A 576,716-nucleotide genomic window follows, 5' to 3' on the forward strand; every position below is an offset into this window, starting at 1 on the left:
TATAGAGAGATGCAGGAAGATTTTGTTTGCTTTGTTTGTGGAGGAGAAGAAATGTCTATACAGAGACCTAATGAATGACATCAGATCAAGATATTAATAGTAAAGAATGTAAACAAGATAGCTGATTCCAGGGTATCACTAGGCATAAGAGTACAGAAAGCTACCTTATTTGAGGACCAAAAGCTGTTTGGAATATTTGGATCATCAGTTCGGTGAATGGAGCACACACAGAAAATAAGTACATATTTTAAAAGAAAGTCAGGAAGCATTGTTGAAGGCTGCAGTAGATTGAATGGTGTCTCCCCGAAAGATATGTCCCTATCATAATCTCAGGAGCCTGTGAATATGAGCCTATTTGAGAAAAACATCTTTGAAGACGCAATTATGGTGAGGATCTGAGGATGAGATTAACTTGGATTTTCTAGGTGGGCCCTAAATCCAATGATACGTGTCCTTATAACAGACAAAAGAGAAAATGCTACATGGAGACGGAAGCAGAGATAGGGGAGACTTGACCACAAGCCAAGGGACACCTGAAGCCACCAGGACCTGGAAGAGGAAGGAAGGATCATTCCCTGGAGCCTCCAGAGGGGGCACAGCCCTGCGCACACCTTGATTTTGGACCTCTGGCCTCCAAAGCTGTGAGATAATAAATTTCTGTTGTTATAAGTCACCAACTATGTGGCATTTTAAAAATAGCAGCCATGGGAATCTAATACAAGGTATATACAAATAAATGTGAAAAAGATAAAGTGTTAAACCATTTTCATGAAGAGGAAGAGACAATTTTGCTAAGATATGAGTTGTTTCTCCAATTTAATCTAAAAATGTATTTCTTATATCTGATAGGCTAGTACAGAATATCTTATTCATTCGAAAATAGACTAAAAATGGGAAAGCAGACATCACAGAAGAGCAAGATAGATTTACCACAGCACATATCAAATTATGTCATTATCCTTTTAAACCAATTCAAATATTTGCTCTTGGCACAGAGTGGAGAAATGGTTATCCCCTGCAAGCCTGTACTTCACTCATTACTACTGTTTCTGCCCCAAGTTAAAAATGCAACAGATGGCCAGGTGCAATGGCTCATGCCTGTAATCCCAGCAGTTTGGGAAGCTGAGGCAGGGGAATCGCTTTCAGTTAGGAGTTCAAGACCAGCCTGGGCAACATAGTGAGACCCTCTTTTCTACCAAAAAAAAAAAAAATTAGCCAGGTTCTGTGGTATGCATCTGTGGTCTTAGCGACTCAGGAGGCTAACGTGGGAGAATCACTTGAGCTCAAGAGTTTGAGGCTGCAGTGAGCTATGATTGCGCACTCCAGCCTGGGTGACAGATGAGACCGTGTCTCTAAAGAAATTTTTAAAATAAAATAAAATTAATACATAAATAAAGTGCAACAGATTTGGAGAGAAGATGATGAGGTGGAGCCCTTGGTTTGGTAAGGAGAACTATGGCTTTTCCTTCTGCACCAAAAAGGGTGCCATCCTTCCCTTCCCAAGCCAAGTAAGACAGGCAGAGGATAATTAACCAGAGAATTGGGAGAACTCCACGTCAAGGGAAGGAGAATGGTATCTCATTTCCTGTGCGGTCCCTGCCTATGTATGCATCAGCATATCTTATGCCTTTGCCTTGCAGGGCACTGTGATGGTAAATTTTGTGTCAACTTGACTGGGCCACAGGGTGCCTATGATGGTGAGTGTGCCTGTGAGAGTGTTTCTGGATGAGATTGGCATTTGTGTCTATGGAACTGATAATGTAGATGGCCTTTGCCAATGTGGGTGGGAAATAGCCAATCTGTTGAGGGTTTCAGTAAAACAAAAAGGCAGAGGAAGAAGTAGTTTTCTCTTTTTGCTTCCTGACTGCCTGCCTGAGCTGGGACATGAGGCTGCTGCTGCCCTTGAGCTAGGGCTTTCCCTTGGTTCTCATGGCTTTTCTGGTCTTTAGTCTTGGTTCAGATTATACCAGACACTTTTCTTGAGTTTCTAGCTTGCGGAAGGCAGATCATGGGACTTCTCAGCTCATAATTGTGTGGCCCAATTTTTCGTAATAAATCTATTAATACATAGATAGATAGATACATAGGTATATAGAGATATCATCTACTTGTATATCAAATACAGTTGGACCTTGGCTGGGTGCAGTGGCTCACACCTGTAATCCCAACACTTTGGGAGGCCAAGGCAGGAGGATCACTTAAGACCAGGAGTTCAAGACCAGCCTGGCCACTATGGTGAAACCTCACCTCTACTAAAAATAAAAAAAAAAATTAGCCGGACATGGTGGCACGTGTCTGTAATCTCAGCTACTCGGGAGGCTGAGGCACGAGAATCACATGAACCTGGGGGATGGAGGTTGCAGTGAGCTGAGATCGTGCCACTGCACTTCAGCCTGAGCAACAGACTGGGACTCTGTCTCAAAAAACAAAACAACACAAGTATAGTAGGACCTCTTTACCTGTGGGTTCCACATCCATGGGTTCAACCAACCATGTTTTAAAACCATTTTAAAAAATAAATAATAGCAGTACAACAATTAGAATAATAAATTTTAAAAATGAAGTATAATGCTCGCTTAAGTAGCATTTACATTGTATTAGGTATCATAAGGAATATAGAAATGATTTAAAGTATGCTGGAGAATGTGTGTAGGTTACATGCAAATATGACACCATTTTATAGGAAGGATTTGTGTAGTCATTGATTTTGGTATCCTTGAAGGATCCTGAAACCAATCCCGCACAGATAACAAGGTACAACTCTCTTTATATATGTCTAAATCTGTATTATGGAACCAATAAGATATAAAAAAGCATATATATGAAGAGATTTTTACATATGTGTACATGTGATACAGTTATATCTATTGTCTATGTCTCTCTATATATATATGGTCCAGTGACTATTCACCAATAGGAATTCAGACATTTTATATATATATATATATATATATACATACACGCACTCATATATATGCACTCCCATATCTATATATGTATATATAACTGTATATATATCTATGTATGATATGTATCCCATACATATTATATATATACACCCAAATATATATACATTCATATATACCTACATATATATTCATATGAATATAAACTCATATATATGCTTATATATAAACACACATACATACATAAACCCATATATGTATGCCAATATATATATGTGTGTGTGTGTGTGTATATATGTATGTATATATTTTATTGGCTCTATGTCTGTATTTCTCTGGAGTACTTCCACTAATAGAAGCCAGGAACTATGGAACTAGGGAGAGTTTCCAGGTAAAGAAAGGCTGAAACCAGGTAGCAATAGAGCAAGCCGCCCTCTGGCTATTTCAAGTGACAAGAAAGTCTGGGTATCCTATTTGTCATGATCACCAGAGAGAGTGAGTGGTTTTGGCCTTCCCCAAAACTCCTCAACGTGTCCCATGCAAGAGCTGCCATACTGAGTGCCTCAATAGCCTCTGTTAGCCAAGGGGAAATGACAGCATTGTGGATCAGTGAGAGATTCCACGTTTTTATCTCCCCTTTTTAATCTCCTCACCCCAACACAGCAAGTGAGTCAGCTGAGAATTAGGAAGGGAAATGAGGGGGTGCTAAATTGGATATGAGGCTGAACTTTCTTTTTTTACTTTTGTGTAATTTTTTTTATTATTATACTTTAAGTTTTAGGGTACATGTGCACAACGTGCAGGTTTGTTACATATGTATCCATGTGCCATGTTGGTGTGCCGCACCCATTAACTCGTCATTTAACATTAGGTATACCTCCTAATGCTGTCCCTCCCTCCTCTCCCCGCCCGAGGCTGAACTTTTTGAACTAGGCAAACAGGACTGGACATTATTATTATTGTAACCAGAGAGCTGAGGACTTGGCCTCACGTGATTATTCAGAGACCGGACAGAGAACTTCAAGAGAGCATATTTGAAGGCAAGGAAAGCAGACATATTCCACTGTTTATAGTCTTCCATGTTCAGTCTTCACAACAAACAACTTTCCTATATGACAGCTTCCTGCTGCAAGTACCTACAAAGAAACATCACCACATTCTATTGACTGTTTCTGCAGCTTTCTTCCCACTAGGTTGTCAGTTTTTCTCCCATTTATTTTTTCCTTTTCTTTTTTATAAAGAATAAGAAATCCATATTTATCTTCTCTCTCAAAAGCATGTAGAAAATAACGAAAGAGGAGGTCGTTATAAACATTTGCTGAATTGAACTGAGATTCTATGAGACATTCACATAGTCGTGTTACCCCATGGATTTCATAATCCGGGACTCCTGATGATTTGAGGAATCTTCTTGGAATTTCATTTGTGTATGCCAGGACTATTATTTAAACTTGTTTTACTTTTCTGAGGATCCTCACTTTACTAAAACAAATCTCCCACTCAGCTAATGAATGAGCTGATCTCCAACTCAAATAAAAACATGGCAGCCAACAAGCATCATGTTTCTCCACAGCCTCTCTTACCTCTTTCCTTCAGCCCTCAGTCCTCTTCCCCAGCCACTAAACCTCAGAATAAAAGTTGTCTCACCCTTGCTTCAATTGCTTGGAAAGAGAAATACATCAACCATTGCCAGAAAAAGTAGAGGTCACCCAATTAAGTTTGAATTTCAGATAAAGAACAAACATATTCTTAGCAAGAATATATCCCAAGTATTATTTAGAACATACTATACTATTCATTGTTTAGTGAAATTCAAATCTAACGGGGTGTCCCATTTTTGCATTTGCTAAAATCCCTATTGTATTTCTTGTCCCATTGTATTTTTCAGAGCTTCCCTCTTTAAGCTGTGCCTTCACTTTATCCTATTTCCTTCTCTGCATAGTTTTATACCTCCATGACTATGTTTTTGCTGCTGGTATACAGTGCCCTCCTTGCTTCCACAAACACATTTTTGCATTATGTCATTTCTGTTCATTCCTTAAGCATCCTAAACTCCTCCCAAATTCAAACCCAGTTGGGGGCTATAAGAAGTCAGGAAATTTGATTATAATTTTTGGAAGGCATTAATTATTGATTTAATTTATCGAATAGGTATAGCCTATTAAGTATTCTTCCTTGTGTGAGTTTTGGTTGATTTTGTCTTTTAAAGGAATTGATCTATTTCATCTAGATCAGCAGTCCCCAGCCTTTTTGGCACCAAGGGCTGGTTTTGTGGAAGACAATTTTCCCATGGGCCAGGGGAGGGTTAGAGATGGTTTAGGGGTAATTCAAGCACATTACATTCATTGTGCACTTTATTTCTATTATTGTTACATTATAATATATATTGAAATAATTATACAACTCACTGTAATGTACAACCAGTGGGAGCCCTGAGCTTGTTTTTCTGCAACTAGACAGCCCCATCCGGGGGTGATGGAGGACAGTGACAGATCATCAGTCATTAGATTCTTATAAGGAGCATGCAATCTAGATCCCTTGCATCCACAGTTCACAATAGGATTCGTGCTTCTACAAGAATCTAGTGCTGCTGATGATCTGACAGGAGAAGGAGCTCAGGCAGTAATGCCAGTGATGGGGACTGGTTGTAAATACAGATGAAGCTTCCATCACTTGCCCACCACTCACTTCCTGCTGTGCAGCCTAGTTTCTAGCGGGCCACAGACCTGTACCAGTCCAGTCCATGGCCCCAGGGTTGGAGACTCCTGATCGAAATCATGAGCATAGAGTTGTTCATAATATAATCTTTTCTTATTATCCTTTTAATGTCCGTGAGATCAGTAGGGATGGCCCCTCTTTCCTTTCTTCCCCTTTCCTTCCTGTTAATAGTGTGTGTTTTCTCTCTATTTTTCTTGGTTTGTCTCACTAGTCTAGGCTTATCAATTTTATTGATCTTTTCAAACAACTGATTGATTATTGATTATGACATTTTTGGAGGACATGAATTAGATGTTTCTGTCTTCTGTCCTCATACTACTGCCTTTGCCAGGGTAGAGAGCTGGGTCTGCTTCCAGGCGTAGTTAGCCACAATCTTTGCCCAGAGGCAGACAGATGCTCTAAGGCGCTCAATCAAGCTGATTTTGGCCCTAATCCTGCCCTCAGAGACAGGGGCAGAATTAATCTAATTTTCGACAGTGAAATGATGAAGAAACTTATTTTGTCCCTTTCATGGAAATTACAGATGAGTTGGAAAGGCAGACAATAAACAATTTATTTAAAGAACTATGGGTAATTTGCAGACAAAATATAGGAAGATATAAATAATATAATAGCTCAATGAGTTTACATTCCCACCAGCAGCCACTGTGGAAAGAAAGCAGTTTGGAGATTTCTCAAAGGACTTAAAATAGAACTATTGTTTGACCCAGCAATCTCATTAGTGGGTACAAAGCCAAAGAAGTATAAATCATTCTACCAAAAAGACATATGCATGAATATGTTCATTGCAGCACAATTCACCCTAGCAAGGACATGGAATCAACCTAAATGCCCATCAATGGTAGACTGGATAAAGAAAATGTGGTACATATACATCACAGAATACTATGCAACTGAGAAGTGACAGCATGCTGGCAGTCCTCAGAGCCCTTGCTTGCTCTCAGTGCCTCCTCTGCCTGGGTTCCCACTTTGGCAGCACTTGGGGAGCCCTTCAGCCCACCGCTGCACTGTGGGAGCCCCTTTCTGGGATGGCCAAGGCGGGAGCCGGCTCCCTCAGCTTGCAGGGAGGTGTGGAGGGAGAGGCGCCAGCGGGAACTGGGGCTGCACGCAGCTCTTGCGGGCCGGCTGGAGTTCCGGGTGGGTGGGGGTTTGGCGGGCCCCTCACTCGGAGCAGCCGGCCGGCCCTGCCGGCCCCGAGCAATGAGGGGCTTAGCACCCAGGCCAGCGGCTGTGGAGAGTGTACTGGGTCCCCCAGCAGTGCCAGCCCACCGGCGCTGCGCTCGATTCCTCACCGGGCCTTAGCTGCCTTCCCCCAGAGCAGGGCTCGGGACCTGCAGCCCGTCATGCCTGAGCCTCCCACCCCCTCCATGGGCTCCTGTGCAGCCGGAGCCTCCCGGACGAGCGCCACCCCCTGCTCCACGGCGCCCAGTCCCATCGACCACCCAAGGGCTAAGGAGTGCGAGCACACAGCGCGGGACTGGCAGGCAGCTCCACCTGCAGCCCCGGTGCAGGATCCACTGGGTGAAGCCACCTGGGCTCCTGAGTCTGGTGGAGATGTGCAGAACCTTTATGTCTAGCTCAGGGATTGTAAATACACCAATCAGCACCCTGTGTCTAGCTCAGGGTTTGTGAATGCACCAATCGACACTCTGTATCTAGCTGCTCTGGCGGGGCCTTGGAGAACCTTTGTGTAGACACTGTATCTAACTGATCTGATGGGGACGTGGAAAACTTTCATGTCTAGCTCAGGGATGGTAAACGCACCATTCAGCGCCCTGTCAGAACAGACCACTGGCCTCTACCAGTCAGCAGGATGTGGGTGGGACAATAAGAGAATAAAAGCAGGCTGCCCCAGCCAGCAGCAGCAACCCGCTCAGGTCCCCTTCCACACCGTGGAAGCTTTGTTCTTTTGCTCTTTGCAATAAATCTTGCTACTGCTCACTCTTTGGGTCCACACTGCTTTTATGAGCTGTAACACTCACCGCGAAGGTCTGCAGCTTCACTTCTGAAGCCAGCGAGACCACGAGCCCACTGGGAGGAACGAACAACTCCAGACGCGCCGCCTTAAGAGCTGTAACACCGCAAAGGTCTGCAGCTTCACTTCTGAGCCAGCGACACCACGAACCCACCAGGAGGAAGAAACTCCGAACACATCCGAACATCAGAAGGAACAACCTCCAGACGCGCCACCTTAAGAACTGTAACACTCACCGCGAGGGTCCGCGGCTTCATTCTTGAAGTCAGTGAGACCAAGAACCCACCAATTCCGGACACACAACCATAAAAAACAATGAAATCATGTTCTCTGCAGCAACATGGATGCAGGTGGAGGTCGTTATCCTAAGCAAACTAACAGAGAAACAGAAAACCAGATGCCACGTTTTAAATTATAAGTGGGAGCTAAACATTGAGTACACATGGAAACAAAAAAGGGAACAATAGGTTCTGGGGCTTACTTGAGGGTGGGAGGTGGGAGGAGGGAGATGATTGAAAAACCACTTATTGAATACTATGCTAATTACCTGCCTTGAGAAATAATTCGTACACCAAATTCCTCTGACACTCAATTTACCCATATAACAAACCTGCACACGTAACCCTTAATCTAAAATAAAAGTTGGAAGAAAATAAATAGATAAAAAGAAAAAAAAAGAAAATTATCACTTCTCCCCCCCAAAAAAGAACAAAATGGAAAGTCTATTGAAGATTGTGGAGTCAGTAAAGTGATTCTTTTGGATATCAATTAAATATCACTATCCCTTTTCCTCATCATGATGAATTACTGCAGTGCCTGGGAGATGAGAGAGTTTAGAGGTTCCAATGAAGGTGTGTGTGACACGGATCCAGTTGCCAGAATCGATTGACAAAATGAAGACCATAACTAAAAAAATGAAGAGGGTGAGGGATAAAAAAACTATATATCAGGTACAATGTACACTATTTAGGTGACATGTGCACTAAAATCTCAGACTTCACCACCATACAATTCATCCATGTAACCGAAAACCATGTGTACCCCAAAGGCTGTTGAAATAAGAAAATAAATAATAATAAAATTAAAATTAAATAAATTTTAAAAACATAGCAACCACAGCCTGACCAAAAAAAAATGGAGCAGAATTCATGTCATCAGGGAACAAAGTTCATGAAAGAGAGCATCATCTGTTGCCGAAAACCAGGGTTAATGCTGCAGCATCTTCAACAACTAGTCCAGGTAAGATCTTTACCTTGCAGGTAAGTTAGTTCAGCGTTCAGCAGAACTGAGGAGCATAATCATAAAAAAACTAGAAATGTAAGTGGAGTCTGGTACCTAAACTCATTTATATGCATTGGGAAAATGCTCCTGGGATATACATTAGACACATTTTCAAATGTTTTACCGTGTCAGGTAATTGTGTAAGTTGCAATTCTTGCCGCATGTGAATCACTTCCTTTAAATTTTGCTTTTTGATAGGAAGGACTCTACTTCCTAATTATCCAGCCAGTTGCTCCTTTTCTGCAAAATCCAGCCCAAGGTGTGTTATTCTAAGATAGCATGAGACTAAGCAAGTGAGATAAAAGAAATCATAAAACAGGTCAGGTTTTAAAAATTAAACTTTATTCTATGGTTTAAGGGAAGCTAAACCAGCAGAAAATGAACTCCTAACAAATAAGAATTGGAAAATGAAGTTTTAGCCTCGGGGGAAATATCAGAAAATGACTAATATGTTAAAAAAAAATAGAGCTCAGATTGAGAGTGTGAAAAAAAGAAAGGAATGGAAATCACTAATCAAAAATGTATGACATTGTCCTGAATAATAAATGATGTGTAAACACTGAACTAATATGAGCTGTGTACACTGTGATTTAAAAAAAAAATTTAGAAAAGGAAAAGTATGAAGGATAAGAGAAAATACCTGGTATTGAAAAGGCGAATAAATGCATTTGTGAAGCAACTGGATGATATTTTGGATACATAATTGGAACAAGAGAAGATTCCTTTTATATTAATGGAAGGGACAAGTGCTCCCATAGGGGTTCTGTGGGAAGGTTCCTGTTACTGTGGTTTAAGATGCCCTTTTACCTAAAGCTACTGGTCTCAACCATTTAGAACCACCTTGTTTTGCTGCGAGTTATTTTGGAGGCTGGGAATCTAGAAAAAGATTTTGGCAAGATGAACATGAGTTCAACCAAGTTATACATACCTTTGGTCAAAGACTACTAGAGTTCCTTACCTCTTGGTGATTTTCCTGGCGAATTTGTAGGGTGTTTTGTATGCTTCAGAAAAACAGGTGGAAAACATTTCAGAAAACGCTCTCTGTAGCCAGCAATAATCCCTTAAACATTATTGAGAAATCATGGGAGGGTCTGTGGGGTTTAACCAGGTGGATTTGGTAGCTCGAGTCAGTATTAACGTCAATCAAGCAAGACCTACGTCTTCAAATCCTGGTGGGGAGTGGCCAGACCCTAGGTTGGACAGCTGTAAGGGAAGGTTGGTTGCTGGCTAAGTGGCATCTCACTGTCCATTCTGAAGTTTTCTGTAACTATGGACAAAATTATATACCGTGGGCTGTCTGTGAATAAATGTGGAGTGGTTTTGTTTCTCTTTGCTTCATTCTCCTGGAATGAATATTTTTCACTATTTATGGAAGAATGGAAGCAAGATATATATGTTTCACTTCATTCCTCTTTTGGCCTAAACAATTTATGATAGAAATTGACGCTAAAATAAACACATTCTTGCTACAAAATATATGTTCTTTATCAATGTGCTAGCTGATAGTACAGCCATTATGGAAAACATCGTGGAGTTTTCTCAGAAAACTAAAAATAGAACTACCATATAATCCAGCAAATCCACTACTGGGTATTTATTCAAAGAAAAAGAAGTCAGCATATCAAAGGGATACCTGCACTTGCATGTTTATTGCAGCACTGTTCACAATAATAAAGATATCGAATCAACATAAGAGTCCACCAACAGATAAATGGATAAGGAAAATGCAGTATATATACTCAACAGAATGCTACTCAGCTTTTAAAAAGAAAGTAATGTTGTCATTTGCAGAAAGATGGGTGGAACTGGAGGTCATTATGTTAAAGAAAATAAGCCAGGCACAGAAAGACAAATATTGCATATTCTCATTCATATGTGGGAGCTGAAAAAAGTTGACCTCATGGAAGTAGAGAGTAGAATGAAGATTACCAGAGGCTGGGAATGGTGAGGGATGAAGAGAGGCTGGTGAATGGGCACAAACGCACAGTTAGAAGGAATATGTGCTAGTGTTCTACAGCACAGTAGGGTGACTATAGTTAGCAACAATTCTAGTCCATATTTCGAATAGCTAGAAGAGAAGACTTGAAACATTCCCAACACAAAGAAATAATAAACATTCAAGGTGATGGATACCCCAAATACCCTGATTTGATCATTACACATTCTATGCATGGAACAAAATATCACATGTGCCCCATAAATATGTGCAAATAGTATATGCCAATAAGAAAACTATGTAGCCAAGTAGGGGCACATTCATTCAAAATAGCATAGCAACATGTGAAACTATTAAAGTCACCCTTAGTGAGTCTAATATGTCCTTAATGAATTAGTTAGGAAATAAATGGTGCATGCTAAAAAGTAATCTCTGCCCTCACAGGAATTGCTACTTTTGAGAGAAAAACACGCTTTCTATGCTACTTTCCTGAGAGAAAACAGGAAAAGGTGAATGAAAGTATCAGTATGAGAAAGAAGTTCTCATTATATAGTAGGATAATAACTACCAAAAGAGTAGAAAAAACATTATGTCTTTTTGTTCAGGGGAGAGAAAAAGCATTATGCCAGTGCCTATAACGTCTCAATGGGGAAATATGCTAAGTTGAGCATTGAAATAAATGTAATATTTGCAGAATTCAATAGAAGAGCAGAGAAATGAGAAAAAGGAAAGTATACCAGTTGAGAACAATGTTTCTCCTTTCTATAGTCCTCAAAAACGAGCCTTACTCCATCAGTGCCTTTTATGCTAGGTTTTCCTTGTTACAGGAGAAAACATTATTGTATCAGTCCGTTCTCGTGCTGCTATAAGGACATACCTGAGACTGGGTAATTTATAAAGAAAAAGAGGTTTAATGGACTCACAGTTCCACATGGCAGAAGGTGAAGGAGGAGCAAAGTCATGTCTTACATGGTAGCAGGCAAGAGAGCATGTCCAGGGGAACTGCCCTTTATAAAACCATCAGATCTCGTGAGATTTATTCACTGTCATGAGAACAGCATGGGAAACACCCGCCCCCATGATTCAATTAGCTCTCACCGGGTCCCTCTCATGACACATGGGAATTATGGGAGCTACAATTCAAGTTGAGATTTGGGTGGGTACACAGCCAAACCATATCTATTGTTATTTTCTTTAAACATTGATACACATATGACTTTTTGAACTGTAAAATCCTTGGTTCTGGCAGAATCATGGGCAGGACTAACATGTGAAAAGACTATAGAAAAAAATTATTTAGTTGAGGGAAGGGTTAGGGATGCCAACGCTGTCTTCACACGGGTTAATTTTCTCAACATTTGCCACCTGAGAAACTTGTACGTACTATCCAGGACTTTGGGAAGCACCTCTTGAAAACCACTGTGTCTGACTGCCCCTTATCAACAGAGGGAAGAAAGGGGTGAATTAACAGCTCTGCAATTCATTCTTCAGCCCCTGGTAAAGGAAGAAGGAAGGTAAACTGGTCAAATCCCCTTGAAAACATGCTAGGGAGAAACCTCCTGGACACTTATTATTATTTGCCAGAGGGAGGGCCCTTATATGTGGAATGCTCTTGGTAGGATGTACGCAGCCTGGCTAGAATCACTTCTGGTAAGCCGACCTGGACTTCATGAAATTATAGGACATGGCCACATGGAAAATTTTATGTAGGCCCTGTAATTAGATGAGTAGATGTTGGAGAAATTTTACAAACAAAATTGCCCCCTTCCATATTAATGATGTGAGTTTATGCAACAAAGACAGAAATCAAATACATCCAGCCAGACCATATGCTGCTGTGATGAGAAATTGCTTTGGGACCAAAAGAAACTACCATCAGAGTGAACAGGCAACCTACAGAATGGGAGAAAATTTTTGCAACCTACTCATCTGACAAAGGGCTAATATCCAGAATCTACAATGAACTCAAACAAATTTACAAGAAAAAAACAAACAACCCCATCAAAAAGTGGGCAAAGGACATGAACAGACACTTCTCAAAAGAAGACATTTATGCAGCCAAAAAACACATGAAGAAATGCTCATCATCACTGGCCATCAGAGAAATGCAAATCAAAACCACAGTGAGATACCATCTCACACCAGTTAGAATGGCCATCATTAAAAAAGCAGGAAACAACAGGTGCTGGAGAGGATGTGGAGAAATAGGAACACTTTTACACTGTTGGTGGGACTGTAAACTAGTTCAACCATTGTGGAAGTCAGTGTGGCGATTCCTCAGGGATCTAGAACTAGAAATACCATTTGACCCAGCCATCCCATTACTGGGTATATACCCAAAGGACTATAAATCATGCTGCTATAAAGACACATGCACACGTATGTTTATTGCGGCAGTATTCACAATAGCAAACAGTTGGAACCAACCCAAATGTCCAACAACCATAGACTGGATTAAGAAAATGTGGCACATATACACCATGGAATACTATGCAGCCATAAAAAAGGATGAGTTCGTGTCCTTTGTAGGGACATGGATGAAACTGGAAAACATCATTCTCAGTAAACTATCGCAAGGACAAAAAACCAAACACCGCATGTTCTCACTCATAGGTGGGAATTGAACAATGAGAACTCATGGACACAGGAAGGGGAACATCACACTCCGGGGACTGTTGTGGGGTGGGGGGAGGGGGGAGGGACAGCATTAGGAGATATACCTAATGCTAAATGACGAGTTAATGGGTGCAGGAAATCAACATGGCACATGGATACATATGTAACAAACCTGCACATTGTGCACATGTACCCTAAAACCTAAAGTATAATAAAATAAATAAATAAATAAATAAATTGCTTTGGGACCAGTGATGGCATTCCCATACCATCTCCAACTTTAGCTGTACTTCATAATTATCTGTATACTTTAAATCACTAATAAAACTGGGTAAGTTCTAAAATTCGTGTTACTTTGATTTGATGATCTAGATATTTCTATTATCCTTAGTAGTAACATCAATATTATAGTGTACTTAAATTCACAAAAATATCTTCATGAAATGTTTAATGTTGCCAAAATGTTTGCATAAGACTAGCTTATATGCACTCACACTGTACTTCTTTTTTTTTTTTTTTGCACTCACACTGTACTTCTAAGATGAGCATGTCCACCGTTATGGTTGAGTACAATGAGGTTTAAAGAGATTAAAGCCTTAATAAGGTCAAAATCTCCATGACACAATCTGACACCCTCACTAGCACACACAGGTAAAAAGTACTTCTAAAATCAAAGCTAATAAATTATTACTGGGAATCATGTTCTGGATAAATGAATGATAAATACCAAATTGGTGACTGTTTAAACCATAAAATAAGATTGACTGTTTAAACTGAGTTGCAAAAAGTGGAGAGCCTCACGCCCAAATGCAATGGAAATGGAAATTAAAAACAACTGAAGAGTGAGGAAATATGAAACAGATGGAGAAAATCCCTGTGGAAAATTCTCTTGTGCAAGTGATAAAGAATGGGCTGAATCCAAGAGTCTCTAATAACAAATGCCATTCTCTGCCCACTAAAGATTGCAGGATGTTTTTTATTTTTTTTCTGGGCATTTTCCTTTTAAAAAGATCATTCTGTTTTTCTATAGTTCTTTTATTTATTCATCTCAGTATTCTAGTTCACTAATCCTGTTGGTCTAATTTATTAATTAAACCATACATTGTTTATTAAATTTATTTAAGTTTCAAAAAAAGTTATGAAGAAGGCAATGCTTATGTGGTGGACACACTCTGACGGGACCCCAAAAGGGTAACTTTTTTGTATAATTCCCTCCGCCTGAGTGCAGGGAGAACCTGTGACAAACTCCTGACCAACAGAATATCTCAAAGGGTGTGAGCTAATCTGTAAGTCAGTTTAGGTTTAGTTCATTTAATGGCTGTTATTCTACTAATATCCATTTAGTAGATAAATGGAATCAGATTTAGTCAGGTAAAATCTCGTAAAGGAAGAATCCATCCTGAGGAATGGCCGTCAATTGCTGACTTTAAACAAGAAGGAACCCATGAATTCCATAGCTGCAAGGAAATATAATACATTCTTTCAATAAATGAACTTGGAAGAGGACTCCCTAGCCTCAAGGAGACCATAGCTTTGGTCAACTTCTTGATTTCTGCCTTGTTTGACTATGAGCAGAGGATAAAAGTGAGTGTGGTCAGATAACTGAGTCACGGAAATTGTGAGGTGATGAATGTGTGCTGTTGTGATCTGTTAAGTTTGTGATAAATCATTGCACAGATGTAGAAAACTAATACAGGTTATTTTTTTTTAGAAAATGCATTAGCAGTGGTAGAACTGGGAAAAACGATCTGTTGAAGGCACCGTTTGTGACATACAATCTCGGTTACTGCTTATATGGTCCGGATAAACCACTTGTTATCCCTACACTTACAGCCAGACTTTATATCTGTTTTTCATGAATGTTGAAAGACTTTTCAAGTAAAATGTGGCCAACTGAATTTTGTCTGAATTATTAATGGGACTGCTTTCACTTTGTGCTTTTTTTTTTTTTATAAAAAATACTGTGAGATTTCTCATTTTCTGAATTCTGAGAATCCGACAAGCATAGACTTCGCTATGTAAATGGGATATATTTTTCCTTCTGGAAAATCAAAACAAATCTAACACATTAAATGTACAGCTTCCTTGCAATACACTTTCGGAATCCCAGATAAACACGTGGAGAACAAATGAGCTCCTTAGAGTTATGAATATTTGGTAATTAAGAGGCATTCTCAAGTCAGACCACAACTTTAAATGTGAAGTTGTAAACAGAGGTCACATTACCATCTTGGAGATTCTAAGTTTTTAAAGGCAGAAAGAGAGAAAGAAGAAAGAAAAGGAAGGAAGGAAGGAAGGAAGGAAGGAAGGAAGGAAGGAAGGAAGGAAGGAAAAGAAAGAAAGAAAGAAAGAAAGAAAGAAAGAAAGAAAGAAAGAAAGAAAGAGAGAGAGAGAGAGAAAGAAAGAGAGAGAGAAGGAAAGAAGGAAGGAAGGAAAGGAAAGGAAAGGAAGAAAGAAAGGGAAAAGGAAGGAAGAAAAGAGAGATATAACCCAGAATATGGATAAAACCATGCAAAATGCATTCTGCGAAGGGTGCATTAAGAAACAACTCTCAGGTGACTGGGCAGGGTGGTTCACGCCTGTGATCCCAACACTTTAGGAGGCCCAGGCAGGTGGATCGCTTGAAGCCAGGAGTTCAAGACCAGCCTGGGCAATATGGTGAAACCCTGTCTCTACTAAAAATGCAAAAATTAGCTGGGTGTGGTGGTGGGCACCTGTAATCCCTGAGGCAGGAGACTCACTTGAACCCGGGAGGCGGAGACTGCAGTAAACTGAAATCACACCACTGCACTCTAGCCTGGGTGACAGAGCCAGACTCTGTCTCAAAAAACAAACAAACAAAAGAAACAACTTTCCTCCATCAGTATGCATTTCTCATGTTTGAATGTTTTAACCAATTATTGATTTTTTAAGCAAAATGCTTCAGGTTACTTTAAAAAAATCTCTTTGCTATATTCTATTCTCTTTCATCTTTTTCTCTTTATTTATTCATGCCAGAGTTAGCAGTCCCTTTTTTTCCTTTTTTTTTTTTTTTCTTTAATTTTTTTACAGGGCTAGTGGTTAGGACTGATAGGAACCTCTTTAAGCACTGCTGAGTAATTGTATCATTTGTGATGGTTAATTTTGTGTATTACTTTGATGGGTTCATGGGATGGCCTAATATCTGATGAAACATGTCTGAGTATATCTCGGAGGGAGTTTCAAGAAGAGTTTCAAGTATTCAAAAAATGGTTTCAAGAAGAGTGTTTGGATTCAGGTAAGGCAGATTGCCCTACCCAAGGTGAGTGGGCATCATACAATCCACTGGGGGCCTGAATAAAACAAAAACCACAGAGGAAGATTAGGGTTGTTCTCCCTCTGCCTGGGAGCTTGAGTCGGGACACGGATCTTCTCCTGGCCTTCGTGCTCCTGGTTCACAGATCATCAGACTCAGACTGGAATCTACACGACTCTCTCTGACTCTGAGGCTTCAAACTATGCTTCTGGCTTTGCTGAGTCTCCAGCTGGCAGACAGACAGCGCAGCAGATCATGGGATTTCTCACCCCCCATAATTGCATGAGACAGTGCTTTATAGGAAATCTTTTTATTTATCCTATCGCTTCTGTTTCTCTGGAGAACTCTGATGCATACATTATTTTAGCAGGCTACGTCTTAGGTGGAAGACCTATGTCATCTGTTAGCTTCATGGAAAATGTCCTTATGGCAAAAAGCATGGTGAGATGCAGTGGCTTAAAGACAAGTCACACAACTCATGAGTAAGGCATCAACAGCGCATACTGTTTGGTTACAGAAGGAGGTGTGTTCTTATATAATGCTTACATGTAAACTTAAAAAAATTAAATCTAGTGGGATGTAAACCTTTTACTGTTTTATATGATTAAAATAGACCATTTTCCATTGACACCACCTGCACTATCATGGCTTGTGCACGCATACTTCTCTATAACGGCAGACATTGAATATTAAACAACTGATGAGGTCTCTATCACCGTATAACAAACTATTCCAGAACTGCATAGCACAGAACAGTAACCATTTTATTATGCTAACCATTGCCAGGCTTTTATAATTCAGTCAAGGTATAGGTATAGCTTGTCTGTTCCATGGAGTCTGGAGGCTTCAGGTGGTAAGTCTCAAAAGAACTTTGTGTAATTCAGATGGCTGGGAGATAGAATTTTGGGGAGGCTTTTTTATTTACATGTCATGTGCCTGGACTGAAATACATTGAACACTAGGCTCAAGTGAACTGTCAATGGAAGTACCTACATGTAGACAGCCTTCACATGTAGCTTGGGCTTCCTCATGAAATGGCAGCTTCAGAATCACCCTAACACCATTGCTGCCAAGAATCTTTTTGTGTGCTTTAAGTTACCTGAAAAACTTTGGTGAAGTTTTTGAGTGAAGCATTTTAGTGGCTTGCATTTAAAAAAATATTTTGACAAATTTTAGGGCGATTGTTTCCCTATTACTGAGTTTTGTTGTTTTTACATAAGGTATATATTTTAGTAGGTTTCATGAAAAATTGAGTTTGTTTTGCCAGTGTTTCAATTATATATGTCCCCAAATTACTTATTTTACCACTATTGAAAGACAGTTGAAGCAAGCATACACTTACAGGTTGAAAGTTTCTATTTAAAACACCTTACAATATGAGTCCATTTTATATGGGTTCTATTGTTGCTGATAAGAAACTGGCTGTCAGTCTTATTGCCATTCCTTTATGATTAGTTTTTTTTTTTTTTCTCTTCAGTAGCTGGTTTTACTTTATTTTAGCTCTTTTTATTTATTCTGTTGACTTTTGAATATTTGAGTCTGATTGTTTGGGGTACATTTTTGCACAGAGAACTCATATTTCCCTTTAACTCTTCTTATGTTGCTACTCTGTCTTTGCAAACTCACCCATAACATCTTTATTAATATGTCTCTAACCTGCTTGAGAGTTTGCCTATTTATTTTCGATCCTCCTTTTTTTCTGTGAATTCCTTTATAACGCATTTTCTCTTTTTTTAACCATTTCATTCCAATTTATTAATTCTTCCTTTGACTTTTCAAAACTATATTTAATTCTGATTAACAAGGTAAATAATTTTTAAAAATAAAATCTGTGGTTTTTATTTATAAGATATGTAATTTATTTCTAGATTTATCGTCCCTTATTTAACTTTATTTTTTCTTGATACATCTTTTTTCTTTTTTCCAAAACAAATTATTTTAGTGATTAGTCATTGAATTATAGTGGTTATTACCATTCTCTATTACAAAATAAGGCTACTTTATTACGTCAGTGAAGATATTTTAAGAACTAGGCTCAATTTTCTAGCCAGAGTTCTTCCTCTATTCTGTACCTGAAATGCTGACAATTCTGCTTCTGCACCTCCTCAAATATAAAACATAATTGCATGTTGCGTATATGAGTTTTTAATTTTGGTGTTTTATGTCTTGCCTCATGCTATTGTTTTAGATTAGAATCTCTTTCCCACATTTTGGGCCTATTAAAATGTTCATTAGCCTTTAACTTTGAAACCAAATGCCTCATCCCTAAAAATGTGTAACCACATCCTCTAAGGTATAATGAATCACTACTTTTCCTTTACCGTCTCTGGCATAGAAGGACAATTTTTGCAATGAATTTTAATTAATCACTTGTATATGCTGCCTTCACTATAAATAAACTCATGAAGGACAGAAACTACGTAGGCTTCTTCTCCACATATCTCATAACACAACACTTTGAACATAAGTACTCAAACATTAGCTAAGTTAAATTGTAAACAATATAAATTCTTTTCAAAAATGCTTCTGTGTAAGTTTAATCACAGATGATTTCAACATTTTGGGCTGGATTAGAAAATAAAACAAAAAGAAGACCATTAGTCTGGAGGCAAATCTGAATACTTCCTTGCATAAATACATAATTAAAATACATGATTTAATTATATATTTTGAAATATTTATGTGTCAGAGATGGAGCTAGTCTTTCCTCAAACATTAGATCCAAAAAATGTGGGGAAGAGACATTATAACTGAAATACTTATTTCATGAAACAGAATAAATTCATTTTAAGAAACTAACAAAAAGCCACAATTGTATTGAGTTTTTCTGACACTTTACTCCCTTTTTGCATTATCTGACCTGATTGCCAGCAATGTGGGTTTAAAACAAGGGCAGTTTTATTTAGAGATAAACATCCCACTGTGGCAGAAGAAATGTGCCCTCTGAGAAGGGAAAAGGAGGCCGTGAAGTTGATATTATTCAAGTTCAACCAAAGACAATTTCTAAAATGTAGAAAAAAGTACCATAAGGGACTAAATAAAAGGCAGACCCCATTCTGGGCATGCAAATATCCCACTTATTCTACACATGGAGTATGAGAGGAAAGAATCATTCCCCTCCACTTACTGATGCACAAATGGAGACAAAGGTGTCCAGAAATCACCCTGTCACACAGCTAGCAAAGGGAAGATCTTGTGAGAAAATCCAGATCTTCCCCATATACTGCACACCTTGAAGTCATTCCAAGTTACTATCCAATACTTGTGCATTGCATTACTCAAGAATGATGACAGGGTGTATTGGTCCATTCTCACGCTGCTAATACAGACATACCTGAGACTGGGTAATTTAGGAAGGAAAGAGGTTTAATTGACTCACAGCTCCTCATGGCTGGAGAGGTCTCAGGAAACTTACAATCATGGCAGAAGGAGAAGCAAACATGTCCTTCTTCACATGGTGGCAGGAAGGAGAAGTGCTGAGCAAAAGGGGGAAAAGCCCCTTATAAAACCATCAGATCTTATGAGAACTCACTCACTATCAAGAGAATAGCAGCATGGTGGTAACCACCCCCCTGATTAAATTACCTCCCACCGAGTCCTTCCCATGACACATGGGGATTATGAGAACTACAATTAAAGATGAGAGTTGGGTGGGGACACAGCCAAACCATATCACAGGGTATAACAAGATATGATAGAAATTTGTTTCTGGACATCTACTGCTCATGTTTTCTTTCCTCATCCCTCCCTCCCTCCCCTGCTGCTTCCTCCTTCCTTTTTCCTTTTTTTATCTCTTCCCCTTTCCTCCCCCACTTCTTCCTTTCTTCCTCTCTCCCTCCCTCTCTCCCCTGTTCCTCCCTCCCTCCCTCCATCCATCCCTCCCTTCCTCCCCTGCTGCTTCCTCCTTCCTTTTTCCTTTTTTTATCTCTTCCCCTTTCCTCCCCCACTTCTTCCTTTCTTCCTCTCTCCCTCCCTCTCTCCCCTGTTCCTCCCTCCCTCCCTCCATCCATCCCTCCCTTCCTTCCTTCTTTCCTTCCTTCCTTCCTTCCCTCCTTCCTTTTTTCTTTCCCTTCCTCCTTCCTTCCCTCCTCCTTTCTTTCCTTCCTTCCCTTCTTCCTTCTCTCCCTTCCCTCCTCCTGTCTTTCTTTCCTTCCATCCTTCCTTTTTTGCTACCAACTTACATAGTCATCTTTGATTCAGGGGTCTCAGTTCCTGATTACTAAAAGAAGAATAATCCTAATAGCACTGAATGTACTGACCTAATGGGTCTGTTATCACTACTAAATATCTGAGAAATCACCAGGTATCTAGTGATGGAGGATTTGTGGTTATTTTTATAATGATTATCATTCAAGTAATTATCTCTTCTCACCTATATTTTTATCTTACAGAGAGCTTGCTTTGTCAAGGATCTCTGTGACACTCCACTTTTTAAATTAGTAGAAAATGTTTCCTTTTAAAATAAAATATTATCTAAAACATTTCTTAACAAAATAACAGTGTGTTATTTTTGGGAAGAAACAAAATGATACTTCCAATATGCAATTCTTCATATTGCTTAGGTTTTTTTGTTTTTGTTTTCCTTTTTGAGATGGAGTTTCAGTCTTGTTGCCCAGGCTGGAGTGCAATGGTGTGATCTCGGCTCACTGCAGCCTCCACCTCCTGGGTTCTAGCAATCCTTCTGCCTGAGCCTCCTGAGTAGCTGGGATTACAGGCGCTCGCCATCACGCCTGGCTAATTTTTTGTATTTTTTGTAGAGACGGGGTTTCACCATCTTGGTCAGGCTGGTCTCAAACTCCTGACCTCAGGTGATCCCCCAACCTTGCCCTCCCAAAGTGCTGGGATTACAGGCCTGAGCCACCGCACCCGGCCTTAAATTACTTTCCATGGCCATTTGTATTGCTGAAAGTAATCATACAACTACTAAATACGTTTTTTTCTTTGTGCTTGTCATATATTATCTGCTATTCTTTTGTGAACATAATTTAGTCTCTGAAAGACAAAGAAAGCAAATTTTAAAAATTGGCTTTAACTGGTATAAAAGGTTAAAGATGGAATTAGAAAGTACCCAGGCAAGCAAAGAAGAAATAGTTTTTGAGACAATCTGGCTTTCTGAAGTCTTTAGACAACAATAATATTGATGACTTCTGAAAGAACCAAATACTCCAGCGTGCTTGGGAGGACAAAATAAAAGTAAATATCTATGATGAACTTCAAATAGGGCCTCTCCTATACATAAATGTGCTTTAGGGTTAAGGTTTTTAAATATTTTTTTAATTTTTTTTTATTCTTTGTGAGAAATCCATAAATTACAATGGCTGCAAATTGCCTTTGAATACATCAGGCAGGAATAGTCATGGCAAAGATGATTAGTTGTTTTTTGGTTTTTGTTCTTTAATCTATAATATTTTAGGACAAAAATCATTTAAATGTAGGTTTGGGGCTTTTAAGGTCTTCTTATATCTAGTGTATATAGTTGAGGGATAGTCAACAATTCCACTAAATACCCATCAGAAGGTCATTATCTGCCTAATAAAACCCTTTGTTGAGGAGGCCATTTTAAAAACCAATCTAAAACTGATAAATACGGTGCAGTGAAGGGAGATTTATAATATTTCACAAACTTTATATTTAAGCCTCTATCTGAGGGTACAGATAGAATCAGATACTTTTGCATTCTTTGAAGAATATAAATTGTTTTCATTGCTGGCTGTTCTCTGGGACTTTGTTAGTCTCTGTTCACGGATCAGAGATAAGGGCTGGGTCATGAAGCTGGTATGAGAGGAATGTACGGGACTGATAAAAATCAAAGAGTGCCTTCCCGATGCTCATGGCACTCTCAAACAGCTCACTGATACAAATAACTTAGCAAGCTTTTGGGAATTAAACAAGGGCACTTTCTTACAGGGAAGTAATTATCCTGTCTGACATTCCTGCTGAGATAGGGCCAAGCTTCCAGATATTATGCAGCCGGCTCTTCTAGGCTCCTAGGAGCCTCCCTTCAACGCGTCCTCCAAAACCTTTACAGACTTCTACAATTCTGTTTCAGAACTCTGCAATTATTTGCCGCTCATATCAAGAAAATGAAAATCTCTCATGCACTTTTTCGGCTCTAGCATTTGCAGATAAACACAGGTTTGAGAAGACAATTAATGGATGTGGATTATTTCTAAATTGTTTGTGCTCACCTGTCATGTGTTCACATGTGATTAAGAGTAAGACATTCTATCAAGAGAACATTTTTCCATGTGGCCCATTCTGACTTAGAGTGTCCTTGACTAATTAACTTGGAGTATTTTGGAAAATGTTGGCAAGGCTTTCCTAAAGGGCTATTTAGTGAGTTTTCTTAGCATTTGCCCTAGTTTCCATAAATCCTATGAAAACATTTACTTTTGTTCTATATTTACTTTCCTGACCCAGCCAATATTATCCTTCCTCTGCTTAAAATTGATGTGCTACTCTCTCTCTGGAGAATTTTGTAGCAACTTGAGAATAGATACACATTCAGATACAGTCAACTGTTCAACAACACAGGTTTGAACTACGCAGGTGCACTTATACATGGCTTTTCTTCCACCTCTGCCTCCTCTGAGACAGCAAGACCAGCCCCCTCCTCTCTCACCTCCTCCTCCTCAGCCCACTCAACATGAAGATGGCAGAGATGAAGACATTTATGATGACCTATTTCCACTTAAGAATAGTAAATACATTTTGTCTTCATTATGATTTTCTTATTAATATTTCCTTTTCTCTAGCTTACTTTATTGTAACAACACAGTATATAATAGATAGAATAGAAAAAATATTTAATTAGTTGTTTATGTTACGGGTAAGGCTTCAGGTCAACTGTAGGCCATTAGTAGTTTAGTTTTGGGCAAGTCAAAAGTTAGACACAGATTTTTGACTGTGTGGAGGTTGGTGCCACTAATCCTTGCATTGTTCCAGGGTCAACTGTATACATATACACACATTAGACTACACACATACACACACAGAGTTCAAGACTAACCTCCCAATATAAACTTTACAAACATTGACCCATGTCTCTCCATCGGTAGTCTCAATCTTCTATTCTTCCATCAATCCCATCTTCATAAAGATGTGTACACATCACATACCAAGGATCCACTCATTGTTTACTCAGCATCACTAAAGCAAGCCTCCTTCCTTCTCAGGCTCTTTGACATCCATGTGTCAACATGGGGCTGAGGGAGGAAGAGAAATGCAACTGGGATTTCTGAGCTCCTGTAGTTAATCTTGTAGTTAATCCCATCAGTGTAGAGGAGAGAAAATTAGAATCAGGCAGGTTAAGCAATGTTTCCAAAGTATCAGAGCACGTCTTGCAAATAAAAGGGTACAAGTATTGAATACTGTATTAGTCTGTTCTCACCCTGCTAATAAAGACATATCCAAGTCTGGGTAATTTATAAAGGAAAGAGGTTTAATTGACTCACAGTTCCACATGACTGGGGAGGCCTCACAATCATGGCAGAAGGCGAATGAGGAGCAAAGTCATGTCTTACATGGTGGCAGGCAAGAAAGCTTGTGCAGGGGAACTCCCACTTATAAAACCATCAGATCTCATGAGACTTATTCACTACCATGAGAACAGTATGAAGGAAACTTCCCCTATGATTCAATTATCTCCACCTGGCCCTGCCCTTGACATGTGGGGATTATTACAATTCAAGGTGAGATTTGGATGGGGGATGCAGCAAAACCATATCAAAGTCAAACTGACATGGCCTCCCATTTTTTTCTCTCTCTCTTTCTGTGTGTATGCAAGACATACCTAGTGTCTAATGTACGCTAGGTCCTTACTGAGATCCAAGGATGAATATATGATTAAAATAAAAGCGGTCTCTGCCCCAATTATATGCAGGGAGAAAGAAAGCAAAGATGAGATTAAAAGGAGGCCTATGTTCTGTAGCAGGGGAAACCCTGGCTTTGAAATCTGTTACCTACTCTTGTCCTGCCTTAGTGGATAGCAGGGAAAATGATAATATATGCTAGCCTTTGCCATCATATAGTGAGACTAACATTGGATAATGTATGTCCTGTATGCTATTTGATATATAACTGTTAACTCAGTAAAGGTAATTTCTCTTCTTCTCTTTTCTAGTGGCTGAACTAAGTCAGCAAACCATTTAATTTAATCCAAGCCCAGTGCTCTAGTAGGGCAGAAATATTACACTGGAGAGAAAACAGAATTTGTTCAAACAACGTATTAGCAGTGCCTTGAGGATAGTTGTTTTCATAAGTTGTTGTTGTTTTGTTTTTTCTTTTTTTTTTTTTTACTACCGTTCCATTGATGGAATTTTATATTATACTGGCAACATTTTTATTATACAAGCTATAAATTCCTGAAGAGAAAATTCCAGAATGCCCAACGCGTAGGTGTTGGTTTGTTTCTAGATGATCAATCATATCCTATTGAGACCCAGTTTCCATGCTTGCTTATGTAACCCATGGATGATCAGTTCACCCAGCATCTTAAAACAGACTAGGGATACCCTAGAAGGGTTCAATACTGTAACACAATACAAAATAGCATGCTAAAAATAATTGAAGAAAGACTTCCAGTTTCAGTGATGACACACCCCAAATTGAAAGATAAAAAAATAAAATAAAAACAGAATAACCAAGAACTGTGGGATAATTACAAAAGTTGTGGCTTATTTATTTATAAATGAAATATCAGAAGGAGAAGAAAAAGAGAATGGAACAGAAAAAAAATATTTGAGTTAAGAATAGCTGAGAATTTTCTAGAATTAATGGCTGACATTGATCATTGTCTAGAAACCTCAGAGAACACCAAGCAAGATGAATACCAACAGCTACACCTAAGCATTTTGCTTTCAAACTGCAGAAAACCAGAAACAAAGACAATCTTGAAAAAAGCTGGGAAGGGGGTTGAAGAGCACCTCCCCTATAGATAAATGAGGACAAGAATTAACAGTGGACTGCTCATCATTATGCAAAAAAGATACTTCCACATGCATGTTTATAGCAGCACAATTCACAATTGCAAAACTATGGAACTGGCCCAAATGCCCATCAATCAATGAATGGATGAAGAGATTGTGAGATATATATATATATATATATATATATATATATATATATATATAACAATTAAATGTGACATATATATCACAATTAAATGTGACATATATATATCACAATTAAATGTGACATATATATCACAATTAAATGTGACATATATCACAATTAAATGTGACATATATATCACAATTAAATGTGATATATATATGTGATACATATATGTGATACACACATACACACACACACACACACACACACACACACACCGTGGAATACTATTCAGTCATAAAAAGGAATGAAATAATGGCATTCACAGCAACCTGGATAGAATTGGAGACCATCATTCTAAGTGAAGTAACTCAGGAATGTAAAACTAAACATCATATATTCTCACTCGTAAGTGGGAGCTAAGCTATGAGGATGGAAAGGCATAAGAATGACAAAATGGACTTTGGGGACTTGGGGGAAAGGGTGGGAGAGGGATAAAAGACTACACATTGGGTAAATTGCTCAGGTAATGGGTGCATCAAAATCTCACAAATCAACACTAAAGAACTTAGTCATGTAACAAAACACCACCTGTTCCCCAAAATCCTATGGAAATAAAAACATAAGTAAATTTTAAAAAGAATTGGCCAGGCACGGTGGCTCGCGCCTGTAAACTCAGCATTTTGGGAGGCCAAGGAGGGCAGATCACTTTAGGTAAAGAGTTCGAGACCAGCGTGGTCAACATAGTGAAACCTCATTTCTATTAAAAATACAAAATTAGTCGGGGGAGGTGGCAGGCGCCTGTAATCCCAGCTACTCGGGAGGCTGAGGCAGGAGAATCACTTGAACCTGGGAGGCAGAAGTTGCAGTGAGCTGAGTATTAAAAAAACAAACAAAACGGTGGACTTCTCATCAAAAACCATGCAAGCAAGAAGAGAATGGAGTATAATATTTAAAGTGTTGAAAGAAAACAACCAAACAACCATCAACCTAGAATTCTGTATCTAATAACATTATCCTCAAAAAGTGAAGAAGAAATAGGCTTTCTCATAAAAATAAAAACTCAAATAATTTATCTCCACAGACAGGCCCACTAGAAATGTTTGTAAAGGTTCTTCGGGTTGAAGAAAAATGCTATAGTTCAGAAACTTGGATCTAGTAAGGAAAAAGGGAACTTCAGAGAAGGAATAAAAAATGTAGAATAAAGTATTTTTACTTTTCTATACTTAATTGATATAATAGATAACTATTTCTTTATAGTAATTATCATAATATATTGAGTGATTGTAGCATACAGATCAATGAAATGAATTAAGGCAATGTTACAGTGAACAAGACAGAAAAATTGGGAACACTTTATTATAAATTACTCAAACTATACAGGAAGTGATTCCGTGATATTTGAGATGGGATGTAAATTAATTTAAAAGGTATATTAATAATCCTAGGTAAAAGAATACATTTGTTAAAAGAAGTAGAATTAATGTGTGAAAAATAAAGGGAAATTGAAGTCATACAAAATGCTTAATTAAAACCAAAGAATGAAAAAGGAGGGGAAAAGAAATAGAGTAATTATACTGCACAACCAGTCAGCATTTATTTGTAGTATGCAAAATAGGTTCAACATTTTAAAATTAATTAATGTAATATACCATATCAGTGGTCCAAAGAAGGAAAAAGAAATCATCTGAACTTATAATTAGATGCAGATACAGCTTTTGACAAAAATTCAATACTCATTTATTATAAAAAATTCTTAGCAAACTAGAATCAGGAGATGATTCCTTAACTTGATTTTAAAATATCCAAGAAAAACACAGCTACAATGTTATTCTTAACATCCAGTGAGAAGCTGGATTATCTCCCTCTCATAATATTAGCAAAATCATGAGGATGACTTTTCTCAACAGTCCTGTATAACATAGTATTGAATGCCCAGTCCTAGCTAGCTAGAAAAAAAGTTAAGGCTGGGCGCAGTGGCTTACGCCTGTAATCCCAGCACTTTGGGAGGCCGAGGCGGACGGATCAAGAGGTCAGGAGATCGAGACCATCCTGGCTAACACGGTGAAACCCCGTCTCTACTAAAAATACAAAAAATTAGACGTGTGTGGTGGTGGGTGCCTGTAGTCCCAGCTACTCGGGAGGCTGAGGCAGGAGAATGGTGTGAACCCGGGAGGTGGAGCTTGTCGTGAGCTGAGATCACGCCACTGCACTCCAGCCTGGGCGACAGAGCGAGACTCCGTCTCAAAATAATAATAATAATAATTTGCAGATTGGGAAGGGAAAAAATCAAATCATCTTTATTTGCAGATGAGTTTTTTTGTCTTTTGCAGAGAATACCAAAGAGGTAACAACAAAAATACCTCTGAGAATTAATAAGTGTCTATACAAAGGCTACAGGACACAAGATTAATATACAAAAATTTGTTGATTACCTATTGACAGGCATGAGAAACTAGACATTAAAGAAACAATTAAAGGGGTCTTTGAGAAATGGCTGATTCTAGAGTTGGGTCAGGAAATACACAAAATAAGCCCAGATCCTATTAACAATATCACCAAAAGACAAATATTTTAGGAATAAATCTAATAATATCTGTACAGGATCTGTATGTGAAAAAGTTGAAAACTCTGATGAAAGTAATGAAGGAAGATCTGAGGAAATGGAGAGAAATATGTTCATGTTTTTGAAAACTCAATACAATTAAGATAGCCATTCTTTCTAATGTTATGTATAAGTTAAATGTACTCTCAATCCCAATACCAGCAAGCTATTTTATAGATGGGACAAAATGTTTATGAAGTTTAAATGGAATGGCAAAATACCCAGAATAGCCAACACAAAGCTGAAGAAGATAAACAAAGTTGGAGATGTCAAATGACCCAGTTTCAAGCAGTGAAAGGCTATAACCATTGAGAGACCATAGTATTATTAAAAGAATGCACACATGTGCATCTGAAACAGAACAGAGAGCCAAGACATAGATTCATGTGAATATGACCAACGAATCTTTGTCAAAGGTGCGAAGGCAGTCAATGGAGGGATATGTGGCCGTTTCAACAAATGATGCTGAAAAAAATGGAATGTACTTTTGCTGGAAACTGAAACTAGACAAAAATCTTACACCTTTTACAAAAATTAACAAAATATGGATCAGGAACTTCAATGTAACATGAAAAGCTGTAAAACATCTAGAAAAATATAGGAAAAAAAATCTCCATGTCTCTGGTTTGCTCATGAGGTACTTTTGTTGAGTACCCCCCCGTATTTATTGAGATATAATTTATGAATAAAATTGTGTGCAATGTGATTCTTACATAAGCATCACACTACACACCTTAAATTTATACACACACAATTATGTGTATTTTCTGCCCCCAGCCCTAGGGCCCCAGCCCTAGATTCAGCCATTTCTCAAAGACCCCTTTAATTGTTTCTTTAATGTCTAGTGGCTTATGCCTGTCTACAGGCAATCAGCTGAGTTTTGTATATTAACCTTGTGTCCTGTCATCTTTGTATAGACATTTATTAATTCCCAGAGGCATTTCTGTTGTTACATCTTGGGGATTCTCTGAAAAAATAAAATCATCTCATTTGCAAATACACACACACACAAACCCATATAATACACACACATATGTATATGCATACATATCTAAATATAATGTAAAATGATTACCACAATCAAGTTAATTAAATCTAAAAGCACAGTCTATGAAAGACAGAAAATGTTGGACTTTATTCAAGTTAAAAACTTCTACAGTATGAAATACACTGTTAAAACTTGAAAGGAAACTCAGGTTGTAGAATAAAATATACCCAAAATATATGTCTGATAAAAGATCTGTAGCCAGCATACACAAAAAGCTGTTAACACAGTGCCCTTAAAATAAGAGAACAAACTATTCTAATTAAAAAACTGAAGAAAGTATTTAAACAGACAACAGCTAAGGTATACAGATGGCAAATGAGCATAGGAAAAGATGTTCAACAACAGTTTTCATTAGGGAATTGCAAATTAAATCAACAATGTGATAGCACTACACACCTACTAGAATGACTAAAATCCCAAATTTCTATAATACCAAATGCTGACAAGAATACAGAGAAACACAAATTCTCACTCTTTACTGGTGAGTAAAGTCATTTAGGAAGAAAGTTTGGTCATTTATTACAAAGCTAATTGTAATCATACCATATAATCCAGCAGTCATGCTCCTGTTATTAATCCAACTGAATTGAAAACTTATGTGCACAAAAAAACCTGCACACAAATGTTTATACTGCCTATATCCTGACTTACCTGTTATAGTCATTTGACTTGGCGCAAAATCCAATGGAGAAAAAAATATTGCTGGTACATTCACATTTTCGATCCAGTGCAGTACACAATATTGAAGGGAGAAATATCAAACATCCATGTGTACCCCAGGGTTTCCTTATCTGTTTAGAATTTTTCCATCAATGCTATCTCTGTAATATAGCAATATCGAACTCAAATTGTGAGAGTATGTTTAATCTTCGGTTACCGCATTCAAATATTTACTGTCTGTTAACCATGATATATTTATTTTACTTCATGAAGAAATTAAAGGCATTTCTTTAACTAAATGACCCAAGGGAAGCCGTGCAGAAGGATTTAACCAACAAGCAGAACTACCAGGAATGGTCCTAGGTATTACCTGCTGGGGGTGTGCTCTCAGCAATTCTCAAAGAGAGACTTATCGATCTCCCCGCAAGGAGCTTCAGGGTCATTCATAAATATTGGAGACAGGCTCTGAGAAAGCCAAAATGTCTCCTGGGGCAGGAAGCTCTTTCTATTGGTTTGAGAGTACATTTTATAAAGTCTCTGTCTTGGAACCCCAAAGTAAATTGAAAGGTGTCGCTGAATTGTTTTATGTTCTAAAGTATAAACTCCTTCTGGAGGGCAGGACAGAAGACAGTATAACTTTTCTTTCTTGGTGATGTATTTATTCAGCCTGACTCTAATAGCAATATTTTAAACATGCTTTTATTTCCTTTATCTAAGGGATGTGATGTTAGCAAAAATACGAAGTTCAGGGGAGTGATGGCTTTGAGATGTGTTTTTTTCCTTGCTAGATAAAAATATACTTTATCCTTGTTCATAGACTGTTAGATTCCTGTTTCCCCCATCCTACTCCTCTGCCTAGCTCTGGAAACACAAATGGCACACGGTCCTCTTGGGACCCTGTATAAATGTGTATGCTGCTATTCACAATATCAAAGACATAGAATCAACATAAGCGTACATCACCTGTGGATTGGATAAAGAAAATGTGGTGCAGCTATATCATGGAATACTATGCAGCCATAAAAAAGAACAAAATTATATCCTCTGCAGCAACATGGATGCAACTGGAGGCCATTATCCTAAGTCAAGTAATGCAGAAACAGAAAATCAAGCACCACATGTTCTCTCTTATATGCTGGAGCTAAACATTGGGTACGCAGGGACACAAAGATGGGAACAACATAAACTGCCGTCTACTAGGGGTCGGGGAGGGAGGGGGACAAGGGTTGAAAAACTACCTATTGGGTACTATGCCCAGTACCTGAGTGACAGATTCAATCACGCCGCAAACCTCAGCATCACACAACATACCCAGGTAACGAACCCCCATATGTACTCTTGAATACAAAATAAAAATGGAAATTAAAAAAAAAATGTGTGTGCTGGGCATCCAAATGGATTTCAAGGATACTCAAATTGTTGGCTAATGGCACTGGTCTGTGGACCTTAGTTTATCTAGAGACAAAATATATGCACGCATTGCCCAAGGTGCCAGCTGTCTCCCATCAGGCAGGTTTTGGATCCTGCATTCAAGATTCCATAGCACTTATACATCCCTTTAGAAGAGTTGTCTGCTTGGAATACAATCCACAATCCACCGTGGCTCCAGAGTGCAAAACATGAAAGTGAGCATGAACACTATTAAAGCAAAACAAAGAACAAAATTGATATTTTCCCTGTAAAGAAGTTAACATTTATTATCAAAAAATGTTCTCCTGCAAGCTGGCTTGAGTTGAATATGGAAAACGTGAAGTTTATCCCAGGCTTCTTGAAAAGTGTTTTGATATTCTGTTACATTCTTTCCATTACTATCATCACAATCAAATAATTATCAAAGGGTCATAATTATTATGTTTTCATTATGAGCAAAAAAAAGGACTTTTGCTCATTCTGAATAATTTTGTATAGCAGCTAAAAATCATATGAAACTATGCTCAGTGAGCAAAAATTCTTTTTTTTTTTTCAAGCAGAGTGAGAGGAAGCAAAGAAGGAATGAAAAAAAAGATGAGAGGGAAGGGAAGACAGGAAAGAAGAACCTCTGGAAATAGAATGAAAAACAAAACAAAACATAGAGACTTGCACTTTTCTTTGCAGCTGTCAGATGATTTGTTTGTCTTTGGTTTTTTTTTTTTTTTTTTTTAATGGAGTTTCGCTCTTGTTGCCCAGTCTGGAGTGCAATGGTGCGATGTCAGCTCACTGCAGCCTCCGCCTCCCAGGTTCAAGCCATTCTCCTGCCTCAGCCTCCCGAGTAGCTGGGACTACAGGCATGTGCCACCACACCTAGCTAATTTTGTATTTTTAGTAGAGATGGGGTTTCTCCATGTTGGTCAGGCTGGTCTTGAACTCCCGACCTCGGGTGATCCACCTGCCTCAGCCTCCCAAAGTACTGGGATTATAGGCGTGAGCCACCACGCCCGGCCTGCCTTTGGCTTTTAAGTGAGTTTTTGGGATGCGTTGAACTGATGCCATGATATTTTCTGGTCAGGCTGCCACGCCCTCTCTACATTCCTGATTCCATCTGCCCACCTAGTGAGAAACGATTTCCTCAGTGTCTGTCCCTCTCAAAAACCACAAAAGATGCTCTGGAAAAAGACCTCACATCTTTTTGCTTAATGAAAGACAAGTTTTAAATGTACAACGGGTTATATAATTCTTGGAATATCTGTTAAATATATTACCTCCCTGAACTTTTATGCATACTCTAATAATTATAACATAAAATAATATATATGTAATTATAACATGATATTTAAGTATTTATATATTATGTAATATGTAATTATACTATATAATTATACATAGAAGCTACATATATATAGCTATGTAGAATTACATACCTATTAACTACATATATAATAGTTACATATAATTATATACATATTAACTATATATAATTACATATATTAGCTATATATAATTACATATATATTAGCTTTATATATTTTTATATATTAGCTACATAAAATTACATATATTTAGCTACATACATATTAGCTATATATAATTACAAACAAATTAGTTATATATAATTACATATATTAGCTACATATAGTTACATATGTATTAGCTATATATAAAATTACATATATTAGGTATATATAATTATATATACATTAGCTATATATAATTACATCTATATTACCTATATATAATTACATATATTAGCTCTATATATTTACATATATATTAGCTAGATATAAAATCGCATATATATTAGCTATATATAATTACATATATTAGCTACGTATAATTATGTATATATTAGCTATATGTAATTACTTATATATTAGCTACATATATTAGTTATATATAGTTACGTATATATTAGCTATTGGTAAAATAAATTTACTGTGTAAAATTATACATACTTAGCTACATATGTACTAGCTATACCTATATCAGCTATACACGGAAAATTTATTTTCAAAATAATTACCTAATTCCTTAGCATATGAGTGCTATAGAACAATTTCTACCAAAGTTAGAGAGGGCTTGAAAGAGTCTCACCTAACTACAGGGAACCAGAAGTCGTCTGGAGCGTTCTGAGGTCACCTCCAACTGAGAGGCTCTCAGTGGTCTTTGCAATTGAGGTGGACATGCAGAGAGTAACCCAGCTTCTGGAGACAGAGAAATGTGCTCCTCTTCAGGCACTCTGGAAAGAGAAAATGAGCTGGGGACTCATCTAGCAGCCCCCCAAATTGCAGAGACTCAGCAGAGAGTGAGCTCAGATCTGCAGCTGCTGCTACTGAAGTCCAGTCCTTCCACAGAGGCTGCCCTGGGGAAAGGGGCAGTCTGCATTTATTTATGAGGCGGTGCTAAATGATTCTCGCAGGCAAGGCTGGCAGAGGCCACCACTCAGTAAATGAAATGCAATCTTTTCAGACTGCCGGTGTTGCCTGGCAGGACTAATACATATCTTGAGGCTAACGAGGTTCCGTCCAACTTTCACCAAGAGAAATGATATTCTAGATTAGATGATTTGAACCTAGAATGCTCTATCGTTGAAATAATGGCAGGAGTTACAATGGGTTTATCTTATAACTCTATCTCCCATTGTAAAAAAAAAAATTACCTTTCTCAAAATACAGATATAATAGTATCAGATCAAATGTGGCAGAAAACAGACACAAATATGTTGGTCCAGGAACATAGACAAATGTGTATGGTTGTTTAGAATTTAGAAATATTAAAAGCTTGCTTCCCTCAGAAATTTAGCGTGTCTGTTACTCTAGATGTTCACGGATCATAAAGTTAGAGATGACCCTTCCAATAAACAACACAAGGGCAAGAAGAGGACTTGAGCTTCATTTATTTTCTTATTCGAGCAAGACAACTTCTGCATGGGTGAATTAAATTAGGTGGTCGGGAGCCCAAATGTAGTGATATATTTTGTACCTTCAGACCTCCAGCAAATAATCAGGCAAACCAAAAATTTGGCTCAGCCTACAAAACTAATTACTGGGTGCCTTCTCTATGAACAACCACACTGTAGTTTTTGAGTGTGGAAAAATGGGCACCAAGTGGGACTTTAATTCTGTCAACAAACAAGTATATTCAGGTGTGACCTCTTACATCTTGCCAAGTTTTCAATGCATATTGCAAGAGTCCAACACACAAGCACACAGGTACATACCTACATGGTAATGCATCTGTAATACAATACATGATCCAGGTGTTTTTGCTTCTGTGCTCAAAACAGATGTTTGTCTTTAGAAATCATCTTTGCACAGCATTTCAATCAAAACAGCGATAAAGATACAATTCCCACCTATGAGTGAGAACATGCGGTGTTTGGTTTTCTGTCCTTGCGATAGTTTGCTGAGAATGATGGTTTCCAGCTTCATCCATGTCCCTACAAAGGACATGAACTCATCCTTTTTTATGGCTGCATAGTATTCCATGGTGTATATGTGCTACATTTTCTTAATCCAGTCTATCACTGATGGACATTTGGGTTGGTTCCAAGTCTTTGCTCTTGTGAATAGTGCCGCAATAAACATACATGTGCATATGTCTTTATAGCAGCATGATTTATACTCCTTTGGGTATATGACCAGTAATGGGATGGCTGGGTCAAATGGTATTTCCAGTTCTAGATCCTTGAGGAATCGCCACACTGTCTTCCACAATGGTTGAACTAGTTTACAGTCCAACCAACAGTGTAAAATATTCCTAATCCTCCACATCCTCTCCGGTACCTGTTGTTTCCTGACTTTGTAATGATGGCCATTCTAACTGGTGTGAGATGGTATCTCTTTGTGGTTTTGATTTGCATTTCTCTGATGGCCAGTGATGATGAGCATTTTTTCATGCACATACACATATATTTTTAAATGTTTTATATATGCCCGTGCAAGGTGTCAGAGGCCCCTGTAGCAGAGTGGTTGGCTCACAGGTGGTAAAAAGAATTTACAGACAACAGTATAGGTTTGAAAAAGAAAGTTGTATTAGACAGAAAGAACGCTGCAGCAGAGTGAAGAGGGGTGAGCTTCGGCAAGGGAGGACCCAGCACCATGGTGGATTTTCCTTAGGGTTACTTACGGACCTTGGAGCGGGAGCTAAAGGATAATTTGAGCCATATTTGTTACGTAGAGATTTTGGTGCCTTCATGTCAGCAAAGGTTGCACAATGGGTTGCATGGATTCTAGAGATGTATAGAATTTCTAGTTACTTATAAATTTCTTCTTGAATGCCTCAGATAAGAGGTTTTGCCTCCAGATGGTCATCAAGTGATCTTTACTCTCCTCAATATATATATGCAAAATGATTTGTTTCTTGCCATTTAAAAAGGAAACATTACTGCACTGATATATCTATTTTATGAAATAATCAAAATTTGAAAAATTACTCTTGACTCTTGTTCAAGGGTGAAACATAAATAGGTCAACATTAGGTAGTACGTCTAAGAAGAGAAATACTCTTATTATAAAAGTATCAATGCAAACTAAGAAAAAATACTTCAAATTTCACCATTTTTTAAAAATATACAAATCCAGTGGTAGGATCTATCTCTGAATGACCTGGCTCTTCTCAGAAATCTAGTGATAAAATGTGGAATTGTGGTGTGTCATTTGCCTACTCTAGAGAAATTTCAAAGTGGCAGGTATGCGCAAAAAGTGGTGTCATGGGGTTGCAGAATAAATAATAATTCAGAACTGAGATGAGGAGGATGAGACATGTACTGGGTATAGGTGTAATTATGTAAAAGGACAGAGTCAAAAAAAGAAAAGAAAAAGTTCAGGGAATTAATTGCTAAAGTATCAAAGAAGTTTTTCTGGGAATATTAACATTTCGATTTTAACAAGTAAATTTTAACTACTTGGTAGCGGGAAATAATCTGCCTTCTTGTGTCAAGTGGTGATATAATTGAGTTTCTTGAAGCGTGTCGTAATTGAAGTGTTACGCAGCATGGCTGGCATCCAAGGACGCACATAAAACGTGTTCATATCTTAGTGAGTCTTCCAGGGACCTGGTTCTGACTCCCAGGTTGCAAGTCTAGAAAACCGACTTTGTTCATTCCCCTGCACTTCCTCAGATGCCAAAGTGAATGGAAAGGAAGACGGAACTCACACAAAAATTGAACCTAGAGGAGAGGTGCACACCCAACAAAATGTCCTTCTGTGAATTTTCCACGTCTTCAAAATAACTGGAGTGTTGATGCTGTAGTTGCAGGTGTGTTTAAAGAGAATAAAATGGAAACAAAAGGAATCAGATGGTCTTGGTGCTGTGGAGATTCTAATTTTGTATGCCCCAATCTGCAATCATCTGTGCTTTGTTGGAGCAGGAGTATGCTGCATGAAACGTTAGCTTTCTGTGCCAACTTGGCTCGGCCATAGCACTCAGCTCCTTAATCAAACACTAATATAGGTGTGGGTGTGAAGGACTTTTGTGGATGTCATTAACAACCACAATCGGTTGACTTTAGGGGATAATGGGAGTGAGTCTCATCCAATAATATTTGAAAGTCCTTAAGAGCAAAAACAGGTTTTGTGAATAATAAGAAATTCTGCCTCAAGACTGCAGCATCAATTCATGCCTGAATCCCCAGCGCACAGCCTTGCCCTATCTTTTGGATGTGCCAGCTGCTACAGTCACATGAACCCATGCCTTCAAAGAAACTTCTTTGGTTCTGTTTCTCTGCAGATCCCAGTCTAACACATTGAGTCTCTCTCCATTGTAGAGGTCCTAAGCTTTGCTTACGCAGCACATAAATCCTCATAGATTTGAAGGAAGGTTTTTTTCATGGTGGACTTGATCAAGTATAATCTTTAACAAAGTTAACTTTTAATTTCACAAGTAATATGTGGACCGATTCTGTTTGTGAAAGGTCCAAAAATATAGATAATCCTAAGGCACACTGAATCATCACATCCAATTATAATTCCCTCTCCAAAAGTAAACACCATTATCGATTTGATATGTCTCATGCTAGAGCAGCATTTCCGGAGTTATGAATATCTACCTATCCACCTATCGAATGTATATACCCATACATACCTTTTATCTTTCTGTACATCTTTCCATCCATCTATCTTTAACATCTATCTGTCTATACATCTATTTATCCATTTATACATGTACTCTATCTAATTCTATTATCTACATATCTATGTATCTAATATTTATCTCTATACCTATTATCTAGCGGTATATCTCTCTATCAATCTATCTTTAACACCTATCTATTCACCCATCCATCTATTCATGCAACCATCCACTCTCTATCTATGCATCCTATCATCTATCTATCTATCATCTATCTATCTACTCCATCATCTATCTCTATCTTCTATCTATCTACTTATCTAATATATTATCTATCTCCTATCAAAAATTCACACCAAAGAAATATGGAAGTCTGTGAATCTATAAATTACATTGAGAAAAAAAAGAAATACTAAAGTAATTCTGTGATTACTGATTGTTTTTGTGTGTGTCATATGCAAAGTTGCGTTTATTCTGCAACAGCTTATTTCCCAACATAACTCTTACAGTTCCTTCTCCACCACTGTATATAAGCATGTGTTATCATTTTATCTGCTGTATAATGTTCCCTACCATGTTGCATTTTGCCTTTGTCCTTCCTGTGGGTGTCTATGTCATTCCAAGCCATGCACTGTTAGAAGCAAAGCCACGAAACACATCCTTGCACATGCCTCTTGGAGCATGTTTTTCTAAAATGGGCCATGAGAAACAGAATTGCTGAATCAGAGAGATTGATTTTGTTTAACTATAATAGCTTCTACCAAATTAACCTCAAAAATATCAGCAAATTTACATTTACACCAAGCACTTAATTCCCTACCCCAGGCCTGATTTTATCATACTTTTGAAATGTTTGCTAATCTGATGAGAGAAAATTGTGCTTCCCTTATTAATAATAAGGTTAAGTAGCATTTAGTATTTAATTTGTATTTTTGTAATCCTGAATAAATTGATCATATCTTTTGGTAATTTTTTCATTAGTGGCTTCCTTTGTATTGTGAGGGGGTTTTTAAACATAGATTGTGGATATACAGTCAGGTACTGCGTAACAGTATTTCAGTCACTGATGAGCCACAATTCCACACTGTTCCCATGAGATTATAAAACCATGTTTCTACTGTACCTTTTCTGTGTTTAGATACATACACAAATATTTACCACTGTGTTATGGTTGCCTACAATATTCAGTATAGTAACATTTTGCATAGGTTTGTAGCCTCGGGGCAGTAGGCTGTACCATGTAGGCGAGGTGTGTAGTAGGCTATGCCACCTAGATTTTTGTAGGTGCACTCTGTGATGTTCATGCGAAGGTGAGGAAATTGCCCAGTGACACGTTCATCAGAACATATCCCTGTTGTTAGGCAACACATAACTGTAGTTTCTTGTGAGTTTTTAATGTTGAGGTAACCAAATGATTCAATATTTTCGTGAGTAGCTTTTGTTTATTGCAGCCTTTTTAAAGAGGAGTTTCTCTATCTTCAAGATTATAACATCATCTCTTCTTTCATTATTTTTATGTATACAATGTTTTTCATATTGAGGTTTTTAACAGATCTAAAATAGTAAAGTGTGTGTGTGTGTGTGTGTGTGAGAGAGAGAGAGAGAGAGAGAGAAAATTCACTCTGATTTATTCCGTGGCAGGAAACTAAAATACTCTATCAACCTATTTAATGCTAACGATAATTTGAAAAAATAAGGACTATCATTGCCATGTTTTATTTTCCCTTAATTGTTTAAAACATATTTAAGCTAGTGTCACAGAAAATAAATCTAATGATGATTCTGTGGTTTTATAGATAATTTTCCCATATGGAAACCTTTTGGCATGTTTTTGATGTTGTGTTATTCTACTTCTGAAATTACTTATTTACTTAGGTATTTATCACACTGGGCACTAAGTCCATTCTTTATGCTTTTCTTTACTTCTACAGAAGTGCATACTATTTGATTCTCTACTTATTAACTCCCACTGTACTTTCTAGTATCTCCTTCTAAGAACTATTAATGCAGATATTTTGCAAACTGTGGGTTTAATGTATATCTCTTCATTTCTACTTCTACTTTTCAAATTCATGCCTTCTGGGCTGAATTCTGAGAATGTTCTTCAGCAAAAACTTACAATCCCTTTTACCCCTTCTTCAACTGTATATTTTTCATTAGTTACCCAACCTCCTAAGATTTTTTTTTTGCTAAAGACAAATGTTTTAATCTTTAGATGATATTTAAAAATACTATTTAAGGAAGGCAACCACATCGCACACTTGAGGATCATTCATATATTTCCGATAAACTTTGTAACTTGCTCAATTATCTGTGCTTCGTAGGTTCAATGTTGTTTTGAGTTAGTTGAATTTGTTTCTCTCCTTTATCTATTCACTTTCCTTCAGCATGTGGTTATTTACCACTGTACACTAAGTGTGTGAATTCCATTAGGTCACCTCTGCTCTCTTTGTCCCCCGCCCCTCCTCCTCCTCCTCCTCTTCCTCCTCCTCTCTTTTTCTTCTTCTCCTCCTCCTCCTCCTTCTTCTTTTCTCTCTCTCTCTCTCCTTTTCCCTCTGTCTCTCTGTCAATCTCTTCCTTTTCTATTCAGCCTGGATGGAGACAGGATGTAGGTGGTGCTGTCTTTCTCCCTCCCTCTCTCCCCTCTCTCTTTCCTCTTTCTTTTCTCCTCCTCCTCTCTCTGTCTCTCTCCCCTTCTCTCCTCTCTCTTCTTCTCTCTTTTCTCCCTCTTTTCCTCTCTCTCCTCTGTCTCCCTGCCTCTCTCTCTCCTCTCTCTTTCATTTATCTCTCTCTTCTCTCTCTTTCATCTCTCTCTCTTTCTTTCCCCTACTTCTCTTCTCTTCTGCTTCTTCTCGTCTTTGTCCCCCTCTTCCCTGTCATTTTTCTCCCTTTCCTTCTCCCTCTCCCTCTCTGTTTCCCTCTTCTATTCAGCCTGCAAGGATACAGGTTGGAGGTGTCAAGCCCAGTGAAGCTGATTCATCTGAGCACAAGAGCTAACCACCTCTTCTGTGCACTGCCATCCACCTTGGTCTCTGCTACCACTCTCCTTCCCAAGCTTCTGCACCTATTGCTCCTACCTGGAGGCAAGTGCACCTGCTTCTCATTATTCTTTCCTTTCTGTCTGTACCTTGACCTCCCTGCTAGATTTTTCTGGCTTACCTTCTGCTTCGTGTATAGACAGAATACCTGTATTACCGTGGCCTCGTTCCACAGTGTCTGTTCTTATAGAACAAAGTTCAAAACAAAAGGCATCTGCTTGACATATGTCAGAGTCCTTTTTAATCCACCAAGGACAACTTTTATTATTTTCCAACACGGTATTTGAAACATTTTATGTCCTGACAAGTGTCTGACATATATGAGGATTTGATGCGGGAGAGGAAAAGAAAAATCTACAGTGTATGATTTTTCTGCTCTCTGGAAGTAAAAGTCCAACGTACAAAGTTAGACAAATAGTACATTTTATGAGTGGAGGGACTTTGTCCTCTGAGAAAATGTTTCCTCTGATGAATAAATGTATGTTGTTCAAATATATTGTTACTTGCTCTATATAGGATAATTTCATATCTCTTTTTGAATATGAATGAAATTGGCCTCTATTCTATTCTATTTAAATACTGGCACTTAAATTTTAAAACAGTGGACACTACGAATTTATATATTCATGGTTACCTTCATTTTTTCTATACCCACATTTTGAGGGGAATGGGATACAAGCATTTGAGATCATCACCCTGATGACGAAATACTGGGGAGAAATTCAGTCCCTGAATATCCAGTATGCTAGGCATGGACTTTCTCAGAAATATCAATGCCCTGAGCAACAACAACAGTAAAACTTTGCAAGGATTGTGTCAATGTCTGGATTGCTTAATCTTCACAGAACAGCAATCAAATCGGTTCTAGTAATAAAATAATTTGCTCTACTTTATACTTTTTAACAAAATTTGATTTCTCCGGGCCATATTATGCTTATTAGAAAGTAGAAGCTATTCTTGGACTCTGCTCAGATGCTATTATGGAGGGAGAGTCAATGCAGAGTACTGTGAATGGTCCAAACTCACTTCCTAATTTGATTTCACTTGCCAGCGTATTACACAATGAAATAAATAGGAACCAGTGTGAGGCAAAATTGAAATGCTTTTTCTACATTGCTCTTTGCAGTGTGCTAAAAGTATTTCATCTACCTTCCCTTTCTCATTTTCCCAATACTGCCATGGGTGATATATTTAATTATTCCCTTTTACAGATAAAAAACTGGAACCAGAGATTCATGACATGATATAACTTGCCAAAGTCCCCTTATCTAGTAAATCCTTTGGTTTCAAGGAAGGGCATAACTGCATGCAAAATAACTAGTGCCCAATTTAGTTATGGTGGGAAGTTTATCATTTCAGTTACTGCTATAGCTAACAAACCAAGAGTAGACCTACCCTTTGGGTCTCTAAAGACCACAGCATCTTGGAATGATGCTTACGTATCCCCCAGGCAGGATGTAGCAATAAAAAGGAAAGGGACCCTGTGAAGAGTGATTCGGTTGGATGCAACAACACTTAAAACATATGCTGATATATCAGGCATAAAAATCAATCAAAACCGAACAATATTATGTCATGAAATAAATTCCTGGATTTTTATAAAAGTCTAAAGTGTTATAAAAAAATTAAGATCTGAACCCTAAACTATGCCACATATTCTTGCAATAAAATATAACTCACACTATTTTCAAATTAAACAGCTTCCAATCTCCAGCTCCCAAAACAAAACAATACTAAAAGCTAGCAATGAACAATGACTTTTTTTTTTTTTTTTTTTTTTTGATGACTTAGATAGATCAGGAACCTGACATTAAGGAATTGGCCAATCCCGGAGTGATCACAGCCTTTGTGCAAAATAACATCTTTTGCACTCTAGTAAATGTGCCTGGATTTAGTGTCACATAAACTTAGGTTTTGAGATTATTTTTACAATTAAAACATTTAATTAACTTTGGAGATTATCACCCAGTAACTTGACATTATTGGCATTGAGTATGGCAATTCTCAACCATGGCTGCGTATAGCATCATTTGCCTGCTGTTGTTGTTTTGAGACAGGATCTCACTCCCATTGCCCAGGCTGGAATGCAGTGCCATGATCACAGCTCACTGCAGCCTTGACCTCCTGGGCTCAGGTGATTTTCCCACCTCAGCCTCCCAAGCAGCTGGGACTACAGGCCTCTGTTACCACATCCTGCTGTTTTTATTTATCTATTTTATTTTTTTAATAGAGACGGGGTTTTACACTACGTTGCCCAGGCTAGTCTTGAACTCCTGGGCTCAAGCAATCCACACACCTCGGCCCCCCAAAGTGCTGGAATTACAGGCATGAGCCACCACGCCCGGCCAGCATCATTTGTAAAGCTTTAAAAATACTGAGGCCAGGATTCTAATCCCTACGACTGTGGCTTAACAGGTCCTGGTGAGCTTAGACATGAGGCTCTGCAAAATCTTTCTAGGTGATTCGATTGTGCAGCCAAAGTGGAGAAAGAGAGGTGCCAGTGTTCCTGGCCAATGTAGGAAGCAATGAACATGAGTCCTCTTAAGCCATTTTTAAGTTTATGGAAAAGACCCAACAACATAGTTGGAGCCTTTTAAATTCACTTCCCTCCTTCATGTTTGGTCTTCCTTGTGACAAAAGGTCCAAATAAGCAACACACTGTAATTTATTCATGCAATGTCTTCTCAGCACACCTGGTTGGCTGCATTTCCTCTTGCTATCATGAATCCAGGGGCTTAGGTGGGCCAGGAGATGCCACTGGAGAACAAGTGCATTCTATGACTTAAGAATCATGCTCTTCTTGACTGTTTAAGACCACACCAAAATGAGTCATTGTTGGATGACCTCTCTAACCCAGATGTTTAATTAACACTCATTTAAATAATGCATTGCTCTTCTTAGCCATCTCTCACCCTGTTTTTTTAGTATCTTACATGGATTGTCCACCTACATTAAAGAACATTAACAACTACGATTGATGACGTGAGTAGGTGGATCTGATTTTTTTAAATTTTAGATGTATATATATGTGCATATAAATAACTAATACATAATATAATACATTTATCATATATTAATATATAACACTATGTAAATATATAATATAGTAAATAATATAAAATAAATAAGTATATATATAAGTGGTTGAAATTGCTAATTGTATACATAGCAATTTCAGCCACTTTTAAGTGTGCAATTTGGTGGCATTAATTACATTCATACTGTGGTGCAGCCAATACCACCTTCTATTTCCAAAAACAGTTTTATCACTCTATACCCAGAGTACAGTAACTCTTCATTTTTTCCCCTCCCCTCAACACCTGGCACCCACCATCCTACTTTCTGTCTCCATAAATTTGACTACTCTAGGTACCTCATATAAGTGAAAACCAAACAATTTGTGTCGTATTGTGGTTGGCTTATTTCATTTAGCATGTCACCAAGGCTCATTTATGTTATAGAAGATATCTGCCCTCCCTTCCTTTTCATGGCTGAATAATATTCCACTATATGTGTACAACACAATTTGTTTATCCATTCATCTTTTCTGTGGGTTTTTTCTACCTTCTAGTCATTGTGAATACCGCTGCAATGGGCATTGGCTTACAAGTTATCTGAGTTTCTGTCTTTAAATCTTCTGGATTTAAATACTAAATTTTTTGGAGTGGAATTGCTATGTCACATGGTCATTCTATGTTTAGGAGCTGGGGGTTTTATATGTGCATTTGGAGAACTAAATGTCAGAGCAACATTCAGATGGAGGAAACTGAAGCTCCAGAAGTGTAAGTAACTAGCTAATGCTGTAGAAGTAATAAAATGAAAGTTCTAGGACCCAGACCACAGACAGATACTCAAGGTTGAACTTTAAGCCAGTCTGCCCTACTTTCTGCAAGATTGACTAGATACTCTGTTATTTTCTCAACAAAATTCTCTGTCTCCCATGTAAAGGACAAGGAGTTCTAGATTAACTTCTGAGAGGTACTAGAAGGGGACAAATTGATATAGTTAGAAAGCGGGAGCGAAGGATATGAGAAACACATGCCACAGGATTTCAGTGGACTTGCCTCATTTGGAGGTGTGAAGGGAAAGTTTCAGAGAGTTCCTAGTATGTGTGACTTTGTTTTTGTTTTCTTTTAAATTTTCTAAAGGGGAAATTCTTCAAAGTAAAACAGTATTTATTTATGCATTGTATTTATATTAAAGCAGCTAATAACGTTTATATTTTGAGTTGTTTATTTGCTGTTAAAATATTTCAGCATCTTGCCTGTTTCTGAGAGCTGCTATTGGTTAAGTCTACAGACATTGACTGCAACCCTCTTGGGGTTCAAATCACGTATTCAAGGCATGCTGGGAGGGCGAGCTCAAGCCAGTGACTCAACCATTGTGTTTCTCATTGTTCTCATCTGCAAAATGTGAATAATAGACTAACTCCCTTACAGGACTCCTGTGAGGATTAGCTGAGTAAATATGTAAAGTGTTTAGACCAATGCCTGGCTGCTGCTAAGTATTACATAAGGGTTATCATTATCATTTTCATTATTATTATTATCCCATAGACACCAGCACTTGCATCCTGCCTTAATTCCACATTTACATTCGTTTTAGTCAACCAACACATATTTATTTTGCTGATCCTTGCGTGAGGCAAAAGGCAACTTTCTGGAAACAAAATGAGGAGGTACAAGAGATCTCACTGGCTTGGGATGGCCTTAGTGATGTGCTTCTAAAAAATTGGATATGGGCAAAGTGATGGTATATCACTTCTGACATTAGGTTACCCAAAACTCTCCATTTTGTTGTTATTATGTTTTGAGTCAGGGTCTCACTGTGTTGTCCAGGCTGGAGTGCAATGGCGCAATCATAGCTCACTGCAACCTTGGCCTCCTGGGCTCAAGAGATCCTTCCACCTCAGCCTTCCAAGTAGCTGGGATTATAGGCATGTGCTACCATGCCCAGTAAATTTTCGTTAAAATTTCATGTTGAGACAGGGTGTTGCTATGTTGCCCAGGCTGGTCTCAAACTCCTGGCCTCAAGTGATCCTCCTGCTTTGGACTCCCATATCCCTGGGATTAATATCCATCTTTTACTGAGTATGTATCACCACACTGAACCTTGGCTGGGTTGTTAGTAGAGACATTCACCCATTGACATGCACCATTTTGAATCCACACCTCCACTCCAACCTAGTCTCTAGCTCTTTTAATTCACTGTTAGACGTTTCATCTGTCTTTCCCAATAGAATGTGCTTTCCTAAAATACATGTATTTGTTTATAATCTCTAAGCTCAGATAGAGGGCAGTGCTTAAACTTATTTTACAAATGTGTGAATAAATAAATGCACGGTTAAACTAATGCATGGCAGTGAAGGGCACCATCCCATTGGAATAGAATGCAATATTTGATTTCAATGATAGTTGAGACATCACATGACTCAGCTATCTATATATGCATTACATTTCATTTCCTAGGTGTCTTCTTAGAAATTCTAAAGTTAAGACAGACATGCATGAATTGTATCAGTCATGACGAACACCTGTACAAGGGGAAGACCCATGGACCCTGGCATGAATTGTCAACAATGAAAGTATTGAGAGGTGACAGCATGCTGGCAGTCCTCACAACCCTCGATCGCTCTCGGCACCTCCTCTGCCTGGGCTCCAACTTTGGCGGCACTTGAGGAGCCCTTCAGCCCACCGCTGCACTGTGGGAGCCCCTTTCTGGGCTGGCCAAGACCGGAGCCGGCTCCCTCAGCTTGCAGGGAGGTGTGGAGGGAGAGGCACGAGCGGGAAATGGGGCTGCATGTGGCGCTTGCGGGCCAGCTGGATTTCTGGGTGGGCGTGGGCTTGGCGGGCCCCGCACTCGGAGCAGCCGGCCGGCCCCAGGCAATGAGGGGCTTAGCACCCGGGACAGCGGCTGCAGAGGGTGTACTGGGTCCCCCAGCAGTGCCAGCCCACCAGCGCTGTGCTCAATTTCTCGCCAGGCCTTAGCTCGCGGGGCAGGGCTCGGGACCTGCAGCCCGCCATGCCTGAGCCTCCCACCCCCTCCATGGGCTTCTGTGTGGCCCAAGCCTCCCCGACGAGCACCACCCCCTGCTCCACGGTGCCCAGTCCCATCGACCACCCAAGGGCTAAGGAGTGCAAGCGCACGGCGCGGGACTGGCAGGCATCTCCACCTGCAGCCCAGGTGCGGGATCCACTGGGTGAAGCCAGCTGGGCTCCTGAGTCTGCTGGGGACGTGGAGAACCTTTATGTCTAGCTAAGGGATTGTAAATACACCAATCGGCACTCTGTATCTAGCTCAAGGTTTGTAAACACACCAATCAGCACCCTGTGTTTAGCTCAGGGTTTGTGAATGCACCAATTGACACTCTGTATCTAGCTACTTTGGTGGGACCTTGGAGAACCTTTATGTCTAGCTCAGGGATTGTAAATACACCAATGGGCACTCTGTATCTAGCTCAAGGTTTGTAAACACACCAATCAGCACCCTGTGTCTAGCTCAGGGTTTGTGAATGCACCAATGGACACTCTGTATCTAGCTACTATGGTGGGGACATGGAGAACCTTTGTGTCTAGCTTAGGGATTGTAAACGCACCAATCAGCGCCCTGTCAAAACAGACCACTGGGCTCTACCAATCAGCAGGACGTGGGTGGGGCCAGATAAGAGAATAAAGGCAGGCTGCCCCAGCCAGCAGTGGCAACCTGCTCAGGTCCCCTTCCACACCGTGGAAGCTTTGTTCTTTTGCTCTTTGCAATAAATCTTGCTGCTGCTCACTCTTTGGGTCCACACTGCTTTTATGAGCTGTAACACTCACCGCTGCAGCTCCTGCCAGCCCCCCCACACTCCACCGCTGACCCCGAAGGTCTGCAGCTTCACTCCTGAAGCCAGCGAGACCACAAACCCACCAGAAGGAAGAAACTCCGAACACATCTGAACATCAAAAGGAACAACCTCCAGACGCGCCACCTTAAGAGCTATAACACTCACCGCGAGGGTCCGCGGCTTCATTCTTGAAGTCAGTGAGACCAAGAACCCACCAATTCCAGACACAGTATTACCTAACAATGAAATTACTGTCTACAGATTTGATTTTGCCAAGGAAGTGGACGAACTATAATAGTGTGCAAACCCACAAGCTCTGGGGCCAGAATGCCCGAGTTCTGATTTTGCCTCTAGGCAGCTACACAGTGTCCTCACTTCTATGAAACCTGTTTCACCATATGCTAAAAAATAGTTGATGAAGCTTAAATGAAAAATGCATAGAAATGTTCTTAGTACAGTGCTTGGCACATAACATAATCTCAATAAATCAATAATATTAACAGTAACATTATGTGAATAGCCAATTATACCTCCTAATGATGTTTTGTAATTATCCTAATTATCGGAAAAATTTCTATTGCATCTTCCTGAAACTGGAGTCTATGCAATTGAAGGGAAATTTCTTAATCTTTCTATACCACAGTTTTTGCATCTCTAAAAAAAGCAACTGATAATTGTACCTACCTCAGAGGTTTGTGTTTTTTTTGTTTATTTGTTTGTTTTTTATGAAGACAAAAAGCTGGCAACGTACCTAGAACAGTCTGGCATATCCTAAGCCCGGAATAAATTGTAACTGTGATTAGAGGAATAATAATTACTCTTATTACTGGCCAACATCACAAAATTATCCCATGACCCAAAAAGTCATGCCTTTGTGATATTATGAACACTTCTAACCTAAAGGCATTTTATCCTCTGCTGTGTCCTCTTCCTAACTAGCAGTGTGCTAATTCCTCAGGGTTAATGTGCTGATGCTTCAGGGAATGGTTGGAAAGGCACCCTAACGTGTTCCTACTTCTTAACTCCATCTCAATTTTTACATCGTTAATTCTTTGGGTAACCCACCCAACCCCCCACACCCACACACTTTCCCACGCCTTGCATCTGCTCTGAATAAATTTTATATTTAACAATTGTCTTAAAACTGGTTCCCTAGAAACAGACTCAGCGACAGAGGGTTGTGTGCAGAAAGCTTTCTGGAGAGTGTTTTTGGGAAATACAAGTGCAACTAAAAAAGAAAGAAAGTCAGGTTGGACTGAAGGAGAAGCTGTCCTGCAATATGGTTGCAACAGAGACGTCAGCCCACCTGTGAGGGAGCTCTGGAGTTAGGATGGTGCATCAGAATTTTCTTAAATTGAAGTTAAGTGGCCAATGGCTTCAAACCCCACACCAATCAATAACTGGCCAAGGTCCGTCAAGTGAGGATTTTGTAAGCTTAGGGAAGGCTGCAGTTTAACGCATTTCCCAGAAAAGGAGGAATCTGGGAGCATTCAGTGACATTAATTTCCAGAAGATGGAGAATGAGTGTGTCACTCTGAAGAGGCAATCAGTTAGCATCTCCCCAGTTCCCACCACAGCATCCATAAAACATAAATTCTACACTTCAGATTCTCCCAAGTCTTTGTGATTTTTTTTTAAGTAAACATCATGGGCCATATTCACTGGCTACCATTCAATACCAACTTAAAGGGTATTCTGGAGGCCACATAGATCCTGTATAACATAGGAAGTCCAGAGGAATATTAATGAAAGCAAGAAACCAAATGAGCTAAGGGAGTGATTTTTCAAGTCACTAAGCTTTGTCATCTAGATTAAGTTAATTGTCACCTCTTCTCCCTGATTTATCTAAGTCTGATATGACCCTGGTTTTTCTTTCTTTACCTTTCATCAGGAAAAATTTCAACCTTGTACTCTCTTCCTCTCCATCACACTCCAGTCGTTATTGACCTGGAAGGAAAAGGCAAAGTTGATTATGAAAATACTAAAAAAAATGGATATTACCATAATTATATATAAATTATAATATACTATCCTATGTTTCCAGACTCATAATTCCGTAGCTATCTTCTAGCATGAAGCTGCTCAAAATAGTGAAAATGTACATTTTTAAATGCTTATTACTAATGTTATTTCATCTCATAAGCAAACAAACATTGTCAAAAAATCTACAAAGCTAGCCTGGACAACATAGCAAGACACTGTATTTACAATAATAACAATAACAGTGTATCTATAGTACCCATAGTACCAGCTACTCTGGAGACTAAGGCCAGAAAGGATCGCTTGAGCCCAGGAGGTCGAGCCTGCAGTGAACCGTGACTGCACCACTGCACTCCAGCCTGCGACATAGAGCAAGAGACCCTGTCTCTTAAAAAAAAAAAAAAAAAAAAAAATCTGCAAAGCACCAAAAATCCCAAAGAATAAAATAACCTTTCTTTACTGCCTAGAGATAACTGGTCTTAACATTTTGTTTTATATACCACCAGTTGTTCTCTGTGGGTTGAAATACATATTATACTGATTTTTAAAATATTTATATATTCCACACATATTTTTAAATGTGTTCTTTCAATTGATGAATAATAGCAACAATCAGTATTGTCAAAGTAATAGATGAAATATATAGATAGATTACAAATAATTTATCCAGTCCTCTATTGCTAGATATTAAGGAGGTTGAAGTATTCTCTTTAGAAAGTGTATGGTAGTAAATGACCTTATCGAAAACCTGAAACATCCCGATCATTTACTGAGGAAAATTCCTAAAATTGAATATATTGCCTATTGTTTTAAGGAGAAAATTTTGTTGAGATCTCTTCTAGAAAAGACAAATAAATGAAAATGCAATGTAGCAAACCTCATCAAACCTGAATTGGGATAAATACCCTCAGTTTCCAAGTCTCAGGAAAATAGACGTACAATCTTAAAGAAGTTCAGCATATTAACAAATGCATCAAGTTTTAATTTATTTGAATGAAAGCAAATATATTATTTTAACTTCTTTTATTATTTCATGGAAGTTTGGAGAAAATTAATATGTAAAAATGGTTTTAAGACATTCACACTCTAATTTTCCTGCGAACATTTAAAAGGTTAAAGACCACTTAGTATGTATGAGTTTGTCTGTAATAGGAAATTAACTACTCATGCAATTAAGTCCTCTGCTTCGAGTTCTGAGTCTGACTTTGAAATGCTAATAAGACAAAATTACTGAAATCCAGGAAAGAAATTAAGACATGTAAAATGTTAATTAAATTCAGACACAGAACTAATAGGAAAACCAATGTGAAATGGAAATTAAACAAGACGCATATGTTTACACACACACACACACACACACAGAAAAAAGAATTCAGATGACGTATAGAATTTTAAAAAAGATTTTTTAAATTGCTTCAAGTGATTTTGTCCACGTTTAGTAAATTCCATGATGGTGTCTGAGAAAGTAAAAAAGCATCCAATTACAATAATTTTGTGGATTCTTCCTTCACAAAACTAAAGTCCCATAATCACATCCAGTTAAACGGAACATGAACGTATTGTGAGATGTTATTTATTGAAGTGCGTTTTTTAGATGGAACTCGTTGGCTTGAATAATTGATCCTAAGCTTCCGTCCAAAAAACGAGTCATGACTCTAGTTAAACAAAAGCTACATAGATAGGTAAAGTCTACTGCGATATCTTCTCAGGGAAATCTGACCCATGATAATAGTTCCATACATTTTCCTGGCAATTTGGTTTTTGATAAAAATTCAGTGGACTATGGGTCCTTTAAAAAGGGAAGTTGAGTAAGTGGCATCTCACAACACGTTGATTTTCCATTTCAAGTGGGTGTGGTTATGGAACTTTAGTTTTGTGAAGAAAGCATCCAAGAATTTATCGTGATTGGATGCGTATTTATGTTCTCAGACACCATTATGAAATGTATTAGAAGTGGGCAAAATCACTTAAGCGATTTTATAGAACTATTTTTAAATTTCTCTTTCTTTCAGATTAGCACTGTGCTTGCAATGAAGTGGTACTTACTCAGCATTCTCTACGTAATCGTGGGTTATCATGCTTTCCCCTTCTAAACCAAATCAATTTTTGATTTAAGGCTGTTATTTTGTTATTAGTGCTTTTAGCACATGGTGAACAGGAAGAAACTGGACATCAAGCCAATACAGTTTCATACTACCATAGATTTCTGATTAAAAGTTGTCATTGAAGAGAATAGTGGATTAGCTTTCTAGTATTGAACTTTTAACAACTTCATTAAGAGGAATCTCAGTGATTACATGGCTATATCAGTATTTCTTGGTAAATACTGTGAATTGTCAATAAATATTTGTTATAATATTTATTTTGACTTAATATGTATTGGTTATCTATCAGTATTTAAGTTTTGGTTATGTCCATAAGGTTTTTTTATTAAAAGCATAATTTTTGTTATTTGTTCTTTTCTTCAGGGATGTCAATATTTGTGTGATGTAACTTACTTGTCTCTTCTCAAATATTTGTGTTCTCAGTTTTTTATGCCATTTTAAAAAATTTTTATCTCCTTTCTCTTTGGGGCTCTAACAACATGTATATTAAACAATGTGTTATTCCTCAACAGGTACTGGTATTGTAAAGGTACCTAGTACTAGGAATAGATTAATGAGATTGATGGATCCGGATCCAAGACAGTATTGAAGATAAAAAATGAGATTTGGAGACTAAATGCATAGAGACCAACTCCCTATTGATGTCGAGCTGATGAGGTTAGTATCTGAACCCAAACCCTTTTCCCTTATTTGTGCAATACTAGATAGGTAGGTAGGTAGATAGATAGATAGATAGATAGATAATATGAATAGATAATAGGATGATAGATTTATACACATGTATTATAGCACTGGGGTATCTATAGATACATATACAGATATCTCTATATATAGATACATGTATAGATATATAGACATATAAATATAGCTATGAATATAAATAGCAAAGAAATTTGTCTATATAAATCAATGAATATATGTGCATGTATGAGTACATATTAATATATGTATGTGTATATATGTATATGTGTGTGTGTGCGTATATATATATATATATAGAGAGAGAGAGAGACAGAGAGAGAGAGAAGCCATGAAATATAATATAGCCACCCTCTACATCATGATGTATTTCCACAGGAATGTATAAATATATAATTCCTTTTTCATTCTAAAGTTGTATATATTCCTCTTCCTATTGAATTTGTTCTGTTTTTATATTAACTTTATAGAAACAACAGGGTTTTTTTTTACCAAATTAAGAGTTAAGCACACCTGCAGAAATTATATTCTAGAACTGGCATATGATTTCCTAGTGAAATATTTGAAGTCCATGCAATTAGTCCTGACATAGAAAAATATTGTAGATTGCAGGCATTTTCTGTCTATCCATAATGATGGACCTGTCTGGAGACACATCTTGAAGGGGAACAAATAATATCAGCTCCTTGACAACTGTCTCTGTTCAGAGGGGGCCGTGATAGAGTTAGGGGCATTTGGTACCCAACGCTTTCTACATTGCTTTGCCCAAAACACTCATTTCAGGAGCTGCTCTGAGGGAGAGAGGCAGGAGGAGGCAAAGGGATCTCATAAGATTTGTAGATTTACTTTATACATGAGATTATTGAAATCCCTGAAATATACTTCAGGGAAGACTCTTGTTCTCCTTTGTTTTTTCTGTATTTACTATTTTATTTAATTTGATGTGGAATTTCCCATGCACTATGAAGCATGGGCATATCTGTTTGAAAAATACAGTTAGGAAATTAAAAATGTGAGAACTGTGAGTAAAAATATAACGCAATTCTTGTTCTCAGCTTTCTCATGCGTATATTAACTGGGTTGAATAAAATACTTTCTAAGATTCCTTTTATAGTTGAAGATTTCTATCTTATGACAATAATTACCTGACTTGACTGTAATTATTTTTTATGCTACAATACAACATAGACTTTTCTCCCACTTATTTATTTTCCAGTGGGAAGATACACTTTTAATAATAAGACATGGTATCTGAAAATGTATGCATATTTTCTTTCTTCCACACAACCACCCTTTTCCCCAATTCAGCAAGAGCACAATGAAATGTGATTTTTAGAAAATATTCAGTTTCATGTATAAATCTATTTATTAATGCTGATTTTATCGGCTGAAATTTATATCATGAACACATGAAAATAGGGTCTTGGACTATACATGACATTGAAATTTCACATCCTTTTGGAATTTGCCAAGAGAGCATTGTCTATCATCTCCAATTTGTTTCTGTGCTGGGGGAAAAAAAGTGCTGAGAAAATGAGACAATGTAACTAGCTGTTGGGTGTGTAGGAGGCACGTGAAATTTTTTAAAAATGGGAAAGGTGGCATTTTTCTGTCTTCATTTATAACATGTCTTGTCATCCTCATACAAGGTTAGTTATTTCTAAATATCTGACCTCAAAAATGTAAGTCAGCTGTCACAAAATTATGCAATGATGCTCAATTTCAAAGTCACTTTTAAGGGGAAGAAATGGCTGAAGTTAGACAAGCTTCTTACAAAAATGCATGAAACAGTTTATTATGCCAAGTTATTTATTCCACTGCATGCAACATTGATTTAGGTTGGTGACAACAGTGATTGAATAATCTCCAGCCAGACTCCAGAATATTATAACAAAAAAATTCCAGTGTTTCTGAATGGTTTGGGCAAATGTTTAAGGAAATATGTTAGAGGCAGCTATCTGTTGCAGGACAACATTATTATCACCAGTCTGTAAGCAAGTACTGTATCGTCCAAGGTAACAATGTTGGTAACCAAATGACAAAGTGATATGGGATGGCTTGGACCAAATTATAGTAGGAAGGTCCGTGTAGCATAGGTTTATAGCCCAATGTAGCAGAAGATGTATAATAAACCACTCATGTTCTGTCTTGAAGGTCATGTAAAGAAAATTTCCAACAGGCAGAAGAAGTGGAATTTTCTAGAATTATCAAGAGTTCCTAATTGGATCCTTTACCCAGTTTAAAGGCATCAAGAGGAATCAGTTTCACATTTGGGATCTTCTGTTGACTCTAAGTAACTTAGACAAATTCATTAAGCTCTAGGGTTCTCAGTATCATCACTATAATTTGCCAGTTCCTTCATCAAACTTAATTCTGCCTTATGTCAGGGGAATCTTAAAGAGTCACGTTACTTAGATTGTACTGTTTTCTGGGACATTCGGGTGGAAGACACTGAGTCTCAGAAGTGTTATTTGATGAAGGCAGACTTCATATTCCAAGGCTGGCCTTGTGACTTGAGTTCTACACTCTTCCCAAACCTCAATCTACTTCCAGTTTTCCATACTTGGGTACAAATTGGTGCCCTTCTCTTATAGATATCCTCATTACCTTACATCATGATATCATGTTCAAATGCATGGAACTGTACTCCTTTAAGCCAGTGCCACTGTCTTGGTCATTCCTGTCTCCCATATCTGACTCAGAACAGTTGACTCAATGGTTAAGCCCATGCGACTGCGATCACTCTTTATCCATCCGTCTCTCAGTACTTAAGTGTAATGTTTTATCCTTGTCTAACAGTAAACACTTTATCTTCCAACTCACACAAGAAGATGCATGTGGAAGAACCAATAATTTGTCCTAATTTTTCACTTTTTTCCAAATAATAATATATTCACTCATTGATAAGCATTTCTCTCCTCTTGACTTTGACCATACGATTGTGTTTGGTCAATAGAAGATGAGTCCATATGATGTGAGTGGAGGATTAACATGTGCCTGCACTGGTAGGTTTACCTTCACCTCCAGTGACATGCCATGGCCCCTGTTGTCTGTGCTTCAGAAGAAATAGAGATGAAACATGCTTGACACAAACTGTAGCTTTGACCCCAACCACAGGCAGGAGTACAGTGGCCCAGACTAGCCCCTTTAGACTATCCTATTTAAAACTCAGAACTGAAGTCACATGGCAGGAAAGTTGCTAAAGTGGCAAATAGAGCAGTCACTAATGATACACATTTTCAAGGCATGACGTTTTCTCTTCTGAGTACCTTGTAGAGAGACCATCAAACTTCTCTTTGCCCAAATAATTAGCCACTTCAAAGCAGGAAAACACAGTGGCGGAACCAGAATTCATCACTATGTTTCCAAGATACATTATGAAAATTAATGAATGTGTAATCCATATGACATCTCTTTAGCTCTTAAACATGTATTGACCATTATAACTTTGGTTTTTATCAATATCAGTCATAAAAAAGAAGAAAAGTCTTATGTATTCATTCTAATGCAGTTAAAGATATAAGAAGCTCATCTAAGTGGAATATTTTCCTGACTTCATGACTGTTGTTGTCAGCTATCATCATACTGATGTCACTTCTTCCTCTATTGTTTGAAAGCTGTTGTTTTTAAGGTTCTAAAAAAGGACAACATTTATATAAGAGCTAGGCTTTAACATTATCTGAAAAAACAAGTTATAGATACCACAGTCTCTTTCCTCATTTCCCTGGTTGAATCCAAGTAACTGTTGTTAAGAAAAACACCAGCTTCTTCCTGAACTCTCTCCTCTATGCAAGTCTATTTTTAATTTTGCAGAGATTTCCAGTCAATGACTCAATTCTTTAACTTTACTTTGGAAGGCAAGATCTATCAATATTAGATATCAAACCAAGATAATTTTAAATAATTAAGAGGAGTCTCTAAATCACTGCACACTTGAATCAACGAAACCATGCATTTTAGGATGACATGCGCTATTATGGTTTTAAGAGAAAATGAGAAGGTACATGGGAAAACCTACAAGAGAATGATTTAACCAACTGCATTTTAAGGAAGTGTAGATAACTATATCATGACTTAAATAACTATTCTCCTGAGAATGGAAGAAGTCATTTGTCCTGGGAAAAACAAGAGATCAGTGATGTATAATCTTGAGTTGATGACCTGCATGGGTATAAAAAGCTTCAGCTAGTAGCTGATGTAAAAGACCAAAATTAGCACTCATATCTGGCTGGATTTTCCTTCTACCTGGGCACAGCCAGAGCCGATTGGAAACTGGTCTCCAGTGCTTACCTGTCACTTGGTAACAACTGAATAAATGATCGGGGCAGAAGGCAGCCAAGACCATGTGTGGGAGACAAAAGTTATTTTGAAGAACATCCCTCAGTCCTCAAATAGATTTAAACTAAGCCACAAAGAGGAGGCCAGTGAAGCTACACAAGCTATATAGCTTTATACGGTGTGGCTTCAGTGTGTGTGTGTGTGTGTGTGTGTGTGTGTGTGCGTGTGTGTGTGTGTTTTAGGGATGCGATCTGGTGCTATTGCCCAGTCTGGAGTCCAGTGCTGCGATCATAGCTGACAGCAGCCTTGACTTGCTGGGCTCAAACAATCCTCCTGCCTCAGCCTCCTGAGTAACAAGGAACACAGGCACACGCCACCTCACCTGGCTAATTAAAAAAAATTTTTTTTGTAGAGATGGGGTCTTGCTGTGTTGCCCAGGCTAGTCTCAAACTCCTGGCTTCAAGATTGCTAAGATTGCTAAGGGGATCCTCCTGCCTTAGCCTCCCAAAGTGCTGGGGTTATAGGCATAAGCCACTGCGCCCAGCCCAGCTTCAGTTGTTTATGCAACAATTCTGCCTTGGTAAATATTCTCTCATATGCATGATCCACAAGAAATGTAATACTTTTCATAACAGAACATAGAACAAACCCGTTATCCCCGGACAGAATTAAAAATTGAGACTCATAGTTTTGAACTGAGAGTCATGAAATGATCAACGGTTTGGATTGTCCAACTGAGAAAGTGCCATTCTCTCTTTTCAGTTCTGTTTAAAGGCAGAGCATACCAGAACTGATTGGCAGAGCCTATTTTACCTATTGTCATTTTCCAGTGACAAGGCCCAGTCCTATTGACTTTCACCCAAAGCACAACACAGGCTGCACTTTTCAACTATTCAATGTAATTTCTTCTTTGGAAATTATCCGTGATGGGAATATCCTTTTCTGTTACTATTTGCTTTTTTAAAGTAAGTTCAGCATAGGGCAGATTGAAAAACATGGAGATAGTGGCCATTTAAACCCCCGGGAAGAGATGTGATCCTCTTATGAATAATTAAAGCATCTGTGAATATAATGGCTATCAAAGAACAAGGGAAATTTTCTATAAAGAAACAAATATTCGACTACTATACAGCCTGGTATGGTAGGCATAAACTGTACGGCCACTACGCACTTGAGTGTGGCAAGTATAAATGAAGAAGCTGACTTTTAATTTGTATTTAATTTAAATAGATTTGACTTTCAAATAAATAGCCGCCTATTGGAGGCATTGCAATACAGTTTTATACATATATGTATATACATATATATGTGTGTATGTGCATAGACACAAAAAACATACACACACACATATATCCACATACAACTTATGCACCTGATTTTTTTAAGTAGAAATTTGACACTATTAATGCTTTATGTTGTATTTTGAAGGTTATCTATAATTTTACATAAAGTTAAGGAATAATTGCATGCATTACATATCTCTCATTTTAGCAGTGTCCTTCCCCCCCAAATTCTTACTATTAAGCATATTTGTGTGTCCTTCATCAAGCCAGTATTATTCACCTGATGACCTTATTCTAAATCATATTTTAACTACAAGTGCATAATTACTGATTATAGGATTATCCCTCAAATTCAGACTTGCAAACCAGAAAGTCCTATTTGGGGGCTGATAGGAATATATAATTTATACTGGGGAGAGGTTTGAATACACAGGTAAAGCTGGGATGAGCTGGAACACAGAAGCTAGCTCGGCAGTCGCAAACTAGAAGGTTTGACTTAGTCAAGAGTACCAGCTGACCTGAAAGGGCATCCAGGTGTGGGAGGTTGATGACAGTAGAAAACATGGTTTTTCGTCCTTCTCCGTATCCATGTCCATCCAATATAAATTCCTCCTATCCTATAGCTATGTGAAGATTACTGCTCCATCCCTTCCGTCTGTACCTGTCTGTCACCCAAGACAAATCACATCTGGGTTCATCTTTGATCAAGAAGCCCCCAGTCACCTGCCAGCTGCCTCCAAGGAGGGAGAGAGCCACTTAGTTGACTTACCCTGGCCAGAGCCTTGGGGCAGCCTGACCTTAACTCGCAGAACCAGACAGCTGAATCCAACCTAACTTGATAGCTCTGAGAAGGCCAAACTAAAGAGTAACAGCTGCTTTTTAAACTGCAACAGGTGTGGGAGTTACAACACAGACTGAGGTTTGGCTAGGCAAGTTGGGTCAAACAAAAGGAATGGTATTAGAGAATGTTTGTGTTATAATAGAAATGAAGAGCATGCAAAGGTCAATTAGGAAAGTTAGAAAAGAGGCTACAGCACGGCAGAGAAGTCAGTTCGACCTCTGTTTCTGGGGAAAATGTCTTTTTCTCCTTCTTCATTTCTGAGCCTGGGAGGTGTGGTTTCTAACTACTCCTCAACACAGAGACACTTCGGCACTATCATTCCCAAGGGATTCTTCTTCAGTAGGCTATCCCTAATACCTTTTATCTCAACTCTGCATGCACATTCTCCAATTTATGGAGTGTAATGTACTATATGCCATCATTGTACAAATATAATTATTTGAACTTTTTAATATTGGAGGTTACAAAGAACTGAGTATGTTCCTGAGATAGCAATGTTCAATAAAACCCATTCAAATAACTTTGTGGAGGCCTGAGTATGCAGGGATTACAAAATGGGCTGTGAAATTAGTGTCTATTGTGGGAAACCTTAAGTAGCTATGGTCTTTTTCTTCTCTGTTGCCAGGTCATATAATACTGACTACAAATAAAAGCGTTCCCATTATTGTTCACAATGGTTGGACCTTACTTAATGTCATTAATACAAATGGTTTCAGAAGATTCATAGGTATGAAATTGTATGTGTGTATATGCATATGTATATATAATTACATAGGTATAGAATTCACATGTAAATCTACATATAAAGCTAAAGCTAGATACTTATTGGCTTGTGTATATATATATATATATATATACACACACACACACAGTTGGCCCTCCGTATCCAGGGATTAAACTAACCTAAGATCAAAACTATTTGGAAACAAAACATAAATAATTGCAACTGTACAGATCATGTACATACTTTTTGGTCATTATTCCCTAAACAATACAGTATAACAACTATTTACATAGCATCTACGTTATATGGGTAACATAAGTAATCTGGAGATTATTTAAAGTATACAGGAGGATGTGCATAGGTTATATGAAAATACTATGCCTTTTTATTACAGCGACTTGAGCATCCTTGGATTTTGATATCTGCTGGGATCCTGGAACTAGTACACTGCAGAAACTGACAGACAATTATACTTATACATGTATATATTATATATAGTAAATATACACATATATAGTATATACTATATACATATTTATATACAATATATACTATATACATATTTATATACACAATATATACTACATTTAGTGCATATAAATATACAGTATGTATAAATATATAGTGTAAATATATAGTGGGTATAAATTTACATTATATATACCATATATAGTATATGCTATATGTATACTATATATGTTTACACGATGTGTATGCATATATAATATAGATAGTGAATATAAACATGTGTATAGTATATACTACATAAATACTATATACTATATAAATGCTATATAGTATATACCATATAAATACAATATGTATAGGCCAGACGCAGTGTCTCACACCTGTAATCCCAGCACCTAGGGAGGCTGAGGTGGGTCATTCACTTGAGGCCAGGAGTTTAGACCAGCCTGGCCAACATGGTAAAACCCTGTTTCTACTAAAAAAAAACAAAACTATATATACATACAAAAATTACCTGGGTGTGGTGGCACACACCTGTAAGTCCAGCTACTCGGGAGGCTGAGACACGAGAATTGCTCAAACCTGGAAGGTGGAGGTTGCAGTGAGCCAAGATCATGCCACTGCACTCCAACCTGGATGATGGAGTGAGACCCTGTCTCAAAAAAAAAAAAAATACTATATGTGTACTATACTGCATTTACTACATAAATAAATATGTGTATATAAGCATATATAATATACGTACTTATATTTATAAAATGTACTATTTGAATTTGTATATACTTCCATATTTGTATATTTACATACTTATAAATATACAAAATATATTTTCATATGTCAGAATTATTGGTTAAGTGAATAATTGCCTTCAGTTCTTTTTTAGTAGCCATTCAATTTAAATTTTATATCTGGGCTTCTTCTGCTTCCAATTAGAATATAGAAAGTAATGAGAGAATATCACGCTCATCCTATCAACCCAAACACACTGGATATGATACAAATTAAATTTATTATAAACACAGGAGGCAAAGAAATCTACTGCAATCAGTAGAAATGAGATGATTTCCTTGTGAGGGAGACATGGGCCATGGCTTTTCCTCTCCCTGATGGATTAGAGCAAGAAGTACAAGAAGGAAAAGGGGTAGCAATTTATTTTAAAATCCAAAATTATAACAAACTTTCCATAACCAAATGGGCTGGTAAGACAGATTAGAGTTCCAGGAGGGTCTGCGCCAGAGGTACCGGGGATCCCCCACTTTTAGGTCTTCCCAGAATGTATGAGCAGTGCATGCATGCCTGGGCACAGGACACAGGAGTTGAGATATATCCCTACGAGGTCCTCAGGCCCACCCCTAGTTCTATAAAGCCACTCTCTGAAGGCAGGAGCAGAAAAATGCTGAGAGAGATTCTTCAAAGCATCTTTGACCTTCACAGATTGCAAGGCAGTTGCCCTCTAAAGACTAGGGGAAGAGATTAGTGGAGAAAAAGGTCTCCCTAAAACAAAAATAGAGAAGCAGAACTGGAAAGCTAAGAGAACTCCTAGAAGATGAATGCTGGGTAGTAAACAAGGGAAGCCACCCAGTAAATGAAACGATACAAGTGCTCAAGATTGCAAGGGATGCTGAAAAGAAAGTCCAGAACATGTCTTTGGAAAGCTTAAAGCCGCTAGAAAATTAAACTAAAGCAGTAGAAAGCATAGATGCAGCTCAACTAGAGGTCAAATTGGCACAAGCCCACACTTTAGGGGCTTGAAAGAAAAAAAAATGACAGATTTTCTCCTGGAGAAAAAGATTACATATTTCACATTCTACTATGCTTTTATGCAAAATATCTGACATGCAAATCAAACATAATGAGACTTCCAAAGAATTATAAATGTGTAACCCATGAACAAGACAGGAAATAGTCAATAAAAGTAGATCTAGAAATATTAGGATTATCAGACAAGGTATTTATGTTATAGGAATTCATGCAGAAGAAGAAGGAAAACAAGAGTGGATATTTTAGTAAAGAGGTGAAAACTATAAAGTGGCACCAGAATTTTTTATTATGTATAATTATGAATTTATATATTATTTATAAAATAATTTCCTGTATAATTATTTTTAAACCAGAAATAAAATTACGTTATTAAAATGACATATTTATTAGAGTTACTCAACAGGAAACTTAAAAAGCAAACTGTGTGTGTGTGTTTGTGTAACCTTTGGCATAGGTCCATAAAAAATATCCAAACTGACGCCAAATTTGTAAGTAAAAAAGTAGATAAACAGAAAACAGCAGATGTCAACTGATAGACAACATCAAACGTTGTGTGTGTAATTGGAGCGTCAGAAAGACATGAGACTGAGAAAATAGCCAAATAATATTGAAAAACAAAATGGCCAATACCTTCCTAAAACTGATAAAATACATTACCCAAATAATGTGAGATTCCCAGGCAGGATGAAACAAAGAAAGCTGCACCTGGGCACTCCGTAGTCAATCTGATGAAAACTGAAATTATAAATAAACCTTCAAACAGTCTGAGGGAATAAAAAGACACATTACAGTGAGCAAAACGTTGAGATAAATGAAATGTTACAGTTTCCCTTAAACATGGGTGTGCAGAAAACAATGGAATGAAAACTGTAAATTGCTGAAGGAATTTCTCTCCTGCAGGCTTGCACGGAAAGAAATGTTAAGAATGGAGCTTAAAATGTAGAAAATAAAAATAGATGTAATGGGAGAAATAGGAAAAAATCCATTCACTCTCAGTAACCCAACAGACAAAGATTCAGAAAAAATATGAAAGATTTCAATTGCCTTATCAACCAAATTTAGTTAATTGACTATCATGGAACAGTATATCCAGCCACTTCAGAAGGTACACTGATTTGCAAGTGCACATTCGCTAAAATTGATTATGTGCTGTGCCTTAAAATAAGTCTCAAAACTTATCAAGGGATTGGAATCATACCAAATATATTCCCTAGCTAAAAGAATGTTAAATTATAAATCAATGGCAAATACATAGGAAGACCCCACGGCATAAAACAAAGCAAGAGATGTGTGTGCGCGAGAGAGAGAAAGGGGAAGGATTGGGAGAAAGACATAGAGACAAAGAGGAAGTGAAAGACAGACACGGAGACAGAGAAAGCCCTATATATTTTTAAAATTAAGATAATTTTTAAAAACTCAGTGGTCATAGGAAAAAAAATCACGAGGAATTACAGAAGATTTGACCTGTCCGAAACATGTTCTACAAAGACAGATACACAAATGTTTATAGAACCTTTATTTGTTACAGTCAAAACATGGAAATAACCCAAATGCCCAACATCTGAAAAAAAGGAGAAACTGTGATGGATTTGTTCAAGGGAATACCGACCGCAATAAAAATGAATAAGCTACTGACAAAAACAACGTCATAATGAATCTCAAGTGTTCTATTGAGTTAAAAACCTACAGACTACTTTCTTATTATTAAGTAATATAAGAAGAGAAAAACATTTTCAGGGCCAATAGAAGTCAGATAAAGGTCTCCTCTGTGGAAGAGTTAATTGGTGGAGAATGGTTAGATGGGGTGATTTTCTAAGATAATGAAAAAAGTTCTGTATCCTAAATTGCTTCATTGTCATATGGATGTATACAACAGACAAAAGGCAGCAAAGACAGTACTTTAAATCTATGCATTTTCTATGTGTAAGTTACATCTCAGTAAAAAATATATGTTTTGATCCAACATCTCATGTCTTTATAAAACCTGCAAAAAAATTTTCTCTCTCAAGCACAAAGCAATGAAAGGAAAAAAAAGAGTAAAACAGAGAAGCAAATGGTTTAATATCTGGCACAAATTCTATTCAAAAAGCAAATATAAACTATAATGCACTTGAGATTTTCAGATGAGGATTAACTTGCAAATATGAAAAAAAATCCATCTGAACCTTAGCATTATTTTGAGGGAAGTTTCCATTCTTCAATGGATTATATTTTTCTCCAAATGATTTATAAAATATTTTATTGTATCTATTGGCTTGCTCCACTGTGAGTTTTAGTCGTGAGGAACAAAAACAGAAATAACAGCTATGGTGTATGGTTTCGGCCTGTAGGCAAAGGATAGAGCAAATTAATTAGTGGCAATTCAGGGAAGCAAGTTGAATTGTAGATTCAAATTCCATTAAGTTATTAGCTGTTTTTTTTCAAGTCATGTCAGCTTTCTATATTTTATTGTATCCTAATTTGATACTAAAACAAATCCCACAATCTAAAGTTTATTTTTTAATGACAATGACAAATTTGATATCACTGGTCATTTCTGAGTTCACTGGGTGTTTGGACTCCAGGGAGAACAGACTCCTGCCTTCCTTCAAGGAGTAGGCTGTAGATTATATATTATATACTATATATACATTATAATAGATATAATACATAATATAATATATAACACATATAATCTACTATATATAATATATAATCTACTATATATACATATGTGTGTGTGGATATATATATATATATATACACATATTATCAGACCTGTTTACCAGGGGCAGACAAAAATGGAGTTACAGCTCTAGTTACAATTGGCAGAGAAAAATCTATTGAGACAAGAGGCTTGCAGCGATGTAAAAAATCATTAAGTTAAAGGGGTCTGCCACAATCTTCATCGCACATTCCTTTGCTTAGAATATGTAGCAAAGCAGTTTGGTCTCATTTGGAAGCACCGAAGGTTGTAGATTTAGTATGTACCAAGAGTTTAAGGAGGAAAAATCCACCCTCATAAATTTTCACGAAATAAGTATGCTTAAAAATGAACCACTACCGATTTAACCCATAATAGCACAGAATTCTCATCTTTTAAATACACTCAGGAAATCCTCAAGGTTATGTTGTTTCTAATGAGTTGAAAGCTTTACATTCTGTTCCCCCAAATAATTGACATTATTGAAGATGTGTACCAAACAGAAAAATGATTTTTTTCTGGCCTGTCGTGATTTTGTAGGTGAGATAATTAGATTAGCTTAGCAATATTCTTTTTTCTTTTTCACAGCAATTACATCATACTTTTTTATATGTGTACTTATGAGGGCTCATCTGAAAAATTGGCAGGTTCCTTAGTGTCCTGGAGTGTGTGATGGCTTTAATACATTTTAAGAGAGAAAAATAAATTTAAAAAATGATTTTCTTAGCATCATTAAGAAAATAAGCAACTGGATCTTAAAAAAATTACCAGTTTATTATGTGTACCTGTTAAGAATATAAATGAAGAAAAAAACAAATTTTATAATATCTTTTAATTAGTTCCACTCACTGACATTAACTTTTGAGAATCAGTTTTATGTTTCTAACAGTGAAATTCAAAATCTCCACTTCTTCAACTTTCTGTAGTAAGGTGTCATTTTTTTGGAATCACTTATCACTGAGCTATGCCACCCAAGGCAGTTTTTCAAAATCTGACCATTTTAGGCCGGGCGCGGTGGCTCAAGCCTGTAATCCCAGCACTTTGGGAGGCCGAGGCGGGCGGATCACGAGGTCAGGAGATCGAGACCATCCTGGCTAACACAGTGAAACCCCGTCTCTACTAAAAATACAAAAAAAAATTAGCCGGGCGTGTTGGCGGGCGCCTGTAGTCCCAGCTACTCAGGAGGCTGAGGCAGGAGAATGGCGTGAACCTGGGAGGCAGAGCTTGCAGTGAGCCGAGATTGCGCCACTGCACTCCAGCCTGGGGGACAGAGCAAGACTCCGTCTCAAAAAAAAAAAAAAAAAAAAAAAATCTGACCATTTTAAAAGGAAACATTCATTTTAACAAATGGGCTATAATTTGATGTCTTCTTTAAATACTGAATACCATTTAAATAAGAGTTTCCCAAATTGTGTTGTTAGGCACACTAACGATATAGGATAGTATTTCATACATGAAATGTATTACATAAGCTGTATTAAAATCCTGTAAAATTGTTCCTTTTAGAGATACATTTTTATCAGAGGCTAACTTAGCTTATTGTCTTTACAAATAGTGTCTCACTAAGGTAAAATGAATACAGAAAAGAATATACACTCCATAAGTATGCAGCTTAATGCACTTTGGTAAAAAAACTGTTGTATCCAAGTAAGCATCACTAAGAACAAGATGTAAAACATCTCTATCCTCCCAGGGAAGTTCTTCATGCCTATTTCCAACAAAGGCCATTCGTCAAGCCAACCACTTCTCTTGACTGATCTTGAACTTCCTATTATGACATCAGTCTTGAATGACCTTGAACTTCATATTAGGGAAGCACACACTCTGTATTCTTTTGTGTCTGGCTTCTTGCAGTGATTAAATTTTTTTGAGGTTCATTTATGCTATTCTTGAATTAGTAGCATTTATTTTTGTTTGCTTAATTCCTGAGAAGTATTTCATTGATGGGCATTTAGTTTTGCTTAATTTTACTTGTTCTTGAAACTCAGGGTCAAAATCATGAACGTCAACGACTGTACGGTGTGGTATTTAATCCCAAGATGACTTGGGAGTCATCTTCTTCTTCTTCTTTTTTTTTTTTTTTTTTTTTTTTTTTTGAGAAGGAGTCTCACTCTGTCACCCAGGCTGCAGTGCAGTGGCACAATCTCAGCTCTGCAACCTCCGCCTCCCTGGTTCAAGTGATCCTCCTGCCTCAGCCTCCCGAGTAGTCCCATCACACCCAGCTAATTTTTGTATTTTTTTAGTGGAGATGGGGTTTCACTATGTTGGCCAGGCTGGTCTCGAACTCCTGACCTCAAGTGATCTGCCCGCCTCAGCCTCCCAAAGTGCTGGGATTACAGTCGTGAGCCACCGCATCTGGCTGATCTTCATGTATAAGCGTCATGCTGACCTATCCAATTAAAACTGTACCATCTAGCTGTATATGCTTTTATTATTGTAAGAAATTGTTGTCAATAGTAACTCAAGGAACTGGGCATTAAATTAAAATTGTCAAAAGTGACATTGAATCCTCCTGATATTACTTAAAATATGTATTTTACCCATTGGTTGAACACTCTTAAATAGAACCTGGTGGAGAATCTAAAATCTAACAACAGCAACAGAAGACAAATTGCCACTCTGTTACTCACAAGGGAAACTGATTGAACAATCCATTTTTGTTGGCAGTTACCCATTTCTACCTAAGAAATGATCACCTTTAAAAAAATAGATTCAAGAATTTGAAGATGCTTACTCTTCTTATAACATCCGCGTGAACACTAAGGCCATGATCAATTCTAATTCTTGGAAATCATTTTCTTTTATGCATGGAAGTTCAGGACATACTGGCAGCATATCATTTTCATTGTGAATATCTGCTGATAGTTATCTCTTTAAATTCTTGTTCCTCTCAAATTACAAAAGGCAGCTTAATTTTCCAAGGACAATTAACTTTTCGAAGGAGGCATTCTTAACTAGTGACCTATATATGCGTACAAAATCCCGTCAAATTCTGAAAAGATGCATGTGTTCATTGTTCTGGACGAGGCCAATAATTTTGATCAGTTACTCAAAAGTGTTTGTGACTCAAAGGATGTCAAAAATTGCTACTTAAATGATGATATTCTGCTTACTCTTGCGGATATTTTGAGAAATGTCAGAAAAAAATCTTATGATATAGGAAACCCATCTGTCAGCTCTCAAAATAAAGCTCAGTGATTCCTGTTTTCAGACAGCAGCAAACATTTCTGTAAAATCAATTATCTTCTTCTGATAAATCCCATCAAAGGTTCAGACTGCTCAAAAAGTAAGTGTAAATTTTAAATAAGACAAAAACTTTTGCCAAATTATAGAATGGATACAATTGAACACTTAATGGTTTTTATTTACTTATTTATTTATTTTTTTTTTTGAGGCAGAGCCTCGCTCTGTTGCCCAGGCTGATCTCTGCTCACTGCAACCTCCACCCCTGGGTTCAAGTGATTCTCCTGCCTCGGCCTCCCGAGTAGCTGGGATTACAGGCATGCGCCACCATGACCAGCCTGAACACTTAGGGTTTTAGATGGTGTGAAAAAGATGTACACAACAGAATGGTTACCTACTCACAACTATTCCTATATTGGGACAGAGTAAAAAAGTTATATTCAGAAACTGATTTTAAGAGGGCATAGAATAGTTTTATTAATGTTATAATTTCATACTTAAAAGGTAGCATTAGAATAATTTCTGGTTTACTTTTTTAAAAAGAGCAGTTTTTTCTGTCAGTCCACAACTTTAGGAAGAAGATGGTTAAATTTCAATCTGGTCTTCGCAAAAATAACGAGCATGAACATTTGGGATTACAAGTCTTATTTAAAGAATTGCATCATTTGAAGCTGAAATTAAATATGTAAATGCTAATGATTTATTTTACACACCTCACACTAACATAAATAATTTCATACTACCATATGTACAAGTAATTTGCTCTTGTTGACCCTGATGGATTTATCAACTCTTATAAATGTTGAGTCACTTATAGGACACACACGCACATACACACGCACATACATACACACATACACACATTTTTTATCATGGAAATATAGTAAGTCTTTAAATAAATCCAATCTTAGGTTAAAAAAATGACTATAATTTTAATATTTAATTTTTTTTATTTCTTGGGAAGAATAAAAAGCATCTGAAAACAGGTATAAGACCTGATTCCTTTGTCACTTAAACCCAAATCAGAAAAAAAAAAAAAAAAAGAGAGATTGAATTAACTAGAACAAATCGCAATTATTTAAAGACTTCTAAAGCATCTCATATGCTTAGGAAACTGCATGTAACATTTACTTTTGAGGAGTAAGTCTCATTTCTAACCAAAGAATAGGGTAAAGAATAATGCATCTGAAATTACAAACTACTTCTCATATGGCCATTCTGGTGCCTACGGCCTTTTTTCTGTCTCTTCCTGAACAACCTGTGTCCCCACCCAAATCTCATGTCAAATCATAATCCCCAGTGTTGAAGGAGGGGCCGGGTGGGAGGTGACTGGATCATGGGGGCGGATTTTCTCCTTGCTGTTCTCGTGATAGTGAGTGAGTTCTCACGAGATCTGGTTGTTTAAATGTGTGTAGCACTCCCCTTCTCTCTCTCCTCCTCCTCCTCTGGCCATGTGAGGAGTGCCTGCTTCCCCTTCACTTTCTGCCATGATTGTAAGTTTCCCGAGGCCTCCCCAGCCATGCCTCCTATATAGCCTGTGGAATCATGAGCCAATTAAACCTCTTTTCTTTATAAATTACCCAGTCTCAGGTAGTTCTTTACAGCAGTGTGGGAATGGACTAATTTATTTCTGTCTATTTTTTAAAGTGGTTGGATAGCAAATACTATGGCTTTCTGTGCAAACTAGTCAACTCTATCTAACATTGTAGAGTAGGTAGCCATAGATAATGTTGTAATGTTCCAATAAAACTTTATTGACAAAAACAGATGGATGGCTTAGTTTGCAAACTTGATATAGTGGACAAGGAAAATGAGAAAGCCAATGTCATTTTGTTTTATAAGGGCTAGAGTTGGAATGAGGGATTGCTGTATTGTTTAGAAGGGGTAGGCACTTGAGCCCAGTTGACCACAAAGATGAGTGCAAAGCACTTACTAAGGGGCATGAAAAATCTTAGGCAATGTCTGGGCATTCTATGTTCTTTCCCTAACATCTGAAAAAGTCTTTTCTGTTCTGATTAAAGTGCTTTCTGAAATCATCATTCAAAAGTACATTTGAAAAGATCCAGTAATAGATATAAATGAGAGCATTTCTCTGAATTTCCACAATACATTATAAAAGCTGAACTATATTCTCCATGTATTGGAAACCACTGAAGATGAGAAGGGAGCCAAAAGTAGTGTCTTCTTGCAGATCAGGTACCCCAGTCCTCTGGCTGTTGCATTTGGCTGACACGGACTTCTTGTGACAGAACTGATAAACCACTAAATAATAGTGTCTTTAGAAGGATGGATCATCATTTGCAAAATTTATTTCTTGCAGGGTGACAGTTTGTGAGCTTAGATGTAGATAAAAAAATAAAAGAATTTTCCCAATATCAAATTCTCTTTAATAAGCCGCAATAGGGGGCCCCTTAGGAAATTATTGAGAACACATTATTAAATTTTTTTCTTTCTCAAATATCTACCATTCCAAAAGGTACTACTTTTACTAGAAAAGTCAATCAGTATTTTGTTGTAGCTGATGGTATGGGTGAGGCACATCAACTCACTGGATTACATTTACCCTTAAACTGTTTCTATGTGCCATGATCCATCTTCTCTGTGTGTATGCATGTGCATGTGTGTGTGTTTGTTTGAATATTTGTTTGTGTTTTTGGTTCAACACCGCACTTCTGTAACTCTCTTGAGAAATCTGTCCTTATGCTATTGTGATCTCCACGTGAAAGTACAAAAAGACTCAGAACTGTCTGGGAGGTATTTCCCCCAGGGAGACCAGTAGGCAGTGGCTGACATATGTGTACTTGTGAAAACCTGTCTTTCTGTATTCAAACTAAGAAGACCCAGGATTCACTCTTCAGCGTTCCTATGAAAAGAGGCAGAGTCTTGGAATTTTCTCACCTTTTTATTCATTGTGTGGCTTCCCCCATCTTTCCCTTATCTGTTTCTTAATAATGAGGACACTTGCTTAATAATTTATTGCACAAGAATACTCCTCTTGTGGCTTGGTTCTTTGGTGTCCCACTTATTACAATAAAATCAATATTATAAGCTGCCAATTTAATGAAAAAATCCAAGTAGACCATGAAATGCAAATGATTGAACCAGGTGGTATCAGATTGCGAGATACGTTGGTGTGATTTTACTAAGCTAGATTTTAGTTTTCTTTGATTAAAAATACAAAAAATAAGAATGCTACAAATTTCCAAATGATCAGCTTTTTTCTTCCATTTGATCTGTGGAATTTGGGAGATGAAACCATCAAGTGATCTTTCTGTAGTTGCGGTTTCATGACATTTGAGAGGAAACGTTGCACTCCTTTCTTTTATGCAAGGGACATTTGTGCCTGGCTGGTTTGATAAAACCATGTAAAAATGGCTGTGTCAATTTAAAGTCACTGTCTGTTTATTGGTAAGATATAAGAGGAGTGGTCACTGTGGTGTGTAGAATAAAGCCTCCATACATTGAATATACGTAAACAAATGGCTGTATCCAAAAGGTATCCATATCCTAACCCTGAAAGCTGTGAATATATTAGATTGACCAGAGGAGAGGAATTAAAGTGGTTGGTGGGATTAATGTTGTTAGTCAGTTGACCTTAAACTGTGGAGATTATCCTGGATTATTTGGGTGTGCACGATGTAATTACAAGTTTCCTTCTATGTGGAAGAGAGATTCAGGAGAAGGGTTAGCATAATAGAGATGGTTTTGTAAGAAACACTCTATTGGCCATTGCTGGTTTTGGAGTGGGATGACTAGCATGAGTCCAGAAATACAGGAAACTCCTAGAAGCCAGGAAGATCAAGGAAACAGATACTTATCTAGAGCCTCCAGAAGGAAACATGATATTACCAATGCCTTGATTTTAGCCCAGGGAGACCTCTAGGACTTTAGAACAGTAAGATCTATACCTGCGTTGTTTAGACATTAAGTTTCTGGGAATTTGTTACAGAAACAACAAAAAACCCATACAGTCATCCCTGAGCCTCACCGAAACTTTCACCCCCTCAAGTCCCTCCATGAAACAAAGGACAATGATCAAATACATGATAGTATTGATGATAACATGAGCTTCAGGAATAAATAAGGGCGTGAAAGTTGTTCTGGACTCTAGAGAACATTTTTTCTTTGTTCTTTCTGGAATCGACCATCTACCTGTTGGAATTCTACTGGCTTTTATCTGGTGGCAATATTTAATGAGGGCGCTTTTCCCCACCTCTCACCAAGGATTGAGCTAATAATCTGGCCAGGCCAACATTTCTATGCCTCTCAGTTTACATCCGTTAAACAGAAGCAGAACAAAGACTGAATTAAGTCTACCAACCCAAGACAAGCAAACTCAGAGACGCCTGAGACCTGCAGCTGGTGGTAGTTCAAGGTTCCACCAGAGAGCTGCCCAAAGGAGTTAAATCAACATAGCTTGTGGTTTAAAGGCTGTTCCTACAGTAAAAACCAAGGGAAAAGGATTCCAGCTTCCACTGATGTTCACGAGTTCCATTTTACATGAATCTGAAGTAAAGGTAATGCCTTCAGGCATAAATGTACTGCAGCTGCAAAACCCACACACCTGAAATCCTAGAGAATTCTGAGCATTTGGGACAGAATCTTAAGGACCTGCTGATCTGTAAAATGCGTAGATGTTAGATCAATGGTAAGCCATTTCTGGTGGTGCTATTTCACCCGAGGCTGTGAATGCCTGTGATGTAAGGCAAAAGTGAGGCAAGAGCAAGAATCCTCCCAGCTAGTATCTATTGTTGCAATAATAAACTCTTTATTAGAATTATAGAAAACTACTATTTATCTTTTGCATAGAAAAATTATAGGTGTGGCTGGGTGCAGTGGCTCAGGCCTGTAATCCCAGCACTTTGGGAGGCCTAGGCAGGTGGATCGCTTGAGTCCAGGAGTTCAAGACTAGCCTGGGCAACATGATGAAACCACATCTCTACAAAAAAATACAAAAAAAGAATAATAGTGGGTCGTGGTGGCACGTGCCTGTGGTCCCAGTTAGTTGGAAAGCTGAGGCAGGAGAATCACTTGAGCCCAGGAGGTGGAGATTGCAGTGAGCTGTGGTCATGATCACACCACTGCACTCCAGCCTGGGCAATAGAGTGAGACTGTCTCCAAAAAAAAAAAAAAAAAAAAATAGGAAAGAGAAAAAATAAGAAACGTTATATGTGCAATACTTGTCACTTAAGGTAAATATTTTAAAAATGCTTCTATTTATTTTTTACAGCAGTTTTAAACTCACAGGAAAATCAAGAGGAAGGTACCCTTGCCCCCATACATGCATAGCTTTCCCCATTATGAACATCCTAAACCAGAGCGGTACTTTGATTACACAGTTGTTACAATCGATGACCTTACAAATTGAATTTATTTTTGAGATGGTCCTCATCTTCTTATACTTATTTTCTATAATCTTAATCAAGGGTTGTATGTTAGGTCAGATTCTCTGAAAAGCAGTCAAGACATGCAACATATTTATTAGGGGGATACCTTAAGAGTTCAGTTTATGCAATTGCTAGCAAGGTAGCTCTCTCCTGGCTACTAAGCGATATTTTACAGTGTAGGATCCTCCCTCTTTTATTCTACTCTTTCTTTTTTTTTCTAAATTTCTCTTTGCTCTTCCTTCTATTCATTTTATCTCTTCTCCCATTTTGTCTATGTATTAGTTCTTTCTCACGCTGCTGATAAAGACATACCTGAGACTGGGTGATTTATAAAGAAAAAGGGGTTTAATGGACTCCTACTTCCACGTGGCTGTGGAGGCCTCACAGTCATGGTGGAAGGCAAAAGACACGTCTTACATGGCAGAAAACAAGAGAGAATATGAGAACCAAGTGAAAGGGTTTCCCCTGATAAAACCGTCAGATCTCATGAGACTTATTCACTACCATGAGAAGAGTATGGGGGAAACTTCCCCCATGATTCAATTATCTCTCACCAGGTTCCTCCCACAACATGTGGGAATTAGGGAAGCTTCAAATTAAGATGAGATTTGGGTGAGAACATGGCCAAACCATATCAGTATATACGGACATCCCCATGATAAATCACCATCGCCCCCACCATTATCAATATCATTATCACCATCACCATCATCATCACCATCACCATCATCATCATCCATCACCATCATCATTATCACCATCATCACCGTCACTATCATCATCATCATCATTATCATCACAATCACCATTATCATCACCATCACCATCATCATGATCACCATCATCACTGTCATCATCATCCTCATCATCATCATCATCACAGTCACCATCATCAACATAATGGCCATCAACACCATCACCATCATCACCATCATCATCACCATTATGGTAATCATTTTCTTAAATAATCAATATTTTCTATAGTGTATGAGCTTCTTGGTTTTCCCAGTGTTGTATGGATTTGCCACATGGCAGCTTGTGAAACTTTATATGCAAACATTAAAGCCTTTGTGCTGAACACATTTCCATGTGTTTTGAAGCAAACTGCTCATCTGAAGTACAGAATCCCACAGTATTCCTTGAGTGAACTACCAAGAATCTGGAGAATTTTTCTGTCTCCACTACTTCTGATATTTGCAGACTTTTGGGTAATTTTTTCCCTTTTAAGTTGACTTTGTTATTTTAAAGTCTGCCTGAGAACCTAAGAGAATAGTAGACTTGAGTTGAGGTAATAGATCTACATGAGTACACATACTCGCGAGGTGAATAGGTTTCAGTGACTCCCAAAGAGTGGACTCATTCATACTGTTGTAACAATTTTATTATACAGTTGATTCTTGAACAACATGGGCGTGAGGAGCACAGCCCCTCTGTGCAGTCAAAAATCCGCATAGAACTTTTGACTCCTCAAACATTTAATTACCAATAGCCAACTGTTGACCAGAGCCTTACTGAAAGGAAAAACAGTTGATCAACACATTTTTTAATGCTATATGTATTATATATTGTGTTCTGAAAAGAATGTAAGCTAGAGAAAAGTCTTTAAGTGGAAGTGGATCATCTTAAAAGTCTTCATCCTCATCCTCTTCAGGTTGAGCAAGCTGAGGAAGAGGAAGAGGAAGAGGAGGGTTCGGTTGTGCTGTCTCTGGGGTAGTAGAAGTGGAAGGAAATCTGTATATACATATACTTATGCAGTTCAAACCTGTTTTGTTCAAGGGTCAATTGTATATTAAATGTGTACATAATATTTTCTTTGGCAGGAAGGAGTGACCCCTCACAGCATAAATTTTTAAAATGTCAAAATATATTGTTTCTTGCTCTGCCAATGATGGTTTCCTCAAAGTTTGAGCTGTTCATTTGCTGCCACTTACATTTTTCACATAAATATCCAGTAAGAAAAAAGCATTCCCTGTCACTGGGCTTTCTCATGCTGGCTCGACAATGAATATTTCTTTGCCTAACTAAAGGGAGATTTTTTTTAAATTTGTGATTTAATCTGCAATATATAAGCTTGCACTGAAATTGGCACAATCCATAGCTATTTTCTAACTGTGGATTTTGTGATGTGTACAGTTTCAGTTTTTTCTGATAGATTATAAATATGTGTGGAATTTTCGCAAATTAACTATGCTTTGAAATTAGTTTTTAGTATATAGAAGAGGGCACTAAACTCAATCAACAAATCTAGCTTTTAGGCGCCAACTTGGCCTCTGAGGATGCATGGAAACTCTTGGGGAAAATAGGAGGTTTAAATAGCTGTAAATTCTGGCATTTGAATTAATATTCATCGTAGACTTGAATGCAATATCTACCACGCGGCTCAAGATGTACTCATTAGGGTCATCCATCTTCTTTACGCCTTGAAACTTGAAGCAAGATCTAAGTCACGAGGAAACAAATTGCCATCATAAACACAGCAAAAACTTTCAAATACCGCAGATGTAAATATTGAATACAAATTAGCCAGGGATGAGCTCTGTAACTTCAGGACTTACATCATCTCTCTCAATATCTAGTACTTCAGAGGTGTAAAAATGCTAATAATGGCCGGGCACGGTGGCTCACACTTGTAATCCCAGCACTTTGGGAGGCCAAGCCGGGTGGATCACTTGAGGTCGGAGTACGAGACCAGCCTGGCCAACGTGGTGAAACTCCATCTCTACTAAAAGTACAAAAATTAGCTGGGCATGGTGGCACATGCCTGTAGTCCCCGCTACGGAACTGTGAGTCAATTAAACCTATTTTCTTCATACATTACTCAGTCTCAGGTAGTTATTTACAGCAGTGTGAAACAAATTAATACAGAAAACTTCTCACAGCAAATATGACTAGGAGGGCTCAGAAATCTTATAGTCATGGCAGAAGGCGAAAGGGAAGCAAGCACCTTCTTCTCATGGTGGCGAGAGAGAGAGAGTGAAGCGTGAAGTGCCACACATTTTTGAATCATCAGATCTCGTAAGAACTCACTCACTGTCACGAGAGCAGCAAGGGGGAAATCCACCCCCAATCCAGTCACCTCCCACCAGGCCCCTCCTCCAGTTGGACATGAGATTTTGGCAGGGACACAAATCCACAACACCTCGTTTTCTTTCCTTTGTATTAACAGCTTTACGGAAACAAAAAAGACAAAGATTAGCTATGGCTAGCAGCTCCCACACCCAGGACATGAGTTATGAGTACTGCCAAGTTTTCTGTCCACTCCCCTGGTCACAAGAGAGTGGAAACACTAAACTACCCGAGCAGGCAACCAGTGTTCTGCAATACAGAATGATCAGCATGCCGGGATTGCCCAATATGTGAGAGAAACACAGCATCCCGTAAAAGTGCATCTATCACCTGTAAAGCCTGAGTTACAATAAACAGAAGATTACAGAAAACAGACAGGGGATGTAGACTCTCATTCCCCAAGGGTAACTGATTGAAGAAAACTTCCTACTCAATAGAAATGCACAGAGAACAGAGGCAAAAAATTATTACAGATACAGAAAACAGTATTTGATTAGAACTCAATTTTTTAAGTCAAGGCATAGATACTTATGCAGAGAATAAATTTCTCATCCATTTTTTTTCTTTTCTCAGATGGAGTCTTGCTCTGTCGCCCAGGCTGGAGTGCAGTGGCGCAATCTCGGCTCACTGAAACCTCCACCTCTGGGGTTCGAGTGATTCTCCTGCCTCAGCCTCCTGAGTAACTGGGATTACAGGTGCCTGCCACCACACCTGGCTAATTATTTTGTATTTTTAGTAGAGACAGGATTTCACCGTGCTAGCCAGGCTGGTGTCGAACTCCTAACCTCAAGTGATCCACTCGCCTCGGCCTCCCAAAGTGCTGGGATTACAGGCGTAAGCCACTACACCTGGCCAAATTTCTCATCAATTTTTGAAATATTTCTTTTGCCTGATTTGCCCTGGCCAGAACTTCCAATACTATGTTGAATAGGAGTGGTGACAGAGGGCATCCTTGTCTTGTGCCGGTTTTCAAAGGGAATGCTTCCAGCTTTTGCCCATTCAGTATGATGCTGGCTGTGGGTTTGTCATAAATAGCTCTTACTATGTTGAGATACGTTCCGTCAATAGTCTGCACTTTGCTCATTTAGTCTTGAAAGGTATATGCATGAAAATAATAAAATCTCTTACAAACTGAACCACAAATATTGAATTTTCTGGGAATATTTTGTGCATGATTAATCAACGTTGAAGAAACCATGTGTTCACGTAGCTCCAAATATCAGGAAAATCTCAAGAATAACTTGATAGGGATGTATGTTTTCTCATATACCAAGTAGCCCAAAATAAGGAGTTCAGTGCAGACACAGATGCTTATACTTGCCCATTGCCAGGTTCGTGCTCTTTGCAGCCCTTTATCCTGCCATCCTTAGACTACTGGACTTTGTCTTTATACTGACTGCTTAATGCCTACAAAGTGGCTGCTGTGTCTTCAGGTGTCATGACCATATTCCAGGCAGAAAAGAAGGAGAAGGGGACAAAAATAAATAGAGTTATGCTATTGCCTTTATGAACCAAAGAAATGGGCTTTTTAGCTTTTCTAGCCTCTATAATGGGGGCAGCTAAGAAAGAATAGGGATTGAGAGGAATTCATCCGGTCAGCCTCAAAGGAATAATGTCAATTCAGCATCATCCTCTTTAAGAATTTACAAGAATTAGCTGATTTAAAAAAATTCAGTTTCTTCTGTGGGATATTATAATTTTTGCCTGATACAAAGTGACTCACTTTTAAGTGTTACTACTACTGAGAGTGAATTGAATCCATATATAAGACTTTTATAAAAACAACAACCTTATTAAGACAATCTGCAAGAAATTAAAATTCACCCTTATAAAATGTACAGTTTAGCATTTTTTGTATATCCCCTTTGCTGTGCAACCACCACCATTATTTAATCCCCTAATATTTTCATTACTCCAAAGGATAGCCCATACCGAATAGGTCCCTATTTCTCCTTCCTCCCAGTCTCTGGAAATCAGTAGTATACTTTCTGGCTTAATAGGTTTGCATAGTTTACAGATTTTGAATTAATAGAATCATACAATATGTGGCCTTCTGTGCCTGACTTTTTCATGGAACACAATTTTTCAAAGTCCATCCATATTTTAGCATGAATCAATTTGTCATCCCTTTTTCTTACTGAATAATGCTTTATTATGCAGTGTGGAATATGGATACGTCATATTTTATTTATCTCTGCATCAGTTGGTTGGCATATGCTTTGTTTTCTCTTTCTAGCTCTTATGAATACTGCTGCTTGAACATTTACATATGTGTTTTTATGTGGACATACATTTTCATTCTCTTGTGTCCATATCTGGGAGAGGAATGGATGGGGTCATGGGTAACTCCATGTCTAACATTTGGAGGAAGGGACAAACTGCTTTTTAAAGTGGCTGCCCCAGGTTATGTTCTTACCAGCAGCGCATCAGGATTTCAATTTCTGCACATCCGTGTCAACACTTGTTAAGGACCATCTATTCAATTTTAGCCACCCTGGGTGTGAAGTGTGACCTCCTTGTGGTTTTGATTTGCTTTTCCCTAATGACTAATGATGCTTCCATGTGTTGAGTGGCTATTTTTATATCTTCTTTGGAGAAATGTCTATTTAGACACTTTGCTTATTTTTTTAATAGAGCTATTTGTCTTTTTCTTGCTGAGTGCATATTCTTTTAAAGTTTCTTTGGAGGAAGTGCTTACTAGCTTGAGCAGATGGAGAAAAATAACTTGATGGGTATAAATTAAATATGAATACCTGAAAGATGCTTGTAAACTACACCTGCATCTCCCTTCCCAGCCAGGATGAATTCTTTTGTAACATCAATTAACTTTTCCTTCTGCTTTATTATGTTTATATTCTGCATTTCTATATTGTATGTTAGAAATGTTAAATGTCATTCAAAAGTTATTTTAATTAACAAGAAATGGCAATAATGTGTCTTTTGTCTTTTCCTCATAGGGATGAGAAAATGGAAGGGTTATCCTTGTTTCTGCCACATAAAAATTCCCAGAACTTTACACAAGTTTGTAAATGAAATCTAGCTTTACTCCTGTATGCTGAAATTTAAGACCCACTTTCCTCATTCCACCTTCTGTGGTAAGCTGAAAGAAACTGCCCTCTTCCACCTCCTTAACATCTTATTTTTGTGGTAAATGCTAGGGATGACATTTGTGATAGCTACAGAGAGAGCCCACTGAAATATAAATGAGAACAGGGTCTCTTTTGCTATTTAATGGATAAGACCAAGCTTAGCGTACTCACCATAATTCAGTTCTATATTATTCTCATGTAGTTGGTTGATTTGAGCTTGTTATTGCAGTAATGAACAAGAGACGTAGAACATCAAAGGAAGAAAGGAGAGCATTTAATGTTTTATTTAGCGCGATCCCCGACCTGAGTAGGTTTTGATTAGGGAAGCAAAATTACTATTTGCGTAAGTTGGTTCCAGAATTTATTTATAGCCCTATCAATGGATGACACCTCTTGTTGATTGAAAAGACCTAATTAATGGTAATTTTTATTAGAGGAAGATTGCGAATTATTGATTTATATTCTAGGGTAGCTTCTTCCTGACAATAATTGCAGCTATATCAACCAAGCCCCTTCTAATGCGTTCCCATATATGACTCAATTGCTCACCCACAAGATGCACATCCAGTGGTAGGGACCCTATTATTTTTTTCCAGCATGAAAACTATGCTGACGTATCCCTCAATTTGTCAAGAGCAACAGAAACAGGCACCCCAGGAAAGGGCAGGAAAGTCTCTCCTGCCTACCAGAATTCAACAAGGCTGCATTTGGAGACAAGGGGACCTTGACGTTAGCGTTTGGCATATGCATGTGGTCTGCACAGTGAGCCAAATAGGACAGAAACGAAAAAAGAAATGCAAGAGACTCAGATGTTGCAGCCAAATTATGGGACATAGTTTTTTATTTATTTATTTATTTTATTTATTTTTTTTTTTCAGACGGTGTCTCGCTCTTTCACCCAGGCTGGAGTGCAATGGCGCGATCTCGGCTCACTGCAGGCTCCTCCCCCCGGGGTTCACACCATTCTCCTGCCTCAGCCTCCCGCGTAGCTGGGACTACAGGCCCTGCCACCTCGCCCGGCTAATTTTTTGTATTTTTAGTAGAGACGGGGTTTCACCGTGTTAGCCAGGATGGTCTCGATCTCCTGACCTCGTGATCCGCCCGCCTCGGCCTCCCAAAGTGCTGGGATTACAGGCGTGAGCCACCGTGCCCGGCCTATGGGACATAGTTTTGATCCTTGAAACCTATTCCCTAATTCTTATTTACTATCTTCAATGATTAAGTGCTTGACTTTATTTATCCAAACCCATTTTTGTAGCCACCCTCCCAGCTGAACCCGAGATTCTACCTGTTCCCCTGCAACCTAGTTGTTCTCTAGGACCACATCAGGAATTTGTGACCTAAGGCAATACATTTATCATCTCATGGTTTCTGTGGATTGGGAGTCTAGGCATGGTTTAGCTGGGTCATCTGCCTCGGGGTCTCTCAGAAGGCTGCCCTCAAGATAAGACCCGCAGCTGAAGTCTCATCTGAAGACAGGGAACAATCCCCTTGCAAACTCATTTGGGAGCTTCAGTTGATCTCCCCACAGACTGTCTTGTCCTCTCCCCTCACCTTCTTCCCTCTGCATAGCTTTGAGGATCTCTGTTGATATATGCCTCAGGTCGCTATTCTGCTGAAATCAGTAGTTCCCCAGTGGACTTAAAATAATCCATCAATCTCTCACCAGGATGATAAGGTCATTGTCCTGGCTCAGCTTTGCAACTTCACCTTTTAAGCTACCATTCCCTCCACATTCCAGTCCATGGAAACATCGTTTGAGTCCCATAAAGGTCCTGGCCAACCCTAATAGGTCCTCTTCTATCTAAACATTTTTTTCCCGCCTGCAATGTGGGTTTCTTCTCAGCCTTTAGAATTCAGCTCCAATGTCACTTTTTCCTGGACAATCCCTTTTCAAGTCTGCATTACCAAACCCTGTGCAATTAAAAGTCCTTACCAGTTTGAAGCTACCTCTTTATTTCCTTTTCTGATTGTTCACATCTTTTTTGGGGGGCGGGGGTCTCACTCTTTCACCACGCTGGAGTGCAGTGGCACAATCTCAGCTCACTGCAACCTCCCGGGTTCAAGTGACCATTCCACCTCAGCCTCCCAAGTAGCTGGCACCACAGGCGCACACCATCATACCCATCTAATGTTTGTATTTTTAGTAGAAATGAGGTTTCACCATGTTGGCCAGACTGGCCTTGAACTCCTGACCTCAGGTGACCCGCCCGCCTTGGCCTCCCAAAGTGCTGGGATTACAGGCGTGAGCCACTGCGCCCGGCCTGTAAAGCTCTCCTTCTATTTAACACTGTGTGCGTCCCACAAGCTTGGAAGGAGCCAGGCATGTAAACATCACTAAATAAACAACCCTTGGTGAGAGCAAGTTTAAGAAAACAGACATCTGAGCAATCATTTGACGCTTCACAGTGTCAGTCTCTCAGCTTTAAAATGCGTACCTCTTTAAAGAACTACAAGTGTCAATATATTCCAACTTAGGATACAATTTTTTGCTGACATCAAACAACAAATTTCAAGGTGAAATAGAATTTCAAATGAAATTTCCAATGAGAAATGTAATAGAGACTACATCAGCATCAGAGCTTTTACTGGACGTGATCTTCTGTGTGACACAAAACAGACAAACCCATCAAAAAGTGGGATAAGTACACGAATAGACAATTCTCAAAAGAAGATGTACAAATGGCCAACAAACATATGAAAACATGCTCAACACCGCTAATGATCAGGGAAATGCAAATCAAAACCACAATGTGATACCACCTTACTCTTGCAAAAATGGCCGTAATAAAAAATTATAATAATAATAGATGTTGTCATGAATGTGTTGAAAAGGGCGCAGTTTTACACTGTTGGTTGGAATGTAATCTAGAACAATCCCTATGGAAAACAGTGTGGAGATTCCTTTAAGAGCTAAAAGTAGATTTACCATTTGATCTAGCAACCCCACTCCTGGGTATCTACTCAGAGGAAAAGAAGTCATTATATGAAAAAGATACTTGCACGTGCATGTTTATAGCAGCACGATTTGCAATTCCAAAAATATGGAACCAGCCCAAATGCCCATCAATCAATGAGTGGATAAAGAAAGTGTGATATATATACATGTACCATGAAATACTACTCAGCCATAAAAAGGAACAAAATAATAAAATAATGGTGTTTGCAGCAACTTGGATGAAATTGGAGACCATTATTTTAAGTGAAGTAACTCAAGAGTGGAAAACCAAACATCCTATGTTCTCACTCATAAGTGGGAACTCAGCTGTGAGGATGCAAAGGCATAGGAACAATACAGTGGGCTGCGCTGGTGGCTCATGTCTGTAATCCCAGCACTTTGGGAGGCTAAGGTGGGTGGATCACTTGAGGTCAGGAGTTTGAAAGCAGCCTGGCCCACCTTGGTGAAACCCTGACTTTATTAAAAACACAAACATAGCCAGGCTTGGTGGCACCTGTAGTCTCAGTTACTCGGGAGACGGAGGCAGGAGGATCACTTAAGCCTGGGCGACAGAGTGAGAATCTTTCTCAAAAAAAAAAAAAAAAAATACAATGGACTTTAGAGACTCAAGGGAAAGGGTGGGAGGTGGGTGGTGAGGGATAAAAGACTACACATTGGGTAGAGTGTACACTGCTCGGGTGATGGGTGCCCCAAAATCTCAGAAATCACCACTAAAGAACTTAATTGTGCAACCAAACACCACCTGTTCCCCAAAACCCTATTGAAATTTGAAAAATAAAATAAAATAAAATAAAATGCATTCTCTGTAAAAAAACAAACAAGCAAAACCAGACATGTTCCAATTCAGGGTCTCCCATGCTATAAAGAGCTGAAGTTGAGAATAATATATTTGTGTATGCCTCTTCCCATCATTTTGAAGTGACTACCATGTTTTCCTGGAACGGAGTTTACGAGCACTAAATATAATCATTCTCCGATCAGTGGACAACATACTGGAAATGGCTCTAGTTTGAGAGGCTGAAATTTTCCAACGAAATATTTTGGAATTTCTCCTCCCCATTCCTCCCAGAGGACCTACTATGAATCCAAGGTTATTAACAAAATATATATTCATATAATGGTGTCAAAGGTTCTATTTCCCTGCTGATTGACAGTAAAATCCAGGTTGGGTTGGCGCTTCTGTTTCCTCTGGGAAGTGGAATGGAAAGAACTGTTCATGCAGCTGGAAGGAATTCTACAAAACCATAGACTCTTCCTCTTGACAGTAAGTTCACCTGTCAAGCAGCTCTACTCGCATACGCAAGACGGTGAGAAGTGCCTTAATTGGATTTTCAGGAAGATAGATGGGAAGTCATGCCACTTGGGTTGTCACTTCTTATTTCAACACACTCCCTGCTCACACCCTCCATTATCCATTCGGCCTTCTCCATTTCCACCTGAAATTCTTGCTGCCTCTCCTGACGCAGAGCGGATAGCACCACCTACTGGGACACTCGCGTTGCTTCATGGAACGTGGTGGCATTTATTTTATTTCTGTTATTTTATTTTCTGTCATTTTATTTCTGTTATTTTATTTCTCTGCTGCAATACTTCTTTCCGATTATAATATGATAAATAGGGATACCTAAATCTATTTATAGTATTCATATCCTGTATATGATATTCTTTTTTAAATTTTAATTTTAAGTTCTGGGGTACGTGTATTAATGATATGCTAATTCTAAAGCCCTATGAGGGCAAAGAGGAAGAAAGTAAGTCATTTATTCATGATTAAACAGCTGGAAAGGGTGGGACCTTGGAATTCACGTCAGGCTGGCTTCAGATGTGAAGCTTTTTCACCTATCACAAAATGTTGTCTCCTAATGAGGGAATCATTGTGTACTTCGCTTATATTGACACACTTTTCAAAGGTTCCTAATAAACTTCATATAAAGCATCTTTAATGGCTTAGGAAAACAAACTCCACGTGTGCATAATAGGTTAGACTATAGTGAGTATATATTAAAGCTTCCTACTGATCAAGAAAATTGGGAAAAAATCCAGTAACTGTGTTCCATGAAACCCTTGGAGAATTGTATGTTCTATTGTCTATTGTAGACACCTCAGGGACTACTCATCAACACATTGATTCCGGTTTACTTATGGCAGAAAAATTTTCTATTATACAGTCAGATTTTAGTACAATTAATCTTAGCAGCATATTCAGTTTTTGTCACTGGTGAGATTATGTTACCTATACATACACACATATATGCATGTGTGTGTGTCTGTGTGTGTGACACACATACTATATATTTATAGTATTTATTTTACACAAACACATCCTTAGCCATACATAATATACTCCTGCAAGTGTGCATGTGTGCATAAAATCTTAGGCAATACAAATAATACCTAAAGTAGAAAGTGGAAGCTGTTCATTGGTTTTTTTTTGAAGAGACAATATAGATGTAAGTGTAACCGGATTGTGGCGAATTGACCATGATACTATATATATATATATATAGTATATTTAGATACTGTATATATAGAGTATATGTAGTATATTTAGACACTATATATAAAGTGTATATAGTATATTTAGATACGATATATAGTGCATATATTTATATAGTATATATATTGTATATAGTATATATACTTTTACTATACATATAGTATATATATTTTTTACATTCGCAAGTAATGGCTCTTATGAAGCTGGGAGAATAAGATGAACATGAAGGGTTTGCTACATGGGTGTGAACTAATGTCTTTGATGGAGGCAGAATGCCATCATTCATGTCACTAGATAGGCCAAAAAGATGCTAATATTAAAAGACTCGTCACACATCCCAAGTATCCTCTTTTTCCTTATTAGCATAGACTTACTTTACTTTGAAATGAACAACATCAACAGATGAATGGCTAAAGAAAATGTGGTATATCTACACAATGGAATACTATCCCGACTTTAAAAAGAAGGAAATCCTGTCATTTTCGAGAACATGCATGAACATGCAGGGTGTTATGCTGAGTGAAATCAGCCAGACACAGAAAGACGGACACTGCATGATCTCACTCATATGTGGAGTGTATGAAAAAGCCCACTCATGGAAACACAGAGTAGAGTGGTGCTTACCAGGGGCATGGATAAGAGGAATGGGGTGGTATTAATCCAAGGATACAAAATTTCAGCTAGACGGGAGGGATAAATAATAAGTTTTGGGGGGAGAGATATGCTTATGAGCTTGGATCAATGAGTCCACACTGAACGCATGTATCGCAACATCACTTTGTACCCCATAAATAGATATGAATATTATTTGTCAATATACAATTAAAACATAAGAGAATCTGGGTGCAAGGTATATGGGAACAATCTGTACTACCTTTGCAACTATTCTGTCAATCTAAAAGTATTCTAAATAAGAAGTTTAATTTTTAAAAGTTAAAAAAGGAAAAAGATTGTGTTTCTAATTCCATGAGATTGTGCTTATCAAAGATCATCCAAGAAATCCCAGGGAAAGTAAAGGTTCATTTGGAAACATTGTTTGTAGCATTTGCAAGAGTCTGTCAGAACTAATATGCAATCGTTGTGTTTGAAAATAAAAGTTCGTGTGCTCTAGAAAGCTTTGTGTATAATTATTTTTGAGTGTATGTGTGTCTATATAGATAGGTACACTGGATATGTATGCATACAATATGTATCTATATATTATACACAATATATGTTTTTTCACACACATATGCACGCAGACACACACACACACACATGCACATATGATAGCCAGTACAAGACTAGAATACTATATTACAAGACCTTGTGTTTTACTCACTATTACACATGAATATATATTAAGGCTTCTTACTGATAAAAACTTGAACAAATTCCAGTAACTTTGTGTTCCATAAAACTCTTGGGAAATTGCCATAATGACATATTTCTCAATGTCATCTCTTCATCTTCCCAGGGAGATTATAAAGATGTTTATCGGGAAGAGGAAGAAATAGTAGAGAAGTAAGTGCAGAAGGGAGAAAGAAAGAAGAAAGAGGGAAGGACATCTTTCTCTCCACACCAAGCTAGGAAAAAAATATAATTCTCAAAATGGATAGAAATATTTTTATCTATCCACATCACGATGTGGCCTTGATGGTAACTTGGAAATTGACCAAGAAAGTGAATTTTGGTGACGAGTTACCTTGTCTCCAGGCAAAGCCTCCGTTCCCTCATTAAAAAGAAAACACATAAAATAAAATACCACAAAGTATAGGGTCAGACTGCCAAGTGGAGCTGGGGTACAAACTTCTTGACTCAATGATTAGGGAAGAACAAAATCAGTCTCTTCATCAGGTATGTCAGCAGAGTGCCTGACTGGCTTTTAAATTTTTAATTTTTATTTTGGGGGAATAATTATGGGGATGAAACTTTAGTGGTTTTTCTTTCCTTCCCTCAAGACCATGCACATCGTGTCTGAGATTCCCACCTCCCCACTACCCTGAACTTTCCCTTGTTTGGTTTATCTCCTCCTCTAAATTTAGTCCAGCATAATCTTCTCCACTTTCTCTGTTCCCTGTTTCCTTACGGTGCATCTGCACTCTAGATGTGCATCGGGCAGTTTCTCTCCTCCTACGGGACGGAAACAAGGCATAATCTTCTATTTCTGTTTTATTCCCACAGGCCCTAGTTGTGTGCTTGCTGTAAAGATGCCAAATGAACAAAGATAATTAATTTTTTTTTAATTCTGCCAACGTGTTAAGCAGAGTTCCTAGAAGTCAGCAGCATAGAGTTACGGCACCTTCGTTCTTCAAATATTACTTAACAGCAGACTTGAAAATGAGTCAGATGACCCTGGATCCTTTGAGATTTTTTATGAGTTGATGACAAATTCTCAAATCTGCAATTTTGTTTTATGTTTTACTGGACCCCAGTGGTGCAAGCTGGCCAAACGCTCTCCCTGGTGAGCAGATAAGCATGTAGAGATTGGGGGTCTACTGTAGGGTAACTTGAGCTTCTGCTGCTAGTGGAGGAGAATAACCCAAGGCAGCTGATTCTGGTCCTTGGCAAGCAGATGTTTTGCTATTATTCAGATACACGCTTTACAGGTGAATGTAACAAAGCCCTTTAGCACAGTGCTGCAAGCCTTTCCCTTCCCAGGTTGAGCGTGGATTTATTCCCACTGTTGACAAAGGAAGACTTCACTGATACTTATTTATTTTTTATTATCAGTGTATGATCTGGTAGTAAAAATATATGACCTCAAATATGCTGCCTTTATTTACAATTCTTCCAGAAAATGCCTTATCACTTATTCTTCAGCAGACTCATCTTAGGAAAGACCAGCTGTTAATATCATCATCCGTTCCACCAAGAAACAATGCACTTATGCTTCATGTTTTAGGCCGAAAAGTAGTTTCCCCAATTAGCTCAATCCTAAGTAAAGGGTCATTGAGGAGCTGCTATGAGGTGCATTTTCTCCCCTTTCCCCGTTGGGCACAGTACAGATCTCATGGTGTTTGTATTCTCTACAAAATGGGGAGGCTAACAGCTGGTTTTAGATTCAGGTAGTGCATAATACAAATAGGCATTCTGCATAAACATTTCCAATTTAGAAACTGTAATTCCCACTGATCTTTTTGTATCGTTGTCTTTGCAATGGGCTGGCGACAAATAGATAATAGTTTTCATTTGCACCTAAGAGGTGTTTGTTCAGAACTCAAGCCGCATTAAGCTTTCTGTTGGGTGCTTGTCTTTTCAGAGTGCTGCTGACATGTGTTCATTCCAATAAATTAACTGTCTGCTCCCAACTGAATCAGCTGGTTGAAAGAAGCTACCTTGCTGTTTTTAAACTGGGCTTGCTATTAGAAGAAAACAGGTGGGAACTTCCTTGCCTTCATGTCATTTTGACCCTCCATTGGTCTTAGGGAGCAATTACTAAAACCGACTGCAGAATTGGGTTAATAACGAAGTGTACCAGGTACACCCCCCACGCAACTAACTTCTCAGGCGATTTTGTTATTCGAGTTCGGAAATAAACATAACGATGCTTATCCCAAATGGGATGTGTGATAGAATGAAGAAATTGATCTGACGCCCAGTGGAGAAAGATGTAAGTGTGATGTTCATGGAATTAGAATATCCAGTGAGACTTGTTTAAAGGAAAACTTGTTTAAAGAAGATTTGTTTAAAGGAAAATGTGCTATGTGGACAGATGACATGGAATAATCCTATTATCCACTTATTTCTAATTTCTCCTCTCATGTGCCTTTCACCAGAGCTAATGGTATTCTTGGTAAAGTGCTTCAACACCTTGCAGCAACAGGGATAAAATCTAGGGGGAAGAGAAGAGTTGTAAAATCTATGAACATCCAACCAGCTCTTGAGTAATGAATAACTTTTGTCGATACTGATGGCTTATCCTGGATTTTTGATTGCAAGGAAAAGAGACTCATCAGACAAAGGTTGCTATGCAGACAACGTGCTCCTGTAATGGGGAATTTTAGGAAAACCAGGAATACGCCCTTCCCAGAGAGAACCCTCTTTCTGCATTTCCCTTCCTCTTCCTCTCTGGGGGATACAGTTTCCTCCAGATCATGTTGTCTTGCCTTTCACTTGATCCTGCTTCTAGAGCGCTTCCCAATTTCACATTGTCAAATGTCTCTGCCTTCATCTATACTTGAAACATGCCCATTCTGATTTCCCTTTTTATTTTTATTGTGGGAAGCTGCCATTGATCTCTATTATTATCATCATCATCATAAACACCATCATTACTTCTACTATCATTATTATTTTGTAAGGAAAACACTGAGTTTTTCTTGCTGAATAGCCCACAGACTATATCAATGAAGAAGAAAATGAGAAAAAGGCCGGGCGCAGTGGCTCACGCCTGTAATCCTGGCACTCTGTGAGTCCAAGGTGGGTGGATCACTTGAGGTCAGGAGTTCAAGACCAGCCTAGCCAACATGGTGAAAACCCATCTCTACTAAAAAATACAAAAATTAGCCAGGCATGGTGGCGTGTCCCTGTAATCCCAGCTACTCGGGAGGCTGAAACGGGAAAATCGCTTGAACGTGGGAGGCGGACGTTGCAGTGAGCCAAGATTGCACCACTGCACGCTACCCTGGGCAACAGAATGAGACTTTTGTCTAAAAAAAAGAAAAAAAGAAAGGAAAGAAAATGAGGAAAAAAAGCGTTTAATATTATACACTAAACCTAAGAAAGGAAACTACTAAACCTAAGAAAGGAAAAAAAAAAATAAAATGCAAAAAATGCGTGATCTGCCTCTATATTAAGATAGGAAATAAGTTAAAAAGGGTATGACATTGAACTATTTTCCCAAGTCCTATTAATTCAGGACAACTGCTACAGGGTACAATTGTGTGAACATTTGCCCATCGATGAAGCATAAAACTAGGATAGGCTCAAATTGTACACCATTTATTTGTTAAAGGGATTACTGTGGTATCTGTTCATAGTAATTATATGGTGGATTAATACAATAAAAGTCAAATTTATGCCACTATTTAGTAGAAATATTGCATTATGTGATGCTGATATTTTTGCCAATTTAAATAGGCCATAAAACATGTCATGGTAAATGGGAGAATTAAATAAAAGGCTTTCTATGGCATCTTGGGCTAGACAACAAGATGATAATCCATACGCTCTAGAAGTTTTGGCTGCAAGGTGATTGCTCATTCTATTAAATTACTTTTCATGGAAATCCAAGGTGTCAAAGCTCTGCAGAGGACAGAGGTAACTGCGAGATTTAGTTTACATGGCCCACAAGTGAGTGCCACGTTTCCTCTGAATTGTTTTCACAGTAAACACCTACATCAATAGCATAATTTTGAAGTTGAAGCCCATTGCTTCAAAATGAGAAACGTCAAAACCATGCATTCCTCTTATTAGCTTAATATTGGAATAGTATTTCCAGGGTCCATTTTAGACAATAACTGTCAGCTTACTCTTATATTTTAAAAAGGAAATATTAGTATTTTTTCTCCAGCATACATGGATCATAAGAGACTCACATAATTTGGAGTATTTTTGTGCAGACATGCTGTAAATTCTTATTTTGCTTGGTCACTCAAGTAATTAATTGAAAATACAAAATGTTAGCCCTCCATATTACAAACTATTTTCTATATACGTCTAAATTAAGGGAGACACATCTTAAAACATTAGTTTGTACCTTGTTTCTGCTAGTGCGTAAGATACACTTAATTGAGTTTGTAAAACAATTCCCTGGGTTGGAAGAACAAAGTTAAAACTTGTTATATAATGGGTCCCACTTAGGTTTATAAGACAATTGTGGCTAAAGGGTATAAACAGTGACCATGTATCCTGCTAAATTTCTTTTTCTCTCAGGAGCAAGCCAGCGTATAGAAATTTGGATTTCAGAGGTGGGGAGGGACAGGATGAAAAATACTGCACATTTAAAACTTAAGTATATGAATATATTCACACTTCAATGTATTCCTACTTAAATATTTGATAGATCTCTAAGGTGGAATCACTCTTCCTAAATGACAACATTAAACTAAAGTTGTTGGGTTGGGAGGTGGGGATCTGCCCTCGGTCTGCCGCTGAACGTTCTTCTAGTGCTATTCGAGGACAGAAGAAGGCGATTCTGAAGCAGTCAGGGAGGGAGATAATGGTTTCTTCCATTGCCCAAGTCTGGAGAAAAGGGGTTTTGTCTGTGGTCTGATGGGGATGACACAATGCATTGGGGATGGTGGGGTGATGATAATAGCCACATATTTCACAAAGTGTGTGCACTGGTCACACAGGTCAGGCAGTCCATGGACATCGTTGGTCAGGAGCAGATGTCCTGGGGTTTCATCTCATTCAAAGAGTGCTGCTTTTGAAAGCCAGTCGTATTTAATGCATTTTGGTGTACATTCTATAGCAATCCAAGCCTGCTTTCTCCTATGCTAAGCATTATTCACAACGTTTCCGTGGGCACCTGTATCTCCTTTGTGCTCTCTAACCTTAATCTTCCAAGTTCCATGAGCTCTCTGTGTGCATTCAGGTGAGACGCAGGCAAAACAAGGGTTTTAAAGTGCCATTTCAGCACAAATGAGCACAGGGAAAAACAAATCACGAGTAAAGTAAAATCACAGGTAAAACTGAGGAACTGTGTTTTAAACGGGCACTCTACAAAATCTATAAGCACTCCGAATCTACTCTGTGTTTATCAGTGCATATATGTGTGTCTGTGTGTGTACATGACGAGTTTTAAGATTTAAAGCTATCATTGTGCTCAAGACATGGAGAGATTACAGTGATTTTTTTTCTTCCCCAAAATGTCTACAGGGAGGCATATATTTCTCCAGTAACTGTGTGTGTTAGAGAATAGTTGACAAGCACATGCTTTTAAAAGCAAAACGATATGATTGCGAACACTAGGTATTTTATATTCTAAGACTGCAACCCTGAGCAATTCATTTAATCTTCCGTACCCCAGTTTCCTCATATGTAATATGAGACAGTCGACACCCTGGGACTGGTAAAAGGATTAAATAAGGTAATGCATATAACCTATGCAGAACAACACATTTTGATGATTATTTGAAAGTTTTAAAACAAGTCATTGCTCTGTAAATGGTTGACTCAATGCTTTTAGAAAATCTCTTAAGCGTTTGTTTGAAAAGTTTGTCTGTATGTAATGCATATCCTTATGAATTGTTATGTTCTTTTCTATTATTATAATTTGAAAACTGTAATTGCTCTACTAGAAATAACACCTGAAGCCCAATAACACAGGCAGCCCAAGCATGTTAGTTTGAAAGCTGTGTTCATAATGTATATCCTCGTAGAAAGAGATGTTGCATAAAAATGAAGCTAATACCTGAGCCCACAAAAAATTGATTCGACCAGTTGTACCACTGAAGCATAATAATGGTTCTAATATTCAAAATTAGGCATCGTTTGATTTCTCAGTTTTTATGGGAATTTTTAGGGTTATATTTTGGGATGCCAAAAATACATCTCCCCGTTTCCTTTCTTCTGAGTCCAAGGCCCTGTGTTTAGAGCCTGGGGCTGAGAAAGGTTTTTCTTTTGGGTGTCCTTCCAGCTGTGGCTGTTGGCAATTTGTCTTAGTCTCCAAAGACTCCCTATCCAGCCCGTTTAGGAACCAGTGACCTCAAGAACTAGTCTGAACATTCACCTTTACTAAATGTCACCTGTTAATTCCAGGTAAGGTTTTCCCCTGGCTAATTTATCTCATTTTCCCTAATTCTCTTGCCTCTAGAGGAAACAGGATTATTTGTGGGTGTTCTAAGTATTTACACGGATGGTCATTCTAGAGAAGGGTAGAGTTACAGTGGACTTTTTCCTGTATCCCCATTTCTTTCAATATAATAATGAGAATTTGCAGAGAAAGTGTCACTTTCACTTCCTTAGCATAACCTAGATTTTTTTTTAACCAGGTGGCCTGAGAGATGGGGCATATGAGTACATATTCTGGAAGTTCTGAGAAAGAACAAAAAAAAAACAGCCCTCATATCTGGCTGCTGGAACTAGCCTGCTAATTAATGGCTAAGTCAAGGTGCATCCGGCTGCACATAAAAATAATTGAAAGAACTTCAACATCAGAGGAAGGCAGCCCACAGCCAGCATGGGATGAGACAGAAACAAGAACAATTTGTAACCACTAAAAACGACCCCAAATCCCCTTCTCTTCCACTGCTTATTTTTACTGAAGACAATGCTAGTCATGCTCTGGTCCTGTCACTTTCTGGCTAAAGGTTATTGACATGCCCATTATCCTGATAGCAACCAATCCAGGAACAAGTTCTTGCCCCTCTTAGCATTTCTAAAACAACCCAGTCTAAGCCCAAACCCTTGACCAGCCCTTCTGAACCCCTCTCCAAGGTAGCTCATCGTTCTCCTTGTATGCCCTCCCTCTGTTGAAACAAGTTCCTAAACCCAAGCTTAACTTCAGATGCGGTTCCAGGTGGTATTTGATGACTGCGCCTAATCAGTTCTGGTACATGCAGCTATAAAATGATGCAATGTTTTCATTTTTTTTTTTTTTGCTTTCTTATTATCACTGTCTCCATCAAACAGATTGCTCTGCCTCCTTAATGCTTTCCTTGCATCCAGAGCCCTCTCACTCTGATACAAACTATCCTCAGGGTTACTTCTAAAGTGGACGGTTCTCCATCCTTTGCAACCTAAAAGAGTTAGGGTTAGTTGAGAACCGGCAACATGTGCACCACTTTGAGAGCTCGTTGGAAATGGAGACACAGGTTCACCAAACCACAATTGAATAAGGATCTGCACTTTAAGCAGACGTCCTACGTGTTCCTAAGAACGTAATTTTTGAAAATTACTGCTAAATGTCCCAGCTACACTCACACACCACTTTGGTGCAATCATTTGGCGTCTCCCTGACTTTGGGACAAAGCCCAAAGTCCCTGCCTTGCCTTTGGAGGTTTTCTATCAGCCAGTTTCTTTCTGCCTCATATTTCACACCTTTCTTAAAAAATACCTTGTATTTTTCACCCGCGATGCAGGAGCATGGTTCCCCAACTTCCTCTGTCTTCTCACTTCAAAGGTGTGGAATTCTATCCTCCCCACAACACACCACCGTCATTTTTTCTATGGAGTTGGAAAGATCTGGCTTAGGTTTCTTCCGACGGAGTATGTTCCCAACCTTCCCAGACTAGGTTAAGGGCAGTGTCCAGACATTTCTTGGCACCACTTCTTAGCATGGGTGCCATCTCCATCTCCAGCACCCCCTGCCTCTCCTTGCTTCTGTGTTTCTCTGCCTTCCCCTTGAGTTTCTTGGTGTCAGAAGTTTTTTCTTCAGTTTTAACACCAGCCCAGCACAGGGCCTGGGACAGTGGAGATATTCAGTAAAGGTTTGTTGAATGAATTAATGAATGCATATATATTTTTAGCATTCCTTGAGTTATTCATAATGAACAAGAATGCACAGTCAAAACAAGAGTGATTCTCGCTCCAGGTGACATCTGCTAAAAATTCGACTTTGAATGCCTGAAGATGACATTCAATCAAGTATGTGTAAGTATATACTTATGTGTGTATATACATGTGTTTATATGTGTTTAATGCAAATGCCATTCTTAGAGATTTAAGTGCATGCGTATCTATGAATATATCTATGTAAATTATGTATCTGTATATATGCATGTGTGTCTATGTGTGTGTATATTCAGTAATGGCCCTTTTCCAAGGGGGATGCGTTCAAAACTCAGTGGATACCTGAAACCACAGATAGTACCAAACCCTTTATACACTACGTATTTTATTATATATACACACTTTTGATAAAGTTCATAAATTAGAGGCAGTAAGAGATGAACAATAACTAATAAAAGAGAACATTTACAACAATACACTATCATAAAAGTTACGGGAGTGTGGTCTCTTCCAAAATAGCTCACTGAACTGAACTCACATATTTTTAGACCACAGTTGTCCATAGTACCTGAAACTGCAGAATGTGATTCCACAGATAAAGAGAACCGATGTATTTTATATGTAAATATATACACACACACACACACCCAGGAATATATATATATGAGCACATTAAATGTGTTGTGGATGTGTGTGGATGAGTGTGTGTGCACACATATGAGTGTGTGTATATGTTTAATGGAATTGGCATCTTCAGGAATTTAAGCATATCTATGTATATATTTACATGTGTAACATATATATGCATATATGCATGTGTGCATATACAGTGTATGTAATGCACATATGTACAGTCATGCACCACTTAACAATAGGGATCAATTCTCAGAAATGTATCGTTAGGTGACTTCATCATTGTGCAAACATCATGTTGTGTACTTACACAAACCTCGAGGTGCAGCCTACAGCACCCCTAGGCTCTATGGTAATAGCCTAGTGCTTCCAGACTACAAGCCTCTACAGCATGTGACTGGAGAGAAGACCCTAGGCAACCGTAACACAATGATAAGTATTTGTGTATCTAAACATATCTAAACATAGAAAAGGTACAATAAAAATGTTATTATAATCTCATGAGACTGTCATCATGTTATTTGCATTTATCCAAAATGTTGTTATGCTGTGCATGACTCTATACATAATGCATATATAGGATATGTACATGTATATACATATATAATGTACACATAAATGTACATATATGTGTATGTGTGTCTATGTATTTCTCCTGTGTGCCTTCACAACACGATTGAGGCAAACAACATCTGAAGAATTTAGGAGTTCACATATGTCAGAGAGTCCAGGTCCTTGCTATCTTCCTTTATCTGATACTTAGCTAGGATTATCACAGCATGCAGGGCCTTGGCTCACAAGTGTCTGCCATATAACTTGTTGGTGAAAAGATTTCGGCTATGAGGATATACTATCCTGTTATCCATCACGTTCTCCTGTCGAATAGGGGCTAGTTTCCTCTGAACATATTCCATTATGAAAGGGGAGCAATGCAGGTGCGTGCCCCTTAGGGCTACTGTGAATGTCAAATAAGATTGTGATGGTTGGATGCACAGGAAGGAATTGACAAATGAGCTCCCATTGGTATGACAGTGATTTTCTGCCTCTTGAGTTTCATTCAGTAGAATTTCTTGCTGTCACTTGAAGGCTTACTCACCTAAGGCTATTTGAAAGTGTTTTGTTGACCACAACTCAAAACACAGTGACGCAAGAACGAGCAGTGGTAGAAATAACAAATCCAAACACTCCGTTTCAGACAGTGTCACCTGAGGAGCTTCACCAAACAGCGCTTGGTTTTCCAAAATCAGGCCAGCAGAGACTCCTCAACTGTGCAGCTGGCCAAAGCTAAAGAAACTATCCCATTACCAAATGTATTTATCTATTTGTAGTCTGTATCAGGCGCATCACTTAGTTTTTACAAAGAAAAAGGCATTCAAAGAACAACAAAAGCAAATAAAACACACCACCTACCAAGAAAGAACGGACGCATAATTATTTGCACAAAGCATTAGAAAATACTGTGATATTTTATTATTAAAAATGCTGCTGAAAAGTTTATACATATGTGTCCGGCCATATATATCTTCTATCATTACTTAAGGCAAAATAAAAAACAAAATTGCAAAATAATAACCCAAGGAACCATTAAACCCTGCGTGCCTTTGAAGATCAAGAATAAAAGCCTAGGAAAGGATTTTTTTTTTCTTACTTTTTTCTCATTTTTTTCTTTTTTCTCTTTTTTATAGATAGCAAGTATATTTTTTCTCATAGAACTCTATGAAGATTCTATAACTTCTTTCCATGTAGAAATAAGATATCATTTAAGATGTACTAAATCACTTTTGATCATAATCCCCTGTAAAAGCTAAAGTTATTCACTTAACAGGAACTCTGTTTTTCCTTATTCAAATGGCACAAGCCTGACGCGTTACTGTACATATTGCTAGCAGGAGACAACTGGAAATACTAAACAAATACTGGAATTCACATTACAGACAGACGAAACCAACATGGATGCCACACATCACTTCCTTTGTAGTTTCACGGAGAGCCTATTTGTGGTTGCTCAGGTGGGGTCACACATTGCTTGCAGAAATGGCCTGATCATAGCTCTATGAAACAATGAATTCGGAATGAAATCTTACTATGACACCTCTCTGTAGGAAAGAAATGTTGCTTCACGTGTGCTAAGTTGAGATAATAATATTTCACATATTTATATACAGAGAATCACTCTCAAAGTTAACCCAAGATAAGCAATAGGATTTGGGGGTGACTTGTATGCATTTCTAAAAACACTTTTCTTTTTTCTAGAGGTCACTCTCAAAACACTGATATATCACTATAGTTTGCGTGTAGGGATTCAGTAATCAAAGGTTGTTATTGCAAAAGAGCCAGGCAGCTGGAATATTTTTATGGGGAATGTCCACTTTAGCAGAGAGATTTAAGACTGGATTTCTAGAATAACCCACAATGGAGCCGAGGGACATGATCTTCAAATATCTTTGGCTACTGTTTCTTGGTAATGCAATAATTTTTCAAAAAAGTAACCATTGCTACTATGTTTCCTTCCACCTTATAACACTCAAAACTTCCCTGAAAAATGAGAAGAGAAATGAAAAAATGACAAGCTGTTGGAAAGACAAATCTCTGATCCCTAGGTCACCAATTTAAAATGGGTGAATAATTTCCACTCAATGTCTTCTCAGTGAAGTTATCCTAATTTCTCAGAAAGCCCATGCAAAGCAGTTTTAATATTCTATCCTTTTTTCCCCCCGTTCTTCTATAATATTCACCGTTTGGTGACCTGATACACAAATCCACAAAAAGTGGTATTTTCAGACAATCATATGTTTGATCCCATAAATGATAAAAGATTTTTAAAAACCTGCTTACTGATAAATAAGGGACCGAGTGCTTAAACAAAAAGGAAAGACACATGTCTTCCTTCAATCTGATTAGCTAAGCTGAGCAGGTACTTCATCGGCCAAACCCTCCTGCAGCTGCTAGGGAACACAGAGCCGTATTTACTCCAAGGGGCATAGCCCCACCAAAGGCAAGCTTTCTTCTTTTTTTGGCAGGGCCCTGAAATGGGAAGCAACTCTTCCTAAACATATTCAAAGGGCCAGAGCTACAGAATGGGACTTGTATTTTTGTTTCTCCCTACTGATTCTTTGTGTGTGCATGTCTCTAATTTAACAAGCTATAAATACATTCCACTTTGGGGACCCATCTCTGTACTGCAATTTCATGAAGGCTAACACGTACAAGTCAAAAGTTTTTCAAAACAGTGGTCTCCTAAGAATGCTCTTGCATGCACCTGTGCAACCTGACGGGGGAAATAGGCCACACAGACCTTCTGGGTCTTCTGTGGGACATCACATCCGCCTACAAATGAGAATCTCATGTAAGAAAATCCCATGTCTTTGTTTACCACAAGTAATTAAGAAGAAAAGCCACTTTTGTTGGGGAGGAAACAGAGGTGATATGACTAATGTGTATATATATATATATTTATATACATACAGAGCACAATGAAAAGCACAACCTTGCTAAAAGCTCTTTCAAACTGAAAACACCAATAAAAGCTTTTTTTCTTGTTTGTCTGTTTGTGGTTTTTGTTTAAACTCACAGCTATATACATTTTTCTTTTTTACAAAGTTTCTTAAATATAGTTCAGGCTGGCAAAACGCCTCTTTGCACATAACCATACAGATTTCGCTGCATAGTCCATTCTTTTATTTTAATAATAAATTTCTACGTTTCCTTCTCTCTGGATTACAGCTCCATGTGCTGGGCAAAATCTCATTGACTCTTTCTTCACTTAAGGAGAGCCATCCATTGTGTGGCACAGAAAGAAATGTTTAAACTTCCATTGTAATTAAAAAATAGTAAGTGTCCTTGGCTGAGTTTCAGAAGTGTCAGCTGCTTCCATGATGTTGGAGACACCCAGGGCCTTGAAGTGGTGATGTCCTATCACACTAAACATCGATTGGAGTGGTAGAGATCTTCAAGCAGTATTTTAACAGAAATGTGTACTTCTCACATTTCATAGGGTCAGAAGTTGATCTCGTAATACTGGAAAACACCAATGACAAGGGTCTGCGGGATGGGATGACTGCCTTTTTGCATTTTTGTCTTAAGTCAGTGGGACAAAAACATTCCTGGTTTGGAGACTTTCTTTCTCTCTTTCCTTCTCTCTTTCCTTCTCTCTTCTATGTTGCTGAGCGGGTAGGGCAGAGGGATAGGAGGGGAAATACGGCAAAGCTATACTCTAGTGGTGGAATGTCCGTGGGGTAAATTTGTACTGTTTTGTCCTCCACTGAAGGTGTTAAAAGTGTGCAAAGGCTGCATCCCCGTCAGTGTGTTTGGAATCATGGTGATGGTGTTTGGCGTCATAAGTGGGATGTCATCTGGCGACCGGCGCAGCGTGAGGGTGTAGTCTGGCGGGCAGGTGAGCCTCAGCGTGTCGTGTGCCTGCAGCGACTCACACTCGTGATCGTGTTCCAGCTGCTTCATCTGCAGAGACATGATCTCTTCGTTCTGGATGTGAGCGATATCATTTGTGGTGTTTCTCTGGGGACTGGGGCGCCTGTGAGTCTCATGGCGCCTCTTGTCCTTTTTGTAGTACAGTGCCGCAAAAGCTAAGATGTTGAGGAAGAGGAGCGACGCCCCGACGGCAATGGTGACACTTAATTCGGTGGAATAATCTCGTTTGGTTTCAATGAGGACAGTTGTGTCCTCAGGCCCTGTTTTGTGAGGGTCCTTAGAGTGTTTGGGATTGTTGGCAGGAGTGATTGCTGGGCGTTTGGTCGTTGGCCATATCTTGGCGGGAGATCGCCGGGTGCCATAGGGAAATGATGTCATGTCTGGTGGAGGAACCTTTGTGGTTGTTGAGACATACTGGAATATCTCGTTCAAGTTGTGCAAATGAGGAACGAGTTCCAACCAGAAAGCCACTTTCGTTGCCCGGTAGTGATCTCTCACTCTGGGTTTCAAGCCAATATGCAGATAGAGCTGGTCTTTGGGATTATACTTGGACCAGGCCACTTCTTCAAAGCGGTTGGGTTTTGTGTGAATGAACTTGGTATCCTGAGGAACTGGTTGATTTGGATCACTGGGGATAGAAGGAAGAAAAACAGAAGGGTCATACTCTTCCACATGTGACATGAAATTATCTTAAACCAATAAATCAGGAAGTTACAATCTGCTCTTCATATATATTTATCAATGAGCACAAAGTATCCAAGCAGCAAAGGTACATTCTGCTTTAATCCCAGACCTGTCTACCATGTTGTCATTTCCTTTAAAAATTGCTCTTGTTTTTTCTTTTAAATATAAATCCTGATAGCAGCATTATGCAATTTTTATAACATGTTTACTATTTTTTAAGGCATCAAATGATCTTCAAAATAAAGGGAAAGAAGGAAAACTAAGTGTCTCTAGGAAAAATTTCAGTATTTCAAGTTTCGCTCTTTTTGAACTGTAAAACTCATCCAGGACTGATTTGCTCCAAAGGGATATTTGGCAATGTCTGGAGACACTTTTGGTTTTCGTAGACGAAGGGTCGTTCTATGAAGGGCGGAGGTGAGGGATGCTACTAAATATCCTCTGGTGCACAGGAGAGACCCCCACAGCAAAGAAGTTATCTGGACCCAAATGTTAACAGTACTGAGGTTGAGAAATTCTGATTAAGAAGCTACTGTCCAAGAAATGGGCATTCTCTTTCTTGCTCAAGAATTGCTTTTGAAGTAAATGAATAAATGTTGCAGTTTTAGCAATGAAAATTGATATTAACAGTCAAAATAAAAATAGGCTTTATAATTACAAAGTGTTTGTAAATAGACACATGCACCATGTGTTTGCTCTCTATTTGAAGGTAAAAAGATGAAAGCACACTGTGTTAGCTGTAAGAAGTTTGCTAAAATGGTACATATAGTTATGATGAGGTTAACATGTTTAAGATAAATAAGACACCCAGAAACAAGCTGAAGGCTGTTACAGATGCTAAGTTGTGCTTGGAAACCATGAGCCAAAGAATTATCTTATTATTATTTGCACAAGTGGGCACAGGTAGAAGGAGAATCATAAAAATTTGGAGATAATTCATGAAACATAGGGCCTTTAATAAACATCTTCGCAACCAACTCTTTTAGGATAACACTTCCCCTTCAAAAAACAAATTACCAAATGCTCATTTCTTACATTTTTTTATGGCTTGTAAAGTAAGCTAAAAAACAATTACGTCTTAGGGTTTATCTGTTATAAAAACGATTTGAGATTATGCATGGCAAAATGTTATGTACTAGTTAGCACCGAGCGTTGAGATGTGATGTGCAGACCCAGGCAAGCAGGGAGTTGCAACATCCTGATCAATGGCTCCAGGTGTGAGCTAAGGGCTATCTTCCAGGTAACTTCTCCTCGGCAGGACTTTTGTGAAACTGCCTCCAGCCATTGCATGGCCTGCATGGCAGAAGGCTGCAGGACCAAGGAAGATCATGTATCTGTAGCCATTACCAGACATTGTGCAGGATTCAAACAATATACTTGACCCAGAGGTGCCACACTTGCTAAAGGAAAATTTTATCCCCTCAGTCTGAGTCTGTGGTGGTGATAAAATAAATCATATCCCTGTATTCAACTTTCTGCAGCTCTGGCTAGTTAACAGCTGTGAAATCTTGAGCAAGTTTTCCAGCCAGTATTGGCCTTAACTTACTCCTCCACATGGCTGATGAGAATATCAGGGTTGGAGGTAAGTGATGAAGGTTGAAAGATAATGACAAGATGTCTGGCATATGGCAAGAACTCAGGAAATATTACCCCCTCTCTTCAAATATAAAAAATAGAACACCTATAATATTGCAAGGGAGGGAGAACTAGGGAGTGATATACTGTATATCAGAGTACATACTGAATTTCTATATTGTATACATTGTAGAGTGTATAAAAGTATATTGTATATTACATACTATATACAAGTATACTGCATGCCAGTTTATACTGTATACTAACTGTATACTATATGCAGTATATATATGTGTGTATGTCATGTGTATATATATGTGTATGTGTATATCTATCTATAGATATAGATATAAGATGTATAATGTAATACAGGAGAAAAAGAAAGTTGACCTCTACCCTTTAGTTGAATGCACACTAACTGCTGTGTTTTCACTTTACTAAGAGGGTGAGAACAAATATATATAATCTCATAGGTTCTAATACCATGAGTTTTCTTATTTACTGATAAACAATACATTTGAAAAGTCTTCTGCTTTTTTATTTATTATGCATGTATTCTTATATGGTTTTGAAAAAATGTTGGATTCAATGCAGCGTCTCATGTTTCTTTTGCTTCTTTCAGCCTTCTGAAATAATTTTAAAATTTTCAGTTATTTAATGTGTACTGAAAGAAAAATAAGTGAATGAATATTTTAGGAAAAAAATCCACTAACATTAGCTATTGATTTTTAATATTCTAAAGAAACAAATGGAAGTGAAGATTCCTCATTTTTTTCCATGGATCCGATTTTACTGAATTGGATCTATTAGATGTGTGGCTATCTCATCTATTAAGCAGTGAGCGTCTAGGAAAAGGAGTATTCTGTTCATGTTGGGTACAAGGCTATTTTTGAAGGAACTCAGGGTATATTTGAAAGGTAAAGAAAACATATTATATTTTGTTCTTGAAGAATAAAGCAGAGGATTTGGAAAATCCATATAAGTGAGCTGCCGCCTGATACAGTCTGTCTATTAAAGATTTCGGAGATGCACAGCCAGAATTCTTAAACCCAGATAAACTTGTGGAGATTATGATAGCCCAAGTCATTCTCCCTTACCAAACCCCTCCAGACAGTGAGGTCTAGATGTGGGTATCAGTGTTTTGTTTTTTAGACTTTATTCAGCATAAGAAGTGTTTAAACTACTGTGAGTAAAATTAAAGACTATAATGATTGAGGATAGAAATACAAGTTGTTCTCTCCAGTAAAAGACTCAATGCATGTCTTCCTCCTTATCCCCCAGCACCTAAACGCAGCCATTTCCACCTGTCCTGTTTTTATTTGAGATGCAATCTTGGCAGCAGAGACTCAAGTGCCTTTCTAAGATCTAGTTCATTTCTTTAGCTAGAAATGGATATAGTACTATGATCTCTCTAAAAATATCTGTGAATCCTCTCAGCTGTTCCTTTAAGTACTACAGGTTTTCCTTATACCCAAAACATTGTTCGCAGTTAACGATCTATTATCAGACTAGTTTTTTATGCATTCAGTGACTCCTCTTCCACACCAGGTGGGGATGTTCATTCATTCAGCTTAAAATCCCTTTTTGGTAATAAAGGTTGCCTTTACAGCCAGAATTATGCTGCAACTCTCTGTAACCCATCCCCACTAAATACCTCCTTGGAACTTCTTTTTTTTTCCCAAAGATTTAACAATAGTTGAATGTAAATTAATCACAGGATACCAGCACATTCAAAAGCAGTGATGGTAGCTGATGCAAACAGGATAGAAATCAATCTGCCGTACAAACCCCAGACTCGATGGAACAACATAAAAAAATCAAAATATGTGTTGATCTGATTTTCCATTACAAAACTCTCTTCTCATTTCTGACTTCCAATAGCACATAAGGTCTTCTATTCTATATTACAATGCATTGTTTGGTTACTTTAAAGCACTGTTCTTTGTCATACCTTATAAATAAACCGATTCCCCCACTCCTTTTTGTCCGTCTCTTTCCACACAGAGCTCAAAATGAAAGAATTCTGGATCATTGAGCACCTGAATTTTATTGATCAGCTTGGACAAACCCCTTTTCTCCTATTCCCAAAGTAATTTTACGGGAAAAGGACTTTAATGCTCTCGAACCCTTTTCAAACTTTAGAGTTAATTTTCACTTTTCCTTGACACTGCTCCTCATTTCCAAAAATGGCCTCAATCTACCTGATTCATACAATGCCTCTGCATGTTTGGGCTTACACGGTTCTCTTCCAGCATGATTTTAGTCCTCTGACCTGGACTAACATTGAAACACCTCCTTGCTACAGGGGAGGATCCCCCTCAGGCACAGGCCTGGGTGACTCCTTCCCTATTCAAAATAATAATAAAAAAGAAATAGCAAGGATTACTTGAGGCCCTGGCATTCAATGATTTCAATATCCTGTCTTGATCAAGGTTTTCATAATTTAGAGCCTCCGCAGGGACTTCCTCCTCATTTCTACTATGCGTACTCGCTGACTCCGCCTTTCTAAGATGGGGGAGCCCTCTCACCTACTGCTACCATGAAAATATACGGGTGACATGATTTATAAGCAAAGATCCAATTGCCCCTCCCTCCCTCCTTCTTTCCTTCCTCCTCTCCCCCCTTCCCTCTTTTCTCTCTCTTACCCTCCTTTTCCGTTTTCCTTCTTTCCCTCCCTCCCTCCATTCTTCCTCTCCTCCTCCATTCCCTTTTTCCTCCCTCTTCCTTCCTTCCTCCCTTCCTTGCTTCTTTCTCTCCCTCCATTTTTTCCTTCCTTCCCTCGCTATTCTTTCCTTCCTCTCTTCTTTCTCCCTCCTCCCTTCCTCTCTTCCCTCTTTTCTCTTTCTTTCCTTTCCTTCCTTCCATCTTTTCTTCCTTCCTCCCTTCCTTCCTTTCACCTTCCCTCCCTCCTTTCATTCCCTTCTTCTTTCCTTCCTCTCCTCCCCCCTTACCTCTTTCTTTCCTTCCTTCCTCCCTTCACCCCTTTCTTGATTCCCTCCCTCCCTCCTTCTTTCTCTTCCTCCCTCCCTCCCTCCTTCCCTCCCTTCCTTCCTTTGTCCCAACTCTCTTTCCTTCATTCCCTCCTTCCTTCCTTCCTTTCTTTTCTCCGCCATGCACATCCCAACATCATTTTTCTGTGCTCATCCCAAAACCAAAGGTTTATGTATACCAGGTATATGTGCCTTCAAACCTAGACTAAAGGTCAGAACCATCTACTTTGAGATGTCTATATAGAAGCATCCAGACCCCATCCACTTCATCTCGGCAAACACATGCGCCATCGAGAGACTGGCTGTGCCTGCAGGTTTCGAACGCTTGACATAACATCCACTGAGAGTGGTGAAGCATGTCCTGGCACAATGGGATCCTTTCTCCATGGCACTGTGTAGTGACAGACACGCTGGGAGCTATTCTTGTTTCCTCCTGTCACCTCCAGTGCTGGAAGGGAACAGTGATGGTATGCAGAAATATGCCCTCCTGTTCTGTGAGTCATCGTCTGAGTGTGTGCTCTGCAGAATGGCGTTAAACTTGGCAGCTCACACGATAACAACAGATAAGGTGCATCCCATACTTTCTCCTTGCGGGCATCAGTTTGGTTCATTCTCTGCACCTGGTGACCAGGGACTCCTTCTCTGCCCTGGAGTGATCGGGCCGCCACCCAATTTACAATAAACAAATAACTACCGACTGCAAATGAAGTCCTTGTCATCCACTGACGAATACCTAGCTCACCAGACTGTGCCCGACAGCGAAATTCCCCATTTCCTTCTTTTATGGGGCTGCCATGGAGGTGTCATCACTTAAACTATTTGTATTTGAATCCACACGTTGCATTTCACATGAGATGTGAGTTCTGAGTAACTTCCTTGAGGAATCATTTGAGTCATTCGAATACCTTTCCAATGAATTAAAAGAGCTCACTGCATTAATACACTCAGTGTTATTTCAGGGATGTCTATCCATGGGCGGAAGAAACAAAAATAGAGGCTTCAGACGGACTGACATTCGAGCTCTGGGTACCTCAATGAACTCTCTCTACCTGCAGCTTTTGATTTCAGTAGCATCAGAGCATCTCTCCAAGTTCTAGCAGTTATTCCTTCCTCATCTCTTCCAGCCATGTCAGGGCCTTCATGAAAGCTAGAAGCACCCTCAACACAGACCATGAATGGCAACGTGAATGTATTCCCTAAATGCAGGGTGGAAATCACAGGCTCTAAGCCATGTGATTTTAAGAAACAGATTCATGGCATTAAAAAGCACTCAATAACAGAGATCACTGTGGTATTCTCACGGCTCTCTCAGACCTTCGTGATGTCTTGGTAAAAGCATCCATTTGGTATCAGCAGTGATAACGATCACCTCATGGAACGAATTAACTTCCTTTATCTTTTTCTGTCTTTTTTCCTTTTTTTTTTTTTTAAATAATGAGAGAGCCAGCCTCAGTCTCATAGCCTTTGGGAGTCAGGAAGAGCTAATGAGAATTTAACAGCATTATTTAGATTTCACTATTGTTTTAATGGTTCTAGAAAATGTATGAGGAATGATTCTAGCTTTCCACTTAAGATAATCACATAAAGTTTATTTTCAAATCATGTAAGGAGGAAAAGAAAAAGCATACGTTTTTAATGAAAGTAAGTAAAGAGAGTGTTTACAGACCAAGTCGGTAATAATACGTTTGGATGCCAATGTAGTGAAGATTGAATGAGTATAGCCATGTTGGGAAACTCTCATGGAAGTCTTTAGGCTTCAAGAGGATGAAATTCTCTGCAACAGCAGACACCGCCTATCTTAGTGCTGTCACAACAGAGAGCCTGGCCCTGATTTCACAGGGTATTAGAGATTGAATACCATCTCCCCGTAAATTAAGATACGCTGAAGTCATAACCCCAGTACCTCAGTATGTGAGCTTATTTGGAAATAGGGTAACTGCAGATACGATTATTTATGTTAAGTTGAGGTCATACTGGAGTAGGGTGAGCTTCTAATGCACCTTGGCAGATGCTCTTGTATGAAGACAGCCATGTGGAGTCAGAGACACACAGGGAGGCCGTAAGATGACAAAGACACAGAGTGGGATGGTGCACCTGCAAGGTAGGAATGCCAAAGACTGTACCCAAACTCCAGTAACTAAGAAGGAGCAAGGAAATACCCGCCCCGCTACAGCTTCTGGAGGGAACTTGGCCCTGCAAGCACCTTCACTTGCAACTTCTGGCCTTAGAAAGTGTGAACCAATACATTTCTGTTGTTATAAGACACAGCGTTTTTTGTGCTTTTTTTTTTTTTTTTTTTAAAGACAAAGGTTTCAGTCTGTCACCCAGGTTGGAGTGCAGTGGTGCAAACATGGCCCACTACAGCCTTGACCTCCTGTGCTCAAGTGATCCCTCTGCCTCAGCCTCCTGAGAAGCTGAGACTCTCGGCATACGCTACCATGCACAGCTAAATTTTTCCATTTGTTTTGTAGAGACGGACTCTCACTATGTTGCCTAGGCTGGTCTTAAACTCTTGGCCTCCTCAGGTGATCCTCCTGCCTCAGCCTCCCAAAGTGCTGGGGTTACAAGCATGAGCCACTGCACCCAGCACAGCTATACTGTTTCTGATACTCTGATAACAGCAGCCCCAACAAACTAATAAACAAGGTTTACTTTAAAAAAAGTATTAATTTGATTTCAATCATTTCTTCACACAAAAAAGAACCTTTGAGTGACAGACAAGCATCTGCACCAAATGTGGGTCCCTCCTCCCTTCTCCTCTGGGTAGCCTTTCTCAGACCAAATCTACGAAGTCTGATTATTGAAAGGTGGTGTCCAGGTGACACCTTTTCCACTCCAAAAACGTGCTGTACTTTTGCCAAGGGCACAGAACATTCTCAAACCACTCCCTACCCAAACCACTTTGGAATCTTTGTACAGTATGCCAGCTGCTAAACACGTAGGCATTGAAACCACCAGCATCTCCAGATCTTCTAAGGATTACTGTGCATAACTCATGTGTGGCAGGGCCACTGCAGTCTCAGAGCCTCATTCCGCATGGGAAGCTTTACCTCCCTGGGCGACAGACACATCTCTCTCTCTCCTTCAGTGTAAAGAGGCTCAGGGTGACGATGGAGGCACACACTAGTAGAACAGAACGACACCCCATTCATTTCCACAGTTATATTATTAGACAAGAGAAAATGAAAAGATGCCACAATGTTTGGAGCTATTTAGGATGTTTTGGGTTCTTTTCTCCCATGGTTTGCAGAGAATCCACTCAGCAGAATATTGGCAGACTCTGTTGTATATGTGCTTTTTGTATATTTTATATTTTCTACTATATTTAGGCCAACAAATGAGCTTTCCAGTGAGATACACATGTATGTGTGTGTGTATGTGTTTATATATGCATGCCATATAGCAATATGATACAAATATCATATATTTTCATTTGCTCTCTCTCTATAGCTATGTATATAGCAAAGAAAATACAAACATATATTTGTGTATATATATATTTGTATTTGTATATATATTGTATTTATATATAGTATATTTATTTGTATTTGTATATACAAATATATTTGTGTGTGTATATATACAAATACAAATATAAATGTACTACATATTATACAAATGGGAACATCTATATTTTTATATAGACATTAAAAATATATAGGAATATATATTTATATTTCTTTAGAATTATTATGGTATTTGTTTTCATTCCTATGGCCAGGCAATCAACACATTCCCCAAGTGGTACATGTGCTGTGATATCCTTACAAATTAACAAAAGATATATGGTTGAAATTAGACTTAAAACTCTGTAATCAAGGCTGGTGTGATGGCTCACACCTGTAATCTCAGCACTTTTGGAGGCTGACGTGGGAAGATCGCTTGAGCCCAAGAGTTTGAGACCAGCTCGGGTGACACAGCAAAACCCTGTCTCTAACAAAATAAAATTAGCTGAGTAAGGTGGTGTGCACCTGTAGTCCCAGCTATTCAGAAGGCTGATGTGGGAGGATCCCTTGAGCCCAGGAGTTTGAGAAAAGCCTGGGCAACATAGCAAACCCTGTGTCTACAAAAATCCATGTAAGGGCATGGTGGTGCACACCTGTAGTCCCAGCTACTCAAGAGGCTGAGATGGGAGGATCACAGGAACCCATGAGCTCGAGGCTTCAGTGAGCTATGATTGCGCCACTACACTCCAGCCTAGGCAACAGAGTGAGACCCTCTTTCTACCAAAAAAAAAAAAAAAAAAATTAAAAATTAGCCAGGCATGGTGGCAGGCACCTGTAGTCCCAACTACTCAGGAGGCTGAGGCAGGAGGATGGCTTGGGCCTAGGAGTTCAAGGCTGTAGTGAGCTATCGTTGTGCCACTGCCCTCCAGTGTGGGCCACAGAGTGAGACTGTGTGTCTAAAACAAAGACAAAAACAAAACCGTTTAATCAGCTGTTAATAGAACCATCATATATGTATGAGTCCTGCACCTGCAGGTAGGAACTCTGGAATTCCCAATGGGCAATTAGAACTCTAGTAAAAATCTGGTTTGACAGTTAAGTGTTTTACTCCTATAACACTTTAGGAGTAAAGAAAAAAATGAGTTGCCATAGATGTTGGGGGAGAAGCTGCCTGTTACTGCTGTGTGTGTAAGCATGTGTCTGTGTGTATATGTGTGCATGCATGTGTATGTGTGTGTATGCGTGTGTGCTCCTGCACGTGGCAGTAGAAGCAACACCGATATTGAGGACCCAAACAAGTGGCGAGGATAGTGATACCCCAACACGAAGAAGAACGTACCCAGTTTTGGCGAAGTTCGTCCAGTAGGTCATGACCACGGCGCTGAGCATGACGTCGTTCTTGGAAAAGTTACAACTGAAGAGCTCGGTGGGACCGATCATGGGGATGCCGAAGACGTAGGGGACCTCATCGCCATGGGCCGAATCCGCCCAGCTGGGCTTCATTTCGCTTTGGCAGTGATGATAGAAGGCATAGAAGTAGGTGGGGGAGCCGTACTGCGCGTGCAGGTCGGCGGTGGCCACGGCGGGGGCCACCCACTGATGGTCAGTAAAGAGAGCCACCAGGGTTTTCCGCCGCGTCTCCGGGTTTTCCTTATCGGCCCAGTCTGTGTACATGAACTTGATAGTCTCCCGCAAAGTGTCTTTCCCTTCAGGGTAGCCGTAAAGGTTGTCCACGAAGTTGGACACAGAGAAGTCAAAGTCGTTGGGCGTCACACCGTCCTCGTTATCCACGATGCCGTCCACGAACTTCAAGCCTTCCCCTTGGTTGACGCCCAGCATGATGTCGTAGTTGAGGAACTCGCCTTGTTCCATCAGGATCTGGGGGTCGTCTGGGATGACGTCGCCGTCAATCACCGGCCCAAAGGCTATGTGGTAGGTGGCCGGGGTGATGGTCTGCTGGATGAGCTCCTTGTAGTTCTTGTTCCGCAGGCATTCTACCATGTCCGTAGTATCCAGCATGTTGCAGCCCACCTTGTCTGCCAATATCCGAGTGTACTTGGCCGGCTGGTAGTTCACTGCCCAGCTGGACAGGGCGGTGCCGCTCTGAATGATGGCCTTCTGGAAGAGACCTGCAGGTGCAAAATTGTGGACATGCAAATGAAAACCCGCAGGACAGAAATGCAGCTTTTACTGAGCAATGAAGGCTGTGATTGTCTCTCAGGCATGTGAGTTTCTGGATGTAGTAGCATTCAGCTCTGTCAGGGGCCCTTTTACCCATTTTCATTTCCATTCCCCCTTCCCCCCTCCTCCTGAACATTCATTTTAGGGAATGTTATTCTATACACACACACACACACACACACACACACGCACACACACGCACGCGCACACGCACACACACACACATAGGCACGCACACACACACAAGTTTAAGGAAATGAAACCACATTGCCACTTTTCCTGCACTGGCAAAATACATGTGATTTCTTTTTTCCTTCCACAATTTAGTGTCGTTTTTGCTTCCTTGCCTCCAGATGCCATATATAGAAACTCCAAGAGCAACTGCATTCCCCATTTCCAAGAAAAAAAATGTTGTAAGCTAGTAAAAGGTCAAAGGCCCTCTTGTCTCACAAGCAAAACTAGGTATCTCTTCATTATGGGAAAAAAAGAAATCCACTGGAATCAACTTCAGAGTGCTAATTCAGGAGCGCATTTCTACTTCTACCTTGAGTCTAATGAAGATATTGGCAATTAAAATAAATACATTGAGTTAGCTATGCTTAAAGAAATCCTCAACTGGGTGCCTAAGTAAGGAGTATTTTTTTAAGTCACTTCTTTCAAAACTACATCCATTGGAAACTCAGAGATGTGTATATTTTATTTTGCCACATATAAAAAATGCTCCACTTGCTGAGAAACTTGAAAAAGCATGGGCAATTTTAGGAGTAAAATTCTGTGTAGCTTAAAATTCTCCATGAGTTCAGTCTACTACACGGATGTCCAGAAGTATAAAATCTGTATTTTTAACCACGACAGGACAAGAGAGGTGCGCTGTAAAAATCAGCATTCCATTTACAATCGCTTCCTGCCGTTCCCGTGAATCCCAGCCCGAGTCAGGCACTAAAGAATAAGGCATTCAGCTGTGAGTCCAGAAGTTCATGCCCTGTCGATTTTTGAGGTCACAGAAGCAATCAAATACGAGGAAAATATGATTGTCATCAGGAAGATGTGATTTTAAAGATTGGAGGATTGCCCAAAGATGACACACAGGACCGCAACTTGAAACCAATATGGCTTTGACCAATATGTCATCAAAGCCATCTTGGGAATGTTTCTGTCAGAAATGTGCAAGTATTGACTTGAGTGCTTGGCTCTGAAGATTATTTTAAAATGTTCAAAAAAAAAAAAAAAAACAAAAAAGAAAGTCAATATGTATTCTATTGGATTCATTAGTTAAAACATTCAGAATTGGAAAAAATGCTGTGAGAAGTTCCTTTCCCGCCCTTCTCATAACTACTGGCAATAATTTAGGCAGTAGTGTATATATAAGTAACATACACAAAACATTTATTTGTATGTTAGGGAAGTAACAGAACTCCTGATAAGACTAAAATAGTTGGATAATGAAAAAAATCACCCGGAATTCATACTTTAAACACAATTCACCTTATAGCGTAATGAGTATGCTAGGAGTTCACATAATTCTTAACTCTTTCCCCCCATTCAAATGTCTGTTTTGCATAGCTGAGCCCAATATTTATATAGCTGTCTACACTGTCTTCCAGCTGATGTGTATCTTAGGTAAATTCTTAAATTATTATTATTTTGAGTAAATACATATGGTTCATTATAGTTTTCCTCTCCTTTTGACCTTGTAGCTGTTCATTTCATTCTTTGCTACAATACTAATACTGCGTTGAACATCTTCATAAAACTACCACTTTCCACATGTAATTTGTCTTTATTAGACCACATAACCAGGCAAGGAATTCCTAAGGCAAACAGTCTGGCTGTTTTTATTTTTATTTCAGACAAGATATCACTCTGCTACCCAGGCTGGAGTGCAGTGGCGGGATCTCAGCTCACTGGAGCCTCTGCCTTCCAGGCTCAAATGATCCTTCCACCTCAGCCTCCCAAGTAGCTGGGACTACAGATGTGTCTCTTTTTTGTAGAGACAGGGTTTCGCCGTGTTGTCCAGGCTGGTCTTGAACTCCTGGACTCAAGCAATCTGCCCACCTCGGCCTCCCAAATTGCTGGGATGATAGATAGGCAGGAGCCGCAGTGCCTGGCTTGTATTTTTCCTAATTCTTGATTATATTGATGGGCTGTTTAGAAGCATGCCTTGCAGAAATGACTGATGCAAAGGTATAATAATTTCCAACCTATTGACTTAAATAATTAACACCTCCCTCCAATTAATGTGGCTTACATGTGTTTGATTACTCCTGAAGTTGGTTCTGACTGCTTTCTAAATCTACAATTGTGATTATATCAATTGAGAAAAGTGAAAATCTAGGTATTTTCAAAAATGCCATAGAAATCTCTCTACCAAATGGTTCATCAGATTCTTCACTTATCCTGTTTTTGAAATAAAGTTAATACAAATATGAGCCTTTCCTCTTATTAGCACTAGTAAGAGATCAAAGGCCATTTGGTCTCATGGGCAAAACATTATGAACTAAAAACTCAAGGAATTCAGAGTTTGGAGGATTTTAGGAAACCCTCATCTGTCCTATCTTGCTAATGAAGACATTGAGGAGCACAGCGATCCAGAAACTTGTCCAGACGGTGCTGGAAGTGAAGAAAGTCCTGCAGTTACTCTAAAGAAAGATACTTTTTAATTGTATGTATGTATGTATGTATGTATGTATATATGTATGTATGTATGTATGTTGAGACAGGGTCTCACTCTGTCACCCAGGCTGGAGTGGAACCTCACAGCTCACTGCAGCCTCAACATCCCTGGTTCAAGAGATCCTCCCACCTCAGCCTCCCAAGTAACTGGGACCACAAGCATGCGCCACCAGTCCCAGGTGGTCCTTATTTTTATTTTTGTACAAATGGGGTCTCGCTATGTTGACCAGGCTGGTCTCAAACTCCTGGGCTCAAGCCATCCTCCTCGCTCAGCCTCCCAAAGTGCTGGGATAACAGCCATGAGCCACCATACCCAGCTGATAACTTTAAAAATAATCATTCTGGAGGTTGAGGTGGGTGGGCCACTTGAGGTCAGGAAGTTCGAGACTAGCCTGGCCAACATGGTGAAAGCCCATCTCTACTAAAAATACAAAAATTAGCCGGGCACAGTGGTGGGCGCCTGTAATCCCAGCAACTCGGGAGGCTGAGGCAGGAGAATCGCTTTGAATCCAGGAGGTGAATGTTGCGGTGAGCCAAGATTGTGCCACTGCACCCCTGCCTGGGAGACAGAGTGAGACTCCCTGAAAAAAAAAAAAAAAATCCATGAAGGTTTTGAGAACTTCAGGTTCAGTCACTGTGGTGCCATTCTGAAGACCACTGACGACACAGAACAAATTACAAAGCTGTCTTGATGACTGAGATGGCTATTAGGAATATTCACTTGCGCGTGGCCAGGCAACCCAGGGCTGGATCTGCTCTGCAGATTTTCCTGCCTCTTCCTTTTAGGCCACAGCCAAGAATTTGTGATCCTGCTTCCAGAACCAATTCCCTCAAATTCCTGTGGACGCCCCTTTGAAGTCTCTCATCGGATACTGCAGGGAGCCGCCTTCACAAAGGGACAGCAGGGAATCCGCCGAGTGAGCCTCCGGGGAAAGCCTCAGGCACTCCAGCAGGGCTCAGGGGTGTGGCTGCCTGTGCTGACCATTACTTAGGCAGCATAACCATCTACTGCTTAGACGTCCAAGTGCACATCTGGTTGAGTATGGCTGCCTATGCTGACTACATGTTCAAGTGCATGTCTGGTTGAGGTAACATGATGTGCATGTGTTTTTGCCACTGCCTCTTTCTCCGCTTTGCCAAAATCAGCTTTTTCCAGGTTAATAGCGCGGTGCCAGGAAGGGTTTGGAGCTCCCACGGGGACAAGCAGAGGACCTTGTGCTGACTGGCCCTGCAAGGAGGTCCTTCCTAAAAGTCATATTTGCAGGAGAGAGAGAGAGGAAGGGGGAGGGGAAAGCAAACTGTGGACACTTCCTAGCGCTACATGCTGACCTGACCAGGAAGGAGGTCCTTTGGTGAAAGTCATATTTGCAGGAGAAGAAGAAAGGGAGGGAGAGAGAGAGAGAAAGAAACAGAGAGAGGGACAGAGGGAGAGGGGGGAAAGGGAGAGAGGAAAGGACATAGTGAGGAAGAGAGTGGGGAGACAGAGAGAAGGTGAGAGAGGAAGAGAGAGAGGGGGAGAAAGGGAGAGAGTGGGGGGACAGTGTGAGGGAGAGAGAGAGAGGGAGGGGGGAGAGACAGTGGAAGGAGGGGGACAGAGAGGGTGAGAGACAGAGCAAAAGACAGAGAGGGAGCGGGAGAGAGGTAGAGGGAGGAGGACATAGAGAGGGAGAGAGACAGAGAGGACGAGAGAGGGAGAGAGAAGAGTGGGAGGGGAAGAGCAAGAGAGGGAGGGAGACCATCAGGGAGAGAGACACTATTCCTCTGGGTAGAATCTACTTCTAAATGAATGCACCAGACATGTTTCAATATTTCCAGAAGATTTAAAGAATTAATATGAATTAGAGAAGTGACTTCTTAAAAAACATGTGGCTAAAAGCCCTGGTGGTTACAAAATCTGTACACCCGCAACCTTTATCGACATACTGTCTCTCTTCCATACTACTAAGTTGTAGCTAGAAGTTAATACAATTTCAAATAGTCAAATACAGTCAGAATGGCAAAAGAAACAAAAGTGTCAGGACTTCTAAAGTAGTTATTTTGTTCCAATCATTGTAACCAACACCTAATTGTCACACATTTAAATTAGGAGAAAAATACTGCTGATCAAGCATGGTGGCTCACATCTGTCATCCCAGCACTTTGAGAGGACAAGGCAGGAGGATCGCTTGAGTCCAGGAGTTTGAGACCAGCCCAGGCAAACATAGCAGGACCATTTCTCTATAAAAAATTTAAAAAATCAGCCAGTAGTCCCAGGTATTCAGGAGACTGAGATGGGAGAAGCCTTAAGCCCAGGAGTTGGAGGCTGCAATGATCTATGATCGTGCCACTGCACTCCAGCCTGGGTGACAGAGCAAATGGAACAAAAGCTGAGTTAAAAGACATGAAGATGGATTCATTTGATCTTTTGGGCATTTTCTGTTGCCAGAGTGACTTCTGGTAACCCGGACATGCATCTGAGATATGAACTCTGACCATTCATTTCTTGGTTCAGGGCATTTGCCCGCCCACCCTGGGGGCACCATTATTACCTTCTGAGTAGTGGGACAGGGTCAACAGGCTGACACAGGAGGCCCCGGCCCCCGAGCCAAAGATGGTCACTCTCTTGGGGTCCCCACCAAAGGCTCCCACATTCTCCTCAATCCACCGCAGTGCTTGAATCTGATCCAGGAGCCCATAGTTGCCTTTTGCTGCCTGGTCACCGGTACTTAAAAACCCTATAAAAGAACACAAGACATTTTTGGTGGCCAAATAGAAAAAGTGCATACACGTCTCTGCTATTTGAAAAGATATCTCATAGCTTGTCTTCTTCATTCTCTCTCTCCTCAACCCTCACCCCTACCAATTAGAGGAAGAACAGGAGAAAAAAATTTGTGGCAGAAATAATTATATAAATAATGGTTATTGTTTAGGTTGATGTTATGATACCATGGCATCTTTGGGTATATATGTGGCTAATAGAGAAGGCAAAATGAATCTAAAATATTAATAACATGAAGCAATCCCAGAAGACGTCATAAATTTTACTAGATTCAAGGTATCATTTCTGTGCACATTTTCATGTTCTTTTTTGAAAAATGCAGCAGACTCCTACAAGAAATTTTTCAGGGAAAACAGTAGTGTGGGGGTGGGGGGGGTGGGGGGGTGTAAGTGCACACGTGTGTCTGTGTCTAAGAATATGGGCATGTATACAAAGGCAGTGTGTGCCTGTTTTTCTCACTGAATTAGTTATTAACATTTTGTTTTAACTCCTTTTAATGCTTAAGAAACAAAGTAAGTTACAGACTCCACTAGATCCCACTCGTAAATAGTATGCACCTCTATTTTCCTACATAGCAAAAATATTAGTTACATACAAAAAAATATAATTATTGAACCTCATCCAAAAGCTAATGAATATTCACATCTCCCCAACTGTTCCCAAAATATCAGGAGCTGGCCCTCCTTATTTTAAAAAGAAGGATTCTGTGAGTTAAGGATCTAGATTTTACTCAAGGCCATACAATTCTTAATTTCTCCTTAGTAGCTGAAAAATGGCAATTTTGGTATTAATGATAGCAAAGTTATGAGTTAATCTATTTTATTCTTTGTTCCTTCTGCATTGAAAAATAGCTTGACCTGGAAAAACTGCTTTCCTCTGATGTTTTGAAGTCAAGTTTGGGAAGACATACGCTCTCCTACTCAGATTCAAAACTAGAATATTTTCTAAGGCATCCTGCAAGTTTAATCCATTGCATAAACTTTAATCCAACTTTATGTCCAAATCTGTACTGGATATGCCTTCCAAAAAGACAAAGAATTTTAAAAAGTTTTTTTTTTTAACCATTTTCACGTCCTTATTTGAGCCTTCCCCAACTACCCAACTATGATATTTGCCCCCTCTAGACAATTTCTTTTTTCCAAGAGCCATGTCATTCACTCACTTCAAGGGATGCTTAGTACATAATTACGGCCACCTGCAGTCATGTTTGTATGAAGACAGGCTGCTTTAAGCCCTAAAATAACATCAAAACAATTCCTTCAAAGCACATCCCTAACCAAAGTTGACGGCATTCCAAACAGTGACTGAGCGCCGGCTTCTACTTTTAAAACAAAAAGAGTAGAGGATGAGGCTGCATACCAATTGAGTCAACCAGCATCTCTTCCATGAGCTTTCCCGAGCACCTGTGGAAAAATGCTCTGAGCTGGAAAGGAAGAAATGGCCTGGCTCCAAAGAAAGTCACAGGACGATTTTCATTCAACAATGACAATACAAATTCCAAACGTGAATCAGGACTCACTGTCTCCTGCAGCTTCAAAGAGAGGCAGCGTTGCAACTGCGAGGTTGGATACTTAAGACACATCCTACCAATGTGATCTTCTTTAAAGTTCAGAGGGATGTGACGTGAGATTAGCTACGATTAGTGGGTGCGATCAGACATTACCCAAGCCTTCCCCCGCATTTAATTAGCAATTACTAATTAGTGCTTCATGCCAAAAATGTTCTGCAACACCTGTCTCCATCACTAAATCTTTGACACGATCGTTCATAAAAGGCATCAGGCTTTGCTTGGAAGATCCAAGATCCTTATATGACAATGACGAATCATGTTAGTTTGGGTGCCCTATAATACCATAGGGCAATGCTTTCTTCCCCTATTAAAGAAAGAGGTGATTAATTCCTAAGGCACGAGCAATTTTCTAACAGAACGATTCTGTCTTCAGCACGTCTTTTCTTCACTCACTGTTCTCTCTTTCTCAATTCTGCAGAATGACTTGTTGACTTATTTTGTTTCTGTGGAGGAACATGAAGATTTTCAACATGCAGTAAATCATTGTGGCCTTTCTTCCACCACAACCTCTTCCTCCCTAGCAAAACGAGAGTGTTTTAACCTTTCCAAAAGCAGGCTAATGAATATCCCCTGCCTTCAAAAATCTTAGTTCTTCTAACAGCATCCTACTGGATGGTTTGATCTTTGAGGTTCTGAAATGCTTCCAAATATCCTACAGGCTGGCTGAGGGAAACGACAATCCATGGATCTCTGAAGTTTAACAAATGAATGTGGTGTTTTGAAGCTGGTGTTTCCACAGTTTCTGCCATGGAATTTTCATTTATTGCAACATCCAGGGATTATTATTTTTTCTTTTTAAACTATCAACAAGGGGAAGTGCCTGTTTCAGGTACACAATGAATGCAACAATTTCATGCTCTTTACAAGAGTATAGTCCTTTCATCTTGAAACCACCTTTGCAAAACTTGTAACAGTCAGATAATTATGACAGTGAAAGAGATCTGACCTAACCAACTCCATCTTGCCTTTAACCTCCATACTGTTCTTGATCATTCCTGGGCATGGGCCAAGCTAACTTTGGGAGAAATTGAATTTGTAGTTTAAATGATAATAGCCCCTCTTAAAACTAAGCCGCCTTTGTAAAACTAATGAAAGGCCACCAGGTTAAAGAATGAGAGGGGCCTGAATTCTGTTAAGATGTAAGCTTAGTTAAATGATTACCAGCCATTATTCTAGAGGTCACAGGATTTGCAACTTCCCCAATCACTAGAAGCTAAAATTTGCCTTTTTAAAACTTTTATTTTAGGTTCAGGGGTATACCTGTAGGTTTATTATGTAGGTAAACTGCATGTCACAGGGGTTTGATGTACAGGTTATTTCATTACCCAGGTAATAAGCATAGTACAGATTGGCCTTTTAAGATGTCTTTTCAGGCTTTTGCATTTCTGACAACTGACTGGTCCTACTAGGACCAGTGACTCCTCTGTGTCCCCACATAGAGGCCGACTGGGTGCACCAGGGCTGTTTTCCACACCCCTATCATTGCATCCTCAACCAATCAGCAGCACTCATTCCCTAGCCCCTATCTGCCAAACTATTCTGGAAAAACCCAAGCCTCCAAATTTTGGGGAAGGTTGATTTGATTAACAATAAAACTCCAGTCTCCCATTTAGCCAGCTCTGCAGGAATTAAACCCTTTATCTATTGCAATTCTTCTGTCTTGACTAATCAGCTCTATCTGTGCTGTGGTAAAGATGAATCTGTTGGGAGGTTACATTGTTCTGAAGGCCAAATCATGTTTTCTATAAATCAGACTTAAAACGCATGTGGGCTTACTGACGCAGAATTCCATGAGCCCAGAGTTAGTGTTTGAAAATAAAAAGACCTGTTTTCCCAAGTCGCCTGATCTGTGAAAATTAGATCTCACTATCAATCTGTCTTCTTTATTCATCAGCACCTGGCCAGGTTTTCCTGTGAATAAGAATGCAGGCAAGGAACAGGCAGCACACTGTAGCTCTGTGATGTGATGGAGCAGGGAGAGGGAGGAAGGGAAGGAGAGAGGGAGGGAAGGAGGGAGGGAGAACAGGAGGGAGGGAGAGCAGGAGGAAGGAAGGAAGGAAGGAAGGAAGGAAGGAAGGAAGGAAGGAAGGAAGGAAGGAAGATATTTTCCTGGCAAAGCTATCTTCTTAAGTGTAAATAAAGAGTGATCTTAAAAAATTCTAATGGTGTGATTTTTTGCAAGTTTTTTGACACCAGGAATCCTGGTATTTATTGTAGCAAATTAAAATTAATATTTTTAGGAATCCTGCAAACCTAAACCACTGGGTTTTGCCTCCTGATTGTAGAAAGCAAAATGATGGTAGCTCATCAACTTGGAAAGAGCCACACATGATACTAAAGATGAGTGCTGCTCCTCAGAAGTCATCTCTCAGGTAGATCACTTAACTTTAAATATATGTTCAAAGTGAATGAAGAGAACAAGCTACTTGATTGTCTGAAACCAGAGATTTACAACAAATGGCTCCTTTAACTGACAGGTCCCTTAGGCTACAAACTCTCTAAGCATTTTAGCTGATGAAATTTTGGTTTCTGAGCTTTACTCCCCCTAATATGAAGCTTGTAAATCAGCAACCTCTCCTCCAACAATTGAACAATGAAAGAAAGATGCAAAAGAGACCATGTGAATTAATCCATATTAATGGCTACATTGATGCCAAGTTTCATCCAGGGCCCTGGAAGGAACAACAATAACAAAAATACACACACAAGAGATATCAATAGATATGTTCAGTGATCTGCTTTGGCTGTGTCCTCACCCAAATCTCATCTTGAACTGTAGCTCCCATAATTCCCATGTGTCATGGGAGCGACCCAGTAGGAGGTAACTGAATCATGGGGGTGGGTTTTTCTCATGCTGTTCTCATGACAGTGAATAAGTGTCATGAAATCTGATGGTTTTATAAAATGGCAGTTCCCCTGGACACATTCTTTTGCCTGCCACCATATAAGATGTGACTCTGCTTCTTCTTTGTCGTCCGCCATGATTGTGAGGCCTCCCCAGTCATGTGGAACTGTGAGTCCATTAAATTTATTTTCTTTATACATTACCCAGTCTCAGGTATGTCTTTATTAACAGCATGAGAACAGACTAGTGCATTCAGTTAGTATGGTTATTTAAAAACAGGTTTCATGGAAAAGATGACTAAAAACAGGAATCACAGATTTTCCTGCCACATGTTGACTGAAGTGAATATCATATAAACATGAGTATTTCTATTCAGGCTTAATATTGTTGTTACAACAGAAAAGTTTCCAATTTTTATTATAGATAATAATGTAGATGTTTCCTCTCATTTTGAATTACATCACAAGGCTTAGGAGAATAATTGCAGGTCTTTTGTTTCTCCATGCACTGCAAGTCAATGGTAAGGAACCCAATGGGGTCAGATATTGTTTTTCTTTCAATTAACAAAAGACATTGTTATATGACGTTAAAGCCACAATCCATTTTCTTTTAGGAGATCGTTCCTTGCATAAACACAGTAGGCATTTTTTGAAGACAAGTAACCAGGAGATAATTCAGTGAATAGAGAAGTTAAATATCACCATTTCAGTGTATGTAATTCACCTGATATGTATATATATGCATATATAACCACATATATGCATGTATGTCTATGAATGTATATGTACACAGACAGACATTTGTGCACCTTTAAACTAAAGAAGTGACACCAAACAGAAAATGTTTAAATAAAAATTCTTCAGTGAGAACAAACAGAATTTGTGTTAGGTCATGCAAATGAGGTCAAAAAGAAATCTGTTTGGTGAGAATGAAAGCAGAAGCATAAAAAACAAAAATCAGTAAAACAGATGCAAAACTAATCTTTGACGGTTATAGGAAATCATTCATGAGTCCATTTATTACAAGGTGAACCTTTAATTTTCTGATTGAAAACTGTAGGACTTAACACAGAAGCACACACTGCACAGGACGGGCTGGAAGGAAGGGAAGCTGATGTACTGCCTTCAAATTCTGTTGTCTGATAGGCAGGGCTGCTTGCAATTCAGTGCCTTTTATTTTTAGTTTTTACTTAAAAATGGAATGAGTACTAGCAGACCATTCTCCAACTGTATCATGTTATCACATCAGTATTGCACAGAACCAAAGTCTATTTCCAATGTCAGTAGAGAAAATCTAAAACAATTATAACAGACACACGATTTTTATACCACAAGTTTCCAAACTCTGCGGCCCATGAACTACTACTGAGATTCCTTGCATTATTTTCATAAAATAGATAATATCTCCACACATTTATCTAGAATGAAGCTGCACAGGTATTTTTTAAGTGCTTTAGTTTAAATTACATGAAATAAAAAAAACTGAAATTGATCATATTTTAGGAACAAAATATAAAATAATAAATACAGCTTGTTTATTAAATAATAAAACATCAAAATTTGAAGATAATTGATACATGAGTTTCATGGAAATGAAAATTTGGGAATGGCCAGCCTGGAAACAAATCTCTTTGAGTCAACTTCGAGTCTTTTTTTGTTTTTGAGAAAGACTCTTGCTCTGTCGCCTAAGCTGGAGTGCAGCAGCGTGATCTTGGCTCACTGCAACCTCCACTTCTTGGATTCAAGCAATTCTCCTGCCTCAGCCTCAAGAGTAGCTGGGATTACAGGCACACGCCACCACACCCAGCTAATTTTTGTATTTTTAGTAGAGACGGGGTTTCATCATGTTGGCCAGGCTGGTCTCGAACTCCTGAGCTCAAGTGATCTGCCTGCCTCAGCCTCCGAAAAGTGCTGGGATTACAGGTGTGAACCACCGTGCCCAGCCAACTTTGAGTATTTTCAACTGAACACTTTCTCCTTAGATATTTCTCCAGATTTGCTGCTGACTCTCATTCAACTGGCTGTCACATCCTTTTGGTTTTATTTTTCAAAGAGCTTGTACATCTTGTCCCTCCCTGGGTCTGCATCCTAGTGTCTGAGATGAGAACTACAGTTCCCCAGGACCTGCCCACTTGGGTGCTACGTCCTTTTACCTTCCTCTGAATTTCCACACCATCAACATCATCATGATGGTCTCCAGTGTAAGAGAATGGGTAAAAGCCAGGAAAATGAAAATTGGAAACTTCTGACCCAGGAGTCCTAATTCTTTGAATGCTTTCTATGAAAATCTTTATTCTGATGCATAAAAATAGCCACCCAAGGCTCCACAATTCACATGGATTGTAATTTTAAAAACAAACAATAGCAGCAAGCTCAACGTTCACAAGTCAGAGACTTGAATGGATCGTCTTGGCTGGATCCATATTATGAGATGCTGTTTGTGTGCATAAAGTGCTAAGGAGTATTTACATGCATGGACACAGAAACACATCTAAGGTATCTCAAGAAAAAATAGTGGGCTACTGAATACTATGTATCATTTATTTTATTTTATATTTTTATGTATTTTTTTGAGACGGAGTTTCGCTCTGCTTCCCAGACTGGAGTGCAGTGGTGCAATCTCAGCTCACTACAACTTCTGCCTCCTGGATTCAAGCGACTCTCCTGCCTCAGCCCACCAAATAGCTGGGATTACAGGCATGTGCCACTATTTGCAGCTAATTTTTGTATTTTTTGTAGAGATGGGGTTTTGCAACGTTGTCCAGGCTAGTCTTGAACTTCTGACTTCAAGTGATCCACCCGCCTCGGCCTCCCAAAGTCCTGGGATTAAGGCATGAACCACTGCATCCAGCCCATTTATTTTATTAAAAAATAAAATCTGGAAGGAATTCAAACAGTAGAGAATGATTATCTCGAAGCATGTGGATATAGGGAATGTTCACATTTTATTGCTAATATCTGTTTATATTTTGTTCATAATTTAAATCTCCTTTTTTAGCAACAACAATCACACACACACAATAAAGTGAGTGTGTTGGACAAACAAATTCATTACTGGGAATCCAAGGGTCATTCTGTGTGGGCCCATGTGACCTTCTCAAGGGATGCCCTACTTATGTTCTTGAGCCTGCAAATCCACCACAACATGTGCTAGCTATTTCCAGAATATGCCTTGCATTTTGATATGGTTGCCTTTTTATATGAAGTCCCCAAGATCTAGGGTGCCCTCTGCAGGGCTGCTGGGTGACCATAAATTGCCTTGAACACCTTGCCTGAGCACACCTTCCTGTGGGCTATGGCCGCACACAAAGCTGCACGGCTAGCTCATGGACTCAGCACCATTTGAAAGGTCAGTGTGACCTGAAGGTCAGTCTCTGCATCTTCAGCAGGGGTCACCTGCATACTCAGGTAGAACCTGGCCATCTCTCTCTACCAATGTGGGCCCCTTTCCAAAAGTGTCGTGTGTGATTATCTTTATTCTCTCGGCACAGTAAATGGCTTTCAATGAATTTCTGTTACAGAACGTTGTCACTTTACATGAAAGGGCATTTGCTTGGTGACTGCTTTTGGAGTTATTGCTTGCAATGGATTCAGTCAGACATCCTTGTGGTGGAATCTATTGTAAAGCCTCAAGCACATGACTTAAGATTTCAAAGTCTCATTTTGTTTATACGTGAAATGGGGCGGAGAATAGCAGCCCTCCCATAGCAAGCTGAGGAACTCAACTGGACAATGCACAAGGACCAGCATTGCGCCTGGTGTGGAATGTGTTCAAAAATCGTTACCTATTAGCCTGCTTTCATGAATATCAGAAGCCATGCAGTTTAGTTTTGCTTCATCTACACATACTAGGAACAAAGAAATGTCCTTCAAATACATGAAAGGAGTCGAAAGGGAAAAAATTGACTGCTGGTCAAATTAGACTCTGACTCTAAAATTATACAGATGGTAAAGCGAGATTGTGTGTTCTCTGATGGTATTTTAAAGAATGAATTAGATACCATTTATTTGTGAACAATTTTGCATAAAGGGGGTATGTATTTATTTATTCAATCTGCTTACTAAGTGTTTATTATGTGTTTAAAGTGAAAAGAGAAAGACAAGGCAAAAAACACATCACAGCTTTTACTTATGCTATGAAATTTACGGAAAATGCTCATTCAACAATGAAGTAGCTATGATGATCCAAGCAAAATCTGGGGGAAAATGAAGCAGTAGTTCAGTGCATTTCCATAGATATCATGAAAAATTACAGAAAAGGTTTTTTTTTTTCATTTACGTTTTCATTTGTTTTTAATGAGAGTATTTTAAAACTCATTTGAATGGAAAGTAATATTTTTCATCATCAAAGTATGGAGATAAAACACATATTAAGATACATTTTTGTACTTCAGTGCTATTCAGGGCACTGTAAAATGCACGTAAGTAAAAAGACAACTTATACAAGACTATATTAGATGAACTAGAATTCACATTAGATGAATGAAATTAAAGTAATGCACATATATTAGACGAATTAGAACTTAGGTGTAATCACATGCACACTAGCAAAGTAAATATGACAGCATATAAAATAGCTAAAATCCCAGTGGAATGCTTAGTTTCAGGAATAGAAAGGTTATTGAAGAAGACAGACAATATTTTCTAGAATTGAGGAAGGGCAAATTATGCATGTATTGTACCTTAAGCTACACACTAAAATTGTCCTGCTGGCTTGCCGCTTTAACCAAACTCTGTGCCTCTTTAAGTTCTTAATTATTTATACTATTTTTGTATGTTCTAACATTAAGGTTTTTCTTTTCTTTTTGCCACTTTTCTTTTTGAAGATAGCTACATCCTAACTCTCATCTTCCTGTTATCCTCAGCCACAACGCATATCTGGGATGCCTTTTCTAAGCCTGAAGTCCGCAACTTTTCTTACAAAACCTGAAATGGTGGCTTGATTTTGAGACTGCATCAGAAAAATTAGTGCAATTCTATTCTCACTAAGTGCAATTCTGTTTTCACTAAGCAGGAGGGATGTTTGATTTGAGAGCAGTTACAGAGTTCCATTATATCTCTTACTGTACTGAAGTTTATTGTTAGAATTGCCAACGATTTGTCATTTTTGGTAACTGTCCCAGTGGTGCTTGGAAGTCTTTATTTACAGAGAGATTTAAATAGCTGGGGCTAAGATTTCTCTCTGAGAATTAATTAAACAAAAAAACGATTAAATGGATCACATACCAGAGTAGCTACAGTCAAACTCATCTCTGTTCTAAAAACTAGATTTTAAGCAACCATCATAGTAACAATTCTCCACTTCAGAACTTTTATCTCACAAACTTTTATAGGCTCCAACAAAGCAATCCTCCTGGGCAATATATATATATATATATATATGTAGCATAGCATCTTAATCTCTGTCTGACGTGTTTCACCTTCAGATCTTCTATTGTTCCAAGCTTCCAGTTTCTGTCTTGTAAGGATATTTTTATTACATTGAGCTCCCTTAGATATTTGAAGATACTCTCCCCATCTCACAATCTTTATCACGTCAGTCAAGTCCGTGTTACTGCATAAGGTAGGATGAGAACATATGTAGGGGGCTGTTATTCTGTCCTCTACAGCAGGGTTCCCCAAGCCCCAGGCCATGGACCAGTTTTGGTTAGGGACTGGGCCAGCAGGAGGTGAGTGGTGGGCAAGTGAGGGAAGCTTCATCTGTATTTACAGCCACTCCCTAACACTCACATTACCACCTGAGCTCCACCTCCCGTCAGTTCAGCGGTGGCATTAGATTCTCATAGGAGTGTGAACCCTACTGTGAACTGCACATGTGAGGGATCTAGGTTGCCTGCTCCTTATGAGAATCTAATGCCTGATGATCTGAGGTGGAACAGTTTCATACTGAAACCATTCCCCTACTTGGAAAAAATTGTCTTCCATGAAATCAGTCCCTGATGCCAAAAGTGTTGAGGACTGCTGCTCTGCAGGTTGCCTGACTTATCATTGAGTTGGGAGATATTTTTATATATTCTAGTTACAAGTCAATTCTCTGCCATATTAGTTGTAAATGTTTTCTCTCAATCTGAAGCTTGCTCTCTGAGTTCTTCATGGTGTCTTGAAGGCCCCATCAATACATTCTCTTGCAGTTCTTACATTTTGTGTTCTATGTAAGAAACTTTTGCATAACCCTAGCTGGCAAATATTTGCTCCTATGTTTTCTTCTAAACAAAGCCTCTCTGAAGAGGTAGAAATGAAAGGAAATGATGACAAGGAAGCAGCTACAAGATGATGAAAGGGAAACATTCCTGAAAAGAATTACAAGTTGTGAAGTTTCAAACGGGAAATATGTTTAAAGGGTGAGGAGAACAGAAGGAGTCCTGGTGTAGCTGACTCATAATTAGCAAGGAAACGTGAAGAATGGTATTCCAGTAGTAGGCAAAGTGAGTTCACACTTGGAAAAGAGAGTAAAATGTTGGAATTTATTGCAAAGCAATGACAAGGCATAAGAGTTGGAACATGGCAGTGATGTGATAGGATTTATGGTTTTGCAAAGCTCACAGGAGCCACTGGTGGACAGGACTGCAGGAGCCTGCGTTTGGAAGAAGATCACTGCAGTCGTCCAGGTGAAAGTTGGTCCTGGCTTTAGCCAGGTTAGTGGCAGTCAGGGTGGAAGACATTCAACATTTTCTGGACACATGTTGTCAGGATGCTTCAGGCTTTGGTGTTAATACAAGATGTGAATATGTGGTAGGAGTGGGGATTTGATGTTTGCTCTGGTTTGGGTTCATGTTAGGTTTGGATACGTGTTTGTGAAGAGTGCAGCATCATCCAAAGAGTGTCGGTTGTAACCAAGTTATTGAACCTGGGTAGGTGCCCTTGGGATGGGGACATATCTTCTGGGATTTTCACCCTGTCTGAGTTACACACACATTCAAGAGTCCTAGGACTGTGGCCAAATGATTGAATCAATCTCAGTTTCTCTTTCTGCATACTGGGCTTTGAGGTTACTGAAGCTCCCTCTCCCTATGACATTGAACAAAACAATGAATGTGAAAGACCTTCATGCATTATAAAGCTCCATGGAAATGTGAGATGCTATTATTATCTTGTGCAACAAGATAATGGCTGGGTGGTAGTGATGATTAAGAAAAACGCTAATAGCATGTTGTGTTTACACTGCCTTTAGTCCAAAACACAACATCTTCATTGTTGAAGCATGGTGATTCATGTGCTTTTGTATAGAAAAAAGGCATGTCAAACAAGATCACATATGGTAAGTATTATATATATATATATATATATATATATATTAGACATGTATATGTCTAAAATGATTCCAAAGAACAGCATAGGCTTATTTCATTATCACTGCAACAGTCTCGAGGTAGCCAAATTTGACAGACAAGGTCAGAAAGAGCTAAAAATAGAGATTCAAATGAAAATATATTCACTTTTTTTCCCCGATGTTTCAATCTCTTAATGACCCTAAGCTGCTTCTCACTGTATGACTCAGCAGCATTGAAAATGAACCAGAGAGAGAGAGAGGAGAGACAGAGACAGAGACAGAGAGAGACAGCCTAGTACCTCCAAGCACAGGGGCATTCCTTTATTTCCGGAACACGTATTTATTAAGAACTGTTCTGCATCCTGCAAGGTGTTTGCAGGGTAAGTGAGGGCAATCTCTCCCAGCCCCTATGGTACCAACAGCCTGGGAGGGCTGAGCTGTCTCAGGATATATCCACAAAACCTTGAGTTGTCTGTAAACATTTAAACTGCGTAGACTCCTCCGCTGACTTCCAAATCAGAATCTCTGTTGGTACGATTCAGCAGTAGGCATGAAAACTGAAAAGTTATTTGTATGCGTATTCAGGATTTGGGGAGTACTGTTTTGGGCAGATGCATTGGGCAGCGGTAGCTACACGGTGTTAGGCTTTTAAGAATAAACTTAGCATGGCCCAGGTAGTTATTTTCTAGATTCAAGGGTGAAGGCTGCCATGACACATAATGGGAAGGGTCTGTCTTTAGTGAGGCAGTCTCAGGCTTTGCTGTCTTACTGTTAATATCATAGGCGAAGCTGACAGCCACTGCAGAAGGAAAGAACAAGGAACCATCACTGCCATCTTCTCCTTTTATCTCCAGCATGATAACTGCTCTTCACCAAGAATCAGACGGAAAAGGGAGAAGGTTTCTCTTGCCGGAAATACAAATCCCAGAACCAATTTTTTCTCTCTCTCTTTTTGCTTTATCTGCCAGAAATTGTGAGGTCAAATTTATGCTCAACTCCAGTACCTGAATGTCTTTGTTCCTTTTTTTTTCGTGTGTCAGATTTGGCCTCTTTTATTTCTTTGGGGGAAGGGGGGGAAACAGGAGAAATAGGTTCTCGTGTTCCATTAGCACTGTAGGGTGACTATAGTTAAAAATAATATAATATGTAGTTTCAAATAGCTAGAAGGAAGAAATTGAATGTTCCCAACATAAAGAAATGATAAATGTTTTAGATAATGGATATGCTAATTACTTGGTTCTGATCACTGTATATTACACGTATTGGAACATCAGTATGTACCCCATAAATATGTACAGTTATTACTTGTCAATTTAAACTAAATAAATGAAATGTGGGGAGTACTTTATGCTGTACTGCCTCAAACTGTCTTTAAATTAAGCAAAACTAATATTAAAACCTATATGAAGGCAGGGCGCAGTGGCTCACACCTGTAATCCCGCACTTTGGGAGGCTGAGGCAGGCCGCTCACCTGAGGTCAGGAGTTTGAGATCATCCTGGCCAACATGGTGAAACCTCGTCTCTACTAAAAATATAAAAATTAGCAGAGCATGGTGGCACAGGCCTGTAATACCAGCTACTTGAGAGGCTGAGGCAGGAGAATCACTTGAACCTGGGAGGAGGAGGTTGCAGTGAGCCAAGATCGTGCCACTGCACGCCAGCCTGGGCGACAGAGGGAGGCACCATCTCAAAAAATAAATAAATAAAATTTAAAAATTTAAAAATTAAAAAACAAGAACAAAAACCATATGAAGATTATCTATGTATATCTATATCTATTTATTTGTGTGCGGGATAAGTTTGCCATTTTAATCATTTTAAAATGTACAATTCAGTGGGATTCATTACATTCACAATGTTGTATAATTATCACCACTACCTATTTCCAAACCTATTCACTACAAACAATTCTATTCACTATTCTATTCACAATTCTATTCACTATTCACTACAAACAATTCTAACAAACTCTAACAATTCTACAAACTCTAACTATTAAGCCATATGTCCCCATTAGGGAAATACTTTTTATTTTTTGAGACAGGATCTCACTTTGTCACCCAGGCTGAAGTGGCACCATCTCGGCTCACTGCACCCTTGAGATGCATTGGGCATCTCTAGCTCAAGCAATCCTGTGCTCAAGCAATCCTCCTGACCCAGTGTCCCCAAGTAGCTGGGAATACACACTTGTGCCACTGCACCCAGCTAATTTTTGTATCTTTTATAGAGACAGGGTTTCACCATGTTGCCCAGGCTGGTCTCAAACTGCTAAACTCAAGCAATCTGCCTGCCTTGCCCTCCCAAAGTGCTAGATTACAGGCGTAAGCCACTATATTAGTCCATTTTCACACTGCTGATAAAGACATGCCTGAGACTGGGCAATTTACAAAAGAAACAGGTTTAATGGACTTACAGTTCCACGTGCCTGGGGAGGCCTCACAATCATGGTGGAAGGTAAAAGGCATGTCTCACATGGCAGCAGACAACAGAAGAGAGCTTGTGCAGGGAAACTCCCCTTTTTAAAACCATCAGATCTCATGAGACTTATTCACTATTATGAGAACAGCACAGGAAGGACCGGCCCCCATGATTCACTTGCTTCCCGCTGGGTCCCTCTCACAAGAATTCAAAACGAGATTTGGGTGGGGACACAGCCAAACCATGTCAGCCACCATGCCAGCCTTTTGGGGAAATACTTTGAATGGTGTTCATATGTTGAGTTACCCATACCCTGAGCTAAATCTGCTTGATTATGTGTGATGTCTGTATTTAATGACCAATGTGATCGCACCAACCATTCCTACAATTGATCTTGTTGACCAGGACATCTAAATATACATGTCTCCAAGAGTAAACATTCAAAATAGCCCTCAACTTGTTAAGACTCTTAAAATCATGTTGTTGGTTTGTAATCTACATTTACATAAGTAAATCAATTGTGGATTGTGTTTCCTTTAATTAGCAGTGGGGGGATATTGGCAAATGATGGAAAACAGAATGCATTTTATCTAATTCTACAAGATTGACTTGTAAATTTACTAAAATCTTCCACTCTGGAAAGACTTCTGGTCAGTGAAGATGTATCTGGGTCCACAGCAATTTGCTGAATATGGAATCATGGCTAAATTTCAACGGGATGCCTCCAAAACCCAGGATAATGTTCAGTTTCCAAGAAAGATCCTATTAGGTTCAACATATTGTGTTTTAAAAAATGAAATTATATATTCTCACACTTCTAAATGCTTTCAAGGCAAACACAAAATGGAAAAAAAAAAAAACCTCTCTAATTGACCACCACATTTAAATAGAAACTTCAAAAAGCACCTAACATCTTTATGCAAAATGCCTTACAATTTTTAAAGTTCTTTTCACACATTACCTCATTTCCTTTGTGTTCATGAAACTAAGATGGCTTTCAGTAAACAATTTTTCTAGTGTTCTGGCTTATGTTCGTGGCCAAACACACACATTATTTTAAAAGCATTGGGTCACATGTGGAACCAACCCAAATGCCCATCAATCAACGAGTGGATAAAGAAACTGTGGTACATAAATATATGATGGAATGCTACTCAGCCATAAAAAGAAATGAATTAATGGCATTCACAGCTACCCGGATGGGATTGGAGACTATTATTTGAAGTGAAGTAATTCAGGAATGGAAAACCAAACATCTTATGTTCTCATCCATAAGTGGGAGCTGAGCTATGAGGATGCAAAGGCATAAGAATAACACAATGGACTCTGGGGACTCAGGGGGAAAGGGTGGGAGGGGGTTGGGAAATAAAATACTACAAATTGGGTTCAGTGTATACTGCTTGGGTAATGGGTGCACCAAAATCTCACAAATCACCACTAAAGAACTGACTCATGTAAGCAAATACCACTTGTTCCCCTAAAACCTATGAAAATAAAAAAAATTTTTTTAAGTCCCAATTCATTAATAATAAGTTGTTTTGCAAGTAGACAGCTGCTTATCACCCAAGTTCTTTCACTGCCTTCTTCCCCTGGCCTCAAACTGCCCACCTCATAAGTTTGGTGAAAATATATTCTTTCTACCCTCATCATCCACACTAAACACTTAGTGATATTTTAACAAATACTGATGCCTATGTCCCAGTGGAAGAGATTTTTAATGAGCTGTTTTGGGGTTAGGGTATAGGCACATGTATTTCAAATACGTATATATATCTGAATACTTTTAATGAAAAGCAAATCTTGTGATCCACACATTTCAAGAGAAAGCAAGCGAAAACAATGACACCCTCTTTTCCATAATACAATTCTTCTCATTTTCTTACATCGTTAATTCCTTATGGAAATCAATGAACTGTCCCATCAAATTTTATCAAGCATAAACATCACAGATGGGCTTGGGAAAGAAATAATAGTTTGCAACCCACACCGTCAATTTTAGATTCAGGAAGCCTCCTCCCAGGTATAGGATCCCAAATTTTGCATTTCTAACAAGTTGCTGCTTTGTGAACCAAACTTTGAACATTACTGCAGAAGAACACCCCACATTCTAGAATTAACAGAATGTTTCCTAATCACATCTTGTTTTTCTTCCTTAGGGTTATGGTGCCCTTTGTAGGAAACAATGTACCTAGGAACTGCTCTGTACTTTATACTAATTTAATAAGGACTTATATGATACCTGCTAGTGTTACTTTTAATTATCTTAAGAGTGGTTGATAATTACACTCAGTTGGTAATGAATCCCACCATTTATATATATCTATATATATATAAAAATATATATATAGATATATATATATAGATATATATATATATATACCTGCTAAGCTTTTCAAATAATCAGAGATAATTTCCTAGATCTCGTATTGATATGGTTTGGCTGTGTCCCCACCCAAATCCCATCTTGAATTGTAGTTCCATGGCCACATGTTGTGGGAGGAACCAGGTGGAGATAATTGAATCATGGGGGCGGTTTCCCCCATGGTCTTCTCATGGTAGTGAGTTTTCACAAGATCTGATGGTTTTATAAGGGACTTCCCCTTTCAGTGGGCACTCATTTCTGTCTCCTGCCGCCACCATGTGAAGAAAGACATGTTTGCTGCCCTTTCTGCCACAATTGTAAACTTCCTAAGGCCTCCCCAGCCATGTGGAACTGCAAGTCAAGTAAACCTCTTTCCTTTATACCTAGTGTCCCGCAGTTCTTTATAGCAGTATGAGGACAGATTAATATACTTACTTAATTTGGAGTTTCACAAAATAATGATTTTCAGATAGTATTGTTCTTTCTGCATATATTACCTGAAATTTTACTTGTAATCGCCAATTTTTTAGTTACTCTGAAATTCAATATATACAGGAAAAGTGGGAAAAAATCATGATTCTTTTATTGATCAAGATTCAGGAAAATGCGATCGTGGTCTAGTAATATAACCAGTGAGTTTTATTCTGGGTGTCATGATGAATACATGAACTTTTATGTCTTTATCATTTTAAATCCAGTACAAATATTCTTACAGATGTTCTAATTGTCCCATTACAGCTGGTCAATTTCTTCCGGTTGATATTTGAGCCTTTGTGTTTTTATTGTTTCTTTGTTTTATACATATATATACACATGCATAAGTCTCTCTCTCTACAGAGAGATATATTCTACCTCTAGAGAGAATACATATATATACACATATATAATATACACACACACATATGTTCTTATATATAGACTGTTTCCTAATCATGTGTCTAGAGAGAGAGAATATATATTCTTATCTATCTTTCTATCTAGAGACTATATCTCTATAGCTCTAACATATCTCTATATCCTCTATCTATCTATCTATCTATCTATCTATCTATCTATCTATCTATTTCACAGGTTTGCTCTCTACTCCGGGCCTCAGAATTCCAAGAGGATATATGTATGTACGTATGTATGTATGTAAACTAAATTATCAACAATGGTTTTCTTTTGTCAAAAGATTTTTCTTCTGTATGCTCTTTGATACTGTAAATTTATAGCAATGTAGATATATTGTTTTGGCAATCAATTAGAAAAATATAAAAGACTGTATTTAAAGGAAAGAAGATATCATCTGAAATGGGATACAGAAAGACAGTTCACACAAAAAAGGTGTTTTATGGCCTTGGAATAGTTTCAGGAAGGAACGAAAATGCAGTCACAGGACTGTTCTTGAATCCCTACAGCCAACGTTTGATCATTTGTACTTTCTGTAGCATATCTTGGAAACGACTGGGAGCAAACTGTATGTGTAGATGTAGAATGTGTCAACAAACTTGAAGAGAAATCATTAAGTATTACGTTTGGAGTTCAGCCCAAAGCAAATCTTTCTAGATTATAGGTTCTTCTAACAGATGGATGGTATAAGCGGTTCAATACTATTCTTGCCTAGGTCCTCATAAAAGCACCAGAGGGAACAAGAATGCAGGTAAAAGAGAATTTACTTCTTGCAGCGCTAAAACCAGTCCTTCAAAAAGACACCGCGTTCCCCATGCATCTGCACAGGCATTAGGACTCACATCCCCCATGTGACTCCACCACACGTCTGGTAATGATTCCTGCCTATAACTTGAAGGATTTTACCTGGGTTTCAGCTCTAACTTCTCCCATGCTTGACTAAGTCTTCCTCCACTCAGATGTCTTATTCGAGCCTAAAGCTCAGTGTGTGCTATATTGAGCTAAACATCTTTTTCTCATTCAAACTCGTCTCTTTTCTTATTTCCCGTGTTAATATCACAAGAATGTATCCAGCTATACAGGTTAAAACACTTGAATTCATATTTTTACCATGGCATCTCTTTGTAGAATCCCAGTATATGGTTAATATTTGGGGCTCACTGATTAGTGTTTAAATCGGTTATCACACCCATTACTTTCTTTTCATTCCTGCAGGCATCTGCAACTCCAGGGCAAAAATCTGTATCCACTTTAAATCACTGCCTGCCAGTTATTCCTCTGTGTCTAAACTTTTCAGAACGCCCAGACTTGGTGTTCTATCTTCATGCTAAGTCTCAATTAAAATTTATTTTGCTCAGGAAGGTTTAATAGTTGTGTTATATAAACAAGATTAAGATCCTAGGCTTATCTTTCAAAGCCATACACACTATCTTTGTTCATCTAATATTTGTTTAATATCTTCCTTCTGTTCAATCAGCATAGTCTTTTGAACTCTGTGTTCTTATATTCATAGTATGTCTGTCTTATTCTTTCATTACATGGACACTGAATAAATGAATACAAGTCCTCTTGGGTGACAGGTAGCCTCAGGGACAACTCTCTTCCAAGCAATCATGTGATGAGGAGGAGGATGATCTCAGCCTGAAGTCTTTTCCAGTGGAGGGGAGGGAGATTTATAGTATGATAGAGATGTTTACATTTTATAACAGTGTACAAATATTTTAGACAGTTTACTTGCTGGATTCATTTATCTTTCGATAGACAATAAATAGCAGAGCTTTTGAAATGCTATTCATCAATAGTGCAATCATATATTATTTACCAAGAAAGTGTACCCTAATTTCCGCTGCAGTGACTTCCACATGAAAATGCTGTCACTGAGTTTCACAAAAGCCCCTTGGTGCCCTTCCATCCATCAGAAAAGATATCATACAGATAGGACTTGGTACATTGAAATTTAATTCCTCTGTCAAATAAAATCACCTCAGCCCTGTCATACAGTTATAGAAAGACTTATTTGTTTTTTTAATTTTTAGTTTTTTTTAGAGATGGTGTCTTGCTATGTTGCCCAAGCTGGTCTTGAACTCCTGGGCTCAAGTGATACTCCTGCCTCAGTCTCCTGAGTAGCTAGGACTATAGACATGCACCACTGTGCCCAGAGAAAGACTCATTTTGGTTTTAGTTGATCTGCTGATTAATCTGTTGGAGGAAAATGCAGTGATTATTATTTCCGAAGCTTTGTTGGAAAGACAGAAGCTTGTTCATTTTGAAAAAAAATCTACATAAGATTTAATAAACTATTAATTATTTTTAAATAGACTTTGCTAAATATATTTTACAAGATCTATTATGTGTCGGCTTGGCGTGCTGGCTCACCTCTGTAATCCCAACACTTTGGGAGGCCGAGGTGGGAAGATTACCTGAGGTCAGGAGTTCGAGACCAGCCTGGCCAACACGGTGAAACCCCGTTTCTACTAAAATAAAATACAAAAATTAGCCAGGCATGGTGGCACATGCCTGTAATCCCAGCTACTCCAGAGGCTGAGACAAGAGAATCACTTGAACCCAGGAGGTGGAGGTTGCAGTGAGCGCTACCGCAGTCCAGCCTGGACAACACAGCAAGACTCTGTCACACACACACACACACACACACACAAATGTATATGTGTATACGCATCTTATAAAATATATGTGTATATGTATATACATATATATACACAACTACAATGTAGTGTATGTGTATATATATATATATGCATGCACATGCGTGTGCACACACACATATTTTACACTTACTACTTTGATATTCTCTAAGATTTTGGTTAAGCTTACATGTATAAGTAGAATATTGTTGAATAATATAAGGGAAAAGAAATATCTTTTCTTCCTACCTTAGTTTCATGGCTAAGGCCCCTATGACAAAAGACAGATTAAGCAAAGAGTGCACTTCATTTAATAACAGTTTTATATGACACAGGAGCCTTCATAAGGCAATGAAGACCCAAAGAAACAGGGAAACCTGTGTATTTTTGTGCTTAGATGCTTAGGTTTCATAAAGAGTGGACAGTCATTTGAAAGTATGATTGAAGGAAAAATGTATATTATCTAATGGGAAAAAACTGGGGAGAACTTAGCAAGGCCTGTGTGTTCAGATTCTCCTCTGTGTCCTCTTGTCTTCAGGGATAAGAATGTTCTATTCCTCTTGGTACAGAGAGTCACCTCTCATAGGAGGGTCTTATGACCTGGCTTTAGGGGAGAAGGATGGGGAGAAGGTCAGAGAGAACTTTCCTGCTTCTTCTGTTTTCTCAAATGCTAAGGTGCCATATTTATGGGTGGTATGTCCCATCAAGAATGCTCATTAAGTAGGCTTCTCTCTGTAGTTATAGACTGGAATAAATTAATTCTTAGCCCTATATAGGACAGATACATATTTTATGAAAAGAGTAACTGGCAGTTGACCAACAATAAGAAATGTAGATAACACACAATCTTCATGACATCTGATGCTTCTGTGCAGTAGCACTTACGGTGTGCCGTTATACCAGCAGGGACCCTACTTTGTGGAAAGCAGGTATATGCACAAATCCTCACACCCTCCCCTAAAACAACAGAATACAAATTGTGGGGGATGGACCCCAGAATGTGCCTTTCACAAGCCCTTGGTGTCATTCTTTTAAATGCAAAAGCATGAAGAGTATCCTGGCAGATTGCATGGATCTAGAAACAACTATAACCCAAAATAATGAATTCCAATAAATACATTTCAAAGCCACCTCATGAACCAATTAATTGGATCCAGTGTCATCTGCTAGATAAAATATGTATGCAAGAATATCTCCAGGCTTGCAAATAAACATGATGCATTATATTCTGTGCTGCCAAAGAAACTGGGGTGCTCCCTCTCCCCGCTGAATCTGACATTTGCATGAGGTCTGTGGAAATGAACTGTGGAATATCCACCTTTGCAAAGAAGAAATATCTACCAGGTGAAGAATACTGGTTTTATCTTGATGATAGCATAAAAAGAATTGGCTCCAAATATATGTATCACCCTTTCAATTACTCTAACTCATTCTTCCCTGTTGCTGTCTTTCCTGATGCATTCCTAGGTCCTGGATCCTATTGATTTACCCCATCCTGTCTGCCACAGTTCTTTAAACTTCCAGTTCAACTACCACTTATCATAAGGGACTCTCATGGCAGTAAATGTTCCATCACTTTCATCCATAATCAGGGGATATTATATCCTTTGTTTTAACATACCACAAAGAAGTAAAAAAGCTCCACAATGGATCTATATAGTGATGGGTTGGGAGGCAGAGTGGGGAAATGTAGTGGATTTGCTCTCTGGAGCTCATACAAGTCTTTGGTTAAAAATTCATATTGCAATCAAAAATACTCAAAGAAGTTCTAATATATCCTTCATTGACCAAATTGTCATCATGAATTACTTAATATTTTGGAGTCTATAGTCATAGCTATGATATACGCTGATAAATGAACTGTGATATTCAAAACCAGAACATTAGGAAATTGTTCCTGGAACATTTGGGATTCTTTTTAGAAATAGATGAAAGCCATTTAGAAAGTTTTGACAAGTGATGAAATAATAAATATATATGTTGCATTTCCTGGGTAATTTTGTTAATTGGTATATTAGCTAACTACATCTGATGTGGTCTGTGGGAATGAACGAAGCTACCAAATAGTTAAGTATTTCACCATGTCTCAATCCTCTTCAGTCCAAAGTCCAGGGGCAGGTGGCGGCACAGATTCATTTGGATGGTTTAGAATCCCACCTTTAATGAGAAGCATACACAATGTGGGAAAAATAGTAATACATCAAGAAAGAGATTTATGCTTCTTTTGAGATGGTGAATAGAACATAATGCCCCATCCTCCACAAAAATCTACTTTTGAAAAACTACAGAGGCTAAGACGAGGCATCAATCTGCGGAAAGAGCAATAATAGAACATGAAATCAGTAAGCTATAAGCCATCCTGAGGAGATTACAAGCTGATGAATCATGTATATATGGCAAATGGGAGTGGCTGCACCTTCTGGCAGAGGGCGGAAGTGGTAATAGAAAGATGCTGGTTTAAAAGCAAAGTATTAAGTTCACTCTTGTCTCTTATAAAGAATGCCTTGAGTTAATCATTGTCTAATCTCCCCTCCATCTTCTCTTCTCCATACAACTTAGAACTCGAGGGCAGCCATCAGGTAGTGGGACTCTGGCAAGCCCACGGAAAACTCAGCTGCGTTGAGGAGTTGGTTAAAAACTTTCAGGGCCACCAGTCACTTACAGCCACTATGGGCTTTTCCTGTTTCACCCCCTTCCCCTCCACACCCCCAGGAATGAAGCTAAAGAGGCTGCTTCTTCCTAATGCCGGCTCCTTTAGAGAGTTTAAAGCCAAATCTCAAATTTCAAACTTCTTCGTAGGTTTTCAGGGCACCAGAGTGATCTAAAAGTGTTTGTTGAATGTTCATCTCATAGAAGAAACATAGACTTGGGCCTGCCCTTAGGTCCCATCAAATCCATAATTACAAACCAGAGTGATAGATGAGTTTCCACCCACCTAAGGAGAACACAGGCTAAAGGTTTAACAAAGAGCTACATCCCTGAACATTTAAAAAGGTACCAGGCCGGGCGCGGTGGCTCACGCTTGTAATCCCAGCACTTTGGGAGGCCGAGGCGGGCAGATCACGAGGTCAGGAGATCGAGACCACGGTGAAACCCTGTCTCTACTAAAAATACAAAAAAAAAAAAAAAATTAGCCGGGCGTAGTGGCGGGCGCCTGTAGTCCCAGCTACTCGGAGAGGCTGAGGCAGGAGAATGGTGTGAACCCGGGATGCGGAGCTTACAGTGAGCCGAGATTGCGCCACTGCACTCCAGCCTGGGCGACAGAGCGAGACTCCGTCTCAAAAAAAAAAAAAAAAAAAAAAAAAAAAGGTACCAAACGCTCTCTCTCAATAGAAAAAAAAATTCTTCTACGTTAAATATGATGATTGGAACAGATCAATGAAGAAATTACAATAGACAAAATAAATATATTCGATCACCTAAGGGAATATATTTCAAATAGGAGATTATAATAAGAAGTAAAAGAGAACTTGGTAAATATAGTAGGTATAGAATAAATAATAGTAAAGATGAACAAGAACCTAATAGTTAAATCATAGAATGAATTCCCGAATTGGAAGATCAGATGGAAGAAATTCCCAGAAAGCATCAGGAAAGAATAAAGGAGAGAAAGGCATTCTTGGAAAAATAGACGATTTTGTTAGAGATACCAGTATCAGGTAATAGAAAGAGAAAAAAAAATACAGAGGAAGAACTAAGTTGATGAAAGAATGAAAACACACTTGAAACAAACAAAAAGAACAAAAACTTTATTTTGAATGGGCTCAAAGAGTGCCCTGAATAGATATATTACTAAGAAATTTAAGGACATCAAAGACAAACAGAAAATTCTAATAGCCTTCAGAGAGAAAAATGGGTGAGCTATGAATGAATAAGAATCAGATTGACATCAAACTTCCCAGTCACAGCACAAGACATTAGCAGATACAGGAGTCATATTTGAAAGTCTGAAGAAAAATAACTCTGAATTTAAAAAAAATTAATACTATAGGCCAAGTTAAAAAAAAGATCAAAAAGAGAATCAATCATTTTGCTAAGCAAAGATTTAAAGACTCTGAAAATTATCTTTGAGAAAATATTTATCAAAGAATATAACTAATTTGGTAAGAATTCTGAAAAATATATGAAATGCAAGCACAACCAATAACTATAATTTATATTTGGCTAAAGTGGCTAGAAAAAGGAAGACAAAAATCATATATGGATAATAGCCCAGAACTTAAATTCTTGGAAATATCTACTTAAACAGCACTTAGGGGTGAGACTAAAAGAAGATGCATGTTTGAAAAAAGTTTCTCTTGTTAGAGGACTGCTACAGAAATTCCCAGATCTGTCAATAAATTCCTTGATGTATTCTATATATTTTTGATTTTCATATAGAAATTGAACAAAATTGGTATAAACCAATATTATGTTGTTAAATTTATAAAAAAAATTGGGAAAAATAAATAGCATTCCCCGTGTTCAGTTATGGTTAACCATAGTAAGGACAAAAAATAGATAACATAGTTTTAAATACCTATGCATTTAAATATCTATTAAATGACAGGTAGAAACTTCTGTTTTCACAAACAAAATGTACAGTTATGCTTATCCTGAAGTAACTAAATTGAACATATAAAACAAGATGGCAGAAATAAGCATCGGTAAAATTAATGTTCAACAAACATAAATGGTTTAAACTCATAAATTTAAAAAAATTTCCAGACAATCTTATGTTTGTAACAAAACCTAAGATGAAGAATGCATCCAACTCAAGAGACAAATTTAAACCCAAAAGATATACAAAGACTAAAATTATCAAGAGTATAAAAAATGCAAGCATAAATAAGACCTAAAATGCTGATATGGAAATCCCAATAGCTCAAAAATTAGAACATAAGAACATAATATTATAAGAAGAAAAAAGATGTCTATGCCTCTTGACCAAAATTCCCCCTTGAACCCAACTTCCAGCCCCTGGCAACCATGAGTCTACTCTCTGTTTCTGTGAGTTTGACTTCTTTAGATTCCACATACAATTGAGATCATGCAGTGTTTACCTTTCTGTGCCTGGCTTATTTCACTTAACATATGTCCTCCAGGTACATCCATCTTGTCACAAATTACATGAATTCCTTCTTATTTCCTTCTTTTTTAAGGCTGAAGAATAGTTCATTGTGTGTGCTTATATATTCACAATATACATCTCGAGTATAACACAGATATGATGAAAATATTAGGTCAAACTTTACATAAAACAGAGAAAACCCCTTGTTTAAAGCATAAGAACATAATAAATACATAAGAAAACCTGTAACAATCTGACAACGTTGTAAGATAGAAAGAAAGCTTCCATAAGACTCGAATGATCAATATGATAGGAATTCACCCTATGAATCTAATGTGGTAAAATCAGAAGTTAGTGCAAATAATTAGATTTTAAAAATCTGTATGTTGTAATAGATTCATCCCTACAGCACAAAGAAAGGAGTGCAGCCCTGCCAATCTCTTGATTTCAGCCATGGGAGACCCTAAGAAGAGGACCAAGCTAGGCTCCACTGCACCACGATTTCTGACCTACAGATCCCTGAGGTCATAAATGGCTATTCTTTTATGCTGCTCAATTTCTCATAATTTGTTATGACAGTTTAACAAAATGTATACACCAGACAGACAAATGCAGAAAGGGAACATAATGGAGTCATAACAAACGTGTAGACATACAGACATGTTTTTATTCATATATACAAGAAGTCAACATGTAATAAAGTCCACAAATCAAGGAGGAAATAAATGATGGTTTTAAGTACAACAAAGAAATAATCTGTCCAAGGTGGACTGAATGGCAAGTCTACCACCTATCAATGAATGAATAATCTGTGTTTTTATATGAACTCTCCCAGAAAGCATAAACAAATGTCCTCTTACTCTTTCTACACAACTACTATTAGTCGATGCTAAAACCAGGGAAGCTCAACAAAGAAAAATTATAGTCTATCTTATTTTGTACAGAGATACAAAAAAAGATTAATATCTAACAACAAATACGAAAACAGTATTAAAGAAGATATTGAATATCAAGCTAAGTTTAACATTTGAAAGTTATTTAATTTACTACATGAAAAAATTAAACGCAAAGCAAGGAGGATAATCTTAAAAGATAAAGAAAAATGCCTTGAACCAATTTATGATTGTATGTTATCAAATTAAGGAAAGAAAGAAACATTTCTTTATCTGAAAATGGTAGTTTATTTATATCTTACTTCAAACATACATAATGATAAAACATTGGAAGCCTTTTGTTTAAAGAGAGAAAAAATCAAAGACAGCTAATTTCATTTCTATTCAATTTTGGATTCAGTGCAGTGAATGCAGAGAGGACAAGGAACTCTGATACTGTTCTTGGGTGAATAAAACTGTCCAACCACTTAAATAGTTTTTAACCTGAGAGTGTATATCCAAATATGCACATAAAATATGGTCCAGTAAATATATTTCTGGCTGGAGAAACTTCTGCATTTTTTTTCAACAAGAGACACGCACAGAATCCTAATAGCTGAACTCTTTACATAAGGCCAATTCAAATTTCCAGCTTCTGAAAGAGTTAAATATCTTGTGGTATAACCATCGGGTGAGGTTCCATATATCAGTGAACACAAATATACTACAGCTCCAAGCATCTTCATGGTTAAAATCAAAAACATACTATTCAATGAAAAGGGAAATGCCAGGTCAAGAAGAACATAGGATGATTCTATTTATAAAAGATCAAAAGCAGAGCAAACAATATATTCTTTGGGTTAGGCTGGTCGTGACAATTTTGTAGAAATAAAACTTAATAAAAGAAGGAAATAATGAATCAGATTCACGAAAGTGGTTATCCTTAGGACAGGTCCAAAGCAATACAATTTATAAAAGGAACTGAGGGGAATCCAAAAATCTTCGTGTTTTAATCTTAATTTAATTCGTGCACAGAAAGATGTTCATTTAATTATTCACATCCATACTGTGAAACATTAATAAGAAAAAACAAAAATAAATGATTAAAATTGTCTATGGAAGTTTGAAGCAGAACTGCACAAAACAGCTTGAGGTATAAAAAAAAGATACATCCTTGCAGTAATTTTAGGTCAAATCCAGCAGTTTAACAACGCGAGTGATTACTAACCTCAAATTTTCTAATCCTACGAAACCCAGGAATTTAAGTTTATGTTCAAATACCAGATAAACATTAAAATAATTGTTTATCTGGAATGAAGAAAATTATACGTGATTTTTTCCCAGTCTTGTGCTAAGAGATCTTTCATTAACTGGAACAAATTAATCTAAATAATTAAGTCTCAATATTTATAAAGGCATTTTATTAAAATGGTTTTTGAAACTAATGTTCTACCATTCTCAGTTGCCGTGCCTGGAGAAATTATTAGTGATTATAAATTTTACTGGTGGTTTCCAGAGAAGAATGAACACGTGGGAGTTGTTTTGCAAGAAAGTTCCCAGCTACCTCCCCTGAGGGTTCTGATGTATTGGCTATGTTACTAGAATTGGTACATAGTAATTATTCAAATTGCACGCACAGCTAAGAGAGGTGATAAAGCTTCTAAAGGAGTTCTCTCGTGTATACAAAACTATTTTAACAGCAGCACACATTATTTTAACACGGAGAAGCAAAACTCTTTTTCAAAAGAGAACTGCCGTTCAGAGAATTACTTGTTAAATCACGAGTGGCAGAGGGTGAAATCCAAAAACAAGAAGTGATGGTCAATCTGCTCTAGCCGATCAGCGGAGCTGAGGGTTGTAGCATCCAGAAGAAAACTGCATGTTAGGATAGCCAAAAGGTAGTCAGCAAAAGGGCTAGATGTTTGATTTAAAAGGTTTATTTTTCCATCTTATCCCATATGATAAAATGCCCCCAAGTTTCTCCCCAAATCCTCAGTTAAATCTAACAAACACCTCTCTCTCTCTCTCTCTCTCTCCTACACATAGTTGAATGAATTTCTTTTTTTAAGCAGTGTCTCACTCTGTTGCCCAGGCTGGAGTACAGTGGCATGATCATAGCTCACTGCAGCCTCAAACTCCTGGGATCAGGGATCCTCCACCCTCAGCCTCCCAAGCAGCCAGGACTACAGGCAGGTGGTACCACACCCAGCTAATTTTTTTCTATTTTTTTGTAGAGACAGGGTTTAACCATTTGGCCAGGCTGGTCTTGAACACCGGGGCTCAAGCAATCCTCCCACTTCGACCTCCCAAAGTGCCTAAACTTGAGTGGATTTCTGAATTGAGAAGTGACCCAGTCTTTCATGTTGGTATTTGAGGTGGAAAACACATCATCTATAAAGGACAATAGGTAAGACTGGCTCCAAAAATAACCATATTAACCTGAGTCATCACCCATCCTCTGTAAGTAATTGGCAGACATGTTTGGACAGGGTTTGGACTTCCAGAGCGACTAAAGTTCACATTTGAGTCTAGATTATTTATTTACCTTATTTCTTTATTACATTCATTATGAGGATGCCAATTCCATAGGCAGGGATTCCAGAAGCAGGGATCTGGGATGCTTCTGCTTATGGCTGCATCCAGGAACCTAAAATGGTCCCTGGTGCACCGCTGGTACAAGTAACTATTGGTTGGATGAACGCATTTTCAGGGATAGGGAAACCCACATTATCTCAACGTAATACAATTTTGTGGCTGGAAATATCACAATTCCAACCACATGTATTTCACCTTGAAGTCTGTACAAACAGAGATTACGGATGAAAGTTTCAACATCTTGTTCTCTAATGGTTGCATCCTTTTTTCCCAAAAATACATTGGAGATGTTGTCCAAGTCTGTGGTGTCCATAGTGGCTGCAGGGCTGCAAACGCCACATCTACCCTACGGGACTAAGAGACTCAAATCCCCAACTTTATAAAAGGGAAAGGTTTTGTATTCAGATTTGTAATTGGGTAGGGTCAGGGTTTGGGTTCAAGTTCAGGTTTGGGTAACGATTCAGATCAAAAAAGATTTTGAGTGTGTGTATACATTTTAGTCCAGGCTGGGATCTCACAGTCAGGAGTCAAGGAGAAAAATAAAGATCAAAGGTCAAGGGTTAGGATAGCTTTCAGGTATGGATGAAGGTTCATGTTAGGATTTGGGTTCAAGTTCAGGTTGTGGCATGGTTAGATCACTAACTGAATGTCAGGATAGGAGCAAAGTTCAATGTTATGATCAAGGGATTATATTCATTATTAGGGACAGTGATCAAAAGTCAAGATTAGGATCAAAGGCCATAGGTCGGAGAATTTGGGGGATGCCTTCAGTGTTCAGATCAGGGGTCAAGAGTCAAGGGCTACTGGCAAAAGTTAAGGGTAAGTTCAAAGGTTTACATTAAAGTTAGATTAGGTGTTGGGTTGGCTTTGCTTTTGAGTTTAGAATTGAGTTCTTTTTCAAAGTTGGGTAGGATTAGGTTTCATATCCAGTCACTAGTTAGGGTTTGGGTTCAAATTTGGGTTCAATTTCTCATTCTCTGTTCAGGGTTATGGGTTAACTCAATGGTCAAGAAGCAATGGTCAAAGACCATGAGTTAGTTTAAAGCGTTCAATTCTGTTTAGGGTCAGTATTAGGTTTAGAGTTAGAACATTACATGGGACCCTTATCATTTTCACCTTTATGATAGAAAATCATAATCAGAAAAACACAAGGAGAAGGGAAAACTTAATAATCTATGCATATTTTTAGGAGATATAACAGTTGAAATATATCAGTAATTAATATTTATTATAATAAGCTTCAACTTGGCATAGGGATATTTTTAGCACAAAAGATATTAACCCTAGACAATCCCAATCTGAGCTACAGAGATTATGTGTGTTTGTATTTGTGTGTGTGCGTGTGTGTGTGTGTGTGTGTGTGTATGTATGTATACTTCATACCACTGATGTCGAAGCTTGGTTTTGCATTATCCAGCTCACTCATGTGGAGACACTATTGGATGAGGATGGATGCATGTCACAGATTTAGCCACCTCTACGAATGGGAAACATATAGATTGAGGATGGTTCCCAGCAGACATTCCATCTGCGTGGAGAAGGGAACAGAAAGGAGTACCTCAGCCACAGAGCTCTGGGGGTTTGCAGGACGGGAACGATCTGATGGGAAATTTGTAAAACACTGCATGTGGAGGGAGGGAGAATGCAAACATATTTAATATAATAAATGTCTAAATACTTAAATTTTGGAAGTGCAAAAATAGAGAGAGGGTGAAAAATCAAATCACTCAGATGGGGCAAACACACACACACAGAAGCAGGTGCACACACACACACACACATCTGTTTGGCTCCAAGTGGTCTGGTTTAGGGTTAATGCTAATGTGCACTCTTAGCTACAAAGAGGACATAACATTTGAATTCCATCAAATAAATTGGCTGAATTACTGTATTATAAAGTGTCCATTCCATGATTCCTTTTCTGCTCAAAAAAAAAAATGTTTTACTAACCCTTCCCATTCTAAACTGAATTATTTTATGGTTCATATCTTTCCATATTTTTGTCTTATAAAAATATGTGTAAGATATTAAGCTTTCCCTTTTCCAAGCATCTTTCAAATTATGATTTTCGGTCATAACAAAGGAAAGAGATAAGGGTCCCATGTAGTATTCTCAGTTCCCAGTTATGTTCCAGAATTAAAATAACACAAGAAAAAAATAAAAATGTCAGGAAGAAACACCTAAAATAATGTGGTTTACTTAGCAACACTAACTCTTCAGGATGTGGTGTATCCGCAAATTGCCCTATTTTTAACTACCTGGAGGTTCTTTCTGCATAGATGTTAATTTTTTAAACTATTTTCTGGACCTAAATGTCTTGCCAAGGTAAAACAGCATTTAAATACTGATGAGAGCCCAGACTCACCTGAGAATGGGCAAGAACGTGTGGAAAAATACAAAATGTCATCTCATCACTTTTAGTGCCTCAGCTCAGCCATCTGCAAGGCTACTGAGATCACACTGTTGCAATATTAAATATGCTGGGATACATTATTTCTCATGCATTTCTTATCCAGTACTAGGAACCACATTTCATCAAGGAAAAAAAAAAAAGAAAACAAAAACTAATTTCTGATACTGGCTTATTGAAACAAAGCCATTATTTTCCAGGACTAAATCAGTGCCTATAACTTTATTTTAAATGTATACTATACCTTAAACCACTGGCAGATTTAAAAGACACTTCATATCTTCTAACTACATTTTTCTTAAAATTTGTGTTTTAGTCTATTAATTAAACTGCAATTTAAGAGAGAATTTTGGAAAGCTAAATAGATGAGGCAAACTGCTTAGAGTGTGTCTTCAATACAGACTGTGTATTTAAGTATAAGAAACTAGTTTTGCTGCCTTTAGTAAAATCACCTAATAGCTACTGTGCTGCTAATAAATGGGGGAAAATCGTAGAATCCCAGCCTTATGAAGATGCTGCAAAAATATCCCATTAATGTTCAATACACTAAAAGGAATATGTGATATGGTGAACACTGTTTGGTTCTATTCTCTAGAAAAAAAAAACTTTTTTTTTTTAGCTAAGCAAAATGAGATTCACATTCATAAATTACTTTAAAATGCCTTTCTTCTATCACTTATTATAACCTATCATGGTAGCAGAGAAGCTGTTAAAACATGAAGAGCTAAAATAATAAATCACCAAAGCCAGGTTATGGCTTGAAAAGTCTGCCTGAGATAGCATAAGTCAATGAAAATCTCACAGTCAGTAAAAGAATAAAATGTTAGGGCTGGGTGTGGTGGCTCACGCCAGAAATCTCAGCACTTTGGAAGGCTGAAGTAGAAGAATCACTTGAGCCCAGGAATTCAAGACCAACCAAAGCAACATGGAGACCTTGTCTCCACAAAAAAAAAGTTTTTTCAAAATTAAATTAGCTGGGTGTGATGGCGTGTGCCTCTAGTCCCAGCTACGTGGGAAGCTGAGGCTGGAGGATCACTTGAGTTCAGGAGGTCGAGGCTGCAGTGAGCTATGAGGGCACCACTGCACTCCAGCATGGGTGAAAGAGTGAGACACTCCCTCCTACAAAAAAAAAAAAAAAAAAAAAAAAAGATAAAACGCTGTTCTGGATCTTATGCTAGGGGTGTGTGTGTGTGTGTGCGCACGTGCGTGCGTGTGTGGTGTTGAAAGACAGACTGCTTCATGTTCTAAGGAATATTTCCTAAGAAATAGCAATTAAAAGTCCTAGAGTGGCCTAAGCAAGAATTTAAACCTGCAAATTAATTCAAGGAAAAACAAACACCAGAAAACTTCCATGGATCAGATTGCTTCTGACAACTGAACTCTTCGTACGGAGCTATCTCAGGTTGTAAAATCACTTTGAATAAAGTAAGTTGGGATGCAAATAGGATAAAATGAGGTGCTGACTCTGAATTTCAGGAAGGGAGCACTGTACATACTAACAGTTCAGACATCTGGGGCAGAGAACTAGAAAAAGTCATTGCACCTTTGTAGCTAAGAACAAAGATTCCAAAGGAAGTAATAATCTCCCAAGACCTTCCCTTGTTCTTTGATGTGATCGCAAACTGATTAAACATTCAAATGTTGCCAAATGGCTGATTTATGAAAATGAATGCACCTTCGACTGACTGCTGAAAACTGATGAAGGAAAAAAGTTAACCTGTGATTACCCAAAGGAATTGAGAAAGCCAGACTGGAATTCAAGAGCACTCGCTCACTGTCTCTATAAGGTAAAACGAAAACTGTTATCTTAATTAGAAATATTAAAATAACAACTGCTATACAAGTAGAGTGGGTTGATTTCAAGGAGCAGGATGTTAAGAAAAAGGAAGCTCTTAATGCACAAGGTGAAGGGGTAAAATGGTTTCTACATGTTGAGTCTTTTAAATTAAAAAGGACAAATAGGCCAGGCTGGGTGGCTCACACCTGTTAATTTCAGCACTTTGGGAGGCTTAGGTGGGAGAACTGCTTGAGCCTAAAAGTTTAAGACCAGCCTGGGCAGCATAGCAACATCCTGCATCAACAAAAAATTTAAAAATTAGTCATGCGAGGTGGCATGCACCTGTAGTCCCAGCTACTCGGGAGGGTGGGAGGATCACGTGAGCCTGGGAGGTGGAGGCTGCAGTGAGCTATGATTGCACCACTGCATTCAAGCCTGGGCGACAGAGTAAGACCCTGTCTCAAAAAAGAATAAATAAATAAAAATAAAAGTAAAAATAGACAAATTATTTGCAGTGGGGGCGAGCCACATCAGGGAGGAGTGGTTCACTAATTCTCCATAACTATGTGCACTACCATCTGAGGATTATTACTCAGACTTCGAAAGGGCATGACATGCTGGGCATGGTGATTCATGCGTGGAATTCCAGCACTTTGGGAGGCTGAGGCAGGTGGATCACCTGAAGTTAGACCAGCCTGGCCAACATGGCGAAACCTCGTCTCTATTAAAAATAGAAAAATTAGGTGGCGTGGTGGCATGGTCCTGTAGTCCCAGCTACTCGGGAGGCTGAGGCGGAGGTTGCATTGGGCCGAGATCATGCCACTGCACTCCTGCCTTGGAGACAGAGAAAGACTCTGTCTCAAAATGAAAGAGAAGGAAAGGAAAGGGGAGAAGAGGGGAGGGGAGGGGAGAGGAGGGGAGGGGAAAGGAAAGACATGAGAACAATGGCGTTATCTTCCTTGATTGGGCTTTTCCTGGAGGAGCCCACTGGTTGAGTAAAGATAGGAAGCTAGTGTTCTGGGTACTCAAAGTCAGTTGTAAGGGGTCTGTCCACCAACCTTAAGATTAGTTTATAGACGGGAATGTGGTAAGCAGAATTATAAAGTCATCTACCCAAGATTTTCGTTCCCCTGGTTATTAAATCAAACATGAATCTAGGTACTGTTGTGAATTGTCTTTGCAGATATAATTAAGGTTACTAGGCAGCTGATGTCAAGATAAGCTGATTATCCTAGAATATCCAAGTGGGTCCATGACACTGAGAAGCAGGAAAATGGTAATGGAACAATCAGTCCAGACAAGCCATGCAACTTGGGAAAGGAGAGAAGAGGTAGAAAAGGAAGCCGGAGAGATTCAGTGCATTAGAAGCTGCCACTGCTGGCTTTGAAGGGGGAGGAAGGAGGCCAGGAGTCAAGGAATGCTGCGGTTCTCAAGAAGCCAAAATTTGCCCTCAGCCAATAGCCTGCAAGGAAGCAGGAACCTCAACCCCATGGAACTGGATGTAGCCATCAACCCAAACGTTCCTGGAAATGGATGCATCCCTGGAGTCTGGAGGAAGAAACACAGCCTTGCTGTCAACACACAGAAATCAGCCTTGGGTGATGATGAAGAGAAACCATCCGAGCTACTCACACTTCAGAGCTTCAGAATGGTGAGATAATAAATGTGTGTGTTTTAAGCCACTACTGGTTGGATAATTTGTTACAGGAACAATAAGAAACGCACGCAAGGACATGCAGGCAGTGTGAATCCCCTGGATAAACTTGAGGTTGCAAAGGATGGGATTTGGAGAAATGAGGATTTGTAGAAAATGCTCAAAAATATGCTTACATGAAGTCTGCAATGCTCAGTACCCACAGGGTGGTAAACTTGCCTTCTAAGTTAAAGGAATAATTTGAACACAGAGTGACCATTTCTTCCTGTGTCACTGTGCCCTCCTACGAGAATATCCACATTAACTGAGGATGAATACCAGCCATATGGCAGCTTGCCATGATCATTTAAGAATAGAGCTGCCTTGTTACTCTATGCCTAACTAGGAATCCCCAGACATCTTGAAGAACTGAGATAGGCCAGGGAGGTTTGGGAGGAAAATGTAACTGTGGGTGCCATCTTCAACCATAAAGTTTATAAATGCATGATTCTGTATCTTCTGTACATGATGGAGATAACCCAGAAGTTCAATAAAGAGACCCATCTATTTTGGGGACACCCTTTTTGCCTCACCAACCCTGGATCTGGAATGAACAAGGGTAGCTCAGATTACCTGGCTTGGACATGAAATGTCTGTTGTGTTATAATGCAAAAAGTTGCTGCCAGTCTAACCAGGAGTGGGAGGCTTCCCTAACTTCTTGCAGAACTCACAGACAGTAGTATTCTAAAATTCTTGAACACAGTTACACCCCCTCTGCTGTGAGCAGCAAGCTGCTTTATGCTCTAAGAAACTTGCATATCTTCCTAACCACCCCCAACACTAAGCAGTGCCCTATCACTGGCACTCAGAGTCAGTTCACTTCAAAACACAAATGAATAGGGCATAAGAGTCCACATCAATTAGAAGATACCTAAATTAAGGCCAGGCATGGTGGCTCATGCCTGTAATCTCAGCACTTTGGGAAGTCAAGGAGGGAGGAGTGTTCAAGCCCAGGAGTTCGAGACCAGCACGGGCAACAGAGCAAGACTGTCTCTTAAAAAAGTAAAAATAAAAATAAAAAGTACACTGACATGGTGGCATATCCTTGTATTCCCAGCACTTTGGGAGGCCAAGAGAGGAGGACTGCTTGAGCCTAGGAGGCCAAGGCTGCAGTGATGTCAGCCTATGATGGTGTCACTGTGCTTCAACCTGGGCAAAAGAACCAGAAGACTCTGTCTCAAAAAAAAAAAAAAAAAAAAAAGAGAAGAAATTGAAATTAATGAACTACTTTAACCTTGAAAACCTCTCTGGTCTGAAAGAAGAAATCAGCCAAAAGAAAAATACTATTTGGGTTCTATTTTGTCATTACTTTTGACAAGATAATAGCAAATAGCATGGAAAGAACCATCTGTTTGGAGCTAGAAGACAGAATTTAGATCCCTAATTTTATCAAATAATGGCTAAGAAATCCTGACAAGTTATGAAACCATGCTTTGTCATGTAAACTATGAAGTTAATAATAGTACTTTCATTACAGAACTGTTGTGGAGGATAAAATGAAAGAAAAACGTAGAACACACACCCAGTGCTGTAAAGCCTTTGAAAGTAGTGTCTAATAAAAAAAAATAATAAGTAACACTAATAAGAACTAAGAAAAGTATACCTACGTTTATCTTGTTGTAGTGTAACCACCGGGGATCTCTTTTGACCATCCAATATGCAAGAGTCACAATTAAGTAATGATAAATATCAAGAAGAGAGAAAAATGGGAGCTCATAAAAAGTGTGGAGGTTCTGCAAGTAGACAAGTATAGCAGTAAAGGCTTTATAGGAAGAAAAGATGGATGGGACAGGTCAGTGAGTACCCCATACAAGAAACCACGCTCAGGAAGCACTGATAGTGAACTTACTGAAAACAACACTAAAACAGATGCACGGCGTGATTCAAACTCCCAGAATAAAATAAAATGGCATATGCTTCTGAAAAGAAAAGTGACATATGATTCATTTTGTGAAAGGTCCCGGCAGAAGAAAGTGGGCTGGCTGAATGCCTTGTTGGTCAGCCTGGCGGGATCACATTTGGAAGCGAACTTGGCGCAGTGAAAAGGTATTTCACATTAAAATCCAACAGCATACACATAAATACATGATTTCACAGCCATGGCGCTTGTCTGGAATCAGGAAACAAGGATTCCCAGGAAAGCCAGGAGGTGCTCTGTTGTTTTTAACATAGAAAATTCTAAGGATAATGGCCTCCAGCTCAGAAAACCAAATACTGCGTGTCCTCTCTTATAAATGGAAGCTAAAGTATGAGAACACATGCATACATAGAGAGGAACAACACACACTGGGGCCTACTTGAGGGTGAAGGGTGGGGGTAGGGAGAGGATCAAAAAAATAACTAATGCGTACTTGGCTCAATACCTGGATGATGAAATAATCTGTACAAAACCCCATGATTCTAGGAAGCCACTTGCATGATATTCGCCTCTTTGCTCCAAGCTGAGGTTTCACAAGCACACAGGCAGAATATTCCTCATGACTTCCATAGAACCAAGGGTTTATTTCTTCCAATGATCATTTAAAACAATCTATCACAGCCATATGGAAAAAGAGGCTTCGAGCTATACTTTGTGCTTGTCAGTATTACTCTAGACCTGGGTTGCTCAACCTCATCAATATTGACACATGTAGATGAAAGATTCTTTGTCATGGGGGGCTGTTCTGCGCCTTGTGGGTTCCTTAAAAGCATCCCTGGCCTCTGTCCTCTAGATGCAAGTGATACCCACCCCCACGATCTAGCTGTGGCAACCAAAATTTTTTCCAGATGTCGACAAATGTCTCCTGAAGTAAAAGGCATGTGTCTTTGCAAAAACGTCCATACTTGAGGATGGAAAACAATTAAGACACCTATGTATCTATTATACTTCTTTTAACTGATTTTTCCAAAATTTACTGATCATTTGTTGTCCATATTGGATACCATTACACAACTCAAAAAATATTTTGTACAATCTTTGTACAGAGAATATGGCACCATTTTATGTAGAGAATCAAATTAGTATGTGGAGCTCCTATAGTTTAAGTAGAACACATAGGAAACAGATAGGGGGCTAAGACACACACAGAGCTATCATTAACAAATAGTCTAAATAGTCATAACTTGAATTTTAGTTCACCTTTCTGAGATGAACTAAGAAACTCAGAAAGACCGCCCATAAATGTAGTGGATACTGGCATTCTTTAAAACTTTTATTTTAGGTTCAGGGGTGCATGTGCAGGTTTGTTATACAGGTAAACTAGTGTCATGGGGGTTTGTTGTACAGATTATTTCATGACCCAGGTACTAAGCCTAGTACTCAATAGTTATTTTTCCTGATCCTCTCCCTCTCCTACCCTCCACCCTCCAGCAGGCCCCCGTGTCTGTTGTTCCCTACTATGTGACCATGTGTTCTCATCTTTAGCTCCCACTTATAAGTGAGAACATGCGGTATTTGATTCTCTGTTCCCGAGTTAGTTGGTTAAGCATAATGGCCTCCAGCTCTACTCACGTTCCTGCAAAAAACATGATCTTGCTCTTTTTTATGGCTGCATAGTTTTCCATTCTGTATATGTACCACATTTTCTTTATCCAGTCTAGCACTGAGGGACATTTAAGTTGACTCCGTGTCTTTGCTATTGTGAATAGTGCTACAATGAACATATGCGCACATGTGTCTTTATGATGGAACAACGTATAATCCTTTGAGTATATACCCAGTAATGGATGGGATTGCTGGGTCTAATGGTAGTTCTGCTTTTAGCTTTTTAAGGAATGGCCACACTGCTTTCCACAATGGCTGAACCAATTTACACTTCCACCAATAGTGTATAAGGATTTCCTTTTCTCCACAACCTTGCCAGCATTGATACAGGCATTTTGTTTAGGATTAAAGATTCATAGGGATGAAGGAACGTTTGCATAAGTGTTTTCAAGTCTGCAGTTCAAAATGCATGCAAGGTCAGGAAATTGGGGGGAAAGTGGAGTCAGGTATTTTGTTTAGAATTCGTTAAAAATTCATAGGGATAAAGGAATTTGTCCAGAGTGTTCAAAGTCTGAGGTACAAAATGCATACAAGTTCATGAAATTTTGAGGAAAAAAATATATTCTGAAATTCTCCAGAGAATCAAAAGTAGTTTCAAGTGATTTAGAGCCTGGGGATAAGTTGATATTGGTAACAGAGGATCTGTGCCTTATACAAGGAAATGAGATATATTACGTGGATGTAAAGACATTTCTGATGGAGCTGTCATTTTCCCAACATGGCTGGCATTTCTGTGAGATGTATATTATGCACACATGGGTGTATGTGTATGTTTGTGGGTACGAAATTTCAAATATCAAAGTAATACATATTTAGAAAAAAAAATTCCGAAAGAAGGCATAGATGCCCTTTTTAAATGTATGTCTCATCCTTAAAATGCAGGCATTTGCAGAACAGCATGAGCACAAAAATGGAAATATGTATATTTAAGTAGGAAATGATATAAATATATACGGAACCTAAATATATGTTAGGCAGATAGAGACTGAAAAGAATTTAAAGGGTCATTGCCAACTTTCCAAAAACCGCTCAAGAGTAGGTGGGAATGTATTGAACCAAAGAATAGAAAGACATAGTAACAGAAAAAAAGAAAAACTAGTTAAAATTTCACTTTTAAAGGAAAGACATACAAACTGTGTGTTTTATAATTTATTCTTTACTGTGGGGAATATATGTTGCAAAATTTATACTGTAAAAATAGATTTAATATGACTCAAACAATAGAAAAGTCATGGGATATGATAGAAAATAAAAATGGTGTTCACAATTTACATTTAAGTGTAACCAAAAGAAATTTTAAAAGAATATATTTCTGTAATTATATCCTTGACCTTTTGCTATCCAATGGAAATTATACTATAGTAAGATTATAAATAACATATGCCGGTGAACTTTATGTTAAGTATTATGCTTATTAGGAACTACTCATGACAAATGTGTTCTTTGAGATGCCATCTTTCTATTTTAAAGGACAAAATCCAGTTTGCATGCAGTTGCACAGTGCTAAAAGTTACTTCTCCTCCTGTAAGGCTGTGAGTCAGTCATTCAAAGAGTTCTCTTTATCCATTCCATTTCCCCAACCTCCAATTTTCCTTCCTTGTTCTTCAAGCCTTTAGTCTTGCCCTATGGAGGGTCCAACACCAACATCATGTACTTTAGGTTTCTGTTGAAACAGAACCTCACTTCTAGTTTCAGTGCCTGCTCTGGTTAGCTAATGTTGTGTAACAAACATGCCCATAATGTGGGGCTTCAAACAACCTTTTATGAGGATCTCCCATGATTCTGTGAGCTGACTGGGCTTAGCTGAGAAATTCTCTCTTGAGATCTCCTTAGTTAGCTACGGGATAGGAAGAGACAGGAGTGCTCAATCAGCTGGGATGTCCACAGTGGGTCACTCACATGGCAGTACTGCTGGTTGTCAACTGGGAGTGAAGCTAAAGCTACTGACTAGAGCACCACGCATAGCCTCTCCATGGGGCTTGAACACTTTGCAACATGAGATGTGGTTTCCAAGAGAGAATGCCCTGAGGGTCAGTACTCCAAGTGCCCTAAATGGAAGCTTAATAGCTTCTTACGATCCAGCCCTGGAAGTCCCAGTGCTTTACTCCCAGAACATTCTATTCAAGAAGACAGTCACTGAGGCCAGCACAAGATGCAAAGAGAAAGGGTTCAACTCAATTTGCAAGAGTATCTGCATCCATTTCTATCTATCACACCCTTTATGTTAAGCCTGACTCATCAGGTGTAATGATTCCAATAGGTATGGAAGAGCACACTACACTAAAAGTAGTGTCCTACATAGAGGGGAAGTTGCCTCTTGACTCAGAAAAACAGACTGCTGTGATCAGTTGGTAATGCCTTCCAGGGATAAAGACGACTGTCTTATCCATTGAAGACACTTATTCTCAACTGTTCCCTTCACATACAGGGAATTTGAGAGGCTCAGTACAAATAAATGACTGGCCCTCAAACTGCCCCAAATCATACATCAGACATCAAATCGCACATACAGTGTTGATTCAGAATCAAGTTATCATTTGTGTTCAAACATTACATAAGGCCTCAATTTCAACCATGTTACTGTTGAAATATTATAGATTAATTTCTACAGAAGTAATAAGAATATAGATGAAAACTCGCATTATTTAAACATTTTAAAAATGATACATGACAACCACGTGAGCCCTCAGTTACATTTGCAGGTGCAATTGTTCATACATCAATTCAATCGATGGAGTGCTTTATATGCTGTGTTTTATGTTCTCAATTAGGTTTGATGGATTGGTGCATGTGGAAAAAGGGAGGCATAGTGTATGCTGTCATGAAACTTACAACCAACAGCCTATGACAGATATACACCACCCAGTAAATGCTGAGTATAAGCACAGAGTGCCTGGAGTGACTGCATTAGACTAGAAAACCTAGAATGCAGCAAATGAAGGGAAGATGGCATGACAAGAGGGAAAACGGCTTAGCAAATCAGACGGGTTTGGGACTTGAAGGCCATGTGTAGGAATGACCTACTGTAATAGAGTGATCAGTTGGTCTCCCTGAAAGGCAATAATCAATGCCTGGAAATCAATTAGAACACAGTTGCCCAGGAGTAAGTGAGAGACAATGGTTGATCACGGCAGGAAGAATGCATTTTCTAGTACTGTGTTTTCCAAAATGCTAGCCAATAACCACATGTGGCTACTGGGCACATAAAGTGTGGCTTGTTCAAACCGAGATGTGTTGTAAGTGTAAAATGTACTCTGGATATCAAATACGTAGTAAAAAATATGCAAACTGTATTTTGTCTCTATTGTCCGCTGACTTAGTACTTTATAAATGTCGGGATACATTAAATGTAGTTTTAAAATTGGTATCAATGGTTTCTTTGTGCACTCTTGAATGCAACTACTAGAAAACTTAAAATTACACATGTAGTTCACATTACCTGTCTATGGGATGTGGCTGCACTGGAGGAAATTTGTGGTTCTTAGGTATTTTGATTTGTTATGGTTTTCTGTGGTTTCCTTACATAAATAACCAAATTCAACAGGTTAATATGTGTCATATAATAGTGGGCAGTTTCCAGAAACTTTCTGTACAAGGAGACAAAGTGTATAACCATAAGGACTCTAAATGTTACTTAAACACCATGTCAGTGGGAACCCCAAGCCCTGATGTAGCAGTCATGGAAGACGTTCAGCAGAGAACAGAGGCAGAAGTTCTAGTGTTCAATCACTGTCACCTTGAAACTCCTTGCCTCACTGTGACCTTGAAACTCCTTGCCACAGCATGAACTATGGAAGTGGCTGGAATATATTCCAAGCTGCCTTTACCCTTGCAAAACCCTTCTGTCATTCTCAGGAAGCAGGACGGAGAAGAAACATCCCCACCACAACATGATTATAAGAAGGGTCATATGGTTGTCGTTCCTTTATTGCTTTTCTCTTGAATTGCTGTGGCTACGAATCAGAATAAACTTGTTCTGAGAACAATAATCATCTTCAATAATTAACATTCACCTACATCCAAAATCATGTCTGTTTCTTTCTTGACAATGAAACTTACAATGATTCCCATGGTGTTTAATGAATTTATTCTTTTACATAAGACATTATCTTACTTCACAGGAGTACTACCTGCCTCAAATTCTCAGGCACAAGAAATGTCATATTTATTTATGGCTCCATAAAATAAGAACTTTCTTCCAGTCCAGGAACACACCGGGATCTAGTCTTCTGTCTTTTCTTTTTCTACTGCAGAAATCCAAAGTGGCCCTTTGAGCCATTTTTCTGACATTTGAGCAATTTGACAGTTGGTCAGATGAACTAAAAAGAATAAAAATATAAGGCAATGTGTCTGTCATAACTGTGTGGAGAAGAGCATCGAACCTGGAGCAAGTAAGCCTTCTCTTTCCTGCTCTCTCTGCTGGAGGACGGGGGGTTGGGGAGCAGTACATGATTCAGGGTGTTTGTGGACATCTCCATTCCTTGCCACCAACATGCCCTACCTTACCTCTTTTGGCTGGTAAAACAAAAGACTGTAGACCCCATGGCTTGTAAAAAACAAAAATTGCTCACAGTTCTGGAGAACGGAAGTCCAAGATCAAGGCATGGCAGATTCAATGGCTGGTGAGGACCCACTTTCTGGGTCATAGACAACGCCTTCTTGCTGTGTCCTCACATGATAAAAGGGACGAGGATGCCCTCTGGGGTCTCTTTTATAATGGTAGGAATTCCACTCATGAGGCTCCACTCTCATGGCCTCATTACCTTCCAAAGCCCCACTTCCAAATACGTACACAGTTGAGGACTAGGTTTCAACATATCAATTTTAGGGGGATAACTACCGCAAATGCTGCAGGATAAGGATCTGGAAATATTGCCAGAGCAAGTAGTATGAAGCCTTGGAGATATCCTCTGCATTCAGCAATATTTCATTTCCCTCCAGAGTGGGAAAAAAGTTGGTCTTAAGTGCTTTTTCAAAGATGAAACTCTTTTCCAAAAATAGAGGCAGTGGAGATTCGAGGGAAAATGCAGAATGGTCATTTTTTAGAAACATTAGGAATAGCAACTCCACTTCTGTGGGGCCTAGGATCCAATGGTATAATTGGCAAGAGGAGTTTGGTAAAGTGGTGAGGCTATATACTGACTGGAGTGAATTTAAGAAAGGATAGGTGGAGAGGAGTTGAGATGTGATCGGTGAGGACTCTTGGAAGACGAGGAGATGGTTGCCAGAGAAACAAAGACATGCAGCCACATCAGGCAGAGAAAGTGAAGGTCAGGCATGTATTTCCAAACGGGATAAACAAAAGAATGTGGATGTGATGTTAGGTGTGCCCAGTGGATACAAACTACAAAAGATGCAGATGTTGGGAACAACTTTCTTGAGTAGGTGTGAGAAGGATGGGGTTTCTTAAATAAGACCCTCTATGGCTGCTTCTCATTTCCTGTATCTATTGCCTATTTTTATATGAGGCTGTGGCTGTGAATAGGTCTCTGTGAGTGGGTGTGCATTTATAACATACACACCAGATGATGAATTAGACTTTAGTGTAATTTATTCAAATTCCAATTTTTCTAAGAATAATAAGTGGTACTAATATATATCAAAGTTCTCTGCTACATTTGTTCACCAATATAGGTTAAATTTATTAAACTGATCTATCTTAAGGAATTGGCTCATGCAATGTGGGAGCTGGCAAGTCTGGAATCTGTAAGACAGGCTGGCTGGCTGGCTGGCAACTCAGGAGGGAGGAAATGCAGACTAGGGGCCGAATGCCTTCTTCTGCTTTGGGGGCCCTCAGGTTTTGCATGCCCCTCAGTAAAATGTATGTGTCCCCCACGTTATATTTTAATTTGCAATGCTCTGATATGAAACTGAAAATCTGATGAGCATCAATGCACCTTTCTCTGCTTATACATTAACAGAGAAACAGATAGCAACCTCAGTGTATTCATACAGGTAACACAAGGTCCCTGGTCAGGCTGGTGATATTTAGAGAGATCTTTGCAGTATCTCGTTCACTATCCAAAATCTTTGAAAGCCCAGATATTGGGAAACTCCATAAAAAATTCCTATCAGCCGGGCACAGGTTCACACCTGTAATCGTTGCCCTGTGGGAGGCCAAGGCAGGGGGATCATTTGAGCTTGGGAGTTTGAGACCAGCCTGGGCAACACAGTGAGACCTAATCTATACAAAATTAAAAAAATAATAACTAGCCAGGTGTGGTAGCATGTGCCTGTGGCCTCAGCTACTCAGGAGGCTGAGGTGGGAGGATTGCTTGAGCCCAGGAGATTGAGGCGGCAGTGAGCTATCATCACAAAACTGCACTCCAGCCTGGGTAACAAAGCAAGACCCTGCCTCAAAAAAAAAATCTACTATTTGATAGCACAACAGAGTGACTATAGTCAAAAATAATCTGTTGTATATTTTAAAATAACTAAAGAGTGGATTTGGAATGCTCTTAACACAGAGAAGGGATAAATACTTGAGGTGATGAATGCCCCAATGACCCTAACTTGATTATTACACATTGTGTGCCTGTAGGAAAACACTGCAGGTGCCCCATACATATATACATCTATTATGTATCCATAATAATTAAAGTCAAGTGAAAGACATCATTGTGTGTATTTGAAGAGAAACACTTGAGAATTCAAAATCGAGAGCCTTCTCTTTTAATTTAAAGGTACCATATTCTGATGCATTCGCGTTCGCCTGTAATATGCTCTTCTTTTTTCCTAGTTTTGAAATGCAATATGCATCATGTTCATACAAGCAGCAAAAAGATGTTGGAATATTTGGCCTGGGTTTCACCACAGCATTATTGGCAATGATAGGAGATGCCCCACGGAAGCCCCAGGCAGGCTGCAGCCTTGAAGGCCTCTTTTTCTTTATGGGTTGTGAATTTGAATGAAAGTGCAGAAGCTGTCTCTGCCAACAGACTAGCCCCATGGAGGGTCTCCTGGGGCTAAAGGCCATATGTGCTCAACTTAATAAAGTTATAATTTATGCCTGCCCTGTGAAACCCAGAGAAGAGACAGCATCGGCATTCTGCCAGGGATTCCAGGAGATGTGGACAGCTGTTGTCAAATTCTGAGCTCTATTTTCCCCTCAATTATCTGAGAAATTTAGGAGAAAAACAATCAAGTTTTGGAAGGTTGCAAGGCTTCTGGGGACTAGGCAAGGCTGGAGAGTCAGCACATACATAGTATTAATTTAATTATTTAGAGACAGGGTCTTGTTCTGTCACCCAGGCTGGAGTGCAGTGGTGCAATCATAGCTCATTTCAGCCTCCAACTCCAGGGCTTAATGATCCTCCAGCCTCAGCCTCTCAGGTAGCTGGGACTACAGGCAGGCACCAGCATGCTTGGCTAATTTTTTTTTTTTTAACAGATGAGGTCTCATTATGTTGCCCAGGCTGTCTCAAAGTCCTGGGCTCAAGTAATCCTCCTGCCTTGACCTCCCAAAAGTGCTGGGATTACAGGGATGAGCCACCACGCCAGCCTCATATATTGACACTTTGTAGCTAAATGGTTCACTAGTATCATCCCTTGGTCCCTGGCAATCTCTGTCTGTCTCTCTCTCTCTCTCTCTCTCTCTCTCTCTCTCTCTCGCTCAATATTTCTCAGATGGTCAACTGGGAGTTAAACAAATTGCAAATATCTGGATCTTGCCTAGAATCTAGCACTTCCAGGGTCCTTGGGGGTAATTTATACTCTCCCACTCCCCACTCTTTTGAAATGTCTGGCTTTTTAACTTTTAGTTTGACATTAACATGTTTCTATGACAGTAAGGCTCCAGCATTAAAGGATGTTACCATAACTAGTATCTCTGAATTTCTGTCCGCTGTTGATCACCATAGTTATTAGCTAGTCTCTGGGTGGGGCTTTATTTTAACCATGAAAATTCAGGACCAGAATATAGCATGTAGATGCTCTTGAAATTGATGAAAGTGTTTATTAAGGTAAATCAGATACTTAAAACATAAAATATTCTATTTTTTTAAAACTTGCAATGATATATCTGACTTCACAATATAGAAGGTAGTCCCTACTATTATCATTTTAGCATTTCTAAAATCCTTACCATCTGGTAACACCTCAGGGCTTAAGCCAAAAATATCCGGATGGTGGAACAGCAATACACTTAGTACCATGAGAGAGCCCCTTATTTCTTCATCAGTAAGTGATATAGAAATAGTTCACTGGCTTTAGCTGCAGTAGCTGATGTGTCAGGTAAGAAAATAAACATATCCATCACCAATGAGAATTCCAAACCCTGCTTTTTTACAGACAGATATTGAAAGCCTTCATTTTATTTAAAACATATCTGACCATAAAAAGAAATATATTCTTTAGAAAGTAAAGTTTCTTTTTTGCTGAACCAGTAGAAAAGAATGATAATTTCCACTCTCACAGGGAAGAAAAAAAATTCAGGGTCAGGTTTAATACCTCAAAAGAAACAAGGACCTCAATAATGAGTTCATGGAAATGAAAACCAATTCCCAATGCTGGAATCAAAGGAGGTTATGGAATAATAATGTAACATAATACAAAGTGGCAAAATAATGACAGAAAAATAATCAGAACATTAACAAAATTTAAGTATTTTTTTTCAGAAATGCATTGTATGACATTACCCCAGGAAAATGACAGGAAACTCTCATTCTCCATAAAAACCAGTATTAAAAATTTTAAAGTACTTCAATATTTGTTAGATTAAAGGAAAAAAGGAGAAACAACCACATTAAAAAAAATAAATAAATAAGACAAATTCCTGTATAAGACCACACCAACACACCACACAGATCAAAGAGATTCAAGAAACACTGCTTGTGCAGTTTACTTGTTTGGAAAGCAATGCAAGATATTCTTAAAATAGTCAACGCCATAAAAAGCATTCAGGAAAAATGCAAGTAACTAATTACAACCATGTGTCTTCTAAATATTCCACCTGAGTTGTATTGTCAATATGCACCCTTTCTTGATATCAGGAATATAATAAAAAGTCCTGCAACACTGGAAATCAAACTGTAGAAAACAATATGACTAACGAAATTAAATATAGATAATACATATATTTAATCTGTAATATATAATATGAAATATATATTATATATTTAATCTATATGTGTGTATATACACACATATATATAAATATATAATTTTGACTCTCAAGAAAAAAATGCATGTATATTTTTATTTATATCTATATTTGGGAGTCAAAATTTTTAAGATCATAGCACTAAAGTTAAAGAGGCATAAACTGGTTTGTATGCCACCAATTATATTTTAAAACATACACACATTGATAACATCATAAAATAAGGAATAGTTTAGTTGTGAAGTTTTGGAAGAAAATTTATATAAGTTATACACTGGGTAGCAATGGAAAGGTTGAGAAAAATTAGTATTGCTGGTTGAAACTGTGGCTGCCTAAGTTTGCAATCCAAAAACCACCCAAACTATCTTTCTCATTGTGTTTCCATTGCCTGAAATGTGTAGAATTATGGGAACTGAGCAGATCACTTTGGGGACAATCATCTATGCCCCAGTTCAAAATCTCTCGTCAGGGCGCACAGCGTCTCTGAGCACCGGCACATGCATCACCAACCCAAAGCCAGGGAAGCAGGAGGAGGGAAAACATTTGAAAACTGACAGAAAGCTAAGAAACCCTCCACTCACTGGGCATTTGTTTTAGGTTACTACATAATGTAAACATGACAAAATGTATCCTGATCTGTTGTCCTCTTGTTTCTTTGATATGTGAGAGACAATAGAATAGAAAGCCACATTGAAAGAAAAGAACTGCCAGTTTTACAATCTGATTATTGGCATTTTTTATTGGTGTTGTGTGTTAAGAAGTTGGGAATATTCTGTGTGGTGTCTCTGTGTGTGTGTGTCTGTGTGTGTGTATAAAGGGAGAGAGAAGCAAACTGAGAGAGAGTCAGAGACAGAGAGAGACAAAGAAGAAAAGAAATGCAACAATCGTAGTGGACACCCCAAAATATATCTCCAGAAACTCTTTCTCATACATCCACTAACATCCTTGGGGATCCCTGGTTTTTAACAAATGATAGTTACTGATAGATATTTAATACCCTCCAGAATAACTTGCATTATGTGCAAATAGATACACTATTCACATGTACCTTTTTTCCCCTTTATTTGTAATGGATCTTCCTTTCCCCGACTGCTTTATTTGGGACAGTCCACCCTTTCCGTATCAACTTTAGCATCTGAGTTCCAGAAAACAACGGGGAGAGGAGACCCCAGATTCCGGATTTAAGAGGTTTTCACATAAGCACGAATCAGTACCTTTCACAGCAAACATATATGACATAAGGATATGCCTTTGCATCACAGTGGATATTTCTGCTTGCTAACAAAGACAGTTGTCATTATATGAAATATTTATTCAAATATCCTAAACTCCACATCTTTCAGTATCTCCATGTGTACGTCAGAGCAGCCATTGGTCACCCTCTGCCTGATCTCTAGATACTATTAGTTGACCAGGGAAAGTCACTGGTGAAGTAAAGTTGCAGGACTTGCAAAGATTGCAACATTTCATGCATTTACCAAGACAGCTGGTATGTATTGCCTGGTGAATCTGAGAAATCAACGTGTAAGGAACTCACCAATTATGCAATCCCCTAAAAACCACACCAAGAGCAACGGAGATTAAGCAGCCCTGAATCACTCTGTTGTCCACATATTTTTATGTAGTTTCATGCCTAACATAACTTTTACCCAGTATAAAATAAACTTTGTTCCATCATTAGAGTTTAATTTTTGCAAAAGCTTCCTTTTAAATTGGCCTTTTCTTTGTCTTTATCACCCTGCAGTATTGAGAAAATTTTTATGCATTTAATATAAAAAGTTGTCATCTTCTCCCAGAAGAACAAACTTCTATTTAACCAATCTTGTGTAGGACATCTGATGGAAATGTGGAATGGAGTTAAATAATAGCTGGTGAGAAATTCCCAGATATTCAGGGTTTGTTGATGGGGGAAGGCAGGGAGCAGTGAGAACAAAAGTTGAACATTTCCACAAAAAAAGCATAGATGAATTTGACAAGGGCAATAATTCTGAAACTCATAGAGATGTCTGCATTAAAAAAAGAATATTTCATCAAATTTATCAGAGTAAGTTTAAATAGGTACTACCTGTCATGCATCTTTCTGTTAAAAAAAAAATCTGTCATTAAGTGGAGACTGAGGAAGAAAGTCCAGAATTTTTTTCTATAAATTTAAGAATAGCAAGTCCATCTCCTTAATACTATATACTCACAATTTCCTGCTTGACACTCATTAAGAGGTTTAGAAAGTGTTTCTGCCTGATGTCGGAGGAGGTTTGCTAAGCCTCTGGGCTATGTGGCTTTTGCAGACCACCTGAAATGCTTGACATATTACTAAAATAAGGTGAAAAATGGTTTTCCAAAGTAATTAAGCTCCTGAAGTTGGTAATGGAATATGAGTACTTGTACCACGTGGGCTCCCATTCAAAATTGCCATCTTATCCCTTCCCTAAAGTATCTCTGCACATCATTCTCTTCTTCTTGCTGGGTCATGGTTTATTTAAGATTCGCCTACAGCAAACACATGCAGCATTTCCCTATGCAGAAACCAGGTTGCAGAAAGTGTAGAGATACAGGCTATTGCAGTTTTAATATAACCTGGCTGAGTTTCATTAGGTTCAGCCCGTGGGGCTCCCCTAGGTCAAACTGTAAAGTCAATGTTGCAAGCTACCTGAGCTAATTTGTTCATGCACAATTTTTAGGTTCATTTTGGTAGGTAACAGTAATCGCAGAAAAAGAAGGAGACCAGCGATAGTTTGTAATTCCTCCCCTCATCCTGTGTGTCTCAGGCCCAAATGTGTTATACACATATAGGCAGTCATTCATCCGACTTCCACAGCAGACAGAAAACAGTTCATATGTCTTCTTCCATAAACTTGTGAGAGGTACAACTTATATCATGCAGCTCTTCAGCCTCTCAAGTCTTTAAGGACAAAACAAGTGATGTTCTTTTATCTTTCTCAGTCACCATCGGGTAATGAGAAATTTTCCTTAGTCCATGGCCGAGCGTAGGACTAAAGAGACTTCAAGTTGTGGGCACTGGAGCAGGACAAAGGCATAGGCATTTCTGGATTTTTATACCTTCATCATGCCACTGTGAACATTTTCTCTAAACCATTTTAGCCAATTTGTATGTTTTGAATATTTTAATGTTATGGGCCAATGAGAGTTCATGCTAACATTGATCATGATGTAACTAGTAATTCCTTTCATGAATGTAGTGCATTTCTGGCATGCCAATGACAAAAGGCTGTGTTGATTGAGATGTGAATAGCTGAAGAACTCAGATGTGGATTTTCTGATGTAGGTCTAGCAAACCACTCCAGGAATGTGGACATAAGGTTAAAACAATTTTATCCTCCTCAAACTGAAGCACAGGTACATAATATCATACTATCTATTCTATTTTCCTACCTCAATTTCCCTATCAGCCAGATACATACCGTGCATTTGACATCACAGGATGGATGGGGTGGGCAAACCTGTCAGTTCTTGCTTTAAAATTTAATTATTGAAATATTATTCAAATACTCAAAACCCTCATGAAATTTTTTTTTGTTGATTTCTTCGTGGTGATGTTGTTTGTTTTGGTTATGATTTAGATTTCTACTCCAGGGCCCCGGCAACTCTGAATGAATAAGATGCATTTGCATTTTATCAATAACGAAAAGAATTACCCCTGGAAACCTGAGTTAATTGGCACTGTATGTCTAATTTATTCCACTGACATTATAATGTGTCTTTGAATTTGTGATACGATTGCATCACAATTGGCGTCTGATTATTTATAGAATTATCACAAAGCTGCAAAAGTAGAAAGAGGGTTTTGCACTGCAATGTTGTCGATAAGTGTTCCAAATAACAGAGGTAGTTTAATCAGTTATAGTATATCAATTAAGTTCAATCAATATTACACAATTGCTTGAAAATTAACTTCAATTTCCATATTAAAAATAGTAAATAAAACAAGTTGCAGAGTAGTATAATTAATATGATGCCAATTTTGCAAAAAAAAAAAAAACACTAAAAAGAAAAATGTGCAAATGAATAAATGTGTGTGTGTGGGTGGTGAAGTTGTAGAACTGCTGTTTGTAATTCAAGAAAGAGCTGGAGAAATTACACAGAACACACTGATGGGGAAATTTCACTATATTATACATTTCCTTATTTTTAAAACTTTAAAGAGTAAATATATTTTAAAAGCAATATTTCAAAGAACTTACTTAAATACTTTCACAAAGGAATTTAGGTATTATGAGCTGCAAGAAAGCAAAAAAAAGTGCCCTATTTTGACTGAAAATAAATAATTTATCTTTATTATGCTGTTGTCTCTTACACATCATAAGAAAATATATAAATTGTGTGTGACAAGCTTAATTCACTACCTTTTCTAATTAGTACTTTAATGAATAGCCTTCTAAAGACATTGTTCCTTAACCTGAAGGAAAACTCTAAGTAAAATAGCAGGACATGAGAGGAAGAAGTTTTAGGAAGGCAGGTGGATAGTCATGTATTTTTTCATGATATAAAGTAGTTTATTCTTCTTAATCAGTTTGCCATATGATCCAATAATTAGTTCATTTTTAGGGCAAGGTTCTAGCAAGTTCGTGAATGTTATACCTCACCACCATATTTTCCATAACTTACAATACCTTTTACAAAATTATTTTCTTCTAAAAATGCTTAAAATATTCACATTAATAATAAATTTCAGACCTCGGGGGGAGAATTTATTTATTTATTTATTTATTTATTTTTTCGAGACGGAGTCTCCCTCTGTCACCCAGGCTGGAGCTGCAGTGGCGCGATCTTGGCTCACTGCAAGCTCCGCCTTCCCGGGTTCACGCCATTCTCCTGCCTCAGCCTCCCTCGGGAGAATTTTTTATCTTTAAACAAAGATACAATCATTCTGTAGAATGTTCACTGTGGAAATAAGTTAAAATTGTGAATAATGCTTTTTGTAATCAGAGACTGGCTTTCAGAATCTAACAGGTATTTTGGTAGACTTGTAATAAAGGCAGTGAAAAGATTTTGAAGCTCTCAGAAGAAATCTATTGACACTCCATTAACAGTCTTTGACTTCTTACAGTTCTTATTTAAGTAAATTACAATAATTCCTTCAGAATTTCAATTTTGTTTTCAACAGGTATATAGATTTGCCTTCATTGACATGCTAAGTTCTCAAATTTGAAATTCGCATATACACAGAAAACCTTGCACAAGTTGGATGGGTATCAAAAACTATATTTTAACACCATATCCCTTTAAGATCTAAAAATGAGAATGTTAACTTGTTTTATATTAGGTTCCATGACATTTTCTGGAATATTCAATTCCATAAAAGTCAGCACAGCCATTTACATAAGACACAGGAGTTTAAAAAGAAAAAGCTAATTCTGATTTACTAAAATGTCAATGTCAATTTGAAATCCTATTAAGGTTGGAAAAGCAGTTCTTTGCCGTGGATACTAAAAAATGTGAGTCATTTCAAACTTTAAACATATTTTTACATTTTTGCGAACCCCTGAGGTATCCTGAAGAGGATTTATCACCTGAAACTCATACAACATTAAAAAATATATGATTTTGAACTGCTCAAACCGAGTTTTCAATAATGTTCTTATTTCTACTGCATGTAAGAGCACATCTCTCTATGATATGTCATAAGCCAAACAAAGAAAAATTGAACACATTCAGTCTCGTTTCCCTTCATGGCATCTTATACCTGCTTTTTCCTCTTTTGAATGAGGTGGTTCTGTCTCCATGTTACTGTAAATGTGAATCATAAAGCTCATTTTGTGTTGAGTTCTAAGAGAAGGCAGTTACACACAGTAAGATGGGAAGAGACAGTACTTATCCATATTAGCTAGTAAAAAGATACAAACTATTTGACATTAAGTATGTATGTATGTTTCCATAAAAAGAGCTATGGAGTCAAATGGATTCTAGTAACGCCTAAACCTGCAGCCTCAAAACATACTCTGTTCAAAGAACATGCATACTGATGCATCATTGGGCAGAGCATTCTATAAGGCAAGTAGAGCTGAGGTCATTTTAGTCACTTTGAGACTCAAGACAACAAGTTCTGAGATATTTGGCAGCTTTCCGAGGTCTTATAAAGTCAGAGAGGAGACTTATAGCCAATGCATAGCAACACTTATGCAAAAAAGTCATGGAAGAATTAACTATCACTATGTACGTTTGTGTTCTAGATGAATAATAACAAAGATAAAGTAAAATATGTACACCAAAAATGCACTTGCTATATTTTAATCAAAACAGTAGAAGAGTTTATTGATTTCTGTAGTTTTCCTATACTATCTCCTTTTATGGGCTGAATGTTGGCATTCTCCCAAAATTCAACCTTGAAATCCTAAACTCTCTTCCCCAGGAGATGGTATTAGGAGGTGGCATCTGTGAGAGGTTGTTAGATCATGAGGATGGAGTACTTGTGAATGAGATTAGTGTCCCTCAAGAAAAGATCTCAAAGAGCTCCCTCACCCTTTTTCCATGTGAGGACACAGGGAGAAGTCACTGTCTGTGGACCAGGAAGTGGGCTGTCAACAGAGACTGAATCTTCTGCTGCCTTGATCTTGGGCTTCCAGCCTCCAGAACTGTGAGAAATAAATGTCTGTTGTTTATTAACCGCCCCCCACCCCCAGACTATGGTATTTTGTTATAGCAGCCTGAATGGTCTAAGACAGAAATTGGTACTGAGAGTGTGGTGTTAAGATAACAAATACCTAAAAATGAAGCAGCAGCTCTGGAACTGGGTAATAAGTAGAAGCCAGAAAAGTTTTGAAGTGTATGCTAGACACAGCCTACATTGCCATGAATAGACCTTTGAAGGTGATTCTAGTGAGGGCTCAGAAAAAAAAAAAGAGAAGAGTTGTACAGAAAGCCTCAATCATCTTAGGGAAAATCTATGCAATTTTCAACAGAATGACACTAGAAATATGGACAGGAAGCTCCATTTTTACGAGCTGTCAGAGGCAAATGAGAAATATGCCATTGCACAACGAAAGAAAGGTGATCTTTGCTACAAAGTGGCAAAGAACTTGGCTGAACTGTGTTCATGTTTTAGTAATTTGTGGAAGGCAGATCGCGTGAGTGATCAAAGTGGATTTAGCTGAAGCTATTTCTAAGAAAAGTGTTGAAGGAATGGCTTGGTTCCTCCTGACTGCTTACAGTAAAATTTGAGAAGAAAAAGATGTACTAGCAGCCCGAACAGACTAAAACATCTCCTTCCCTCTAAGTAACATCTTCAAAACAACAAAGTAGGAGAATTGCATCTTAAGGCTAACACAACTAACTGCTCTTAATACTCAAATCCTGGGATTACTAGAAAGCTTCAGAGGAACCACACTAATTCCCCAATGACTGGTCCTTGGAAAAGTTTAAAAGCCGCTTGCATGTCGATTATCAGTTCTGCTCACTAAACAAACAGAAAGGAGACGAGAACATTCAACTTTGCAGAGATGTTCTCTTCACTAATTTTTGACTATTGAAGCCTAAGCCTAATTTGTAAAGTTCTGCTCAAATGCAAGAGTTTCCATGAAACATTCTCAAATTATCGTTTCTCTCCTTCTACAAAAAACCCAAGCATTCGCTCTTTCCTGCTTCAGAATATGTTTACTTTTATTACTCTTAGTACTTTATTGTACATTCATTATAATATGGTTTATTTCTTGATGCCCCTGTGTAGGAAAACAATGCAAAGTGTATGAGAGTGAAGAGAAAGGATGTAAAATTCAAAGACGACTTCAGGCAGTTCAGTGTATTTAAGTTAGGTCTTGAGGAAGGTGTAAAGACTGGAGCCAGTCAGGGGTGGGTTATAACTGTTCAGGGAAGACTACCAACAGGATCAAACAGTACACTCACTCATGAATAATTTGCTGTGCTGCAAAAATAAATGAGAATTCTCCTTCTAAGATAAATTCTCCATTTAGATGGCTAGTAGTACATTTGACTGATGAAAGTGTCTGACATAGATAATTAAAATACAATGCAAGGAGACAAAAATAATAGTAAATATACTATGTGAATACAGTGGTATTTATTCTATTCATAAGTATTCTAAAAAAAGATTACAACTAAAATAAGAACTAGCCGACACAGAAAGAATGACAGGGAAAAAATGCAAGTAAAGTTAAATTTGAAAATTAATGCCCTCAAAGCATAATGCAATCTTGTCATTGCTTTTTATTCTACTCATTTGTCTTCTGAAACATGGTCTTACTCTGTCACCCAGGCTGAACTGCAGTGGCATGATCATAGCTCAGTGTATCTTTGAACTCCTGAACTCAACCAATCCTCCCAACTTAGCCTCTCGAGCAACTGTGACTATAGGCACATGCCACCATGCCTGGCTAATTTTTTCACTTTTTGTAGAGACAGGGTGGGGAGGGAGGGCTTGCTATGTCGTCCAAGCTAGTCTTGAACTCCTGGCCTCAAATGATCCTCCTGCCTTGGCCTCCAAAAGTACTGGGATTACAGGCATATGCCACCACCTGGCCCATGCTTTTTATCTTAAATGTGTATCGTTTCTAGTGAGATATAAGAGATAACTTCTATAGCTTTACTAATGCTATGCAACTTCAAAAAGAAGAGAACCTTTTCTAGATAAGGTTTTCATCATAATAGTTAAAATGTATAAAATATGAGCTTTCCCTCTTTATCTATATGAAATAATCTAATATACACAGAACACGGAACAGGCGTAAAGAAATGATACACAACTGTCTTAGGTGGATCATGGGGTAATGAATATACATGCTAAGTTTAAACAAAAGCTGGGCATTCAGAGAACACCCTATTAAACTGAATGGCTTATCAAAAGCAGAAAGAGCACCAAAACCTGTCATACACACACAATGAGCATCTAGAGTAGTTTGACACACCTGGTGATTAACAGTCATCATCAGGCAAGCACATGCAAGCATCAAACGTTTCATCTGCACATCCACCTGGTCTTATTTGGAGTTACTCTAAAGGCCCCACGTGAGACAAGAAGTCGGGTGCAGATAAATTACTTGGAAGGTGAGATAGTCAATAAATTGACCATGCACAAGTGTGTAACCAATGTGGCCAAGTTGGGCTCCATTCTTCCTGAAAACCTTGGAGGCACTCTATAGAATGTGCACATCTTGGAGGCACTCTATAGAATGTGCATGTTTGAGTTATGCCTGCACATGGCATGGTCCTCAGTAGCTTCAGAGAAAGCACTTCTAAGAGAGACTGTCAAGACACATTTATTCCAAGAGGAATGCTGATGAAATGATGGTGGAATGCAGTGTTTGGAACTGTCCACTGTGCAGGTTCTGAAACCAGAGAACCCAGGAGATAAGGACAGACCACCATTCTTACCAGCCACACTCCTTATGGGATAGGCATATTCTCATTGGATAAGAGATAAAATAGAAGCTGGAACTAGCTAAGCCACTGACACAAGGTGATACTTTTATTAAATGAGAAAACCTCATTTCAAAGTAAATGTTCTACAACTTCATGTAACACTAACCTCACTGGGCAACGTATATATAAGTGGTTGGATAGATTCAACTTGAATGAGAGGAAAGTTTCTTTATGTGTTGCCCAAACCCCATAAAAAATCCAAGAAGCAGATCTTGGTGACTCTATCACTAGACTGCAACTTTAACATCATTTAGTAGAAAGTGAATGCCTCATTGACATTCCACCTTCAGGGAAACATGTCACAGTATAAAGAGAAACAAGTCACACATCGGGGTCCTTGCAAATGGTATTGATCATTGATCAACTTCTCCATAGAAACAGATAAGATATGGCTTTGAAATTTTCTTTACAGTCATTAAAAACCATAGCATGTGTTCATTGGAGCTCCTGAAAAGGTAGAACATGACATATACTTTATTTATGCTTCATTGCAGCGAGAGCAATATTAAAGATAATATCCTGTCACAAAATAGTACAGACTTTGAGTATGAATATGATACTGAATCATGTGTAAACTTAGCTTAAATATTAATAAACACTTAGTAAATTCATCACTTTGATTTCTTACTCATATGGCTTAACTTTTCAAGTTGTACTTTGCTGTTTTTTTACAAAGCTCTTCTGTTCCTGTGTCTCACGGGACATGAGAATTCACAGAGTGTGATTTGTATTACATAGTCTGTAAATATTATGCTAAGTGCATATGTAGAATAGCCAATGACTACTGTATACTGAACAATGAAAAGTGGCGTTTTACCTTGTACCACTTTGGCCTGTTATTATTAGTAAGTATACTTAAAACTTAATAAATACAGACACATGTTATATGCTTTAATATCATATTTAAATATACTCCCCAAAGATGCTTTTCTGTGTTTAATCTTGAGGGAGATACAAGCATTGCAACTATACGTAAAATGTTTACTGTAGTTTCACTGACTTGAGTAGAAGATAGGTCATTTTGTAAAATGTCAAGGCTTCACTGCATTTCCAGAATGCAAATGAAAGTCATTTGGGAAATTGGCTTTAACACAAACTGGAAGTCAGGAAAGATTGTTTTGAAACTTGATTACTTAAAACTTGGAAGAAGAAATAGAGCTTTGCAACCAAACCCACACCAGACAGTAGATGACAACTCTGTAGGATCATTTCCATTTCTACTATTTCCATAAAATTCAGCATCAATGTACACTTTTCACCATTACCCTAAATACAGTAGGCGGGGTGGGAGCAAATGCAATAAAGATCCTTATCAGGCTGGGGATAAATTTGGTCTGTTGTCTGAGAAAGAGTTAGCAAAGCCTGCAGTTGACAGAATGAGGCCATTTTATCATGGGGGGAAGAGATTAGATTCTACTGATGTAGGCGTTGGATGCAATGTAGGTCTCACATTTACTCCTTTCTTGTGCCTCTATCCATGACAAAATACTAATGTTCACACCAAAATTTACTGAGGACTCATTTTTAAATATTTCAAAAATGATGGTCAGCGCAACTCTCTTTAAATTTTTATTGCACAGTTTATTTTTATGTTATTTTATTGGAATCAACCATCTAGGAACTAGAACATGCTTTGGATAGAAGCCCTAGGTAGGGGAAATATAGGAGAAAGATGTCTCTTTTCTCTCTGTCTTGGCCCTGTCTGATTTTTTCCTGCTGGTTCTGTAGCAGCACCTGAGAGACCTCTTATAAAATCCTGCGACCACAAAGCTAAGGAAGGTGGAAGGAATTTGTAAGAAGCTGAGTCATTCCACTACCTTTCTGCTTCTGCGCATGAACCTTTGCTGTCACATTGTCTTGCTCTGGGGAGAAGGAAACTGGTAGCTGGGAAAATGCTTCTAGTCAAAGGTTATTTTTTTAATTTGCATCAGCAGTGCCATGCCGGGATGATGTGCGTGAGAGAGAAGTATGGACACAGACTGGCTCCCTTTCCTTTAAGCCTCAAGAATATGCACAAAGAAAAGCACATGAAGGACACACAGGAAAGGTTATTCCCTGTAATATTTACAATGCTGTCCTATGATACCAAGCCCCTGCATCCTTCCTGCTCATCCTGCAGGTAGTGTGCAGTCCCTCCCCCATCATGGACTATAAACCTTCTTCTCTTTATCAGTTGAGCTCCTAGGGGTCCTCAAATTTAGAGTCTTGAAATCTGATTTCTAACCTGGGTTGGATGTCAAGGAGCATTTCACCCCATGCTTACCTGCAGATTGCAGAAATCCATTTACGGATTTTCCTCCACATCGGACAATGTGCTGACTCCTTGAGAGCAGAAGCCACAAGCTAAGCGGCTGTTCAATACTTCTACTTTTTTCAATGAAGTAACAAATAATTCATACTGAAAGGAAACTGGAGAAATCTGTAATGCAATGTTTTTTATTACAACTCTCAGCTCCCTTTTCAACAGTTCGTTCTTCTCTAAAAGGAACATGAATGAGAACTGACACTCTTAATGGGTGGTGGGGAAGAAAATGAGCAGAGTGGAAAATGGACCCTTCTTCCCACTTCCTCCATTAAAGGGCATGCTGTGGATGTGGCTTTGTGTATTTTCAATTTGCCTGTGTGAACTGGTACTTTTCTCATTTTGTTGCTACCAATTGGATCTAGTATGGCTGTCTTTGATTGTAAGTATGCCTCCCTCTCTCTCTCTCTCTCTCTCTCTCTGTGTGTGTGTGTATGTGTGTGTGTGTGTGTGTGTGTTGGGGTGCTATCTACTAATAATGTATCAACGTGTTTAAAAAGAAAATCAGCTCTCATGAATGAATGAATGTGTGTGAGGAATCATGGTGGTCCCTAAAGAGTTTATAAAATCTTAGTACCAACCATCCATGAAAGAGCAGTTAGTTATTTTGAACAAATGTGCATTTTTAATGACATAGTTTTTCTGGACCACTCACCATCCAGTGCTTCAGTCTTGACTTAAGAGAATTGCCCCGATGGAGCTGTTGCAGGGAGGACTTTCACCAGCTCAACACTCCAGACTTACTCAAACTCCTGTGGATTGCTATGTTCAATGTCTCCCCCACCTCTTTCTGCCATAATTAGCTTGGTGCTTGTGGTCAATTCAACATTGACATGTAGTGATTTCACATGATTACAATGATTTAGAAAAAAAGTAACTATTTTCAATTCCTTTCCAGATAACAATGATTAAAGTCTGGAAGAAGCTTAGTCTTCTACCAGTCTCAACTTCCTTACACCTTATACAAAAATTAATTCAAGATGGATTAAAGACTTAAATGTTAGACCTAAAACCATAAAAACCCTAGAAGAAAACCTAGGCAATACCATTCAGGACATAGGCATGGGCAAGGACTTCATATCTAAAACACCAAAAGCAATGGCAACAAAAGCCAAAATTGACAAATGGGATCTAATTAAACTAAAGAGCTTCTGCACAGCAAAAGAAACTACCATCAGAGTGAACAGGCACCCTACAGAATGGGAGAAAATTTCTGCAATCTACTCATCTGACAAAGGGCTAATATCCAGAATCTACAATGAACTCCAACAAATTTACCAGAAAAAAACAAACAACCCCATCAAAAAGTAGGCGAAGGATATGAAAAGACACTTCTCAAAAGAAGACATTTACGCAGCCAAAAGACACATGAAAAAATGCTCAACATCACTGGCCAGCAGAGAAATGCAAATCAAAACCACAATGAGATACCATCTCACACCAGTTAGAATGGCCATCATTAAAAAGTCAGGAAACAACAGGTGCTGGAGAGAATGTGGAGAAATAGGAACACTTTTACACTGTTGGTGGGACTGGAAACTAGTTCAACCGTTGTGGAAGTCAGTGTGGGGATTCCTCAGGGGTCTAGAACAAGAAATACCATTTGACCCAGCAATCCCATTACTGGGTATATACCCAAAGGATTATAAATCATGCTGCTATAAAGACACATGCACACGTATGTTTATTGCGGCACTATTTGCAATAGCAAAGACTTGGAACCAAGCCAAATGTCAAACAATGATAGACTGGATTAAGAAAATGTGGCACATATACACTACGGAATACTATGCAGCCATAAAAAATGATGAGTTCGTGTCCTTTGTAGGGACATGGATGAAGCTGGAAACCATCATTCTCAGCAAACTATCGCAAGGACAAAAAACCAAACACCGCATGTTCTCACTCGTAGGTGGGAATTGAACAATGAGAACACATGGACACAGGAATGGGAACATCACACACTGGGGCCTGTTGTGGGGAGGGGGGAGGGAGGAGGGACAGCATTTGGAGATATATCTAATGTTAATTGACGAGTTACTGGGTGCAGCAAAACAACATGGCACATGTATACATATGTAACTAACCTGCACATTGTGCACATGTACCCTAAAACGTAAAGTATAATAAAAAATAAATAAATAAAATAGTAATAATGATTTTTAAAAAAAGGAGATATACCTAATGTAAATGATGAGTTAATGGGTGCAGCACACCAACATGGCACATATATACATATGTAACAAACCTGCACGTTGTGCACATGTACCCTAGAACTTGAAGTATAATAATAAAAGAAAAAGAAAAAAAAGGAATTTATTCCCTGCAGGACTCTAAGCATTTTCCATGAGAACCAGTGACATGTTCATTCCTAGCTTTCTGCAAGGCCTTTGACTTAGGATTCCTCATTTAGCATCTTTCTAGGCTGCCATTACCAATCTGAATTTTTCCTCTGAAGCAATTTATAAAATCGTATCTCCTCTCTGAAACATTTTTTCTTCTCTGGATCTAAACTGTTGGAATGGGGATATACTTTCATTCTTCTTACTCTCCAACTTTAGGTAACATGAATAACATAGTTATATCTAATAATGTGGGTGTCTCTTACCTACCCATGTGCTTTTATTGTCAACTGGTAAGCTCTGAGAAGGTAGGGCCATACCTTAACTCAGTTAAATTCAACCTGATACAGTGTTGTACTAATCAATTGATACTATATTGATCAACTGATACTGTACTGTATAATTCAATGTAGTTGTCAATAATTAGACTAATGATGACAGGGAATTGGGACATTAAAGGCCTGGACTTTAAAAATCTCAGAATGGCAGGGAATCACAGACTTAATTCAATCCAACTTCTCTTATAATATGGAAATCATCTCTGCATGTCTTGACTACTCTCTGTATGAATACTGTTTAAGCTCCTTCAGTAACAGAGAATCCGCTGTTCCCTGAGGAACCTCACCCAATAGCCACAGAGCTCAATTATTAGGAATAATATGACTAGAAATAATAAATAGATATAACTAATAATTATTGGAAATACATTTTCTATTTCCAGAAATAACTGTAAGAACCCATTTGTCAGACCAGAGTTTGTCAGGAAAGGAATGTCACCCATGTTCAGGTGAATAATAAGCATGTTGAACACTGACATTTCACCCTACATTACCCTCCCTGGGTACCAGCCCCAGGAGAGTTCTCTAACTCAGATCCCATCTGTGCCTAACTCCATGCTTGGCAGACTGGCTGCTAAATTTCAGGCCTGTGTTTCTGGAGCCCAGGAAGATCATGATGAATTCTGTCCACTGAGTCTCAGTGAAAGCCACAATGATGCATTTGCAATACTTTTCACCTCTTATTCACACCAGCTCCAAGAAACCATCAGTCATCAGTGTGAATCATCACCCCTTCTCTGAGTTTGAAACAGCTCCTAATAGAAGGATCAAGTCACAACTGATCCCAAGATAATTCAAGGTAATTTTCACTTCAGAGAAATGCCTTCAAAAGGTAGATGTTCATTCAGCACTTTTGTCTTATCAGTAACAATCTCCTCAACAATACTTTCCTTTTCGCAAGGAGATGACATTTCTTTAATGAATTTCTTCTCTACTGCTCAAATCCTCATTTGGACATGCATTGCACAATAACACCCATAATGGACTTGGGGAAAATGATACTAGACAAAACTGAGTTTTATATGCAGACTTCCTATTAGGCAACCACGGTATGTTCTGTTCTGGATAAGAGGGACAACGGTATTAAATGAGTCATAATGTGTTTTCCTGAAAGCAAAGAGCATCCTAATGCATCGAAAAAGTGAAGGATGACAATTTTCAAGACAGAAACTTTAATTTTTAAAAAATGATTTCCCTATCTCCAGACATGGGCTTATCCTTAAAGATAATGAATTGATTTGTGCTGCGAGAGCAACTTTTAAGTAATGGTAATCTAGTGTAGTGCATTTTCTCAATAAACAATATCTAACGAAAGGGGAAAGTGTTTAATATGCAGAAATAATGTAAACGTAACATACACACACATGTGCACACACAGGCACACACGCACACAGACACATATGTATATGTGTGTGTGCATGTATGTATGCATGCATGCTTGTGTGTGCATGTGTGTGGGTGTGTGTGCATTCCCCATCATCTCATCCTATTTACTTCATTCACTCTAAAGTATTCAGGTTTAAGACATACCAATGCAAACTACCAAACTATGAATAAATGATTTGCAATGTGTTCCCCATTTATTATACTGATTTAACTAAGGAAAACTATGCCCCAAAGCTTCTGGTTACTCCTTGCCTTTCCAAACTATCCCTGTTATTTTGCAGTGACTCATGGAAACTTGTATTTTGTGGCTAAGTTCTTATTGTAATCCTTTCACTAAGAAACAATCAAAAACAAAGTTGTCACTAAAAGTTCTAAAAATTGCCTACCAAATTCCTTACACATACTCTTTTACTAAACAAATGAATGAGGCAAACTTGGCAAATGATTATAATTAATACAAAATGAAAAAGATTCATATAGAAGTTAGTCTATTGCATCTACTGCATAGTCTATGAAAATGTGACTACAGGATTCTTGTCAATTACCATGTCTACACAAGGTCAGGCCTGTTGGTTTACAACTATAATCCCAGCACTTTGGGAAGACAACGTGGTGTTGGGGCGGGGGGGGGGGTGTCTCTTGAAGCCAGGATTACAGGCGTGAGACACTGTGCCTGGCAGATCTGTTTTTAAGAGTAACTGTTACAACCCAAGATAACATAATTTGTACTTGGTTCTATGTCAAATAGAAATTTATCAGAAAGCCAATTGTTGCAACAGCTAAGAGATCAATTATTTTTCAGAATATATAAAAGTAATTAAGTTTCAAATATATAGATTGTTTTTAATAAACCAACAAGAGAAAGTTAAACTGCATTATGCAAAATGAGCAACAGATGTAATTAACAGGAAAAAAATACCTAAGTGGATTTTTAAACAGATGAACAGCCTAACTCATACAAAAGAAACAAACTAAAGATTATTATTGTTGTTATTAGATAGACCAGGGGTCAGCAAACTATGATCCAGGAAGCAAACTTGGCCAGGACCCTCCTTTTGTAAATACAGATTTATTGGAAGAGAGCCACACCATTCATGGACGAATCATCTATTGCTGCTCTCACACTGCAAGGGCAGATTTGAGTAGTCATGACAGAAACCATGTGGCTCACATTTACTATCTGGTCCTTTAGAGGAGTTTCACCGACCTGAGACACACAAAAATGACATGCTTTATAACACTCTCTGTTGGCAAGAATGTGGCCAAGATGCATTTATAGGTTGTGCTTGAATGCTAAATTGTTTAGTCCTCTAAAACTCAATAACATCTATATACATTTAAAACAGATATGGAATCCTACCCCCACTCAAAGGTGTGTGAAGGGCTCACGCCTGTAATCACAGCACTTTGGGAGGCCAAGGCAGGCAGATCACGAGGTCAGGAGACGGAGACCATCTTGACTACCACAGTGAAAGCCCGTCTCTATTAAAAATACAAAAAAATTAGCTGGGTGTGGTGGAGGGAACCTGTAGTCCTGGCTACTCGGGAGGCTGAGGCAGGAGAATGGCATGAACCCGGGAGGTGGAGCTAGCAGTGAGCCGAGATCGTGTCACTGCACTCCAGCCTGGGCGACAGAGCTAGAATCCGTCTCAAAAAAAAAAAAAAAAAGGGTGTGTGAAGGATGTTTCACTGCACTAGGGTTTATGGTAGCAAGTATTTGGAAACAATCTTCATGTCCAACCATGGCAGTCCAATCAATGAATTATGGTAGGTCCATATATGGGGCCTGTGACAGAGGCTTCCTGAAGAATGAGGTGGATGTCTATGTGTCAAAATAGGACAACCTCAAAGTTATGTTATTAAGTGGAAAAAGCAAGATGTAAAGAATGCTCTGTTGCACTGGCATTTCCATGGCTGTTTAGTCACAAATGTCTCTGGAAGGATTCTCAAGCCACAACAAAGAAAGGTGGTCGCTGAAACAACTGAATGAAGGGGTGGGGAATGGCATGGTCAAATGGTGTCCCTGTATGCCTTTTGTTATATTGGATTTTTTAAACCACATGCACAATTAACTTTCAAAACAAATAAAAACAAACGCTTCACCAAAATGAAACATCATTCAGTACTAGATATTCGCAGCACATTTGTAGATGTAAACTTGAGAAATAGCACATTGAAGAAAAACAAGATGGAGTTTCATCCACAGTCATGGAGTTAGAGGACTGAGGAGACACTGCAGTTGGGGAGGCTCAAGGGAAAGGAAGAGAAAACTCTAAACCATGAATTTAAAGAGGAAACACAAACAGGAGTGTTCCCTTTCCCAAAAGCATATTGACTGACATAATGAAAACTTTAACATTCTTCTGCAGAATAGAATGGATCAAGCATTTAAAAGATTAAGTGGAGGGCATGCCAATTCAAATTTGCCAGAGGAGAAAAGGAAGAGGGCGTGAAACAGATCACAAATGAATCAAAATCCCTTCAAATAAAACATAGACAATAGTAGTCCTCCGTTACCCATGGGGGACACATACCAAGACCTGCAGTGGTTACCTGAAAACACAGATAGTACTGAACCTTGTATGTGCTATGCATTTTCTTATACATAGATGCCTATGATAAAGCTTAATTTATCAATTAGGCACAGGAAATTAACAATAATAGCTAATAATACAATAGAAGAATTATAACAATATGCCAGCATCACTACTCTTGCACTTTGGGGCCACTGTTAAGTGAAATAAGGGTTACTTGAGAACAAACACTGCAGTACCATGACAGATGATCTGGTCACTGAGCAGACTACTAAGTGACTAAGGGTCAGGCAGTCTCTACAGCATGAAAATGCTGGACAGAGGGAGGATTCACCTCTTGGGCAGGACGGATTAGGAGGGAGCAGGACTGCTGGAGACTTCATCATGCTACTCACAACCAAGGGCAATGTAAAACTGATGCATTGTTTATTTCTGGAATTTTCTGCAGACCATGGTTGACCATAGATAATTGAAACTGCAGAAAGTATAACTGAGGACAAACGAGTAGTATTAATGAATTCTATCATCTTTTGTAGAATTGAAGCTATGCATTTGTTTAGGAAGTCATCATGTAGACCAACCTGGCCAACATGGTAAAACCCTGTCTCTACTAAAAGTACAAAAATTAGCTGGGCGTGGTGGCATGTACCTGTAATCCTAGCACTTTGGGAGGCAGAGGCAGGTGGATCACTTGAGTTTAGGAGTTTAAGAGCAGGCTGGCCAACTTGGTGAAACCCCATCTCTACTAAAAACACAAAAAAATTAGCCAGGCATAGTGGTGGGTGCCTGTAATCCCAGCTACTCAGGAGGCTGAGGCAGGAGAATTGCTTGAACCCGGGAGATGGAGGTTGCAGTGAGCTGAGATGGTGCCACTGCACTCCAGCCTGGGTGACAAAGCAAGGCTCCATTTCAAACAAACAAACAAAAAAAAGCAGTTTAAAAAATAAGCACTTTGTATTAATATATTAGAAATCTACAGGTCTGTTTTGTACTTTTTATACTGTTGGATACTTATAATAAAAACTTTTACTAGGGTACTGAATAAACCTAGTCTTATTAGAAAATTAAAAAAATAAAATAAAAAAATAAATTGCTTGATAAGAGATAATGTTGGTTATATGTCAAAAAGAAAAAGCCTGATATTTTCTATACCTTGGCTGAGTCTTCAATTTAATTTTTTCAATATTAAGATGAGACACCAAAGGAGAAAGAGGAGTCTCCTAGGTGAAGGCTCCGTCTTTCTCTCCTTCTCAACCTTCCCCACCTTTTCCTTTTGCCACCAATTCACAAAGCAGATTCCAGTCTCCTTACTGAGCCTACAACTGAAATGTTTCTTTTGGGAAAATATCTTGGCAAAAGAAAGGACTGGCAGTTAAACTCCAGTCAACACAAAGCAGCATCTATTAATAATCATCTGATTTCAAAGTATGAGCATCTTCTGTTTTAGCTACCTTCTCTGACTTTAATAATCACAGTATTTTCAACAAACACACATTCTAATTTTTTTGGATGTTCCTTGTTTAAATTGCAAATGCATGCAACTACCTTTTGGCAAAGGGAAATGGACTATGTTCTTCCTAGTGAACAAAGGTCACCAAATCAGACTAGAAGACTGAAATTTCCAGAAGGCTAGGGAAGGGAATCTTCCAGCAAAATGAATAAACAGAAGAAAAATACAGAAAGGTTATGGCTCTTGCTTCTAAAGATCATGCTTCTCATTCTGTGAAAATATATGTCAGAGAAACCTCATTCAGTGACTAATGAAACTTCTTGCTGCAAATATCCCTCTCTCCTGCTGTGAAATCACTTAACTCATTTTTCAAGTGGGAGTAATCTGCTCTGAAGACTCTTACCCTTTTGTTAATGTGTCTTTCTGCTCTAGTGTTGGTCTCAAAAATGAAAATAAATGCACCCCTTTTACAGCTGATAGGCATATCTTCTATTCCTTGAAAGTTGAACAGAGCACCTCCAATCTCAACACACTATGTTTTTTGAGATTTGTACATTAGTGTTTACACTACGGTTAAGCCTCCGTTATCTGTTCAGAAAGATGTTTTTAAAAATAGTAGAATCTGTCCATGCCCCTTGACCAGCAGTTTACAGAGACAAGCCCTATGGCAGAATGTTCACATCGTGCGTACTTCTCATGATGATAATTGAGATGACCAACTCGTGCCACTTCTCCCACTTGCTCGTGGTATTAACTAAATACAAATGCAGCAAATTATATATATTATAGATATACAATACACATGAATAAATATTAGATGTCATATAGTATACTATATATAGTATACTATACTGACAATATCTATGATACAGTATACTATATATACTATATTGTATACAATTTAGTATACTATATGTGCTATATATACTATATTGTATACAATTTAGTATACTACATGTGCTATATATATATATATAACACAGTATTTTAAATATTTATTTTATTTAAATAGGCTTTCTTTACATTTTCATAGTTCACATTCTGTAATTTTTAGTAATAGTGATACTGAGTATATCATATATATACATACGTGTAGTATACTCTATGGTAAATATATGATATATTTTATATATAGTATACAGTACTGTATCATATATACTATATATGAATATTGTATATATAGTATATAATTGTACCAGTATGTGTCTATATATATATGTCTAATACTATATATACTATATATTTATAGTAAACTGCATCATATATATGTATGTATGCATACATTTATACTGGTACAATTCCTTCATCCGATATTTAATTTGCCTATCTTACCTCCCAGTTTGTGAATTCTCTTTACATTCCCTTAGCAATGTCTTTCATGTAGCATAAGCATTTTTTTAAGTTTTGATGTAGTCCAGTGTATTAATTGGTTCCTTTAAAAATCAAGCTTCTTGTTTTAAGTAAGAAATATTTGCCAAAATCTAAAGTCACAAAATTTTTTTTTTTTTTTTCTCCTGGAAGTTTTACAATTTTAAGCTTTACATCCAAGTATTTGATTCACTTTTGGGTTATTTTTTGTACAAACTGTGAGTTATAGATCAAGGCTTTTTGTTTACTTTTTCTTTTCTTTTATATATGGATATTTAATGTTAACAACACTATTTCTTGAGAAAAAATCATTCCTGCATAGAATTAACTTTGAATCTCTTTGGAAAATTCATTGTCCATATATGTATAGTTCTATGTGGCGTCTCGATGATATTGATCAGGTTTTACATCTTTATGTCAATAACACCCTGTTTCAATTAATATAGCTCTATACTAAGTCTTGAGCTCAGGTAGCAGGAGCCCTCCAAGTATGTTCTACTGCTACAAAAATGTTTTGGTTATTGTAGATCCTTTGTATTTTCATTAAAATTTTAAATTTATCTTGTTAATTTATGTATTCTCTAAAAGTCTACTGTTATTTCATTTGAGATTGCAAAGAGTCTGTAGATTAATTTGTACAAAATAAATATCTTAAAAATACTGTATCTTCTCAGGAGGGTGTTGTGTTTGTGAACACAGTCTGTCTCCCCAGTTGCTTAAGCCTTCATCAGTGTCCCTCAGTGACAGAGTATAGTTTTCAGTGCACAGACTTTGTCAGATTTACTACTCTGTAGTTGATATATGCATCGACCAAAGTACGTTTGTGATGGATTGGAAATAAATAAATAAAAATAACAAAAGACATATCCATGACAGACCAATGGAAAGTGTCATGCTTTGAGATTCCCCTGAGAAATCTGAACATTCTGAAACGTTTCCATTTCTACAATATTTATTAACATTCTGATTATATCTTAGTTTGCTCTTCAGTTTTTCAATGGAAATTTGATAAAGTTTAATTCCCGCTTCACCAAAATACAGATATACAGAGTATACAGAATTTATGATTGTGTACAAGAAATTGGTGTGTATGTTTCACGTCTACCAAATTCAAATTAATTACTAGTAAAGCTTACTAGATAATGAAATTTTATAAAAGTAGACTTGCATTAAGATCTACTCAACTAAATTTTTAAAACATTCCAGAGTCAAATATTAAAAATAATCAATATAAAAGCCTAATTTGCATTAATAGAAAATATATATTTTTGAGTACACCAAGAAATCTTAATTTTGTCTTAAAATCTACCATTATTCTTTCCTAATGTGTCTAGATTTTAAAGGTAAATTCACTGCTATAGGACTGATTGATAGATAAATAATCACAAGGGTATTATTTACTGAATAATTATAGTATACAAAGAAGTTTGCTAGGCCCATTACATACATCATGTCTTATTTATTTCTCCCAGTAACTCTCCAAGGTAGCTAGCGTTATTGCTATGTTGTAGATTGATTGCAGACATACTAATCAACAGCTGGCACTAAATCCATCATCAATCTTTAAGTCGATGACCTTACATAACTCATGCATATATAAACAAGAGCATTTTCATTAAAAAAATTAAATCCCTAAATTTGAAACAAAACAGTGGCTTTAGTAATTTGTATTTAAAACACTCATGTTTATTTCTAAAATGGCTTTTAATCATGCATTCAAAGATCAAACACTCTCAAAAACACCAAAATAGCCAAACATACATTTCCCAAGTAACACTCAAATATTGATTGAAAAGTGTAAAGAAACTTGTGAAAAAACAAGAGTATGACTCAGTGCTTCAGAGAGAAATGTTAATGAAAATATCTTTTCATTCACAATGCTAGCAGTAACATAAATCCTAATTAAACCCAAGTTGCATAGGCTGTGGTGTCAGGTGATGATGAACTGTCTGAAATTTCTTTGAAGTTTGAGTTGTTAGGAATGAGATTGCTGATTTAATTTATTTTAATGCCTGTGAAATAAAGTCATGATTCTCTGAACTCTGAACTGCTCTTAGGAGAATACAGTGCTAATAAAATATTTGCATTATCTTTATAAACTCATGTTCCACCTACTCATTTCTGTAATATATTAGAATAAATCAGAAGCCTACATCTAGCAGTAACAGAGTATATTATTCAAACCAACCTTCTTATTGAAAATGGATTGTAATATGTGTGATTTTTTTAAGTCTCTTAAAAACATTTTAGTGCTAAAATCATATTTAAGATTTCAGCTTCAAAACTGATTATCACAGCCTGGGCAACATGGTGAAACCTTGTCTCTACAAAAAATTTTTTAAAAAGTAGCCAGGCGTAGTGGCACACACCTGTGGTCCCAGCTACTGGGGAGGGTGAGGTGGGAGGAAGTCTTCAGCCCAGGAGTTCGAGGCTGCAGTGAACCCTGTTCGTGCCACTGCACTCCAGCCTGGGTGACACAGTAAGATCCTGTCTCAAAACAAAATACAAACAAACAAAAAACAAAGAAACAAACAAAAACACACTGACGACCAAATGATGATCCAGCTAGATGTCCAGCACACAAAGCAGCCTTTGCCCTAGTGCACTGTTCCAATCTGGAAGAAACTGTGGGAGTTCTTGCAGCATCACCACGTAATGGGGCAACTCTCAGACCCTAGTCACGCCTGAAAGTGTCCAATCTAATATACTTGCCTTTAACATTTTCCTACCTCCATGGGTTTCACCCTCAAGGCAAACATGAAACAAAACTAAATTCAGTCTTGCAAGTACTTGCAGTCTATCTTCATAACATCTATGAGCAATTCAGGGAAGAGCGTGGCCCCATGGATGAAAGAACCTAGAATTTCGCTATCCATGGGTTATCTGCTTTGGAGAAAGATGCCACTAATCCATTTGCAAATACAGTGGCCAATTCACAATGATTACCAAGCCCATGAAGAAAGAAACAAGAAGTCACCAGCAAGAGCCAGCAGAAATCCCAAAGGAATTAAGATGCCATGAAAATATATACATGAATTTTTTGAAGGATGTTCAAAAAGCTTGAAAACGAAAAGTTGGAAAACATCTGCAGGGAATAAGAAAGTATTAAAAATGAAAAAATAAAAATCAAATCAAACTTCTAGATCAGAGAAATAAAACAAAATGAGAAAATGAATGGGTCCACCTAAGGGCAGATTAAACAAAGCTGAAGAGAAAAATGTATAAACTTGAGAAGAGGTGAGAAGAAACGATCCAGAGAGTATCGTGGAAATATGAAAAAAGCTGGGAAACTGGGTGCAGTGGCCCACACCTGTAATCCCAACTATTCAAAAGACTGGGTTAGAAGGATTGCTTGAGGCCAGGAATTAGAGAACAGCCTGGGCAACAAAGCAAGACCTAGTCTCTAAAAAAATTTTAAAATATAACATACTAGCCAGGCATAGTGGCATGTGACTATAGTCCCAGCTACTCAGGAGGCTGAGGCAGGAGAATCACATGAGCCCAAGAGATCGAAGCTACAGTGAGTTATGATTGTGCCACTGGGCACAGAGCATAATCTCTCCAGCCTGGGCAACACAGGGAGCTGTAATATATAAAAAATATAAAATAGAGTTAGAAATAAGGAAAACAATATGAGAATATCTAACATATGCATAATTATAATACTTAGACCATGAAGATATTAGTCAATGAGACCAAAAAGCAAAAAAGAGAAAGAAACGAAAGGGTGATTGAAAAACATAGAAATACAAAATGCAGACTTTAAAATAACTAGGAAGAATGCATTCCAGAAAACATAAAATTGAGAACTTCAAAAATGTGGAAACTATAAGAAACTAAAATTAATCTTTGAAATGTGATGAAAATACATATCAAACTTAAAGATTTGATGCATTGGTTTAACCATGCATTAGATACAGTAGAAAAGAGAATTAATGAAATAGATTATAGGTCTTGAGAAAAAGTAATCCAGAATGAAGCTTGAAAGTAAAATTTAATAAAAAATACAAAAAAAAAAAGACTAAAAAAGGAGCCAGAGGGAGAAAATCTAAATTATGTGCAAGCAGAGTGAAAACAAGAGAAACAGCACCAAAATTTGAAGAGGTAATGACTATTTTCAGAATGGAAGAAACCACCATTGATAATTTCAAGGTCATCAAGGAATTCCAATCAGATTAATAAACCCCTAATGGTATCACAGTGAAATGGCAGAAACTCAAAGAAAAACTATCTTAAAGGTATCGGGGGATATAGACAAACTATGTGTAGAAAATGTATTATTTTTAAAAGAGTAACACTTAAACTGACAGCTAAATTCTCCATACCAATAATGGAATCCAGAGAATAGGAGAATGATTTCTTAGATGGCTGAAAGAAGTAATTGCAAATTAAAATTCAATGAGAATATTGTTCAAGAGGATGTCATAAAGACACATTTAGCTATGCAAACAGAGTTTCCAACAGCTTGTTAGCTCTGAAAATATATTTTAGATCACCCATAGATTTTTTTAAGAGAATAATCACAGATAAAAGTAGGAGGTACAAAAAGTAATGAAACATAAATAAAATAGTGTAATTGTCAGAAAATCAAAATTAATATTGAAATAATAAGATAAGCAATCATATCTGAAAAAGATTCCTAAAAAACACAAAACATTGAAAGGTACTAACAGCAAGTAAGTTAGGTCATAAACATGGAGCTAAAATACACTGACTACTGAGTATTTTCAGAGAAGTGGAAAATGTATTAATTAAAATTAGTGATTATATTAAGGATCCGTGTTGTAATTTCTAGGGTTATTTACTAAAACTAGTACAGTCTTTTAACATCTACTATAGAGGGAGAAGTGGGAGTGAAGGAAATGGAATAATGTTATTTGTCTTTTATTTCTTTATTTTCTGAGACAGGATCTTGTTCTGTCATCCAGGTTGCAGTGCAGTGGTGCCATCATAGGTCACTGCAGCCTTGAACTCATGGGATCAAACTCTCCTGTCAACTCTTATCTCTGGAGTACCTAGGACTACAGGTGCACACCACCACACCTGGCTAATTTTTTTTTTTTTAATGTTTCATAGAGACGAGGTCTTGCTATGTTCCTCAGGCTGGTCTTGAACTCCCGGAGGATTCTAAAGTGATCCTCCTGCCTTGGTCTCCCAAAGTGCTGGGATTACAGGTGTGAGCCACTGTGCCTGGCCTGAATGATATTTTAAAAAGCAATTCAAGCAAGATATAGAAGTGGGATATTAATAGCACAATTTAGGATAGGAAACTTAAACACAAATATATCAAAAATAAAAGTAAGTATCAGTGGATCTGCGGTTGAAAATCAAAGATTATGAGACCCAAATAGATGCTACGTAGAAAAGACTCAAAACCTGAGTCAACAGAAAGGCCTGAAGTAAACACATGGGAACTACACTAAATTGGATTACTAACAAAACAAAGGTAATGTTAATGTCAAACTAAACAGACATTAAGGCATGAAGCACCACAAACTTACAGAGGATCACTTTATAATGAGAAGAACCTTAATTTGCCACAATGCAATAAAAATTCTAGACTGTATCCACTAAAATTCATAAGCATATAAAATGCACAAAACTAAATTTTGGAAAAATATAGGAAAAGATTTTAAAACATCCATAAACGTCATGGGAAAATTTAATAGACCTATTTTAGTTACTGAAAGAATATGTAAACTACCACCTGGAAAACTATATAGAGTATGTGAACAACATAATTCCACAGTTCGAGATATTAGACATACAGCACATTGCACCAACCATCGCAAAATAAACACTTTTCTCAGGGATGCAATGCATATTGGCAAGAAATAAACAAAGTATAAAAATATAAATAACCGGCCGGGTGCGGTGGCTCACGCCTGTAATCTTAGCACTTTGGGAGGCCAAGGTGGGCGGATCATAAGGTCAGGAGATCGAGACCATCCTGGCTAACACGGTGAAACCCCGTCTCTACTAAAAATACAAAAATTAGCCAGGCGTGGTGGCGGGCACCTGTAGTCCCAGCTACTTGGGAGGCTGAGGCAGGAGAATGGTGTGAACCCAGCAGGCGGAGGTTGCAGTGAGCTGAGATCGCGCCACCGCACTCCAGCCTGGGCGACAGAGCAAGACTCCATCTCAAAAAAAAAGAAAAAAAAAATATATATATATATATATAAATATATATATATATATATATATATATATATATATACACACACATATGTATCTAGAAAAAACACATCTATTTGGAAAATAAATAATGGTCTGTAAAAAATTCATGAGTGAAAGAAAAATTAATAATAAAAATAACAAAACAGTTTATCTGAACAACAGCAAAAGTATCATTCACCTGGAATGTAGCTAATTCAGTACCTGAGAAAAATTTACAGGTATATATTAACATATTAGAAAAGAAAGATAGGTGAAAATTAATAAAATCAGCATTTCAAGAAGATAGTAAAACAACAGCAAGATTTATCAGAATAAGCCCTTTAACACTTAATTTCAAATTAGTTGCTTGAGCCCAGAAGTTTGAGGCTGCAGTGAGCTATGATTGTGCCGCTGCACTCCAGCCTGGGTGACAGAACGAAAGCCCGTCTCAAAAAAATTTAAAAAGAAAGACATTAAATTAGCTGCCAAACTCATGCCACAAAGAAAACTATGCAGAAAGGGTTGCATTTCTTATTTCAGGAAGATATTAAGGAAAATATAGCCTCAATCTTAAACTCTTCAAGTGAGTATTAAAAAAAAAAAAGACATATCCTTCAATTTTATTGTATGATAGTGTAACTTCTGCCCCATATTCAACAAGGAACAGGATTAAGGAAGTGGCCAACAAAGTCACCTAGGGACTATTTTCAGCAATGTGTGAAAAGCATACAAATACATAATTATCAAATTAGGCTTACCCCAACACACCAAGTGGAATTAATATTAAAATATATGAATAAATGTTATATTATGGTATATTTTCATATATATATATACAAAACAAAGAAAGTCAATATAGTGACATTAAAGAGAAAAAAATAATAAACTCACTACATTCAGCAAAAAAATAATAAAATGCAATTCCCTTCCATTCACAGGTTTAAAAATATTTTATCAAACAAAAAATCAAAGGGAATTTTCATAATCTGATAAAAATTCACAACTGAAAGCCAGTAGAATTGAAGATCTCATTTTAATGGGTTAGGGTGTTCGAAACCTTGTCTTTAAAGTCAAAAGTACATAAAGAGATGCTCAAGCCTTTGTTCTATTTGGCATTGTACTTGAAGGCTTACAGAAAGCTGTTAAGGAGAGAAAAATAAACACATCTAAAAATTGTAAAGGAAGCAGCGAAATTGTTTTTACTCACAGTTGATAGGAGTGTGCTCTAGGAAATCCCGAAGAATACAAGAGTTTAACAAGTCTCAAAATTAATATTCAACAAGTAAGTAATGGCATTTTCCATTTTAGCAATAACAGAAAATGAACATTTTAAGAAGACGAACATTACCAAAGCTTTGAAACCATCTTTTCTTACAAATAAATTAAACAAAATGTGTAAAATACCTCTATTCAGAACACTATAGAATACGACAGAGAAAACAATCTAAAATATTTAAAGGTGTATAAGGATGTACATTTCCATGAACATGTCTGTTCAATGTTTAAAGATGTCCAATCAGCCCGAACTAACTTAGAGATTAATTACATTCTTAATTAAAAATCAGATGCTTGTTTGTTTTCCAAGTTGGCGATTCTAAAATTTATACAAAATCAACACGCCAAAAGTAACCAAGAGTCTCTTGCAGAAGAACAAGGAAAGAAGACGTGCTATACTACATACTGAGGATTATTATAAAATCATGATGATATAAACGTGATTATTGGCACAGAGGTAGATAGAGATCACTTGAACTTTAGTGACATGGATTAAACTGTTTAAAATAAATTGTATTGTGATATTCTAAGGAAAAATAAACTAGACCTCTTACAGAATGCAATAAATATACTCCCTGTGTGTTTTCAATATGAAAGATAAAATATTAAGCTTTTTGCAGATAAAATAAAAGGAAATCCTCATATCTCTTGGTAGGAAAAGAGATCCTAAACAAAAATTCCAAAGCACTAATCTGAAAGAAAATATTGTAAAGTCTATAAACTAACATTAAGAACTTTAGCTTATTTAAATAAATCATTAAAAACATGGAAGGAAAATCAGAAGATATTTGCAACACATATAATCAGTGAAGCACTCTAATCGAAATATAGTAATAAGAAGACACACAACCCAGTAGAAAAGCAGATCAAAAACAGACGCTTCACCAAACAGGCCATATGAATGGCCAAGAGATATATGGAAATGTCTCAACCTCAGAGTAAACACAGTGAACACACAATGGGTTTCCATGTACACACGCTAGATCAGAAAAAGAAAATAGAACTTTTATACTGCCACATGTTGAAGGCTGCACACTCCTGGTGAAAACAGGCATTTCTGTACTGTAAAACAGTTCATCCTTATATAAACTACACAGTTGAAGATTTGAACCAGCAATTCCACAATAGTATATGTCTCAGAAAACCAATGCTTGTGAGAAAGGAGCATGCCTGAAAAAGAATGTTAATAACACAAATTTATAATAACCTGAAACTCAAAATAATAAGCATATCTATTAGGAATAAAATGGACATATGGACTGTGGTATGTTCAGACTTTAGAACACTATACAACAATTAAAATGAGTGGAATGGATGTATACACAGCAACACATATGAAATTTACAAAACAGTATTATGCATGAAAAAAACACATCAGAAAGCAATATAAAGTTGCATTCATTTAGAGTCTCCAAACAAGCAAAATTTAATTATGTGATTCAGGGATGCCTTTATCATTGGGAAAATATAAAGAAAAGCATGGAAATGAGTAGTAAAAGGGAATAATGGTTATCACGGAGGAGGATAAGGAGATAGAATGGGAAAAGAGCATGTACTGCTTTGAAGATGGAAACTATATTTCTTCACATGGGTGTTGGTTATAGAAACACTTGCCTTAAGCTTTCACATTGCAGGGAGCATTGATAATATAACAGAACACACAGAACTTTGGTTTCTGTGTGTTATACTTCAAATGGATTATTTTTTTTAAATCAGTGTAAATCTAAGTTCAGCATAAATGCTGACCAGTTAACCCCATGCATCTATTGTATTGTTTCATATGGCCCTATTATTTGTGGTTTCTGATGGTTGTCTTTATATTGTCCATCTTGAAAATACCATTAGAAACCATGAACACATCACCAGAGAGTGATTCATGCTAATGAGAAAAACATGCTACGGAATTTCTGTTTTCCACTTCCTGTTAATTTAAAAGGTATTGAGGCTGGGCACAGTGGCTCACGCCTGTTCTCCCAGCACTCTGGGAGGCTGAGGTGGGAGGATTGCTTCAGGCCAGGAGTTTGAGACCCACCTGGGCAACATAGCAAGACTCTGTCTCAGTGAATTTATTTTAAAAAATTAGCTTGGTATGGTGGTGCCCAGTTGTAGTCCTAGCTACTCAGGAGGCTGAGGCAGGAGGATCACTTGAGCCCAGTAGTTGGAGGCTGCGGTGAGCCACGGTCACAACACTGCACTCCAGCCTGCAATAGAGTTACACCCTGTCTACTTTTTTAAAAAGGAGGGGTATTGCAAAAGCCTCATCCAATCTCCCAGCCCCTTCTGCGACTTCTCAATGGACACACTTCCGTACAGTAGCAGCAGCTGATGAATAGTAGTGAATTCACTTATTCCTAGAAGTGAAACTCCAATAGGAACTGAGCCATCGAGCCGTCCATCACAGGCCCATCCTCAGGTCTATAGCATTTTCTGAGGCTTAACACTACAGTTATTCTTCCTGATTGCACACTGGCGTGTGCAATAATTTATTAGGACCCTCTAAGTGTCTACGCCAATTGCTACTGTACTGCAATTTACCTATTTATCTAGCCACATGAAATATTCAGTTAGTTGTATGGAAACCACATTATAAAACCTTTAATTATTCAAAGACATTGGCGGGGGGGGAATGTTCTAATTCAATAGAAACCAGATTACCTAGAATTTAACATGAAGCAAGTACCTTCATTGGTTATTAGGGAAGACAGAACTGGCAAAAAATGACACGGGAGGTACATGGGAAAGTTAGAAAACATTCCACTAAACAGACTTTAAAAGGTGAGACTACATGATGAACATTCTAAAAACACATAGAAGAGAACACCTGGCTGCACAGGAATGACATCCTTCATGGAAAGTCCATTTGGAAAGGCATATGCCTGGCATTTAGCTCAATGCATTTTTATTTTCTTTTCAATGTGCCTTAAGGTTTAGTTGAGGCTGGGCACATTGGCTCCCGCCTGTAATCCCAGCACTTTGGGAGGCCAAGGCAGGCAGAACACTTGAGGCCAAGAGTTCGAGACCAGCCTGGCCAACATGGTGAAACTCCATCCCTACTAAAAAAATACAAAAATCAGCTGGGCGTGGTGGCACGTGCCTGTATTTCCGGCTACTCGGGAGGCTGAGCCAGGAGAATCGCTTGAACCTGTGAGGTGGAGGTTGCAGTGAGCCGTGATCATGCTACTGCACTTCAGCTTGGGCGACAGAGCGAGACTCTGTCTCAAAAAAAGAGAGTTAGTTGAAACAAGCTCACCTTTATTTATAGCTGTTCCTTGTCTTTGAATTAAAATTGTGTTATACAATGTGGTCACTGACCTTACTCAACAGAACCCTGGCTGTGTCCAAATATAAATGCCTCCTTAAGGATTAAGACTTGCCTCAGCAAGATATTAAAAATAAATTACTATGGGCTCTGAAACATTTTAAAGTGAGGAGAAATAAAGAAATTTCCAGCAGTCTTACCTTATTGCAATTAGTGTACTGCCTCTGAAGTGACTAATTTGAATATAATAAAGCTCATTTTGGGTATATGATTTCTGATATTCTTGCTAAATTATATCAGCCTAATTACATAACAGTCAGCACCCATATACCTTTATCATTTCACTAGTTTTACTTCTTAAAGTGAAGTTGCTCAGAACACTGCTAGGTTAATTTCGATTTTCGTATGTAAGAATACGCATTGCTAAACTTTTGCTATTGCAACTCCCATCTTAATTTCCTAAAGTCCATTGTGAAGTCCTTTAATATATGAGATATATAAGATAAGGTTTTTAATAACACTTTTAAAAATTTCCTATTAGGTTACAACTTGTATGTTTTTCATATCTATTTAGTTTCTCCTCTCAAAACTGGAGTAGTTCCTCCTTACCAGGGGCGGTGGGGGATGCTTTCCAAGACCCCCATTGGATGCCTCAAGCTGTGGACAGTACCAAACTCTATATATGCAATGTTTTTTCCTATACCTGCATGCCCATGATAACGTTTACTTTATAAATTAGGCACAGTAAGAGATTAACAACAATTAAAATAAAATACGACTGTAACAATGTATACTCTAATAAAATGTTACGTGAATGTGATGTCTCTTTCTCTCTCTCTCAAAATATCACTGTACTGTACTAACCTAACCATGGGTAATGGAAATCACAGATAAAGGGGGTTGGCTGGGGGGACTACATATCTCTATCTCTATTTTCCACTCTCTCTCTCTGCTATATCTAAATCCACCGAAACAACAAGCGGTGAAGACAAAATACCAGTGGGCAATAAGATGCCTTCAAGAATTTTCTGAATACTAAAAGCAACTGAAGAACATTATAACTGACATAATTATGTTAAAAAGACCAAGAAAGAAAGAAAACGTCAAGGCACTAGATACAGAAGCTCAAGCCGGTCAGAAAGAACAGAAGGATTACAAGAGTAAATGAGAACAGAATCATGTGCTACAGAAAAAGTACGAGCTTGCAGAGATTAGCAACCAGGTTAGCTGCACAGAGACACTCTGGGCGGAAGGCTGCAGGATGCCTTTTAGAGAAACTCATGGCTCTCTGCAAAAGCAAAGACCTGCATATCACAAATGCTGGTAGTTTATACTAATAATGAGGTATGTATGAAGAAAGACAAGCAGAAGAATTATATATAACAACAATACAAGAATACACAGCAGCCGAAATATTCATTTTTTCCTTTTTCATGCATTCAGTATTTCACCCATTTATTCCTTTATTCAACTAATATTTTTTTGAGTCCCTACTACATTCCAAATACTGATTTAGACAGTGGGGATAAAGACAGGCTACAAAGTGATCAAGTAGGATTAAACAGACTAAGGGCAAATATACAGTATGCTAAGTACGATAGGTGGAGGGGAAGGAGGAGAGGGTTGAGGGACCCTCTAGTCAGAAAAGTACCTGATACTGGATGCATGAGAAATAGGCACACCTCTAGCCAGGTAATGCGGCCCCACAGATACTCAGCTTGCAGAGTGTATCTAGGGCTAAATTTCAGCCTCCATTAGTCCCTTAGCCTTCAGCCTTGCACCACGCAAGCTGTACAATAATACCAGCACATGCATGTGTGCACGCACACCTTTTATTATTTTGAATTGCAAGAAATGCAACCTTATTTGGATTGCAGAATGGTTTCCCTATCCCTGAAACAACAAGTCTAAGATGGCTTGCAACAAGGACACATGCACAATAGGGCATTTCTGACATCAGAAGACATGGCCTAGCATTTGGGGGTGAAATATGTGGCCACCTTCTCCCTGTGAGATTCAAATGTTTGAAGGTGGCATTGAGATTCTAGGGTAGAAAAAGCAAGAAAAAATGAAAATATTTCCTTTCCTTTTTTTTTTTTTTTCCAAAGGAACAATATCTAATGAGACATTGTTCTTCTTAGGGGATTCCTCCTCTCCCTTCCCCCCATAGCATAATCAATGAAAACATAGGAGAAACCTCCTTGTCTAAGCCCAGAGAAGTGAGAGGACAGTGGAGAATTTTCTTTCCACCTCTAATTCCAGAAATTCTTATTTCTGAAAGGGGATGCTGACTTGCAACCCCATGGTGCCTGCAGGTGCAGCTGACAACGATGCTTGCAGTTTCCATGAGCCAGTGTGTTTTCTGCTGAGTGAGATGGAAATAGGATAGGTGAGGGCTTGACATTCTCTTGCCTAGAAAATCCATAAGGAAATAAGGCCCCTTTCTCAGCATGCAGTGTTCAGAGGAAGACATGAAGATTATATCCATCAGTGCTAGTAACAGTAAACAAGTGTGAATGATGCCAACACTTGATTTAAACACCACATAGGCAGGGGACATCTATTGTGGGCTGGTAACACCAATGAGTTATAATTGAAATCAGCAGCAAAGACAAGATAATTGCATATCCAATCTGAAGACAGACTTCTTCCTGTTTGTTTTATTTTACCTTCACTTTAATTTCCTTATAGTGTCACAATCTAATTCCATTTAATGAAGGGGGAAAAGGGAAGGAAAAGAAAATTTTAATACATTTCTACGAGTAGGATTATTTGACAACAGATGGGCTGCCTCCTGACAGAAGGAGTTTTGTGTGTGAAGAATTCTAATTTAGGCCTTTTCCTGCCATGTTAGTTTCATGCTAAAAGTTTCAAAGCTAAAAACCAAGTCATATTGACAGAATAACACTTCTGGAGTGTTTACTCTTGGTAAGGCGCCCCTCTTAACTCCATTTATACCTATAATTTTACTATCTTTAGAGTTGGACCTAATGAGGAATAAAGACAAACAAACAACAGGTTTAGACACAAAGAGAGATTACATAACTTGTCTAGGATCACAGACAGATCTAGACGTGCCCAAAGTGGGACTTGTACAATGTCTTACTCCATTTGCATTGCTATAACGGAATACCTGAAGCTGAGCAATTTATAAAGAAAAGACGGTGCAGCCATGGTGACTCACATCTGTAATCCTAGCACTTTAGGAGGCTGAAGCAGGAGGACCGCTTGAGGTCAGGAGTTTGAGACCAGCCTGGGAAACTCAGCAAGACTCTGTCCCTACAATTTTTTTAGTTAACTGGGCATGGAGGAATGCACCTGTAGTCCTAGCTACTCAGGAGGTTGAGGTGGGAGGGTGACTTGAGCCTAGGAGTTTGAGGCTGCAGTGAGCTATGATTGTACCACTGTACTCCAGTCTAACAGAGCAAGACCTTCTCTCTAATTAGAAAAATAAAAAAGAAAAGAAAAGAGGTTTATTTGGCTCACAGTTCTTCAGGGTGTACAAGAAGCATGGTACCAGCATCTGCTTCTGGTGAGGCCTCAGGGAGCTTCCACTCATGGTGGAAGGGGAAGGGGAGCTGCTGTGTGCGCAGATCATATGGTGAGAGAGGAAGCGAGAGAGAGGAGAGGAAGGTGCCAGGCTCTTTTTAACAACCTGATCTCCTGCGAAATAACAGAGCAAGAACTCATGTATCACCTGGAAGACTGCACCAAGTCATTCACGAGGGATCCGGCCAATGACCCAAACGCCTCCCACCAAGTCCCATCTCCAACACTGGGGATCAGTTTTCAACGTGAGATTTGGAGAAGACAAATATCCAAACTATATCATACCCTGTGAGTATGTCTTCAAAGCCTCTGCTTGTCTTCAAAGCTGCTTTCAGACAGCACCTTAGGGAGCACCAATAAGTATCCCCATATTCTAAACCAAGGTTTTTCAACCTTAATACTAGTGGCATTATGAATGGGATAATTCTTTGTTCTCGTGGGCTGACCTCTGCATTGCAGTATATTGAGCGGCATCTTGGACTTATATCCATTAGATGCCAGAAGCATCACCAATCTCCAGCTGCAACAACCCGAAGTATCTACATGCATAGCCAAATGTCCCTTGGAGAGGAAAACTTATACCTCACTGGGGGCTAATGGTTTAGCTAGAGGAAGCATTTTAAATATGAGTAAGAAAAAAACATTAACTTAGAGCAGGGTTTATTAATGTCAGCATCACTGACATTTGCAATCAAATCATTGTTATGGACGAGTGTCCTACGAATTGTAGGATGTTGAACAGTAACCGTGGTCTCCACCAACTAAGTGCATTAACACCCTTCAAACTCACTCTGACAACTGGAAGTGTCTCCTTATATTGCCAAGCAGGGCACAACTGCCCATGACTGAGAGCCATGGTTCTAAATCAAGAAGTGTGTCCACCAAGGCAAGGCCTAGTAATAGACTGTGGGGCTGGCCACACCATACTTGGCCCATCAGCCTTGTTCAGGCCTTATGGGGCACAGCAAAGACAGTGGTGAAGGATGAAGATGCTGGAGGGTTGGCCCTGTCAGCTATGATGATGATGGAGCCAAATGTGAACCACATAGAAAGAAGTGCTCTTTGGTCATCTAGAAAGGGACTGTGCCCTGGTCTCACCTCTAGAGAACAGGTGAGGGTCACAGAAGAGGTTCAGCTGAAGTGATGGAGGGAGGTAAGAGATTCAACCCAAGTCAAATGAACTGCAGTGGGTGGAACTTGCCACAGAAACCCTAGAAATCATATATGCCTCCAAAGTAAAGTTCAACTGTGTACAGCTGCTGCTCCCAGAAGACAGTAGCAACAGACTTTGACTCTACCACCAGCCACGCAAGAAGTTGCCTTTTCCTCTCATGGCCCCTCTCCTCTTAATGAGGAAAGACGTCAACTTCACACTCCTTTCTCACTGAATGGTTGTCCTATCTGTGGCTTTCCCAGGAAAGGAAAGTGAAAAAATTTTGTAATGGAGGAGAAATTGCAATAGACTGAACTGGATGGTTAAGATCCTTGAGTGGCCAGAATTCCTATGCTTTATGCACGTTAGTCAGCCAAGGACGAGGATAAAGAAGGCTACTGATTAGATTGAGATATAAGTATGCATTTGCTGCCTATTTGTGCTTTATTGAATCCAGCTAGTATGTACTTTACTAGAACCTCTTAGTGGGTAGACAGGAATTGGGTAACTATCTAATGAAACATTTTACACCAGGCACTTACTAAGAGTTGAGGGCTTGGATAAGACAATTTAGGAGGTCTCTTCTTATGCTATTTTTAACTTTCTTTTCAACATAATGGTCTAAAGGAATACGCATCCCTCAAACCAGGGGCAAAATGGTGAAAATTTTGGATATATTCTGTCTTTTGCCATGAAGAACTATGCTACCAACCTACCCATTAGAGTTAGTAGCATGCAAACGATTTCATGTATCTTTCATTTCTTCTCTGAGATTCTTAGCAGAACCACAAGGACTATAACGATATCGCTTATTGGAAAGAGCCTCTTATTTCCCGGTCAAGCCCTATAGAATGCAGTGATCCCTAAGGGATTGGCAGACAATTCTTATCTGTTTGCAGGCCACAACTGCGATGCAGAAGTTTGGCAGAGGCATATTCAATATGGCAGAGGGATATTGAATTCACTATGTTTTGCAACCCTTGTGGCCTGAACATACTCATATAACTCATATAACTTGACTACCTTAATCCTAAATAAGTGCTTGAAAGTGTATTTACTTTCACTGATAAGTAGTTAGTAAATCAATGTCAAAACATATACCTTCTTTGATGTTAGTCTTGCCCAATATTTTGGACATTTTAAAATACATTTGAGAATACTTTTGGCAATATTTTTTATTTTACTTTGGTTGCTACAATCTTTGTCACAGCTCCTCTAATGAATGAGTCAATACTTTTAATAATCCCTCTCAATGTAGCTATAGTTTTGCAAGAATTTCTCCACCTCTCACTTGGTTAACTGAAACAAATGCTTTGGTTAAGTATGCAAATCCTATTTAAGAGAAAGGAGCTTCCCATGAAGGCACTGTCTTCTTCTTCCCTTGGGGAGCTTTATGCACAAAATTGCCTCTGTGTGCGAAGAGCACAGGAACAGACGGACAGATGAGTCAGGGAGAAGCGAGGTTGATGGAAGATGTTGGTATCAAAACAGCTAGAACTTGATTTGGAGCATTTTGGTTATTTCTGACTTATTCCTGACCTATACAGCAAAACCAGCAATGAAGCCATATGACTAATGCATTTTGTAAATAGGACACTGAGTCCTGTTACAGATAGCTGGAGACATCTGACTGGGGCCAGGCAAGATGTTGACCAACATCAAGACTTGACCAGATTTTAGGAACTAGGAGCACACTGGGCTTTACCTAATGGTTCAATGTAGGCTTAAGAAACAGCTGACACATGTACTAGTGCTCAGGCACAAAGCACAGATATGAATTTTAGTAGCCATGACAGACTTCTAAGGAGTCCTTCTCAATGAGGCTCTACTTTAAAGATGCCATGTTTGAGGGGCCATCGAGGTGGTGATTCACTGATACAAGGGCAAGGGTCAGGCAGGGTTGAGAATGAAAATAAAAGTACCCTGTTCTTTTAACCAGCAAGAGAGCCTCAGAGTTCACTGACATCTGGATCCAGTGCCCATCCTCACTCTTTCTTTTCTGACATTTTGTATCCCAGCTTATCACTCAAGAGGAATTCAGTGAGCACTTACTGTATACATGTATGTATCCATAAGTGCCATTCATCAGACTATGAATAAATATGAAACCTAGAGCCCTTTGTCTTACAATTAAACTTTTTTTATAAGCCCAGAACACGCATTTCTGTACAAGATGACACATGAACAGATACCTAAAAGTATCCTCAACCAAGTGAAAAATAATTAGGGCATCAAAGCCATCCAAAGATAGCTGGACGGTCACAGTCCCTGAAAGGATTCCCTGGAAAGTCAGATCCAGCTTAGTCATTCAAAGCAGCGCCTCCCCTGATGAAAAGAAGAGATCACAATGCAATCAGTCAAGCTTATCTGGGGTCCAGAGCCTTTGCAGAATCTCAGCCTGCCAGCCTGTGGCTCAGGTGTGCCCATCTAGATAAGAGTCCGACTTTGATATATGTGCGATCACAACTTTCCTCTCATCCTTGCCTTTGGGGCGTTTTCTGTGCTACCAAGTTTGATTCCACTGATTTTTCTCCCTGCCCCGGTCACCTACAGACTGCAAGATAACAGAGGCACGGAGCCTCCACTTACACAGAGCAAAGCAGGTTGTGGGATAATGAACAGTCAGCCCCTTGAAGCTCTGTCAGAGGGACTCAAAGACTTTCCCATTTACCGGTGCAGTTTCTGAGGAATCTGATGCTGTGTGGGCCTGCCCACAGAAATAACAATCCTCACCCTTTTCACCCTTTTTTTTTTGAGACAGAGTCTCACTCTGTCGCCCAGGCTGGAGTACAGTGGCGTGATCTTGGCTCACTGCAACCTCTGCTTCCCGGGTTCAAGAGATTCTCCTGCCTCAGCCTCCCAAGTAGCTGGGATTACAGGGATGCGCCACCATGCCCAGCTAACTTTTGTACTTTTAGTAGAGACGGGGTTTCACCATGTTGGCCAGGCCACTTGTACTCCTTCCCTCAAGTGATCCGCCGGCCTCGGCCTCCCAAAGTGCTGAGATTACAGGCATGAGCCACTTATGCCCGGTCTATCCTCATCCTTTCTTAAAAAACTGAAGTAGAAGTATGGAGAACACAGCTAATTCTTGTGTAGATAATCAATAACACCCTCTTAAATAAAAATCATATTTACAGCAAAAGCACGAAAGAAAAAATTGTATGATTAGCTAATGCAGTCAGAAGTTAGTAGTTCCATTTGTTGCTCCTATATAAATCATGTGGAACTTAAAATTCCTCTATTTTTAGTTTCTGCTTTTTTGGGGGTGGGGTTGGAGGAGGTTAGATTAACAAATGCAGCCACACTGTGAAGATTATTCACATGTAATACAAATATGTATATATATCTATATATAAATTATATATAGATACAAACATATATATGAAGAGTTAGTAATTTTTGTGTTTTATACATATGTTTATAAACTCAGAGGAGTTACATATGGTATACATATTAATACCTCATATGTATTGATATTCTCCCATGAATCAAAGGGATTTTAATAAAGGTTGATTGGGGAATGACTTGCAAGACCTATAAGCAAAACAAAATTTTCAAAATATGCTTACAAATTAAAAAAAAATAGGTAGTATATATTAAATGATCTGTGTTTCATAGTTTTAATATATATCACAGATTTACATTTATAATACAAAAATTTATAAATTATACACATTTAATATATAAAATTACATATACGTGTGTATATATATATATAATAGCCTGGCAGGGACTCTCACTAGCACTGTTTGTATAGTAACTCTTTTGATCCTCAAAACACCATAAGACTCAATTTTATTTTAAAGATGAGAAAAATGAGGCCCAGAGAGGTTAAGTCAATGAATCAACAACACACAGCTCATGAGGCTCTAATACAGCACTGGTTTTTGCCATAGGTAGAGAAACCTGAAAGAAAACATTGTGTGATGTGCCAGTGTGGTCAGCAGTTAGAACTCCCATCTGTTGCAGGCACAATTGTGCCCTGGGTCACCAAGATGTCGTTCCCAAAGTATAAGCCGTCGAGCCTGGCCACTCTGCCTGAAACCCTCGACCCGGCCAAATACAACATATCTCCGGAAACCTGGCGGGCACAAGCCGAGCGGTTGGCCATAAGAGCTCGCCTGAAACGAGAGTACCTGCTTCAGTACAACGATCCCAACCGCCGAAGGCTCATCGAAAATCCTGCCTTGATTCGTTGGGCCTATGCAAGAACAACAAATGTCTATCCTAATTTCAGACTCACTCCTAAAAACTCACTCGTGGGAGCTCTGTGTGGATTTGGGCCCCTCATCTTCATTTATTATATTATCAAAACTGAGAGGGATAGGAAAGAAAAACTTATCCAGGAAGGAAAATTGGATTGAACATTTCACCTCTCATATTAAGTCTGGCAATGATGACTGTATGTATTCCTGCCTAAATAAATCATCTACTAATCATTAAAAAAAAAAAAGAACTCCCATCTGTTGCTCATATATAAGTCCTGTGGAAATCTAAATTCCTCTGCTTTTAATCTCTACTTAGGTATAAACATAAAGTGGAGGAGACGCACATCCAAGCTGCCTTAGTCTAACTTTCCTTAATACAACATCTTTAAGCCCTTTGTATTTTTCTCTGATATTTCCAGGTATGCTCTCTCTTGTTTAGGAAACTCTCTCAATTTATGAAATGTAATTGTGCATCTTTAGGCCGGGCGCAGTGGCTCACGCCTGTAATCCCAACACTTTGGGAGGCCGAGGCGGGTGGCTTACCTGAGGTCAGGAGTTCAAGACCAGCCAGGCCAACATGGTGAAACCTCATCTCTACTAAAAATACAAAAATTAGCTGGGTGTGGTGGCAGGCTCCTGTAATCCCAACTACTCGGGAGGCTGAGGCAGGAGAATCCCTTGAACCTGGGAGGCGGAGGTTGCAGTGAGCCAAGATTGTGCCATTGCACTCCAACCTAGGTGACAAGAGGGAAACTCCTTCTCAAAAAAAAAAAAAAAAAAAAAAAAAAAGAAAAGAAAAAAAAAAAGAAATGTAATTGTGCATCTTTTTATCATGTCCCCTACGGTTCCTTTAAGGAAACAATTTTATTCAGACACCTTTTTCAGCACCTAGCACCATGTGTATGAAACACTTGGCTGACACTATCACAAGATATGAAAATGATTTTGTGTCATGTTAAATTGTTGGTAGAATGTGCCAAAGAATCATTCCCAGAAGCTCTGATGACTCAGACATACAACCAAGGCATAGTAGATTATTTTTTCCAACAGCTAAAATGGCACAGCCCCATGGCAGTTGCATTTTAAACATTGGGAAAAAAAAAAGAGGAAAAAAAGATCATTCTCTTGGCCTACTTGCTTTGAAAATGTGGCACTCTTTAGAAAAATTAAATACAAAATATAAGTAGAGAAATTGATACGGGGTGCATGTTTTCAAAACTTTTACCGAAAATAGGACTTCAAACATTTTATAGGGCATATCTGCAATGTGCAGTTGAAATGATCATAGTTTCATTTTAATAAAATGCAAATGCATGGATTGGTGTTAAGTAGACTCTACTGAAAAATCTGCACAATTTGCCTACTCGGTGCTGTAGAAAGCACTGCACCTCTCTGCTTTGTACTCACGCACTGTCGTCTCCCTTGTTGTAGAGGAAGCTTCTGAACAGCCTTTTCCAGCAATGAGCCTGAAAGCAAACTAAAACCCAAGTTGCCACCAAGATGACCTAGGCCTGAATACCCCCGCTGATCTTTTGTGGTTAATCAGTCACAGTTGGTTCTGAAAGAGAAGAAATAACCATTTTTTCTTTCTACTGTTGCCCAATGGCCTTAAGTTGCAGCTTGAACACTCCTGTGCATGCACAAACTCTCCCAGCTGGTTTAAATGCTGTAGGATTAATTTTCAACCTAAATAAATCTAAGTATAATTTTCTGTATCTAAAAACCTAAAAAGCTGTCAATCATCTTGTTTTCTAACCTGTTTCTCTTAGAATCTTTAAACATATTTTGAAAGCTCAGCCATGCTGTCACTTTAAAAATAAGTATGATAACTTTGGCTTGCTTGCTCACAACCTTTGTAAAATAAGCAGTATGCAATCATCAGAAACAAGAAAATATGAGATTAGTTTGTTAAATAAGGTTTATTTGTGCATGCTTCTGGCTCTCACAAACTAGAATCACTTACCTGTTAAAAAAAACTAAGGTTGAATGCATGAAAATCAAACTCAATAACTAAAAGTAAACGATGAGATATCTTTTGTCAATATTTTTCTTTTGCATGTCATCTGGTTCTTCAAACCCCCCAAAAAAAATGCATATGAGTTTATCCCTTGGTGTTTCAAGGGCATGTATTAGATTTGCACTATTATTGCTGGCTAGCTCTTGGGGAATTTCAGACCCTACTCCTGAATGTGGCTTGCACGTTCAATTGCCATTGGAAGAAAACAAGAAGTAGGAGCAATATTGTTCTATGGAGTTTGGCTGCCACAGAAAATGTCATTACTCTGCAAAAATTAACCTAAGCCCTTTGTTCTACGCAAAGATGGCCACAATGATCAGAATCAGAGAACAAATGTATCAGTGTGGACAAATCTGAATCAGCCATACAGAATGTAACAATAAAACTGGGAGTCAAAGACATTAATATGGGCCATCCCTATCCAAGCCAGGCCCATGGACAAAGGGGTCCTAGGCTATAAATGGAATTCTCCCATCCTTAAGATGCCTGCATCTCTCCAATGGAGATGGCATCTGCTGACTGGCCACAGAAGATCCCTCCCAGTATGTGAGTTACACAACTCCTCTTTTTTCCAGCTTTCCTGAATTCTAAAGAACCTGATTAAAATTAACTCCCACTGAAGATTGTGTTGACCATAGGATGTCTCTTTTCTACAACAAATAAAATATTGGCATTTGGTTTCTTAGAAAAAAGCCTGGAGATTAATGGGCTAGACTCTCCCATATAGTCTATGTTGAGACTCCAGTATTATCTCCAACCCCCTGCAAGATTTGAGGCATGTTACTCAGTTTATTTAATTCTCAGTTACTCACAAAAGAGAAAAGTAGCCCCTGCTTGTCAGCAGCTGACCTGGTAATGTACCCTAAGCCCTGGCAATGCTGGGAGTTGGTCTGTGCCTTGCAGCTAGCTAGGTTGTGCCACTGCCCTGTTGAACATGAAAAAAAAAAAAAAAAATCATGGAACAGCAACACCAGGCAAAATGCCTCCAGTCTCTTTGGTAAAACATAGCAAGAATCACCTTTATTCTAGTTCCTAACAAGTTACCCATATCCATCTGAGACCATCTCAGCCTGGACTTCATTGTCCATATCACTATCAGCATTTTGGTCAAGGCCATTCAACAAGTCTCTAGAAAGTTCCAAACTTTCCCACATCTCCCTGTCTTCTGAGCCCTTCAAACTGTTCCAACTTCTGCCTGTTACCCAGTTCCAAAGTCACTTCCACATTTTTGGGTATCTTCACAGCAGCACCCCATTCTCAGTAGCAATTTCTATTATCATGCTGCTAATAAAGACATACCCGAGAGTGGGTAATGTATAAAGGAAAAAAGTTTGACTCACAGTTCAGCATGGCTGGGGAGTCCTCAGGAAACTTACAATCATGGCGGAAGGGGAAGCAAATATGTCCTCCTTCACATGGTGGTAGCAAGGAGAAGTGCCGAGCAAAAGGAGGAAAAGCCCCTTACACAATCCTCTGATCTCATGAGAACTCACTATCATGAGAACATCATGAGGGTAACCACCACAAGATTCAATTACTTCCCACTGGCTCCCTCCCATGACACATGGGGACTATGGGAACTACAGTTCAAGATGACATTTGGGTGAGGACACAGCCAAAGCATATCACCATGCCACCTAGTAAAATGGTCAGGCAAGTTTAGACATACAAAAGTGACTATGTGAACTGTATAAACCAAGTCAAATGGAGTAAAACTAAAAAAGAGTCTGTGTTTAGTGTAGAATCAGTGGAAATATGTGAGGTTCAATCAACATGCTTACTAAGAAATAGCATAATTTAAATTACTTCTTGTGATGCTTAGAAAGAGATACATTCTTTAGAGCAAATTGCTGACTTATAAATCACTATCATAGACAATTGCTGGAAGAAAATTTTCCACTTGCAGAATGAAGTGTGCTCATGAAAGCTACACCTACTGGTTTTAGATCGGTGGGGTTTGAAATAAAAGCATTTAATTTTTCAATTTTAAAACAATCATGTTGTGGACCATTTCAGAAAGAACTAGAAGAATCTGAGAGCCTGGGAGCTTATTCAGAGTCATTTTTTTTTTAAATATGGAAACCACTAAATGTACATTCACCATCAATTCCTGCCCGAGCTCTTGAGAAGGTAAATCAGCTACTGATCAAACTTTGTTGCAAACCAGAACTCTATACAGAAATAAAGGAAAAATCCAAGATAGAATACACTGATTTTATTTTCTAATAGTAGAAACATTTAAACGTTGTTGTTGTGTTTTAATCTCATTTGAAAACAAATGCAAATTTGACAACATGAGCACTCGCCACTAAGGGGTGTAGAATATATCCAACTGGTTACCTAAGACACTTGAAAGAACTAGTAGGATCTCTCTTTAATTCCCATGTTAGTGTAGAAGCTCCCCTAAAATCAGGAAACATGTGTAATGACTTCCTGTGGGGGGTGCATGGCAACATATTCAAGCTAATGTAGAAGACATTTGAGGTCGAGGCATGGAAAAATACTGAGGCGCTGTGTGCATGTTGTTCGTGCATGAGACTAGAACTCCTTGTCCCTGGAAACAGGACAGGGAGTAGTCTGTGTGGTAAGGAGTGCTGAACACAGCCTCCTAAGAATGTGGTTTGAGTGTTTTTTACAAGGTCATATGTGCCTCATGACCCAACCGCAAAGAGCCACCTGGTGGATGTCTTTTGTTCATGTGAATTGTAGTTTAAACAAGCTCTCTCCGGCCAGGCGCGGTGGCTCACGCTTGTAATCCCAGCACTTTGGGAGGCCGAGGTGGGCGGATCACGAGGTCAGGAGATCGAGACCACGGTGAAACCCCGTCTCTACTAAAAATACAAAAAATTAGCCAGGCGTGGTGGCGGGCGCCTGTAGTCCCAGCTACTCGGAGAGGCTGAGGCAGGAGAATGGCGTGAACCCGGGAGGCGGAGCTTGCAGTGAGCCGAGATTGTGCCACTGCACTCCAGCCTGGGCGACAGAGCGAGACTCCGTCTTTAAAAAAAAAAAAAAAAAAAAAAAAAAAAAAAGAACCAAGCTCTCTCAATAAATATTCAGGTGGATGGATCTTGGGGCAGCACTCTCTCAGAAGAGCTGTTCCCTGCCCCGTTCAGCTGGAATTGTCTGAGTACTTCATTCTCAGCGTTCACTGCAGCTATAAGCTGCACTTGCCTGTTTACATCTGAGCTCAAAAGACATTCATTAAATTAATAAAAGGAGATTTTAAATAATTAAATGTTTTTGAACTTCCACACAAACGTGCCTCTTGCACACCTAAAATAAATACAAAACAGATAGGGACAGGAGGCAGGGAAATTCTGGGCAGAAGAGAGCAGATTCCCGGTAAGTGCTCCACCCTCAAGCCAAAAAGCAACCACGGCCCAAAGTGAGAATTTACATTCCTGTTTTCCCACTCGACTGCTGCCTTTTCCAAAACCACCCATGGCCTGCCCTGCACCACATCCTGTGCCCATAAAAACTCCAGGCATAGCTTGGAAAGGGGAGAAGCAGCTGGACATCAGAGATTATGGTTGGACATCAGAGAGAAGTAGCTTGACTTCAGAGGGACAGCTTGATGGCATAGCTTTGGAGAAGATTCTGGCCGGGGATGATGGGGCTCCTGGGGAAGATTATCTTCCCGCTCCATCCCGTTTTCAGTTCCCCTTCCTGCTGAGAGCTACTTTCACCAGCAATAAAATCCCCTGCATTTACCATCTTCAATTTGTTCGTGTGACCTGACTGCTCCTGGACATCAGTCTGTTGCGGGATCAGGAGGATCAGAGAGAGACCTCGGGGTGTATGCAGGAGGATATCTTTATTATTGAGTGCACTCAGACCCAGCAGACTCAGCGTCCAACGACTGGGCCCGGAACAAAGACAGCACTTGACTTTCACACACACTTAACAAAAGGGGGTGCGCTAGCTTGAAGTAAGCTTACAGTGCCGTGAAAGCAGGGATACAGAGGCAGGACAAACTGAGGACTGCATATGACCATTGCCAAGCAACCCAGATGTCTGTTATCTAGGTTTTGCTCTAAAGTGCCTTGCACTGGTTTATTTCATAACCTTCACTATGGTGCCCAGGCAGCTGTAGTTCAGGCAGCTGTAGTTCAGGCCTAATCAGGCTTCTCATGACCTTTGTTGTAGTTTTTAGATAAAACAGAATACTTGAAGTCATTAGTTACAGAGAACAGGAATCTATAAACTCATTCCATAAAACAAAGGAAAATTTGTTTTTCTTCTCCTTATGTTGAGGGAGTGCTGGGAGAGTCTCCAGAGCACATTAGGTAATATTATCAAGACTTTTCCTGGGTCTGGGCTGTGCCTGTTGTGCCTCTGGGAAAAGTCAGCCTAATACAGGAAAAGTTATTTCTCCTTCTTTTTGATTTTATTTTTCTTTAATTTCCCACCTCAGGACAAAAACTTGCGTGCCATGAGTGTGGGTGCAAAAGGCTGTCACACTGACCCTCCACTGAGCTGTTAACGCTCTCTGCGGATGGCAAAGCCAAACAGGCAGTGTAACACTTCCTCTGGGGCTTCAGGGGTTGCGGGCTACCCTCTACTAGATGCTGCCATGGGGCTGGTATGGGGCTCATTCTTGCTGGTGCCCAAAATTGCTCGCCCTGGTTCCTGTACCTGCTCACCTGTCCTTCCCCTCCCACAAGGGGTGGAGCAGTGAGTGAGTAGGGTTCACCCCCGCTGGCCCCGAAGCAGCCGGCTAGTTCCAGCACCAGTGCACTCCAGTTCCCACCTGTGAAGGGGTCAGGGAAATATCCTGTTTCATTAAGAAACTTTTAAGGAACTAGTAGGGTCTCTGTTTATTTCCCATGTTGGGGTGGAAGTTCCCTAAAAACAAGAAACGTGTAACAAGTTGTCTGTTTACATCTGACCTCAAAAGACACTTATTAAATGAATGAAAGGAGATTTAAAATAATTAAATGTTTTTGAACTCCCACACAAATGTGCCCCTTGCATACCTAAAATAAATACAAAATCACATTTATTAATTATGAATTTTGTGTTTCTTTGTGATCCCATGTTCTGTCATTTTACAACTACATTTAAAATATAAAAAACAACTTAAGGGAAAAATGAAAACAAAACTTTCCTCATACACTAGATGTTTCTCAAATGGATACTATCTCTTTTGATGATAGCAAGAGTATCTTTACTCACAAACATCAATATGTTAAGCACATCGTCTATTCACAGAAATAGTACAAGTTACAGAGAGGAAATGAAAACAAAATGTTTCATTTGATAGGAATGGTGAAGCAGGAAATGAGAAGAGTAGAAAATGAACAAAGGCATGCTTTTCTTTTTCTATCACTAAGCATTAAGTGATGCCAATTTGTTATTTTCTTCTTGGAACTGCATGGGTAGGGTTTTAGAAGCCGGAAACTGCTGGATCAAATAAGGTTCTTGGCTTATGCACTCCCAACGCTGTTTCCCCCATTCCCTGGGGCTTCAAGATCATTCACACAAAAGGCATGCTTTTGAATATTCAGTAATATTTTCTCCTGCTGGTAATTTGCTCTGCAGACTGTAATGTTTCACGTTCCTAAGGATTGACAGAATGTTGCTCTTTAGGGATAAATGTAGCCCACTGAGAAGAGGGTCAAGATGAAGGATCAAGATGCAATTAGATGTTTCAGAATTTACATGAGATATTATCCCATGTGCCTATCAATATTGCAATCCAGCAAGAAAACAACACTTGGTTAGATGTTTCTGGAACTGCACTAGTTTGCTTATCCTGATATCACAAGGTAAGTGCTTCTTTCAATTATATTTTACCTTCAGATTATTTGTAAAAACTAAAACAAATTCAAACAAAACAAACTACAAAAGTGAGACAAGGCAGTGAATGGGGATTCTGTCCCAATGCAGATCCCGGGGATTCTCTTACTGGCATGATGAATGGTTAACAGCTACGCTGCATTATGGAAGTAAAATGCATTCCTCCAAAAAATGGACCAACGAATACATAGCTTGGGCCTTTAAGGTCATGTCAACCAATGGTTGAAACCACAAGGGATACATGCTATCTGAGTGCCAACTGTCATCAATATAACAAAGACATTTGAGATGGGGATGTGTCTCTGAGTGGCATTTAGCTTCCTCCCAGAGAATTGAGCCTTGACTGTCTGCATTGGAGCCGTCAGCACACAGCCCTGGGTGGTCTTCACTACCCAGCTGTTGGGTCTCAGAAACCCATACTTCAAAATATGGCACTTTGATGTGCTGAACTGAAGAAGAAGCCTCAACGTCTCTCTCATCTTCTCCCACTCCCTCTTGTCTCTCAACCCTCTGTGACCCCCAAAGCACAGGAGGAATTTGTTTTCTGAAGTTGTTTATCTGCCTAAAGTCTGGACCCATCAAAGAAGAAAACAATGACCTCTGGTCCCTTCCCTGAGATTCCAGTAACTGAACTCATATCGCAGGAAGAAAGAATGAAGTCTGTCAACACACTTGGACAGACTTTTGTGACAAACCACTGTCTGCTCTGTAAGGCCAATAGACTTTGTTCTAAGCCACTGTATGTTCTTCAAGCCCACTTAATTCCCCTAAAAATCATTTACTATCCCCCTAACTATCATCCAGGAGTCCTCACCTCCCTTTCCTCTAGGAAGTAGAGTATATAAGCATATCTACCCCATTAAGATATTGGGTAATCAGTCTCCTACTCCTTCCTGCCAAGCTATCCACATTAAAGGAAATTCGCATGCCTTTTCTTCAATTAATCTGCCTTTTTAAGTTGATTTTTCAGTGAACCCTCAGAGGGGAAAGGGGAAGTTTCTACTAGGTGCCTACACAGCCAACAGCTTTGACCAAATCTTACAGGATAGATTTTTGCACAGTGCTCAAGCTGAAGCCAGGAACAAAGCACAGGTTCTATGAGTTAATAATGATGAGAAAAAAACTCAAGTCTAAGGGGTGAAAAATAGGAAAACCTGTCACCTTAATACAGTGTGTATTTTCTACAGTGGGAAAGAAAAGGTGTGGGCAGATATCTAATAGTTGCATATGCAGCTGAAAATATAAAGTAATCTAAATACTAGATCCAAATGCCAGATTAACAATTCTTGCAGTAAATATCATCCACTAATAGTCCCAAATTTTATTATAAACCAAGTAAATGTAAGTAATGTTTTGGCATGTGGTTTAAAGAGTGAATAATTTGGGCAGATGTTAAGAATACACTTAACGTTAGAAAAACTAGACCAAAGTTAGACATCAAACATCTTTATCATCCTAAAAACAATTTCATCTTCCCAAATGTGCTTCATTTCAGATGAGCTATTTTACCCACCTCTCTGCAGCATGGGACTTATCTGCGGTCTTGTAACTAGAAATTATATGGCACTAAAAAAGATTACCAACTTTATCTTTCCCTTCTCTGTTAAAAGTCATCATTTTTAAGTAATTATAATAAAAAATGAAAATGAATGACATTTTGAAAAACGTCAAAAAGCAGCATATGTTGGCAAAGATGCTGAGAAAAGGGTACAGTTATACACTGTTGGTGGGAAGGTAAATTAATACAACCTCTATGGAAAACAGTATGGAGATTTCCCAAATGACTTAAGTACCATTTGGCCCAGCAATCCCACCTGTGGGTTTCTACTCAAAGGAAAAGAAATGGTTCTATCAAAAAGACACCTCCACTCATATGTTTATCACTACACTATTCACAACAGCAAAGTCATGAAATCAACTTAAGTGTCCATCAACAGACGACTGGATATATAAATGTTTATATATACCATGGTTTATATATCCATGGAATACAACCCAGTAGTAGTCATAAAAAAGAATGAAATTATGTCTTTTGCAGCAACATGGATGAAACTGGGTGGAGGCCATTATCCTAAGTGAAATAACTCAGAAAGTCCAATACTGCATGTTCTCACTTATAAGTGGGAGCTAAACAACAGGTGCACGTTAACATACAGGGTAGAATAATATACACTGGAGACTATAAAGTGGGAGGAGGTGGAAGGAGGAGGAAGGGGCATGAAGGATGAAATACTACCTACTGGATACAGGTTCCACTATTCAGGTGATGGGTACAATAAAAGCCCCAACATCACCACTATGAATATACCCATATAACAAAACTGAATCTGTAACATCTATAAATTTATAAACATTTTTAAATAAAAAATAAAAGGCATATAAAAGCAGGTTTTCTTAAAACATTTTATTTTGCTCTTAAAATAATTTTATTTCTTAAAACACGTATTTTGTTAGTAAGTACATACATTTGCTAACAAAATAGTGGAAGCAAATACAAAATATAGCATGTAGCTGTCAGCCCAGGGCCCTGTAAATGGCATGCTTGCATCATGTAACTTCTGACCATATGACAAATGGAATGGATAGAAACTAGATACATATAAAATTTTCTCCTTTCTACAAGTTCACAGTTTCAAAGACATTTCCTAAAGTCTTTCCCTGGTCAAAAGCATGGAAATTTAATTATCAACTCAAGTTTGCTCTGAGATCAAATGGAGACACTGGGGTTGTCAATAGTCAAATTAAATCCTAAGCTAAAATGCCCCTGAAAGTAACAGATAAGGAAGAAGAGAGCCCTGGGGACAGTTTAGTTTAGTCTTCCAAGTCAGGATGCTGTGGGGTACGATGACATGTTTTGTTTGATTGTTGTTTAGTTTGTTTATATGCTCCTTTCAGGACCTTTTCTACACTTTTAAAGAGAGCATTCCAGTGAAGTATATGACAACTTCGGACTTTATTTTTCTTCTACTTAAGAGGAAATTCACACAACATAAAGTGAACCATTTTGAAGTATACTGTTCTGTTCAATGGCATTTAGTACATTCGCATTTTTGTGAATCTATCTCTAGAAATTTTTCATGTTCACAAACTGAAACTCTGTAACTATGACACTCTAATTCCCTATAGTCCTCTTCCAAGCACCAGCAACCACAAATCTACTTTCTGTCTCTATGAATTGAATCCAAATATCCATCAAATGAAAAATAGATAAACATAATAGAATGCGGTCTATCGTACAATGGAATAGTATCCAGCCATAAACCAGCATGCAGTACTGACTGATACATGCTACAATGTGGATGAACCTTGTAAACCTTGTAAACATTTTATTAGGAGAAAGAAATGAGATACAGAGTGTATGATTTCACTTATATGAAATGTAAGATTATGTGAATACATAGAGACGGGTTTTTAAAAGTTACTTTATTTTCTACCACTCAAAAATTACCATGTCCATTCCAATACTGCAGGATATGAGATACTGAACATGCTCTAACATGGTGATGATTACATATAGTCAATTAATCACAGATACCATAATGATTTATTTTATTGTGCTATAATATAGAGAATATGAAATTGATCATTTAAACTATTTTTTGGTGTATAATTGAGTGGCCTTAAGAACAGTCACATTATTGTCCAACTGTCCCCACCATCTATCTTCAGAACATTTTATACCTTTCCAAACTGAAACTCTATCCATTAGGAAGTAATTTTCCATTCTCTCCGCCTCTCAGCCCCACACAAACACCATTCAACTTTTCGTCTCTGTGAATTTGACAACTCTACGTACCTCATATTGGTAAAATCATACAGCATTTGTCCTTTTGTGACTAGCATGTAGCTTACTTCTCTCAGAATGATGTTCTCAAGGTTTATTTATGTTGTAGCATGTATCAGAATTTCCTTTCTTTTAAGGGCTGAATAATATTCCATTTCAGCAGTGTCTGTGTGTGTACACACACATAAATATACACATATATATCACTTGTTTATCCATTCATCCATCAATGGACAGTTGGCTAGTTCAAAAGTTCAGTTTTTAGCTATTGTGAATAACATGGTTAAGGACTGCGCATACGAATATCTCTTGGAATTCCTGCTTTCAATTCTTTTGAGTATATACCCAGAGGTAGAATTCTTGGATCACATATGGTAGTTCTACGTTTACTTTTTTGAGGAACAGCCAAAGAGTTTTCCACAATGACTGTACCATTTTACATTCCCACCAGCAATGTGAAAGAGTTCCAGTTTCTCCACATCTCCGTCACAACTTCTTATTTTATGTTTACTTTATTAACAGCCACCCTAATGGATATGATTTCCATCATCTGAAAACATGATTTCTTGTGTATTATTGAGAATGTCAACAATTGAGATTTTCAATGTATTGGCCCAGGCTCCTAAGACTCAACAATGAATGAAACAAACAACAATTCATGCCCTTGAAGAGCTGACATTTTGGTGGGTGGGTACCGATTGGAAGAAAAGCAATTGAGTTGCAGTATAATTGTGGCCAAGATGGAATGAGTCATAGATTTGACTGGAAATTGGATCCACTTCTGCCACTGGCAAGTTTTGTGACCCTGACCACAAGCCTTCATTTCTTCATTTTTCAAATGTGGTTGGTTGTCCAGGCCCGTGGGAACACATATGAAGACATAAACCACTTTCACAACACCGGGGGCCCCTATTTCAGCCAGATCCAAGAGAATCTGCTCTCTGTTCACAGAATGAACACATCTAAATCAAACTCTCTATCCTGCATTTTTCTTCTGTTTCATCTCTTCTTACATTTTCTTTTCAGGTTCTATGGCGATTTGAATTTGAGACTCAATTCCAAATGCATCTCATGTCCAGTTATTCCAATGTGATGGAGAATCACAAAGTGAAGCAAGTGGGACATATTGCTAACCATGAATAAGAGGTTAGAATGTCTTGTTCTGATTAAGAGCAGTCAATTAGGGCTAATTTCCCGTAGGAGTAAAGGTAAATATTATCTTGCCTATAACTTGCAGGTGAGTGACTACAAAACTTGCATTTATCTAGCAACCTTCAGTACCATTCTGCTGACTGCTGACATCAGGAAATATCCCCTTGCTGCCTAGTTAGTGTTGTTGTCATGAATTCGAGGGTGGGAGTGGGGGTGCTTCCTGCTTGTAGACCCTTATCTTTAGACCTCCTGGATCTCCTCTATGCAATTTAAAATGGTAGCCCCTAGCTCAATCAGCCTCCAGGACTCTAACAAAGACCCTTCCATCTGTTATAATTGATGAATGGGTCCGTTGTTTAGTGATCCTACTGCCTTCTGCATTAAGTATTTGAATTATACTTTTTGGACAATATGAATATCTCAAAGTTCTTTTTATTTTATTACTATTATTATTATTATTTTAGATGAAGTCTTGCTCTGTCGCCCAGGGTGGAGTGCAGTGGTACGATCTCAGCTCATTACAACCTCCGCCTCCCAGGCTCCAGCGATTCTTGGGTCTCAGCCTCCCAAGTAGCTGGGATTATATGTTTGTGAGACCATGTCCAGTTAATTTTTGTATTCATAGTAGAGACGGGGTATTGCCATGTTGGCCAGGCTGGTCTCAAACTCCTGGCCTCAAGTGATCCACCTCCCATAGCCTCCCAACATGCTGGGATAACAGGCGTGAGTCACTGTGCCCAGCCTCAAATATCTTTTTCTACATCAATTTAGGGATTACTCATTTTGAATCGCAATAATCTCTATTTACCAAACAACAAAAGGAAGCTTTCAAATTTGAACTTCAAATGAATAAGCTCAGGATAAATTACAGGCAAACACTACTAACTTCCTATCATTGGTGTATTCAAAAGTTAAATGAAAATTCCACTACAAATTAAAGAATAGTAAATGGGACTCATTAATAATATCCTATTTGTACTCTTCCATCCATATCTTAAAGTGTTTAATAATTTATTAATCTATACTTGCACCAGAACTATTATTCCACAATATAAAGTATCTCAGAGTCAAGAGACTTTCCTAAATATGATAATAAAAAAGAAAGAAGTTTTGGCACTATAAAAACCTGCTGTTAATCTTACCCACAAGATCCTTTATATTTAAACCAATAAGCTTGCCAACCTGTGGCAAAGGAGAGCATTCATGCTGGCCAAAAGTAAAGCAAGCTTATTTCCATTCAAATGAATGAATCTCTACCAATACCCAACATCTCAAATTCAGAAATATATATATATACACACATATATATCTACTTCTACAGTAGGAATCTCTGGCATCATCCTAGTAAACTTTTTAAAAGTCTAAAGAACTTCTCTATAATGGCCATTTTTATTTTCACCAGCCAAACACTCTGCTGGAGATGCAATAAGATGATACCATCTGAAAGAAAAATCTCTCTCCCACCGATCAGTGAATTAAGGTCTCACGACGTTTAGGTATCGTTTTTCTCCATCTAGGTCCTGTAATCCATGGCCTAAAATTGGATCTTACCAGAATACAGGTCCTACCACCGGCAGGGGTCAAGGCAGCGTCTGTGAATCAGACACCATTAACACCATCTTCTGGAGAACACCTGACTTGTTTGAACGTTATGTAATCGTTACTCACCTGTCTTTAAAACCAGGAAAGGATGTTACATGATCTCTTCATGGTACCGTGGGGTGAGGAAAAAGTAAAAATAAAAAATAACACCATCTCACAAATCTTGGGTTCTGGCAAATCAGATATGTTCTAAAGAGAAGGCTATGAAACAGTTGAGTTTGAAAAAAAAAATGAGGCATTACAAGGCCATTGATTTCATTAAAAGTCCATGAGTCGTTTTAAAACTTGAGATATATTTGAATAAGACCCTTTTTTTAAAACCTGCATTAATCTTTGATTTTAATTTTTAGGAACCTCCATTTTCAGATGGCACATGCCCAAATTGCAATTCCAAGGCAGAGCATTAATGAGCATTTGTAATCAGATCTAATAATAGAGGTAAAAGACAGAAAGAATATAGCAAGGTAAAAGGTTTTGCTTTATATTTATAGCCTGTAATTTAAGAAGGAAGTGTGAAATATAGCTCTGCATATTGCTGGAGCAAAAGCACAAGTTTTGTGGCCAACGGGGAAAAACGCTTTTACTCCTTGTCAAACTGATGGAGAAGTTTTAAAGGCTCAGGAAATAAACTTTTAGATCATGCATGACTACATTATTTGGAAGTAAAGAGGATGCAAGAAGGAGATGAAGAATCCCAAACTGTCCTTAGATCTTCTTGCCAGAGTGTGGCCTAGTAAGGAGAAAGCCAGGTGGCATCCTGAATACATTGGTTGTGCACACATGTGTAGTGAAAACATCTGAAACACCTACATTCATACATATATATTGCAATAATGATGTGTTGGGTGGAGTGGGTTGAGTAATATCCTCCAAAAATACATGTCCACCTGGAAACTCAGAATGTGACCCTATTTGAAAATAGGGTCTTTGCAGATATAATTAGTTAAGGATCTGCAGATAAAATTATCCTGAATTGAGGGTACAGCCCTAAATCCAATGACTGGTATCTTTATAAGAAAAGGAGATGACACATACAATAGAGGGCAGACAGCCTAGTGAAGACAGAGGCAAACACCGAGGCCACCAGGGCTGCAAAGGCAAGAAAGCATCTTTTTCTGGAACTGCCCAGGGAAAGGCAGCCCTGCCAACACGTTGATTTTGAACATCTGGTTTCCCAAACTATGAGAGAGAGTAAATTGCTCTTGTTTAAAGCCATCAGATTTGTGGTCATTTGTTATGGCCGCTCTAGAAAACTAATACATGGAGATTACAGGATCATTTAGAAAACGTGCCAGCCAATTGCAAAATTCAGCAGAACTCTTAGAAAACCATGGTTTATGGTCTTTTCATAATGAGACATTTAAAATACCCACGGAAAGACCTAAAGAAAAAAAAAATTCTACCGTAGAGCTCTACTGTTTTGCTTTTATAACTCTCACAATCTGTTAAAAATATAAAGATACGTAGATTTTTGTAAACTACAGGTTTCAATTCAAGATCAAATGCATGCCACAAATATAAAATATCTCCATTCCAGCTAACTATGTGTAATGAATTATGATACAGGTATACATAGATATTTCGGGGAACATGGAATCTTCAGTGTATGTGAAAAAGAAACAGCTGCTGAGTGTAAAGAGTGGAAATAAACACGGTTTACATGAAACTGGGCATTCACTGATTTTGAGAATCAGGAGTTCACTCAAACTAAAAAAAAAAAAAAAAAAAAGGGTAAATAGATTCACTCCTTTTTTAATTAGCTTGCATTTTGCAATTTGGAGTCAAGAATCCTGCAACGGCTAATCATTCAGAAACTGCTTATTGTCTAGTAGACACTAGGGAGAGAAAGGTAGTATGAGCTATGACCAAATCCCTCAAGGACCTTAGAAACTGGTGTCAGGAAGCACACCTATAACCCCAGCATTTTGGGGGGCTGAGGCCAGTGGATCACTTGAGCCTAGGAGTTCATGACCAGCCTGGGCAACATGGTGAAACCCCCCTCTCTAACCAAATATAAAAATTAGCTGGGCGTGGTGGTGCATGTCTGTAGTCCCACCTTCTCAGGAGGGTGAGATAGGAGGATCAATTGACCCAAGAGGCTGGGACTTCAGTGAGCTGTGATCATGACACTGCACTCCAACCTATCTGAGAGAGCGAAACCTCATCTCTAAAATAAAATAAAAATAAATCAATTTTAAAAAGTGAACATCCTGGCCAGGCACGGTGACTCATGCCTGTAATCCCAGCACTTTGAGAGGCCAAGTAGAGCGGATCACGAGGTCAGGAGATTGACACCATCCTGGCCAACATGGTGAAAAACCCGTCTCTAGTAAAATACAAAAAAATTAGCCGGGCATGGTGGTGCAGGCCTGTAGTCCCAGCTACTCGGGAGGCTGAGGCAAGGGAAACGCTTGAACCCGGGAGGGGGAGGTTGCAGTGAGCCAAGATCACGCCATTGCACTCCAGCCTGGCAACAGAGCAAGACTCCATCTCAGAGGAAAAAAAAAAAAAAGTGAGGATCTTAAGATGAGAACTTGACCCGGTTCATCCGGATGAATCTAGGTAATCATAATGTTTTTTTGTTTGTTTGTTTTATAAAATGGAGGGTTAGAAACAGAGAATGAGATCTAAGATACGTAGCCAGTCTTCAAAAGAAGACAAACAGACAAACCAAGGAAATGGATTCTCACTTCGAATGCCAACCTATTTGGGACTTTTAGCACCCAGAACTGTGAGATAATAAATCTGCATTGCTTTTAATTCCCTAGAGTTAACATTAGAGTTGTAACAAGTTGTGATAACTTGTTTCAGCAGCAACAGGAAAGAAACAAATACAGATACAAAGTAAGGAATGTTTTTCGAGAAGGAGAGACTCATCGAGAACTCCAAATATTCTGGAAAATCAAAATCAAAATTCAAAACTTTCCAGAAAATTGAACCCTGAGAGTGCAGAGTGGAAGGCATTAATGGAACTGATAAGTAGTTTCATGGAGTAGAAGAGCTAAATTCTGATGGAAATGGGTTCGAGAGAGAAACAAGAAAAACAGTGCACCCAGACAGGATGTTAACTTTGTTTCTTTGAGGGCATGGGGGCCATTATTTTGCCTACTACAGTGTCGAGAATACTGCAACTTCTCAATTTTCTTGCTATCATAGTAGATGCACTCTGCTTATTGTTTATCTTTCCAAACTCTAAATATTGGAGGGTTGAAGGCTCTGGGTCTTAGAACTTTTCTGCACATCCTCTCACATAGAAATCTTATTCAGTTTCTTGGACTTTAGATACAGAATGCGATGACATGCAGCTTGATCCTCTCCCCTAAACTCCAGACTCACATCCATCTGCCCACTGTCTTTGTCTGTTTGATGATTAATACAGGATTCAAATTTAACATGCCCAACCTTGATCTCCTCATCCCCTAAACTTATTCCTTCTATGGTCTATTTCTTTTTTCTTCTTCTTCTTTTTTTAATGGAGTTTCACTCTTGTTGCCCAGGCTGGAGTGCGGTGGTGTGACCTTGGCTCACTGCAACCTCCGCCTCCTGGGTTCAAGTGATTCTCCCGCCTCAGCCTCCCGAGTAGCTGGGATTACAGGCACCTGCACCATGGCTGGCTAATTTTTGTATTTTTAGTAGAGACGGGGTTTCACCATGTTGGCCAGGCTGGTCTTGAACTCCTGACCCGAGGTGATCCACCCACCTCAGCCTCCCAAAGTGCTGGGATTACAGGTGTGAGCCACCACGCCCGGCCATATGGCCTATTTCTTGTTGTTCACAAAGTATACTTCTAACCAGCCAGGATTATCCTGGAATCTTCTCATTCTCTGCTACCTTGCATCCAATCTATCAGCAAATCCTGTTGGATCTGCAAGACATCCAGAACAACCTTTTTCTTTTCTTTTTTTTTTTCTTTGCATTCTCACTGGTACTGCCTTGGTTTAAGCTGGTATTATTTCTTGGGTGGATTATGCAACAACCTTCTAACCTGATGCCCCTTTACCTAGACAGCCATTTCCTTTCTCACTAAGAACAAGACACAAGTCCTTAAAAGGCATATAAAATGTGGCTCATGCTGACATCTCTGAAATTAGGTGCTACTATCCCCTTCACCACTACTTTCCAGCTGCACTGATATTCTCAGGGACTCTGTGGCCACAGGGCCTTTGCACTGGATCTTTCCTTAGCCCAAGATGCTGTCCCTCCAGGTAACTGTATGGATCACTCCCTCACATCAGTATTGCCTTATCTGTGAAACCTTCCATAACCACCTTAGTCAAAATTTTGGCACAAAATTTCTAATTTAGCACCCTTCTCTACTAAATATTTCTCCATAGCACTTGTGATATCATATTCTACTGTGTATTTTACGATACTTGTCTGTGTTGTTTTTTCCCCTACTGGATAGAAATGCTGTAGGATTGGGGATTTTTTCTCTATTTTGTTTGCTTCTCCATTTTCAATGGAAGTTGTTATACCATGTGTCAAACAGCAGGTTGTCAATATATGTTTCTTGAATGAAAGAAGAATGAATGAATGAAAACCACTACTACATCTTCCTTGACAAAGCTAGTTTTGTATATATAGAAAAAAAATCTTAACTTCACTTAAACTAGAAACTCTATCTCACTCTCTCTCTGTCTCCCTCTCTTTCTCTTATTATTACTAGTATTTTTTTAAATCCAGGGCTCATTACAAAACCTTGTAAGGAACGGAGGGATGCCTTGTCCATTTTCTATTGACAGTTATAAAGAGTTATATGCCTCACAGTCAATGAATAAATTTGCACTGCACTTTGGTCAATGATGCCTTCCCCCAGTAGACTGATCAAGTCCTGCCTTACTCAGCATTTACATTCCTGAGCCAGCAATTGACAGAATCAAATCCCTAGTCATGGTGAACTGATTGAAACAAACCCTTCTTCACGGACACATTGATGGCACTCTATCCTAATACCCTTTATCTGTTCCAGCATCCTTATATTGTCTCTATACAATGATGAGACAGCCACAAGGGACGGGATAGCAGTGGACTGTCACGGTAACCATGGGACTTGTGAGATATAGTAAGTGGACAAGCCTGCTTAAAACACATAGGAGTCAATATTCAGAGTCATTGGTCAATGAGGCTGAAGATTATGTTTTCAGAAACATGAGTAATAAGAATGTGCCATCAAGAAAGTGGGGGTGGAAGACACAGAATGGGAGTGTTTGTGAATCCCACATGTGGTAAGGAACATGTATCCACATTATACTATTTAAAAGTACCCCTCCTAAACCTCAATAATGAAAAGATAATCCAATTAAAATAGGCAAAGGATCTGAATAGATATTTTTCCAAAGGATTTATACACATGTCCAATAAGCACATGAATAGGTGTTCAACATCATTAGCCATCAGGAAAAATGCATTCTCATTCTCTGCCACCTTGCATCCAATCCATCAGCAAATCCTGTTGCATCTGTAAGACACACAGAACAACCTCTTCTTTTTTATTTTCTTTGCATTCTCACTTGTACTGCCCTGGTTTAAGCTGGTATCATTTCTTGAGTAGATTACCTCTTGCCTACTTTTTCGGGACGTAGGAGAGAAGAGATACGGGACTTCTTTTTGGAATGATGTAAATATTCAAAAATAAATCCCCAAACATGATATCACTTTACACCCATTAGGATGGCTATAATTAAAAAAACAGATGAGAACAAGTGTGAGTGAGGATGTGGAGAAGTTAAAACTTTTGTGCATTGATGGTGAAAATGTAAAATGGTACACTTATTTTGGAAAATAATTTGAAAGATTCTCAAATATTTAAACACAGAGTTAATGATATGACCTATCAATTCTGCTCCTATATCCCCAATCAAGAAAAATGAAATATATGTCCATATAAAAACTTGCACATGAACGTTCGTGGCACAATTATTGACAATATCCAGAAACTAGAAATGATCCCAATGTCTAGCAACAGATGGATGGATAAACAAACTGTGGTATATCCATAAAATGAAATATTACTGAACCATAAAAAATAAAAGCATCCATGCATGCTACAACATGGATGAGCCTCAAAAACATTAAGGGAATGAAGTCAGACACACAAAAAAGCACGTATTATATGATTTAATTTACATGAAATGCCCCCAAAAGGCAAATCTATATAGACAGGTAGATAGTTAGTGGAAGCCTATCTCCTGGGGACCTGGGAGAGAAGAGGTATGGGATTTCTCTTTGGAATGACGTCAATGTTCAAAAATTCGATGGTGTTGCTGGTGTCACAATGTTGTGCATATACTAAAGGCCACTGAATTGCACACTTTAAACATGTACACTGGATATAAGTTGTTTCAAATAAAGGAAGGAGACAATGAAAAATAGGAGTTGGAGATAAGCTCAACAGGTCACTTACATGGTAAGGATCACAAGAAGATTAAGAAACATGAAGATGTATCAAAAGCCATTAAAAGTATCAGAAGTGCCAAAGAAAATGCTTATGACATTTCTGTGGCCCTCAAGAGAATAGTTCTGATGAAATATGATTGAAAAGAAGGAAACTATTCATTTCTTTCAAGATGAGAAATGCTAAGCATGTTTTAAACAAAGAAGAATGAAGAAGGATGAATGCTATTCCTAAGTAATATTGTAAGTTCATTTTTAGAAGGAAAAATTAAATAGCAATGAAGGAAAAAGATACCTAGAGGTTCAGCAATATATTGAACACAGGAATTTTGGTGGGGTAGCCTCCATGTGTTCAAAAGCACAGGATGGATTTATAATAATGTGTTTATTCTACCCACCTGTTTAAGACTATAGCCAAATTATTACACAGACATTCCCGGACTTACAATGGTTTGATTTATGATTTTTGATCTTAAGATGATACAAAAATGATATTCAGTCAGTAGAAATCATATTTTGAATTTTGATGTATTCCCAAGCTAGCAATATGCAGTACCACAGTCTCTTTGGATGCCAGGCAGTGGTCTGTAGCTCCCAGTCAGCCACACAATCACAAGGGCAAACAACTGATACTCTGCAGTGTACATGAAACATTCAACACTTTATTTATAAAATAGGATTTGTGTTACATGATGTCACCCAACTGTAGGCTAATGTAAGTGTTATAAGTATGTTCAATGTCAGCTAGGCTAAGCTATGATGTTTGGTAGGTTAGGTGTATTGATGCATTTTCAACTAATGACATCTTAAATTTACAACGGGTTTATCGGGATATAATCCCACTGTGAATCAAGGAACGTATTTTATATATGTATACATACACATTAGTGTGTGTACATATATAGACATATATATATACACACATATAGATCTGTGTATCACAAGGGCAAACAACCGATACATGTATATGTATACACACATATGTATGTACGTACACATATATGTATGTATACACACATAGATATATATATACACACCCATATGCTCCCACACCCACATATATACACATATATAGCATATATGTGTATATATGTTTACCAAGTATCTAAGAGCAACTGGGACATCTAAACAGATACTGGAATATTTTAGGAAAGAGGCAGACACTACTTTAAATGTTACCAAATATTTCTTAAAACAAACAGGAAATAGTTTATCATTCCAAAATGTTCTCCCAACACCAGTGCAAAGCTTAGTTTTCTTGTGTACAAATCATAGTGTTTCTGTGAGATCATATTATGCCTGTCTACACTGAAATGATGTTTTTTTGTTGTTCTTTTTAATGTTTAAAGATGGGGTCTCACTATGTTGCCCAGGCTGCTCTTGAACTCCTAAGCTCCAAGGATCCTCAGCCTTGCGAGTAGCTGAGACTACAGGCATGCAACACTGCACCCAGTGCTGAAATGCTTATCATTATGTGTTTATCATACCTGCCTGTTTATGATTTACAATGATGTGTTGATTTTACCTACCTGTTTATGACTACAGCCTTGTAACTGGACACAGCCTTCTCTCTATAACATCTGAGCCTCTAATAAATGCCACTATACTTAACACAGTGAAAATCAGTGCATATAATCTCAAATAATTAACTGAATCAACAGAGACTTTCTAGTGACTTATCTTCATAAAGGCCCTAGCTCATTGAAGCAATGTTGCGTTGAGCATTCTAAAATATTCCTGACTTTTTACACTGAAAATTAAACACTTCATTCAAAAAAGCAATTATTATTATTTCTAGTCAAAGGATAAAGTATCTTAAGAATGTGGCTGGATGTGCCAATCAATATGTTACAATTTTATTTGAAACATATATTTATATCGCTAAATGCAGGGTGTACCTGCCATAATTTGGTTACAATTTAGTCCCTAGGAAATTTACTTTGCACCTGTATGTTTCATCCTCTAGGGTTCATTTCCATAAAGCTAATGACTTATTAATGTTGGATTGGACAAAAATAAGACAATTATACTAGAACACAACACATCTGTCTTTGTATCACTGCTATCATGCATGTACATATGTGCATATTCATGCTTCTTGTAGAACTGCCTGTGCTATTACAGGCTTGTAGGCAAATGTCAGGGGAAAAAAAGCTGCAGGCCAGAATATGTGTAGTAGTCTTACATTTTTTTAAACTTTATGGGTACATAGTAAGTGTATATAATTGTGGGGTACTTGAGATGTTTTGGTACAGGCATGCAGTGCATAATAATCACATAGTCTTTAAACATCCTGCTCAGATTGCCTTTTAGAGATTTTTCCATTATCCTACTCGAAAGGACTGATTTCCCTGAATATATGCAGATACTGACAGAATTATCACCAGAACCCTAATTCCAATGTACTTGAATTTGGCTCTCAATTTCAATGCTTCTCCCTGGAACTTTCCATCATCCCTTGGGATACTCATCATACTCTTATTTTCATTTAGAGCACAACTTATGTCCTTCTGTCCCCAAGGAGAAAGAGGGCACGTCAACCTCATCAACTAAAAATGATCAACCTTTCACATACTGGATGAGAAGCAAAATGAAGAAAACAGGCTGAAGAGAGAAAGGGATGGTGTCTTTTAGAACTAATAATCTTAAGAGACTGTTTTGAATGTAAAACTTTCAAAGACAGAACATTTTTAAGGCATATTCTCTGTGACTACTAACTCATGCTTAAATGACATTCTACAATCAATTAACTGGGAATTATATATTGATGGAATAGATTCTTCTGTGAGTTTTGTTTGAATATTTTGATTTCTAAATATGGTTATGCATGTAAAAATAAAATTTCAGCTTCTTTAAAGAAATCCTGAATCGTTTATAAATAGATCAAGGAGAATCTCCATAGCATGACAGATGCCAGATGATAATTTTGTGTATTTGGGATTGGAAAAAAGAAGTCTTTGAAGAGAAATCTGCACTCCCATGTTCATTGCAGCACTAATCACAACAGCTGAAATATGGAATCAACCTGAATGTCCATCATTAGATGAATGAATAAAGAAAATGGGGTTTATACACATAAGGGACTATTATTCTACCTCAAAAAAAAGGAAAGAAGTTGTGTCATTCGGGACTACATGGATGAACCAGAGGACATTATGTTAAGTGATATAAGCCAGACACAGAAAGACAAATATCACATGATCTTACTTATATGTGGAATCTAAAAAAAGTCAAGCTTACAGAAGCAGAGAGTAGAATGTTCTCTTACAGAACTTGAAGCTGGAGGTGGAGAGGAAACGGGAGATGTTGGCCAAAGGTTACAAAGTTTCAGTTGGCAGGAAAAAGTTCAAAAGATCTGTTCAATATGGCAAACAAAGTTGAATCACAAGGAATTGAATATTTGAACATCTCTAAGAAAGTAGATTTTAAGTGTTTGCACCAGAAAAATAAGCATTTGAAGTAATGCACTTGTGAATTAGCTCGATTTAGCCATTTCTCAATGGATACATATTTCAAAACATCACTTTGTACATGATCAATATATTCAATTTTTATTTGATGATTAAATGAATACATTAGGGAAAAAAGCACAAAACAAAAAAAAATCTTTTCTACCTTGTCCCCACTCCTCCCTTGATTTTCTTTTGAGTCTTTTTTAAAAATCTGAGACAGGATTTCACTCTGTTGCTGAGACTGGAGTGCAATCACAGCACACTGCAGCCTCGAACTCCTAGGCTCAAGCAATCCTCCCGCCTCAGCTTTTCAAGTAGCTGGGACACCAGGCATACATCACCACATCTGGCTAATTTTTTCTTTTTCCTTCCTTCTTTTCTCTCTCTCTCTCTCTCTCCCTCTCCCTCTCTCTCTTTCTTTCTTTCTGAGACAGGGTCTCACTAGGTTGTCCAGGCTGATCTGGAACTCCTGGCCTTAAGGAATCCTCCCACCTTGGCCTCCCACAGTGCTGGGATTACAGGTGACAGGCACTGCACCTAGCCTTCCCCTGATTTTCCTTGCCCAATAAATACCGTTCCATCTGATGTCTCGCTTGTTGTTGGGTCAGCTGAGGATGAGGGAGCCTCTTTGCTCTGCTGTTCCCATCAACTATTACGTCAATGGCACCTTCCTGGTGAGAGAGTCCTTATCCCACTGCAGTCGTCCCCATCTCTGCTCCATTTGCCTCTGAGGTCCTAATGACAAAGCACTCATCCTTAATTTCCCGTGACCTTCTTCACATCCTGAATAAATCCAATGAATGCAGTGGGCATTTTGAGCCACTAGGAGGCAGAAGAGGAAAGTCCAAGCAAATGATCATTCTGAGAGCAAAAAACATGATCCTGGTTTTGTTTGCCCCACCAAAGACCTGTCCATACCTATCAATCTGCAGCCACAACCACCATGGGATTACAGTGTTTCCAAGTGTGTATTCAATGTATGGAAACCTCATTATAAAGAAGATGATGATGAAAAATAAGACATTGTGTTGTGTTTTTTTGTTTGTTGTTTTTTGTTTTGCAAAGTGTCTTGGTTTTTCTTTATCTGATAATTTTTGGATTAGAGGTTGCCCTATCTTCTGCAATGTGTTCATTCTATTACTGTGTTATCTACAGCATGGACCCCTGCCAACTCCCCAGGCTGGCTTTACCGATAACATCTGCCACCCAGCCCACAAAGAATCTTATCCTAAAGGCTCCCATTCTTTCTTCCACCTTTTGCTACTTCCTGGGTTTGAATGCTCACACACCATTCATCTTGTCTCAGGATTTCATTTTCTCACCCTTTTCTCATGCTTCTTTTACGTCTCTACTTTTGTTTATGTATTTCTCACTATGTACAATGCTTAACTTTCCTTTCTCCTCATTTAACTTTTTGCAGTGTTTTGTTTTAGTAACGCCTGGGTCCTGTTTTAGACAAAGAGAGGCAATTCTTCCAGTCAAAGTAGGCCATTTACAGAAATCAAATCAGGGGAAATCTGAGACATTTTGGTTAGAGGAAGAGAACAGAGGGATTCTAATGAAACCAGGAGCATGGCATCAAGGTGTGTTGATTCTCAAAAAAGGAAATTATGCTTTCTTTTTTAATATATATGCTTATGAACTTTTGACTTGATACATAAGATGTGTTCCATTTATCATTTCAAATAAAATCCTTCATAAAGCATTAAAGAAAAGAAATATTGTTACAAAAAAGAAATAAAATAGCAAATGTACCAAAAATAACTCCTCTAACTTCCAAAGGGGAGAAGAATGTACAGGTCATTTATAAGATAGCTTGACATTTTTCAGCAGATGTGCTTCAGGGAAATTATAGTGACCCATTGAATTCCCACTAATGTCAGATGCATGTCACATAAATGCACACCCATGGAATTCAGGCTGTAACTCTTGGGAAGAACATATTGGTCCTCTCTTCTAATGATTTCCAGGCTTCTTTTGTTGAGTGGAATATTACATGGCTCACACATATCACAAAAGCATAAAGATGAGACCACTCTGGCTGATGCTGCAAGAATGATTCAGAGCTCAGCCCACCCTCCCTCAATTTCAGAGGAAAACCCTACAAGGGAGACCAGAACAGGGAAAGTGACCACATTATTAGGCTGAGCACACGCATATGGGTTAAGTCACCCAAATTATGACTACAAATGCTGTTTCTGCTATGCATGTTGGTTGCTTTTATATCAAACCATTTCTGTCTTATATTCAGTTATGACTCCAAAGCGCCTAATAGGTTTATTCAATGAATGGTCTTAAAGAGAAAGACAACTTCAGAAGACCATGACGCAATCTACCCTAAGATGAAAATTTTCAGGATAGCTATAATATCTGAAAAATTGTAAGAAATGCACCGAAATGATCATTTGACTCAATTTATGCACACGAGACAGCAAGCCGGCAATGACATGGGAACTGGGGGTAGGACACCAAATTTCCTGATGAAACACTAGTTCTACTGCACTGAAGAGCTTTGATGTGACAAATGCCATTGTTGTGGTTAATGCCACCATCACCGTGACCCAAAGCAAACCAGTATCGGTTGAATGGAAATGAATCAGCCTTCAAGGACCCACTTTGAGGAACTTAAAAATACACTGTAAGCATCTTATCACAATTGTGTATCTTGATCAGCAGTAAGAAGTTTTTGGATAATGATAAAAGCTCCATCTGATGCTAAAGTGATACTCAATTTCTTCACTCATTCCATGGTTTACTAATTCATACTTGACATTAATTAACAAGGCTGCGGATGAGTTCTGAGTGGTAAGTCAGAGCTCTGGCTTCAGTTACACCCAGGTTTCAGTCCCTGCTCTCACTGCTAGAAGGTGTGATGCCATGAGTAAATCCCATCACCTCAAAGCATTCATCTCCTCATAGGTAGGATATAAGATTAATTCTTCCAAGGGAGTTTATGAAGATTAAATGAAGTAATATCTGCCAGCCACATAGAGGCACACAATGAGTTGATGTTACATAGTTGGGACTCTTTCGAAGCAACAATTAATTTCAGCATACATGAAGCATGAAGTCATAGGATGACCAAAAAGGTGATAGTACCATGTGAGCTAAACGGAAATACATATTTAAATGGAGGCAGATGAAATCCACTGCAGGTACAGACTTGCACTTGGAGATAACAGGAAGGGGGAAGGAGTAAATAAGTTCAGGTGTTTCCATCAAAAAGCATGAGCAAGATGCATTCTCTTTAACATCGAAGGTCTTTGGACTATCATGAACGAAAAAAAAAGAAAAACAAAAAATATATTGGGGAGAACTCAAGTTATACTAAAGTAAGGGGCTAAGATGGAGAAAAGAGTATTTATTGATTCAGTAATGGCCTTACAGGAATTCAGATTTATCAGATTATCCTCTGCAGTTTCTGTCTGGAGGTGATTGTTCTGAAAGTTTATTACCTGGATTAATGTCTAATCTTCTTAGGGGTAAATGATACGTATGGATGTTGTGAGGTGAATGGGTGATAGGGCATAGGTACTCAAGTGGGTAGGTGAGACCAGGCAAATGCCCTGGCATGTACAGCTCAGCAAGGATTTTGCTGGCTTCTGAGCAGATAGGAACACCATACACCCTGGCAATGACTGATCTGAGAGGCATTGGTGAACTTCAGGTTTTCCAAATTCTTGAATATATATGTCAGAGACGTTTGAACCAGAGTATCTCCATCTTGAATAAGGGCTGGGTAACGTAAGGCTGGGACCTACTGGGCTGCATTCCCAAGAGGTTAGGCATTCTTAGCCACAGGATGAGACAGGAGGTCAGCACAAGATACAGGTCACAAAGACCTTGCTGATAAAAGGATGCAGTAAAAAAAAACAGCCAAAATCCACCAAAACCAAGATGGCAACTAGAGTGACCTCTGGTCGTCCTCACTACTCATTATATGCTAATTATAATGCATTAGCATGCTAAAAGACCCTTCCACAAGCACCATGACAGCTTACAAATGCCATGGCAATGTAAGGAAGTTACCCTATATGGTCTAAAAAGGGGAGGAACCCTTAGTTCCAATAATTGCCACCCCTTTACTGGAAATCCCATGAATAATCAACCCTTGCTTAGGATATAATCAAGAAATAATCATAAAAATAGCCAACCAGCAGCCCTCGGGCTGCTCTGCTTATGGAGCAGTCATTCTTTATTCCTTTACTTTCCTAATAAACTTACTTTCACTTTACGGATTTGCCTCCAATTCCTTCTTGCACGAGACCCAAGAACCCTCTTAGGGTCTGGATTAGGATCCCTTTCTGGTAACATATACACCTTCCTAGTGACAAGGGTGTACAGCAGAACACATAGAAAATCTGTTTATAGAAGTACAGCTTCTTTAACAACAAACTGAACACCAATTCAATCAGAAGACACTTCATGTAGATATAAATAATTACTTTATAGCTATGATGATACATCTCAATTTGCCTGGGACAATCCCAGTTTATTCATAGCACATGAGCAACTCCCAAACATGTCCTGGATTGGATCATAAATTATATGGCCAATGGCTAGCAAGATTGTGTAGCACAGTTCTGATTATTTTTTAAAAAATTGCAAACATGATGATCTTCTATTTAATGTCTAGAAGTGTCTTGTAATGGTTTTTTTAAATTAACATGGTTCAGTCTGGATGCCAATATTTGATAGATATTAGCCATTACAGATTGGGTCAGCTATAGTTCTTACTGTGGATAAACAGTAGTATTAATACAATGCATAATGGTATTAATAACACTAGAAATTGTAGTGTGACTGGGTATAATGGTTGCTGCTGAGAGCCTATGAAACTTCATCTACATAAGTCCATTAAACCTTTTTTAGAAGGTTATTTTTTGGCCAGGCACAGTAGCTCACGCTGGTAATCCCAGCACTTTGGGAGGCCAAGGCGGGTGGATCTCCTGAGGTCAGGAGTTTGAGACCAGGCTGGCCAAAATGGCAAAACCCCGTCTCTACTAAAAATACAAAAATTAGCGGGGCGTGGTGGCGGGCGCCTGTAATCCCAGCTACTGCGGAGGCTGAGGCAGGAGAAGCACTTGGACCGGGGAGGCAGAGGTTGCAGTGAGCCGAGATCATGCCACTGCACTCCAGCCTGGGCAATAAAAGTGAGACTCCATCTCAAAAAAAAAAAAAAGGAAAAAGAAAAAAGTTATTTTTTTATTGACAAGCAGATTATATATTAATAAGGTAAAGCGTGGTATTTTGAATCATGGAACTTTTATACTGTACAACAACCTTGCAAGGGAGAGACCACTGCCTTCTACATCTAAGGAAAGAGTCTGAGGAAACACTAGCTGACTTCCTCAAGGCGGAGGTAGAGGGAAGTTGTTAGCTCCTGTCTGTCTCCGGCTGCAATCTACATTCTTTCCAATGTCAGCATTCCGCTTCCATTATAGGCATGTTTCATCATTTTAATCCTCTCTTTTGGGTAACAGAAAATAGTATTTGTTACTCCATTAAAAAAAAAATCTTAAAACAATATTTTTCCATTCCTCAGGTAGGAAGATAACATTTATGCATTTATGACTAAATGGAAGAAAAAGAACTCAAAGAATATTTCAACTTTTTGCCTAAAATTTTATCTACTTGTATGAAATGCACTCACTGAAATGATCGTTGCAGTGCCTGCTGTGTATTTTATTCGATCATCTTTTTAAATATCTGGATGCCAAAGGTTTAAAAACATTTTTTCAAGACCGATAATAGGAGTTTCCCACAAGCAAAAAGTAAATGCCGCCTAGCTGTTTTCAAGAGGACAATAGTAAATGCAAGATCCATGATAAAAACCAACGCAGTCACATTTTAAAGTCCCTATCGTCCTGTAAAATCGGCAAACTTGGCACATTTCATTCCATCAAATGAAAGGGGGTCTGTAGTGTGCTTGGCTGTTCCACACTAGCTCATTGGAGGAATGTAAATAGACCGGCATAGAGATGCTAAATCGCTTCTTTTATTTCTTCCCCACCAATTTTACAGCTCTCTGTTATCTTATGACTTTTAAAAACTCTCCATAACAAAAAGTAGACTTACAATTTTTCAATTAGTTTTTTTTTTCCTCTAAAAAAAGTGTGTATAATTTCCAGGCTAATTTGCAAGATGTGCAATTGATTCACGAAGGGACAAAACTGATAAAAAAAATCACAGAGTTGCTTGATACAACCGGGCTTTAGGGGGAAAAGAAGATCGATTTCTTTTGAAACTCTATCTTATCAGACACATCAATTCATCACCCATGCAACAGAATATTCTGTGATTCCAGCAAAGCAAGAATTTTCTTGATGCCCACTGCTTCCTTCAGAAAAGCATGCCCAAGCTTTCTTCCGTGTGGCCGTGCTACAGGCAGTGCACACACTGCTCCCTTTGAAGAGGGCCTGTGCAGTGCCCTCACACGTACTTTCCTCCTTCCACCTCTTTGTCAGGATGGACCTTTTGTAAAACATCAAGAAGCACAATTTCCTGTTTCCAACACTAGTAGCCAAAGCAACTATCCAGCGCCTCTGAAAAATATTCAGTGAAGCGTGCAATTATCGCTATGCAAAAGTTCAGAGACATTATTCCACCACGATGTGGCTCACAGAAAACTACAAAAAATATAGGAAATAAAGCCAACGACATAATAAGTTTTTTGATACTAAAAGGTTTTTTGGTGGTGTTTATTTTCTTTAATGCAGAAACCAACCTGGAATTTTGAGTTCTTTATCAATGTTTCAAAAGATACAACTTTAGCAACACCTGTGACTGATTTGCATTTCAAAGCAAGAAATGCATTTCTCTTAGGGTTTCTTACACCACCTCTTAGGGTTTCTCAGCAATTCACCACCTCTTAAGGCTTCTTACAGGTTCATGTTTTCACACAGGAAAAAAAAAGCCCACTCAAAATGAAATGAAGTCATCTGATTGAAAAGAAAATATTCTTGGCAATATTTGAAGAAAACATTTTCAGCCATACTTCTTGTTTGACAGACCTCCTTTAGTCCATTTTATTTTGCTTTTTATTTTAATTATTATTATTATTATTTATTTTTTATTTTTTTTTTTTTGAGAAAAGTCTCACTCGGTCGCCCAGGCTGGAGTGCAATGGCGCTATCTCTGCTCATTGCAACCTCGACGTACTGGGTTCCAGAGATTCTCCTGCCTCAGCCTCCTGAGTAACTGGGATTACAGGCGTCTGCCATCAGGCTCAGTTAATTTTTGTATTTTTAGTAGAGACAGGGTTTCACCAGTTTGGCCAGGCTGTTTTCTAACTCCTTACCTCAAGTGATCTGCCTGCCTGGGCCTCCCAAAGTGCTGGGATTATAGGCGAGAGCCACCATGCCTGGCCTCCATTTTGTTTTGTATTTCATATTGTATCATAATCACACTGCAACCAATATACACATCCCTCTCATGGCTAACTTGTTAAAAATTTTATTTTCTACACCACTTTAATGCATTTTTGCCTGGAAAACAAATGTTTTACATAGGTCTTAGGAATATTATTCACAAACTAACCAACACCAGGAAAGGCCATCTCAGAAGGTACTGAAATCTGACCCTGAAGATATATAATTTTCCAACCTACAATTAGAAGAAGATGAATGATGGCCGGGCGTGGTGGCTCACGCCTGTAATCCCAGCACTTTGGAAGGCCGAGGCAGGTGGATCACAAGGTCAGGAGTTCGAGACCAGCCTGGCCAACATGGTGAAACCCTGTCTCTATTAAAAACACAAAAGTTAGCTGGGTGTGGTGGCATGCGCCTGTAGTCCCAGCTACTTGGGAGGCTGAGGCAGAAGAATCACTTGAACCCAGGAGGCAGAGGTTGTAGTGAGCCAAGATTGCACCACTGCACTCCAGCCTGGGCGACAGAGTGAGATTCCATCTCAAGGAAAAAAAAAAAAAGAAAGAAAGAAAAGAAATGAAACATCAAAACAAGGAGGAACTAAACTTGAATTTCCATGTATTTAGCCTTTAATAGTAGATCATCAATGGAACAAAAGTCAACTAACAGCTAAGTTTCCTTGCATGCAAATGCAATGGAACCAAAACAACAGATCTTCCAAAGTCTCAACATAATCAGTTAGAGAATTGGATAAAATCCTTTCCTCCACACAATATACTGATTCATACAATGACACAATCAGAAAAGAAAGCTAAGATCTACGGCCATTCCCGACTATAATATCACCAAATACGTGTTCATTGTACAGGTCTATGTAGACAAACATACATTCATTGAACTCCAAGGAAGAAACATGCTATAAATAAAATTTCATTTCATCTTGAAGATCTTAAAGTCTGCACTGGTTTGAGAAGGGATTCATGACCATGTTGCACGAAGGTAGTAAAAGGAATAAACATATCCGATCACATAAATACCATGAAGTGGAATTAACCAGGAACTGGAATAACAGGATTCAAATCCACGAGCCCCGTCAAAACAAGAAGTGGACTTTTCATGTTTCCTCTTGCTCAGTCATTCATATGATGAAATCACTTACCTAGTATTCCCAGACGGTAGTTAATGGTGATCACGATGACGTTTCCGTAGCTGGCCAAAATGCTGCCGTCAATCATGTTGCCGGTGCCCTCCATGTAAGATCCCCCATGAATATAGACCATAACGGGCTTCTTACTGTTCTGATCATGAATATCTGGAAAAAAAAAACAAGTCAGGAAACACAATAAAGAATCACACCGACTCACCAATGCTAAATTAAGAAAAAAGGAGATTCACTGATTTCCCTATTTTGACTTGAATTAAGCACATTTATTTTTATGGATGATAAGATCCTGGATAAGAGTTTCTAAGGAAAATGATCAATGCTATTACGTTTTCTATTTATGGAAATGGTATTTTAAGAAGCATACAGACATTTAGCATACTCTGCTCATGTAAGCTTCTATATATATCTAAAGCACTAAAAGAAATGGTTTTAGGTAAAGTACACATTTCCTAAATTTTGCTCCAACCCTAAAATGTGATTTAAATTGAATAAACACATGGGACCCTTGACAAAATATATTTTATCTTCTAATTAAGTATAAAATCAACTTCAAAATTATAATTAGTTTTAATATAGTTGCATCTTAATTCGCAGGTGAGTGTACAGATTCATCTTCAATTTAACAATAAAAACATAAAAGTAGTAGTGAAGCTATAAACTACCAATAAGGGGCAGATAATGACAAGAAAGCAAAATCAACAGTTAAAAATTATTAACTGAACAGAAATAGGGAAAAAAAAGAAAAGATGTCCAAGCAAATGTCTTTGTTCCAGTGATTACAGTAACATACTAACATACTTAGGTGACAAAAATAAGAGATGTAATAAAAAATGGCAAAAGAATCCAAACTATTTAAATGCTTTAAATTTTCACAGGGAATATAAACTCCCATTGTGACTTGCAACCAATGATTCCTCTTAGTAATTTACTTTATTATTTAAATTAACAATGATGTAAAAACAATGATCGGTGATGACAGAAAGTTGGAGACCATCTGTAGGGCCTGCTTTGTGAAAAGAGCTGTTTCATAACATCAATCAGCCATTAGGGCTGCATTTAATCTTTAGAAGACTGACCTCACGTATAAATATTTCTAGATACAGCTATGTGTGTGTGTGTGTGTGTGCGTGTGTGTACAATTTAAATATCTTTGTTACTAAAAGAAAACTCAAGTATTTATGCATATTTATTTTCAATTTTTTCATCAATAAAGTTTTTTTTTTCCTCATAATTCACAGGGACACTTGAAATACCAGAAAAGAATTCTGAGGATATGAATTACCATCGTTTGGATGGTGGCTCCAATTTGAATGAATTATGATCACAATTTTACTGGGTGCATACAGAAGACACGACATACCCATTGGTCACAGTAAAGCACACAAAACAGTGTCAAGTTACCCAAGTATTTATTTGCAGGTATTTAATCCACGGCAGAAAAGTGTCTTTTGTTTTCTCATATAAAATTCAAATATGAAGTAAAAATCTTCTATTAATCATTTATTCATCATACACTATGGGAAATGTCTTCTGCTACATGAGTAAGAAATGGCTTTTCTCATGATCCACTGCTTCTTTCTGGTTCCTAATTTGCTGTTTTTGGCCTCATTTCTTTTACCATTACCAGCGGTTGGCTAGTAAATTGTGGAAAAAAGAGTAAGTAGAGATTTTGAAGGGCTGCTTTAAAGTGCTCCCTTGGAAAATATGTGAGATTAACATCTCTTACCTTTCATAAAATATAGAACAAGACTCTCTTGAACTTGTGGAAGTAATAACCAGTTGTCATATTAACGCAAACTCAAAAAATCATAACTTAACAATATTAAATGAAAATTAGATGGCATTTTAATGGTAATAAAGATTCACTGGGAACACTGTGAAAACAGATCCTAATTATCAAGAGGAAATGTATTAAAAAGAGAAGGCCAAACAGGATACAAATTAGAGCAGTATAAGGTATGAGACAAAAGTTTATTTCGTTTTTATGTATTTGCTCAATACTGATAAAATGTCAGGCATTCAGAAGCCCTTATCAAAGAAGGGGCTACCTGAAGCAGGTGTAGATTTTGATCTTCTACGGCCATCAGAATTAAGATCTCTCAGAGAGCTACTTGAGACAGTGACAGCCCTATGAGCTCAGTAAAAATAATAATATTCAAAATATTAAGGGAAGACTGGGCACAGAAAGGGTGTTGGCAAGATTTCTTTTCTTGGAGAACAGTTGATTTATGAAGGTAAGCAAGGAGGGGAGCAACTACAAGAATTGGTCAAAATACCCTGTCATGGACGTTGGGCTTGAGCAGCAAGGATAATTTAGGACTCAGTTTTGGGGTTTAAATTGCCTTTCAGAGACCCAAAGGTCCAGCCAGGGCCTTAATGGAGTTCCATGCATTTTGCTACCCAGATGGGAAAAATGCGCTTTTAGCTAATACGATAGAGCCTTACCGATGAAGAAGGGCTTGCTTGAGTACTTTTTTTGTTGCTTCTCCTCTTTTAAAAAAAAAATCATTTCTCATACAGAAAGGGCAGAAAAACAGTGTGTGAGTTGTCTGCATGAGTACCTCAGACCTACCATCTTTTAAAAAAAAATCCTTTCACTTCTGGTAGATAATGTGTTGAGCAATTTGGTAGCCTTAAGAAGAAACTTCACAGCAACAAAACATTTTAAGGAGAAAAACGTTTTCAAAAAAGCCGTGGTGTGAAAAGAAAGATGAACATAGCTAGCTTTTTGTCCTTTTTCAGTTCTGAGATACTCTTAACCTTCCCCCCACCTTAAATGCTGTAAAAGGCAGTCCTGAATGTATCAGGGCTTGTTAACAAAAGCATCTCGTTAAAACACTTTTTGGTGTACTTCACTGTGAGCAGATTATCAGAAATCTATGTTGGAATCAATATGTTTGTGAAGAAAAAAACAAACTGATATTTCAGCCTCCCCTCCAAAAAAAAATTCTTCTAAGGTGCTGTAGAGTTTTGTAGTTTATAAAAGTAATTAAGAAGACCAAAGCTCCAAAGTAGTATATTCACTTACAAAATAACATTTGGAAGGGAGAAAACAGACTATACATGCATGTTTTAAAATTCCATTTTCTCTTCTTGTGACCAAGCCAAAAAAAAAGATGGGCTTCTCTGTAAACAGTAGTTCATTACTCTTTTCATGTTTAGAAACAATGTTTATATTTCTCACAGTGATTTGTTTCCTGTACATGGTAACTCGGATTAAAAATGACAGTGGTTTCTATACAAGAAGAAAATAATTAAAGAAGCACACCAAAGTGTACTAGTTTTAAATAAGGGGAGAAAAAACAGACTGAAATGAAAAAAAAAGAGAGATAGATAGATATAAAATCATGCATCAGGGTTGAGCTTTGAAAAAACAAAAAATACCTTCATCTTCACCACGGTCATTACTGGTTATATCATCTGCGTTTTTCTTTGTGTTGGCTCCTGGGGTCATATTGAGAAGGAAAATAAAGGGAAAAAAGAGAATTCAAAAACAACAGGTTTTCAAAAAATTCAGAAAAGAGAGAGATGCTACCCAGTAAAAGAAAAAAAAAAAAGAATGTAACACAAAAAGTTGAAATCTGTTACATTTGGATTTCAAAAAAATGAGATAGGGAAATGCAAAATGCATATAAACATAAAGATGTCAAGAAGAACAAATTCAAAATGTTACTTGCAAAAAATATTAGATATCCTGTGAATATGCAGCTGGGGGTTAAAATGATGCTACTGCAAAAAAAAAATGCTAACGTGAGTTGTTTTAAAAAAAAAAAGAGAAAATTAAATTATTAGAAAAGATACTTCCCACATTCTTTAAAGAAATGCTTATGGTGTATTCAACGGTCCTCTGATGTTAACATGTTATAATTTAAATAAATTTTTGAAATGTTACTGATACATTATGGTTAGAAATTTTCATAAAGCAAGCAAAAACACACACAGTAAACATGGAAGGACTTTAATCAAAATATATAACTGACATTAATTTCATGCATTAAAAACTTATAAACATGCAATCTCAAAAAGTCAGAATTGTGACTAATTTAAATCACTAAGATTTACCTCTACTCTGTGTTTAGAGAAGCACTACCCATTATTCACTCTTGTTTCCTTCTATTAAAATCTACTACATGCAATAAATATTTAAGTCAGGACAAAACATTACAGACCATGTCCTATGTGTTTAAAATAGTTATTAAATATCATTTGAAAGTTATGTCCTCTGTGTGTAAAATAGCTATTAAATATCATTTGAAGATCATGTCCTCTGTGTTTAAAATAGTCATTAAATATCATTTGAAAGTTATTGGTACATGAATTTGTTGAAGAAAATAAAAATCGAAGTCATCTACCTTGATCACCTCAATAAGATCTGCATAGGAATTTTAATATAGGCAAAATGCAGGAAGAGGCCCTTAAGGATAGCAAAAACTAGATTATGCTCTTAGTGCACAGAGCACCATTTTGGTTTTTATAGTTTCCACATTTAAAAGGTGTGAACATTTAATTTTGCTTGAATTAATTAATCGGCTCCATTGCTTCCTTCTCATAGACAGATGCAGCCCATATGTGCCTATCCCACTATCAATAACTTTAAATGCGTCAATCAATTAAGACAGTCTTTGCCTTCCTATTGGGTTCTAGGATAAGTGGATTAAGGCAGAGGGAAAATATTGTCATCTCCAACACTTGCGAATGGAAAACACTCCTCTGTTCTACATAACTCAGAAGGGCTTAAATATATTTTGAAACCAAGACTTGATAATGCTGTTTCCATACATCAAACAAAAGTCAAATAATGTCCATTTCATGGGGGCTTAATACCTTCTAAAACCAGGCCTGGGTGGGTGCGTGGGTGTGATAGCCTTGCTGATCCACTTTCTGTCTTTATAAGATTTGCCTTCTCTAGGCATTTCATATAAATGAACTCATATAGTATGTGGTATTTTGTGTCTGGTTTCTTTTACTTAGCATATGTTTTCAATGTCCTTCCATACTGTAGCATGCATCAATACTTCATTCCTTTTTATGGCTAAATTATCTTCCATTGCATGGGTATACCACATCTTTTAAATCCATTTATTTGTTGAGTGACATCTGGTTTATTTCTACTTGTTGATTATTATTAATAAAGCTGCTATGAACATTTATGTACTATTTTTTGCATGGATATATGTTTTCATCTCTATTGCATAGATACCTAGGGGTGAAATTGCTGTTTCATAAGGCAAATTTATGCTTAATGTTTTAATAAACTGACAGACTGTTTTCCAAATCAGCTGCAATACCTGGCATTCTCACCAACGGCGGTATAAAGGGTCTCTATTTCTCTATTACCTAGCCAACACTTGCTAATATCTTTTTTTGTTATAACCATACTAATGGATGTGAAATGGTGTCTCAGGTTGGTCTTGAACTCCTGCCTCAAGCAATCCACTCATCTTGGCCTCCTAAAGTGCTGGGATTACAAGCATGAGCCACTGCACCTGGCCTCATTGTAGTTTTCATTTGCATTTAGCTAATGTTTAGTAACTAATGATATTAAATATCTTCTCATGTACACTCTCTTTGCAAAAATGTCTATTATTTTTGCCCATTAAAAAATAATTTCTTTCCTTATTACTGAATAGTACGTGGTTTGTTTACATATTTTCTAGATAAAAGTCTTTTATCGGGAATATGGTTGGCAAATCTTCTCTCCCAGTTTATGGCTTGTCTTTTGGTTTTCTCAACAAATAGCACTTTATGTTCTCAATAGTGCCTTTTGAAGTGCAAGAGTTTTTAATTTTGATGAGTTTCACTTGATCAATTCTTTTCTTTTAAGGATTGTACTTTTGAGGTCATATTTATGAAATCTTTCCCAATCCATGGCCCTGAAGACCTTCTCCTGTGTTATTGAAGTTTCCTAAAAGTTTAAGAGTTTTAATTCTTATATTTCCACCTGTCATTCATTTTGAGTTAATTTTTGGGTATAATAAGAGGTAAGAGTTTAAATTGATCTTTTTACATATGAATATCCAATTGTCTCAGCACCATTTGTTGAAAAGACTATCTTTGCCTCCTTTAATTGTTTTGGCACCATTGTTAAAAATCTATTGACTACAAATTGAAGGATTTATTTCTAAACCCTTATAATTGACGCTTGAACAACACAGGTCTGAACTGTGCAGATCCTCTTATATGTGGATTTTCTTCTGCCTCTGCCACCCCTGAGACTGCAAGACCAACCTCTCCTCTCCCTCCTCCTCCTCAGCCTATTCAACCTGAAGATGAGGATGAAGATCTTTAAGAAGATCCACTTCTATTTAATGAGTGGTAAATATATGTTCTCTTCCTTATGATTTTCTCAATGGTATTTTCTTTTCTCTAACTTAGTTTATTGTGAGAATACAGTGTATTGTATATATAACATACAAAAGATGTGATAGTTAGCTGTTTATGTTATTGGTAAGGCTTCCAGTCAACAGTAGACTATTGGTTGTTAAGTGTTGGGGGGGGTAAAAAGTTTTAAGTGGATTTTCGACTGTGTAGGGGTTCTAACCTTCACGTTGTTCAAGGGCCAACTGTAATTAATTATATTTCATTGGTCTAAATTTATACCCATGTGAGTTGCTGCTATCTTGATTACTATATCTTTACGGTACCTTTTAAAATAGAGAAATGGAAGCCCTCCAACTTTCTTCCCCTTTTTCAAGGTCTTTTTGATTGCTCTAGATCCTTTGCCTTTCCATGAAAATTTCCAAATCAGCTTGTTAGTTGCAACAAAAACTCCTGCTGAGATTTCGATAGAAATTACTTGCCAAATCCCAATTTTAAATTAATCTTGTATATCAGAGCCTGACCCAGAAACATAATTAGATGCTGTCTTTCCTGTTCTACGTATATTTAATTTATTTATCCTTTCATTCTTTTTTAATAAACTGCTGCTCTATTTGTCCATGTAAATATAACTAATTAAATGCCTTTAAAACAAACCAAGTTCTCTTGAGTATCTAGTTTAGACACAACCATGGACTATGTAAATGCAGGTTTTAGAAGATTCAGGAAAAACAATTTGTCTACAGTTTATTCAAGAATAAACCCAGCTTGTGGCTGGCACACACACACACACACACACACACACACACACAAAGCCCAAATAAAACCTAGGTAGGCTGTGAGTTTCCTTTCTCTTCTCTATGTCTACCCTTCCTCAAAATTCCAGAATAATATTCCTTTTCATACAACAATTAGCATCTCCGTAAAACCTCTGTGCAGAACTGGCTTTAAATATTAAAGAAAAGATTTAAATACTCCAAGCAAAAGTACAACCATTCTATTATTAAAATTTAAATATCATTTTATAAATAAAATATCTCAATGTCCCTAATCCTGAAGAATATTCCAGCTTTTTTTAACCTGTTCCTCTGATGTCCCCATTTAGCGCTTTATCTATGTTATTTTCAGAAGTTAGTCTATTTAAAATAGCACTTTATGTTATGAATGCAAGAGAAAAACTTTGTAAAGAATTTGGAAAATGATATGGGCGCGGTGGCTCATGCCTGTAATCCCAACACTTTGGGACGTCGAGGTGGGCGGAGGTCAGGAGTTCCGGAATAGACTGACCAACATGGTGAAACCTCTTCTCTATGAAAATTACAAAAAATTAGCCAGACATGGTGGTACATGCCTGTAGTCCCAGCTATTCGAGACTGAGGTGGCAGGATCACTTGAGCCTGGGAGGCGGAGGTTGCAGTGAGCTGAGATCGCCCCGCTGCACTCTACCCTGGGTGAAACAGCCAGACCTTATCACAAAAAAAATAAAAAATAAAAAATAAAAATAAATTGGAAAATGAAGACTATTGTCAAAGTGAAAATTAACATCAAAGGAAAACCTCACAGTCACATATACTGCTGTTAACAGGTCAGAAAAACAATTTAAATCTGTATTTTTAATATATATTAATTATTGCGACTTACATATCTAAATCATCATAGAAAGTCAATAGATACAAATGTGATCTTGTTATCTAAGCAAGAATATAAGGAAATAATAGAACCAAAAAGAACCTTCAGCATTATTGTTCTTCATGAGATATCATATTGAACTGTATTAGTAGTTCACAGTCTACTGCATATTCTTTTTCTTTTAAGTGGGCAAGGTTAATTTTCAACTTAGTCTTGTTATCTTAAGTAGAGAAAGAGCCTTTTTAAGCTAAGTACATTATTTCCATACAGGGAAAGTTGCATACCGCAGGGGTGGGGGAGGGGCACGGAAATAAATGTTTTCTTGGCTATCACAGATGTGGATGTGATTGATTATTTTGTCACTTGGCCATAGAGGAATATGGGCTTAATCTTCTAATCCAGTGCAATATCCCCAGCTCTCTGCAGCAAGGAAGTGACTGGCATGTCCTCACAGACTGCCCATGACACATGGGTTTATTCACTCATAAGCCCATTCCTTCTACAAATATGTGTTGACCCTTTTAACATGCAGTCCCGACTAAGAGAGGTAATGCCATGCAGTCCTGGCTAAAAGAGGTAATGACACATCCACACTGAAGAAGGAGATGAACATCAGAGACAGACATGCACACAGATAATTCCAACGGGGCAGGAAAATGCACGCATGAATTTAGGATCCTCTGCTGTTCCTGGCAGGAGAGTCTGGGGATAGAGGGGTGGCTGGTGAGGAAGTGGGTTAAGGCTTCTAAATATGCACAGAAGATCTGGGGCCAGGAATACATTAATGGGAGCAAAGAAAACAGGCTGCTCAGAGCAGAAGCATGGGTTGGAGGCTGAGGGCACAGAAGGGACATGAATAGCCCCAGAAAGACGACAAGAACAGGTACTCAACCTGGACACCTCCTCTTTCCTCCATACACCTGGAGAACAGACTCTAGCTGGGGAAAATATTCCATGCATACACTTGAAATATATTTGAGCCTCCACTTGAATAATACTACCACAATGAATTTGAAAGATGACCTTCAGATGATTTTCGGATTGGATCATTTACCGATGGGCTTCACCCAATGTATATGCACCTTGAAAAATTGGTTAGCAACAGAAAAGTTCAGTTTCTGCATTTGAAAGAACTGCCATAGCTGACCTATGGCTTCTTTTTTCTTTTTCTGAAATCGGAACACCTGAACAGGACCAAACTTCACTCTTAATGGAAATATGTATAAGATAGGAAGCTTATTTTATGGAGCCTTCAGCAAAGGGGCTTTCCAGAAAGCAGCATTCAAAAAGATATTTGTTGTATTATAAGCCCTGGCAGAAAAGGTTGGTAACAAAGTGTCATGCCTACTGAAGGTCATCCTTTTGTGATGTGGGAAGAAGCTTTTGGTGACCAGCAAGGCTTAGAAAGGAGAACATCTGGGGGCTGAGTACCTGAAAATTAGTTTCTTTAAAATCATCAGCAGAGTCATACTTTGAAAAATTTTGAAAAGACATCTGCCAGTTTGAAGACCCCAGCTCCAGGGCACATAACTACTAGACAGACAATTGTTGAATTACAGGGTGTAGTCCATTGACAGGCAAAAGGTTCCCAGTTCTACAATCCTCCCCGTGAATTTACTATCCCTCATACATAGAGAGTCTGTATTTTCACCCCTTGAATCTTGAGTGGCTTTATGACTGCATTTTTTTCAAAAGAAAAAATATAATGATGTGCTGTTTCCAAGACTGGGACTTAAATCCCCTGTACCTATTCTTAGTCTCTTGAAACTCTGCCACTGCCCTGTGAAAAATTCAGACTAGCAGGTTGCAGAACAAGAGATCTCATAGAGAAGAACCCATTGGCCCTAACCTAGGCAAAATTACCTCCAGCAACCCCCAATTACCTAAGAGAACTCACTCCAAATCAACAATGCATACACATGAATGAGCCCAGCCAAGACCAAAATAAATTTCCAGCTAACAAGATGCAGAGGCTCATAAGCAGTAATAAGCACTTATTGTCTTAAGGTATTGATTTTTAGAGTCCTTTGTTATGCAGCAGTAGCTAACTGATACATAGGGTAATACTAATTTTATCTTCAGTAGATACTGGCATATTTCTTTCCAAACAAGTTGTATTATGCTATACACCCACTAGCAGGTAAAAAAATTTCCTGGCCCTTACCCTGTTGCCAACACTTGACATTATCAGACAATATATTTGTCACTTTGATGAGTATAAAATATTAACAGTTTATATTTCAATTTGCATGTTCCTTAAAACTAGTACAGATGCATTTCTATATTCCCATTCTAAATTTCCATCTTGAATAGCACTCCGATTTTTGACTGGCTGAATGTCTGTTATTGATTTGTAGGAAATCTTTATATTCATGGATGCTGGCCTCTTTTTGAGCATGTAAAAGCAAACATTTAACAGTGCATAGTAGTGCTGCGTATGGTTCTAAGGGCTTTATGCATATTGAATATGCATTTTGTTTGTTTTTTAGAGACAAAGTCTTGCTCTGTCACACAGGCTGGAGTGCAGTCACACAACTGTAGCTTACTGCAGCCTCCAACTCAAGGGCTCTAGTGATTCTTCCACCTCAGCCTCCCAAGTAGCTGGGACTACAGGTGTGCACCACCACACCTGGTTAATTTTTTCTATTTCTTGTAGAGATAAAGTCTCACTATGTTGTCCAGGCTAGTCTTGAACTCTTGGCCTCAAGCAAGTCTCCCACCTCAGCCTCCCAAAGTGCTGTATTACAGGTGTGAGCCACTATGTCCAGCTCCGAATATGCATTTTTCATAAATACCTTATGAAATGTGTAACTAATATCATTTTATAGCTGAGGAAAATTAGGTATACAGATATTAAATAATTTGCCCAAGTTTACACAGTTGAGCATTGGTGATATCTAGTGTGTTGTCTTTAACCATTTTATTGATTTTTAATTATCTAAAGTAACACTTTAAAATGCATATGTATTATAATTTATCACTATTTTCTCTATAATTTCTGCTTTTTTAAAAGAAAGGATTACTTAATCCAGAAACGTAAAGACCTTTTATTTGCTTACATATTCTGCTAACAGTTTTAAGGTTTTATTTCACATCTGGGTCATAACTCACCTGGAATTTATTTATCTGGATGCTAGAGCACAGAGATTATTTTAATTATTTCCTTAGCGAACAGTTCCATTTTCAGCTACACAGGTATTACAGCTCTTTACTTACATGCCAAGTTTTATATCTTCTAGATTCTGTTTCTGTCTACCTTCTTCTGTTCTATTTTTCTATATACCTAGCCTGTCTTATTTTATCTGGTTTACAGATAGATGATAGACAGATATAATTGCTTAATTGAGATATAATTAATATACCATACACATCACCATGTCAAAGTATGCGATCAAATGGTTTTTAATATATTCATGGATCTGTGCAATAATCGACAATATCTAATGGCAGAACATTTTCATGATCCCCCCCCAAAAATATGGTACCATTTAGTGGTCACTCTCAGCCCCTGGAAACTACCCATTCATTTGTGTCTTTCCGGATTTGCTTATTTGGACATTCCGGATGTGGGGGGGTGACACACTGTCCTTATTCTTAGCTTTCATTATAAGAGGACTTGAACATACCTACATGCAACCCTGACAAGCTTCCAAGAAGAGTCTATGCTAGCCTGTCAGAGGATGATATTCCACATGGAGCACTGTCAAGTACCCTGTTAATATAGTGCTTGGCCAATGAGCACCCAACAGACCTGGAAGCTGACTCTAGACTGAAGAGCCTCCCAGCTGAGCACAGCCCAGATGTCCAGCCAAGAATCATAACCTAAATAGAGGTTGCTTGAGATGCTTAGCTAAATAAAGGTTGTTTGAGAGGCTTGGCTTTGAGATGGTTCCTTATGTATCAAAAGCTAACTGATACACTACCAGGAACATGGCTTAACTCATTTCATCATCAGGTTTCCTTTAGAACTTTTGGGGATTCTGCTGTTTCCCCCATCTGCAAAGCCCATAGGCTCCTGGAAGATTCATTTTTACTGATCAGCTTAAATTCCATTTCCTCAGAAAGGCATTCCCTGTTCATCTCAACCTTCCATTCATAAATGAACTTGGGTTCCTCAATTATTCACTGTAGTTGGCATTTTTCTTCACAAAATGAATTGTAATGTGTAATATGATATCTTGTTAAATAAGGTATCCCTGTTAGATTGTTAGCAACAAGAAAAAGGTGTTACCTGTGATTTTTCAACACCATATTCCTTAATTTGCAACGACTACCAAAATATTCAGCACATACAATATAAGTTACATGGTAAATATCTTTTGGATGAATCATATATTTTTGGCTGCAAGCCCACCTCTATTATAAGAGTCACAGTCATAACAGCTATGACAACCAGTGATGAATACAGCCTTTATGTAACAAGTGTAACTAATTCTCCTCTCAAGCAGGGAAATGCAATGTTGCATCTTCTTATTTAACTTTGAGAGTAGATATTAAATTATAATTCAAGACGTGGCAATAACATGATTTTGGTTAGCATACAGTATATAAGAATTCTGCCATTTGTCATTTCAAAAAACAGGAAGAAATGCTTTTGTGATGCCAGTAAAAGCAAGGTCTAATTCTAATTTTCTACTAGCTCAAAAATGCTTCATTGTAATAATGGAAATAGGATTTTCTGTATTTTTCTTCTTTTTCTCTTAGTAGCTTTGGAAGACAGATTGAGAGAAAAAGGTGAATAGTAATTTTCCTTTGTTGTTTTGCTGGATTTAGCAATAATTGATTTCACACTTTTTCAGGTAGGAATTAAAATAAATCTAAAGATCTTATGGGTCTCTGACATATTCCTGTGCTTACTATTAGAGTCCTAGAGCATTGTCTAACTTTCCATAAGCATTTTTTGTTGCAAATTTTACTACTGAAATGTTTCTGTCCTCAGAAATGAAATACAAATCCTATTATATTTACATGAGCCTTTCCCATTTTTTTTAGAATTTTCAGCTGATAGACAATATTATCTTGAAGAATCTATGAGCTTGAGATTAAATCACAGTGTGTTTAAAAATAGGTACTAAATAATGTACTTTGCTAGGTATTTTTAAATGTATGTTTATTAAGAAAAGTCATGTTGAAAAGAAAATTGACTTTCATTTGTCCTAAGATGCTTGTTGAAATGTTGTATTAAAAACCTAACATACCCATAGAGGTTATATGTAGTATACACTATATATATATATATATATATACATATACACACACGTACACATATCTATACATATAACTCTTTGAAATGTTGTACTAGAAACCTAATAATGCCTGGAGCAGTGGCTCACGCCTGTAATCCTGGCACTTTGGGAGGCCAGGGCAGGCAGATCACCTGAGGCCAGGAGTTCAAGACAAGTCTGGCCAACATGGTGAAACCCCATCTTTACTAAAAATACAAAAAATAGCCAGACACGGTGTCACATGCCTGTAATCACAGCTACTTGGGAGACTGAGGCACAAGAATCACTAGAATCCAGGAGGCGGAGGCCACAGTGAGCCAAGATCACGCCACTGCACTCCAGCCTGGACGACAGAGTGAGATTCCATCTCAAAAAACAACAACAATAAAACAAACAAACAAAACCTAATAACCTCTACGCACGCACGCGCGTGTGCACACACACACGCACGTATATATATTAACCTCTACAGGTATATATATACCTGTCAGAAGTTATTAGGTTTTTAATACAATATTTCAAGAGGTAACTTAGGGCAAATAAAAGTCAATTTTATTTTCAATGTGACTTTTCTTAATAAATATTCATAAAAAATACCTAACAAAACAAAATATGTGTGTACATATACACATACACACACGTGTATTTGTATGTATTTACTATATATGTAATACATATTTTCTTATATATGTACACATATTATACATACATGTATTTTTTCCTTGCTATAAGATTGTGGAAAAGTTTGCGTTCTGTTGCATCATACTTTTCTCTGTAGTCAGGACACAGCAGCTGATTAACAGGTGGAATTTCTGTCACAGGACTTTTTGGTGGTGTGGGACAAGGATTCTGAAGGGCTGGCACCTTTGGTGAATTCTCCTTTTGCTGTCTATGTAGGGAATAAACCGTCTACATCTAAAAGCAGCCCAACTATTGTTCCTAGTCAAATCATTCACAACTCACCCTTAGCTTTTCTTGTGTGTGTAACTGACATGGTAAATGGTCTATTCATTCCAGAAAAACAAAATTAGTCTAGATTTATACAAAATCATCCCGCTCTTCAATTTCTGAGTATGCTGTAATAGAGGCTATAAAGGCAATTGATTTCAACTAAGAGCCCTAAAATATATATTTTAAGAAGCATAAGGTCACTCAAGTATTTGGAAGATAGGGTAATTATTACTGCCCACGAAGGCTTTTGCTACTCTTTTGAACTCAGCTGATTCACCGTAATGAAGAGGTTCTTTATTCTGTTCATTTAAACACTAAAGGAGGCTGGGCACAGTGGCTCATGCCTGTAATTCCAGCACTGTGAGAGGCCAAGGCAAAAGGACTGCTTGAATGCTGAAGTTTGAGACCAGTCTAGGAACATAGTGAGACCCTGTTTCTATTAAAAATAAATAAATAAATAACAAAATCACACAGGTGTGTGCCTGTAGTCCCAGCTGCTCAGGGGGCTGAGGTGGGAGGACTACTTGAGTCCAGGGATTCCAGGCTGCAGTGAGCTATAATTGTGGCACTGCACTCCAGTTTGGGTGAGTGAGACCTTGTCAACATAAGCATAACTTAAGCATATGTCACTCATCTCTCTTTCAGTGTGACTGTGTTCACTCATTTTGTGTAGTGAGCTGTATTATTGGTTCAAAATAGTTCCTGTCCTTTCCTGGAGAGGTATTATTCTTTTCCCACCTTCTAATATCAGTCTACCTAAGTAACAAGCAAGTCCACCCACAACCGACATGAACTTCAGAAAAAAGAAATAAGCCTTTGTTGTTACAAACTGCTAAAATCATGGAGGTTTTTTTATGGAATATTTTTAGAGTTGCAGAACTATACTGTGTGATACTGTAATGGTGGATTTATGTTATTACAGATTTGTCCGAACCCACAGAGTGTACACCACCACCAAGACTGTACCCTACTGTAAACGACAGACTTTGGGTGATGAAGATGTCAGTGTAAGTTCACGGAATGTAACAAACACACCCCTCTGGTGGGCGATGTGGAAAATAGGGAAGACCGTCCATGTATGGGGGCAGGGGATATATGAGAACTCTCTGTACGTTGCCCTCAATTTTGTTGTGAACCTAAAACTGCGCTAATAAATAAAGTCTTAAAAAAGACACACAATGTAGAATAAAAGACAACCACAGTCCTCTCAGGAACATTCTAAAGGAACAGTTACATAATCATTTGTGATTTTTCATGGAGTAAAATAAGATGCAGTTTCTTTATTACAGAGACATAAGAAAAGAACAGTCTGAGATAAAAAGGATGCGTTGGCAAAGCATACTACAATAAAATATAAAGTGTATTGAAAGAATTAAAATCCAGACCACTCATAAGGAAAAATACAGAAACAGAGATGTACCTTAGATCTGAGTAAAGGGAAGCAACCAGTGATATACAAAAGACACTGCAAAAAGTGATTGTTTCAGGGGATACTATGTGAACACTGCATCTATTGAAAATCACTGTATTTGCAAATCTTGGTCTTGAGGTAAAGATAATTTACAGGAGAATAACCATAAGGAGGTGAGACTGTCAATAGAAAAATCTATATGATCAAGTTCTGGGCATTCACTCAGGTATAAACACCTTTAGCACTCCCAAGCACAGAAAATCCTAAAAGTTCTTCATCCAAAACGCAGTTCAAAGGCCAAGAACACTAAAATGTGAAAGTTACTTGTAAAGAATCTTAACACGTTCTGATTGTTCCTTCAATGATCATTATAATAAATAGTGTAAAATATTAAATTAAAAAAAACTATGCAGTGACCTAATAAGGAATTAGGTTGACTCCACAAATATAGTAAGATGGTTCAATGGGAAGAAGTAGGGTGTTCTGCTTTGTCTCGTTCACAGTTGAAGGAAAAAAGTCAGGTGATAGCTGAAGGAAAGATCAAAGGAGAAAGAAGCTATTTGAAAGATGGCAAATAGCATCTGGTACTATTAATGTATTTAATTTAAAAAGTGGAGTACATGGAATATTTATTTTGGCAGGAAATCCTTTCTAATCTTATCAACAAATAGGAGAAGAAATGTTGCACTAAGTGAATTTTCACTAAAAGTATAAATAGGGCAATGATGTTGTCACCATCACATTTCAAGATACTTCTACAGACTCAAAGCCTGTATGTTTTTATTAAAAAGTATTGAGAACTGAAAATATCAGAAAGGAGACAAAATAAAGTCACTCCTGCGTATGACTATCCAACAAGAGAGAGAATTTAGAGAATCAGCTAAATAATTTAGAATGAATCACTTAATATTTAGAATTGTATAAAATTAACTCGAAATGATTTTTCATATATATGCACATAAATATATTTGAAAAATTTGCATTCATGATAAATGTTCTAGCAATAACTCTGAGAAGTGTACAGCACATGTTACATAAAATATATAAAATAACGAGAAACATAAAAGAACGCTTACATATTTAAAAACACTCATTGATCCAGGTATAAATCAAGTGTGTAATAGTATCGATACCTCTTAAAAATAATTTATTACTTTAGAATTCCCAATAAGGTCTTTGGTAACAGAACAAAATCATTATAATATTGATGATTTAAATAAAACATGAATGTTAAGTTGAATAAAACAAATAAACAAGTACAGATAATTATAGCTGGAACAAAGGAAGCTTTTTCCCATCATTACATTATTTATCCCACTAGTAATAATTTGAGTACGATAGTCATTCTTTTTAAAAAGTACCATTAGCTAAAAATTTGAAAAACGAGGGAGTTATAACAATCTCAACTTAAAACAAAATAAATATGGATTAATAATGTATGCTTAAAACAATGAGCATGTTTGTTGAAATGTATATAATGCTGAGGTTGATACTGTGAACCAATGTATATTTATTAATAAAGAAGGCATTTATTAATGAAGATGATGGCATTTTTGCTGCATATATATGCACATAGACGATTATATGGTCAGCTTTTACAATGGTATTCTTTAAATGTGGTCATGAGTATGTACAAAAACACAAATACACATATATGCACACACACTTTTATCACATTAATGTTATATATACTATATATACACATAAGCACATATATACACCCACTGTTACAACCATTTGTATATATTATAAACACATATATATACACGTGTGTATACATACATATATAGTATATATAGAACCAAATTGTCTATAAAATATATATATAATGTATTCATAATATACATTATATACTAATGCTTACATTATATATAAATATATAATTATACATACATTATTTCAATAAATAATAGAATCATTTAGGATACATACACATATATGTATACTTTTGTGTACACATATATACATATACATTTTTAATAAAAATGACATCACTCAGGAAATATATATATAAATCAGAAAAGAAAGGTCACTTAAGGTAGTCAATAAAGTAAGTGACATCGTGACAGTGAACCAGTAGTGGTCTTAGCAAGTGTGGGAAAGAGAGGGAACCAACTGGTAAAGACAACATGAAGGCTGAGGCAGGCGGATCACTTGAGCCCAGGAGTTTGAGATCAGCCTGGGCAACATGGCAAAACCCAGTCTCTACTAACAACACAAAAATTAGCTGGCCGTGGGGTGTGCACCTGTAGTCCCAGCTACTTGGGGGCGCTGAGGCGGGAGGATCACCTGAGCCCGGGGCCAAGGCTGCAGCAAGCTACGATCATGCTACTGTGCTCCAATCTGGGTGACAGAGCAAGGCCTTGTCTCAAAAACAAAACAAAAATTTTAAAAAGAGATGGATGATGGAGTAGGAAGATGGAAATATCTGAAAGGAATCAGACACAATTGAAAAATATCTTTGTCACTTTAACAGCCTTGCAGAGGCTGTTATTTCCAGAATAATTCACAAAAAGAGCTAGACGTGGAGACATAAAATTGGTAAAGTAAAGACATAAAATTGGTAAAGTGAAGTAAAGAAAAACAAACAAAATGTCCAGGATCGAGGGAGAAAAACAAAAGGTGTCTCTCCAATAGAGGACACCTTTGGAGGTATGTGTGCAGATTATCTGCCCACTCCATCTAAAATGAGGTAGGTGGTCCCTGTGTCTAAGGTGGTGAGGACGTGCACCACTCTACCCCACGTGGGCCCTCCATACTCCTGGCTGGGATCTGAGTGCAGGTGACTCAGATGTAGGCCTCTTGGGTGGCTCATTTTCTCAAAGAAGCCAAACATGCTCAAAGCGGCATGCAGGTGAAGGCCGAGCTGAGAAAGCCTGGGACTCTGGAAGGAAAAACAGCCTGGTGATGGGTTCTGTTCTTGGTTCGTGGTCCCATGAAATTCCCACTGTGCCCTGTCCTGTGCTTCCACCAGCTGCCACTGCTCTCAAGCCCTCTGTGCTCTGTTGGTTTGTTTGTGATCCACTCTGTGAAATGTCTTTATGACCACACTACAAACACGCACAATTTCACTCACCTTAGAACTCTCCGACACGAGACGCAGTTGATAATGGAACAAGATCGACCATGTTTTGGTAGAAAACCTTTCCCAATCTCTCCTTTGAAAAGGTATTTTTAGAGATTAGCAAGCTAAGAAAGTCTATCTAACTTAGGCATAGAGTAAAAATCACAGGATAATTCACTCTAAGAAATCAAGCTCAGGGCAACTCCAATAAGCTCAAGAATGAAGTCAGGATTCAAGTTAAGAATGGGGAAGGTATGGCCTGGAAGCACTGATGATTCTAGACTGAAGAATCATCACTTCAAAGATGTTATTAAAGAATATGAGTTTTCTAATAATCGCCATTCTGACTCGTGTGAGATGGTTTCTCAATGTGGTTATAAAGATATATGCAAGTGTATGTTCACTGCAGCGTTATTCACAATAGCAAAGACATGGAATCAACCCAAATGCCCATCAATGATTGAATGGATAAAGAAAATGTGGTACACATACACCATGGAATACTACGCAGCCATAAAACAGAACAAGATCATGTCCTTTGCAGAGACATGCATGGAGTTGGAAGCCATTATCCTCAGCAAACTAATGCAGGAACAGAAAACCAAACACCACATGTTTTCACTTATAAGTGGGAGCCGAACAATTGGAACACATGGACACAGGGAGGGAAACAACACACACTGGGGTCTGTCAGGGAGGGCGGGGGGAAGGGAGAGCATTAGCATAAAAAGCTAATGGATGCGGGGCTTAATACCTAGGTGATGGATTGGTAGGGGCAGCAAACCCCCATGGCACACGTTTACCTATGCAACACACCTGCATGTCCTGCACATGGATCCCAGAACTTGAAATAAAATAAAATTTTAAAAAAGAATAACAGTATGCCAAATGAACATTATTTTCGCACATAGATATTTGTAAAATATTAAACCATGTACAGAAGTTGTGAGTGATATTTCAAAAATTCAGATGATAACAGGAGAATGTAAAGTGAAAGGCTGGCAGAAAACGCCACCCCAGAAATGCTATGTTGCTGTATGGTTATTTAAGCTCCAGGCCAGGAAAAGGAAAAGGGAGGGGAGGGGAGGGGAGGGGAGGGGAGGGGAGGGGAGGGGAGGGGAGGGGAGGGGAGGGGAGGGGAGGGGAGGGGAGGGGAAGGGAAGGGAAGGGAAGGGAAGGGAAGGGAAGGGAAGGGAAGGGAAGGGAAGGGAAGGGAAGGGAAGGGAAGGGAAGGAAAAAAACAGCAGGTGCAAGAAAGCTGCTCTGATCCTATTTTCCTTTCTGAAAGCAAGAGATGAAACTCCCGTATGGACTGTGCCCTCCCTATACCAGAAGGAAAAAGCATTCTTGTCAGTGAGAAGGGGAGGCTGAAATAAGAGAATTGTGTACTAAAAGACCATGTTAAAATAAACCACATATTTCTTTAGCCTCCACATAGGTTAGCTACTTTTCCACCATCGTCTCTCTTTGTTCAACCTTCTCTAAAAGCATTGAGGTGTTGCCACTTCTTTGAGTCTTCGTTTCCATCTGAGGGTTTTCTCATGTCACAGAAACCTTAAATTATGTTTTTCTCCTGCTGATCTGTCCTTTGTCCATTTAATTCTCAGGACCATCAGAAAAAACTCTAAGAGGGTGAAAGTAAAATTATGCCTTCTCTACAAAAGGAAAAATAAAATGGGGGGTCACAAAATACCTTAAAGAGCTACTCAAATGAAGAAAATAATGCCAAGTAAATTTTTTAAATCTTAAAAATGGCTCTGGATAGAATGCAGGGTATGTTATCATCATTGTGATTACTTCCAGTGCTGTAATGAGGAGTGACTGTGCTCTCCACACCGTTCACCATAGAAATTGTTGCCTTCCTCAGAGATGCTCAGAAAATACTCATGTGCATGAATGCAATTAATGCAATGGAATGAATCCTTTAAGCGCCAGGTAAATCCTGATGTTGGAACCAGGATCCCTGGTTTGGGAAAGGTGGCAGAGAATCTCTCTCTCTCCTACTTCAGAGCCACAGAATGCTTTTGGTAGGAAGGTAAGCTTCCTCCCACTGTAAAATGATAGCACTGAGGATAGTGAACAAGAAGACCCAGTGTTGCCCTCAGGGAGCCTTATGCAGCAATTAATTCAATAATCACTAAATCACTGAATTCCTACTGTGAAAATGCCATTAATGAGCATGTAGACATATACATGTGTGATTACAGATAGCTATAGAGATGTATTGATACATAGGGATTAAGAGGTCTTTCTATCTATCCATCTCTACCATCTGTCTATCATCTACCTGTCTATCTATCTATCCATCTCTGTCCTCTACCTATCTGTCTACCTATCTACCTGTCTATTCATCTCTATCTAAATTTATATCTACTTATCTACCTACCTATCCATCTCTATCATCTATCTATCCATCTCTAACATCTTTATATCTATCATATATCTACCTGTCTACCCATCTCTCGCTCTCTATCATCTACCCATGTATCCATCTGTCTATGCATCTATGTATCTATCTGCCTTTCTATCATTTATCTATCCATCTCTATCTACCTATATCTATCATCTCTATCCATGTATCTATCCATCGATCTGTCATCTATCCACCTATTCATATCTATCTATCCTTACATATATATCATCTACCTATCTATATATCATCTATCTACCTATCTTTCTATATCTATCCATCTCCATCATCTATCTATTCACCCATGTCTGTCTGTCTGTCTATCTATCTATCTATCTCTATCAACCTACCTATCTATCTGCTTACCTATTTATCTCCTGGTGACTCCATCTTCTCTAATAATTGAGTACTGAATATTACTCCTAGCCCAAGATGATCTGAATTAGGAGTTAAGGAGTTAGAAAGGAAGTTGTAAGGAAATATTCCAGAAAAGGTGAAGGAGAGTCCCTGCAAGATGAGACCAGAGGATGGGGCAGTGTCAGGTCATGGGCAAAGCTTGACAGGGTGTACTGGGTTGAATAATGTCCCAAAAATTCACATCCACCAGAATCTCAGAATGTGATCCTATGTGGAAATATATAACACCCCACATCCTTATCTATGAGGATATGTTTCAAGGCCTGAAACTGCAGCTAGTATCAAATTGTATAGATACTATGTTGTCTCCTATGTATTAATGCCTATGATAAAGTTTAATTTATAAATTATACACAGCAAGAGATTAACTCTTAATCTCTCAAGAGTTAACTGACTAAGCCTAGAGATTAAATGATCACAGGGAACTGAAACCCTGGAAAGCAAAACCATGGATAAAGAGGTACTACTGCAGGGTCTTTGCGGATGTGATCATGTAATTTCTTTGGAGATAAAATCATCACAGATTTGCAGTGGTCCCTAGACCCAATGACTAGCGTCCTTTTAAGAAGAGGAGAGGATCCAGAAACATACGGAGAGAAGAAGGCCTTGTAAAGATGAAGACAGACATTGAAGTGAGGCTTCCAAGAAAAGCCAAAAATCACCGGCAACCCCCCAGAAAGTAGGAGAGAGACAAGGAACAGATTCTCCCTCAGAGGCTCCAGAAGAAACCAACCCTGCCAACACCTTGATTTTGGTCTTCTGGCCTCCAGAACTGGGAGAGAATAAATCTGTTGTTGTAAGCCACCCAGTTTACACCATTTACCACCCAGTGTTAATATGTTATAGAAACCCTAGGAAGTTTATACATTACAGCATTTATGACTCAGAAGGACCTAATAAGCCATGCCCTCCTGTAATCCCAGGAAGCTGAATTTGAGCCGGACCTATGAGGTTGATAGAAGTCATCCCTTGAGTATATTACATTACCTAGGAAATGGGATGGGATGCCATTGCCTTGATTAGGTTATGTTATCTAAGATTATTTTATTAGCCGACAGGAAGTAAGAGATTCTCCTGCTGGACTTGAAGATACGTGTCGCCATATTGGGAGACAGTCCCTGAGATGGCTTCATGGCAAGAAGCTGCCTGGGGGACCTCTAGGAGCTGACATCAATCCCTGCTAACATCCACCAAGAAAGAGGGGACCTCAATCCTACAACCACAATAAACCAGATTCTGCCAATACCTGAGTGACCTTGGAAGAGGACCATGAGCCTCCCGAGAGTCATGCTGCCCAGCCGACACCTTGATTGCATCTCTGTGTGGCACTGAGCAGGAAATCCAGCTCAGACATGCCCAGACGCCTGACCCACAGAAATTGTGAGATAATAAATGTGTGATTTTAAGCCACTTAGTTTGCAGTAATTCAATATGCAGCAAAAGAAAACTAATACACACAGGCAGCCACTGCATTCTTACTCATCTATTCTCTTTCTGACCGCACATCACCAGTTACGTAAGGAATCTGTTTAGCCAGCCCCACAAATTCCCTGAAATTTCAGGTAATGTGAATTCTGTTAGGGACCCAAGAAAGGCAGGACTTGAAGGCGTGCCAGCCAGCACCAGCAAGCCATCTGGAGTCCAGCAGTCTGCACGGGCATTTGGGCTGCCTGTCAGCTGTCCTGTGGTGTGGGGGCAGTATGCAGAGAGCATCCCCGTCTGTTCAAAACACACCACACTGGCCACCTCCATCTCTACAGGCCAACCTGTGTATGTGTGCCTTTCCCAACTGTTTTTGTTATATTTAGAATTGAAGCACCTATTGGGATTAAAGAATATTATGTATTCCATGATACCGCAACTGCTTCTAAATGTATAACACAGAACGGGCACAGCAGCACATTATTTCTGCACATATCCATAGATTCCATAGAAGCTTCTGACATCACAAATTACAACAGAGTTCAGAAATAAAAGCAGTAGCTGGATTGGTTCTGAGGCTTCCCTGGTGTTCTGAAAACCTTTCTCTGGTGTGAAAAAGAACGTTCCCTCGCTTCTTTTAATTTGCCTCCTTCCACTTTTAATTTCACTCTCCTTTCTCTACATCAGCTCCAAGTGCCTCCTCCAACCCTACTGAGGCACCACACTTGCTCAGATGGACACCCACCATATTACATGTGAAATTATAATGGCTGGAAAGCCCATGACTGAGGCTGATGAGACAAAGAAATGCCCCCATGAGACTGAAGCTGCGTTGTCTGCCAAGTCTGACTTGGCCCTTTTGGTCTGTGAAAACGGAAATCTGGACTAAGATGGGATGCTTCAGTAAGATGCAACAATTATCTGCATCCTCAAATGGCGTGTACACAGAGTAATAACCCAGGAAGGAGCAAGCATTTCCATTTACAGCATGAATTCAAAGGGAACACAAATCATTCATTTAGCAGCTTGTGAGCAGTTTAGGAAGATCATGTTTCTCCACTTGTTCATGCAGCAGACTGGAACTCCACGAGCATGCTGGCTCAGGGCATCAGAGCTGCGGCAAGCACCTCCAGTCACACACAAGTGGAAGATGGCCAATGGGTTTCTCAGCGCTCAGATGGTACACAATCATCACACAAATGGGGGGGAAGAGAGAGCTTTTTTATAGGAGGTCAAATCCCTGCATTTACGGGCATATGACTATGCATTTCCATCCAGAGAGATGGCAACCTTTCTGATTTACAGCATAAATCATTACTAGGAAGATCATTTAGAAAACACCACCCAATTTTCCAGTAGCATTTTATAAACATCATCCAAATTGACTCTGGCTCCTCCAAAAGGAATCTTTCAGTGTCTGGCACCATGCTTTACTGAGAAAGCTTTCAAAATTTTTGAGCTAACTAAGCCATTCAAAGCAGAAATATTCTATTTCAGTAGGATGCTTTCATGGCTATTAAATAGCAACATCAGGAAAAAATCATTGCAGTCACCATGCATTATCACATGTGCTACACATTTCACTTGAAATTCTGGTAGGTCCTTTCTTTTATCATTACTCTGCAACAGAGCCAGCTTTGTCATCAAATAGTTTTCAAAGAGAGAAATGATCTACAATCATGAAAGCACAGCAGCCACTAAAAATCAATAGCTTTAATGCACTGTTAGCATGAGTTAAGAAGCAATGGCTATCCCCAAGTGCAATCATTACAGCTGCCACTTAGCCAAGAGGGTGTTTAATACATGAGACTCTTTTTAAAATTTATTTTTGTCCCCAGATTAGAAATTGACATATTCATTGCAGGAATAACGTTAGCTACATTTTAAGTTTCATCATCTTTACCTAGAGAACAAAAATGTGTGTTCCAGTTGACCCTATTCTGCCAACAATACTATCAGAATTCCTATTTAGGATGAAGATAATGGTATAAATGTAAAAACAGCAGCCGAATGGCTGGGCACTATCACACCTATAAACCCAGCACTTTGGAAGAACTAGGTGGGAGGATCGTTTGAGGCCAGGAGTTCAAGACCAGACTGGGCAGCAGAGTGAGACCCTGTTTCTACAAAAATAAAAATACAAAAATTAGCTAGGTGTAGTGGCGCATGCCTGTCATCCAAGCTACTTGGGAAGCTGAGGTGGGAGGATCACTTGACCTCAGGATTTCAAGGTTGCAGTGAGCTATGATCATACCACTCCAATCTGAGAGACAGAGCAAGACCCTGTCTCTAAAAAAATAATAAATAAATAAATAAAATCAACAGTCAAAGGGGAATTGATTTCTTTTTGAGATGGAGTTTTTTGCTTGTTTTGCCCAAGGTGGAGTGCAATGGTGCAAACTCGGCTCACTGCAACCTCCATCTCCCAGGTTCAACCAATTCTCCTGCCTCAGCCTCCCGAGTAGCTGGGTGTTACAGGTGCACACCACCATACCCAGCTAATTTTTGTATTTTTAGTAGAGACAGGGTTTCACCATGTTGGTCAGGCTGGTCTCAAACTCCTGACCTCATGATCCACCCTCCTCAGCCTCCCAAAGTGCTAGGATTACAGGCGTAAGCCACTGCGCCCAGAAGGAATTAAATTTTTAATGTGGCTCTCTAGAGTAATTCCATGCCAGAAAAAAACCCTGGGATTCTGTTCCTCTGCAGACTACTGAACTTCTCCCAGTGGATCAACAGAGCAATCTTCTGTTTTCCAATTGCCAGCAACCGTACTTCAGGTTGTCACCTACTCAGCTGTCTCAGGTAAACACATCTCAAAAAGACAGAAGGCTGTGGCAGGCAGACAAAACCCTTCAACTGCCTGAAGCTCTTAAAAGATCAAGCATTGGGGCTGGGCGAGGTGGCTCACACTTCTAATCCTGGCACATTGGAAGGCCTAGCTGGGAGGATCACTTGAGGCCAGGAGTGGATGATCATCCTGGGCAACATAGCAATACTCCATCTCTACAAAAGTAAAAATTAAAAAATTAGTTGGCCATGGTGGCATCTGTAGTCCTATTTACTCAGGAAGCTGAGGCAGGAGGATCACTTGAGTCCAGGAGTTGGAGGCTGTGGTGAGCTTTGATTGCACCTGGGCAAAAGAGCAAGCCACTGAGAACTACTATAGGGTGCTGGTTGTGGGGGTGTTACAAAACTACCTATTGGATGTTATGCTCACTACCTGGGTGACAGGATCCTTCCTGCAAACCCCAGCATCAGGCAATATTTCCATTTAATAAATCTGTACATGTATCAAATAAAAGTTGAAATTTAAAAAATAATAAAATAATGAAATAACATTCTGCAAATTATGCAAGAGAAGTGTCATAGGTTTTAACACATTAAATATAAAAATAATTATCTGAAAAACGGATTATTCTGATATCAGTTAAATTATTCAAGTTGTAGAGGATTTGATAAATGATTTAATTAAATTGTGTAGAATTACACGGTGGTTGTATCTAAATACCTTTGAAACTGATGCTGCCAAAGATTTGTTGAATTCTTTAATTCGGTGTCTGCCATGATTTGATAGTCCATGATGTTGGCAATTTCTTACCTTTCATATTGGTTTCCTGAACTTCATTTAAAAACAGAAAAGGAAAAGAAAGATGTCAACAATACTGTATCATGCATGAATGATACATTAATACTGTTGGTGCTCACAGCCTATTACTATTTTATCCATTCACAATGAAGAGTCTTAAGGCCATTAACAAAGAGCTGTAATTTTAACTGGACAATTTCATGCTGTAAAAAGATGGGTAAGTGGGACCGTATGAGTCTCAGCCTAAGAGATTTAAGATAAAACAAAAACAGGCCAGGGGCGGTGGCTCACACCTGTAATCCCAGCATTTTGGGAGGCCAAGGTGTGTGGATCACTTGAGGTCAGGAGTTTGAGACCAGCCTGGCCAACATGGCGAAACCCCGTCTCTATTAAAAATACAAAACTTAGCCAGGTGTGGTGGTGCGTGCCTGTAGTCCCAGCTACTCGGAAGGCTGAGGCAGGAGAACCGTTTGAACCCGGGAGGTGGAGGTTGTAGGGAGCGGGGATCGTGCCACTGCACTCCAGCCAGGGTGATAGAGGGAGATTCCATCTCAAAAAAAAAAAAAAAAGATAAAACATAGATCAACATCGTGTAAGTGCCCTTTTGTTTTGTTTTGCTTTGTTTGGGCTGAAGGAAGAAGAGAGACCCTTTCTATCAGAACTGTCTAGAAACATGCGTTAATTGGACAGCTAAATGGATATGTGTAACACACACTATTGCTTTGAGACCAAACAATTAGAAGGAGATGACAGGGGACTGGCGAACACTGCATTAGCGTCTTTTAGCCAGATAGTGTGAGTTGACAGGCTGAATAAAAACACAGCAAATTGGGACCAGTCCACTGTGAAGGTGAATCCTAGTTATGAATCTAACATGTGTTGACTTGAATGCACAGTTTCCGAACATTTCCTAAGTCACCAGGAAAGAAGGAAGAAAAGCATCAATTGACAAAAATCAATGGAAAGCAATGGATGGCCTCTGCATCCAAGCAAACGTCAGCAGGAACTGGATCAGCGTACAGATCGACACATTCCTTAGCTCCTGGGAAGTGACTTTGGCGATGCTACGAAAATTTTTAATTATTCAGATTTAATGAAGTGAAGCAGCATAGGAAAATGAGAGGCAACAAATTATTACACTTAGCATCTAAGAGGTATGTTGTCAATGGTACCAATTTGAAACCTCCACGTGGCATAAATGAATATATCATATTGTCACAAGATCACATTTTGTGAACATCAAGCATTCCAAAAAGCAGTTTCATAATGTTGATTGAGTGACATGCATTTGTAGTTGTTGATTTGCACAGACTAAGCACTAGTGTTTTGGCAGCTTTGAGAAAAGGGTTCCTACAAACCTTAACATGAGAAAAGAGATTCGGTGATCTGTCTAAAGGAAGCCTGATTCTGCCAATTCAAGTTCAAAGACTGCAAAGTGCATTGGAGTCACAGAATCAGAAATAATTCTCAAGCACACCAAGACAGAGATGACCACACAGACAGCTGGATGAAAAACTGGGTAGAGATAACAATCTGTAAGAGGCTTGAATCATTTAGATTACTAAGAATTAGATAAATTAGATGAATTAAGAACTAGATGAGTAAAAATTAGTGAATATCATATTAACCGTTCATCAAGCAGATTAAATCACAAAATGCCTTTCATAGTGGAAGAACATTAAAATGCACATGTATATATGTAAGGGTCACAGGTCTTATTAATATGCTATGGTCATTGTTACAGACAATTAGGCTAATTTAGCTTGATAAATCTCCATTTAAGTTCAAAGTTCTTGTTTGAATAAAATCTACTTAATATCTTCTGCCAGTTCATTACATGATGTAATCTAAGGGAAGATGATCTAGAAATAGACCATAAAAAAGAAGCCCTTACTCCCAAATTAGTGAAATAATGAAAGTCAACAATGAAAATACAATCAGGTGAGCCCAAAGCAATTTACCTACACACTCACCGTCAGATTTTCGTCAGAGACTATATAAAGTTTATACCTAAAAATATTCTCAATGTAATAGGTCTGATGAACTCATCATCACAAGGTAAGACTTCATACATGGGGTAATGAACATATCCAGTACTGAAATACCATAAAAATATGTTACAAACACATTGCAATTTTTCAGAAGGGCATATAATCTTAGCAATTTTGGGCAGAATTTCAGATATCTTAGTCATATGAAGAGAAAAAAGGCCTTTCAGTAAGCCATTACTTTAAAATTTGTGTATACATGCACACACAAACACACATGTTCATACACACATATATATAAAAACACATGTAATAACTGAAGCATTGATAACTTGGAAATAGTAGAAATTGCGGTTCTCACCCCTATCGCAAATTTTTAATAGTAACCATTTGCTGCAGACAAGTTTGACGTTGTCAATGTGTTTAAGATACTAAATTTGTGATTAAATAATGGACATATTTCCCAAAATTTACTACAAATTGATCATTTAAAATTCTATGAAAATTAATTATCTCATCAAAAAACAAAAGCAACAGAATATGGAACAAAATAATTATTTTGTTTAAATCTTCTATTGAGATCCTTACTTGCACAGTTTGCTGGCTTATAAAAATGGCACATTCATTGTTAGAAATTTTTATTTTAGCGTATGATAAGAAAAGGGAACATTATGTCTTTTTAGGGGTAAGAGTTAACAACTTAACAACTTACAATGTTATATTTAAAAATAAAGGATTGATACTGGGCACATTTCAGTTGGTAACTTGGTACATTAAAGTTTTCCCTGGAATTAAAATCATTAAACATAATTTAAACTGACAAGATAAAATATGATCATTGTACTTTTATTCAGATATTCTGTCTATGTAGATAGCCTGAAGCTCTATGCAATTATATAACCTGTTTAAAAATAATAAAAACACTTAAGTGACAATATACAACAGAACATGATATGGATTTAATATGATGGATGTGTTTACTTTCAGTAAAAGAATGAATCATTCATGATTTAGTAGAAATATAATCTCAAAGTACCTCACCTTTGGTCTACTGAAAGATTAATCACAAAAATATTTTATAGTGAAGAAAACACAAGGAATTCATAGGAGATGACTATTGATCAAAGTGAATTAGATTTTGGAATTAGCTAAAAAAATACGCATTTGGTATACTTATTGAACCCTAGCAGAGTTAAGATGTGAGCTAGAATGACTACTGAGTACTTGGGAAAATTTCAGAAAGGCACTGAATGTGATTTGATTTTCTTTGCAGCTGTACTTCTTGTAGAGTAGAATGGAAATTCATGATCCAAGTGTGTCTGCATGACAGTCTCTACATTTATAAGGCAGGGCAAGTCTCTGGTAAGAGAAGCGAAGCCAAACAGCCATTCCTGGGAATACTATCCAACTCAACATTGATTAGAGGGTAACAGCACATGAGAAAACACACCACCCCTGACAGCGTCAGCCCACGCTGATGATGTTGTCTTCCATTTTTCATTATTGTTCAAACCCATAATCAGCACCTTACAACATCTGTGTTGCCTTGTTCTCTAATTGTCTACCCCACACACTGTCGCAGTTAATTATACATTATCTTATCCTCTAATTGCTGTCTGCCTTGGGTTTCTCAGCAAGACTTTGGCTCCTCCTGAACTGCTTCAAAACCTGTGCCCCTGTGGTAGCGACTGCCTTACCTGCCTAGTGCAAAGTATTTCCAAAAAATACTTTCTGCTTGATAATAATTAATCAATGTCACAATACCTAATGGACTGTGAAGAGGGCATCTTCAGCTGAGACACCAAAATAAGATCTTGACCCCAAAATGAGGACAACTTACGCCAGCCACTTATTTACTGAGAAAAATATATTTTTGCTATTTCCTGCTTCAACACTGTATGATTTCACTGTCATGTCTTGTTTACTTTTTCATCAAACTAAGTAATTTTTCAGCATGGCATGAAACCTGTTTTCTGAGCCAAAAAATTTCAACAAAAAGTCTAATATTTTAACAGTCACCTATGTAATTATACAGCTGCCTTCATTTTACTACTCTTGGATAAAAATTAAATACCTAATAAATTTCTTCCATTTTTGTGGATTACATAGCTGTGGTAATATTTTTGCTACAGATAATACAAAACTGTATCTTTACTTTTTTTCCTATTCACTGCTTTCATTTCACAAATTTATGGTTCACATTCTAGGGCAAACATACAAAATTGTACTAACACACACACACACACAGAGTTATGTGGGAAAAAGGTAACTGATTTACTCTTTTTGAGGCCTGAGATCATAGACATACAAACCCTCTGAATCTTGTAGAAAGTGACAAATGGTTTTATTTCATTCGTTTGTCATTTCCATAATGAGGATGGTGGTACCGGATCTTCTTTTCTTAGAGTTATGGCGTCATATCAGATCCACAATCCTTTAGACACCCTCAATTCTAATCCAACCTTAATTCTTGATTCTTCCTTGGCAAAACTCCAACCCTGGTGAAATCCACCTCTCCACCCAGCATGCACCCGCCTCACCTTTACTGATCAGCACAGATGAAAGAAGATATTTAATCATGCTGACTTATCTCACGTTAAATTCATGAACACAAACCTCCAGTAGGTTAATCGAGATGCCTGTATATCATACTAAATTTCTTTGATGAATTCCCTTAAAGGCTCTGCTAAATAGCACCTTCTTCTGCCTCTTCTAATCCCCAATCCCTCCTGCTCCATCTTCACTGTCAGCATATGACCTGGCTTCTTACTACACTGAAGAAATTCTATCTCAAGAAAACATGCACAAACCACCACTAACCCATTTACCCATGTGACAATAACGGCCCCATCTTTTGTGCCTCCTCTTTTCATAAGAGAATAATGATAGGAACCCAATATAAGGCTGACTCTCACCCATCAAACTCCATCAACTCTTGACAACCGAACAATAGAACACCTTGCTCTTGCTATATCCTCAGAACTGTTTCCCTCTTGTATGTTGTATTATTGTGTAAAAAACTGTCCACACCTCTCAAGGGGACAAATACACACTTGCAAGACTTTCCCTGTCCCTAACTCGAAAGAATTTCACTGACTCACTTCCATGACTTCAGTCATAGCTAACTGACTTGCTTTGGCAGATTAAACATGAACAGAAATTAGTGGGGCTACTTCCAAGGGAAAACATTAAGAGCTATAATGTGGTTCTGCCCATTTTCCCCCTTTGCTAAAATAACAAAAATAATTAGTAATAATAAGAATAAATGAGTCTTCTCCATCAGCCCGGGTCCCAGAATTAAGAGTACACAGAAAACAGCCACAGTCAACCCTTAGCGAACCTTGAACATGAGCGAGAAATAAACTTTAGTGGCTGTGGATGTCGCTGCCATTTTAGGGATATTTGTTAATGTAGCACACTATACACTGTACTGATTGATAACACCATGCCTCTAGATCAAACCTACAGCACAGAGAAATATGGTTTAGATTTTCCATCTTAAAAGCAATAAAACAATTTTCTCATCTAAAAAAAAAAGTATGTATATATTGTTCCTTTTCTGAAAATATCCTTGAAAATATTTATTGATATTGATTCCAATTTTATTGCTCTTATTCTCTCTGAAACCTGCCCCAATTGGGGCTTTTACCCCCAATACTCCACCAAAATTATTACTTTTCTAGTAAAGGTCAAAAATGACATTTGCATTGCTATGTTCTCAATTTTCCTCATTCTTTTTTCCCCTCTGCCTACCCCTATTCAATCTCAACTGCCATAATCAGACAGACAAAAGGACGAGGACACTTTTTCCTTGCATCTGTAGTGGAAACCATAGCAGCAGATGTGCGTTTATGACCTATTTGAATCACACCCAGTTGACTACCTCTCTCTCATTGAAATGCCTTTTTCCCCCCTTGACTTCCACATTACCAGACTTTCTTTTACACCCTGGACAATTATGTTCATTTCCTTTCCAGGTTCCTCCTATTATTACCAATCTCAAATTGTTGGCAAGCTCCAGCCTTGGTCCTTTCTCTTCTCTGTCCACAGAACTCTCTTGATAATTTTATTCAACCTCATAGCTTTAGATATCATCGACACTATCTAGGCTAACATTTTTTCTCTTCAGCACAGATTTCTCCCTTGAACTTCAGACTCTGACATCCATCTCCTTATGGGATATCTTCCGTTTGATGTGTCATAGACATTTCAAACTCAAACATTTAAACTTTGATGATAACTCAAGAATGTCTCTACTAGCCCATCCTCCAATGTCACCTGTGACCATCTCCACCTTTTCCAGTGTTTAGGCCAAAAACTCCGGACTTCCTTCAATCTCCTACACTCCACATCCATATAACTAGCAAATCTTATTTCAAATGTATAAAAAACTCCAACCACTTCTCCTCATGTCCCAGCTGTAGGTTCTTATCTTGACTCTTACATCAGCCTTCTAACTGGTCTCCCACATTCCACCTTTGCCCCTACAGACAAGCCTCAGCTAAGCAAAGTCCTCCTTTAAAACACACCTTGACACATGAATTATCTGTTGAAATCCTTCCATTTGTTCTCCCTGGTTCTCAGAATTACAAAGTTCTCGATAGCATCACCCTACTCTGATACTTGCCATTCACTCTACTCTAGAAACGTGGATCTTACTGCTTGATATGTTTTGGCTGTGTCCCCACCCAAATCTCATCTTAAATTGTAGCTCTCATAATTGTAGGAGGGACCTGATGGGAGGTAACTGAATCATGGGGGTGTGTCTTTCCCATGCTGTTCTCATGATAGTGAGTATCACAAAACCTGATGGTTTTGTAAAAGGACTGCACACACTCTCTCTTGCCTGCCACCACCCATGTAAGACATGACTTTGCTCCTCCCTGCCCTCTGCTATGATTGTGAGGCCTCCCCAGCCATGTGGAACTGTGAGTCCACTAAAACTCTTTTCCTTTATAAATTCCTAAGTCTTGAGCATATCTTTATTGGCAGCTTGAGAACAGACTAATACACTGCTCTGCCCTAAACAAAACAGGGACGTTCCTACCCCAGAGCCTTGGCACTGGCTGTTCCCTCTGCCTGGAACATCCTTCTCATATATCATCATGGCTTTTTCCCTTAGCTATTTCAATTCTCTACTCCCACATCCCCTTTTCATTGAGGTTGTCATTGACCACCCTACTTAAAATGCTGCAACTTCCCCAGCAATTCTAATTCCACTTATCCTCTTCTAGTTTTCTTCATAACACTCATCACCTTATAAAATAATACAAAACTTTGGCCATGTATGGTGGCTCATGTCTGTGATCCTAGTAATTTGGGAGGCCAAGGAGGAAGGGTTGCTTGAACCTAGGAGTTCCAGATCAGCTTGGGCAACATAGCAAGACCCAATCTCTACAAAAAGAAAAACATACAGAAAATAAATAGCTAGGCACGGAGGCACCACCTGTAGTCCTAGCTACTTGGGAGGCTGATGTGAGAGTACTGCTTGAGCCCAGGAATTGGAGAGTACGGTGAGCTATGATTACACACTGCACCCAGCCTGAATGACAGGGCAAGACCCTGTCTTTAAATAAAACCTAATTTATTTAACTCTTAAGTTTGTTTTCCATCCACCTATAGAATATAAGTGGCACAAGGGACGAAATTTTATTTATTTTGTACATGGATGCATCCCTGAAGCTTAGAACAATACCTGGCATGTGACAGGCACTCAAATAATAACTGAAAGAAATAATTAATAGTGAAAATCAAATATTACAAGATACCATGCTGTGAATGTTGTTTTAGAATTATACAAGACTATGCTGATACATAAGCCATTACAGTGGAATGCTTAAAAATCTTAGAGAATAAATGATTTGAAAAGTCAAATTTTGGGGTTGGTTGAGAGATAATCACTTAAGGACAAATCAAGAAAATGCAGAGAAAGTGCTTCACAAAATACAAAAATACTAGGAAATCCTTGTCCTTCCAAGGTTAGTGATACCTAACTCATATGGTTTCTTCCAGTCCTACGGGTGGCTTTGTCTAGTTTTTCTGATTGGGCTCTTTGTTTTTGCCAGAGGTAAACTGCTATTTCATTTCCTTTTATTTCCTCCTTATTTCTGTCCCATTTTTAGATACCATAATTGAATCAACATTCCTGGTGCACAGACATCTAACAATTTGATAAACGGCATGTATTCTCTGGTCTGCTAAAGGCTGTCTCTTAATGTCTTTCCCTTCTGCCCCATTCTGTGCCTATATCCCCTTAACTCCACCTTCCTAGAGAGTTAGAAGTCCCAGAGTCCTAAAAGGTTCTTGCAAAGTTGGGTTCAAGGCTACCTAGGTTTTCTCATTATCGACTCTACATGACGGCAAATCAATAATGAAGCCACACAGCAGGGAAGGCTGTGTGGATGCGGATAAAGCCAATGCCTGTCTTTCACAGATGGACACATGCCTTTATCATCTCAAAAACATGTCAAACTCTACCAGTCCTCATAGTTCTCAGAAAATATTTCAAGATGTCTTTTTTCCTCCCTGCCCGCTGGGAGAATTTCCATTGTGAAAAACACATTTATAATCATCTCACTTTAAAACCATGTAGAGAAGGGCAGGTGAGCTGAAGAAAGAAACCCTGATGGAGAGGGAGAATCTTTAGCTGAGGAATCTTTAGCTGAAGCACGTGTGCACATGCATTTGTGGACACATCTATGGAAGCAGGGGACAAGCATGTCATCAATAGCAAATGAGGCAAGTGCAGCGGGAATGGCCAGGAAAAAAAGGGAGAGAATCAGGAGATCGAGGCAAAGTAAAAACTATTAAGAGACAAGTCGCTACCATTCGACCCAGCATTCTCATTACTGGATATCTATCCAAAGGAATATAAATCATTCTACCAAACAGACACATGAACCTGCATGTTCAACACAGCACTATTCACAATAGCAAAGACATGGAATCCACCTAGATGCCCATCAATGGTGAACTGGATAAAGAAAATGTGGTGTAATATACATCATGGAATACTATACAGCCACAAAAAGAACAAAATCATCCTCTTTGAAGCAACAAGAGTGCAGCTGGAGGCCATTATCTTAAGAGAACTAATACAGAAACAGAAAAACAAGTACTGCATGTTCTCACTTACAAGTGGGATCTAAACATTGAGGACGCATGGGCCCAAAGAGAGGAACAATAAACACAAGGGTCTACTTCAAAGTGGAAGGTGGGAAAAGGTTGAAGGTCAAAAAACTACCTATCAGGTACTATGCTCACTACCTGGGTGACAAAATCATCTGTACACCAAACCCCAGCGACACCCAATTTACCCATGTAACAAACCTGCACATGTACCCTCTGAACCTAAAATAAAAATTGAAAAAGAAAAAGATATATATAAAATTCCCACAAACAAAGAAAAAGAGAGTATTGGTTAAGTATTGGCTAAGTGTCACTCTCTGGCCCTTAAAAAAGAAAAGAAAAGAAAAGAGAGAAGAGTGGATAGGAAAAGATAAAGATGCAAAGATGTTAACATTGCTTGACATTTAAAACTGGTATCTCTCCATAATAGAACTTTAGGAAATATAGCAAAAAGGAAGAGAAAGGAAACTATGAAACTGAACTGCATATCATGACTGCTTTTATCATAATTTATCCTCCAAATGTTTAAGGGGAGAAGGTGGAAAATTTTGTGATTAAATAATTACATAGTTAAAATTCCTCCTGGGCTATCAGTGTGATAGAAGTGCAATGTCTACTGAACTCTTTCAAGCAGAATCCAATATATAATCTCTGGAAATTTTGGTTTGTGGAAACAAAAACAGAATCAGCACTTTCCAAAGATCATCTCCCAACCAAAACACATAATATGGGTCAGGAAACATGTACTCTATTATTTGGTGCCTAAATTTTCCTTCTGCCTATCTTGATATACTATGTTATTTTTTAAGACTGTTTTTTAAAATAGCTAAATTGCATATTTTAAAATGTTAAATCAAAAGCCCCGAGAAATACATGTCAAATAATGTTTAACATTCAATTCAATTATATTTCATCTAGGGAATAAAGTGGATGGTTTAAACATAGTTATAACATTATTAGAATTAGTAATCAAATATAATACTCATTTTAAAAGGCATTATCTGCACCAGGTTTAATAGTTTGTGTCCTGACACACTATAAGAGGTATTGGTATTTATGGTTTAACATGAGGTTACATGGTGTATGAGGCTCCCCCTTGACATGCGGGATTGTTCTGCTCGGAGGGCAAAACCTTTCCCATGTTTTCCTCTTCCTTGGTGATGACAGCTGCTTATGAACATCCTCTGCTTTTATCCTATTAGGCGGTCAGTGTTTTATCCATGATTTCTCATTTGCAATTCTTCTCAATCTTCCATGTTAGCATGTTACCTCATCTTATCCTATGCTAGCCCATCTTCTAGCCATACAGTTTAATTTCAGTCTCAGAGTCTACTTGTTATTGCCTCTGCCTTCTTCTTTGGATGCTCTCTTCTGACTCTTGGATTTTCTTTTTCACCTGGCTCCACCATTTTAACATTCCCTTTCACAGTTTCGATATTGATTAAGAAAATAAACAATGTGCAAATGGGCTGGACACAGTGGCTCACACCCGTAATCCCAGCACTTTGGGAGGCCGAGGCAGGCGGATCATGACGTCAGGAGTTCGAGACCAGTCTGCCCAACATAGTGAAACCCTGTCTCTACTAAAAATACAAAAAATTAGCCAGGTTTGGTGGTGGGCACCTGTAATCCCAGCTACTTGGGGGGCTGAGGCAGGAGAATTCACGTGAACCCAGCAGGCAGAGGTTGCAGTGAGCCAAGATCGCACCATTGCATTCCAGCCCGGGCGACAGAGTGAGACTCTGTCTCAAAAAACAAACAAAAAAACAAAAACAATAAATATGCAAATGGGCTGGTCACAGTGGCTCACGCCTATAATCCCAGCACTTTGGGAGGCCAAGGCAGGAGGATCACTTGAACCCAGGAGTTCCAGACCAGCCTGGCAAATACAGTGAGACCCTGTCTCTACAAAAAAATAACAAAATTAGTTGGACATAGTGGCACATGCCTGTAGTCCCAGCTACTTAGGAGGCTGAGGTGGGAGGGTCACTTAAGCCCAAGAGTTCAAGGTTGCAGTAAACTAGGATTGTACCACTGCACATCAGCCTGGGCAACAAAGTGAGATACGGTCCCCCCCCCAAAAAAAAAAATTAAATAAAACATATAAAAATATGTAAATGCATACAATTTAAAGCATAATCTCCAACTAATGCCTATCATTGCCATTCCCAGTTTTAATACATAAACTGGTATGACTTTCTGGTGAATGATGCCTTCTTATGTGTTCACTGCCTGTAAGGGATCTTGTACTCCTTACATTCTTCAGAGATGCCCATTCTCCTTCCCATCTTCTTTTCTTCCAGTGGTTTTCCTCTTGCTTTGGTTTTTCTCTTTTCCTCTACCTTTCCTTTTCTCCACTACCATTGTCATAGAATGCTGTAATCCTGACACTTTAATCCCAACAGATCTCTCTCTCTCTCTCTCTCTCTCTCTCTCACACACAGACACACACACACACACACACACTTATAATAAAGGTTTTGTCTTCATGCATTCTTTCACTCCAATATCGTAATTGGGCTGAGCTCATTGGAGTTTAATTCCACTGCAATGTTCCGTGTTCTGCACCTATGCAATCCAGTAACATACCCGGTCATGGCATGTTTCCAAGGAGAAGTCCAGGTTCCAGGTACCCCCTGCTCTCTCCTTTCCCATCAGCATTAGATAGTGCATCTGGGGCAATCTATATTTCATATAATTATTTTTAACACTTACCCCGGTTTCTTATTACCATTCTGCTAGCAAACACTTAAAACAGATGGATGTAAATGGCATGCCAGCTCATGCTAGAATTACTCATGTTAAACAAACACTACAATGATGACCTTCCTCGGTGGTTTTACTGGATTCTGTTCTTGCCCAAATGCTAAGGAGAAAAGAAGCTGTCTCTCAATTCCATTTAGTGGGACAAAAACATAAAATAAAAATTGTCCTTTTTCAAATCCCCAAATAATGGATGGCTCACCCTCAAGGCATTATAGCATTCTGCCTTCTCTATAATCCACGTGTTGGGATCTGAGATCCAGACTCCTTTGTGTCTACCGTATAGTTTTAGGTGAGCACATAAAATGCTATCTCTAATTAAATCTCACAATATTAGTGAGGAAGCATTTGCCAGTATGGATTGTAAAGCCCAAACTGAGGTCTTTAAAAAGGATGAAAGAGAATTGATTTTACCTGACAAGAAGACCAAAGAAAATTGTTTACAGCTTAGCAATTCAACAGTGTCTGTAAGGGCCCAAGTCTTCTCTCCTGCCAGAACACCACCCTGGTCGGCAGTTGGGTTTCCATCTTGTTCATAGGTCTGCCAGCTCCTGACCTGAGATAAGCAGTGGGGTCCTGACAAAAGCACCTGCACCCACATGCAGGCAGGGGCAAGAGAGGGAGAGGGTGCAAGATGTGTTGGTCCCTTCTATAGAGAAAAGCTTCCTCAGAAGTAGTCCCTGTGAATGTCTATGAGTGTCTCCTGGGCTCTGCTTATGCCTGACGTTCCCTCCACTCCAGGAAGGCAAGGGGGGAGGAGATAGGGAAAGGGTTTGGGGCTGGCATGAGAGTTTCTTCTAGATGTCAAATCTCAGAGATTAATGCAACAGAAAATAAAACTAAAAATTAAACAATGAATCAACAATTGTAAAAATTCACCTGAAAATATACAATGATCTAACAGCTCATTCAGAAATGAAATCTATAAAGGGTTTTGGGTCAGTAGATCTAGGTGCGTCCAGTCCTAGGGACTCATTTGCTCTGAATGGAAAATTCCATTCTGCTGATTAAATTTCATTGAGCTAAGATCCACTCATTTTTCTAATTAATCACATCCATCACCTAAAAGCAACGATGTATTTGAACACTCCGTTGCAAAAGAAGAAAATCAAATTACATGGTTCTCTATCACCAAGTAATAAAGAATACCTTATGAGGTGCTAAAGAAGACATTGAAGAATTAAACATGTAGTTCTGGTGCTAAGAATTGAAGTAACAAGGCATATAAAATGGAAAATCGAATAAAAATTAAATAAAAGTGGGGCCAGGTGTGGTGGCTCACGCCTGTGATCCCAGCACTTTGGATTGGAAGTGCTGAGGCGGGCGGATCGAGAGGTCAGGAGATTGAGACCATCCTGGCTAACACAGTGAAACCCCGTCTTTACTGAAAATACAAAAATTAGCCTGGCGTGGTGGCGGGTGCCTGTAGTCCCAGCTACTCAGTTGGCTGAGGCAGAAGAATTGCTTGAACCTGGAGGGTGGAGCTTGCAGTGAGCTGAGATCACGCCACTGCACTCTAGCCAGGGTGACAGAGTGAGACTCCATCTCAAAAAAAAAAAAAAAAAAAAATTAAATAAAAGTGGATATCCATACCAGAAACTAATTTAAGAAAAGGACTAACTACAGCCAAAAGCAACTGCACAATCAATTGCTGTTACAAAGGAAGGTATAAGAGCATTAACGTGTATCCATGTTTTTTCTTTTCTTGTTTTCAAATCTCAGAGATTAATGCAACAGAAACAAAATTGAAAATTTAAACAATGAACCAACAACTTCAAAAATTCACTTTAAAATATGTAATGATCTAATAGCTCATCCAGAAACATAAGGTATAAAGGGCTTGAATCATTTTAGAAATGACTACATCGGTCCTACTGGTGTTATTATAACAAGGCCTACCTTTTGGTAAGTCTAAACACTTTACTGTCGAAATTTCAAAAATTTGTATTCATGCTGAAATACAAAATGGAGCAAAGCTTTCTTGAGGCCTCATGTAAGACATGCCTCACAGGTGCGCCTGCATGAGATAATTGGCAGAATTCTAGTTTGGCTGTTCAAAACAGCAGCCCCCTAACCCTAGTTCCACCCAAACCATGCATCTTAAGCGTCTCAAATAAATATTGAATATAATTAGCCATTTTAATAGAATGTTGTAATCCTGGCACTTTAATACCAACAGATCACACACATACACCCAGGTCTTTATGTATTCCTTCACTTCAATATCGTAGCTGGGTCAAGCTCATTAGAGTTTAATTCCATTGCAATGTTTCATGTTCTCCTCCCTTGGAATCCAGGAACCAGTAACATACTAGTTACTGAATTTTCCACTGAAGGAAAATGATGATACACAATTCATAAATCTACTACAACAAAAAGTCATAGCAATCCTCAATTCAAGCTACATTCTTTAAGGCTTCTTTTTAAATGTAGCAGACACCATAGTATGTACTAAAATAAGACATTTTACCACATCTTGAAATGTTTCCATGTTAGCAGGTGAGAGAAATGGCAAAAACATCACCACCATCAACAAACAAAAATGTATATAACCTTTCAAAAACGCATGTACAAATTTTAGAAGCACACAGTAGCCATTAAAACTGCTAAAAAGCTAGAGCTTTTCAAATTCCACAATTTCCTGAACATTAATAAAATATATTTTCATAGCATTGTTCTTTCCATTCAATAGAAACTTTTCAGCCAGGTGCAGTGCATCATGCCTGTAATCCCAACACTTTGAGAGGTCAAGATGGAAAGACTGCTCAAGGCCAAAAGTTTGAGACCAGCCTGAACAACATAGTGAAACCCCATCTCTACAAAAATTAAAAAAAAAACATAAACTAGCTGGCCGTGACGGCATGTGCCTGTAGTCCTAGTGTCTTAGTTTGTTTTCACACTGCTATAAATAAATACCCGAGACTGGGTAATTTAAGAAAGAAAGAGGTTTAATTGAGCTCCGCATGGCATGGGGGGCCTCAGGAAACTTACAAGCATGGCAGAAGGTGGCGGGATGGAAGCAAGGACCTTTTTCACATGGTGGGAAGAGAGAGAAGAATGCGCGAAAGAGGAACCTGCCAGACACTTTTAAAACCATCAGATCTCGTGAGAACTCACTCACTATCATTAGAACGGCATAAGGGAGACCACCCCCATGATCCAATCATCTCCCACCAGGTTCCTCCCTCAACATCTGGGGATTACAATTCAAGATGATATTCAAGTGGGGATAAAAAGCCAAACAAAACACCTAGCTACTAAGGAAGCTGAGGTGAGAGGATTGCTTGAGCCCAGGAGGTTGAGGCTGCAGTGAGCTATGATTGTACCACTGCACTGCAGCCTGGGCAAGACAGTGACTAAAAAAAAAAAAATGTACTTTTCATAAACTTGGGCAGAGAAGCTCTCTTTGTCAGATAATATTGAGACTTACCCATATGAAACAGTTTGTATTGCGGCTCATATGAAATCTTTGCATAAGACAGTAATAAACCATCCAATAATCAATCATGTTTTCATGACAATTAAGAAAGTAGTAATTGTAGCTGAAGACAGCACCCATGGTCTTGTGCATTATTTTCATGTTCTAAATCATTAGCGGTGGGGCGGGGGGAGAGTAATATGCCCATTTTAGGTTAACTTTATTTTAAAATAAAGCTTCCGTAACAAAAAGAAAATGTGCATCTAAAATAATATCTAAATCAGTGAAGAAAAGATTGTCCAATATGAGAAGTGCTCTTACCAAGAGAAAAGAACGAAGTGAGAGTCAGCAAGTTACATCTCTCTGCAGTTTCCTTCAGCTTCAGAAGCCCTAATCAGATGGATCCCCTCATGGTCCTGGAGAAATCCAGCTGGCTCTGCACCTTCTTATGTATCAAGGGCCCATCACTTAAATGCATTTTGTTTCTAACATGGCTGGAGAAACCTCCAAATGTCAATTGAAAACCTGCCCTCACTTTGTCATGAGCAAGATTTGAATTTTAACGGGGTCACCAGGGCCTTGTGCCCAACAACATTAAATGAAGATGCTTGGAGAGTGCTTTGTGAACGACAGCCTGGCTGCTGGGGAGCATAAAAGCAGCACATGGGAGCCTTTTCCTGCAGTCCAAGGATTTGACTTGCCAATGTGATCCTTCCACTGTAAATTCAGTGCCATGGAGTGCTACAACTACAGGTGTCAGCCACCATGCCCAGCCTGTCAGAGTGTGCACCCTGACAGTGCCAAAAACACTCCATAGGAACCATCCACAGCAAGCTCGGGTTCTTCCTTTTTTTTTTTCCTTTTTTTTCCCATGAGCTAGGCTGTGGTCCAAGCAGGGCATGTATTTTCTGTCATTTTCATGGACTGCAACAGAAAGCTGGAAATAGATTTCTCTGGTATGTAGGAGAGATCTTACTGTCTGATTATCTAGAGGCCAGGGATATGTAACTTCAGCATGCCTTTTTTCTTTTATTTACCTCTGTGAAACAAACTGAACTACTTAAGACTGCAGATCCTGGCCTTCTGCATATGAGATTTGGAATTTTGACTAACAGCCCTGCAACTAACCAATGCAGAGAACGCCCCTGTTTTCCTAGCTGCCATTGTTAGGTTTACATTTTACCTGGAATTATCTGAAAATGCCCCCTCAAAGTTTACGTGACAGAACAGTGGGCCAAAACATACAAGACTGAGATGCTTAGGGGACAGTTATTAGATCATATATAAGATACTGCACTGTAAATGAGGAAAGAGTAAAATGAAGACAGAGTGAAAAAAGCATGTTTGCACAACAGTGTGAATATTGTTAATATCCCTGAACTGTACATGCAAAAATTACAGATCTTACATATATTTTGCCACAATTTTAAAAAAATATGTTGCTAGCACCTACTGAGCATCTGTCATAACCCTTCACACTCCCTTGCCGCTGTGCCATACAGAGTCCACCTCTGGGATGACACCTGTGTCTGTCTGCTCTCCCATTCACTGCCGCCATAGCCCTTGTGAATGCTGCCTTGATGAACATTAATGCCTCATCCCTCACTGAACATACGCCCAAAGCACCTAACTAGAATCTCCAATTCCTTCTCTCCACCTTTGCAAATGTTACTCATCTCTCCAGACACAAGGGCTGAGCAGACCAGCAGCCCAAATTAAGTCCAAGCTCTTTATGGCCATATTCATTGGACACTGAATCACTCCCAAATCTAGTCACAGATTCACTTTCCAGCCTATAATAAAACATATTCTGCATTAGTGAACAAGGACTCCATGTTCTTCTGAAATTATGCCTCAATCCTGTTCTGACACCTTGCTTAAAATATTACTTCAGCTATAACATCCAATGGCTCTGCTTCCAAAATTCCATTTGGAACTAAAGTGGCATGTCTTTCATGATCCCTTTTTTAATGCCGTAACCTACTTATTCCTCCTGGGATTCCCTATGGTACAAACCTGAAATTAGTCACCCCCTGCCTTCTCCAGGACTTAATGATATCCATATTTTATTTCCCTTACACTAGAAACTGACTTTTTACATTTTTTCTGCAGCAGCACATATGGCCATGCTTTGAACAAATTTGGAACTCAGTAAGTGTTTGTTGATGGGATGAATTAATGAATCCTATAGAATGACAACACTAGCACTATATTCAAATATTTAAAATTAGAATTAAACTTAAGATTTATGCAGACTTTAGCATTGTTCCCATTGGTGACATTTTGCATAGAGGGCCAAAGCCATCCTTGGCAAATAAGTGTCATGATATACATAAAAAATAACAGGGAGGGGAGTGAAGAAAATGTACTGTGCGAGCACAATATTTCATGTGATGAAGGAAAAAGATTAGTAGAGCACAATCTCTACCCTTAAGGTGTACCTGATATAACAGAGGACCAAAATATACAAGACTGAGATGCCCAGGACACATTTATTAGATCATATACAAGATACTGCATTGGAAACCAGGAAAGAGCAAAATGAGGGCACAGAGTGAAAAAAAGCATGTTTGCACAACAATGTGAATGTACTTTATACTCTTCAACTGCACATGTGAAAATGGTACATTTTATGTCATGTTCATTTGGCCACAATTTAAAGAATTTTTATAATGTGGGATGAGAAAAGATAATGAAGGAATAATGCAAAGCTGAAGGTTGTGCCAAATGTAAGAAGTGATTATGAAGGATAAAAGAAAAGGGCTTTCCAAGCAGGGAAGAGGCATCAGAGAGAAAACCAATTGTTGAGCCAGTATTCTGTCACAGGGACATTTGTCTTTGTTCTTTAATGTCCAGTAAGGGTCTTCTCAGGTTCCACTAAACATGCAGAATCACAAAACCCCCCAAAGTTACCATGGTGCCAACGGACTCAAAACAATACAGACAAGAAGCTCAGCTCATCAGGAGGGCTGCAGCAGGCATCTGGGAACCATCTGCTCCACAAAGGACAGCTGAGATGTAAAGATCCCTACAAGGTCCATATCCACGGGAATTGGGTATTCCTTGGCATTGAAGTCCCAGCCTTCACAGCAGCCAATATTCCCTGTAAATACTCCATAAGCAGAGTTTCCATGGTCCCTAGAGTGAACACAGCAGCTGCAAAGTGACTCCAAAACTTGCCCTCCGGGAAGCCTGAGGTGGGGTGGTATTCCCACTAGGATCTTTCAGGTCTTTATGGTTTCTCCTGGTCATGATGCTATTTACAAATAGGGGACCGTTTGTATTGTAAGCAATGTGGCCAAGAATATTGTTGCCATGTTCTTCATCCAACTGCCAGGAAAACACAGCTAGACAGTCAAGCAGAGGTCAGATTATCATGCAGCAGGTTGAAGGTTTTGTTCACATTTAACCCACAGGTACTTTGCATATCTGAGTTTGTGCCATTGTCATAGCAATGGCAGGCAGCAGAAACAGCTATCAAAATTATACAGATGAGGAACTTGAGAGTCATAGAGAGGAAGGTAATGGCCTTTAAGTACGCAGAAGAAAGCAATGAAATCATGAGACAAGAGTGAAAGTCTGATACTTTGCATATCTGAGTTCGCGCCATCATCAGCAATAGCAGACAATGGAAAGAACCATCAAAATTATACAGATGAGGAAATTGAGAGTCAGAGAGAGAAAGGTACTTGCCTTTCAGTATGTAGAAGAAAGCAATGAAATCATGAAACAAGAGTGATGGTCTGCTATACACAAAGCTTGTACTATTTATATTGATTCATGGAGAAAGAACCAAGGGCAAAGGTACAGAGGAAAGATGACTAGAGAAAAAAGGATGATAAAGAGATGGATGTGGTAACAGCAAAGAGAACTCTAGAAGCCAAACAAGCATTTGTGGAGAGCCTGCTGCATGCCAGGCATTGTACTTGCCCACAGCAGCCCATACTCCTATAGGCAAGATGGTCACAGAAACGACTAATGACAAGAAGGTAAGAGCCTTAGGAAGATCATCAGAAAGGTGCACTGGAGTTAACACAGCTACACCGGACAAGGTGCAAAGAGCACTTTGCAGAGAAGGTAACATGCATTCTGAATCTTGAAGATACTTCAAGAAGTTACAAGATACTTCAGGATGCTGATCTTCTCTTCATCAACTGGTTCACCAGTTGATCAAGATGCAACATGATGCTATAAAGAACAGGGAACCAGGAAGGCATACAAGCAAAAAAGAAACATGACTACATTTGCATTTTCCAAAGAGAACTCTAGATTAGTCACTGAAGAAGAAAGGTGCACCTAAGGAGACAGAGTGCTATAGTTTGGATGTCTGTCCTCTCCAAGTATCAGGCTGACATTTGATTCCCAATGTTGGAGATGAAGCCTAGTGGGAGGTGTTCGAGTCATGGAGGTGGACCCCTCATGAGCAGCTTGGAGCAGCTTGGTGCCAGCCTTGCAGTAATGACAGAATTCTTGCTCTGTTCATTCCCCCAAGAGCTGACTGTTTAAAAGAGCCTAGCACCTAGCACCTCCTTCCCCCCATTCTCTTGCTTCTTCTCTTGCCACGTGATCTCTGCATACACCAGCTCTTCTTCACCTTCCACCATGAGTGGAAGCTTCCTGACACCCTCACCAAAAGCAGATCCTGATGCCATGATTCATGTACAGCCTGCAGAATCACAGCCAAATAAATCTCTTTTCTCTATATGTCACCCAGTCTCAGAGATTCCTTAATTGCAAAACTAAATGGACTAAGACACAGGGTGATCATACAAAATGAAGACAGTGTGAATTTGCACTGAGGCAAGGAAGAGAATATGGGGAGGAGAGGTAAGAGCTGGTCACTCAAGCCAGAAACACTCTTCCCACACTTTATTTGTCCACTCCAAATCACGCCCCCCTCTTCCCGCATCATAAAAATTGGCCTCCAAGACTTGCCAGTCCTATACGCTAAATCTCTGTATAGCTCTAATTACAATATGATATTTAGTATCTGCACTAAAGAAACAAAGGCCCCATATTTGAATGTCTTCAGACAGGTGAGACAGGCACTAGTTACACTTTATTAAATACTGCAGTAGGAATTAATGTATGTTATCAGAGAACACCCAAAATGTAAACACTGAGCAACGAAAGCATCTTAATAAACAGCTCCATACACTGGTCCTACGTTAGTCCTATCGAAATCAGCCACAACAGCAACACATCCATCTAGGGGCTCCCAGTAGATGACAAGAGCTTGAGGAATGATCATTTAGAAATAGACAGCTTTTGTATAACTCTGGCAATTTTTCTGGTTGTTCTCATTGTTTGTTTCAGAGTTCTGTGAAAGGACATATTTTACATATTTTACATGCTGGAATGGTCCAATTAGCCTCATTCCTTAGCAGCTAAGTAAGAGCAACAGCTTGGCTGATCAACAATGGGATAAATGCTCTGAGACCAGAGTTGTGGACTTCCCTTCACTAACTTATAAATGAATTCAGGGTGAAGCATTATCACCTAATGCAGCCTACCATGTGACTGGAAGAATGTATTAGATGAATACATCTGGCATGCTCAACCGCACTCATTATTTCATCACTAAAATAAAATACCAATTAATTAGACCAATTCCTTGGGTCTTTACTATTACATAAACACAGGCAAATGATGAGATATGAAGTTCACTTGGATAACGCTCTTTACTTTTCATGCAGTTGCTTCTCATGGTGTTTAGCGTGTTCATTTCAAATGGATGCCAGCTAAAGTTGAAGGACCATGTTTAGCATCATCTGTGCTCAGACCATAAATGAACAAAGTCCTCCATAATGTTTTCATAGTTCCAATATGTTCTTTCATTAGAATTCTAAACTTAACATATTTTTACCTTTTTCCTTTCACTCCTACATGCATTTTAAATATAAAAAGTGATATACCACCTGCTATCCCTGACATTTGCACAAGGGTATATTTGAAAATGTTTATGTTCAAATTTTGGTAACTAATGCACAGAGAGAAATTTATACCATGTGATTAAAATATATTTTATATGATATTTTTCCACAATTCACTTCAGCATCAATGTTATTACATTCCAAAATTTTATAGTTTGTGTGTGGGTGTGTGTGTGCGTGGGTGTGTGTGGGTGTGTGTGTGTGTGTGAGACAGGATCTCACTCTGCCAGCCAGGACAGAGTGCACCGAGGCCTTGACCTCTTGGGTTCAAGCAATTCTCCTTGCCTCAGCCTCCCTCACAGCTGGGACCATAGGCACACACCAGGATGCCTAGCTAATTTCTGTAATTTTTGTAGAGACGGGGTTTCGCTATGTTGCCCAGGCTGGTCTCGAACTCCTGGGGTCAAGCAATCCTCCTGCCTCAGCTTCCCAAAATGCTATGACTACAGGTGTCAGGCACCATGCCCAGCCTAACATTTCATAGTTTTATACACCAAAATTATCTCACTTTTCCTTAAAATTTTGTCTGATTAACCTCATTTTTTCAAATCATTAAATAGGAGTTACTTTCTGTATTTTAAATCTGCCTTCCTCCTATTTCAGCAACATTTAGCTAATCATCCAACTGTTCACTAACTCGACCAAAAAAGGAAAACTAATATAGAAGTTTGGCTTATGACCAAAACCAGGATTCATAGAAAGGTATGTCTCTTTTGCCAGATACAGGGATTGTTCTTTGCTTGGCGAATGACAAGAGATTGTTCCTTCTACTTCATCCCCAGCCTTAGAACCTGCAAATGGGATTTTCAGCAACAAACCCCTTCTAACCTCACCATTCACAAAGAAAGCTTGGTTTCTTGTAGTGTTAACCTGAACTCCTACCACTAAGTTTATTAAATTTTGCGAGACCCTTTCACATAATTAAAAGGCTGATGTTTGAGTCAGAACTTGTGTCTGGGATGCTTAAATTCCTCACCCTCATAAACACACGCCCTGGCCACTCCATCTCAAAGATCCTCATAACCCACATTAGATGTTATCACTGCTTCATTTCCCTCAAAGCTATGATCACAATCAGCAATTCTGTCCTTCATGCATTTGATCACTGCTTTATCTTCTGTCCCCATAACTAAAGTAACAGCAGGACAATTTGTGCATCCTGTTTGCTATGGTATCTTCAGAGTCAACAACAATGGGTCATGAATAGTTAATTCATGGATGAAAGATGAATGAATGGATCAATGAGTGAAGACTCATTTAACCTATTCCTATGCATGTGTGTTGTTACTGCTATGGGTGGGGAGGTCTTCTAGACACCTGGCCCTCTTCCACTTACTTCTGACTTCTCCTGATGTCTAGCAACTCACTACCGAGTAGGTCAATCACTGCCAGGTTGGTTGCGCTGGGGGAAGAAGGTACAGGGTGGTTTCCATGACTATTAACAGCAACTCTAATAATGCGCTTGCGGCAATTATTGACCCCAAGATGCAGCATGTCATCTGCTGATCCTAGCCACTGATGTGAGGTTCACCATTTTTAAAATTACAATTAAACTACAATATTGATAACTTTAAAATTCTATTAAAACCATTCCTGAGTGTGTCCCTATTGCTCACTAAGGAATGGTTGCAGGGCAGTTGATCAAGGTAATTAGATGGCAGGTGATATGGTCTGGCTCTGTGTCTCCACCCAAATCTCATCTTGAATTGTAATCCAAATTGTAAGCCCTATGTGTTGGGGGAGGGACCTCATGGGGGGTGATTAGATCATGGGGACAGTTCCCCCATGATGTTCTCCTGATAGCGAGTAAGTTCTCATGAGATCTGATGGTTTTATATGGGATTCTTCCTCCTTGCTCAGCACTTCTCTCCTTCCTGCTGCCCTGTGAAGAAGGTGCTTTTCTTCCCTTTCACTTTTTGCCATGATTGTAAGTTTCCTGAGGCCTTCCAAGCTATGCGGAACTGTAAGTCAATTAAACCTCTTTCCTTTATAAATTACCCAGTCTCAGGTATTTTTTATAGCAGTGTAAGAATAGACTAATATAGCAGGGAAGGCAGGCAACGGGAATTGGGTTGGTTCCTCTCTTATACCACGGAAGGTGGCAAGTTGTTAAGACTACGTGCAGCATAGCCCATGAGACTTGCATTAAAGACTACCAGCCCTATTACTAATCTGGCTGAGTTATTCAATCATCTTAATCTCAGTTTCCACAACTCTGTAACGGAGTTAATAAACAGTAGTGTAATCTCATGGCCCTACTGTGAAAATTAAAGTAGATAAGTCTTGCCTATGTTTCTTGCTCAAATGCCATCTTGCAGAGATGCATGTCCTACACTCCTCATTTAATCTAGCCCTTCAATCACTACTGATCCCAATCCAGCTTGAATTATCCTAAGACCACCTTCCCTATTTTATATGCTTGAGCCTGTCTTTACTTTTTCCCACATGGGTACATGAGCACCATGATATTGGGACAGTGTTAGTGCTCATGACAGCTGCATCTCCTGTGTTAGGCACAGAGTAGGCACTAAATAAACACTTGTTTCATGTGGGAACAAATATCCCAAAGCACATAATTGTATCTTACACATAGTAAGCACTCAATAAATGTGAACTATTGTTTATGCGCTTATAATACCAAGGAGATAATTGGCATCATCCTGTGGGTTAGCTTCATTACCCAAGAGAATAAGGTATTTATATTTACCGAGGAGATCCTAACTTCCAGGAATCCTTACTGCAATCCTCTGAGGTCTCAGTTCTAGATTTTCCAGATAGCTGCATTAATTCACCCCAGATCACACAGGTAAGATTTCAAACAAGATCCCCTGACTCAAATGGACTCCATCTTCTCTGTGAAAATGCTCTCTGTTTCCTGCCATCATCTCTAAAGCAGTATATCCCCTCTCTTTGGAGAGCTTACAACTTAGGAGGCAACATAATGTGAATGTATGAATGCCTATCGTCTAGAAACCAGAAAAAAAAACCCAGAACAACAAGCCCAAGGGGAGAAAAATGCCAGATGCTGAAAGAGGAAAAAAGGAATACATGATGATCTTATTGTCTAAGTAAAAGCCATATAAAAACGACTGTATTTGAAAGCTTTGGGTCTAAGAAAGTGGCAACCCCATGAGGTTCAGTCTCGTATATACTAGGAAGAAACTCTCCTTACGTTCCAAGTGAGCAGTCCTGACATTCCGAATCCAAAGCAGAGATTTTTCATCTTTTCTTTTAGGTCACAGACTTCTTTGAGGAGACACTCCTCTCCAAGAAAAATCTATTCTTGCCTACTCATAAAGGTAACATAGAGTTTGGGGGTCCCCTGGGAGTCCCTGACTGTCAGTTGAATGACATCTAGTGCCAAAGATGCAAAATCACCCTCAGTTAAGGAATCCAAGTAACAGCTCAAGAGAATTGGGTTTTAACTCTTACTATCACTACCTAATAAGAGCACGTGTCCCTTTCACACCATAATTAGCTTCTTCCTAAAAAGGGTTGTGGTTCTGCTGAAAGACACCCCATAAACTGTTTCCCCATAAGCCACAAAATCTTCAAGGGCAAAGTGGAAACATTATCAATACGGGAGAGACTGAGAAACACTGTTTTCCAAGAGAAGGTATTACTGTATTAAAGACCTAAATGTGACAAATGAAATATCCACATCTTCAGAGGTTTACGACTATGCGAAAATTTATAATTTGTTTATTTATTTTTTTAATAGAGACAGCGTCTCACTATGTCACCCAGGGTGGAATGTGCTCATGGCTCATTGTATCCTCAAACTCCTAGTCTCAGGCAATCCTTCTGCTTCAGCCTTCTAAGTAGCTGAGACTACTAGCACACTAATTAAAAAAAAAAATTACAGAGGCTGGGCGCAGTGGCTCGTACCTGTAATCCCAGCACTTTGGGAGGTCAAGGCAGGCAGATCACCTGAGGTCAGGAGTTCAAGACCAGCCTGGCCAACATGGCAAAACCCTGTCTCTACCAAAAAACACAAAAATTATCCAGGCATGGTGGTGCACACCTGTGGTCCAAGCTACTCCAGAGGCTGAGGTGGGAGGATTGCTTGAGCCTAGGAGGTTGAGGCTGCAGGGAGCTGTGGTCATGCCACTGCAATCCAGCCTGGGTGACAGACTGAGACCCTTTCTCAAAAAAAAAGTTGTAGAGACGGGGTCTCATTATGTTGCCTGGGCTGGTCATGATCTCCTGGTCTCAAGAGATCCTCCCGACCTAGCCTCCCAAAGTGCTGGGACTACAAGCATGAGCCACTATGCCCAGTGGAAATGCAGAATTTAAATGAAAATAGCACATCTCTCTTTTTTGATATAAATGCATGCTGAAGGTTCTGGCCTCGCTCCTGGTAAAGGCAAAGCATCAGGATGAGAAAGCGTGTCTGAGAAGGGCCTTTTCCTAGTAAACTGGCCTGCTTGACAAAGGGGCTCCATCTATAAAGGGGAGGGGAATATGAGGCTGGTGATATTAGTTTGGAAAGGGCTGCTGGCAAGAAAAAGAACTGCCTGTGTCAAGGGAGCTGCAGTGAGACTCTAAGATACCTGATGACACCCTCTTACTATAGTAACTTCCTTCCATCTTGATTTCCACTTCTTAGAACTCATGCTATAGAAACTAGAAACCAAACTCATAACAGTAAGCCCAAGAGGAATAAAAATGCAAGGTTATAAAAGAAACACAAAGGAGAAATCGACCTTATCTTCCAGTCTGGAGGGGTGCTGCCAATGTACAGTTGCAATCAATAAAGAAGTATTATTATCAAAGCTTGAGAAGAAACACCATGGGAACCCTACATTTCTTCAACTTTACTCTGATGCATAAACACTTAGACCATTCACGTCTCATTCTCTGTTAAATTCTCAACACTTAACACACATGAAATAAACAAACATTTTAATAATACATTGAATAATCTTCTAATATAAAATAATCCCCTATTTTTTACCTAAATTGACTCAAGGTTACCCTATGGTTTTAATATTCTGTATTTTGGCAAACTATCATTTCATTCATGCATTTATCAATCCAGAAATCATTTGTTGAGTATTATTTGAAAAAGACAAATGAGGTAGGCATTAAAATAACAAGGATAATGCCAGACACAGTGGCACATGCATGTAATCCCAGCACTTTAGGAGGCCGACATACGTAGATTGCTTGAGCCCAGGAATTCAAAAACAGCCTGGGCAATATAGTGGGACTGTGTCTCCACAAAAAAATACAAAAATTAGCTGGGCATGGTGGTATGCACCTGTAGTCCCAGATACTCAGGGAGGTGGGAGGATTACTTGAGCCCAGGAGGTCGAGGGTGCAGTGAGCTGTGATCATGCCACTGCAATCCAGCCTGGGTGACAGACTGAGACTCTGTCTCAAAAAATAAAAAATAAAAATAAGCCAAAACAAGATGTATCTAATAGATAGATAGCATACATATACATATATATGTATACATAAAAATATTATATGAAGAAAAATAAATAAAATATTTTTCACTGAGCCTTCACAAATGAATGACTGGGATCTTCCCAGATGGAGAGTGGGGAGGAAGTCATCGAGATACAACTTATCGGAAGGCAGCTCCCGGGCAGGTAGAAGGGTGGGTGTGCTGAGGGAACTGTGAGCTGTTTGTTCCAAGGGGCAAGGGCACGAGGTGTACAAGAAGTAAAATAAGCTAACACTGGAAAAGGGACACATGGGCAGATTAAGGAGTCTTCTGTGCTATCCCAAGGGTCTTAGGTTTTCCCAGGTGGTAAAAAAAGAGATTTTGCCATGATGCATTTTTAACGGCTTGTAGGAGTGGGTTCGCTCTCTTGAGCTCTTTGCCCCTATGCCATTTGATGATGTGCAAAATGGTCTTGCCAGATGATGGTGCCTTGATCTTGGACTTCCCAGCCTCCAGAACCGTAAGAAATACATTTCTATTTTTTATAACCCAGTTTCAAGTGTTTTGTTGTAGCAGCACAAAATGAACTAAGAAAGACTGGAATGCATCACTTAGCCATTGAAGCCATCAAATGTGAGAATCAGGAAGATGACTCCAATAGTAGCTTGAAGGTAGGAGGCAGAAGAGTAATGGACTTCATAACAATCTAAACTGAGATAAGGAAGCTGTCACGGTGGGCCACAGGAAGACAGCACATAGCTAGGAATGTTTTGCAGGGCAGAAATGAGAAGTAGACATCCATTTACATAAGTGCTGAGAAAAGAGAAGTAAAATCCAACAGAGTTTATATCTTGGACGCACTGGTATATGGGGCACCTTTAACTAACAGGAGGGTGCAGAGAGGAATAGGTTTTAGAGGAAGAGCATCTCTTAATATTTGAATGTGTTGTGTTTGGAATGTCTATGTGACACTCAACTAGACATTTCTAATAGGGGCTAAAATTACAAACACTGTAACTGAAGCTAGTGGCCTGAGCTGGAAATAAAGACTAGACAATCATCCACATAGAGGCAGATAGTTGAAGATAAGAAGATGCAATGAATTACCTAGACATACAATATACAGAATGAAGTCAAGAACAAACCCTAGGAAAAGTCAACATTTAATAATAATAAGAGAAGAAAATACAGAAGAACTTCTCACAATTGTAGAATAAAACCAGAATATAGTGATACAATGAAAAGGAATAAGAATTCTGCAAGTGATAAGTGCCCATCAAATTGATATAGGATCATCACTAAAAAGACACCACTGGGTTTTGGCAATGTAGAAATCACTGGTCATGCTTTAATGAGTTTCATTAGCATAAAATTGAAAGGGTAGAGAACCAGTTTTGGAGAACTGGAGGACAAAGAAGGAAGTATAAATTCCTATTACAGTAATGGTCACTATTAATGGAAGGAGAAAAATATGTCACAACTCAAGAGAAGACCAGATTGAGGCTGACTGGCCATTGGACACAGGAGGAGTACTTGGGTTGATGGTGGGGGTTAACTTCTAGATCCCACTTGGGAGGTGGAAAACCGTCCCAGATTCTGGAAGACAGAAGAGTTATAAGAACAAATGAATCTGTTAGTATAAACATGAGATATAATGAAAACAAAAAAGGAAAGGTCAAAAAACCTTAAATTGATGCCCTTTTGAAAATAAACCCTGATGAGGAGTGTAAATGGGTTGTTCTATGGTGTGAATGTGTTCCCAGAATTCATGCGTTGACATGAATATTATTAACCCCTAATAAGACAGTGTTGCGGGGTAGGGAAGAATGGCAGGTGTTTAGGTAACAAAGGCTCTGCCTTCATGAACAGACGAATGTAATTATAAAAAGGGCTTGCAGGAGTGGGTTCACTCTCTTAAGCTCTTTGCCCTTCTGCCATTTGATGATGTTCAAGAAGGTCTTGCCAGATGATGGTGCCTTGATCTTGGACTTGCCAGCCTCTGGAACTATGAGAAATAAATTTCTATGTTTTACAAGCCAGTTTCAGGTATTCTGTTACAGCAGCACAAAATGGACTAAGACAGATTACAAGCCAACAGTAAGATCTCAAGTGTTTCTGGAAACCACACACTAATAATGAGGCCAAACCATGCAGTAATTCACTTAATGCTAGCAGTGCTATGGGACACAAGAAATTGATATCTGGATGGACTCTTAGCTGAGAAACAACAGGGTGAGCCCACCACAAGCAGAGGAGGAAATTGAGGGTCTTAATGAGAGACTTAAAGTCAGATCCAGCGATGTATGTCAGACATTTGGTGGCTGGAAGGATACTCAGTACTAGGAGGTTTGCAAGGATTCACGGAAGAGTGATCAAAGTGGGAAGGAAGAAGTGACAGCCAGAAGAAGAGGAGGTTTAGGTTAGGGTCATTACTTCAGAGTTTTCAGTATTCAGAGTAGAATACGGACTTTAGTAATCATTTTCTGGGTGATAAATCGTAGCTCCACACCATTGTCCTTCAGTAAGTCAGAAACAGGCAAAAGGCAACCGAATGAGGACTGTGAGGTGGTCGTGTAATGGAGCTGAAGTCTTCAATAAAGGAGGTCAAGAAACTTATATTCTTCAGGATTTTTGAGTCCTTCCAGTCAACATTAGCTTCATGGATATAACATTAATTCTTCAACATCCGCATTAAGAAATGGATTCAACCTAATATTTTACTTACATACCAAAAATGCCTTTGCCTTGAATTCTCATGTTATAGGTAAGCTTTCTGGCACATATTAGTATTTGGGATTATCCTAGGAAGAACTCCCACTGTATTCCATGTCTGGACAGAGCTTATGTTTACACAGGCTTAAGTAATGCTTTCCTATGTGTTTTCAATACTGCTTCTGAGAATTCCCCTGGTGTGGTGGACTCCATGCCCACATGGCACCTGGTGTGGAGCACAGCCTGAATATGCCATTGTTGGTGACAGAAATCAAGTCAATGTCTTCAGAAAGCCATCTACACTGATTCTGGTCCCTTTTTGCCAGGGAATGACTGATAGACAGCTCAGCGCCATTTTTCTTCAAGGGGTTAATGACAGGCAAAGTTCAGGGCTGAGGAGAAGCCCATGTATTTTGTCTATTTTGTTGAGATGTCATGAAAATTAAGGGAGAAAATCCATGTGAACACTAAAAAATACTATTATTATTGTTATTATAAGTGTTGCTATTTGGATATAGGTTATGATTGCATGAAGCCCAGACAGAATTTCTTAAACTTACTGGATGCCAAATGAATTATGCCAAGTGAGCAGATGAGTGTCAGCTGCATAGCTTTGGAAAAGAAAAATTAATGTAAAAACTAAAGTTTGGTTTGGGTGAGGCTAGGTAAAGAAGGTTTGAGGAAGAAAGAAAATGTTTTCATGTGTCATGGCTGCTTTTAAGTATATAAAATTTAATTTTCAAAAGCCAAGAAGATGTGAATGATGTAGAGTATTTCTTATTTCTCTGTAGGGCTTCTCTCAAGCCCAACAAAGCAATGAATAATAGGAAATGTAACAAAAAAGCAAAGTGATTGCAAGCCATAGATTATTCCCTTGAGTAGATTTCCCTGTAACACTGAACCACAGCAGAACTTTTTGGAACTTCTGAGATTCCTTGCCTAAATCTCAAAATTGGCCTAACGGGTATAATCCTTTCAACAGTCCATCAATCTTTCTCCCCAGTGTTACGGGTTTGGTTATATTTGTTTAAATATACAGCTTTCTTCCACACAACAAAGTGTTTAAAACAAATTTTTTTAAGGATGGGGTCTTGTTCTGTCACCCAGGCTGGAGTGTAGTGGTGTGATCATAGCTCACTGCAGCCTCAAACTCATGGGCTCTTGCAACCCTCCCACCTCAGCCTTCTGAGTAGCTGAGACCACAGGCCTGAGTCACCATGCCTGGCTAGATTTTTTAAACTGTTTGTAGAGAAGGGATCTTATTATGTTGCCCGGCCTGGTCTTGAACTCCTGGCCTCAAGTGATCCTCACTCCTTGGTCTCCCAAAGCGCTGCAGTCACAGGTGTGACTCACCACACCCGGCTCATGCAACAAAGCTTTGATTAAATTGGTTTGGGCAGATACTGTCTCACTAGCTGAGTCCAAATTCTAACCTGTGCTAGTTTTCTCTATCGCATGAAATCATCTTTTTCTCATGGCTTTTTATACACACCTAGAAGATGTGCATAAATGAAATGTCAATGTACTCAAACTCATTACAAAGAATTTTTAAAATTCTTAAATATAGGTGCAGTTATGGTTTTTCATTTTCTCTGCCAATCAAAGCCTCTCTCTAAGGGCACCGTACCACAGTCGCCTTCTAAGAGGCAAACATTGTTAATAATTTATTTTTTGACTTTTTTTAATACAGCAACATACACATATTTGTATACAAATCTACACACAAGCATTCACCCACATGCACACATATATATACATATGTGTATGGATACAATTGTGCATTCATATCTATGTACATATACAAGTACCTATACATGCATACATAGGTTTAAGGAGTTTATGTGAATATTATTCTGTGTCCTCACATTTTGCTCTGCCTCTTCAATTTCAAGGGAAAGATAGTTTTAATATTCTAAGTGCTTAAAATAATTCACTCATTTTCCTGATGAGAAAAATTTCAGTTGCAATGATCACCTATGTATATATATCTTTGTGCATGTATCTGTAAGATAGATTCCTGGAAGCAAAAATGCTTCCAGAGGAGAAAAGTGGGTCTCTTTCTAAATTTTATTGTATAATACCCAATGTCTTCTAAAACTCTACCTTAATTCTTCCTCCAACTAGCAAACTGTGAGAGTGCTCATTTTTCCACGCCCAAAGATAACTGAACTGAGTTTTGCCATTCAGCTAGGTAAAAGGATAATAAAATAAAATAAAGTAAAATTAACTAAAATAAAATAAAGTTGATTTCACTTTCTTTACATATGAATGTGACTGGACATTGTTATTGATGAGTTCTAAGCCTTTCTTTCTTTTTGAGCTTCTGATAGTTCTGATAGACTCATTTACAAGTTTTTCTCTATTTTTCTCTATTTTTTTGATGTCATTTAATTTCTCACTTTTATTCTGAATGTGCCATCCTCATCTACACACGATTTTCTACTTAACATGTGGCACTTCCCAACCTACAGTGCACTGTGGGGCATGCATTTTGCACAAGCCAAATTTTGCAAATCCACAAAAGGGAAAAGGTGAAAAACGGTACCCTTTGGAAATTGGCCAAAAATGTCAACGAAAGCAGTTTCATTTTCTACGTGGCATTTGTCATGCTCCATGCATGGAACATTTTAAATTGCATATGTGACCTTTTAAACAATAGCAGGAAATGCCAAGAGAAAATGCAAAGCTCTTCATTGTCTTTCTTAAGCCCCTGGAGAAGCCATTTTTCATGGTCCATGGCTAGAGCCTATGATCAGGCTGTCAATGCACCTGAAACAAACCATCAATATCTGCGCAGTTTTCTATCCTGGGAAACATCAGACACAGGCATGGCACTGCTCTGGAGAGCTTGTTCTTCTCCGCATTTATTCAGTAACAGCACTTTGTAACACTACCTGAGTTGTTCCATGATATAAAGAGAATCAAGTCTTAATACGGTATTATGGTGTCATGTAGTATAAACCAAGCAAATCTCTATCACCATTTTAAGAACAGGATTATTATACACTATTAGCTTACTAAAGGGGGGTTTGTGTAAGTCTTTTATCAATGACCCTTAGGGATTAAAACTAGAAAGAAAAAATAATAAACTTCAGCTTTCTTCATCCAAGTACCATATCTACTACTGTCTGTGTAGCTTTTTAACCAAAGTAACAATAGATGTGTTGTTGACATTTGGATGTTATTAATGATAACATAAAGACGAATATGCCGAGTTCATATGAATATACATTCCTTTTTCTGTTTATTTGATGCATATGTGTCCCTGTACATAAACTGTAAGTTCCTTGAGGTTAAAGACTTGGCATCCTTGTCTTGACCATTTTTTTCCTTGCATAAAGTAGATGAGTGATAAATGCCTGTTAAATAAATGAATGATATAAAAAAAACCTCTATGGTATAAAGACAAAATTTCAATATATTAAATTAATACCTGGGAAAATCATTGGTAAATTACTTAAAACAATTCAAAAATTTCGCAAGAATTTAATTATGGTCATTAAATGTATTATCCATAGTAATAAGAAAATTATAAACATATCGTTAAACTAAATTTCTATAAACAGCAAATACAGTGTAATTTATTATGCAATTAAATTAGAATGAGTGGTATAGGCACTGCTCAATAAATGTAGGTAGCTGAAAATGAGTAAATGTTAACGCCTATTAAACTAAACAAAACTACAAGTATGGAAGCTCTGTATTTTGATATTTATCTCCCCAACATTTGATATCGCCCTTTAGTAGTTTGTACATGGCTATACTTTCTGAAGAAGAAGAAGAAGAACAGCACATTAATGTCTCTGCAAGCCTTAGTTATCATCATAAACTAATTCCATCCAGCACCTGGAATTTTCCCAAGAACATAGCAGGTGTTCAATAAATAACAGTTAAATTAAGAGACACAGGAATTGTGGGATATTCCTACTGAAACTTGAGATGCATGTAATTAACTTAATCTTTTTCTTGCTTATATTATCTGCTGCAGAGGGACAATGAAGAGAGAAGCAGGTAAAGTCAGTGTGGAGAAGGGATACCCCCTTATGCCCCCATCCCAAAGGGGTATGTGTTGGGGCGGATAAGGAGACAGGTTTAAAAGAGAGGTCATTCTATCATTCTCATAGAGCACTACAAAGGAGGTGATGCCATGTCAAATAACACCTTCTAGAAATAGACCAGCATAGAAAAGTTGGATATGCTTGCTGTGTGCATGAAAGGAATGAAAGCAAGGGGCCAGACAAATGTCTTAGATATGGCCTGGGACAAGCTGAGCACCAGCTTCCCTTAGCCACCAGCAACTATGTGAAACGAAAAAGATATTACCATCTAGTGCCTCAATTCCCTCCTCTGCAAAATGAGAAAAATTCATGAGACTGTGGTTATCAGTATTAGGAACCATGTGCTCCCAAGTGTGTGGACCAAGGTCAGGAGAGCTCTGAGAACAATCCCAACAGGAGTCAATCAGGTAAAGACATGTCCTATTCTCCAAGCCCTGAGCTCCTGCAGAGATGACACTGGGAAGTATGCTACTAATGTCTTTTTAGTTTTTATTTTTGTTAAGTACTTCATAATAATCTCAAGGTTGAGCTAAATTCTGAGTGTTTAACCTTACTCTATTGTTCCAGTATTAATATATGAATAAATACATATTGTATATTCTCTATTAATATATTTAGATAAAAACTAAATTATTTTCATCTTAAGAATGTCAAGAAGCTACTAGAGGCACAGTGTCAGTATTGCATACCTGAGATGGACAAGCAGCAGATAATCAGAATGCTATACCTTTACCTTGATATTCACTTTTGCTCTCGTTTTAATTTTCTTTGATCTGAATCTCATTTTGAGACACATAAAAGTAGACCATAGAATCAGAACAAGATGCATACTCATTCCCATAAAATACCAAGTTTTATGCTGCTATATGAAGGAATATAAAAATAACAACATAATTTCAATTTTTCATCAACAGTGAAAGTAAGATTTTAAGACTCAATCAAAGAACATCCCTAGAAATCTTGTAAAAACACTAGCGTCTTACAATCTTATAACCCTGAACTGAGCAAAAAATATATATATATAAAGCAGGATTTTTATTGATATGAAGTGTATTTTTGAGCGGTGGTTCACAACCAGGGGTGGTTTCGCCTCAGAGGCAATATTTGACAATGTCTGGCGATCTTTTTGGTTTCCATAACTTGTGGTAGTGGTGCCACTGTCATCTACTGGGCAGAGCCCAGGCATGCTGCTAAACTAAACCTCCTACAATGCATAGGACACCTCCTACAACAAAGACGGGGTGATCAGCTCCACATGTCATGAGTGCCAAAGTTGACAAATTCTGTTTTATAAGAAAAAGAGAGAGGAAGAAAAAGAAAAGGAAGCAAAGGAAAAGACAGAGAGGGGAAGGAGGGATGTAGAAAGGAAGGAAGGAAAAAATGAAGGAAGGAAGGAAGGAAGGAAGGAAGGAAGGAAGGAAGGAAGGGAGGGAGCAACAGTGGTAGAGAGGGAGGAATAGTTGGAGAGAAGATGGAGAAAATGAACAGAGGGAGAGAGTAAGAGAGAAAGGAAAACAGGTTGGCATGATTGATGATCTGATATGTGCTATAACAAGTTATTTATTCCTAAGAGTATCCTTAAAAACTAGCAATTTTATTCTCCATTTTACTGTGAGGACGTGAATACCTTGCAAGGTCAATGACTTGCTCCAGACTTTGTGGGTTCCAAGGTCCTGCTCCCCTGGAAGAATCTTTTTAAAATAAGATCAAATAAGAAAGTGCAGTGACTTGATTCATCTGCACTGCTGCAAGATCCCTTCTTATGTCTCCTGTGTCACATCCTGTGTTCCAGAAAATGCAACCCTCATGAAAGGAATGCAGTTTTCACATATGGAGGCAATGCCTACTTTCTAAAAGCGTCCTTTCCTTAGAGTATTAAAGGAGATTCTGCTACAGTCTGCTCCTAGAACTTAGATATCTTTCAAAACCAATACTGGATGAGTTTCATTCACATAAAAAAAAAAGACATTACCATTTTAATGATATTTTTCTTCTCAGCCTCCTATTCTAGATTAGTATTCATTATTACAACAGACAACTATATTTCTGCCAACTGTGTAATACTACAAAATCTCTTTTTATAAAAGCTATTTTCTCACAGATTTGTATTACAGAGTAAGAGACAGCCAATTCTCTGAAGAAAAACAAAAGAGAAAAAATTAGCTCATAGGATAAGAACATGTACGAACTGGGTCTCGCCACTGAGTCAGATGTTTCTCAGTACTTCTTCCTCCTCTCCTTCTTTACTTCCTTTCTTCCTTTGTTCTTTTGTCACTCCTTCCCTCTCTCCCTTCCTCCCTTTTTTTACTCCTTCCTTCTCTCTCTTCCTTCCTTTCTTCCTTTCTTTCTTCCCCCCTTAATCCCTCCCTCCCTCCCTCATTCCTTCCTGTTTTTCCATTGGTGAAACCTTCTCAAAGGAAAAGCTTCCACTCCTATCAACAGCAGGTAACACATCACTCTGGGAGACCCTCCCTGAACAAAACAATTACCTCCTGATAAGATGCACTTGCTAGTGAACTTCTGGGCAGAAGGAAGTAAGAGAAATACCCAAAATTAAGCTTTCCCACATAAAGCTCCTCCAACAGTGTAAGCAAAAGAATATTTGGGTGTCCTGAGCAACGGGAAAACTGGACCTAAGGGAAGTCTGCCCTTATGTAACACACCCATAGTAGCACTGACCTCAGACAAAGGGAGCAGGCAGCTGGAAGGGCAGCCAGACATGTAAGACAAGGGGCTGGGGCCAGAAACCCAAGCTTAGGCTTCCAGTAAGGTGGAGAATTTGGACACTTGAAAGGGCTCAAGTCTTACACTCTAGCTTCTATCAGAAGGAAAGCGAACCTACCTGCCTGGGGAAAGAATGCCAGCACAGGCCAGAAAATTCCCACAGATTAAGATCAAATAAACATGAGTTCACAGTCAAAGATCACTAAGCCCATGAGCACAGAGGTATTACGGGTGCTGCACACACAATATAAAATAGTTATTTAAAAAATAAAGTTTGAAACAGGAAACAATAAACAAAAAACAGGAAATTACTGGAAAGGACAAGGAAGATTTGAAAAATGACCACATAGAAATGAAATAAATGAAAACTGTATTTGTTGAAATAAATAAAAATTAATGGATTAGCTAAAGAGATTAGACACAGAAGAAAAGACAATAAATAAATGATATATCTGGGAAAATCTTACAAAAAACAGAAGACAGAAACTAATAATATAAAAGTCAATTTAGGAGACATGGGTGTAAAAATGAGAATCTCATATATCTAATCAAAATTTGAGAAAACAGGAAGAATAGAGAAGTGTCAGTATTTGAAAGGTGATCCCTAAGATCTTCAAATAATGATTAAATATATGAATCCAAAGGCACAGAAACCATAGGAAGAATGGATAAAGCAAAAAAAAAAAAAAAATCAATATTGACATGAAACTGGTGAATGCCAAAAATAAACAGGAGATCTTAAATTTTAGCCCTTGCCAAAGACAACCTGTGCATAAAATTTAACTCAAAACCAACTGACATCTGTATAGCCAGAAGACAGTGAAACGTGAAATAATGGTCCACCTGGGTTTGCATAATAAGCAAAATTATCTTTCAGGAATGAGCAGGGAAGAAAGGTATTCAATCAAACAAAAACTGAAAGAGTTTATAACAAATATTCATGATACATATTTTTAAAAACATATCTCAAGCAGGGGGGAAACATAGATCGAATTAGCACTAATATGCAAAAAGGAATAGTGAGCAAATAAAAGGCAAGCATGAATGTAAATCCTAACTGTTTAAATACAACAACATCAATATTCTTGTTAGATAAAGCAAAGGATAAAATTTAAATGCTGAACAATAATAGCCTGTAACTAGGGAGACAGGTGATTGGTATTTTCTAGAATGGAGCTAAGGTCTTGCTTAATTTTAAACTTTAATGACTTCAATGTGAGTTTTACAACTGCAAGTTTTTCTTGAAAAGTAGAAATCAAGTAAATGGCAAATTAAGAAGAAAATACAGAAAAAGAACAAACTCATTTATTAAAAGGAATGCATAAAAAAGGAAATCCGAAAGATTAAAATACGTTGAATTATATCAAATATCCTCAAACTCATAAATAGCATAAGTTAGGCAGTTACTAGACTGAAATTGTCACATTGAAAAAAAGAAATTATAGATATCTGTCATATGAAATGATACAACCATAATATCTGAAATTACTAAAGGTCAAAATATAAAAAAAATCTATTCTCAGCAATAGCCAACCCAAAAGCAAAAAAGAAACAAGCATATTTCTACTAATATTGGATATCTATTGTAAAACAGAAAGCATTTTAAGAGATAGCAAGAATATTACATAGGAAAATATTTCATTCTTCAAGGAGATAACTTGTTATATATTTTATGCCACATACATTCTTTAAAAAACCCCAAATCAGTAGTATTACAGGAAGAATTTATAAATTCATTCATAAATGGAAGATACAAAGAAACCTATTTTCAATTTTAATAGATCAAACAAAAAATAGGAAAAACAGATGCCATAAACTAAATAGTTAACCGATGATTTGATAGACAATTATATAACTTTGTATCTCATCGTTAGAAAATACACACAAAACACTTAAAAATTAACTGTTTATTAGAACGTCACACAAATCTCACTTAACACTTAATAGACAAATACTGAAATACTGTGTTTTAGAATTTACAGGAGGCAGGAAAATTAGTAGTAGAGAAAATCTAAAGCCATAAATACTAACATCAGTAACAAAAACAAGGGCAAAAAGTAATGAGTGAATCATCCCACTTAAGAAATTAGTCGAGAAAAACAGAAGAAACTAAAAAGAAAGTAGAAGGAAGAAGCTATAAAAAGGAAAGAAGAAAAGCTAAAGATGCAATAGCAAGATTTGGCAAGGTTAAAAAGCTGGTCCCAGCTGGGACCAGCTTCTCTATTCATATGCACTTCTGGACTCTCTATTCTGTTCCACTGTTAATGTTTTTCCCTGTGCCAGTGTTACAGGAACCCACTGATGCTTCAACCACACCTAGAATTAGAGTAACCAAGTCCCAGTTGGCCTGGGACTGAGATATTCCCCAGGTGAGGAGATTCTGGTGCTAGAGCTGGCAATGACCTGCACAAAGATGACAGATCACCCTACTTCACATTTCTGTTAGGGGGTGGGGGGATACTAGACAGGGTATGCATTGCATCTCAAATATTTCTACAAATGAATGTAGTTAGGATCTTGGAGGAAATTTCTAAAGAAGATCTCAGAGGATCTGCTGCAGGTTATCAAATAGCATAAGTCATTTATCAGGTTGGCCAGAGGACTTGAGCCACAGAAATACAGGAAAGTCATCGGTTGCCTGTTTCTGTATTGAAGCATGAAGGGAAGTAGAGACATGAAGTATGAAATTGCCAAGTCAGGGTAAATACATCTAGGGTGCAATTTGGGGTGAATCATGTGTAAATGTTTATGGTGTTAATGAAAAACGTTGCAGCAATTTTTTTTTAAAAAAAGAGTAATTCCATCAAATTTGCACATTGGAAATCCTGCTATGAATAGAGTCCCATGTATACGAGCCTTAGTTGTTGAATTCTATTTTTAAATGGCTAAGGCTTTAAGAGTGTGAGTGTGTGTGTGTGTGTGTGTGTGTGTGTGTGTGTGTGTGTTATGGCAATGCTGCTAAGTGCGTAAATATGCGCTCTGAATTCCAGCTTTGGGTAGACTCTACTCAGATTGCACGCTATTTAATGATTGCATTGACTCTGGAGCATATATGCAGTTCTATACTATTGTTGATACATGCTTTTATAAGATAGCAGTGCTGCTGGAAAACAACAGTTGCAAAACAGCAATGCCTCAAACTGTGCATAAATCAGGGCTTGTAAAACTCATAAGCTGCACTTCAACTCTTAAGCAACTGTTACCTTAAAGAAGAACTAGCCTTTCCACAATATCTATTGATTAATATGAAATACTAAAAGAGGTTTTGTTTCATAAACTGTTACTTCTTGGCTTCTGAAAAGATACAGTTTTACCTTTTATGATTTTATTACATAATTGTAAAGAAATAATTGTTGGAAGAAATTCATGTTCCTGTAATTCTAATTCTACCCCATGTATGTTAAGGAGTAATAAGGTAACACAATAGATTAGGCTAGGATTACCATACTGGTGCTCAATGAAGACAGTGCTGCCCCCTCAGGAGCCACTTGGCAATGCCTGCAGGTAGTTTTGGTTGTCACAATTAAGGATGGGGGTTGGGTGCTACAGACTTGGAGTGGGTAGACGCCAGGAGTGCTGCTAAACATCTTACAACGCACAGGAAGCGCCCCAAAAGTTTTAATAGTGCTAATGTGGACAAACCCTGAATTTGGGAAATAAAAAGGTGGAAAAATCAACATGGTCCCTGGCCAGGATGCATGCATCACCTGTTCATAGCCACTACATCTGAATATGGAGGCTGCAATGACCAATGGTTTGGAGTATCAGGGCATCTGGAAATATTCTACAGCATGAAGCTAACTAATTGTTTGTTGTGCCAACAGAAAACACCATAACACAGAGCTGTCTGTAGGTACAAAAGCCAGAACTGCGTTACAACATCTGCCTTATGAAGAAGTTATGTTTCACAGTCAAATTCCACAGGACACTGCATCCTGAAAGTTCATCCTAGTGGTGACTTGGAGAGCTAGGAGGATGCCTAACTACTCATCTGTCAACAAAACAGCTCTGTCATTCTTCCTCTCACTCTTTCTTGAGATTGTATGGTGTATTAACACTGGCTTTTCATGTTCTATTGAGCCTCATTTCCTGCATTTAGGAACCAGCCTTCCCTACAGATTAGAGGCCAAGCTAGAGCTGAAAAATAGAAACAACAAGCTTGTTATCTGAAATCACAGCCATCAAAAATGCACTCTATAATGTCCCCTGATAAAATGTTAACCCTTAATGTGATAGCCTCAAGATTAACCTTTAGAATATGCACCTTTAAAAAAAAATAATGGTACAACATCTCCCAGCACAATAACTGAATTCGCAATGCAGCTGAGTTGTGGAAGTGAATTCACACATGTCCCTAAACTCCTCAAAGGCCACTTGAAGAAGAGCGGACTGTTGTATGTCATTATGTGAGAAATTTAAGGCCAAAGAGGTTAACTCGCTGAGAGACTTTGGCTGTTTGATGTTAAAGCCCCATTGTCAGAGACTCTCATCTGGAGGCCAACATTAAGGATGCTATAGAGGAAAAAGCACACACATACGAACATGAATATCTTCTTAGCATGAAAATCTAAAAGACAACATCATTTGCACCAGAGGCCTTGAGCCACAGGGAACCTAACCATGAAATGCAGAAAAATCATGGGTTGTTGTTTCTGTATTAGATTGTGAAGGGAGGTTGGACTCGAAGTACCAAGTTGCCAAGGGCGTTGATGGTGCTGTTGCAAATTTTCATATCGTGTGTGTGTGTATTTTCTATCTTCATCTTTCATCTATTGTGGTAACATCTTAACATTTCCAACTGTCATTATTGATGAGTCTTTCTTTGCATTTATTGCTGTCTAATTGTGTAATTAACAGCTCTCTTATTAGGTGTACACAAATTAAAATTATTAGTTCTCTTAGGTGAATTCTTCCTTGTATCATTATGAAATGTCTCTCTTTTATTTTGGAAATAATCCTTATCTTGAAGGTATCTTTGCCTGATATTAATGGAGCCATCTCAGCTTTCTTGGCTTTTTTTTTTTGCTTATTTGTTTTCATGATACATACTTTGAAATATTCACACAGTGTACATATTTTAAAGATATGAATCTGACTACAGACTTACTAAAGACAGTCATTGACAACATTGTTTTCATTGGATACTTTTTTGAAAATGTTTATAGTAGAGGCCAAAGAATGTAAGTAGGAGAACAAATACAATCTAATGAGAGAGACTTGGGGGTGTTGCTGTGGTTGCAGGAGGGCAGGACTCTGAATACCCCCTTACCCTAAACTCCACCTAGTTAGTCCCTCTATGTGACCCCAGAGACAAATGTGCTGAACCCGAAATCTGGGACACCTGGTTTAATAAGATGGAGAGTAGAGAAACACTACAATTCAAAAGAAATAGATCGAATGTATTCATAACACTTGCCAAGAATATACACCATGACTCTTATGTATCCTAAAACAATGCCTTTATCACAAATGGACTCTCACCTATAAGAAAAGGTCCATCCATGTCACTCATTAGTTCAGGGACGCCCCCTCATTCAATGGCTCAGCAACTGCATTCAACTCAGACCAATCCACACTCAGGCTTAAAAAAATAACACGTCCTCAAATCATGGCCCTTTACAGCTACAACATTAAGAATTAACATCTAGCATTTCAAATTGGTAACAAAGGTGAGTTGTCTACAATCTACCTTTGGGAAGAAAAAAAAAAGTAAAACCTCAACAGCGATAAATGAATAATGCTCAACTGAAATATGAGAAGAAAATAAGCCAATTAAAAACTAGAGGGTAGGGTGCAATGGCTCACATCTGGAATCCCAGCACTTTGGTAGACCCAGGCCGGAGGATCGCTTGAGCCTAGGCATTTGAGACCAGCCTGGGCAACATAATTTGTAGAGACAGCCTTGCCTCTACAAAAAATAAAATAATAAGCTGGGTGTGGTTGTGGATGTTTGTAGTCCTAGCTACTTGGGAGGCTGAGGGAAGAGGATTGCTTGAGCCCAGGAGTTAGAGGCTGCAGTGAGCTATGATCACACCACTGCACTCCAGTGTGGGTGGCAGAGTGAGGCTCTCTCAAATAAAATACATAAATAAAAATAATAATAATAAAAAAATAAAAGCTAGAAAAGCACAAGGTCTTAGGAAGAATTTGACATGTATGTGAGAATCACTAATCACACTCTGCAAATGTCTTCTGAGTGAGAATATGATCTCCCTAGTGCAGAAACCATTGTCTTAGTTGCCTTTGTGTCTCCAAGGTAAACCTTTGGGCTACATGACAGAAGACAACAAAGGGTGCTGATCCAATGCTTGAATGTTATTATAGAAAAGTATCAAGAATGAAAGAAGAAAGAAGTCTACAGAATTGTATAATATAAATGGCCTGCATACTTTTATTGTCTACCCCTGCCTGCATTTCCAGCTTCCCCTCCTGCCTAACTCCCCATTGCCTCTGTTCTCAAGCCACACCTGTCACTTCAGATCCTGATTGCACTGGGCTCCTTCGAGCCCTGGAGTCTTTGCATGAAAGTCCCTCTGCTCACCAAGACCTTCTTACCCTAATAACTCACTCCTGCCCCTTCAACCGCACGTTCTCAATATCAATATGTATCCTCACGACTAGATCAGAAACTTTGGAAATCAGTTCTACCAGCATCTAACATGTATTTCAGTTTGTAATTATACTTGTGGGTGATCTGATGATTATTTTTCTTCAACTGCTAGAAGAGTTGCTCAACCTTGGCACTGCTGACTTTTTTGATCAGATAATTCTTTATTGTGAAGGGGGTCTGGCCTCTTCCCGCTAGACATGAGCAGCAAATCTCAGTCATGACAACCTACACTGTCTTTAGACATTGCCAAATGTCCCCTGAGGCAAAATTACCCCTGGTGAAGAACCGCTGCATCAGAGTATAAGACACATTAAATAAGAAACTATGTCTTTTTTGCTCCGTATTCAATGTCTAAAGTCTAGTACCATGAAGAGCACATAGGAGATGCTCATAACATTTAGATGGATAGATGAATAAACCACAAGTAACTACAGGTTAATGTCAGGTCTCATTGTAGCTCATAGAATATTCTGGGATAGCCAATTCAGAGAAGCAAATCCTGTGTATCAATTTCCATCAAACTTTGAGCACTAAAATGGCTCTGAAGTATATGTAACAACAAAGAATGCTTATTTTCTTCTATAAGTTTTGTTGATCAAAATTACTTTGTTCTTTCTTGGACTCTAGTTGGTGTCTGATCTCTCTCTTTGACAGCAGAAAACATGTCCTCATTCACTCAAGTGTTTCCTGGTATCTATGACTAGGCATCAACCTTTTAAAGTTGAATGGATAAAAAAGTATCTACTATCCATTCTTACATCATAAAGAACTACTTATATAATAATACCTGGTACAGAGCAAGTGCTCATTAAATATTTGTGAAGCTGAAATGAACTGTATAAATCAGCATTAATTTATAATTTAACACAGAGGAGGCAAAAGATGCTGGAAAAATTATCAGATGACAATGTGATGATGTCCATTGAAGTCAATAGACTTGACTTTGCTTGTTGCAAATTAAATCCTGCATAATCAGTCTCCCTAAGCTTTGTTTTTCTTCTCTGTTAAGCCAGTAGAAAATGTCTTTCTAGCCTGCCAAGACCAGCTCGGTCCGGGAGACCCTAACCCAGCAGCGCTAGAGGAATTAAAGACACACAGACAGAAATATAGAGGTGTGGAGTGGGAAATCAGGGGTCTCACAGCCTTCAGAGCTGAGAGCCTCGAACAGTTCACCCACATATTTATTGACAGCAAGCCAGTAATAAGCATTGTTTCTACAGATTATAGATTAACTAAGAGTATTCTTTATGGGAAACAAACGGATGGGCCAAAATAAAGGGATGGGCTCTGGCTAGTTATCTGCAGCAGGAGCATGTCCTTAAGGCACAGATCACTCATGCTATTGTTTGTGGTTTAAGAACACTTTTAAGTGGTTTTCCGCCCTGGGTGGGCCAGGTGTTCCTTGCCCTCATTCTGGTAAACCCACAGCCTTCCAGCATGGGGGTCATGGCCATCATGAACATGTCACAGTGCCGCAGAGGTTTTGTTTTGTCCAGCTTGAGGGCCAGTTTATGGCCAGATTTTGGGGGGCCTGTTCCCAACACTAGTCTAGTGCATCTGTTGCTGTATAAAATGTGACAATGTCTGCAAATGGCTATGTGTGGAAAGTATTTACTTTGATTTTATGCAAAGCTAAGTCAGGGTCTTCACTCAATCCAGTCTTATGTGGTGCAGCTGAGTGTTGGAAAATACAAGATAATATATAGCTGCAGGTAGAGTCCAATGGGAGCTCCGTGGAGGGAAATTTATCTCTACCCAGGAGCAGCTGGCAAAGGAATCTTCTGCAATCTGTCTCAATGAGCGGGAATTAAACAAATAATGAAAAGTAGAGAGGACAATACAGATAGAGAAACAGATGCCATACCAATGGCAGTGATAACATTATAATTCATTTATTCATGCATGCACTTCACAAATATTAAGCTTTGAATAGGGCCTAGACTCTGCAAGGTGGTACTGAAGAAAACAAAGACCCACAGTCTTGGAATTTATATTCTGAAGACGATAAGCAGATAAACATATATACGATAAACATATATGCCATGAATACAGATCTCTGATCAACTCCTTTCTCCTCATCCTTCTCAATGTCATCAACATGAATATCATCTTTATACTTGAGGCAGACTAGAGATCAATGGCATTCCAGGAGGCAGGGGAATTGTGGCAGTCCCAGGAGGTAGGAAAATCATGTCTCCCAAAGGAGTCATTTGAAAGAAATATAATTAAATATGAAAAAAATAACGAAAAAAACCCAAAACATTTAAACTATAAAGAGAATGTACTTTTCAGGATGCCCCCACGTGAGGCCTCTCAGAAATGTAATCTTACTTTAAAAGTCAACATGACATTGGAAATAATTAACAAAATATGCCATGCATTATTCAGGAATGGGAGACAGATAAACAGATGGATGGATAGGTAGATAGATGGTACAGTATGCTATGTCTGAATGTTCTGTCCTCTCAAAATTCGTATGTTTATATCCAAACCCCCAAAGAAGGAAATCAGTATATCAAAGAGATATCCACACCCCCATGTTTGTTGCAGCTTTGTTCACAATAGCCAAGATTTGGAAGCAAACTAACTGTCCATCAACAGGTGAATGGATAAAGGAAAATGTGGTACATATACACAATGGAGTATTATTCAGCCATAAAAAAGAATCAGATCCTGTCATTTACAACATAGATAAAACTGGAGATCATTATGTTAAGTGAAATAAGCCAGGGACAGAAAGACTATTATCATATGTTCTCACTTATTTGTGGGAGCTAAAAATCAAAAAGATTGAACTCATGTGCATAGAGAGTCAAAAAAGGGTTATCAGGCACTGGAAAGGGTAGTAGGGGTGGGATGTAGGGAAGTGGGGTGGTTAATGGGTACAAAAATTACAGTCAGAAAGAATAAATAAGACCTAGTATTTGTTAGCACAACATGGTGACTATAGTCAATACTATAGTCAATAGTAATTTAATTGTACTTTTTTTTTTTTTTTTGAGACTGAGTCTCGCTCTGTCACCCAGGCTGGAGTGCAGTGGCGTGATCTCGGCTCACTGCAACCTCTGCTTTCCAGGTTCACGCCATTCTCCTGCCTCAGCCTCCCGAGTAGCTGGGACTACAGGTGCCCGCCACCATGCCCAGCTAATTTTTTTGTATTTTTAGTAGAGACGGGATTTCACTGTGTTAGCCAGGCTGGTCTCAATCTCCTGACCTCGTGATCCGCCTGCCTCAGCCTCCCAAAGTGACGGGATTACAGGCGTGAGCCACCGTGCCTGGCCTAATTGTACATTTTAAAATAACTAAAATAATATAATTTGATGGTTTGTAACACAAAAGATAAATGCTTGAGGAGATGGACACCCCATTTTCTATGATATGATTATTATGCATTGCATGTCTACACCAAAATATCTCATGTACTCCATAAATATATACACCTACCATGTACCCACAAAAATTAGAAATTAAAAAGAAAAAATATATAAGTCTTAATCCCCAAGGGGACAGTATTAGGAGGTGAGTGCCTTTTGGAGGTAATGAGGTCATGACAGTGGAGCTTCATGAATGGGATCAGTGCCCTTATAAAAGGGATCCCAGAGAGCTCCCTTGCCCCTTCCACTATGTGAGGACACAGTGAGAAGGTGCTGTCTATGAATCATGAAGCGGGTCCCAACAGACACCGAATCTGTGAGCACTTTGATCTTGAACTTCCAGCCTTCTGATGTGTGTGTATATAAAATCTTGCTCAGTTACATAACAAAAACCTGTAAGTAATTTGCTGAACTAAGAGAGAGAAAGAGAGAGAGAGGATTGATAGATATACACATACATACATACATAGATACATAGATACATGGAGATGATAGATACATATAGGTATCGATACCGATCGATATATATATAGATACATAAATATATACCTACATACAGACAGATACATAGAGATGATAGATATAGATTAGATAAGAGATCAATAGATTAGATAAAGAGAGGTAGATAGATTAAATAGATACTTCACATGTAGAGACACTACTCATCAGGAAGGCATAGTGAGACATTTAGTCAATTGTGTGAGTACATGATCATCAGAAAAATCACTCAATTAACAAGATTCAGGGTTCTGAGGAAGGTGATTAGAGAAGCTGTGAATTCTCTGTTTTGGGAAATTACTAAGTTTGAAAACACAAGAGCACTCCTTGAAAGTACGCAATGCTCAGCCCGTGGGTGTGCAGGTGGTATCCTGTGGTTGCTTTCTACTGCTCATTTTCTGGCATAAGCATATATTTGGAAAAGAGTAGATACTAATTGAGATGAGGTTTAATATTTACTTACACTGGTGGCACACATAAAGTGCTTATCAGTGGAAACAGAAGGAGAACAAAATTAGTTCACAAATCTAATGTGATCGCCCACTCTCCCAGCCTAGACAAACTCACTCATGTGCCTTTTGTCTTTTTCTCCCTGGAGCTCCTCTCCATTCCAATTGTTCCTCCCCTCCATTTTCTGGAAGGAAAGCTGGGATAGATTCTAACTTCTCTTGTTCCTTTTTAGAGGGTAAAAAATACAACTTAGGGTAACTAGTAGACATAACTAAATGCTTCAAAATAGGGTGAAAGGGATGAGATGGAAATCATGGTTGCATGTCTTTCTGCAATGTCTAGGAGTGCAGAATATGAATGAGCCAAATGTTACTACATAACAACATCTGTGAAATTTTACTGAACCCTCCTAAATAAGTCAGTGAATCTCAAATCGTACCTGTGCAGATGTGGACACCATCATTTGGATATTCTACCATCATTACATACAGCTTTCCTGCTGCATAGAGTTACAGTAGGACACCTGATAGCTGTTTTCCTCGCTACAGTTCAACACCTATGAAACCTGATGTCAAGGCATTGGTACTTAATACATTAGTATTTTATTTCAGAATGTTATCAAATTTTATTTTAAAACATTGTCACTAGTTCGATGTTGAAAGGAAATACACAGTATCTCTAAAGTATATGCACCTTATATATTATGAATTAGACCATAATTTTGTGGTACATGATGAGCATTCAAAGCATTGCAAAGAATAGTAATAGAATATGTATGTGCAATTGTGTGCACCTGAGTGTTGCACTTGTGCGTGAGGCATGTGTGTGTGATTTGCATAGGTGTGCATGCAGTGTGTGTGCATGTGTGTGCACATATAGGTACACATAAACTAACTTTTGAATCTGTTAAATGTTTTCTGGTACTGCATAGATCTACATCTTACTTTTCAAAGTTGCTAATATTTATCCTAAATTTCACCTCCACCGCAAATTCTTCTATCGTCAAACATTTATCTTCTACTTAGTAATAACCAGCTTAAAGCATTGTTGGAATTGCATGTGACTAAAAATTTCTAGCAATACAGAAATAGAAACTTATGTTTGTCAAGAGAACGGAAGGACATACTGCATAAGACTTGGCTTGCTTTGTAATCTTCCCAAGTAAGGGCTTTAGAAGATATTATTTATGATGAAATATGTTATCAACTACATTCTCAGGTAGATAATATCTAACTGCACATGAGTTTCTGTGTTCATTTGGCAGAGTTATAGCTCAATGCATTTATCAGTTGTTCATTTATATTTATTTCTCCATCTTCTCTCTCTCTCACTTTTATCCTGAAGATCTTTTTTGCTCTCTCTCTTTCTCTGCTCAGACTGAAATAGAAACCAAGATGCAATGAAAATTTGGACCTAGGAACCTGAGATATATTCTTACAGGAGTGCCTTCAGTACCTCGTCTTCCCCTCAGACTGTTTAGATGATCAGACTGGAGTTACAGAAAGTGAATAAAAAAGAAAGAGTCAAAGGGACAGGAGAGGATGGGCAGTCTGGAAAGATCAGGAGTCCCTGAGATGGGAGAGAGAAACAGATGACAGACAGATTAAGGAGATACCTGCAAGCCTCCTGCATGGAAGGTCAGGAGCAGGGACAATGTATATAGGGTTAGAAGTAGGAAAAAAGAACCTCACACCCTAATCCAAGTTGAACCAAACAGATCTAGTAGCCTGAATTTAACAGGAGTAGAGAAGGAACCACAACTGTTAGACAACTATGCTGCGTAAACTGTTATCATAATTCAGATACTGGGACAGTAACTGGATTAGCAAGATAAAATCACTTTAGACCATTTAATCAACATTATTTTACAAACGTGAAAGTTATTATCTCCTTTTTTTTCTTTTTTTTTGAGATGGAGTCTCACTCTGTCTCCCAGGCTGGAATGCAGTGACATGATTTTGACTCACTGCAACTTCCACCTTTCAGGGACAAGCCATTCTCCTGCCTCAGCCTCCTGAGTAGCTGGGATTACAGGTGTGCACCACCACGCCCCACTAACTTTTGTATTTTTAGTAGAGATGGGGCTTCACCATGTTGGCCAGGCTGGTCTCGAACTCCCAACCTCAAATGATCCACCTGCCTTGGCCTCTCTATCTCCTCTTTAGACAAACTTGATTCATGACATTGTGTGTGACACATTTATGTAATTTAGAATACGGAATAAAATGTTTTACTTGACGTAATTTAACAAAGTTAAACCACAAGCAAAAAAAAAAAAGTACATTAGATTAGCAAATTTAAAATATACTAAGAAATTTTACGTGAACAAACGTAGGTGCATTCATTTACTTTTCAGTACTTAGAGACTATTGTCTAGCATGTTTTCTTAAGTAACTTATTTCATTTCTAATTAGTGTTAATGGGCAAATTACCACCTTACTCTAACTGCCACTGAGTCTCAGAACCAGCCCTTGGAAACCCATCCCAATCATTAAGCCAGGAGTTTAGCTGGCAAACTGCACACATAACAAAACAGTCCCAGGCTCTTTTCTCCAAAAAGAAATGACATTATTTTGATGGAAGCCACTTTTCTTGGTTTGCATAATCATCCATAAACACAACAAAGATTTCAGTCTTTAAAGGTAAGGGAGGTGGCTAGATTGTCTGTTGTTCTTTGGAAATCATAAAATTATTTCTGCTGTCACTGCATGAGGTCCAGACTAACACATCTCTCTCTCCACACAAGTATTTTCCACTGACCACCAACATGATCAATGAGACTTTTGATATCACAGATCCACCAGTGGGGTTCTGAAACCCTTGGGAATGAATATGCTTTTGTGGACAAGAGGAAGGGGACTCAGAACTTTTAAATTTTTTTATATCTGTTTTATGCAGCACCCTCAGAGGAATATGGAACATCATTCCCAAATCAAACTCATTAATATTCCTGCATGAAAATATCTAAATGTCCACCCTGAGGTGGAAAAGAAAGACCACAAATAGTCATCTGTCAGATCAGGTTTTGCCCCCAAATGAGTTTTGATATCACCGTAATGTTTTGAACTGTTTTTGACTTTCACATTGCAGATAAGGGACTCTGGATCTGTAAGTCCTCTGATTTCTATTAACCAGTCCTAGAACAGTACACAAAACAAACACTAAAGAGCACCCCATTTACAGAGTGTTTTAAGTTCATTGAAGTTGGTTAACATTTGGACCCTGGAAATCCATGCACACTGCATGGAATCAATTATGATGAATGTGAACAGTTAATTAGACAAAAAGGACCTCCTTGCATCCACCATTATAGTATAACACAGAATATCTTCCCTGCCATAAAAATCCTCTACGATCCACCTATTTATCTTTTCTTTCCCCATCCCCAACCGAAACTCTGACAATGATGGATTTTTTATTGTCCCCCTAGTTCTGCTTTTTCCAGAATGTCCTATAGTTGGAATCATACTCTATGTAGCCTTTTCCCATCAGCTTCTTTCACTTAGTAATATGCATTTAATTTTCCTCCATGTCTTTTCATGGCTTAATAGCTCATTTCTTTAGAGCATGGAATAATATTCCATTGTCTGAATACACCAGTTTATTTACCCATTCATCTACTGAAAGACATTCTGGTCGCCCAGAGTGTCTCTTAATCTTGATACTTCCCACAAAACAGAACTAGGAATCAGCGGTTATGTCAACTTTCCAGGGAATCCCTACAAGTGGAAGACTAGAATGATAGGACAAAGAACTGCCTGTGCCTTTCCAGGCAAAAACCTGCAAACATCTAGGAAAAACCTTAAGCACTCTTGAAATTCATTTATTCAGATAACCTAAAAATTGAAATATGAATTTATGCTTTATTCTTTCTTTACCAATATAGACATGGTCTCATTGATTTGTGGACAAGTAAATGATGAGCTTGAATTCAATGCGAAGAATCTTGGAACACTTTCACATACTTTGACCCTAGTTCTACCATAGCTGGAAGAGCTCTGTTTCACTTGATGGTTGCACTGGATGCCATCTGGCCACATGGCTTATTCCAGCCACTCTTGTGGTAATCTGCTCTGCCCAGACTTCAACCAGCTTCACGCAGGTGCAGCCTCACTTCATACCTGCAAACTTGCCTTTTTCTTGATTTCCTGAAGTTTCTCTGATGCCTCACAGTGGATGCACACTAAAACCTACTTAGCACTCCCCAAGCAGCCTGGAGAGGTTACCCCAGTAAACTAATAAGAAGTGAAAGATGGTGTGAATATGGGTCCTCCATTTTCACTGGGTAAAGGCGGTCTGGAGACACATATCATAAGGGTTTTCAGACAACCTCACTGGGTCAAGCAGCAGTCACTCCTCTGTGGCCAACACATTTTTTTGTGTTTTTGTTTGTTTTTAAATTTTAATTTGGATTCAAGGGTGCATGTGCAGGTTTCTTACATGGGTATATTGCACACTGGTGACATATGGACTTCTAGGGTACCAATCACACAAAGAGTGAACATTGTACCCATAGGTTAATTTTTCAACCCTCACCCCCTCCCATCCTTTCCCCTGTTTGAGTCCCCAATGTTGATTGTTTCCATCTTTATATCCATGTGTACCCATTGTTTAGCTCCCAGTTATAAGTGAGAACATGCAATATTTCATTTTATGTTTTTGAGTCATTTCACCTAGGATAATGGCCTCCAGCCACATTCATGTTGCTGCAAAGGACGTGATTCCATTCTATTTTACGGCTGCCTAGTATTCTGTGCTGTAGATGTACTACATTTTCTTTATCCAGTGCACTGTTGATGGACACTCAGGTTGATTCCACAACTCAGCTATTGTAAATAGTGATTATTTCTCATTCCTTCCCACAACACGGTGCTGGTTCCTCATCCCTATTTTTGGCATAATATTTGCAATAAACAAGGGTTTTCTCTAAACCTCTGCTTTGAGTGGAATCTGGGCTAGGAAAATACACAGTGGATCGAAATGTGCAGCCCTTACTGCCAACAAAATAAAGACTCAAAATGAATTGGCTTTTGAATGTGACAGGTGTGTAGCCAAATACCCAACACTAATGTTGATGTCAGCTTCAAGTCAAAGCACCAAAGCCTTCTCACAGAAATTCATTTTCCAACAGAACTTAAGCTTACTTTATTTTGGAATTTGCAGGATATTGTGAATTATTATTAAATATTATTTTTTGTAGAATAACTATGAATGCACACATACCAAATAAAAATGGTGGCTCATGCCTGTAATCCCAGTACTTTAGGAGGCCGAGGTGGACTGATCACTTGAGCTCAGGAGTTCAAGAGCAGCCTGGCCAACATGGCAAAACCCTGTTTCTACCAAAAAAAAAAAAAAACATTGGCTGGGCATGGTGGTGTGCATATATAGTACCAGCCACTCTACTAGGGAGGCTCAGGTGGGAGGATCACTTGAGCCCAGGAGGTCGAGGCTGCAGTGAGCCAAAATCGCTCTACTGCACTCCAGCCTGGGTGACAAAGCAAGAACCTGTTTCAAAAAAAAAAAAGGAAGAAAAATAATGCGTACTTGTAGAAATCAATTTTCCATGCCATGCAAGGAACTGATGGCAGAATTTGGTGTGTAGGTCTGCTCTTTAGTTGGTCAATCCCTGCTCATCTCTCGGGTTTTGGGCTAAATTGTGCTTTCCCTGGAAAGCCCTCCAGGCTGCCTCCAAGACTGGATCAGATGTTCCTGCAGCTGCTCCTAAGCATATCACTGTTTTAAGCAGCATGAGACTAACCTCATTTTAATCTCATTCTTATTTAATTATCTCTAACAAAAACTCTAGGTAATGGCCAAGCACAGTGGCTCACACCTGTAATCCCAGCACTTTGGAAGGCCAATGCAGGAAGATTGCTTGAGGCTAGGATTTTGAGACCAATCTGGGCCATATACTGAGATGCTATCTCTACAAAACTCAAAATAAAAAATTAGCCGGATATGGTGGCATGCAACTATAATACAAGCTACTCCAGAGGCTGAGGGTGGAGGGTCGTTTGAGCCCAGAAGTTCAAGGTTACAGTGAGCTATGATTGCACCACTGCACTCCAGCCTGGGTTAATAGAGCAAGACCCAGTCTCTAAAAAAATAAAACAACAAAATCTCTAATACCCTATATACTGCATTTACAATTTTATAAACCTTCAGAAACCAAGTAATACCTGGATGTAATATTATAAATATGGTGCAAAACATTCAATCACATGAAATACAGGGTTGTATTAGAATGAGGTCAAAACTATGAGGAGATTGTATGGAGACTGGAGTTAGCCATGCCATAATCCAACTTTTATTATTACAGACAATAACAAAAGGTTTTACTGTAGCAGTATATTAACTAATCCTAATGAACAAAAGAATTAATGAATTGATTCACTGACTTGTTCTTTTAAGAAAACTTCCGCAATCTCTCACTTTCTGATCCAGCAATCCAAAACGGTAAAACAACAAGGGTCTACAGCAGTGATCTTACAAACCCAGTCCTTCCATAGCTGCAGAAGTCAGACATGCATTGATCACATGCATTTGGGTGTGCTCACTGCATCTGTGAGCAGTCTGAGTGAAAAAATAACAGAAACAAACAAACATAAATGCAGAATGTGAAAACCCCATAGCTAACTCTACTGTACATTTCTCTTTCAAAATCACTACTTTATTTTGAGATTGCAAACCTTTTTCCAAACCTGCTGGCACCCAGTCTCCTAATTATAGCAGTTAGGCCTCAAAGGGAGGGTTTCAGAAATAAGCCAGATTAGGGGGTACAAATGTCAGCATCACCTGACTGGTTAATGTGACTGGGAGGTGGCTAGTCAAGCAGCAGAAAAACACTTTCCTGACACAGAAAAGGAAAATCACAGGTTTCACTCCCTCCAAAGCAAGGCTGCCATGTATAATCTTTCTCTCCTTTCTCTTCTGCCAAGCCACACAGAAGGGCAGAGCCCCAAGGAAGAGACTAAAAGCCTTTGTGGAATTATAGTAATATCTCCATTAGCAACTAAATGTATTCCAGAGATGTATGGCACAGTCAGAAACTTTGCTTACAGGTACAAAGCCAATCTAGGGAGTGGGGGCAGGCTGCTGTCTAGACGCTCAGAGTCCAGTGAAAAGAACTTCCCAGGGCTCTGCTGTTCCCTCTCTGCCCTCACTCCCTATCCACAAGAGGCTCCCACTCAAAGACAGTAATTACCCCTTGCAAGAAAGAAATCTGGCGACCCTCCCAATTGCAAGGGGGCTGAGCTGTCAGAATCCTGAGTTTCTGTGCATCCCTCCTTGACTGGGCTCAAACCCTGTAAGCAGATACGCAGCAGGTTGGTTCTTCTAATATGCTTCTCTATTCCTAGGCATCCTTCATCCTGGAAATGCATTTAATTATAAATTATTAATGGAACGAAGGGGCTGTAGAGCATTTCTTCTCCAAAGCCCTTGTTCTATGGAGGCGGGAAAAATCAGAAGTGTCCCTCTCACTAGGAGGAGCATACCTGGACAATAAGCAAAAATCCTGGAAAGATAGAAAGAAATGCAGTTGCCTGTAGAGGCACTTGTAATATCCACCCAAGAGAAACAGCTTCTATGTACTTTGGGACCCTGGCTAACAAATTTTTGAGTGTCTCCTCTCGGTCATCATTGTGAAGGACTTTGGAGGAACTAGAAATTGAAATGGAAGTCAATAATAAGAAAATTCTTAGACCTCAAACTTAAAGTCACCTGTTCCTGAATCTGCACACAGAGGACTCAAGGTTTTGCATTAGAAGTGATAGGTGCGTTACTGAAAGCTGAAGCCCTTAGAGGTGGTTCGAGGCGGAAATACCTACTCTGCCCAGCAAAGCAAAGCTAACCCTAACCCTAACCCTAAATGACCATGATGCAAGGCAATGAGCTGTTACAAACCATTCTCATTTTAAGATATAGGATAGCATTGGTTTCCTTATTTAGTTTTTTATTCCAGTGAAAGTAAAAATATGTGAAACGGCTTACATAGATTCACTCAAGTCCAGAACACCCCAAACCTAATGTATCTTGCTATATAGTCTGAATGGTAGTGTCCTCCCAAAATTCATATGCTGAAATCCAATACACAACATGATAACTCTACCCTTATGAATGGGATTAGTGTCCTTACAAAAGAAGCTGCAGGCCCTTCCACCTTGTCCCTTTCACCATGTGAGGATAAATCAAGAAGATGCCATTTGGGGGAATGGGCCCTCACTAGACACTGAATCTGCTAGCACCTTGATTCTGGACTTCCCAGGACCATGAGAAATAAATACCTATTGTTAGCTGGGCAAAGTGGCTCATACCTATAATCCCAACACTTTGGGAGGTCAAGGCAGGAGAAATGTTTAAGGCCAGGACTTCAAAACCACCCTGGTCAACAAAGTGAGTCCTCATCTCTACTAAAAATTAAAAAATAAAAATTAGCCAGGGATAGTGGCACACACGTATGGTGCCAGCTACGCAGGAGGCTGAGGTGGGAGGATCAATTGAGCCCAGGAAGTCAAGGCTGCAGCGAACCATGATCAAGCCACTGCACTCCAGCCTGAGCAACAGAGAGAGGTCCTGTCTTAATGATAATAATAACAATAAATGTCTATTGTTTATAAATTACCCAGTCTAAGGTATTTTGTTATAGCAGCCTCAACAGACTACAAAATATCCCTATATCTTACCTTGGAATATTAAAACATATGTTTATAGCTCTTAAAGATTAAATACTGTAAAACTTTTTTAAATATTCAGGGTAGCAAAAAAGCATTTGGTTGGCAGGAGAATAATTTTAACCAAACAAGCTAGAGTCATGAATAAATACATTCATAACCTGGCTTCTTGTATGTCAAAGTTAACTAGAAAATACTTATATGCTAAAAGGTCAAATATAATTTTGTTTTGCTGGTCTACCTTCTAGATAAAATAACTGCATGTTCAGTGCTTGAAAATTAAAAATGATCAGTCTCAGATTATTTCCTACAATCTGTTGCAGAGGGGGGACAAGAACTGAAAAACTTCCTGTGCTCATTATCTGGGCACAGAATAACCTAGTGACGGGATCAATGGAAGCCCGAACCTCAGCATCACACAAGATATCCTTGTAACACACCTGCAGACGTAATCTTTGGATCTAAAGTAAAAACAGGGACTTTTTAAAAAGCTATCCCTCAGGAATTTGAAAAAAAGTTACTTAAACACAAAATCTATGCAGATAAACAACATCACATTAGATTACAACCCAAAGTATAAAATAAACATCCATGAGTCCACACTGATATATGCAAATGAGGGAATAAATAAATGAGTAGGCGAGAATAGGCACATCTCTCATGCAAAATAACTTCAAATAATTTCTGTAGATACTCTGCCTTCAAGGAGGGGATCATAGTCCCCGCTTTCCTTTTCTCTTTTCTTTTAATTTATTTTTGTTTTTTTCAGACGGAGTCTCGCTCTATCACCCAGGCTGGAGTGCAATGGCGCAATCTCGGCTCACTGCAACTTCCTTCTCCAGGGTTCAAGTGATTCTCCCGCCTCAGCCTCTGGAGTAGCTGGGATTACAGGCGTGAGCCACCACACCTGGCCTCCTGCTTTCTTAATTGTAGGCTGCACATAGTGACCTCTTTCCACAGGGTACAGTATAGAAAGTGTGTGTGCAGGAGGAAGAATTTGATACTGGAGATAGCTGGCCAACATCACCTCATCCATGGGATCAAGGTTAGTATCAACTGCAATGTCATGGTGCTAGTATGTGCCCTTGATACAACGTAATGAAAGTGGCACTTCACCTCTGGTCTTCCTCTGCACAATCCATAGCCCCCCAGTATAACCATGAGAAAAACATCAGACAAACCAAACAAAGGTACCAATCCTGTGACCAGCCCACCTCAAAACTGTTCAGGTCATGAAAGACAAAAGACAAAAAATTGTCACAGTCAAGAAGAGTTCAAGGAGACGTGACGGCTAAATGTAATGTGGGATCCTGGACAGGATTTGAGGAAAGAAAAAAGACAGAAGGAAAATACCAAGGAAATCTGAAGAATGGGTGGGCTTTAGTAAAAAATTGTACACATACTGGCTCATTAATAGTGTCAAATGTACAATAATGATGTAAGGTGTTTATAGTAGTGGAATTTGAGGGTGGGGTATAAGGAAAACTCTCTACACAATCTTTGCCAATTTAGCACAAATCTAAAATTAAAGTTTCTTTTAAAAAACTATTATAGGTAATATTTTTCAAAACAATAATTCATACATATTTAATTTTTAACTCAGATCATGTAGTAAGAAAGAAAAATCTAAAAATAAAAAGTAGTGACACAGGTATTTATCAAGAAAACCTATAGTTCTTTAAGTTTTGGAACTTACTAGACATTACAGAAAGACAGGAAACTAAAAATTTACAACATTGCAATAAATCTGAAATCCTGAACTATAAAAATGGCCCAGAATTATAACATCCTAAGGGCTCGTTGCAATGTCCTGGCTTTGAGTGAATATTAACATTCAATCCAGGTGGGAATGTGCTTGTTTCAAAAAAAAAAAAATGCACGATACACAAATAGCAGATGGACTTAAGGATTCACTTATCCATCCATATCTGAGTGATTGCAGTCTGCAGAATTAGATCTACTTCTGGGTTTTTTGTTTTGTTTTGTTTGTTGCTGTTGTTTTTGAAATGGAGTCTTGCTCTGTCACCCAGGCGGAAGTGCAGTGGCGCAATCTCAGCTCACTACAGCCTCTGTCTCCTGGGTTCAAGTGATTCTCTTGCCTCAGCTTCCCAAGTAGCTGTAACTACAGGTGTGCACCACTATGCCTGGCTAATTTTTGTATTTTTAGTAGAGAGGGGGTTTCACCATGTTGGCCAAGCTGGTATTGAACTCCTACCTCAAGTGATCCGCCCAGTTCAGCCTCCCAAAGTGCTGGGATTAGAGGCATGAGCCACCGCACCCGGCCTATTTCTGTTAAACCAATAAGTCTTAAAGTTTTTCTAAATTTCTATATTCTCTGGGTTTCTTCTACTCCATGAAAGAATCATAGATTTAAATCCTGAGAGACTTTAAATGGGTTTAGGCAAAAAAGCATGTGTGAAGGAAAAGACTTAGTAGGATATTAGTCACTTTATTTATTTAGTTTATTTTATACTTATGGAATTTATTGGGACAAATTCCAAGGTTGGGCTGTTGTTTACAATGTAAGACAAAAGTCATACTTCTTGTGAGATTGCCTTTTAAGCCACATCCTACCATTTTCCCTGGCCTATGCAATCAGTGTTATAACTTAAAGCTCTAATCTAATGGAAAGTTCTTAACAAAAAATAGTCTCTGCAAAGTCAGCCTCTTTCCATCAAAGTGGCAAACACACACATATACACACAAACACACAAACACGCACACATACACCTGCTTGGAATAAGGAAGTTTACTTTTATATGAATTATTTACTTTTCTCCTTTATTATTTTAGTAACGAAAATCAGATAAACTAAACACTACATATGAGGATTTTTTTTCTTAATACATACAATCATTAAAAAGAAAACACTGAGGCACAGCTATTGGTAGTGACTGAGGGTGGAGGAGTTGTGGGATTGGTGAATTATTCCATCCTTAGGGGAAGCTCAGTAAACAATCTTGCCAGCCTTCCACATTTCTGCCTTCTCACAAAGCCTCACCATCATCCTACAAACCATCGGTGTCCTGCAGATAAGCTGTCACACAGCAGGTTCTGTCTTTTGTGAAATCTACAAAAAAAATCCCTAACAGAAATAAACAGTAGTTACCATATCTTCAATTGTTATAGTCTAAACTAAATGGGTTCATGTTCTAAAGTGGATCTTCATCTCTAAATGGTTTCTAGGAAGAAAAAACAGTAATAATTTAGAAACAATGCCTGTGTGTTGGAATAAGTGTGCTCTTTTTTTGAGCAAATGGCCAAGAGAACCACTTAATAATTCAGAATCAGGTAATTCCAGGAGGATGGATGAATTTCGGAGGAAATATGGTTGTAGGTGGGCCAGTAATAATTCATAAAAATGTAGAGTGAATGACTACAATAATTTAAGAGACATTTATTCTTAGGGACTGGAAACAAAACAAATTTTACAGGATCACGGTGGCACATAACAGAACAAAGTCATGCTGTGCCTTAGGAATATAGGATAACTCATGCATCCCTTCTATAAGGAACGGGATAGGAAATTCATGTTCAGTGGACACATTTCTCTAACGAATATTACAGGACTCCTGTATCATTGTAGGTAATGGCTGGGCAAAAATATGCCCCTGTTCTCAGGGGCTTCATGTCGCCTTGAAGGAGAGAGACGAATTAACCCAAGCCCTAGCATCCCACTGAGGGATGAGAAGGTGAAGTTGGCATGGTAGAACTGAGGAAGCCAGAATTGATTCTTGCTGAAGCAACTGCAAAAGATTCAGAAATAGTAGCTCTTTGAAAAGTACAGACTTGGAAGGAGCATTTCAGGAATAGGACCACGTGGAGGCAAAAACACACAGATGGATACTTTCTGTAGTGGGAGAAATGTTTTTAGAACCGGAGAGGTAAGGAGGTCAAGGCAGGATCTTTGTGATTGTCTTCTCTGTCTCCATGCAACAATTAGAAGCATCGTTTTAACGTGCACACCTGACTCTGTGGCTCTCAAGATGCAACACCTGTTCCAAATGCCCAGTGCTTTCCTGTAAGCTTAATAGGAAGATACTACCCAATTCTCCAGCTTCATCATGCACAACTTCTCTATTTGCTCAAGAATTAAGAGGTGAGCGAGAAAGTGCTCTCACAGAGTTAGAGTTACCTTTACAAATGTAATAAAGAACCTGAATGAGGCTGGGCGCGGTGGCTCATGTCTGTAATCCCAGCACTTTGGGAGGCCGAGGTGGGCGGATCACGAGGTCAGGAGATCGAGACCATCCTGGCTAACACAGTGAAACCCCGTCTCTACTAAAAATACAAAAAATTAGCCAGGCGTGGTGGTGGGCGCCTGTAGTCTGAGCTACTCAGGAGGCTAAGGCAGGAGAATGGTGTGAACCCGGGAGACAGAGTTTGCAGTGAGCCGAGATTGTGCCACTGCACTCCAGCCTGGGTGACACAGCAAGACTCTGTCTCAAAAAAAAAAAAAAAAAAAAAAAACACTGTGAAAGAGCGGAAACTTTGAATTCACACATCCACTTTCATTCAACAAGTAGGTATTGAATCCTTTTTTTTTTTGAGACGGCGTCTCGCTCTGTCACCCAGGCTAGAGTACAGTGGCACAATTTCAGTTCACTGCAGCCCCCGCCTCCCAGGTTCAAGTGATTCTTCTGCCTCAGCCTCCCGAGTAGCTGGAACTATAGGCATGCGCCACCATGCCTGGCTAATTTTTGTATTTTCACTAGAGACAGGGTTTCATCATGTTGGCCTGGCTGGTCTCGAACTCCTGACCTCAAGTGATCCGCCCATCTCAGCCTCCCAAAGTGCTGGGATTACAGGCGTGAGACATCATGCCTGGCCGAAACTTTTTAAGTGCCAAGAGGCTTTTCAGTTTTTGGAGATACAAGTTTCACAATTAACATACTTCATTTTTCTCTTTATGTGTGTGTTTAGTGTGTTCTAATGGACTGCCAGGTAGTAGACATGATTTTGGTTGATTTTTTTTGGTCTTGCTTTTTCCATGTAACAAAATCAAATTTTTCTTCATTATTTGGTGAGGACATTTTCATGTCAACAATGCACTAATGGGATTAGCCGTTCACCTTATGGGAATTAGCCAGTTTTGTGGGATTAGCCATTCATCTTAAGGAGCTCACTTTCATTCCCTGTATCCCAACCCTACTTTCTCTCTCCCTTGACTGCCTCCTCTCCTCATAATTGTCCTCTTCTTTGTTAAATTCCATGAACCATCTTTTCAGTTAATGCCTTGGACTCCTCAATTCCTGGCTCTCAACCCTTCTTTACTCATGGAGCATCACCTGTGGCTGGTTCAATCTACCTCCTACCTCCTCTGAACCTAAGCAGACAGGACGTGGCTGGAAAAAAACCCTCCAACCATACAGCCTAGGTTCAATGCATGCTCTACTGCCTCTCACATCAAACACTCTCAATCCATCTCCTAGATAACTCTTCCACACCTTCTCCTCCGTCTCCAGCTCCTCCACAACGTCCCATCTGTTAACCTGAGTAAGTCCCAGCAGTGAGAGAAAAACTTCCCCCGACCTCCAACTAGCCCAACCTGCAGCATCTCAACCAGGATTCCTGGTCCTGCCTTGTTCCTGGCCATGAAACAAATGGCCTATACTTCTCTACAAGCTACTCAAGTTACTCATCCTTGTGTTACTGCACTCATGAGCAGCATTTAGCACAGTTGATCCTTTTTCCTGAAAGTCTATTCACAGCCCCCTCAATCCCCAGCCACTGTTGTGCCCCTTGAAGTACCTCCCAGAGAATAGAAAAATGCTTTGGACAATCGCATATGAGTGGATGTGCAATGCCACATCTGAGCAGAAGCTTAAAGAACTGTTGTACATGAAAACCATTTCCTCAGTTCAGGCATGGCCTCCAGCCTGGATTCTGGAATAAAGACTTGGAAGAGAAGTGGGGCTGATGATAGTCCATCAGTGAGGTGCAACATAAGAGAAAAACAAATGAAGCTTTCATATCGTAAGTCATTAAAATTTGGGTTTTGGGTGGATGTAATTCTACCCCCAGTCTCTCTCTCTCTCTCTCCTTCTATCTATATCTTCCACTCTCTCCCTCTCTCCTCTCTTTCTCATACAAGTGAACACGTGCATGCTGCTTCTTTCCTCTTCCTGTCTTCTCTCCCTCCTCCTCTTCATCCTTTTCTTCTAGTACACTTACTTCTCCTCTCTATCTACATTCATTGTGTTGGAAATGCGATTCAGTCTCACAACTGTAAATATCATCTACATGCTCATGTCTCCTGACCTTGTATCTCCAGCGTAGACCTCTCTCTTCATGTCCACACTACTGTACCTGTCTCTAAGACATCTATCTCTCCTTGGTTGTTCTTAACTTAAACAAAAGCGGTCTCCTAATTCCCTCACCCTAAAGTGCTCCTCTCACAATCTCCCTGTTGTCAGCACATGGCAACACCATTCTTCCAGTTACTGCGGCCAAAGGAATTGGGGTCGGCCATAAGTTGTCTCTTTCTCATTCATTCTGCATTCTAGGAATAATCGATTTGTTGGATCTTCCTTTAAAATATTCCCAGAATCTGGCCATGCCTCATCTATCAGCTCTCTGGTGAAGCCAGCATCCTCCCTTGAGTGTATTATTGCAAAGGCCACCTAAGTATCTCCCTAAATATACCCACAGATCCTTAGAGCTCATTCTCCAACCAGAACTCAGGGTGATCTGATAAAAATGTAAATCAAGGCTCTCATTTTCATGCTCAAAATTACATTGTGGGTTCCAATATTCATCACTGAAAAGCTAGAGCCCTCTCAACGGCCTAATGTCCAGCACCTCTCTATTCTCATTCCCCCACTTCACCCTCATTTTGTCAACTCTAGCCCAACTGGTCTTCTCCATATTCCTTGGACGCATCAAGGATTCTACAACTCCAGGGTCTTTGCACATGCTATTCCATCTTCATAGGAAACTCTTCTCTTACTTGCTTCAGATATCAGTATGACCACAGCAATTAAAATAATAATTGGGTGGGTCCATTCCTATTATTCCTTATGTACTTTATTCTGAATTATTTTTCTTCACAGCAGGAATCACGATCCGAAATACTCCAAAATAACTTCCTTATTCACTTAAATTCCATAAAGAAACATTGTCCACTGTGATCTATTATTTCACTACAATTATCAGCACCTAGAAAAGTGCCCAGATCATAGTAGGTCCTCAATGAGTATTTGTTGAATGAATGATTGAATGCCTATGTTGAGCAATCAAGGAGTTCACAGATAATGAGCTTGGAAAAAATAGGAATCACTATCCTATCTAGTCTTTAGTTGGATAATTAAACAGATATTTTATGAGTTGATAACAGCAACAGAAATAAATTTCTGAAGTGCTCAATAATACAAACTGGTAAATACTAAACATTTGGGTATGTGATCCTGAATTCTTAATGCAAAAAGCTCAAAATAACCACATGAAAAAATCATAAATACTAGAAGGATTTTGGGGGAAAAAAAGTAACAATGATCATAAGGTTGACCATCTATGACTGGGTAATAATGTTGGAAAAGAAACAGACAATAGCCTGGGGGTTAAAGACACAATAGGCAGCGGTGGGGAGTGTGACTATGGCAAAGTGAGTGCTGTGTCTGAAGGGAACAGCCACACCTCATCCACAGTCACATATAGGCCCCATGTTCCCAAATCTTTTCAATGTTCAAAAGATGGCGTAAATGTAAATTTTCATGTAAAAATTTACAACTTTTAAAGATGTCCAGAATTCTTTTGTATACTTTACAGAGCAAGCAAATACACCTATGGGTTTGAAATGGTCCATCAGTCATGAAGATGTGATCTTTGTATTATGGAATTAAGGTACCATTATATTTATATTACTATTGACAGTGCCACCATATTTATTATGATGACTAACACTCCAAAAAATAGCTCCAAATGTAGATTAATTAATTAACCTACTGAAAAAAATATGCATTGCATCTTGTCACTGATTCAGAAAATTGCTACGTAATCATAGCTACACAAAACAGAGGCAGGTGTGGTGGAGTGTGCCTGTAATCCCAGCTACTAAGAAGGCTGAGGTGGGAGGATCACTTAAGCCCAGGAATTCGAAGCTGCAATGAGCCATGATTGCACCACTGCACTCAGCCTGGGCAATTCCGATTTTTATAGCAAGCCCCTGCCGCAACACATATATATACAAAACAGAGGCAAGAATCAAGACCTATAATGAAGAGGGACGACATAAAAAATGGCCCATTTACAAAATGATGACTACCCCCACACGAACACTGTTTTGATCATCATCATACACCCAGCTCCTAGCCTGATGCCTGGCACTTATTTGGAACTAAAGAAAAATTTCTTTGTTGAATTAAAGAACTGTAGAACAGTACTGGGAGTGGCAGAGCTCCTTGGTAGCTCAGGCAGCTCATTATGATAAATGAAATTAGTAACTGCTACCATGAATTAAAGATCTCACATGAGTCAGGCATTGTGCTAGGGATTTACATAAATTATCTCAGTAATCCTCACAACAGCCCCGTTGAGGTAGGTGTTATTCTTAGTACCTGTCTGCCCATCATATAACTGCAGTGTTCAGAAAGTAAGGAACCTGCTGAATGTCAATGCTTGCAAGAGCAAGAACCTGTATTCAAACTGGCTTCCTCACTGCCTTGTCCCTAGAGAGAAAACTATACTAGTTTCTTTATTCTATGTCCAGTAGAACTCTGGTGAGCTTGTTAATCAGATTATGTAGCATAGATCACATTAGGAAGGGAAAACAGAGGTAGGCACTAGCGTGAAAGCAGGATGCCCAGGAGAAGAAAGGAGAGGTATAAAAAGCATGAACAAGAATAAAAAATCCACAGGTGTTTGATTTTATTTAACACAGCCTCAAGAAACTTTAGAGAGGAGAATTGATCCCGCAGGCATCTTCTATGCTAAATAACATCTACCATGACAGCACTTAGTCAAGTCAAGGTGCTATTTTGTTACCTCTGTTTGAAGAAGCATGAATGTGTTTTTAAATGATTCACAAAGAGCTTCGTCCAAAATTATTAAATTAGGAGGGAATTCTGCTTAAGGGCTAAGGCCTCTAAAAAATATCTAATTTAAATTTAAAATACACACATATATATACATACACACACACACACACACACACACACACATATATATATTGCCTCAATGGCAGAAGAAATCTTATGGTACATCAAAACCTACGTTTGAAAACATAATATTCTAGAATATACAAAATTATTTCTGTTTGGATTACCCTATGACTAACATCCACTGCATTGTTGTGTCTTTGACAAAAAAAGCGTTCTAGGTTCAACTCAGGTCTTTGAAATTGTCATTATGACATGGGAGGAGGGATATGTTGAAACCAATAGGAAGCCAAAAATAAAAACACACCCTATCATGCAACAGACATGTCAGGCTCTCATGCAATGAAAACTGTTGGCAATTAAAAAATCCCAGACTGTTGTGGCTCTGTTTGCCCATGGAGATGCAGGAAGATGCTGAGAGAGAATATTCTTGCAGCCAGAAGTAATTCGTGTGTGTGTGTGTGTGTGTGTGTGTGTGTGTGTGTGTGTGTGTTTTCAGACATCTGGCAAATGCCTCCTTTATTCTTACAGGAAGAGTGATGCTTCACAACTACTCCAGTCACAGAATTTTCCATGCCATCTTCTGAACAAGCTACCCAAATTCTGTTCTCTGTTCCTTTAATCAAAGTATTTACCTACTTTGAAGTCGCCATACAAAATGGGAAATTCCTGGACAGACAGATGGCAGTGGAGTCGTCTGAGACTCAGGTGCATTTCACAGGACAGTCAGGGGAGATACAGCTTTCCACCTAGGTATTGCTCTTCGCTCCTCACTGTCTGGGCGGATCAATGCTTTTCCCATCTTCGTTATTCGGAATGAAGAAGGTCACAGTGCAAAGCTAGGAAAGCCACATTCCAGGGATTTCTGGTAAAGCAGTGGAATTTTATGGCAATGAAAAGAATCAGGCTGGCGAAATCTCTCAGCATTCCTTCCCCTTCCCTAAGTGTTGAGTATTTATAACTGCACACGACAGTTTTCAGATAAGAGCCAGCCAGTGGATGGAAGTGATAGGGAGGGAGGAAAGCATATAAAGTTATTGGTTTAGAAATTAGAACTCGAGTTCCAAGGGCTCTTCACAGAGGGACCCTCTTTTCCCTCCAATTAACCCAGAAGCATTAAATTGAGAGGTGGGCCTTTATTTTTTGTTTTTTATTTTTTTCTTGAGATGCAGTCACACTCTGTCACCTAGGCTGGAGTGCAGTGGCACAATCTCTGCTCACTGCAACCTCTGCCTCCCGGGTTCAAGTGATTCTCCTGCCTCAGCTTCCCAAGTAGCTGGGACTACAGGCACATGCCTCCATGCCCAGGTAATTTTTGTATTTTTAGTAGAGATGGGGTTTCACCATGTTGGTCAGGCTGGTCTTGAACTCTTCAGATGATCCGTCTGCCTCGGCCTCCCAAAGTGCTGGGATTACAGGTGGGAGCCACCGCGTCAGGCAGAGAGGTGGGCTTTTGACTGGCCATTGGACACTTGGTACCTTCCAAGACCTCTACCGGCCTCGAGAAAATAAAAGAACTCCCAAGAAATTTTTCAGAGCCAGTCAAAAAGCAAAGCACTTAAAAGAAAAGGAACATCCTATTTAAAAAATAATAATAATAAAATGACCCAAGTAAACAAACTGGGATTCAAAAGAAGCAGATCCCTCCAATGGACAGAGAGACAATGATAGCGATATGAAGGTGGAACAAAGGGTTTCAAAGGAAGTCACGCGAGATACTGGGGAGGAGAAATGAAATCGTTGAACTGGAGAGCACAAAGAACAGACTGAAATGGAAGGATACCCACAAACAATGCACATAGGAGCCAAAAGACAGAGAGACACTTTCCCAAAATGGATCTGGGATGAGAAATGGGGGAAAAACATCCTCCAAATGCTGAAGTATGGAAGATGGAAATAGAAGTGTTACCAGTCCTATAAAAAAAAAAAAAAATGACCCAGAAAGAGAACAAAGAGAAAAAGACTAGGAAGAACTACATTAGACAGAAAGGCTGAGAATTTCCCAGAATGAAAGAAAAAAAAAGGCTTACAAGTGAAAGTACTCACAAAGTAAATAATAGGTTGATTTAAAACAGAACAAAGCAAAAACAAATTCCAATTTTTGAGTACCTCAAATGTAAACAAAATATGTCTAATTTTTCCAATGAGAAAAAGCAGGCGATGTGCAAAGGAATGAAAACCAGGCGAATTGCAAAGCAATGCAGGATACAAAATGCAGTGGCTTCTCACCCCCAGCAAGTACAAGGGAAAGAAAATCAGCCTGGATTTTATGTCCAGTGAAACTATCATTTAAATGATAGCTTAAATCCAAATCCACTTACATCACAGAAATCTTGACACAATGTATTTCTGCAAGGAGAGGAACCCAGAACACAGCAATATAATACAGGTAATGACAAAAAATTATTCCGAAGAAACAATAATCTAAAATCAAATTTTTAACATGATCTAGAGCCCAGATTCTCTTAGAATCTAACACAGTGTGGGGTGATTGAGAGAGAGAGATGCCAAAGAGTAGAGAAAATGCTAAATCAATATCTTGTTCTGAGGAAAATTACGGATACTGAAATGTTTGATAGCTAATAAGAAGAATAGATACATCTTCATTAAAATATAAGTGCAGCATAAAATGGGAAAAGAAGAGGGAAATTTGATGAATCCAAACTATAAGAAGGCAAAAAAAAAAAAAACAGAAGAAAGAAGAGTATAATAGTAAGGTCAGTAAAAGAAACTTTTAAAATTATATAATAGAAGTCAGGTAAAGCAAAAAAAAAAGGTAAAATTTAAAAAGCATGATTGATAAATATAAAATATAAAATAAAATGTCAGAAGTGAAATCTATAATGATAATTGCAGAAATAAAATTAGAATAAACAGATAAAAATACTGATTAAAATACATTTAGCAACATATTGTTGAAAAGATATATTTAAAATAAATGGATACACAAACTTGAAAATGAAGAGACTAAAAATTTTAAATATAAAACAAAACATAAATGAAAAAATATCAGAGGAAGCAAATTTAGTATCAAACAAAAATCGTAAATGTCAAAAATGGATAATAAATACTAGAAAAGAAATGGAAGATTAAAAAGATGTAACTGACATTTTCATGTAACATCCTAATAATAAAGCTTCAAAACATGTAAAAGGTATATAAGTACGTTTTATATATACATACTACATATATATAACATAGTATATCCATATACATTAAATATATAAGATAAAGGAAAGATAAGAAAAGATAAAATGTTACAAGGGAATAAAACACAACATTCTTGGAGTGATAAACTTAGGAGACAAAATGTAATTGAGGACATAGGCCAGTTGCAGTGGCCCACGCCTGTAATCCCAGCACTTTGGGAGGCGGAGGCGGGTGGATCACTTGAGGCCAGGAGTTGGGGACCAGCCTGGACAACAAAGTGAAACCGCGTCTCTACTAAAAATACAAAAGTTAGCTGGGCATGGTGGTGTGCACCTGTAATCCCAGCTACTTGGAAGGCTGAGGCAGGAGAACCACTTGAAGCCAGAATGCCGAGGTTGCAGTAAGCCGAGATCAGGCCACTGCACTCCAGCCTGAGCAACAGAGCGAGACTCTGTCCCTAGCCCCACCCACCAAAATAAATAAGATATAGAAGACTGAAGTAACCCATACATGTGATCTGGTGGGTATCTATGGAAGCCTATGCTCCTCAAAACACACATTCTCGCATACACACGTATATCTATATTTATATTTGTGAATATGTCTATGTATGTGTAAATGTGTCCACAGCTTTCAAGCACACACCGAACGTTTACAAAATCTGCCTTTCATAAAGAGTACTTTAAAGAAACAGCAGCATACAGCACTATATTCTATTGGTCAACAGAATTAGAAATCAATAGTAAAACGCATTCAAAATAATGATAGAACACTAAACATATACACACACACACATCTATATATATGTATATATATATGCACATCTATATATATAGATATATGTGTGTGCATGTGCCTTTATGCTACAGTATAAACACAAAACAGTTGGAGTCCAGTGATAGTTCAAATGTCACATGTGAAAATTTGTCGGATGGGACTGAAGAAGTGCTTAAAAGGGATAATTAAAACTTCAAATATCTTTACAAGGTAACAAGAAGAATTGGAAATAAACGAGCCATGCAGGCAAGTCAAGAAACAGGAAGAAGAGAAAACAGAATAAATCCAAATAAATCTGAAAATAGGATATGATCAAGAGCAGAAATTAGTGAAATAGAGAAAAAACAGTTGAGCTAATTACCAAAATGAAAGCTAGTTTATTGAAAAGCTTAATAATATAAACAAACTTCTGGCAAGACTGACCAAGGAAGAGTAACAAATAATGAAAACAAATAGTCTTTAAAGAAAAAGAGGAAAATCATTTTTAAAATAACAAATAAACAAACTTATAAAAAATACAAAATACTATTTTAACAGTATAAGCCCTGGTATTAAAAAAAGAAATTGAAATATTTGAGGAAAAAAAAAAACAAAACAACTTTACACAAAGAAATGAATAAACTAAAAGCTGTAAGTAGTATTGAAAGAATCACTAAAAATCTCCCACACAAAAACTCACCACCCAAGATAATTTTCACAAAAATTTTAGTAATCCTACTTATTTTTCTTCAGAAAATATAAAATTAAAGAAAGCTACCCAAATCCTTTTGTATGGATAGTTTAACATTCATATCAAAAGTATAGAGTGTATAACATCAGAAAATTATAAATCAAATTCATTTATGAAGGTAGATGTACACATCCTAAGTGGCATATTTACAAACCAAACTTAGTAGAATAGTAGCAATTTTTTATAATACACAATATATTCCACTGTAATAGAATAATGGCCATTTTTAAAATGTTTAAGATTAAAAATGTGTTATTCCCGAAATTGAATATATATTTAAAAATATATTAATTTTCAGAGCACATTAATTATAAGAGAAGAATCATATAACCAGCTGTAGAAATGCCAGTTGATTATTTGGTCATAATCAATATTTATGAACAAAAGAAAACATTTTTAAAAACTTAGAAAAAACTGAGAATTGCAAGTAATTCATATCATCTGATAATGACTGCATGCTCTAAAATCTCTCCTCAACACTGCATTTACAAAAAAGATGTTAGACTCATTTCCTGTAAAATCATGAATGGGAACAAAAGTTTGTACCAACAGTATTCATCCTCGCACTGGACGTCAATGGGCCATACAATGGTACAAGTTATAAAGGAAATGAAAATTACAAGTATTGAAAGGAAAGAGAGAAAATGGTCATTATTTGTACATAATGTCACCATTTTTATGGAAACCATGTAATTTAACAGAAAAGCTACTAGAAATAATAGGGAATCAAAAAAGATGGCTGAACATATAATCAATGTATAAAAAAGATCGACATTCTTTCATACCAGGAGTAGAAAATGTAATTAAAGATATCATTTGCAAAATAATAATAATTAATTAACACATAATGCTGAAAGTCTTTAATAAAGCTATGATTAGATCTCAACAAGTAATGAACTATGCCAGTTTACAAATGAGATAACGTGAGCTTGGAAGATGTTTATTTTTCCTCAAACCAAATTTTAAATAAATACAATTCCCAGCAAAGACAGAAGAATGTTGCAGATTTTGATACATTGATTCCGTATTGTATATGAAAGAATAAATTCTACAAAAAGCAACGAGAATGTTGAAGATGAAAAATATATGAGCGTTTGTACTATTTGAGTCATAAACTTTAATCTTGCAGGAACAGGTCAGGAAATCAACAGGACCAAATATAAAGCCCTTGGATTGGCTGATGTATATATGATGAATTTTAAAAGCTTGTACTATTTTGGCGGGGGAGGGGTCTGTCCCCTTCAAAATTTACTTTTCCTCATCTCCACTCCTCTCTGCTGTGGAAGGTAAATAAACAGGTTCACTCTTGCCTTCTGGCTGCTCCTGGGTTTCAGCCAAGGAAGACACTAGCAGGTAATCTGGAGGGCAGAAGGCGAGTAAGGTCTGTATATATGACCTCCAGTTCCCTCCCTGGTAGGTAGGTCCAGTTCAACCTCAGTGGGCATCAGCAACTTCACATAAGGGCTGCACTATCCTGTTCCCATCTTTATTACATTTCTCAAGTTGCATGCCATTTATCCCTATCAAGGTCCTGGCTGACACCACAAATTATTGGGAAAGAATACATCGTAGCTGGGCACAGTGGTTCACGCCTGTAATCCCGGTACTTTGGGAGGCCGAGGAGGGTGGATCACAAGGTCAGCAGTTCGAGGCCAGCCTGGCCAACATGGTGAAACCCCGTCTCTACTAAAATTACAAAAATTAGCTGGGCGTGGTGGCGTGTGCCTGTAATCCCAGCTACTTGGGAGGCTGAGGCAGGAGAATCGCTTGAACCTGGGAGGGACAGGTTGCAGTGAGCTGAGGCCGCACCATTGCACTCCAGCCTGGGCTACAGAGCAAGATTCTGTCTCAAAAAAAAAAAAAAAAAGAATACACTGCTTCCTTCATGTGTCAAAAGCAATGTTCCCCTATTGGGGAAAAAAATAACATGAGATTCCTACCTCATTCCATATATAAAAATAAACTGCATGGATTAAAAAATGTCTGTATGAACAATGAAATTCTGATACTTATAGGAAAATGTTTTTGTGATGTTGGGGTAGAACAGGATTTCTTTAACAGGTACTACGTAGGAGAAACTGTTAGAAAAATATGTTGATGGCATTTTGCTACATTAAAACTAATGGTTTTGTTTCAATCAAAACCAGGAATGATGGGTGGGTGCCAGTGGGAGAAGATATTTACAACATGTAAAACTCAAAATGGTTGAGTTTGCTTTTATTTTTTAGAGATGGGAGTTTTGCTATGTTGCCCAGGCTGGTCTTGAACTCCTGACCTCAAGAGATCCTCTGTCTCAGCCTCTTGGGTAGCAAGAGGCTACCACAAGGTGCAACACAGGTTGCACCACTGTGTCTGGCTTATGGTTGACTGTTTAAACCAGAGCATTCTCCCCTGTGTGCCTGTGTGTCTTCGATGGGTTATTAGGGAGTTGAAACATGGGGCCCTATGAAGGCTGGAATAGACTGAGGCACACAGCCCTGGCAACATCTTTTTACATCACTGTAAATAGTCTCAGCAGAGAATGTGCCAAGCTATCATTGTCTTCTATTTTGCATAATACGCAATAAAACTGAGATGCACTAGAGTAAATAATACAAGGGAGCCCACAAGAAAATGACAGTCCACTCTAGTAAAAAATGATACGATGAAAATGTTTGTATATAATACACTCTGAATATTTTCCTCCATATCACTAAATATTATCCTGTAATGCCATTTTAACAGCTGGTATTTAATGCTTGTATTCTATCTCTAATTATGTAATAGATTCTACGTTGTTAAAAATTTTGGTTACTTAATGGAGGAATAGAAAACAAAACAAAACATCACATGTTCTTGCTTATAAGGGGGGCTAAACACTGAGTACACATGGACATAAATATGGGAACACTCCACACTAGGGACTACTAGAAGGGGAGGAAGACAGGGGGATGTGGGTTGAAAAACTACCTGTTGGGTACCAAGTTCGCTACCTGGGTAATGGGATCTATACCCCAAACTTCAGCATCACACAGTATTCCCATGTAGCAAACCTGCAAATGTACCCCTGTGTCTAAAATGAAAGTTGAATATTTTTTAATTTTTTTTTTTTTTGCTATCATAAAACACGTAACAATGAACAACCATATATATGCATTCTTCTGCACTTTCCCAGTTACATCCTATGGACAAAATTCCTTGAAGTGCAATGCATTCCCAGCTCACATTTCAGGCATTTATTTAATACTACACTACCTACTGCTGTGTGGTCTCCCGAAAAGATGTGTGACAATCTGTGTATCCTCCTGTGCTGCATGAGTGGACATTTCATCCCATCCACAGCTAATGGGGTGGTAAATAACAGTGACTTTTAAGAGATGGAAGAGGAAATAATTTGTAAAGTACCATGGCTGCAGAGAAAACTGAAGTCTTCCTTTCAAAGAGAAAAAAGAAACAACAGGTCTACCATCCACACTGTGATTCACATACATTTGACAGATAATTGTTGTCAGCTATACTTTCTGTGTTGCTTTCTTTAGCAGCTTGGAAGACCCAAGTGGAAGACACAACCCTTGCCAGTCGATAGAGTACTACTAGCCATGCATAGAGAAGGTCAGCAAGTCACCCCATGAAACAGAAAAGGGGAAATCAGTGTGTGGGGCAGAGTCCACATTGCAGGCAGGAGGTACCCTTGAGGTGTGAGCTGGCAGAGAAACCATATGAGAAACAAGCTTAGTTGGACCCTTCTATTGATGCTATTGATTTTGCCTTGTACATATTTCACTAGCTAAAAAGACTAATAGGTATCCAACATAATAGTATTTGCTCCAAAACATTAAATTCACCAATGTATGATTGTTTTTCAATTAGGGCTTCGTGTATCCTTATTTTTGAAAAGTTTCTCTTTCCATTATGTGATAATAAACAATATGTTTAGGAGTTTCATTTCTGTGGCAAAAAGAACGCTTTGCTTACTTCATGGGTCTCACACCAGGGCAGGTGGGAATTGAAGAAGCCAAAGCAAAATCATGTACCCATGTGAAAGCCAGACTCCTTTTTTATAGTGAAATGTTTAAAAAAAAAAAAAAAAAAAAAAAACTATTTTGGCTTAAATGCATAGTTTTCAATGTATATGCAAACTGTAGGGGAAAGAAAGATACCAAATCTTTTTTTTTTTTTTGGAGACACAGTGTCTTGCTCTGTTGCCCAGGCTAGAGTGCAGTGATGTGATTACAGCTCATTGAAGCCTGGCCCTCCTGGGCTCAAGCTATCCTCCCACCTCAGCCTTCCTAGTAACTGAGACTACAGGTACGTGCCATCACACTCAGCTAACTTTTTAGTCTTTTTTGTAGAGGTGGAGGTCTCACTATGTTGCCCAGGCTGGTCTCAAACTCCTGGGCTCAAGTGAATCTCCTTCCTCAGCCTCTCAAAACACTGGGATTACAGGCATCAGCCACCAGGCTTGGCCCCAAATCTTTTTTTTTTTTTTTTGAGATGCAGTCTCGCTCTGTCACCCAGGCTGGAGTGCAGTGGCGCAATCTCGGCTCACTGCAAGCTCTGCCTCCTGGGTTCACGCCATTCTCCTGCCTCAGCCTCTCCGAGTAGCTGGGACTACAGGCGCCCGCCACCACGCCCGGCTAATTTTTTTGTATTTTTTAGTAGAGATGGGGTTTCACCGTGGTCTCGATCTCCTGACCTCATGATCCGCCCGCCTCAGCCTCCCAAAGTGCTGGGATTACAAGCGTGAGCCACCGCACCCGGCCGGCCCCAAATCTTTAAAATATTCCCTATGCCCCTTTCCTTTTTTAAAAAATGCCAATCTTGATTGGATTTCCCCTCACTCCTTCATGTAACAATGTTACATATTTTCCCATTTTGGCACTCCACACGAAAGCCTCTGAAACAGAGAAAAGCCCCCAGTGTAAATACAGTTATTGTTGTTGCTATAAAAAAAGCCATCCATGGAGGTATAAAGCTTACCTAAAGCAAACATAATTTTGACACCAATCTTTCCTTTTTAAGACTACGTGCTTTAACTTTTTCCTACTAAAACTGTTGCTAGTAGCATTACTTCTGTTTCATGCACTCACAATAAATCAGAGAAGGCCCACTTTCCTGCCTCTTCTATAAAACTGGCAACAATGATGTTAATTGTGCATGAAAAATATATTAAAACTGTAAATCATCTCTATTTTCGAGCAGGATGCAAGAAACAGATGTAAAGTAACAAATCAACTGCTGTTTCTTTTGCCCGTATTTGGCCAGAGGCCATTATTTTAAAAGCACAAAATTAGAGCCCACTTTCATCAATTAGGCCTTATTCTTTGGCTCTTGAATCTAATCAAGAACATGTAAAATGTATCCCCAATCCCATAGTAATGAGCACTGATTAATTTTGTTAATAGTGGTGGAAGGTTCTTTTTATGGTGCATTCTTTAGAGTATTCATATATGTGGACATTTTTGTGCCAACTGTATATAAAGGAAACCGAAACATTTCTTTTTGATGCTTTCTTCTCACTATAATTATGGCGTAGTGTTTGTCACTTCCTAATGGCTACAGCAAAATTCTGCTTTCTATTCCAAGCAATAGTAAATACATGTTTTTCTGCAAAGATGAAAAGATGATCTTTTATTTTTAAATATACCTATGGATACTCTTTTAGAGTCTCGCCATGCCAATCAATTTCAGAGAATATCACCGATAAATAATATTTTGCAGCCTAACTTAGAAAGCAGAAACAAACATAAACTATATTTACCAAAAGACTATTCATGCATTAAAAAAAAGAAATAATTACAACAAAGATCTCCTATCTTCCCTGTATATGTTACTCTCCCCTTCAAATGTTCCATGTCTTGATAAATTAGCATGGCATGCTAATCATCTGATAAACTAATCCAGTGGTCAGCTTGTTCCATATCTAATCCATTCTCACTTCTTTGATGGCTCTTGGAAATGAGATGGCCATACGCTAAATAAATAAGTCTTTGGTGTTCAGAAATTCAGGCAGTGTGCTAAGATAATGTATGGGCCAATCACCCCTCTGCAGAATAAATCAAATTACACCCTCTAGATGTCTGCTTAGGCCGAATCAAGCAAGTTAACAAATAACTGGCAGTCTCTGAGTCATTAATCTCAAAAGGCAAATCAGAGATTGTCACTTTGATGCTTAAAAATGTTCCTTCATGGGACTCCAGCTGTCAACATGATAATTCCCAAATAGGATCAATGAGATAATACATGCACACCAACTTCTGTAGCTTTGGAGCACTTTGGGGATGGTCAAGAACTGTGCATTGTAGAACTTGTCCCTTTTCACTGTCCCATTGGTGCTCCATTGTAATTTGGTGCCAATCTGTCCGCACAAGCATTTGTTCAATCGCTCCACATTCTTCAGTGTTCCCCAAGCACAATAATTTTCTCAGATTCTCTTCTTCTGTAGGCTTCTATAGTCTACCTCATGTTTTCTCTACCTCAGTACTGTTCACATTAGGGGCCAGATCATTCCGAGGGGTGGAGGCTGTCCTATGCACTGTAAGATGTCTAGTGGCATCCCTTGCCTCCATTCCCAGTAACACACTCCATACTCACAACAAACAAAAATGTCTTCCCACATTGCCAAATGTACGCTGGAAGCAAACCTGTCCCCTCCCCGAAGTTGAGAACCACTGATATACGCTGGGAATTAAAAATTGAGTAAGACAATGCTTTGATTTAGAGCAGGGTTTCACAACAACAGCACTGTGGGAATTTGGGGGCTGGATGATTATGTTTGTTGTGAGGGCTGTACTGTGCATTGTAGGATGTTTAGCAGCATCCTCTGCCTTCTAGATGTCAGGAGCACACACTGCCCAGATGGGATAATCCAAAATATCTCCAGACATTGCTGACACCCCCTTGCCAGTTGAATCTAGAATCAGTAAGTAAAAAACGATTACACATGCACAATGCAGAGCCAAGTTTCTCAATATCAGAACTACTGACATTTTGGACTAGATAATTGTCTGCTGTGTGAGTCGTTCTTCTGCATTTTACGATGTTCAGCAGCATCTCTGGTCACCACCTACTCCATGTCACTAGCACCTCCCCAGTTGTGACAACCAACAATATCTCTAGACATTGTCAAATGTCCCTTATAGTGGGTCCAAAATTGCTTTTAGTTAAGAATCTCTGCTATGTAACATTCTTCCATGTCTTCAAAACGCCATTGGAAATATCTCCACAACCGCTAAACCCATCTGAGAGCTCCAGAGTTGGCTGTCCTGTCTTCCCCCAACAACTTGGACTCATCCCTCCTTTATTCATCCTTGCCCCAGTCCAGCATCATTGCTCCCTGTAGGTCCCCAAGGTAATGTCAATTCCTCAAGGCAGCCATTCAGACATGTGGATCAGCAGCTAGCACCCTTGGCTCACTGAGTGATGAGAGGATGGTGTGAGTTCTCCTAAGATGGTAAAAATGGAGACAGGAGGGCATTCATTGTGTCAAAAGCAGCAGTTGAGTTTCGAACATAGTAAGTTTGAAACGTCTCTAAGGTGGTTCTGTTTGTATGGAGTCTGGGGGAGCAACTAAGATTGACACACAGAAACAGACCATCACCACAATCATTATTATCGCCATAAATTATCATCACAATAATTGTTATCTTCATTGCTATCATCATCATAACCATCACCATCATCATTATCACCATCATCATCATTACTATCACCTTCACCATCGTCATCATCATCACCTTCACCATCCTCATCATCACCATCATCACCAAAATCACCATCACCTTCACCATCCTTATCACCATCGTCACCATCACCATCATCACCATCATCACCACCATCATCATCATCACCATCATCACTATCACCATCACCATCTTCATCATCACCATCATAACCATCATCATCACCATCATCATCATCTAGTAGTAGTAAGGTATAATTGTGTATATTTATTCATATTTTGATGGATTGTGTTCTCTGGCCACTGGGCTGACAGTGTTTTGTTTACATTGATTTGATTTTAAAGATCTACACCTAATAATTCCTTGTTGCACACACACCTCCTAATTTAATTGAACACAGACATACTTTGCAACTATTTCATCTTGAAGGTCACTTCAGAAAATTATCTTGCATAAGCCATATGGACCATGGTTTTAAAATCAGGCTTTTATCATTTTTTCCTAATTGGTTTTTAATGACAGAAAGGAGTACCTGTTTATATGTGGATTAAAAAATATTTCATGTCCAATTTTCTGTGTCATGGATATGTACATATATAAAATTTTTGCCATCAATATCACCTCTAAGGTCACTAAAAGTCAAATTGTTGGAATCTATACCCAGATTCTGAGTCACTGGAAGCCTGGATAGAGCCCAGGAATCTGCATTTGGAAAAAAATTCATAGCAAGTCTGAAAGCAATTGCTGTCTGACACGGAACTTCTGTACTCTTCCATTCATGTCTATATGGTAACTAGAAAATCCACATGCGACTTCATGAAGTTGGTCCTTTACATCAGGGGTCAGAAAACTTTTTAAAATAAAGGGTAAGATAGCACATATTGTAGACTTTGCAGGCCATATGGTCTCTTTTGCAACTACTCAACTTCGCCTTTGTAGTGTGAAAGCAGACACAGACAATACATAAATAAAAGGGCTTATTTGTGTTCCATTAAACCCTTCGCAAAAACAGCAGTGTGATAGATTTAGTCTACAGGTTATGCTGTCCACCCTTGCTTCCCATCTCTAAAAGGAGGTCAGACCCCCTTTTAGCTAAATACTTGTCCTGGTGGAGCTTCTCAGGTTTCATAAGAGCACATCTGTCAACATGCTCTCTAGCTCGACTGATGACTGAAGGATCCTGCCCTGTAATTAACTGACCATACAGTGACTATACTTCACACGGTTGGCTGAGTGCAGGACTTCAAATTCACTGTCATTTGGTTTCTTTAACAACACTTAGCTAAGAGAATCTATATTAATGTCAGGCTGTAGACTTCAGCCTTGAACGTGCTCCTCTATCTGTCTGAAATGACTCTCCTCCCAGCAATTTGGTCAGTTACTGATTCTTCAAACTTCTCCTTAGTGCATTTTCACCCTCTCAGTCTGGGACACATGCTCCTCCCAGATGTTCTCACATCTCCCCAGCTTGTTGCATCGTTGCATGGATTACACTAAATGATGATTCCAGTTAGTTGTGCATTTTCCCCTGTATGGTCTGCAAGGAAAGTGATGGAATGACATTTAGCAAAGTGGCCTGACAACTAGAATAATTTCAATAAATATTCACTGAGTGAATAAATAAATGAATAAACTACATGTTTGCTAACGCCTGGGGCCCATATGGAAGCAAATGTTAGCAAACAATCCAATGACACTTAATGTCATAAGGATATTAGTGGTGCCTACGTGGACTTACAGAGCTGCACAAGAATTGAAGACCAGGTTGTATCACCAGCCTGAGAACTCACTCACAGTATAGTCTCACAAAGAAGTCTACTGAGCAGAAAGAGCAGGCTGACTGAGAAGGACTCCTTTGCTTTTTGAAGAATTCCTGGTGAGAGAACTGGAAGCTCTTTTGTCAGCCATTTGCCTAATGTTCTACAACGAAACTCTTCCCAAACTTTCACCCTGATAAACGCTTAGGCTGAAATTTGGCCAAATTCATGTTCACCAGATTAGCTCCCCAAATTGGCTTATCCTTCAGTAAACCTAACCTTTCAGTTAGAACTCTTAAAAGAGATGGCAAGCACACCATGTTACGCCCACTCCTAAACAGCCTCATTCATTTGAGGTCACGTTTCCCATCTGGCATTAAATCTCAGACTATCTCTGATTTGCCACCAGCTGACAGCTTCCAGACCCAGGAGTGTCCCAGGAGGGTGACTCCCAACATAGAACTGCCTGGATAACATCCTAATAGAAATATCCTCATCTGTTCCTGTCACTTTATCTCTATATGTCACTAAGAGCTACAGCTGCTTACAAACCAACAACAACAGCAACTAATACACAAGTTTTCTCATTTCTGAATGTCCAAGTTCCTCTTTTTAGTTGAAAAAAGGAAATATCCTAGGTAAGGTTTTGCCCCCAAGTTCATCTCCTCTTCCATAAAGCAGCCATGCCATTCTTTCTTGTTTGGTACTATTTGTAATATGAGCAACAATGGACATCAATGAGTTTTGCTTACCTAGCATTCAGTTTTCCTCTGGGGAGCAATCTTACTTGCATCTACCCTAAGCCTACCGGACTTACCCAATCTCTTCCCATTTCTGAAGAGTATACATAACCCAAGCAGTCCATATCAATTCAAGTGTCTCTTTCCACTGGATATAGACATTAGTTGGCATGCAACTAAAATTAGGCCAGTACGCACAGTTGCTAGGCCAATGTGCTTCTCTGAGAAAAGGATGACATACTAGGAAATGCTGTTGACTGCCTACCACCACCCACGGACAAGCCTCTCTAAGAAAGCCAAAGAAGAAACATGGTGCCAAACTGCCAGATTCCTAACGGCAATGATTAGACCTGAGGACATCATTTTCGAAACTAAATGCACCGCTAGTAAATAGAACCCAAAAATCTCTTCTTTTCCCTTAAGTGAATTCAACCTGAATTTCTTTCACTTGCTAACTAATTGTTCCTAAGTAATTAAGGATTGCAAAGTCTCAAAATATATATCCCTCCAATGGAGACATAATATCTATGTAGAAGTTGAGTTACAATCTGGCCAAATTTGAAATCCGTGTCTTTTTTTAGAAACAAGGTCTTGCTCTGTCTCCCAGGCTCATAGCTGCCATGAGCTATGATTGCAATGGTGCTATCATAGCTCACTGCAGCCTCGACCTCCTGACCTCAAGCAATCCTCCCACCTCAGCCTCCCAAGGAGCTGGGATTACTGTGCTCAGCTGAAATCCATGTTTTGCATATTATGCCACATTAGTTATTGACTGCTATGTAACAAATAACCACAAACTTAACAGCTTCAAGTAATATATTTATTTTATGACAGTTTCTGCATATCAGGAATCCAGGCACAACCTTAGCAGGGTCCACTGCTTCGAAGTCTCTCACTGATGAAGGTGTTGCCCTGAGCTGGGGTCTCATTTTAAAGCTGAATAACTGAGGAAGGTTTGCTTCCAAACTTATGTGGTTGTTGGCAGGATTCAATGCCCTGTGGACTGCTGGGCTGAAAGCCTCTGTTCCTTGCTGGCTGTTGTTTCAGAGGCAGCTCTGAGCTTCTTGCCATATGCACCTGTTCAACATGGCTGCTCTTTCATCAAAGCATGGAAACCAAGAATGCAACAAAAAGGGTATCCTAGTAAGACACAACTTATATGCTTATGTAACATAATCACGGAAGTGGTGTTCCATTATCTCTATTATATTCTATGAGATAGAAACAAATCCTATGTCCTGCCTACACTCAACGGGGAGGGACTTACACAAAGGCAGTGTCTTTCACTTGGAAAATGCCAGCCTTGAGAGACTGGAATCCAAGACCTACTTCTCTGGTGAGCAGGGGAGACAGGACATAGCCTAAAGGCTAAAAATGTGTCAGGGGAGCTTCGCCCTGGACAGAGCAGTGGGTACTGAGAGAGGATTTTAGGAACCAAAAATGCAGACATGACCTCTTCTGGCTTCTGGCATTCTTAGGCAGCGTATGTACGCAGAATATACCTAATCCAGGCTGCATTCATTTCTGGGGCTTTGTAACTAATTACCACAAACTTGGTGACTTGAAACAAGAACACATTGTCTCACTGTTCTGGGGGAGAGTCCAAAATTAAGATGATTCCTTCTAGAGGCTCTTAAGGAAAATCCATTTCATGCTTCTGTCTTGGATTGAGTTGTTCTTGGTTCCTGGTGGTTTCCAACGTGCTATCTGGCTTAGGGATGAATGACTTCAATGTTTCCTTGCATCCTCACATGGTGTTCTCCCTGTTTCTGTCTTTGTTGTTGTGTCTCTTCTTACAAGGACACCAATTATATTGGGTTTAGGATCTTCCCTAACACAGTATGAACTCATCTTACCTTGATTACATTTGCAGAAACCCCATTTTCAAATAAGGTGAAATTCCTAGGCACCAGGAGTTAAGACATAAACATTTTTTTTGAGAGACACAATTCAACCATAACACAAGTCAACTCAAAACCCATGCTAAGAGAAAACTTTACTACCTATGACGTGGCCTGTCAAAGGTTTTAAAACACAGATTCTAACCTATGCTCTGCAGTCTTAAAATAACAATATCAAATCTCAAAGAAATTGATTCCTCTAAAGGTAGGACCTCACAATACCTTCTCATAGCTACTCAAATTTAGATAATGATGATGGCAATGACTCTGATGATATTTTTGATAAGTAACTACAAAACCTTAAGTTGAATGAAATGCAAGAGGAAGCTCATTTTATCCTAAGTCTTAGAATAAGCTTTCCCTAATGATGAGCTCAGTTATTTTCCAACCTATGAACTTTAATTAATTTCTTGGAAATGATTCCTTCTGCATTATATCAAATTATAGACCACTGCATTTAAAAACAGGCAACCAGCTGCTTTCTCAAAACTATAAACCAGTTAGTTTATTGGCCATTCTATCACACATGTATGCTGCCTTCCCCCGTTGTAACACCTCAGGGGCTTGGCATTTCAGGGAAACATGCAGTAAACAGGCTCCTGGCTTGGCTGGTGACTGTTGCGCATTCAGCATCTGGTGGGAAAAAACCGAGCTTCAGCAACAAATGGCTTTGCCTTGCTGTATATGCTGACAGTTTGTCATAGGAAGTGGAGGTATTCTATTTTCTTTTTAATTTCTAAGGCATATTATAAAATATATTACTTTTAAAATATTATAAAAACATGTGGCTTCCAGCTCAATGTATATAAGTCAAGAGTTTAATGCATTTGACAAAAAAAGATCTCACATAAACTCTGGGTGTATTCATAACCTGTAATGTGATGCATGAGAATAGATGCTTGACACTGAAGAGGATGCTTGCAAAAGACTACCTAGAAGGAACATACATGTTTTCTAAGACTTCCAAAGCTATGTATTAGGAGAGAAAGGAAACATTCCAAATTTCTTCATCTCTGTCTGTAGAGAGTCCTCAGGTAAATATTGCCAACCCTTTCTCTGATAATGAAATTAAAAAGCTGTAAACGTCTTTATTGGTCAGGTTCAAAAAAAAAGCTGGGAGGCCAGGCACTACAGGTTCATTCATTTGTTCCATGCATTGAAGTATATGATTCATTCTTTTATCTCAAAAATGCTCTGGGTCTTCAAAGGGTTTACCGTCTACTGGGGAGGGCAGACTTGTAAAATGGTGATTAAATTCAACTTCTAGGAACTCAGGGGAGGATACTTCATCTCTGCTTAGAGTGCCAAAAAGGCTAATGAACGGGAAAATACTGTATGGTGAAAGAGTTTTGGTGAAATGACCCCGAAAGCTCCTTCTCCTTGGAAGATGTTATCATTCTGTGATTAATTCTAAGTTGACTCTATCGTTTCCGTCCAGGTAAATTTCCAACATGATATTCAATATACCAAAATCCCCTCTTCTAAAGCAAAACAAAAAAAAAGTATAAAATGCAAAGATCCTTGTAGAATGTGCGATGGTGAAATTTGTTCTCATTATTATCTGATTTTAGCTCAAAATTAAACGATTTGTTAACATTTTAATATTCTTGGGAAAGCTGCAGTTTTCTCTCTAAGGCTTACTTCTCTATTTTTAAATTTAAACATTTTAGAAACATGCAAAATAGTATTATAACTTGATTTCATACTAGTTATCTGGATTAGTACATTTCCAATATAAAATTATGAAAGTACTTTACTAGATTAGAAATTTGGGGGAGACTGAAAGCTTTTGTATTAATGATTTAAACACCAGGTGATAAAAAGTATATTTGAATTTGGTAAGAATGGGACCTCATGTTCTTTGATGTAACTTCATTCTATAGTCTGCTAAGAAGAAAAGATAGGCATTAGAATTAGTTTGGATGGAATTCCATTTATGAACCCTCCAATGTCACAATGTAACAATTTAAAAAATACCCAAGTGAGTATTTTGCATGTTAAATTACAACATCATTGCACCCTCCTCCAGTTTTGTCTTAGTTTTATCTCTCCCTTCTCCCCAATTTTGCGTCTTTTATGTCTCTGTGCAGCTAAAGAAGCAATAAACAAGAACCTCCATTTTAGGAAACATAGACAGCATTTCCTCACTGCACAAACATGTGTTTACGCTCTGCATATTCACTCAAGGCTGGGTGAAAACCTTTCTATCAAGGATCCTCCATAGAAAACATCCACTTTCAGATTTGCCTCCATTTTCTTTTCCCTGAAATCCTAAAGCAGTTGCTGAAGACATTGTGCTTTTTATGAAACATTGGTTTAGTTGGGTCACATATCAATGGGGCTTTCCCACTCACTTTTCCAGCAGTGGGTTTAGATCTCTCCAGATACCCACTTAGACTCACCCAAGGCCTTGTCTATGCTGATTGCAAATAATGATTTATCTACTAATAATTTTTTTTTTTTTTTTGAGACAGAGTCTCGCTCTGTTGCCCAGGCTGGAGTGCAGTGGCGCAATCTCGGCTCACGGCAAGCTCCGCCTCCTGGGTTCACGCCATTCTCCTGCCTCAGCCTCTCCGAGTAGCTGGGACTACAGGTGCCCACCACCACGCCCGGCTAATTTTTTGTATTTTTAGTAGAGACGGGGTTTCACCGTGGTCTCGATCTCCTGACCTCGTGATCCGCCCACCTCGGCCTCCCAAAGTGCTGGGATTACAAGCGTGAGCCACCGCGCCCGGCTTTATTTACTAATAATTTTTAAATGAGTTATCTAAAATGCCTCTAAAGAAAATAAGGAATGGAAAAGAGAAAAAAAATACCCAGAGTCTAGATTGGAATTAGGAGATCAATAGTGTCATTGGCCCGACTGGAGGCTAAAGTCCATACGTGACAGGCAAATGGGATGTTAGGTGAATATTAGATGTCCCCTTGTTGAGTGAATGATTATGTCATAAAAGACAGAGAAGAGAGTAGAATGTAGCTAAAGACATCCATTTTAAGAAAGAAGAAAAGGAGTGTTCAAGAACCTACAATTTTCATACCTTGTTGAAACCCACCAGAAGAGCTCCTTTGCCTGAGATAAATCAGTACCTGCTGCATTCTTTCTTTCTGATGGCAACAGTCACTTTCCCTGAGGCAAACTTGAAGACCGTGCAGACACTATGCACAGTAGACCAAGAGGATGTCTGGCTTGAAGGAGACTTTGGGATGTTTGGGGTTTCAGAGGGGAAGAGGATATAGTTTAGGTGTTGTATAACGTGGCATTTTCCCAGAAAATTGTAACATGTTTGATCGTAACTGAATTGTGGATATTTCTCCTACCGGCTTTCCTTCAAAAGCATTCACACACAGACACAAACATACACACACACACACACACCACAGACCACATACCAATGCCTACCTTCACCATCAAAAGTCATCATCAGATACGTGAAGTCTAACAAGGAAATGTTTCTCTTTTCTTTCTTTTTTAGATACAGGGTCGCACTGTGTCACCCAGGCTGGAGTGCACTGCTGTGATCTCAGCTCACCATAGCCTCGATCTCTCACGCACAAGTGATCCTCCCGCCTCATGCCCTCAAGTAGCTGGGACTACGGGCCAGCGCCACCATGCCCAGCTAATTTTTTTTTTTTTTTTTTCTGGTAGGAACAGGGTTTTGTCATGTTGCCCAGGCTGGTCTTAACTCCTGGACTCATGCAATCCACCCACCTAGACCTCCCCAAGTGCTAGGATTACAAGAGCAAGCCACCACTTTCTAATTTGTGGAAATCTGGACCTGCTTCTCTGAACCTCAATATAGAATATTAGACTGAAATAATAAGGTGGAGACTACACTGTCTCATCTTTGCTTTATTTTACCAGTAGCTATTGCATGAAGAGATCACTCCTGTGGAGTTTTTCCCTCCGGTTGCCTTGCCTTTAAGCTGACTGTGTGATTTAGGTAGGTCTGATTTATTTACTGAGAGTGGATGTTTTTGATCTCACAAACTCTCTGTGGCTCTCAAATCTGGAGCTCACAACTTCTCAATTTCTGTTTGCAGTTTGCCTGTGACTGCACCAAGGAAAGGGGTCCTTAAACATAAAGACAAAATGTTAAACTAACTCATTATGAAAACAGCCTGGTTTTAGGAGAACCAACAGTCTAGCAAGATCGGATCTACTCTCAACGATGGCTTCCAGTACCCCACTCAGGCAAAGAATCTTCCAATGAAAGATAAAGCCATGGAATTAACATTCAATTAACATGACATCAAAGTCTTAATATGCACTAATCTTATCCATTTTATAATTATTTCTTATACAGTTGTTTACTCCCAAATCACAATAATTCTAAAAAAATTCATAGGATGTATAATCATATTACTCTTATTTTTAATAGCTGAGGACACTAAATATTTAAAGGTTAAATGACTCGGCTAGGCCAGGCATGGTGGCTCACACCTGTAATCCCAGCACTTTGGGAGGCCGAGGCAGGAGGATCACCTGAGGTCAGGAGTTTGAGCCTGGCCAACATGGCGAAACCCCATCTCTACTAAAAATACAAAAATTAGCTGGGTGTGGTGGTGGGCACCTATAGTCCCAGGTACTCGGGAGGCTGAGGCAGGAGAATCACTTGAACCTGGGAGGTGGAGGCTGCAGTGAGCAGAGATTATACCACTGCACTCCAGCCTGGGTGACAGAGCAAGACTGTCTCAAACATAAAAAAAAAATTTAAAAAATAATAAATAATAAAAATTAATAGCTTGGCTAAAATAGCATGGAAAATAAATAACAGTGTTCAAACCAGCAATATTAATTGACAACAAATAAGACTACAACATCTTAGGAAGCAAGACTCCACAAATAAATAATGAGCTAATTGTTTTAAATGGCCAAATATTCCAGTGGACTAGTTGTACCTAAAGTTTCTATCTCTGACAATTTCTAAAAAAAAATTCTTATGATATGCGCTATGTGAAAATTTGATTTTTAATATATTCTAGGTAATCTGTATTTGTTCAAATTATGACAAGAATCTAAATTGCAAATTGAATTGAATTAAAATGCATGTATTGGACGATTATGTACATAAGGGAAAATGTTCTTTGTTAGGAAAAGATATTTCTTAACTATTCAAACAGGCATAATTCATACTACTAAATAGTATTATTCCGAACATATGTAATTTCTAAACCCTCAATAAGATTATTACTCAGTATTCAAATTGCTGAAAGCTTTTTGAGCTGAGGGAGAGACACATGCTATCGGAAATCCACTCCAGTTTAACTGTGCTTACAAAAAATACTAAATATTTTTCAATTAATCCGTGTCAGGGAGATCTTTAATAATAACTTTCATAATTATCTTATAAGCTGTGTCTACACAATGTCAAACATCCAACTGACAGATGAAAACTGGAGTAATTTAATTATTTTCACCTAGTTGCATGTTGATGTTGATTGGTTAAAACATCTGTCTCACTGTGTTAACACAGTTTTCGTTTTTCACCTGTATTTTGTGACTATATGCGTACAATTGGACTTTGTGTGTCTAGACAAGAAGAGAAAGAAAATTAATTTCTCTTTAATCTCACACACAAAGAATGGTGTTACTGCCTTTTGACGGTTTAAGGGACTTTTCCAAAAAAGTTAATTCTAATCCTTTCCTAGTGATTAATTTCTCTAATTCACATACGCTCAAAATCCATTTGATAACACAGGCTCAAAAGGACTAAAGTTAGGAATAAAGCAGAATGATAATAGTCGGCTCTTTTTAAAAATGTTATTCCTCCCAAAATTCCCTTTTGTTAAAACCATACTAGAAACTGCCAGAAATGATGGGCTATTGGTCTTACTTCTTAAGCTTACCCCTCTCCTACTACAATAGTTATGTCACAGACGATCAACATTTATTAAGCCTAGACTAATATACATACCAGACCCACTATGCACATGCAATTTTGCTGAAATTTTCGGGTTCCCTTTTCTGTTACTAATGTTGCTGCACTAACATCAGATTACAGGGTGCTTGTATGTGCTGGCTACTAAGCACTTTATATGGATTAAAACCTTAAACCTCTCAGCCGCCTCTATTTTAGACATAAGGACACTGTGGCCCAAGCAAGCTGGGTCACTTGCCCATAATGACTGATCTGCTAAGGGGCTAAACTGGCATTTCAACTCCGGCAAACAAGTTTTGGTTGGAGGAGGAAACACGGTGTACCTTGAAAAGGTCAGAGAATCACTTTGCCCAGAAGAGACCACAGCTTAAGGTGTAGCCAGAAGGAGTGGGAAACACAGGATTTTGTCAGCAGTGCTTGTAAGTAGGAAAATAAGACATGTAAAGGTGCAGCCGCGATCTTGAGTGAAACTCTATGGAGACAGATGAGGAAAGAACAATTTGGGTATTTTGTTATATGTCATTCAAAGCCATCTACTCTGGAAATTTGTTATAGCTTCCTGAAAAAATTTTAAATGACCCTTTGGTATCCTTCTGTGTCAAAACAGTATTATCTTTTGAATATACCATTTAGGACAATTTGTCGTGAGGCTGTATTAACATGACGCAAAATGTCAAATCTGCAAAATGTCACTGGGCATGGTGGCTCACACCTGTAATCCCAGAACTCTGGAGTTTGAGATGAAAGGATCACTTGAGGCTAGGGTTCCGGACCAGTCGGGGCAACATAGGAAGGCTCCAGCTCTTTAAAAATTTAAAAACTAGCCAGTCATGGTGGCTGAAAATTGTAATGTAAATCTAATAGGGGATAATTTTTCATCGTTTCTTTTTTAAAAAATCTGCCACCATTTTCTAATTTGCAGACACCTGGACATGCTTCTTCTCTGAACCTCAATATATTAGTATCAGCCTGTAGTCCCAGACACTCAGGAGGCTGAAGTTGGGGGATCACTTGCGGCCAGGAGTTTGAGGCTGCACTGAGCTATGACTGTGCCACTGCACTACAGCATGGGCCACAGTGCAAGACCCCGTTCAGAGACAGGGTACCTATCTCTCAAATTTTTAAAAAATACATTCTTAAAAATCTGAAAAATGTCTGCCCTAAAATAAGAATTGATATGATCTCCTTAGCATGCTTGAGCAAGGTAGAAAGCTCTAAGTGCCCAAGGGTGTTTTCAACTAGAAATTCTTGGAAGTAGAATCCCAGAATAGAGAGGGGTCCAGAAGGCCCGAAACCAAACAACTTCGGAGACTCTGAACTTTTATTTGTTGTCAGAGTAATACTTCATTATGAATTTCAAATATTATTACAGGGTGATAAAACTCTTCCTTAGTTTTCTATTACCACTAAGACAAATCTCCACAAACTTAGTAAGCTTGGAACAGCACACATTTATTCTTTTACAGTTCTAAGGTCAGAGTTTCTTCCATGGGGCTAGAATCAAGGTGTCAGCAGGGCTGTCGGGCTCCTTTCTGGAAGCTCTAAGGAAGAATCTGTTTCCCTGTCTCTTCGGCTTCTAGAGGCTGCCACGTGCATTCCTTTCTCCTGGCTCTCTCATATTCAAAGCCAGCAATGTCCAAGTATCTCTTTCTCACGGTGCTTTACACCAACTCTGATCTCCTCTTGAGTCTTCTGCATCCACAGTGGAGGGTCTCTGTTAATATATATGAGAATCCAGGATAGATTCTCCCTATTGGAAGGTCTGCTGATTAGCAAACATAATTCAATCGGCAACCTTAATTCCCCTTTGCCATTTGAAGTCATTATTTACGGCAGAGTACCGAAGAAGTCAGGTGCCATGTCTCCAACCTATTCCCAGGTTCCAGGAATGGGTGAGTTGGTTGGGGGGTGAGGGTGGAGGGCGGTGCTTGCACATCTCTCAGGGACCATGACTTTTCTGCCTACAAGTACCTATCTCTCAAAATTAGGAATGCTTGTATCTCTCGCAATCTCAGTCTCTAAGGCATGTCTGGCATATAATCGATGCTCAAAAATATTTTGGACAGTGAAGTGAAGTAGTGCCTGCTCATTCCAGACACCTTGTGGTGAGAACTGTCCTTCTCCCCCTGCCAACTGGCATACCCAAAAACAGCCCAGTTTTATCTCTTCTTACTCCTGAATCAAGTGGGCCAATCAAAACCCTGCCCTGGGATTTTTAGTATGGAATTATGGAACTCTGTCCCTCACTGGTGGTACTGAGAAAAACAAAATGCAACTAACAAAAACTGCAGAGAACCCTCTTACCGCCATTTAAAGCAAGCCTATTTCCAGAAAGAAGCAAAGAACCAGGCATGAAGACTGGTGATGTCCTTGGATTCATTGCTTCCAGGTGCGTCTAAAGTCTAGCTGCATCCCTGCCATTCTCCCAATCTGATTTCTCAACTTTTACAGTAAGTTTGGATATCCCATAGCCCTTCTAATAAATTTCCATTTTTTCCCTCAAAGTCAGATTGAGGCTATGTTGCCTTCCACGATTTGAACACAAACATCTCTTGACTAATGCAGAATGCCAGAAAAGTTTGTAAGACCCTCAGAAAAGATGGGAGCTATTCAAGGATGAAAACCATGCTATAAATTATATCTTGAATTAGATCCAGTGGTATCTGTAAAAGAAGCGAATACATTTTCTTTTTGTAAAATCACTAGCAAAGCTGGTTGATTTTCCAGCTTCTTTCCCTGTTGTTCTCCTGCCACCCTTTCATCTTAGGTAGCTTGTCTACCCTAGAAAGTATAGGGTCAGCAGCTGTGGATAACATAAAAACATTTATGGGCCCAGTGCAATGGCTTATGCTGGTAATCCCAGCATTTTGGGAGGCCGAGGTGGGAGGATCACTTGAGCCCAAGACCAGCCAGAGCAACATAGTGACACCCCATCTCTACAGAAACTAAAAAGATTAGCCAGGTATGGTGGAGTGCACCTGTAGTCCCAGCTACTCAGGAAGCTGAGACGGAAGGATCCCTTGAGCCCAGGAGGTTGAGGCTGCAGGGAGCTACGAGTGCACCACTGTACTTCACCCTGGATGACAGAGCAAGATCCTGTTTCTAAAAGGAAAAAAAAAAAAGAAAGAAATTTCATGATGTGGCACTGCCAGAAACAGGCCATGCTAAAGCACAGCTTCTGTTACCATGCTACGTTTCACACCCAAGTAGTAACAACAGCAACGATTGACACCAAGCTGCTTAACATAGATTTGTGTGTTCAAATGTTCCATTCATCAGATACTTTAATAGATGAATCCCTTCCATCACCCATATATTCTTCATGGCACAGCTCAACAACTTAACAGCTTCCATCAAGTTTTTCCTCAAAAAATAGCTTGTCCCTGAGCTGTCACAGAGCTTTCTTTGTTCCCTAACTAGGATGCTCTGGCTTATTATCTACCTCTCGGTTTATTAACTGTGCAAACTCCTACAGGTCATTGTCCATGTCGTGTCTGTTTATAGTTCATCATAAAGCTCCATGCTTTCACCAAATAGGTCCTCAATCTACAATCATGGCAAGCTTACTTAAGTCATAGTATTCAAAGTGTCAGGTGTCATCTTGGGGGAAAAAGATGATAGGGACACCCTGCATTCAATAATCTGTTCTTTTTTAGTATCTTCCTTTTTCAATTGCATTGCTAGCAAAAAAAAAAAAGAACTTAAAATTTCACTTTTCTAGAAATCATAATGGCATTTGCTGTTACGCTACAATGAAAATACAATGATAATGAGTGGTGTTTTGTTTTGTTTTGAGAGGGATTCTCACTCTGTCGCCCAGGCAGGAGTGCAGTGGTGCGATCTCGGCTCACTGCAACCTCCCTCCACCTCTTGAGTTCAAGTGATTCTCCTGCCTCAGCCTCCTAAGTAGCTGAGATTACAGGCGCACACCACCATGCCTAGCTAATTTTTTATATTTTTAGTAAAGACGGGGTTTCACCATATTGGCCAGGCTGGTCAGGAATTCCTGACCTCAAGTGATCCACCCGCCATGACCTCCCAAAGTGCTGGGATTAGAGGCATGAGCCACCGTGCCTGAGCGATAATGACTTTCATTTATATCATTTCCTTTATATTTCCCAGTGTTTTTATTTCCTTTATATTTCCCAGTGTTTCATCAATATCATTTCCTTTATATTTCCCAGTGTTTTTAGTCCCATGATGAAGAATGGAAGGGCTTCTCGCCCCTGAAATCTTTCAAGAATAAGACCTTAAGATGTATGTCCAAGGATCCAGAGAGAAAGAGCAGGTGTAGGTCACTCAGGAAGTGGTTCCATGGCTCTGTCCATTCCCCAAGGCAACCTGGACTCACTTGTGGCTCTTTCTCCTCCAAGCTTTATATTTAATATAATATCTTGTCTGAGCAACTCCTTCAAAATGTGTCTTTTATTTTTCCCTTACTTTTTAACCTCACTTCTAAACAGTACCACTGGTTCTCATTAAAAACCTTAAGTGTTTCCATAACTCATCTTTCTGTGTTCAGTCTCCTTGGGGACCAAGAGGAATCACGAACTGTACTGCCATCCCCTCATGTATGAACTCAGGTGGACTTAGTATGTGAGACTGGAACTTCTCAGCTTGACTTTCACAATTTATGTTTAATCAAGCTAACAAGCCATATTCTGCACTGCTTCCTCAACATAGTCACTCAGTCACTCTCTCTCTGCGCGCTCTCTCTCTCTTTCTATCACACACACACACACACACACACACACACATCATGCAGATTCGGTCATTCGGTCTCCAACTGCTCCTTGTCAACAATGGCCCACGTGTCCTACTAGAGCTTCCGACTGGCTTGACTGACTTTGACCTTATTTGAGCACCTATCAAAAGGTTAAATACGCAATTCAAGTTAATTAATTAGCCTGTTGTCTAACAACAAAGAGAAATTAATAACCTATGAAAACTTAAATAAAGAAATTTGTAAGGTAGGAAATAGTTCTAAAGAGCCAAGCCTAAGTTTAGTAGATCATGATGCCAGTTTAAACGAAAAGACTCACCTTCAGCAAGACCTGATTTATTTTAAAGGGAATTATAAAAAGTATTGCTTTCTACAGAAAAAAAATATATGTTTCATAAACTATTGTACTACGAAGAAATTTCCAACACTTTTCCTCATGCAAGTTAGTTCTTAAATGTAAGGACAAGTACGTAATTAAAATAGTCTAATTTTGTATTTTTAATATACCTACACATTTTATGAAAGTAGAAACAGAAATTTGAGCCAATCTGATCAAGGCAGAAAGACAAAGCTAAACAAAAAAAAGTAGATTTTTGTTGGTGGTGGTGTGTAGATTTGTCTTTCTGGCTTTATCAGACTGGTCAGAGTGGAATTTTGAATTCCTAATAATCATATTGCTTTCTATCCTGCTAAATAAAAGCATTGATCTGAATTGAGATACTGCCTAAGAGAAGGCCTTTGGAGAGAATCAGCATGATGCCAACATTTCAATATGTTGTTGTGGATGCGGAGTTCATTCATTTAGTGAATAACCAATAATTAAATATCTAAAGCTGCCGGGCGCGGTGGCTCACGCCTGTAATCCCAGCACTTTGGGAGGCCGAGGCGGGCGGATCACGAGGTCAGGAGATCGAGACCACGGTGAAGCCCCGTCTCTACCAAAAATACAAAAAATTAGCCGGGCGTGGTGGTGGGCGCCTGTAGTCCCAGCTACTCGGAAAGGCTGAGGCAGGAGAGTGGTGTGAACCCCGGGGGGCGGAGTCTGCAGTGAGCCGAGATGGTGCCACTGCACTCCAGCCTGGGTGACAGCGAGACTCCGTCTCAAAAAAAAAAAAAAAAAAAAATCTAAAGCTCTGCGTTCATTCGTTCTTTTTTTTTTTTAGACGGAGTCTTGCTATGTTGCCAGGCTGGAGTGCAATGGCGCGATCTCGGCTCACTGCAACCTCCACCTCCTGGGTTCAAGCGATTCTCCTGCCTCAGCCTCCTGAGTAGCTGGGATTACAGACATGCGCCACCATGCCCAGCTAATTTTTGTATTTTTAGTAGAGACGGGGTTTCACCATGTTGGCCAGGATGGTCTCGATCTCCTGACCACGTGATCTGCCTGCCTCGGCCTCCCAAAGTGCTGGGATTACAGGCGTGAGCCACCGGGCCTGGCCTGCACTGGTTCTTCGTTGATAGAGTTAAGAAAACAAGCAAGCAACCAAAAATAAAAACTCCTAACCCAACAGGCTGTGACTTGTGGATGGTACAAACATGCAGGGCTGTAGCTTTGAACTCTCACCAGCAAAATTCTAAAGTTTACACATCATGGGGAGATCGATTCTACCTTTTCAGTCACTATTAGATTTCTGATTCCCTTGTCAAGATCATATGCGCATATTGCTTCAAAAAGCCTAAAGAACTAAACAAGTGGAACTGGGTTTATTATGAAGTTTGGATTACTTTTTCACTGAATAGCATTTTTCACATATTTACATTCCTCAAATTTTAATTCAATACCAAATTGCAATGAAACGGCCACACCGTTTGTGGTCTCCATCCACGCAATTGTACATACAGGGCTCTGCGGTCAGGGAGGCTAATGATTCTTTTTCATGGGTGGTCTCATTCTGTCCAACTCCTATATGAGAAGGCCTTCTATTTGAAGTGCATTCATTGTTGCCAAGGCTAGCTCTATAAAATCACCAGACTCTAGCACATCTAAAGTATTACGAAAGCAATTTTAACCCTTTGTCCTGTTTGGGGGGTTTTCTCCCCATTTTTGTCTTCCTTTCTTTTTGGTTTTTGTTTGAATAGTTCATTATGAGAAAGATCTCAACCCAGGTGGCTGCTCAAATGAGAACCCAAATTGCTTTTGAGAGCTCTTATTCATCACACACACACACACACACACACACACACACACACACACAAAGAGGGACTGTTAGGCACGGAGACAGCTCAGAACACCCCATGGAAGTGCAGCGTCCAAATGTCAGTTTAACTCCTTGAATCACATTCAGACTTGGACTTTATGAGATAATTGAGAGGTCTATCACCATAACGACAAGGGCAATATGCCAGAAACCACTAATATAATGAAGCAGAATCCTTTAATTTCTTTCTCTGGGCTGTTCTTTGTAATCTCAATGACAATTTGTCATCTCAGTGACACACAACCCTGGTATGGTTTTTCATGACACTCTACTTAAACTACCTGGCATTTATATGGAGAAAGAGTAATTTGATAGATGCAAAACAATTTTGGAGATCACTGGATTAACGTCGTTGTTTATTTAGTATTTTCAGCCAAATCTTACTGAAAAACGTTTTCCAGGGATTGAAGTTTAAAAAAAAATAAAAGAAGAAATTTCTCCGTAAAAGAAATTTATCACACTTTCCACGAAGAACTTTATACAAAGGACACACTCTAGTTTCTACATGAGATACATCTATCATTCCCACAAATTAACTTCCTTTCTTTCCAGGTATATTTTATTCTCTATTGTTCTTTCTCCTCATCTAAAAACGGCATATGGAAATGCTAACTGGGAAATGTGATACCATTGTGGCATACTTCAGTCTGGTTATTCTTCCGAGGAAATCTGAATTTGAAATCTATACAGACAAAACTATTCATGTTTTACTAACGTTAGGTTAATATATTAAATGTTCTACAGACTTTCATTGTTGTTTTATATAAAAAAGGAAATTTTTAAAAATACAAACGCATTCATCTCTAATGTAGCTAGAATCATCTGACTACATTTTGCCACTTGATTGCAGCGAATATTGGAAGAAAAGAACATCCAAATTTACGTTAAGAAAACTGGTTCTAAACAATGAAATCCAACCATTGTATGAACTATCCCCTGCTTGTATATTAAAAACAATCAAGTTTTTCTTTGAAAACTCAAAAAAGGTGCTAATATCTTAAGTCATTAAGGCAGAAAGAACCATTTTCTCTATCTTTCAGTTTGCAAACTGGAGCATAATAGTGTACTTAATTCTATTATTTTTCTATCGATTCATTCCTTTACAGATGATTAAGGTATAACATGCAACATTATATGCTCATATTTATTTTCATCTGCAAATAAGCATTATAAAAAGTTAAGAAGACAATATATGAAAATAATTAAAGTCATTATTTATAGTTTTGTCCAGTCAGTAGATGACCCAATACATACAAGTGGAACATGTGGTAAGTTGCTGCAAGAATTGCATTTGGAATATGAAAAATAAATTAAAATAAAATAAACGGGTTATAGAAGAGATCATGCACAAGACATTATAAAACCCTCCTGGCAAATCTCTCAACACACTGCACAAGAGGTATTGTTTTCGTTCCAATGAGGTACTCACCATCTTCCGTGGGCACGTAGATGTTTAAGTAAAGGCAGTCTTCATTTTGATCTTGAACATAGGTCATCAAAGTATCCAAATTGGCGGTAAACCAGATGGGCAGCATGTCATGCAATAAGGATCTCTCATCCAGGTGCTGGGGGCACACAGCAGCAAACTGAGTAGTATTTCGGATGCCAGTCCAGGAGGACGGGGGTTCTGGGGGCTGAAACCTCCTCTCTCCAGTGGGGGGTGAGGCATAGGGGACCCCTAAGTACTGCTCCACTGGACCCAAGATCTCATTGGGTAACGGTGTTCTTAGGCCCCGGATTTTGCCATAATTTGTGTTGACAACTGGATACTGTGCTTGGCTGTCAATGAGGGTGAATTTGATGGCAAGAGCAGTTATCCACAGGAGGACATTGGAGTTTAACATGACGCAGACCGGGGTGAACAACAAAGGAAGCCATAGCAGTCCCTGGGGCCGCGACATGGTTCAAATCTGCATCCACATCCGCCGCCGTCCCAGTGATGTGGCTCCAAGGAGACAAAGCCCAGAGGCGAGCCTGCAGAGAGACAGGGCTTTCCAGGGAGCAGTAGACCTGGGAGAGACTCTCAGACTGATCACAGAGCCTGAGGTTAAGAACAAGCACAGCCGTTTTCTTGGCAGCCCATTGCGAGGAAGCAGCCCTCCCTTAATCCTGAAACTGGAGTCCAGCAACTGCAATGCTCCAAGGAAGCTGTGACCATCCAACACCTCCAGGGACAATTTCTTATGAAAACTCCAAGGCAGCCTAAAAGAGGAAGAAAGCAGACAAGAATAATGAAGCCACACAACGACCACCTAGAACACTGGCTGGCTCTTCCACGAAATCCACAATATCTCTCTATGAAATTCCTATTCATTTCTATAGAAATGTGTATAGTGCCATCTCCACATAGTAGGCAACAGCAAGAACATCACCTGTCTTTATTTATTTTGTTTATTTTAGAGATGGTGTCTTGCTATATTGCCCAAGCTGCAGTGCAGTGGTGCTCTCATAGCTCACTGCAGCCTCCAACTCCTGGGCTCAACCCATCCTCCCACCTCACCCTCCCGAGTAGCTGGGACAAGCATGCACCACTATGTCCGGCTAATTCGTTGGACTTTTTTGTAGACATCGGGTCTCCCTATGTTGTCCAGGCTGGCCTCAAGGGATCCTCCCCCTTGACCTTTCAAAGTGTTGGGATTACAGGCATGAGTCACCATGCCTAGCAGCCACCACTTGTCTTAATTCCTGCTGTACATCCTATCACCATGAACAATGCCTGACATTTAGAAAACACTAAACAAATCTGTGTTGAATGATCAAACAGATGTTCACGAGTTATACAGGTTATGCAGATTATAGTAACGACACCTCCCAGTTTTGCTATTGTTTACCAGACTGGTTATCAACACATGGGTACTTCCAAAACACTGTTTCTCAAATGTTTAAGGAAATTGTCACATTTTCCTAAGGAGACATGCATGGAGCTCTGAAAGTTTTCCAGTAGGAGAAAAACGGAAGCATGCATCCAAGTCAATCAGGCATCATGATGTGGATATTTATCAGGCCACAAAGGGAACATCATCAAATGAAAAGAGTGTAGACTTTGGACACAAATTCTCCTTGGTCTGGTCAAGTGCATATATATTTAGGCTACATACTTCACTGCTCTGAATCTCAGTTTCCTTGTAAAAAACTATACAAGATGGTGCATTTCCAGTACATGCTGTAGTGCTAGTCTCTTGAAGACTTCATTCATAATTAAAAGTGTTGACACAATTATCCTGACTTTCCAGTAAGCCACTGCATGCCTTAGAGGGTATCCTCTTCACCCTTCAGCCCATTTAAAAAGCTGAGGCTGCATTTGAGTTACTTTCCCATTGAGCCTGGAGTCAACTTTTAAAGGGTCACCACCTCAATTTGTCTTTACATGGATAATATAACTATCCCTACATAAGTCGCTGCTCCTGTGACAATAAAAGAATGCTGTGCAGCAATGGACAGTATGCTCAATGATCCCCTAGGAACGGAAAACATTTCACTAGGTGTTGCAAGGAGGGTGCCTTTAGCGTGTTCTTCAACTCAAAATATACAAATGTGTTTCTAAGGATTTTGTGGGTTATTGAGAGCATTTGCATCAGAAAATAATTATCCATTTCATTTAAGTAATCAGTTGAACAGAATACATCACATGGCTTTTTTTAAATAAAACATATTGGAGCTGGATCTATCACAGAACAATAATACAACGGGGGGAAATTCCATAGTACATGACATCTGGGAAAAGTTCACCAGAGTTGGATGAAAATGCACTGAAAATCTGGATTGTAACTTTGAAAGTGACAAATAGCATCTCAACAAATGGCTGATTTAGGTGTTTGCTTCTATCTCTGAATTCTACTGTAGACAACATTTGGATGTCTGCCACACAGCAATCCCATTTCTGAATAATTAAGAGACAGACAAGAAAAACAAAGAGGTGATGTCCTGTTTGGTTGCTTCTTTCCTGAAAGATTTTTAACTAGAGGTAGCTGTTACTTTCAGCCTGGGGGCCAAAACCATTCTCAAATATTTAAAAGCTACTTGGGACTAAATGAGATAGTATGTATCCTCAAGGTATTGCACATTCCCTGAAACACAGAGCTCAATAAATGTAGAGTTCAGTGGGTGGACTTCTTCCAAGGTATATAAAGTTAGTTCCATAAGGAATTCCAGCCCACGCCTTAAATTCTCAAACTCAAGGTGAATGAGACTATGAGTCACATATTGGTTATGACTGATCCAGCTGTATGATCAAAACCCTCCTCTGCTAAATCTACATCCCACAAGGTCTTGATGGGCAGTGAGTGATTATGAAGCAGCAGCAACCTAAGAAGACGGGCCCAAGGGCATCTGTACACTTACTAGGTCTAGACCGGGCATTCACAATATTCACAGGTTGAGAACTATCTTTTTTCACTCCCTTGTTTTTTGAAATTTGGCTAATTTGCACAAAATTACTATAATCTAAAGCCCAGCGTTTCCCCATCTCAGTACAAATGACATTGTGAACCATATAATTCTTTGTTGTGGGGGCGTCGCCTGTACAATGTACAGTATTTTGCAGCATCCCTGACCTCTACTCACTAGATGATAGTGGCACCTCCTACCCAGTTTTAACTATAGAAAATGTCTCTAGATAGTGCTAGACAGCCCAGGGGCCAAAACCACCTTCAAGTGAGAATTACTGGTTTAAGCCATCAAGTATAAAATTATAGTGGCTGTGTAAATGATTAAGTATCTGTAGGTATATTTAGTGAATATAATTAGTGCTGTCGTGTACGTGTGTGTGTGAAAATACAGTCATATTCAAAAAATTGGCAACTTGTAAATGTTTAGCATTACAAGAAATGTTGATATTGAAGATATCAATATTTCTTATTGATATCAATCAAATGTACATTATCATCATTAAAGAAATCACTGTAAATTTAACCAACCAACATCCTTGTGGGCAAAAAAAAAAAAAACAAAACAAGATCTCCCATGTGAGTTTCAAAAACTGAAAAGGATTTCACAAAGGGTGAAACATGGTTATTGATAGTTATTCATAAATAGGCAGATAGATTTTTAATATTCCTAAGATAAAGAGGATATGCTACAAAATGAATTCTAAAATTTTTAATGGATAAAAAATTTTAATAAAAAAGGTGAAAACTAACTTCATTAAATATATACATATACTTTGGGAGTGAAGAAGGGCTGTATAGCATGTATTCTCTGCAAAGACTGCATAAAATAATAATATCTCAGAACGGCATTTTGACTAATTTAGAACTTGATTGGGTATTTTAAATGATTCTCTGCAGGGCAGTTATTCTGACTCAGGTTGCAATTAAGGCAAGGCTCACACTCTTCAGGCCTATCAGAATTTAAAGTATTCAGAATAAAAATTGTAATAAATTTCTCCCCAAAGTATGCATCCCTTAAATTGAGATTGGTTTAATTTTAAGATACATATTTAATTAAGGTGAGCCCTGACGACAGGCATTTTGGTATTTGGACCTTAAAATAAATAAAGTCATATCTCCTGGGTGTTTATGGCCTTGTCTTTCAAAGGCCTTGGAATATATTAGAAAACAGGAAGCTTTGTAGATGCTTTTAAAAAAAAAAAACAGAATAACTGAGAAAGAGCACCCTTCCCTGTGTTTTACTTCCAGCCACACTGAACGTCTGGGCCCACTGAGATGTCTGCTGCCAGGAGGTTTCTGAGAAGAAGCACTTGAGACATCTGCTTCCATCTCACATTCATTACGGAGCATCCAGAAAACAAAAGCAACAGAATCTGATCCTTGCCCAAATTACTGGGTTTGTACAATAATCCTTCTATACGGTTCACTAAGAAAGTCTAGAATAGCTATTCCCAAAACTCTGCACAAGCTACAGACATCTCTGGCTTCCTTTTCTTTTGTGTCTAGTGGAGACAACATTTTAGGGTACCTGAGTGGGATGTGGCTTATCTTTTGTTCTGAAGCCCAAAGCTCTATGCTGTTACCAAAATGAATGACCACTCTCCACGCATGGCCATGCATGCCTGCACACACAGGTCCTCCATCCCTGCTCAACATCCATCCAACACCAGCAATCTGCCACTTTGTCTATTTTTGTACATGCAGATATTTTAATATTCTGGTTTTTATTTCCCCTCCTACATAAAGGAGATTACAATCTAATTTGCCTTTTGTCAAATCTTAAGAGTTCTTTGCACAGTCACCTATGCAGTTTCTATTAAATCTAAAAATGAAATCCCATTTAAAAATCCACAATTTTTTACCAGAGAAATGCAAGTCAAAACCACAATGAGATACCATCTCACACCAGTCAGAATGGCTATTCATAAAACATCAAAAAACAACAGATGCTGTTGAGGCTGCAGAGAAAAGAGAAGGCTATATACACCGTTGGTGAGAACGTCAATTAGTTCAGCCATTGTGTAAAGCAGTATGGAGACTTCTCAAGGAACTTAAAAGAAGAACTACCATTTGACCTAGCAATCCCATTACTGGGTATATATACAAAGGAAAATAAATTGTTCTACCAAAAAGACACATGCACATGTATGCTCATCACAGCACTATTCACAATAGCAAAGACATGAAATCAATCTAAGAGTCCATCAACAGTGGATTGAATAAAGAAAATGTGATGCGTATATACCACGGAATACTATGCAGCCATAAAAACAAATGAAATCATGTCCTTTGCAGCAACATGGATGCAGCTGGAAGCCATTATTTTAAGTGAATTAATGCAGAAACAGAAAATCAAATACCACATGTTCTCACTTAGAAGTGGGAGCATAAACATTGGGTACTCATGGACATAAAGCAAGAACAGAAACTTGGGACTACTACAGCAGGGAGAGGGAGGGGGAAAAGGTAGAAAAACTACCTGTTGGGTGCTATACTCCATACCTGTGTGGCAGAATCAACTGTACCTCAAACCTCAGCACCATCCAATACACCCAGGTAAAAAATCCTACAGATATATCCAATGAATAAAAAAAAAAGTTGAAATTTTAAAAAATTGTCGAATAAAGATTGAATATGTTTAAGGTAAAAAAAAATGTTATTGGTATACACACAAAAAAAATTTACCATTTTGAACCATTATCTTTACTATATATTAAACAATTGGAGTGTAAAAATGTGGCCAGGCATGGTGGCACATGCCTGTATTGCCAGGTAATTGGGAGGCTGAGACAGGAGCATCACTTGAGCCTAGGAGTTTGAGTTTAGCCTGGGCAAACTAGCAAGACCCCATCTCCTAAAAAAAAAAAAAAAAGGACAGCAAATGTCCCATCTTCAAGACGATCTTGTACCATATGGCAGCTCAAGGTATCAACTCCATCACCTCCCTCACCATTTCTGTTCTTCCACTGAAGTTTAGTGGGTCAGGAACATGCATGAGCCATAATTGTAGAAACCAGAATTGTCAGGAGGGGGCTTAGCAGAACCCAAACTAAATCCAAGGGTAAAGAGTTAATGGCTTATATGTTGCCCAGCCAAGACGAATTGGATAAGAGGATATTCCACAGATAGGAAAGACAAATATACCATTAGAAATAGAGCATACATCTTTCTAGAGTAAACTATGTGGACAGAAAGATCCTACACTGACCAAAGAAATAAGACAATACCAACACTTAGAAGTTGGCTTAGTCCATTCAGACTGCTGTAACAAAATATCATAGCCTGGGGGGCTTATAAACCACAGCTATTCATTGCTCACAGCTCTGGAGGCTGGAAGTCCAAGATCAAGGCATGGTAGATTCAGTGTATGGTGAGGGCCTGCTTCCTAGAGGGCTGTATTTTCCTTGTAACTTTGAAAAAGGGGAAAAGGGCAAGGAATCTCCCTGGGGTATCTTTTAAAATGTCATTAATACCATTCTGGGGCATCCACCCTCATGATCTCATCAGCTCCAAAGGCCCTACCTCCTAGCACCATCACTTTGGGGTTACAATGTCAACATGTGGATTCTGGAAAAACACAAGCCTTCAGACCACAGAAGTATCCCGTAAAGATCACTATGCTAGGTAAGGGTACATAATGGGGTAAAGAAGGAGTTCCTGCCCACTAGGAGCTTACATTCTCAGGAAGGTATCTATCCCTACCTGTGATGCTTTTTTTCTTCTTATTCATCTTCTGCATATCTAAAGCTAGCACAAGGACTGGCAAATAATAAAAGCTCATTAATGCTTGATTTTCTGTGTCTTATTTGTTTTCCAGACACAATTTCTAAATCTAAATCAAATGATTTGCAGATCTCTCTAGGCTTTGTGTTCATCTCTCTCACTGAACTCAAAGTCATATATCCTCAAGGTCATGGAGGCATACACCTGTAGTGCCAGCTGATAACATGGTGTGTGCCACCATGCCTGTAGTGCCATGACTATTTTCTCTTCAAGAATATAGTCAGATAGACATCTTATGGTGCTCCTAAAAATCTCATTCTCCAATCCCCAAACTGCTTCCATGCTTTTGTTTCATATTTGGATAGCTAGATCATTACTTTTCTAGTAATTCAGCCTACACTCAAAGCCATCTTTGTTGGTTTCTCCACCATAAATCCACATCCAGGAAGGAGTCCTCAAATCTACAGACAGCCTCAACATAGGACAAGAGGCTCAATGTCATTCATTATTGGTGAAATGCAGATGAAATCACAATAGGATTAATAAAAATACAAACAAACAATGATACCAAGTACTGAGCAATGATGTGGAGCAATGAGAACTCCCATGCATCAGGAAACACGCACAGAAATGTCCACTGCAGCCCCATATTTTTTTCTTCAACTTTTAAGTTCCAAGATACATGTGCCGGATGTGCAGGTTGGTTACATAGGTAAACATGTGCCATGGTGGTTTGCTGCACAAATCAACCCATCACCTAGGTATTAAGCCCAGCATCTATTAGCTAGTCTTCCTGATGCTCTCCCCTCCGGGCATCCCCAGACAGGCCCAAGTGTGTGTTGTTTCCCTCCCCCATGTGTCCATGTGTTCTCATCATTCAGCTCCCACTTATGAGTGAGAACATGCAGTGTTTGGTTTTCTGTTCCTGCGTTAGTTTGCTGAGGATACATAAGCCCCAATTATAATTGCAAAAAATATTGCCACAATCCAGATATCCATAAATAGGATAATGAATAAATAAATGCTGGCATATTAAAACAGAAGGCTTTACAAAACAGTCAAAAATGAATAAAATACAGATATATGGAGGAAAATGGGAAAATCTCAAACATAAAAGGCAAGTCACAGAAGACTACAAATAGTGTGATTTTATTTACATAATAGTAAAACTAAACAATATTATTGCTCAGAGCTATGTTTGTCCTGAAATATACAGCAAGGACAGTATGAAAACCAAATCTTGGGGGATTAGATTTCACTGAGAGGTAGGAGAGAGAGAAGCAACTCACATTGATATATAAAAACAGTGGGAATGTTCTCTTTCCTTGTCTGTCAGTGGGTACAATACTGTGTATCTGATTATTTTTTACTCTTTAAAATGAATATCCAAATACACGTTTTGATACACTTTTTATGACTATGATTATTTTACAATGAAAATTTAATCAAAAGAGTCTCATCAGTATAAGTTTTACTCAATGACTTTATTTTCCCATGTGCTATCAAACTATCTTGGATTTAAAAATTGAAGGGAAAATATAAACTGTTTTCTCCATGATTATGCGAAAAGCCCAAGGCAATAGACCATCCACCCACATATTACACAGAAAAGCCCTGGGATTCTGCCAGCCAGGGCGAGCACAGTTATGTATGGCACCTGAGCCTGCTATAGCCCTGGTCACTAATTAGCCAAGTGCCCTCGCCATCAACTCCCTCCACTGCAAAACGAGGGCTTGTGCCAGTGACCTCTTAAGTTGCTTTCACCACTAAGACGCTCTGACATCTCAGACTATTATCTCCAAAGCAAACTCAGTATAGGAGCCCAGTGGAAACAGAAAGTCCTTCACTGAAGTAGCAAGGCATAACTGAAGCGAGACAATCCCTACTGCAGAAAACGGCAAGGTTTAGTGTGCCAGAAACAGTGAGAGTCAATGTAGCCTTCCAGCCTATCCTTTAAAAAGATTTCTTCCAGTTGCAGTCAGGGAGACAGAGAGTAGAATGATGGCTACCAGAGGCTGGAAAGGGTAATGGGAGGGAGAGAGAAGTGGGTATGGTTAATGGGCACAAAAATATAGGCAGAATGAATAAGATCTAGTATTTGATAGCACAACAGGGTGACTGCAGTCAACATTAATTTACTGTATATTTTTAAATAACTAAAAGTATAATTGGAAAGTCTGTAACACAAAGAAATGATAAATGCTTCAGGTGATGTATACTCCATTTATTCTAATGTGATTTTTACACATATGCCTATATCAAAATATCTCATGTACCCACAAATATATACACCTACTATGTACATGTAAAAATAAAATGTTTTCCAACACCAGATAACCCTTATTAGCAGGATATAAAAATGCCTCCAGATTTTTCCTTACTTGAATTGTACATGAGGATTTGAAATTAGTATTTACTGACTTTTTCCCAGAATTCACTGTACTAATTGTACTGTACAAATAATCTTCTTTCCCCTCATATATAAGAGGAGTTGTTTCAAGAGTTTGTACTTGAACTTATCATATATGAAATTGTATCTATAAAATATTTTTTTTTTTTTTTGAGACAGAGTTTCACTCTGTCACCCAGGCTGGAGTGCAGTGGTGAGATCTCGGCTCACTACAACTTCTGCCTCCCAGATTCTCTTGCCTCAGCCTCCTGAGTAGCCAGGACTATAAGCATATGCCCCCACGCCCAGCTAATTTTTTGTATTTTTAGTAGAGACAGGGTTTCACCGTATTGGCCAGGCTGGTCTTGAACTCCTGACCTCATTATCCGCCCGCCTTGGCCTCCCAGAGTGCTGGGATTACAGGCGTGAGCCAACGCACATGGCCGAAAATAAATTTTAATATATTATATGTATAGATATCTTCAAACTAACCTGCTATATATAGAGAATAATATAAAATATATTATTCTATATATAAAAAACATATAAATATATTACAATATATTATAAAAATAAAATATAAATAAAACATATTATTCTATACATAATATAGAATATAAAATACATTATTCTATATATAATATAGGATATAAAATATATTATTCTATATATAATATAGGATATAAAATATATTATTCTATATATAGAATAATGTAAAATATAAAATATAATAAAAAATATATAAAATATATTATTCTATATACATAGAATAATATAAAACATTCATAGGAGCTTAATACCTCAATATTTTGCTTGGTTATTTGGAGAAATATTTTACATATATATAACATAGAAGCTTAATATTTCAGTTAGTTAGTTTGAAGAAATAATATAATAGATACATGAAATATTATATTTAGGAGTTTAATTGCTTTAATATTTTGGTTGGTTATTTGCAGAAATATATATAAAACACAGGAGCTTAATATTTCAGTTGGTTAGTTTGCAGAAATATTTATATATAAATATGTGGACAGAGAGAGAGGGAGAAAGAGAGGGAGAGACTGACAAATAATTAGTTTGGATATATACATTTTTTGAGGTTTAAAGAGATTTATATAGATACAATACATTAAAACTTATTTTATCCATGTAATTTCATGCGTGCGTATATAAACATATATATTTGAACGAACCAAGTGAAATATTAAACTATTAAGCTGCTTAGGTTCAGGAATTTTTCCCACTCCATTCCCTGAAAATCCCGTGTTCCATGCCTTTATGCTACAGATAATCAATACTACCTGTTGCGTATGATGCTGATCATCTGTTTTCAGAGAGATGGTCCTACACAAGAGCAAACTGAAGAACAACAGGCTCAAATGCACCATAACAGGCACAAAAACACCTACTCATGCGTGTATTATGTATCTGGGAGGTAGTATGAGGCAGAGGTTTTGTGCAGTTTTATGACTATGATTCAAATCCTGGCTCTCACTTTAACTCCATCAGCAACCAGAGAAGGGTGTATACACCACTGTGATGGTTAATGCTGAGTGTCAACTTCATTGAATTGAAGAATGCAAAGTATTGATCCTGGGTGTGTCTCTGAGGGTGCTGCCAAAGGAGATTAACATTTGAGTCAGAGGGCTGGGGAAGGCAGACCCACCCTTAATCTGGGTGGGCACCATCTAATCAGCTGCCAGCAAATATAAAGTAGACAGAAAAACATGAAAAGACTAGACTGGCTTAGCCTCCAAGTCTACATCTTTCTCCTGTGCTAGATGCTTCCTGCCCTCGAACATCAGACTCCAAGTTCTTCAGCTTTGGGATTCAGACTAGCTTCCTTGCTCCTCAGCTTGCAGATGGCCTGTTGCGGGACCTTGTGATCGTGTGAACAAATACTACTTAATAAACTCCCCTTTATATATTTATCTGTCCTATTAGTTCTGTTCCTCTAGAGAACCCTAATATAACCATCAATGCTTCCATCTCTTATGTGTAAAATGGGCAGAGTAGCAGATGTAACTCAAGGATATTATTGCACGTGCTATGGTTTGTGTTTGAGAAAGTACAAGAGTATATGAATATACACACCTATATTCACATATCTTACATAAAGACACCTTACATAAAGATATGCACATGTATGTGACATGGTTTGGCTGTGTCCCCACACAAATCTCATCTTGAATTGTAGCTTCCATAATTCCCATGTATAGGGAGTGGGACCCTGTGGGAGATAACTGAATCAAGAGGGCAGTTTCCCCCATACTGTTCTCGTGATAGTAAGTCTCATGAGATCTGATGGTTTTATAATGAGGAGTTCCCCTGAACAAGCTCTCTCTTTTTGCCTTCCACCATGTAAGACATGCCTTTGTTCTTACCTTGCCTTTTGTCATAATTGTGAAGCCTCCCCAACCCCATGGAACTGTGAGTCCATTAAATCTCTTTTTCTTTATAAATTACCCAGTCTCCGGTATGTCTTTATCAGCAGTGTGAAAAAAGACTAATACAGTACATATATGTAAACACATATAAACTTAGAACAATAAGTGTTCCCCAAAGAAATCCTAGCTAATTACAATTATTCACTGAGGTACCACTGAATGCTTCCAAGGTGAAACCCATTTTGATAAAATGTAAAGATACACCAATCAAGTTCCCATCCTCAAGTAGTAAACACTGCAGCTGATGAGATGAAGCTTGCCTTTCAATTGCTACAATTAAGCCAGCCTGTGCTCCATTGCTTTTCAACTGCTACCATGAAGCCAGCCTGTGCTCCATTGCTTTTCAATTGCTACCACGCAGCCAGCCTGTGGTCCACTGCCTCCCACCTGCTCTTTCTGTGGGATGGTGGGCTTCTGCAGAATGGACTTTGGAATGGAGTGCCTAGAAGACGCTTCTACAATTTTAGACATGTAGAGAGAGCTAGGCCAGAGGACTTCTGTAAAGACAGCATAGAGGGGGTAAGCATTGACATTCAAGAATTAAGACCACCAAGATTTACAAAGAGTGGGGAAGATGATACCACACTGAACATTCACATTATGTCACCATTACTTCCTCAATGCTTACATTCATTGCTAGACTATGATGAGTATCTAAGGGCAAAGCCCAGAGATGACTAATACTTGAACTTGGAAGACAGAAGGTCTTCAGTAAACGCTATTAAATTAAAAGGAAGAAAAGAGACAAGGAAACCAGAAGGAACCAGGACACAGAAGGCAGAAAACTGGCAAGGTTAGGTTTCAGCACGTTCTCCTTAGCTCATCTCCTATGGGTACCACAACCACAGGAGATGAGCTACTTTCACCACCTGCTCCATTCATGTTTCCACCATAAAATTCTCATAGGCTTCATGATGTAGTCCCTATTGTTTTTGCCTGCAGGAATTTCACTCATTGACACAGCAGTAAAGTGTTAGAGTATTACTTTCAGCCAAGTCAAATAAGCCTATTTCTGAAAAGGTATCAAAACTAGTTCTGGGAATATATTTGCCTGCAATTTAGCAAACCAAATAAAGAATTCTAGATACCCAGTCACTTTTAACCCCATTTCCTTTAAAAGGCCTTCTCATTGCTGTATCTGATGGACAGAGATAATACTGATCATGTAAAGGAAATATTTAACCCAGAGTGGAAGCTGAGTGAGTTCTTCTACAAAGGAAAACTGTCAGTTTGAGTAAGAAAAAAACACTCAATTTCTAAATAGCACAGTTTAACCTGCAGTTAGTACTTCTGACCTGACACGACCCTCAACTGGCAGTGGGTCTGCAGATGGTTGATCATGTGGACAGTTGGAGGTTAATGTGGACAAGAACAAGTGTGTACTCCCAAGTGCAAGACAGGAGCCAGAACCCTCTGGAGTAATATTGTTGAGTGTATCTCTATGTCTCTTTCATAAGGAGCTTCATAACCACTGCCCATACCTCTCCTAATGAACTGTGCAATATCCGAAAAGCTGAGTGTCTTCAGAACGTTTCCCAAGACACCACCTGTGACCCCAGGACCAGCTCCGTCTCACAACCCTGGCTAGAGTGCTCCATTTTCTGTAGCATAGATCCTATTTGCCAAGGTTACTTCGTTTTAGGCAGACGGCTCTATCTGAGAAGTTCCTGTTTTGGTGTGATGCTTTCTCTGACAGCCTACACTCTTTTCTCATGTGCTTCTGACAGTGCAGAATGACAAGGTGAGGGCCTTACAAGGTGTTCGGCTCTAGGTTACTAAACACCACCTTTCCCACACAGTTTATTTCCTGAGTATGACACTGTACAAGCTCCCAGGAAAGGCAAGCTTCATCCTCAGGCTTCAACCTCAACACCTCCACCCACTCCCCAAAATGTTTCCTCTGCCTTCCCCAGACAGGAATATTAATTTGTGAAAACAGGCTCTATCCCAGTGAGTCAGTTACTCCAGAGAGGCTTCTTGTCCTGGGGTCAGAACTTAACTGAGATCAGACCTTCCATCTCTAGGAAATAACCAAGGCTTCCAAGATCCAGCATATAGACAACAGGCTTCTCATAAAAACCTCCGTGTCTCACATTAGCATGAGAAGGAAGAATAGGATGGAAGACAAGAGTCATAAAAGGAAGGCTCTTTTAAACAGGGTTTAGGAAGGAAAGAGGTGCAAAGTCAAGAGACAGAATCAGAGTAGACCCAAGAATATACCTCAGGAATCAAAGGCAACTATCTCCTAAAACTACCTCCAAAGCCTTACGAACATTCAAACAAGACAAAATTCATTAAAATGAAATGTGTTTTTTACCAAAAATGCCAGTAAATAGCAGTCAATATTGATATTGAGACTTCCAAGCTTTTTAAATGAAAATAATATGAAGATTCTAATCTGCCAGATTCTTCACTTTCTTTTTGACATAAAAATAATTCTCTCAGTATAGAATGCTCTATGCTGCAAACTAGTGACTCTCACATTCCCACTTCTAGCAAAATTCCTACCTACACATGCAGGTTTTTTAAAGAAAACAGAGGTATAATAAATAAATCAAAACCTTTCCTCTACACAATTCTAAAGGCAGATGTTCTCCACCCTAAGTCCAAAAACCCCAATCCCACCCAGGTGTCTATTTATTTTTTTGTGAGTACATAGCACGTGTGTGTGTATATATATATACATATATATATATACACATACATATATATATTTATGGGGCACATGAGATGTTTTGATACAGGCATGCAATATGTAATAATCAGATCATGGAGAATGGGGTATCATACCCTCAAGCATTTATCCTTTGCCACCCAGGAGTCTTTAGATAGATTCCATGGGTTCTACAAATTTCAATGGGCAAAAGGAATTACATCTTTAGTTTCACTACCATGCACTGAAATTCAGTATTTGCTTCCATTATCCGTGTAGGCAGGACACTTAACTCTGTTATCACAGATATCCCAAAATACTGTTTATGCTTACTTGTACTTTGAAATTGTGACTATTATGAACCTCTTAAGTAGATCCAGGTACTTAACACACAATAAAGATGCACATGTATTACTATAGCCCAGTTTAAATATATCTTTATTTTTCTTTTTTTATTGATTGTAGAAAGAGAGTCTCACTTTGTTGGCCAGGCTGGTCTTGAACTCCTGGCCTCAAGCAATCCTCTCACCTCAGCCTCCCCAGATGCTGGTGTTTACAGGAGTGAGCCACTGCACCAACTTTAAATATTAATATTAATATATCTTGGCAACTATTTCAATAAAACCAATTTCCTTTTATGCGTATTTACCTTATTGTATAACTTAAACATATCATTTTTACAAAATGTATCAATTTTCCACCAAACCGCCAGAGGGATCTGTCACACACACTCACACATGTAGCGTGCACAGCTGAGAATCCTTGGCTAATTGCCAGTCTGTGGTCATCACCTGCGTGTCTACCTATCATGACCTAGTGGGGACAGCAAAGGTTACAGCTTTCTGCTTGTGGATAAGGAGCATGTGCATGGAAGGATGAAATGCCACCTCCTCAGCTATCTCATACGAGTCTTATCTAGCTGTTCTCTTCCCTTGGAAGACCTGCCTTGAGCATAAGTACTTAAGAATAAATGGGCCAGGCATCATGGCTCATGTCTATAATCCCAGCACCTTCGGAGGCTAAGGCGGGAGGATCACTTGAGCCTAGGAGTTCGAAACCAGTCTGGGCAACATGGCAAAACCTTGCTTCTAAAAATAATTTAAAAATTAGCAGGCCGGGCGCGGTGGCTCACGCTTGTAATCCCAGCACTTTGGGAGGCCGAGGCGGGCGGATCACGAGGTCAGGAGATCGAGACCACGGTGAAACCCCGTCTCTACTAAAAATACAAAAAATTAGCCGGGCGTGGTGGCGGGCACCTGCAGTCCCAGCTACTCGGAGAGGCTGAGGCAGGAGAATGGCGTGAACCCAGGAGGCGGAGCTTGCAATGAGCCGAGATCACGCCACTGCCCTCCAGCCTGGGTGACAGAGCGAGACTCCATCTCAAAAAAAAAAAAAAAATTAGCTGGACATGGTGTTGCATGCCTGTAGCCCTAGCTACTCAAGAGGCTAAGGTGGGAGGATGGTTTGAGCTCGAGACGGGGAGGTTGGTGTGAGCCATGATCGCACCAGTATACTTCAGCCCGGGTGACAGAGTGAAACTGTCTCAAAAAAAAAAAAAAAGAAAGAATAAATGGCAAATATCTCCACCAGGAGGTCTTACCTAGCTCTTGCCATACCCTCCCAAGTGAGACACGTCTTCCTGTCTTCCTAGTCCTCTCTCCCCGGTGACCTTTGGTGGAACCTGAGACCACCTCAGCTGAGCTTCCCTAGAGGCCACAGCTGTGCACACAAGTAATGAATAAAAAAACTCTAGCGCTTCTCTCATCTAGAAAATTAAACATCTATGCCACTTGCATAGGGCAGGGAGATCTTTCCCAAGACGAGGGAACCTCCAAGCTAGAGAGCAGTCCCAGCAATGCACGCATGGTCCTTCTCTGTCTGAACCAAAGCTACTTAAATATCAAGACTAAGACGTGAAACTAAAGGAAAGTCAAAGACAAACATGTCCTTCCATTCACAAACAGATAGAAAACCACAGTCCAAGTAAGTTTTCATCTGAAATCCCACAAATTAATGGAGCAAGGGAACTTATCTGAGGAAATAAAGTTTCATTAATTGGCCACTGGATGTCATGCACCGGGAAGGAGTCTCTACTCTTTAAGGCCCATGGAGAAGAATTCCAGGAATGAACAGAATCAAAAGAGGCATTTCAAATCCTGCTTCTTCTCTATCCCCATCTTATCCACTCCCCACATCCCAAGTCCAAGAAAAAATAGGATGAAAGCATCAAGGTTATAGAAGCTCCAAAATTATTTCACAGCAAGTGGCAAAATCCTCCCCCTTCCTGAAACGCAAGAAGAGTAGGACTATCATTTGCCTCTCTTTTGAATTATAACCTGAACCATGGCCCTTTGAAATCTCAAACCTCCCCATTGGTTTTCTTAAATACGTCCGTGGGAAGATTTCCTTCTCCCTATCACTTCTTTCTGTATAGATAGGATTTTTAAAGGTGGATCTTTCTTTCACTACGGTAATCAGACGTCACAGATTTTCTGCAATTAATGCTTTCCTTGGCTATTTCTAGACCTCCTATTAAGAGCTATTCTTTCACTCCAGCCTATTCTTCCTAACCCAATTAAACCCTATTAAATCCTCTGCCCTGACTGTTCTATTTCCCCCACGTTTAATTATCCCTTAACATGCCTGTGTTCCTGCATGTTCTTTTCAATTGGCTCACCCCAGACTGTGTAACTTAGAGGGTGTGACTGTCCACATCTATAACATCTTCAAGCTAAATTATCATCTGGCAAAAATTCCCTCCATGGAAATCTATCAACAAAGCGAGTGCTATCTTAAGACTAAGTTCTGTCCGCAACTTCAAATACTAAAGCGTCATAGACTGATTCAGTCAAAAAGGTTTTTAAACAAAAAACGTAAAATAATTTGCATCTATTATGTTTATGCCCTTTGAATTAATTGGATAATTAGGAAAACATACTGAATTTGTGCGAGGACATATACTAATTCTCCAATAACTGGTTTCACTATGTATTAACACATACATATTGCTCACTGCATCCTGGAATTCCTAGGCTCTAGAAGTCCTTCTGCTGGTCTCAGCCCCACAAGAAGCTGGGACTACAGGGGTGTGCCATCATGTCCAGCTATTTTTTTTTTATTTTTTGAAGAGATGGGTCTCTCTATGTTGCAGGCTGGTCTAGAACTCTGGCCTCAAGCAATCCTCCTGCTTCGGCCTCCCAAAGTGCTGGGATTATAGGCGTGAGCCACTGCACCTGTCCTTTTTATTTTTTTGAGACAGGGTCTTGCTCTGTCCCCCAGGCTGGAATATAGTGGCAGGATCACAACTCACTGCAGCCTCGACCTTTTGGGCTCAAGCAATCTTCCTGCCCCAGTCTTTCAAGTAGATGAAGAGCTTTTAGTAATACACTAGAGAACATTAAAAAATCATTAGCTTTAAGGACATTCTAAGAGTAAAGTTATAAAGCCAAAACCCATAAAAGATAAAGGAAAATCGGAAGAGGCAGTATGAAGACTGTCCTCTCTCAGAGGGTCCCTCCTTGTGGAAATAGGCTGCTATTCCAGGTCAGAGGGAGGGTCCCCCAAGGCAAGATAGATCAAAGGTATCCCCAAGACAGAAGGGAGCCAGTAAGTCCTACTGAAATCAATAATTTGAGCAACAGACCAAAGGATAAGATCATGTCACCTCCCAGCTGTAAATATCAGCACTGCATGGATTTGAGTTATCATCTAGGATAAAAATGACTCCTCGAAAGCCAATGTTTTGTAAGCCACTGGGTTCTCATTTAACAACACAAAGAACTACACCCTGAGGATGATCAACAAATAATCTGATATTTACCAGGCAGAAGGTACATTGAAGAAATGTAGAACCCACTAGCTGCAAAAGATAGAGAAAGCATTCACTTCCTAGGTGCCAATACTCTTTAGTAGGAACTCAATCCCCTTCACTTTGAAGCTTGGTAAAGGCCAGATTATAATGAAAGAAAATTTGGCCTCTGCACAAGCATCCTTGACCACGGAACGAATTTCTAGAGCTGGTAATTATGTCCTTGGCCCTCAAGTTAAAGGGCATCACAGAATTAGACCAGTGGAATGCACAGAGCTCCTCCAAGAAGCCACTTAGGATGACTGCCTGGGAAATGCAAACTGAGAAAATTATATTTAATTCAACCTCATGTGTGGTCGGAGAAACAGGAGGAATTGGAACAATTAAGCCAGAATGGTGCCATGAGCCATGCACAATTGGCTTCCTGTAGGATAGACAAAGCATTCCACACAGGAGAACATTCTGTGACTTCAGTTAAGAAAGGGAAAAAAAATGGGAAGCTTGGGAGAAGCATTAGGTCATTTTCAAGCAATTAAACCCTTTCTATAAAGAACATACCAGATAACAAAGAAATGACTGAGTGATGAAGTTGGCTCAATCTAAATCATCATATTAGTAGTAGTTTATTACTGAAACCACTGTATCTTGGTGAAGAGAACACTGGACAAGATTTTTTTTTTTTTTTTTTTGAAACAGGGTCTCACTCTGTTGCCCAGGCTTGAGTGCAGTGGTATAATCTCAGCTCACTGCAGCCTTGACCTCCAGGGCTCAAGCCATCCTCCCACCTCAGTCTCCTGAATAGCTGGGAACACAGGCACGCTATGTTGCCCAGGCTGGTCTGGAACTCTTGGGCTCAAGCAATCCTCCCACCTCAGCCCAGCACAAAGTGCTGGGATTGCAGGCATGAGTCACTGCACCCAGCTAGAGATTTTTAAATTCAAGTAAGAATCTGAGCTACCTAGATCCATGCTTCCTAAACTCTGCTGCATCTTAGAAGCCCTAAGGAGAATTGAAAAATCTCACTGCCCAGTCTGCATTGCAGAACAAGCAAGTCAGAATCTCTGGAGGACCACAGCACAGGAATTGATACCCATTACATTCTCCAGGTGATTCCAATGGACAGGTACATTTGAGAAATCATGCTTTTAGCTGTCATATTCACATTCACATACCATTCAATCTTGGCCTTATCATTTTTCTTTTGAAAAAATTTCGTTTCAATAAAGAAAGGCATGCATGAAGTTTTAAAGGTCAAACTACTTACAAGTGTTATTTGCACAACAAACAGCACTTTCTTGCCCAACATACAACATCCCATGACCACACTTGCTTTAGAAAGCAAATGCTTTCAGATTTCTTAGCTTCTCCTCTCCAAATATATGCTCTATGATATTTCTAAGTAATAGTTTATGCTATTTTTCTTGATATATTATTTTTAGATATTACCTATAAATTATCAGTGGGCAACCACCAATCTATTTGCCCCTTCTGCCTTTTTTTTTTGTGACAGGGTCTTGCTCTGTCGCCCAGGCTGGAGTGCAATGGTACAATCACAACTCACTGCAGCCCCAACCTTACAGGCTCCAGCAATCTTCCCACCTCAGCCTCTGCAGTAACTGGGCCTACAGCCACACACCACCATGCCCAGATAATTTTTGAATTTTTTGTAGAGGTGGGATTTCGCCACATTGCCCCGGCTGGTCTCGAACTGCTGGACTCAAGAGATCTGCCTATCTTGGCCTCCCAGAGTGCTGGGATTACAGGCATGAGCCACTACACCCGGCCTTGTCTCTTTAACTTTATTGTAACTGTGCAATTAATAGTCACTCCTGAATGAAGCATTCTACCCTAATTAAATCTCCTTCATTGAATCGCCTCCTGTTTTATCTGGAGACAACAACTCCTTCACATTTTCATTTCATGCTTTTCTGTGTGTCTATTGTTCAATTTTTCTGAATGTTCCAAGGGAACTAAAGCCCATCTCAAGTACTATTTCTACGTGGTCAAATGGCTCATTTCCTTTTATGTACTTTCTCCTGAAGTCTCACTCTAGGATTCCAGTTGTCCCAGCCTGCTCTGGGCATTAATCTGAGACCTGCATTCTTTCAGCTGTCTTCTGTGAAGGCCACTGTTTCTTGGATTCCCCACTTTCTATTTGTCATTTATTCCACTGTTTGAAGGAACACATAATCGCACAGCTTTCCAAGAAAGGGTGCACAAAAGGTAAATTTCCTGAAATGCTACATCGGCGTAAATGCCTTGACCCTGCCTGCCCATGGACAGTTTGCTCCAAGAGTTCTACGTAGTAAATTGTTTTATCTTAGATTTGTGAAAGTTTCTATCTTTTAACGTTCAGTGAAGACATGAAGCATTCTATGACATTACAAATTCTTGATTCTTAATAAGTTTTTTCTTTGCCTCTGATATGATTTGGATCTGTGTCCCTGCCCAAATCTCATATTGAATTGTAATCCCCAGTGTTGGAGATGGGGCCTGGTGGGAGGTGATGGCATCATGGGGAGCAGAGTTCTCTTGAATGGTACTGTACACCCCCCTTGGTACTGTATAGTGAGTGAGTTCTCAAGAGACCTGGTGGTTTGAAAGGGTGTAGCACATCCTCTCTCTCTTCCTCGTGCTCCAGCCATGTAAGATGTGCCTGCTTCCCCTTCACCTGCTGCCATGATTGACACGTTCCTGAGGCCTCCCCAGGAGCCGCCATGCTTCCTGTACAGCCTGCAGAACCATGAGCCAATTAAACATCTTTTCTTTGTAAATTACCCAGTCTCAGGTATTTCTTTATACCAATGCAAGAACGGCCTAATACAGCCTCCAAGCTCTTAGGATCTTTCCTATAAATTTGTTCTTCTGAAATCTCGCAATGTGCTTTTGGAGTTTGGAGTTTCAATTCATTCACTGTGGTGAGCCCTGAGTGTTGTTTCATAAGCCTGGAAGTGTAGATCCCTCAATGCTGGGATTATTTTAAAAATTATTCATAAGTCACTTTTGCTTATTTGTATTCTATGTTGTCCTTCCTGAAAATACTCTTTGAATGTCAGATTCCTAGAGTCTCCATATTCGTTCCTTTCCATTTTGCTATCTCTCTCATTAAAGTTTTGTCCATTGGAGATATCCTCATAATCGTTCTCCAATCTGATTATTTAATTTGCCTAATATGTCACATTTTAATAGAATTCCCATGTTTTTTATGAGACACTATTTCATCATATCTCCTACAAGTTACAGATTAGAAATTTTGTCTCTGTTTTCTTGGTTGATGTTGTGTGTGCTACCTCCAGATGATTCTTTTTTCAATTTTTAAAAAGAATTTCTTATTGAAAGCTTCTCGAAAATATCTAGGATGTAAGACTGTCTTTTCTCACTTAAGAATCAGGTCTGTGTGGATACCCAGGGGTCCTTCCTCAGCAGGTGAACATATTGTACAGTAAATAAGTAATAGGCCCAAATGGCCTCCAAATGCCAGTTATAGAATGCTTTTCTCTGCCAGTTCAGTTTACCAAGAAAGGGATCCTCCAGGATGGACTTGAAGGAGTCCAGCGACTTTCAACTTGGAAGGAAGGACAAGAAAGCTGATGGCTTTGAGTATGCACAGTGTAGACAATTCCCTTACAGACACAGAGCCTGGGCCCTCACCCCTACTCCACTCTCTGATGTCTCTGGGTCCTTATGTCCTAACTTTCTCAGGACAGATACGGAGTCTGGGCTCTCGCCCCCACTCCCCTCTCTGACATCTCTGGGTCCTTCTTTTCTGAGTTAACTTCCGCCAAAATAAATTTCATCTGCTACCTGTGGAGAGGAGGGAAGGACCGTACTTTAGCCACACAGCATAGAAACCTGTATTCTAGGCTCAACTGACCGAGGAGTTTTGCATGAAGTTAAAAAAATGTGTGTTGCTGGGGCTCAGAGAATGATACCACAAAATGAAGGCTTCAGCAGCCTCAGAGGCAAAAGGTTTCTCTCTGACCCTCCCCTGACCTGTTGTCTCTCAATTCCATTCTCCCCGGAGGCTGGCCATAGGAACTGGAATCCCTCCTCCCTAAGGCAGGTCATACAAACCAGACCCCTTCCCCACAAATCACCCATGAAACCAAAAAAAGATGACCTCAACTTTCCCCTGCCTTTCTGTAAACACTGGCCATAAATAAATCCTCTGACCTGCCTTTTTGACTGTAGGTCCTAAGACCCCCATTCCAGAGAGGGTCCTACCTCACACCCAGAAGGAATGCTGCTCAGAGAGGCCAAGAAGAATCTAGACAGACAGGCCTGGCTGGGTTTCCCCACTCAGTCCATTAGCTTTAGATCAGGCCCTTTTTGTCCAACCCTATTTCTACTGGGCTGTCCACAGTTAGTTGAACCTTAGCATAAAAACTGAGTTTCCAAATAACCCCATTAAAAACTGTGCCAAGGGCTGGGAGTGGTCGCTCACGCCTGTAATCCTAGCACTTTAGGAGGCCGAGGCGGGCGGATCACTTGAGGTCAGGAGCTCAAAACTAGCCTGGCCAACATGGTGAAACCCTGTCTCTACTAAAAAAATACAAAATAATTAGCCAGGCGTGGTGGTGGGCACCTGTAATCCCACCTACTTAGGAGGCTGAGGCAGGATAATTTTTTGAACCCAGGAGGTAGAGGTTGCAGTGAGCCGAGATCGTGCCACTGCACTCCAGCCTGGGCAACAGAGCTAGACTCTGTCTCAAACAAAACAAAACAAAACAAAACAAAAAACAAAAAAAAAACTGTGCCTAGAACATGAACACACACTTCTCAAAAGAGGGCATATAAGCAATCAATAAACATCTGAAAAATGCTCCACTTCACTGATGATTAGGGAAACGTAAATCAAAACCACAATGAGAAACCATCTCACACCAGTCAGAACAGCCATCATTAAATAGTCAAAAAATAATAATAATAATAACAGATGCCAGTGAGTTTGCAGAGAAAAAGGAATACTTACACATTCTTGGTGAGATTGTAAATTAGTTCAGCCACTGTGGAAAGTAGTTTGGACTTAAAGGACTTAAATGAAACAAAACTACCATTTGACCCAGCAATCCCGTTACTGGGTATATACTCAAAGGAAAATAAATCATTCTACAAAAAAGACACATGCATTTGTATGTTCACTGCAGTACTATTCACAATAGCAAAGACAGACATGGAATCAACCTAGATGCCCATCAGTGGTGGGTGGAATAAATAAAGAAAATGTGGTCTCTACATATGCACTGTGGAATACTATGCAACCATGAAAAAGAACAAAATTCGGCCCCTTGCAGAAACATGGATACTGCTGGAGGCAATTATCCTAAGTGAGTCAACATAGAAACAGAAAACCAAATACTGCATGTTCTCACTTATAAGTGGGAGCTTGAGAAAACATGGAAATAAAGATGGGAGCAATAGGCACGGGGACTACTAGAATGGGAAGTGAGTAGGGTGAGGACTGAAAAACTAGCTGGCAGTCACTATGCTTACCACCGATTGGGATCAATTGTACCCTGTACCTCAGCATCACGCAATATTCCCATCTAGCAAACCTACACATGTACCTCCTGAATCTAAAATAGGTTAAAATAAAAAAAAAAAATTGGACAGTCTCCCCTGTATCTTTGTGTCCTCATTCTGAAGGCTCCTGTGTCACACAAATCTACGACTTAATAAATACGTATTGCTTTCTCCTATTAATCTGCCTTTTGTGACATGATTTTCCATGACCCTCCAGAAGGTGAAGAGGAAGGTTTCCCTTGGCTAATACAACATTCAATCCAACCTGGATATAGAGAAACACCATGTTCTCCATCTATCTTTGAAATAATTTGCTATGATTTTTCCTCTGAGAAAAACAGCACAGCAGCAATACAATCACTCAAATTCTAACTTGAATTTTAAAAAATAATATGGCTAAAAGAAAGGATGAGTATAGTATAAAATTATCTATTATTTCTGCCTCAGAGTAGAGAAAATGCTCTCTATGAAATATAATCATTTTATTAAACACTACCCAACACCATCTAGTATATAACCAGTTCCAATATTTCTCAAGTACTATTACATTCTTTTCTCCCACATATCGTCATAAAGCATTTGTTTTTGTTTTTCCTTTTTATCTGGCAAAGATGCTACTTATACCAGTGATCAACACAATTTCTAAGTAAGAAATAGAACTAGAAGTGAAAACTTACATAGAAAAGTAAGATGGAACCAGAAGTGAGGGCTAGGATATGGGATACATTTGACAACCTACAGTTGTTTTTCAACCCCTTCAAGTTATATCATTATTTATTACAGAAAAAAAAACAAGATAAAACCACACCTGAGCAGACAGTTTTCCAAGGGTGTCTCCAAGGATCATTTAATTTTTAAAGAGAACTATTTACAAGTTAATCTCTGTTCTAATAATCTCCTCAACAGAATTCCTCACCTCCCCCTCCCATCACCTGTTTTACCGGGATCCAAGCCCCCACTCTTTCTGTAACCTCAGGATGGTGTATAAGCTTCTGGACCTCATTTGGAGGGTAGATCTTCATTCCGAAGGCTCCTGTGTATCTGCATTAAATACATTTGTAATGTCATTTCTCCTGTTAATCAGTCTGCCTAGTCAGTGATTTTTCAGTAAAATTTCAGGGGTTAAAGAGCCTTGGCCCCCACAGTTACGACACAGCGAGCGGGGTCAACAAAGACTCTCTGCTGTTTTGGAAGCCACAGTGCAGAGAACCCAGGAACCCACACTGCTGGCTAAAGGGTAAGAATTTCTCACCAGCCAGCCAGGCTCCTGTTCTCTCTCTCCCTCTGTGCAATCCAGTTGAGTGGACAGTAAAAATCACTTTGTCTCCATGATTTTTCATTGAACCTTTAGGGGACAAGGCCCTTGACCACAACACTGCCTAGCTTCCCTGTGTACACTCCTAATTTTAACTGGCTCTACCATTTGGCAGCCCAACAACCCTGAGTAAGTGATTTAACTCTCACTGTTTGTCTTTCTTGGCTGTAAAATGAAGATAACAACCGTGTGATCTGCAGAATAATGGGATGACCACGTGTTGACCAAGTGTTAATACAAGAACTTGTGACTTTGTGTGACCTTACATGGAAAAGAGATTCAAATGAAGGAGGCAGGTAGAATTAAGGTTCCCAGTCAGCAGACCTCGAAATGGGGAGATGATTCCAGGTTATCCAGTAGGTCCACAGAATCACAAGGATGCTTATAAGTAGAAAAGGGAAAAAGAAAAGAGGAAGAACCAGAAAGATGACAGAACGAGAAGGACTCAATCTACTGGCATTGAAGGTGCAGAAAGGAACTTATGAGCCAAGGAAAGTAAGAAGTCTCTAGAATCTGGAAAAGGCAGGGAAATCTGTCCTCTCCTAGAGCCTCCAAAAAGAATGGTGTCCTGATGATACCTTGATTTTAGCCTCCTAAGGCTCATTTTGGACTTCTGACCTCTAGAGCTGTACGCAGCCACTAAGTCTGCAGTAACTTGTTACTGCAGCACAGATAGGAAACTAATACTAATGGTAACTATCAGGTAGAGTGGTTGAGACCAATGAGTTAATATAAAAAGCACTTGGAACAGGTCCTAGCACAGAAGAAACGCTACATAATTGTCAGCCTATATTATAACTAATAACCAAAGACATAACTCTGAATTAAGGAAGCAAATTAGCAGGTAGAATGACAAAGTAAAAGGGAAAATATTAGACTGTGCATAATGATATTTGAGAGCATACAACTCCCCTTACAGTTTTCATTTAAATAATACCCTGTTCTATCCATCATTGCTTTTTGTTTGTTTTGTTTTTGAGACAGAGTCTCGCTCTGTTGCCCAGGCTAGAGTGCAGTGACACCATCTTGACTCATTGCAACCTCTGCCTCCTGGGCTCAAGCGATTCTCCTGCTTCAGCCTCCTGAGTAGCTGGAATTACAGGCGTGCACCACCATGCCTGGCTGATTTTTGTACTTTTGGTAGAGATGGAGTTTCACCATGTTGGCCAGGGTGGTCTCGAACTCCTGACCTCAAGTGATCCACCCGCCTCAGCGGGTATAATCCCAAAGTGCTGGGATTACAGGCGTGAGCCACTGTGCCTGGTCCCATCGTTTTGACTACAAAAGCATTATAGTATATCTTGACACGTGCATTTATTTCCTCTATCAAGATGGTCAAGATTTATTTATAATTGTACTCATTTGTCAAATAACAACACACTACTCACACAAAATAATCATGTCCTTTGAATGTGAAAGGTTTAATACTGATGATGAAAGCTCTACAAAGTTTTGTAAATACCAAGAGACATTAATAAAGTTCCAAACTCAACACTGAAAAATGGAAATAGGACTGAGACTGAAAAAATCCAGATGGCTTCATGGAGTTGGGCAAGGCTCATCTCTCTCCCTGCTATGATCTGAATGTTTGTGTCCCTCCAAATTCCTATGTTGAAATTGTGACCCCCAAGATGATGGTATCAGGAGGTGAGGTCCTTGGGAGGCGATGAGGTCATGAGGTTGGAGCCTCATGAATGGGATTAGTGCCCTCATAAAAGGGAACTCAGCTCCCTCACTCCTTCTACCACGTGAGGATATAGGGAGAAGACACCGTCTACAAACCAGGATGTGGGTGCTCACCAGACACTGAATCTGCCATACCTTGATCTTGGACTCCCAGCCTCCAGAACTGAGCAATAAATGTCTGTTGTTTATAAGCTACACAGTCTATGGTATTTCCTTATAGCAGCCCAAATGGACTAAAACATTCCCTATGTGCTCTCTAATACTACTATGGCTTCCAGACCACCTAATATAAAATGCAGATATCCATCTTTTAGTTAGACAAAGGTTGAAAGCTTGTGACTCCAAAAACGATGGGTAGCATCATAACAAAGGCAGTTAGTACATATTGATTATATAAAGTAATTTAGGATAATTAAATGCCATCGTGTTCACCCACTGAGCTCTGATACCTGACTCAATGTTTGCTTTGAGTGGAAGTGGGTCCCCTATGTACATTAATACATTGACTTTTCAAACTCTAAACTCCTTGTGGGAAGGTGCCATGTGTTATGATACTTTTGTAATCAGTGGACAAGGCAACCCCTGGGAAGCAAACCACAGTGATTTTCCAACAACTACTTCACTTCTTCACACCTGTTTCTACCACTGGAAAGTGGGACAGGATGAATCTGCCTAAACTGCTGGCAGAATGAAATACGACCATGAATATAAAAATTTGTTTCCAAATTCTAAAGAAACAAATGCCTGTATGACTATTCTAGTGAACAATGAATATTTCATTTATTTTCAAAAAAAGTATTGTAGTGCAGTGACAGCCACCATCATAGCCATCGTGCAAATCCTTCGACATCATGATGTGCACAGTTCAACAAAGCATGAGAAATATAGTTCTTTCACGGACTTATGCTAAAAGTAAAATATAGAAGTACTACGTGGCTGGGCGTGGTGGCTTATGCCTGTAATCCAAGGAGCACAAGACAGGAGGATCACTAGAGTCCGGGAGTTCGAGACCAGCCTGAACAACATAGGAAGACCATGTCTCTAAAAAAACAAATTTTAAATGAGAACTCATGGACACAGGAAGGGGAACATCACACTCCGGGGACTGTTGTGGGGTGGGGGGAGGGGGGAGGGACAGCATTAGGAGATACACCTAATGCTAAATGACGAGTTAATGGGTGCAGGAAATCAACATGGCACATGGATACATATGTAACAAACCTGCACATTGTGCACATGTACCCTAAAACCCTAAAGTATAATAAAAACAAAAAACAAAAAACAAACAAACAAAAAAAAAACAAATTTTAAATCAGCTGGGTGTGGTGGTGCATGCCTGTGGTCCCAGGGGAGGCTGAGGTGTGAGATGGGAAGATTACTTGAGCCCAGGAGCTCAAAGCCACAGTGAGCTATGATTGTACTACTACACTCCAGCCTGAGCAACAAAGCAAGACCCTGAAAAAAAGGAAGGAAGGAAGGAGGGAGGGAGGGAAGGAAGGAAGCAAGCAAGGAAGGAAGCAAGCAAGGAAGGAAGGAAGGAAGGAAGGAATTCTAAGCATTTATTGATCTTTTTAGGTAGGGGAGTATGTGTGTATGCATACATTGAGATAATTTACAAAGCTACATCAAACACAAGCTTTTGAAGGACTCAGCTAAGAGAGCTCCTTATCCACTAATAACTGAAAAACACCCATCGACTCATTTTGAAACACCATCATGAGGAAAAAGAGGCATATTTTGTTCACAAAAGTTAGAAAATATTCACATAGCCAAGAGGAAAGGACAAGGCTTTGGGTCATATTGTCTTAGCATCAAGATCACTCCAGTTGCATAGGGCTAGAGTTTTCTACAATATCAACCTGCTCCAATGAGTGTTGGGGCTTTGAGTAAGTCAATTTTTTAAAATGATAGTAGGTTAAAATTTAGAATAGTGCTACTTATATAATTTCGATGGAATTCCTAAGAGGAGAGAAACCTAAATGTCAGAATTTCATGGTGTGCTTCTGGAGTGCCTTGGTCTGAGAATTGGATGAGTGTGTGCTGACTGTGATGTCCCAGATTGATCCGTATAGTGTTCACACCATATTATATGGCTGTCATTGCTTTTAGTTTTCTCAGTAGCGACCATTTGCCACCTGCAGCCCAATCTCTCAGGTCCAGCAGCTGGAGAGAGAGAGAGTGGTCTTCTCTCAAGACCGGAAGGCAACTCCAAAGTTACGAGGACACCACCAAAGCTAGGGTGCAACCCACTTGCAAAAAGAAGACAGAGAAGCAGGCGGCCTATTCAAGACTTATGTGGCTATGACGTGGGATGCCATAGCTTCTGTTTATAAGCACATTCCTTACTCCTTCGTATCTTCTAATGATGCTGAAGACAAGGATGGTTAGCAAGCAGTGGGTGCTAAAGTTACCTTTTCAGGGCACCTAATAAACAAGCAATAAACTAATATCAAGGCAGTAAGATCTCTTCTAGTTTTTAGTACATTTACCATGTTTTACCATAGAAAATTAAATAGATGCCCTTAATAAATTGGTTCAATTGGAAAGGCTTTAAAACAAGTTAACAAGCAAGTAAAAGCTCTAAGTGAATTTCCACGCGAGAGAACACCAACCTAAATCTTTCCTATGAAACTATACCAAAATACAAATTAAGATGAAAATGTGTCCCTATCCAAATCTCATGTTGAACTGTAATTCCCAGTGATGGAGGTGGGGCCTGGTGGGAGGAGACTGGATGATGGGGGTGGAGTTCTCATGAATGGTTTAGCATCAGCCCCCTTGGTACTGTATAGTGAGTGAGCTCTCATGAAATCTGGTTGTTTAAAAGTGTGCAGCACCTTGCCCCTATCTGTCTTCCTCCTGCTCCGGCCATGTAAGAAAGCTCACTCCCCCTTTACCTTCTGCCAAGATTGTAAGTTCCCTGAGGACTCTCCAGAAGCAAAAGCCACCATGCTTCCTGTACATCCTGCAGAACCATGAACCAACTAAACCTCTTTCCTTTATAAATTACCCAGCCTCCGGTATTTTCTTAAAGCAATGCAAGAACGGACTAATACAACATTCAACGTTCAAGTGTAATGCTGGGTATGAGAGTTGATTCTAGGTAACTAGCACTGAATGCATCTGTTCATTGGTTATAAACATAGAAAGTAGTGGCAGAACTGTACTAAAAAAAAATGTCTCAGAGTTGCTATACGCTCCAGTGAAGCCACTCTCCACAGGACTTTGGAAGGCCTGAAAGTACTGACAGCTTTTTTTTTTTATGTTAACTTTCATTTCTTGATGTTATTTTCAAAGCATTACCCTTTAATATCTTCCCTGGAGCAGAGTTATATCCACAGACACAAGGTTATCAGTTCATTTCCACCGCCCTGCCCTGCTTTTTTCTTTAAGTAAAGCGAAGATAAAGCATTCTTTGGGGAAAAACAATATTGCACTCGGAGGCACCAATAGTTTGCTTCTCTCTCTCTCTAAGTGACAGCAACTCTTAAGTCTCTGTGCTTAGGATGGAACTTAATTTTCAGTCTCCCTGGTATATCAGCTGCTATCAGAAATATGAGGGTAGGCCTGTGGGGAATAAGGATAGTTCAGGGCATCTGAAACTCTCTACCTATTGTGACAAGTGTGTATGGATGTAAATAAATTTGAGCAGTGGTACAAAGAACCCTCAAGTGTTTCATGACTGCTTTAGTAATCTATTACACTATAATTACACCTATGCACACAGACGCTCATACCATGGAACTAACATGAATACATAGATTTAAAAGTGATAGACTAAAAGGAGTGAAACTAAACACAGATTTAACTACTATGATTTTATGGTAATATTATTAATTTAATAAATAATTTTTGACTGTGTGTCTTAGTAGTCCTGTTTCCCGCTGCTTATAAGAGAACATGTGAAACGGAGCAATTTATGAACAAAAGGAATTTATTTCTTAAAGTTCTGGGGGCTGAGAAGTCCAAGGTTAAGGGGCTGCATATGATGAGAAGCTTCTTGCTAATACGGACTCTGCTGATTCCTGAGGTGGCCCATGTTATCACATAGCCAAAGGGCTCAGTGCTACCTCAGGTCTCTCTTCTTCTTCGTAACCAGTTAATCCTTTTACACATTAATCCATTAATCCTTGATCCAATCACCTCTTAAAGGCCTACCTCTTAATACTGCCACACTGAGAATTAACTTTCAACATTAAGTTTTGGAGGGGATATTCAAACCATAGCAGTGGGACACTGCATTAGATGAAGTGGTGATTACAATAAAGTAAGATATTTCCTGTATTCAGGGGAATTTTTACTGGTAGAGAAGTAAGACATTTACATTAACAAGAGATGAAAGAGGGTTATAATGGGGGTACTCTTTTGGATACATGATTATAGAGGGGGAGCAGGTCATGGATGGCTCCCTTGAGAAATGACTTTCAGGTAAATGTGGAATCATTAGGACCTCCACTGCAGGGAGAAAAGTCAGGCAAGGGAGGAAGGTAGCAATAACAGTGACACGGAGGTCTGTGTCCTTCAACATGCCTGAGACACAGGGTATGTAGACAGATGTCATGAAATGGGATAGAAAAGGAACTTAGGGCCATATCACCTAAGACCATTTCACTGGCCATCAGTCTTTGGTCACACACGTGATAATATTCCAAACATATCTTCCATCGAGTACACAATGTACAATGGGATTCCCAAGGGAGATGGAGCAAGGAGGAGGGAAAGAGACACGGGAAGAAGGAAAATAAAGAGAAAAGCAGCCATCAGAGAGAAAAAGGGAAAACAAGAGTGTTGTCAAAGATGTTGAGGAAAGCATCCCAGGAAAGGTGTCAAGAGGCAGAAAGATGTTGCAGAGGCCAACTAAGATGACCCCTGAGATGCATCAATCATACGATCATAGCATCCTGAGGCTGAATAATACACTGTCCCCAAAGCTCTCCACATCTTAATCCCCAGAGTCTGTGAATATATGACCTTTCACGGCAAAGGGACTTTGCAGATGTGATTAAGTTAAGGATTATGAGATAAGGAGATGATCCTAGGTTAGCTGGGTGAGCCCAGTGGCATTACAAGGGCCCTTATAAGAGGGAGGCAGGAGGGTCAGAGTCAGAGAGGGAGATGTGACCTGTCACAACAGCTAAGGAATGCGGGTAGCCTCCATGGGGGAAAAAGACAAGGAGATAGATTCTCCCTTGGAGCCTTCCGAAGGAAGGAGCCCTGCTGACACTTAGATTGTAGCTCCACCAGGTCCACTTCAGAAAGTGGCCTCCAGAACCATGTTTACTAATGAGTGTTCTTCAAACCATTAAGTTTGTGCTTATGTGTTACAGCTGAGAACATGAACATGCTGAAGAAGGAGTGGAAAGTAAGGAAAAACAAATGTGACTGCTCCTTCTGGAATCCTAGTTAAGAAGTATACAGGAGGGATGAAATAGGGCTGCTAGAAAGTGTCCATTAGATGTGAACGACTGCATTTCCAAATATAGAAGACATCAGAAAGAAATCAATTGAAACGATTCTCTATAACCATCTACTGGAAAACATTTGCAGAAAATAAGCATATACTATTAGAGCTGGAGTTTGCTTTCTAAGCCCGGAAAACCCAAATCATTTTGAAATTTCTTTCCAAAGCAGTTTAACCTTTTAAACACCAAAAAAATAAATACTGGCCGGGGGTGGTGGCTCATGCCTCTAATCCCAGCACTTTGGGAGGCTGAGGCAGGGGGATCACGAGGTCAGGAGATCGAGACCATCCTGGCTAACATGGTGAAACCCTGGCTCTACTAAAAATACAAAAATTAGCCAGGCATGGTGGTGGGCGCCTTTACTCCCAGCCACTTGGGAGGCTGAGGCAGGAGATATGCATGAACACGGGAGGTGGAGCTTGCACTGAGCCAAGATCACGCCACTGCACTCCAGCCTGGACGAGAGAGCGAGACTCCGTCTCAAAAAAAAAAAAAGAAAAAAAAGAAATACTGCAATTTCTTCCTGAGACATAAGATCAATGAACTGATCTTCAACTACACAAAAACAAGATGGCATTGCTGTTGAAAATGACGTCAAAGGTCCACTCACTTTGAAGGATAATTAAATAGAATGTTTCCTAAAATCAGTAATTTTCTGGCTGGATAGTCAAGGAATCCCAACTCATGAGGTACTATTTTATCCCTTTTAATTACTTTCTCAGATGGTTGATGCCACATCATTTCAGAGAGTTGTTCTAAGACTTAACCATAGAAATGGTGATGATTTTAAAAACATCTGAAAACACTGAGTGTTAGCAAAATGTGCCCAGTATTCTAGTTACACTTTAAGTAAAATGCTTAAACTATAACCTAATATTTCAAATATAAAATAATAAGTGACAATTATTCGCTCTCAGTTAATTAACTGATTTTTAAGCAAGTATCTGGCTTAAACATTGAAAAATGAAACCTATGATATCTTATCAAAAGAATTAAATTAGTTGAGCTTTTTAACTAATTATAAAAGGCTAAATGGAAACAGTAGCAACAAAAGCTAGCAAAAAACCACCTTTTATGAACTTTAAAATCTGTAGCTAGCAAATTTTCCATTTTAAAGTTTACCTTGATTATGAATCTTCAACTTTTGAAAGGTAAGAAATTAGTGAAGACACATATCACTGGACATAGTGAGCTGTTCTTTTCATTTACCTGATGCCATTTGCTTATTACTTTGCCAGATTTTATTTGTTAACTTCTGCTCAGAACAGCATAATTTGAACAATCCAATCAACTGCCATTAAAAGGACAAGTGAAAGACTAAACATTCCCCAAGGAAGGTTTAAATTTTCCAAGTAATTGAGAAGAAAATATAGCAGCTAAAACAGTAGTCCTTTTAGAAGACTTCATTACAGATAAGTCAATGCTAAATAATTTATATTTTTCTGTGCATATATATGAGATCAGAACAAATGCTGGGGGGAAAAAAATCTCTTAGACTCAACACTCAATTGCTTCCAAGTTGCTATCTCCTATTAAAAAAAAATTCCTAAGACATTGTACTGATTTTCTTCTCCACCCAGGTTTGCAAAACTCAAGAAGGAAAATGATACCTACTCATCCCCTGGTGAAAACAGAATGTTTCGTTTACCAAGACATGACTAACACAGCCCAGAGCCCAAGATAACTTCATCTTCCCATCCAGTGTTAAAGCACCACAGAAGGTTTTCTGCAGAATGTGAAGGAACTCCACTCAGGAAGTTGGTGGGCTTTGGACCAATACACAGGAGAGCGTAGGCAAAGAATGGCGCCTTCTGAGAGTTGGACAAAACCAGCATTGCCCAGGGGCACCGCCTGCCCTTCTCAGCTGAGGGGACGGGCAAGAGGTTAGGGAACCCATTTGGACTGCTCAGCCACTTAGACCTTACGGCTACTGGTTTCCAGCCAGGGCTCGTTTCACTTCCTCCGAAACTGCTGAGTTGAGAACACTGGCCTGCATCCAACACATCTAAAGCATCTTCTATGTGGCCTGCACTGTGATACATACTTGGCAGCATGACATTTTCTTATTTATATTTTAAACTGTGTACAAAGAGGAACAGCACAAAGGTTCATGGACAGGAAAGAGTGACTGCTGTTCCAGGCCTTTGCACTGACCACAATTCACATGGATCATGTTACCTTCTACCTTTAGTCCTAACTGCTATTTCCCCATCACCCCATGTCATACTTAAATTGTCCAAGACTTCGAAACACAATTGAAATTCATGTTTTCAGCAGGCACAGTGGAAAGGGAAGTATGAAAGATTACGAGAACGTTTTTCAGCAAAAGATCCTTAATCATCTGTGTCTAAAATATATTTAGTTAATATTTACTACAGGTCCACAGCATGCCAGGTGTGGCAGAGAACAACATGCCAGAGAATGACGACAAAACTCCATTCCGCATTAATATTAATTACCCACTCCAAGGAAGCATACTGTCAGAATTACTTCTCTCCCAAAAATTCCCACAAAAAAAATAGAATCCAGGAAGCCCCTGGTTTTAACTGTACAAAATGCACTTCACTAAAAAGTTTAGTGAAGCGGAATAAAAATCACAATAATTGTTTGCACTTAAGCGTTCCCTTCTTCTAGATCATGAAACAAATGGATTGGAGTGTGAAAAAAACAGTCAAGATGTTTCTCCAAGATCAATCTGTGCAACAATGAACCTTAGCCCTAACAGAGATCAACCAGCAACTGGAATCCATCACTTGAGCGGCTAGAGGCTACCAATGAAAACCCACGCGAGCCAGCTGCAGCTTCTTGTGTTGTTGAACGCCACTGAATCTTTCCCTGGTGCACATAAATTTTACAGGTAAAATTCAAGGGTGTTCCCAGGCCCCATTCATCCATACACCCCAGATGCCAGGCTTTAAACCTGCTCTGTGTTTAAGAGTTGTAGTGCATGCATTCATAGAATTCCTAATACAAAAGCATATGCCCTGTTGTTAATGCTAATGTATTACATATTTCTAACTTAAAATGTATGCATGGATGCATTAACTCATAGGCCCAAGATGATCACCATGAATTGCCAAAGTATGCATTGCCAATGTTTTTTGGTAAAGGATCACATGATAAATATTTCAGGCTTTGTAGGTCATGCAGTGTCTGAGGCAACCATTCCACTCTGGCACTGTAGTATAAAAGAACCATATATGAAAATGTAAATTTAAGTGTGTGGTTGGGTTCCAATACATTTTATTTACAAAAACTGGCTACCACCCACAGGCCATAGTTGACTCACCATAAGGTAGGGCATGTGTGCAGCACCATCATTTGCTCAAACTTGAGCTTATTTTTATCCTCCAGAGATCAAACATTAGCTTATGTATAATAACTTATAAATAGTGTAAAATGATTCATTTAACTATATATGCTTGGCCTTTTTTCCCATTCTGAAATATTGCCTCTTGACAGAAAAGCAGCATAAACTAGGGAGAAAAAACAGGCAAAAAACTATCTGTACAAAGGAAACCTTATGAGTTTGAGAAAGAGATGAAAGGAAAAGGATAAAGAAAGTCTAAGGACAAATACATACATCAGAAACCACCATAGAATGAAAACGTTCCTTAAAAATCATGTTAAAAGTCTTTGTTTTTCTCTTGACATTTAAGCACTGCCAGAACACAGATACAAGACATAAACCTTACTCACCATTTGTGTCATTGTGGATTCAGAATTGATGGTTTTTAATAAAAGCAGCGAACATAATAATTACTGTAAATTTACCATCTAATTAAATCTTCGAAAAATCAGAATTAAGCTAACTATATCACCATCAGTATTTTGTCTCTATAAAAATATATGACAGTCTGTTTTCTCTAGAAATTTAAAGGAAATATCAACTCTAATTCCACCTTCTTTTTTTTTTTTTTTTTTAGACGGAGTTTCGCTCTGTCGCCCAGGCTGGAGTGCAGTGGCACGATCTCGGCTCACTGCAAGCTCCGCCTCCCGGGTTCACGCCATTCTCCTGCCTCAGCCTCCCGGGTAGCTGGGACCACAGGCGCCTGCCACCGCGCCCGGCTAATTTTTTTGTATTTTTAGTAGAGATGGGGTTTCACCGCGTTAGCCAGGATGGTCTCGATCTCCTGACCTCATGTTCCGCCCGCCTCGGCCTCCCAAAGTGCTGGGATTACAGGCATGAGCCACCGCGCCCGGCCAACTCCACCTTCTTTAGTCAGAGTGGCTAAAAAATTTCCTAGACCGTCCTGGCTGACACGGTGAAACCCCGTCTCTACTAAAAATACAAAAAAAAAAAAAAAAAAGCCGGGCGTGACGTCGAGCGCCTGTAGACCCAGCTACCACGAAGACTGAGGTCGGGGAATGGCGTGAAACCGGGAGGCGGACGCATGCGCACGTACACGCACACGCCAAGAAGCACGCACACGCCAGGAGGCACGCACACGCCAGGAGGCACGCACACATTTCCGCACCCAATGCCCTGAGCATCACCGGATGTGACGTCACGCGTGGAGTCCCGCAGGCAGGAAGTGCAATTAGAAGAAGGTGGGGCGAAGGTCCCTGGCGAAGTCTCCAATGAAGGAGGTTCTGAGAAATGCTGAGATAAAACAGTCCTCGCCAAGGCCTTGTTTTCCTTCTTTCTTGTACTAAGCATTAGTCTTCCTACCCCCAGAGGCCAGTACGTCAGTGCCCATGGGAATCCTATCGCTCCAACATGTCCCTCTTTTTCTCTAGCAGACGTCATGGACCCACCTTGTAGGATTTTGGAGGGGAGTGGTCCCTGGTGAGAGAGGAATCAGGAAATTAGTTTTGCAGAATGGGGAAACTGGGAAACTGTTGCCTCAGCATGAAAAGGTAATTGACATAAAATAATCTTTGACTCGACGCAAAATAAAGAAACACAGATGAGCTTTAAAAAATTTACATTTTTAAAAAATTAAGTCGGGGGCCGGGCGCGGTGGCTCACGCCTGTAATCCCAGCACTTTGGGAGGCTGAGATGGGCGGATCACGAGGTCAGGAGATCGAGACCATCCTGGCTAACACGGTGAAACCCTGTATCTACTAAAAATACAAAAAAATTAGCCGGGCGTGCTGGCGGGCGCCTGTAGTCCCAGCTACTGGGGAGGCTGAGACAGGAGAACGGCGTGAACCCGGGAGGTGGAGCTTGCAGTGAACCGAGATCGCGCCACCGCACTCCAGCCTGGGCGAGAGAGCGGGACTCCGTCTCAAAAAAAAAAAAAAAAATTAAGTCGGGGAAATTTTTGAATAAACAACAAAATATATTTATTTTCGTTTGATCGATAACCTACAACGCCCTTCCCACTTCTTAATTTAGCAAATATTTATTAGTTTACTGCTATGGGACAGGCACTCTTGGCTGACAGAGAAAGGAAAGTTAACAAGAACCAGCACCCGTCCCTGGTGTTTCCATGTATCCACCATAGTTTACATAAAAGGATTAGATATTGAAGTTTTGATTTTGATAATTGTACACTTTTTACAATGTCCATCAAGTACTAATTTTAAAAGCTAAATATTAAACTAAACTTTATTTTCCCTATGTCTGCACAACTCTGTTCATCTCTTTTAATTTCCGAGAAGACAAAATACTCTGATTAGCTCCTAAATACTCCAAAGCTAGATAGAGGAGAAATCTTTTTTAGCAATTACTCTTCAGTTGATGAGCTTTCATCTTTTTTCTAAGTGGAAGGAGCATATCATAGAGATTGAGCTTGTATTTCAATCACAATTTACCCCATTGTCTGCCTTTGAAATGTCCTTCAAGAATCGTAGGTGTCTTTGTAATAACATTCAAATACTCTCCTTTTTTTTTCAGTCGTTGATTCCCTAACATCTGAAGGTTATACTGTAGTTGCTGCACCACATTGATTTGCATAACTACTCTATGTCCTTTGAAATCACAAAATGTTTAATAAAAGATTCATTTGGGTAATATGTGTTCAGAACTTAGTACCAACAATGTCAATGTTCAAACTTACAGGCCCCTAGAATTATCCTGATCATCAGAATCTTCAACATACTCACAAATTTAGTTCCATATAATACTGACTTGCCAATTTCCTAGTTCACCCCTTCATCCCTTGACTTAAAAATAAAAATTATGTTTTCAGGAATGCCATGAAAGGAATTTTTCTTGATCATCAGTTTTGAATTGGACTAAGTCATCCTAGCAATAAAATAAATTCTAACATAAGATCACTAAGACTATCATGAAAATCCATTGCAAAGAATTTTCCTTAATAGGGGTTACAAAACCAGAAAGTGTCCAATCAACTGTATATAGAAAAATTGAATGAACTGGCATAAATTGAAATGTTCAAGTATTAAATAGGCTTCACGAATTATTTGTACTTCTGAGCTAGCTGTGGTTCTTAATTTACATTCACACATTCTTCATAGTGAAAAGGAATGAATGCCTGTCTCTGCAGTCTTTAAACATACCAAAAACCTAGTAATTGCAAACAACTAATTAGCAGCAGACCTGGATTACAGCATAGATGTCCTCATTATCAGGCCTATGTGTGTCTCCACGAAGTCCTCCACCCCTCCTCAAGGACAACTGATGTCACTGAAGAGTCATGATGCCTTCAGTTCTTAATGAGGATTTTGAGAATACTGGGAAAGGAAAAACCCTTTGTCACTTGTTTTTCATCCAGCCAACTGATTCTTGGTGTACAATGTAGGAAATTCCAACCTAGGATCGCCATTCAGCAAAGACCACTCCAAATTATCAGGAAAACACACTCCAAAGCATTCCCCCTTAAGAGAAAATGCAGCTACCAATTAAGCAAAAGCAGCAGCTGATTCTTGCAGAGACATGCTGATAATGCCCAGTGGTTTCAAGCTGATAATGCCCAGTGGTTTCAAATGTAGATTGAAGCTAAGTGCATATGGTAAAACAATTTTAAAAAAAGTCCTAGGTTCAGAAGCTCTCATTTCCTTCTCATGATTGTGCACTTTATATAATGTTCCCTTTGGGTTTCATAAAGTGAGTCTATCATATTATAAGCTGTGACTCGTCTATAGCTCTGAGCCTGATGCCAGACCTGTTACTACTGCTTCTCCTTGGAACTAGGACAGTCTGATTATATTCAACTGAATGTTCTTTGCACTGCAGCTACTGAAATGATTACAACCGAAGCTGCATTGGGTTCCTGTTCCAAAGGCTGTAGGTGTGAGAGAGAAGACAAACATTTCTCAGACCTCAGGCCTTGATTATTTATTAAGACTCGTCCAGGTTGAAAAAGAAGAAAATGGAAAAAAGAAGAAAGTTGAATAATTCAGGAGCCAAAGGGATTTACATAATGTATCATTATTGATTATTTAGCTGTATATGCTGATGAAAAATGATGTGTACCTTTATTCGTTTTACCTTTGATAAGACAAATAAATCTATACTAGATAAAAATAGCTAACAGCTGATCAATCATTTTTCCAAGTATGATTTTCTTCCAATTTGTATGTTAATGATCAAATGGGGGAGGTGGGACAGCATTAATCTTTCTTTATAAATTACAAATTATCTTTGAAAAACAAAACCTAGTATTTGTTTATGGCAGGAAATATGGAGAGATGTTTAAAAATCAACTTTGTTGGAAACAAGAGTTCCATAAAGGACATGACCTTGACAATCTTCTAGAATCAAGGAAAAATATTGAAGTTTCACTCTATAAAGAGAAAGCCATGGATAGGAAAATTATCTGGCAATCATTAAAGAGATAATCAAAAGGCCTTTGTGGTCTAAATTTTGACAAAAGTTTGGAAGCTACAACATTCAAATTGATAAGAAAATTTGTCAATAACCAATATTTAAGCAATCAAATTGTAAAGACTTCAGATTTGCAGCTGAACCATGAAAAGACAGAGCCATTTATTTGAGATGTATGAAAGCATAAGATGAACCTTTCTAAAATTTGAGTTTGTGGGGAAGGGTCCAGATTTTCAATTGTGAAATATCTCCACTAACATGGGCTCACAGCTGTATATCACAAAAGTATTCTACCCATATCTTTTCCTTGGGCTCTGCTCTATTTCTAATGTCCAGACAGTGAGAAGGATCTCATGGTCTGAGTGTCCCCTCTGCCTGTACTAGTAGTATCTGTCTGACATTTTGAACCCCACTCTGCAGGGGCTACAAATAAAAAGGGTAAAAGGAGATGCTGGGGTCATTCAAATGGCCCAAGATGGACTTTTTGAGTCCTAGATCATTGCAAATGTTTACTCTAGAAGAAAATGGACTTCTGGTGAGCAGTGCAGCCAAGGGTGAATTTCTGAGAGGTTTACATACAGTGAGTCAGAGAGCTGACCTTCATCTGTGTTTGTCTACTTTTGAGATGTACCCCGAAGTGTGGCCATGAGGAGGAGCAGACAATTATTTCAAAATCCTAAATTTCCAAGCATGTCACTTTGGACACTCCAAATGAGCTTGAAACCACTGCTTTCTACTTTTGTTTCAAATTGTTTTTTTTTTTTTAAGTAAACAATTTTCACCACCAAAGTAATCCGAAAGCACTGCTAGACTTGGTTTAACCAGGCTCAAAAATGCATCAATGAAATAAGTCAGTAGAGGTTCATGATTACCAATAATTATTTTTTCAAAATTATCCATCAACTTATGCAACACAGGATGGGTAGAACTTCAGTAAGGAGGGAAAGGAAATGTTGCACACAGGCAGACAGAATAGCCTAAATCAAAGGCTGGAGATAGGAAGGCACCAGGCTTGGGATTGCCTGGGTGCAGCAAGGGACTGGAAAAGAAGTTCAGATGCCCTAAAGGGCTTGATCCAAAGTGAAGTGTGTGCTGGGCACAGTGGCTCATGCCTGTAATCCCAGCACTTTTGGAGGCCAAAGCAGATGGATCACTTGAGGTCAGGAGTTCAAGACCAGCCTGGTCAACATGGTGAAACCCTGCCTCTACTAAAAATACAAAAAGCTGGGTGGGAAGGGCGTGGTGGCTCACACCTGTAATCCCAGCACTTTGGGAGGCAAAAGCAGGTGGATCACCTGAGGTCAGGAGTTCAAGACCAGCCTGGCCAACATGGTAAAACCTCACCCCTACTAAAAATACAAAAACTAGCTGAGCGTTGTAGTGGGTGCCTGTAATCCCAGCTACCTGGGAGGCTGAGGCAGGAGAATCACTTGAACCTGGGAGACGGAGGTTGCAGTGAGCTGAAATTGTGCCACTGCACTACAGCCTGGGTGAAAGAGCAAGACTCCATCTCAAAAAAAAAAAAAAGTGTGTATGTACTTCAGAAAAGTTGATTAACCAGTAAGACTGACCAATATGGCATTTTTCAGCATTCTAAAGTTTCCTCTGAATTTTCTGTTGAAATATTTTAATTCTGGATCAGGCACTTTAAGCAATAGTGATGAGTTCCCATTCATGCTCATCCAGTGGGACTCTCACTCCATGCATCCCCTACCCCTTACCTAGAAAGTTTGGGCATTCCTTAGACATCACCAGGCACTGAGCGTTTCATAGACATTGTTTTCACCTAATTTTTTTTTTCTTTGAGACAGGGTCTTGCTTGTTGGCCAGGCTGGAGTGCAGTGGAGCAATCACAGCTACACAGCCTCAAACTCCTGAGCTCAAGCGATCCTCCCATCTCAGCCTCCCAAGTAGCTGGGACTACAGGTGTGCATCACCATGTCTGGCTAATTTTTAAATTTTTTGTAGAGATGAAGTCTCACTGTGTGGCCCAAGCTGGTCTTGAACTCCTGAACCCAAGTGATTCTCCCTCCTCAGCCTCCCAGCGTGTTGGGATTACAGGCATGACCCACTGCACCTGGCCTCAATTACTTCTTATAATATGACAAGTTAGGTATTTTATTACCCATGTTTGACGCAAAGAAAGAGGAAGATATTAAAAGGTAATGAATGAACCATCTACATAAGGTCATGCTGTAGCATGTGCTTCCATCCTGCAGCCTAAAGATCCTTCTTGGATGCCTCTTCCAACAGACACCCTGGCATCCTGATAGGCCCAGGGATTACAAGGAGAGCATGCAAACAGAATGAAGGGGCCTGCGTAACAGCAGCACAGGTTTTCCATAAGTGTGGCCAATGATCTGGGGCTGACCCTCCCTTGTGGATCTGTTTCCCCTTAGAAAAATGAGGCGGTGAGAATGAACCTACTGCTCTCCCAGCCATGACTCACCTGGGCTGTCCTCCAGGCAGACCCCAACTCCACTACCTTCCTTCCCAATCTTGCATCTAAGCTCTGATCAGATGGGAACAATCGGGTTCAAGGAAGGATGAGGTTCCTAGGGTTACAATGAATGACAGTGAGCCTCCCATGCAGCCCTCTGGTCTGAGCTCCAGGTTCAGGGTTTTGAACAACTGCCTGAGCCCACAGCCTGGCCACACAGTGGTTCCCCAGTCCAATGGTGCAGTCCAGAATACAGTCATCGACTGCCATGCTGGACTCGCCAATAACTATTCCTGATACTTACCATTGCCTCGTCCTTCTGAGATGGTGCCTTTAAAAATGCCTCCCTGGAAACCTACTTGATTTTTTTTCCATCTCAGCACATTGTTCCCTATTTTTTTTAAAAAAAAAGAAAAACATACCTCTCTCCATCAGTAAAAGAGATGATATTGTTTCAAAACCAATGTGACATTCCTTATAAGCTTTCTTATGGGTAGTTACAAGAACTAGCCGATCATGACATGAAGTAATTCTTAACTTGTTCCCTAATAAGTCAAGGAACTAGTCTAGTGGGAGCACCTACACACATGCATGGCTTCATGTGGAATCTCTATGCAACCATCTTAGCACACACATGCAGTTTGAGAATACAAAATCAATGAAGACTCCTTGAGGTTTCCAATGGGCAACTTATAATCTGGTTGGCATTAATCTGGGTGGCATTAAAGTTTTGTTGGAGATCATCAACTCAGTGTATTTCTCCATTAGATATAACTTGTTTAATAAAAGAAATCTGCAAAATGTGTGAAAAGAAGCAATCAATCATTTAGAAATCACTTATTTGCAAGAAGTAATCCTCAACCTGCAGAGATGTTTTGCTGTGGCAGAAGGTCAGAACAACACTGCCATTGACTCTACTGCAAGAAAACTTATCTCAAAATTAGCTGGGTGTGGCGGCATGTGTCTATGGTCCCAGCGGACTCAGGAGCCTGAGGTGGGAGGATCACTTGAGCCTGGGAGGTTGAGGCTGCAGTGAGCTCTGATCGCACCACTGCACTCCAGCCTGGGCGACAGAGCAAGACCCTGTCTCCAAAAGATATATATATTAGGTTGGTGCAAGCATAATTGCAGTTTTTGCCTTACACTCAAGGGTATAGGCCGCAATTATGTTTGCATCAACTGAATAGGTATATCATCTCCATTGGATCAGTTATCATCTCAGGACCATTCGGAGTCTTTCTTGGCATCTCACCCGGAATTCTGTCTTTATACGATGTGTCTCATGCGACACTCCTCCTTCTATTTTAAGCAAGAACCATCGATAAGTAACACCTGCGAGATAGCTAACAGAGTACCACGTGGCCTTTCACACTCAGGATTTTGCATCTATAGGAAAGATGGTAAGGGAAGAAGAGGATACATCACTCAATACCCTTCTGGGCTTACTTCCATGCTTGAAAAAATATTAATACAAAGTAGATAAGGCCTTTGGGTTTCATAGCTAATGAGCCAGCACATTATTAAATTGCAGGAAGGCAAGATCATATTTTAACTATGTTTTTGATTTCTCATAACACCTAGCACATTTTGTTATTAATAGGCATTATCATAAATATTGTTGATGAAACTGTATTTGTAAAAATGAATTTATATTTAACAACAATCTTAACAACATTCATCTTCACTGACCCTTCTACAGCCAAGGGCCGGAGTTATTATGACATCTTATTTTACATTGGGAAAAAAATGATATCCAGGTGTTAAGTAACGCAGCTCACTGAAGCAGGGAGTAAGACCTATCTTGACTCCAAAGACCATGCATTTTTTCAAGATATCAAGCTACCTCCTCATCCAAACAATTCTAATAATAGTAATAATAATAGGTTTTTTTAGTATTTTTATTTTACTTTACGTTCCGGGATATATGTTCAGAATGTGCAGGTTTCTTACATAGGTAAATGTGTGCCATAGTGGTTTGCTGCACCTATCAACCCGTCACCTAGGTATTAAGCTCCACATGCATTAGCTGTTTGTCCGAATAATAAGTTATAATAGCTAATATGTACATAGTGGGTTAGCATCTAACTTGCTGAATTCTTTACATAAACTAACTCTTAATTGTCTCCAAAAACGTATAAGGTATATGTGAGCTTTATCCCCATTAGTTGAGAACACTAATGCAGGGACGTATTAGCTAACCTGCCCAACACCACAGAACTATAAAAGTGGAGCCAGAACTCAAGCTGGGTGGCTTGGCCTTCACCCGCCATAGGACAGTGGCTCAGGTGGGGGTTGAGACCATCATTTCTCTCCCACATCCCGCAGTCTCTGCACTGTGGGGATCTATGGCTGAAACAGTTTTCAACAGTGACAAAAATTACCAGTGGAAAAAAAAATAAAGTTTTGTGATATTAGCACCAAAGACAGTCCCATAATGCATGAGTGTGCATATAGTAAATGCTCAATTAATATTAGCTCTTGAAATTGTATTATTAAGACTTTGAAATTGCCTATACATTTATTTACTTGATCATACCTTTGTTCACACCCTCCGGTTTTAAATTTACAATTATCAAGTTAGTGATGTATGTGTATTTCAGAAAATTTTACAATAATTAGTGTGCATTGTATCTGACTGGCTATATTTTTTGTGATATGGTAAAAATTATTATCATTATTTTACTTATTTATTAACTTTGGAGACAGATCTCGCTCTTTTACCCAGGCTGGAATTCAATGGCACAATCATAGCTGGCTGTAATATCAAATTCCTAGGCTCAGGTGATCCCCCTGCCTCAGCCTCCCAAGTACCTGGGACTACAGGTGGATGCCTCTAAACCTGGCTAATTTTTTAAATAATCTTTATAGAGATAGGATCTCACTATGTTGCCCAGGCTGGTCTCGAACTCCGGGCTCAGGCAATTCTTCTGTATTAGCCTACCAAAGTGCTGAGATTAATAATAGTCACGAGCGAGCCACCGCCCCCAGCCTATTATTACTGTATTAGGTTTGAGGTTTTGTTTGTTTCTTGGTTTGCTTAGCTTTGTTTACAGGTTTGTTTACATACACAAGTGAGGTGGTGAAACTAATTGCATCTGTGTGTGCTTCCCCTATTTTCAAATCTAATATTGCTAAAATCTGATGGAACAAAATATTCCCATTGAAAGTGTTTCGCCGGGCACAGTGGCTCACGCCTGTAATCCCAGCTACTCGGGAAGCCGAGGTGGGCGGATCACGAGGTCAGGAGATCAAGACTGTCCTGGCTAACACGGTTTAACCCTGTCTCTACTAAAAATACAAAAAATTAGCCGGGCGTGGTGGCAGGCGCCTGTAGTCCCAGCTACTCAGGAGGCTGAGGCAGGAGAATGGCGTGAACCCGGGAGGCGGAGCTTGCAGTGACCTGAGACTGCGCCACTGCACTCCAGCCTGGGCGACAGAGCGAGACTCCATCTCAAAAAAAAAAAAAAAAGTGTCTCATGTGTAGTCATCTACCTAGTGAGTCTCCCTGAAAAGAACCCTGTTCATCCATGCTAGTTCTGCCTAGAAGAAGTGTGTTCACAGTTGCTGCCCTTGATGTCAGGAATGTTTCCATGCATCCTGCAGGCCTCGGTCACCACCTCTCCTCTTATGGGGTCCCTGGTCTCTATCCTCCATGCAGACTCAATTGTCTTTCCTGCAGTCCATGGTTATGTATTTCCTAACTAGGTCTGCCTCTTCATAAAGGAAAACCTTCCTGGGGGTACTCACAACACAGCATTCTTCCTGGCTTCTCTTTTGTGGTTGTTGGAAATCCCAAGCATTGAGGACAGAGAGAAAGGCAGGGGCTTTTTATCACACCCATAGGTGATGCCATTTGGGTGCAAGGCAGAATGCAGACCACTAACACTTTCTGTTCAAATAATCACTACTTCATGTTTCCCCTTGGTTCTCAGTGACGTGATTCACTCTCACAAATGTTATTTCATTTATTTAGAGCTAGTTATAAGCCATTGTCATGTAGCTGATACAATATTTCAAAGGTTAAAGAATAAATTATCTAGACTAAAATTCTTCTGGACTTTATTCCAGAATTTGGACAAGACAACCTGTTACAGAAGGCCACAAGATAGGACCAGATCCTGTATCAAAAAATGCAATTTCATATTAATATGAAGATGAACAGCCGTTTGTACTCATATTTATCTGTTGCCTAGACTGGAGTGCAATGGTGCAACCTTGGATCACTGCAGCCTCAAGCTCCTCAGCTCAAGCAATCCTCCCACCTCAGTCTCCTGAATAGCTGGGACTACAGGCATGCACCACCATGCTCAGCTATTTTTTTTTTTTTTATGGAGACGGAGTCTCACTACGTTGCCCTGTTTGCTCTTGAACTCCTGGAAGCAAGCGGTTGGTGCCTGCTGGGCCTCCCAAAGTGCTGGGATTACAGGCATGAGCCAATGTGCCTGGCTAGAATTGCATTTTATAATCTAAGTTGTCATATAAAAACTATATCCTATGGTATTCATATCATTTGTAATAATTTACATTCTACTTAATAAATACGTTTTTAATCACTATCTAAAAGTATCTTTTAAAAACACTAATTATACGGGATGATAGATTTTCAATAGTCAACATGAACTAAAGCAGAAAGGTGCTAATTAAACTAACAGTTATGGGGCCGGGCGTGGTGGCTCATGCCTGTAATCCCAGCACTTTGGGAGGCTGAGGAGGGAGGATTGCTTCAGCTCAGGAATTTGAGACCAGCCTGGGCAACATGGCGAAACTCTGTCTCTACAAAAAAATACAAAAATTAGCCAGGTTTGGTGGTGCACGCCTGTAGTCCCAGCTACTCCGCAGGCTGAGGTGGGAGGATTGCTTGAGCCCGGGAGCAGAGGCTGCAGTGAGCTGTGGTTACGCCACTGCACTCCACCCTGGGTGACAGAGTGAAGCCCTGTCTCAAAAAAAAAAAAAAAAAAAAAAAAAAGCATTTATGGAACATTCATATCATTTTAAAGAAACCTTAGCATAAAGAGAATACATTAGTCAAAGCATACAAACCTTTGGAGAATATCAGCTGTGGAAACTAAGAAGGTTATCATCCACACTATAAAGACGTTTCAAATAAGCCTCTCCATGTAAGTTCACCATTACAACTAAAGATTTGGGGGTTCAGAGAGATGCACATAGCCATTCCAACTCACCCTGGGTAGTCAGTCAAGAAGACACCTAGGACATAAGATATGATATAAATATTTTCATCAAGATGACATTGATAGAACTCTGACTTTTCATATGATGCTCTTGTCCCTTTGTATCAACATAAATTACAATACAGATTGTCCAGAAACCCTAAATGTCATTGTACAAGTGTTTGCTGAACGTGGACCATGAATGTGCTGTGAGGACAGGGAAGGGATCCTAAAGATGAATGCCACCTGATCCCTCTCCTCAAGGTCTTTCAGGGAGCGCATCATTAAGGCAAGTGCTTACAAATTGCATGAGCTCCTATACTGGTGATACAAGAATAGACAGTGTCGTGCTCAGAAGTGGCAGCATCTCAGAAAAAGCTTCAGAAGATGTCCTCAAAGATGACCTTGAAAGAGGAGAGAGAGAGAAGGAGCATGTTTCTCAGAGTGGGAGCCATGAAAAGCAAGAGGTGGAAAATGTAGCCAACCACCCAGTGACCTCAAGAGGTCTAGACTATGATTCTAGCCAAGGTTCTGACAACACTGATGACTAATATGAAGATGTAGGCCTACACAAACACACGCAAAAACAGGAAAATACAAAGGTATTTTTAAAACCTGAGGATATCTCAGAGGGATTTTTAAATTAAAAAGAAGTATCTCTAGGATGGTCCATTATTTATTGAATTTTTTTTGAGTCCCAATGACCCCCTAAATTTCTAAACTGAAAAGTAGGAGGACAAATTTAATTTTGGTAGATTTCTTGATTAACTACAACAATATGGCATGATCAGCTGAGAAAAGAATTTACCTGCAGGTTTTAGTGTAGTCATTCTGGATATTTCCAGATGTCAATATGAATGTTCAAATGAACATAAATGACCTTGATTTGTACCCTAAGTTATCTCAACAAAATTGTATGTCCTCTCCTCAAACACAGCAATCTTTCAAACTGCATTTTTTTTTAAGTTGCAAATTTAATAAATCATCTGATTTTTGGTCTTGGATTTGCTCCCATTTCTTAACACAACACTCATCTTACTTAATTTTTAGCATTATGAAATCAAGAAAATATTAATGAATAAAAAAATTCTATTTAGAATTTTAGAAGAATAAGTTTAAAAATAGAGGATTGATTTTACACAATTTTGTTCCTCCCAAATCATCCCACAATTCTGATAAACTCTCAAGAAATTAATTTATTGACCACACTGCTAGTTTTGACCCAAATCTTTATAAGAAATGTAAAAAGCACATAGACTCATCCATCCAGTGAGCAGTAGAAGTAAGCAACACTGCACGGCAGATTTATAGCTTTAGTGTTGTTAGAATGTAAATGATTAAACTTCAAAATCCTGAACTTTCTTAGACTGCATCACTCTCAATCTTCCAGGCACGGACCAGAATGAGAAATTTGACAAAAATTTTCTATGACATCATCTTTAATGAAATACAGGCAAAAAATGTAAAAACTCTAAGGACATTAATACAGATGAGGAAGTTTTTTTAAGATAGCCATTTAGAAATAAATCACATGCATGTACTGAGTGATCCAAACATTTTTGGTAAATGATGCTAATTTAGAAATACCAAAGTGAACAATCAAGGAAGATCCGTGTTCCCTTAGGTGAGAGAGGAACTTTCCCCTAAAGTGCGTTGATTTTACAATGAAAGGCGGCCTTCCCTCAGAGTCTCCCTGGCTTGGCTGCGTGTCTCAGAAAACTGTGATAGCTGACTTAACACTTGTTTTTATCAGGCAACATTTGATTTTCTCATTCATTGAATGAATATCTATAGAGTGTCTTACAACTACTCATTTCTTTAATAAATACCCAGTAAGGGCTGATCTATTCCAGATTCATGCAATACACATGTTTAGAGAATGCAGAGAAAAATTCACTAACCCCCCGGATCCTCCACACATATCCATAAGTAGACAAAGAATAAAAAAGCCTTTGAGATCAGGTGAGCTCAGAGAAGAAAGTAAATAATGGGTTAAATAAGAACACAACCGAGGGTGGAACCCACTTTAAATGGGAACAGGACAGGGTGCTCTGGGCAGAGGAAGTGGCACACAAAAATGTCCTAACACGGTATCCACTCAGTTAGATCACAAAACCAAAAGAGGACTGGGACAGCAGTGCAGTGAGAAGAGAATGGCCTGGGATGAAGCTGGAGAAGTGAGCAAGAGGCTTACTGTATAAAAGTGGAATAGGTCAGTGAAAGGAATTTGGGGTTCATTCTCAGTGTCATGAAAAACAGTCCTTTGTAAAACATTTTAGACTACGAAGGAGAAAGACAAGGATGGGCCAAAGATAAGTAATGTCAGGGCCACCTTCAACACTTGCTATATACCTGTTTTAAAGTGCTTTATATGCTTAATTTATTGCTTTTCTTTTCTTTTTTCTTTTGCAATCCTAGCTCATTATAGCCTTGAATACCCAGGCTCAAGCAATCCTCCTGTCTCAGCTTCCCAAGTAGCTGGGATCACAGGCATGTGCCATCATCCCTGCCTAATTTTTTTTATTATTATTATTATTATTTTTTTTTTTTGTACAGACAGGGTCTCCCTATGTTGCCCAGGCTGGTCTCAAACTCCTGGGCTCAAGCAGTCCTCCTGCCTCAGCCTCCCAAAGTGCTTGGATTACAGGCATGAGCCACAGTGCCTGACCTTAACTGATTTATTTTGCAAACATCCCTCGAGGTAGGTACTCTTTTCACAGCCCTCAACAGCTGAGGAAACTGAGACACAAGACATCAACTACTGAAATTCACACTCAAGAAAGTATCAGGTCTCCTGGCCTCTGTAATGGAAATTGATGACTACCACAGAGGAATCCAAACAATGCATGTTAGAGAGAGCAGTGAAAGAAACAGCATTTTAGCCCTCAGTAATGAATAAGGTGTGGAGATGGGAAAATAACAGTATTCCAGGTTGAAAGAGAGCCTGAGAAGAATGAGAAAAAGCAAGAAACCAAGGTGAAATGCAGTGATTCCTACCCATACTCAGGTTGGGTGGAGGATGAAGTATAATACCCAGAGGAGTAAAATGATGACTGCAGTTGTAACGACGGAGATGGGGCAGGTGGTGAAACACAGTGGACGCCTGTTGATGAATTTTGAACGAGATAGTAGTCTTACATAATCAATTATTTGTGAAGATGAAGAAAGAATAGCTTTAAAAATAGATTGGAGAGTGTACAAGTCATAGACAGGATATGATTAAAATAGTAACACATAAAGTGAGAAGATGACCAAGAAAAGTACAGATGTATCTCAGAAGAAGAAATGATAGGACCTGTTATTTCTGAAAGTGATTTACATTGGGGATGGGAAAGAGAGGGGATTCAAATCCAAGATGAGGAATTGAGAGGAGAAGATGCCATGAGCAGGGAGCACAGTTAGCTTGGCAAGAAAGATGATGGGACAATTTTGGGAACACTGAATTGAGTTTTGGCCAGAGCATATAGGCAATGTTGTTGAAAGGGGAGCTGTAAGGGCAGGAAGGAACTTGGAAGAGAAGTGAGAGCAGAAGATATAGACCCCTGTGGTCTCTCCGATGGAAATAATCATCAAACCATGAGTAGATGCAAAGCTACATAGGACAGTATGGAAGGAAGAGGAGTGATTCGAGGATGGAATTTAGGGAGTGACAGTAACTGCAAAGGCAGGAGGAACAGACAGTCAGAAAAGTCAGTTCAATTAATAGGCAGTGGAGGAAAATTAGAAGAATAGATTTGAGGAAGGAGAAAGTTACTCAAAGCAGGAGCAATAAATAAGACAGAGCCTATAGAGAAACTCCAAGCAGGATATGGGTTTGTTGAGGGCTCAGCCCTTCCAGTGGTCAGCTGGACAACTGAGGGGATGCCGCCTGCTGTCAGAAAAAAAGGTATAAGAGAAGTGGGAACAATTAAAGAAATGTTTCTCAATAAGAGTAACTGCTCTTGAAGTCAGGACACAAATAGGTCTTGGAATTATGATTAGAATGGTTGAAAAGGTCTTTTCATTCTTTTTTTTTTTCTTTTTTTAAGACAGGGTCTCACTGTGTCACCCAAGGTGGAGTGCAGCAGTGTGATCTGGGCTCACTGCAGCCTCCGCCTCCCAGGCTCAAGCAATGCTCCAACCTCAGCCTCCCGAGTAGGTGGGACTACAGGCATATGCTGCCATGCCTGATTAATTTTTGTACTTTGTGTAGAGATGGAGTTTCACCATGTTGCCCAGGCTGGTCTCCAACTCCTGAGCTCAAGCAATCCTGCTTCAGCCTCCCAAAGTGCTGGAATTACAGGCATGAGCCACCATGCCCCTCTGAAAACATCTTGATAATGGGTATGTCTGCCAAGTTTCAGGAAAAAAGAAAAATGCATCCAAGCAAGATAATATGGAACACTGAAAAACAATAATCTCTCAAAGTCTATTGATTACCTTATAATCACCAAAAAAAATAGTAAACATCTTTGTCAGTCTCACATGTCTCCAAAGCATCTAATAATGCTGACCTTCACCTACCTCTGAACTCTCTCCCTTTTCTTAACTGGACAACTCCACCCATAACTGCAACCTTGGATGGTTATTCATTATCTTGGCCTCTATCCAAGTTTGCAAGGTTCTATCGGTATCATCCTTCCAATGCCTCTGCAGAGCCTCATGCCATCCCCATTTCCTCAGTCTCTACCACAGTTGAATCTATAACTAGATCTCAACTTGCATTACTGACCTTCTGTCTTCTATCCCTACCTCTACTATCATGAAACTGCTATTCCTTAAATAGTTCTGCAAAAGTCCTAATATGATTGTTCCATTGCCTACAGAATAACATCTATATGGCTTACCATCAAGTTGCACCACCTGAAATGATCTGATTTCAATTTCATCACCCAAACTCAACATGCCCTTGAGACAACACTCAACACAACACAGTCCATTCCTCAATACTTGCTGTACCCATGTGTTTGTTCACACTTTCTCCTTTGTCCTTATGACAAAATTCTATGCAGCTCATAAGTCACCTCCTTTGGAAGAGCTCCTGGTGATAGTCTAGCTTCCAAGATGGCCAATTGACACCTGCAATTAACACCTTCATGGAATCCTCATCCACATGGTGCCAGATTTGATTTGAACAACCAATAGCATGTAGCAAAAGTGACAAGGTGTTACCTCCAAATCAAGTGCAAAAGTGACAAGGTGTCACCTCCAAGATCAAGTTCTAAGAGTGTGTGGCTTTCATCTTAGACTCCCTTTCAGCCTCCCTCTTTCTCTCCTCACTTCAGAAAAGCCAGCTGTTAATGTCACATGTCTAGCCCTAGGGAGAAGCCCATGTGGCCAAGAACTGAAGCCTCCTGCCAAGTGACACATAAGTGAGATTCTCCAACACCATCATAAAACTGCAAGCCCTGTCTACAACTTCACGGCAACATCATGACAGACCCTGAGCTAGAACTGGCCAGCTACACTGCTCCTGAATCCCGGATGTATAGAAATATGTGAGATGATAAATGTTTGCAGTTTTAACCTAAGGTTCAGAAGAATTTTTTATGCAGCAATAGATAACCAATGCAGTGTCCTAAATGACACAAATGGAAAACAAGATTCTGTGCTGCCAAGGTCTGTGTTTTTACCCACTTATGGAATGTGTGATGTGCATGCCTTATAGTATAGGTATTTTCATTTCTCATTTTCTCTTCCTTACTGAGAGTCTCCCTGGGATCAGAGGTTGAATCTTATCTCTATCACTGACGGTATCTGGCATGATGACCTTCTCAAAGTAAGATGTCAGTACATAGTTATCAAATGTATAAACGAATAAGGAAGAAAAGATGTTGTATGCATGGTTTCTCAGTCTTTAAAGGAAGAATAGCTGCATGCAGCCTGGAATTACCAGACCTTCGTTTGAGAAGCCATATACCTGTGGATCCCTGAAGTGAGAGACAATCTGCTGCCTTCAAGTTGCTGTAGTGTTTTGAATTATGAGCCTAGTATTTGGAGGCCATGGGGAAATAAATAATGCCCAGCACGTCAATGAGTTTTTATGGTCGTTGTTGTTAATCTTTAAGTCCCTCACAGTCCATAGCACATGGTAGATGCCCAATAAATATGCATTGGCTTGAATTGACTGGGAAACTGAAAACATAAAGATAACTTATAAATCAGTAGAGCACAACTGGATGACAAAAAGCAAATGATGAGACCCAGAGCTGTGGATGCTGGCCTCTGAACAGGAAGGAATAAAACAGAATGTTGAGCTCAAAACTTAAGCAGGTCATGTATGCACGTGTAACCTAGAAATACCCTAAGGCAGTAGTTCTAAAAGGGTGATCCCAAGACCAGTAACGGCAACTTCAACTGGGGAATTATGGGTCCCATCTCAGATCTGCTGACTCAGAAGCTCCTGGGATGGGTCCCAGCAATTTGTCTTTAACGAGCCCTCTAGGACGCTCTGATGCTTATGTTTGAGAAACACTACACTGGACCATCTGCTTCGAAAGCAATGAAGACATTGGGTTTAGCACCTCCTTTCAGTAACAATGTACCGAAGACTATCATTCTGAGAAATTCAGCAATAAAATGGATGGGAATTAACCCCAGAACCCATGGTTTTGTGGATGCAGCAATCAGGCAAACCAGGAAACCATGAGCCAATTCTTACCATTACAACACATCACTGAGGGTTTGCAGCAGGAGCTCAAACTCTATTCCTTGTATCACTCAAAGATGTCACCCTGCAACATGATCATCCCCCAATGTATTCATCTCTACAACCATTTCTTTCAGTTATTTCTACCTCCTCCCAACTTGCAGTTTTCTCATCATTGGGAAGACCTTTCATGAACCCTGACAGCATCCCCATACCTACGAATTCTCATATTCTCCTAGCCCCATGCCCATTGGCTGTGCCACTCTGATTAGAGTCATGGTGTCAGACGCATTTATGCTATTGCTTGAGAAGTGTCTTTATCCTCCAGCAGAGCACACACTCCAGGAGGGAGCTGCTGTCTCTTCTTCACCTACTCTCACTGGGCAGTCCAGTGCCTGCCAGTCGACGGGCACTCAGTGATCAGTGTACTAAAAGCACAGCTAAGTTTCAAAAACTTCTGACATTCACATCAAATGTGAGGTTAAAGAGAGTCGCATTAATCCAATTTCTAAAGGTTAAGAAAGATCTCTTCCCAGATAAGAAAAGAGAAGGCATGAATAACAAAACTCTATGTCCATACAAGAGCGGGGAAAGATGTAGTGTTTGATCATTTGCTTAATGGTTTACAATTCACAAGTTTGAAGTTGAAAATACACTGGAGAAAACCAATGTTGCAGTTCCTATTTCCTGAGAGTCAGACATAGAATAAAGTGAAGGCAAAAACTGAATACTATGAAGTGTACTCCCCACCACCAAGTTTAATTTCAGTGCAATTTCAATTGTCTACCATAAATTACACACTGTGCTTTTAGGATACTACCTGACTTCTGAGGATCTAGATGTCTTGCAGTGTGTAAATACTTGTGAATGGGTTTTAAATTACACCATTTCTACTAGCAAGCCCCCTGTTGCCAATTCATATCCAACACTTAACCAGGTCACAATGAAGTTTATTTAGAAAACACACGGAGCATCTCATATCCCTAATCATGGTTTAAAATGAGCAGCATTCAAGTCAAGAGTCTTAATTACAATGATCATTGTTCTCAAATCACACAGCTTAGAAAGGCCCTGGAGACAGGTCCAACTCACTCATTTTACACTTGAGGGAAGGGAAACCCAACTGTTGATCTTCAGACACCTGCAATGAAATATGAGCCCCCCACTCCACAATGTGTTGATGCAGTGACATGGAGCAGTGGAGTCTCTAAAATCCTCATGACGATGTGAAAGTGATTCTGGAAGACAAGTGTGGCAGGGTGAGGAGTCTGCCCTTCAAACCCAGCTCTGCCCCAGGCTGGCTGCATAACTTCGGGTCCATCCATTATGTACCACATGGGCTATGAGTGATATGTTCATTAATTTGATTATGATCATTGTTACACAATGTATATGTACATCCAGTCATCACACTGGACACTTTCCATATTACAGTCTTTGCCAAATAAGTATTTTTAAATGAAAAAAATGAATTTAAATAAATAACTCTGTGTCTTGGTGTATGAGTTTCCTAGAGTTACTATCAAAAAGAATCACAAGCCTTATGTCTCAGGAAACAGGAATATACTCTCTCAAAGTTCTGAAGTCTAGAAGTCCAAAATCATGATGTTGGCCATGCTTCCTCCGAGGGTTCTTGGTGAGTATACTTACGTGTCTCTTCTAAATTCAGGGGGTTGCCAGTAATCCTTGGCATTCCCTTTTTGTAGTTGCATCAAGCCAACCTCTGCTTCTATCATCAGATGGCCACCTTCACCCTGTGAGTGTCTGTGTCTTCACACGGTGGTTACGACACCAGTTATACGGAATGAGGGCCACCTTAATCACCTCATTGTAATTACATCTGCAAAGACCTTATTTCAAAATAAGATCACATTCTGAGGTGCTGGGCATTAGGATTTCAATATATCTTTTTGGGGAACACAATTCAATCCGTAACACAGTTCAATCCATAACAGTAAACCAGATTTTATTTGTAAAATTAGAGGGTAAGAATCAAGGTATTTTAGTGTCAATCACTAAAATGTCAAGCCTGGAACAAAGTAGAACAATAAAATTGCACTAGATTCTCTGTCTCTCTCTCTCTCTCTCACACACACACACATATACACACACACACACACACACACACACACATATTTAGACCTGGGAATTGAGAAAATGCAAACTTTGGATGGATGGGTGGATGAATTTACTTTCAAACAGGCATTTTATCATCATACAAAAATGACCTTGCCATTTCTACACATTTGCATCACATTGATGAATGAGGTCAGAATATATTCTCTCTGCACATATTCAAAACTGCATCCACCATAAATGTGGAGCACAACTGCAACCAAACTGTATTTGGGAGCAATTTGCACACATACATCAAACACTGTGTGCAATAATGTATAATAAATTAACTTTTTCTTTTCTCCTATAATTGGCTGGAGCCTAATTTATTGACCTATTTCCTTGTAGAGCAAAAACTTCTTGTAAACCCATCCCATTACTTAGTTGGAATATTTTAACCATGGCATCAACATCTTAAAAATGTAACCAAATTTTTAAACATGTACCCAAGAAGAAGTAAAACACATTTATGAGTGGTTTAATGAAAATAATATCGATTCCTTGTATCAAATATAAATATTAAATAAATGCATATGGGAAAAGAACAGGATTCGCTGCATTATACAATTTTATAGAATGAAAATCTTCTTAACTAGTTGGTGAGTATCTCCCAGACTTTTAGAAATTTGATATGGAGTGAAAGTTGGCACTTCAAATGAAATGAGGCTTATTGCCATTTTATTAACATTGGAATAAAAATAACTGGTTTTGCATATATCCTTTTATTATAAAAAGTATAAAAGGTGCCCATTTATTATCAAAATTAAAAACGATATTACAAAATAACCTATTATGAGGTCACTTATGACAAATGTTATACTGCATTCTTTGGGGTTGGTGACATTAATTCCGAATCTCTGAGGTTAATAATACATCTTTTAAAAACACATTTGCCACATAAATTCATCTCATATTCACTCATAGAATATCAAAAGTTCTTATTTTGTTGGATAATCTAATTTTAATCAATCAATGTAACAGTTCAGAAAATATAACACCATTTTCAATGAGTCTTAAATTTAATTTTCTGTGCAGCACATTTCTGGTGTTCCCACTGATGTTAATAAGTTCTAATAACTGACAGCTCCCATCAATGTGTTCATATCTGTGGAACAGTAAATCTCATTTTTCACATCAAATGTTCAAATACTCTCTTCCCATCTACTGAGCTTTCATTTGGAACATGATTTTGCCCAATTTTAGATAAGCTAGCTGCATTTCCTTCTGCACTTTGTTCTATCAGATACTTATCAGGGATTTTCTTTTTCTTTATTTCCTGTCTTTGTTTTCTCGTAAGCTCTCACTTATATAAATCAATGCCACCTCCTTTCGGATAACGTGTGTTATATTAACTGTCCCCAAATGTCAATCCGATTCTCATTACAATTGATAGAATTCATAAAGTCTATTCTGGTTATGAAAAACGTCTTCCAAAATAATGTGCTTACTATCTCTCATTGCACTCTTTGCCCAGTTTATCTTATCTGGTCATGCCCAGCATACATGTCAGGGCTACTAGAAACCAAAAACCAGTGAAATTCCCCATGTAAAACTTGGAATAAGTACACCTCATTTCATAACAGAGCTTTTTAACTGGGATGGATTTTACTCCCAAGGGGATATCTGAGACTGTCTGGAGACATTGTGGATGTCAAACTCAAAAAATAACAGAGGTTGATGAGGACGCAGAGAAAAGGGAATCCATATACACTGTTGATGGGAATGTAAATTAGTATAAGTTCTATGGAAAACAGTATGGAGAGACCTCAAAGAACAAAAATAGAACTACCATCTTATCTAGCAATCCCACTACTGGGTACCTACCCAAATAAAAAGAAATCGCTATGTCAAAAGGATACCTGCACGCATATGTTTAACACAGCACTATTCACAATAGCAAAGATATGGAATCCAGCTAGGCATCCATCGATGGATAAGTGAATAAAGAAAATGTGGTATATATGAATAACGAAATATTATTCAGCCATAAAAAGAATGAAACTATGTCTTTTGCAGGAGCATGGATGGAACTGGAGGCCATTACCTTAAGTGAAACAACTCGGAAACAGAAAGTCGAAAACCACATATCCTCACTCCTAAGTGGGAGCTAAATAATGTGTACACATGGACATAGAGAGTGGAATAATAGACACTGGAGAATCAAAAAGGTGGGAGGGTGGTAGGACGATGAGGAATGAGAAATTACTTAATAGATACAATGTATGTTATTTGGGTGGTGGTTACACTAAAAACCCAGATTTCATCACTATGCAATATATCCATGTAACAAAACAGCACTTGTGCCTGTTAAATTTATATAAGTTTTTTTTAAAACAGGAATGTGTATACGACGGGCACCTAGAAGCTTGAGTCCAGCAACACTATTCAGCATCATACAAGGCACAGGACAGCCACCACAACAAAGAATTATCCAGCCTCAATGTCAAGAGCACCAAAGTTAGTAAATCTTGTTTTGTAAGAGACATGCATCCTTTTAAAATATCTGAGTAAATCAAGTCACATTTTAAATTATACAGAATTTAATAGTTGTAAAATTCTCTAGTGCATCCTTGTGTAACAGCTTCCAATGATCTACTAGTAATAGTTCACCATCCCTGATACTCGAAGTCTGGATTTATATCATGCATACACACACACTCACAGATACACACACATACACACATACAACTTTCTTCTTAAAATGAGCCATACTTACATTAGCATAAGAATGATAGCCAACTATTTATAACTGTATAGATTAGATTAGTTTGGTTTTCTTTAGTCATATTTTTCCTGTTTTTTAGAGACAGGATCTCTCTGTCACCCAGGCTGGAGTGCAGTGGCACTATCAGAGTTCACTGCAGCCTCCAACTCCTCGGCTCAAGCCATCCTCCTGTCTCAGCCTCTCCAGTAGCTGGGATTACAGGAGCAAGCCATCACATCTGGCTATTTTTTTTTCTTTTTTTCTGTAGAAATGAGGTCTCACTATGTTGTCCAAGCTGGTCTTGAACTCCTGGCCTCAAGCAATCCTCCCTCTTTGGCCTCTCCTTAGCCTCTATCATTCAAAATATCACATGCAATGTGGAGTTCAATAGAACTAATAATTTTAGTTAACTGTGGGTTGGCAAAGAGGAAAAAATTGCAGTTGATTCTTTGTGCGTGCATGTGCGCCCGTTTGTGTGTGTGTGTGTGTGTGTGTGTGTGTAATGGTGCAACAAAAGCTACCTTCTGACACCCCTTTATCTTTGCTTCTCATCAGATCTGGATCTCTGCCAGGTACTAGATAATATGAGGCTGAGGTGGGAAGATTGCTTGAGCCCAGAAGTTCAAGGCTGCATCGAGCTATGGTTGCATCACTGCACTCCAGCATGGGCGACAGAGCGAGATCCTGTCTTCAAAATAAAACCTTGTTAAAAATAGATAAAACTGAGATATACTGAGTCCAAAGAGCGGTCACATAGCTGTCCAAATTTACCCAGCAGCATTCCTTCTGGGTAGAACACTACCAAGTCACACGGCATTTGCTCCTGAGGAGTTAGTAGCCTAAGACCGTGCACTATGGAAAATACACACGTTCCTTCTAAAATAACTTGACAACTACATTTTCCGATTCTAAACCCCACTTTCATGTAGAGTAAAAAGAGCAGTTTTTTCAACAAGAATGTGCATAAAAAGATAGGGAAGCTATATCAATGAAAAGAAATGTGAAAGACAAATCAACCTATTGCAGTGCTAGACCTTGACCTTGCGTGAGTTACCAAACTATGAGAAGATCATTTTGACAGTTACAACTTTATAGTGGATGATACGGAGGAACTACTGTTGATAATTTTAGGCATGGAAAAGATTCTGCAGCTGTGTAAAATAAAATGGTTCCTATATTTTAGAGCAATGTACAGACATATCTTTAAATGAATTACATCATGCCATAATAAGAATGGAAATATGCATGAAGTTAGATACTAAAGATTAGGCTATCCATTCATAATTGCTGAAGCCAACTGATGGGCACATGGGATCCTTTATTCTATCTTCTCTTCCTTTTTTTGTGGTAACCAGAAATTTTCCATAGTAAAATATTCCATAAGGTTTCAAGTGAATACAAATGTTTACAGAAGGGATACAGAGGGAAAAATGTGTACAGACCAATGCAGAATGTTTTTTGAAACATACAAAAGAAAATAAGCAATGCCCCTATAATGAAGAATGCCCAATTTGAAAATAAGTTAGAGGAGGGAGGGGTGTGGAGTAAAAAAATAAAGAAAAATACATTAGAGGAGCAAAAACATGAAAATAACCTAAATGTCAAAAAATATATAAAGAACTGAGTATGTTAAAGCATAGTCTTTTGAGAAAATTAACCATGAAAAACAATGCTTATGAAGATTTTTAATAATCCTAAAATAGCTTATGCTATCATATCGTATGAAATGTAAAGTTCAAAATGGTATACATAGAGATATATATAGATTTAGACATAGAAATATAATGTGAATATCAGTAAAGATATGTGTACAGATACAAAAATAGATATGATTAAGATATAGATAAGAAAAGGTACAATATGATATAGATACAGTTATTGATATGCCATAGCTATAGACTCTAATATTGGTACAGATACCATACAAAGATGTGATCTACATGCAAATATATATGTATATACATACATATGATATAAATGCAGATAAACACATAGATGTAGATAGAGAATTATCATCTGTGTTTAAAATATTCAGAAAATCCCTGGAACAAATTATACAGTTATTTACTATTAACTACTAGCCTATGGAATGATGATCCAGTTTTACATTTCTTTTTTCAAAGTTTCTGTATTTCTTTCCTATACTACTCTTCATTCCTTCACCATAAGAAAAAAAAAACATCCTGCCTTTAAAAGCCTCCTTGAGGCTGGGCACAGTGGCTCATGCCTGTAATCCCAGCACATCAGGAGGTTGAGGTGGGCGGCTCATCTAAGGTCAGGAGTTCGAGACCAGCCTGGCTAACATGGTGAAACACCATCTCTACTAAAAATACAAAAATTAGCCTGGCGTGCTTGTGGGCACCTGTAATCCCAGCTACTTGGGAGGCTGAGACAGGAGAATGGCTTGAACCGGGAGGCAGAGGTTGCAGTGAGCCAAGATCGCACCACTGCACTCCGGCCTGGGCGACAGAGCAAGACTCCATTTAAAAAAAAAGAAAAGAGTCCTTGAAGTGGCTACGATTTGCTTATATTCCTTATTCAGAGAATAGATCCAGTTACATGAATTAAAAAAAAAAAAGACTGCTTCTTAAGCAATGCTTAAGTAATAACTGCCTGCATGCAAATTAAAATTTTATGTTAAAACACATCATAAGGTTAAGAGGATGATATCACCTTTTGAAATATTGATGGTTGTGACAAGACACACACAGCCATTCATCTACCCTGATCAATGGGGTCCTCTGGAAGTCTTCTGGTTAGTAACATGTTCCTTCAACTTTATACCTCTTTAGCAAAAGACACTAGGATGAGTGGTGGGAGGAATGCCCCACTCTTAAGCTGTGGTATGGGTGGTTTTGCTTACTGCATAGGAAGTTCGTAGATTAAAGCAATGAAGCATATTCAAGGACACTGTAATGTTTGCCCGTCTACTGAGGTTTCCTGATGGAAGAAGGTGTTTTTGCAAGCTGAGCATCCATGAACCAGCAGGGTTGAGAGTTTCTCTAAGAGTCTTTACCATTGAGTCCCCTCATTTACTTGCTATTCAAGTGAATAGAGTTTCTGGTGTCTACATCATGGCCACAAAGAATATAAAGTAGAATAAGTCACGGTAATGTAGCCCAAAGCATATCCAAAATATCCATGTGTCCATACTGATATAAATGATTGATTAAGTAAATAAAGGGGAGAGACCCATCTTTCTTAGAGAAGAATTCCAAATAATTTATCGATATTCCACCATCCGGAAAGTGGAGCTTAATTCTGCCTCTTCTCCCACCCCCACCCCACTTTAGGGACTTGGTTTCAAAGACTAGACTTGGGGAGGGAGGGGAGAGTACAACTTTACAGCAGAGAAAACTGACAAACTCTCTGTCAGCCAGGTGATCAAAGCCAACATCAACAGCAAAAGTCTTGTGGACAGTAGTCACCCTTGCTAGGGTGAGATGAAGGAAATCTTCATCTCTGTGGATTTCCTCCCCCAAACACATATCCCTGTCTAAAACATCAGACTGGCTCTAGTTAGTGGACATTCTCCATGACATTAATACCTCAGAACTATTAAGGTCATGCAAAACAAGGAAAGACTGAGAAACTGTCACAGACTAGGTGAGGCTAAGAAAATAGGGCAAATCCATGCAGTGTGGTATTTCAGATGGTACCTAGGAACAGAAAAAGGACATTAGGTGAACACCAGTGAAATCCAAATAAATTGTGTTGTAGGTTCTTAGTAACGTACTGATGTTGGTTCCTTAATTGTAACAGATGGTCACGTAAGATGCGATATGGGTGTGGAGTTAAAGAGTAACTCTCTGTACTATCTTTGCAACCATTCAGCAAACCTGAAACTATCCTAAAAATTTTTAAAAGGTTATTTTAAAAAATGAAAACAGTAGCACACAAATGTCCTCTAAAAAGATTAAAATGGGTTTGTGTGGTGTAAAAGTAGTCAATGTGTAAGAATCAAAGAGTCAGAATTATCATCTCAGTGGAACAATTCTGCTGGCTTCCAGTCCTGAAACTTTCCACCAAATGGAATAATCAGCACCTTGTTTTAATCCTGCAGAATCAATGCCTCAGTGTACAAAAGCAACAGCAACAAAGTTAAAGTTTGGAAATGTCTCTCCTCTACATAATAAATGGAGCATTCCCAGCGCACTTACTATAAAGCATTGGGGAAAAAAATAATGAACGTCAGTCACACAGTTTTATCCACTGCGGCATTCTCAAGTCCTTAGATGGGGAGTTGTAAAAACCAAAAAAACACCACTGACAAGGTCGTCAAGCTGTTTGACAAACAATAATTAATTCTCAGGTCAACAGAAAGCATCTCGATAAAAGCTGTGACTGAAAATACTCCAGGTTTCACAGGCCTGCACTGCAAAAAACAATTACCCCAAAATATGAAGGCCAGGAGTGGAGTCGGCTTTTGTTGTTGACGCACAAGACAGTGGGTTCTGTTCTTAACACATCTGCAAGTCCTTATTCTGACCTTCGTTTGCCCTTGAACCAGCCCTCTGAGACAGACTAATCATCACAAAATACAGATTTCACCAAGTCATCTCTCTCTTGGAGAGTTGACAGGTCATATGTGAACCCTTCAATTTGACAAGACACTCCAAGAGACTAACTCCTGCAAATCCAACTTCCTATTTTGCCTTCTGTGTCTCTATGAAGCTGAAGATTTCAATGCACAGGCTCACCCGCAAAAGAGGGTCCTGGGGCCTTTTTGCCTCTAGGCCCTTTTGTTTGACTCTTAAATCTAATGAAGGTAGATGTTTCTTTTCTCTTGATTATATCTCACGGGACTAAACATAGATGGAGAGAGAAGTAGAATCTACCACTTTTTGCAGAAAGATAGCGCCAAGTGCGGTGGCTCACGCCAGTAATCCCAGTATTTCAGGAGGTCAGTCCGAAGCATCCCTTGAGCCCAGGCGTTCGAGACCAGCCTGCACAACATAGTAAGACCCCGTCTCTTAAAAAGAAAAATATGTGTATAGAAAGTTCCCATCACAGACAAAGCACTGTAAGGAAAGGAAAGGATCATCCCTGAAAAAGATCTTATCCTTTCTTAACAATGCCTGAGACACAGCAAGGTGCATTAAACAAACGCAATTAATTAACACTTCAAAAAATGTAAAAATGCTGGGTTCTGACTTACAAATAAAAATGAATGGGAGCGGGGTTAGAAACAGCTAAGGTGCATTCATCATAACTCATAAAACAAAATGAGTTCCCACCAACAAGTTCAGCTTTTAATGCGGGACATGTCTTTTCCTGCTTTCTCTGCTAGTCCCTTTCATAGAAATGATTTATCTGTTTAAATCTCTGCTGCACAAAAAAGAAAAGTCTGTTTTGAAAAATAAATAATGCACTTTGCTTTATTTTGCCCATTTAAAATTTCTTCTAATTTTGTAAGCTTGTCATGAATTGGCATAAGCAGATATGTTAAAAGTTGGGGGTATTCTGTTTTCGTTTCAGGGATAGTGTTTAAAACTATGGAGATAAATCACGACCGGGCGTGGTGGCTCATGCCTGTAATCCCAGCACTTTGAGAGGCCGAGGCAGGTGGATCACCTGAGGTCGGGAGTTCGAGACCAGCTGACCAACATGGAGAAAGCCCGTCTCTATTAAAATTACAAAATTAGCCAGGCGTGGTGGTGCATGCCTGTAATCCCAGCTACTTGGGAGACTGAGGCAGGAAAAACACTTGAACCTGGGAGGCGGAGTTTGCAGTGAGCCGAGATTGCGCCATTGCACTCCAGCCTGGGTAACAAAAGCGAAACTCCATCTCAAAAAAAAAAAAAAGGATGAGGATAAATCACTGAAACTCTCTGTGACTCAATTTCCTTGTGGTGTACATGAGGGAATACAAATGATTGCTCAAGTACATTCAAGTCCTAACAATCTGTGATTCTGTTTTCCAATTTCATCATGAGTATCCCAACAAACTGTACTTCAAATTCAATGCAGGCAATGTAGTAGACACTGAAGCATATTTTTACCTTTCCAAATTGAAAGTGGATAACAAGGTAACAACAGCACTCTCCCTGGAGCCATCCTGTCCTGTCTACTCCCAGTGAAGTGAAATAGCTGAAAGATGTGGAGAGTAAATACTCACTTTTTTTCTTTTTTTTTGAGACAGAGTCTTGCTCTGTCGCCCAGGCTGGAGTGCAGTGGCGTGATATCAGCTCACTGCAACCTCCGACTCCTCGGTTCAAGCCATTCTCCTGCCTCAGCCTCGCGAGTAGCTGGGACTACAGGCACGTGCCACCACATCTGGCTAATTTTTGTATTTTTAGTAGAGATAGGGTTTCACTACTTGAACTCCTGACCTCAAATGATCCACCCACCTCGGCCTCCCAAAGTGCTGGGATTACAGGCACGAGCCATAGTACCCAGACCAGACCTTTTCTTAATTTGAAGAGAGAATTTTTTTTCCTGTCAAATAGGTGTTGGAAGGATGTCAGATGAGAGCTGGGATGGGGAGAGGAAGTAAGGAGGAAAGAGAAGCAGCTCCCTTCCATTCTGACCTGCTGTGGCAAGAATCCCTGGACTAGCAAGACCAACAGGATGCAGCTGGCTTCACTGAACATAATCTGCTATGAGCATCTTTAGGAACACACGCTGCTGGATAAATTCCCTTCCGGGAGAGGCCACAACTGACCACTACATGGAAGAGACAGCTGCTTCTTCACTAGCCAATGAGACATCGCCACCCAAGTGTGACCAAATGCCTCTGAGGCTCAGCCCCTCACTCCAGAATGCCCCCAGGTACCTGAGGATGCTCCAGATTTGGGGGCTGCACCGTCTGTGGTTTCTCTACATTAAACAGTATTTTTGTGGAGTCAGGGGTGAGGGAGTATGGTTTACTTTTAAATATAGTTTTGCAAACTCCTTCTCTGTTTAGTTTTTGTTTGTTTGTTTTTCATAAGCTATGTTTAAAGTTAAGAGAGAAAAGGTAAATGCATACCCTGGAATTATTCAGCAACAGAATAACACCAATCGAATTCTGTCCACATAAGTGAGGCATCTGAATTCTTTTTAAGAGATGGAGTGTCACTCTGTTGCCCAGGCTGCAATGCAGTAGTGAGGTCATAGCTCACTGCAGCCTCAAACTCCTGATACACTCCTCAAGTGATCCTTACACCTCAGCCTCCTGAGTAACAGGGACTACAGACATGCACCACCACACCTGACTTCTTTTTAAAATTTTTTCGTATGGATGGGGTTTCCTAGACTGGTCTCAAAGTCCTGGGCTCAAGTAACCCTCCTGCCTTGGACTCTCAAAATGCTGGAATTACAGGCATGAGCCACTGTACCCAGCCACATTTGAACTTTTTACCAATACTGCTACAGCATTACAGGTAGAATAATTATTCTTTGAAAATCCTTCAGGAAGATGTGTTCCCCAATAAAAAGCGAGCTATGTATGCCTATGTAAATGGATGTGTCATTTACATATGCAAATATATGCATATAATTTACATATGTCTATATAACATCAGGATACATGTTGGTCTAGAAAGAAACAATTTTTTATTAATTAGGATCTGACTAGATTAAATGCCCAAATACATTTGATTGTGAAATGACTAGACACATAACTTCCTGTGTAATTTTAAGTTAATTTTTATAAATTATGTCATATTCTGGTTATTCACTTAAGGGAGGCTTATCAATTGAGATATCAAATAAATCCTGGAAGGTTATTTTACTGGTGAAATTGTCATGGCAGACTGAATCATAGTACACAACCACTGTCACACAAATTCTATGTGAAGCTATGTGTGTGTTATTATTCTGTCCTTGTAACATGGTACCGCTTAATCTCTACCATGAACCTAGATTGTCAGAAGATTTTTTTTCTGAGGTATTGATTCCCTCACTAGGGTTGGTTGGTTGGTTTTATGCTGCAACAAATTCAGATTTCCCCCACTTTCTACTACTACCATTCCTGTGTCTGCTTTATATTTTCAGTCTCTGCACAGGTAACTGGTATTTAACTTCCATGTAACTTGTTACCCTTTCTCCCTGGGTCATCCTTATTGTTTGTTACTGTTTTAGATAGCATGAAGGGCCCTGTCTTGACCTTCCTATTGGGTTACATTTTAGCTGGTAACCAGAACCCTCTGTGGTAATAGGCAACTAGAAACCCAAATGTAAGGGTTTTGGTTGTGGTTTATTTATATTTGTTTTCATTGCTGTTGTTATTTTCTAAATGTCTTGTCTACTTCTCATTGGTTCTGATGCACTAAGTCTATCTGTTCCACATAATTCTCTGTAGTGGGATCTACATTATTCATTTCTTCCCACAGCATACGGTTGGCATGTGGGTAAATTTGCAATATGAGCATGCATGTTAAGGCTTCTTCAGCCAACAGAGAAAGCCTGCTACCTCAAGGCTAGGACAAACCTACCCTCAAAAGCATTACCTAAGACAGGCAGCCTTGTCCCCTCCCTCAAGAATCATATTAACTCCATGATGTTTATCAAATACTTTCATCTCCTTGCTCATCAACTGTAGTAGTCTGTCTGCTGAAGAAGTTAAAATCGAACTATATAATCACCCCCTGAGAATTCGAACAGGAACCTAATTCCTAATATTTGGGCTATGTAGCTCTGATGATTTTGCCTTTATTTAAGAAAGGTGTATGAAGACTGAATCAAGCTGTTGTTTTCCTTAACTTTTGACATAGGACATGAGAGATTAAACACACACACACACACACACACACACACACACACACCAGAAGGAAAATTCTGTTAAAAATTATTTGTTCTTAAACATAAAACCAGAGGTGCAAAATAACATTAGCGTATGGTTAATATAGGAAAGATAAGCAATTTCATCTTCTTTGTACGTCACTTATTGGTACTCAACAAGTTTTGAATAAATTCGTGAAATAAAGAAAAAAACCAACAAGTTCATATCTCCAAGTAGTGTTGGTAATTTAAACACTTTCAAGTATCTTCACACCCTGTTAGTACTACTTTCTGCTCTGTGTCAACAGAAGTATTCTCAACACTCCTGTGGTTAATTTGGTTAAAACTCATTACAAAGAACCCCAAGTTATCTGTCACAGCTGCTAAACCCATTAGTACAGGAGACTTTAAGGCCATAATGTGTCCATTTTCAGGATATAATTAAAGAGAGGCAAATGATATATGGTTTTCCAAAAATATTGGACCAGGGAGCCTCTTCAAGAAAGAATCCCTGATTCGGGAGTTCTTGTACTTTTTAAAGAATCTTCATAAAATATTTTCCTCTGAGACAATGCAATCTATGCCCCATCTTTAAGCAATCCTAGCTCACCAGTATGAGTAATGTTGTCTATTTTTAAGGTTATCTCATTATTCTAAAAGACTTTAAATAGTTGAAAAATAAATTATGTGAGGGGTGGTAGAGTTTGAAACAATTATCTGTGATGTTACCAGATATGTTAGACTAAAATATATTAGAATCCAAGGTATTGTTCATGCCTTAAAAATGCTGAAATATCTGACTGTTGCTTATTAATTTTAAAAAGAATATAGGAAATAGCCATTAATTAATGAGGCTGTTTCCACGCCCCACATGAAAAAAAAAAGCTCATAGGTGCCTGTATGTTTTTGTTGAATCAAAGTAATCTGCTTTATGTATGCATTTATTCATAGAATTTACTAAAATCAAAATCAAGGTTTTATAAATATAGGGTTTGACAAAGTTTTAAAATATAACCAGCTATACAAATTGGCATGTGGGAAATTCTATTAAATTGTCATGAGCATGCTTCTTTGTCATTCCAGGAGTCTTTCTTTTCATTACTCTTTCCTATTTGATCTATTCTTCTATAGAATTATCTTCTTTTTCTCTTTAACACTTTAAGGATCCCTGAGACCTTGTCACTCATCCAAATAGAATAAAGGAACGAGGGAAGAAAGAAGGAAGGAAGGAAGAAAGGACGGAAGGAAGAAGGGAGGGATGGAGGAACGAAGGGAGGAAGGGAAGGAACGAAGGAAGGAAGGAAGGAAGGAAGGAAGGAAGGAAGGAAAGAAGAGAAAAGGAAGGAAGAAAGGAGGGAGGGAGGGAGAAGGATGATAGATGGAAGGGAAGGAGAGAAGGAGGGAAGGAGGGAAAGAAGAAAGGAAGGAAAGAAAGAAGAGAAAAAGGTAGGAAGGAGAGAGGGAGGGAATGAAGGAAAGAAGGAAGGAAAAAAAGAAGAGAAAAAGAAGGAAAGGGGGAAGGAAGGAAGGAAAGAAGAAAGTAAGGGAAGAGGAAGAGGGAAGGAAGCTGTGGTTTCTGTGCACCATTAACTAACAATAGCTCCTGTGAACCAGCCTGGAAGTTCATTCACCACATATAATATAGTTTCTTTTGGAAAATGCATGTCAAAGTATATATATGGTTTGTGTATATATACATATATATACACACATATAAAATTTGCATGTACTTTTCATACAAAAGAACAAGAACAATATATATACATACACATATATTTTATTATAGATTTATGTGGATTTTACTATTATTTATAATCGTTACATGTACATCGTAATATACACTAAATTATATTTAAATGAGTTGTATTCAATATATAATAAATTATAAATATATAAAACTAATTTGTATTATATATTTATATGGCTTATATATGCTATATATTAATATATAATTTATATTTATATAATACATGTTTAAATAAATTGTATTTTGTATAAATAAGTTTGCAATGGCTTTTGAAATACATCTAGTTTAAGTTATAAAGGCTTTCACCAGTAATATAAATTGCATATAAATACAATTATATAAATGTACATAAATACAACTATCTAGAAATAAATATATACTAAATGGCTATTGTAGATGATGGTTTTATTCAAGTATGTAAGTTGTATACAAATACTATTGTATAAATGTACATAAATGCAATTGTATATAAATAATTACATATTATCTGTAGAAATTAAAATGAATAATGATCTGTATGTTTATATGCACCCTATTTTTTATATATACATACATACATCATATATATATATGTATGTACGATGAAGGCTCTGTAGATATAATTTGCAAATAAAACTATTTTATGCATCTTATTTATACTGGTGGCTGTAACTGACCTAGCCCATTTCTTTCTGCACACCTGTATACTGATGTTTCGAAAACATAAGTCTATTTACAGTCTCATCATGTGTAGGTAGAATTCTAAAGAACCTGTGCACAGTGGTGAGTGAACAACCTAAATGAGAAACCCTCTAGCATTCATTCACTTTTGCTCCTGTTGTCACCTGGGATTGTCAATGCATTTCAGTAGGTGCAATGTGAATGAGTAGTGCACATTAAATTTGAATTCAAGGAAGTGTGCAGGAAAAGAGGGACCCAAGAACATAAAGAGACTGTAATGAGGTTCTCAGCTTTTGTGACTTCAAACCTCTCCATATTTATTAAAAGTGAATGCAGAGTTTCTGAAGCTGGGCCGATACAATGCTCTACTGACCTTCCCACAAGGCTTCAATGGGAACAGTCTCTCAGCAAAGCCTTTGGGCACCAAGAGAAATAAAGGTAAGAATCTTCTACAAAGGCAGATAAAAGGGTTATGAGTTTAGCCTTGGTAAAGGGTGCCCAGTTTGATCTTTGTAAAAGTTGTCTATTTCTCCGTACAAGTATACAACATTGCACAATATTGATGGACAAGAGAGGGTAGAATTTTGTCACACATATAGATAGTTTCACTATAAACATAGGTGATAACACCTTTTTTGGAATTAGCACTCAAATTAGAAACAAAAAGCTTCCAGGAGACTTACAGAAAATGGACACCTATCCCTTAAACACATACTTTCTACTTACTTAGGTCTCATGTTAATGAATGTCTTCACTCCTAAATGAGGAGTACATCCAGACCCATCATAGGTAACTTTATAACTTTCTTTCTTTTTTTTTTTTTTTTGAGACAGAGTCTCCCTCTGTCACCCAAGCTGGAGTGCAATGATGGCACGATCTCGATCTCGGCTCACTGCAACCTCCCCCTCCCATGGTCAAGCAATTCTCCAGCCTCAGCCTCCTGTATAGCTGGGATTACAGGCACAAACCACCACACCCAGCTAGTTTTTGTATTTTTAGTAGAGACAGGATTTTGCCGTGTTGGCCAGGCTAGTCTTGAACTACCGACCTCAGGTGATTCACCCACCTCAGCCTCCCAAAGTGCTGGGATTACAGGCGTGAGCCACCACGCCCGGCCAACTTTATAACTTTCATTGTAGATTTTCTATTTTTATTTATTTATTATGTTTTATTTATTTACTTATTTATGTATATTTTTAGAGCTAGGGTCTTGCTCTGTCTCCCAGGCTGGAGTACACTGGCGTAATCATAGCTCACTGCAGCCCCGAACTCCTGGGCTCAAGTGATCCTCCCACCTCAGCTGGAACCACAGGTACTTGCCATTATGCCCGGCTAATTTGTTTTTAATTTTTGTTTCTTTGTGGAGTTGGGGTCTCACTCTATTACCCAGGCCAGATGTTATGAATTGTTTAATATAACATAGGTTTGGTGAATGATGACAAGAAAAGGAAAATAATGGAAAACCACATTTTTCCTTCTTATATTTTATATATATATATATTTGCTTTTATCTAATGTGTTGCAATGGCTGAGAAAAACATTTTCGGCGAGGACTAGTTCCTAGTTAATGTGTTGGCATATGCATACATGTATGTGTATACACCCACTCATACTGCCATTCTTACCATGTAGCTTCAGGGCATGAAGGCATATTGTCTCACTTAGGAAAACAGTTAACAATGACATATTTTGTTTGTGAAAACATGCATTTACCTTTGTGAGTTTCCCCACCTAACCCATTCACAGAGTTATAGTCACAGAGAGTAGTGAGGATTGGAACAAGTTAAAGGCACTCAGTTGCAGTGAGTTTCCTCTGCCCCCATCCCCCATGCTTTTGAGACCACAGTTCCATGCTAAACAGCTCTGACCATTGGAGTCACATGGCATGCCTCACTGAGTTCTTGGACTTGCCCGTCCCATACTCCAGAGCCACATATTGGTGGTGTTGAAATACTAAACGTGGAAAATGGCACCGCATGCAACTTCACCACAGCCATCATCACAGAACCAAACAGGCCTTTTCCACACCTTACAAAAACAAACCACAATTCACCATGGCTCTTTTCTCAGTGCCAGTAACACTTTTAGTAACCTCAGTCCTTTTTTTTTTTAAGGATCCAAAAACTTACCATGTAATGCAACTTGAAACAACCCAAGTTCCTTTTCAGCTTATATGACAGGCTAAGTTTCACACCTGAAAAAGGTGCCCTTAGCAAAATACGTGTCCCCTCTCCCCACCCAAAGCATACAAACAACCAAACAAAAACAAACAGAGAAAATGAGCCCGGATGAAGGGTTGATGTGGGAGCCGGGAGAGATGCCCACAGATGTTAATAAAATCACATGCCTGGGGTGATGGCTTTGAGATCCAAGTTTTCATCATCCAATCAGGTACTGGCCTCTTAAAACCAAAATGATCACCGGTATTGACAGGTGGAGCTAAGAAAGTCCCGTTGTAAGCCAAAAATAGCGCTCTGTTACTTTGACAAACCATGATTTCTTTATATAATGTACATTTTAAATAAAACAACCCAAACAAAATTCGGGGTCATTTATCCACATTTCCAGAGAGCAGTGAAAGCCTAGATCATTTCATTAGCACTATACTGAAATTAACATTTCTCTCTTTGAAATGTATTCCTCAACCAATGAGAACTTAAATGTTCATTGTACTTCATCTCTTTTCTAAATTATGGAGGATTACTCTTTTCCTGTCTCAAATAAATTCAATAAAACCTCATGATATGGTTTGGCTTTGTCTCCACCAAACCTCATCTTGGATTGTAGCTCCCATAATCCCCACGTGTCGTGGAGGGATGTGGTGGGAAGTAATTGAATCACGGGGGCAGTTTGCCCCATGCTATTCTCACGATAGTGAGTAAGTTCTCACAAGATCTGTTGATTTTATAAGGGATTTCCCCCTTCACTCGGTTCTCATTCCTCTCCTTCCTGCCATCATGTGAAGAAGGAAGTATTTGCTTCCCCTTCCACCATGATTGTAAGTTTCCTGAGGCCTCTCCAGCCATGCTGAACTGTGAGTCATTTAAACTTCTTTCCTTTATAAATTACCCAGTCTTGGGTATATCTTTTTTAGCAGCCTGAGAATGGATTAATACACCTCATCTCACTATATATATAATAAAAAGATACATAGTGTATTTTTACATACATGATGCAGACCTTACTATAATATGTATTACCATATATATGTTATATAGTAGGATACATATCTTACTATATATAGTTTTATATATATGTATTTTAGTATTGTTGGGGTTAGGTCTGTTCTCCTTCAGGTACCATTTCTGGGAAGATGAGAGTGCCTTGGGAAGATGTGGCGTATGGAGGTGTTCCGCACACACCTGGGACACGTGAACTCAACACGAAATGTCTAAAGTTTGAAATCTCAGCCCGAGGTAGATGGGCTGTTTTCCACCACCAACCTTCCACTCCCCGTAATGATTTTATGAGCCTTTTATTTACTTATTTTTTGTTTAATGTAACCACCTGCAGAGGGAAAGCCTTTTCATCTATACATTTATTCAAAGCCTATAAATGGCACAATGACAAACTGCTAGGAGATATCACCTTCTTTTTTTCTTGTTCATGTATGCTACTCTGCTCCAAGAAAAATGAGGAAGGGCTTCCTACACTGCCGTTCACTTAACAAAGAACAGTGGAGCTTTTCAAAGTCCAAATGTAGGTTGTTTAGAGAAAAATGACAAAACTGGAAAATATTCGTTGAGTGAATGGTAGTAGAGAGCACAACAGATGACCTAATTGCCTCAGCAGCCTGGGCTTCAATTTTGATTCTCACTTTCTCTAATTGACTGTGCAAAAGATATATCTTTGATTTAAAACTGGTAGCTCAGGAGTTTAAGAAACCAGTGGTGGCTATTCAAATCTGTCTGAATATCCATTCACATAATTAAATAGGAGACGAAGTCTCTCCTCTGAAAAAGTACAGTACTCAGACAAAAACACACACAAAAAGAGCAACAGATTTAAACTAAACTGAACATATTTCCCCATTTGGGAAGAGAATACACATTGTTAAAAGTCAGAAAGCAGTACAGAAAGAATACATTCTGGTTTACAAACTAAAATCGTGTCTCTTACACTTGACATTCATATCCTAAGACCAACTCTCACCATATTCGGAATTTAAGTATATTTTAACCAGATAAGCCTATCTTTAGAAGGAGGATATTAAAGGACTTAAAATATTTGTATACTGCTACTTCATTTGCATGCAATGCATTCGCTCAACAAGCTGCATTATTGACGATATTCAACAGTATTACGAAAGGTTTGAAATGTGGTGTACCAATTAAAAAGAAAGAATGTTAAATGGAGGTCATTCCCTCATGCACTTGAATGTTTAGTTTTGTGAGAACCTTTTGGTTGTGGTCTAGAAATAAAAGCACAGTATTCCAAACGGCTTTTAAAGAGACCCCTGCACTTCCAAAAGCAAGTCTCTGTTGCGGAGTCAGTCAACACTCTCATCTTTGTGGAGAGACTATAAGCTTTCCACAAATTACTACACACAAAACAATGAAATAGCCAAGTTCACAAATTTTAAAAAATCTATATATTTACCATTAGGCTACATTCCAGGCCAACAGCTATGAACTTTCAAATTCCTTCAAGTCTGCTTGTAAATTTCACAGCATCAAGATAACTTCATTATCTACCTTATGCAGCCACCAGTCCCTTACCAAGTATCTGTTACATTCTTAGGTTTGGGTAAAAATCAGCTAGGTTACTGGTTTGAGGGCCAACTGTATATTCGGCATTAGTTTATTTAAATAAAATGCAAAGAAAAGCAACAATTCGTCCACTGTAGAAGAAAACATCAAAGCATCTTTAAAACTGCATCCATGCACAGGCATTATTATGAAAATGCAATTATTATTCTGGTTTCAAAAAAAAAAATGAAGCCTCCCATTTTAATCTAATGACTTAAAACTGATGAAGTAATTTTCCACCTGCTACAACTGGCCCTGATTATGTTCTTACATGTCAAACAAAATACTCTTTAAAATGACCATATATATATATATATATATATATATATATATACACACACACATATATATGTAGAAATGTAGAATGCGTGTGTGTATGTCTGTATACACACATACACATTCTACATTTCATTGAGTAATAAAATACTGAATTTCTAATCTGAGAAAATACAGGCTTGCAGAGTTCTCCATGAAATTCCTGTATTCTTAATTTTAGGATACACAGAAATTCCATATCTTTTTCTGGAAATACAGGGTTTAATGCAACCATGTGCCATTAGCCACCCCTCCCCCTCTTAACATTTTGCTCATTTCCACAGGAAAATCTATGCTGAGGATTAATGGATTACTGCTAACATCTTCCCCACAGCCAACTAAAGGTATGAAATAATTCTCCACTCTCCAAATCGGCCCCCACAAAACTGCAGATTTCTTTGCTATCTGATTTCGCCCCGCTCTGCCATCCCCTAGGAAAAGGCTCAGTGCGTCCATTCAAACCATGCAGGTCTCTTGCAGTTTCTGCCGCTTTGTTCTCATCAAAGTCAGGTGTTTGCACCCTGGCCATTTAATTTCTAGCTGGGGAAGGAAGCTACCCCGGATTTCTTAAGCATGCACTTCTATGTTGCCCGCAGAACGCCCACACAAACTGGCAATTCTGCTTCGTCAGGATAACGAGGTCTCCCTAAACTTTTTCTTTCCCTTTTTTTTTATTTCTTCTTTTTTTTTTTTTTTTTTTTTTTGCTTTTGCTTTTGCCTTCCTCACATCACAGGAAGGGCTGATTCTGAGATGGGAGCTCACGCACACCACCCCCTTTTAAGAAAATATAATGCAACGCGCTCCGATGTAAGCCCTACGGGCAACGGATGCCTTCAAAAAGCATAAGATAAGAGCAACAACAACAACAACAAACCACCGCCCCCCCCCCAAAAAAATGACCAAATAGAAATAAAATAAAATAAAAATAAAAAGAAGCCATACTACCACCTTGTGGATTCAGATCGCAAGAACATCACCTGCTTAGTTCCAAAACCCCCACCCAACCCCCACCCCAAATTCCTTAAGTTGGGTCTAAATGACACATCGGGATCCTCCGTCCTCACTCCCCGCAGACTCGCCCAAGCCCTAGGCCGAATTCGTGACGCGCGCGCCCAGCGCCCGCGCGAGTTGCAAGCCCGGGCGCACCGCAGGGGCCAAAACCCCGCCAGAACCTCCTAGGACCCCTCCACGCGGCCTCCTGCACCCCCTCCCCCGCCATCCCCGAGATAGCAGCAGCACATACATAAAAAGAGGCTGACACCTGCCGTAGGTTCAGAGGAAGAAGCCAGAGAAAAAGAAACCCGCAGTCCGGAAAAAAAAAAGCCTTCTGGGGAAGGGGAGGGGTATGATGCGGAGGACGTCCTCAGGGTGCCCCTCGCCCTCCATGCAGGACATCCGTTCCCAGGGTGGCCCGGGCCAGGCCTCGGGGGTGCAAGGGCTGACCTGACCCCCCTGCTCCCGCCCCCGCCGCTCCGGGAAGAAAGGGCGCTGTGTCTGGCGGCGAGCAGGCGCCGGAATCGTGCGCCCGGGCCCAGGGTTGCACGGGGCACTGGGCCCCGATACCGGGGGCGCAAAGCTCCGGTTGCGGCCCAGGAGAACCCCGCCGAGGGACCCCAGCCTACCGGTTCTCGGAGGGGCGAAAGAGCCAGGTCAGGTTGAGGGACAGGAAGAGGAAGGGGTGTCCAGGGGACTGACCGAAGGATGAGAGTGTTCCCCGGGGTAGCGACGGGCCTCTTGGAAAACCAGAGGCGGAGGAAGCAGCCGCGGAGTGGAGGGCGCAGGCCGAGACCTGGGCCTCTCCTCCCACAGCAAGCCCCCCACCCACGCATCATCTGCAGCCCAGCGGCACCTACCTCCCTCTCCCTACCTCATCCCCGCTTGCGCTTCCGCAGGTCAGGCCACGCGGGTGCCAGCGCGGGCTGGGGGCGCCCCAGCCGCGGCCTTGGGGAGGGGTCAGGACTGAACTTCACTCGCTCCCTGCGTGGTCTCGAAGCCCCTCGCCCACCCCCCACTGTCTCCTCCGCCTCCGGCTGCGCGCTTGGCGGATCTTCTCCATCAGTTCTGCTCACTGGAGTGGGAAGGGGCTGAGCCGAGCCGCGCGGGAATTGGGAGGCGGGGAAGCGGGGAGGCGGGGGAAGAGACGAGATGAAATCGGCCCGGGACAGCAGAGAGGCTTGGGATAGGACGGAAGGGAAGAGGGGGTGGCGGCTGCGTTTTCCAGGGCTGTAGGGGTGGTGCGGCTCTTGGAACCGACTCCTCAGCCTCCTCCTCCGTCCCCACATCGGGGACTGGCGGACCGTGCGCCCCGCAGGCTTAACACTCCCCCCACACCCTCGCTCCGAGAAGGGGTGTTCTCAGTGGGCACCAACTAGGGCTCCAGATCCCCCGAGACCCAGACAAGGGCTCCGGTAGTCTGTCCTCGCAGCTTCCAACTTTTCCGCTCCTTCGGAAAAGCGGGCAGTTCAGAGACGTTTCCCAGGGCGGCAGCTGCAAGCCCCCCCGCGCCCCCCTCAAAGGTTCAGACTACACTCAAAGGCTCCCGAAGAAGCAAAACCACCAGCTCTACCCTCCTTCTGCGGCTTGCCTCACCCTTCCCACCCGCCTCGAAACCCACACACACGGGAAAGGAGTGCATGGAGCCCGCTCCCCGGTTTGCAGAAGCAGCCCGGAGCTACCGTCATTTCATCTTCACGCGGGGTCTCCAGCGCGCCTGGATCGTTCCCTAGCCAAGCCAAGCCAGGTCTAATCAATCACGTGCGTTATTTCGTGCATCACCCAAGCCGTCATCTTATCCGAGGCCCGGAGATGAAGGAGGGAAAAAAAAATCGCTTAAATGCAACCCCAACCAAGCCTGTTTTCCCTTTTTCTTTCTGGTTAACAGCAGCCCCCCAACCCCTCAAAAAAGCACCCCAGGCGGTGGTAGCTGACAGTTTTCTTAAAGAAGAAGGGGGTGTGGGGGGAGAAAAAGAAAAGAAAAGCCTCCCATGCCTCACAGTTTGCAGAAGTCTTCCTGCCTTCACCATCTCCAGCCCTGGCCGCTTCGCTCCTTCTCTCCCTGTACTGCAGATACATATATATGTTTTTCCTCCTCTCCCCGCCACAGTCTTCTGTTTATTTGTGTGGAAGGCAGCGCTACTTTGTAAACACATCACACACGGCCCCAGAGCCGTTCAAATAGCTGATTGCAGCAAAACGCTTCCAAACAACGGTGGTCCGGATTTTTCTCTTTAAGTGAAAATAAAACCAAATATTTCTGTGGAGAGGTTGCATGTAAAAACCGTATGAAGGTCCACACTCCCACCCACACCTAAGAAATGCAGCGAGACAGATGGCAGAAAGTCCTGTCCAAATTTTCCAAAAATAATATTAATAATCATAAAAGGAAAACAATAAAGATCAGATGAAGTGAAGCTCAAGTATCTGCAGTGAGGCTTTCCATCCTTTGCTGCAAGTCAAAATGTTTAAACGGCTTTTTAAAATAAGGAGAATAATATCCCAGAGACACGTCTTAAAACTGCACCTACCTTAGCTTTGGAAGAGCTGCATCGGCCGTTAAGAGTTCTTTTTACACGTCCAGATTTTCCTAGGGAACCCGAAACGAGGTATGATTCAGGAGGATGTATTGAAAGCCCAGGAGCCTTCCCCTTCTGGAACCCCCCAACTAGATTCGCTCATCCAGAGGAATGCAAGAGCCACCAACACCGCCTAGTTTGGAGGAAATTCGTTGTTTCTGCCGTCAATAGTCTGTGGACGGGCAGAACAAGCATTACAATTGAAGCAGGAAGGGCCGAGCTAGTGGCTGAATAAGAGCTCTGTGCTAAGAGACAGAGAAGGGAGAGAGACGGTTCTGCAAGAAAAAGAGAGATTGAGGAGAGAGGTCCTGCTGTCTCCGGGGCTCTCCCTCTGCCATTGGACCAAACTGAATGAAATTTACAAAGCCAGCAGCCAATAGATCTCCGGAGTCGGCCCCATCACTACAGAAACCACATCCACAGCTACAACCTCATGCAAAGAGCTGCTAATCCCAATGCAAACCAGCTGTAACGGAGAGATCCCGGGTACCCGGGAGATAGAGCAGGTGGGCATGGCACACGGTACCGCGCCAGACGCGTAGAGCAAACCTTCTTCCTCTTTGCTTTTTTAGGACTCTCTAGATACCCTCCACACCAGACATGCTGCAGTATATGAAAACATCTTTAACTGTTTAAGGTCACGATCTCCAGCAGTCCCTATGTCTGCGTTATTGTAATTCATTTGGGAAGCAATGATATAAAAAAAATTTTTAAGAGCAGCAAAATTTGGAATACAGTTCTGTAAAGTACAGGACCTCTTTTATGCTCAGGGTATGGTTGAGAGGGGATCGATGAAAGCTTTTTGTTTACTTCTATTCTTATACTTTCATGATTTTGATAAAATATTGGAGTTGTGCCCAGGATGAGGCATTTGTTTTTAAATACGCCTCTTCATTTCCAGGGTCCAGGAGGTTATCTTTCCCAGGGAGTTTCAAGTTGCGGGGGACGAGGATGGGGGTATCACCCCTGTACTTAAAGTTGAGTTGGAGAAAGTTGGATTTAAATTGGCAATGCAAAGATCAGAGGGCATAATAGAGTGTTGTGACAATGAACACGGATTTTAAAATGAGATTGCTTGGGTTCAAGATGCGTGTGACCTTAGGTGTGTATTTTAATGGTTTGCCTCCATTTCTGCATCTGTAAAGTGGAACAGATAATCGCCATGTAATACTGTAATGATTAGCTGAGTTAATGTGTGGGGCCAGGTAGTCTTCACAACAATATTACATGGTGATTACTTTTACTCTTCTGCCTGGCCAGAAAAGTTAGCTTTTCTTAAAATTATTTCATGGCCCATTAATTCATTTATGGAAGGAAAAAGATAGTGTCCACAACACATAGGATATCCTCCTAATTGCTTCTGCTTTAGGCAGTAAACCAAAGCATGAAGCCTGCCATGATGATGTGAAGGATACTTGGGCAGCCTGACCAATAATGGGTAAGGTGATAGACACCAATTTGGGGACCTGGTTTCAAGTTAAGACTCTATCCTCACAAACTTTACCTTGTTGTAAAGTCAGTTATGTTCTGTGAATCTGTTAAACTGAGATTAAAATTACCTTTCCTGTGGGTTTCTTGTGGAGACTAAATGAAATAATATGTATAAAAGCACCTTTTACCAACAAGATAGGTACATAAATATACACTTATCTATTAATAGATCTCTATACCCAATAATAGAAAAAACATATATCCATACATACATATGTGTGTGTTCTGATTATTAGATATTTAGAAATATACATGTACTTTTTCCATTATTGTATAGATATTCAAGACCCATTAACATAGTAATATTGTTAATAAGTATAGCTTATTCCCCAAATCAGTGGTATACATAGATATAGACATATAGCTGCAGATATATGGATACAGATATCTATATCCTAAACTAAAGCAGAATCTCACCTTGAACACAGTAATTTATAGTAGGCCAGAAAGTCATGGGTTTTGCCAAGAATGTATTAATTCATTGACTTATTCATAAATTCAGGGTTGTTGTTTTTTTTTTTTTTTTTAGCACTGGTGCAGTCCTAAGCACTGACATGCATCTGTGAGTGAAACTCATCCATTTATTTTTGAGAAAGCATACAGTCTAGTGGACAAGATAGCCAAAAGCATGAGAAAAAATATGATTACAAGAAGGTGTGCACAAGGAATACGTATGAACTCATAGGGACCCATGGAGGTGAAAATGATTAAGGAAGGGTTTGCAAAGGAAGAACTTTCTGAGTAGGGAAGAAATGGTACACAGACACTGATTGGGTCAAGAAGTTGAGAAAGAAGCCATGGATAAAGACATCATAGCAATACTGTATGTGTGGAGATCTAGAAATAGGGAGGGTTTGGCGTGCCAGGACATTGAGTATGAAAAGAAGGTGGTAAGGAAAGGATTAAAGACCTAGTTGTGAAGCGTTTTGAGTGCCATGCTGAAAAGGTGGAATTTATCCAGTAGGCGGTGGGAAAGCCAGTAACATATTTTCTGCAGGGAGAGGGGAAGAAATGATCAGATTTATATTTTAGGACAATCACTGTGTTGGCAACATGGAGAACAAGTTGAAGAGGGCCAACGTGGAAAGAAAAGAAAATATTTGTAAGATTGTTGCAAGAATGGATGCAACAAATGAAATCCTGAATGAGAGACACAGAGAGAGAAAGAGAAAAGGAGAAAGGGAAGGGAGGGAAAAGGAAGGGAAGGGTAGTGAAGGGAAGGGAAGTTGATGTGGGGAGACATCACTTCTAAATACTTTAAGGCAGCATGATAAAGTGAGATTGGGAGAGTTTGGGCAAAATCTGAATGCTTGGCTTAGTTTGTGGGTGGGTTGGTTGGGTACCAGATCTCTTCCCTGAGATATGTGACCTGGAAGAGAGCAGGCAAGCACATTTTCACTTCTATCTGAATGACTCCATTGAGAGTTTTTAAAAATAATTTGAAAAATAGGGCAACATAGTGAGACCCTGTTTCTATGAAAAAATTAAAAACTAGCTGGGAGTGGTAGTGCAGGAGGATGAAGGGGGAAGGCCACTTGAGCCAGAGAGGTGGAGGCTGCAGTGAGCCATGATCATGCCACTGTACTCCAGCCTGGGTTGCAGAATGAGACCCTCCCTCAAAACAAGAAAAAAGTCAGAAAGCATCTTAGACAGATGGAATCATGATTTTAAGAAAAAGTGAATATAAGATGTTATGAAATTATCATTTTCCCTAATCCAAAATCCCTCACAGGAGACCAGGATAGGACCCAAAACACCAATTTTTAACAATTGGGCCACCAGATTGCAACACAGACAGAGGAGCTACAGAGGTTTAGATCCACGATTCCTAGAAGAGATAAGAGTATCATTCTTCATGCTTCCACTTTAAATCTAATTGTGGAGTAGGGTGAAATGTGGGAGCTGGGGGGAGTCATAAAATGAAATAAAACTGTAGGGTTTCAAGAAAGATATATAAGCTGGATTTGGTACAAGAACTGGAGGGAACATGAGAAATAATCTATACCACACTACTTGTTCTCTCTGATTTTCCATCTCAGTGTCTCCATCAACCACATTCTGGTATTATGTTCATGCTCCTGTGAGATCAATACATAGAACTCTGAATGCAATACTGGTGAAGCCAGTGGGGCACTACTGATTCGTACTGACTCTCCTAATACAATGGTCCAAGTGAAACAAATATTTTCAGTAGGATAATAATTGTTCATGCAATAGTAATATATACTATGTTATTAATTACTAATCATTATTAGAGAGATACATATGTATAGTACAGAAGGTGCTTAAAATCTAATAAGAGGATAAATTAAGCTCTTTAATTATTAAAATGCAACTCAATGTGTGATATATGCCATCTCCAAAGCATACAGAAGGCATAACAGGCTTCCTATTGGGATGCTGAGAAAATGGTTCACAGATGAACAAGGTTTTCCTGGGGAATTGGAGAGCAGGGGTGGGAAATTATTCCAAGTTAACAATATCTGGAGAAGAGAAACAGATATGGAGTGAGCAAAGGCTTTGGAACTTCAAGGTGCACAAGGATGACCCAGGAAGATGATTACAAAATCCATGCCTCTAGAGCTAAACACCAGGATTCAAACTTAGCAGGTCTTGAGTGAGTTCTGGGAACCTGCATTTGGGGGGCCACCCTGCTACATGAGGTTGCTTTTTTAGATAATCCTCAAATTAAACCCTGAAAACAGGAGTGGTGGTGAGCTGATGATAGGTTCTTACGATTCATAGAGGAGAATAAGAAGAAATTGGTCAGGCTGGACTACAGAGGTTGATGAATATTCATTGTCTGGAATCCTTATGGGTGTTAGTCAGGGATGGTAGCAGAGATTACCTTTCAGAGAGTTTACTCTGAGGGGATTTAAGGGCTGGGACATTCTAGAACAAAAGAGGACAGCAAGGCTGCTGCATTCATAAATTAGGGCAGTATTAGTGAAAATAACACAGTTATGATGAATTTATTTCACTGAGTGGCATTTGACTATATGCATAGTTGCAGAAGTTGAGCAAAAATGGGATGGAGCCCTAAAATGAGAAGATACTAGAGATAGCCTTCATGTGGTGAGATGGGAAGGCTAAGATGAATGAGAGTATACTCAGCCAGAGTCACTTGTATGGAAAGAAAAATGAGGTGCTGGTGGATCATAGAAATACCAATGACCCGCAGACCTGAGACCTTTGGGACAAGAGATTTGACCTAGATAGGGATCTTAAGGTAGGATCTATGGATCTGAGCACAAACCCTATGGATATGATACTTAACATTTTGGTGTAAAATAGAGAAAGTGTTCCCTTAAGAGAAAAGGCAAATCTTTGGAGAAAGTGACACTGGGTAGGGTCTTGATAACAACCTAAAATAGGGTCATTCTCCCATCTGCAGAAGATCTTTGGTAAGAGAAAGTGTGGTATGGAATTCAAGGAAGGACTTTAACCTCCACAAGGAGTAGGCAGGAGTCAACCATGTCAAGGTCTTCAGAGATTTTAGGAGTGAAGGACGATGGGAGAGTAACATTGCATTTTGGAATCAGTAGATTCCAAATCCAGCCTTCAGCTGAATATGTTAGATAGATTCATGACTGGGGATCCGATGAGGAAGTTGAAATCATAATTATAGTCTGACTGTGAAAGGAAAAAAAAATGATAAGGTAAATTCAGAAATAGCAGGGTTGTGGTGGGTCATTATTAAGTGGTTTGCTGATTACTATTTTTATTTGCTATTCACTAAGCGTGAATATGAGAACTGTTGCTTGTTCCACAAACTGCAAAATACTCAAGATGGATAAATAAGACATGGTCTTTGCCCTCGCATAGCTAATTCTTTACCCAATGCCCCTTCTGATCCAAACGATTATTCCATTTTATTTTTATTTATCTGTTAGTTTATTTGTGGTGTTTCTTACTTTCATTTGCTATTGTAGACACCATTTTAGAAAAATATCTCAGAAACATGTTGATGATAATTGCCTTAGGTGGTCACCATTATATGAGGCCAGTTCAGAACGTGAGGTTTAATAAATTTGAGAAATGATAGGACAAAGAGTAACATTTATATAATACCTGTGTTGATACCTATATCTATCTATATACACACATGGAAATATATAGATATAGATATATAAAAAGATATAGCTATAGATATTTATATATAGATATATGTAAACTAGAAAATATCTAAAAATATATATGTGTATAAATCATAAACCAGGGTAAACAACATACTCAGTTTTTTAGAAAACATTTAAGAAATGTTATTCCCAAACAGGATTTAAAGTCTTTTAAAATATAAGGTAATTAACAACATAGATTAAATAAGAGTGATATGCTGTAAACCTTAGAAATATTTGCACCCTTAAGGTTAAGCAAAATTCATTCTGTCTTATTTTAAACTTCAAAGTTGCTAAATAAACCTTTTTCTTTCAATGATAGCAAGTAAACTCCAGACCAGTTGAAGTTGAATTATCATAAATTTAAAATTAATGTCAGTCACTTAAATAAGATTTTGTTGAAATAGTTGAATGTATGTAACATTTCTTACATGTAAATATAATTACAGAAATCCAGATGGAGGAGATAAAGAGATGCTCTTGTTTATTCCCATTGTTTTTGTAGGGAAAGTATTTTATAAGATTAATACAGCTTGAAGGAAATACCTTAAATTGATATTTTCCAATAAAAAGGTTGTACATGCCCTTAATTCAATTTTTGCATCTGATGAATGGGAATAAAGATATCTTTGTGGAAGAGTCTATTTCTGGTTTCTTGAAGCCTTTGTCCTTCTGACTTCTGTTATTTCAAACCCGTAACACACCATTAATTATGTAACATGTATCCACAGTAGAGAGTTATGCTCTGTGCTGGCCTTCCATTTGATTATTTTAAATTCTGTCCCCAGTTATTATTTCATCACTGGGCATGATGAGCCTAAATGACTTTTAAATGGCCCTGATTTTTAAAAAGTATTCAGGCTCCAAAATTTCACTACATTCATTGACGGTGAGAAATCCATTAACTATTGCTTTTGTAAGAAAACCAAGGATATTGAATCCCAAATAAGAGGCCCAAAATAGAGTTCATTTTTAAATGACATTCTGCAGCGACTGTACCACTGTTCTTGCCTAAGACTTTTAAAATGAAAATCTTTTACAATGTCTATGTCGCTTTGATGAATGACAACGTGCACTACACTTTTAAAAGTATGGAAATATACATAAATCTTTCTCCAAGTTTTGGGACCTTGGAATTATTGATATGCATGTATATAGAGAGAGATTTAGAAATAGGCATATAGATATATATAAATTCATAAATTTATCTCTATATAGATGTTTATAGAAATTGCTATGTCTGTTTCAATGTATATCTGTATCTTCTATAGGTATCTGTGAAATATATATCTGTATCTTCTATAGATATCTATAGAGATATGGATCTGTCTATATGTATAGTTATCTCTATATGTTGATACATATTTATCTATATCTATATTTACATCTATATATATCTATACAATACAGAGGGGTTTATATTCCCAGGATGGTTGACTTATGCCTGATTGTATCTCTGTTGTGGGTGTGCACATGGACTGTCTTCCTGCTTTCTTCCTTTGTACTTTAAAAAGAGACATTTAACATGGGGGGAAGACATAATAAGAGGTAGCATCAATGTGTTTTATTTATTAAAGTTCAAGCAAACAGCTTTCTCTCTTGTTAATGACCAGTGTTAGACATAGATATATAGGCATATAGAGCATCTCTGGTGAATGCAATATGGTTTATAATTTTAGTTGAAATAAAATGAGGTTGACAAAAAATTCCCAGAACAATGGCTCCCTTTTATGCTTTCAAACTCGAGGTCTGTGTTGGAATTTTTAAAAAACACTCATTTTGGTTTTTTCCAGGTCTTATTCATTGAGAAGACAGGGAATGTATTGCAAATACCGTTTTCATGTGACAAGTACACACATGTGTGTATGCATACATGTGGAAACAGAGCAGATGGAACATATGTATAAATACCAATGGGATTGTTTTGAGTGGGGTTTGATCTGTTATAAAGCATTGGTGTATTAGGAGCCTGGTCATATTTTCCTGGAATAGTCATGACTAAAATTATGTAAAGAACACCTCGACCCATGCAATACCTTGTTCTTTTTCTACAAATATACAAAAAGATCTAGAGTTTTGAAACTTTGCTAAACAAATTATAGTCCTGGGTCTAATATCATGGGTGTTATTAATACCTGGAAGCCTGTTAAAAATGCATAACTTTGAGCCCCCACCCCAGATCAACTGTATCAAAACTGCGTTTTAACATGTTCTCTGGTGATTTGCACCAAACGCCAAAGTTGGAGAAGCTCTTGCCTGGAGGACAGCTTTGCATGGCCTCCTAGGCATGTGGTCATCCAGGCTCAGAGTTAAAGTAGGATCCACCCAAAGGGATTTTCATTTTCTGGCCACGTTGCTTGGTCCAAGGTTGAGCATCTAAGCTGAGCTGGGCTATGGGTATGCAGTCCCTGGAAAGCTGGCTCACAACTGTGACACTGCAGTCCGTGGACACAGCCACACACACAGCAAACGGTGGCTCTAAAGGAGTGGACAGGCAACAGGTACATTTAGGGGCCTTCCTGGTCATGCTTTGCCACCTTGTCCAGTGGCAAATGGAGGAAGCTTATATACAATGTACAAAGTAGATATGAAGACAGAAAGGTAATGAATGACAAAGAGAAGGGCTGCACATCCTTCTACATCTTCATCATATTCTTTTGCTGTTCTTGTTGTTTTTCTTTTAGAGACAGAGTCTTGCTCTGTTGCCCAGGCTAGAGTGCAGTGGCATTATCATAGCTCACTGCAACCTCGCATTCCTGAGCTCAAGAGATCCTGCCGCCTCAGCCTCCTCAGTAGCTGAGTCTACAGGTGTGTGCCTCCACGCCCAGCTAATTTTTGTAATTTTTATTAAGTTGGTGCAAAAGTAATTTCGGTTTTTGCAATTACTTTTAATGGCAAAAACCGCAAGTACTTTTGCACCAGTCTAGTATAAAGACGGGGTCTCACTAGATTGCCGAGGCTGGTCCCAAACTCCTGACCTCACAGGATCCTCCTGCTTCTCAGCCGCCCAAAGTGCTGAAATGACAGGCGCGCACTACCACACCCGGCCCCATCACATTCTTACCTGTATGAATTTCCTAGACCTCCTGTAACACAGTACCTTAAACTGAGCAGCTTAAACCAAAGACATTTACTCTCCCCTAGTTCTAGAGATCAAAAGTCTGAGATCAAGGTGTCTGCATGGCCATTCTCCCTCCAGAGGACCTAGGGGAGTATCCTTCCTGTCTATCCCAGCTCCTCGTGGCTCCAGGCGTCCCTGGGCTTGTGGCCGCATCACTCCAGTCTCTGCCTCCATCTCCCCATGGCCTTCTCCTCTGTATGTGTCTTCATGTGTCTTTTTCTGTCTCTTGTAAGGACATTCTCATTAGATTTAGGACCCACCTTAATCTGGTATGATCTCATCTTCATCCTTACCTTAATTACATCTGCAAAGCCCCTGTTTCCAAATAAGGTCACATTCCCAGGTTCTGGGTAGACATGAATTTTTAGTGGACAGTGTTCACTTTGCTATACTGCCCTTGGAACCTCTGAGACATCCTGTATCCTTGAACACATTTCCTTTTCTGTTTTCTTTTGATTAAGCTTATTCAAGTGGGTTTATGTTACTTGCATCGGAAGTGCCCTAATTAATATGAAAGGTGTTAATGGAGTTTTTAAAATGCATCTTCGAGAAGATGAGCAGTATTAAGACAGGGGCTTTGTCATAGGAAACTTATGTAAGGAAGCTGTCTGGGAGAAGTGGAGTGGTCGGCTTATAACGACACCAGCATACAGCTTATAACCACACAAGTATCTATCTAAGTGGTAGATAGACCAGACGTTAGCACAGACATCTGGGCCTAGGGTTGCCAGATTTAACAGCTAAAAATACGGGACTCACAAAAACATTAGTAAAAGAATGTTTCATGCAATATTTGAGATATAATTATGCTGTATTTTTTTCTTTGTTTATCTCATATTCAAATGTAACTGGGGGCTGCGCACAGTGGCTCACGCTTGTAATTCTAGTACTTTGGGAGGCCAAGGCAGGTGGATCACTTGAGGTCAGGAGTTCGAGGTCAGCCGGGCCAACATGGCAAGACCCCCTCTCTACTGAAAAATACAAAAATTAGCAGGGCATTGTGGTGCACACCTGTAGTCCCAGCTACTCAGAAGGCTGAGGCTGGAGGATCACTTGAAACCTGGCGGCAGAAGTCGCAGTGAGCTGAGATCACACCACTGCACTCCAGCCTGGGTGATAGAGCGAGAGTCCGTCTCACAAAAAAAAAAAAAAAAAGGTAACGGCAACAACAACAAAAATAAAACTGGGCATCCTGGATTTTTATCTGGCAAACCCATTTATGCCACATACCACAGAATCTTTCATGCCTACTCTGCTTCTAGTTGACTCTTTATAACAGGAGTTGGTTTTCAGTATGACTCTTCTCTTCCCCACACCTACCCTAACTCCATAACTCCATCTTCAAGTTCAAAATTGAGCCAATAAATGTGTGGTTACCTACACTTACTGACTCATTGACTGTAGAAAAAAGTAAAATTATACAAAATATCCCTGGCTGAGGTCAATGATGTCCTGCTTCCTGATGTATTTAATCTTGCTGTGGACTTTCCATTCTTTGTTAATGAGACAGTATTTCCATATGTCCAATAAGCCACTCTCTTAGTCCGTTTGGACTCCTATTACAGATTGTCTTAGACTGAGTAATTTATAAACCACAGCAATTTATTGAAGCCCAGAAGTCTAAGTTCAAAGCGCCAGCAGATTGAGCATATGGGGAGGGTTCCCTCCTTCAAAGATGGCTGCTGTGTGTCCTCATGTGACAAAAGAGACAAAGGGATCATCTTTTGTGAGGGCACTGATCCCATTCATGAGGGATCTTATCCCATCATAAATGGCCTACTTCTTAATATTATCATATGGGGAATTCAGTTTCAAGGTACAAATTTGGCAGGGAGGAGCATTCTGAGCATAGCAGTCAGGCACAGCTTCTTGGATAATTGTAACTTTCCCCAAGGCAGCTTGCTTTTCTCACCTTCTACACTGCCACGCTTTTTCATGTTTGGAGACGCCTTGTCTCTGGACTGATTCTAGTGACTCGCTGAGAATTAACTTCAAATTTCTGAGCTCATGCCTAGGTTCAGTCACACTTTTCGTCATCCCCTGGCACTGGTTTGTTCTCATTGCCATGAAAACCAGTTACAATATCCACTCATCACTCTCTCTGTTGCTTGCACCTGCCGGGCCTTAGTGAAACTCCATAAATACATGTTGGCAGAACAGTGCTAGAACTTTATCCTTAATCAGACTAATTACAGTGGATTTTTAGAATAATCAATCTGACGCCAAGCAGCCACTTCAACCAGATCTAGTTCATTTTGTTGAAAAAAACACAAAATCATTTTCAGTAATTTGGGAGAGATCTAGTACCTATAAAATCAGTGTATTAGTCCATTCTCATGCTGCTAATAAACACACTTATAAAGGAAAGAGGTTTCATGGACTCACAGTTCCACATGACTGGGGAGGCCTCACAATCATGGTGGAAGACGAAGGAAGAACAAAGGGACTTCTTCCACAGCAGCGGGTAAGAAAGCTTGTGCAGGTGAACTCCCCTTTATAAAACTATCAGACCTCGTGAGACTTACGCACTATGACAAGAACAGCATGGGAAAGACCGGCCATGATTTAATTACCTCCCACCGGGTCCCTCCCATGACATGTGGGAATTGTGGGAGCTACAATTCAAGATGAGATTTGGGTAGGGACACAGTCAAACCATATCAATCAGTTAATCTAACACCCTATTATAGATTATTAAAGACTGGCTAACAGGTGATTAAAATTTAGCTATTGGTTGGTGCTTGCCAATAATATCACAGGAAGAAAACCTACATGAAACACGCGGCCGGGTGCGATGGCTCAAGCCTGTAATCCTAGCACTTTGGGAGGCCGAGGTGGGTGGATCACAAGGTCAGGAGTTCGAGACCATCCTGGCCAACATAGTGAAACCCTGTCTCTACTAAAAATACAAAAAAATTAGCAGGGTGTGGTGGTGGGCACCTGTGGTCCCAGCTACTCGGGAGGCTGAGGCAGGAGAATGGCGTGAACCCGGGAGGCGGAGCTTGCAGTGAGCCGAGATGGTGCCAGTGCACTCCAACCTGGGGGACAGAGCCAGACTCTGTCTCAAAAAAAAAAAAAAAAGAAAGAAACACACAAAGCCACAGAGTCATGCTATTATTATGCTGTATTTTTCCTTGCACTTGATGAGAATGGAATGATAATAATAATTAAAAATAATTGGTGAAACCTAAAAGCCACAATGTCTAAGTACCAACGAGCACACCTAGTGCTCAGAGTTTGGTTTGTAATACCATTATCCAATAAAAGAATCCAGGAATTTATAAAGAAATAAATGATTCTAGGACTCAGGAAGGAAATATCCAAGATGAGCCTGGAGCATAATGTAGTTACAGAAAGTAAAAATGTGCTAAAACAGACAAAAAGCAAAGATAAACAAAATGCAATGATAAGAGTATGTCAAAGGGACAGAAGAACCAACCAAAAGAGCTCCCAATGGCCAGAGTTGTATCTCTTTGAGCAACTGAATAAATAAAGCAGTATTGTATTATAACCCAAAGAATAAAAAATCCTTTATGAGTTCAATATTGATATACACAAATGATTGATTATATAAAGAAATTGGGAAGGGTAATAGATAAATCATTCCAAATAATTTATTCAGATATCCTGATATGGTTTGGATCTGTGTGTTTAGCACCATCCCACCTTGGTACTGTATAGTGGGTGAGTTCTCATGAGATCTGGTTTTTTAAAAGTGTGTGCCACCTCCTCCCTCTCTCTCTCTTCCTCCCATGCTGGCCATGTGAGACACCTAGCTTCCCCTTCATCTTCTGCCATGATTGTAAGTTTCCTGAGACCTCCCAAGAAGCCAAGCAGACACTATCATGCTTCCTGTACAGCCTGCAGGACCGAAAGCCGATTAAACCTCTTTCCTTTATAAATTACCCAGTCTCAGGTATTTATTCACAGCAATGTAAGAATGCACTAACACCATAGTCCACTCTCATGGAGGGGAGCATTAATCCACACTCCTTAAGTGTGGGCTGACATAGTGACTTTCTACCTACAGTTTGGAAAGGAGTGACAAAAGAATAACTTCACAGTGGAGCCACCTGGCAAACACTACCCCAAACAGGTGGGCAAGGTCAACACCAACAGTGATGTTATGTTGATAGTATGTACCCTTGATACGATGTATGGTGACTGTCTTACCATCTGCAGAATTCTTGTTAATCCAGTGCTGTCCTTAAGATAAAGCTTATGAAAAATTAGTTTTAAAATATAAAAGTGGAATAATTAATGACATGAGCTTTGCAGACATAATATGGGAGGTGGCAATGGTATACAGATTTTTTTCAAAGAAAGTCAACTTTATTTTTCCACAACAACGTGAAGCTAGGAATTATGACATAGGCCATGTACGGATGCTGTAAATGAAGTGTGTGCGCTGGTAGTGGGGGTGTTGGCCCATCCTCTGTTCTCTGTCTTTGAGGTGGCTGTGGGAAACCCAATTTAAAAGTATGCATTCCTGGGCATGGTGGCTCACGCCTGTAATCCAAGCAACTTGGGAGGCCTAGGCGGGCAGATGACTTGAGCCCAGGAGTTTGAGACCAGCCTGGGCAACATGGTGAAACCCATCTCTGCAAAAAATACAAAAAAAGAAATAGTTGAGCATGGTGGCATGCGCCTGTAGTCCCAGCTCCTTGGGAGGCTGAGGTGGGAGGATCGTTTTAGCCCAGGAGGTGAAGGTTGCAGTGCAGTGAGCTGAGATTGTGCCACAGCCCTCGAGCCTGGGCAACAGAACCCGACCCTCTCTAAAAAAAAGGAATGCACTATATAATGTGTGTATATATAATATATATTGTGTATATTATATAAGTAGATAATACATGTAATTTATAAAAGAACATTTGGCTGGGCGTGGTGGCTCAGGCCTTTAATCCCAGCACTTTGGGAGGCCGAGGCAGATGGATCATGAGGTCAAGAGATCGAGACCATCCTAGTCAACATGGTGAAACCCTGTCTCTACTAAAAATACAAAAAATTAGCCGGGCGTGGTGGCAGGCGCCTGTAGTCCCAGCCACTTGGGAGGCTGAGGCAGAAGAATCACTTGAACCCTGGAGGCAGAGGTTGCAGTGAGCCGAGATTGTGCCACTGCACTCTAGCCTGGCGACAGAGTGAAAAAAAAAAAAAAAAAAAAGAACATTTTATGTATATAAAGATTATAGACTACAGGCCTGGCACAGTGGCTCATACCTGTAATCCCAATACTTTGGGAAGCGGAGGCAGGAGGATCACTTGAGGCCAGGAGTTTGAGACCAGCTTGGACAACATAGACCCCATCTCTAAAAACATTGAAAAATTAGCCAGGTGCAGTGTTGCACAACAATAGATCCAGATCCTCAGGAGCCTGAAGGAGGAGGATTGCTTGAGTCCAGGAGTTCAAGGCCCTAGTGAGGTGCGATTGTGCACCACTGCACTCCAGCCTGGGCAACAGAGCAAGACTCATTCTAAAAATACACGTACACACACACACACGCACACACACACACACACAGAGAGAGAGAGAGAGAGAGAGAGAGAGACAGAACATACCACATACTACATACTTTTTTTTTTTTTTTGAGAAAGAGTTTCACTCTTGTCTCCCAGGCTGGAGTGCAGTGGTGCGATCTCAGCTCACTGCAACCTCCGCCTCCTGGGTTCAAGCAATTCTCTCCCTCAGCCTCCCAAGCAGCTGGGATTGCAGGTGCCCGCCACCACACCTGACTAATTTTGTATTTTTAGTAGAGATGGGGTTTCACCATGTTGGCAAGGCTGGTCTCCTGACCTCAGATGATCCACCTCCCTCGGCCTCCCAAAGTGCTGGGATTATAGGCATGAGCCACCATGCCCAGCCCATACTTTTTTTTTTTTTTTTAGATGGGTTCTCACTCTGTTGCCCAGGCTGGAGTGCAGTGGCATGATCTCAGCTCACTGCAACCTCCGCCTCCTGGATTCAAACAATTCTTGTTCCTCAGTCTCCCAAGTAGTTGGGACTATAGGCGCGTGCCACCACAACCAGCTAATTTTTGCATTTTTAGTAGAGCTGAGGTTTCACCATGTTGGCCAAGCTGGTCTCGAACTCCTGACCTCAAGTGATCTGTCTGCCTTGGCCTCTCAAAGTGCTGACATTACAGGCGTGAGCCACTGCACCAGGCCTGTATACCATATATTACATATTTATATATATTTATCTGTCCTCTACTGGATTAACTTGGCTTTAACCAATTCAATACTTCAATGTTTAAGGGATGTCACCTCTGTGGTTAGCATATAAAGATCGTGACTTCCATCTTGCCATCCAGCCTTCTGCCTTGCTGATTGATAATTGAAAAAAAACACCTATTTTGTGATTATGACTGTGGAATGTCTTTTGTTCATTTTAATATTTGTGGCACCAAAAGGATTGACGTGGAATGGATATGGCATTAAAGGAGAATGTCAAATACTGCATGGGATGGCTAAGGCCTGTCCCACACATTCTGGGGTGCCCCTGTGATAATAATAGGTGCTGATAAACTTCCATGTTGAGAAAGTTCACATATCAAGAGACGAATGGTGGGCCTTAGCCAGCAGTCAATGAGAAACTAAAGCCCTCAGTTCAGCAGTCTGTGAGAAGCCAAATTCTACCCACAATGATGTGAGTTCAACATGAGTTCTTCCCCACTGGAGTCTTCAGATGAGACCTCAGCCCTGGCTGGCACCTTGTAAATAAACTCAATGCAGAGGATTCAACTATTTTCTAAATTCTGATCCACAGAAGGTAAGACATATGAAACGTGTATTTTTTTGAAGCCACTATGTTGTAATAGACGACTATTATTTACATATGCATATAAATATGTATGTAGGAATAGATATGGATATAGATGACAATACACAACTTTAGCAGATAGGAAGAGTAAAAAAATTGACTAAGTTGAACAAATATGTCAGATATTTTACAATTTGCAGGATTGCTGCTGCAACTCTTTCAGACACAGCGTAGATGAGTGAACCAGAGTAAAACGTCCATCATCTGCTCATAAAGCCTGCCAAAATGTATCAAATTAAGGAAGAGGAGAAATTTGACAACCAAATCTGTAGTTTCTGCATCAAGCAAAATAGATTTTCTTCACTTTGTCTGAGAATTGCTTTGCTTTCATCAACAATCTTGATCTTTCTACAATTCATCACATCAATACACAGTTAGCAAATCCTCCTACTATCTGGGAGGCCCTGTGCTAAGCAGGGTGTGAGAATCTTAGAAATATTATGCCATTCCAGGTACTTCTAATTTTCTGAGCCACATACACATGGAAAGTTCTTTAGCAAGGTTTCTCAAGCTCAGCACAATTGATGTTTGTGGCTGCAAAATTCTTTGTTGCAGAGTGATATCATGTGCATTTCAGGGTGCTGGACAGCATCCCTGGCCTCCATCTACTAGACGCTAGTATCATTCCCCCACTCACCCAGTTGTGACAATCAAAAATGTCTCCAGACATTGCTCAGTATCTCTTGGGGAACAAAATCACCATCATTGAGAACCATTGCTCTAAAGCAAAACACAAACAAACAAACCATCGAAAAAATGACAAAGAATCCCTTCTTCAATTTGCACAACCTTGAAAGCCACCCTTGGTAATTCTTCTCACCACGTTCCCACTGGCATTTTGAATCTCTGCGATATGTCCAACTACAGTGCTTTCAGAATGCTTACCAGTTCGGCACCTGTGTCATAATTGCAGTAGGCTCCCCAGTCATTTTGACAAGCAAACACTCACTGTGTATTTGCAAATACTCTTGGTGGAGGAGAGAAGGGAGTGTTGAGTTTCCTGGCCAAGAACCACTGTGAAACCAGTAAGTGTTGGCTGATCAAATACTGCTAGTTGCTGACTAGAGTGTTTCATGTTCCTTCCACAGGAGATGCTTTCTTCTTCGTGGACTGATGCATAGTCCCCAAAACCTTCTTCAACACGGCATCAGCGCAGTCTCCTTTGACCCACCCGTTTCCCCAAAATCCCTTCCTCAGAAAAATTCATCATCCCACCTGCCTACATTAAAAGCACCTTAACCTTCTAACAGCACGTAATTGGCCTACTTGCAATGGCACACACAGCGTGTGTGTGTGTTGGGGGGGGGGGGGTTGGTGGGGGTTGCCGTCCATCACACTGTGGATTCCAATTCCATATCTGTCCCTAATGCCCTGCTTTAAAGCTATTTGTTTTTTATTTATATTTTATTTTATTTTATTGAGACAAGGCCTCACCCTTTCACCCAGGCTGGAGTGCAATGGCACGATCTCTGCTCACTGCAACCTCTGCCTCCTGGGCTCAAGCAATTCTCCTGCTTCAACCTCCTGAGTAGCTGGGATTATAGGTGCCTGCCACCACACCAGGATAATTTTTGTATTTTTAGTAAAGACAGGGCTTCACCATGTTGGCCAGGCTGGTCTCAAACTCCTGCCTTCAAGTGATCCACCCATCTCGGCCTCCCAAAGTACTATGATTACAGGCGTGAGCACAGGGCCTGGTGAATTTATTTTTTAAATTGAGGTAAAATATACATATATAATTTACCGTCTTTGCCATTTTTAAGTGTACAGTTCAATGGGCAATACATTTATAATCTTTTTCCCCTTCACATATTTAGCATAATATAACGTTGAATTTGCCTTCATTTTCTTCAGTTCACTTTCATTTGGTACACTGATCCAATTACTCAAAAAAATCAATGGAAACTTACTGGGAGCAGTGGATGTTACCACATCTTTCCATTTACGTTGTGTCTTTCTTGAGGGTTGAGATTCTTATGTTGACCAAGGTGAAGTCATTTGCACATGAGATCTAATAAAAATATTAATGTCATTGGCCTTCTGGCATTAAATGAAGTAACACGCTTTTTATTAACAACAGGAAAGGATGGAAGTCCCAGATAAACACGGTTTCCACGCACATCATTATAATTCTTAAATTACCGGCACCAACGACTAGCAAAATTAAGCCATTCTGTTCTTTGATCCCGATGGTAAAGCGCCCTTTGATAGTAAACAGGAATAAATATCTATAATAGGAGCCCCTTGCACATAGGATATACAAGACTACAAAGGAATCTTTGTTTCAAGTCGGCCAATTTAAAGAAAATAAAAATCATTTACAGATTATATTTTTATTCAAATTGGAATTGTGTTTCATAACACTAAGAAAAAGTAATTTCTGTCTCCCTTCCTCCCTTTTTCTTTCTCTCCCTCTCTCGCGTGCACACACACACACACACACACATGCACACCCATCCCACAACCGCCACCCCTCCAACCACCTTTTTCCGCCTTGGACAGAACTGGGCAGTGACAGGCAAGGGTTGTGAAATATAGCAAATTCTTCTGCTTCCCAACAGGGACCTGTAGGCTGCCCTTTGTAAACTTCAAGCTGTCTCACACTTTCTCTTTGAGAAGCCCTTGGTTGGCCTGAGACCTCAGCCTGTTGGGACCCATCCTTGTGTCCAGTTACACAAGAGGCTTCCTCTCCCAGGAAAGCACCCTCCTGACTGGCTTCAGGCATCACCCTGGGGCCACACTTCCAGCCCAAGAAGAGGAGGCAGGATGAGGAAGGAGATCCAGCGGTAAGAAATTCATGCATCAAGGGCTTCACCATCTATAATAGCAGGGTCCCAACCTGAGATTCTTTAGGACATACACAATCATTGTATTTTTTATTATTATACTTTAAGTTTTAGGGTACATTGCACAATGTGCAGGTTTGTTACATATGTATGCATGTGCCATGTTGGTGTGCTGCACCCATTAACTCGTCATTTAACATTAGGTATATCTCCTAATGCTGTCCCTCCCCCTCCCCCTACCCCACGACAGGCCCCAGCGTGCGATGTTCCCCACCCTGTGTCCATGAGTTCTCATTGTTCAATTCCCACCTGTGAGTGAGAACATGCGGTGTTTGGTTTTCTGTCCTTGCGATAGTTTACTGAGAATGATGGTTTCCAGCTTCATCCATGTCCTTACAAAGGACATGAACTCATCATTTTTTATGGCTGCATAGTATTCCATGGTGTATATGTGCCACATTTTCTTAATCCAGTCTATCATTGTTGGACATTTGGGTTGGTTCCAAGTCTTTGCTATTGTGAATAGTGCCACAATGAACTATTTCCATGTGTGTACATAAAAGATTTCATGATTTTTATAACCCTCTTTTAATAGATCTTTATTTTAATTTTTTTTTTTTTTTTTTTGAGACAGAGTTTCTCTCTGTTGCTCAGGCTGGAGTGCAGTGGATGATCTCAGCTCAGTGCAACCTCTGCCTCCTGGGTTCAAGTGATTCTCCTGCCTCAGCCTCCCAAGTAGCTGGGATTACAAGTGTGCATCACCACCACACCCAGGTAATTTTGGTATTTTTAGTAGAGACAGGGTTTCGCTGTGTTGGTCAGGCTGGTTTCAAACTCCTGGCCTCAAGTGATCCACCCACCTTGGCTTCCCAAAATGCTGGGATTACAGGCGTGAGCCACCATGCTTGGCACATTTATTTTTATATATAGCTGAAAGCTCGAAAAAATAAAAATAAAACAAAACCTCATGTGCTGGGTTTGAATTCCCCCTGGCCATCCCCACCCAGCTAGTTCCCCAGAGCTTGGGGAGAGTGATTCTGACACTTTAGAGAGCTTGCCCCTGGAGGAGTTTTCCCCTTTAATTCTTCTGCTCTGTATGAACAGAAAACCTGAATAAAAAGTAGGCAGCAACTGGCAACTCACAAGACTTTTGCTCTTCCTGTGTTGGCACTTTAAATCACAAAATTAGATGGGCAAGTACTTCACTGCAATGTTCCTTGGGCCTCAGACACTGGGTCTTCCTGGGGGTCCATCAGTTTGCACCACACCTGCCTTGTCAGAGAAGCAAAGCTATCTTCCCTCCAATGGCTCATTCCTCTACCATCTGGCTTCCTTCGGGCCGCCTTTTTCTTAATTAAGGACCTGCACTTTTCATTTATTGTGGAGGTCAAACACCCTGCATTGGTTTAGAAGCTAAATTACCCTGGTTGAGGACTCCTAGAGAAGCAAACTTTTCCCTCTGCATTTCTTGATGTGGCCGGCTATTTACAGAGTTTTTCTTTTACTCCATTTCCAGTTTCAGGCTTTTTTTTTTCAGTACTGTAGGTATTTTTGTTGTTTTTGTTTGTTTGTTCTTTTTGAGATGGAGTCTCCCTCTGTCATCCAGGCTGGAGTGCAGTGGCTCAATCTCGGCTCACTGCAACCTCCACCTCTCAGGCTCAAGCAATTCTCCTGCCTCAGCCTCCCCAGTAGCTGGGATTAGAGGTGCCTGCCACCATGCCTGGCTAATTCTTTTGGTATTTTTAGTAGAGACAGGGTTTCATCGTGTTGGCCCGCCTGGTCTCAAACTCCTGGGCTCAAGTGATCTACCTGCCTCGGCCTCCCTATGTGCTGAGGTTACAGGTGTGAGTCACCGTGCCCAGCCAGTAGTCTAGGTATTTTAAGCCCACTTACTATTTTGCTAAAATGAAAAAATTAAGGTGAGAAAGAAAGCAGAAAAAAGCAAGAGTAAAAAGATAAAGAAGAGAGAGAGACAGATACACACATAAACACACACACACACACACACACACAGAGAGAGAGAGAAAGAAAGAGAGCAAACTATTAATACAAAGATAAATATTTTCATCGGATCTATATAAGATTGAGTCTATAAACAGTATTTAAGATGTTCTCATCCACTCAGATGAAACTGACCAAACCGGAAGGGGAAGAGTGATTCACTTATAATCAGTGAATGAGGTTGAGTTTTCCACATGCAACCTCTTCCCGAATATTTTCAACAAGTGCGAGAAGATGGTCTTTGATCTCTCCATAACACAAATGAGAAAAGTGACAGTTAGAGAGTCTGTTAAGCATGTCTTGACTTATGTAGATCATAACGCTATGGGTAGGACTTTGAAGATTTTTTTTTCTATCCAGAAGCAGAAACAGCAGAAGACATGAGCAAAATACTGAAGAAGAGTTTCAAGGAATATGGCTTAGGTAACAAGGAATGAGAAATGACAACAGCAAATGGTGTTGTTGAACTATTAGACTTTCCTTCTTGACAAGGTGATGTCACCCTCTAGAGAGTAAAAGAGGGTCCTTGAGGAGCAAAAAAACTACTCTTTTTATATATAAAGATATACATAGAGTATGCAAGAAAATGCACGATACGTCTGCTGTGTGAAAATCACACAGTTGGCGCAAATTTTAAAAATACATCTAAATTGTCTCCCTGGGGGTGGTGGTGGGGATAATGAACAATAGGCTGATAAATATTTCTATAAGGCACTGAATCTATGACTTAAGGGACAAATTATAAAATGTCACCATTTCTTCAAATAGCATCAATAGCCACTCACCAAAAGTAAGTAAATAAGAATTTACTGAGGTGGATATACTCGGTACGGTGCTTGACATGTTAATTTGTACAAAAAAGGGATAAGGTCGGGCACGGTGGCTCACGCCTGTAATCCCAGCAATTTGGGAGGCCAAGGTGGCAGTATCGCTTGAGTGCAGGAGTTCGAGACCAGCCTGGGCAACACAGTGAGACTCTATCTACCAAAAATACAAAAAATTGGCCAGACATGGTGGTGTGCACCTATAGTCCCAGCTACTGAGGAGGCTGAGGCAGGAGGATCACGTCAGTGATGGCACCACTGCACTCCAGCCTGGGCACTGGAATGAGACCCCGTTTCAAAAAAAGCAAAGCAAAACAAAACTAAAGGCATAAGGCATGGTCCTCAGAAAATGGTTATTTATATTATGAGGAAAATATTCTACATGAAGTATGGTGGTAAATATTAACAAGTGGGTATCTGGCAGAGGCGGAAGCTTTCATTGGTAACATTTACTGATTTCCAAAGCGTATGTACTTGGATTTTGTCCAATTTCATATACCAAAGTGAAATCCCAGGGCATGGAATACAAAGAGATGTACATTAGTATAGGGTTTTATAGGGTTTCCAGAATGAAGATGTAATAGACTTAAATAACCTCAAGAATATAGATAACTTTACAATGAAGTACAATAATTAGTCAGTGATGAGTTTTGAGCATTTAGCACCTTTTAAAATAATGTATCTAATTTTAAGATTGTATAATTAAATTTTTAATGGAGACTGTGTTTAATGATGGCATTTGTTAAAATTCTGAAATACGAGAGATTCACTCTAATGAGCCAGTGCAAAATGGGTCTAGGAGACCACTGCAACTATTAGGGAGAACTGGAAGATGCAATGTGAATAAGTCTTGGGTTACATAGGATGCCTTCCAAGAATTAAAAAATTGATTAATTGATGTCCAATTAATAAAACACTGAAACATAGTGTATAGTCATAGTCCATATCTATATATCTACCTGTTAGTTGACTCTAGTTTAGCTTTTCCATTTCCGAGTTTGTTGGGTTTTGATGGTTCTTCATGAACTCGGCTTGTCCCAAGTGGCTTTATTGTAATTTTATGTAAAATAATTAAATGATTCTGACAAGCCTGGTGAAAATCCTTTCAACCTCATCACTTTGTGCTTTGAGCATGGATGGAGCCAGACCTTTTTAAAGGACCCATGCTTTTTGGAAACTGCGGTTTTTATGGACCGATCTTCAGTTTTAATATTTGGAAGCTTAATAACTATCCAAAAATAAAACCTACCCCCATAAAACCTACCGTGTGAAAATACAAATTTAGACTAAGACCTGACGAGCAATCACAACAGAGACAAAAATTGAGAAATGACACTTAGTTTAACTAAAGAGTTTCTGCACAGCAAAGAAAACTATCAACAGAGTAAATAAACAACCTACAGAACGAGATAAAATATTTGCAAACTATGCATCCAGTGAAGGTCTAATATCTGGAATCCATAAAGAACATAAGCAATTTGACAAGAAAAAAACAACCCATTAAAAAGCGGACCAAGGACATGAATAGACAGTTCTCAAAAGAAGACATACATGCAGCCAAGAAACATGAACAAATACTCCACATCGTGGGTAGTTGAGAAGTGCAAATTAAAACCACAATGAGATACCATCTCACCTAAGTCAGAATGGCTATTATTTAAAATGTAGTTTAAAAAAAAGCAGATTTGGTTATTTAAAAATGCTGTTGGAGATTGGTTCCTGTCCTCAGCTGAGGCCCCTTTTCTCCAAAGGAGGTGAGGTCAAGTTATTATGAGCTGGGGATGGGAGTAAGGGGGACATGGGCCTAAAAGAAACTGAGCTATTAAGTGTGGGGCTTTACTCATATGTTTAGGAGACAGGTATTAAAGTTAGTTTCAAAAAATTAGGTAATATCGTCCCATAATTTGTAGATTTTACTTATTTGTTTTACCAGTGATATTTAAATATTTTATAACAACATGATTAAGGAATTTTATATTTCAACAAAATGCACAATAAACAAAATGGACACAGTAATTGTGACAGCTTCCTCGTTATTAAAGATGACAGCAACAGCCCTTTCCCCTAGTTCTTCAGTGGAAGGTTTAGAGAGAATTGGTCTTACAGTAGAGTTGGGAATGAATCAGGCACAATTACAGTAGACATTCTCACTCAACCTGAGTCATCAAGACAGTCTTCCGTATCTGTCAATCTAAATCAAGGATTGGCAAACTTATTTTTTTATCACAACTCAATGTCATATTAAATTATAATTAAAGGATATAATTAAAAGCCCTTTTTTTTTCTGTGAACACGATAGAAGTTTGTTTTGTTGAGACAGACGAATATAAACATGTACCTCACCCTTTAAAGGGATTAACAATGGTGACACAAAATTTCAGTTGTTTTTAGTGAAACCTTTCATAACATTTAGTTCTTATAATATCTTCTGCTTTCTCTTATTGAAGTAGACATTTCAGTAAAAGTAATATAGTGATTGAATTTGAACATTTGCAATGGATGAATATTTTATTTTATGAGAAAACAAAGACAGGCAGGAAACAATTTATGAAGTTAACTATAGGAATGTGCTAAATTTGATTTCTTGCTTTCAGTCGTCTGGGGAGTTCACAGGCAGCTTTCACCAGGAATACTAAGGCTATTATGCAGATTGAAAAGCCCTACTCCGACATGGTCATTCATATTTACTTTCACAGAGTGGCAGTAGAAATGTTCTGTTGGTCAAGTTTGATGTTTAAAAACATTTATGAAGATTATGTTACATTTTTAAAAAGGCCATGCAAAGCTTTTGGTATTTCAGCTGGGGATATTTGTAGAAAGATATGAAAGACCTTTCTGCTGGTTCTAATTTCAAGCTTATTATTTCTTTAAATGTGTTCTCTTTTAACTGTGATTCACGAGGCATAGCTAACAATTTTTACTGGGGATGAAAATCAGATAACTACAGTGAAGAGACTATGAGGAAAAAAAATGTGATGGAAAATACTTTGGCTAGGTTTCCGTGACACTGTAGAATCTCATCAATTTATATGTTTGGCTTGTAATAAAGTCAAGAAACTTTTGGTGGCAAATTGCATGCATTAGGAATGGCTGGGCATGGTGACTCAAATCTCTAATCCCAGTACTTTGGGAGGCCAAGGCAGGAGGATCACATGAGGCCAGGAGTTTGAGACCAGTTTAGGCAACACAGTGAGACCCCATCTCTACAAAATAAAGAAAAAAATTAGCTGGACATGGTGCTGTGTGCCTGTACTTCTGCTGAGGCAGGAGGATCACATGAGCCCAAGAGTTTGGGGCTGCAGTAAGCCATGGTCTCACCACTGTACTCCAGCCTCAGCAACAGAGAGAGACTCTGTCTCTTTAAAAAAAAAAAAAAATAGGTAGCTAATATGCAGTGTCTGTGTTTTCTCAGGGTGTGAACAATCATTATTTAACTGCACTTCATGAGGAGAACTACATTTCCCCTACTTGCAAAACATTCGGGCCCAGCACCAAGTTGAAATACTGAGGTCTTTATGGATGTTGTAAGATTGGCTTCTTCTTTGCAGGTTTCACTTGTCATTGACCTTGAGATTGAGAAGTGCCCTCAAATGTATGTGGGGAAGTTTTAGTTGTTAACCAGATTTTTCCATTCTGCTTCGGTTGTTACCGCTTGGGTGGAATTTGTTGTATCTGCCCTGAATCTAATCTGAGTCTTACCTATTTTAAGGGAGTGTCAATCAAGGCCCCAGAGAGAATTCAACCAAAAAAAAATGGTGTCGAGAAACCCAAATAGCCACAATGAATCCACTTAACTTTAATGCTTGGGAAACTGATGAGGGTTTGCCATGTTGCCCTTTTAATTTCTGTAGGAGCTTCTTCTAAGATAAGCAAATATATAACAATATTCTCATTTGGAAGAGTGTTTTCCCTTGGGATTTGGATTTGAAAAATGAGATAAAGGGACAAATTACCTCTCATATTCTCATGTCATACACAGAAGATTTTCTTACTAAACCATGTGTTGAAATACTCAATAGCAATGCTCCAAAAAAATCCATATACAGACGAAAGAAACATAGTCATGAAAGATAATGCGGATTTACCTGACGTGACCTAAAACTAAGACAGAAAATTGGTTGCTTCTGTTTCTGGGTATGTCAGACAAAACACGATGTCCAAGTTAGCGGAGGAGGTTCAGGTTGTTTTTGCTGTTTTTTAGAAGTGGATCGGCTCTCTTAATAGGTCTGCAGTCATCTGAATGGAAAGTACACTCAATTTGTTTTGCTAGACCTTGAAATTGAACAACCAATTTGGTCTAGCCATTAAATCAGCCTCAATTTGGGCTGGGCATTAAGACAAACTTCAACCAGTTTGAGTGATTTTTTGTTTGTTTGTTTTTTGTTTTTTAAACTTTCCAACTCCCTGTTTGGCATTATTTTTTTAAAAGTTTGATTTCGTGACTACTGAGAGAAGAAAGAAAGCACACTATGGCTTTTTCTAGGAAACTGAAACATGAAAAATTCCATGAAGAATTCAATTTAAAAATTCTGATCTCCACTTGGACCTAATGGGACCTTCCAGCCTGGGAAAGCATTCCTTCCTCACATTTTATTCTTAAATAAATCTCAAGCTGAGAGTATACGGAACTTTTTCTGTAGGTTCTCTGGGCCTTAAACAATGAAGTCATTTATTTAAACTAATTATTTTTGTTAAGCAGGGTAGGAATACTGTGTGCTTAGTTGCTGCATTTATTATTTATTAAGCACTGAGACTTAATTATACCCTGTACTGAACACAAAGAAATGTGTTGTCTGTCTCAGTTTCATTCTGCAGACAAAACAGACAACATGAGAAATTGAACACCCTAAAAACTCTTCATTCTCCCTCAAGCATTGCATTTAACACAATTAACATACCTGTTACTTATAGGCGGGTTTGCTTGGTGCCATAAATTCCAAGTAAAGGGTCTATGTCACCATAGTTGTTCAAGGCAGTGGAGTTAGAGATTGTGTGTCAAAAATGTTTTTTTTAAGTTGGCTGGGGAGTTGGGTGATTTTTTTCACCAAAATATAAAAGTGAAAAAAATAAAGTGAACATAAAAATATTTAAAATTTTTAAAGCACTAAAACAAAAGCAACATAGATTTGGAATCATAAAATTGTTTTTTTTGAGCAGGGTCTCACTCTGTCGCCCAGGTTGGAGTGCCATGGCATGATCTCAACACACTGCAACCTCCAACGCCTGGCCTCAGGCTATCCTCCTACCTCAGCCTCCCAAGTTGCTGGGACCATAGGCATGTGCCACCACTCCCAATTATTTCTTTGTGTTTTTTGTAGAGATGCAGTTTCACCATGTTGCCCAGGCTTGACTCAAATTCCTGGCCTCAAGTGATCTGCCCACCTCAGCCTCCCAAAGTGCTGGGATTACAGGTGTGAGCCACCATTCTTGGCCTGGAATAATAAAATTTTAAAGTGAGCAGTTGCCCTGGAATCTTACTTCAACTCTCTGCCTGTTGAAGAGATTTGGAGTCATAAAACTTTTAAGTTAACAGTTGCACTGCAATCTTACCTAAACTCTCTTCCTGCTGATCTGTAGCAGGGGGATGCAGACAAATTGTTTCATTGGCTAAGGATGGAGAGTGCAGGAGAACCTTGTAAAGCAAACCTGGTTCGTTCAAATGAACAGCTCTTCATTGATCACAATCAACCTTTGAAGTGAGGAGGTAGTGCTGACCCAAGCACTACAGCATGATTTTCACCTTGGGGAGAATCCCACGATCATGACTAACCTGTGGCCAGAGAGTCATTTCGTACCGTTTCTGCTGATTATTCATACAAAGACAGAATAAGAGAGAACAAGTCTGGTCCAAATTAATTGCTTTTTCTGGAGGTGTTTGTTGCAATGCGTGCAGGTAGTAGGTTTCCTCCTTTGAGGCCCAAAGAATCAAATCCTAGCCACATAAACCCTCTTTGCTATGATCCTCATTGATAGGAAACAACGTGGAGTGCAGTCTCTCTCTACATTCCTTTGTATCGCCTGCTCAGAAATCCACAGTATTGGACAGGACAGGAATTATTGTTGTTTTTATTACATTAGGAATTTAGTAGTCAGGCATTTCTTCCAGAAGTTCCACAACAGGTGCACCTGAGTTAGGCCTGAAATCGAGATTTTCTGATTCTAAGCCTAATTTCTTTTTCTTTCTTCCTTTCATGCATTCGTTCTTTCTCTCTCTTTCTTCCTTTCTTTTTTCTCTTTCCACCTTTTCTGCCATTTCCTTCCTTCCTTCCTTCCCTCTTTCTTTCCTTCTTTCCTTTCTGTCTTTCTTTTTCTTTTTCTTTCTTGTTTCTTCCTTTCTCTCTCTCTCTCTCTCTTTCTTTTCTCTCTTTCTCTTTCTTTCTGACAGGGTCTTGCTCTGTCACTCAGGCTGGAGTGCAGCGGTGCAATCATAGGTGACTGCAGCTTTGACTTCCTGGGCTCAAGCCATCCTCCCACCTCAACCTCCCTAGTAGCTGGGACTACAGGCACTCACCACCACACCTGGCTAATTTTCTTTTTTCTTTTTTTCCTTTGAGACAGAGTTTTGCTCCTGTTGCCCAGGCTGAGGTGCAATGGCGCGATCTCGGCTCACGGCAACCTCCGCCTCCTGGGTTCAAGCGATTCTCCTGCCTCAGCCTCCTGAGTAGCTGGGACTACAGGCACCTGCCACCATGTCCAGCTAATTTTTGTATTTTTAGTAGAGACAGGGTTTCACCATGTTGGTAGGCTGGTCTCAAACTCCTGACCTCAAGTCATCCACCCACCTCGGCCTCCCGAAGTGCTGGGATTACAGGCATGAGCCACCGTGCCCAGCCCACGCCTGGCTAATTTTCTGTTAAAATTTATTTTTTGTAGAGCCGCAGTCTCCCTATGGTGCCCAGGCTGGTCCTGAACTCCTGAGCTCAAGTGATCCTCCCACTTCAACCTTTCAAAGTGCTGGGATTATAAACCTGAGCCCTGCATCCCACTAAGCCCAATTTCTGTTCAACATATGTCTCTTTGGGTGTAGTAAAACTCTTTAAATATGTTACTTAAAGAAATCTGACTACTGCAATTTTTGTCTAGTGGGTTAGTGTTTAAGAATCATAGCCAAAAAGATTCTTATCCTTAATGGTAGGACTTTGAAAACTATGGTCCCTGGACCAAATCCACCCCAAACCTGTATTCGTATGGACTGCAAGCTATGAATGGAGTTTACATTTTACATGTTGAAAGCAAATAAGAGAACTTTCTTGGCACATGAATAGTATATAAAATTTACATTCCAGTGTACATCCATTAAAACACAGTCACGCCCAATCCTTCACGTGGTATCTGTGACTGTTTTCACGCTACAGTGGCAGAATTGAGCAGTTGCAACAGAGATGGTTGTCTTTCCTGCAAAGCCTATTCTCTCTCCAGGCCTTTATGGAAAATGTTTGCAAACTCCTGGTTGAGAGAAATGCCCCTTGAGTGTGAAGAGTGAAATCTTTGGGTCTGATCTGCAAAGAGAGAGCTCAGACAAAGCCTGTGCTCTCATAAGAAAATCAAAGATTCTAAAGACTGGAACTTCTAATATTTAAAGTCTCCATCACCCCCCCTCCATGGCCCACACCTTCCACGGTTTTGTCAGAGTGCCCCGTAGGAGGTCTGAAGTCACTGGGGTAGGGTTTGCGGATGGAAACCTGACAGGTTCTTGCTGTTTATAGTAGGATGGAGCCATGGGGCAGGTTCATCCCTAACCCCAAATGAGGACTGGACAGAGGGTGGATGTCTCCTGGAGTCCCCTGGAGTCCCCAGGGATAGTGATGAGAAACCAAAGCAGGGTATGAGGTGAGCCCTTCCTCCTTCAGTATGTGCCTATTAAAAGAAGACTTCAAACTACAGGGGGATTTAGAAAAACATTGTGGCTGACACCTGGGCTACTTTCTGTAGTTAAAAGAGACAGAGTGCTTTAGGTACATGAAATACATGATTCCATTTATCACCCAGCAACCTTTCAATTATTAACTTTAATTTGACCTATTATCTTTGCTACAAATAGTTCATTTGTACTAAATGCCTAAATCACTATCTAAAGCTATGTTAGGATACAGGAAGGAGAGAGGAAAATAAAAATGTTGATGAAAAGTACCAAATGGATTGCGAAGATAATCTTATTTCACATAAAATTATTAAATGAATGTTGTTTTCTTTTTAATTGCTCCACATTTAAAACCAAATGTGCCGAGGTTAGTACTTTACAATATCTAATTGAATTTTCCTAGTTCCTTTTATTATGACACTAGGTTCTATGTAAAGCTCTTGACTTCAATGCAGTTATTACGTTGTTAGACAAACTTATATCATTAATGAATTGCAGCAATAATGTTTATCTAGGCTACTTTTCTAGACTTTTTCCCCCTTATTGTTGAATTCCACCAGGTATAGCAATAACCTCAGTGTCAGTTGCTGTACTCACACAGGTCAGTAGTCAGTTCATCTTTTTAAATTGTAAACAACTATTTGAAAGCTATATTGTAGCTATAATAAAGTCTAAATTTAATTTTATTTTGCCTAATCATCAATTAAATCACTTGCGAAGTGTTTCAAAAAGGACATTAACAATAGATCTATGCATAAGTCACATCTTTATATTGACTTTATCTACCATAGTTCTGCTAAAGCAAAGAAAAGCACTTTTCTTTCCAGAGATTTAATTAGATCTGTTGTTCTAGCAAAGGCATTCTAAAATCCATTTTCAACCTGGAATGGTTTTTAAAAACCTGCACCTGAAATTTCAATGTCAACATAAAAAAATAGTAATTAGTGATTGCACCCTATTTTTACCTTGTTGTGTGACATTCTTTTCATCCTTCATCTCCGGCCCGGGTGCTTTAGGGAACTCATAAATCAATATATTTCCAGGTGCCATATGGTTGCTACATACTATTAGGCAATGCTTGAGTAGCACCCAAGACATTTCTAAGACTAATGTTTCCCTTGCAAATGGAAAGTTCTAAATGTAAACATGTTAGTAGCATAGCCATGAATGGCAAGTGCTTCCATCACAGAATAAAATGAACACGTATTGCTAATAATAACAAATGTGCATTTCTATGTCCATGCACGATTTCTATGGTCAAGCCCCGGGAAAACAGAATCGAGGCTAACCACATGGAACGTAGTCACATTTCAAAAACTACGATCTGACCCTTGGAAAATCAGAATGCATGAAATCAGTTAAAAAATAGAGTCTGCATGAACAGTAGTCTTTGGTAATAGCCTAAATTAGGCTAAGATCAGTGGATTTAACATTTTCCAGAAGGCTTGTTCTTAAATCAAGAAAGCAAAGTCATTCTCTTATGTTTTCAAATAGTGGTTTTAAAGAATTTTTATTGTTGTTTGGTTTTTTTTTATTTGTGTGTTTCCAATTTCCTCTTCTAGCCAATGCATTCTGAATGTTTTAATTTTTATTTATTTATATATTAAATATTAGATTTGGAGGTACACGTGCAGGTTTATTACATGAATATGTTGCATGATGCTGAGATTTGGGCTTCAGCTGAACCCGTCATGCAAATAGTGAACATAGTACCAAAAGGTAGCTTCTCTACCCTTCCCTACTGACCCCTTTTGGACTCCCCAGTGTCTATAGTTCCCATCTTTATCTCCATGTGTACCCAATGTTTAGCTCCTACTTATAAGAACATGTGGTCTTTCATTTTCTGTTTCTCCATTAATTCACTTAGGATAATGGCCTTCAACTGCATCTATGTTGCTGCAAAGGACATCATCTCATCGATTTTCATGGCTGCGTAGTAGTCCATGGTATATATGCACCACATTGTATATTTCCAGTCTACTGTTCATGGGCACCTAGATTGATTTCATGTCTTTGCTATTGTGAATAATGCTCATTCTGCATGTTTTTATATGTGGCTGCAGCATTGTTAGACATTTAAATTCCATATTTTTTTATATTCCTTTATTGCTGGTGTATAATTGCACAATAGACAGAGAATGTTGTCTCTATGAATTTGACTACGGAATTTTTGAGATTTTGTTTGTAACACAGGTTAATCTTGCAAAATAATTTAGATGCCTGAAAAATAACATATAATGTCTTTTTTGTGATACATATTGATATATCAATCAGATGATGTTTGTTAATTACTACATTATAAGTTTTATCCTTTTCTCTCTCTTTTTTATTTGGTGGGGGAGGGTTCTGCTTTCTTCATCAACTCTTGACAAAGGTTCGTTCAATTTTTCCACTACAGATGTGGTTTTAAAATATCTTTTAGTAATTCTGTCATTTTGTGTGTGTGTGTGTGTGTGTATATATATACACACACATATATATATATACACATAAATATATATATACACATATTCACCTACACAGACACACACACATAATATATTCACATACACAGACACACACATATTTATTTATAAAGACTCTCTTCTTAGTCTCAATGTAATGAGTTTTTGATTATTGTGGATTTCTGGTGGCATGTTTTATTTATGATGTAAAATCCCTAAACTTCTGTTACTTACTTTTGTCTTCAATTCTATTGTAGATCAACTTCATTTTGATTATTGCTTTTATGGTATGCAAGTTTCATTTCCATTATTTTCATATCTTTTTTTCATAGATGTATCAGTATTAAATAGTTTAGAGCTGGATTATCATTTTATTTAGTTTTAATTAAACCTGAGTGTCTGTGCCTTTTTAAAAGGGAAGTATAGCCTTTCATGTCTAGTGTGATAATAGATAAGTGGGTATATTTCTATCTCAAATTGTATTTTCTGTTTTTCACCCCCTGACAGTTAGCTTTCTTTTTTTCCCTCCCTTTTTCTGACCTCTAGGGATTTTATTCATTGGTGGCTCAGTTTTTTCACTTGCTGTTTTAAATATTCAGATTTTCTAACTCTCTTGTAAACTTCATAGCTCTTATCCTCTTTCTGCACAAGACAATGGTGTCAATGTACCCAGCCTGGTCAAGGCCCTTCCCTACGTCTCATCCCTTATTGATTTTAACATTTCAATTCCAGCTTACTTTTTAGTATAACATTTTAATATTATGTTAACATTATCTTTACAATTAACATTAATTTATAGATTTAACATCATGGCTCATAGTGGCCTTTATTTATCTTGCACATTGAAGCCTAGAACTTATTTCATTTCATTTATATTTATATTTATGATAAAGTATATCCTTTCATATTGTCTGTATAAAGATCTGGATAAAACATTTTTGGAGTCATTTATGCCGGAAAAGTATCTTTCTTTCTTTTATGAATAGTTGCACAATGGTAGTTTTGTTTGGAATTCTATATTCTCAGATCTTGTGCATAAGCATTTCAAATATATGGTGATAGACAATATATTTCCAAGGTGATGGCAATAGTCCCCATAGAGGTGTCCAGACCTGTGTGCCATTCCCTCCCATAGAGTGTGGTAGGACCTGTGCCTTGCTTCTAGTTATGCAGAATATAGGGAAGGTGAAAAAAAATTGTGATGTAATTAGTGACCTCAAATTAGTTGATTTTAAGTAAATCCAATGGGTGATTATCTTGGGCAGGTCTAACTTCATCAGATGGAAAGGTTCTCCTTGTGGGCTCAATGATATAAGCAGCCATATTGGAGAAGCCCACACGTCCTCTTGGCTGTAGTGGGTAGACTTTAAAGTGACCCTCAGTGCCTCTCATCTTCTGGTATTTATACCCTTGTGCATGACGATACATTCCTTGGGTGTGTCCAGGATCATGGGGTGTGACTTCTGTGTTTTGTTTACTTTATGCCACATAAAACTCAATCTTGTTAGCAGACTCTTGCTAGAGACTTCTCTTGCTGACTTTGAAGAAATCAGTCATCAAGGTGAGAGGCCCAACTGTCAAGCTGCTAAGGATGACCTAGGATGGGGGACTGGTCCTCGTCTGGCAGCAAGAAATGGCCAGAACTCTCAGTGCTACAGCCCCAAGTAACTTAATTCTGCAACAACCTGGCTAAGCTTAGAACCAGATTCTTCCTTTTTTGAATCTCCAGATAAGAACACAACCAGCCAACATCTTGACTGCATGCCTGTGAGACCCTGAGCTCCAAACCCACCTAAGCCATGCCCAGGTCCTTGATCTGCAGAAACTGTGAGATAATCAGTGGTGGTTGTTGTAAGGTGCTACGTTTGGAGGTAATTTGTTACACAGCAATAGATAACTAATACACATCTAATTCCATTATAACATCAGTGAGGTGTAGAGTTAAAGGCCCTGGTTCTGAATCCAAACAAACTTTATTTATCTCTGACTCAATTTGCCCATTAATTAAAGCAATTAACAGCCCTTCTATCTTAAGGGCTAAGAGCTTTAATAAATTAACATTTTATCCATATCATGACTATTATCAGAGTGAGTGACTTGGAATAAATATGTAAAAAATAAGTAAAATTATTGCTGTTGTTCTTTTTCCTCAAAGAACTGATCATGCTGAGAGATTAATGTTGCTTAGTTTGTAATTTTTTCTACTCCTGAGACCAAATGTAGAGTACAACTTAGGAAGGATTTGCCTTAAGAGCACATGCTTTCAGAACATCTGACCTTGTGTCGATTGTGCGACAGGTTTAAATATTAGATCCTTCTTCTCCCAAGATCTTCCTGATTATGTGCTGTTTACACTCACCTCCAAATCTCAGCAATCTATTGATTTTTGAAGTTAACACCTTGATTTTTTTCTCTCTGTCTTTTATATGACAATGCCAAAAAGCTTTTAATAAATGGGTTGTGGCGTTTATATGAACTAACAGAAGGCCCTCTGCTGGAATAGCTATTAAGCTATCATCCAGACAGGGAAGCAGGATCATTTATAAGACCTTGGCATTGGAACTGCTGGTGATCAGATGCTCATGGATGCTCTTGCTGCAACTCCTGACCAAAGTCTGAAATAGAGTGCTCTCCTTCACTTATGTGACACTCAACACCACAATTTTTAAAAATATTACAATATGCATCAGAGTTCTAATAAACATTAGTATTTTGTTACTCATTCGCATTTTTATTGGGGCACATGTTAGTTAATTTTTTAAAAGGGAATCTCAATTTTCCTTACAGTTGTTCAAATTAAATAGATCAAGCAAGAAAACTAATACATACAACCAAAAGTTAGATGGCTAACGCATAACAGTACTATTTAAGTTTTCACTCAATCATGCTTGATTTATTAACTCTCCCAAACCACTTTGCTTGACTGAGAGTATTTTCAAAATTAATAAATGATCCCACTGTTAAAAACGATCAATTATCAACGGCTACATTGGCTGAAAATTTGGGAACAGATATTGATAGTTTACTATCCTCTTGTAATAAATTACACTTCAAATATAGAGGCTTAAAGTAACATATGTTTATTATCTTATAGTTTCTGTAAGTCAGGAGTCTAGGTATGGCTTAGCTGGGTCCTCTGCTCATGTTCTCAAAAGGCTGCAGTGAAGCGGGTAGTTAAGCTATGTTCTCATCCTGAGTCTCAAATGTGGAGGGAGACATTTTCAAATTCATTCAGAATGTTAGCATAATTTATTTCCTTGCAACTATGTGGTTAGGGGACTTTCATTTTGCTACCTCTTGACTAGAGGCCACGTTTGGGTCATAGAAGCTACCCACACTCCCTAGAGGCCACCCACTCTTTCTTGCTACCTGGGTTTCTCCAACATGGCCTTATTTCATCAGGCCTTCAAAGAGAGGCTGTCACCTCAGTCTTTTTCAGGTCATTCTCCTGATTAAACCAAGCCCACTCATGATAAGGCAGACAACTCAAAATCAACTGATTCAGGATGTAACTTACATCTAAAATACTCCCTTCACCTTTGTCATGTTTTTGGCTAGAAGAAAGTCACCATTCCTGCCTATATTCAAGGGGAAGGACTTGTGTAATGAACCACTGAACCATGGGACTCCACTAACATGTGTCCACTACAGACCCTGTGAATAATAAACAAGAATAAATCTATAATAGTAGAACATTAGTAGTAAGGACAAAATAGCTGATAATTAAATTTACATAAACACACACACAGAAAAGTCATCAACCTGATGCTGAGATTTGAGTCTTAGTCCTAGTTTTCTCATTAATTTTGTGACCTTATACAAGCCAGTTGACCCCCTCTGAGCCTTAGTGTTATTATTTCTAAGGTGGGTCCTTAGACCAGAAAAAGATGTATACTCCCTTTCTTCTCTAACCTACTATGATTCTTTAATATCCGTGGTGTATTCATGGGTTATTGACAGGAGAAAAAAATTTTGACTAAGACCTTGGTTGCACGATACAGTAGACATATGTGACTATGAGCACTTTGAATGCAGTGAGTCCAAATTGAGATGTGCTCTAAGTGTAAAATATACATCAGATTTCAAAGGTTTAACATCACCACCACAACAAAAAAGAATATAGTATATCTTATCAATATTTTTAAGTTGATCACGTGTTAGAAGGATTATATTTTGTCTGTATTTGGTTATATTAACTATTACTAAAATTGATTTCATCTGTTTCTGGTTGGATATTTTAAAGTGATGCCTGGGAAATTGGACGCTACATGGGCTACGCTTGTATTTCCATTGCATGTCACAAAGAACTAGCAGTTCTTTCCTACCTATTTACATTCACTTGAGGGATTCCATTTTTGGAGAGCAGGGAGAAGGAATGCAATGGAATGAAACTAAAATTATGTCTACATTAGTCAAAAATTTCTAAATTTTTTTTGTATTTCAACTGCTTTATAAAAATATATTAAAACTTCTAAATACATCAGTGAGAGCTCCTATTCAGTTTAATGTACTAAATCATGTACAAACACACAAAATTTCATTCACATACTGAACTATACCTTGAGGTCAGATACAAGGAAATATTACTTTACCGTATCTATCCAAAATGTTTACTATGAAGATTTAATGGAATAATAGATATTCCACTTAGCCTCTCTCACATATGAAGCTCTACCTGTTGGATTATTTTTTAAATCATTACGTAGTTTTTTTGAAAGCAGTGATAATCTTCAGAAATATTTTCTGTAATACATACACATTTTTTCGGGACAATTTTACACGACAGATTGGATCATTTCAATTGCTAAAATTACTGAGTCAGTCAAACATGTGTCACAATCACCAATTTTGCAAAATTATCCACCCACACCCTGGCTCTTGGCTCAGCCCTGCCATCCTTTCAGGGGCAGAGACAAACCAAGTAGTCTATTTCTCCTAATGGATCAGCGATTGGACTCAAAGAGTTCAATGCTGTAGCCCAGACCGACTGCAGCTGTGCATTGTAATCAGTGGGGAAGGGGGGTTAAAACCGCTCGTGCCCGGCAAGGATTGCACCTGCCACCAATTGAATCAGGACTTCCGCGACTTGGACCTGGTATTGGCATTTTAAATAATATGCTATCTGGGTCAACCTAATGTCAATCCAGCATTGATACCACTGAGTAACAGATTCTAGCTTTTGACCTAAATATATGTATATGGGACAGCTTAGGAGTGAACTAAAAAAAAAAAAAAAAGAAAGAAAGAAAAGAGAAGGAAAAAATGTAAACCATGCTGTGTTTTGTCCTGAGCTCTTTCTCTTCAGCTGTCACTATCACTTATTCTACAATTCAGATTATTTTTTCAAAAATATTCATATTCAGCTATTCTGACATACCCATGTTTCTTTTGTCCTGAAAAATATCAAAAAAGAGTGACATACACCCATCAGACACAGGCAGACATTCCTTGCAAATAGAAAGATACACCAATTCATTGGGAAGCTTGTACTTTCACCAAAACTGAAACCTCATTTTTTTTTTTTTTTTTTTGAGATGGAATCTCGCTCTGTTGCCCAGGCTGGAGTGCAGTGGCGCAATCTCGGCTCACTACAAGCTCCGCCTCCCGGGTTCACGCCATTCTCCTGCCTCAGCCTCCCAAGTAGCTGGGACTACAGGCGCCCGCCACCACGCCCGGCTAATTTTTTGTGTTTTTAGTAGAGACGGGGTTTCACCATGGTCTCGATCTCCTGACCTCGTGATCCACCCACCTCGGCCTCCCAAAATGCTGGGATTACAAGCATGAGCCACCGCACCCGGCTCATTTTTTTTTTTTTTTTAAGATTCATGGCTAGAGAGGAGAAAAAGGGACATTTGAACGCTGCAAACATTTTTTTAAAAACGCTTTTTGAACTGGTGGAGCTTTAACTTCTCATTTGAGAGAAAACAGCTTCTCCTTGGGAAAAACAAAGACGTGCCTTTTTTGGATGGAAAAGGCTGAACCAAAGGACGCCTGTATTAATCTTGGTTGCCTAGTAAGAAGACCCCATGACAGATCCTTGGAGAAGCAATACCCAGATGTGATGAGATGGGCAAGGATTGTTTTGAGAGAATTACCTGTGGGAGCGAAACTGTTTAGCTCCTAAAAGACAAATGCATATGTATGTTTATGGCAGAGCTATTCACAATAGCAAAGACAGGGAGTCAACCTAGGTGTTCATCCACAGTGGCCTGCGTAAAGAAAATGTGGTGTATCTACACCATGGAATACTACACAGCCATAAAAAAGAATGAAATCATGTCCTGAATGAGATTTCTTATCACCCCAAAGAGGCTAGGAGACCCACCAGAGAGAGCTCAATGCTACTCTGACTTCCCATAAAGGAAAGAGGGTAGGAGAAGGAAGATTGGGCATGGTGGTCTGGTAGCCCTCCAGCCAATGCTGGCCATCACAGGTCCAGTGTCTCCAATAAAGGACTCACCTTAGTATCCCTGCCATCCTCAGTCATTGGGGAGATTAAGTCTCTGGGAAGAATGAGCATGTTGCAAATGAGGTGATGGATTTCAGAGCACAACAGCTTGGGCTCTCAGTAAATAACATTCCCTGTGGTCAAGGAAATGAGAAGCACATTTTTCATGGCCACACAAGGGCCAATTTGTCCCAGAGAGGGAATTTCTTCAGGACCCAGAGCATGGGATTGTGGGGCATGCATACCTAGAAACCTGTTTAAAGTCATTTCTTTTACATATTGTCACTCTCAACTGCTTACAGTCATGTTGTACAGTGTCCTAGATTAGAATGTGCTATGGTGGGGTAGAGGAAGGGTTAGCACAGCAACAGCCCAATGGATGCCCGGCCTGAGAGGACAGCCTAACATTCCAGTGTAAAAGCTCATGGTTGACCATTTGATGACACACAGCATGGGAATGGGGACCTTTATGTGTGAGTCCTTCTGATTATATCTTGTTTTACACCCTACTTTTCCCCAAGGGGAGAAATTGGTATACCTCATTTACAAACGTTGCCTTATTCACATTCTAAAATTGTGTCTATGGGAAGTAGTAAAATCCCATTGAGAACATGCGGTATTTGGTTTCCTGTCCCTGCGTTAATTTGCTTAGCATAATGGCCTCCAGCTGCATCCTGGTTGCTGCAAAAACATGATTTCATTCTTTTTTATGGCTGTGTATTATTCCATGGCATAGATATGCCATGTTTTCTTTATGCAGGCCACTGTGGATGGGAACCTAGGTTGACTCCATGTCCTTGCTATTGTGAATAGCTCTGCCATGAACATACACATGCATGTGTCTTTCAGGAGCTAAACACTGAGCACATATGGACATAAAGATGGAAGCAATAGGCACTGAGGACTACTAAAGGGAGGAAAGAGGGAGGAGGGCAAGGCCTGAAAAACTAACGGTTGGATACTATGCTCGGTACCTGGGTGATGAGATCATTCGTACCCCAAACCTCAGCATCACACAATATAGCCAGGTAATAAACTTGCACATATACCCCCTGAATCTAAAATAAAAGTTGAAATTATTTTTAAAAAATTACAAAAAAGAGAGAAATAATCAAAAAGAAAATATATAAACAAATGATACATTGAGTTTACAAAAAAGAAATCCCACTGAGAGGGCACATTTCAATTCTCATCTGTGGGGGATGATTTGCTTCTGGAAATTTTTATGGTAATTTCCCAACTTCAGAGGGCTGAGCTGTAGGGTACTTTTAAACCTCAAATTTCCCTTCCAAGATTATATTCTGATCAAATCTCATTCCTCAAAGTAGGGTTAGCATATCTTTATTGAATCTCTTGTGTTTAAGCTCGTTCTGCAGTTCAGATGTTCTGTCCATGACTGGGCAAACCAATGTCTCCTTCCTCACTGTTGTCTGTAGAAAAAGTCAGTACACGTTCTGAAGTTAGATAGAAGCCTTGGCTGAAATTTATTGTCTTATTCTTGAGGGTAGAAGTCTGAAATCCAGGTACGGGCTGCATTGGTTCCTTTCAATAAGCAAGCATCTGTTTCAGCCCTCTCTTTTAACTGCTGGTGACTTTCTGTCACTCTATGGCATTCCTTGACTTATACAAGCACTATCTGTGCCTCAGTGTCTGCCTTTTTCTTCATGTGGCATTCTCCCTATTGGTGTGCGTCTCTCCAAATTTGTTTTTCTGTGAAGACGCCCGTCATATTGGATTAGAGCTCATCCTAATGACCGCATCTCAATCTAACTAAATACATCCACGATGATCCTATTTCCAAATGAAGTCACATTCTGAGAAGCTAGGAAGTAGTAGGTCTTCAACGTGAATTTTGTGGGGACACAATTCCACCCACAATCCTAGTTCATCGCAGAATAAGAACTAGAGTCCACAGCTCTAAGTTTAGTGCCTTTTGGGCTGGTCTACTAAGGACGCTCAAAACATGGCCAAAGAGTGACTCAATCCCACAATAAAAGCTGGCTGAGTATTTGAAAGAAGCATTCTGCTTTTGCATTGTCAAATGACTTGAATTCTGCAGAAGAAACTCTGCAGCGAATTTGATAACTATAGATTATCTGAAGTCTATCTGACCCAAGAGGCTTTGCTGAACTCCGAAGGTAATGAGTTCAAATCCATATCTCATGGTTACATGCATACCATCTACTAATCATAGTAATATCCTCCTAGGCAATTGCTCGCTTTTTAGTGTAGAACAATTAAATAAATGTCAGGTACTGTCTTTTCTGTGAGCTCCTCACATGCGTTCTTAACAATTACAGCCTGTCTGCTTGGAGGCAGCACTGAACATTGTTGGCACTTGGAGAATACTTTAAGTGTGTCATCGTCTTTTCTAGAATTTTTGGAACCTGGATAGAAAACTGTGAATCTAAGATTACAGGCTTTTCTTCTTTGTAGCTATTGAATGCACATTTTATAGTCCATAGTTTTATTACTATGATTCCTTCTGTATTTATAAACACAAAACACAGATGTAAGATGTGATGTGCTCAGTAATTAAGTCAACTTTTAAATAACAGTCTGCTTGGATATGGTGAATTGTAACCCAGCCTTCAGAATGCATGTAAAAGATGGAAGTTATGTCTGATTATCTTTAGTTGAGACTTTCAAAGATATTTTATACCTTCAAGGAAAGGCTGGCATTTTCTTTTTTCCAGAAATTAACTCATTATTGATCTTTATCTTACAATGAGTTGCACATGAAGGAGCACTTAACTTTAAAGCACTTCAGTGGAGTCTACGTGAATGAGCAAAGCGAGTCCACTTGCAGAATTTAGTGTTTTACAAGCCACTTCTGTATAGTGTTAACATGATTATTTTACAAGACTAGGGCTCAATCTAGCACTGTGTTAATAGAAATAAGGCAATTCATGAATATTTAATCAATGATTTACACCAAAAGTCAGCAGATACAGAGAAAAAATTGCAAGCGTATGAAAAGATGTACAAACAAGAGTCAATTGTTCTTGAAGAACAGATTCTGAGCCACTGTTGTTGCTGTTACAGTTTTCTCCAGCAACCTTCTGGAAATAGTCTCATTCACAAATGCATTCACCCACCCACTCACCTTCCCCTCACACGCAAGCATGCACGCACTTGCCTATGCGTGCACAATCTTTTTCATGGCTGCCTACTATTCCATGTCTGAATCACTGTCATTTAGCTAACTGCTATCAATAGTCATTTTAGTTTTCTTTTTTCTAGTTTTTGTGATATTTCAAAATAATTATGCAGTGCAAACACCCTTCAGCATAAATCTCTCCATGATGTGGGGGTGCATCTCTCAGGATGTATTCCTTGAAGTGAAAGTATGTGCTGGGTCAGAGGCCATGTGCATCTTAAGCGTGGGTCTGTTTTCCCAAATTTCCCTCCCAAGGGGCTGCCTGATTCCCAGTCACTATTTAAAGTGCTTCCTATGCCTTATCCATCTGTTAGATTGCTACCAATTGGAAGGTTAAAAATATGGACTCTCACTATTGTTTTTATCTGCATTTTGGTACTTATGGGGAAAAAGAAAAGTTTTCACTTATTTGAATTTATATATCTTTCTGTTGCCCTCAAACTCCCTGTTCAGTCTTTGTTCCTTTGTGGTAAATATCCTGGATATATTTTAAGTTTGCCAGCCTACATTCTGTTGCATTTTGTGCGTATTTTTCTGTTGTATTTTGTTGCATTAGTTTGCTAGAGCTGCCATAACAAAGTACATACACTGGATAGCCTAAACAGCAGAATTAATTTTCTCACTGTCCTGGGGGCTAGAAGTCCTAGATCAAGGTATAGGAAGAGTTGGTTCCTCCTGGGGCCTCTCTCCTTGGCTTGTAAATGGCACCTTCTCCCTGTGTCCTCACATAGTCATCCCTCTGTGTGTGTCTGTGTCCCAAGCTTTGCTTCTTATAGGGACACAAGTCTTGTTGGATCTGGGCCCACCCTAATGACTTTATTTTACCTTAATTATCTCTTTAAAGAGACTAGTCAGTTCTCCATATCTGTTGGTTCTGCATCTATGGATTTAACCAACTGCTATTTGAAAATATTCAGGAAAAAAATGGATGGTTGTGTCTGTACTAAACACAAACATCACATACATACTTTTTTTCTTGTTATTCTCAAACAATGGAGGAAAACAGCTATTTATATAGAATCTACAGTGTGTTGAATAATGTAAGTAATCTAGGAATGATTTAAAGCAGCGATCCCCAACTTTTTGGCACCAGGGATAGGTTTTGTGGAAGACGATATTTCCACGGATGTGGGGTGGGGGGATGGGGAATGGTTTTGAGATGATTCAGTTGCATTACATTTATGGTTGCATTCTCATGAGGAGCACACAACCTAGATCCTTCGCATGCGCAGTTCACAATTGGGTTCATGTTCCTACAAGAATCTAATGCTGCAATTGATCTGACAGGCGGTGCAACTCAGGCATTAGCTCACTTGCCTGCTGCTCACCTCCTGCTGTGTGACTGTGTGGCTCAGTTCCTAACAGGCCATGGGACTGATACCAGTCCGTGCCCCGGGGCTTGGGGATCCCTGATTTAAAGTATACAGGAGGATGTCCATAGGTTAAACGCAAATACTACACCGTTTTACATAAGGGATTTGAGCATTCATAGATGTTGGTATCCAAGGGGGGTTCTAGAATCCATCCCCCAAGGATACCATGGGTCAACTATATCTCCAAATACACTCACATTCTACGATACTGAGGATTGGGATTTCAAGATGTGAATTTGGGAGTGCACAACTCAGCCCATAATGTGTTAACTTGGCTAAGCTATCATGTCCAGAGGTTTAATCAAATACTAGCTGTTACTGTGAGGTGTTGTGTAGAGAGGTCAACATCCACAAACAGTAGACTTTCAGTGAAGGAGGCGGTCCTTGATTGTGGGATTGGCCTTGCCCAATCAGTTGAAAGACCTTAGAACCAAAATTGAGGTTTTCTGGAGGAGAAGAAATTCTGTCTCCTGACTGCAGCACCAGTACCTATTTGAGTTTCCAGGCCACCAGACTGCTGTTATACGGATTTTCAACATGCCAGCCCCTATAACTCAATGAGCCAATTCCTTGAAATAAATACATCTTCATATATTATATGTAAAATACTTATTGATAAACACGTAAATATATGCCATATAACTTATATAATATACATATATTAAGACATATTTATAAATTATAATCTATATATTATAAATATATACCACACATAATATATACCATAATAATATATGTGATATATTATTATATCATATTATATCTATATATCATTGTAATATATTATATAATATATTATTGTAATATATAGATTGTAATATATGTACCATATATTAGTATAATAATATATATACTGTAATAATTTATATGCCATGTATTATTATATATGGTATATACATATATAATATATGTATCATAAAGCGTGAGCTGTGGTCCTGCCAACCACAAACAAGTCTTCATGAGCCACCAAATTTGGGTGAATTTTGACATTGAACCCTGCTGACTTGCATATATACCATATATACAGTATATACTGTATATGTTATATAGTATATGCCATATAACATATAGATTATATAACTTTATGTGTCTGTATATGGTGCATAATATATTTAAATATATAATATTTAGATATGTTTATAACATATATTATAATCTGTAAATATATAGGCAATATGAATTTGTTTTTTTTTAAGAGACAGGGTCTCGCTCTGTTGCCCAAGCTGGAGTGCAGTGGTGCAATCACGGCTCACTGCAGTCTTGACCTCCTGGTCTCAAGCAATCCTCCTGCCTCAGCCTGCCAAGTAGCTGGGAGCTCAGGTACATGTCACCATGCCCAACTAAGATATAAATATTGATACAGATATCCGACATGCTTATTGGTTCTGTTCGTCTGGAGAATCATGACTGGTACAGATTTATTGCATGTATTTTCCCTCTCTATGCCTTTTCTTTATACGCTGTTGAGGACTTTCATGCGCCTCCGTGTGAAGAGACTACCAAACAGGCTTTGTGTGAGCAATAAAGCTTTTAATCACCTGGGTGCAGGGGGGCTGAGTCTGAAAAGAGTCAGCGAAGGGGCCGTTTTATAGGATTTGGGTAGGTAAAGGAAAATCATAGTAAAGGGGGGTTGTTCTCTGGTGGGCAGGAGTGGGGGTCACAAGGTGCTCAGTGGGGGAGCTTTTGAGCCAGGATGAGACAGGAGAAGGAATTTCACAAGACAATGTCATCAGTTAAGGCAGGAACAGGCCATTTTCACTTCTTTTGTGGTGGAATATCATCAGTTAAGGCAGGAACCAGCCATCTGGATGTGTATGTGCAGGTCACAGGGGATATGATGGCTTAGCTTGGGCTCAGAGGCCTGACATTCCTGTCTTCTTATATTAATAAGAAAAATAAAACGAGGCCAGGTGCGGTGGCTCACGCTTGTAATCCCAGCACTTTCGGAGGCCGAGGCGGGCGGATCACGAGGTCAGGAGATCGAGACCACGGTGAAACCCTGTCTCTACTAAAAATAGAAAAAAAAAAAAATTAGCTGGGCGTGGTGGCGGGCGCCTGTAGTCCCAGCTACTCGGAGAGGCTGAGGCAGGAGAATGGCGTGAACCCGGGAGGCGGAGCTTGCAGTGAGCCGAGATTGTGCCACTGCACTCCAGCCTGGGTGACAGAGTGAGACTCAGTCTCAAAAAAAATAAAAAAATAAAAATAAATAAATAAATAAATAAATAAATAAAACGAAATAGTGGCAAAGTGTTGGGACGGCAAAAATTTTTGGGGATGGTATGGAGAGACAATGGGCAATGTTTCTTAGGGCTGCTTCGAGCGGGATCAGGGGCGGCGTGGGAACCTAGTGTGGAGAGATTAAGCTGAAGGAAGATTTTGTGTTAAGGGTTGATATTGTGGGGTTGTTAGAAGAAACATTTGTCGTGTAGAATTATTGGTGATGGCCTGGATATGGTTTTGTATGAATTGAAAAACTAAACGGAATAAGAGAAGGAGAAAAACAGGTATTAAAGGTCCAAGAATTGGGAGGACCTAGGACATCTGATTAGAGAGTGCCTAAGGAGGTTCAGCATAGTCCTGTCAGCAAAGATTATTTACTTCAAGAGTTAAGAGTGGCAGTTTGGGGATAGCACGAGGAGATATCAGCTGTGCTGGCTTGGACAAACAGTGTAAACCGGCAGTGTAAACAAGAGCAGGGCATGTATGAGTAGTTAACAGTGAATAGGAGTATGACTAGACAGAAGATAGTAGGGATGACAAGTTTTTTGGAGGCACAGTCTAAGTTGGTCTGGTGTCTGGAATGAGACTGGGGCCTAATAAAAAGGAGCGTCTATACAGGAGCTCAAATGGGCTGTACCTTGTAGCATTCTGAGGACAGGTGTGACTTCTGAGAAGGGAAAGTGGTAAAAGTATTGTCCAGTCCTTTTTAAGTTGGTGGCTGAGCTTGGTGAGGTGTGTTTTTAAAAGACCTTTAGTCTGTTCTACTTTGCCTGAAGACGGAGGACCGTAAGGGATATAAAGGTTTCACTGAATACTAAGAGCCTGAAAAACCGCTTGGCTGATTTGACTAATAAAGGCTGGTCTGTTATCAGACTGTATAGAGGTGGGAAGGCCAAACTGAGGAATTATGTCTGACAGAAGGGAAGAAATGACTGCGGTGGCCATCTCAGACCCTGTAGGAAAGGCCTGTACCTATCCAGTGAAAGTGTCTTCCTAGACTAAGAGGTATTTTAGTTTTCTGACTCGGGGCATGTTGAGTAAAGCTCATTTGCCAGTCCTGGGTGGGGGCAAATCCTCGAGCTTGATGTGTAGGGAAGGGAGGGGGCCTGAATAATCCCTGAGGAGTAGTAGAATAGCAGATGGAACACTGAGAAGTTATTTCCTTGAGGCTAGATTTCCACGATGGAAAGGAAATGAGAGGTTCTAAGAGGCGGGCTAGTGGCTTGTACTAGAGCATAGCCTGCCTTTGCTGGTGTGTGGCGATTAGGCCTGGTGGAACTGCCATCAATAAACTAAGTGTGATCAGGGCGAGGAACAGGAAAGAAGGAAATGTGGGGAAATGGGGTGAACGTCAGGTGGATCAGAGAGATGCAGTCATGGGGGTCAGGTGTGGTATCAGGAATAATGTGGGAGGTCGGATTGAAGTCCGGGCCAGGAACAATGGTAATTGTGGGCCTTAACAAAGAGTGAGTACAGCTGAAGGAGCTGGGGAGCAGACAGTATATGCGTCAGGTGTGAGGAAGAAAATAGATTTTGGAAGTTATGAGAAACGTAGAGAGTGAGTTGAGCATAGTTTGTGACTTTTCAGGCCTCTAAAAGTATTAGGGTGGCAGCAGCCACTGCACGGAGACATGATGGCTAGGCTAAAACAGTAAGGCCAAGTTGTTTGGACAGAAAGGCTACAGGGTGCAGTCCTGGCTCTTGTGTAAGAATTCTGACCACACTAACCATGCCTAGGAAGGAAAGGAGTTGTTGTTTTGTAAGGGATTGAGGTTTGGGAGATGAATCGGACACGATCAGCAGGAAGAGCACATGTGTTTTTATCAGAATTATGCCGAGATAGGTAACAGATGAGGATGAAATTTGGGCTTGACTGAAGTATTGGGAGCTGTCTGTGAAGCCTTGTGGCAGAACAGCCCATGTAATTTGCTGAGCCTAATGGGTGTCAGGGTCAGTCTAAGTGAAAGCAAAGAGAGGCTGGGATGAAGGGTGCAAAGGAATAGTAAAGAAAGCATGTTTGAGATCCAGAACAGAATAATGGGTTGTAGAGGGAGGTACTGAGGATAGGAGAGTATATGGGTTTGGCACCACAGGGTGGATAGGCAAAACAATTTGGTTGATAAGGCGCAGATCCTGAACTAACCTGTAAGCCTTGTCTGGTTTTAGGACAGGTAAAATGGGGGAATGGTAAGGAGAGTTTATAGGCTTTAAAAGGCCATGCTGTAGCAGGCGAGTGATAGCAGACTTTAATCCTTTCAAAGCATGCTGTGAGATGGGATATTGGCATTGAGCGGGGTAAGGGTGATTAGGTTTTAATGAGATGGTAAGGGGTGCATGATCGGTCGCCAAGGAGGGAGTAGAGGTATCTTGTGGGTTAAGGTGGGGGAATACAAGAGGAGGACGCAAAGGAGGCTTTGGATTGGGAAGAAGGGCAGCAATGAGATGTAGCTGTAATCCAGGAGTAGTCAGGCAAGCAGATAATTTAGTTAAAGTGTCTCAGCCTAATAAGGGAACTGGGCAGGTGGGGATAACTAAAAAGGAGTGCTTAAAAGAGTATTGTCTAAGTTCGCACCAGACTTGGGGAGTTTTAAGAGGTTTAGAAGCCTGGCCGTCAATACCCACAACAGTTATGGAGGCAAGGGAAACAGGCCCTTGAAAAGAAGGTAATGTGGAGTGAGTAGCCTCCATATTGATTAAGAAGGGGATGGACTTACCTTCCACTGTGAGAGTTACCTGAAGCTCAGCTTCCGTGATGGTCTAGGGGGCTTCCGAGGCGATCGGCAGCGTCAGTCTTCAGCCGCCTAAGCCAAGAAGATCTGGGAAGGAGTCAGAGAGCCTTGGGCCAGAGTTCCAGGGGCTCTGGGAGTGGCTGCCAGGTGAGTTGGACAGTCCAATTTCCAGTGGGGTCCTGCACAGATGGGACGCGGCTTAGGAGGAATCCTGGGCTGCGGGCATTCCTTGGCCTGGTGGCCAGATTTCTGGCACTTGTAGCAAGCTCCTGTGGGAGGATGTTCTGGAGGAACGCCTGGCTGCTGCGGTTCAGGCATTTGGAAGTTCTTGTGTGCTGGTGATGTTGCTGGGGTTTGTCTCACAGGGGAGGCAAGGAATTGCAACTTTTTTCTATTATTGTACACCTTGTAGGTGAGGTTAATTAAATCCTGTTGTGGGGTTTGAGGGCTGGAATTTAATTTTTGGAGTTTAATGTCGGGAGCAGATTGGGTAATAAAACGTATTTTGAGAATAAGACGGCCTTTTGACCTTTTAGGGTCTAGGGCTGTAAAGTGTCTCAAGGTTGTTGCCAAATGAGTTACGAACTGGGCTGGATTTTTATATTTGATGAAAAAGAGCCTAAACGCTATCTGATTTGGGATAAAGAAAAAGGAGCATTAACCTTGACTATGCCTTTAGCTCCAGCCACCTTTTTAAGAGTAAATTGCTGGGCAGGTGGGGAAGGGCTACTCACGGAATGAAACTGTAAACCCGACCGGGTGTGCGGAGGGGAGGTGATAAAAGGATTACAGGGTGGAGGAGCGGAGGCTGAGGAAGAATTGGGACCTAGCCGGCCTGGCGAGGAGCAGCCTGGGGAGGAAGGGAGAGGTCAGATGGGTCTGTAGAAAAGGAAGATTAGAAAGACTCAGTGATGCTTGGGGTTGGGACTGAGGGGACAGGTGGGAGGGAAAGAAGGAAGATTCGGGATGAGTTGCATTGGGTACAGAGACTAGAGAGGAACTGATGTGTAAAAGAATGCCTGGACGTCAGGCATCTCAGACCATTTGCCCATTTTACAACAAGAATTATTTAGATCTTGCAGGATGGAAAAATTGAAAGTGCCGTTTTCCGGCTATTTGGAACTACTGTCGAGTTTGTATTGGGGTCAAGTGGCATTGCAGAAGAAAATAAGATGCTTAGATTTTAGGTCAGGTGAGAGTTGAAGAGGTTTTAAGTTCTTAAGAACACAGGCTAAGGGAGAAGGAGGAGGAATGGAAGGTGGAAGCTTGCCCTTAGTGAAGGAGGCAAGCCCAGAGAAAAAGAGTAGAGACACGGAGAAGGGGTGGGGGGTTCTTGCCCTCCAGAAAAGCAGAGAAGGGGTCGGGGTGCAGAGATACGAGGTCGGGGGGGCAGAAATAAGCAATCAGGGTGTAGAGATATAAGAGGTTGGGGCACGGAAATAAGGGATTGGGGCACAGAGATATGAGGTTGGGGCACGGAAATAAGGGATCGGGGCACAGAGATACGAGGTTGGGGTACTTGCCCTTCCCCCAGAAAAGCGGGACTTGCTGCTAAGGGTGAAGGACCAAGGCAGGCGTCCCTGCGTGGTCTGACACCTCTGAAACGTGGGTGAATAATCAGAGAGGCGTCCCTGCAATGATTAAACACCAAGGGAAGGCTGCCTTCCCAGTCCGTGACCGGCGCCAGAGTTTTGGGTCCATGGATAAAATGTGTCTCCTACGTCTCTACCAGAAAATGAAAGGAATTGAAATTAAGAGAAGGGAGAGATGGAAGAGTGGAAAGGAGAAAGTGGTTGAGGGATAGTGAGAGAGGCTGGAGAACAGAGTAAGAAGAGGCCGCTTACCGGATTTAAAATTGGTGAGATGTTCCTTGGGCTGGTGGGTCTGAGGACCTGAGGTCGTAGGTGGATCTTTCTCATGGAGCAAAGAGCAGGAGGACAGGGGATTGATCTCCCAGGGGAGGTCGCCCGATCCGAGTCACGGCACCAAATTTCATGCACGTCCGTGTGAAGAGATCACCAAACTGGCTTTGTGTGAGCAATAAAGCTTTTAATCACCTGGGTGCGGGCGGGCTGAGTCCGAAAAGAGAGTCAGCAAAGGGAGATAAGGGTGGGGCCATTTTATAGGATTTGGGTAGATAAAGGAAAATCACAGTCAAAGGGGAGTTGTTCTCTGGCGGGCAGAGTTGGGGTCACAAGGTGCCCAGTGGGGGAGCTTTTGAGCCAGGATGAGCCAGGAGAAGGAATTTCACAAGACAATGTCATCAGTTAAGGCAGGAACCGGCCATCTGGATGTGTATGTGCAGGTCACAGGGGATATGATGGCTTAGCTTGGGCTCAGAGGCCTCACAAGGACATTGTTGTTATTTAGAAATTTTGAGTTTTGTGCAGCCGATTTTGTCAATTGTTTTCTTGTTGGCTTGCAGGATTTGTCCTGGAAGCCATACTTAGCTATGAGTACACGAAAGCTCTTTCTGAAAGTTTCATGGTTGATCAAACAATATCTCCTTGTTTATCAAATGTCATCCTGTCACTACATTTGATAATTGGCAAAACTTCAGAAAATGGTAGCCCAGGTTTGAAGCAGCAGCCTTCTGGTGATCTGTGGCTAGGCATACACAGGGGAATCTTAGTCTTCCCAGACTGTTGTAACAAAGTATCACAACCTGGGTAGTTAATAGAACAGACATTTATTCTCTCATGGTCCTAGAGGCGGGAAGTGTGAGACCAAGGTGTCGACAGGGCTGGTTTCTCCTGATCCCTCTCTCCTTCGCTTGCAAATGCCGTCTTCTCCCTGTGTTTTGTCTCTGTGTCCAAACTTCCCCTTTTAATAAGGACACTGGTCATACTGGCTTAGAACCCACCTAATGGCCTCATCTGAATTTGATTACATCATCTTTAAAGACTATCTCCAAATTAAGTCACATTTGAAGGTTCTCAGAACTTCAAGGTATCAACCTGACAGTGGGGGGCAGCTCAGCTCCTCACAAGGTGGGTAGCATTCAGCCTATGTTTTCTGTCCTCAGTGAAAAAGGCAAGCCGGAGACTGCAAGCTCCTTCACACACAGTGAGTTATCATCCCTCCAACCACAAGCAGGTCTTCATGAGCCACCAACTTGGATGGATTTTGACATTGAACCCTGCTGACTCTTGTCAGAGGAAGTTCAGTTGCAGCGAAATGCTGGTTCTGAGAATTTACAACTTAAAGGCAGTCACAGCCCGTAGGAGGAAGGCCTCCCAAAGTAAAGATGGCCTTAAGTGGTGTGGCATGGGTGTCTAAAGCCTAAAAAATGCAGCCACGGCTCAGAGAGACATATTGTTCGTCTGGTTCTTAACTGTTCCTGATGCTTAAAAATGATGACACCATTTAAATAACCTGCAAGGAGATGAAAAATTCCAAAGGCATACTGCAAAGAATAGCCATTATAATGCTGCGAAGGAATGAGAGAAGAATTATGAGTGCACCCTAAGATGGGAGATATTTTCACCCAAGACTTAGAGATGTAGTTTAGGAAGGGATAGTTTTGGAGGAGGAACCTCCACCCAGGACTCAGTAATCAATGCCTAACTTTGAAAAGGGAAAAATAGCAGACCAGCACACAGGGCAGAGGACTGGGTTTGAAATACCAAATCTTCCTCATCTTGGCCACTTCAGGGAGTTAGGGCAGCTTTCTGAAATTTTTCTGGCACACGCTGTACCTTTTGACAAAATTTAGGGTGCCTGCACTGGAGACATGTTTTATTAAGTTGCTCCTCGAAATTCTCTTCTTCCAAAAGTTATCTGACTTGCAGCTGTGGTGAGTGTACGCAACTTTATTTCACGGAATTCCATCAGAACAGGTTTAAAGCCATTCAGCATTAATTGGGCTCCTTTGTGAATACTATTGGCTTCTTCTGAGAGCTGGAAGTCTGCATGAAAGCCAGAGAAATAGATAAATAAAAGGTTTGGCTAGCCTCCGCATCCCTCAAACCTACTGAGCTCCTTTGCTTGTATGCCCTGAATCAGAGAACGGAAATACTCGCCAGGAAAAAATACTTTTAGGAGTCTGACTGTGCCCTGTTGAATTGTAATGAGGTGCCTCTCGCTCTTTCTGTTTAGTATCCTTACTGAAATCCCTACTATTTTTGGTAATATGCACATTTTCATCTCCAGCTGTGGGGCTAATGTTCCCATAATTGTTATGAAACACGGAGCATTGTGTCTTTTTCCAAGATATCCCAAAAGAAAAGGTGGCTATGGAATAGCTATGCTGATTAGTGCATGCCTCCTGGCTTGGAGTGAATTCAGGCTGGATTCAACAGAAAGCAGGTTTTGAAGGAAAAACAACAACAATAACAGCAACACTTGAGGGCAGAGTGAAATGTGTAACTGTACTGATCTTTGCAGGTTTCACATCATCGTGAGAAACATGAGTAAAAGACTGGTAGGGAAACTGTTGAAAACAGAACAATATTTGCTCGGCATGTATGCAAGAAAAGGAAGTTTCTGAGGAGTCCCGAGCAGTGGAGAGAAAGCCTTCTGGCAAATTATTGAGAGAGTGAATCAGTTCCCCGTCTTTCTGATGTGCCTCCTAAGCTTAAAAATAAAGAGGTGAAAACAACATGACATTTGCGGTGCATTGTTGACATGAACTGTTAAAGCGAGCCTAATGTTCTGGAAGCTTTTTCTTATAGATGCAGAGACGGCACACCCCACTGATCTGAAAGATCACCGTGTTACTAAGAAGCTACATGCACTTTATTAATTTAATTCTTACATCCGTGATTTTTCACACCATGGAAAGGATTCTAAAAATAATCCAGAGAATTATATAACTCCCATTTCCGTGATGCTGTTTCTTGCTTTCTTTCTCTTGTTTTTAAACAAACTTCCAGATGGATTCACCTTGAGCGGCTTTAGCTGGAAGCACTATAAAAGATATATATCTCGGTAGACCCTTCTTCATTAAGTTCTAGACTGTCCATGTTTCTGGGAGTTATAATTTAATCTTTGCAATCTTGGCAGTGCAATTTAAGCAGTGGGTTAAGTTGTAAAATGAGTGTTTTAACATCCAGTGCTCTAACAGTTTGATGCAAATGTTTTTGCGGCATTTATACAACCCAGATTCTCCAAGAAAGTAAAAGAGAGAGAGAGAGAGAGATCGTATTTCTGAGGATGTTATAGATCAAGCTAGCATCAAAGAATAAGAGAAAAGGAGCTGCATAAAAGTCCTGGAGGTAACAGGTTTGGACAACTTTGGATGAGCAGACATCCTTTAATGGTAGTCTCTGATTCCAACTGCTACAAAATCCAGCAGGTATGTTGGGGCTCTGTGCAGCTTGGAAGTCAGAATTTCACATCCGCTTCCTCTCATCATTGTTAAATCATTTTGTTTCAAAAAGGTTTTCTTTCTTTTCATGTTAATAAAAAGAAAAGTCTTCAAAGGCATTTTGTTCCAACAATGAAATCTCAATTTGTGATTCTAATCTATTCAAAAGTACATTGGATTGTGGACTTAAGTCATCAATAGAACCAAAATGTGCTGGTAAAACAACAACCAGACGTCTCCAGGAATGCCTTGAAATTGCCAAACAAGATAATTTACTTTTTCTATTTTTTTCAGTGCCAGAGAATGTGAATAAATTGTGAATGTCTCTTAAACCCTACATGACATGCTCTAGTGAACATGTGATTCCAGTTAGTGGGTGGCTGATTTATCATGGCAATATTTGTTCTGATTTACTTATCGTTGAAGTTAAATAACTGAATGGAATCTATTTAGTTGATGGAAATCAAGAATAGAAAGAAATAAGGACATATTCAATGCTGGAAATCTGTCTTTCTAATGGCTTAGAGTTTTAGAGTTCCTACATGTATTTTATCAAGTTAAAAAAATTACCATCTGTATTTAGTATGTTTGTTTTTAATGTAAATTCATAGATTGCAAGACTCTGCTCCCTTTCATCCATAAAATATGAATTGCTTTCATTCTCCTTCTTAAGCAAACCGTGGCATCAATTGAATTAATCGATCCATTTTCACAGCATTCATCAAAAGTTCAGTTTAAGGGGTTAGATGAAGGTAGCCATGTACTAATCAGGAAAACACACAATCTCTTAGAAGTATCATCTTTAAGAGCATATATTCCAAAGTGATGTTAATATGAAAAGTCATTGAATATCAATGAAAAACTTGGCCACAGTGATTCAGAGCAAAATCTTGGAGAATATGCAAAATATCCTTGTGTGATTCTTCCTACAGGTATAGGAAGATGAAGTTTTGTCTATGGAAGTATTGTTTATTTTATAAATGGGAATAGTGCTTGGATTAAGGTAGCACCCTGACCAGCCCTGGTCTGACTTTCTTCAGTTATACTGTAGAATTTTGTTACTGATACAACTAAAAGATCTCAAAGTATAATTTGGGATTTCGGAATAATGGAAAACTTTCTGGAGTCATAGTCATCTTTTCTATTTTTAAAACTCAGAGTCTATTACCATGCTTGGCACAAAAGATGTCCTCAGTGTATATTTATTAAATGGACGATTGAATGAATGAGTCTAACCTATGGGCAAAACACTGTACCTAGCAATTTGAAGGACTGCTAGCCATAGAAATAGAGAAACAGAGCGACTTACCACTTACCAAAACCCTTGTGATGTCAAGGAGTTTAATATTGGTTGCCTTTCTCCATAAGAGTAATACAAATGATAATCAGAGAAACAATAGGATATATGGAATAGAATACACCAGATTAATTTTGTATTAAGGAGAGTCATAATTGAGAGTTTGTTGCAGCTGATTAATAATGTTCCTTAATAGCTCTGGAAAGAAACAGAGGAAGTCAAATCACATTGATCATGGGCTTGGGATATGGACAACCTTCTTAAATACTTTCAGAACTGTCCTTCCATTGCATATGTTGGTTAATTTATTCTCTGCGAGGCTTTATTATCTGCCCCTTTCAAATTAAAAAGAATAAAATAGAAGGAGGTTTAATGTTTTGGTGATATCAGTAGTTGGTAAGCAGCAGAACTGGGGTTCCAACCTTTCCCTCCCAAATCCAGCTCTGAAGCTCTTACTCACTTAGTGATGGCTGTTGACTGAATGCGAATGAGCTTGTGCTACAATTGTCTTAGCTGCAGAGATTCCACCAACATCAGAAAAACTCAGCCATGAGACTGAGCAAATCCTTGCAAGAATTCAATGCAATTCATTTCCAATTCACTACTTTCTCCCGTCTTTCTTCATTAAGGTCATTTATCCAGTCGTCCATCCTACAAGGTGTCTTTATTAAGATCTCTAGTGTTTAGTGCCCTACACTGAACTGAACATACAGTGGTCATAGATGGGTGCTCTTTTTGCCTGGATAGAAACTGTGACTTGCCCCAAACTTAAAACCATATGCATTTATGATCTCACAGTTTCTGTGGGCCATGAATTCAGGGAAAGCCTAGCCGAATCCTCTTATTAGAGTCTACAAGGGCTTCCATCAGAGTGTTGGGCTGAGCTCTCATCTGGAGGTTGGACTTGGAAAGAATTCACTCCCAACCTCAGGCATGCTGTTGTGAGATTTGTTTCCTTGTGGCTGCAGAACTGAGAGACCCAGCTTCTTGCTAGTTATGGGCTAGGAGACACCCTCCACTCTTATGGGCCGTCCTTAGCTCACATGAACACTGGATTCTTCAATGTCCACAGGAGAGAAAGTCTCTAGAGAGAATGGACTAGCAAGATGGAGTTTTATGTAGCATAAACATAGAGTTCATATCCATGGTCCAGGGTACATTCAGTGGAAGAGGACTATACAAGAAAGTGTAAACTAGAAAGTGCAGATCTTTGGGGGTCATTTTAAAGTCTGTCTAGCACAGGAGGTGGCCAGAAATGTATCAGACAATAGGAAATTACAAACCGTGATCAGTATTGCCATGTATACACAGCAGAAAATTAACAACAATAGAAAATATTGGAGGAATAGGAACTTTGCACAGGACAGAACATTTAATATCATACTTGAAGCATGAGGAGGTGGTTAAATGTTACAAGGGTCCGTGATGAAGGTACAGGATTGTTTACAGACAGAACAGATGGCCAGGTCCTTCTTCTATGTTAAGAATTGTATTAGTCCGTTTTCATGCTGTTGATAAAGACATACCAGCAGCATGAAACTGGGTAATTTATAAAGAAACAGAGGTTAAATGGACTTACTGTTCCACATGGCTGGGGAGGCCTCACAGTCATGGTGGAAGGTGAAAGGCATGTCTTAAATGGCAGCAGGCAACAGAGAATGAGAACCAAGTGAAAGAGGAAACCCCTTATAAAACGATCAGATCTGGTGAAACTTATTCACTACCACAAGAACAGTATTGGGAAAACCGCCCCCATGATGCCCATGATGCAATTATCTACCAGCGGTCCCTCCTATGACACATGGGAATTATGGGAGCTACAATTCAAGATGAGATTTGGGTGGGGATACAGCCAAAGCATATCAAGAATGTTAATGATTACCCCCAAATCAATAGATAACCATTCCTAGCCTTTCCATAATGACAGATACAACCTACCTCATCTGATGATGATGATGATGATGATGATAATGATGACGTGATGATAAAGTTACTGTTTTAGCTGTACAAATGACTAAAATTTCTATCACCCTTAAAATTGTATTTCAATGCCTTTGATTAAGCTATTACTATATCCAGTGGTTCTCCTAAAATATAAATAATTTGTTTCTAAAAATTAGATATTAAGTCATTGGGATTTCATCAGAAATTATTTGTCAGGTATGTGTTGGCTTGCCTCTCTTTTCCTTGCATTCGTGTTACAAAATCTGAAATCCTGGTTAATTTCAAGACCTTTTTGCACTCTTAACTCCTACATACCCTCACCCCCACCATTCTCCACACGTCTTCGTTGTTCTACCCATCTCCCAGTGAGGGATATTCTCAAGGAATGTGTCTCAGTAATAATCATAATAAGCCTACATTAATGGATGCCTACCATGTAAAAGATACCTCACATGGAACTCACATTTAATTTTTACAACAGTCCTATCACTTTCACTTTGCAGATTATAAGACTGAGGGCCAATTAGGATAGAAGTTTCCCAGACCACCCAGGTGAAAGGTGGCCAAGCCACAGTCTGGAGGATTCCAGGATACCTTCATGACTTTGGCTCACTCTTTTCCAGAATCTCAGGCTATGCTCAACACAGTGCTCTCAAAGACAATCTCCCAAGCTTGAGTTTCAATTCATCCACCATCTGGCCTCCAACTGCATTTCCAAGCTCTCAGCATGGTTCAAACACGTCTTCTTTGCTACACGTATCTTAAGTTTCTTGCTGTTTTTCCTTTGTTCATGGGGCTTTTAAACCTTCCAAACCATGAACCTTCTTTCAATCAATTGCTGCAAGTTGCATTCACAAGACATTTCCATTTCTCTTAAATCAATCTTTAGTATCTCCTTCAAAATCTTTTGTGGGTCACACTAGGGATCAACGGACCCTCTCATTCAGTTAAAGGAAGAAAAGACTGATGTAGCAAAGTCATCCTCTAAGCGATCCACAGGGACTGTTGGAATTATTTCTCTTGACCATAGCAGAGCAAAGCATTCATTGGGGAGATGAATGTTTCCTCACTTTCCTTACTTTCAGCTCATCATTTCTACTAGACTGCAGTCCAACTCAGACTCTATAGCAGAACTCAAAACCTAGAACTTAGTCAACCGTGAGATCACACTCCCTGGCCAATAAAGACTCCCCCCAAATCAGAAAGACTCAATGGACATTTTGTTGGATATGACATGTAGACCCTCATTCAAGTATGAAAAGATCTAGTCCTTGACACTGCTAGTAACTGGAATATTAACACTTTTCTGTTTAATTTGAAAAGGATTTTAAAATATATGCATGATAATGATGTATATATAAGTATTTAGATATCCACACATGTATGTATCATTGTGTTTATATATATTTATATCAATACTTATGTGTGAATATGCCAAACTGTATTTTGCTCTATTATCTGATCATGGAGAACCATAGGCTTCTGTTGAATAGTATTCTCTGCCAGTCAATGGTAACTTTTTGATAGACTCGTAATCTTTGTACAGTGATGCTAAGAAAGTTCTTTGAATATCTTACTGATTTTGCCTCTGTAATTTTATTTCTTTATTTCTTTTTTTTTTTTTTTTTTTTTGAGACGGAGTCTTGCTCTGTCCCCCAGGCTGGAGTGCAGTGGCGCGATCTCGGCTCACTGCAAGCTCCGCCTCCCGGGTTCATGCCATACTCCTGCCTCAGCCTCCCGAGTAGCTGGGACTACAGGTGCCCGCCAACACGCCCGGCTAATTTTTTTTTTGTATTTTTAGTAGAGACAGGGTTTCACCGTGTTAGCCAGGATAGTCTCGATCTCCTGACCTCGTGATCCGCCCGACTCGGCCTCCCAAAGTGCTGGGATTACAGGCTTGAGCCACCGTATAATTTTATTTCTTAAAGGGTAGGAAATGGAACAACTAGCATGCTACTACTACAATATGAAATATGTCTCAAAAAGTCAATGAGATTGAAACAAAAGTGAAAATCCTTCAGTGAGATGAAAAATGTAGAATCTCTACCTTATTGGGCTTAAGCCCACCACTGCTGTTCTGAAGAAAAAGAACAAAACTAAACAGCAAGTACGAAGTGCTGGAATAGTGTCATCAATGATTTTTTTTCTGAAAGGGATATTTTAATACGCATTTTCGCTTTATGGATCTAAAGCTCTCTTGTTAGTGGGTAAGTTATTGTTGGATTTTCTCATATCCAATTTTAGTGTTGATTTTTAGGAACGTATTGTGTAAGAGAGAAATGGCTGCCCACCTTAGTTAAAAGCACACTCATATTATGCGTACTATGCTCATCTACTGGTAAATTCCTAGGGCTTGAAGAGAGTAAAATTTACTGTGTCCATTTATAAAAAAATAAAATGAAATAAATCCAAGTAAAGAATGGAACTTAAATGATTTTCTATGATGGGACACTGTATTAGTCCATTTTCATACTGCTATGAAGAAATACCTGAGACTGGGTAATTTAAAAGAAAAGGAGGTTTAATGGACTCACAGTTCCACCTGGCTGGAGAGGCCTCACAATCATGGTGGAAGGTGAAGGAGAAGCAAAGTCATGTCTTACGTGGCAGTAGGCAAAAGAGCAGGTGCAGGGGAACTCCCCTTTAAAAAACCATCAGATCTCCTGAGGCTTATTCACTATCATGAGAACAGCACAGGAAAAATTCACCCCATAATTCAGTTACCTCCCACTGGGTCCCTCCCATGACACATGGGGATTATGGGAGCTACAATTCAAGACGAGATTTGGATGGGGACACAGCCAAACCATATTAGACACTCTTGTGTGGTTTAAAAAAAAAACAGCACCATTTCTCTCTCATTTTTACCCTTGTTCCTATTTATTTTCTTCTTGGGAGATGGAATGATACGAACTATCTTTAATTCTTTGTAACAACAACATTTGCTTCCTTTTCACTTTGTCGTATGAAGTATTACCAAGAAATAAAAAAGCTCCTCTTTGAGGTATGTATGGTAGCAGGGAAATAGGTTTTTTTTTTCCTTTATCATGCTTGCCACATTTTGAAACTCAGTTTTGGTTGGATACATTTCATTCCTGAATTGTCAAAGACTCTCACTTCAAGTAAGTTCAATCTGCCCTCTCACTCCTTAACTTTATTCTTCTTTTTGAGAGACAGAGTCTCACTCTGTTGCCCAGGCTGGAGTGCAGGGCTGTGATCATAGCTCACTGCATCCTCGACCCCCTGGGCTGCAGTGATTCTCTCGTCTCAGCCTCTAGAGTAGCGGTCCCCGCTGTGCACCACCGTGCCTGGCTAACTTTTAAAAAAAATTCTGGAGAGAAGGGGTCTTGCTATGTTGCCCAGGCTGTTCTCAAACTCCTGGGCTCAAGCAATCCACCTGTCTTGGCCTCCCAAAGTGCTGGGATTATAGGCGTGAGCCACTGTGTGTGGTTTTCAGGTTGATTCTTGTTAAATGATTTTGACATTTGCCTTTCTATAGAAGTTCGTAAAACACCCTCCCCCTCTAGCTTTGCCATCCTTAGATTCCTTAGGTAAAGATAACACTTCTAGTAGAAAAGAAAATGGGTCTGCTGTAGTTCTACAGACTTTTAAATAATATTTCTGTATCTATTAATCTGTGTATCTCAGAATGTAAGTGGTATATTTTGCCTTTTCAAAGCCAAGACACTTTCTCCCACAAGGCTGAGTTTCTGCACACACACAGCCTTTGCTCAAGAAACAGTGTCTTCATGGAATGTGGAGATTGATGCCAGGGTTAGTGGCTATGGAAGGGTCCCAGGCGGTATGACTTCTCTTCCCATTTGATTTACACTACATTCCATAATAACCTCATGCAGATGCAGAAATAGTATACCCTGGTCAGCCATTGAGGGCCATGTGGTTTCTGTATTATAATCAATGCGTCAAAGAAGTATAGGAATCTGTGATAGGGTCAACAATTCAGAAACCATCCATTTACCAAAAGAATGTGTTTTTCTATATATCCTCCCAAGTAGTGATCAGAGATAATCAACACCAAGTGTTCAATTTAGCATTTTTCTCTCAAAACTAAACTTTTGATTTTCTGACTCAAAATTTTGTCAAAGTGCAAGCGTTGTAAAACTGAGAAAACTGCCTGGTTATAAAATCCTTCAGCTTTATCCATGTATTATCTTTGCACTTTTCCTTTAAGGAATAGTTAAAAGAGAGGAGGGGATAGTAATTGCACAAAATGGCAGATAGCAAAGTAGATAAAATTTTAATCAAATCTTTTAGTGTTTTGATAGCAAAATACATTGTAAATCACTTAAAAGTTTATTTAAACAAATTTAGATGTAAGCTATGCTCTTTCAAGACCATCCATATTTAATTTTTATGTTTTATAAAATATAACCTTGTTTTAGACAGTCATACAAAAATGGATTAAGACACTTTTTTCATGTGGCCAAATTCATTGGGCTTGTTTATTTTGCATCCTAGGCACCTAAACACCTAGTTCTTGGCACTGAGATGGAACATGGACTTTTTTTTTTTTTTTTTTTTTTTTTTGAGATGTAGTCTCACTTTGTTGCCTAGGCTGGAGTGCAATGGCACAATCTCAGCTCACTGCAACCTCTGCCTCCCAGGTTCAAGCAGTTCTCCTGCCTCAGCATCCCGAGTAGCTGGGATTACAGGCGCCTGCCACCATGCCCAGCTAATTTTTTGTATTTTGAGTAAAGATGGGGTTTCACCACATTGGCCAGGATGGTCTCAATCTCTTGACCTTGTGATCTGTCCACCTCAGCCTCCCAAAGTGTTGTGATTACAGGCGTGAGCCACCATGCCCGGCCGAAACATGGACTTTTTAGAAAAAAATTTCTGACCATGGTTGTGAGAAACACACTCACCTGTCCAAACCCAAGGAATGGACTCAGAGACATGGAGAATAGCAGAAGCGAGACTTTTAATGATGGTCTTGCAAGATCGGGTGTCTGGTAGGCAGACACACCCAGTACTGTCACAACAAGCCATTTATCCCCTAGTATGCAAGTCCCTCCCTCAGTTCCTCATAGGCTGAGTACTGTGGGATCACAATCTTCCCGGACGTCGCCTATTGGTCTTTGGGTTGAGGCTTTTAGGTATTTTCTTTAGGGTTGTCTCACTGCATTTTGTTGCAGCCCACAATGCATTACAATCATGGTCAGCTCTGGGGCTCTTCAAGTACTTCACTTATGACCCAGGTAGTCAGGCAAGCTGATAAGAATAGATAAAGCGAGCTATTTTGCAGGCTGGTAAACTTTCACTCTGGATAAAAGTCTTTGGTTCCAGTGTGGGTAACTAACGGAGCCCCGACAAGCAGGTGCCGGCTATTAAAGCAGGGGCTTAGTGTATCCTTTGTTCCGTAGTTTGTGGGCCCAAGCCTATTAGAGGCACATTGTCTTGGAAATGGATATCATATACATTATTTTCTACACAGTTGAAAACTGGAAAATTTTATGAACTTGGAGTGACTTCCTGCGAGGCTGATGTAACAATTCTAAGTATAGTAACATTTCACTCTTTATTTTCCTTGAACTACCAACATGAAAATATAAAACATTTATAAAGTAGGTGAAAGGTCCTTTCAAAGACAAATGCACGAACACATCTAAACTGAAACAAAACATCCTAAATAAACACACAGTAATAGCTAACTATTTATGTATTGCAGAAACTGGGTAGCTACTCATCAACCGCAATTCCTCTTCATGTGGACACAGGGGGAAGACCACATTGACCAGAGCCCCATTCCTTTGGGCTCACAGCCTCACCAAAGCCTGGTCCAGGAGCCAGCAACATGAAGCATCATCTTGGAGCTCATAAAATTGCATAGTCTCTCTGATGATTAGTGACACTAAGCATTTTTTTCATATAAACTTTCCTAAGTCAAAGTGGCTTTTATTAAAAAAATGAAAAATAACAGGCCAGGCATGGTGGCTCATGCCTGTAATTCAGCACTTTGGGAGGCTGAGACAGGTGGATCACTTGAGGTCAGGAGTTCAAGACCAGCCTGGCCAACATGGTGAAATCCCACCTCTACTAAAAATACAAAGAATTTGCCTGGCATGGTGATGGGCACCTGTAGTCCCAGCTACTCGGGAGGGTGAGGAAGGAGAATCGCTTGAGCCTGGGAGGCAGAGGGTGCAATGAGGTGAGATCACACCACTGCACTCCAGCCTGGGTGACAGAGGGAGACTCCATCTCAAAAAAAAAAATTAAAGAAAAAGAACAGATGTCGGTGAGGATTTGGAGAAAAGGAATTCTTATTGAGTGTTGGTAGGAATTTAAACTAGTGTAGCCATTACAGAAAACAGTACGGAGCTTTACAAAAAATCTAAAAATAGAATTATCCTTAATCCCACCATCCCACTACTAGGTATCTACCCGCCCTTGAAAAAAAGAAATCAATATGTCAAAGAGATACCTGCACTTCCATGTTGATAACAGCACTATTCATAATGGCAAACATATGGAATCAACCTAAGTGTCCACAAGCACATGAATGGATAAAGAAAATACACATAATGGAATACTATTGAGGCATAAAAAAGAATGAAATTGTGTCTTTTGGCAGCAACACGGGTGGAACTGGAGGTCATTATTTTAAGTGAAATAAGCCAGGTGCAAAAAGACAAATAGTGCAGGTTTTCACTTACATGTAGGAGCTAAAAAATTTGAACCCATGGTAGAAGAGAGTGGAAAAGCAGATACAGAGACTGGGAAGGATGCATGGGAAGAGAGAGGATGAAGAGACGTGGGTTAAAGAGGACAAACATACAGTAAGATAGAAGGAATAAATTTGAAGCTTGATAGCAGAGTAGGGTTAACCGTACTCAGCAAAAATGTAGCGCAGCAGAATGATGAAGACCCTAAATACCCGACGTGATCCCTATGTGTTATATACATGTAACAAAATTTCTCAGGTACCCCATAAATATGCACAAATAAAAAAATATAAAACATTAAAATGCAGTCTCAACCTAATCCTAGAGCTGCTGAATCAGAATCTGCATTGAGACAAGACCACCTGATGAATCATGTACACATTAAAATACCTACTGTAGAGAAAAGCCACCCAGGACCATTTGACCAGGGCCATCTCTGTATACAGGAGAAGGAAATGTTTGTTGCACTGAGATGTGGAGTTGTTTGATACAATAACTAGCATGCATCCTACTCACTAAAACTCAGTGAAAATAAAATTTTCTTATGGCTTACCAATTCCACACCTGTAATTGTCTTACTAGAGCAGAAAACACGTACATTTATGCACATATAAAATCTTGTTCCCTTTCTCTTGGTATATATACATTTCCTTTCAATTACACCTTCTCTTATATTACTGTCATCTTCACCCACCTTCTCTTATTATCGTCATCTTCAGCCACCATGGAAGAGAAGCAGTTAAATATTCTGAAATCTCTGTAACATGTCATTTAGGTCCTTACAATTTAGAAATGATGGAGTATCCTCAGCAAAGAAGAGCAGAGGTCTTCTCAAGGTCAAGTCAAGGTTCATGCATAGACTCTCAAGTCAACACAAATCAGCTCAGGGAAAAAGTGTTTTAACCTTTGTCAAATTTTTGTTACAGGGAGCAACTTAACAGGATATCTGCTTTAACTCAGCACTCTTCAAAATGTTTGGTTTTTAAGGCCATTTTACTCTATTAAAAATGACTGAGGACCTCAAATAACATTTATAATGTAGGTTATATTTGCCAAAGTAGAAACAACCTAAAAACATTTGAAGTATTTATATTATTTTATTAAATGTATATATAATAAACCCTTTGCATGTTAATATAGAAACATTTTTATTAAAAATAACAATTTTTGAAAACCAGGGAGTAAGACCACATGGTTTTGTAGTTGCACTAATCTTTTTAGTGGGCTTGATCAAAGACAGCTGGATTTTCTTATCTGCTTCTGCATTCAATCTGCTGTAATATCACATGTCATGCAGCCTCTGGAAAACTTTACTGTAAACTTAGGAGGGAATGAGAGAGGGGGGCGCAAAAGGCAACACTGTCTGGGGCTATTATGAAAAGCTTTGTGACCCTAAGGACTCCTTGAAAGGGTCTTGCGGACACTCAAGGTTTCCCAAACCACAGTATGGGAATTTCTGTTCAAATGGGTTGAATGCTGGCATTTGCGTGCAGAATAGCAGAAAACCAGCATCATCTCTGTCTTGTTCAGGGTTCAGTATATAATGAGAATGCTGAGCTTCTTGTTCAAAAATAGTATTAGCCTGGCCAACATAGCAAGACCCCATCTCTACAAAAGTAAAAATAAAAAATTAGCTGGGTGTGGTGGCTTGGGCTTGTAGTCTTAGCTATTCAGGAGGCGGAGGCAGGAGGATCCCTTGAGCCCAGGAATTTGAAGCTGCGGTGAGCTATGATCCTACCCACTGCACTGCACTCTAGCCTGGGCAACAGAACGAGACACTGTATCATGTATACATATATATAATATACATGCTATATATATATAAAATATACATGCTATATATATAATATACATGTTATATATATATATATAATATACATGCTATCTCTATCTTTTCTTATATATATATATATATAATTTTAAGATATATATAATTAAGACCGCAACAGGAAAACATTAAAAACCAAGTGTGGGGGGCCCTTCTAAGTGTGGGTTGCATGTCAACGAATCTAGCAAAGCTGGAAATATAATTGCATTTTTCCCTATAATGAAGGGCAGTTAACCCAGCTGGGCTTGGTTGTGAGTATGATTAACTTCATTGCATCCGAGGCTTCGAATTTGTCCAGGGGTAAGTTGCTGTTGCCGTGGGCTTAGGGTGGAATCTAAGAGGCAGGACGGTTTTCTTACTGTTTCTTTTCTCCCCTCAGCTTTTGGCTTCTCCTGCTCTCTGCATCTCACAGGGGAGATATCCCTTTGCACTCTCCCACCTTCCCTAGCAGCTCATTGCTGTTACTTCGTAGTTTGTGCTCTGCTGGTGATGGAGATGGAGTGAAAGAGTAGGTTCTGTTTTCCTAATCCAGCCTCTGATTGAGGCTGGTCCTGTGTTCTCAGGGGTGGGAGGTGAGACTTTCTGCCTTCCACAGCAGCCAAACTCAGGGAGGAATCTATGGTTGGCCATGGTGGGAGGCAATTCGTGCTCTTTTCCCCAGAGGCAGCAGAGCACTGCTTGATATTAGGATAAGATCCTGGGGCCAGATGAGTTATCTGCTCCTTTCCTAAAATTAGAGGATTTGTCTTCTATTCTTAACACTGGCTATGAAGGAAGGGTTTTTGCTTGGGCTATAACGGTTGATATTGTTTGCTGCATCTCTTTTCAGTGATTTAAGTCTTTGCTTCCAATGAGTGAAGGAATCAGGGAAGTTTGTGGGTGTATTAGTCAGGGGTCTCTAGAGGGACAGAACTAATAGGATAGATGAATATATGAAGGGGAGTTTATTAGGAGAATTGACTCCCACGATCACAAGGTGAAGTCCCACAATAGTCTGTCTGCAAGCTGAGGAGGCAGGAAGCCAGTCTGAGTCCCAAAATCTCAAAAGTAGGGAAGCCGACAGAGCAACCTTCAGTCTGTGGCTGAAGGCCCAAGAGCTCCTGGCAAACCACTGGTGTAAGTCCTAGAGTCCAAAAGCTGAAGAACTTGGAGTCTGATGCTGGAGGGCAGGAAGCATCCAGCACGGGAGAAAGATGAAGGCTGGAAGACTCAGCCTAGTCTTTCCCGTTCTTCTGCCTGCTTTTTATTCTGGCCATCCAGGCAGCTGATGGGATGGTGTCCACTCAGATTGAGGGGAGGTCTGCCTTTCCCAGTCCACTGACTCAAATGTTTCTTTCACAACACCCTCACTGATACACCCAGGAGTAATACTTTGCATCCTCAATCCAATCAAGTTGACACTCAATATTACCCATCACAGTGGGACTTTGTGGTTTTTCAGAAATTTTCTCAGAAATCACTACAAAGTGACTTCACTTTTTTATTGACAGTGAAACTGCTGGTCATTTTCAGGCCTGCACCTTTTTTTTTTTTTTTTTTTTTTTTCAGAGAGAGGGTCTCACTGTGTCGCCCAGGCCGGAGTGCAGTGAGCAGTGGTACAATCAGCTCACTATAGCCTCGAACTCCTGGGTTCAAGCAGTCTTCCCACCTCAGCCTCCCAAGTAGCTGGGAATACAGGGTCTCGCTGTGTTGCTCTGGCTCGTTTTGAATTCCTGGCTCAAGCAATCCTCCCACTTCAGCCACCCAAAGTGCTTGGGATTCCAGGTGTGAGCCACCACGCACCGCATGCCTATGTCATTGAGGTGGGCTCTCTCGTATCTCCTGCCCTGCCTCCAAGCTTTCTCATGAGAACATAATGAGGCCTGTCGAGAGACGGGCAGTAGGTGGAAACTTCCTTTGTGTCTGGGGTTCTAGGGATATTAAAATTTTTTTAAAGGTAAATTCCAGACTCTTGTGAAGATATAAAGTAATCATGTGCTAAATATTTGATTTTACTTATTAGTTAATGAGGAATTGGTAAAATAGACAATCGGTTTGCATATTTTTGGTCCGATAAAGAACACTAAAATGAATCTAAAAATGGTTGCATAAATGACCAGATGCTAGTATTTGTTTCCTGTTGCATAGTGTAGCCAAGTTGACGCATCCAGAAAACATCACACTGGCAAAATTCACATGGTGAAAACCAGTGGCATCCCACTAGAAATCATTTGCATCGCTTTGGACACAAATTATTTGCTTTGCTATTGGGGTGCTATAACTTAGAGAGTCATAAAATAGCCTGGTCAAGGCCAATGGAGGCAGAAATAACCCAGATGGATGAGATAGTTAGGACACCCATTCTACTTCAAAGTCTTTCAAAATTTTTCCCTAAAGGGACTTGCAGCTATTTCAGATAGACATGGTCACGCAGTGGACCTATAAAAATTGTTTAACATTTCAGCTGATATTGTATTTGCTACTATGAAGGCTGGCCTTCCCTCCCCAGTTGCATACAGCATTTCTCCTTGGAAGGCCTTGTCCTCTTCAGAGGGCTTAAGGCAAGTTACAAGTGTGCAGGCTCTCCATCGCTCTCTCTTTTTGGTGGGAGTGACATTCTCTGCACTTTTCTACAACCCAAGGAGATGTGGGAGGAAGGAGGTTGTTGCATATTTTGATGCTCAGGTTGGTTCCACACAGCAGCTTTGTTGTAGAGGTGTTTTGGGGAATAAAGGAGAGTGAGCTGTGATCACATAAGGACTGAAGTAGTGCAGAGAGAAGGGAGTAGTATGAAAAATCCCACAGGGACACAGCTGCAGGCAGTGGAACAGGCAGTAAGCAGGTACTGGAGGAACGCCCAGCAACCCCTCTGCCTTAATCAGAACTTTCCAATTACATGCGTCTTCCTTTCTTTGGTAGAACTTACTATTATTATTAACCTCCTGAGACAGAACTTTTTTTTTTTTAGTAATTGCCAATGGTTTGGGGCAGACATTAATTGCACTGGAATATTCTCACTGCACACTTTCAGGAATAGAAATAATAAAATGAGTTGCACTCTAAGGAATACAAAAAAACAAATAGAAATAATCTAAGTGAAGTGGAATGGTAATAATGCCTACGTTAGCAAGATGCTTGACAGTTTTCCAGGGATTTGCAGCAACAGGAATATCTGAGTTGGGGGAGAAAAACACAACATTAGTAAAGTTTCAATGTGTAGCACAGCCTGTCTTCTACTGTGAAATAGCTGTCCTTTGATTTATTAAGTGTAGCTAAATTTATATTGGGTTTATTTGTATAAACCATCTTCAATTCTCTTTTTTTTTTTTTTTTTTTTTTTTTTTGCGAGCAGGCAGGTTAGCAATACCAAAAGCAATGTTATTCTTCCGTTACAGCTACAGAGAAAATAGGCCTCCTAATGCATACTAAGCCTTTTCAGGGTTACACCTTTGTGAGCAGTAGACACGGTATTAGAACTCAAGATAACCTTCTTTCTCATCCTCCTACTCTTTGAGGTTACAGAAACTTGCACTTCTTATTAAAGAACACATTTTACAATGAATCTAGGCCACTTGTAGAAGAAAATGCCACCTGTGTATGTGTGTGTTCCTTGTCTTTAATTCGAGATAAAGCATGCTGTCAAAAAGTGAAGTTGCTATATCTGGCAGAAACTTTTGTATTTCTTTCAAATTATTTGGATAATTGTCTCCAATTCTTTACTCAGAAGTTTATGCACAAACAGGATGTAATCTCAAATTCCTAGGCTTGCCTCTTAAACTTGGGAAACTCAATTGCATTCAGCATAGCTTATTTCCACCTATATGTGCTCATTAAGTTGTTCATGAACATTGTCTTCAATGAATGAAGCTGAAGTACTTGTCTTTCAAGTGACTGTGGCTTCCATTTATGTCTTGGTTTTGTTTCATCATTAGCATAATCAGGCATGTGTAGATATGTAGGGTGTTTGGAAGAATGAAGATGAAATGATGGAAAGCCGGAGACATGTACTTATAGTACAAACTCCATTTTTCATGAGCACAGACAAAGGTTTGCAAAGACATGGAGAGGAATCTCTACTCATGTAGATGCAGATGGCCAACTCCCACTCAGCCCATCCTTGTAACTCATGATAAGGCTCTATCGTCTCTTCATCTCTGTGCTAGATTCAAATTATACATTTTTTTCCTCTGGGAAAGGCATTAGCAAGTTCATTTTTTTGTTATCAGAAGTGACCAGAAAATTTAGAAATGTCTAATTTGCATGTATCTCTTACATCGATGTATATGTGTTCTGTGTCACAATGCATTCTTTATTATTATTTTTATTTTTTTTGGAGACAGGGTCTTATCCTGTCCCCAGGTTGGAGTGCAGTGCTGTGATCATAGCTCACCGCAGCCTCCAACTCCTGGGCTCAATTGATCCTCCCGCCTCAGCCTACATAGTATCTAGGACTACAGACAGGCACCTGCCACCACGCCTGGCTTATTTTTATTTTTTTATTTTTTTATTTTTTTGAGGCAGAGTCTCGCTCTGTTGCCCGGACTGGAGTGCAGTGGTGCGATCTTGGCTCACTGCAACCTCCGCCTCCCAGGTTCAAGTGATTCTCCTGCGTTAGCCTTCCGAGTAGCTAGGATTACAAGCACCTGCCACCACACCTGGCTAGTTTTCTTGTATTTTTTGGAAATCGGGTTTCACAATGTTGGCCAGGCTGGTCTTGAGCTCCTGATCTCATGATCTGCCTGCCTCAGCCTCCCAAAGTGCTGGGATTACAGGCGTGAGCCAACGCGCCCGGCCTAATTTTTTATTTTTATAGAGATTATTTTATAGAGATTGGGGGTCTCATTATATTTCCCAAGCTGGTCTCCAACTCCGGGCCTCGTGCAATTCTCCTACCTTGGCCTTCCAAACCTCTGGGATTACAGGGGTGACACACTGTTGCAGTCCCATAGTGAATTCTGATGGTGCAGGCAAGGGCAGGTCATGCTTTGGAAGCCACCAAGCCTGAGTTCCAGCCATGACACAGCCGCTCGTGAGCCATATGGCCCTGGGTAAGTCATGCCACTTTTCTAACCTCAGTTTCGTTTATATATAACACAGTAATAGTAATACTAGCCTCCTAAGGTTGTTCCTATAACTAAATGGGTGTCAGGCATGTGGTACGTTACTCAATTAAGAGTATCATTATAAATGTTTCCAGTAATCCATGTATCTAATGAACATGGGTTTCTTAAAGCCATCCAGTGACTTCAAGGGAAAACAAGAAGGGAGAAGAGAATTAGATATGATTAGAGGCAAGGATTTGTTTTCATCCTCCACAGCTCAATGTCTTAAATGGTGACACCATGATTCAAGTTGAGTAATAGCAATTAGCTAAATGTCTGTTATTAGGAGGGCCAATGCTTTTATGTATTGATTTTCAATCATGAGAAAGACTGCCATGCCATACTTCCTGCTCTGGCCACACCCCATGTTGAAGGATCTACTATGGAGAGTTCTTGTTTTCATTCCCGGAGTGCTGTGTATTGGACCAAGGGAAGGGAAGTCTGACCTAAGAGGAAGAATGAGGCCAGACACATCAGGTGCGGCCTGGTATGAAGAGCTGACTCAGACTAGGGGTAGGCTCCTTCTAGAAATATCAACTAGAAAACACGCTGGGAAAGTGAGGTGTTAAAGAATGAGAAATGAGTTCACCCAAATGTGGAAACAGAACGAGGAAGGAAAAACAGAAACCTTAGAGGTCATACTACACAACACTGTAAGGAAGCCCAAACTTAAGAGGTAGCAGCGGAAGCTATGAGGTAGAGAGAAAGGGAAGAGGTGGGGGGAAAAATAAAAGAGCTGTGAAGCCACACAGAAAGGATCGAACACAAGCAGAGGCTGGAAAGTAGAAACACAAAGGAAGTGATCAGCACCTGTGGGGTTGTGACGGTGCCAGCTTGGTGATCACGTCCAGGTTTCCTGCTAGCCCATGAACTCCTTGAAAATACATTGTTTTATTTTTAAGATGATGTGCATAATTATGTTAATATTTTAAAGATGATTTGCATAAATATCTGTTGCATAAATTTATTGATGAACAAAACATCAATAAATTAAATAACAAAGTTTTGTTTTTCTGTATGAAATTAATGCAGGCTAACTATAGAAAACTTTACATTTCTTTTTTTTTTTTTGAGACAGGGTCTGGCTCTGTTGCCTAGGCTGAAGTGCAGTGGCTCAGTCTTGGCTTACTGCAACCTCTGCCTCCTGGGCTCAAGTGATCCTTCCACCTCAGCCTCCCAAGTAGCTGGGACTACAGGTGCATACCACCATGCCTGGCTAATTTTTCTTTTAATTTTTGTTGCAGAGACAAATCTCACTTTGTTACCCCAGCTGGTCTCAAACTCCTGAGCTCAAGCCTTCTGCGCACCTTGGCCTCCCAGAGTGCTGTGATTACAGGGGTGAGCCACCATATCCGGCCAAAAGTTTACATTTCACATATTGAAGAGGGAAAAAAATAAAAGCATCATAGTAAGTTCCCTCAAAGGCAGTTACTATTAACATGTGGCTATATTTCAAACCAATATTTTTCAAGTATATTTTATGCATTGTTATCATATTCATATCAAATTGTATTTTACTGGTTAATACTTAATATGGTATATTGTATTTCCTAAATTTCTACATGCTTTTCACAATGTTTATTTTTGATATATATAATGATCCACTGAGGTTGATGTAAAATGACATATTCAAACATGTACCCACAGTAGATATTTAAATTATTGACCCTTTCCCACTATCATTGACTTTGCTTTTCCTTCAGAGATGAAATGAACTATGCCTACAAATGACGCCCCACAACCATTTTCCTCAACAGCTCTGCATAGTTTTAAAATCACCTTATGGCATTTTTTTCGTGAAAAACCCCCAAGGATAAGCTATTTTTTTCCTTCCATTTTTTAGGTCACTTATGTTTCCTGCTTGAATGAATGTATATGATTCTTTCCTTTTCCATGAAATTCTTGGCAAGCACTCTTAGTCACCAAACTCAATTATTTTCTCAGCTTAAGGAAGGTTTTTTCTACGATGTCCTCAATATTTACTCCCTTCCTTCATTGGTCTTCATTTTCTTAGTCCCCAACTACTCTTTGTAGCTTATAGTGATGTTCTGCAGGGCACTGTAGCCTCAATAAATCTAATACATTCTCTTATCATTAAAAAAAGGCTCCATTTTCTTCACCTTGGTATCCACTATCTCTAATCACCATGCATATTGCTGCGTTGATCTCTCTAGGTTTTACTTTTTCCTTATGAAGATTTCAAAACAGATCTTTTTTCTTGTGATAACATTTCTGAAATCCAAAAAGCTTTCTGAACTTGAGCCTGTTATTTACTCACCTCAGCCCATTCCTTCCATTCCTACTTTTTTTCCATAGAAGCCATAGAATTATATATTTAATAATACAGAGCAGTCATTTTCAAAGGGTTTCTCTTTGTGTCACTCAAATGAATTCATGAAGAATGCTTCCCTGTGTGTCTGTAGGAATTGCAACCCTTGTCTAATGTTTTGGATTTGTGTCTAAATCTTTGTTATTCTCCCACCCCAACCCACTCATTCTGCTACTTATCTCTCCAGCTTCACCTCTTGTGGCTCTTTGCTTCTGACTCTGCTTTTTAGCAGTGATGAACCACTTACAGTCCCAAAAGTACACCAGGATCCTTTCTTCCGCAGGATGTGGCATGAGATATTGACTTCCTGGGTCATGCTTCCCTTTCCCCGCATCCCTCATGTCCATCCTCATCTATTCCTTTTCAATGTATACGTTATCTCTCAGAAGACCATCCCTATTGTTCTAAGGGATGTTCCCAGACCACCACGTTAGGAGTTCCCCTAAGTATTTCTGAGTACTCTTCACATAACGTAATTCCCCAGTCTATTTTAAGCTACACAAAAGTAGAAAAAATACATCTTGTTCACCAGGCTTCTTTCAGTGCCCAGAACATCATCTCAGTGCATTTTAAACAGTAGTGATTCAACGTATCTCTCGCATCCATTAATTATTGAATAACAAACTCTTTGAGTGAGGTAAGATGTGGAGTGAGGTAAGAGCTGTAAAAGCCTGATGTTTGCAGAAAATGTACAAAGTTACAGCCTAGTCATTGGAAGGTTTTGTTTCAAAATCCAATTAATATTATGAAATTATGTTATGCCACTTCTAAGAATAGTTTTGAAACAAATCAACATTTCTGAACCAAGTTTCAGCGTGCCAAAGGAAGAGGCACAACTACTTTCAGATCCATTGAAGTGTATCAGAAGTTTTTCATGTATGCTCTATTGGAATCCTTGCAAGTACTTTGTAAACTGGATATGAGTAGACCCATGTTGAAAATAAGGAAACAGAGAAGTCACCCAGCTCTTGGGAAGTTGTTCCTGGATTCTAGTTTCTCTGAGTCTGCCTATAATGTGCTTACTAAGTTTGGAAACTCAGACTTTTCCCCTCCATGGAGAGATGGAGCTGCCCTCTTTTGAAGATCCCTAAGAACCTCCCTTGATTTTGAGAACTGGGCTTCTTTCTCTTCACCCTCCAAGCTCTATGTCCCTTCAAATTGCTTCTGGTCTGAGGGCTTGTACTCAATTTTGACAACGCACCATGCAAATGGAAGGTAAGGCTCATGCAAAGTAGATGAAATTCCCCCCTCCCTTGCTTCCTTTATTACAGAGGATAATATTCCTTCCAACAGCTTGCTGTTCTGCGTGCCACACTGCCCATGTTGCTTCCAACAACAGAACCATGTCCGAGAACTATGCTGTGCAAAGTGAGACATAGTCTAGTATTCTACTCTGCCATGAAACTTTTAGCTAAATTCCCATGGATAGATGACAAACTTTCCAGTACATGACTATTATGCCACAAACAACTAGAACAGTAACCCATAACGCCCCACCCACAGTCAACTACAGGAAAGACAAAACTGCCAACAGCTGTGGAGGTGAAGCTCAGGATTCCTAATGGCTCCTGGTAGAAATGCTGTCCCTGTGATATCAGCCTAGGCTTGATCTCTGTGGTCTCTGTCTTTCTCTCCCCTGTTTTTCATCTGACTTAGCTGGGGCCGATACAGCAGAATACTGGGTGGCTTAAACAGCAGAAATTCATTTCTCAGACTGCTTAGAGGCTGGGAAGTCCAAGGTCAAGGCACCAGCAAATCCACTGTGTGGTGAAGGCTCTCTTCCTGGCCTGCAGACAGCTGTCTTCTTGCTGTATCCTCACATGGTGGACAGAGATTTATCATCTCTCTCTTCGTTCTTCTTATAGGGCCACTAATCCCATTATGAGAACTCTGCACTCATGACTGACTTACCTCCCAAAGGCTCCATCTCCAAACACCATTGCAGTGGGAATTAAGGCTTCACCATATAAGTTTGGGGGTGGCGGATGGAGACACAGACTTTCAGTTCGTGACTCCATCTTTCTTCATTTTATTCTTGATCTTTTGACCAGGTCTTCTTATAACCACCCAGTGGGTTCACCTTGCTTGTGGCCTAGACAGAGCCAATTTATCAAGACAGGGCAATTGCAATAGAGAAAGAGTAATTCACACAGAGCTGGCTGTATGGTAGACTGGAGTTTTTTTATTACTGAAATCAGTCTCCCCGAGCACTGGGGAGCAGAGTTTTTAAGGACAACTTGGTGGGTGAGGGGAGGCGCGTGAGCCAGGAGGGCTGATTGATCAGGAATGAAATCACAGGGAGTTGAAGCTGTCTTCCTATGCTGAGTCATTTCTTGGGTGGAGGCCACAAGATCAGATGAGCCAGTTTAACTATCTGGGTGGTGCCGGCTGATCCATCAAGCGCAGGGTCTGCAAAATATCTCAAGCACTGATCTTAGGAGCAGTTTAGGGAGGGTCAGAATCTTGTAGCCTTCAGCTGCCTGACTCTAAAACCATAATTTCTAATCTTTTGGCTAATATTAGTTCTACAAAGGCAATCTAGTCCCCAGGCAAGAAAGAGGTCTGCTTTGGGAAAGGGCTGTTACTGTCTTTGGCTTAAACTATAAACTAAATTTCTCCCAATGTTAGTTCAGGCTACACCCAGGAATGAACAAGGACAGCCTGGAGGTTGGAAGCAAGATGGAGTCAGTTAAGTTAGATCTCTTTCACTGTCTCAGTCATAATTTTGCAAAGACGGTTTCACTCTTATGTCTTAAACAGTGTTGACTTAGTGACTGGCAATGTCTGTTATCTCAGAATCTCAAATTTACTTTAAAAAGCACTGAAAATTTCACTACTCTAAGGTCTTTTCTAATCTCTAGAAAGATCAACAGATAAAATAAAATTGACCGGCTATATATGATCCCTTTGTTGTGGAAAAGGAAATATTTATCAAGAGATACCAAAGGACCTATGTAAAACAAAGAAAGTTGGAGTACAATGCCCATTAATCTTTTCATCTTGTAGAGTATAGCTCCCAGCATGTTTTAGAGTATCCATGATTACTGTCATCATTTACGTTCTTTTTATATTTGACACTGTCTAGATGATGTTGGTTTCAAGGAAACATTCATTGGAAACTGAGTTGGCAGGGAAATGGACAAGGTCATTTGAGTTATCTTTCTTATCACTCAAATCTGTGTTTTTTTCCAGTAAAGGAGTGGGTGTGAGCTACCAGCATTGTGGCTTGTGCTGGGAATCTATGCTTCTGATGGTGCTGTTTTTAGTGAGTGCCTGGGTGTATTCGAAATGAATTTGTATATTATTTTTAAATTTAATTTAATTTAATTTTAAGTTCCCAGATACATGTGCAGAATGTGCAGGTTTGTTACATAGGTCAACGTGTGACATGGTGGTTTCCTGCACCTATCATCCCATCACCTAGGTATGGAGCCCCGCATGCATAAACTATTTATCTTGATGCTCTTCCTCCCCAGGCCCAACCGGCAGACCCCAGTGTGTGGTGTTCCGCTCCCTGTGTCCGTGTGTTCTCAGTGTTCAGCTCCCACTTATAAGTGAGAACGTGCGGTATTTGGTTTTCTGTTCCTGTGTTAGTTTGCTGAGGATAATGACTTCCAGCTCCAACCATGTCCCCGAAAGGACATAATCTCATTCCTTTTTATGGCTGCATAGCATTCCATAGTGTATATGTACTACTCGTTTGTACATTTATCCAACTAGCACTTATTTGACATTTCTGGCCAATGAAGTTTGAGTAAAGACATGCTTATTCTGCATTCGTTTCTTTAATTCAACCATAAACAAGTGAAATATTGAAACCTGTTGCCAGAGGGTGAAAAACACCTCCCTCTTCAATCATTGTCTTAGTTTGTTATGTGGTGCTGTAACAGTATACCACAGATGAGGTAATTTATCAAGAATGGAGATTTCTTTCTTACAGTCTTGGAGGCTGGAAGTCAAAGATTGAGGGGCCCACAGCTATTGAGGGCCTTCATGCTGCATCATCTTGTGGTGGAAGGCAAGAGTGCTAGAGAGCAAGAGATTGAACTCCTGGCCCCAAGCCCTTTTATAAGCAGCATTGAAGGCCAGGCGTGGTGGCTCATGCCTGCAATCCCAGCACTTTGGGAGGCTGAGGCAGGTGGATCAGGAGGTCAGGAGTTCAAGACCAACCTGGCCAAGATGGTGAAACCCCGTCTCTACTAAAAATACAAAAAATTAGCTGGGTGTGGTGGTGAGTGCCTATAATCTCAGCTACTCGGGAGGCTGAGGCAGAGAATTGCTTGAACCCGGGAGGTGGAGGTTGCAGTGAGCCGAGATGGCGCCAATGCACTCCAGCCTGGGCGACAGAGTGAGACTCCGTCTCAAAAAATAAATAAATAAAATAAGCAGCCATTGATCCACTCATGAGGTTGGAGGCCTCAGGACCCTCAGGCATCTCTCCCTAAGCCCCACCTCTGAGCACTATTGCATTGGAGAATAGGTTTCCAATACATGGACTTTTGGGAACACATCCAAGCCATGGCAATCATAGAAAATTGGAGGCAGATGCAATGGCTCACACCTGTAACCCCAGTGCTTTGGGGGGCTGAGGCAGGAGGATCACTTGAAGCCAGGAGTTGGAGACCAGCCTTGGCAACATAGTGAGACCCCAACTCTAAAAAAAAAAAAAAATCAGCAGGGCATGGAGGCAGGAGCCTGTGGTCCCAGCTACTCAGGAGACTGAGGCAGGAGGATTGCTTGAGCCCATGAGTTTGATGCTACGATGAGCTGTGATCACGCCATTGTACTCCAGCCTGGGGGGTGATGGAGTGAGAACCTGTCTCAAAAAGAAAAAAAAAAAAGGCCGGGTGTGGTGGCTCATGCCTGTCATCCCAGCACTTTGGGAGGCCGAGGCGGGAGGATCACTTGAGGTCAGGAGTTTGAGACCAGCTTGGCCAACATGGTGAAACCCCGTCTCTACTAAAAATACAAAAATTAGCTGGGCATGGTGGTGTGTGCCTGTAATCCCAGCTACTCAGAAGGCTGAGGCAGGAGAAATCGCTTGAACCCAGGAGGCGGAGGTTGCAGTGAGCCCAGAGTGTGCCACTGCCACTACACTCCAGGCTGGGCGACAAAGAAAAGACTCTATCTAAAAAAAAAAAAAAAAAAAAAAAAAAAAAAAAAAAAAGGAAAGAAATTAAAAAATGCCACATTCAGTAAATCTTGCCTGCTGCTTGAACATGAAACCTGGATGAAAATAATAAAAATACAAAGAATTATGGAGCCAACCAATGTCTTTTCATTCTTGAGAAAGGGAATGCAGAAAAGGCAAGCAACTTTCCAAAATCCTGCAGCTGGTAAGAGAGATAGATCCTCAGATAATCTGATGGCAGGAAGAGAATGCAGAGAAGGAAAATAAAAGCACCAAAAAGATGAAAGCCAAGGCATCATAGAAGCAAAATAGAATAAGTAGAACAGAAATGACTGAGAACAGCCAACATTGTGGTAAACAAGCTTGAAGAATTGGACACACAAACAAGTTACACTACTGTAAGAGCAAGATTGCTCCCTAATAGCCTCATATATTATTCATGATTTATGTTCATATAGTATTTAAAAATTCGAATTACAGTATATGCTGAAATGCCTAACCATGCTTTTACTTTAACCCGTTACTTTGAATTTTGTCCTGCTTGTCTCTTTAAATCACCTAGCCTTGCTTCTCATGTAAATAAGACTCTCTCTAGCTAGGAAAGCCGGACAAAATCCAATTGACCCCTTAATTTACAAGACACTAGGGCTCCTCACCCAACCCCCTTTCGTGAGGAGGTGGCCTGAGTAAACAGATCCTCAGCATTTCAAACCAGCCCAATTAACTGATAAGGTACCAATACCAATAATGTATGAATTTCCCCAGGAATTTTCCTCCAAGAGATAACAACGTAAAACCTTGAGTTCGTGTCCGGCATAGACCCTATATCTAAGTATAATGAAAGATTTAAAACCTTGCACCTGGTACCGTTGCTCTTCTTGTAACTATTTGTCTTTTAAGTTATTTATCACTCTGTAACCATTTTGATTCTTTTCATTCTTGCATGTTTTTACTTCTGTAGAATTATTGCATTTGAGTCCCCCTCCCCTTCCTAAACCTAGGTATAAAAGTTAATCGAGCCCCTTCCTCGTGGCGGAGAGATTTTTCAGCATTAGCCGTCTCTTTGGCCACCGGCTTAATAAAGGACTCTTTTTTTTTTTTTTGAGACGGAGTCTCGCTCTGTCGTCCAGGCTGGAGTGCAGTGGCGCAATCTCGGCTCACTGCAAGCTCCGCCTCCCGGGTTCACGCCATTCTCCTGCCTCAGCCTCTCCGAGTAGCTGGGACTACAGGCGCCCGCCACCACGCCCAGCTAATTTTTTTTGTATTTTTAGTAGAGACAGGGTTTCACCGTGGTCTCGATCTCCTGACCTCGTGATCCGCCCGCCTCGGCCTCCCAAAGTGCTGGGATTACAAGCATGAGCCGCCGCGCCCGGCCAAGGACTCTTAATTAGTCTCAAAGTGTGGCGTTTACTTAACTCACCTGGGTACAACAATGCTACCTGGCAAAAACTGGTTAACTGTTCAGCAAGCCGCTTTCTTCTTTCCTGGGTGCATTGGGGTGCATGTATCCAGCTTGCCTTGCAGTGAGGTCCTAGGTTACAAGATGGTAGCAGAATTCATGTGTGCCACTTTCAGGTCTCCTGTGTAACTTCCTGACAATATGCATCATTCTTTCCCCTCTTTCAGATTCACTGTATATGAGAAAGAAAATTATGGTACCAAAATATGGAAGGGAATTGGCACCTGAATTATTTCTCAAAGGAGAATCATTTTACTAGTCAAGATTACTGATTTGGATATCATCTCACAAGAATGAGAAAATCATTTCTGTGTTTGAGCTATTTTACATTTTTGTGTGTATTTCATGAACTAGTGTTACCATACGTAATCCAGTGCATGAATTTTCCTTTGCTATGAAAAATTGAGTGAAATATTTTCTTCACAACTCACCCAAGCCCTTGAAGAGAGTTGAAATATTCCTAGCATTCTTCTACATCTTCTTCTTTCTCCTACTTTCTTGACTAATTTATTACTAGGAAGCGGTCTGGATTCAGACCCCAAGAGAGGGTTCTCGGATCTTCCACATGAAAGAATTGGGGACAAGTCCACAGAGTAAAGTGAAAGCAAGTTTATTAAGAAAATAAAGGAATAAAGAATGGCTACTCCATAGGCACAGCAGCTCCGAGGGCTGCTGGTTGCCTATTTTTATGGTTATTTCTTGATTGTATGCTAAACAAGGGGTAGATTATTCATGAGTTTTCTGGGAAGGGGACAAGGAACTCCCAGAACTGAGGGTTCCTCTTCCTTTTAGACCTTATAGAGTAACTTCCAGACATTGCCGTGGCGTTTGTAAACTGGTGTGGCACTGTTGGGTGTGTCTTTCAGCAAGCTAATGCATTATAATTAGCGTATAATGAGCAGTGAGGAAGACTAGAGGTTGCTTTCATCATCATCTTGGTTTTGGAGGACTTTGGTCGGCTTCTTTACTGCAACCTGGTTTATCAGTGGGGTTTCTCTGACTTGTATCTTGTGCTGATCTCTTATCTCCTATGACTAAGAATGCCTAACCTCCTGAGAAGACACCCCAGCAGGTCTCAACCTCATTTGACCCAGCCCCTATTCAAGATGGGGTCAAGCTTGTTCAAACATCTCTGACAAATTCAGTCCTGAATCTACAGGATGCGGTTGAGAAAGACAGGTGCCAAAACCGGGGAAGGGAAAGTGCACCAGTGGTCCAGAGAAAGAGGTCAGAGTCAGTGTGAGGATGGTGACCATACAGGAAGACTACTTGGTGTGAGGTGTTGAAGTTTAAATGAGGGGAAGGGGACCAGGCACGGTGGCTCACACCTGTAATTCAAGAACTTTGGGAGGCCGAGGTGGAAGGGTCACTTGAGACCAGGAGTTCGAGACCAGCCTGGCCAACATGGCGTAAACCTCGTCTCTACTAAAAATACAAAAAAAATTAGCCAGGGGTGGTGGTGCATGCCTGTAGTTCCAGGTACTCGGGGGACTGAGGCATGAGAATTTCTTGAACGCGGGAGGCGGAGGTCGCAGTGAGCCGAGATCATGCCACTGCACTCCAGCCTGGGTGACAAAACAAGACTCAAAAATAAATAAATAAATAGGGGGAGTGGGCATCTGTCTTGGAGGAAGATCTGATAGCTGCTATGGAGGACTGGATACATATAGAGGGGAAGGGCAAATAAAAATAAGCACAAATATTAGGAACAATGGGAGCCAAAATGCCATCAGATAAGGAAATTACAATTAAGGATAGGGAAAGCTAGAATGAGCACGACGGTATGGATATAGAATTGGAGGTATTAGAATCAAGTAATGGGCTTTGAGATAGTCTTTTTGAGAGATAAAGAAAATAAATATAGGCACTTGTTGCTGGGGCTCAGAAACCAATACCCCAAAATACGGCATTTTGACATGCTGAACTAAAGAAGACTCAAAGTCTCTCTGATGACCTCCTTCCTCAACCTTCTCTCCCGAGGAAGCTGAAGTTCCCTTATCGGCCTAAAATTCAGGACCCCAAAGGAAAACAATTGTTTTTTCTTCCTCCCCCTGTTATCTCTTTATCTGTTGCAGAAAAGACCAAGATGTAACCCCACACCTCAGCAGACCTTTTTACCACGATAATGAGTGTCTTCCAAGGATCATTTAAATTCCAAAGAGAACTCTTTACAAGTTAATCTCTGTTCCCCTCCTGTCGTTCTCCCTACAAAGTATTTGTTGCCCCTCAATAGAATTCTTCTTCTCCCCCCCACCCCCCCACCACCTGTTTTAACAGGATCCAAGTCCTAATTCTTTCTGTAATCTCAGGGTGGCATATAAGCTTCTGGACCTGATTAGGAAGTTGAGTCTTCACTCTTATGTCACCCATATATACACATTAAATAAATTTGTATCCTCTTCTCCTCTTCATCAATCTGCCTCATGTCAGTGATTTTTCAGCAAACATTTAGGAGGCCAATAGCCATGGACCCCATCGTATATATGTGTACATATTTTAGTTTTGTTCACTAAGACTCTGGGCATGAGGACACTCCAATGTTAATGAGGACATTGAGGATCCAGATTTTGGCTTCTACACATTATTATTCATTTGTAGATTCCAGGGCTCCTTGGAAAAATTGCAGAATCCTGGGCTGAGTCAGGAGCAGTGTAAGATGGTAATTAGGAATATAACATATCAGAAAATATTCAAAGAGTCATGAGATTATGGTAAAAGACGCAAGCCAATTTGGAGAAGCTACCACTGGCCAATCTGGGTACAGTTTGAGTATCAAAACAACTAATGATACTACTGGATTATAAGTTATTGAGTGAAATGAGAAACAACAAGTTCATATTGATATAGATAAAGTGAGTAGAAAATTTGATGAGGAAGAGGATATTTTCACAGTTTGAAGGAACTGCCCAGTGGATACTGTGATGGCTAATATTGAGTGTCAACTTGATTGGATTGAAGGATGCAGAGTATTGTCCCTGGGTGTGTCTGTGAGGGTGTTGCCAAAGAAGATTAACATTTGAGTCAGTGGACTGGGAAAGGCAGACCCACCCTCAATCTGTGTGGACACCATCTAATCAGTGGCTAGCGTTGCTAGAATAAAAGCAGGCAGAAGAACCTTGTGATGATTAATACTGAGTGTCAACTTGACTGGATTGAAGGATACAAAGTGTTGATCCTGGGTGTGTCTGTGATGGTGTTGCCAAAGGAAGTTAACATTTGAGTCAGTGGGCTGGGAAGGCAGACTCACCATTAATCGGGGTGGGTACCATCTCATCAGCTGCCAGTGCAGCTAGAATATAAGCAGGCAGAAAAATGTGAAACCCCACCACAACCCCACCACAACCCCAGCCTCAGGCAAGCACTAATATATTGATGATCTCTGTAGATTTGCCTGTTCTAGACATTTATATAAATAGAATCAAATAAGAGTGGTATTGTTTCTGGCTTATTTCACTTAGCATAATGTTTTCAAGGCACATCGATGTTGCAGCATGTACCAGTACTTCATTCCTTTCTATGGTTAGCTATTCCATTGCCTGGCTATATCGAATTTTGTTTATCCACCCGTCAATTAATGAACGTGTCAGTTCTTCAACTTTGGTCTTCTTTTTTGAGAATGATTTGGCTATTCAGAGTGCCTTGCAATTCCATGTGAATTTCAGGATCAACTTTTCCACTTCTGAAATAGTCCACTGGGATTTTGTTGGGGATTGTGGTGATTCAGGAGACCACCCTGTCAAATACAATCTTCTTAGCAATATCAGGTCTTCCAAACCTAGAACACAAGATGCCTTTCCACTTACGTAGGTCTTCATTAATTACCTTGAGCAAATTTTCGTACTTTTCAGAGTCTAAGTGTTGTACCGCTTTCAATAATTTACTCCTAAGTAATTTATTTTATTGTTTGATGCTATTACAACTTGAATTATTTTTCTTAATTTTGTTTTTGGATCATCCATTGGAAGCATATAGAAATTCAATTGACTTTTTAAATATTGATCTTGCATCTTTAGAGTTTTCTTGTTACAAGATCATGACATCTGCAAATAGATATTGTTTTACTTCTTCCTTGCCAGTATGCATGCCTTTTATTTTATTCCTTTTTTTTTAATGACATAATTGCCTTGGCTAGAACCTCCAGTATAATGTTTAATAGAAGTGGTGAGAGCAGAAATCTTTGTCTTGTTCCTGATATTAGGGGAAAAGCATCCAGCCTTTCACTATTACGTATGATGCTAGCTCTTGTTGTTTTTGTATTTGTACTGCAGAGAATTTTGTTGGATTCCCATACATGGGGAAAGAGAAATAAAATCCGGTTCATGGTGTGTGTTCAAAATATGACATATATATTTCCATTCAACTGTGGTGTGTGACTATTCAATAAATAATCTTAAACTTACGTTGATAATTATGAATTTTTAAATAGCATTCATAGAATTTAACATTTACCAAAATTCAAATTCAACGTTAATGCTTTCCCCAAAACAACGACCAAAAAATTAAAAACAGACATTAGGTTTACTCCATGATATTAAAATACAAATTTTATTTACAGCGCTATGAACCAAATGAATGGTAATCTTAGAATTTTATTTAAATAAAATATATTTTATTTAAAGTATATTAACAAATGGTATTTTAAAATTATCTTGAATAGCTTAATTAACTTGTCAGTTTCCTTTAAAAAAAAAAAAAAACAGTCATGCTACCTTACAACTAGAAAGCACTTTTCCATTTATAAGAGCATCTCATAATCGTTACCTCATGTTAATCTCTCAATTTTGAGACAGGTAAAATGCATATGCATTTGAGGAATAAGGAGACTGGGTTTCAGAGACATTGCGTATGGGTAGGAACATAGCTGTTTGCTGGCGAAGCTTGTACTAAAAATGGACCCCCCTCATTCAGTTTTCTGAGGTCCCCTGTCCACTCAAAACTTGCTCTTCTTGATGTAATGTTTTCAGAATGGTCTGTCAATCTCATGACACCTGTACTTTCCAGCACAGAGAGCACAAATGCACAAGGTTGAATTATTAAAAAAGTTAAATCACAGGAAATCAAAAGAACATTCAAGTATCATAAGAAATTAGGATGCAAAATAAAAGCTATATTTAAATACATGATTACGGGCTGTTGGCATTAACTCATGTCATTTTTGTCATCAGGTGCTTTACTAGGGTGAGTTAATGATGTATAGATGCGAGTTCAAAACTTTTCTAAATATATATTTTAGGCAAAGCTATGTCAGTCTCCAGGATGGGATTCTATCTTGTGAAAAGCCTATGCAATCTCTAACATTCCATAATTCAACTGATTTCAGAATATTTAAAGGGCTATTCATCACTTCTAGATTGGTGAAAATTCAACATATTGTCTTGTGCATTGAGTCTTAAGATATCTACATTATATTAAAGAATTCTGAGGCAGAAAAAAAAAAAACAGAGAGACTTTTCCTCGTAAAGGTGAGATTTCATGAGTTAGCAGGGCCTACAAAGTAAAAATGGTCTAGTCAATGGAAAAGGGGTTAAAAGACGATATTCATCCATGTTTACGGATTTTTCTCTCTTTCTTTTTCTTTTCTTTTCGTTTTTTTTTTTTTTTTTTTTTTTTGACAGGGTCTTGTTCTGTTGCCCCGGCAGCAATGTAGTCAGGGCTCACTGCAGCCTTGACCTCCCAGGCTCAAGGCATTCCCCTGCCTCATATAATTCTTAGAAGCGCCCATAACAGCTAATGAGTTGATTGTTGCCAGTGAAATCGTAGGCACATTATGCACTCTAAACATTCTTTCTTTCTTTCTTTTTCTTTCTTTCTTTCTTTCTTTCTTTCTTCTTTCTTTTCTTTCTCTCTTTCTCTCTCTCTCTTTCTTTCTCTTTCTCTCTTTCTCCCTCCCTTCCTTCCTTTTCTTCTTCTTCTTCTTTTGTTTCTTTCTTTTCTTTCTCTCTTTTCATTCTCTCTTTTCTTTCTCTCTCTCTTTCTCTCTCTTCTTTCTTTCTCTCCTTCCTTCCTTCCTTCCTTCCTTCCTTCCTTCCTTCCTTCCTTCCTTCCTTCCGTTTATGAGACAGAGTCTCACTCTGTCACTCAGGCTGGAGTGCAGTGGCACAATTTCGGATCAGCCTCGACTTCCTAGACTCAGGTGATCCTGCCACCTCAGCCTCCTGAGTGGCTGGCACTACAGGCACTACAAGCCTGCACCACCAAGTCCTGCTCAGTTTTTGTATTTTTTGTAGAGACGGGGTTTCACCGTGTTGCCCAGGCTGGTCTCAAACTCCTGGCCTCAGGTAATCCTCCCATCTCAGATTACAGGTGTGAGCTCCTGCACCTGGCTCCAAGGAATGATTTTCTTTTGAAAATGTCATCAGAATACATGATGAGTCACCCCAGAATTGCCCTCTGGCTCTTTGGTCTGCAGGTTCATCATGTCAGTATTCACAATAGCAAAGACATGGAATCAACCTAAATGGCCTATCAATGGTGGACTGGATGAAGAAAATGTGGTACATATACACCATGGAATACTACACAGCCATAAACAAAATGAAATCCTGTTACTTGCAGCAGCATGGATTCAGCCGGGGGACATTATCCTGAGTGAATTAATGCAGGAACAGAGAACCAAATACCCAAACACTGCATGTTCTCACTTAGAAGTGGGAGCTAAACATGGGTATTCATGGACATAAAGATGGAAACAGCAGACACTGGGATTAGTAGAATGAAGAGGAAGAGAGGGTGGCAAGGTTTAGAAAAGTAACTATTGGGTCCAATGTCACTACTTGGGTGATGGGATCATCTGTGCCACAAACCTCAGTGTCACACAATATACCCAGGTAACAAACCTGCACATGTACTCCCTGAATCTAAAATAAAAATTGAAATTAAAAAACAAAGCATATTTACATGTTTAAAGCCTTTCCTGTATGTTGCTGTATTTTTTTTCCAGAAACTTACAGCAATTTATCTCCCACCAGAAACCGTGGGGTGTCGTTTACTTCCTTCAGGTGCCACTAATATTTTTTTCCAATGGAGTGGTAAAACAATTTCACTTTTAGTAAGACCACAACACCAAGGCCAACAGGGCTACTGATGTCTAGTTCCTAAGTTTACTCTCTGCCCTGCATCTCTCCTGTACCTTTCTTTCACAGCTTCTCTATCAATACTATGAGCTCCAGTCCCTGCAGAAAGCAGTGGTTTCTTGAATGAATGCTTTATGACCTTTTGTTCTTCCCAGCATTTGCAGGTGCTATCCCCTTGGTCTGGCATGTTCTTATCCACCCTTTGCTACTTATCCTTTTCTCGCTCCAGCTTCTCGATGCAATTGGGATTTTGCTTTCTTGTCTTGGCTGTTTCATTTTATGTGTCGACTTGCCCAGGGTTACGGTGCCCTCCTGTTTTGTCAGAGACCAGTTGCGATGATGCTGTGAAGGTATTATGAAGGTATGATTAATATTTACAATTAATACGCTTCGACAAAAGCAGAATGCCCTCTGTGATGTGTGTGGGTGTCTTAGTCCACTTGAACTGCTATTACAAAAACACCATAGACTAGGAGGTTTACACAACAGACATTTGTTTCTCGTAGTTCTAGAGGCCGGCAGTCCAAGATCAAGGTGTGCCAGATTCTGTGTCTGGTGAGGGCTCTCTTCCTGGTTCATAGATGGCACTTTCTTGCTGTGTCTCCACATGGTGGAATGAGTGATGGAGCTTTCTACAGTCTCTTTCATAAAGGCACTAATCCCATTTCTGTGGACTCTACCCTCATCACCTCATCACCTCCCAAAGCCCTCGCCTCCTAACATCATCACCTGGGGAATTAAGATTTCAATGTATGAATTTTGTAGGGGACATGCACATTCATTCTATAACAGAGGACTTCATTCAATCATTGAGGGCTTTAAAAGCAAAAACTGAGGATTCTCCAAGAAGAAGGACTTCTGCCTCCAGCCTGCAACATAGAAGTCCTGCCTCCACTTCAAACTTTCAGATGGGTTCTATTTAAGTTACTGGAGAAATCTCCAAACTGCTTTCCACAGTGGCTGAACTAATTTACATTCCCAGCAACAGTGTATAAGCGTTCCTTTTTCTCCACAGTGTTACCAACATGTTATTTTTTCACCTTGTAATAATACTCAATGAATACCCTTTGACTTAGCAATTCCATTCCTGGAAACATAGGTTATGCAAATAGTCACTGATGCGTGCAAAGATTTAATTGTATGTTCTTCCAAGTTTTGTTTATTCACAGTGAAGAGGTGGACAGACACTGAATACCCCAAATGGAGAATTGGGGTAAAACTAAAAGTAGTTGAAACCCAATGCAACTATTTCATGATAGTGTTCCAGGAAAACTAATGACAGAGGGGGTCACCAGTGTAATATATGAATTAACAAAAGAAGTCAAAATGATTTTGTGTATGTAAACATAGCTGCAGATACACAGCTACAGATATAGATACAGGCATAGATATATCTATAAAGATGTATGCCCAGTAGATAACAACGGCGTAATTACAGGTAATTTAATTCTTTCTTTGCACATGTCTGTATGTATTAAATATATTTTTAAATGACTGTAGTGGAGAAACCTGACAAATACTCCCTCAGCTGGGTGATCAACGTCAAGGTCAACAGAAATAAGTGATGTTGGTGGGACGCTTCTTTGCTAGGATGTGATTAATACCGTACTTTACCTCTGCCTTTCTTTCAAAAACCTATAACCCTAGCCTAAACATGAGAAAACCATCAGAAAAATTGCAATTAAGGGTCATTCTACAAAGGAACCTGAGCTGTACTCTCCAAAACTGTCAAGATCATTGAAAACAAGGGAAGTCTGAGAAATTGCCACAGTTAAAAGGAAGCTAAGAGGAAAAGATGATTAAAGATGTAGGGTGCCCTGAAAGAGACCCTGGAACAGAAAAGGACTGTTAGGCAAAAAGGAAGGAACTCTAAATAATATACGGACGTTAGTTAATGATAGTGTAATTAATTGCGACCATTATACGAAACACTGTGCAGAGATGAACTTTGCGAGGGGAAGCAACTTCACCATAGTGAGTCTGTTTTCTAGAGTTAAAGAGCTTTCCAGTTTCAGCCCCTTCATTCCATCTCCCTGCTCTTTCCCCACTACCCACAAAAGTGCATAAGGGGGTGGTCTCATTTGAAATTAAAATCGACCCAGGAGTCTACAATAGGCATCTTTTATAAACTTTCAGTCTGAACTGTGTCAAGTTTTGTTTCCCATCCCCATCCATAAATAGCTGTCTGTAGTAATTTCTCTCCATTCCTGTGCCCCCTTTTGAGCTCCAACATCAACTAGCGGTTGTAGGAATAGGGTGGGAGACACTTCCTGTATCTTAATTATAATTTCCTATAACATATAACAGATCAGGTGAGCTGGCATCTGTCCTTCCTTAACCTTCCTCTGGGCTGGGGACAAACCAAGGCTTGGCTGCATCTCTGACCTCCCAGCTGGTGCAAGTCCCAGCCCACGACGGTGTCACAGTGCTGTGGTTATGCATATCTGTGATATCAGGGGTGTTTAGGAGATGAACTGTGTATTAGTCTGTTCTCATGCTGCTAATAAAGACATAGCCAAGATTGGGTAATTTATAAAGGAAAGAGGTTTAATTGACTCACAGTTCCACATGGCTGGGGAGGCCTCTCAATCGTGGCAGAAGAGCAAGGGATGTCTTACGTGGTGGCAGGCAAGAGAGAGAATGAGAGCCAAGTGGAAGGGGTTTATCCCTTATCAAATAATCAGATCTTGTGACACTTATCCACTACCACAGATCAGTATGGGAGAAACTTCCCCCATGATTCAGTTATGTCCCACTGAGTCCCTCCCACAACACATGGGAATTATGGGAGCTACAGTGCAAGATGAGATTTTGGTGGGGACACAGCCAAACCTTATCAAACTTTGATGCTTGAAATTAGGAAAATGAACCCTCTGACGCATCTCGAATTTTGGCTATGAATATTTTCACGGTTGCTGAAGCACATGGCTGAAACGCTTTCCCAAAGAGTTGTGCCAGTTTCTACTCCAAACAGCATTAGAGGTAGGAGCATTTTTTCTTAAATTGCATTTAGGAACAGATAGGAGAGGTAGAAGTTTGGGGAGAGGGCAAATAGCTGTCAAGTAATGGAAAGAATATGGGAGTATGTTTCAGGTGAATGAACTTTATTCCTTGGGCTCTCTGCACCATGATGGTATCTTCATTCAGGCCAGTGACCGTGAGGTTCTGTGTTTTCTTTTACAAAGAGGATCTGGACCTGCTGCCTCCAAAGTTGCCTCTGGTTCTGAACTTTTATGGCTACAATTCTATCACAAAATTCACAACGGTGCCGGGGTTGGGTCTGCTGTGACCAAACGGGGAGTTAAATCATTGTAAACCCAAAAGGATGCATAATGGAATTATCATAGGATTTGAATTATGTACTTATTATTTGCCATGTAAGGGCATGCTTTTGGGAGACATGACTGGATCCAAAAATGTGAAACGTGTTGGGTTTCTTTGGGTAGTCCTGACTGATTTATTCATTCAATAAAAATGGGTTTAGCATCCTGTCTGTATTTGGAGTGGATGTTACCTTGAAGGAACAGAAGAGAGAAGAAAACAGAAGAAAAAGAGGACAAATGAAGGGGAAGGAAAGGAGGAGAGATTGAAGCATGGTGTGCAAATGGGGATAAGAGGCTGTGAGTCAAGGAATGAGGGTAGACTAGAAATTGGAATAGACCAAAGAATAATCTCCCCTAGAGCCTCCAAAAGGAATGATATCCTGCCAATACCTTGATTTTAGCCCAGTGATAGCAAGTCAGAATCTTGACCTCAAGACTGTAAGATAATAAATTTGTGTTGTTTTAAGCTGGCAAATGCATGGTGCTTTTCTACAGAAGCAGTAAAATACTAATAGAGTTTAGCTCTCTGATGAATGGTTTCTGTCCCCTTAGGAGAAAACTCCCATTTCTGTAAAGGAACAAAACTCTAGAAATCAGTCTTGATGAGGACTGGCCGTTTCTACTTATCCAGATGAATGGATTCGGGCAGGTCCTGGTCAGGACGGATCACCAGGGAAATTTCCTGGCTCCACGCCCTGTTCAGAATTACTTGGAGTCAGCAGGTACAAGAATTTACTGTTCTTGATGGTACCTTGTATCACACCAGATTTCTTAATTAAAGGCGAGATATTTTAATACAAAAATGGTACGTTAAAGTGACGACATCAATTAGCCTTAACATGTAATCAAATGTGGAGCATGTTTTTTCTTAAATGGTTACAAATTCTGTTAAAATTTTCCTAGATGTTCTTTTATATATAGGCTCAGCTACAAATTATGTATTTCTAAAGCAAAGGAAGGTTTCTCTTTAGATGAAGGTCATTCCTTTTCTCTTTTCCTTTTCTTCTCCTACAACGCACATATGCATATATTGGTAATTTGTATCATACGAGAGTGTGAATTGAGAATGTTTAAATGGTAATTAATTTGCATACAATAAAAAAAGAAGAAATAAGACTGTGAATAACCAACTGGACACAATAATAGAAAACAGTAGTTGCTAAGCTGTAGTCCCCAGACCAGAAAGATGATGATCTGGGAATTTGTTTAAAAGGCATGTTTTTAGCTGAGGCAGGTGGGTTGCTGGAGGCCAGGCATTTGAGACCAGCCTGGGCAACAGAGGGTGACTGCATCTCTACAAAACATTTTTAAAAGTTAGCTGGGCATGGCGGTGAAACCTATAATTCCGGCTACCTGGGAGGTTGAGGTTGGAGGATCTCCTGAGCCCAGGACTTGGAGGTTGCAATAAGCTGTGATTGCACCACTACACTTTAGCCTGGGCGACAGAGTGAGACCCTGTCTCTAAATAATAAAATAAAGGCACGTTTTCAAATCTCTGCCCAGACTTCCGCAGAGAAGCTATAGAATTCAGACACAGAATGAATCTTGGCTACGAGGCAGAACAATGTGATTGCTTCAAAGATGAGATCAAATACTGCATCCATGCAATGGCAGAGATCTAAGGGTTTTTAAGGTTTCCACCCACTCACACCTCCAAAATTCCTATTGTATTAGAGTTATCCTTTTTATTTGGCCTTTAAGAATAAAAATATATATATATATATATGTGTGTGTGTGTGTGTGTGTATATATATTACATATATGTATATATTTTATACACACATGTATATCTTACTATTGGAAGTATAATTCTTGAAAGAGAGCTTGTAGAAACCGCCAAATTTCAGGATACAAACTGGACCTATTATGGAATCTGTATTTGAAAGAGTTTTCCAGGTGACTCATATATCCATTAAAAATGGAGAAACATGGCATGTAATCCCAACACTTTGGGAGGCTAAGGTGGGCAGACCACCTGAGGTCAGGAGTTTGAGATCAGCCTGGCCAACATGGCGAAACCCTGTCTCTACTAAAAATACAAAAATTAGCTGGGCATGGTGGCGAGTGCCTGTAGTCCCAGCTACTCGGGAGGCTGAGGCAGGAGAATCGCTTGAACGCCGGAGGTAGAGGTTGCAGTGAGCTGGGATCGCGCCACTGCACTCCAGCCTGGGTGACAGAGTGAGACTCCATCTGAAAAGAAAAAAGAAAAATGAGAAACAATGCTTTAAAAGACTCTATTCCTTGAAATGTTGAAGCTACTTCCTCATCCTAAGATATGTGTCTTCTTATTTATTTTATTTTGAACAACTGCAAAGGGAGGAAAATCTTTAAAGTGATCATTATCACTATCTAATTTTTTGTCTGTTAAAAAATCAATAATTTACTATTGTATTAGTTTACTTTTTTTTAAAGCAGTAGGGAGAAAGCCCCATTTTTCCCTGTTTTATATCTACAAATATGATACAGAATGAAAAAAATTCATTTTTTGACATTTGAAAACATTTTTCCTGATGTTAATTATTAAATTAGAGGATTCCAGCTGGTAGTTTCACTGGTAATCATTTTTCCTCTTTGCCAAATTGTCGAAGAATAAACCTACCTGAGTGGACACCTTGATTTGATACCTGGAGTTAGCAAAGTTTCAAGTCCCATCACAATGACAGGAGAGTATTCATTCTCACTGTTGGTGGCATTATACTCATTCATACATTTACCATGCCTCCCAGATTTTTCCTCTTCCTGTAAATCAATCAGGGTAATGTCATCAAAGCAGAACTCCTAGAAAAGTTATGTGTGTGTATATATGTATATATGTGTGTCTGTATATATGTACATATGTGTGTGTATATATGTGTGTTTTTATATATATATATATATATATACATATATATATATATACGAATAATATATTTGTTACAGAGATTTGACTTTAACAACTTGAGGAACGTTTGAGCTGCCTACCTAAGCCTGTCGTCTTTGCAAATTTAATGCTGGAGCCAAACGTCTATAGGGCAGACAGTCAGGAAGGGAAGATGCCCGTGAAGTGGGAGAGATTGGGAGCAGTCTGGAGCCCACAAGTGGGACTTGGAGCCATACAAAGACGGTGCTGCTACGGTCTGAATATTTCCATTTCCTCAAAATTCACATGTTGAAATCCTCATCCCCATGGTGATGGTATTAGAAGGTGGGGCATTTGCCAAGTGATGAGGTCATGCAGGTGGAGCCTCATCAATTGAATGAGTGTCCTTGTAAAAGAGACCCCAGAGAGCTCCCTTGCTCCTTTGACCAGATGAGGACACAAGAAGAAGGAGCCATCTATGGACCAGTGGGTCCTCATCAGACACAGAATCTATCAGTGCTTTGATCCTCAACACCCAGCCTCCAGACCTGTGAAAATTAAGTTTCTGTTGTTTCCAAGCTCCAAGTCCATAGTATTTTATTGTAACATCCCAAATGGACTGACAGATGGACTAAAACATATGTCTTATCGTTGCCTCTGACCTTGGTAATGAAGAACTGCAGAACTGCAGAATCCAGAAGCCTGCCTTACAGAGCTAAACACAGACACCTGGCTTAGGAATCAGAGATGCCGAAGGAGGATCCAGGAACAGGTGGGGCAGTTGCAGACCTGGCTGCTGCTTCATGCTAACAAGGTGATTCAGCAGATCTGTGACTAAGTGTGTGACCTGCAAAGTGGCTGCTGCTTTCTTTCTACATTCCTCATCCTCCAAGAATCTCCCTTGCGGAGATTCATGCAGAAAGGGGAAATATATAAGAAAGAGAGTTCTTGGAAATTTAATTCAGTGAAGCCAAATTAACACATTACAAAGCCACTGAAGTCTATCCACTCCTCGCTGACTTCTCCGAGTTTATACAGCATTTAATGACCTGGATCTCACCATTTCATATGCGTGAATTGAAACTTAATCAAACCCAAACTTTCTTGCTCTGAGTCAAGTGACCTTTCAGAATCCAAACAATATAAAAATGCCCAAATAAATGTCCTATGATAGGACCATGTTTTCCCAACTCGTGTCCAGTTCTGAGCCTCAAAGAGAGTTCACTAAAACTCATGTCTCCTTTAAATCCATAAGATAGCTACATCTGGATGATTCTAGGTTATAACTTTTGGATTGAAATTATAGAATGGTGGAAGGGGCAATATGAACATTTATACGCAAAAGGGCTCAAGGCAGAAAATGATTGGGTAATCAGAATTCTACTCCTAGTTCTTCATTTGGTCCATTTGAAAAATCGGGCCTCTTTGTCCTGCTCTCCAGGGAAATACACATCCAATTTCAAAGAGGAGATGTTAAGAAATGCCTTCCCCTAAATTCACTAGATGTGTTCATTTCTGGCCACTGACCTTATTCCTCTATCAGACCATTTAACATTTTCCCTTTAAGTACATGTTTATCTTTTTCCTCTGAAAAGAAAAAAAAAGCTCTTTCCTTTTGTTAGTAAGTAGCTGGAGGGCGGATAATTACTCTGTATGTATTTAGTCGCAAGTATCATTATAATTCTGAATTAAAAATAAGATTAATGATTTAATTTCAATCTTGTCAGGATGACCCATTTAAAAAGTACTGATGTGATATAATGCTATAAAAGATTTAAGCATAATTTATTGATAAAACCATTACAACTGGAATGAGAGAGCTATTTGTCTACATAATGGTTCCTGAAATCACAGATAGTACTTTCCCATTATTCCACTGCAACATTTATAATTCCTTTTTAGATTTACCGTTTTTTCAAACAACCACATATGTATGGTACTTATTATATGCCAGGAAGTGTTCAAAGGGTCTTACAAATACTAACTCATTTAGTCCTCATAATGACTTAACAAAGCAGTACTATTGCCTTCCCTACATTGTGCATAAGAAAATGGCAGCACGGGCCAGGTGCTGTGGCTCACCCCTGTAATCCCAGAACTTTGGGAGGCTGAAGTGGGCAGATCATGAGGTCAAGAGATAGAGACCATCCTGGCCAACATGGTGAAATCCCGTCTCTACTAAAAATACAAAAATTAGCTGGGTGTGGTGGCACGTGCCTGTAATCCCAGCTACTTGGGAGGCTGAGGCAGGAGAATCGCTTGAACCCGGGAGGTGGAGGTTGCAGTCAGCCGAGATCGCGCCACTGCACTCCATCCAGCCTGGCAACAGAGCGAGACTTCTTCTAAAAAATAAAAATAAAATAAAATAAAAATGGCAGCATGACAAGCATGGGTAACTTGCCCAATTTAACATAGCAGACGAGTTTTGGAACCATGATACAAACCAGAGTCTGGCTGCCTGACCGTGGCTCCGTATCGTTTCTGCATTGTAGATAAACCAGTGAGAACTTGGACTGATGGCAGTAGTTAATGCACCTTTGCATTTGAGAAAGTAGCTGGGTGGCAAGATTATTGGTGTGAAAAATTCTCAAATATATAAAATTCATATTTCTCATAATCAAATCAAACATTGCAGAGATTTTCTCTTCATTGGGATTTATATAAATTTAGGTGTAGAAAGTTAATGTAGAAGTTGCACTTTTGGCTAAGAGGGGGTAAACAGGTAATTACCTTCCCATCAGAAAGAAACAAAGAGGATACGTGAAACAATGGTTTTTAAGACACTGGATATCAATCAATAGATAAGTGATTCCAGAAAGAGAGCTAATAAATGAGGTGAGTACTTTTGATTGCATAGCTCCCACACTGAGAGAGATTCCAGGCAATAGTACGAGGAGGGGAACTCACACAGAACCCAGTGGACTGTCTGATTCGAAGTGATGAACCTGATAGTTGAGAGAGAACAAGGCAGCTAGAATTTGAAGGACAAGGTTACAGGAGAGAAGAGAGATGTACAGAGAACTGCCCCCTCAAAAAAAAAAGCCTGCAGAGTGTGCCTGTTGAGTATTTAACCAATTGCCGATGCAGCATGCACGTGAGAAGATTACACAAGGATGGAGATATAAACATCCAAAAGAATCAGCACACTGTTCAAGTTTCACAGAGGGCTGTAAATGATGCCTGTTTTCACCAGCCAGAAGGAAAAAAATTCCCTAAATACATGAGACATTGTATAAAGTTTTGAGGTTGGTCTTGCTTTAGTAAGGAAGAAAAGATTAGCAACAACCTGAGTTCTAATCAGGTCCTGCCTAACAAACCTGAAAAGCAAGACTCTAAGAGATCAATCTCACTCAAAATCCCTTAACTCAAGCCCAGAATAAAACCTAAGAAATTTTAGAGGAATTAAAGAAAAAAAAACCCAACCCCCAAAGTGGTAAAATTCACCGTCTCTGGCATTCAAAGCTTACAGCATTTGGGCTTGTCGCAGTGTTGGAGACCAGCCTGGCCAACATGGTGAAACCCCGTCTCTATTAAAAACACAAAATTTAGCTGGGTGTGGTGGCTGGTGCCTGTAGTCCCAACTACTCAGGAGGCTGAGGGAGGAGAATCGCTTGAACCCCCGGGAGGCAGAGGTTGCAGTCAGCCAAGATCGCGCTACTGCACTTCAGCCTGGGTGAAAAGCAAGACTCTGTCTCAAAAAAAGAAGAAAAAAAAGCTTAGTGCATTTGAATGTATAGCAATGGAAACTGTCTAAAATGAAACACACAGAAGAAAAAAAAGTAAAAATGAAAAGAGCATCAGTGAGCTGTGGGACAACTTCAAGTATCCTAATAGGTGAGTAATTGGAATACTCAAAGGAAAAGAAAGGGGAGCAGGCACACACACACCCACACACACACACACACACACACACACACAAACTTGAAGAAATAACGGCCAGAAATTTTCAAAAAATTTGAAAAAGCTATCAGCCTATTGACACAGTAATCTCAACCAACTCTAAGCACAAGAAAGCTGAGAAAAACTGCCAAGGCACATCATAATCAAATTGCTCAAAACTAGTGATAAAGACAAAATATAACCATCAGCCAGAGGAAAAAAACACATTATGTATAGAGGAACAAAGATGGGAATAACTTTGGATTTCTTGTCACTAATAATGTAAGTAAAAAGAAAGAGAAGAAACATACTTACTGTACTTCTAATAAGTATCTATGTTTTTGCTGGCTATAGAAGTCTATACTTATTACAGATAATAAGTCTATACTTAGGCCACATGCGGTGGCTCACACCTGTAATCCCAGCACTTTGGGAGGCCGAGGTGGGTGGATCACTAGGTCAGGAGATGGAGACCATCCTGGCTAACACAGTGAAACCCTGTCTCTACTAAAAATACAAAAACTTAGCCGGGCGTGGTGGCGGGCGCCTGTAGTCCCAGCTACTCGGGAGGCTGAGGCAGGAGAATGGCGTGAACCCGGGAGGCGGAGCTTGCAGTGAGTGGAGTTCGCGTCACTGCACTCCAGCCTGGGAGACAGAGAGAGACTCTGTCTCAAAAATAAGTCTATACTTATTACAGATAATAAGTACAGCCTTCTATACCCATCAAAAATATCTTCAAATCAAACAAAGGTGAAGAAAAGACACTTCTAAACATTTAAAACCAGAAAGAATTCGTGATCAGCAGACATGCAGTACAGTGCATGTCCAAAGAATTCCTTTAGGCAGAGGGATTGATATTAGATGGAAATTTGAATTGTACACAAAAGCAGGAGAAGCAGCAGAAATGGTAGATAATTGATAAAACTATAAGACTTTAATCTTTTTATGTGTTTTAAACAGATAATTGATTAAAGAAAAATAATAGGAATGTATTGTGAGGTTTATAAGATATTTAGAACTAAAACGCATTACAACAATAGCATATTCTGGGAAGGAAAAGTGGATGTATACTATCATATAACATTGCACAAAAGGCAGCACAAGGAAAGAAAACAACAGACTGATATTCCTCATAACCATAGAGACAACATTTCTACATGCATTTTTAGCAAATTGTAGCAAAACTACATAAAAAGATTATTAAATCATGACCAGAAGGGATAATTCTAAAAATATAAGGTTGTTTTAACATTCAAACCAACCAATGCCATATTAACATTAAATAAAATTGCCTTAATATTTGAATAAAACTAATTATTGAAATTCAGCATCCACTCCTGATTTTTAAAATTGTTATCAAAATTAGAAAAGGAATCAATTTTCTCAACTTGATAAAGAGCATCTACATAAAGCCTGCAACTAATAACATAATGGTGAATTATTCTTTCCCTCCACCTGCAAGTTGGAAACAAGACAAGTATGTCTGCTCTCACAACTTCTACTCACCATCGTACTGGAGATTGTAGCCAGTAAAATAAAGAAAATGAAAATTCTCCAGATTGGAAAGGAAGATTCAAAACTGTCTTCCTTTGCAGATCACATGGTCATCCATGTAGAAGATCTGATTGAATATACCAAACAGCTACTATAATTATTAAGTGCATTTAGAAACATTTCAAGATAAAGAGTAGACAAAATAAACTGTATTTCTATATCCTAGCAATGAGCATTTGAAAACTGAAATTAAGGAAACAATATTAACAACAACCACATCAACAATATGAAATTCTTAGGGATAATTCCTACAGAAGATGTGCAAGAAAGGCTTGTACACTGAAAACTACAAAACTTTACTGAGAAGTTAAAGAAAACCTTAATCAATGGGGAGATATACTTTGCTCATGGTTGGGAAGACTCAGTGTGGTCAAGATATTGGTTCTGCCCACATCAATTGATAGATTCAACGCAATCCCAGTCAAAATCCCAGCTAATTTTTTTCTCAAAATTGACAAGCTTATTCTACAATTTATTTGTAAATTTTAAAAATCTGGAATAGCCACAAAAAATAAAAGAACAAATTTGAAGGTCTAACACTACTTAATTTCAAGATATACATAAGCTATAGTAATCAAGACATCACAATATTGCCGTGAAGATAGATAAACGGATCCAGGAAACAGAGTAGATACTTGAGAAATAGACCCACAAATACACAAAAACTTCACTTCTACACATAAATACACACACACACGGACACACACACAGAGTTAACTTGACATTTGCAGGACACAAGGAGCAGGTATTTGGAATATATGCCACGAGCCTATTTTTTAGGCTTCTGTGCAGATGAAATAATCAATACTGTTTCCAACTAAGCCTATGTTTCTTCTCAACAAAGTATGTAACGTAGCCATTTCTAGCTGATCATAGATTGACATTGGACGAATCAAAGTTGGCATCTCTGATGCTGACCAACTAATGTCTCATCTTACAGGTGATAAAGTCAAGGTACAGGTAGTTGATAGTAATTAGAAGAATATTCGGGACAAGAAGCCAATAGCTTAATTCCAATCCAGAGTCCTCTACATGACAGGTCAGAAGATAGACTGAATGGGTATATAAGAGTATGGGGGATGGGTGCAGAGTATGATGCAGGCAAAAATAAAAAGCTAAATTGTCTAAAATTAGACTTGTACCACAGAATACTTTGATTCGATCCATTTTCAAATTTGATGACCTATGATATTTATGATCTAATATATTGAACATGTTAAACAAGAAATTCTATTTTAGCAGAAAGTATATATCAAGCAAATTGTATTCTCTTTTCTGTTTTATTGATTTATCATATCATCTAAATGATTTTCCAATTCTCTAAAAACATAAATTTAAGATTAAGTTGTGTCTGTATACATATTCTTCCTTAATAGACTCCCTGTCAATAATCTATTTTCAAATGATGAATCTTGGTAAATATACTTAAACTCTTTTTGTAAAAAAATTTTTGAGACAGTCTTGCTTCGTCGCCCAGGCTGAGGTACAGTGGCATGATCTCAGCTAGCTGAAACCTCCACCTCCCAGGTTCAAGCGATTCTCATTCCTCAACCTCCTGAGTAGCTGGGACTACAGGCACGTGCCATCATGCCCTCCGAATCTCTGTATTTTTAGTAGAGATGGGGTTTCACCATGTTGGCCAGGCTGGTCTCGAACTCCTGACCTCAAGTGATCCTCCTGCCTCGGCCTCCCAAAATGCTGGGATTACAGGCATGAGCCACCACACCTGGCCTTGAACTCATTTTTAAAAGAAATTAAGATATATTTATACAGTGAATATATGTTATGACAGTCCTATATGCACTCATAATTCATTAACATTTATATCCATTTATAATATTTTCATAATAAAATTCAATTTTAATTATTTTTTGTAATAAAAAATTGGGAAGATAGGAATTAGGGCAGAGTATACATCCTAACTTTTTTAGGGTCTGATTGTTTAAAACCCTAAATATTTGCCTCTTTCTTATGAATCTTGTTAAATAAAAAAAAATTGGGAGTTTTGATCAGTGAAGATTTTTACCATACTTACACATTTCTAACCATTGTCAACAGAAAATTTATCAGAAAGCTTTTTATGTTGCATTGATAGGAACAATTAAAAATAAGAATTAAAATACTTTCATTGCAAGGAAATTTAAAAAATGATTTACTAACAATCCGTTATCAATTATACCCATGATAAACTCATAGGCGCTTTTAAGAGTATATTTTACAGCAGGAAACATACTTCAGACAGCTCTTACTCATTTAAAAATTCTTATGAACTATCCAGGCTAGACATAGGGGCTACTTGGAGACAGAATATTTGGTTAAATATGTGCTTTTTTAATGACAGTTCGGGTCAGGTCATTACTTGAAACAACAATACATATAAATTGGCAACAGGGACTTAGGTGAGACAGCTGGTCCCTCCTCCTGAGATTAATTGAACATAAAATTACCTTTACCTGAGAGTGAAATATATTATCAGCAAGCCAAATAATTCTCCATCAGGTTTTCATTTGTTTATAAAAACAGTAATAAGTCATTTCACTCTAAAAGCCTAATACTCACTATGTTCAATTATAGAGGAGATAATTTAACAACTCACGTCATCAGTAATGAAAAAATCAAGGTAGCTTTGTGCATTTTTGCCATGCAAATATTGAGCGTGTTGGTCTGTGTATTTCCAACAGTGTACAAAAGTTACATTCAAGAGAATATCAGTGGTTTGAAAACTGCTTGGATTAGCTGAAATCTCCAAAAGACAAAGGAATACCCACAAGTCAACTGCAGTATTGGCCCTAAATGGTCCCACCATTTCTGATTCTTTTGATCAAAAAAACAACCTTTTATAATGACAATTCATGAGGAGCCTCCCCTCTAAAAATATTGTTTTCATTTGCATTCCTTTCACTGTGAGTAAAGTTCAACCTCTTTTCATATGCTTAAGGTCATTTGTTTTTTCTAATTTGATTTTTTTTAACTTTTATGTTCAGGGGTACAAGTTCAGATTTATTGTATGGGTAAACTTGTGTCATGGGGGTTTGTGGTACAGATTATTTCATACCCCAGGCATTAAGCCTAATACCCATTAGCTATTTTTCCTGATCCTCTCCCTCCTCCCTCCCTCCACCTTCTGAAAGGCCCCGGTGTGTGTTGTTCCCCTCTATGTGTCCATGTGTTCTCATCATTCAGCTCCCACTTATAAGAGAGAACATGCAGTATTTGATTTTCTATCCCTGTGTTAGTTTGTTAAAAGGTCTTTTTGTTAGTTATTTATTTGTGCTTTTGGCCTATTCTTAAAAACATGTCTCTTTCCTCCTTGTTTTTTCAAGTAAGTTTCTATATATCGAGAATATTAGCCACTTATCCGTTATAAACCCTGCAAATATCTCCACGTTATTTGTCACTGGCTTTTTACTTAACTTATGACATTTTATGCAATGTAGAGTTTTTAAAAATGTACTCACATTTATCAGTCTTCTTTTATTGATATGGGTTCTGTGTCATAAAAAGCCATTTTCCTCCATCCAGGTCATAGAAAAAAATTTCCAGCTTTCCTGCTAGTTCTTTTGTAGTTCATTTTTTAAAAAAACTTTAAAACTTTAGATATATGTCCCATTGGGGATTCTTTTTTGAGTATGGTGTGATGGGTGGATCTAAATTTACCTTTTCTTAAATGGCTGCACACATTTTTCATAATACCATTTTTTAAAAAGTCCACTATTGTCCAAATGATATGAGGTCTAACTTCATCCTATACTACATTTCTATATATCCTTGGCTCTATTTCTTTACTTTCTATTCTATTCCATTAGTTTCTTTATTCTTATGCCAGTTTGATAATCTTTTTTTTTTTTTTTTTTTTTTTTTTTTTTTTTTTTGAGACAGAGTCTCCCTCTGTCACCCAGGCTGGAGTGCAGTGGGGCGATCTGCAACCTCCACCTCCTGGGTTCAAGCAGTTCTCATGACTCAGCCCTGAGAGTAGCTTGGGCCACGACGCCCGGCTAATTTTTGTATTTTTAGTAGAGATGGGATTTCACCATGTTGCCCAGGCTGGTCTCAAACTCCTGACCTAAAGCAATCCACCTGCCTCATCCTCCCAAAGTGCTCGGGTTACAGGAGTGAGCCACCACGCCGGCCAATACTCTTGATAGTGAATTTGTTGCATATTTTAATATCCAGTGTGATGAGGCTGCCCTCAGGAGTCTTCATCTTGTTAACCATCCTCACGTAATAAAATATGATGTAGTTAGTCCTTGATGAAGCATTACCCAGACACTCAGCAACTTCAAAGCTTGGTAGACCTGGAGGTGCGTGGTGGTTGGAGTGTCAGCAGGCAACTCCAAGCCACCAAGCCTTTCTAAATGTGGAATGAGGGAGACAGAGCGAGAGAGAAAGAGAATGAGAGACCAAGGAAGAGGGAGAGGGAGAGAGAGAGAGAGAGAGAGAGAGAGACAGAGAAAGGAGATGATTACTCCTGTGGAAAAATTTTATAAGTGCCAATCAAATATCACCCAAAGTCCATTTGTAGATACACAGTAAATGAAATTTTTTTTTTTTTTTTTGATGAGACTGAATAAAGTTTTATTTTTATATTAAGCTACTTTGCCTCAGTGGTTGCACAATAAGGGGTAGAGGGTAGATGAGGACAAGAACACCCTGAGAAAGTATTTTACAGCACAAGCTTTATGAGGAATAGGAGAACACATTTTTTTCACATTATACTAAGTCCAGCAGAGCCCAGGCTCTGGGGCTGTTGCTCTTAATCCTCAGTGGAGGCTTCAGGCTTTACCACTTAATACGTTCTCCAGGGCTCTGGTTACCTGATCAGCACTGACGTTGTTCAAAGGGACATTCTTCTGGCCAAATGCGTAGCGGGCCCAGAGCTTGGGCTGCACATCGGAGCATTCGCGGATTAGGATGGGTAGGTCGGGATTCGCCTTCTTCAGCTCCACATAGCGTTTCTCAATGAAGTCCCTGACGCCCTGGCTGCCGGGCGAGCGCTGACGTAAGTGGATGCGAATCTCACGCAGGCCCAGCTTTGCCCCGATTCCTCGACTCGCTGCGGCCGCCGCCATCCTTGCTAACACCGAAGTCCCCAGTTCCAGGTCTGAAATGTTTTAAGTGTCTCATTCTTCAAACTCTCACTTGTGAAATGTGACTTTGGAAATACCTAGCATTTCTTTCTATGACTTCTGCAGCTGTGATATTCCTTCTGCAATAAGTATTGAAGGAAGAAGTAAGATTTCCTGTTGCCTACAGTTTTACTCTGTAGTGAAAACTGTGGGAGAGATTTTGAGTGTCACATAATTTAGATTTCCTTTTCAAATGTTAGACATGCGGCGGATCACGAGGTCAGGAGATCGAGACCACGGTGAAACCCCGTCTCTACTAAAAAATACAAAAAATTAGCCGGGCCTGGTGGCGGGCGCCTGTAGTCCCAGCTACTCGGAGAGGCTGAGGCAGGAGAATGGCGTGAACCCGGGAGGCGGAGCTTGCAGTGAGCCAAGATTGGGCCACTGCACTCCAGCCTGGGCGACAGAGCGAGACTCCGTCTCAAAAAAAAAAAAAAAAAAAAAAAAAAAATGTTAGACATGCTTTGTGTTTGGAGAAGCCATCATTCAAAGACTAGACACGCAAAGGTAAACCACTGAAGCTGTGAGCACCTGAAATTCTGGCCCCAAGCGGGTGCTTCCCTGCTCTTAGATGTTGTTCTCAAGAAACTGGGGAACTGGGACTCTACAGTGTTGTTTACCAGAGATTGTTGTAGGTCAGTGACCACATTTGGACTTTGTAGAAATACCGGTGTCTCAGTGTTGCAGAATATTAGGATGAAATGGAGAGTTTTATTCTTTTTTTTTTTTTTCCGGCTTGGAGTGAGAATTCCTACCAGCTAGAATAGCATGGATTGCCTTTCCTGTTTTCTTTTCACAGTAGCTTTGTTTGCAATTGCTTTAACTTTTCCCCAATTTCTTGGCATTTTGTAAACAGGATTTCTAGTTCAAGACCACTTTCTTCAGTTATGATGGTAAAGTGTGGTCTTTTTAATGCATGGTCATGGTGGTGGTGATGGTGGTGGAGAAGATAGGATTGAAGTATCTTGTTACTCTTTCCTTCCAGCAGAATCTTAATTTTCCCTTTTTTCCTTCTTTCTCTCGATATAACTATTTCTCTAATGAGACTATTCTGATTGTTATTCCCCAGGCAATGTCACTTCTAGGCTACTAACCTGAGACCTACTCACATTGAAGGCTCTTTCTTCCACCTGGTTTTCTTAGACACCAAGGCTCATGCTCCGTCTTTAACATTCAACGTGAGACTTTATGGGATGTTTTGTTCTGTGTTTCTTCTGGGTCCTACACTTTCTTTCCTTTTTCTCAAGGCTGACCATAACCGAGAGATGCAAGTTGGAATGATTGTTGTCTTTCACTAGGCATGGGTCATACATGATTTTATTTTCACTCATTTTTACTTTTATTTTGTCTTTTTTTGAAAAGATGCGTGGAGAGATTTTCATTCAGGCATCTACTCTTATCACCCAGAAATGGAAGGTGTCTGCAATCTCTGTTTATTTCTATCACTATGCAGATTATAAAGCATATTGTATAGTTTCATGTTTATAATTTTTATAATGTAAATGTTTATATAAAATGTATATAATTTATATACTTTATATCAAATATGATGTTTATAATTTTCATTGTAATGCTTATAAGTTTATTGTGGATTTTCTGTCTATATTATATGATGAAGAACTTCAGACAGGGTAGAACTAACGCACTTTCAAATACCAAATTCTTTGATATCAAAGTTACAAAACTTTGATATCAAAAATTGATAACAAATAATAAATAATAAATAAAATTGTCCTTTAAGAGTCAACAATAAAAAGCTTTCATTTTAGTACAAACTGAACCTGGTACATGACAACGTTTGGATTAATAAAATTCCATTTTTGATTCAAAACTGAAGTAAAAGAATGAATGAATTGGATTAGCATGAACTTCTTAGCACACAGTAGCATGATTTAGCTGGAAATGCTGAGCAATATATTAAGAAATAAAATCAGAATGATTTATAATCACCCACTCTTTAGAAAAAGTGTGAAAGAAAGAAACATTTAAAAATAAGTAAAATTGAAGTGGCTTCAAAGAAAGAATTCCATAGCGATGACAGTGAAGTAGATCATAAAATGCATAATATGAGAAGTGCAGAATAACTATTTTTCAAGTGTAATTAATAGTATTTGTATTCCAATATTTTGACAACTGTCAAAAATGGCAGCTGCCTGTAAAACTAGAATAAGTGTTGTCATAATACATTGCTGAAATTTTATATTTATTTTTTCACAAGTTAGAAATAAGTTTTGGTGTTTTCTGAACAGACTGCCAAATGTTCACCAGCCTTATAATTCACCATACGTTACATGAAATAAGAAAAGCACAGCTATGCTGCAGAGTGTATTTGTCTTCACAACAGCCACTTTAACCAATGTAGTTCTCGGTCTTTACGCCCCTGGCTCAGCACATGAATAAATACACAAATGAGTGGTCCTGCCACTTCTTAAGCTTCATGATGCTTTGTACTCTCATCTTCTTACTTCTCTTAAACAGGATTCAGGTATATCTGAATTCTGAGGCATATTCACAGTCTGAACCCTAGGCATTTTTTTTTTTTTTTTTTTTGAGACAAAATCTTGCTCTGTCACCCAGGCCGTAGTGCAGTGGTGCGATCTCAGCTCACTGCAACCTTTGCTTCCTAGGTTCAAGTGATTCTCCTGCCTCTGCCACCCAAGTAGCTTGGACTGCAGGTGCATGACACCATGCCCAGTTAATTTTTGTATTTTTAGTAGAGATGGGGTTTTACCATGTTGGCCAGACAGGTCTCAAACTCCTTGGCTTCGTATAATCCCAAAGTGCTGGGATTATAGGTGTGAGCCCCCATGCCCGGCCTCTACCCTAGGCATTCTATAATAAAATCAATAATACTTAAATATATGCACTTTCATAATAAATATATTCAACACAGCCATTCTGTGTTACCTTGACAAATAACAAGTACTTAGTATTCAAGAGAAAAAGAGAAGTGTCTATTAATACATCTCTTTCGTAATTTTATGTAGAACTCATCAGCTACAAAACACAGTTGAATGGACAAACCCCTAACCAATCTCTTAGAGGCAATTTTGTGCAAGAATTCCTGCTTTGTAGAAGACAGTCAAATTCACAGTTGCATGCCCGTGGATGTATTTGTCAACTTCCTCAAAAAAGTACTCAGGATTTTTAGGGAAATTGACAGATGCAAACGGTGGAGAAATGGAGAAACCACCACCATTTACTCATAGCTGCAACTATCCTTGTTTTGCATTAGGTAGTTCATATGAAACATCCTTGTAACTTTTCAGTGTTTTTAGAAATTATTCCTTTCTAAGATATCTCTCCCAGACAGAGGCTAGAGAATTTATTCTTCCATGCCAACCTCCTTCAAGTGCGTCTACCTCACCAAAGTCATTCCTATATGGCACATCAAATATTTCTTAGTTTAAGCAAACTAAAGTTCATTATATTTAAGGTCATTTGATACTTTGAAAGGCTCTTGGATTTATTGGCCATGCTCAGCTATGATATAGAACCATAGTTGTTGGGGTTTTTTTATTTTTGGGGGGGGCAGGTATCAATAAATATTTTTGGGAGGAAAATGGAACTGCCATGTGAATCAATGATTTGAAATAATAGCAAGTCTACTGTTCAAAAGATAGGGAAGAAGCTATTTTTTCTCCAAATAGTAATATTTCCCAGGGAGTTAGGATTCAAAGGTAAACTAGATCATTTAATTCAGTGATTCTCTTTGCTCAGAGTGGGAGAGTGGGGTCATAAGAACTCCCTCGCAGAGGAAACTGGTGGCATGAGGGTGAGGGGGTGTTGCCAATAAATAGGGAGTCCTTCTATTCAATTTTTAATTGAAAAATAAAAATTATATATAATATATATTTATGGTATACAATGTGGTTTTGATGTATGTGTACATTGCAAAGCAGTTAAATCAAAACAACATATTTTGGTGTTTATTTGGTGGGCTGATAAAAGAAAAACTTCAGCCAAATTACATTTAAAGGAGTTTAATTGAGCAATGAACAATTCGCGAATCAGGCAGTCCCCAGAATCACAGCAGATTCAGAGAGACTCCAGGGTGCCTCATGGTCAGAATGAATTTATAGACAAAAAGGTAAAGTGACGTACAGGAATTGGAAGTGAGGTACAGAAACAGTGAGATTGGTTACAGCTCAGTGTTTGCCTAATTTGAATGCAGTTTGAACATTGAGCAGTCTATGAGTGGTTGAAGTATGGCAGCTGGGATTGGCCAACACTCACCTATTGTTACAGGCGCATACTATTAAGTTAGGTTTTCAATTTTGTCTGACTATTAAGCTAAGTTATAGTTCATCCACAAAGACTCAAATATAGAAGTATGGAGTCCTTCTCAGGCCATATTTAGTTTGCTTTAACAGGGTGAACACTTAAAAGTCTACTCTCTTAGCAGTTTTCAAGCATACATTATTGTTTGTTTTTTTTTTTTTTTTTTTTTTGAGACAGAGTCTCGCTCTGTCACCCAGGCTGGAGTGCAGTGGCACAATCTCGGCTCACTGCAAGCTCCGCCTCCCGGGTTCACGCCATTCTCCTGCCTCAGCCTCCCCATACATTATTATTAACTGTGTGTTTCTTGAATTTATTACTTCTTCCAAACTGAAATTTTGTATTCTTTGACCAACATCTCCTCAGTGCCTGATCACTTACCTGAGGAATCTAAAAAAGTCAAACTCTTAAAAGCAGAGAGTAGAGTGATGGTCCTTCTATATTTGCTTCTGTATTTCCTGTAGAACAAACGATATTCTGGTTTTCAAGATAACCCAATTCCTTTCCTATATCCACATCCTTCTCCCCTTCTTTGTTGTTTCTTTCCCTACTTTCCCACCTCTTTCCAATGCCCTCTCCATCCCCTGCCCCAGTCAATGTCATCTTTTTGTTGAAACTTTCTTAACCTGCTCCAGGAATGGCCAGAGGAATCCTCCTTTTTGTCCACATGCTCTGTCCTTGTTCTGTGAATGGTGTTCACTGCATTCCATTTCGTGCTACTCTTAGATCTGTATCATTCTGGCTGAGGGCTCCTTGACGACGGAGACTCTACATTGCTTACCTTTGTAGCAATACGGCGGCCGAGCAGGGGTCAGTGCATGTCTTCTGTATAGGCAGATGGTAAACATTTTTGGCTTTGTAGACCGTAAGGTTTCTGTTACAACTACTCAGCTGTGCTGTTGTCACAAGCCCAGCCATGATCAATATGTAAACGAATGGGTTTACAGTAGTTATCTTTACAGACACAAGTGGAGGGCTGGATTTAGTTTCCTGACCTGGTTTCGTAGAGTCCAGTGGGATCTAATAAATGGTCATGAGAGGGATGACTTAAAAATGCACACATTCTTCAAAAGTTAAAGCATTCAACATGTTTTAATAAAGTTTAAAAAACTAAATAGAAATTAAGCACTAAACATAAATATACATATATGTATATATTAGAAATATGTAGTTCTGCAGTAAGACTTAATACAAAGAAAGCAAGAAAGTGATGAATACAAGATTTAGGATAACAGTTTTTCTGGGTAGAGGAATGCAGGGAGATGGAATAGAGGAACCAAACAGCACAAATCTGTTATTTTTAAAATTATATTTTTGTGTGGGTGCCTATTATATTATTATAAACGCAGTAACAAATAAATAGGTCATACAAGGACTAACGAGGAGAGTATTCATGAGTCAAGAATTATGTTTAATATATTTTTTAGTTCAAAGCCATAAAAGAAGTTCTTATAGTTATCCCCATCCTTATATATATTCTCAACCTTCCCATTGATCAAGATTCTTCAAAGATGGCAATATTACTTTGATGTCTTCAACACATTCTCTCAATGTCTCAGGTGGTAATTGTTGAGGCCAGAGTTTTAAGCAGATTCAAAGTGCTTTAGGTGTTCTTTTACCAGGATTGTACTCCTAGTGGATGATTAGAATTATTAGAATTGCATCCTGCTGTGATTCTCAGAGCACCGGCTTCAGAAGTGGGCAGGTGCTCTATGAGGAAGCTGGGCTTGGAAGCCCAGTGTAGCCTAGTGGGTAAGCCTATAGCCTTCAAAGCCAGACTCTGTGGCTTCAGATTTCCACTCTGCTTCTTACTCCCTGTGTTAATGTGGGCAACCGCTGCTTTTCTTCCTCTGTAAGATGGAATAATTGTAGCATATACTTCATAAGGGTGTGGTGGGCATGAAATTTGCTAGTAGAGGAGATGTTTCCAGAAAAGAGCTGACATATAGTGGCTGCTGATTAAATGTTATCTCTTGTTAGTATGATTATCAAACAATTTCGGTTCCTGTTGTCATTTAATAAGAATTCTGGAAGGAGACATGAGCCTATTTTTTGCTTAGGGATTCAGAAATATTAGGGACACATGTGGTGCCACTCTCTTTGGTCTCTCTCTCCATGATGGTCACAACATGACAGCTGTAGCTCTAGTGATTTCATCTCCATTCCACAATGGGAGAAGGAAAAATGGGAGAATACAAGGGATAAGCCAGATAAGTTCATATCATAGCCAGGCACACTTGTCCAAGCCAAGGCAGTGGTTTCCTTTTAAAGACCATTGGGTAGATCCGTGTCACACAGAGCATCACCCAGCTTTATGGCAGGATGGAAGATGAAGCCCTATTCTAGTTGGTTATATTGTAACTGAGAACAAAGCAAGAGGACTACTCAGCCTGAAGGAGACGACAATGAACATTGGGCAGGCAACTTGCAAAATGCCAAAAACTGACACTCCTTCTTAACCATGCTCATTCTATTCTGTCCAGCCTAGCACCGAGGTAAAGCAGAAGAGAAATCGAGCTTTGCCTCTTTGTCAACAGTGAAAAGTATACCTTCTACAGCAAGCAACAGGTGGTGTTCTTCTGCAGCAACTGTAACATTATAAACACTTTTCTGTTGTAATTTTAGCATTTTTGTGTGGCGGTCAACTTGTTCTGGATCTGAACTTTCTTGACACTACAATTATATTCTGGGCCTCTCTTTTGTAGATTCCCTTGAGGGCTTGTTAGATAATCTGGACATATTATTTGAAAATTATTGAGTAAGAGATCACCCCGATCCTTAGACTTGTTGTGATTTTTCGTACAAAATTTCATTTTTTGAAAATGCTTGTTCTGCCTGAGTATTTTTTTCATGGAGAATCTCGAGTAATACAATATATCTATATCTACCTATATCTCAAGTGGGCACATTCAAAATTCCACCTTCTATGCCTATGAGGAACTCCTCATAGATAGGCAGATAGTTTGACTCATGCCTGCCCCCAAAATATTAGCCTCAATTAATACTTTCATCTTGATCAGAATTATGTCTTGAATATTAGATATCTACTAAAAATCAGGAGTGAGTCATTTAATCTGCATCTTTTTAAAATCAGCTTACATGCAACTTACATTTGAACTTTTAAGTTTTACTTAGTGTTAAAATTAGTAAGCTGTTCAAGTAGTTCAAAACTCAATCATTTTGTGTTATGACATTTCCTGCTATCATTTCATCAGTTGTTTTCAGGTAATCATATATTAGATTATTAGATTTCTGTATATTCTTCTGGTGTTTCCTTCATGCAAATATGAAAATGAATATGTAATTCTATTTAACTATCTTTCCAACACAGAAGTCAGCGTTCTATATGGATTATTTTGTACCATTTTTCACCTAATATATTATAGAAAATCTTTATATATTTAGAACAATTCTATTTGGTAGTTTGCAAACTATTTTACTATTCAAGTTCTATTTTGTGAAATATCATCTGCCTTGCTCTCCAACTTCCCTGGTATTCTCTCTCTCTCAGAAATTTACTTTGCTCTTCTCTTACCTGAAATAGGTGCTATTACTCTTAAAAACATACAAAACAAAACTAGGGTATATACATTGCCTCTCACTACTTTCAGCGTGTTTTCTTGGAGATAAACCTTCAAAATCTCCATAATCACCAAGAGGCCAATCTTTAACATCACCTGATAGTATGTTCAGATCCGAAGTATGCCTAAAAAACAAAAACAATATGATTTAAAGCTCTTTGCATATCAAAGAATGATAAACCAAAATCAGTGTTTGTAGCCCTCAAGATCTGAAATCAACCACTTCAGGAATGTGCAAGTGATTTTCCATGTATTTTTCCTTTTGAATGACCTGGGAAGGTGGATTTTCTTTTACAGACTCAGTATAGAATTGGAAGAAGCAAAGTTTATTAGTGAGCCATAGGGTAGGTATCGATTGTTCTGGAAAACTTAAGGGAGCTGGAATTCATGACTGACATTTATAAAATCATGGCATATGGAAACACGTATATATTTTTACTGATCTAATTTCAGAATACCACAACCAGGACACATTCCTGGAAGTCAGAACGTCATAGTTTTAGGACAAATGCCACAGCCATTATTTACACACCAGATAAGAAGGATGTAGACCTCGTTTCTGGAAAGGGATATAATAGAGAGTATAAGTAGGTATAAAAGTATTTCAATATATTTAGGTGATGAGTCTACAAAGAAAATAGAAAAGACTAGAGATGACTGATTGACATTTCTACCTTTGGACATGACATTGTGTTGGGCATTTGATTGATCTAAGCAAGAGCCTTTACGCAGAGATCAAACATGGAGCACCACATGGCCTGTGTAGTTGGTCTGACTCAGTACTGCCTAGGCTAGGCTCTTAGCCGAGGTGCAGATCTCCTTGTGAGGTCCTGGAGGTCTCTCCGTCTCAATCACTGGACTAGGATCTTCAGCTTTGCCCAGTGTCTTCATAGTAGCTTGAAACTGAGCTCATCTTAGGATGTGGTTAAGCTTGTGGCTCCAAGTAAGAATGACTGGACCAAGGTCAGTGGGTGATGAATGCAATGTGGTTGGAGAAGGAAATGTTTATGAGAATGTACAGCTACCCTAGTCATGGATTCATCCCCAAGAAGAATAGTTTTGGGGGATAAGATGGTGGAAGGTGATGTAAATAATTTATTGGGGATGAGATGATGGAAATCAGTGTAAATGGTTTATTGAAATAAGATAATAGCAGAAGTTGATAGAAACAGTTTACTGGGGACAGGATGATGAAGGTTAGTATAAATATTTATTGGATATAGGATGAAGGAGTTGGTGTAAACATTTTACTGTGAATAGGATGGAAAAAGTTGATACAGTTTATTGGCGGATAGGGTGATGGATATGGTGTAAATATTTATTGTGAACAGTGAAGGAAGTTGGTGTAAATATTTTGTAAGAGATAGGATGATGGATATTGATATGGTTTATTGGGAATAGGATGATGGAAATGGTGTAAATATTTCTTGAGAAAGGATGATGGAAGCTGATGTGAATAGTTTATTGGGGGGTCAGATGTCAGAGGTTGGTATAGTTTATGAAGGGTAGGATGATGAACGCTGGTGTAAATAGTTTATTGGAAGTGGCATGATGGAAGTTGACCTCAACTCTAATTGAATTGTGTATTAACCTTCATGATCTCATCTCAGAGGTCATATTCCTCTGGAATGAAGACCATGTTAAGTGGGCGTGAATGCTCGGTGTGTGCTGGCTTCTGTCCCAGATAAATGTTACCTGTAATTTTTACCTTTTATCTGATCCATTTTTGTGCATATTTTCTGGTAGTCTGTTTAGTTGTGTTGATACATATTTAATATGCTGGACTGTTTATTGTCATTAAAAGGAATGATACACAGGATGTTGTAAGCCTCACATTCACATGTGTCTCTGAAACCAAACACAGGCCTGTGAGCCAAAAGGCACTTAATAGATAGATGGATAGGTTGATGTTTTAGAAATGCAGCTTTCACTGAAGTGAGAGAAGATAAGAACATATGCTGATATGCCAACAATCAGTTGATTTAAAGATTCACAGACTTATCGGCGTTCTCACAAGTCTTGCAGTCAAGAAATCTACTTCGTTTGGTTTAACCCTGGGATTTCCAAACTTATTTGACTCCAGATTTTTTTTTCCAGTAATATTGTTGGAAAACCTTTCTGAACACCCATATGCATTTGTACATACCCTGATTTTTATTGGGTAGTTAACACGTGAGGTCCTACTTATATAAACGACAAAAACTTATTTTTAAAAAGTACTCAGAAAAAGTATAAATACTAGATATTTGTGCATGAAGTGAATTGGCATTCAGAAACCTTTTCTAGATTTACATCAACTTCACTTTTTCTAACAACTGAAATAGAATCTGCTTTAGGAATCTTTTCAGTTGACTTTAATAAATACTATGTCAAGGTATTTATAGATCAAAATTTCAGAATAGTCTTGGATTTATTTTGGTAATGAAAGAAAAAGCAAAACAACATACCTCTTGAAAGGTTTAGGCTAAGTGTAGTTTATGGCAAAATATGAGTTCTTGTCCTTTTATTTTAACCAGAAGAAATTGTTGGGTTTCTTGTGGACAAGTTCTTTTGGGTTCAGCCCTGTCAGTGCTCAGGAAAGGGTAAGACAATGCATATTGTCAAAGAAGTGGCTGTCTTATGGAAAAGTTGGGGACAGCAGGGTGTAGCAAGTAACAAGAAGAATAAGATATGCACAGGAATAATTGTAAAAATATCTGTTATACAAACATGACCTTGGATGTGGCCAATATACATGCAACTGCTAGACCTCTATTAGTGTATTCCTACTCCCCAAAGAAGTTATGGGAATTACGTTAAATTTAAAAGAGGAAAAGTTTGAAAGTTGATTGACATCATCCTCTTAATCTAAGACCTGCCATTTGTGTTAAATTCTTATTAAGTCCCAGAGGCTTGTTTTAGAAAATAATATACTGTACCAGCCTCTCTGAATGATAGTCCTGCAAAGACTTATTCCATCTACTATTTTTTCTTCACTTCATGAAGCTAACTCGTGGATTCCTGTGTGATACAAATTGTGCTTTAGTGGAGGAGCACTGGATTACAGATGAAATGACGTGGATTACGGTGCCTGGATTGGCACTCACTCATTCATACTTCACCTGTCTGGACCTCAATAACAACATCCGCAAATAACTAAAGCCATAATCACCCATGGTCATTATTCATTATGCAAAATGTCAAAATGCAATAAATTATGTGAAAATATTGAAGTTATGATGTCATGCACACATATCATTGTAAATTAAATACCCTTTCTATTGACCATATCTGCCTTCATCAACCACTTGAAACTGATAATTAGTCAAAATTGACTTCCTTTGCCATTTGTCCACAGGCTTTGGTCGGGAATACCTGTCCTTAGATACCTTTTGGAGGCACAGGTGGCCTAGCAGCTTCCTGTGAAAGGAAAATTTACGTGCCTTCAGATTGAGAATTCAATCTGCCTCTATGATAGTTCCTTTTCATTTTTATTTAATTTGTAAAATTAAGATACATTTAACAATTACCAGATACTTGAGGTGGGAATATAGCTGATATACTCCCAGAACCTCATAACTTTTGGTAGCTAGTTGACTTATTGCTAATGCGATTTGTATGCATGACAACAGGGAAAACTACCTTAATAGGGATTTTGTTAAGGTCATGTCTTTTTAATGGCATTTTGTTGTTGTTGTTAAACCTGCAATCTTTCTTTATTGGACAATTTTTGTCCATGCTGTTGATTCCATGAATATCCTACTATTTGGCGAAATGTTAAAAGAAAGAATCAATATTTTATATTGATTTAGCTGAAAGTAGAGAAAACATAGTAATAATAGAAGCTGAGAAAAGCCGGAGTTGATTTTTTCATAAATGAGAGGAGTTTTGTATCTAGGACTTGCTTTGTTCCAATGGCAATGGGAATTCCAAGGGGAATGCTGACTTCCCAATTGGAAGACAGTATTCAAGACATCATGTTAGACACAAAAATCTAGCATGTTAACTCCCTAAATGATTACTTTAAAATGAGCACTGTTAGATTTTTCTGGATTTCTAATAGTCCAATTTGAGGTGATGACACCCACTTTTCTTTTTTAATGACATACATTCTCTCTTCCTGATATCATCAATGATTTATCCCTCTTTTGATTCTTTCACCTTCTTCCTTTGTACAACAATCTTATTTATTTTTTTTTTTTTTCAAAGTTCACTGGGGAACATTTCTGCTCCCTGGTGTGTATTTGCCATATATAAGCCAGGATTGTTTTTCAGTAATTCCTGGTGAGTTTAATTTTTATCATGATGTTCTGATGTGCTATGTCTTTACTAAAGATTTTTACCTTGAGATCTTATAATATTAATACAGGTAGAAAAAGAGGGTTGTGGTTACTATTTTCCTGGGATGTCTTTTTCTCTCCTGCTACTTTTGAACTTTTATGTGTCCTGAATGTTTTAGGGATGGCCTTTTTCAGCTGGACATAATGAGATATTTTAAAATCAAATGTCAAATTCTCTCTTTAACAGTTGAATTGAGTCCATTTACAATTACTCCATTTTGGTTTAATTTCTTCCGTTGTAATTGATACTTTTTATTTGTCCTGTATTTTCTGTGTTTTCTTTTCAACATTCTAGATTTATTTTTGTTGTCAAAGAAATTTTGCTCTATGTAACTTCATCTGCCTCTCCCTTGGTTTGAAAGATTACACTCTATTTCTATCCTGTTATTGGTTACCCTTAAAATTTTGAATACTCAGAGAGTTTAAATGGAATCTCTATTTCTACCCTTCTATGAAATATCACAAGAAATTGAGAATACTTAAATTCCAAACACCTCCTTTGCATCTTTTAAGTTCTTCCTTCCTCTTCTCTCCTATTCTGGTTGGTTACTCCCAAAATTAGACATTATTATTTTTGCTTAATATATTTAGTATTTGTGTAAATGTAATGGCACTAACCAATTTCCTCACTCACCAGTCTCAGTATTTGAGTTGTTTTCCTTGTTTCCAAGGTAAGTGCTTTTCGTTGTGTACAATTGGCTTTGTCTTGGATGTTTTTCTTGATGACTAGGTGTACCATTTTTGCCATAGGTAAAGGTACTCTAGGTTGATGGTAATTTTCTCTCAGCGTTTTGAAGACCCTTTATTCACTGCTTCCTGTCTTCCTATCTTTGCTGTTGAGAAGCCTCCATCAGCCTAATGGTTGATTTTTGTAAGTAATGGCTCCTTTCCCACCCCTGGCTTTTTTGAACGTCATCTCTATGACTTCCATAGTTTGCCAGCTCCCTACATTCCAGATAAGTGTAAATTTTTTCTTAATTTATGTAGTTTGTGAATTACTGAGCTTTCTGAATCTGAAGAGTCACAGCTTTCATAAATATGAGCTCTTTCCAGCTGTGCTTCCTGCTTTACTCTTGCTTTTCTAGTATTTAGGATTTGGATCTGATGTATATCAGACACATTTTAACTTTTTTTTTTTTTTTTTTTTTTGAGATGGAGTCCTGTTTTGTAGCCCAGGCTGGAGTACAGTGGCTTGATCTCGGCTCACCAGTAGCTGGGACCACAGGTACAAGCCACGACTCCTAGCTAATTTTTGTATTTTTTGTAGTAACGGGGTCTCACTATGTTGGCCAGGCTGGTCTTGAACTCCTGGACTCAAGCAATCTGCCTTCCTCGGCCTCCCAAAGTGCTAGGATTTCAGATGTGAGCCACCACGTGTGGCCTAGAACTCATTTTTTTGTTCTCACTGTCCTTCTTACTCTTATGCTCCATTCTTTGTCTCTTTGTCCTGCATTTGTGTATTATATTTAATATCTAATTTCTAATACACTAATAATTTTCTTCAGTGCCATCTAATCTTCCGTTTAATCTGCACTGTTTCAATTTTAATGTATTGTCACAAATGCTCTATTTGTTGTATCTTTTGTTTGCTTTTGTCAAATCTGCTTGTCCTTTTTTTTAAACTCTTCTTTTAACCTGATACCCTGTTCATGCAGTCTGTTTCCTGCTTTGTTTTTGTAAACATCATAAATGTATTTGAGTTATGTCCAAAAGTCTGTATGTCTGAGGTGTTACATTCTATGTTTGAGCATCCCAAAGTCTGAGTTCCTTGAAGGTCTAACATGTTGTTTGCTTCTACAGCTAACTCTTGTTCTTGGTGGCTTGTTGCCTTGTGTGGTTTTTAATTTGTGTTTGCACGTTTGTTAACCTGTGCATCTGTAAGAATCCTTTTGCCCATTGTTACGGGGGAGGAACCACCTTCCCAGTTCTAGGCATCCTGTGTGTTATGAACATGGTGCCATCTGATGTCCAGTTATTTTCTTGGATCTTCTTAAATTGTGCATCTAAGGTAATGTCTAACACCCAAACCTTTGCAAGGACAATTCTGAAACTACAAATTGATTAGAGGAGACATTTTTTCCAGCCTGGATTTGAGGTCTAAAGGGTATACTTTTCTTTTTTCTTCCATTAGCAGGTGGATATCTTTTTTTTTTTTTCTTGTATTAGCAGGTGGATATCTTTTCTAGTCCAGTACCAGACTGGCAGAATACTCTTTCGAGTTTGTGGCTGCAGGAAGGGCTTTCAATTTCCAACCCCATCCTCCGTACAAGATCAATATCTTGTTTATTCTCTATCCTGATAATGACTAAGCCCCTCAGAGAAGTTTCAAGTCTTATGAACACCCAGGTTTCCTGACTTATTGTGTCTCTACCCCCTAGCAATTAATGACTTCTGCTTTCCTAGAATTGGTTACGTGTTTTAAGGAACATTCCACTTTTTCTAGAACTTCCATGGCTTTTTTAGCAGGAATGTTGTTTGGGCATAACTAGTCTGCCATATTGGTGGAAGCACAAATTGTACAGGTCTTCCTTTCCATTCATTCCACCTTTACCTCTTACACTCACCTTCTTCAATGAATGAGGCCCGTAGCTTCTCAATGAACCTAATTGACTGGACACTCTCTTATTTCTCTCTAGTGGCAATTTCTTCTATGAGTTTAATCTTATTGAAAGGCTTTAAGTGTATCCCAATTCTCTGCTCCAAACCCTACTATACTCTTCCATTGTTCAATTATAAATTTAAATTTCTTCTGGAATTTTGGATCTCTTATAATTTTCACTTCTCTACTTAGACAAATGAGTGTTGACTCGCCCCATTGTACAAACTCGACTTTTTGTCAGTGTGTTTTCAGCAAGGTATCTAAAAATATTCCCTTCTCGTTCTTATTGCCTTGATTCATTTTACCTTGCTCTTCTATAGAATGACTTCTCTTCTTTATTTTGAGGTAAATCCTAATCATTCTGCAAATCCCACTTTGTTTATGAAGATTTTACTAATCAACGTGGCACCAACCCTCATAAAACTGTGAAGCATTTATTGTAATTGCTTGGAAGTAGCAGGTAAATACATTCAGACTTTTATTGCCTATTGTTTTATGGGCATTCACTTTGTCTTCTCAATTACTTTTAATTGTAGCAAAGATTTTAAAAAAATGATCCATTAATCCCAAAGTGCCTAGCATAATGCCCATTCTACTTAATAGAATAGCTACACAAGACATGTTTTTAGAATGGTCTCTTGCAAGTAAAGGTAAACTAATGTTCCTTTAATTTTCTTTTTCTTAGAATGAAGAACATAGCATCATTCCTTTAATTAATTACGATATTGCCTGCTAGGACTGGGAACCATTGAGTTCACACTAGATCCATCGTTTACCATGCAGCATGAGGTGGGGTCAAAACATTCTCTGTGTACCTGGATCTCTCTGTACTTTCTCTAAGACAATGAGCTCATCCAGCAGATGTACCACATCTCATTTCTCTCAGTTTCCCTGGTACTTAGCACGGTCTGTGGTTTTAGTCAGAACCTGATAAACATTCATCAAGCATATGGCTGGATCGTTGCTTCTGGGACTCCTGAGATACAATCAGAGCACATCCTCATGTTGCCTCTTACTGTTCCTGGAAACGCCCTCCATGAGGGGAATCTCACTCTTTCCACTGGCTTTGGTCACACAATCCACCATTCAGTTATTCGAGACGTCCAGTTATAGACGAAAAAGTTAAAGAAAAAGCATCCTATTTTAGTTTATATTTTTTGAGACTAGGTCTCACTCTGTTGCCCAGGCTGGAGTGCAGTGGCATGGTCATAGCTCACTGCAGCCTCGACCCACTGGGCTCAAGTGATCCTCCTGCCTTAGCCTCCTGAATAGCTGGGAGTACAGGTGCACCCCAAGACATAATTTCTATACTTTTTTTTATTTTCAGAGATAGCATCTTGCTCTGTTACCTAGGCTGGAGTGCAGTGGCATGATCATAGCTCACTGCAGCCTTGACCTCCTGGGCTCAAGTCAGCTTCCCAGGTAGCTGGGACTTTAGGTGCACCACCATGCCTAGCTAATTTTTGTTTTCTTTTGTAGAGATGGGATCTCTCTATGTTACTCAGGCTGGTCTCGAACTCCTGGGCTCAAGCAATTCTCCCTGACACAGCCTCCCAAACCAATGGGATTACAGGTGTGAATCACTGTACCCAGCCAAGAAAAATCATCTTGATTTAAATTCACAACTTAAATTGTTGTAAGGGAGGCCGAGATGGGAGGATTGCTTGAGCCCAGGAGTTGGAGAACATCCTGGAAAACAAACATAGCAAGAACCAGCCTGGAAAACATAGCAAGAAATTAAAATATTTAGCCAGGTGTGGTGGAATGAGCCTGTAGTCCCAGCTACTAGGGAGGCTGCTGACGTGGGAGGGTCACTTGAGCCCAAGAAGTTGGGCTGTGATCATGCCACTGCACTCCAGCCTGAGTGACAGAGTGAGACCCTTTCTCAAAAACCACCACCACAACAAAAAAACCCCAAAACGACAACAATAAAACACCAAATAAATTTACAACTTCTCCTTTTCCCCAGCTGCAGCTTGATGGAGACCAGTCAGTTAAAGTATATGGGAAGGGGGTGATGTCTCTTTTCTTACCTCTCCTTCTTCCCTATATGGTGGCTGTGTTTCTTTTTTTTTCCAGGGTCTACAAGAGGGAGGAGAGGTAAGAGCCTCAGTAGGTTCTTACTCAGCAGGTATCATGACACTCTCATTGATGACACTATTTCCTTGCTTTCTGGAATTAGCTGATTTGAAATGCTCTCTTTTGGACCCATTTATGGGCTCTTTGCTATCTCCTGTTTCTTATGGCCAAAGGCAATTTGTGTTGCTCTTCAGGATGGCAACTCTGAAACCTCCTCCTCTGCTTCTGCTCCTGGAGGGCGAGAGCAGAGAGGGGAAGCTGCGTTTGCAGGCTGCACACGTGGAAACTCATCGCTGTAAGATGATCTCAAGCCAATGCGGATGTGCAGGGTTCACCCTGGTCCTCTTATGACGATCCACATGCCATCACCCTGATGATAGGAGGAAGTGAATTTTCAGACACAGCCCTGTGCTCTGCACCACAAGGCAATTTCATATTCTCAGGAGAGAGTCAGGTATTCCCAAGTTCAGGGGATGCACATCAAGTTTGAGAAAAAAAATGCGACAGAGAAGATTGAAGGGAAGGCGTGCTGGGGACATAATGTTAGGGAATGGGAAAATGTCATATACTTGTTATAGTACATATGATAACATATAAAAACACATATTTGAATGAAAAACAGAACTATAGAAGAGAATAGAAACATAATAGAGTCCACAAAGTTCATAAAAATTGGCTCCATGTTTGACCTTCCATAAGAAAAATAAAGCCCATTGATTCATTAGGAGAAACGGAGGTTGTTCTAAAACATAAGCCTGGATATTTTTAGATGGGTTTTAATATGAGATGGAGTAGTGAACATTTGCCATCATATCCTTACAACCTATGAAAGGGCTGGCTTAAAGGACATATGTGTGTTGTACCCTTCAACGTGCGCTGATGATGTATTAGGCTGGTGCAAAAGTAATTGCGCTTTTGCCATTAGCTTTAATTTTTACTTTTAGTATCCGTGCTAAATTTGACTGTCATGTGGTGGCAAAAATCAAACAAACAAACAAATAGAACTCATTGTCCAAATACACAGAGTACAAAATGTCCTGATATTTTAGAAATCTAGAAGGTAAGTAAGCTACTTCTCCTTCAATTACTCTTCATTAAGATAATTCTTCTGACTGGGCTTGATGAGAACTTAGGTAGGATGTAGTGTGGAATTGTTTTTTCTGATAAGCAATTATAGCTGGCTCATTACTGATATTGACAGAAAGTGGATCTATGTACTTTAAGGATCACAAAACAGAGCGTATTATGCACATCTTACATTGCAAGTTATGAAATTTAAAGGAGATTTATTTGAGAAATGAAAGAAGGAGCAATAGGCATTTCTCAAAGAATAAGAAAAAATATATGTAAGCAATTCACATATCTTCAGGAAAGTCACTTTCCTGAATGTAATTTAAATACCTTCAGGAAAGTCACTTTCGTAAAGATATGTAAATATCTTGAAGATACATGTGTCTGTATGTATAAGTATAGATAGATGCACACACACACACACACACACACACACACACACACATAAAGATTCCCTGGTTTTACTCCCTCACTCCCTGAAACACAGCCAAGAAAATAATGTATGATTTGACTTTTATTACAAGAAGTTATAAAGTCCATGCCATTTCTCAGAATCTCTTAGGTCTCATGGTTGCCAATTTTATTTTACCAGCAGAAATCAAACAACTTATTTGCTTCTCAGCAAGGCAGCCTCAGTAAAACCAAAATGCTAAAATGTCACCCTTTTGGTGAGGTTGATTGCATTGGAGTCCCTAGGAGATCACAGAGAGAAAAAATGATTGATCACAAACACAGACGTTGATAGGTGTGGCTGTAATCACAGAAGGATGTGAGACAGACAGACATAGTAAACAAAGACCTCATGAACAACGTCATGAGGGATACGGCCATGGCCTGTTTGCAGTGAGGCTCCATGAATTTGCTTTTGTTTGAGCAAACATGTCATTTAATGTTGGAGGCAAAAGACTTCTCTGTAAATGGTTGTCCATTCTGTCACCACTCAGTAAATGTGGAAGAGGTGGACTCTATGTACTAAAAGGAACAACGGAAAAAGGTTAAAATTATCTAAAATTACAAGTACAATTAGTACTTCTTTTCTAGGTCGAAGAAGCATTTCAATAATGTCAAAAACAGGATACATTTAAGGGAATAGGAGTAAAACATGCCTACCTTTTAAAGGTAGATCTTAACATCCTGTCTTCACTTAAAGACGATTTTCCTTAAACCTCTCAACCTGGACTATGCCTAGAGCAATTCTTCTAAACTTTCAGAGACACAAATCTCCCACTTATATGACAAATACTTAAAATATGCCACTTGTTCTCACACATGTATATTAATACTAATAATGATGATAATGACAGCTAATTTCATAGAGTGCAGTGTTTACTAAGTATCAGGCACAAATACTTTACATGCACAATAAATAATGATTCTCAAAAGCTCTATGAAGTTTCCTACCTGCAATTCAAGAAGAAATAGAAAGTAATGTGCAATAATATAATTTATGTATTTTCACTGCATGACACAAGCAAGTGCTCCAATATTTATACGTGCACATCAAATCAGCTGTTTGTGATAGTTGCAAATGCCCTTGACACACGTTAGGAGTATGGAGTGGGGATGGTGAATTCTTTGTGCCAGGGACTCAAATACCATAAGCAGTGTTGGAATTTTTTCTGAAATTATTAACAACTCTTGGTAAGTTTCCAAATAAATAAACTATAATTTCCCCTTTAATTACTTGGCAACTGTTTCCTGGAAAGTTCAATGCTTATTAAAAATGTGCAAAAAAAAGTGCTTGAGTTTAGATATAAAATGGAGTTAGGTTCTAGATTTAGATTCAGGTCATCATTGAGAGGTTTTATATATACATTTATATATACATATTTATATATACATAAATACCTAGCAGAATATTTCAAAATTGTTTTATATATACATACATACCTGCAGGATATTTCAAAATTGTATGGGAAATGATACAATTCTTCTTTTGTTTCATGTTATGTACATTGCTAAACTTTTTCTCATTCCTGGCATTTGTCCACTAAATGTCAGTAGTGATAATAAGTTAGTATAATAACAATAATAAAACACAAATAACTCACAAAATTCCACAATGACCCCCAAGATGAGATAGAGCCATCATTGAATAATTACTGTTCTGGGAGATCCCTGGATAGACTTCAGGGACTCCTTGAACTCTGAAATTTGATGGAGAGTGTTTATAGAGAGCTGCATTCTTCCAGGGAGGCTGTCCATAACCCTCAGAAAATTATCAAATGGTGGCAAATTCCCAAGCTCTCAAATTCTCGTGTGTGCTCACGCCTGTTATCCCAGCATTTTAGTAGAGGTGGAGTTTCACCATGTTGGCCAAGTTGGTCTCAAACTCCTGACCTCAAGTGATCTGCCCACCTCAGCCTCCCAAAGTGCTGGGATTACAGGCATGAGCCACCATGGCCGGCCTGTTTTTCCTCCTTTTCAGTTCCAAATGTTCTCGTTCACATGCGGAAAGTGAAGTGATGGCTATTAGCATGATGGCTCTGTTAGCAAAAGAGCTTCACCTTCACAAGTACATGAATGGCAACAGTTTTCTATCTATAACATCAGAGAACAGAAATAGAATATCAATGAAGCTAATTCTGATAATGGTGCAGTTTTTTTTTCTAGCCAGTTCATGGAATAAAAGTAGAGCTTTGCAAATTTTTTTTAAAATTATTATTATACTTGCAACTCTATGCTTGTTGTGAATGCTGGTCTAATGTGGAAGATTATTGTGGGATCCGGCCAGCAGCCTGCAATGCAACGGGGCTCTCTCTTTGTTCCCAGGCGGATCGGCAGGTTGAGAAATAATAGACACACACAAGATAGTGAAAGCTGGGTCCAGGGGGGTCACCGTGGGGGTCCCATGGTGCAAACAATGCACTGGATGTATCAGCATTTATTATTAAGTTTAGTGAGGGTGGGGGTAGGTTAGTGAGGGATTTAGGGTCATTTGATTATGAGGTGAGATGGTCACATGGGGATGAAGTAATTCTTTAACATAACATTTGTATGTAGAAGTACAGTACATTTGTATGTAGAAGTACAGTGTACAGAGAAAAGAATTTACAATATAGTGTGTGCGTCAGTAATTTCTAACAGAGTCTTAAAACAGAAACACAATCTTTCCATAACCTATGATTAGCAAGATATTAATCAGCAGTAACAATTGCAACAAAAGCTGGTTACAAACAATCCATGGAAACAGGACGTGAAGCTAGACAACCGGTTAGACCAGAAATTCTCAGAAGGGAGTATGCTCTAACCGTAAAGAGGCCTAGAAGAGCCGTGGCAAGATGATGGCGTTTATAGCCCTATCTTATCCACATGGACAGGTGCCCCCCATGAGTCTGTTTATAGGCTCTCCACAAGGGTCGCATTCCATTCCCAGAGCTATGAACATCTGCTTTTCTGGGATAGGAATCTTGGTGATGTGAAACCTCCCTGACTGCACGTCCATTCATAGGCTCTCTGCAGGGGGAAGCACATCACGCGCTGTTGGCTCGTTCTGGCAGCCCAACCTGGCATTGTCTTTACACAATCCTGCATGCAATTTTGTATTTACAATAATCAGGAGCATTTCATCTTTTATTCCGTAGCAATAGTTTCAGGGGGTCTCCCTACAGAAGATGGAATTATTTGTTCTACTGTCATAATGTGATACCAATTTTATAGAACACACACCTTGGTAGGCACAAAGCTCTTACCATGGTAAGAAACCAATGGGTGAAACATATACTCGGGAGTAGTTGTGGTTCACAAATCATTCCTAATTGCAACAAGATGAACTGCACTATCAGAACATATCAAAGTCAAAGCTGTGATTGTCCACAATTATAAATGTTTATAGTAGGCAAGAGTAGCAATTATCAAAGTGTGGTTTTCAGACCCTTGGAGTCCCCAAGATCCTATGAGGGGGTTCAAAACCAGGCAGTCAAAACAACTTTCATAACATAATCATGTCATGCGCCTTTTCCTGAATGCTGTTATATGCACTTCAGGGGCAAAACAATGGTGAGTAAAGCTACTGGTGCCTTAAAACAAATCAAAACAGTGACACTAAAAGGTACAAGTAGCCATCATGTTTTTTTAGCACCATGCAGTCTCAGAAACAAAGAAGGGAAAGGGCCGTTTCACTTAAGAGTGACTTGGAGGAGACAATAAAATTGTATACAGCTCTTCTATGTATGTCTTCTTAATAATCTCTACAGTGAAATGGAAACTGCTTGTGAGCACTTCTGCTGCATAGTGAAGTGTGATGGCTCTTTTTGGGAAAAGCAAGTGTGATGTTGCTTCAATTGCATGCTGAAGTGGCTGCTGTTTTCATGGAAGAGCGAAAGCATTTGAAGGAATGTCTGATGGACTCACCATGGTAATTTAGAATTGAATAAAGTTAGCGCTTCACTTCAAGGAAAAATCAGGTTTTTGGAAAACTTTCATCGACTACTGAGAACTCCCTTTAGCAAACTATTTTCAAATCAAATTGCTGATGTCATTAACAAATGTGATTTTTGGGCCCTGTATAGTGAAATATGTCCACATATTGAAAATCGGCATAATTCAATCAACTGTTGTTTTCCAATTTCATGGTGCTAAAAAATTTAAGTGAGTAAAAACAAAACAAAATGTTGTGAGTGCGACACAAAGCAATACATTTTCCTTAAGAACATACAAAAAGTTCATGGTTGTGATTTTAGATTCCACATTGCACACAAACTTTAATAAATGACCACATTATCTGAAAAGGCTGTTGAAATAGTCCTCCTCTTTTGAACAGAGAGGAATGAACCTTGCTTGTAGTCAGGGTTCTCTCTAATCAGGCACCTGTGGGCTTTCTCACTACCTTCGCTGTTACAGGGTCACTCAAGGGCTGGCGCAAAGGAAAGCAAAGATGAAAACGGGGAAAGAATAAAAGTAAAAGAGAAGAATTGGGGTTTCTGCACCCTCTCTGAATGGTACAGCACCTCTTTTCTGATCCTTAAGCCAGAGCAAGTGCTTCTGTTATCCTCTCTACCTGTGCTAATGAGCTCAGTTCCTGGTTTGTTGGTGCATTGCATTCAGGATAAAGGACGCTGTATCAGTCCCTTCTCACACTGCTATAAAGAAATACCCGAGACTGGGTAATTTATAAAGAAAAGGGGTTTAATTGGCTCATGGTTCTGCAGGCTGTACAGGAAGCATGGCAGCATCTGCTTCATGGGAGGCCTCAGGGAGCTTTTACTCATGGCAGAAGGCAAAGTGGAAGCAGGTGTCTTACATGGCAGGAGCAGGACCAAGAGTGGGCGGGGAGGTGCTGCACACTTTTAAGCAACCAGATCTCATGAAAACTCAGTTACTGCCATGAGAATGGCATGGAGGGGATGATGCTAAACCTTTCGTGAGAAACCGCCTCTATGAGAGCCAATCACCTCCCACTGGGCCCCACCTCCAACACTGGGGATTACAATTCTGCATGAGATTTGGTGGGGACATAGAGCCAAACCATATCAGACCCCAAAGGGAAAACAATAACCAGCTCATCACTGTCTTGGTGGAACTTGGAACTCTGTTCATCTTCTCCAACATGTCTCCTCTATCATAGCAACTGTGACCTTGAGGAAGTACAATTTCAATTAGCACAATAAGCCATTACCTAATCCAATTTTAACACATTACGATTTCTGAATGGGATGTATTTAGTTTTTGTTGCTGTTGTTTTTTAATTAATAGGCCTTTTTACATTTACTTATTTATTTTTTGAGATAGAGTCTCCTCTGTCGCCCAGCCTGGAGTGCAGTGGCATGATCTTGGCTCTCTGCAGCCTCTGCCTCCTGGATTCAAGCGATTCTCCTACCTCAGCCTCCTGAGTAGCTGGGACTACAGGTGTGCACCACCACGCTGGCTAATTTTTGTGTTTTTAGTAGAGATGGGGTTTCACCATGTTGGCCAGGATGGTCTCAAACTCCTGGCCTCAAGTGATCCACCTGCCTCTGCCTCCCAAAGTGCTGGGATTACAGGTGTGAGCCACCACACCCAGCCAATAGGCTTTATTTTTTATAGTCATTTCAGCTTCTCTGCAAAGTTAAGTGGGGAATCTTCCCACTGCCCCACATATGAATAGCTTCCCCTACAATTAACGTCATGCAACAGATGGTACATTACAATTAATCAACCTACATTGACACATCACTATCATCCAAAGTTCACAGTTTACATTAGGATTCACATTAGTTTACATTAGAGTTCATTACAGTTGTGCATCCTGTGGGTTTTGACAAATGTATAATGACATGGATCCACCATTACAGTCTCATGCATTTTCACTGCCTTAAAAATCCTCTGTGTTCTGCCTATTCTTCCCTCCGTCCCTCAGACCCCTGTCAAGCACTGATATGTTTACTGTCCCCATAGTTCTGCCTTTTCTAGAATGTCCTACAGTTAGACTGTCAGTCTGTAGCCTTTCCACATTGTCTTGTTTCACTTAGTCATATTCAAGGTTCCTCCATGTCTCTACTGGTTTGATAGCTCATTTCTTTTTAGGGAGGAGTGACATTCCATTGTCTGCATTTAACACAGTTTACTTCTCTGTTCATCTACTGAAGGGCATCTTGGTTGTTTCCAAGATTTGGCAATTATGTATAAAGCTGCTATAAACATTAATGTGCAGGTTTGTTTGAACGTAAGTCTTTAATTCATTTTGGTAAATACCTAGGAGCACAATTCCTAGATATTATTGTAAGAATATTGTTGGTTTTGTAAGACATTTCCAAATTGTCTTCCAAAGTGGCTGTATTGTTTTGCATTCCCACCAGGAATGAATGAGAGTTCTTGTTGCTCTGTGTCCTCACCCGCATTTGGTTTGATCAGTGTTGTAAATCTGGGTCATTCTCACAAGTAAGTAGTGGCCATTTCCTTTTTAGAGTCCTCAAATAGCTGCCCCATGCATCCTGTCCGGATTTCATAGCTTCATTCAGTGGGTGGATCAGGAAAACTTGTACGTGCCCCATCTGTGAGCTGAATTGTTTCCTTGAACAATTTATATATTGAACCCCTAACCCCTAGGACTTTAGAATGTGACTGTGTTTGGCAATACAGTTTTTAAGTACATGATTAAGGTAACCAAGGTCACTAGAGTGGGCCCTACTTCAACAGGACGGGTGCCCTTATAAGAAAAGAACATGAGAACACAGACCTACACAGAGGAAGGACCCTTTGAGGACACAGGGAGAAGATGGCGTCTACAAGCCAAGGAGGGAGGCCTCAGGAGGAAACAGCCCGCCCACACCTTGATGTTGAACTTCCAGCTTCCAGAACTGTGAGAAAATAAAATGTTGTTTAAGCTGCCCAGTCTCTGTGATATTTTGTTATGGCAGCTCAAGCCAATGAATACACCACTTTATCACAAACCAGAATGCAAGAAGTATTTTTTTTTTTTTTTTTTTTGAGACGGAGTCTCGCTCTGTCGCCCAGGCTGGAGTGCAGTGGCACGATCTCGGCTCACTGCAAGCTCCGCCTCCCGGGTTCACGCCATTCTCCTGCCTCAGCGTCCCGAGTAGCTGGGACTACAGGCGCCTGCCACGACGCCTGGCTAATTTTTTGTATTTTTAGTAGAGATGGGGTTTCACCACATTAGCCAGGATGGTCTCCATCTCCTGACCTTGTGATCCGCCTGCCTCGGCCTCCCAAAGTGCTGGGATTACAGGCATGAGCCACCGCGCCCGGCCAGAAGTATTTTTTAAAGTGATGTGTGTCTATGTCTAGAAATATTTTTTAATAGAACTAATTTATACCTCCACCAATTTAATAACGTTTATGTGTTTGTTTTTAAAAATTATAAACTTTAGAAAATTGTAAGTTTGTTTCTGAGTCCCTATTTCTCTCAAGAGTCCTGCTTGAATGACAAAATTATGTAGTGGCCTTATTCAGCATCCCCCTCACTTTGTCATTCCCAACTTCCAATTTTCTTGTCCTTGTTTCTTCTTTTTAAATGACTGGTTTGTTATTTATAGGATCTATTGGAAACCTTTTCTTTGATGATCCTCTTGCACGGGGCTTTTCCATATTGGTATTAATCATTGATCAAAATTATAAAATGTTACTTTAGTATTCAATAATATTAACAAAGTGTTTAATCCATTCTTGAAAATGAAGTCAATTTTTTTTTTTTTTTTTGAGAAGTAGTCTTGCTCTGTCACCCAGGCTGGAGTGCAGTGGCGTGATTTTGGCTCATTGCAAGCTCTGCCTCCCGGGTTCACGCCATTCTCCTGCCTCAGCCTCCCAAATAGCTGGGACTACAGGCGCGCGCCACCACGCCCAGCTAATTTTTTGTATTTTTAGTAGAGACGGGGTTTCACCATGTTAGCCAGGATGGTCTTGATCTGCTGACCTCATGATCTGCCCGCCTCGGCCTCCCAAAGTGCTGGGATTACAGGCTTGAGCCTCCGCGTCCGGCTATTTAATTTTTTTTAATGACCGTATACAGCCATTGAACTAGCTCCACCATTGTAAGGCAAACGGGAGGGTCTCTGTGCTTAACTATTAGTCTGTGTCTTCTGGAATAAATGAGACCTGGCCAGCGTTCACTGGTAATTGGCAATTTACATAATGATGAGAGAAAAGTGACATTAAAACCTGTAAAAGTGGTTTGTGTCAACTGGGGGGGGGGGGGTGTTGTTTAAACGTTGTCCTCTCCCATGATTATGGAGGAAGGTATAAACAAATGGAATTTCAGTTTGAACCTTTAGTATGATTCTTTGTGTATATACAGACTTTGAAGAGAGAAATCAAAGTGGCCATAGAGAACATTTGCCTCATGCAATTAACATTCACATCCATGCTAATGCATGTTAGGATCGTTGTCGGAGGAGGGCTGGATGCCAAAACCTGGAGAAAAGAGACCACTGACAGGCTACCTCAGTGATGTTGGGTAACACATTGAATGTCCGAGGCTTGGTCTCATCAATTTTTTAAAATTATATGCAACCTACTTCTTACCATCAGAATAAAATAAAGAAGCATGCATAAAGTGCTAAGTCAATTATAAAACATCATACAATGATAACTGATGACTTATTACCATATAATTATTATTAAATGATGCCTTTTTGAGAATGGAAGCTGAGTTCATTGAAGTTCTGCCTTATCCTTTAGTTGCGGGATTCAATATTATTAGTGTACGTTTTTCATTCATTCTCATGATGATAGCATTAGTTATCCTTTGTAACTGTTAATATGCAGGCAAGTTTCCAAACTTCTCCAAATGCATGCATTTAGGATAACCATAAATCGACAGATATTTACTGAAATGAGTTCTAATTATGAATACAAAATGGATTAAAAGACATGAAGTATTTACCCAGCAACTGACCAGATTAGCTTAAAAGGACTTAGTGGATACTTATTCTCATGATCTATTGCAAGGACACATAAATCTGTGCTTTCTGAAGTTTAAACTTATATTTTGCACTTGATTTATAAAACCTGCTAATAAATCTAGCTCAACTTCTCATTGAGAAATCATTATCCTAAGCATCAGCTCTTGCTAAGCGTAAGGATTTATAAGCAAGGAAAACACGTGTGCGAAACTTACCACAGATTTGGAAATCATACCAATAAATCTTGGGAAAAAAAAAACACCATTTTATTTACAAACCCTTACCTGATAGTTAGGGTATAAGTGAAAGATTTAGCAACTATGACCTTAAGTAAGTACAATTACAATTAGCATAATAAGCCATTACCTAATCTGATTTTAACACATTAAAATTTCTGAGTGGGATGTATTAGGCATCACAGCACGAAGAGGGATATTATTTTAAATAGACGCTTGAAGAGATTTCTACGTGCAGGAGTTAGTAGGCGTGGAGATGCTGTTTTTGTGCCCTGAGAATACTTTTTAAAGGGCCAATGCACATTTGGCTGTTGGAAGTGGGGACTACTACAGTTCATAGCCACTCTGCTGCTCTGGAGAATGACCCTTGGTTGACAGTGAGTTGCTCCTCCTAGAAATTTATCTCTTATCTCCTTACCCAAAGGATCCCAGAGCCAAAGACCCTCTGACATTTGAGCAGCTGGTTTTTTCATCAGTGAATCCCTTGCACCCAAATCCTTGTGTCAAGGTCTGCTTCTAAGAAACCCAACCCAAGGCTTTCACTGTCTCTAACAATGCTTCACACACACATTGCCATTCAGACTCATTTGCATTACCAACTCCACATTTAGATCAGCAGGACCTCACTTCAAGTTGCAACTAATTTTTTTAATATTAAATCTCCTTACATAAGTCAAGGTCTGAATGCTTTGAAAATAGCTTCTCGTTTTTCTATCTTGTGTTTGCTCATACAAAAATCAGAGGTGGCATATGTGCAATCGTTATCTTGCTCATACAAAAATCAGAGGTGACTTTTTATGTGCAATAATTATCTTTAAAAGTATAACAATATTTCGTTGGGTTTGAATAACCTGAAGCAGAAAGGCTAGGTAATTTGAGCTCTATGTATTTGAGTTGCATTTCAAGCTAGGCAAGAGGTCTCCACTAAAGATGAGCGTGCAATGAGATCCTGGCTTTCTGATTTCCAAAACCCCTGTGCCTCATCACAGACTAGAGTCATCATTAAGAAATGCATTAAGAGCACAGGACGTTCTGAAATGAGCACACGGTACTTTGGGAGTGAGGAAAACCTTTTCCATTACTTGTGGATGATGATGAATGTAGCTGTAGATGATAATGGTAATGATAGGGCTTAAAAATATTCAATACATAAAGAACATTCCATACAGGAGCTACTTAAATGGAGCCAGGGCTATTAGTGCCTCTCTTTGGTGATTAACTTAGATGCATTCAAAATTTTGCCTTTGCAACTGTTATCGCCAGCAAGAGAAACTACAGAGGATCCTTCATCTCCCTCTTATGGCTTGGAAGTGAAAATGCAACTGTCATATGGAAGAGATTTGGTTCAATACATAGAATGGCGAAGATGAACGTTGAATTTTTATTGGATGATTAGCCTTAGGTGCAGAATACTAAATTCAATAAGAGGGATTTCTGTGAGTATTTCTATGGACATTCATATCCTCTTGAGATGCCGCCTTGCACTTGGGGAAAACTGAAAAATGGCAACTTCCAATAGCGCACGGTGGGTTGGAAGAAGGAGCTGCAGATCACACAGCCTGGATTCATGTCACCCCTGCACCTCTTGCTAGCTGGGCCAAGTCATGTAACTTGCCTCTTTAGGCAACAGCTCTCTGTGCAAAATTGTTATAATGATAGCTTCCACCTCATGACTGTTGTGAAGATTTAATTGTGAACTTAACACATATAGTATCTCCACAAAGCTGCCTGACAAGAATTCTAAATAACTGTGTATATGTGTATGTATGTATGTCACATCTATACCTAATCTCCCTATCTGATATATATACATATTCTATCTCGTGTTATCTGTGTATCTATCTATTGCATCCATATCTATCTCTATCATCTATTCCATCTATCCTATTTATCTGCCATCTATTCTATCCACATCTATCTCTACCTAATCTATTTCTCTCTCTCTCTCTCCCCCCCCTCTGAGAGAGAGCTGTATATAGATATAGGCATATACATATATATGTGTGCATATATAGGAGTGTGTGCATATATATATATACTTATGGGTATGTGGGTGTTTTGTGTGTATATATATACACACACACTACACACACACACACACTTTTGTAGCATTTAGTTAAATATATTGGCAATAAAATTCTAACTTTCTTTTCAAGCAATAATGACTGGGAAAAAGCCCATGCCAGCCAGCAACTTTTCTCTTCTCTGTTGATCTTCCGTTCCCTTCACACATTCACTACCCTAAGCATCAACTTTTAACTACATTATACTCTACAAATTATTAGAGATGTTAATCACCTCAACTCTCAAGATTACCCTACTCAGAGGAAAGAATGGAAAGTTCAGGCTACAAAGTTAGACCATGGCAAAGAAAGAGACTGACTTAGGAATACTAGAGACTATGCACAGAGATAAAGGTGTGTTACATTAAAAAAAAATAGGTACTTAGACTCTTACAACTGTTGCTAGGAATTTTAAATGCAACCTAATTGCTATGACTGAACCTCATTATCTAAGTGTGTGAGCATATGTGTTTTCGCATATGCCCAAGATTCCCGGGGGGTCTTATTTCTAAAAAATAAAAAACAGAGATAAAGAAATTATAGTTTCAAATAAGAGGATCTCTACTATTTGTTATTTTTGTGTATTTGCTGTTATGTAAACATACCAAATTTAGAAAAAAAAGTGAAATGAATGAAAGGAAACTAAATCAATCGTGAATTAGATATTTCTTGTTATTCTTGAAACTTAGGAGGAACCACTTCACATTAGGAAAATTATGTCTGTAATTTTCCTCATGTCCCAAAAGTATTTTTTGAGGGAGGCAGTGTCAGGATTTGGATGTTGTGGAATGTAGCCATGCAACTGAGACAAGGTGTTGGGAGTTTGCTGGATGTGAGGAGGAGATGGAGGAAGGAGTAATGTGAATAACATTACCGTATTTCCCTCATGGCTTCTTTATGTTGGTTTTCAGAATATAATGATACACTAGAGAAATATTTTAAAATCCCCTATGTACATGCTCTGGATTTTATTTTCCATCCCTTCCTTCCCAATGGACTCTAGTTAATTTGGTTTTATCATTGCTCTGGATTGCCTTATCATTGCAATGCATATGTGTGTATCTATATCTGTAAGTAGATATAGATTGATGATAGATAAACAATAGATGATAGATAGATAAACAGATAGAGATAAACAGGTAGATGATAGATCATAAAATAGATGATAGATTAGATAGACGATAGATCAATAAATGATAGATTATAGATGACAGATTGCATAGATAGATAAATAGGTAGGTAGATAGATAAATAGATAGAATTGATAGACAGGTAGATGGATAGATAGATATAAAGATATAGGTTCATTTGTAAAACTTAAGTAAATGTATCATGCTGAAGGTCATTCTTCATTTATAGTTAAATTTGAGATTGAATGAATTGATACCTGTAACTATAGTTTATTCATCTTGTTGATTATTCCAATGTGGGCAGTTTCTAACTTTTCATTATTCCAAGCAAGTTACTGTTAGCATTCTTGTCCATGAAACTGCACCCATAGCTTGAGCTTCTCTCAAGTGGAAAGCTGGCTGGTAGGCTGAGCACATCTTCAATTCTCCTGATGTTTCAAGATAGCATCCCAAAGTGGTTCTATAAATTCACACTCTCTCCAACAGACCAAGGGATCCCTTTTGGCTTCATGTCTTCCTTGGTGCTTGATACTGTCAGACTTTACTTTTTGCCATCTTAGTGGAGTCTCATTGCTGTTTTAATTTGAATTTCCCTAACCAGCAGTAAAAGAGGTCTTTTCACATGTAATTGGTCATTCAGGTTTTTTCCTTCATTTAAATGCCCTTCTTTTCCTTTAATATGTCCTACAGAGGTTTTTTTCTCTTTACTTATTGATTTGTTGAAGTATGTGTGTATGTATTCATAAACAGAGCTATATATAATGGCTACATCTCTATATATTTCCATACATATATATTTACATTTTTATATTCTTGATATTAATTATAATCCCTTTGAATAAAATATGTTCCAACTAGTCTTCACACATTCTTGGTTTTTCTCTTTTTTCAGGGTATCTTTAATTTTCAGATGTGTTGATCATTTGTATATTCAAATTAATCGATGTTGTTTTAAAAGAATTTGTTCTTCTTGTGTCTTATATACCAAATCTATTCTATTTCAGGGAAATTAATATTTCTACCTATGGTTGCTTCCAAATCCTTCAAGCTTTGCTTTTTACATTTAGGCCTTTAATTTCTCTAGATTTTAATTTATTTAATTTTTCATAGGGCGTGAGATAGGGGTCTATCTTTTTACCTGTTATGGATAACCATTTCACAAGCACTTTTATTTATTAGTTTATCCTTTTCCCACTAATTTGTAACAACACTGCTGTAAATATGCTTCCATATATGTGGGAAAAAATTTCCAGGCTCTCTATGCAGTTTCATTCTTCTATTTTTCCATGATTATTCCACAATTATGCCCTTACTTTCTGTAGCTTTATAATACATCTTGACAAGTCCTCTACATTATTCTTTTTTTGTTCTTTCAAAATTAAGTTAATCTTAATAATTTAATTAATTAATTTTAAAGAAAAGTGGCTTCATTAACTTAATAAAGTTAATTTTGTTAAGTATGGAATTTTAACAGTAACTTTCTCTGGGCACTAGAAACAAATCTCTGCTTGTTGGCTTCTATGTTGTAAATGATGTTTTGTTTATTCTGTTTGCTTTTGTGGGTTTTCACTGGTCTGTTCTTGAATTTCAGTTTGATGTGCCAGGGTGTGGACTTGTCTTTATTTCCCCTGCTTGGCATTCATTTTGTTTCGTGACTCTGCATGTTCCTGTTTCATATGATTCTGGAATATTCCCATGATTATCTTTTGGAATATTGCTTGTTCCTTATTCTCAGGGTGCTGTTATTCTCCAACATCTTTTAGTCATTGTACCCTGAATCTCTTCCATGTACCCTCTCTCTCTCTAAAACTGACTTTGATACAATCTATCTGTTGATATTTACGTGCTGCATTCTAAGTAATTTTTTCACATCTCTCTGCCCATTCATTTTTTTCTCAGTTCAGCCATGTGTAATCTGATCTTTAATTTATCCATCGAGGGTTAGGTTCCAGGACTTGCTTTTTACTTCTACAAGTTCTCATTTTTATTTCAAACCCACCTGTCCTTTAATTACAGTATCTTCCTCTTATTTCTGGTCCTTCTTCAATTCTAAATGCTTTTCGTAATCCAAATCTGATTACGTATTATGTTGTTGTGATTATATTACTATTTGTGCCTTTTGACCATCATGAGCATTGGATTGGGACTTCACATGTACTGTGATTTTTGGTTGTGAACTCATCTTCAGGAGGGTTTTATCAGTGGGAATTGTGTTGTGCCTTTTGACCTTCATGAGCACTGGGTTGTGAGCACTAAAAGAGGTCTTTTCACATGTAATTGGTCATTCAGGTTTTTTCCTTCATTTAAATGCCCTTCTTTTCCTTTAATATAGCACTACATTGTGATTTTTTATTGTGAACTCATCTTCAGGAGGGTTTTATCAGTGGGAATTCTGTGCAGCTCTTGATGAGCATGTTCCTCTGTAGAAGGTTTTTAAATGTGTTGTTGCCATGAGCTGTAGTGTTGACACTCCCCCGGGACCAGTTCATTTTTTTACTTGCATGTTGTAGCTTCGAGAAGCATAGTGATCATATAAACTACAAATCTGGATCCATGCAATCAAAATTAACTGTCAAAAATGTATAATAAGGTCATTTTTATAGATCAAGAAAAAACAAATAAGCTTTCTTTTTCACTCTCCTGTACTGGCAGAAAATTATCTTTACTTTGAAAGGTCTCAATCTTAGTTGGTGTCTCAGTTCCAGCTCCATCAATCCCTGTAGTTTACTAAAACCAGCACAAACTTCCCAGGGTGGCAGTAATGTCATGCACTTATATTCATGTTGTTTTGTGTTTTTTTTATTTTTGGGGTATGCTGAGTTTTTTCCTTTCGGAGGGGGGAATTTGATTTTGCATTTAAAGGAAAGCTGTTGCACCTTACATAGCACTTCTAGTTGTTTTGTAACAGGAGCATTTTCAGGTTATCAAGTTCTTCTTATCAATGGAAGATAAAGTTGTAGGGTTAGGTTTTTCAAACATAAATGCAACCCTGTCACATCCCTGATAACACTCTCCCACAGTTTCCATTTTTCACTTGAAATACAATTCCAATCTCTCTGTCTGACCTCACATTCTTTAATTCTTCCCCTCATCCACTTTATTCCCCTCTTTTATCAGTCATTTAAATTCTTGATATCTGATTGCAATGCTTTCCTCCAGTAGTGCGTGTGAGGGGCATGTGTGTAAGAGCTCATTCATTTACTCCAATCTCAGTTCAAATGCTACTTTCTAAGTGAGGCTTTCTTTTATCATTTTCCAAGACACTTCCTAGTCCATTCTCTGCTTTAATTTTTTCATAGGACTTTCTACCACCTTCAAGTATATTTATGTTTGTTTGCTTGTTATCTGTATTTTGCCCCTGAGATGGAAGGCTCAGGAAACAAAAGTTTGTGCTTATCTTATTGATAGCTGTATCATCTTGACTAAAAGAATGCCTTACCCATATAGGCTCTTAATAAATATTTGTTGAGTAAGTAGCTAAACATCTTTATCTCTGTTACTACCTCAAAATTAAATAACACAGAGGGATTTTCAATCCAGGTATTTTAATTTCCAATATCCAGTTTCTTTATGAGCCTACCAGTTCCCTACTTTTCAACTCCTAGGATTTTGCAGAGATAATTTAAAATGTATTAATGAGCCAGGTACAGTGGCTCATGTCTGGTAATCCAGCACTTTGGGAGGCCAAGGCAGGCGGATCACTTGAGGTCAGGAGTTTGAGACCAGCCTGGCCAACATGGTGAAACCCCATCTCTAGTAAAAATACAAAAAATTAGCTGGGTGTGGTGGCTTGTGCCTGTAATTTCAGCTACTCAGGAGATTGAGGCAGGAGAATCACTTGAATTTGGGAGGTGGAGGCTGCAGTGAGCCAAGATCATACCACTGGACTGCAGCCTGGGCAACAGAGCAAGACTCCCGCTCAAAGAAAAAAAAATATAAACGGTTTTCTTGCAAGAAAATACATATATCTGTTTAGGTATATGTGTATATATATATTTACACATATGTTTCTGTATTTTTATGTATATATATTTACACATATATGTTTTTGGTGTATGTATGTATATACTTACACATATGTTTCTGTATATGTGTGTATTTACACATACATGCTTTTGGTGTATGTATGTATATACTTACATGTTTCTGTATATGTATATATTTACACATATGTTTCTGTATATGCATGTATACATTTACACGTTTCTATATATGTGTATATATTTACACATGTATTTGTATATGTATGTATATGCTTACACATATGTTTCTATATATGTATATATTTACACATACGTGTTTCTGTATATGTGTGTACATATTTACACATATGTTTTTGTTTATTTACACATATTTTTCTGTATGTATATATATTATTTTAGAGAGCATGTTATAATATCCACTAATATCGTTCTTTTTGAAAAATATATTTATAATCTAACTCTAAATATAAATATTTAAAAACATATTTTTATGTAATGAGATCCATTGCTCAAAATCGTTTTCTAGTCTCACCATCTTCCTTTATCTCTACTCAGACTTTTTCTGTTTTGTTTTTCTCGTGGCCCAGGCTGGAATGCAGAGTACAATCATAGCTCACGACAGCCTCAAACTCTTGGGCTTATCCTTCAGCCTACTGAGTAGCTAGGACTCAGGGTGTGTGCCACCACCATGCTAATTTTTGAAACAATTATTTTTGGTAGAGATGGGGTTTCAATCTTGCTGTGTTGCCCAGACTGGCCTTGAACTCCTGGCTTCAAGTGATCCTCCTGCCTTGGCCTCCCAAAATGCTGGGATTGCAGATGTGAGCCACTGTACTGGCCAGATGTTTTGTTTGTTTGTGTTGAGTACTTTTGTGCATATTAGTCTCAGTAAGGAAAGTAAATCTTCTGAGATGCTGCATATATTTAAAAAAATTCTTTTCTTTTTCTGTTTCCTTTTTCCTTCCAGTAAAATAGTTAGTATATACAGGATGCTTGGATCCCAGCTGTTTTCCAGTCATAGTATGTAATATTAACTGTTTTCTAGATTCCTGTATGGTGATGAGTATGTTTGATTCAAGACTAATTTTCTTTTTATTACAGGTAATCCTTCATTTGTGGAGGCTTATAAGGTTTTTTCTGTGCCTTTGTGATTAATCAATTTAATAAGAATTGTCCTTTTTCTATTTTTGCCTCCTACCTCCTGAGATAATTTTTTCATTTGTGTTTCCAAAATATCAATGTAGTTTATTAGCAGTGACTCATCACTTTTTAACTTGCCTTATTTATTGATTTTTAAATTTTACCAATATCATTCTTAAATTCAGAAAGTCTCTTTAAAAAATATCCTCATTTTATCTCCTTGGTGGTCACAAGATCTTTCATCTCTACTCTCTCTTTTGTCTCTCCGATTATATCCTCCTCATTAGATGTTGATAGTGTCTCTTTCTCATTTTTAAATGAGACACTAATTTTTTTAAGATTAATTGATTTTTTTCCTCTGCACCAAACAAAGCAGCTTACCAGAGAAGGCTCTCATTCTTTTCTCTTTTCTTTTCTTCTTCTTCTTTATTTTTTTTTTTGAGACAGGGTCTCACTCTGTTACCCAGGCTGGAGTGCAGTGGTATAATCACAGCTCACTGCAGCATCAAGCCCCTGGCTTCAAAGGATCCTCCCACCTCAGCCTCCTGAGTAGCTGGGAGTATACACACACACCACCATGCCCAGCTAATTTTTTTGTTTGTTTGTTTATTTTCTGCTGCAGAGACAGGGTCTCAGCATGTTGTCCAGGCTGATCTCAAACCACTGGGCTCAAGTGATCCACCCACGTCAGCCTCCCAAAGTGTTGGGATTTCAGGCATTAGACACTGTGTCCAACTGTGTCTCATTCTGGTGGGCAGTAGAAGAGGGAGCAGTTTAATAGGCCAGTAGGCAACAACCTGCGCAAGTGAGGTCCACCCTTCCCTAAGAAGTAAAGGGAGGCGGCTTCTGCTTCCAAATCTCTATAGGGATCAGGAGGGGAAAATGGTCATCCTCTTGTATGCATTAGGCACACAGGGTTCTGCCTGGGGAACAGTTGTGTCAGCATACTCAGGAAGATGCCCAGAGAAGAACCCACTCCAAGAAGCGAGGTGAAAACCTCCACGAGGCAATGAGCTAGAGAGGTCTACCAGTATGGGCCACTAGGGGCTGGTCCTAAAGCCCTCTCCTAGGTGTTGCCCAGAGAACTCCCCCATAGGTTCAGGACCCCAGATGCCCTACTCCCTCCTTTTATATCTCCAGCGAGGTTTCTGAATACCAAAGGGAACAAGGCCATAAGTTGCTATCCCTGGCATCTTCCAAAATATGTTTTCTAATTTGCAACCAATGACCAGCAGATTTTTCTCCAGCTTGCTTGTTTATTACCAGGTCTTTGAACTGTGTATCCAAGCTAGGTGGTATCTTAGAGCTGACATAGCCCAGAGATTTTCAAACTCTGTTCTGAGCACCACTTGGCCTAGGGGTGAGGGGTGGAGATTGTTAATGATAGAGGTGGAGACTAGGAATGATAGAAGAGCTTTCTGATTGTTTTATGGATCGCTCTTGAATCCATTGCTCAGAATCTTATGGATTTCTGTTGTTCTTGTTTTTAAAGGATTGCAGTTTCAGCCACAATTTTATTTGAAGACTCATAATCCATGCAGCTTCCTCATTTCACATGATGTAGAAAAGCCACACGGCTCATCTGAGGTTACTGAATTGGCGAGGAGGCACTAACTAAAATCCAAGTGTCGCAAAACCATCCCCTTTACACTTGTGTGCAGGATTACCCTGCCGTATGAAGGTAAAACAAACACACTCTTCCTCCAGGTAAATAACTTTAGGATGCATTATCCTCAGCAGAGAATGTTCTTCTCATAATCTAAATGTGACACTCACTGTTTCTCTTTAATATAAATAATTAGACAAGAAGCCTTGAAATAAGAAAAGGTAAAAACACATGGGAAAAATACATATTCTTTAATGATGTTGTTTTTTAGGTGTTTCATGTCTTACTTAAAGTGTGCCTAACAAAGCCTTTTCTATTAAATAAGAATAAAACCAGGATGACCCTTTAAGAAGGTAACCAATCTTAAAAGCATCTTACATCATTGTTCTGGATTGGGCACATTCGACTATTATTGGAAACAACTGCCCCATAACCACCAAAATCACCATTATCCTGTTGCACAGACATTTCAGGCTATGTTTCCAAAGTACTTTTAAATCATTTTTATTAGTTATTACTCTGTGCTCTAGTTTTTTAATTGGCAGACATGGTGTCTCAGTGCCACGTTCCTAATTAAATCCCCAGACTAAACTGTGAAAACTGCCCCCATACTTTTACACGACGTGGACGCTATTTGAAAATGGAATACATGAATTTTAATTATGTTGTTCATCTTTATGCAATGGAGCCAATCACTAGATTTTAGAAAA

General features: G+C 39.1%; 2 protein-coding genes and 1 pseudogene across 6 annotated transcripts; 1 reads left to right on the plus strand and 2 right to left on the minus strand.

The window, feature by feature from the left end:
* Positions 1-95,880: 95,880 nt before the first annotated feature.
* On the minus strand, positions 95,881-436,793 carry NLGN4X (neuroligin 4 X-linked). 4 transcript variants are annotated; one of them, XM_003260986.4, is made up of 6 exons: positions 436,289-436,793; positions 357,829-358,601; positions 235,621-235,773; positions 114,936-115,121; positions 108,893-109,682; positions 95,881-99,489 (listed from the first exon to the last, which is right to left on the minus strand). In XM_003260986.4, the coding sequence occupies exons 2-6, from the start codon at positions 358,298-358,300 to the stop codon at positions 98,640-98,642; spliced, it is 2,451 nt and encodes an 816-aa protein (XP_003261034.1). In that variant the 5' UTR covers positions 358,301-358,601; positions 436,289-436,793; the 3' UTR covers positions 95,881-98,639. The 4 variants fall into 4 exon arrangements, with proteins under 4 accessions (XP_003261034.1, XP_012356424.1, XP_030662273.1 ...); XM_012500970.2 differs by lacking the exon at positions 436,289-436,793 and adding an exon at positions 434,632-434,955; XM_030806413.1 differs by lacking the exon at positions 436,289-436,793 and adding an exon at positions 434,618-434,876.
* On the plus strand, positions 202,642-203,140 carry LOC100595151 (annotated as a pseudogene). Its single transcript, XR_004028652.1, has one exon. The product of XR_004028652.1 is annotated as an NADH dehydrogenase [ubiquinone] 1 beta subcomplex subunit 4 pseudogene (transcript).
* A 101,323-nt stretch (positions 436,794-538,116) lies between the features above and the next one.
* LOC100601477 (NADH dehydrogenase [ubiquinone] 1 alpha subcomplex subunit 2-like) lies at positions 538,117-538,554 on the minus strand. Its single transcript, XM_003260988.4, has one exon. It carries the CDS (start codon positions 538,524-538,526, stop codon positions 538,230-538,232), a length of 297 nt encoding a protein of 98 aa, XP_003261036.1. The 5' UTR covers positions 538,527-538,554; the 3' UTR covers positions 538,117-538,229.
* Between the last annotated feature and the right edge of the window lie 38,162 nt (positions 538,555-576,716).

This window comes from Nomascus leucogenys, chromosome X, assembly GCF_006542625.1.
Source record: "Nomascus leucogenys isolate Asia chromosome X, Asia_NLE_v1, whole genome shotgun sequence".
Taxonomy (NCBI): domain Eukaryota; kingdom Metazoa; phylum Chordata; class Mammalia; order Primates; family Hylobatidae; genus Nomascus; species Nomascus leucogenys.

Bases quoted from the DNA above. Each gene is read 5' to 3' on its own strand.
- NLGN4X (XM_003260986.4), bottom strand. From the start codon at position 358,300: ATGTCGCGGCCCCAGGGACTGCTATGGCTTCCTTTGTTGTTCACCCCG. The intron at 115,122-235,620 runs GTAAGTGATTTC...GTTCTTTTATAG, and splicing joins CTACCGTCTGGGAATACTAG to GGTTTTTAAGTACCGGTGAC. The intron at 109,683-114,935 runs GTAATAATGGTG...TTGCACCTGCAG, and splicing joins CCTGTCCCACTACTCAGAAG to GTCTCTTCCAGAAGGCCATC.
- LOC100601477 (XM_003260988.4), bottom strand. From the start codon at position 538,526: ATGGCGGCGGCCGCAGCGAGTCGAGGAATCGGGGCAAAGCTGGGCCTG.